The sequence below is a fragment of the Bombus affinis genome, chromosome 3 (genome assembly GCF_024516045.1).
Source record: "Bombus affinis isolate iyBomAffi1 chromosome 3, iyBomAffi1.2, whole genome shotgun sequence".
Taxonomy (NCBI): domain Eukaryota; kingdom Metazoa; phylum Arthropoda; class Insecta; order Hymenoptera; family Apidae; genus Bombus; species Bombus affinis.
The window spans coordinates 7,803-495,389 of record NC_066346.1 but is presented as its reverse complement, the minus strand read 5'-3'; the positions used below and the strand labels follow the sequence as shown (position 1 = coordinate 495,389).

Genomic DNA, 487,587 nt, shown 5'->3' with positions numbered 1-487,587 from the left:
AGAAATTTTAACAAATCGATCGTGTATTTATTACGTAGGTATATTCGTAAATTTTTAGCATTTCAATTTTTAATTTCTATTTTAGAGTTCCAATTTTTACAGCAATTAAATTTTATTAGAAAGTTTGAATTCTTTCGATCACTATAATTTCAAGTTTGAATAGAATCTCATATTTCGTTAACTGAAACTTTTTGAGCGATTATCACTGTGTTTTTCAAAACAAATTACAATAATTTATGTTTTTATTAAAGGTTTTTCACCTTCCCTCCCTTCCTATTGCCTGGAGAAGAACTGCAAAGGCCAATAATGTAAGTAAATATGTACATGATTTGTATTTTCTACTTGATTTAATTTTATTACTTGTATTTTACAATAATCATCGTTAATTAAAAAGTAGAATCTGATTAAAAATTTCACAAGTTTGAACTTTTCATTTTAAATCGAAAATTGGATAAAAATTTTCTGTTTAATGGATATAACCTTTAATCTTTCGTTATTTAAACTTTTCACATAAATAACACTGTTTTTATTAAAACATACGAAGTTATTAGAGTCGGACTTTGTTCGTCCGAGAATGTATCAAATTTCATGTGTAAGTAAATAATACGCGATAGGCAGATTTCAGAACCAAAACAATTCTTGAGCGATCCTTTGTACTTTCAAAGACGTGCTTCGACGAAAGGATGGCTCGAGTACTAATGTTTCTACTAATATTTCATTTAGTTGATCGATATAAATGCATTCGCTACTAATTTCTTTCGTTAAAGTATAATAACATAATAAGTCATAAAATTAGTAAAGCAAAGTAAAGTATAAGGATTATTGAAATTTGAATAAATAAATTCCACTCTACGTTCCTAGATTTACTCTACGTTTCGTAGAAAAGCAGTCGACATAATGATCATAGTTCGGAAGCTTAATAATTTCACAGCAACCGAAGTTGCATTGGTAGTGTTTCGTGCACAACGTATTTTCCACAACGTGTAAAGTTGCATCGTTTTTGCCATTCATCGTGATTTCGAAATACCTACTTATATATGTCACAAGTATGGATCTAATTAGAATTTCCAATAACAATGCTATTAGATTACGACGATAGCATCTATTCTAATAATATTATTTCTTATAATATTAACTTGCCTGTTACGAACGTAATGGTATTACGTATAGTTGGAGAATTTATCAAATTGTTTCATTGATTTTCGTATAAGCATGGATTTGTATGAAAAATTTAAAAAAATTGTCATTATATTTCTCGAAGTTTAGTCTACAATTATATTAAATTATAGGTTTAATTTTGCGTTGGAACGTAGAAATTGGTATTGCAATTATATGACACGATAATAAAATTTATCTTTAATTCCAACCGTAAGTAACGTTGTAATTTTCTTCTACGAATCGCTAAAAAATTGATTGGCTACTTCCGTTGCGTTTATACGTTTAACAAATGATCTTTTTATAGCTATTGGTTTTATCGCTTTTATTCTTTACTCTTTACTATTTAGTCTTTATTCTTTATTCTTTATTGAACTGCGAGTGTTCCAGACGTATCTCGTTTCATTCGATCAGTAGACTACTAACCATTCAGCTGAGTCGCGACTGTGTTCCCAGTATCGCTAAAATAAAGGATGTTTGGAATAGAAGGCGCATCTGTTTTCTAAGTGCTCTTGAAGGAATTTCAAGAGTGCGGTGGAAAAAGATATTCTCCATCGATAACATTAAAAAGAGTCCTGAATGCGAACAATCCATCGTACATTTTTATCGTAGAATTTATCGCAGATTTATTTTTCCATACAGATTGCGTCGTCTGTTCTTCTTTTCTCTTTCCGAGGGTATCTTACTTTTTGACCTCGCCATCAATAACGAACAATCTTGTGTATCTATAACCACGTTTATTATGAGCTTCGATTAATTATTCTAGTGAAATTGGAGCGACACGAATTGCTATCACACTTCGTTATTCGTTTCTTTTTTCATTGAGCCATATGTTTCCGCCGTTTAATCTTTTACAGAGGGATAGCAGTGTCACGTAAATCAGCCAGAGTCCTCTTATCCTAGCTTGACGTGTGAGAACCAACGCAACGTGAGGCTGAGGGTTATCGGATCAGTATCTATAGCACTCACAGAGAGTACAGCTAAATGTTAGAAAAAGGAAACTAGATGCTATCACGCTTACAATTAGTAAATTTCCTATTTTATACATACACATGCATAGATTTCCGTGGTAAGCATCTATTCAAATATCCACTGTATATTCCGATCGTGTAAATCTATGTTCGTGATCCACGATACATTTTATTTTACGTATTTGAAAGGGAATAACTATTTCTAAATACGTATGTATTGTATTAGGTCATCCCATAAGTTCGTTCCGTTTTTCGAGCGGTTACATATGTTAAGATTGTTTACATACCTTTCAGTTTCATGAAAAAATGCAATACCCCTCTCGTTGTACAACTTCTTCCCATTTTTCAAGCGCACATTGGTCCCTTATCGCCGTATGTTTACAAATCGACGCATGAAATGTATACACAAAAGTCGGCACGAACTTATGGGACGACCTGATATTAAGATCTCCTTTACGAGAAATTGAAATTACTGTCTTTAACGCATATTTCAGCGAAGCATGAATTTTGTATTTCGTGCTTAGTGAAAAGATACCAAGCAAAGAACGACATTTTCGGTATAGGATGATCTGACAAGCGTGCTGGGTAAGTTCATTGATATACTTCAGGAACAGCCAATGTTGCCTTAAAATAGTTTATTGATTATAAGTATCAAACAACCTTTTCTGAATGTATAAGAATCCTTATCGAAACTTTAAAGCCATTTTGCTTTCGAAACTACAGTTTTTAAGTTTGTGGAAACGATATTCTAGAAACTGATACGGCCTTTGCCTTTAAGTTTTAAGAGTTTATAAAAACGCGAGTTTATTCGCTGCTTCACCTAAGATTACATAGTATATACGTACAATAGTACGTACAATAACGTTTAGTCGTATCGATATAAACGAGCGATAATTTTCCTCGCTTTAATCCGATTTAAGTTTAAAATCATATCGCTTTATTAATTTCTCGTTCAGTAGGTTTACTTTCTTTTAATTAGATACTTTATTTTAATTAGATACTTTTATTACCATTTTATTCCGGAGATGCTGCTTGCAGGTAATTTAATTATTGATATCAATGTGTGGCTAGGGAAGAGATTTCTTTAACTTGTTGAATAATTTCTTTAAATATATCAAAAATTATTAATTTGCTATACTTATTTTGAAATGTCGTAGAGCGTAAAACAATTCGTTAAATGGTGTTTCTCTTCCATTTTACAATGTGCTTGTTCGTTATGTGCTGAGAAAGTAAGGTTTTCCTCGTATCAGCAAACCAATACATATTATCATAGCCAACATTAGCAAAAATTATTATCATCGTTTCCAGAATATAAATCTATTAAAAGATCTATTTAGCCGAAGCACTGCTGCTCACTATCTTTTAATAACTTTTGCATGCTATGACTATTACGCTATGACCACTGTATTGCACTGTACGATGTACATATAATAGCATTTAATATGTAGGATACGTAGATAGATAGATGTGATACGTAAAGATGAAATATGCGTATGAACTAAATCCTTCCAACTCTCAACATATTTACTTTCAAGGTTTAATACCTTTCCACTAAAAGCATTTCCTAGATCCCTTGTAATCCTGCTTCTTGGAAACCGGAATGAGAGCGGACATGAAATGTTATTACGAACAACGTGCAACGTGCTTGATAGAAAATTAATGATCAAACTAAATTAAGGCAAGAAAACACCTAAACACTGATCGACGCGCATAAGTCAAAGTATTACGTTACGTTTAACGAATACTTTGATCGATAATTGAAAATATGTCGATGAAAAGGATATAATACATGTGGGACTCTCGTCGCACGATTCACTTTTACACAGTATCATCTTTGCACGGTTTTTTTTAGCACGATTTATTTACTTTTGTCACTGTTTGATCGCTGTTACGCGATTCTCGACCAATCGAAAATCGTCACAACGACTTGAATATTCGAGCCAAATAAATATCCCTGGGGAAAAGATAGCATTTCAGTTTCACTTAAAATACAGAAGCTTGCGACAGAGATTCAGGATTATAACGATAGGTTACAGAAGGACGTAAGATATTTTTGACTGCCAATTAACCAACTGTGATGTGGGATTTCCGCAACCACAGCCAATTAGGTCAATGAGGGGAATCAAAGGAAAATGCCCTAACCGATGATAGATACTGGCATTACGTGCGGCCATACTGTGACGCAACGGTGGTGACCGGAGTATCCATTTTTTCTTTTATCCGTTTCGACGCATAATCAGAAATTTTATACACGTTGCATAGAATCGTGCGTACATAAGTAATCAGTACATAAGTAAAGTATTCAAATAAGAAATTATCTTCGTACTTTATTATAATTATAGTACAATATAAAAACATAATATACCAAAATAGAATACAGTTCGTACAGAATTATCATGCAACGTACGTTCGGTAGCGATTAGTCATATTCGCCAGCATTTCTTCGTCGTATTTACAACGTAATCGTATATACGTAGTCTTACATTGAAACTTCTCCTGCAAAGTTTAGTTATTAGAAGCTGTAGGTGCCTAAGTGGGATGAAACAGGGTTAAAAGCAACAAGCTAAATATTCCAAAATGCATTATAGCAGCTGATGCAAACTTACGCGTATAACGAATAATTACAATCGAACAATTACACATTCGTATTTTAATGACCTAAATACGCGATAAACGTGTAACGAACTAATTGACCGAAAGGCGTAACTTTAACAAAATTTGACGACGTTTTATTTTATTAATTCTATTTGAAAGTCGATTTTTCAGAGAACCAAACCCGAACAATTAACCTTGGATGAGAAACCTTGTTCTACGCTTTTGTTTCATTCTTGCAAAAGAAATCGTCTCTTGCCTATTCGCGTTGTATAATATTTGCGGTCATACTCTATATAAATAGAGCTCCGTCAAATCGAAATGTCAACTTCGTTCCGGCCGATGGAGTAGTCAAGTTGCCTGACACGAGTGCAAGCAATTTAAATCGGAGTAACTTGAAATCTCTTTACCAACGTGAAATTGTTATTTATTTGAAATATCCTCTCGTGTCTCGATACTTATCCGTAATAGTCAAGACGTTTGATTCCGAATATATAATTCGAAACGTTTTACTGCTATGGGTCTGTTATTTTACTTGACTGGAAATATGTTCTCAACTTACAAACGAAGTTGAGATTTGTTAGGTTTTTATACGAGCAACGCGGCAGAATGTGAGTTCGATTTACAGAAAAACGAATAAGGTGCGATTAATTCTGGTTATTCTAAGATATTCTCCCTTCTACGCTTGCCTCGATCGCACTCCATAAACCATAAACCATAAACCATAAACCATAAATCATAAATCATAAACTATAAACCATAAACCACCATAGCGAGAACTTTGGTCGAAGCGAGAGACTCTCGTTCGTACATACCTACGTACGCGTGTATGTACACACGTACGATACATATGTACACGTTGTCTATTTTCCAAAACCACGATTCAACCAGGTTCCTTCGGCTATTCCTTAACTCGAAGGGAATACGTAGCTTCTGAGTAATATAACGTTATTTCCAGTTCCGCACTTACCGATACCGATGCCCTAAACTAACACGACGTTTTCCAACTTTATATTCGATCAAATTCCTTATATTTCATGTTTCCATTATATTCGTAATTATAATTACAATTTTACATACAAACGTAGCTATTTTTCTGTTATTCTCCGTTGGATATGTTGTTGAAACGAGGCTACGCAAATTCAAACAACTCGAATTAATCTGGTTTCTCTCAAGAGCGAAATCCTATACGCAAAATCCTTATCCTGTGCTTTTATTCTAACAGAAGCAACGTTAAACTTGGCCGTAAGTTCGCCGTAACTCTATTTGACGTTGTTAGTGAATCTTAGTAACAGACGATATGGAAACTTAGAGGGAAATATGTGCGAATGAGCGTAAAAAAGAAAGTTAAAATAAATCGCGAAGATGAACATTTTCTTTGGCACGTTGAAACAAGATTTACATACGTATCATTTAGTTATAACACGATACAGGATTGTTATTTAATATAAATAAAAGTAAGATTCTAAAACTTTAGCACGTAGTTTTATGGGCATCGTCGAAGATTAGCGTACTCGTACTTTCACGTATAGGGTTAGGCAATAAGGGGATTTAAAAACGTATGTGACCCGTATAATAGAATTATACGAGACGTTTATATATCAAAGATACGATTTTACATACGCGACAAACGTAGACTAAGAGCAAAGTTTTACTACGCTGTGTCGTTCTTAGGAACACAAGTATGATACAAAGATCGATAATGTCGAATGAAACGTTGTTAATATAACATTACTTTGTATTGAGAAAAAATCAAAGTATTCCATTTGGACGCGACAAAATCCAATCTATCTGTATAAATGTCTGGATAAACTATAAGTTTATTGCGATATGGACGTCGTGAAAAATAACCTTTACGAAGAATTGCTATACATGTGAGAAAAAACTGAGGGATACGGTGGCAGGATGGGTAAGAGAAAAACAAAGGGATAAAGAGGTCATATGCTCTGTGAGGTGTAGTTGGAAAGGCGACCAGCCGTGCAGATTGAGCCACAGGATGTGAAGCCCATCAGAGTTTATTGAGTGTAAAGAGTAGAGAGACAAAACAAAGAGGAAAAAGGGCACTGTGCGTTTCTAGGAAAAATGAAATTTTATCAAAAAGCAACTTTAAATATAGAATATTGGAATTGCGTTTAGTTATTGGGTATAACGAATAAGGCGTATACGTGTGCGTTGGTCGTCGTATCGCGTATCCATTTGAGAGCAACTTGGAGAATTTTTATTCTCGGATAGGCGATAGAAGGCTTACCAAGCGCGTACTATCCGATCAGGGCTCTCAAAACCACGTAAGGTCGGCATTCGTATAAATTTAATGGATCCTATCGAGATTTCCATTGCGGAAGCAGAAGGGTTTCCGTTTTAGACAGACCGAATAAACGGGAAAAATCAAAGTAACATATACGCGTATCCGTTAGCAATGAAATTTTATTCTCAAGAAAACCTTTCTTTACAGTTGATGTCCGCTCGGCAAAGAATAGATACGTACGACGAGAAAGGTTCGATAATCTTTCGTACAATCGTATAATCGAAACGTATCTTTATCCTTTCTTCTTTCCAAGAATAAATACGAAATATACGCGTTGAAAATATATACGAAGCGTCGTATTATCGGGAAACAAGAAGCGAGCTTATATCGCGACACAAAGGGACTACACAAGTAACGGCAAATACGATCAAACACATTGCACGCGTGCTAATTTGAAACGAAATACGTATTCATCGAGGTAGACATTTAATAAGATTTGTAAAACAGGCTATGACCTAATGTTTGTTCGAACGGAAATTGTTAACAGATGCGCATGCGATTTCCGCAGGTACATGTATATCACATTAATTTGCTACATTTCAAATTTATCGAGCGTCTAGAGAATCGTCGAATTTGAAAAAATGTAGGTACAACGATACGATATCGAATCGAAATACGACTAACGATTATAAAACCGGCAATGATCCGTCGTTGTCATAGAAATTTATCAATGGGTAAGGAAAGAAGAATATTTCAAAAGTAAGAATAGCGTTCACTTTTATTCCCACAATCAGGAACGTATAAAATACAAATATAAATACGCAATACATACTTGGCAATTGTATCGAACAAAGAAACCTATGACGATATCAAATCAAGAGAACTGTCGAAAGCGTGCGGATCCGATATTTTTAACAGGAAAATTTTTAGAAACAACAGAATATTACGAACGTGATGCCACATCCAATTATATTTTCCAGTTTTACATCGATAATAGTCGAAGAAATATCGAAATAAACGTTTACTTGGAAAATAATCATAAGGGAAAATTAACGATTAAATGCAACGATTAACCTGTCTAACCCTGGCGATTATAATCGTGTAGTACGTTAGTCGTGGTACCCTAAGTCTTCGTTTCCGATAGGGCAAAATGAGAGTACGTTTTTCATATACGTAGTACTGTTTGCAATTTCCTAGAAATTTCAAATACCGATATTACATTAAACGTCGTTACGATGTACCGTTAAATTTCTTTACACGTAGCATTTTATTATAATCGTACAAGTTACTATTTACAAATTACGACGCTATCTAGTCTCACAATGTGCGATCACTTTGACAATTATCTTCTATAAATAGCGAATTGTAACATTATCGTCGCAAAATGAAGATATTTACATAGCAATGCGTGAAAATAATAGTCGATAAAATACGTCGAAATTATACACTCTATCGTGTCGTATAGCGCGAACATAGACCACTAAGTTAAGAATAGTACGATCGTCGATTTACAGCGGTGCTGTCCACGGTGTTCTTCTTCGCTATGCTAACCTCGTAATATTTTTCTCTTCCACGTATACGAAGACTACAGGTGAAAATACGATAAGTCGGATTTCCCGTTTTAAAATTCCAATACGTTGTCGATCAATTCCATGACAAAATTATGTTTGCGTTTGATTTTGGTAATACGTATTTACACGTATGTTTTCTCACCGTCTCGACGTGTCAGAGATATCGATGAACGTTGGTTACGCATACTAGTATTAATTAAGTTAAAGTAACGCAACGACTAAACTAATATCGATCGTTTCTTACCAAACATCCTGGATATCTTCGATACCCATTTTCGATAGGGTTATATTTCCGAATCGATCAGGTTATTCCCTTTTTCGACTGTTTCGTATCAAGACGCTTCTTAATCGTAAAGCCGCGTAAAAGTGTTTTTCAATTATAATCAAACGTGATCCAGCCCTTTTGGAGGTTCTGCAAACAACCGATTATTCGAGATAAAAATTTCACGCGATAAAAACGGTACGTGTTATTCTGCGCCGCATAATTCGATAAATAAGTCAAAATATCGGTATTACTCGTAGAACTCGGGGATAGCACTGATTTATAACATAATACCTATGTATATAATATTAATATAAGTACGTATTTCAAATATAACGAAACACCAATTCACACACGTACTTGCTTTGCGAAAAACGAAAAGGTGCACCTGATTCTCTTATAATTTTTCTCTTCAATCTCCTAGCGCTTTGGTACGCTACGATACGTTATTCTAATTTTGTACGTCAACAAATGGAAGAAAGATTCGCTCGAAAGCAAAAGAAGAAAATTTTACCTATTCTATCGCGTTTTATGTATTATTTTCGGCCGCTAATTCTTACACGCTAAATCTCTATAATCAAAAAATATCTGGTCTAAATATGGCGTACACCAGCACCGAATATTACAAACAGCACCAATAATCAATAAGTAGTAAACAATCGATAAAGCACATATCACGATTTTCAAATTTCTACATTTCCCCATACTTATATGCTGTCAGCTTTCTACCTGTAACGTCAATTTTTATCAAGAAATTTCTACGATTCTATGGATATTGATTATTTCGCGAAATTTTCACGCGTGCCGCGCTAACAAATATCAAAGCTTGATAATTTTATCTAAACGGTCGCGTATAACCAACCTAGCTGTTAAACTAACTGTTAAATCAGTATATTATATGTGGTTGAATAAAGTGCGTTAAATAAAGTTAAAATATCGAACATACGTGTAACATGGTATATTTAAATAATTGGCAAACAAACAACGATAACCAACGTAAACGTGGACGAAGGAATAAATAACTTAATTGGTTCTTGATTCGACATCGATATCTTTCAAATCTGAATTTTTCACCGCAGATACTTGTAAAATATACGTACATATATAGGTACTTATATAGAAAATATCGTCAACGTCGAAGCGAAATAAACGTCGGTACTTCGTTACGCATAATAGAATCAAAGCCTTTTAGAAAATAATTGGCGCCGTGTTTCTAAATAATACTAATAGTCGAACAATGGTACTACTCGCTTTCGTTCGAGTTCGTAACGTAAATTTTAATTCCATATAATTTCCAAATGAATTTGCTAATTGCTTGAAAAAAGAAAGTGAAAGTTTGAATAATAAGATATCTCTAACTCGCGTTCGCGCGCGGACACGTATTCTCGAAACGATCGGTCGCTTAATCGGAGCCATTCGTTTGATTCTGCAGCCGATCGTTCGATCTTTGTCGGGTTCGATCGATAAGTTGTTACTTAATTATACGATTATCTAGCTTGGTTGTGCGCACTCTGAAAGATCGACATTACGTAGGAACCGATTAGAAGCTGTGGCAAAATCCACCATGATGAAGTGCATTCCATATCGTATTTGCGTTCGTGCAACGTTTCTACACTACAGAAACAACATTTCCACGTATCGATTTTCTTTCGAGCCAACAAGAACACTTTGAACTAAAACAACCGAACGTTTTCCATTTTTGAGCTATAGGTTTTGAGCTGTGTTAATCTTACGAGTAAGTTCTGTATATCCTCGCTAATTCGTCCGCATTTTGAACTTACATTTACCCTTACTTTACAGTAGATATTTGGCATTAGCGTCTACCATTACGATCGAAACAAGTAATAAACAGGTAAAAGTTAATAAACGGATCTCGGCAATGAAACGTCTTACAATTAGTCGCGACAGACTTTATCTTTTCACTGTACTTTAACCGTAACTTTCTTCGCAATCATGCGTTCGATGTACACGAATACTTTTACAGTTTCAACAATATTTTATCGCATTTTTTGTTATCAACGTGCTACTCTCGACCAACTTGTCAACTTTTCTTTTACCGAACATCGAGGACTACGTACACCCGAAAGTTAACTATCGTTGATAGAAAGCACACGATTCGTGGAACATAGAACTCTGCAACGTGCATAAAAATAGAAATAATTTATCTAGGATCATTTGGTTTACAATCCGATGCTACCGATACAAGTTTTAACGACAACGAGTGGGAAATTAATTATTCGATCGAAATATCGCGATCTCGACTCCGAACGAACGGTTAGATAACGAACAAAAAGGATAAACTGAACAACGTGACAATTTGTGTTACTACCGTATGCGAATATATACCGGTGTAAGATGGAAATCCTTAGCTGATACACCATCGTCTCGATATCCGTGCAACTGTGTTTTGTACAAGAATGGAAGCGAAAAGTGACTTCCTCGCGCAATATGCGTAGCTCTTCGTGCTCGTGCAACAACGAGATTCGTTTCAATAATCGTACTTGTCGTTCGCGAAACCTCGCATCACGTAACAGCCGTTTATAATCTGTTTTCAACCGATAGTTAACGTTTAATTATTATTTATTGATCGATCGATATGTGCTTGATAGGAAATTAATCGTATTTAAAGTCAAATCGAAATTGCAAGCGATCGAGTCGATTCGAATGCGATTCTTCTTCCGTTCGAATAAAATTTGTAGAAACGTATCAAGAAACGTATAATATCTTTTCCAATTTTCCTCTATCTTTCTACCTTGATCTCTGAAACGATATCGCATTTTACAAATTATCGTAGTTTACGAAAATATTCGAACGATACTACGAACAGTAGAATTTGAAAAAAGTTGCTCGATGTAAGCGATAAAACATAAAATAGCGCATCGGTAAACAACGAAACGGTTAAAACTTCTTCGCGAATAATCGCGTTATCAAAATAGTCTTTCGCGAATTAACAAATCTTGCAGATCGTGATCGTAATACGCAGAACACGATACATTCGATATTCGAAATTGTTATTCAGCACCGATAATAATTATATCGATAGCAAATTTTATTCGTCGCGATAGTAATTACTATCGAAAGAAACGTATTCGAAACGTACACGTTCGAACGAAATACAATGTAAAAGAATAGAACAAACTGATACGTTATTTACAGAAAGTTGAGCGTGTTTAAAGAAACACGTACAAGTTGGAAGAAAAATCGATATAAATATTCGTGCCTTTAATTGTAATCATTATCGTGCGACGAATAAAGTTTGCTCGTGAAATAGTCGTAATCGTTGGAAAATTACCATGTACCTATAATTAATGGATAGAGCACGCAACGATTCGTTCGACGAACAACTATTTAAACAGCTCTATAAATTAACTTAATATTACATTAATTAAATTCAAAGTAAGTTATACTAGGACTCGTTTGAACAGGTACACGTTGCGTACGTAGCGACGAGAATGACTCGAAAAAGTTTCTCGATAAGGGTTAGGTTGACTAGATCTTGCGAAAGTCTTGCATACTTGATGGCATATTTTACAAATAACGACTGTACACGTATAACGTATCGAGTACGCATCGACGTTGAACGTGAATCGAAAATGATCGTTACCTACGACAGTAACGTTGGTAACGTTGAACAACGAACGTTATTACGAGTAAGAATCGCGTACAGAACCTGATTAACAGCGTACCTATGTTACAGTATACGAATGTTGACGAAACGACCTTCTCAACGGCTATTTCTTTTCCCTACGCGACTCGCGCAATGAAACGCTCGATGAACGAGAGGTGGAAATCTTTAGAAAATACGACACAGGTGTAACGCGTTGAACGATCGATCACGGTAGATCGCAGTCGTCAAACATCGATTTGCCTAACACGATACTTATCCGTGTAGGTTCGAATCTAATAAATTCCATACTGCAAACTAATGTAAATAGCTGTATACGTATGATACAAAGGGTAAACAATGTTCAGCTATGTGCAAACATTTTCTTACATTTACTACGCGTATATCAATTCCGTTCGTAAACTTCGATAATCTCAAAATTTGCGAAACTATCTTTTCATACGATTATGTCGTATAATCGCGGTCGCGCTTTAAAGTTTGAGAATATTCCAACAAATTATTATCCTGGTCGTAGCACATTGACTTTGATATTTATCCGAACTACTTTTATCTATTAACAAGTACGATCGTAAACATCACACCTTGAAAGACTTAATCTAGAGTTAATTTACAGATAATTCGTTCCACGCTATCTTTGTACGCGCTATCTGGATCATAGAAATGTACATAGACAAGATACTACAGAGAATGCGGCAATGAAACTATCCATTAAACGTACTTCGAACGACGCGATGATTCATCTTTGTCGCCATTCATACGATTTTACGTTACACTCGTTTGTATTTGTACGACTTTCGGTTATACAATTGTAAATCCTCATATTCAACTGTATAGTTAAATTTTCATACAGAGACGATCGTTTTTCGTACATACGCGATAAGTTGATAAACTAATAAAGCAAATTTCCTAAAACAAAGAGTCCTTAGGTTCGACAGATTTATGCGTATACCTATGACAGATACGCAACAACATGTATTTATAAAAGGCACCCGTAGGTATCCATTAGCGAGAAAATGCGTGCAACGAAAAGATTTTAAAGCGACAGATTTTCGTAGCTACCTTGTGGCGTATATAACGAACGTACAATCCGCATTCGAACCCACATGAATATTTATCCGAATACCGGGATAAAGATAAAATTGATATTGTGTCGTTACGAGGAACATTTAAAACTATATTAACCTGCGCGTCACCGTCGAGTTTTGTATCGTCGTACAGATTTCGAATTTTCCATGTGTTAAGCGTAATGATAATCCAACATGTCCGTTGAGCGTGAGCTGCGAAAAAGTATTGCTCTCTTTCATTTTCAGAAGAATAATTACCATCTTGTTATATTTTATTTACACATACACACACACACACACACACACACACTCACACACACACATATATATATATAAATATATATATATATGTATATGTATATTTAGAAGAAATGAATTTCAAAAGCAACTTGGCGCAGTCATTATACGTATATTTCGTAACTGCTTTGCTACGAAAATTAAATGAATTTCAAAACCTACAGTTCTCCTCTTATTTCGATTCTTGCAAACAATTGTAATTTACTTTCCGATTTTTTCATCGTTATATCGTTGAAATTTCAAAGATCAAGAATACAAACAAAGTAAAGTTACTTTTTGCGTTTTAACGAAATACGCCTTCGTGCTATTAAAAGCGCGTTTAGACACGGATTCAATGAGACGTATAGTCGACAACTATACAATTTGCATGTATATAATTTACATATGCTTTGCGAATCGACAAACGCGTATATTTCTTGAAATTTGAATCAAGAACGCGTAGCGTACAGTCGGCATTTCTTCAAATGCATTATTAATTTTCCACTAACTACGTCGATATTCGTAATTTATTAATAATCGTATAAAACATTGTCTCGTCAAATTACCACGATCGTGGTAATACGCTTTACGAAAATAACGTTTTACAAACGTCTAATTTGAATATGAAATTTTCAAAACAACACACAAAAGACTAGAACGAGAGTCTTACGTGTACCTATACGAATTTCGAAGGAACGTTCGAAAAATTGTCATTGTCGGTAAGCGATATGCCGAAGCAATTTACTCTGTGCGTAACTAATTTGATAATCGATATGGTCAAAGAAGTTCCAATATCGATGGTGATAAATTTTGAAAGAAGAGATTTTTTCTAATAGAAATTGCGATAAATATTCGAGAAAAAGAGTTGTTTTCTGGCTCATCTCGTGAAACGAATTAACCGCCCCCAACGAAGTAATCGACCAGAGTCGAGACTCGGATCGTTACTGTCGCTAAAAAAGAAAGAACACCAGCGTGTTATAGTCACCGTAAAAACACGAGTAACCGTACCTCTAAAGTGGGGAATCGGTTGTCGATCGTTGCACGTAAAAGTCCGTGTTGCTCGTCGAAAAATACAAATTCGGTCTTTGTGTTTCATCAAATTCGTAGTCGGCAGTCTTTTTATCGATTAACGGACTAACCAGACGTCGGGTCGCGCCCGCGTCTTTTGACTTTTTTTTTTTTTTTGAGCATCGCAACCGCAACCGCAACCGCATCCGCAACAAATTCGTTACACGATCAAGGATAAGTGACAGAACGAATAGTTCTCGAACAAACTGCTTCTTAGCGATAAAACTTTCCACGTGGCCTTTGTAAGTCCAGTCGATTCTCGCATATAGACATTGAGACGCACCGCGTCCTTTCACGTAAATTAACGGAACTTTGCGAAGAACGTTTCAAGTGTTTTTCAAGTTTCCTGCACGAACCGAATCGTGTTCGCGCCACGAAGTCGTCGTGCATATTCCATCGCCTCTCCACCATTCGTTCACGTCCTTGTAAAATTTTGGCGGCCGGTCGTCGTGCAACATGGCGCAAACGCGGCACCAAAAGTACGTGTTGATAAACTCGCCGGTACCTTTCCAGCGAAAGTACGAATTGTACAATTCGTCGTCTCGGTCCAAACGATGAAGATACTCGGCAAGCTCTTTCGGTGACTCAAACTCATCCACGTGAATGTACGAGCGGTAAGGAGCGCTCCGAGCGTAGTCCGTTGGATGCGCGCCCATTACAATCGGCAGAACGTTGTGTCTGAATGAAAAACAGAAATTTATTTCAATAACGTGACAAAATTGGACGAAATTTTACAGACATTCGTGCACGGCGTTCGGCGAAAACGGTAGGTTCTTTAACGCAAATAGACCAAAAGCGTTTTCCATTTGATTAAATGTTTTATACCGATTATTCCAGAAAGTAGAGTGTATCGCGATAAATCACCAACGTCGAATCATCTACGACACGATAACGCGAACAATGTATTAACGATGCAAAGCTAATCGATAATAACATCGTAACCTATCGTATACGTATGTATGTACTTTGTATAAAACATTGCAAGAAAGCATTAGGTTCTGGCAAGAGTAACTTGTTATTCTCGGTTTTGTTCCAAAATCTCGGTGAAGATAACGCTTGAACATAGTAGGGCAGGAGGGAATCTTGAGGACCTCTACATACATCAAAGTGCACTAAATAAGGGTGGGTAAGTAAGGTAACAACCGAGCGTGAAGCACACTTTAGCAATTATGGCAACAACCCAACGAAATTTTTTAAGTGGCACTCTAAACCTCGCGTATACCTTCGCGTACGTATGTATTTCATAAAAGATGGCGCGTTATGTTAAAATTCATGAAATCGATAGATCAAACGGTATTTGTAACTTTGATAGCGAGTACAAGCGTAAATTAAAGTGTATCATACCCGAGACCATTGACGAAGAACTTTTCCGTGATATAATCCTTGCAGTTGGAATTCTCGAAAGCTAGATAAAATTTGTAGTCTTCGTCGAGCATATCGAAGCACGCTTGAGATTGCGAGCGTGGGCATCGCAACGAGCCACAAGTCCCGTAGATGTCCACTTGGATGTATTTCGATAGCTCTTTCGCGTAATGCATACGTTGATTTCGTGGATGACAATTAGAAACGAACCACGCTACCTGAAGCAACATTATCGATATCGTATGTATTTATCGTTCTATCGAAATTCGTGGGATATTCAAAAGGACGAAAACGATGGTTACAGCGATAACCGATGGGCACGGTGGATTTTAACGTAAAATACTATTGTACGAGTAACGTTTTACGTCGTATATTTCGAATAACATCAAAAAGATATACGATTTAATCAAAAGTTTGATCGTTTTTCATGATCTTTTGAGAAACTGTTTCAAGCATCTAGTAAATATAATTAACGAACGACCGTGAAATAAATAAGATAGGGACGTTGTTACCTTTTTAGTCTTGTTGGCTGCGTAATTAAAAGTCTGCGGTATTTGCGTGACACTAGAGTCGTAATATTGCCATCTTTCGTAGGGCGCGACTATGTCGCTGTCACGACGATAAGTTGCCGTCCAATTGATGACAGCGTTCTTCACGCTCTGCGTGTGATAAGGGCACTCTAAAAAATACAGCATCCACACCTGCTGAAAATCGTATTAATCTCATTCGACGTGTATAATTAAATTCTGTGTGACATGGTGTGACAGCGCAAACGCTAAAAATTTTTTCGCGATTCGCGCAAAACGCATTACCAAATTTAAACAGTTCACGATCGCGAGCAATAGCGTTTACTCGATTAAAAACCACCGAATACGCGTGTAAGTAAACCTACGAACCAAAGCGTTTTGATTTCCCTTAAAAACCCGAAGAATTTCTCAAAATAAGAAACACCACGATACGAACGATAATACGATATGTAACAAAAGAACGCGACAGCTTAGATGGAAAGAAGCTTTTTTTCTTTTTAAGTCGTACCTTTTTAAACATAAGTAAAGAAAGAGAATTTGAATAGAAACTTATTTTACTCGTTACGCGTATATCGTAACCAACGCTCTACCTTGGAATCTAAATGCTCTATGCTATATGTATGTACATATGTACGTAATATACATACATTTACATATTCTACGCATTCTGTCAACTTTTTTGTACCTTTAAATCTCGCGTAAACGCATACGAACCTACGATCTAGCTATTACACGATGTAAACGTTGATTACGTTAAATTATAGAAACGACGATCTTTCCGTACGTTACTTTACATATCGCTTTTAGCAAAGATAGGAGAAAATTTGAATTTCGTACTTGACTCGCAAATCTTCTTCCCACGTGCGTTATGTAGTCTTTAAATAGGATTAAATCAGCATCTTCGGCGTTATCCCTGACGATGGTACAAGTATTTACTGGACATCGATGCTGAAGAAATATGTCAGGACCGACTTTTGCCTCGGGCATACCATGTGGAATCATTATCTTTTTCAATGGACGATCGACACCAGTTTTATTATAATCAGTCGGTACATACATCAACTGCAAATAATTCATTTCGAAAATAGTTAATTCCACTACACATGACAGAATACAGCAAGTATTTTAAATATAGCTACGTGTACTCTTCGTAAAAGAAAACAGCTAATTAAAGAACAAAATACGTATATACTAGTTTGTACGTGGAATGAAACGGTACGAATAGTTTAGATAAACTATAATAAACGAAAAAGTTATCTCGCAAAGGTAATACGTACGCTTCTTCGGACGAGATACGTTAAAAAGGCACATGGACAGCAGCGCGATAGAGATATATTAATAAAAATAATAGTAAGAGAGAAAAAGAATTATAATCGTGTAAAATTCATAATCGTGTACAATGCCTTTTTTAGAACGCTGCCCTATATACTCGTATAATAGACTGCACTGTGCCGCAGGCGTAGAAGAAAGGGTGAAAGACAAAGTATGTACCGCTGCTACATGGCTATGCGCAATTTGAAAGAGAAGGTGGAACACAATGTTCCTATTTTCGTTTAGTAAGGTACGCTATAGACTGCTATACGACTTTGTCGTAAATAGGCAATTCGTTCCAAACTGCAAATTACAGTGCAGCTCCTTGTTCCAAGGAAAAAGACGACGCGCTACGATAAATTATCGTTTCGAGTAGCAAATATTTAACATCGAATCCGATTACTCGATTACTTTTATCACCGTTCGAATAATATCGATTAGGAAACTTTCCATTGACAATTTCGCTCGCGAGAATATCAAATTTGAGAAATTATCGTAAACTTATATTTATAACGACTATTATCAATCCCGTTATTAACCGGGAAAGGAGTAGCGGTGCAACAAAAACTAAGTTCAAGGTAGAATAAAACGTTTCTGTTCGATCCAAAATTTGTAACGCGTTTAGGCTACTCTTGATACGTAAACGTGCATCTTTCGTGTCTTACGCGCCTTTCGATTGGTAACGCTCTTTCGAGAAATCTGCGAAAGGTCACGTAGCCTCCTCGAACGTGCTAAATCAAGATGATTATACAATTTTCGACAAATAAGCGTAAAACGTATAAAATACCTATGGTATCGTGCTACGAAAGATTCACGTCTACAGGGTAAAAGTTAAATTTATATCGCGCCGATTCTACAAAAGTGAATCACGACGACCGCTGTTTCCAAGTTACAAATTCTGACTATTAAATTGTCGTTAATGCGGTTGCTGCAAACTGATCGAAGCGTAGGTGTGCAAATATTTGAAAGCTTACTTGATTGGTAACGCGATCGTCGTAAGCGTCTTCGTCGGGCCACAAACGCGCCAATCTGCGGCCGGTACGATGGGATTTTATGGCAGGATAAGGCCTCCTGGTCCCTCCTTTCATATACCAAGGTCTTTTCGATGGATCCATCAATTCTAGACTGTTGCGTGTTAAAATCGTCGTGCCGGTTAGGTTGGATACCTTTTTAACAGAAGAACCACGCAGTTGCACATCTTCCATTACAATTACGCGCTACGATTTCGTCGTTCGCACGATCCATTTATAATTCCTAAACACGGCTACTGTTCGTTAAGCACAGGCATAATAGCATCTAATCTCTCTGCGCTATAAGGTTAGTTTGTAAGATGCTGTTAAATTTGTTATCGCAACGGCAATTGAAATTGTACCTTATACGTAAACAAAATGTTTAATTTTTAAACGATTTCTTCATTTTCCACTCTCACTACATAAAACTATTTCGTTCGAAACATTTGAACATTCGCGTTCCAAAATTATAACGTTATTTCTGCATAAATGATCGTCGTTTTAAATACATTCTATCGCGTAAGACTATTCTCTCGCTATCTCTATCGATGAAAAAAGTATAATACGATTAAAAAGATTTATCGCTGGATCATGTAAATCGATGTGATATTCGCGATAATATCGAAGATCGATGTTTTCTCAACATTCTTAAAAAGCGGCCAAATATTTTGGAGAAACTCGTTACTCTGTCGCTTCGTACATATGATTTATAAGGGAATTTTGGTGACAAAAAGAGGTGATAGAACATTAGTTTGATTTAACGAAATTTGTTATATTCCGTGGCACAATTGTTTTTGCAAGTGTATGCGAAATAAATCTTTGCTCTTATTTGATTAAATCGGAAAATCGAAGATGCCTAATTTCCTGAGGTAAACCGATTCTTAGCGTTATCAAAAAAGATAAGATATAGAATGCAAAAATTGAAAATGTGTAGTACGTACTGAAAAATTTCATCATCTGCTGGACTTTTCTTCAAGAACTACGAGTATTTGTTACGATAGTAGGATAGACGCGATAATTCTCAAGACTCTGCTATAGATATATAAATTGAACATCGCTTAAGAAAATCCATCGCTCTTTAAGAAAATAAATAAATATTTAACGTAATATATATATATATACATGTACGTTTTAGCAAAATTTTCATTTTTATTTGCACTTGATACGGTCGCTATGAACTTTTTATATCATACTGGTCAAATCGATCCTTTTCGATCTCCAAACTATACGCAGAATTACGGCAAGCAATATTATCGTACTAGTACTCGCATTAAAGGATCGATCTTTGGCACGAACGAATAAAGGTAAATTAAAAACTTACGATTTATTTATATACTTACGAAATCATTGAAATTGTAGAAATTTACATGGTTTGCGTCTCACTGATCTACGTTAAAACAAGCCACCGACGACATAAAAATGTTATTTATTCGATGGATAAATTGGATAAAACTTCATGTGAAATATCAAAATATTAAATCCCATTAAAAGATCGTATTTATCAGTTATTTTCGGTATATTGCTACCTAAGTATTTTACATAATATTACTATTTATAAATAACGCTTGATACATTTATGAATACGTAAATTACTCGTGTTAACGAATATTTGTCATACTTTTACACTAACGATAAGCGTAAAAGCAACTTTCCGTGTAATCACGCGTATTGTATTATTTGTAACGATTATGAAATACAACGGTTGTAGCTGTACCTACTCCTAAGTGTTAGCGATTGTGCGTTTTACATAGCTCTGAAAGTTGCACCTGCATGCTAATTCTATCGGATCACACTTTAATCGTCAATAGTAAAAACTAATCTAATTGCTCATATGCGGTATTATGCTATATATGTGTATGTATGTATGTATGTATGTATGTATGTATGTATGTACATTTGTACGTACGTACGTGTGTCGCAAGTCATACGGAAGGAAGCAGTCTACATGAAGCTAACGTAACTAGTTGGTTATTAGCTGCAAGTATTTTAGAAACCACAGAGACAACCATAATAGATCATTTAAATCTTTATCTTGGTAACGTTCGAAATATATTTATTAAATTGAGAAATACAATGATACAATCGGAACAATTAAGCTCATCTATGAAAGCAATAAAGAGCGAGATAATACGCACCTCCGATTTTATAACTTGGAATAAGAAATAAAAATAACAAAATTTCAAATTTATTCCGATTTTGCTATCTTTATTTTTTTGCTTCGCAAGACGGCCGATTAATTTTCAAGACGGTCTTTTCATTTTGGGAAACATGGAAATCGTACGTGGCTTGATCTCTTATACATAGATTAGACACGACTTGTCGTATTGCTTTATCAAAACTAACAAATAGCGTTCGGTATTTAATACTTTTCAAGCATTACTTTCGAAAACTCTAGTACATGGAATTTAACTACGATTACCTATACGATAATAATAATAGGAATATCTATGTAATCATTTACCTTAAAACGTCTTTGGTTGATTAACGTTAGTTAATACCTCAAAATTATGTTTACTTAATTACCGTATAAAAAGTTGTTCGATTATTTTATGACGATGTTCAATTAGTACGTTTCGGCACACATCGATAGGAAGGTTGTCTCGGTTATGTTTCACGCATATACCGTGTTACAGTCATCTATCGACAATGCAATTTAATAACTATACCTCGGATAGAAGCTTTTTCTCCATTTTTTCTCGAGTCTGCGAAACATGCATTGTCGGTTTCTTCAATTTTGCAGGCCAATTTTGCTTGATCTGCGATCGAAATCCGATATTTAAAAATTTTTAACGTTTTCAACATTTTAACGTGTAATCATTTTTCCTCCTCTATTCGTTAATACTATCGTCTTTAACAACTGCCATGTGTCTACAGCAACAAAATATTTATTTAACTACTATACTTATATGTATATATATATTTAACAGACTGAAACTCCTAGAGTTTGTATTTTCTGTAAAAATTCATGTGAAACGTGTATATGCATTACTCGTTAATCGATACAGATACGCAAAATAATTTAAATCCAATAAATTATAAAATAGCTGGTTTTTTGATTTACCGCTAGTTTGAACTTTTACATACGCGGTATGTATTACCGATAAAACCAATCTAACAAGCGATATCCCATCGTTATTAATTTTCAATTTCATGCGAACTTGTAATTAAAGTAAAATATAAGTCAAAAACTGCAACACACGTGATACTCGAACCGTTTTATTCAAAATATCTGCGGTGCTGTTGTTTGTATAAAAAAGAATCGTCGATAATTAAATCGTGCCTTTGACAAAATGTACCTCGGGGAACATAAAACTGAAATATCTGTCGCCCCTTTTGGATAGTTGGCACGGTTCGATTTAAAGGAAATATTGAAAATCGATATTTCATATGTACATACAGGTAGCGAAAAATTTTATCTCTATTTAATTAATAAAATTCTAGCGACTTTTCGTAAATCTAATAGCATAATATAGTATTATACGTGTAAGTAGATGTTGGTCACAGCGTATACCAACACCCCTGTCGAACAAAAATTTGCCTATAGCGTAAAGTAGAGATTATGGATACGCGAACGAATATTTTTCCAAATTAAATCTTAAACGTTAAGACGTATGATATTTAGGAAGCTTAATTTATTACCTTGGTATCGGAAACTCGAACCGGTTGAGATTGTCCAGGATGAGGTCGCATACGATGCCATATTTCGTCCTGTAGTAGATTCAGGATAACTAGCAGCAAACCGGAGAAGAATAGCACGTAGAAAAAGTATCCCTTCAGGGAAGGACGCGGCAGACTCATGCCGCACGTTTCCTTTTTGTCAAAAATTATCTATCCATACGCTGTGTCTTGCCCGAACGGTGTCCATTCAGCTACTGAAAAGGAAAATGAAAAATGTAGAATTCTGACGAAATGGCGATGCGTCCAATACGTTCGTACGTATTAATAACATCCATGAATCGTAATGCAGGACTATATTATTCAAAATATAACGTTTCCACACCTTAAAAGAGCTGTTACACATGTACATTACCACTGAAAAGTATTTACCTATTTACTGTTTCGCATTATATACATATTTTTATTACAAAGATTATGGATAATAATATTTCTAGATTGAATTTAAAATTGTCATTTTTGTATAGATTATACGGTTCTTTACAAACTCAATTGTGGAATTTAACTCGTTTCTGTGAAAATATGACATTGGCTCTTCTTACACCGAATCACAGGTTTATATCGACCTTATTAAAGATGAGTTTACAATTTTCAAAGATTTTATCGCGGAAAACGGTTTGTAACTTTGGTGTTGCAACGTGGTAGAAATGAAATTAATATATATATATATATTTTTCATTTTTTGACCATAAGTTAGTTAAGGTGGCTCTTCTAAACTGACGGAAAAAATACCGATATTGATGCAACCAATGATGCTTAAAGTAGTAAATATTTGCACATAGATACGTTCGTATAGATACAGATTTTAAATACACACACGACATACTTCGACATTTTCATTACGCCTATATAAAAATATTTAATCGCAAGAATATACGTCGTTTCTCTTTTCTCTTCTCCTTTATACTTGCATATTTAGTATACGCATTTAGCATTGCCTGATCGTTATATTTGTGTACTAAACGTGGATTACTCGGATAGAAAAGCTGTAATTTTATTCAGGGCACTGGGTGAGTACAAAGATCAACGCGGATTAACTTTCGGTAATAGTAGCCTATTGGCGGGTAAAATGTCAAGCGTTTTAAGGATTTGGAAAGGTTAGGAAGAGAATGATGGTAGATAAGTGAAGATAGACCATTGTTAGGTATTGTTGGAAGACACGTAAATCAGAATAACGGAGAGTTTACGGGTCATGGATGAAACGAGTTACTACAAGATGAGATAGAGACGAATTCAATGTTTGAGAAAACTATATTACATTCGTGATTTCGTTTCTCTTTCTTACGATCTTTCCGATAAACATGGAACAACGTTCGAGAAGAAGTAAAATATACCGAATACAAACGGAACGATTAGTTTGAATTTCGATAGGGCCTCTCGAAGACTTTGATGTAATCGATAACGACGATAAGATTACGATTATATCGATCTATAATTTGCAGTTTTGTATAACTTACGTATAAATTTTTGAAATCGTCTCACATCGTACCCTGTAATTCATACGTATGCAGAGACAGTGAAACATTATTTTTCCAGTTAAACAGAATTTAATTTTACTCTAGAAATACATTGTTGGCTGAATAGATCGAAAAAAGACGTAGCCGATAAGTTTTTCTTTCTCTATTTCGCTCGCGCTTCTTGCTCAGACTGGTGTGGGACAAACGACGGAAATTAAATATGTATAGCAGTCGAAATTCTATCGAAAAACATGAAACGTGAATGATCTTCGTCCGATCTACGACAGCTGCTAGTGTGACTATAGCGTAGTTGTAAAAGTAAATAGATCACAACTCGAAAGATAAATATCAAACGATACTTCCGTAGGTACGTATATATATACGAATTTTCTTCGTTCTCTCGATGGCTAAGATCACAGCTCACAAACACCGCCTCTTCTTCTTTAGCACTCCGTATATAGATATCAAGAATTTTATGTATAACGGCGAAACACGCGTTACACGTAAAGCGTTCGATCGCGACTATTGCCATTGTTAGCGTGTTAATTTAATTGGACAAAACACTCTCGTTAAAAAGCCGCGAGATCGCGAAACAGTAACGAGAAAATACGATGCAAAGATCGCGAATCACTGGGAACAAGTCCGACGCGATCGCTGCATTTTTTCTTACCAATATCATCCACCGAACTATAAAAGAGTATTAGATATACAGAATTATAGATGAGATGGATAGTAATGTAAAATATTTTCACGATAACCAAGTATGCGTTAACTACTGCCGAATACGATTATCACTGAATACGGCTACTACGTACCACGTACATGTGCGTATTTACCTTGTCGTTCGAAAAATATCGCCTAAAAGAGAACGTAAAAGAATATAAACAGAACTTTTCGGATTATTTCTTATCTGATCTACGGTTGATCACATACATGTAAGATGGTGTATCCGATATTATCATTTAGATTTACATCGATAATGTTATCTCTAACGGAGAATGTTGGGCGGTTCCAAAAGTATTTTTGCCGTTATTCGTTATTTTATGCAGATGATCGAATTTGCTTTTTCAATGGAATAGTATATTTTTAATAGGTTACTCGATTCAGTTCGTTGTTTCTTAAAGGAAAAAAAAAAGAAAGTATTAATCCTTTCAGGCAAGGTCATTTATATTTTATATATTTCAATATATTTGTTCGTTTTAACCGGAGAAGAAATTTAAAGATCGATCGACTCGACAGATAGGAGCTATTCGCAATAAAATTCCGCGACATACGGATAATTATGTTCACAAAATTAACACGAAGCAAAAGACAATACAATAAGAAATAAGGGACACGCAACTACACTCGAGCGTAACGCGAAACGCATATGTATATTCGTTGTGAAAGCAATCGATAAATTTGACTCGTTAATACAATGTGCATAACAACTTTGCGACAACATCAAGCACCGTTCGAAGTAACGTGATTTTCATTTCACACGTTGCTTCGTAATTAACTTAGAACCTCTAGTACAAACAATTTCATGTAAATCTCCGACTCAAACGAAAGTTCAGTGACATCGAAAGACACGCGGTACATGTATATCTTACAAAATTATCTACTTATCTGTACGGCTTAAAATCTTAAAATCAATGTTTTACAGTTATCACTATAAACGCTATAAACGCTATAAACTATAAAATATTCATCTGCGTTAAAGAGTGTATTCTTTCTTCTTAAGGTAATTAAACGATTTCGATCCACGTGCCGATAACAGAACTGAATCGATTCGTTAATTATACAAACACTTTTTACCAAGAATGGCCTGTTAAATACGCTTAATGGTTAAATAACCGTCAAGTTAAATTATTTATCGATCAAATAAGTCGTCGAGTAACGATACACATTCAGTTTGGAAGGTCTCGTCTCGTGACTGTCAAAACACAGCTACGATACACAGCTTACAATTAGGATAACTCGATGCTACGGAAAGACGAAAGCCGATCGAGAGATGGATAAAAGAAGGATCCTTGTACCGAAAAATCATGTTGTTCCTTTGCAACAAAATCAAATAGTCAAGAAACAATTAGCACTCGACACTGACACGAGACGTGTCGTTATGTATATTTATATTATGATTGCTCCTCGATTAAAATAGATGCTTAATAAGCTAATTGCTTAGCTTATAAATTATTAACGAGCTTAATAAATAATTTACTATGAAAGCGAATCAGTTTTACCATAAACGTGTAATTTATTTTTCAGTAGTATCATTTTTTAAAACCGAAGAAATTCGATAATATAGAATTAAATTTATACGACAGGTGCTAAAAGTTCTATATGTAATTAAATGGGCTCAAAGGAATGACCCAAATGATGCAAAAAGCGGAGTAGACAACCTTTGGATTGTACGGTAAGTCTTGCGATTACACTCTTCCGCTTAATTTACAGCCTTAGAGAGCAAATAGAGTGGAAGAAGGTAATAACGAAAGAAGAACGAAAATTCGATTTTATTCAAACAGTGGAGAGCATCGAGACCAACCATCTCATAACTCTTTTAACGTTTCAACATTATACAGTACAGAAATTTATTACGATCTTTTAATTTTTTCTTGATATAACGCGAATAGTAAATTTAAAGAATTATATTCACTTAAATCTATTATCTTCAATTCAATACCGGATAAAGTACTAAAGTTATTTAAAGCAAATTCATCGTAGAAAATCATTTTCAATTTGCGTAGAGCAAAGGCATATTTACATATACCTTTATATATATATGTAATTTTCTATTTATATGATATATATATACCTTTGCTTGGCAATCGACAAGAATCAATGGAAGATCGCAACGTCGAGGAGAAGTTGCAGATCGTTGTGATTTCCAAAGAGTTCAACGATTCACGATCGTTACACCAGTTCCTCGCTCGACTATCCTCGTGTCCATTAGCGTAAGGAAGAGCAACGTTATCCTTTGTACATAAACGTATCGATTCCTGTGTTTGCAAATAATAGCTCGTCGAGTAAGGATTTCGCACGAACCAGTGAGAAGAATAATACGCGAACAGGGTGTACACCCTCGCGAGCTTCGCCGTACGAAAGGATGAATTATGTCGCGTACGTGTTTAAATTTTAGACGATATAATAAAAATAGAGATTCGATACATAAGCGGTATAACGATATAAGCGTGAAATAATTTCTTTCGACATTTCTATAGATCGAGATCAATGCGTAGAAATATTATTATAATTTATAACTTATATCTATTATTTTACATCGTTTACTTCGAAAACGTTATGCATAATATAATCATCTTACTGGCGCATTTCCACTTTCTTCGCTCTTGCTCTTAGTTGCCGTTTCACAGCGTTTTCCTTCGTTTCGAGTTCTTCGTAGCAATCTCGGAGTAAAGGATCGCAGAAGTGGTCGCAACGTGAAAGAAAACTGTCTGCAACTTACGTATGTCAACTTTCTGAAAAACATACTTGGGTAGCATGCTATGTACATTTCAAGAATTATCTCAGTACGTTAATACGGCACGTTTTATGGCACATTCCTATATGCAATTCCAGTCGAACGATCACGCGCAATCCGTATGTGCGTATTTATTTATAGAATTTTGTACGCATCGAAATGCATAAAATAACGCGATACTGCGTTTAAGTATTAAACAACAAATCACGAAATTAACTTAATAGCGAAATAGTTGCAATTGTTATTTACGTATATATGCATTGCTATGTATATATAGCTGGAAATATTTACCTTCGTGATAATCGTCTACATCAAGTATGTTATTAAGAAAGTGAACCGGTTTCAGAAGAGACTAGCTCAACATTTAGGACATAGCAAACGTCCGAGCTTAAACACTAAGCACACAGTCGGTTCTAGCACGTACCGAATAATCCCCAAGTAAACGATGCGACATTTGTAGGCTACATAATAAAAAATGCATACACCAGGTGTTTCATATTAATCGCCAGCTTAAATAATCGACAACTCACCAGGTTAACCAAATTTGCATGAATTACAAAAGAAATTTAGACGAACCGATTAATTAAGAAAATAAGATAAGATCAAGGAATATAATTATTTGAAATGTTTGATATTTGCTGGTTTTTACATATGTATTTACCTTCTTTACGACATTGAAATTATATTATACAATTGGCAAATATGTAAATCATATGCAATTAGGAACATATACCGTATCAATTTACATATAAATATCCAAAATTTGCTTACACAGTCGTGTAGCCATTTGCATTTCACTTTCTAAGATTTATTAGCGCTGTCTGAAATTGAAAATTAAATACAAAACGTATTATAGTAATACAATACATACTTGCCCTGAATAGTTCGAAAATTCAACTTCAAATTCTAAGATTCTAAAATTGTATTTTTCGATCGCTTTGTCACAGGGGTGTAACCGTTGATTCTTCTATTTTCGGCTGACAGTCCAGCGTTCCTCCAAAATTAACAGAAATAAACAGAGTTACAATTTCATTGTATCAGGTCTAAAGGTATACTGGAACACGCGCCATCATTCCGTCACGGATTGTATGCGGCGAATGCGATCGATACGTCAAGTACCTGTCAATGTCACGTTTAATTTGTATCTATCTCTACAAATTTGAGATACAACTATCGATTTTTTCATCCCTTTATCTGCAGCTTATCTGTTATTAATCTCCTTTTCATCGAATCTGCAATCGAGAAAACGTACAATCTAGCTCCAACTTGAGTGAAAAATGCCCAACTGCCTGAGACATTTTCTATTAATTGAACATGTATATATATGTGTGTGTATATATATAATATTCTTAAATGAATCGAATATATAGCTTTTTTATAAATTTAAAAACGAGTCAACTCTAGAAACTTTAATTTCATACAATATGGATACGGTTGAGAACATGGTTACCCGAGTTACACTATATAATTTTAAATCGCCAGAACATTTATGACTGAATACTATTCGACGAGAATGACATCGAAAACACACGTTCAACCACAGGCCACTTGTATATCATTGATGGCCATTAGTAACACGCCACGATTATCAGTATGTTATCGCTAGTAATTGCAAGACTAACAAAACGAACCTAAAGGAAATGTGTAATATTTACTTACGGTTCTTTTCTTTTACGTACACATGTAGAACGCATTCAAATATTCATTTAAATATTTCTGTTGAAGGGAACAGAAATTTACCTTTTTCTGAATTACTTTGATATTTTTCCTTAAATCATCGCATAATTTATAAGCTTCGCAGAACGTTAAACGTAAATTGGCAACATTTCCAACAACTCGGTTCCTTGCCATCGCTTGAAACGATTTTCAACGTGTGCATATACATACATATGTATATGTATATGTATAAAATTTTAATATAAATAAATATAATGCATTAGTACGCCTAATAAATTAGGTTACGTAAAAATAGCACGCAAAATTTAATATCGCAGAATACTATGAATTTATACATATTCCTTTAGCTAGTTGGCTAATTTCCGCTTAACGGGTATATTACAAACATAAAAATGGTTACAAATGGTTTCTTTTCGATATAAAAGATCAAAAATTTGATATTATCTGTCACCGATATGTGCTGTACTTTTGATTTTAGATGATATTCAAACAATTTTATTTCAACGAAGTATGAATATGCATGTAATTGACTTCAAAGTGATCAAATATGTACGGTTTTTGTTTTGAATGTCTACGGAATTTCGAATATTCTTTAAAAAATGACACGTTACTACGAAGGTTAAAGAAAATCATCTTCTTCGAATAAATTGATCATTATTGAAAGTAATATCAAATTGCTTACAGTAATCGCAAGATGAATCTCTTTTGCTCTATTAGGATCCTTTGTGCCTGAAATTTCACTTTTACGCTTGATTCTATTTACAAGATCGTATATTTACTTCCTTTTATGGAAACGCGAAACGAACAATTCACGTTCGCTAATGAACTATAGAGAAGTTGTCGAAAGATAGGCAGACCGTTTTAGTAAATTCGTACGATGCAACTGAATTATTTCCGTGATTTAAGATAACGAGATAAAGATTTAAGATAACGATATTAAAATATGGCGTGTTAAACAGCATTTATTGAATTATACATTTATCAAATACATGAAATTAATGTCATGCCCATAAAGTATTCTCCAGTTCTATGATTTCATTGTGTTTAGTCATTTTAGTAGTGCTTATTGAACAAAATCGCTCTAAATGTTTAATAATAAATCAGTCAAATCATATATATATATATATATGTATTGCTATTGATGTACGTGTAAGTACACGACTATGCAACCAATATTCGGTAATTCATCGAAGCTGTTAGAATATACCTGTATGATATACCTGTATGATATATCTATACCATGTAACATGTATAGGTGTATATACTTGCACGTCTCTGGGTAAATTTTCGTACCGCTATTGCGTAAAAATTTGTTTCCAAGAAACAATACGTTTGACATAAAAACGAAGAAACACGATCAAGTTTCACTGATACTAGTAAGAATCGACCGCAAGAACCGGACTGGACACGCTACTATCTTATCATCGAAGCTTCCAATCATATTCTAATCAGCTGTCCTAACAATAAATACGGTATAAAAAGATTATAACGTGACTTATCCGCTATAAAAAAGCTACAAAAAGAAGAACCTTACGAAAAAAAGGTTAACTCTTCCGAAAGATATCGATTTTACTACCTATTGTATCGCGGACACGTGTTTATTCCGCTGACTATTCTCACTGTGGCTACTAATAACCTTGAAAGTTGCGTATCACCTTAAACTCGTAATTTAAGCGTTATTTGCAAGTACTCTTTCGTTCTTTACGCTCCTTTTACAACGAGCAATTACGTGTTTGTATAGTTTTACTTAACTCGTTATTATTTTGACATCGAAAGCTTTGCCTCTAACGACATAGCCCAGTTATCACGAAAAATATCGATTGTATTCTTAACGACCCTTTCGCAATTGGAGCAGGCGTCCAATTACGTACCACATCCAATGACTCGACATCATGGGCCTCGCATGCATATTATCATACAAGTTTCATGATAAATTAGCGCGATAAATATACGGAAATGTATTCGTATTGTGCTCTACGATCTCATTCGCAATTTAGCTAACGGTATTGACAGATAGACTTCTCGATAAACAAATGTTTTATCGAATACACAATTTTTATTATTTTAAAAGTTATTGTTCGATCATTTATTGCGATAAGAGCCTCCTAACGAATGCGTACGTTTCATAAAATATAGAGAGGTATAAATCGCATAATGTAAGCGCGCGGAAAACAAATGTTTACCTTACAAACCGTAGACGTATGTTCATACTTCGATTATCCGAAGTGTGAATAAAGAATAGACCAAATGTGTAGGTACTATGTGAATTTTATAAACGTTCAGATAACCTAAATAACGCGTCGCTTGAATATTTTCCAACTACCGCGTTCCCGGATGTAGGAACAAAGAGTTTTAACAGCGATACGTGTAACAGGAAACTAATAGATTTCACCTGTTTTGCATCGCTACGCGTCTGCGTTTCTGCGAGTTTTATTTTAACGTAGGCCCGCATATTTAATCTTGACTGTCAGTTCGCCAAAAGTATCAACATACGAGTATGTGTACTTGTTTAACTTATTGTTACATAACCATGTTAGATATCAATATGTATACAGGGTGGGATAGATAAAACGTTGCCAACTGTTCTCTCCGAAGCCATTGCAGATATCAACGTGAAATTTTCGGATTAACGCTTTAGGCTGTAAAGTTTCTTAAGCGTATGTGTACCGTATACGGTATACTTTCCGAGTTTGAAGATATCCATTTGAAATGACAATCATTTCTACCGATCCTTTTGAAGGTAATAATATCTTTGTTAACGTAAACACAAAATTTAATCCTTATCGGATATGTCTATATGGATAGAAAACTCCATTGAAAAATTCATTGAAAAGAAAGCAAACGCGACAACTCACCAAAGACTGGATATTACAGAGTCAAATACTGAACGCAATAATAAAGACAAAGGATATTTTCACATATTTTCAAACTTCATTTGCTTCTAATATTAATTAAATCTTTGTAATATATGCCTATATACGTATGCCGTATCCGAAAAACGATGAATTATGCCATTAGATACAAACGAACACCTTCGACGGAACAGCGAAACACGCTTAATTTGCAAAGTAAAAGTACATAGTGAAAATGCAAAGTATAATCGCGTCATTTTATGAAAACTGCAATTTATAAACCGCATTTTTTAGCAAAAATCACAATTTAAATACTATTCGCGACTCTATAAAAAATATGTTCAAACTTATATATATATATATATTGTTAATCGTGAGAACACGTGCGGTCGACTGTAACTCCTAATGTTCGAATCGCTTCGCGCAGAATGTGTCGACATAGTACATAAATACATATACGTATGTGACCCCTCCAAAACCATTCACTCTTTATCCGAACTATTCTTCTTAACAACGCATAGTAATCTACGTTTATAGATTAAAGTTGGTCACCTTGTATACGTAATATCTACCGTACGACAGTAAACGATCAGTAAGAAAACTCGAGCACTTTGCTAGAACCCGTTCGACCGATATATAATATGTGCATATGTTAAAGGACAAGAGGCACAAAACAGATAAAACTTTTTACTTACGCTTGTCGATCCATTGATACATTTGACATAATTTTCACACAAACCAGCGTATTTTGAGTGCAGCTGCTTATTTCTAGTATACAATTGACGTTCTAGAAACCAGAATCTATTCCGAGTCTACCCTACAACGGGAGAGTGAAACCGCCATGCCAAATTACATAGTGAAAATAGATTACTATTGAAATATTCGGTTGTAATGCTCGATTCCGACGAATTTCATTAATCTCCCTAGTAACGAGTTACGTGCACGCGTATTATCATTGGCTTGTCAATTGCTTGTTATAGAGGTCCGTACTGTTTCTAAACTTTATTTGCTTTCACTGTATAATAATCGAAACAATCGCACGTTAGAAACCGGAACTCTGGTTTCTGATTTTTCGTGATTCGTTATTCTCTCAATATTGTTACAACTAGTAACCGGCGATTTCCATAAGATTTAATACCAGAGGTTAAAATTAGATTTTTGAAAGATACTTTTAGTCTCTAGTAAGTTTCTGTTAAGTCTGTAGTTTATTGCAAGTTATCTAACTCGTGATCTGTAACAGTTGCTATTTACGTATTGCATTAAATACACTCCGTGACAAAACTGTAAGACGTTTAAGATTTTGACGGATATTATTACATAAATAATAGTAGGATCGCTAGGATAGGATCGAACTACTTTGGTACGTTATATTTCAATCCAAATAGGGACTATTTACAATTGAAAATTTTTCAATGAAAATCAATAGGGCGATGCTATGTACAGGATGCGATAAAAAGTAAGCGTAAGAATTATTAAAACTTTAACATTTCTTTCCTCCCTAAACGGTCATTTGCGATCCATGGTTCCTTTGAAACCTTTGTTCCTCGCGACGAGTACTATACGATACGATAAAAAAGAAACTTGATCTTGAATTTCAAAATGAAGGTTATATTTACACAAACTTTTCTTTACGAATCTTTATCGATTCGAAGGTGTAGGATCGCTCTTAACACTTACCTTTTTTACACTCTGTACATATAAGACAGGGAATATGATAAATGTTGACTTTAAGGGTGGCAGATCTTCGCCTTGGCGCATGTTGTCAAGGACACTCTCTTGAGCAACCCCGAGAAGGTTTTAACCGTTGCTGGTTATTCCTTATAAAGTTAATAAGAGAAAATTGCTGTCACCGTTACAGCGAACGAACTCTGCCTGCAACCGTGCGTTCGTGGCGTACGCGTGTAGTACCGGTTGCCGATCGGCCGGCGCTGCGCGTAGAATCTTAGTCGCGAAGCTCCGGCATAATGGTAACGATAGCTTTTTGCCGTTTGCGAATATCTCGACAACTAAGGCAGTCCGCTGTGCGTAGCTATAGGAAAAGCTTATTGAGAACGTCGACTTCCACGACATATTTAAAGATCATGGAAATCGGTAATGCTATCCGCTTTCTAAATATCTAATTACCTTTGTTCTTATCAACGATATGATTTTTTTTCAATCCGTATCGATCCCCCTTACTTCCACTGCTATAGATCCACCATCGTACATATACGTATATATCTGTTACTAGACGTTCTAACATAGCGGCTAGGATGACGTTACGAATCGTCGATGAACAATACCCGCGATCCACGCAACATACATGCTTAAGTACTTGTATTTAGGTAAGTACGTTACAAAAAGATAGAATTTCGTGAGACCAACTTTGTAATTGACAAAGTGTTGCCACGATTTGTATGGCATAAGTTTATTTCTCTGATATATTCGGGTTAAAGTCAATACGCGTCTGCTAAATTATATGATATTATATAATACAATACATATATGTATGTATTTACTTCGCAAACATTTTTCTTGTTTCATTACACCAGGCTGAACTAAGGGAACCTTCAACATATATCGTCAATATTTAAAGTTCTCGACTAAAAAGATCAATATATACGTACATTGTCAATACGATATTGTCAATATTTATCGGCAAGCCATATTTTTATCGGCAACTTTAAGGTATTGGCAATATTATGGATCGTCCGGGGACTCTCTAATACGTTGAATTACTTACAAATTTAAAATACTATCGGGATTCTAATTAAAAATACATACGAAGCGAAACAATATCAGAGACATTACATCCTTCTTTCGGTTTATTTTACTCGGTACTTTTATACACGGTGAGAAAACATATTTTTCTATAATCTTCGTCGCATTTACCGTGTTATCAACAACGATGAGATTTCACTAAGAAAGGAGAGGTTATGAAAATCTACTACAAACATTAATCACTTTTGAACTGAAATTTACTTTGTGATTCATTTTGTGATTTTGAAAAAAAAGAAAGAAACAAAAAAGCTATGTTATATCGTGACAATCATAGTTTTCGTACATCGAAGAATATTTGAAATGTTTGTATTTCGATTGTGATACATAATGAGAGAAAGTGAAATGGCAAATTCATAGAAATATGAGATACCTGATTGGTAGCAATATGAGACAATCTCGCGTTACTACCACATTTAAAAATTGATTACTAAATAATAAAATGAAGTTCGATCGTTCCTTCGGATGTTACGAACAAAACTGAATAAAGAAAACAAAGGTTTAAAATTATTCCGAGCAAAAAAAAGGCCACGAGCTATTAAAGCTGTGAAATTAAAAAAATTGATGTTGCTGCTTTAAAGCAGCAAAAGTACTTAACGTGCCTTGCTTCTGAGGATGTAGCTTGCACAAAATTAGTGTAAAAAACAATTTTAGAAAATTACTTAAATGACTATCTTAAAGATGAAGTCAAAATTCTTTGGAACGTCCACTAAACATATCCAACTAACCATCTATCAACTAGCGAACGTTAGAAATAGTATCGAGCATCCTTTTCGGAATAGCATGGCTATAGGAAGAGGCTGGATAGACCGTTTTTTAACCCGTTATCGAGACAAGATGGTTTCACTGACACCAACGGACACTTCAGCTGCCAGAACACTCGGCTTCTACAGAGAAAATGTAAATGCTTTCTTTTTTATATTCTTGATCAAGAATGTGACAAATATCGCTATACTCCCGATCGAATTCAGAATACAGGCGAGATGGGGCTTACCGCTGTACAGACAAAAGTATCAAAAGTTGTCGATCTTGAGGGGGAAAAAAGCAAATGGCCAACTCAATGGCAGCAGAACGTGGTGCATCGATAACGATTACGCGTGCTGTATGAAAGCAGCAGAAAACTTTGCGCCACTTATGATCATTTTTCCGAGGAAAAATGAGAATAAATTACTTACGAAGGTGGCACTGTTTGAATCGTTCGGTGCGTATCGTCCATCTGGCTGGATTCGAACGCCACTTTTTTTTAGAGAAATCCATACTTCTCGGTGATATTACTTTTATTAAGATAAGGAGTATAATAGCCTCCCGTCGAGCGCGCGATTCGAAAGGCCGCTTACAATTAGAAATCACAGATGCGACAAGAACGTCTGACGATTACACTGTGTACGCTAATCTAGACAAGATATTGCACCGACGACATTTTGAATGAAAATAAAAAATGCATTTAATAAAAGATTTTATATTTCGAAGTCGTGTTTATTTGGAACTACATATTTTTTACACATATTACGTATATCGATATATTTTATGCGACATGAATGAATTACGTGAATTTATATGTATTTTACAAATATGAAAATTATAATTCTAGAACCATCCGTTGTTGTATAAGTATATTGTATCCGCGTGTCATGACCCTTTATTTCGTATGCAATTACCTATATATCTGACGTTAAACTACGAGCATAAAATAATTTTCTAATTTTAATCGATCCCTTCAAATTTTGTCAAGTACTTGACTTCATCTTCATATAACGATTATCTATTTGTTTAACGTTCGGCTTCTAGTACGTAAAAACAATTTCAATAATTCGTAATCAATCGTATATTGGTGGAGTGTAAAAGTATTAAAAACTTTGTATACCTCTTAAGCTTTCTTTAGCATTCTTAAATCGATTAGTCGTTAGACCGATTAAAAATAAATTAACAAGCAACAATATATTCTAGTATAACGTAATATTTCTCATTATTTCTATATAACGCTATAACTAACATAATATACGATTTTAAACATTTACTTTCGATCGAAATGCACCAGCGCTTCAAAGTACATCGCTACTTCAAATAATGTTCTTTGTCGCTGTTTAATATCACGTTTAATCGTTAATTCGTGATTATTAGTTATAAATGAATAATTCGTTGTTCACGTTTAATAACCGTAATCGTATGTTGGATTAATTAGATTAAAATAGAGAGGCAACGATATACGTACATACATAGGTAGATACTGAAGTTCAAAAATCTGTATATCAAAGTTAAAGCTCTATCAAATTTGTGTTAGCAAAGAACTAAAAATCTTCTACTGACGCTAAACGCAAAATGAGATTATTGTCTTTCTCTTTTTTCTGCTCGTTTTTCTAGTGTACATAGATAGCCTATCGATGTAATCGATTACATTCTTTCGTTATTGACAGAACTACAAATAGCTACAAATAGCTGTGTATAGCTACTCGTATAAATATCATTCGTAAATATTTAAGGATATACTTTTTTTCACGAGAGAGATACGGTAAGGTTTAAGTAAAATAATATAAATTATAAATAAATGTATATACACATACGTATATGTACTCTATAATGCTAAAAATAGAATTTTTACATAAGAATATGCTTAATGGAAGGAAACAATTGACCTTGGTGGAATCGAGCTTTCTTTACGAATATGATACTAAATCCGGCTGTAATGCGGTACTGATGCTATCGGTTCTTATTATCGAAATATAGCTAAAGAGGTAGTATAGAACACCGTACCAGCATGAATCAACCTTCACGCCCACTTCCCAATTCACCCCTCTCATATGTATGTACATACGTATAACGCTTGCCATGGTAACCTCAACATTTCGTACTGAAATCATCCGACGAGTAAAAGCACAGATATAAAACTGGTATTTTACATATCGTACATATCGTACATATCGTACAATCGTTCAAATTTGAACATTCGGAAATTACGATAATTTTTGTCGAAGAAAATAGGAAAACTTTATAACATCGTGTACGTAACTCCTTTTACGTATCATAAGCGAATATAATCTTTACCTCTTTGCTGTAATTCCTACTATAATTTTCAACAGTATCTATTTTTTTCAAAATCACGAATTCGGAAAACATTAGACTTGTTTACATATCTGTACATGTACGTACTTATGTATGTATTAAGCTTTTCCCGCGTACTACTATATAATATTTCAATGAGTGTAAAATATTCACTAAAAAATTGCTACTTCCATCATAGTCGTTACAACTATACCCGTTATAACTTTGTGTAACAGTTAATCACCTAAGCTTGTGTTTCGATATTTAAAATTTCCTTGTCTTAAACAACTTCCCTTAAATTGTTAAAATCTTGCACTCAAAATCTTCGATCATGAACAATTTAAGAGTGTATCGTAAACTAACTTACGTCTATCGCGACTATACGCTGTTTGTATTTAATAAATATAAATATACATATAATTTATATATTATTGTATTTTCTTGGAATTTTCTTGAAACTTTCTCCATGTAAATTTAAATTTTTAATTAACGATTCGATTCGTTATTTTTATAGTAATAGACTTTTCAACGATCGTAGCATGTTGTTACAAATTAGAAAAACCGATACGTTTGTAAAGCGCAAATACAAAACAAAAGTTTAAACGATCGAATACTTGACACGATGTTTGAATGTATACGTATACTTGACATTAAATACAGTAGCAACGCTAATTATAAAGCATCAGGTACATCGCATTATTTTGTTAAAATGTATCGTATTAAAATTAATATAAAAGCAATCCGGTACGGTAGTTGTCTACTTCGAAATCCATACCAATGTTATCGTTATATAAAAATTGAATTATTTGCAATTAAGCGACAGGTACAGATAGATATCGGATAGTAGCTTTTAATCTCAAAGTTTACACGCGAAAGATAACGATAACGTTAATTGCAATATTTCGAGGAAAGCATCCTGTTGTACATAAATATATTTATTACTAAACGATCTTTGTATAACTGAGGAACCAATTAAAAAAGTTCATTTAGAAAAACGGCGGAAACGGGTAAGTGTAAGAGGAACCGCACCCGAAAATCCGACATCGATAGGAATTTTACAACGAATCGTAAAAATGCTTGATAGTTAGTTTAGAAGTTGGCAGTATATAAGATGTTCATAGAGAAAACAGATTTTGACAGATAGATACTGTTGCAAGTTATTTTCAAAAATGAACAGCTGGTAACTCGCGCTTACGGAAAAAGCGATTATTATAGCGGTCAGAACGTATAGCGATAAAATGTATGAACCGATTGCTAAATATCATGCGAACGTTAACAGTTTCGCCGTTTCATGGCACCATGCGATACCGAGAGTATAACGAATAGACAGGGAACGAACGTAAGGAAAAAAGACTTACCGTTCAAAAGATGCATCGGAGGACAGGACCACGTGTTTAACCGTGAAATACGAGTAGCAGTGCACCACGAAGATGCACCTCGATGATGCACTCACCCTTAGTCACATGTCCAAATGCTTCGCGTCGGGCACCACCTATGCGCGAGATTATTCATTCCCGATCGGACAATTCACGGTGTAGACGGTTGGCCTAGCCCGTCGCTTCTGTCCTCTTGCTGTATCCTCCTCCTACCTACTCCTACTCCTACTCCTACTCTACCTCTTTTTCCTGCTCTTTCTCCTCCTCGTCCTCCTATTCCACCACCTCTGGGTGTGCGCAGTTCCTTTTCGCTTCCGTAGACGTTGCGCGTTCAACACGCGCCATCCCCTTTACTCCATCCTCGCAACCCCCGAGCTTTGTGTCGGTATTACACGTACCAAGTTATGTAGCAAGGGGAAAATCTATAAGAGCCGCGACTGCGCCCTCGCTATGCTGCTCCACGCAATTTCCCCGCTTAAGCCTCCTTCAGCATCGCGAACTTAATCACACAGCTACTAGCATCCTGCTGTTCGAAATGATCGAAATGATCGAAATCAATCCACGATACTAACCAAACATTCGACTAATATTTGGAAAACGGATAAACCAGATATATGTACTTACATCCTAAGTACTCTGACCGAATGATCCTTTATGCGTTGCCTCTGTTAAAAACTAAAAGATTTTCAGAATAATCATACAATAATGAAGAAAAAATGAAATGACGCGATGAAAGGAAATCGTCGACTGTAAAGAGCACGCGAAAGTTTACACGTCGTAGACCACGAAAAAATACCGCGACAATCTACTGTTAAGGAGTTTTCCGCACATTGTCGATTATCATTTACAAGATAGTTACATATGCATTTATGTATCTCGTACGTATGTATCTCAATATTTATTTTTAAGCACTGCACAATTACAATGCAAACGAAATTGAAGATTTAATAGTTGTTTCCCACAAGTTTCCAGTCCAATTTAGAGCAGAAAAATTCGAATTTAAAGCGAAACCGCGATTTTCTGTTTTAGATTATATGTCAAATTACTATGTCATATTACTATTAAAATTACTATAAAAAACTTCGAAATTAAAATAAAATTTGGTCCACTTAATGCGTAGAAGATAAGATATTTTATATTCCGCATTCTTTTTTATATTCATCCACGATCTTTTTCAAATTGGAATTAGTAGTAAAGTATTAAAAAGTATAAAACAAGTATGTAGAGAAATATTATTGCTCATTCTGCTTTTCTAATAACATAATTTATGTACATATTACGAATTTAGAAATAAAATTCATTTCATTTATAAAGATCTATTTACATCGATATCTATGCTTTTATATATGTACATATATTTCGATATTAAATATCTTCCTTCGCGTATGCTTTCACGCGATGTGTAGGAACCACGATCGTATAAACAGATGATACAGTGTACGATCGTAGAAACGCTGCAGAAAACCGTTCGAAAATTGAATCCTGTCTAGTCAAAGATCAACATAGAAGGTCAACAAAATCCACGTTCTTACGACTCAGACAGGGATGAGTCGAATATCCCTATCTCTATCTGAGACATTCATAGCGTGTCACTTGTGCGCAAAACGGGAGTTTTCTTGTCTTCCGTGTTGTTTCTTCTCGACTCGATCTTAGCTTTCTCTAGGCTTTGTTATATGAGCGTGGAAATCTGTTTGTAGGACCGTGATCTTGACTCTAAACTCTGGATACTCCTATACCGAAAGTATTAACGGAACCGTCCGTTTTTCGAGTCGAGAAAAATCAAGATGGAGAACAAGGAAAGGTCTCGTTCTACGCATGCGTGACACCTATATACATATTCATTATACATAGATACTATTAGAGGAAATGAGAGTGCTCGCGCTTATGAACCTAGTTGTTTCTGGAATAGTGCTGCACCATACGACCAAGTGCTGAGTTTAATTGACATTAGCATATACCAAGAACCCATAAAATTAGGGATTTACCTTGTTTGGTTACATACTACCATGGACAAGAATCTATTGAGTTCCACGTCACAAAAAAACCTATTTAATTGTACGATTCTACGTAAAAGTTCATATCTACTGTTCTATCCGAGATATACAAGTATAAGAATAACAAAATCGCGCAATGATCAAACTAATTGTAACTTGCCTAAGAAAAAGAAATTAATTGTTAACTATATTTTTGAACGATGACACGTACATATCAGTATGAAGCAAATTACTATAGAAGAGGGCATCTAATGGTTTTTCATCTTCTGAATTATCCAGAGAATGGAAAGTCATTTACGTTACCACTTTGTCACTGTTCTCGACTTCTGTATCTATAGCAGTAATATCTATAGCATTAGTTGTGATTTGTTTGTAGCCGATATGCCCATCGTAACATGCCGCCCCATCGTCATATCGGGCTAATCGCGGTCTTTGCAATTAGCGTTGAGAGTTATTAATTACAGTTTGAACCAGAATTGCGAGTCTAAATTTCACGTTATCAATTAGAATTGCGAAAAAGTACCGACTTCAGTTTGCTTTAGCGTTACGCTGAAAAGACGATCGCGTTTGTTATATGATTGTGAATTATAAGATGTGATTTTTCTTAGTATTTTCTATCGTGAATAATTATTAGAATTCGTCGAAGAGTAGAGTTTGAATTTGTCGCGTCTGATTTTATTCAAAGGTAAATTAAAATGACGTTAATTTTGAATTAATTTCGTAGCGTTGCGATTCGTGACTGTCGTGCATAATTAAAATAGTTTTTATTTTTCATCTATAGATAGTAACTTTAAATTAAATTCGAACTTAAATACCATAGGTTCTTGTATATATTAAATTCCAACCGAATAGGGTAGATCCCTAATTTTATAGGTTCTTGTACGTGCCAATGCCAATTAAACTCACCACTTGACCGCATGGTGCAGCACCTGTACTGTGAAACAACTAAAACTACGCGCATGAGCACTCTCATTTCTTATTTGATGCTATCTGTTATCACGAATGACTCAGACAGAGACAGAGACGCTTTACTCGTCTCTGTCTGTCTCGCTGAAACGCGAACTTTATTGTCTTTCATGTTGATTCTCATGACTAATCACGACTCAATTATGGGACGACTTTCCCTAGCGAGTGTCGAGATTTGTTTATGTGATCGTAGTAGGAATCACTAACTTTAACAATTTTAGAATTTTTTAAGATTTCATATAGTGAAATTTTCTTAGGTAACATTTCTATACGCATATATTTTTTGCTAATTTACTAATATCACCTAATATCGTGTGTACAATAATACAAGAAGCTATATATATTCACAAAAATGTCACGATACAATGAATATAAAAATAGTCATTGGTAACTATTTGTGATCGCGACAATTTGGAAGGGACTAGAATTTTAAACTCTACACTCTACAATAGTCGATTGTTTTCAGAACGCCATATTCGCCATTGCCCGTCGCGCGATTAAATTTTACTTGGCATTGGGTAGTACGATGAAATAAAGAAGGGATTATGTAAAACTTTTGCAACTAACGGAATATAATATAATAAGAATATTTGAAGAAATAATATTACATTACAGTGGTATACACATACACATGTATATCTTTGTACATGGTAAGAAATTTATCTTTGTGAAATTATAGTGTATGTAAAATGTTCATGATATATCGTAAAGATGCAATAACATTACAGTATTTGATAAAAGATTGATATAATTCCATTTGTGCATTGATTTTATATATGCATTTGTTGAATCATAAAATCAGTTATCAATATCAAATACAACGTTCGTAACATTTTAGTCCAAGTGTCATTTGTCTTACGGATCCTGAAACTAAATATTCACATTTAAATATTGATAGCAGAATGGGTAAGTTGTTTTCTCTTATACCACTATATTTTACTATTATATGTTTTCATATTTTATCGTAGATGTTTCCAAAATCAATTTTATTGAAAATTCAAAATTTATATATAAAAGATTAGGGTTATAAAAATGATAACCATAATAATTATGTATATATACATAATATATGTATATATATTTTTTATATATCTTTATATTTATATTTATTCCTCTAAGTAAATCAAAATAAATGCCTAAATTTAAAAATGAATATGTTATAGAAAGTTCAGGAGCAGTTACAATTGAAGGAGAAAACTATCAAGTAGTAGATGAATGTATTGAAGAAGAAGATACATCTAACAGTGTGCAACATAAATATGTCAAAAATATAGACACAGAAAAAGAATCTAATACGTCAGATAAGAATATACAGCAGAATGATGATACAAATGAGAGGAAAGAAAATATAAATATAGAAAATAAAGTAAATGTAGTAGATGTAGGGAAAAATGAAAATACAATTGTGGAGGAAAAAAGCGATTCATATATGGAAAAAAATGAAAATACAATTGTGGAAGAGAAAAGTGATTCATATATAGAGAAAAATGAAAATACAATTGTGGAAGAGAAAAGTGATTCATATATGGAAAAAAATGAAAATACAATTGTGGAAGAGAAAGGCGATTCATATATGGAGAAAAATGAAAATACAATTGTGGAAGAGAAAGGCGATTCATATGTGGAGAAAAATGAAAATACAACTATGGAAAAGGAAGAATGTACAATGATGAAGGAAAATGAAAATATAACTATAGAGAAGGAGGAAGATACAAACATAGACACGAATGAAGATATAAATATGGAGAAAGATGAGAAAGTTCCAATTGTCGATTCAACTAATAGTGCATTATCAGATAATTTAAATCCTAATGATAATGATGGAAACAATAAATCAAATACGGAAAATAAATGTTCACAACAATCAACTGTAGAGTCAATCGATTTTACTGCTGATATTACTTTAGATCAGTTGGATCAACAAAGAAGTATGACAGATGAAGACATTTTACATCATTTGGATGAAATTGAAAATATAGATTTAGATCCTAAAGATTTCCAAATACAGGAGGAAAATGAGTCAATGGAAAAAGACACAAAAGACCATTCTTCTCATACAGAAAGTAAATTTATTAAAGAAAGTGAAGAAGATGAAAGTATTAATGTAGATAAAACAACATCAAATACTATAAACAAAGAAATAAAACAAAAACTAAAAGTAGAGAAATCTGAAAAGGATGATTGGTATGAGAAAAAGGTAATGTATGAAATATAATACAGAAAAAATGAATGAGTAACACATGCAATTCTTTGCAGCTTATTGAGAAGGAAACAATTATAAAAGAACGACTTTCAAAAGTGGCCAGAGTTTTAGGAATTTCTTATCCATTTTATGAAAAATGGTTAGAACACGAAGAAAAAATAAATGGATCTCCTCTCTGTAAACTAAAACCATCTCGACGATGTTGCTTGGATAAACCATATACTAATCGTTGGAAATTCATTTGTAAGTATCTCTGCTATTATTTCTCCTGAAAATACTAGATTCATTTTCTTCGCTTATTAAGCAAAACTTTGCATGTACAGATGTAATTGATAAAAACATAATATGTAAGAATTTGTTATATTATTTAAACTTTATATCACTATTAATACTTAGAAGCACTAATATAGACAAAAATGATTAATAGTTGCATGGTGCAATTGTTAAATTACAGTCAGAGAGAAAGTGAGAAAGAGTTGATTACATATCTTACAAATTTTCAAAATTGATTTTCCTAAAGACAAACTAAATGTATGTCCAAAAATGTTTGTTTGTACAATTTTCTTAATTTAAGGAAAATAACATATTTATCATTGTTTTATTTTCTTATATACACACTGTCAAATCCAACTACTTTTTTCTGAGATAATATAACTTTTCGTATTTCGTTTCTATTTGTAAGGAAACTTATATTTTTTTCATATGAATCTAATCTATTGATACGAAATTCAAAGGAGACTTGGAGTCCATTCAAATTTCATAATAAACTTTTGACATATTTTCAATATAATTTTCATTTCACTTCTTTTCCAATATCTCTAACTGTTTTCACTCTAACTGTTGACTATGTATTAAATATATGTATTTTAAGCCTTTTAAGTTTTATGATGCATAGGTGTACATATAATAATTACAAATATAATTTGTCTAGAGTAGTTAACAATAACATGACATATATCATATATACATTAAGATAAAATTTTAAATATAAAATTCTCTTCTAGTTATAATTGTAAATCTTTGTTTAATAGTGTGTAATTATATATTGTGTTTATTTATTTGCTCTTAATTATAATAAAACAGACATATGTATATAATAATTTTAATTTCAAAATAATACAATTAAATTTACATATTTTTAGGCAATAAAAAAGATATACACGAGTCCATAACAGAAGTGGACAATCCTGACATTTCTTTTAGTAAAGATAGAAAAGTGGTCTGGAAATTAGAACCCAGTGGGGCATGGGGTGTAAATATAAATAACGAATCTCAATTTCCATCTTTTGTATTACGTGCTGTAAAGGTATGTTTCTTACTATTCTATAAATTTTGATAATTATGATTTTTAAAAAGAGGACCTGTCTAAATATCTCAAAAGTTTGCAATTTCGGTGAAATACAAAGAATGAAATAATTGCCTTGGTCATGTATATTTACAAAATAATAACAGATTTATGTACATTTATAATAACTACATATAGTCTCATGGAACAAATAAAATATGCATATAAATATAATGTGAAATATAGAATAAATCAATAATTAGAATTGATTATAATTTTTAATAATAAATAAATAAACAATAAAGTTTATTGCTTGCAATGAAAAATTCCACCTTTTCATTCATAATTTCAGTAATGGGCATAATTATTTTCTAGTAAAGATTTGCATGTAACATCTTTGTATTTTTCAGATAAATATAACAACAATTCACAGTTATTTAAAAAATATTATAGAAAATGTGATTATGTTGTATATAATAACTTCTACATTATACTTTTTTTACACAGATATTTGAAGATTTTCTCCAAACAACAGAACAATCATTAATCTCACATAATTCTACAGATGTAAACTTTTCTGACGATGTATCTATAGATATAGTATCAAAAAAGGACACAAATAATGAAGAAAGACAGGATTGGTTATGGTTAGTAGTGCGTTGCAACAGTATGGATGAACTTATGCTATTTGCAACTGGACAAAATATCAGTCGCTCTACAATGGATAGGTTGAAACAGGTTTATGAATCTGGACCTGGGAAAGACTGTAATGTTAAATCCTTATATTGCAAATCAACAAATAAGTAAGAATATATTTTGCAAAATTAATAGTATATAAATTGCATAATTTTATATAAATGGCTAGTCTACATAACTTTTATTGAGAACTAAATAACGTACCATTTTTTAATATCAGGTATGACGATACTGCTGTCACGGATACAACATTTTTAGTTGGTTCAGAAGCTTTAGATGAAATTGTTGGGGGCCTAAAAGTACAACTTGCGCCTAAAACAAATTTTTGGTCAAATACTGCAGGAGCAGAGAATGTTGCAACTGCAGTAATAGATTTACTTGCACCTACTCCAAAAACAACAGTACTTGAAATAGGATGTGGTATTGGTCTCATTGGATTGATGATGGCTTCTGTAAATAAAAAATATTTGTTTTTACTGTTTCTCACTATACTTTGTTCATTTATAGTTTTGTAATTCAATTTCAGAAATGTCAACAAGTCATAGGAGTTGATTCTCCATCAGAAGTAGAAGAAGCTGAGATGACATGTGAATTAAATAATATAAAGAATGCTTCATTTATAATGGGATCTCCTATTGAAGTAACAACTAAAATCATTGCAGCAGTAAAAAATCGTAAAACGTGTGCAATAATCAATGCAAATACTAATGTTGGTCGAGGTATGTAAAAAATATTACATTATAAACAGATGTTTGTGAAATGTTTGAAAATTATGAAAAATATTTTAAGTAATTTTATGACATCTCTTTTGGTTTTTAAAATAATTTTGCGATTAATTTTAACTTATTTTATTAATATCATTTCATTATTAGCTATAAGGATATAAGTAAATTCCTTTTAATTTAATAAGATTCTAAATTAAATAGAGCTTTACAACACAAAACAATACATTTAAGAATAAATCGAAAAATGTTTTAATACGTCATTGAAAATATTTTTTATTAATAGTTTTCTAAGAAATCATTCTTTATTGATAACTACTCTGATATAATTTTCTGATAATCTGATATATCTTCCAAATATTAATAAAAATTATTTATATTCTGTATTTGTTTCTATTTTACAGCAATTGAGGTTATGACAGCTCTCAGAAAAATACCATCCCTTAAACGAATAGTAATGATAACAACATTAACCAAGCAATCAGTGCGTGCTATATTAGAATTAGCTCGTCCCGGAGATCATAGTCATGGTTCACCATTTATTCCTATTGTGGCATGTGTTGTTGACACTTTACCTAATGGTCCTCATTTTGAAGCGGTTATTTTGATGCAACGACGAATGATAAACAAGTTTAATCAAATATGGTCACAAAAAGCTGCAGGGGAAGATATAAAAAGTTCAGAAATCAAAATTTTTCACGAAAAAATGAATCAACAAAACACTAATCAAATAGGTAAAAAGATCTCAAGCAAACCAACTGAACTACAAACTAAAATGAACTTTAATAAATTCTTGGTCAAAAATCACGCAAAAAAGTCAAAAATATCGATAAAGAAAGCGTTTTACATGCAACATGCTGAAAATTCATCTATAAAAAATAAATTCAAAAGGAAACGTTCCCATTCGCCAGATAAAGGAGAAACACCAAAAAAACTAATAAAGAAATTTAGTAAATCATGTGTTATAGCATGGCATCCTGGTAAGTTCATATTCAAATTATGTAAGAAATTAACAACTTGAGCAGAAGTGTAAAGATATTTTTTTTATCGGTAATATGTAATTTTTAGTATAATTGAAAATGTAACAAAATAAGTAAATAACATAGTATAATATCTTTTGGTTAAAAGCTTCATTTATGGAAAAATCAATTTAAGAAATTTTGTTACTATTACTTTTATTAAAATTTGCATTTTTGCATAACACTGGTAAGATTTAAACAATGTAAGCTGCAGCATATTAGTTGTCCTGTAAATTGAAAACTTTTTCATGTCAGTTTGTTATATACATGTGTATATATGGAGTGTGCCGAAAATCTAGTAAGTAAAAGAGTTTAGTAGTCATGCACTTGAAATGTAGCAAGAATCAAGCAAGGTTTTTCTCGGAACTTGTTTTTCTCGGAAACGAAGCTTTGTATCGACAATTGTCATTCTACTGTCATTCGACTTACTTCGCACAGGGAATTAACCCCTTTCGGTTTATACCACCGTACAAGGTACCTAAGTGCAAAGAAACCCGTTTAACCTCGTTACCACTCACTTTGCCAAGTGCACGCGTACTAGACCGAACTTCATCGTCGATCTTCTCGAAAACGAAGCCGTGTTTCAAAAATTGTCGCTCTATATTTCCAATTTACTTTTACATGGGAAATCCCCCTCTTTGAACTTGTACCTCGATTTTCAATGCACTCTGTATAAATATCATATACAGGATGACTCAGATTTCAACAACGAAACTTTATCAGTATACTCCATAGGTCTAAATAAGAAAAAAATGTTTTATAAAATTATAACAAGAAAACTAAATATGAAGGGAACAGTAAAGAACTTGCGATTACTGTAGGAACAATACAATGTAGGAATAAATCAGCAATATTTCCTTTTGTTCTGTTCATCTGTAATTACTATTGATAAATCTCTCGACTTAGTATCAAAATTCCACGATTATTATAACGGTATGCAGATATACTAAAGGTAAATGTTACCGATCTGCTTCTACATTGTATAGCTGCAATTTCAAGTTCTTTACTGTTCTCTTCCTGTTCCGTCTTTCTTGCCATAATTCCTTTACAAAGTCTTAAACGACCTATGCTTATATAACATTTTTTTTTTTTTTTTTTCTTTGTTTTTAATATTAGATCAAGCATCAAAGAAGAAAAAAGAATGGGACACGGGAAATTCACAATTATGTACGAATCTATTTTATGAAAAAAAGATGCAAGAGCGTCCTAAAGAACAAACTGATTTAAGAGAGAGATTATCTCATAATCGATTGGACACTGATATTGCTCAAACATTAAAGGAACATCAAGCACTTTTAGAAATAGCAAAGGAAAAGTTAAGCGGGCCAGCACCGACTGTTGATATGAATACTGCGAAACAATTACAAAATATGTTAAATATCGTTTTAGAACAAACAAATAAACTTCAAAGTCAACTTCCACGTTCTGTTTGGGACCGTATTGCTTCGCCAGGAAATATAAATTCCGGTCAAAGGGAAAATAAACAAGATGATCCTCTTTTGAAAGGTCGTTATGTTCAAGAGATGGGTTCCCAGGATATTCTAATCACAATGCCAAATAAGAGATTCTTAGATAATGACGAGCCTGAACCAAAACCAATGTACAAAAAATATAACAATTTATCACCTTTAGAGCCAAATACAATTATGCCAGTAGCATATGCAATTAACTCTAGAGAAGAAAAATCTTTCCGTATAACACCAGAAAGATTTGCCAGATCGTTCAGAGTCGAGGTAAGCCAGAATCGGGATCCAAGAATTCGTAGGAATGAAATGGAAAACATGAAAAAACCAATTTCACCTGTGAGAAGACAAACTTCATCACCGAAACATCGTGTAACTCCTCCAAAAAGACTTTCTCCTAAACGTCCATTGCTATCACCTCCAAGACGTCCATGTTCTCCTCCGAGAAGACATTTTTCTCCTCTTCGACGTCCCACGTCACCTATGTATCGACAACGTTCTCCCATAAGACGTCAAATATCTCCGTTACGACGACCGATGTCACCGAGACGAATGTCACCCTTAAGACAACCTTCATCACCGAGACGTCCATCGCCGCCACGACGAGGAGAAATGTCTATGAATCGTCCAATGTCACCATTGAGACATCAAGTATCACCACGACAAATGTCTCCCATAAGATCCACTATATCTCCTAGAAGACAATCATCGTCGATGAAGCGACCGATATCTCCACTAAGAAGACAAATTCCGTCTCCTAATCGAATGATACTTCCTAATAGGCAGGAAATGTTACTTTCTAGGAGACAGGCAATGCCACAAGAAAGGCAGCAGACATCGACAATGAGACGAATGGAGTCACATAAATTAATATTTGAACGTCCTACATTATCACGACAACAATCTCCTCAAAAACGACAAATGTCACCATCAAGATTTACCGATGATTGGGATATACCCAATAGAAGAGCAATTGAACAAAATATTTGGGTTCGACCTGTTGAGCAAATACCTCCTGAACAAAATATCTGGCGAAGTGAACAAACTCCGGCATCTAGTAATAATTGGGAACAAATTGCGTGTAACGATAGACGTCGTAAGAGTTTTAATCAAGAGAAGTGGGAAACTGCTAAAGATCCTATGCGCAATGATAGTTGGAATAATGGTGGAAATACTTGGAATTCCAAACAGATGTATACAAAGTCTATGATAAAAGAAACATGGTCATCAAATTCTGATAATAAATGGTCACCAACATCTATGCCCAGTAGTAGTAATGATAACTGGAATATTCGTGGAAAAGATAGCTTGTCTGCTTGCACAGAATCTTGGATGGACAATAAAAACCAAGGTAGATGGGAATCGTTAAATGTTAAAGATTCTTGGAAATGCGACAAGGAAGATTTGAATGACTTACCAGAAGATGCAAAAGATCCTTGGGGTGATGATGGTATTTCAGATTTAAAAGAAAGATGGCATAAATTTGAAAGTACTGGTACATCAAATGCATGGGTAAGAGAAAACGAACAACAACGAGGAGATCCATGGAGCTCAAAATATAATAAAGATAATTGGCAAAATAAAGGATTATCTTTTGTTACAAAATCTCAGTGGCAAAATAATGACAGTAAAAATATTGGAGAATCGCGTTGGCTTGCCCAGAGTGATGACAAGAAACCTACATGTAGTGGTTGGCAAAATGGGAATAGTACAGGATCGTGGCAATTTCAAAATCCAAATTTTCAATCACAACGTTCTTTTCCTTCAACTCAGTTCAAAAGTTCATATTAAAATTTGTGATCTTGATAATAATGTTGATTATCAGGAATTAAATTTATTAGGTCATTCTTACCGTATTGTAATTTTGTTAGATTATAAACGCGGAGTTCACACTTTTTTTCGTAAAGCAAATATTTAAAAGGTCATAAAATAAACAATTGTATATGCAATTGAAACTGAAAGAGTGTTTAAGTTTATATTATAAGACTATTATTCATTTCATCTTTTATTATTTTAGTTTCTCTACTTTGTCATTTCCAAATTAACAATATTAATGAAATAATGTAAGTATTAAACATATGATGTAATGATTTTTAAATAAACATAAAACTTGTTTAATGTGCTATCATAAAATTTAGACAATGGTGTTTTATGCATATCTCTTTTAAGACAATCTAAAAGGTAAATTTATATTATACTTTTCAAATAAAACTGCATTTACATAAAAAATCAATTCACTTAATTATGTTTGATACATACATAAAATAAATATGCGCGGGTGTGTGTGTGTGTGTGTGTGTGTGTGTGTGTGTGTGTGTGTGTGTGTGTGTGTGTGTATATATAATATATATATATATAACATGTATATATGATATATATCATATATATCAACAATATCCTATACTTATATAGTTTATTGAAAAGTAAAAATATGTATCCTATAATTTTATAAAATAATGTAATTAGGCATTATATGTTTGATTTCATTATTGAGACATTTAAAAAATACTGAACTGCAAGTTCGCGATTAACTAAATATCTGCTATTTTTCAGAAGTTGAATATTTTAACTAAGCGTGTTAAACAAATATAAAGCTTGAGTAAACAAGTTTTTAAACTTTGACGTTTTCTGTTTAATAGGAATTGACATGTCTCGGAAAAGATTTTTTCGTAACTTAATCAGTTCCTTTAAAACATAAGAAGTTCTTTAAAATGTAGTTTCTCTAAAATTCTATGGAATTTGTAACATCGAACTGCAAATCAAACATATGTTTAAAAATCATCGTCAGTTTATTATTTTATAACTGTACAACAGAATCATTAGCAGTTCGACATACTGTATTATTTTCACAATGCTAATTGATTAGCATTTTGAAGTAAATACAATATTATGTAAAAATACCTTATAAAATTAAGCATTTATTTCAATTTAGAAGTAAACGATTTCGAATAAAGGATAGGTGCGCATATACGTCCATAAAGTCTAATACGAGTATACGAAATTCATTCAAAAGCCGTACTCTACATACATATGTATGTATATGCATATGATATGTACATCTGTGTTGATAGTTTACTAACGCACGTGTAATTTGCTATGTATTTATGATGTATTTACATCAAAGAAAAGACATCTACTTTCATATTTAAATTTAATTAAATTTGAAACGATAATATTTCAATTAATTTGTTTCATATTTACATAAACAAAAGTAACAAATGTTTCGTTCAAAGGTATAACGTTTAAAAACACTTAGTTAAATATATGCTAAGGGTATTTAGGTTAGAGATAACCTCTAATATCTTTCAGGTATTTTCTGTTTTACGAAGTATAAACAGAAATTCTTATGATATTGGACATACAAAATTATTACGAAACACATTATTTTCAACTAATGTTTTGCATGGAAATTCAAGTGATACATCAAATGTAATTTTAAATAAAAACTTAGCTAACACGTCACAGCAAGCTCAAACCTTGGATGAAACAATACAGGAATCTAAAACTTCAACTGGGAATGCAGAGGTTTCTATAGAAGCTTCGGTTGGATCAAATACTTCATCCTTTTCCACAGAGGTATGTAATAATATATTGATAATATATTTTATATTAATATATTTTAAATTAATATGAATATGTAACGAATGGAATTATTGCATTATAAGTAATTACGAATGTATTCTGTATAATTATGTTTTAATACGCTAAGTATGATTTTCTTTAAAAGCAAGAATATACCAGTATATTATTATTCAGAATAATAGATTATTCTATCATCAGAATAAAAGAATATTGAATTTAGAAAATTGATACCTATTCTACGTATACATTGTTTATTGTTTTAAAACAAGTTATAGTAATTATATTATGAATTAAAATATTTTTTTATAGCAATAGAGCCTATAAATTTTAATTTTATAAACTTATTGTGATTGTTTATAACACGTATTTTGTTACTATTATAAAATACATGTATTTTGATTAGGAGATTATTAAATGGACTTGTTAATAAATTTTCAAGTATAAATTATATAATTCATTAAATAATACTAACAATTCATACTGTTACCTATACATAATGTTATTAATGTATTACTTAATAATAAAGAAACTTATATTCCTATACCTAATATTGCAAGAAAATTAATAAAAAATCTAAAAATAAACAAAAATCAATTAGAAATCTATCCTGAACAATTGCTAAATAATAAATGTATCATACTTTTAGAAATTATGTATTGATTTTCATACATTTGTTTGTATTTTTTGATACTTTTCAATACATAACATAATATCATTAATACATTCTACAGCCTGAGCTTGATAAACTATATAAAAAACTAGAAATTGAAGTCAGAGGAAATGATCCCGCTGTTCTTAGAAGTTACGGAGAATTTGCTGTTATGGTAGCAGGTCATTTAGACATAACTGTAGGCAGACAGTAAGTTAATGCAGTGAAAATATTTTTAAATATTTATAAAAATATATAGAAGAAAATATAAATACATAATACTAAAATTGACAGTGTCGCAATACGAAAACCCATATTTGAAAGATTAACGCTACTTAAGTCTATTCACGTTCATAAGAAACATAGAGTTCAATACGAAACAAGAACATATTATAGATATGTTGATCTCTTTAATTTAACTGGCTCAACTGCAGATACATATTTAGAATATATAGAAAGAAATCTCCCAGAAGGAGTGGCAATGAAAATTACAAAGGTATGATTTAAATTCTTTATTTTTAACTACCCATGAAAGATACAGGTAACCAATTTTACTTTTTGCAGGTGGAATTACAAACCTTACCCAAAACAGTTGAACAAGCAAAGTCTTTGCAACAATAAATGAAGCAATTATGACGTTATCATTATTTTAGTAAATAAACAAATAAATTATATATGCATAATAACGTTGTTTGTCTTTCAATAATAATATTAACAATAGGCATGGTAGTCATAAAATCGATTTTGCTGTTTCATCTTTAACTGTACGTTTATTATTTTACATCGTATCATTGCCATAATCGCGACATTATCATCTTTATGTTGCCGATTTAATAAGTATAATACTGTGTGATGAATTTGTAGTCTTGTTAGTGACTTTTTCCAATTCTGGTAGTAAATCTTTTTTTGTAAATATAGGTAACAAACTTTGCATAGTTTTAATATTTAAAGTCCTTAAAGGTGTATTTTCCGTGCGTTTTATAAAATAATGTTCCATATCCACATTATTATAGGTTGTTTTGGAATTATTAAATGGATGACTTTTATTCAATTTCAAATTTAGAGAAACAGTTGGAGATTGCACCTGACGTGCAGTCGAATTTTTCTCTTGCATTGCAACTGAAACATATGCTTTATGTAATAAATCTTAAGTAAGTTTATTCGCAGTAGTATTTGATATGTCTTTACTTTGATGTTTTCTATTTAATTGAGCACTGGCTATACATTTATGTAAAATGAATTCATATCCTGGAAATATAGAAAATATACATAAATAAAATGTAGAAATATTTTATAAATAATATATGTGAAATATACGTGATTTTTAAACAATAACATTTGCTTTATACGCATATTAATCCTCGTGCAAGTGTTAATAGAATGTAGAAAACAATTTTTGTATATTTCAGTATTATATTTGTCGTTATATCTGACATTTTAAAAAGATGTTTCATATATAGTTAATATAGAATAGTGGATCACGTTCTTAAATTATTATACTTACTAGAATATTTTGATTGAAAATGTAAGTCACTGTCCAATCCACAAATTAAATGAATTATAATTATGGTGAGAAAAATAATTAATCTTTTCATTTGAGATATATTAATAAATTGGAATACAGTCTAATATAGAGATACCGTATTTGTCACGTTTAATATAGTATTTACAAATGTTCTAGAAAATTTAAAAATGAAGTACACAAAGTTTATCATAAAAGAAACTAATTATGTGTAAGGATATAAGAGAAAAATGAAAATATTTTCACCTTTGTTAAATTTTTAGTAAGATAAAAAATATGAAAATCAATCCACCGTCGATTAACAAACTCTCTGTTACTACTACTATACAGCGAGTGGAAGTTGCTATGTCTTCATTTAATCTTTTTACAATGTTATTCAAGAAAAACCGGTTTGAAGGAAGAGAGTCGAGTTTGAAATTCTTCTACCGCTTGAAACAATTTTAGTATCTTTCTACGCGCGATTAATAAAATAAAACAGTTAACGAGATACATTTGTTTGTAAACTTGAATTACGCGCATTTTATATTATAAAATTTATTTTATTCATTGGAAAGTGAAACCAAAACATTAAGAACATTCTATCGAAGCAAACAGGAAATGGCGAAATAAAACGAAACATATATGTTTAAAATATGATACGTATTCGTCACAGGAAAATAATACATTCAGTAGTAAAAATAAAGTTTACGCATTTAATTATTTAGTACGTGTTTATGATTACGAGTACAGACGACTGTAAATAAGAAAAAGTAAAATAACGAATGTCGTGTTATTACTAATGGCATTAATATCTAAAACATATTTGACCTATTATGCTATAAAGAATTATTTTATATTTAAATTTCAAAAATTGCAACTTGTTTACAAATGAATTTTTTTAGTACCCTTTTATGTAAATTTTATTAATAACATAATCTTCTTTACAATGACCATACTCGAATATAATCGATTTCGAAAGCAGTTTCTTCACTCCAACTTGGTAACCATTTATCTTTTGCGTGCCAAAAGTTCAACATTGCCTAGAATATATCAATCGTCGTTAATTAATCGTGCTTAATCAACGCCACAACAATAAAATAATATTTTGTTATCGATCATTATAGATCGTGATCTCAAACGTATGTACGTAGAATAATTCGTTCCGAAGATAGTCTCACTAAGGCCATGATTATACAGAGAACTGTGAGCGGCGAGACAAGTGACGACGAAATGGCCGAAAATAAATCAAAGAGTCGAATAAACCGTACCGCTGTATGAGAGGCAACGCGATGACCATTATTATATTTGCTATTTTAATAGGTATCCAAATACCTATAGGCAGATAGATAGTAACGGTGAATACCAAGGATTATTTTGATATCGATTCCTTAATAATCGTGGTGTGCAGTATGGGTCGATTTTATGGTAACATAATTATAAAGATTATAGAAATATGTCTATGGCAGAAGAAACACGGGAAGGTGCGACATGATCTTGTCGCTCGTTTGTATGTGCTACTTATAAATATGCTATATGCCACGTATAAATATATTCGTAGAATATTTACCTTCGCTTCGATATTTTTCCACGGTTTTGCGTGTCCCCAGCCAGTTGTTTTATCAGGAAATACGCGAATACCACCAACTCCCACGCCAATTACGATATAAAACTATCAGAGTACAATGAAAATTGTCAAAGTTAAATGTCTGATCGATCTATACATTTAATATGTAATTACATTTTTAGTAATCATAATGATAATAATATTTGTTGATAATAACGATTGTGCGTAATTTTATGGAAAAAGACCAATTGCTAAAAAATATATGTAATACCGAAGAAATAAGCAAGCTATCGATTACATATCGAGTACATATGTATTTGTAGCGGCGATCATATAAACAGATCTGAACTCTGGACTCTTCTCTACCGAAAGCATTTACGAAATCTTTCGTCTTTTGAATCGATAAATATCAAGATACATATATATATATATATTATGAGGGAGAGAGAGAGAGAGAGTGTTATCTCGCCTCGTTGGTCAAACAGTACGTACATATAGTAGACATATTTGTCTTAATAATAAGTCGTTACAAATTTCATTTCTTGCTCATACGTATATTAGTACGAGTTATATATTATGCAACTTCATTGTACGGAAATACATATAAATTTCAAGCAAAAGTTGTTAAACTCTCAGGAAATTAGTTTAATAATAATATATTACTTAAAAAAATATATCGAAGGTACATTACGAAATACTTAAAAATAGATTAGGTAGTTTTGTAAATGCATACCTCTTGATCAAAAGGAGCCATTTTGGTAAAATTATTCCCATACATCCAACCATTTGTCGGAGGTTTTAATTTACCAACTTCTTCACCGTCTACAAGGAATTGAAATCCTTTGGAATTCCAAATTGTTGTGTAAACATGAAAATCTTGCGTCCATCTTGGGCCATTCTTTCCAGTCCGGGAAACCATGTAGTTTATAACATTTACATCTGTACCTATACGGACTCCAAAATCTAATCTTCTTGAATCGTAGATGCTTCCATCGAAAGCGTTCACTAAATCATCGTTTCCACGAGCAAGGCCGAGGACGATACGTCCACTGGAATAATCGGGACCGTAATAATCGTACTTTGGTTTAAGCCACATTTCTGTCGTAAATAAATACGATATTTAACTACTGTGTTTATTAATCAAACTCGAATCGAGCGAATTTAACGAAATTATTAATCAAAGTTGAATCAATCGAATTAAAATGTTATGTAAATAATTGAATTAAATTTGTTCGTTTACTTCAACGTGTTTTACTTAAAAAGAGTAAATAACACAAAACATGTATCTATGTACAGGGAGTTCCATTGTATGTGGGAAGATCAACGATCAGCTGTGAATCGAGCGCATTAAAGTAAGAAAAAACGTTCATATAAATATATACTAGATGTAATCTTGTTTTTAAGTTACAGCTTGTTTTGTATTGTAATAACTATTCAATGAAATTGCTCGAGGCGTCTACCCCTAACTCCAACACAAACATGATTACGCTTAGACGCAATTATTATACATTTATTCACTGATGCGTAAAATGGTGGATATCTCATGCCTTATATAAACAGATATGCTATGTAATCGAATTAATATTCACCTGGATATAACCAATCACCTTTGGGAAATTTTGCTCTTATTTCGATTTTTCCGTATCGGAAATTGAAACTGTTTTTCGTACTTAATCTGGCGGATATAACAGGCGGTAAAATACTGAACGATGTAGCTTTACGTTGGCATTCGGCTCGAATCGCACTAATACACCTATAATAAATATAACAAATAACAAATGTAATAGAAATAAATCGAAGTAACGTATGAAACAATTGGCGAGATATAGATAAAACGCACGAATATCATGTAAATATAGAATCTATAAAAGTTAGGTAATTAGTTAGGTAATAGAATTGCGTGAAAACCCTGTATTTAAAAAAGTCATACTACACTCACTCGCTAAGTATCAACGTTCCATATATAGTGGCATTTACGCCATAGTGGTTTTCTAAAATCGCTGGTTTGATTCTAAGCATTCCGTTTTTAACGGATGCTACGAATGTATGTTGTCTATTGTGATAAACACAAAACTCATAATCCTATAATAGGAGAACCATATAAGAAATCTTACTATCGATCAGATAGGCTTAAGTACGTATTTATACTTACAGGATTTAGCGGTATTTTGACTTCGTGTCTCCAAAGGGAGTTATCAAAGATGTCGAATGTTTCATTCAACACTAACTCGTTAGTAACTGTAACTAAAAAATACATACTTTTTCATATTCTACTTGTATCATTTTCTATTCTTTATATTCATAGACTTCTTTGTCGTTTACATTTTATTTTTTAATTATTACAAATTTATTTTAAATTTCAATTCTCCCAATTTATACTATAGCTTTTCTATCATCGTACCGACTACAGTTTAAAATTACGAAGAATAAAATGATGAATTTTTTCTCCTTTTTTTTATTCGTTAATTCATCAATGAATTTGCGAAGCGACGTTTCTTTAATAATAATATTCCGATTAATCGTAATAATTCGTAATATTCAACTGGTTAACAGTTATTTTTAGCAATAATATTTAACTTTGAAGAGTCGTGCATTTCATTTTAATATACCTACTATTATTAAAACATCGAATAAACAAAATTTATATTCTATGCGATATACATGTATATTTTGATTCTGTAAGAAGATGATTCGACCATTTGTCATTAATTCGTATATTTTAGTAGCATTCGTGTATTATTTATACAAATTGATCAAAATGTCCACATTATAAACAGCAATGTGGGTACAATATACGCGTATACGTACATAGATACATACCTGCTGTATACCTACGTATACCTATAAATCTATAATATAAGCTAAATATTCGTACTTGTCCAGGTTTGTTCTCCTTTGTTATACATTATCCCATTAACTTGTACATAAGTCCAATAATGTATAACATCTCCGTTCGTTAAGTCCGTATTTCGATCTTGAATGATCCATCTTCCATTATTCTTCATATACACTTCGCCCGATATTCGTCCTACTTCGTTCAACTTAATAGCCCTATTTATGTTTCCTTGAAACGCAAAAAATTGTAAGCCGGGCTCGTCTGTTATAAAATAAAAAACATACATATATTATATTCATTACACGAACCGTAGCGTTGAAGTAAAAGCAAATTTTGGAAATATCAAGTTGGTATGTAGGTAATAAAATCATCTTCCTTTCTATTTGATGAGAATGTTATAATTATTATAAGGCAGATATAGTATGTAAACGGAAACGAGAAATATAACACCTTTGTACATTAAAATTTTCAAAAGAGATGCTCTTCGATACAGCATATCCGCGAAATATCCACAAAAATAAGAATATAAATATAAAGGTATATATATATAGAAATAGAAACTCGAATATTATTTAACATTGATCAGTATCATGTACTATCAATGGAAACTTTCTTTTTTTATTTTATAGAAAGATTGTGTACGACAAGTAAACGTTTCATATTTGTTAAATAGATACATCTATTATACATATATCTCGATCTACTTATGCATTTGCGTATATAAACGAGTTTCTAAAAAATACAATTTCTCAGAACTATGCATATCACATAAGCTTAATATAAAAAAAGAACATGTGTATTTGAATTAAGGAAACAGTTTGATAACATAATATCGATAACAAAGTTATAGCCGGTATTATTCTACTTTATAGATTTTTAAGTATAAATTTGATTCATCCCATTCTCATTGCCTTAAACGTCTTTACACGTTTATTTTTCTGTAATAATCTAACCTTACAAAGGATAGTTAATTGTTACTTGTTAGTTTTAATTAAATTAACAATCTCAGTTATTTGTAATTAATCGGTAGTTAAAAATCGCGTATAAAATTAGAAATTAGATAGAAATTTTTAAGATAAATGTTTACGATGGAATTGTGGAATTTTGCGAAATACTATTCCGTAAAGTCAACGTCAAGCGATCCTGGAATTAAAAAAATATCACGAACTTGTGCATATAAATCTATAGCCGAGTATAAATATCACATAAACTTTATTTATAAATATTTCAGTTGCCAGAATAATTATGATAGACCATTGTTTTTGAAGATGTTTTATTGCACATTACGATTTCATAGTTCTCCGATGTTTCGGAATTAATCCGATGTATTACTTTCTCGAATCGTCCACGTTTATATTACTTGGTCATCGTTCCATTCACGAGGAAAACGTTAACGTTAAATCCGGTTATTCCCGAGGAATCCCAAATGACTAATACGAAGTAAATGACCACTGGCGATATGATATATCATATGTATGATGAGCTTAAAGACATCAATCATACACATATGTACATTCATACACATATGTCATTCTCCATTAATAAGACGATTACGACAAGATGTTCCTTACTATTCTTAACTATCCTTATATTTATTAAAATTAAATATTTTCTATACTTTTGTGTATGAATATTTATTCGTTCGTTTATACATTTGTCTATAAATATAACAAATTGCGTGTGGATTTGAGTCTGTATAATGTGTGGTAAATAATTAAGAACAGTAAAATGAGTAAAAAAAATTAATAAGTAAATTTCTTTTACAACCAGTATTAAACCATTATTTCTTTGTAATTTAATATTAATTACCACTTGTAGCTTCAAAAATTATCTATAGAATAACTGGTTAATTTTTATGATCGTATCGAATATAAAATTGATTGCGAAACTACTAAAAATAATCGGTAATCTCGAACATAACTTAATAAGATGATATTTAACAGCAATATCGAAATAACCACTAACAGAGATGCAGTGTCGAATAAAATATTTGCATCGATTATATGTCTATATAGTCACTTACCCGATATCGATATAAGAATTCCTTTTGGATTTAACGCTTCAAACGTTGGCGTGGGCACAACATAAGAATTCACTAATGTAAGATAACTTGTCAAGTTCGATGATAATAATATGAAAATTGAGATGGAACAAATATCGTAATGAAACATGTTTCTTAAGAATGACAGTTTAGTTGATGTAACAGAAATTATCTACATCGATGAAGTTGCGTGGAATGCTGCCGATGATACACTGATCTTGGTAGTGACGATAAATATTTCCTTATACACATGGTTCCGATTTACAATTGCTTCTGCAGTTTTTCAAGTCACTACTAGTCGGATAATTAGGCATCGGATAAAATTTCGCTGAAATAGAGTTCTACCGCACGTATCGACGCTACAATGAAAAATCGTATCTAAATCTACATCTATTGTATTTTCGGCTATCGCAGTACGTGCGTGTCCTTATACGCAACCTATATAACGTAAAGTGTCATCCATTTAAAAAAAAAATTATTGACCTCTAAAAGTTGAATTTGTCTTTTCTTGAACCTCTACAATTTGAAAAATATTTCATCTCGTATAAAATTTCTTTAAGACGTTTTCGTTTATCGAGTTCTCTTAATCAAAAAATTCGATAAGAAAAAACCTTCACAACTCAAAGATTTCAGTCTTCTCCTTCGGATGCGAGATATCGACTTCATATTTTTGTTCAACATGACAAGTAATTATTATAATAAAAGCCATAAAAAATCATCGCTGTTATGAAACTATTTTTATTCTTTATTTCATGTTAATAAAGATCTGTTGCTTATTTTTGCATCAACCAATTTCGATTAAATATTCGGCATGTGTATGTCCAACGTAACTCTTCAGCGAAAATTCATCTGGCTAATTCGATTGAATACCTTAGAAGCAGAACGTTTGTGCATATAATCTTAGGTTGGAAACGAACATCCAATTTGAGAGAGCATACGCGACTTTAATCGAAGCTGTCGATTGGCTACGATCCTAGATGTAGCATTTCTGTTCCCGAATTCTAACTTTTCTATTGCCGTACTACGTATTGAATCCTAAGATAGTTTTCAGATATATTCCGTTTTCTAGACATACGCGGTTGACAATTCAAATCACGCTCCGACTCTTTTTTGACTAAGCCATACTAAAACTATATTAAATTCGTTACAAATAGGCTTATATCAGAGAGGAAACGAGTGTGTTCACGCTCGAGTCCCAATTGTTTCACAATACAGGTGCTACTCCATGCGGTCAAGAACTGAAGTCAAGTAAAGTTAGCATATACAGGAACCTATAAAATTAGGGACTTACCCTGTTTGGTTGCAATTTAACATAGGCAAGAACCTATTGAGTTCTATGTTACGGGAACATATTTAATTGTACGATTCTACGAAAAAGTTCGTATTTACTTTTCTATCCGAGCTTTTTCGAGTACTCTTTGTACAATCATCAACGTGGACGAACGTCGAAGTAAAACTACGCGAGTTCGACATTCCCGAATCTACAGAACGTGGTGTAAATGGGGCTACCTTGAATTCGCTTTTAGTATTTTCATACACAGTGCAATAATAATTCCATTTTTCTTAATGTTCGTTATAGAAACATGTAGAGGCAATGATAATGATTATTATATATATTGTCGCTATGTCTATTTGTTTATACTTAATTTTTTATTTTCGTCGTTTATTTATCGTTAGGCATAAGCAATTCGCATTGCCTCTACGTGTTCTGTGCAACCAAACAGGGCAGATCCCTAATTTTATAGGTTCTTGTATATGCTACCTTTAGTTGACCTCGGCACTTTGCCGCATGACGTCGCGCTAGTCCGGGAATGATCAGGTCTATAAGCATGAGGACTCTCATGAAGTTATATTCACGCTATGACGTAACAGTATATATACTAATATGTATGATTATACAGTCCACAACAAAACCAACCATGTTTTGCGCATAGAGTATGCTGGCAATGTTCCTTTGGTATCTTGTTTGATCAATATACAATATAGAAAAAATTTATATCATGTTACTAACTAGAAGCATAACAAGAAGTAGCATTTTTAGAATTCTATCGCATGATTGGGTATCAAAAGTTACAAATACTTGTTTAATACAAGAGATCGACATAAAATATCCAAAGAATATAGGTTATCTTGTATTGCATTCTAAAAAGTATTCAAATAAAAGTAATAATGTAAAGACATTCAATTATAGATTAATAGCTTATCTCAGCTCAAATAGTAGTGTTGTATTTCCAATTACACAGTGAGTACATATTATGATAATAACGATGACAACTTATTCTCTGTACATATTCTAAGCTTAAAGTAGTTGTGCCTTCTTTAGATCTTTAGAATAATGTTTTGAATTGGGAAATCTAAATATTACATGCAAATATTAAATACATAAAATGTATAAATATGTATATATATAAAATAAACATAAGTATATGTATAAATATTATATATTACGCTTAGTACGATCTATCGTGTATTTGACTCATAGATACATACACACACACGCGCGTAGAAATAACACATGCAGCATACGATTATTTGTTTATAATTTAACTCGGTTCTAATCCTTTTTGAGCCTTTTAACAAGAATATACTAGCAAACGACAGTAAATTATGAATAACACAAAAGAAACCTTTTCTTTTACATAGAGAATTGACGCCTGTAGAATTTGAGAAAATTTCTGACGAAACGCTTGATTCTTTAACTGAATATTTTGATGAATTAATAGAACAAACAGCACATTTATCGGATGCAGATGTGTCATACGGGGTATGTTGTATCAGCATATATATGGTATTTTTATGACTATGTTACAATTATGAAGATATTACGTAATTGTGATTTTTAGATAATAATATTGTACTGAATGTTGTAGGATGGAGTATTAACTGTCAAGTTTGGTACTTCTCATGGCACTTATGTCATAAATCGTCAGACTCCGAATAAACAAATTTGGCTATCTTCTCCTAAGTCTGGTCCAAAGCGATACGATTTTATAAATGGTAGATGGATTTATAAACATGACGGAAAAACATTACACGAACTACTTAACAGTGAAATAGCAGCAATCATAAAGGATCAAACAAACTTCGATAAATGTTCCTTTAGTGGAAAAGAAAGAGAAGCGACAATGACAGATCGTTAATTCAATTTATCGATGTTCAAAGTTGTAATATCGATTGAAATGACTGAATATCTTAAGTTGGAAATGTACAATTTTACAATCTATGTATATAAATAATAATATAGAATAGATATGACATTGTAATATATTTATGTGAGTATCTTTGTAAAATATTGACACAAATATTTGCATGATAGAATGGCACATTTATAAGTTTGGTATTTATATGCATATTTATGTGCAAAAGAAGAAATATAATGAAGAATAGTTTATTTTAAAATTTAATATAACAATATATACACGATCGCTATACGTTTTTCTGTATAAATTATTTATCGAGTATGCTTTATGTAAATAAGTAATATTCAAGTTAAGTATTGATGAATATTATTATCTAAAATTTGTCGTTAATAAATATTTTTATATATTTATATATTTCTAAGAACGTTATTCTACCAAATTATCTACCAAAGAATCGACGAAAATGGAGATTATGGAAGATGGCAATTTAGTAGACCGCGTTAGAATCTTATTGCAACGGGACATGCAATATTATCAGGTATTATTATTTTTAAATAATAGTTCCGAATTTCTCGAATAATTTTCCACCAAGTTAAAGAACTTGTTTTGAATACTTAATAAGAATACTTAATAATATACTTTTTTTTTTTACTACAAAATAATAAATATATAGCGAATAATAAGTAAATTTGTATAATGGTTATACGGATTATTATTAAAATATATTAATATTCGGTATTGGTATTTGATATTTGGAATTTTTCTAAGTATGGAAAAAGATAAGATTGCTATACATATACATGTGTATTAGCTTGGAAACCATCTTACAATTAAAATCGTACGACATGTGTATGATATATGTATGTATTTCCCCCAAGGGGAATTTTATCTATATTGTTAGTAACATTTACAATATATACATGTATGTATATTAGTCTTAAGCTTTTTTTCCGTCACTCTTGAAGTTTTTTTTTTAGTAGATGAAATGTACTTTTATATGTACAAGTACATGTTGCGTACGATTTCGGCTGTGACTCATGTAAGTTTATTTAATATGACAATTTTCTATAAGGTACTAAGTTGTTTCTTTAATTTACAAACGATAAAAAATTTCTATTATTGTAAATAAAGTTTTGCATATGAAATCAGAAATTTAGAAATCGATGCTAATATCTTCTCTATTCTGATAATATTAATTTTAATGTTGTTTTTAAAATAAAAAAGAAATACACGATTAAAAATTAATTGGTTCGGTGCGATCAAGCTGTTGTCACTTGGTTCATATTCCTCATTAATCATATGCATATATTAGTTAAGGTGTACTGTATAATATATCTATGATAGATCTTTTGAGATAGAAAAATTTTCTCCTATACCATCGAGTTATTTATCCAAAATTTTTATAATTGTTGTATGCACGTACGTAACATCGAACTGTAGATTTTAAACGCAAATACGATTTCTTTCTACAATTTGGTTGATAAAGCGTTAAACGACGACTATATAAAAATATGCACGTAAATATAAATTATCTCAATTTTATTTTCTTACAAACTAATAACACCGTAGGTTTGTTATGGTATAATGACGTATAATATATCATAATGATACAGGAAATGCAAACTGTACTAAAGGAGCCTCTTTGCTTACGTATTAGCGGTGGAAAACTTGATTTTCCGAGACACGCGTCATTCGTCGCAGTTAAAATTGTTACATGGTGGGAAGCAGATTTTCAAGCTGCTTTTAAACGTCATTCTGGTCTAACGAGTTTAATGGGGAAGAAATCTTCCACAATCGTAGAAAACGAAGAGAGAGTTATCAAAAAGATCTCACCGTCCGAATTTGTGTTGCTTGTTGTCGATACCGCCGATAAATTATTAGGTAAAAAAAATAACTTTGTTGGAAAAAGATGCAAGCTTAAGTCATCGTACATAATCGTACTTAAATAGATATCTGCTGTTGCTTTACTAAAATAAAACGAGCAATTAAACTTATCGCAAAATATATAATATTTTAATACACATTTTGTAACGATAACGCTATTTCAGAACATTTACATCTCCTTATTCAAGAATCGTTAGATCATGCAGATTTAACGGTATTAACAGCTACTTTAGGAGCAGCTGCATTAATACGAAATTGTCTGTGGTGCTATAATCGACAAGCTAAGAATTTAATTTCCCCACAATCAAGGTAATTGATATTTGTTGTGCACGTATGAATGCGTGTGTTTTTTATATGATTGCACGAATAAGCTATAATGCAATGTTAAATTTATTATATAATTAAAATTAAGAGATACATGGAGAATTAGACAAATTAATTATGTAGACGATTTGAAAAATTTAAAATTTGTAAAGCGAAGGAATTCTATCTACTGAAAGACCTAATTGTGAATAACTTATTTTTTCTAACTTATACGAATCAACGGTTGTTGCTTATTCCTCTTTTTTTATCGTTTTATATTTCATTTCATTTAGATCTTAGACGATCTTGATAGACACGTCTAATGATAAGAAAATGACAAAACCCAAATTCTATACAAGAATTGTACATGTAAGTTTGAATGGTTCTGAATCATTTATTCTGAAAATTTTCGCACGAAGCATTATTTTTAGGAACCTTTTTCCATATGCAATTGCAAATATCTGCGAAGTTTGTGATTTCACGATATAATATCGAACACTCGGAATATTCGGATAAAAGAAAAATCTTATTTCGATAATAATAATATGGTGCTAGTGTTCGCAGTTTCCAATTAATAGCTTAATTTCCAAATAATTTCCATAATTTTTCTTTGGGATAGCGAGAAATTAAACACATCGTATAAATGCTATCATGAAATGGCTGAAGCTGTAGCAGAGCGATTATTGGATTTACATTGCCGCTTAATTTCGTTATATATACTTAACGAAGCGGATTCCCTCAGTTGGCACGATACTACGTCATTTTTTGAACGAGAACGATGCTCTTTCGTAATACAAATGTGGTGGCTATATATGCAAGGTAATTATAACAAAGTTAGAAAGTAATATATCATCTATCAATCTAAATGTCGAAAAAACGAATTCGGTATTCGATATCAAAGTATTAATAGTTTGTAAAAGCTGTAGTTGTGATTTATACCTTTTACCTGATATCTCTTGATATCTGTCACGATAAGACGTAGTTTACAGACATTCTTTTATACAGCAATAAGTAATTTCATTTTGTTAAAGAGATTTTTAATATGTAGCCTCTGTTACGAGACATTATCTCGATAATAAATATTACGGTAACGTGAATAGATGGTAGTTTCTTACAGCAACGATTGGGAAATATGATATGACAAATGGTATAAAATTTCTCAGCAGAAGGTGTGTAACGTGCTTTTAACATTCCTTCTGCAAGTTGCAACCATTCACGCAACATAGCGTTTGACAATTTTCCTTCAAAAAGATCTCGAGGATCCATATTTGTCTCATCCAAAGGCTGCGTTTGAAATTATGTTATTTAAACACCTACGGATCGATACTGTTGTATTTTCCTCTTAATTATAACTATATTTTTCATATTTTTTATTTCATATTTTTAGGAACAAAGAGAGATCTATGGAGTACCGTATCTCCAAAAATGGCACAACGTATTTTTTCTGGAATGTTGAACGAATCTTTGTCCATTATCGTTACAAGATTTATTTACGTAAGAATATCTTCGATCGTATATCGCTTTCAGTTACTATGCGTATAGGTAATATCGATACAAAAACATACGAATTAAAAATAGGGTCGACCGAGTTTGGCACGATCCGAACAATTCTGGACGGATGCCTTTAACGTTCTGTGTTGTACCGGATATCTTGCCTTGGGCGCCTGTGCAAGTGCCAACGAAATGATTGGGATGAAATTAAATAGATTACCAACTGCCATTAGGGACATACACGCGAAATGCAATGAATTGTTGATTTGCTTGTTATTAAGGGGAACTCCTCTTCGAGAATTATATCAGGTAAAATATTAATAGCTTCGAATAACTGAAATATGATTAAACATATGTACAGGGTGATTCTTTTTTTTTTTTTTTTTTTGGAAATTTCAAGGTCATCTCGCACGATCTTTTAACGTCTTCACATAGTGGTAGTACGTAAATACGTAGGTATAGCTCATACAGTTTTGTTCTAGATTCGTTGAATTTTTATTATAGGTATTCCGTTTTGGATTTGAAAATTTAACAATTTTGCAACCACGTCGCGAACCTGCTGCCTGGTTATTAGTATGCGCACCGAATTTATTAGGCTCCGCCGATTCTGACATTTACATTTCAAGTTTGCCTAAAAACCGAGTTGCGATTTTAGAATTAAACGTCCTTAGACATCAACCCCAACCAAATTGGCCTCAGTTAATGAAGGTAATTGTAACGCTATCTATAGCATAAGAATGAAATAATCTCTAATTAGAGATATAAGCTATAAATATGAAACCAGTTTCTTTTCGATAATTTTCTTCTACCGTTGATGTTTGTCATATGGTAAAACGATGCAATCCACTTCCGCTATATGTCCGCTTATTTTTGTCCTCGACGAATGCGTACATTTGCACGATTAAAAAAGGATGCTAATTTCAAATTTTCATAGGTACTCTTTATGAATGACTATGCGGTGGCTAAAATATTATTAAACACCTTAATCTACAAATGTGGTAATTTTACGTGTAAAAATGATTTTGATGTTTTCGAAGAATTACATTCCAATGGAATGAGTTGCGGTGGTTTTTTATGCAGTGGTATAATGTGCAATGCATCGATGAAAGTAACGTCGGCGTTAGGCCTTTATAGTTTAACGTATATTTTAACGTACATAGCGCAAGACCCTGGCTGTGTTATCGTGACAGCTTTAGAGCAGATCCCTGATTGGTCGAGTTATCTGGACCGCCAACAGGTATTCGTTAAAATATCGAGAATAAAAATAAAATATGTAAGAATAAAAAATAATATATATAAAAGCAACATAAACATATTTATTTAGGTGTGGAATCAATCAAGACCGCCCTGGCTGAATGCGATTTTAAGTCCTTTAAACAATATGATGCATCCAATTATCGAAATTCTTTTGGAAGCTGTAAAAGTAAGTTGCTGATTATAAACGTGCATTTAGTTTCATTTTAATAGTAACTAAACTGCATCTCTACATACACGTAGAGCGAGCTGTATCTTAATATTATCGCTAGTCTTCGATATGATATTTATATAAATGTATTACCTTCGAATGCAAACGTAACAAGCAAATATTTGACGTGAATTTGTCCTGCAATTATTGCTGGGAAATGTGAAGAAGATATTACAAACGAAAGCGATACAAAAATTGCTCGTAATCCTTGAATCCGATACGTGGTTTTTGAAAGATGTCCTAATAATTTGCAGACAGGCGCTTCTATGTATCAGGCAATGTCGTTGGTAATTGGTTGTTTCGCTGAATTGTATGTAACGTTACCACCTGCAATTTTAAAAACTGTACTTGCATTACAAGATAATATTCCTGCCCATTGTCATCCAATTGGTGGGAACGTCCTTCTCCACGTTCTCTGTGCATCCCTCTATACCGCTCTTATCGAGTTTTCGAAGACGTGCGAAACAAAAATACAAGGCGATTCAACCTCCGAAGGAATAGATTGCTTGGAATTAAATTTTTTCGACCCCAACGATGTATCAGCAACGGTAACCACCTTGGCCGAAGCTATTTGTAGTATCGACGAAGACGATAAGCATACTTCCCAAATCGATGATTTCTTCCAGCTCGTAAAAAAGAAGTAAGACTATTTTATAATCCTAAAAAAATATTTCTATGAAATTTTTATTATTTTATTATTTTTATTTTATTTTATTTTATTTTATTATTTTTATTATTTTTATTATTTTTATTATTTTAAAATTAGCAATCACAACGCACTATTCAAAATAATTAGAGGTACGCTTTTCGCGTGAAAGATAACTCGATCTTTATATCGGTGAAAAATGAGGTAAGAAAGCTGCTACGAAATTCGTCTTTATCTTGGATTTCAAGGTCAACAATTTTTCCAATTAAACAATCTTGTTTAAATGTTTAAACACAATGAAATTAATCTTTCAGTGTACAAACATCAAATAGAGATTCGTACATTAATGAAACGTACAACTTGTTTTCCGTTATCGAGGTACATACCGACGAGCTGTTGTTCACTAGTTCTGGACGACAGGCTTTAAAAGTACGTAATAAAACATATTGTGATCTAAATTATCGCATGCAAAGTTTAATTTCGTGCGAAATGTTTTGCGTTACAGGTAACGCACGAAATTCTAATTCGCGCGTCTGATTTAATATTAAATAAATTACGACAAAATGATATTACGAAACTTGTGGACGATATACCGGATATGTCACCTCTTTTTAAACCACTAACGCATATAATGTTCCATATTGAAGACACAGCGTTTGATCAGGTCAGTATATAATTGGAATAATCGTGATAGGATAAATAAATAGAAAAATCGAGGGAGCGTATAGATCTTTATTAAAATAGTTACGTTACAAAGTTCGAATAAAATAAGGTTAAAAATTTAACCAAGTAATGCAAACGTACATAAAGTAGATAGAGTGATTAATGTAAAATATACAATGGTATGTACATATATATTCTTTATCCATTGATCGAATTGTCTTATAATTAGAAACTTTATTCACGAAACAATTTTAGTAAGGACGTTTTCGGTTTTCGTAAATAAAAACGTGATATAGTTCGCATTTAATAGAAATAAAGCAGTACGGCAAACAGGATAACAGTAAGCAAATTTATTTGACATTTCTAAGGAAACAAATTAGTAGATATGTCGAAATCATGCATATATTGGCTAGTATAGTCTGAACGATCTGAACTACATAATACATTTTTCCCGATAAAAGTATTCAAACTCCGTTGATATCGATATTTATGTAAAGTAAAATACGTATTATCATATTTACGAAGAATAACAAAATCATCCTCTTACAGTTTCTTATCCAATATGAGAAAACGAATTGGAGAAAAATGTTAAGAATGCCACTTTCTATTACCGTTGACCACGCACGAAGCCAACTTTTATCACGACCAGAATTTAAAAATGTCGGCGAATTGATTCACGAAGATAAAGAAGCCGCGTGTTCGCTTAAGAAGCTTTGTTCTTCCATAAAAACGGCACACTTTAAGTAACGATTAAGTATCATGAAATCGTATTAAACGTTCAAATTATAGCTTAAGATAAGCTAAACCTTTTTAACTAATTCTAAGACTCAAATTTCGTTCTCTATAAAATTTTCTTCGTCGCAAACTTAGGGCATGAGCCAGAAATGTTGAGAAATTATACGTATTAAACGTAATGCTTGAAATCTCTATGTGAGTGAAATAACGTAAAAGTGCAATGAACGTACTTAAAATTTGCGAAAGAAAAAACACATATAGGACGATAGAATCGTTTAATTATAACGTTTCGGAAACAATTTATACCTTGCAATTAATTTTAAGTGTCAAGTAATTATACGTAGTTAATAAATTTTCACTCCAAAGTTTACAAAAAACCCAAACTCACATTTCTTCGTTTCGATCTGTTGAAATTCTCGATATTATCATATTATGCCTTGTCATTAAATATACTTGCATCTCGAGTAAGCCTTGTTATTATTTCCACATTCAGTACGCTTTATTATTAAATAGGTATACTTCCTAGTCCGAATCGGCAGATCGACACCAACAAACATTGGAAATCGAGTCAAATAAATAATTCAATCTCCGACATTTTGATCTTTTCGTTTCAACGACTCGTGCTCAGAGAAACGAAATTAACGATAATAAAAAGTTGAAAATAAATCAAGTATTAATTTTCCGTTGTGATGGTTGTTTTCCATTCTTGTCATTAATTTTTGGCTTCAGCAAAACGTTGAAAAAAAATTGTTCTCTTCCAAGGGACGAACGTGTTGTTCCGATAAGCAACATCTTTTTTTCAATTCTAAGTTTACTAACCTTTGTCAGATAAATTCATATATATATAAATATATGTATAGCGTATACGTATAACGTAAATAATGTTGAGACATATACTTAACAAATGGTGTCACTGGATATATGTACGTAAAATAAATTAAAATTGCTAACTTAATAAACAAGGAGATACAAATTAATCGCGTAATGTAAAAGATGTAGTAAATTTCTCTTGTGTCCATTTTATTAGTAATTTCGAATGTCGATTTTCTTTTCAAACACTACACCGTCTATTATATTTTTATACCGTTTACTGTCAAAGCAAAAATTAACTTTATATAACGAACCATCAAAAATATAATATTTAGTATGGAAAATATTTTAATTACGGATAATGTTTTTAATTCTCATCGTGTTTAAAAGGAATAAAAGAAGAAGAATAAAAATAATTTCTATTTTCTAGCAGATCGCGTAATGTTACGATATAATTAGATGTAGGTTGTACATTCTGTACGATTTTTATATATATGGTAAGAGAAACGGAAGAATGTTATTCATATCCGTGTTCGCTCGTTGTCGAATCTCGATGAAATAACGCTTATAGGTTTTGGTAGAATTGCGACCTGAAAAATACAATTTTCAAATGTTATTTATACAAATTCTATTAGTATTTGCTCCAAAGTGTATCGCACAATTATCGACTTCTACATTTTTACGATTACATCGATACGGATAAATATACAAATATCTTATAAGATAATTAGATGTTATAGTTTCTCTATTTTTCTATATCAAGTACGAATCATTCCTCGAATAAAATTCCACGACTCGAGTGAAATTGAATAAAATTTAGCCTATTCAACTTGTGACACATACATGCATATCTATGTATATTTTAGTGGATTGTATTTTGCTCTCGTCGTGGTTAAAAAGCGAAGAGAACTTATAGGTAGGTACGTAAATTAGATAAGAAAAATGGGTAAGTCTTGCTGTTGCACGAATGAAAAAAAAGTGAGCGTATTGTCCAAAGAAAGGACGAAAATATAGTTATTATTCTTATTACGTCGGTATTTCTAAATTTTCTATTCTATGCGAGTGTTTATCCGAGAATGTTCGTTATCTAAAGATAAAAACGTTAAAAACTCATATACTTACAGACGAGGATCCGAACGTCCAAAACGTAAACGTAACGAAGGCGATCGTTGAGATTTACGGATCATCAAATGTTCTAGCGGAGTCTCGCCGAGTCTGGTATTCTCCAAAGCGCTACGTTGCATCAGAATTTTGTAAATCTCGCGAATATTTTCAATTGGTGTTTTTTCTGTCACTTCATCTGTAAATACGATGTGCAGATGAAAGTGATCGAGCGATGGTACGTTGTTGGCTATTAAGAATCATTATCAGTGAAATTAGACAGTTCGACCAAATGTCAGTTGGTCATTGTCAGTCAAATGATAGTTACTTACATTTCGATTTATTAAATTTTCATTTAACGTTTACATTAAGCGATTTGTATGTATAATAAAATGCAAAATGAAAATTGCAAAGTTACGAAGAAGTTATCATATCGAGAGCGATTATTTAAAAGCTTGTTACAGGTAAATCTGACATCAAACGTCTGTAATTTTCCACTTTCAACGTTCATACATATATGAGCTTTAAAAGATTCGTCGTGTTTATAGGAACGATATAGAAATCGTTTCATCGAAATAAAACTTTGACCTTTGAAAGGCTTATTCGTTTATCGTTTGAAGTACGCTACTGCTGTATTACATAGCGATAGCAAAAGCAATGCTTTCCTCGATGTAGTAATGTGGTCGTTTCAACTTATAGACTGCAAAATCTCTGTAACAGCTTGTAACGATCTACGTATACAGTTTTACAGATTCAAAATTAAAATAAGTACCTGAATACCATACAAATAATACTAACAAATAATACTAGTAAATAAATATAAAAAAAATATAATATAAAAGGATGATATTATTTATATTCGAACGTGCATCGAACGAATATTCTCAACTTTTTTTCACCTACCTCCGTAATCTATGTAATTTTCAGCAGCGACAACAAGGCCAACAATAATAAATAGCAAGAGTGATTTTGCGTAGAATTTGATCGACATCTTATCAAATTTCCTGAAAGTAAAATAATATTAAACCTTTAATTGATTTTCATCGAAATGTTATATTAGTTAATCTTGAATAGGTTTATGAATTAAACTCAGTAAGAAGATTTCGTTAAATACATATAAGTAGATAATGAAATATTTTTCTCATTTTTTTATTACATCGTACTATTTCTTATTCGCCGTTGTTTTCATTCGTCAGTCGATAAATTTTGTTTCCTTTCTTTATTTTTACTCTACTTCTATTTGAAGAAAAATGTAGGTGATCTTGGTGGACATCCACGCTAACCGGTTAAATTTTACCATTATACCGCTTAACTTTGATTAATCAATATGTTACGATCGTTCTTATTATAAAAAAGTAGTTTCTTCGTTGAATCTCTATCGTATCGTAACGATGTTGCAACGCATTATATTAGCACCGTTTGTCGCACATACTTTACGCGCTATCTTATATTCCAATCTTATCCGAATTTGTCTCTGAATAGATACTTACGTATCTGCATCTAAACACCATCCTATAACTTTTCCCTATCTCCCTTTACTAAACTTATTGTTAGTTCCTTGATAGTCTTGGATTTTCTTAAAACCGTCCGAAGAAAGCACGCTCACGTAAGAGCGAAACAGTCAGAGTAAATAAGAATTTTTTCTGGATCGTTTAAAGAACCTTTCTTGGACTTTTTATAAGACTCCCTCTTGGACTGTTGGAAAAACTTTTATCGAGTTTTAAGAAGTTTTACTACGTTCTTTGGAGAAAATATGTACGCAAGATGGACATACCGGTATCTTTAATATACGAGTATCTTATTTAATCATAACGATTCCGAGTTATAATATTATTACAAATGATGAATTTTCTATATTTATTTTTCATTAAAAAACTACAACTTTACTCTTATATATAACTACACTTTTACTCTTTCTTATATACAGCGACTAATCTTTCTAATATACAGCATAGATACATACATCGACAAAGATAATCATAGTATGTACAGTGAAAAATTTGACCAAACACCAAGTACAACTATAACCGCTAATAATACGTGTCGTGGATCACAATCATAGAATTCATATACATCGATAGACAAGACGTTGGGTTGCTCGAGCACAGGGAGGACATACGAGTAGCTTACCTAAAATTTCGTAAATGTTTCGTCAATGAATTATTTGTAAGGGCAGACGTGTACTTGGGTTATCGATCAACTAGTAATATTTTTAGACGGGTAATATGACGTAGTTTTAAAGAAATTTGATAAACTTAGAAGCAGTAGCAAACATTTAGGGCGTGATTTATGGGCGTGAAATCGAATCGAACTCGTAAACAACAACATCTCCTTAATAATATTACTCCATTTTCTTATCCTTGATTATGATTATCAACGAAGCTTTTCGACGAAGATCTTGGATTTTGGATAATACGGTAGATGACGATAGAAAATTCAAACACATTATCGTACAAGTACACTGCGAATAGTACACCGTGGTACAAAAGACTATCCCGGTTTTCATTTTCATAAAGAGAAATCAGAAAGTTTGCGGCCCAACGAGGCAGCGTTACGTCATTTCCGTATAAATACGTATCAGATTAAACGAAATTGTGATAAAACTTGTATAATAATTTTGGTAAAGACGTAATCTTCTACTATTGTCGACCGTTGGATGTGTCATCGTCCAGGACGACTTCCTTGCTATCGAGCATGTGCCTATGACGTATCGGTCCTTGGTACACGTGCCAAGTATTCAGATTCCCGTATTCGAAACGTTCTTACGCGTTCATCAAAGTAGCTTTAGTATTTTACGCATCTACCACGTTATGGCAGCTGGCGGTAAGAGAGGTAACGACGACCATTCTCGTAGTACGAGTCAAGATATACAATCAGGAAATTTTAAGTAATATAATATCGTACGAGATAAAATACGTACACCATACGGACCACAATTACGAGAGCTAATTACGAGAGATCTAAGAAAGTCTATAATGCGACTGATTTGAGTCGTCGGTATTGCTATAAGTGTGTCCTACTGTATTACACGCTTCATCGAAGAATACATTTTATGAAAAAAAAAAGGCAGTAAGTGGTTAGACAGTAGATGTTATGTCGCTATTCCAGTACAATTTTGTACTTTTATTATTATTATTATCACTGTCATAAAAACCGTTGATTCACTGAAAATTTATTTAAATACGTTTATATATTTTTTAAATTTCCATTCCTATAAAATGATCTTAAACCCGTTATGTACGAGTACATGTTATACATGTATATATGTACATAATGCGTAGAAGATAAGCAAATGTGAACAACTTTTTCAGACATTCTTTCGAGTCACAAGTTAAAAAATGAGAAACCACTTAATGATGTTTCGTTCTTGCAAAATAATCTGTTATTTCGTTCAAACTAATTGTACCGTAACAATGATCTATTAACGTGTAATTACCACTTAATGAACGAATTGTGGAAATTTAATAAATATGAAGATAGACGAGGTAGACACGTTAACTCACCAAGTAAAATAGGGGTGAAAGAATAAGCGAGGTATCGTTGCGAGTCCGTTTGTCGAAGCAGATACGATCTTGGAAATGTAGAGAGTCCGACGCGGTGGTAACGTTGAGAAGTGAAATGGTATCGAGAATGTCTTCGTATATATAGTATAGGGCAGGGCTTGGGATGGTTGAATGGGGTAGGAGAGTGTGAGCGCAAGCACAGGTGGCCGCTCGAAATGAAAGTACGCGGTCTCCCTTAGCGCAAGCGTCCCTCCTTCGCGCTTTTCCATCCTCCGATGCGAATCACTTGCAATTCCTTCGCCGACGATTTCGTGCACTTTTCGACTACTTTCTACGATCGATTCGCAGTCACTGCTTAGTTGCTTTATATCAAGGACGACGAAAAATCTTTAGTCGATCCGAGCGTTAATTTCAAAGCTTCGGTCAACAGGTTTACTTGGAAACGACCTGCCGGTGATTTACATTTAGCTTATCGATCAGTTTTCCGTATCGCGGACAATTTTACATTCGACTAATACGACGTTAAAGATAATACCGTACCGATCAAATTATTATAATTGTTAAGCGAGTATGGTTTAGCATAAAATCATTACGCGTATAAAATTATTCGCAAATATCGTCGTGCGACAAAATATAAAATTCCGATGTATCGAAAAGGAATAAAATTATAATAATTATTTGGAATCTCAAATTTTACGTAATTTACGTAATTGAAATTATTGTCCAAACTTCGTTATCGTGTTTGATCCTTTTTAAAAATAAAAAAGTCGTCCAGAGTCCAGAAACTCAACTCGTCTTTTACTTTATTCGCATATACCTACACGAAGCTCGAGTTTATCAAGATTTGATGAATAAGGAATAAATCTTCGATCCTATTCGCGGTAGGGGTTCAATTACGTTTCAATCGCAAGCAATGAACGATGTTAGAAAAGACTACTTGATTAGCCATGATTAGAGCAGAAATATACGCCGCGCTATACAGTAGAATATTTTCTTTTCCTCTTGTTAGCTTCTTGCTCCAATTGACTTGATTCGATTTGTATTTTATAAAAAGAGGATAATAAATAGATATATAGCGAGATAATAAAATTGATCTTTTAAAATTTTTTCAGAACCATATTCCAACCACTTTCCTTTCTAATAAGCGATGCTTTCGTCGACTATATATATTTTCCTAAAAATGCCTAGTAATAACTAATTGCGCATTCTATTCCTTAATTTATCAACTTACAATTAGTTTCCCGGCAATGGTAGAAAAATTCATTCGTTCTATCATACGCGAGCTTTGAGGTAGACAATTTCCGCATATAAATAATTTCAATACACATCTACGTACGTACTTGCGAATAATCGTTATGCATTATAAACTACGAAATTTACTCCGTACTTTGCAAAGTGCTACACAAAAATGTATTTATCAGTCGACCGCTCATCGTGTCGAAATTATCCAAAAAAAATTCCTACACGCGCGATTAACTCGAACATATTTATGTAAAATTACAGCTTAACGATACAGGTACGTACAATGGTAGATATAAATACTCAAACATAACATATATGTTATTCGTCGATAGAAAAAGATAAATGACTGAAAAAAGATAATCGATAATTGAGCGAACGAAAGAGGGCGAACACAAGAGCGTATAAAATTACATGCTGACATTAATGTTAATGTCCACTTGAACATGTTGGGCGTTAATGTCTGAATAAACATATTTAGCCAGAGTAATAGCTAACTTAATTGAACGTATATAATTGACCGTAACAATAGACCACGATGACGATAAAAAATAAATATAATTTTCAATATGTACGTGATCACTGCGTAGTGTAAATTACTGCTTTATTCTTACAAAGCAGCTCTCGATAGATACGCGAAAAGTTTTTGCGCATCGACTTTTAATGCAATACCATATATATATATATATATATATAAGTTTAACGCTATATCGTGTTAGTCATCTATAATGTGAACGATAAAGGGAAAAGGCGGACGCTCCGAGCGTGTAATTAATGAATAATTTTTCGAATATTTTATTTACATAGAAACTAAGTCTAAGTCTGGTGATATGGCTTCGCACGAAAATCACTTTGAAAACGATTGAAAACGATTCGTTTCTCAACGATGTAACAAAGTAAAGCTTCTATACATGATAAATAATATAAAAGTGTCTGCTGAGCGGTAAGTTTAGCACAATTTTGTGTACCTATAGAGTAAAACTAAAAACGAAATATGTAGCGTTAGAAAAAAGACTGAATTAGGAATAGATTAAATCTAGAAATGGTGGTAGCCGACTGAAAACTGACTAATTTTCATTCAAAACACAAGATTTGACCAAATCAAGCGGGTGGTAGGTGATTTTTTTTTTTTTTTTTTTTTTTGAGAAATTCAAGTCTGAAAATTTGTAAAGTATACTTCAACTTGACTGATTATAAAAGAAGTAAAATATGTGGAATAACATTTTTCTGTTTAAGTTCTCTTCTTGCTTCATTCTCAAAAGGACAGAGTTCGAATAAATTTCCAAAATTATTTTTCTCGGAAACAAAGCCTCTTGAGAAATAATTTTATTGTACATTTTCGACTTATTTTCACACGTAGAATCACCTTGTATCGATTATTTAGCCCTATTCTTGATCTTGATAAACTTGATAAACTTGATAAACTTGGTAAACTTGATCTTTTGTCGAAAACTAAGCCTCGGACGAAAAAATATTATTCTACATTTCTTTCTTATTCCTTCACAAGGAATCACCTCCCACCCGCTTGACATATTATTTGGTCGCAGCCCGTATTTCTTTACAAGATTGTCGCAAGTGCCTGAAAAATAGTGATTGATCTTATTCTAATAGCGATGATTATCTTATTAGAGGATACAGCCTTACTTGGCCATCTTGTACGTGTGTATGTATGTAAGCGTATTGTAGACTGTACATTATACATGCAATGTGTGCAAGATCTATTTAACTGATAAAAACGTTAACTGATAAAAAACTCGAGGGGATGTAACTATCACGACAAATTGGATATGAAAAACGTATGATTGTGTTTGTACAAAAATTTCAATAGGTACTTGTACTCTTATCTCATTACATTTGAAAGTCTCGATGTAATATGTATAATATCTAGTAATAAGTAAAGAATTTATGTATGGATTTCTAAGAAACGAAATATCTGCTTGACTTTATAAAAGTTGTTTTGATATTTTGATCGATAAATTTAAAAGAAAAAAAATTAAATTTTAATCTCTGAAGATAATGACGTCAATTAGAAGTAATTTAGTAAACAATTAATAACATGAAATTCAATGTTATACGATATTTCATAATCATGGTACAATTGGAAAGATGGTAATTTTATATGGAAAACCTTTCGTATCTTCACTATATGAAAATATCTTTTGTTCATATCACTATCATGAATTAGTTATCGTGACCTGATCGTATTTTCAGTATAGGTACACGTAACTATTGTAATTAGTTATATTTGCATTATATAGATACTTTATGCAAATATTGCACAGTATGTCATCTCTTGATATGATTTCTATTAGTTCACGGCAATATTTGATTTAGATATGTCACATATGTTTCATGTCTATAAATTATTACAGCTTATCAATGCAACAGTTTTTTGGAAAAGTAACGAGTAATTATCAACGGTTAATTTGCATTTATTTTTTGTACATATACATACATATAATATGTGCGTCAAGCAAACGCGTATGTTATATATAAGTAAATTTGATTTTACAAAATTTGATAAAAATTGGATTTTTGTAAAAAGAATAGTTTACGAAGACCAGAGAAATAGATTACGAGTACCAAATCGAAAAACATTTTTTAACAGGGTCAATCGGAGAACGTGCCACTACAAGATGCAAAAAAAGATCATCCCGATTCGTTGAGCCGTTTCGAAAGAATCGGCGAACGAAAAAGAAATGAAAAAGAAATTAATATACATACCAAATTGAGATACCGTCCTACTTTTCTCAAATCGATATAAAAATATATATTGATATATTAACAAAGTCTTTAGCATTCAAAATTTTTCTATTTTTTCTAATTTGTCTATTTTGTCATGTACCTATCTAACTTTTTCCGATTTTGGTACATGTTTAATTTTCGGTATATTTAAATATTTCTGCAAATAAAACAGAATGTTGTCCCGAGCTTTCTTTAAGAAGCTCTTTTCTTAACACGACTCGAATAAATTTAAGTTTAGCTGCTCTATAATATACGAATAATAGTTTTAAAAAAAGCTCATCAAAGTGACGAGCCGCAACTTTTCCCAAACGACTAAATGCATATCGTTTCATTTGAAAATATTTCCGATTATTGTCATTGTCGTTACTTGTTTTTAAGACAATATTTCTCAGAATCTCCGTAACAGTGTGGGTAAGATCTCAGAAATTGATAACATTTTTGTTATACTGTATTAAAAAATATAAGTTAGCAAATACATTTTTAATCGATGTATGATTGCAATTATCTCAGGTGAATTTAATGTTAATGTTGTGAATTTAATGTTGTCGTTAAATTGTTAAATATTTTAAAACGCATTGTATTATATGTATACATGTGTACATACATATGTACATATCGTTTCTAGCGTAACAAGTAACCAAAGGGATATTTTTACTATAAATTTTTACTTTTTTTCAGTTTACCACACTCGTCCGTTACTTTACCAACTTTACTAGTTGCATTGAATATAATTCCTACACTCGCTACTGTAAATCGCAGAGGGCGTAAGAAACTGGGAATACTCCAATTTTTTACACGATCGGTATTTTAGAATATGGGACACGATGTCCCATAAGATGAAAGGTCTATGCTGTATATTTGTCTGTGATTTCAAGTGCTGTATGAAAAATAGTATTCAATTTGCACAATAAATCGAATCATTTTCAGTTTATGTCACATTTTAATTAAGCGTTTCAATCAGAAATTTTATTGTTACGAAATACGATATTACAATCAAATATTCATCGCATACTTGTGTATGCGTGTGTGTATATATATACATAACATTTGTTTACATCATTGTTATTCATAATCTTTGTTATGTGTAATTAATAATTGAATACCATTATAAAGTACAATATGGGATGAAGTACATGTAAACAATTCAAATATAATCAGTTAAAAATTTATTAATATTACATAATACTATTATTAAAGATAATGGAAATAATAAACGCATTTATATTTACATCTACATTTATGTTTACTCATTTGCTTTAGATTAAAATTATATGTGTACGTTAAATTTGATCGACGTAGTCTAGTCTTTATATTGGGCTTCTATTTCTATGATACGTTTCAACTGTCGTTTCTTATTACATTCCTCGATAAAATTCATTAAATCAGCATGTTGTTCTTTACTCATAGGCTCAAACTTTTTCTTCTCATTCTGTACCCATTCTTCGATACTTTCTCCTTGATTCAAATAATAATAAATACCAATGGGAAATAATATGTATGACATCATTCTCCCAACCTCCATTTGCCAATTACCCATTTGTTAAAAATCTAAAAAAATTAAATTTAAATGAAACACATTATATATAGTAATCACTTATAACAATCACGACTGTGTTTATAGCTTGCAATATTTCAAAGTACATACAGGTTCTTACTAAATAATGCAGAATGATTACTCTTGTCTTAAATAATAAGGAGTGATCCTGTTGAACCTTGAGAAACAATATATAATATCAGATAATATTAAACGCTGTATAATGCTATATCATATACTGTATTACTAGAAGAGATGTTTTCGTATTTCCGTCTAAACAACTAACAACGTATAATAACATCTAGGACGTACTTACTTACGAAATGATTAAATTTATAAAAAGTTCCTTCCACTTTCACTGATATGGAGGAAAATATAAATAGTTTCAATGGTGGTAACATTGCTTCGCGTAAAAGATACTCCATTCAACATCCTTCAAGATTTGTATTATAATATTGTTTCAAAGTGTCTGTATACTATGCTGTGATACGTTTTGTTTGAACATTTCTAAAAATGATTATAACTTTTCAATGATAATTGCAGACTTCAAATGACGATAAGCATTATGGAAACATTATTACCTTCGGAAATAGCTAGATTAGTTTTTGGTAAGGGTAATATGACATGTACTTATCTTACGCGTCCTATCATGATAACCTATTATTTGGCGGGAATGTAGATAGTAATAAAACATAGAGATTCAATGATATCATCTTTGACAAGATGTTAGAATTTTATAATAATAATATTGCTTTAATTATATACACTAAAATATCGTAAAAAAAGTAACGAGTTTTACACAAATGAATGAATCAATGTTGCACCAAATACACAAAGATATTAAATATAATAAATATAACATTATTATAACAAGTGATATTTTATTTTTAAACATATACATATATATATATATATATATATATGCATATAGGATGTATAATTTACACAACATAATATATATATATATATTTTTCAAAAGTTTCATTGGATTTTCCTACATATGATTTGTGATAGTTTTTAAATAATCAATTTTAGGGTACCTTGAAAGTCAAACTTGTATGGAAGCTGCTAAAGTATTTTTAGAGACCTCTCCGCATTTACAAGAGTGCCGTACTGTAATTTCAAATGGAAAACGATTCAGTGCTAAAGTTAATGGAATGACCTTAGTAGATGTCATTGAAAAATTTTTTGCTATTAATTCAACTGGTAAGATTTCAATACAAATATAAAATTCACGAACAAAAGTATTGCTTGTTTTATTCCACTAGCATTTATTTTATAGTTCATGAATACCTTAGCAATATAGCTAATCACGAGCAGTCAAAGCATTGTGAAGACTTACTCCAACAGTTGAAATTTCTTATTGAAGAATCTTGGAGACAAGATTTTAGTGTTAACAAAGTTAATGTTCTTTCACAGGTATATACAAATTATAAAAATTTATTAATTACGATTAAATGTTATGTTGTTCGTATTTCTATAATACCATATTAATAATAGTAATGTGTTCTACTACTTTTGTACCACTTATTTACATATTTGCAGACTAATTCTCAAATATGCAATGGCTCTCCTATAATATCTAGTAGTAGTACACGTAAAAGACGTTATAGTTATAACGAACGCGAGAGATGTAAACGTACAAAAGTAACATTAAACGCATCACAACAACCTGATTCACCCTCTGCTCAAGGTACATCAAAAGGTACAAGGTCAAGGACATACATACGATATTAGGAGATTCTCTAATAATTTTCTAACATTTTTTTGCTGCTACAGCACATAATTTCGATAATATAGAAGCAACTCCATTGGAAAGTTTACCAGGTCATATGGATATATTAGAATTACCAAAATCTATCACTAATATCAAAGAGAAGAAATATAATAACTCTATGCAACAACATGAAGGTTTGTTCAATTTGAAGATAACAATAATCAGGAAAAAAATAATAGTAACAATAATACAATAAGTATAATAATTTTTCGACATATATGTATATTCCATAGTTAAATAGTAAGGGTAAAGGAATGTGGAAATTGTCATTTAACTCTTTATACTTGAATTAGGCGGCGATATAAACATTCAGAACATACAAGATATTGTCACAAGTAATGCACGTACAGAAAACGATATGAAAGATTTGCACATGCTTGATAAGTGTACCACGGCGACAAGTACGGAAGAATTATTGAGCTACTCGTGCGCAGAAGTTCAAACTGTCCCATACGATATATTGGAATCTGAATCAGAAAGTAATGATGAACCAATAGAAAATCTTAGTGTAAGTAATACCGACGATATATCTAATACTATTAACCATTACTAATTATTAATATAATACTACTAACGATTTCTATAACAATAACTTTTCAATTGATTTTTAACTTTTTGTAATCTGTATTATAGTTATTAACGAAAGAGCTGTTAAACCGTATCGAGTTACAAGAGCGAATTGCTGAGAATATAAATAAAGCAATACTTCCAACAGATGTGTCATTGAAAGATGAAAATTTAAATGATCCTCTAAATGGTGAAGCAAATACTTCTATTATGGCAGAACTAAATAACACGATTAAATCAATAGTAGAAGCAACAGAGACTGATCCTGTGTTTGAAAAGTTTCTTGAAGAAATCATCGGACCACACACAGAAACTGATGCAAGTCACGATGAAGATACAGAAGCTAAACAAAAAGCAAAGTTTCTTGATGGCTTACAAGATAAACAAGATGAAGTGATTTTAAACAACAATAATCCATTAGAATCTATAATATTAGATGTTAAATCGTCCACAGAATTAGATGGAACAATAAATGCAGATATTCCATTAAAGCACAGACTTCGTAGTTCTTCTAGACAACAAAATATTCGTAATGAGGACGAACAACGTGACCAAGAGAAAGAATATAATATGTTGGAAGATCAAAACGCCGCTGCAGTATTAAGTATAATAAACGCAAATATCGTTAACGACAAATCGGCAAACGATAAAAGAACGAAAGAAATTGTATGTGCGTTAGACAATAATAGCGAAAAAGAATTACCAACATTTCAAATTCAACTTGATAAAGATACCGAGCAAATTGGAAAATTAACAACTGATGCTATTCAAAAAGACGGCAGTAACGTTGTTACAACGATTCAAGGTAATAATATAGAATCAAAGATTAAAAGATCGTCGGTAAAACGGTTACGACTTACGAAGGTTAAAGGACAGAAACCAAAAGGTAGCATAAACAATTATACATCTGAACAAAACGTAATAACAATGCCAACATTAGTAATATGTTCGAAAGAAGAAATAAATAATATATTATCGGCAAATTCTTACCCGCTGACTCGTCCGATAACATCTACTACAAATTCGAGGTTCATTCCTATTGTTCCCAAAGGACCGATAATCAATAAAACGAATAAAGATTTCGTGGAAACATTATATCTAACAACCGTAAATGTCGCTCAAAAAGTAACGTCACCACTCTGTGGTACGCCAAACGATTTAAAAAACTTTATTTCTCGTGCAATAACAATGACAGCTATAACAACTACGACGACAATAACAACAACGGCGAAGACGACGATGACGACAACGGCAACGACAACGACAACGACCACGACCACGACCACGAAAGTACACACATCTCAGAAAGAAGATAATAACAAAATAGACAATAATAAAGAGAAAAACAGAACCATACATAATATTAATAATTTTATTGGCAATTCAATTACAAATCCCATAGTGTCCGATACCGTCAAGTCAGTTGCTGGAGAATCAATAACCCTGTATAGCAATGAAACTAGCACCAAAACATTACTAGATAGTTCAAGCATGCCTATGATAAATATAGAAGATAACATTAGCTTATCCACTTCTGGATTATCTCCATACATAAAATTCAATTGGAATAAGAGCAATCAAAACTTATCAGATATTGACTTGACATCTGTCATTCAGGACGCAAAAGTTGTTGCTCCGTTAAAAGCGAGCAATATCATTAATGATCACCATCTTCCAGCTTCAAAAAATACCGATTGTGATATCATTAATAAACGTACTCCGAGATCGTTGCTGAGGAGTAGATCGAAAAATTATAGATTAAGTTTATCAACACCAAGAAGAAGGAACAGTCATATAAGAGCTCTTGATTTTAACACGCCGATGAAGACAACTGTATCCGATAAAATGGTCAATGAAAACAAAGGAGTGCGCTTTTCTTCGGAATCCGCAAAACTCGTTACATCTGTATGTAGAACTTCTCTTTACAAATCGCCACCGCTTTCTAATACTACCACATCTACTCATAAAACTAAGACTCCATTAAAACATTGCCAACTTCCGATAGCGACGAGAAGTCCAGTACCAAAGCTTATGGGCGAATGGGAGAAATATAACGGACTTGGGATAATTATAGGCGATGTCTCTCCATGTTCAAATATCAACGTTTCTTCGGAAAACAAACTTGTCAAGATCCAATCCAAGTCGCTGGAACTTACGAAAGGCACATGGGATGCAGATTTACGGAAAGCTCTACATATTGGTATAGACGAGGATCACCAAGGAACGGAGATATCCACAAGTAACAAGAGAACGAATTCTACAAAGATTGCTAAATCAAATATTGTTCTCCCATCGACAAAGAAAGGCAAGCGCAATTTACGCACATCGAAAGGAAAAAGAAAAAATATTTTGCCAAAGGAAGATAAGATTGTGCAAGATGTAAAAAATGAATGTACCGTGGGAAAATGGAATGTAATGGAATCATCGATCATAGAAAGCATAGATCGTAACGAATCCGAAGCAAAGAAAGACTTTCTAGACGCTGGGATTAACAATACTCTGGAAGCAAATTTTTCTAACGTGAAACCAACAGTAAATAAAAGTAAGCTTGTTGTTGAACAGAAGAATGCTCAGTGTCAATTATTAGCGAAGAATAATCATTTACATGAAAATGCAACGATAACAACAACAACAACAACAACAACCAATAACTTATCATTCGAAAGGAAAAATATGAAAAAGTATGCTCAATTGAAAACGTTGAGGACCAATTTAAATAAATACGATCGAATTGAGAAAAAACCATATTTAGAGAACGACATCACTTCCATAGACGCCATACAGCATTCAGAACTTACGACAGCTTCTGTCGATATTACACAGCAATTAGTACAAATACCTAATATGATCGATCACGAAACACCGAAAAAATTTGAAAATTCTTCTGGTGTTCCACCAACACCAAGATTGCTCAGTCCAAGCAGCAATATAACACCGTTTGTTAAATTTAGCGAAGATTCTAGTAAAATACGTTCTTTCATAAATACACCAGAATTTCCAAAAACGCCTTGCATTGCATTGACTCCAAAAATCTCGGAAGAAACTACCACAGACAATATAAAAAAAGAAACATTTGATATTTGTTCTCCGTATTATAAACCAACTTCTGAGCAAAATCAACATGAAAAACAGACGAAACCGGGTAATAATATCGAAAAATCATCCACAGTACCATTACAATGTACAAACCAATCCATACCGAAAAACATTATCAATTCTACGAACACGTATCAAGCTTGTGTATCTACGAAATTAGAAATAACACAGTTCGAAGTAATCAAAGAGAATTTGCCGAAAGAAGAAGCAATAAAAGAACTTAAAATATCAGCTAATTCACGGGATTCGACTTATTATACGAAAACTGATTGTATCGAGAATGATGTTACTCAACATAACGTGAATAAAGATATGTATGAAAAAATGAATGTCGATAATGAAAAATATTTGCCGAATAGCGAAGAATCGAATGATAGCGATGCATCGATATCATCTTCCTCTTCATCCCCATCCTCGTCAACTTCGTCGTCGTCTTCGTCGTCGTCGTCGTCGTCGTCGTCTTCGTCGTCGTCGTCATCATCGTCGTCGTCGTCACCATCAACAACTATTTTATCTAATTTAAAAACATTTAATAAAAAAAGCAAAAATATTACAAATCAAGTCTGTATCAATACAAACAGCGATTCGACACGCAAAATTAAAAATGTTATAGAAACAGTAAACGAAGAAAGAACTGAATGTTCAACAATTTCGGAAAATAATACTCTAGGATTAAAAATTAAACCAACCAATGCAGAAGAGGCAATTATTACTTTAAGAAAATGTGAATCCTCACCCTCAAAAGTGTTTTCAATATCAAAGAATGAAGAGGATTGTAAAACTAATATGAAAGAAACACCTGCCAAAGATGAAACTTTGAATGAAGTAGATATTTCTGAGACTCCCAATAGTTCAAAGGTCGGTATAGAGAATTTAACTAATCTATCTTCGAAAATTTCCGCATTAATAACTTCGGGAGATCGAAAGTTGTCAAAATCGAATCAACATTTAATTATGGAAAATTCTACAAATAAAAGATTTAAACAGAAACCCAAAGTGATCAATATACAACATTTAAGATCGAATTCTTTGATTACTTTTAAACCAACTAAATCCATAAAACATTCTTCCATGGAAAAAAGGCAAAGATCTCTAACTATAGATAAAAAGTTAGTTGTCCAATTGGAGGCAAAAAGACAACGTATGATAGCAAAATTTCGTGAAATACCTAAAACTAATCTTACCCGAGATAAAAGCCAGCAAGGTCGAATCACTTTTAGGGATAAGAATAATATTAGTTTAAAGAAAAAAAGAAACAATCAGTACAAATATAGACAGAAGAGTGAGAATAAATTCAGTGAGATGAAAAGAAAAAAGAAAAGAAAAAGGTGGATGGAAGAATCAAATCATCCTAATAATAACCTAAATAATAAAATTAATAATACTAATAATAGCAACAACAAATATAGTGATGGTAGTGACAATAATTGTGACAACACTGATAATAATAATATCAATAACTACAATGCTAGTAATGCTAGCATTAATAGCAGCAATAATAAACATAATAATAATAATAGTAATAGTAATAATAATAACGATGACAAATGCACAAAGCATTTATCCATTGATGGTGCATCAGAAAGTAAACTATATAACTTGGAAGATTCAGAAGAAAAAGATAATAACAATAAGCATGTACAAAATAATGATTTAGCACCCGAAAATGACACAAAAAAAATCATCGAAATAGCGGCTGATAACATTATGAGTGACGTTGAAGTTAATGTATATCAACAAGCAAATGCGCTTAAAATGGAAAATCAAACTTATAAATCGAAAATTACGGAAAACAGAGGAATAGTAAAATTAGATGTGACAGGGAATCCAGAAATGCAAAACGAGATTGACACGGAAATTGAAAAAGGCGACAGTAATACCATTAATAAAGTTATTTTACGCGGGAATGAATACAATGGTACAAAAAACGACTGCAATTATAATGGAGAAAATACATGTAAGTTAAGGGAATGCCCGAATTATAATAGTGGTAAAAAAACAAGTACTTTATTAAAATCAAAAGTTGATCAAGTAAAGCGAGATCTGTTTAGTGACGAGGAACAAGTATTTAAGAGGGAAGAGATATCAAATGCTATCGAATATTCGATTAATCAAAAAAATAATAATGCTCCTCCTATTGAAATACACGATACTGTTAGAAGTACAACCACAGAAAATACCAACTCGGAAAATCCAAAGAGTTTATCGCGCGTTCTTCAGTGCTTGCAGCTCGTTCCCACGTATAAGCACGAGTATATGGTCGAATCTCAATGTATGAAATATAATCGTAAAATGGATCTTAACGTAACTATTCCTAACTCGGTAGAATATCATTTCCTATATGACGATAATGCATCTTCCAAAAAAAGGAGGCGTAGGTATAGCAATCATGAATTAGAATTCCAAATTAATATTGTCTTGAACGATAAAAATTGCGATGAAACAATTAAAGTAATGACTGCCACTGACTATGAAGAGATATTTAATTTGCCACCAAAGACTAGAAAAAGACTAGGAAGCAGGAAATCACCAATTAAGCATGAAAATAATTGCGAAACACTAAACAACACGTTTATCGATACTTCAACCGAAAAAGGAATGCACGTGAAACCTTTAGCAACTTCGTCTCCTTTGGACGAATCATTTGTGTGCACAAAAAATTGTGTGAAAAGAGTCGCTATTAAAACTGCTACTGTCATGAATGAAAGAAATAACAAGATACTGCACAATAGTAAAAAACGGTTGAACGTAAACGGAATTCGAGGAGTTAATAAAGGTAATTTTAGTTTAAGTAGTAGTATTTGTTTATTAATAGCATAGATTTAATAAATTACTAATTTCAGCCAACACTGCTGCAAAGATTTCAAAAAGAAAAGTTTCAGATTTGAAAGAAAGCAAACAGGTTTGTGATCAATTTAAGATCCTTTGTTCGTTCATAAAACTTCATGAAAAGTTATTCTTTGTCTATTTTCCTTTTCTTTTTATTCGTAGACTGAGAAACAGCAATGCACAACAGATCCACAAACATTATTAAATAATTTAGATCTGGATAAGTTTTTAACTTCAGTCCATGGGCCAGCGTGAACAATGATTAATGATTAAGTATTTTAACTTTTTAAAGTTGTACAGAAACATAAAACATCATACATGATGTGTGTATATGTGTGTGTGCGAGCACGCGCACGCGCGTGTGTGTATGCTATATAACATAAATATTCGGTATGTTTTTATTATTATTTAATTTCCTGAGAAACTATAATAATCTTATAGTTGTTGTATTATATAACAGTTAATCTTGCGAATAGAAGATAAAAGTAGCGATAAGTTTTTAAATTGTTTTGACATATGCATAAGATGAAAAACATGTTTTATTGAAAATATTATTTCATGGATATAACGTAAACTGATACATGACTGTGACTAAAGATTATATATAAAATGTAATGTAGTTTATCTATAAATAATAATAGAGACGTGTATTTAATATTCAATAATCCCAAACCATTGAAAGATTTACTAGATACAGAAGAAAATAAATATTCAGGATTTAGACTTTACTGCTTTGTCGACATCATCCACAACAGATAGTAATTTTTGCCATTGAGATATGCTTAAGCAAATACCTACATAAAGAATAAAATATTTTTCAATCATTGTTATTTACGATATATAAACGTATACAAAAAATGTATTAGTACCTTTCTTCCCAGGCTTTAAATTTGCTTCTTTATCGTAATACATTTCTCTGATGTCAACATATAATTTTCCTTTAAAGTCTCTTATACTAATTTGGCGATTATTTCCCAAATCCCATACAGTATCTTCATCTTTATTAGATTCTCTCTCTGGGATCTTTTTTGATACTTTTCCTTTTTTGTCCTCAATTTCTTTCTTTTGCCTCTTTGGTTTTATTTCCTTATATAATAAAGAACAAGAAGAAAAAATATATAATGTATGTGTTCTGTATTTATATGTATTTTATACTCAAAGGAGTACTATACCAATCTTATTTGATGTTATCTAACATACGCATGTTCATTATTTACATAATTTAATATAATATAATGTTTAATATAAATATACTATAAGTTTGATAACAATACCTCATCAGAACTGTCATCCGTGTATACAAACTCTTTTGACTTCGGCATTTTCTATAAACGTGTTTATCTAAAATAATTTTATATACATTACTTTCAATCGAATTTTAAACGATACTAATCAGTATTTGTACTTAAAAATAATCATTTTAGGTCCAAAAGTGTAAGCTAATAGTAATTTCTAGAGACTTAACAGTTTTGTTTGTTATAACCTTTCACAAGTCAACGCATTTACTTACGTATATACATCTTATTTATGTGATTCAATGTACTTTGATTGAAACATTATAAGTAAATTTAGCAGGAACATTATTGTATTAAACTTACCAAGAAAATGTAAAATGAGATACGGGTTGTTTATTTTAATAATAATTCAAACAATCAGAAATGAACGTTACACGTTACACTTTGTATGATTATGTGGCTTACACATGCATATCCATCTCGCGCGTGCCCCTACGTAGTAAATACATACGTATGTATAATACTTCCGTGTAACACATTGATTTCCGTTTTTCCCCGACTTTCAAATTTTGAATCGGTTGATATTAATACGTGTCTTGCTATATTTTGTTGTTTTTGCAATGAATTGTTATGTAAAAGAGAGTATTCTTAAATAGCTTTTGCAAAAAAGCTAAAAGTTGTGACAATTAAATACGCTAAACTTTTATGTATTTTATATCAATCGGAGAACATATTTATACAGATAATTTTGATACTTGACAAAAATATAACAAAATAATAAAACAGTTATTTTCTTTTCGACTTATAGTTTAGAATTATAATTGTTAATACACAAAATGTTCTTAATTTATGTTATTCAAGAGTAATTACATACATTATACATTAGTATTAGCGAACAATAGTGAATACAATAAACCCTTTGTTCTCGCATACGACCAACATTACGGAAACGAAATATACTTGATCGTTTTTTCACGCTTGTTTTCACATGTCACTCGATGCACTTACATCTCTATTATATTTATCATCAGACATTCTAACACAATACAATAAGTTAGGATATCTTATTGATATATTAGTCGATCAAAAATAAGAAAAACATACATAATATCACACGTCAAGTAACAAGTAACTTGTAACTAAAATTTTATGCGTTGAGTGAAAGTATAATACATCTTGTATGTACACAAATACGTGCAAATAACGAATTACATGTTATTAAGTTTCGCTTAGGATAAATTATTCGTTTCCATGTATTTTATTTTACAACATATTTACGATTGCTATTTTTGACATTATGTCGTTACCGCATCCTTTGCATTAAAAATGCTTCTTCCTCGTTCACAGTAATAAATTCAATTCGATTAATTATTATTATTCACAATTCGTGACGTTCGCGTTAAAGGTCGTCGACTTTCTTCATCTGATCCATATATGACTTCTTCGTCGGAATCGTTGATCATAGAAAACGTGGGGTTGTCCTTAGTTATAGAAGAATCTAATGTCGATTGAATTAATAATACAATGATCTGCTGAAGGAATATTTTATTCTTTTAAAGATACTCACGTTGACCATATACTTGTTGATACGCCGGTGCATATACATAAGCCATCGTATATAGATAAAAATTTAGAAGACCATATAAAGCCATAAATTGCGCGGATGAACGATAATAGGTGGTGAGACGAGAGGCAAAGCTGTCTTCGAAAATACCAGCTCCAAATTGTCGTGCTGTCACACAACCGCAAACCAACGAAACCACAGCGGCAAGCAGTGTTAAGAAACGTAAACGAAGATCTGAGAAACAACATAGAAATGAAGAAAAACCGAAACAGAATAGAAAAAAGAGAAACAAAGGAGAAAGATAATATATCATTTGAAATTATACCAAAATACGGCATGGATCTCAATTCGCTGTACGCTCTCAATATTAAAAGAAGAAGATATGCTATGTAAAATCCTCCTACTGTGAAGAAGAACACCTTGAAACCCTATAATCATATAGATCCTTAAGTATCAACTAAAAATGTTGCATGCCAAAGATTTAACTATCAATTATCTTGATAACTTACAAAATAATTTGATGTATCTAGAACATAATTATAAGTGGGATCTTCTAATTCTGTACAGCGCAACCATGTTGCTAAAATAAACGCGGAACACCATAGTAAACCCACTACCAAAACTTTTGGTAAATAAAATGTAATAAGACGCCTTTCGTTCTATCAAAATGTAAGATTCATAAGTACAAACAATACCATGATTTAAATTCTGCTAGGTCATATCAATTAAAGAAATGTCATACTTGTCTTAAACCATGGTAAACACATAACCAAAACATGAGGACTGCACAAAGGAACGTCGTCTGTAAAATTGCATCTATCATACCAGGTACCCAAGAGTTTACTAAAAACGTCATTGGAAATAATGGATCTATAAAAAAAAATGAAATAAATTAGTTTCTTGAAAATATGTAAAAACATAAGTTAATTTTTAACATCTTACTATTATACAAAATTAACAAAGGAAGGAGTATAGAAATCCATTTCTGTTCTATTGACCAATCGTGTAATTGGTACTTTCGTAGAGAATGTCCAAACCAGCACTAAAAATTGATAACATACATATATGGCATAATGTTTCCTTTCAAGTAATATAAGAATATATATTACACAAAGTTGTCCTTTACCATAACTCCAAATGCAATTAACAAAAAGATAAATCGAAACCAAATCTCGAACTCCGTAAACGCTGGATTGTAATTCTTGAACTATGAACAGGTAAGAACATTATCGAATGCGATTATTTCGATTCTGAAAAATCTTATAATACAGTCATTTTATTTCATATAGTGCTTACTGACGTAGAATGTGAGATCGCGTATGTTATAACGTTGGTGGAAGCTCTCGAGTCCATGAAAGTGAACAGTAATAATGTAATAACTGTAATCGAGAAATCCTAGATGAGCAACTACAAGTTCTTCGCACGTTTGTCTTTCACATTTTAAGTGTCTGGTTCTATAAAGAGAAAACACGCAATAGTAAATATTTAACATCGTATAATCATGTCAAACAGTGAACTGTGCTATACAGGTTCTAGACATACCTATTATGACCAGCTTCCGTGGACAAAACAGGTATGAGTTTATGATCAATGGTGATACCATCTATGGAGATGCTTATTTGAAAGCTTTTGTCATATCTTTCATCTGTAAAATTCAAAACATATAATCTCAATTTTATTATTTCTTAAAAATCTTTTCATTTGATAGTTGTATTACCATCATTATTAGATGTTAATAACTTTGCGATAACCCATAGCTGTTGACTGTACGTAGATAATAGTGGAGTCTTCATCATGAAAGGACCAGTAGCAACTTCACTGCCATTTACATGAGCTCTTTGTTCGCTCGTGGAGGTGATAGGAGGGCCTATATTAATAACAAATCATCATCATAAAAGGAATAACAATGACAAAAGAAAACATATTTTTATAAATTATACCTTCTACTTCTTACTTACCTGCAAGTCCAATAAATACAGCCAATCCAAAACATGCAAAAAAAGCAGCAAATACCATAACAAATTCTCTCTTATGCATAGAATATAGTCGCATTTGAACTGATCTAGAAAATAAAACATTATTATTATTAGCATTATTAGTAAACAATATGTGCGTACATAATAATTGATAGAAACAGAGACAAGTACCTTTCACATCGATCATGATGATAGGCAGGTGCAATGTATTTATTAAATTCACTAAAGAGATCACTGAACTGTGAAAGTACATTTCTAACTCGAAAATTCCATCCTGCAGAAGGGAGATGATACGAGTATCCTAAGCCAGGACCGTCCATTTCTATATTAAACCTATCATGTTACGTATATTTTTAAAGACACATTGTCACCTTCCTTAATGATATTTATGCGATTATATATAGAAGGGCACAATGTAATACTCGTTGTAATGTAATGTAATTTCGCTTTGTTTAATGGTACTCTTAGAGAGGCGAATAAATAGATTTCCTTGGATCGATTCGATTATTCCAATTTTTATATCTTTTTTAATAAAACGGAGAAAACAATCTCGCATCTCATATGACATAGACACAGACACGAAAGCCACGTGTTCAACGAAGATGTTGAAAACATATACATATGTACAACATACTTGAACAATTTAATAAATTTATTCGTATAACTAGAGCTCGTATTGGAAAAAGATATACCTAAATACTTTTATATGTAAGTAAAAAGTTACTGTTACCTTCCTATTTAGCAAAGACTCTTGATAGATATTTATATAGTTTCAAGATATTTGCATGAATCGGTTTATCATGTTAGATTCCAATAATTTTGAAGAGAGCATATATGTATGTATGTATAGTGTTAAGCGTTCGTAAATCTAACAATTAGATTCAAAGGATTTAATTTGATGAAGATAGTAAACAAATTCGTAACGACGTATGAAACAAAAACGGCGGACATCATGATGCGTATTATTGATTTTTACGACCGCCATGGAATAATAGAATTAGTAATTTATTATTTAAAAAGTATTTAAAAAATAATTTTGACATAGCTTATTTAAGATCTAGCGTTTACTTTAAACGGGATTGTAATATTTTCATTTCAACTACTTGTAAAAAAATTAAATAATCGTCAATGAAGTGTATTATCCTTATGTGTACACTTACATGTATCACTTGCGTCTAGTCAGAAACATAATCAAAAATTTAACATGAAAAAAAAATGTAATAAAAATTGTTAACTAACTAGCACAGTAACATCTTTTTCTTAAGTATTTAATACGGGTTTTAAAAAGCAATATATTTACGTACATTTCGTATCGTATCAACGAGTCGTCGCTCAAAAATTGAAAATTTCTACGTTTTTATGATTGTGTATTTTTATTAATGGTGCGCAATTGAAAATATATGTACAGAGTAAATCTATTTATACATGTTATATAAAATACAAATACAAGAATAAACAGAAAGCACAATAAATTTTGTAAAAACACGATCTACAATTCTTTTAATCCCAATATTTTATTTTTGCATCCCAACCAGCTGTGGCTAATCTCGAAGGTTCATGAGGATGCCATAATACGTCGATACAAACACCATCATGTGCTTTCCATTTTTTATACAATTTTGTCGTTTTCCAATCCCAAATATAACATTTTCCATCCGCATCTCCCGATACAAGGTAACTTAAAATTAGAATAAAGGGATTAAATTGTGCCATGCCAAAAGAATTTTACAGGAATTAATAACAATTTTATTACCTCATGTCAGGAGAAAAATCCAAACCGCACGCATAGCCAGCGACCATGTGACCCGTAAATGTTTTCTTACGATTCATTTTAAATCTGTTTAATGCAGAAAATATAACAATTTTATTATCCATGCTCTGACACGCCAGCCACTTTTGATTAGGAGAGGGTGTAACTGCTGGCATAGAATGCATCGAAGGATCAGCTATGTATTTCATATCGACCGGTATATCCCATTCCCATACTCTCAGACTTTTATCGTCCGAAGTCGTTACAAATCTTCGATTTTCATCTACGAATGTTATCGTGTTTACAGCTCCCAAATGTCTGTCATATTCTTGTGTTATCTCACCGGAACGTATATCCCACTGTAAAAGGCACACATAATTTATTATCTGTGAAACTGACATTTATAAAATCCCTCAAACATCAGAATATAATGTTTATAACTTACACAGATAATCTTTTTGTCACTGGTCCCTGCTACGAACAAATGTTGCTTATCTGGATCAGGATTAAATTTCACACAGTATGGAATTTTTCTGCTCGTAAATCGACTTACGCAAGCACCAGTTTCTGTATCCCACAATTTTACATAACGGTCATATCCAGCAGACAAAAATCTTTTCCCATCATTATCAAAGCTTATGTCTCTTACAGCTTGACGATGTCCATAATAAGTTCGGATACATCTTCTGTCTTTATAAACTTCCCATAACTATAATTAATACCATATAAACAACATTACAACTTGACATTTGTTTTTCATATCACTTTTCACAGAAAGTTCGAATACATACCTTCACCCTGCAATCCATACTACTAGAAAGTAACAAATGCGCAGTATGTGGGAACCATCTGATCTGTGAAATACCTTTGGTATGTCCCTCCCAAGTATGAATTTGTGCTTTTGGTAAGAAACATCTGTCAGGTGGTGACTCTGACCTCAAATTTACCCCAACATCCTGTGGCGCGTGTAAAAATGATCTGCCCTGATAATCCACACTATCTTTAACTAAAAAGAGTTTAATCATAATTATAAAATTTCTCTCGTTATTCAAATAATCTATATATTTAAAAGTTATCACGATAGTACTATGTAATACTGTTTTTTCTTCAAGTGGTTTTTCCTCTGTTGGTTTTCCCCTTCTGTTTCTTTTCGCTAATATTTCTTCTAATTCTGCAGCTTCTTCCTCAGTTGGTTTGATAATTCGTTTTTCATCCACATATCCACCCCATGGACCCAAGAATCCTTCAATATCCGCAGGATCATCATTTCTGTGACGTTTTCTTTTGTCAGAAGCCCTTAATGCTGTACTTTCAAATACAGTTTTACCACCAGATTCTTCAGCTGCATCTTTTGCGCCAATAATTGTTTTACCCTCGTCTGCACTACCATCTACAGTCGGATCTAGTGCATATCCTATAAAATACATTTGCAAAAACCTATAATCGTATTGCAATGCATGGTTCCTTTTAAGATTTCTATCATTACGCTATTATTATTATAATACATACCGTAACTGGCAAATGTTCTTCTTTGATTTTCAAACTGAAACTCACTTATATGAGCTTTCTCTACATATCCAGAAAGCATATTTTTTACAGCACGTTGCTGTTGCGTTTTAAATGGATTTTCTGGACCAACATCCGGTGCAAAGAGTTCTTCATATTTAGGGTTGTGCATTATTTCTTTCACAGTTGAATCTACATGATTCATACACAACTCAGTTCCCTGTAGTATAACGATTATAACAAGTATTAATTATTGTACTATTTAGGAGAATAATTTCAAAATTGTTTGTAATCTTAAATAATCCTGGTTGAATCAATGCAACATAAAACTAATTTTTAACCTATGCGAATTAATGAAAAAAATTTATCAACGAATATTCACCGTTGGTATCACTTCTGGTGCAGAACAAATTTGCATATTTATAGATGCAGTCAAATTTCCTGCAGAAATAGAATTAACGGCAGAAACGTTGGTAGAATCAACAGTACAGTTAACCTCCCTCTTTTTAATTTCACTCTCATTTTCAGGTTCACTGTTATCATCACTACTACCATAATCTTTCAAAGCAAGCATATTGTATCGAGAAACTTTCGTGTTGTGCTATATGCTTAAAATCAATCAGAAGCACTGTGAAACAAAACAATTGTTTACGAGGAAAAGACCAATTGTATTTTATTCGCTTTCATATTCTTGTTTGCATGCAGTAATGTCAGACATGTGTAAGTTAACTGGCCGATGAGATTTATGTATCACACGGAAACGTTATAAACAGGAAACACATACATACAAATACATATACACATATTATATTAATAATTTATACGAATTACTGTTGTAATAGGTAAACAAAGCATAGAAAACGACCTACGAATGATATTAACTTGTTAACGAAATTCTCGGAGATGCTAACCTACATTCAGTAGAAAATGAGTAACACTGGTAGCGCTTCGTGTTTTATTCCGGATCTCAAATCATCATACCCCGATGAAGATAACACGTTGGTGCGAAATTTGTCAGGAATGAATTTACCGGAGAAAATTTTATTCGTAATCGATACGACAAGGGAGAGGAATTGTACTCCTTTTAAACTTTCTACAGGAGCTAGCTATATGCCTCTGTTTATGATAAAACGAACTATTGAAAATTTTATTTACATTAAATCTATCATTCAACATAGTCATGAATATGCATTAATGATTTTGAATTCTCACAGCTCTCAATGGATATGCGATTTTACCAATAACACTAACAGCATTGTTAATCACTTGAATCTTATTAATGATGATCTTCTAGAAGAAGATAAAAAATCATACGATTTTGGACAAATGTTTGATGAAATACAACGAAACTTACCTCTACCAACAAAAGAACACGACACAGCTGTTCCAACATTTGTTGTCAGAGTAATTTTAGTGTATTCACGCTCCAACAGTGTACCAAAATTTCATATCGATAAAAGACCTTTAGATACTCTTACAAGAAATCCATATTTTTTTATAGATGTATTGTATGTACATGAACCACCTTGCTCAGAAAATTTATGCGAAGAAGTTTATTCTGAAATAGCAAAATTGGATACAACAAATTTTTCATACATATTAGAAGTAGGAAGGAACGCAGCAAAATTGCATGACAGTATGGCTAAATTACTGGCACATCCCCTACAAAGGCCACCTCAAAAAGATGTATGTTATGCAATTTGTCCATCTCCTGGTTCTCAAGAAACATGTAATAATATTTAACTGTATAACTTCTGTCTTCTGAAAATTGTTAAAAGGAACATTAATGTAAGTTTAAAAAATATAATCATTGATAATACATGCAATAAATAAAGCTTTGAAGCTTAAGAAACCTCTCGTACTCCTGATATTGTTGCATGCTATATATAGGCGATCAATATAAGCTTTTTGTTCATCGTTTTTTTGTTGATCACGTCATAAATTCTTTTTCCTTACAGTGATAAAATTGAAAAATGATGTCAAAATAGCTTACATGTGAATTTACACACATACATTTGTAATACGTCGACTATGTTTAGACATAAAAAATTTTCAACAGATTGTCACGCACGAAATATTACGACAAGGGATGGATAAAATAACAGTTTTTGATTTATCATAAATTTTATATCAAACTTTATAATCATTTACAAAACAATGTAACATAACATGAGAATATTCATCAACCATTCGCTCGCACGTATTATTAAATGTAAAAACAAGAAGTAAGTTGGCTACATACTTACTACAAATAATGTTTCTCTGCAATTAACAGTATTTAATCTTTAATAGATATGCTTATAATATTTATATCACAGCGTAGAAATACTCAATAGATAAAACTACTTACAATTGAAAGTAGATTAGAACACAAATGGACGTTTCTCCTGCTTAACATTTTCTTTTTGTTACAGTACTAAGTAATAAAATACGTATAACGTATTCAACTTCATTTAGTATCGCAGTTTGCATTTAATAATACAGGTTGTCCTTTTTAACTGGAACCAGTGTGATATCATATAAAGAACTGAAGATATATATATGAATGTTGTTACAAATCTTTGGTTTGATTTGAAAGAGGATTGATTATGTGTCATACAAATAAATAGCTTTTCTGTAAGCGATGTAATTCTTTTAAATGTAACGCTATATTTATGTATGTGACAATATTTACTGAAACGAATGAAACGATATGCAATTATCGACAATGAATGTGAAATATCTTTAACAAGAGATACATACGATTCATGGGGAATAGTTATCTATATCGGATAATGCATTTTAATGTATGTACTTTGTAATATGTTATCTCGATATCAGATTATTCTTGTAAGGGCAGTTCTTTAATGTCTTCAGCTTGTTATACGATATTCTACCGTTTTCTGTTAAAATATATACCCTGCATATCAAATATTACTTGGTAACACGATTGTTTGGTGATTTCAAATAACCAAGTGAAGTTAACGTCTCACACGAGAGAATGTTACATATCACTTGTGTATCACTTATTTAACTGTAATGGGAAGATTAATACAGTACATATATTTATATACAAACGACCTCCGTTTTTACACAATCTTATAGACTATAGCGATAAAAGAAGAACAAGAAATCAAAAAATACGGAATAACTGAGATGCTGGCCGAAGATGAGATATGTAACGTTTTTAAAATTTGTGGTAACACCTTTATGTATCGCTGTATACCGTTTTCAATCATTTTATCCAGTGTCGTGTTTGAATTTTCTATTACGGAATTTTCCGCAGTGTTTAATAAAACGTTGGCGGCATTTGATTTAAATCGTATATCTTCAGGTTGCCAATTACCGCACAAAGGAAAATTATTTGGTACTGGCAACATATCTTTGTGTTCACCAACTTTAAAAATCAAGGACATTCCGACTTCCGCGTGAAACTCAATGTGACAGTGAAACAACCAATAGCCTAAAATTGATAAAAATGACCATAATATAAAATTTGTAAAGATATCGAACGAACGTATAGTATACTGTGCTCTGATTATCTGTCAGAAATACCTGGGTTGTCCGCATGAAATCGTACAATGGTATAACCACCATCCGGCACCGTTACAGTGTCTTTTAACGGAGCACGATCAAGATTTCGTTGTATCGCTCCCTTTTTATCCAATGCTTTTATTTGGTCAACGGTGACGTTTTTGCCGACTCTCTGCATTGCGATCACACGAAATTGATAGCCATGAAGGTGGAATGGATGATTCGCGTCATAAGCAAAACCTAAAAAATAAATAATGAAAAAACAAGCAGTTTCAATCGTGCGATTTTTATGGATAGATAATATAAAATAATTTCCAAACCTTCATCCACTAAAACTACTTCCACCACACTACCAAGATCTACTTGGAGCACGTGAGTGCAAGCACAATAATCTTGCACACAATGTTTAACAGTACTCGCATTACAAAATTGATCTGAATCAATGAAATCTCTTTGAGATAACAAAGGCATGGATGGTAATTTCATTGAGATATGGTTTAATTGAGGAGTGAGCACTCGCTTTGTATCCTTTACTAGAAATAGCATCAAGCAGGCAAGAAATTTATCAAATGTTACTTACATATATGTCTTATATGTTATACATATACATATATTGTATATCTATTACATCTTTGGTCAATATGGGCGGTATTACCTTGATTAAATCCATAAAGGTTGCTCCTATGAAAATGAGGATTATCTTTCTTGTAAAAGTCATAAGACACATAAAATTGATAATCAGGAGGTGCGGTATTAGATTTGTCATTTTTGTCCATAGCTTTTAACAGTGGTATACTGATACTTTTATCAGTTTCTGTACCCTCGTTTAAAGCATTTATTCGCTAAAAGAAAAAGACATTTGTTATATGCACGTATTATTGCATTTCGCATGTCTACATTCGTATAAATGTAGGTATATGATAAATTGAAAAATTCGAACAGGTTGCACATAAACACACCTGACCCATAGAATCGTTGGATTCGCGTTCGTACGCAACCACACCCTTTGGATCTTTCTTGGCCGCACCTTCGTATCGTAATATAGCAACCTGATGGGCTTTGGTAAATCTTTCGTCACAATCCATTAATCCGCGAAGTCGTATCCAATAGTTGTCCACGTTTTGATGAGTTTCAATGACAAAGTCGAATCTTTCGCCGGCGTAGCTTATCAAAGATCCCGCTAGAATTATAAATTCCGCGTTAAGAAATCCCTTTCCTTATCATTTTCTTCCTCCCTCTTTTCGCTTTCCGTTATACTTGTACGTACCTTCGACGGGTTCGATATCACGTCCATCTGAACTAATTACACGTATAGTATGATTGTCGATTGACAATTCGATCGGGCAATTAAGAAATTCGGCGTTGATAAGCCTAAATCTGTATCTAGCATTCTGTAAATGTAAATGTAATATTAAAAGAGACGCGATAATTGTAAATCCTCAGCAGAAATTATTTGTTTATCTGCCTGTTTAAGATTACCTGTTTAACGGTAAATGTTGCAATTGGCATTATGGCAGATATATTCTTTTCGCGTCGATTAACTACGAAACGACCCAAACCATTAACCAATATATTAGGTGGTTTATTATCTCCTCCTGCATGATGATGACTTAAAAATTTATCAATTCCTAATTCGTGAGTCCAATCTGAGATCAGGATAGTATGTTCATCGATATCGTACAAGATTTTATGCCAATTCACCTTCGGTGGTGTACGTACGATTAATGCACCGTATACTCCGTCGCCTCGTTGAAAGCCTAAAAATTCGGATTTTCATTAAAAACGGTTGACCGATTTGACAAACAAACGAGAAATCAAACGTTTAATCGATAATGCCCTCGCACCTAAATGAGAATGCCAAAAATGCGTGCCTGCCTCTGTGGCAATGTAATCATAACGAAATGTCGAACCTGGCAAAATCGGACATTGAGATACGTAGGGTACACCATCCATGTACGGCGTTTTAACATGATGTTGACCATGCCAATGCATTGTCGTACTCTCGGAATGCAATAAATTTATTACATCGACTATTATCCTGTCACCTTGGCACACCTACGACCGAGTAGATAATTTACTCATTAATAACTAAATAGATTCTAATTTAGCTATGTCTACTACGTATTTAACTATGTATATGGATATCAGTTACAGTTAGGGTATTACGGGAGTATGAATTTTGTTCGAATATGCCAATATCCGTAATCAAATACGAGTTTAAATCATTTCTATCAGGGAATGGTTACAAGACCGTATCGTCATATGTTATATATGTATATTATATACCATGTCGTTGAACATTGTAAGGACTATAGATAATATATAGACCAATGCATGTACTTTTGTGATAATAAATAACAATAAATAACAAACTAAGCCAGTTATTAGAACACGTATACAGGGTTGTCATCGGGAGAGAAAAGGAAAAGGAAGACCAAAGTCATTAAAAAATCAATTTTGATTTTTAGTTTTTTACACGTTCCAGTATCAGTTCCGATCGACAGATTTATAACACGCGTTATTCGGTTGTATATCGTATATACATACCTCGATAGGCGGCCCAGGCATTTGTCGGTTTATTACTAAAATTGATCTTTGAATACCGTCTGCCGGAATACAATGTTCACGAAAGCAATCCGTGACATTGAATGGGCAATCGTAGCACGCTTTGCTCATTGTATAATAAGCTTCCAATCTAAAGACGTAACGACATTCCATCGGTGGAGCATCGTCTTTGCAATTTCGCCGACAAGGATGTTTCGTCCAGTCTAATTCATCCGCTATCTCCGGGTCAATGTCTCCGAATTCAAAATCATTACGCAACGTTACAATAGTTTCTAAAGAGATAAAGGATTATCCAATAATGGAAATTCTACTAGTATTTTCAAGTAGAAAGTAGTAGTTTCATGGTTCGTTAATCGATAGACGTATAAAAAAATGTTTTTAAAAATTGAAAAAAGAAATTAATAATTTATCAAAAAAAGAAAAAACTACAGAAAAAGCTCATTTTTTTTAATAACCTTCCTTTCTAGACCAGTAATAAAAATTTAAACAGCACGTTTTGAAGATTTATGGCAGTTATATACGTGGCGTTAGGAGGTACAAACAGTAAAAAATGGTGAAAATAGTGGTTTTTTCATGACTTCCGGCATAAAATCGAAAGATTCTTACATCTTTCGATGCCTATCGCTTATTTCCGTATCGATTGATTTCGATAAAATTTTCAACATGTATATGTATAACGGGCATAAATCTTCAAACCGTGTTGTTTAAGTTTTTATTATAGGGCCAGATAAAAAAGTTATAAAAAATAAACTTTGCTTTTCTCCTCGTGATTCCAAGTAACTGCAATTTTTTCAAAATCTTTTCTATACATCATCTAGTAAAGTAATCCGTCTAACCTCTCGAAAAAAGGAAAAAACCAAATAGTTTGATTCGATTTTGAAAAAGTTGTACCATTTTAAAGTATATACTGTATGCGCTGTAGAAAATTAGAGCTCTTCCGTCTTTGTGTGGAAATCGACGGGAATAACTAATGTCAACTAATTGACTTCTTTTACGATGTATGTATTCACGTTTTCACTTACCCGAAAGAAAGCAGCGAAGCAATAAAAATAGCTCTATCAAAAATAATGTCACTTTCCGATTCGTCATCTTCGGCACGATCTGCAAATTTACACAGTTGCTCGATATTACGGGCATACGAAACGAATATTCGCACGATTTACAGTTGTCCGATAATGTTGTACTTTATTGGCAAAAGAAATTGTACAAACGTCATGAACAGACAGTACATTCAATATTGGGAATGACACTGAGCAAATACAAGGTACAATTGTGATACATTTCACTTTATCTAATCTAAGCATCATAAAAAGCTGATGCATCGTAAATGAGTTTTAAATTTCGGCAAACCAGATAATTAACAAGCAATGATTTCGTATCACGTACGTGAGTTTTAGATGTTTAATAGCAGAGTAACGACAATTTTATCGGACAAATGACAATTTATATCGTTAATTGTTAATGTCTTGTTAATTTTTGATAATCCGTATAATAAATCATATACTTTAAAATCTCAAAATCAATACATGTATGTGAAATGTAAACACACACATATATCGCATTATATAAGGTTGTTGTCGATACTTTCCGATCGTTTTTTATACATTTCGATATACATATGTACTTCTTACATGAAAAGGCATAAACTTACGTCAAACAGTATTCCCTTCGAGCTGCTGATCAAATGTGATTATCCGACAATTCGTCTTTACGATTGTCCGAGAATAGCCGTCAACGAATCTTTTCCTTTTAATGTTTCGTTGCAACAATATGCGGACATAATATTATGCGTCGTTTATCGCATAGAAAAAGGGAGAGAGAAAGAGAAATAGAAAGAAAAAGAAAGCAAAGCATAAGTTTAATGATCTAACAGATCTAATAGTTTTACGATAACGTCGGTCTCCTATTCGCGTCTGCTCGTCTCAATACGTACGCGGCTGTGTAAAATCAACGGTGTTTTAAGAAAGACTGGATGAATGCAGCGATGCTCGTTTCTCTATACAAGGATTTCCTGGAGGTCACGCGTACCCCACGATTTACCAACGGTCCTCTTACTTTACCCGATTAACGTGTGTCTACAGCACGATGTAGACAACGTCAACGGTTTCGTGTTATTTCCTCGTGTAATTGTCCTTCCCCTGTGAGGAAACATCGCGGGAATTTCCATCGATATTCTTGAATGAAATATTCTGGCGTATCGATGATACATTATCGAGTAAACTTCCCTTTTTGATGTACCTACAGTGCTATACAATGCTGTTGTAAATCAAGTTTAAATACGAATGGATGAACAGAATATTCATGAAACGGATAATTCTTAATGATATTTGCCGTGAAATTACAATTAGATTACGTAACCGTATTGTTTTATCTTATTAAAATGATAACGAAGCCCATTTATCTGACACTCCAAAAATGATCTCGTTCGTCGGATGAAATAAAGTCAGATTGCCCCGGAAAGAACTATATACGCGCTAAACTGCATTTTTCTATGTATGTAAATAAAGTGGAGAATAAACGCTTTGAACAATTCGCTTACTTGTTTGTTACTTACGAAAAATCGAATACAACTAGTAATATATATACGTGTAATTAGTAACGGAATTATTATTTGAATTTTTATGAGAGAACTAAACGACAAAGATTCTCTGTGAAGCGAATGCGTTTCAAAGTGAATTTTTTTTTTTAAATCTGCCAGTTTCTAAATAAATACGAATGAAGAGAAAAGAACAAAATTTAAAAATTTGGCAAATTTTTAGATAGAAAATGATTCGCGCTTATCATAAAATCGCCCTTGATACATAAGACAACACGATAAAAGATTTCATTTTACAGTCAGAATAAGTATCACTTTTCTGTACCTATGCATACATAATTGCTCATATCACACTGCTTCGCACAACGATTTAAGATAACGAGTGACATTTTACTTGAAAGACTGCAACGTATAACCTGAAGTATCAATCGTTGAACGATTTAATCATCGTTCGTTTTTAACACACCTACATAACGAAACTTTACAGTCGAGTATGAATTTTTTCGAAGAATCCGGCGATCGAACGCGGACATGCGTCACGGTTTTCCCATCAAAATTACACGTGACATACATATACATATGCATAAATGTATAAAATCGTTTATCCCTTCTCAACCTTTATCGCATATAAATAGAAATAGCAATGATTTAGTAAATCATGTGACGATGACAATCGACTTGAATGACAATGATAGTTATAATTTTTATGAAAAATTTCTCACGTAATGTCCAATTCCAAGTATGGATACATATAAATAGATGTATAATACAACTAAAGATACAATCGATATGCTTATGGAACGGCAACATTAATAATCGTATAAAGGAAATATTAATGAATAATTCTATGATTGGATCGACGCAAGATGATTTTTTCTACGAACGTTTAAACGTTTTCGTTTGGACAAAAGCAGCAATTGAAATATCAAGTACTCATAATCAAAATGTAAAACATTCGAGCATTTTATTTATTGACGCAATTATTATATTTCTCGAAAAATGAGCTCGAAAGAAGGTCGAACATTACAAACATGTAATGAATAAAGTATATACATATGTATATAATGATTTCGTTGGAAGCATCGTAAAGGCTCTCGAAAGGAATTTGTTGCCTCGATCACGAAATGAGACCAAGTGACTACAAAATTATGTTGAAGATCAAACGTGATTTTGACGTGGTCGTTTTCTCTTATCGTCCCACGCGGAAATTTCAAGAAAATTCGACGATATCGAATACATGCATTTACCGCGTAATGTCGTCGTTGATTATCACCGGCATAGATCAGTTTAGTCGATCTATACCGTAGATCCTGGATTAATTATATCCCGGAGTATATTTAATTTTGTTTTAGTTTTATTAATATTTACAATGAAGACAAAGAAGAAGAAGAAAGAGAAGAGAAAGTTTACGCAAGAACGTTAACCTTCGTGTAATAACGGTGATGTCGATAAAGTGACTACGCAATAGCAGGTGTATCGTGCGTAATCCACAAGGACGTTTTCCTCGATCATTCTTAATACGTTCTCATTTTAGATTCCATCATTTAAGATGCGCATATGTATACGAGACTTTCTTATTTCAGAATAAGGAAATAAATCTATAAAAGAACAACTATCATGCGATTATTTCAATTCTACTTTTAATTTGTACTATAAGAAAAATTGTATTACATATATAACTGTTTGATAACCGATGTATACATAAATATATGTGTATACCATGTAGGATATTATTTTTAAAGTACGTTAATCAACGTCTACGATAACGCAACTCGTTTTTACGAATTTTACGCTACAAGCGTATTAATCGCGTTGTTGTGCCGCTCGTCAAAAAACATAGTAAATGTTTTAGCGGAATTGATCAAGGGATAACTGACATAACCTTTTTACGTACATGCATACATATGCGAAACGCGATAGTCACGATAAGCATTCATTTCTAAGGGATTTTCTTTAAAATGACCGAATTTATACAAGGAACGTGTTTGTTAATGTGTCCAGACAAAGAACGTTGGATGTAAGTTATACTTGCGCCAATTATATTCGATCATGTATTCGATCATACACGATTGCGAAATTAAAACAAATCTTGACGAAAATTTTCTTGTAAATTGTTGTTTATAATTTATACGTCAATATCATTTTGTGGTAGTTTAACAATGACTTGATCTCTCTTGCATTCGTTTATTTTTCTATTGTTGATAAAAATTTTTGCATTAAATAGATGTAAATTATATTTGATTGAACAATTTTTGATACTACATAATTTTTCATTCTATCACAAATAAAGGTTATCATTTCATTTCATTTCATTTCATTTCATTTCATTTCATTTCATTTCATTTCATTTCATTTTATTTTGAATGCTTGAAAGAAAAGACTTAATTAATTATAAAGAATTGTACATAATTATTTTATTTTCATCGTATACAAATGTGAATACAAATTTAAATTATGCTAAGAATGAGTCTTTAATAATTTGTAATACAACATACTCACATACTTACATACAACATACTTATAGCAGGGAAAAGGAGGGTTTACTACACAAGTTTGAGATCAATGAAACTACAAAGGGAGCAAGATTGCCGAAGGCAGATCCAACAAAAACGATAAAATGCTTTAGCCGTCCAGCAGCAGGATTAGACATGACAGATATGAAACAATTACGTCCAGCACCAGTCTTATTATCAACGATTCGATATTTATTTACCAAGTACTTACTCATACGATTGAAATCAAGATAAATAAATTTATGGACATCAATGTATATATACATACGTATGTAAATTTATTTCAGGATAGCTACGCGAAACGATGTTGATTGGATAGTAGTATATGATTTTATCTTTGATCGTATCAGATCCGTCAGGCAAGACGCTGCAATTCAAAGAATAGATGTCCCAACGAACATTCGGTTGTTGGAATCCATAGTTCGATTTTTGGTTTATTCTGAGCAGAGGTACGATATATCGTATTTTTCAATGTAGATTTGGAGATTGTACAGTGTTAACAGTAGTAGAATGGATGCGGAGGAACAATTGCAGATTATGCGAGCGAAGTATCTCCGAATTTAATGCAAAAATCAATGAGCAACACCTCGCCGAATGTATAATGCGTTTGTTAAACTTATACGACGAGTTTGAAGATAAAAAAAATTCTCTGGAACTTGATAGCGATATGAAAAAATTAATGTTAAACGATGATCGTCCACAAATGGAAGCATTATACATTCTTTTACACATGGGTAACACGGAAGCTTTGATGAGAGGATTACAACTTCCACCCGATTTACGGTACGAACAAAACAGAATATAAGATATATGCTCATAATTCATATGTTCGAATACAAATACATATTTCATGACTGAATAATGATTATTTATCATTTTCCGTAGAAAATCTCCAAATGTACAATTATCCATAAAAATATCATTTGCTTGGTATTTAAAAAATTATGTGCGCGTCTGCTCTTTAATTCCACAACTTCCTCCGTTACTTATTTGCGCAGCCATGACGGGCATACAAAAATTAAGAAGGTACGCATATACGTCCAAATTTCGACATGCAAAATTTCCATTAACGTGCGATTGTAAAATGTTACAGGATGGCATTGAAAATCATGAGTTCAGGATACAACAATAAAGTTTTCACGTTTCCAGGACTTAAATTGCAACAACTTTTACTATATAAAGATATAGATAAAATTCGAGCAGATTGTGAGCTGTTGGGTCTTGTATTCGTCAATCAAAATATTTTATTTCAAAAAGCGAATTTCAAAGATGAAGTCCAACTGGTAAGCAGAAGAAATTGATGAGGTATCTCTAGTAAGAATGGAAAAAGTCATCGTCATTTGTTATTTCAGACACATCCAGAGATGTATTACACAGATCAATCCTTACACAGTGTTTTACCAGGTGTTTTACTTGAATCTATGTAATGCATGTATAAAAGGTATAATGGTAATTTATATTGTCATATCCTCATTGCTACATTTTATCAGGGATTAATAAATGTATCAAATTAATAATGAAGAATCTCTATTAATCCCTAATAAATCTAGTATCTCGTTGTAAAATACTTATTTGAACGTTCATAAGCATACAATTTGCTTAAAATCATACTGAATCCGCAAAACAGTTAAGCGAAATTTACTCAAACTCTACAAAAAATCAATATTCACTGAGAATCACTAGATGAGCTACTCGAAGAGTCTGTGGACATAACTTCAACATCTTCTGTTTCCTGCTTATGTGTATTCATGGCAACGCTTCCTTGCCCACTCACAGACATGTGAATTTCACCCGACGAATGCCATGCAAATTGATTAGCTTGTGACATGGGTGGTTCTGAAATAATCATTATTCCATTCGGAATGAAATAAGTTTAAGTGTACCAGTATACATATATATATGCAAATATATACACAAAATAAATTCCTACAAACGTACCACCTACTGGATGTCCAGGTCTATGCAGATCTGATGATATTCCAGGATGAGTACCTGGCATCTGTCCATTTAAAGGAAGATCACTTAACCTTCCAAGATATCCTAATCTCATTTCAATATCTGTAACAATACATATAATTTTCATGACTTACAAAGAAATGATAGGAATGCAACAAATAAATAACATACCAGTAGGATAAGGTCTTCTAGGGTCCCCTTGTTGCCAGGTAAGTGGAGCACATATAGCATTTGATGCACTTATTCTATGTGCGTATTTAATTAATTCTTCAGATGGTACAGGTCTCTTATTAGCGCGGGCAATGGATTGTAATTTTTGTTTAGCTTGATAAATTGCAGTGGCTAAAATTTGTTCTGCCTCTTTCAATTGTCGCTGCAATTGTTGAATATCTTGATCTTGTCTCTCAACTTCAGCTTTTAAAGCTTCCATTTTCAGGTTAATTTTTGCTTGCTCTGCCGCTCGTTTTAGAATTGCTTTCAATTCGTTGTCCTTAGCGATTAGCAATTCTGTTAGTTGAGAGTGTTCTTCGTTAGACAGTTTCAATGGTTTTTGAACTATCGTATTTTCTATCATTTCTCTAGGATAATAAAAACGACAATAAAAGAACAAAATTAAACACAATTTATCGAAACATGTTTATTTTAAATATTTGTAGCAAATTTAAATCTTACTTCGCTATCAACTCGATGTCATCGACGATAGACAATAAAACCTCTTTTGTACTTTTACTGGTCGATGTCATGACGTCCTACGCTGTTAATGATCGAAATCATTCAATTCAAAAGATGCCTACAAAATTGTCTAATCAAAAAGTGATTATTATACCATAAACTTTACATTTTTCTTTCCTTTTTCTGTTAAACACAAATCAAAATACTTAGTAGGAGCGACGCTACGATCGCCTAATCACAGCTCCAGGGATGGGGTATAATATTTAAGGCGTTTCGATGCTCTGGTGATTAGTGATTATTTCCTGTTAGATCTCTGGTATCCATTAGATTGCATCAAATTAGAAAAGATATGGAGGTATGATAAAATAATAAATAGCAAAATATGAATATATGATGAAATATGAATATGAATATATGAATATATGATTGATAAAATAAGCAGCTTTCTTAACTTAAAGTTGGTGCGGTGTGCTTCTTTGGCTTGAAGTTGGTATAGAGTAGCTCTGAAGTCCACTACAAATGCAACCACTTTGAGATTCTGTTCATTATGCACACACATCATTAATGCACACACGTACATGCCTGTCTAACAATGATGTCTCTAGCGACAATCGGAGGAACTACCAACTAACAATAATTTAAATAGTAGATCTACTCATGATCCTAATCTAAACAAGTGTGTCATTTTTAATTCATATTCTTTTGTCAAAATTACAAAATTACAAAATACAATTAGAAATTGACAATAAATTAGCAGCATTGTCTACGTCAATATGCTCTTTAGAGACGTGCGCCATTGAATATCTCGCCGAGAGCATTGTCAAAAAAAGAAAAGAAAAAAAGACAGAAAAATCTAAATGTGATAGATTTTTTAATTATCTTGTTGATAAAAGTAGGAAATTTTTGCATGACGAACAAAGACCTTTCGCGTCTTCTCTCTCAATTGTCGCAATTTCTACTTCATTATTCTTTATTCGTTGTCCTTTGTTTTACGAACTGCAAAGGTAAAATGCGGGATTGTACTCCGTACTTGTAGAAAGTACTAATAAAGGCATAAGCAAACACAATATGTATACAACATTCAAAGAATATTGTAAGAATAGTGCAATAAAATATCAATAGAAGATGCTAAAAAACTAATAAATTCTATGGGTAACCGTTTGCCGGATGTTGAGAAGACAGAGGTTATTCAATAAAGCATTAATAATTTAATCGTTGTTAGTGCGTTAAGCATATATTATCATGTAAGGGAACCTTCGTGCACAGATTTATTTGATACGAATTTCTGTCATATCATATTAAATTGCAACTTTCTGTATAATAATTTACGTGTTGTAATCTAAGATAGGCATAGGATTAATTATGTAATCTATATTTCTTCATAAGTACAACGCCATTTTTTTACTTTTTAAACATTTTTCGCATCCGTCTTAGAGTTGTTGTACAGAGAGTTGTACGCAGACTTTTTTTAACTACTGTGTCTACATATACACATACATTTCTCGAAGAAATTATCTGAGATATGTATGCATGAAAGTAGAAATTTTAAAAGGACATATTGAAATAAATTAAAAATATAAAATGAAATTATTCGAATCTTCTGTTTTCAAAATGCACATTCAAATTATGGAGCTTAAGTCTTTGTATTATTTTTTATGTCTATCTTTTCTTGATTCTGCAATTTTAAGAGATTATATAGATTAGGTACTCTGAATTCAAGTTAACCAACGTACTATCAATACTACTGCCGTGATACCAACACCACAACAAAAGCTAGTTACAATAAAAGTAATTATACGGCAACTTCATCTACAACTTACCATACTGTCAACGAAACGTCGAAAATGTGGGAAAAGTGTATGAATAGATATCACAGTTTACGGTGTATATTATAATGATTGAATCATGCAATCATGTGGCCGATGAGACACGAAACCATGACCCGCGATGAATGCAGAAAATGTTTACGATGTTTGGGTAAGGTTATGTTTCGTATAATTTTCTTGCCTCGGTAATATTTAGCTTTTTACAGTAACATTATCATTGTATGCGTTGAACACATATTTTAATTTTAAAATAAGCATTGAGTATCATAACACCCGTAACTTGTATGTTTGAAACGTATTAAATAGAAATCCAATGAACTATATACGATTATCATTATTATTTATGAATGTATTCAAATTTATTACTACTGTCCGAAAATGTATTTACATTTTATTAAATATAACTCTATTTCCATAAATTGTTTTCTTATTTTTAGTAGTATGTTTGTAGTTTTTTTTGTATATATTGTATGTACAAGATAATTTGTTTTCTAAAACCAATAACGTATTGCAATGTATTATATTTATACTTATTGTATTCTGTTATGTCAGAGAAAGAAATCTTTATGTATATTTAAGCGTATGTAACTTGTAAACTAAAAAAAATCAATAATTAAGTAAATCTTCCCAGATAAGGTTGTGTGATAATTATCAGTAACATAAATATTGATCTCTAATGTAATGTAAATTTGTACAAATTTTTATTACATTGATTACTAAATATTATGGGTAAAACAATTCAGATACTGTTAAATATATATTTCTTGTATTTTAAATGATTACTTAATAATTAGAATAAAAAAATTATCAAAAAATTATTTAAAATTATATTATTAGAAAATGTAATTGTATAAGTGTATATATATTTATACTATTATTTGATCAAGTATATATAATTATTTTAAGCTTCATATATTATGTTTATACATTGAAGTTGATTTCTTTGTAATGTAGAGTTAGAAGCTTATGGAAATATGGTGTCTGTCTTACGTGCTCAAGGTCCTTTCACTAGTGAAAAACAGAAATTGCTACAAGAACTTGCTAAAGTTTTACATATTTCTAATGAACGACATCGTGCTGAAGTACGAAGAGCTGTTAATGATGAAAAATTAGCAACAATAGCTGAGCAGTAAGTATTTATTAAAAAAAGATACATTATATGATTTTCCTCTCTAAATAACATTTCATTATAATATATTATTCTAAAAAATTTTGTTCTAGAATGCTATTAATGACCTAAAATAGATTTTACTTTGCAATTTCATATTAATTCTCTTAATGTATGTTTCCTTATCAATTTTTGTTTTAAAGATTGTTATTCAAATTTAACTTATTTTGTTGAGAATATGCTCAGTTTGGACATTTTGCAATTGAATCTTCATAAGATGTCATTATATAGGTTAAGTGGTCCAAATACTGGTACTGATTGGACTATTGAAGGCCGACGTGCTATTCCACTTTTACCAAGATTAAAGGCTCGATCTGCATTTACAACTTTAGCAAATAGCTTGTCCCTTGCAACAGTAGCAGCAAACAAAAGGAATCTTCATGTTCATGAGATAGCAGAGGATGCAAAAGGTTTTAAGGAAAAATATTATCTATTTTGGTAAATGTGTGGTTTTAGTCTATGTAAAATAATGTATGGCTATAGAACTGTAAGTTAAGCAGATTTAATCAATAGTATTTTTGAACATTTCAAAATGTAAAGAAACTTCATTTCTTGTTTTTTGTTTGTTTCCATAGATATTACAAATGAATCTCCTGTGAAGGTAAAAGTACAAGAAAACTCGTTTAGCAATCATGAGTTTGCATCTAGTGAAGATAAATTAAGCGATGAAAATGTTCTAACTGAGGTAATTTAAATTATATGATTATCTATATCGTGAAAATATTCAAATTCTGTTTTAATTATTACACATAATATATTACAGGTCACTGAATCAGATAGGAATAAAGAAGTTAATAATCACAGCAATACCTCTGATAGCAGTGAAAAATATATTATACCTGAGAAACGTAAACCCTCTTCTCCTCTCTCACCAGCACCTCCAAACAAGGTAATCAAAAAAAGAAAAAAGAAAAAAACAGAGAGAAAATAAAATAATACAATTGAAAATAACTTTCTTAAGCTATTTAATAATTGTATATACAATGCAGGTTCTGGTAGTATCTTCAAGTTCAATAGGAACTTTTAATCATGGTACTGCTGATAAAGGATCGCTAGAAAATACTATTCATTTGTCACGAATATCTACAAATTCGTTACAGCATCAAAATGTCACTATAATACCATTAAATATTAATTGTGGAGAAAATATTACAGGTGATTGTTCTTAATTATAGTGTATTGATGGTATGGTTAAGTGATATACAATTTTTTTTTTAATTCATTATGTCAAATTCAGAATCTAAGGAATCAGTAGTACAAGAAAGTGCCAGTAACCATTCAGTAATTCCACCTGGTAATTTTGTGAATACAGTAATCCCAGTAGGTACAAATATTACAAAAACTAAAGGAAGAGTAATTACAACGCAAAATAAGCTTAATACAAAAATCGGATCTGCAATTTTGGTGTCCGGTAATGTGTCATGTACAACAGGAAATAAATTTCAGCCTGATGTTCAAGATATATCTACACAAGATAGTTTAAGTATGGATACATTTATCTGAGAATACACAATACATTGTTTAATTGAGCCTAATTGGATTAATTTTTGATACTACTTCAGGTCCAAAAGTATCCGTATCTCATACTTTACAAAAACCATCAAGTTCAGAAAATTCGAATTCAGTTACAAGCAGCACAAAGTGCATTGTGCCAGTAATACATTCTAACATAAAACCTCCAATACCTAAAACTATTACCTCCAGCAAGTATTATCAAAATTAATCATGGTAGAATTCAGGAATTACAATAATTTAATTCATTTTTTCACGATCATCATTAGGTAATTCACATCGACTGATGGCTGTTTGTCCTGTTACAACAGTATCTAATGGACCAGGGCCACCTCAGGCTAAGCAAATAACAACATTAACTTGTAAAAAATTATCTTCAACGCTCAACAATCAAACCACTGCCAAGGTGGTATGATTTTAAAGATAAATGTTACAGGGTGTTCGAAAATGATTTTTCGCGATCACCACAGCGTTGTACTACTTCTCTGTACTTACACCTCTGGATCGATGGAGATCTATACAGAAAAATTGCCACAAAATTGACGTTTACCGAGAAATTCAAGGCTAATTCTACTCATTGTAATGATAGAAAGTCCCAAAGGAACAAATTGGAAATACTGAAGTTTCGTTAGTTTTCGAACTCACTTTATTTATAATCTTCCTATATATTATTTTATATAACAACTATTATTGCATGTAGCCCAGTAAATATTCCGGATACACTATTATTTATCTCATACCTTTCTTTCTTTTTTTCTTTCTTTCTTTATATTTGGAGGATACACGGCATAAATAGCTAGTCGTTATCTTTAACAGATTGCTTTCACACATAGATACCCCTGTAGCAACGAGTTTGCGTCTTCTTTCTTTCTTTCTCTTCTCTTCCCAATATTTGTACGAAATACGAGTCCACGCTCTGCGATTTCAAAATCAGTGAGGCGTCAGTCTGTTTTTATTACCTAAGAGTGAAGAGGAAAAAGTGGCGCATTATAAGAGAAACATTTACGAAATATAGCGTAATTCAGTGAAAAATAATGAAAGATCACTACGTGCACGAGAGATTCCAGATCGATGCGATTTCGTATGATTAGATCATCAAAAAATAGCATTACGTCATACTACTGAATATCGGAAAGCAGTTCACTCAACCTCGCGTTCATTGGCGAAAAGAGCAAAAAAGAAAAAGAAAAATGATTACACTCGTTTGAAAATTTGACTTTAAATTTTCTGATCAAAGTCAATTTTGAGGCAATTCTTTTATACAGATCTTCGCCGATTCATAAGTATAGAATATCACTGTTGTGATGACACATATGACAAGTCCTTCTCAAACACCCTATACAATGAAATGGATTATAAAGATATTAAAATTAAATACAAAGATATAATGTAAATTAGACTTAAAAATTGAATAAAAAAATATATAACATTGTAATGTTCTAGGGTGTTACACTAAATTCTAATAAAACTGTAAATATATCTCACCACCCTGATACAAAATTAGGATCTAAAACAAACGTGATTGTTATACAAAAGGGTCAAACCAAAGGTGTTACTCTCTCTCAAGCAGGCAAGGTATAGTAATATTTTATCTGTAGAGTAATAACTATCATACATTTCATTCTAAATGTAAAGACAATATAATCTTATATATTATAGGAAGTATTAGGGAAAGTAATAATGGGTGGAAAAAGTTTGTGTGTTGCGAGTCAACACAATGCTCCTATTAATATGGTTCAGCGCCATGTTACATTGAATAATGGAGATCAAGGTCTAACTATGCTATCCACAACAAACTCATCTCATACAGAATCTATAACACCTAATGTAAAGGTAATAATTACATATTTTTATTATTTACAAATCTATAAGTATAATATGTACACTAGAACTCCGTTTACATGAATTTGTCCAAGGGCAAAACATTATCTATTGTTGTTTTTCGTTTAATTAATAAGAATTCAAAATAATTGCTCTTAAATATATAATAATGTTGCAAATTTGTATCGATTGCGAAGAATGAGAGTGTGTCACATAACGCGCGCCCCTTCTGTTTATGTACATCTTATTGTTAGACAATCATACAAATGTATTGACGCTCGGTGGTACTTCAGACAATAGGAACTCAGCTAAAGTTCAGATAACCAAGCACTATTAAAATTTCGTTCATATAAACGAAGTTCCACTGTATATTTACTTACTTTCATTAATGTTTACACATTTTCTGGAACAAATGACAATTTATTAATTATACATCTATCCTATGATTGATGCATAAAATGTTACCATAAAGACGACACGAACAAATATGGAATGATTTTCTATAAAAAAAAAAAAAAAATAAATTGAAAATATAATGTATAGTATAGTTCTCGTTTTAGTAAATGTTTAAAAATATCGATTTTTGAGCAATAATCAAGTTTATATATACTTGACGAAACATTTTCCTTGGATCTTACATATTATAATTAAAATTATAATGCATAATTATAATTATGACATTAAAAATCGTACTCACAAGTGACATTAAAAAATTATTTAACATTTTCAAATATTAAAGACAAAAAAGTCGTTGACCAGAGTTCATAGATTTATTATTTAGTATTTACAAATTGCATCTGGTAATAAACCATTTATAATAATTTTTTTCTTGAAGAATTTAATAAATCATTAATGTAGTTAGAAATCGATCTCTCATGTAATATTTAATAATTTTTCGAAAATAAAATCTAAAATAAAAGGTTTTATTTTATACTTGCACAGAATGCATAACCAATTGTATCATCAACATGTCTATACTTTCTATAAGTAGTATGATACTTTTGCAAAATGATAAAAGTATAAATTAAAAAAAATTTTTTTCAGTCTGGTAATACTATTATGTTCAATCTTCGGCAGGATGTTTTGGAAAAAAATAAAGCACTCTCTCATCTTCTTGAATCATCTCATGTTCTTACCTCTGAATCTAAGACTGTGATACAAAATACTAATGCTCTTCTTTCAAAGGAACCAAGTAACAGTGATTTACATGTACAGGATAAAGAGCTAGTTGTAAAAACCGATGGTGTAATTACTACTGTTAAAGATGAGAAACACAGGTCAGTTTGAAACTATCGAAATGTACTACGAAATTGTTGTGTTAAAAAGCGCATGTAATACCGACAACTAACTTTATAATTACTTTAAAAATTTTTGTAAATTGTTCATTGTAAATTAATAATATGTTTTATGTGCAAAATATTTTGCAGATTGAAATATACCCAAAAATATACGCTTCTTGAGTCGAATTAAACACTATTTACAAACTTTTCATGACATAAATGAATAAAATTAAGCGCATGCATAACAAATTAAAATATTTTGCTATTGGTGACTTAAAAATGAAAAGAAGAAGATTATTTTATTTTGTACTATAAAACTTTTAATTTTTTAAACTTATTTTATGAAGCGTATTTCATATTTTTTATCGTTTCTGCTACGATTAATTCATATTTTTCTATTTAAGGAAAGTAAAAATATATATGCAAATGCAAATTTTTATTTAACGAATTATATATGGATCCTCTGAAACATTCAAAAAGTAAACAAATATTTTCAAATTCAAACTACAATATAAATACATAAGGTAAATTGATGAAATCCTATTTGATGGCTTTCATGTTTTAGTATTAATTTTACTTTTGTACAACATTACGAAGTGTCGTTTATATATTTTTTTTTATGATTTAAATGATTTATTACATTGCTTAAATCATTTTCTAAAACCCAAGTTTTTGTATCTGATCTCATGAATAGTATTTCATAATTTTCCATACTTATTTAATGCACATTGTCTTTAAATAAACACGATGATAAAACATATAAGTAGAATTGTAACTATTTTAAAAATATTTAATACTTGATATAAAATTACATTAAAATTTAGGATTATGTAATTTACAAAAAAATGTTTCTAATGTGCATTATTAAAGTAAAAAGATTTTAACAAGAAAGAGTACTAAATAAATATGAAAAATAGGAATATATATATATATATATATATGTGTGTGTGTGTGTGTGTGTGTATATATATTCCTGTGCATTTAATATTTAACGAAATTTTAATCTTTTTAAAGAAATAAGCCTTTTGTCGGAGAGTTAATTTATACAATTAATGTTTGTATGACACATGAAGAACAGTACAATTCTTCAGATACCTATAATACAATATAATTAATTTACATTTGGTATGTGCCAAATTTGTAAGTCACTGGCAATTAAACATTTAATAGGAAAGAAACCTACTAATGATAATCGTACTTTATTGGATCTAAAAATAATACTTTTTGTGTCATAACAAATTTTGTACACAAAATAACAGATTATATTAAATATATCAAACAATGCAACTTTTCATATCCGTACTGTTAAATTTAAGTTCTGTATAAATAAAAAATACATTCATTAGATCATGTTATGCCATTCCATATTAAAAATTACGAAAATGAAAAACGATATGATTTCAGAAACAAGTCTTTTAACATCATTTAACATAACATAAATTGTATATTTTGAAAGAGAAAAATCTATCTATAGAAAATTTCATTCATACTTAGTATTGCACCTGTCTCGCATTTTAAGGTACTATTTACGTAAAGCCTAATTTTACAATTATTAATGTAATTATTAATTAATTTCTTACCGAAGCTGCCCAAGGTATTCGGATTCTTAGAAGATGTTAGTAGTATCTTATTTAACGTAAAATCTTCTGTGTGACCATGGAAACTGATATTGCATATTTTTTATTGTTGCAGCCAAATCGAATACGCATCGCAATTATATATATATATGTTAAATAGAGAAATTTATAATTCTGACACTTGCTCACGCTTTGTATCATTAAAATAATGTATACGTAAGATATAAACAGAATCTTTCAAGAGCCAAGTACATAGAATGATAATCAAACTTTATATACATATATATACATATAAATCATAGTTGTTTCTTATGAACTCCAAAACGGTTCTATTGATTCTGATTTTAGGACTTTAAGTTAATCTAATACATAGAAATAGAAATTTAAAATATTGATAAACATGTATATAGACTTTGTTAAAAATAAGAAAAGCTTTCATTTCATTCAAAAAAGGAAATATGATGATACAGTTCTAAATGATGAACAATTTATATACATATAAGTACAGACAAGGCACAGAACTGTATCTTGTCTTTCAAAAAATAAAAATATTCATTTAATGTTGTTGTAGATATACATATATGTAACTTTAGAACTCGGCTATTCCAAGACTAATATTGGTATTGAAAGTATTAAATCTGTGCAAAAAAATAAAGAATTTTTATAAGTTTTAATTCAGTTAATAATCTGTTTTTAATTGGGAAATTTTAATATTTAGATAGTATTTCTAATTTATTATTAACTGGCTCTTTGATGGAATGGTTGAAGTGTGTAATAAAAATTTATATAGAGAATTAACTTTTCATGCCTTTATTATCCGTGATTTGTTATTTCGTAAAAATTAAACTATTAATTAAAAAACCATACAATATTCGTCTCTCATTTTATTGTCTGTTACATGTATGTTTGTATCACTATTTTAATATTTCTTATACAATTTTTTCTTTTTTTTTTCCAATTGATTTTTGAGTACATATACTTTAATTTTACAATTACGCATTTTTTACTAAACGTCGTTCTTTTTTTCTATTAAAATATCTGAGAAGTATGTATTCAGATTTATATAAAATACTTATCTTTATCTTACATAAGTTCTTTATAACTGGTAATCAAAGTTACATGAATGGAAAAGATATTAACATTATAAAAGAGACCTTTATTATCACCAGTTACAATATTGTATTATGTTAAAAAGTACTAATATGGACGAGGGGGTGGTCCACCACGCATCATACCTGGAGGTGGACCTCTCATTCCAGGTGGTCCCATTGGTGGACCTCCACGTCCCATGGGTGGCATTCCTGGTGGCATCCCTATAACCAAGCAACCAAATTTCAAACTTTAACACTAATAATTTAAAATCAAATCAATTCCTAGATTTCATGAAGTTGTTGTGAATCTCTACTGACAGTTTAAAAGAAAACAACTAAAATCTGTAAAATATTACCCACCCATCATGCCTGGTGGTGGACCCATCATTCCAGGTGGAGGACCTCCAACTGGCATACGTGGAGGACCACCTGGATGCATCTGCGGTGGAGCAGAAACTTGACCTCTACCTCCTGGTGTCATTATTTGTTGCGAAGGACCTCCGACACCTCTAACAGGACCTTGTAAACCAGCAGGTACTCCAGCAACATTAGCAGGCATGCCACGTCCCGCAGCACGACCCATTCCAGGTCCAGGTGCTGCCCCAGGAATTGGTACTCTGGGTAGTCCTTCTTCTGGGGGTGGAGGACCTTCTACAGTCAGAGAAACAATGTTTTCTCCTCTTAAGAGTACAAAGCCCAATACTCGTTTATCTTCTCTCTCAGGTTGCTTTGTATTTTTTGGTTTAATCTTACGAAACTCTTCACAATCACCAAGTATAAGGTTCATATGTTTATCAAAGGCTTTAAATGTGCCTATGAATGTCCTTGAGTCTTGCAAAATAATTCTGACTCTGTAATTGATATGCTGCAGCATCTTATTATTTTTACCAATCGTCTGAAAAAAATTGTTTTAATTTTTACAATTAAATATGTACAAGGCGAATACTCAGTTTTAACGAAAATATCCGACTTAAAAAAATATACAACTTTAAAAAATCATATTTTCCTATAAATATATACGATTTCTTTTTGTTTAATATTTACCATAATGTGATAAGGTTATGCTACCACTATTTTCAAACACTTAAAAGATATATATATTTATTATTTTTCACTGGGTATCCAATTTTTTTGGTCGAGCCCTATATTTACTGAAAGTACTTATCGAATAGAGTTTAATGATGCCAGTTTTAACTTTAGGAATCTTGAATATTGAATCGTGAATATTGGGTTAAGTTAGGGATCACTTTGAAATATCCTTTACTCTCCGGCCACCGTAAGGCGGCCGGTTATGCTAGTATACAAACTTTTCGGCGAAGTTCAGTTCATCTGTGGGGACCAATCAGATGATGGATAAAAGCAATATGGTATTAATGTAATGTGTAAAATATTTAAAAACTACTCAGTTTTACATTGTCATAACTTTTGAACCGGTAGACTCTTCGCCATAAAACTTGTATCTTCGAATTCTACACGTCGGAAAATATATAATTGCAAAGAAGTCAATAATATTTGGTCCCCTTCAGGGACCAATTTTTGAAAAAATTGGGTACCCGGAGGAAAAGTTTATCTTTTTTTCACTTACCATTTTGTCTACCTTTATCAACACCAAACAAAATTAGGAACGAGTTATTGTCTTTTAGCTATTTTATATCTATGTATCTATGTTAGCCGGCTACAATCCGGTTACATCAGGTGAAGTTGTTTATTCTAACAACATAACCTTTTTATATAAGCAGATGATGCTATCGTAGAGTTTAATGCGTTTAATGCATGATCATACAAGTAGGTCTCTACGCTCATAAATCGAAGCAAGAAAACTATCCGAAAATTGAGTCCTGATTAGTTGCGAAAAATCAACATGGAAGATTCTCGTTCTGCTCATGCGTGACATGCTATGAATGTCTCAGACAGAGACAGACAGTCACGATTCAATTTTCGAACGGATTTCCCTAGGGAGTACCGTGATCTGTTTATATGATCGTGAACGAGGTAGAGATAATATCAGAGAGGAAATTTCTTCTTTGATAACACATATATTTAAAATCACTTTGGTAAATAAGTATAACATATAATCAGATACAATTCACAAGAACTGTACAAAGATAAGAAGCATTTGGTTAAGTTTTATTTATATTTTTACAAATTAGAAAAATGATTTATTTTAATGGAGTTGAAAATATATTTATTGTTTTTTTATTATCTATGTATAATTATGTTCTATTTTGAAAAAACATATTTTATATAATTGCAATTTCAATTATTAACTGAATCTCTACAAAGTATTGCTATTATTAAACAAAATATTAAAATTAAAATATTAAAAAGTATGAAAAATATTTATATTTACCAATAAAGCTATGATGTTACAATAAATAATGTATACATAATAAATATTAATATTACAATAAACAATTATGAACTTTCATATTTATCTTATTTTACTTTCCAAATCTTTAATTATTCTATAAATTTATTTATTTATGAAGTTTGTATCAATTTATAAATTTAAAAATTTGGATTAAATATCCTACTATTTTGAAAAATTAAGCATATTTGGAGTAACTATTTATGTCTCTTTTATACACACACGCACACGCGCGCGCATGCACATGCACTGCATATTGATTAATACATACTTTATGGCAGCATTGAAAATTGCTTTAAACTTACAAATATGATAATTAATAACATAGTTTTGTAATTGTAGCAATGTAATTTAAAATGAATCATGCAACTTAAATATGAAAGTTATTAAAACTAAAAAGAAAGCATTAAATTCATATAAAATTTAAAAACAATGTGTAGTTTTTAAAGATATTTATTAGAAAATATTTATTTTATCAGATTTTAATTTATTATATTTTTGATATTGTTTTAAAGAAAACATTAATTTTCATTATGTAATATAAATAAAAAGTTAAAAATTTTGCTGAATTTATTGTTTGATCATATCAAAAAATTAATTTTGATTTTATTATATACATATTTGAATCTGCTAGCTTATATTGAAATATTTACTCATTTTTTTGGAAGAATATGTTTTTGACCTACAATGCTTTATAATGATATTCCACCTTAATACTGTACTTGAAGGACCAGTGTTTACAATGTTCTCAGATAATGTTTTGGATTGATTTATCGGAGATTGGTGATTATGTTGCAATCGTCTATTATTTGATTTGTTTTCTATATTCATCTGATTCATATCAATAATTGGTTGCACAAAATTTGCTGAGTTACAAGAAACTTTATGAACAGATTGAATACTAGACCTTTTAATTTTAGAAGAATTAGCTTGAAGATTATCCAAATTCATATATTTCATTTGATTCAAACTATAAATTTTTTGATCATTTTTTGATTTAATTTCTTCTACATTCCTAAACTCTGAAAGAATACAAAATTTAAATAAAATAAATAAATTTATTAAGTTTTTCAAAGTTATTAAAAGAAACTACAAACCTTTTTTCTTTAGAAATGCTTCTTGAACAAAAGATTGTGATTTAAATATCTCTTGCTCCTGAGGTATGTTATTTCTTAATCCTTTAAGAGACATTTTTGCAGATATAACGTTTTTGTTTTTTGGCATATTTAAAGGACAACAATCTTTTGGTGGTCTTTCATGTTCTTTCAAATCTGGATGTAAACTATTCATAGTATTCATAAATTCAGTTATTCTAGTATGGTAATCATTGGATAATGTGTGTTTTTTATTTCTTTCATTCAACGTAAATGTATTTTTATCAAAGTATAAACATTTATTAGAAGTTTGTAAGGATATCATATTTGGATCAAATCTATTAGAATAATATAATAACGATTGGGTTTCTGACACAGCTGAATGTGTACTATTTGATCTTGTTTGCAATTGCAGGACATCTTTAATAGAATTACTTTTACTCTCAGGATTAATTTTGTTCTTTAAAGAGTTCTCTGACAAAGAAAAGAAAATGAAAGGTACGCGTTTTACTATAAGTTTCTCAACAATATAATCATATTCTTTGGCATTACTATTTACAATGTCTTCCAAGGACTCCTTTTTGGAATTAATTCTAAAGCAACTTAAGAATAATTCAAAGCATTTATTGTTAACTTTAGGATTAGAAATAGCACTGGTCTTTGATGAACTAGAAACTGCAATTTCATGTGAACTAGCAGAAGCTTGTAATTTACCACTCATTTCAAAATCGTGCAAATATTTTCCAAAAGATTCAAATATTTAAAAAAATATATTTATCGTTATTTAATATATTTTAATTTTCGTAATTCAATTGAGTTTATTCAGGAAAATTTGTAATTCATAATTCTTCGTGTGTGTTTTCGCGATATGTGAAAGCCATAATCGTGGTATTTATGTCACAAATATTTGACTTAACAAAGCGTTAGCACCATATTATGGTTTATCAAAAAATATTATTTAGTAGAATTAGTAAATTGGTATGCATATTTTATATTTACATGGTCATAAATTTGTAATCAAAATTTAATGATACCAAACTTAATTTTAAATTGTATCTCTTTTACTAAATACATTTACTTTCTTAAAACATATATAAATGCGCTTATAAGTTTAGTTTTTGATTATGAAATTGCTATGATTTGCTTTCTATGTAAAGATACTATGAATTATATTGAAAACATTAATGTTAAATTTTAATTAGACAATTTAAAATATCAAATAATTTTCGATATATTGAATTATTTACATGGGGATAGATGGCGACAGTTTTGTTGCTTCGAGACTGTTTAATGATGTCTTGTATGGTTAAATAAAATTGAATGTCGAGAGATTAGGTGCCTTCACATTTCTAAGTGTGATAAGATTACTAAGGAAAATAGTTTCATAACAATTTAAAATGGCTACAATAAAATTAAATCCGTCAACTTCGCCTTCCGTTGAATTAAGTTCATATCGCGATCAACATTTTAAGGTTAGTTTTATAACATATTCTTCAAATATTTTAATTTTAATATTTCATAAAGAGAAAATTTTAATACCATAAGATATAAACTACATGAGATTTAAATCCGTTTATTCTTTAATTATTCACTATAATATTTGTATTTCTTGTCATTGATTAATATAGTATCTTATATTTTATAATATTATTTATTTCAAATTGTAATGCTTTACATCTATTTTGCCATACAGGGTGTCCCAAGAGGAAATGGAATAACTTCATCAGTATGTTTGGAAATCAAAAAGGTCATATACACTATGGATCCTGCTCTACTGGATTTTGATTTATTTGAAAAAATAGACTCCACATATATGTAATTGGAATAGAGCAATAGTTTTTTATTTTTTACGTATTTCTTACTGTTTCTTTCTTTTTTACCTTGTATATGTTGAAGAAGGAGTTCAAAGTGAACAAAATCTAGATATCTGCATAGTTTACATACATTTAAAAATATAAGAGGCATTGTAAATAGAAATTAAATCACCGAATTGAAATTAACAATTTGAAATATGTAATTACATCGAGTATCAAGGAGAAGGAAACACTTCTATAATGATATCAGTATATGTGTCAACGTTATATTTCTTTCGATATTTTTCGAATCAAAGTGATAAAATTGTTTCCAATTTTTTTCGATATGGAATGTAGGAATCATAGAAATCCTCCTACATAGAATGTGTTAAACAGTCTGTTATTTACTTTCAACTCCCATTTTGTGTGCTACTCGAGTAAAGTAAGCAATGATTATTTTAAAAACATATGAATCAAGACCCATAGTATGTATGACCCTTTTGATTTAAATTAAATTACTCAACATAATGGTAAAGTTATTTGATTTTCTCCTAGAACATTTATATAATAATAGTAATATTAGACACAAAGATTACATAAAGTAATAGCAAAAATGCTAATTGTGATCACAATAATAATCAATAATAAACGGTTTATTGTTACTATTATTATTATTGTGATTAAGTATTAATTTCTCTTTAATAATAATAATTTATATTTACAGGGTTCAAGAGCTGAGCAGGATAGACTCTTAAGAATTTCTACAACTTTATATGTTGGAAATTTATCGTTTTATACTACAGAGGAACAAATATATGAACTATTTTCAAAATGTGGCGATATTAGAAGAATTATCATGGGATTGGATAAATATAAAAAGACACCTTGTGGTTTTTGTTTCGTCGAGTATTATCAAAGGGCTGATGCTGAAAATTGTATGCGATATATTAATGGTACTCGTTTAGATGATAGAATTATTAGAACAGATTGGGATGCTGGTTTTATCGAAGGCAGGCAATATGGAAGAGGCAAAACTGGAGGACAAGTGTGTACCTTTATTTTCTGTAATAATATAATTATAGAATCATAGCGCATTAAAATTTAATATAATAAATTATATTATTATAGGTAAGAGATGAATACAGATCAGACTTTGATAGTGGAAGAGGAGGCTATGGTAAAATAATACAACAAAAAGTAACTCCACTTTCTGATGGAGCTTTTGGACGTTAAAATTGTATGAATATGACTGCTTCTTAATTTTAAATTTTGTATGTATAAGAAAATTATTAGTATTTAATCGCATTTAAGGATAGATAACATGATATTTAAAATAGTAACTATAACAACTGTACATATATAGTAAATAAGGACAACTATGAAACATAAGTAAAAATTATTTTTTAAAAATTATACGTAATATAGCGGAATTTTATTTCTATTCCAATTTGTTACCGTTAGTTGATAAAGAAAAAAGAATGTTTCAACAAGAAATATTTAAAAAAAAAAAAAAAAGAAAAAAAAAAAACATTTTCATTTCATTCAAAGGACTGTTTAATAATATCGATGAAATAAATTCCTTTTTATTAATGGTATTCTATGATACAGATGTACAATGAAGTCTACTTAATTCTGTAATCAGCATTAATATATTTACAAAATATGAATTATTTGTTGTTTGGTATTATTTATAATCGTTTTATTAAATTTTGAATATTAAGGAAATGTAGGAAAACTGTAGAGTCCACAGATCTTACAGTTAATATTTTTATCCATTAATATTACTATAAATCAATATTTCCTATTAATTAATTATAAATATTATTTTATAACTTAAGCTTCAAAACGAACAACAAAGTTTGCTCGATGGTTTTTTCAATACTGCTCGAATCGCTTCAGTGAATACTTCTTCTAAGTTCTCACATTTCAAAGCAGAACATTCGACATATTTATAAGCTTTTACTTTCTTTTTCATTTTTTTACATTCTTTGAAAGTAATTGTATCCACGTTTTCTTGATTTCTAAGATCCCCTTTTGTACCTATTAGTAAAATAAAAAAATGAGTTTAGGAGATTTTCGCCTTTCATGGCACGGATCCTGGTGCTTAACACTATTGTGAATAACACCGTTCGAGACTTTCATGTAAAGGCCATGTCTAAATGGAGTTTCTTTCCAACGTTTCGGCAGCATTGCAGCTAGCTTATACAGGAAATATAACGATGCTGAAACTGTTTCGGTGTGTCATTAAGACCTCGCGAAGAAGTTTGCTGTAATAGAAATGAAATTGAACATGTCTTTTACTCGAAAGCCTCGAACAGTGCTGTTCACAGTACTATTAAGTATAAAATATTTAATTAAAAAATTTAATTTAGCCTTAATTCTAGTACATATATTAGTTTGTGAATTATCTAATCTTGCAACATATTTTTTATGAAAAAGAGTTTTAAGCAGTTCTAAAGGAAAGGACATTCACGCTAAATGATCGATACGTTGATCTCAAAAATATATTTGTCTGCATAATGGAAAATTTATCCTTCTAATTATCAAAAGCCTTATATGGTATGAAACCTATCAAGAAATATAAAATATAAATATAATATATGATATAAAACAAGATAAGACCTTTTTCAAATAAATTAGTAATGATTAAGATACTTACCAACAAGCACTATAGGTGTATTTGGACAGTGATGTTTAATTTCCGGATGCCATTTGATTGCAACATTTTCATAAGAAGTGCGAGAATTTACTGAAAAGCAGATCAAGAAGCAATCAGTCTGAAAATGAAATGAAATAGTAAATTGTTATAACACAAATGTTCAGTAATAATAATTAGTATGTAGAGAATATTGACAAAATAAATAATTAGTTGAAAGATTCGCTCACATTTGGGTAAGATAAAGGTCTGATTCGTTCATAATCTTCCTGACCAGCAGTATCCCATAAAGTCATATCAAATTCTTGTCCATCTACGCATATCGTGCCTGCATAGTTATCGAAGCTAAAACCATTATAAACATCATCTTCTATCTTAAAATAAATATGGGATCCATTTTTCTTTTTGTTATTAAATTTTTTAATATAAAGATATACTTATTTAGAAACCCAGTGTTTAAGTTAAGTAAGTATTAAAAACTTAATACTTACACAGTAGGCACATATTCCGAAGGGAATTCATTTGTCGTATATGTAATAAGCATACATGTTTTGCCTACAGTACCATCTCCAATTGTCGTGACTTTGATTGGCCTATGTCTGGAGACTGTATTTTTATTTTCTGAAAAATAAAAAGACAATTTTATCTATATTATATAGAATATAGTTATATCGAATTTTTTAAAAATTAATAGTTCTTTTTCCACTTTTCATTTTGTTTTGTTCAATTTTCAATCATTTTTATCACATTAAACGTAAAAAATATGCAGTTGATCAAATTAAATATAAAGAAAATAAAATTTTTACTCTGATAGAAATATTAGAAAACAGAATTAAAAAGTTAGTTTGTAATTTTGATGCCGTTTTTGTTGGAAAGGTAACCAACACATCCGGCGACCGGTATACCAAGGCTATCCTTGTCGTTGCTTGCTGTATCGCATATTAATTGGAACCGAAAGGTAGTACACTTTTATCATTTTGCTATAATAATGAAATAATTGAACAAATATGACATGTATCGTTAATGTATAATACCCAAAATTGATGACATTCAAAATATAATCTCATCTTGAATAGAAAATATATTTTTTTCTATTTCTATTCAAATTTCTATTTATTATAAATACGGATTACATTGCAAAATTTATTAATTTGCATTATTCCGTAAATAAATAACTGTACGGTATATGATAAAATATGTACACATATTTACTAATTTACTTTTACATAGTATATTTTTTGTGCTAGAATTTAATTTTTTATGTGGATAGTAGATAAGTTAAAGTCTCGTGAAATATAAGTAAAGAAATATATCGTTATTGAAAATCGAAAGTAATATTTTTCTTTTCAAAGCTGTTGAAATTTATTATCGTCTGTATATTATATGAGTTAAGTATTTATATCCGCGGTTCGTCCTTTATAAGTCATCGTCTGAATCAGATATGCTGTGTTCGTGCGTTTTCGAAGTGCATGCCTTTGCTACTGTATATCTTGAATCATCAATGTCATTCCTTTTCTTTCCGTTCTATATGTCCCCATCTTAATTCTTTTTGTTCTAACAAACCATTTAGTTACATATTTTTCCTCGATAAAGTAGTTTCGTTTAAATCAATCCTTTAATTCGTCTAATTCAAAATTTTAAGAGATCATTTATTTCGAATAATAATTTTTAAACAAATGTTTCAAATATTTAATAATATAACGTTATTATATAGTAAATAATGCATTTCAATCGATGTTTTGTCCCTTCTTTGGTCAATCAAATAAATCAAATAAAATTAGGCTATGTAATAATAGATTAAAAACGTTTAAATTCTAAAAAGATTTTATTCTACATTTTTTACTTCTAACTTATAATAAAAAAAATGCATTAAAATACGGTTTATCTTTTTACTAAAAAAGAATTAGGAACGAGCATTTTTTTCATCGTTGTAATTTTTTCTTACCACCTGTTGATAGTTACATTAATATGTACATACGTATTTTCAATCTTCGCTCGCACAATATTTGAAAATATTCGAATTCCCCGTAAGTTTTTAGTTTTCTTAAATCGAATTAAATTAAATGTCTGCAATATAAAAAATCGTTTTATAGATTTAAATAGCATGTTCTGTTTGTTAGTTACCCTTATTGTTATTGCACATCGCGTACAGAAATAAATTCAATCCCTGTGAGTCTACTACTTGATTTCGTTGTCAACTTGCCGCTTAATTTGGTGGCGTTTTTATCAGTAGTCAACGTTGTAAGTTATCTTTTGTCATCCGGCCAATTCCATTATCCGCCACATTATTCAGCTGTAGAAAAATGAAAGAAATTGATAATTCATATCAATAAAGCTTAATGATATGCGTACATTGATCTGAGATGCATAATTAAGTAAAAGTACATATTTCCACTTAAACGTTACAAATGCGTTCTTTTAACGCGCTATACACTAACAAAATTAAGGATTCTTTACATTAATTTACATTAATTTCGAAAAATCAATGAAATCTATCCTCTCTTTCTCTTCTTTTTTATTCATAGTTTTTTTCCATTAATAATTTCAATCAAATATTATATTTGATGAAATATAAAAAATAACAGGTAGATATATTTATATACGTAGATGTTCCGAACTTTTAATTAATTTTAAATCTATTTTGATTTTTTGCGAACTATTATTTAGTTGAAATATTATTATTATTTATCGATACCTCCATTTGCCCTTCGAGTCTTGAGTGGTTTTGGTTTCTATATCTTTTATAAAGTTAACATACAAGCTTGTCAAATAAAAGGAAGACTTTCTCTAAGGTCATAGTACCTACATCGGATGATATAATGACATTTCAAAGTAATTTTAATCAGCGTTGATATCAATGCGGTTGAAATGGTAACCACAGAATACTTTCCGTCTGATTCATTGTAACACGACGATGAATAATTGTTTAAATTGAAACGGTGGAATTATGTTTCCTAATTTGTGAAACCATTCGACCCTATGAAACTGAGAACATCACGTCACACTTTCCTCTTAGTTACATCGGTACTTTACGTCTTTCACAGAGAAAGTGGGAAACTGTCACCAAGTTCTATCGTGCGCCTTGTAACGATCTATCAAGGTACAATGTTACGTTACGTAAAATTAAAGTTAAAAAATATCGAAAAGGTTAAAAATGTAAAATTATCGAATCTTTCGTAAGTTCTTAGAAAATATAAGGAAATACAAAATTGTTAAGAACTTACTTTACAAGAATAAAAAAAGAAAATGAAGATAAATGTATCAACTCCGACAGTTTGAGAATTTTTCTCCTCGATATTCGTGAATTATAAGTTACTTTCGTCGATTTACAAGATTTAAGAAATTTATTCGTTGATTCATACGTAAGTTTCTCCTCTTTCCGTAGGCTTTATCTTAATTATAATTATTCAAACATGGCATATTTAAGTAAATTATAGTATATTTAAACACATACTAGAAATTGATCGTTCTAATGATAAATTGTTATGCGCTTTAAATGGTAAAAACAATAAAATCTGTACGGTGGTTATCTTTATACGACGTAAGAGAAGAACAGGTCGATAATATGCGAAATATGAGAAAATTACAGTGAGACAAAAAGGTGGGTAGTACGCGTAGGTAGATCGAGGGTGTGCCTCCAACGTACGACGCATGAAATAATTCCACATAACCACGCCCTTCCTTCCGCATTCGAACTTGTCATTAATTTTGGAAATCCTGTGGTACAATGTTTAACAGAATTGGGCAAAATTTCGTTTGAGTAATATTTATTCGGATAATGGGTAAAAATAAAGAATAAGGCTATATTCGTCGTTAACGTATAGATTGTCCCATTGAATAAGAAATTATTTATATAGAAATGTATATATCTGAATTTCTATCACAAATGAATCAAGTAAAAATATACGAACTATAACGAACTGTGTAAAATATGTTTTCACGTTTTATCGTCCAATTGTTATTATATTGTATTTAACGATTATCTCTCTTCAAAACCGAGGTTATAAAGTATACCGCTCATTGATAAATTAATCGTAAAAAATCGTATAAGGATACTCTTACAAAATTAAGAAACGGTAACAACTAATTATTATTCGATCGATATTATTTTGCAATCATTATTCAAATAAATAATAACGAATTATTCGAATAAATAGGAGGGAGGGGGGGGGGACAATTTGTTATGAGTATATAAATAAAATATAATTTATATAAAATTTTTCTCTAAAATTTCTCTGAATTTATCCTGATTATTGTTTTAAAGTAATATTTATTCGAAACAACTCGAGTAAATGTCCAATTCTGATCTTTAACGAGCACCTTAAAAGTGTGTAGTAGAACAAATTCTTTCATTCGAGGCTTTGTTTTCGAGAAAATCGAAAAATATAGCACAGCAGGAGGTTATACCACGCACGGAAATAAGTGAAAAAAATATGATTTGAACGTTAAGCTAAGAACAAGCCTACTTAACAACAAGCGTACTTGATCAATTTTCAAATTTCATTTTCTCAGAAACGAATTTTTCTCAGAAAGGAAAGAAAACGAGCACCCTATGAAACAATTTGGTTCTACATTTTCGACTTGTCTTCGTCAAGCTGATCTGTGGCAATACTTGTTTTCATCACTGTGTCTAGGTACCTATAATGCGGCAATGTATCCATAAAGAGCAACTCTATGTCGTAATCTATGAGCTATAAGCAAGGAAATTTACGTTATAATTCAATGTTTCATTTTAAACAGTAGATTATGTTTCACCGCATTTTAGAAAAACTCATAGATATTTTAATCTCGATTTATTCTGATATAATTTTTACTGACAAAGAGGAATGAAATAAGTTAAGACAATGTAACGTTAGAAGTATAAGTTTCTGGCAACTCTTTCTGTTTTCTTTCAAACTGGTAAAGTATGTATATTGAATACAGTTCAAAAAAGAAACAAAACACTATATATTTGAAAGTCGACAAAGTAACGAGATATTTCCCTATATACATGTAAACACACTTTTGATTTTCATATACAGTGGCTGGAAAAAGCATTTGTACATTGTTATATTTATTGTAGCATTTACCATATACTGATTAATCTAAATCTAAATATATTAAATTGCATATCATGTAGTGGTATGTATTTTCATATGACTTTGTGTGTGTGTTATTTGGTAGTGAAATGTTTCATTGAAAAATACATGCTTTTTATAGCCGTTCTACGCAAATACAATATGTAAATACACATATGTAATCATATAAAGATACTCGAATGCAGGATCGAGCAGTTTTTACTCGAAATGAACATAATGAACGAGAAAGTCAAATAATTACACCAAATAAAGTAACAAAGAAATAAAGTTATTTTCAAATTAATTCCAATTTCATTTCATTTGAGAAATAGATTAGTTTCGAATAATTTATTCGAGAAATATTAGATTATTTCAAATAACGATAGAAGATAGAAGATAACAAACAAATGTTTTTCGTGCATAAGAAATACATATTGAAATATGATACATAATAATTGAAATATTTGCCTTGGAAAGATTCGAATAACCGAAACATTTCATCGAATCGCATAATGCGGAAGTTAAGAAATACATTATTACTCAAATACTATCTTACTTAAGATAAAGCGAGATAAATCGAGATAAATTAACTAAGCAAATAACAAACGAGATCAAAATTTTATTTGAATAATTATTTAAACTTAAAAATTTATTTCTCTAATGCCCGATATATAGAATTAGAATTATGTAAAATGTTTCTTGTTCTTTTTGTATACATGTATATACGTGTATATATGTATAGATATATAACGATAAAATGTGTTTCAAAGATTCGCAATATTTACCTTTCTCTCGCACAATGAGGTAAGACTTTTTATATATGTAAATAGGTTGCAGACACGCGAATATGGTAGCGATGACATAATCTGATTGTTCATGAACCTGCGTGTTCGCGTTAGGCCTTCAAGAGCACATAATTAAAAACTACAAAACATCGTTTTTTACGTGACTTGGTCGACATTCTAATTATCACGTACATCGAGTAGTTATCTTTACAACCTCGTTCCAATTGAAGATAGACTTTTATCTAGAAAATATTTTCCATTATTTCACGTTTCTAAGCCAAAAATTTATAATTTTAATTTCATTATTACGTCGTTGATCGTTCAACGAGTTATCATAAAAACTGTAATGGTTTTTTCAAGAACTCGAAATTGTTGTTTTCCCTGTTGCGAGATGAAATAGTGTCATTTCCTGGTAGATTATCGTTTCTCATCCTGTTTCGTACCACGTATTCTCGTGAATATGTTTAGTTCGCATAATAAAGTAATCGCATGAAACCTGCCTTCCTACAAATTGCTCGCAATCAATGATGCGCTCAAGTTCGAACGGTTAAACATCGTCCAACGTAGATTCGAATCCTTTTTAATCTATTTGAAACGAAATTGAAATTTGAAACTAAACGTAACAGATTCGAATCTTTCGCGAATGCTTTGGTAAAGAAGAAGGACAATCTCAAGTAGAATCCTATCAGAAATTCTCTATTCCCTTAAAATCAGTTTTCTCGGCAACCGTTCTTAAATAGTTACGTACAAGTGCAGCGCCATTCTAGTAAAATTAATTTGTTAAGTTTGCTAAAAGAATCGAATGAAACGATAACGCCGATTGTTATCTGCAAGTGATTAATCAGATACGTTGAAACGTCGAAGTAGTTGCAAATAGATTTTCGAAACTTGCAAATACTTGATTCGCGGTTCGAATCCACCTTATGATGATCGACACCTGACAAATACAGTCATTAAACCATTATATCGGATCCTATGAAGCGAGCCCTGAGCATGGAATTTGTTTTAAATCTATAAATAGATAATGAACTTGTTCCCATGACCACTAAACAATCACTCGGTATAAGTTCGAAATTTTCAATGCACTATATGAAAGTGTGTTGTTTCTTTTATCGAAAAGACTATTTACAGACGCTATTTATACACAATTTTGTATTCAATATACGATATTGTCAGTTATATATTCAATATATTTAATTATTATACAATTATATACTTAGTACACGCATACAGAAGTAGTGGAGGTAGAAGTAGAAGGAGGACTCAATCTGTACATATATGTAGATAAATGTAAATAGTTAGACAATAATACCATAGGTGTAAGTTAGTTGTTAAGTTAATGTAAAAAAGATGATGTTTGATGTAGTGTGTGAGAAAAGATGACGCGAGCCTTGTAACCTCATCGGGGAAACAATAACTTAAATATATACATTTAATTATTATACAATTATACACATATTTAATATTTAATATTTCGCCAATATACGATAGAAACGAAAATAGTAAGTGTGTCGATTTCTCATGCTGATAAGGAGCGATAACATTATCAGTTACGCGATCAAATGTGATCCTACGCCACATTGCACATAGGAAATTCCAATTACGCGATTACATCAAATAAAAATCAAAGAAATTAATTAAATTCCCAAGAAATTACTTATTATCTTGTTTATGTATTATGTTACGATAAGTTAAATAAAAATTATAAAAAAACTAAAACAGAATAAATCCTATTTATTCTATTTTCTACTTGAACATATATGTGTGTATACGTATAATCGGTCTTCAAATATCCGAGTCTTTCTGTACAATAATGTACTAACTAATAATATTAGTGAATTGACAAATAATAGTTTGTAGTTTAATAGTAATACTTTAATAGTTTGTGGTTAATAGATAATATTAAAAATATTTGATGAATATGATTTATAACAGAATTCATTAAATATTAAGATAATCGATCGCTCTCTTCTTAATTAAATTAAATTTTATACAAAATATGACTATCGAATGATCGAATATTAATCGAAGTATGTAAAATTTTATTTGTTTTGTTATCAAATTTGGTCTGATCATCTACAAGTATCTATTGATATTCAAAAATTTTATACCGTACATATAAGAGGGCTCTGATAATGCACACAGTGAAAAACGATATTAATATTGTTATTGATAGGAAAGGGTTTACGATGTGGCTTTTTTCTTGCACCTGTTCCACTCTTCTACGCGATTGTCCAAAACTACCATCAAAATAAATTTTCTCTAACAAAACCAATATCAAACAATATTTATCAATTTCCTACTAAAAATTAATTAAAATTCCTTTCTTAAAACGAAGAATATGATCTTATTGATAACTTCGCAATTTCAACCTGTCTCTCATTGCTATTAAATCATCAGTGTTAAACATCGGTGTATAAAGTATTATCAATGACTCACCTCGAATTAGAAAGATTTTGATAAAAACTGCAATTGACCAACCTTGAGGTACATGTTTCTTTATGAGAATTCAATTGGACAAAGGATAATTTCTTTCTTGTTCTATGGTTTTTAACACTGAAACTAATTGAAGTTCTCCGAAATTACAAGGAGTATAAAGGAAAAGCTCGATGAACGCAGTTTGCGCGACGACGACTCGGCGACTACTTACCGACTACGAAACACCGCCAACACGTTTTACGAGTAAACGTTCACTGAGACGTCGTCAATTACACTACACGCAACGCTTAGGAAAATAGAAACATGCAGTACAAAACCCTCGAGCTTTCAATTCGACTTTTTAATCGCATCAGAGCCCTCTACCACTATTCCATTAATATTATTAGCGAAATGTTACTTCACAAGTTATTACCATTACTAATCAATTTTCTTTATTGTTATATTATCATAACTGAAGTACAGTTATCCTAGTTGACGTAGAGTTGTCAAAAGAAATCTATAACCTATAACTCGTAACTTGTCATTTCGCTAATATTATTAGTATTAATGAAACTTTATAAGTTTGTTCGATAATAAAATTAATGGAACGTTAAAAGTAAATTTTACAAATTACTAGTTATCCAGTTACGCTGTCTAAGATTGTAAGATTGTGAAAAAGAAATCTATAACGTACTACTTCTAACCAATCAATTTACTGATGTTGTAAATTGATAAATTATTATTGCGTAAGAAGATCCAAATCGAGTAAATTGAACAATATTGTTGTTTCTTTAATTATTGCATCTTATATTGGCTTAATTCTATATTTATAATTTTTTAAGGAAAAACCTATTTTTTAAGAAGAAATCTCTCTGAAAAAGCATATTATTGGAAAAATCTAACAATATTTTTAATTTGTCAATATAAATATTGTGAATATCTGCACAGCTGAAATAAACTTTACGTAAAATTTCAAGCGCCTTAAAAAGAAAAGAAAATCTTTTCATCAAAGATACGATGTTACAAGAATGATAATCATTGAAATTTATTTAACAGTATCAATTAGTAACTAATGAAAAAATATTTTTAATAAAAGATTTTTAAAAAAAGTTTTTTCAAACAAATATAAAGCTTTTCGTGTTATAGATATTTAATACGTAAATAATTAATTTCCAATTGCAGTTTTGTCTGATTAAAGAAATTTTAATCTTTTAATAACGACAAAATTATAATTAGAGGAAATGAAATGTTAATTAGTAATTAATAAAAAACTTTGATTTTCATTCGTGATTTCTATCGATTTAAAATTTTAGAAAATATGGAACCTTCCTTGTTATATTCAATAATTAGATTCGATGTCATCGGAGAAACTGGATTTTCGAGTCCCAATTGAAGAAATTATTATTCTTTTTTTTTTTCTCTAATAATAAAAAGATCTTCGGAGTTTTAGTGACTATAAAATCAATGTACTCTTTTGGCCATTATTCGTTATCGATTTTGCTATCATGTTTAGATAAATAAATATCGTTGTTGTTTATATCACTTTGTTAACATTCCTTTGTTATTTCTTATTATGAAATTAAATATAAATTAAAATATTATTAATAATAAAAAGCATTATTTTTAAACGATTGTAACGATTTGTAATTAGTGTGAGTTTAGTGCAATAGAATTACTTATAATAAATCGCTATTTATGTAACTACGTTATTCCTATTATTTTTGTTAAAATTTTCAGCATATAAAATTGTACGTTTTATTACTTACCATTTTATATTACTTAAATAGAAGAACACTTTTTCTAATTTTATAAATGAAATATAAACTGAAAAAAATGATTATTCTACTCGTATATCACTAAACCTTATCATGTAGGGATTAGAAAAATGCATACTTTAGATTTGATTTGATTTTCACGGGAAGAAGAATAGAATTTAGTCGAGAATCTTTCAAGTATTACATAGTATCGGCCGAAATGAAGTTAAAAATATCGTTGTGAAAATGATCGATCGTTTACGATTTATAATACGTACATAAATTAAAATTCTAAATTACACGTTCCCTATATTTGGAAAGATGCATAGATTCATATTCATAAATAGTATTCGTCTGATGACGCAGACGTTTTAATTACTAATCGCACAGCTGAACGTAATCCGATTGTTTGACAAGTTTGGTACAATGCCGTGATTTGCATCGTTTCAATAGTATTTGATGTCTTTTGAACATTAATAACAATCCGATTCGTATTAGTGGCTCTCTCTCTCTCTCTCTCTCTCTCTCTCTCTCTCTCTCTCTCTCTCTCTCTCTCTCTCTCTCTCTCTCTCTCTTTATATATATACATATATATATATATATTTTTTTTTTATTTATTTATTTATTTATTTATCTGTTTAATGATAAAAATTATATATCTATAATAAATAAATTATTTAAAATTAAAAATTATAAAAAAAATTTGGAAATCATAATTTGCATATCCCATATTTATGTATATAAGTATGATTATACCATGTCTTAAAAATATGTTTATGAACATTTAAAAACATTTTAAACCTAACATATGTGGTATCAAAGAGGAAACTTTCTTTCTGATATTATCACTACCTCGTTCACGATCATATAAACAGGTCTTGATACGCGCTAGGGAGAACCGTTCGAAAATTGAGTCAGGTCTAGTCATAAAAGATCACCATGGAAAGTCACTAAAGCCGTCGTTCTTGCGAAACAGACAAACATGAGTAGAATATATCCGTTTTCGTTTGAAATATTTATAACATATCACGCATGCGTAGAACGACGACTTCCTTGTCTTCCATGTTGATTTTTCGCAACTAGTCACGACTCAATTATCAGTCGGTTTTCCCTAGCGAATATCGAGATTTGTTTATATGATTTACATACATAATATTTACTATAATACATAATATACGATTACTTTCATACAAACATACATATAGATATGCACGTAATTTGATGTTTTCTCTATAGAGGTCTCGACAGACGTACTTTTTGTAGCTATAACATCTTTTCAACAGATAATCATAGATAAAAATTCAAAAAAGTTTAATGGATCATCTAGTAGATTGAAAAGCTTAAATTATATTAATAATATAACAAAATATGACTGAATCTTCGAAGAAAATGGAAGATATTTACGAAGAATTTAGTAACCAAGTAGATCGAATTAATTATCTAATTAAACAGGTAGTTGTTTTATTCATTCATTTTTACTTTTTGTAAGAAATAAAGTTGAGTTTATTAATAACTGACTATACATTTTATTCTTTCGTCGAAAGTTCACTGAGTTGGAAGAAACGAATGGCAAACAGAAAAAGGATCGATATTACTGGAACTCACATTTGTCTACTTTATCGATGAACATTTGGGCAGGTCAGGTGAAATATTTGGAACTACAAAAAAAAGAAGCTAGTCTTAAAAAAGCAATATCGAAGGCTACAAACGTGATTGATCTTAAACAACAAGAATTGAAAGATTTAATAACAAAAAGAACAACATATTTCACGAAACAATGGTTTGACTTTTTTTCTAAAGAAACTGTTTACTTTAATGAATAAAAAATCAATGGCAAAAGATAATAATTTTATGAGAAGTTTTCTTTATTTTCAGCGATAAATTTCGAATTAAAGGCATAAGGTATACAAACAATTTTCTGCATGCACAGACAGAATATGTACGTTCATTTATATATATTCTGCATCGTAAATATATTATATCTTATAATTGTGAATATACAATAAATAATTAGTATCCTTTTCATAGACAAATCAAAATTTACATGAACAAATTGAAGAATTTCAAAAGCAGTATCAACAAACGTATAACGAATTGCCAACGTTTACAGAAAAATTATCAAACCTAGAAAAAATATCAAACTCTGAAGAAACTGAAACAGCATTGAAAGTTAATTTCGTTTTGACGAATATAACGTAAGCGCAATTAATTTTTGCTATAATTATCAATTCAGGTATATTTTCAATAATTGTGTGCCTTTTAAATGCTATATATAGGACAATTAATACTTATAAATTATTACAAATTACATGTGCTCAAAATATGCTAAGAAAGCTGGAGAATGAAATTAAACAGAAGAGAATGATACTTAATAATGTTCAAAATAAGTGATTACTAATATAAGTTAATATATATTACTATTATACTGCAATATTAAAATACATTAATATAAAGATTAAAACTGTTTTATTTATACCACCATTTTACTATACTATTATACCCTATATTTTGAAATAGAATAATAATATAAAATAGGAATATAAATTAAATATTCGGCTTAAGTGTTAATTTTTCTATTAATTGTAAAATAAATTTAATATTTGTATTTATTATTTATTATTTATTTATTTATTTATTTATTTACTTATTTACTTATTTATTTATTTATTTATTTATTTATTTATTTATTTATTTATTTATTTATTTATTTATTTATTTATTTATTTATTTAGTTATTTAGTTATTTAGTTATTTAGTTATTTATTTATTTATTTATTTATTTATTTATTTTCACCATCCATACCTCCAGTTTTTGGTTAAAATTATTGCTTGTCATAAAACATGAAGCTTACGAATCTTAAATTTTTTATTTAAAACCTGGAACTTAAAGAGTTCATTCCTATTTTCTACTTTTTTAGATTAGATATAAAATGTCATTCTCAAAAAATACATAAATAAGTAACGTTGAATTACAATTATACGAAAATTATCATGCAATCTAAACTTTAATAATTAATCAAACCCAAAATTTATCGATTTTTCAACCTCGATAACTCTCATTTCTTACTAAAAAAAAAAAAAAAAAGGATTAATGTGAATTTTAATAAACCGTACATGATTTATTGCAATTGTCTTTTTTAATTTATCCTTTTCTTGCAGAGAAATTTTTTACTATCATAATCTACACAAATAAGATAAAATATATTATCCGGTTTGGTTTCAACAAAAACTTTTCCCGCGTAAACCATTGTAGAAAGCGCTAACGCCAACAGACAACGATCATTGGTTAGAAAATTGAATTTATCAAAAGCCGGTGTATTGCGTTGTTTCAAGATATTTTTCTGAAGATTTCATATTTTTTCGAATTGAGAGTATACAGAATTTTTACAACAAGCCATTATGGAACTCACCGATGACAACTTGCTTACACTCAGTGAATATTTAAAGCATACACTTAGTCCCGATGTAAATGTTAGACGGCCAGGTGAATATAACCTCTCTATTAACCAGAAGTTCTTCATTGAAAATATTTTGTATAATCCCAAACATGTGTACATTTTTATTTGTAAAAATAGTTTATATTTAAATTTTTTGTTTAATTACTTTGATCATCATTTGCAATTTGATTCGTCTGCTATTAGAGGAAATTTGGCATGTGGATATCAACAAGTACTTTACTCTATTTTTCCTTCAACTATTTAAAAAACAGAGATAACTTAATACTAATAAAATCGTTTTAAATATAGATATGTATCGATTGAATTTCCAGAAAGACATCGAAAGACGTCCTATACTTTCGATTTCCCATTTTTTATTAAATAACATAACTTGTGTTGATAAAATATTATGTTTTCACCTAATTAAGATCGATAAAATACGTAATTGTAATATTTAGTTTGTGATTTTGGTCTTTTGTTTTAATTTTTTATGAATCTTCTATAGAGAAATAACTTCTATATTTATATTTCTTACGTATAAATTAAAAAAAAAAAATATATATATATATATATACACATATTTTACTGAATTCATGAATTATTCGTTTTTTATGCTTTAGCTGAAAAATTTTTAGAATCAGTTGAAATAAATCAAAATTATCCGTTACTTCTTTTACATCTTGTGGATAAGTCTGAAATCAATATAACTATAAGAATCGCTGGAGCAGTTGCATTTAAAAATTATGTAAAACGTAATTGGAAAGTGGTAATTATTTACATTATTTATGTAACTTTTATTATAACATTCTTTCTAATAAATTAATCATTAATTATGACATAATTTATTTGTACCTAGGGAGAAGATTCTGTAGATCGTATACATGCACAAGATAGGGATGCTATAAAAAAATTAATTGTTAATCTAATGCTGCATTCTCCTGATTCTGTTCAAAAACAGTTATCTGATGCTGTTTCAATAGTTGGAAAGTATGATTTCCCAAATAAATGGCCAGAGCTTATCGATCAAATGGTTGACAAATTCAACACAGGCGATTTTCATGTTATCAATGGTGTCTTACATACAGCACATTCATTATTTAAAAGATATAGATATGAATTTAAAAGTCAGAGCCTATGGACTGAGATAAAATTTGTATTGGATAGATTTGCTAAGCCTTTGACAGATCTATTTGTTGTAAGAATTTTATTTTATAGTTTTTCCTCTAATTATTCTTTGTTAATTATTCCCTTGAATTTTATTTTAGGCCACAATGAATCTAATGCAAGTACATGCAAACAATATAGATGCATTGAAAGTTATATATAGCTCTTTGGTAATTTTATCCAAGGTGTTCTACTCTCTTAATTTCCAAGTGAGTAAAAGGCACAGACGATATAATCAATATAAAGTATTAAACTTCTTTACTAAAACTATATATCATTTATTTTTAGGATTTACCAGAATTTTTTGAAGACAATATGGCTGTGTGGATGAGGAATTTTCATATTTTGTTGAATACAAATGTTCCTTCTCTTCAATCTACTGTAGTGTTATATATAAATTTGTTATTATATTTTTAATTCTAGTAATATGTGTATGTTACAATGTTTGACCTATGCATAGGACGAAGAAGAACCAGGGGTAATTGAACAGTTAAAGTCGCAAGTTTGTGACAATATTGGCCTTTATGCTCAGAAATATGATGAAGAGTTTCAACCATACTTACCTGAATTTGTAACTGCTGTATGGAATTTACTAACATCGACTGGACAACAACCAAAATATGATACTGTAGGTAAATTTTATATATAGTATACATATTGAAATTGATCTAATTTTTTATATTCTTGCAGCTAGTTTCGAATGCCTTGCAATTTTTAGCAACAGTAGCTGACCGTGCTCAGTATAGAAACTTGTTCGAAGATCCAACCACTTTGAGCAATATTTGTGAAAAGGTTATAATACCCAATATGGAATTTAGAGGTAATTATTATTAATCTTATATTAAAAGTATATTCTTTATGTGCCTTTTACTTTAAATAAAAAGGAAATTTAATATATTTAATAGAGTCGGATAATGAATTGTTTGAGGATAATCCTGAGGAATATATCAGGCGAGATATCGAGGGTAGCGATGTCGATACACGAAGACGTGCTGCCTGTGATTTAGTTAAAGTACTTTCTAAATATTTTGAAGCGAAAATAATGGAAATTTTTGGTGCCTATATACAGGTAAGTAAACAAGAGCATGCAAACAAAATTGACTTATACATATCATTGCATTTTTTTTGGTAATTGTTAGGTAATGTTGCAAAATTATGCCGATAAACCGGTTGAAAATTGGCGCAGTAAGGATGCTGCAATTTATCTAGTCACCAGTAGTGCAAGCAAAGCTCAAACACAAAAACATGGTGTTACGCAGAGCAGCGAGCTTGTTTCATTACCTCAATTTGCAATGCAACATATTGAACCGGAGTTAGTCAAACCAAATGGTACACACGGTCATTGAACTTATTAAAATTAAATTTATTATTTATTTATTTATTCCATAAATCTCTTAAAGCATTAAAAAACTTGAATATTGCTTCCAGTGAATGAATTTTCTGTACTTAAAGCTGATGCAATTAAATTTATAATGACCTTCAGATCAATATTGCCAAGAGAAATGATAATTGGTAGTTTACCACAACTAATTAGGCATTTAAGTGCTTCAAATATCGTTGTTCATACATATGCTGCTTGCACGATTGAAAAAATACTCGCAATGAAAGGACCCGATAATACACCTTTGTAAGAAAATCGATGCTTTATTTACCAATAATGTTACATTAAATCATAAGTAATGTCGCTTTTGAATAAATTTTCAGAAATATTTTTCATAAAAAAAGCTATTAGTCTGTAAATTTTGAACTATCGAAATAAAATAAATCTATAAATGTTGGACTATAAATAACGAAATTTTAGAAGATCGAAAAAAACAGATATTCGACCTAATCATATACAACAAATAACGTTAGTGAATTAAAGTATTTTCTCGTCGACCTTGTGGTCTTCGTGTTATAATAAAAATGTATATGCAAGAATATATATCGACATTCGTCAAATGAAAACCTATTGACTTTTATAAATAAGGTTATTGAAAAAAATATACATGCAGACTGCCTTTCTTTCATGAAAAATAGCTCTAAATATATTACTTATGATTTATTTTAATATCATTATTTCGATGTGCATATTTTTTAAATTGCTAAATTTTATTTATAGAGTTAAAGCAAATGATTTATCACCATTGACGTCGGATTTATTAAAGGGTTTATTTGCATGTTTAAATACACCTGGCTCAGAAGAAAACGAATATGTAATGAAAGCTATCATGAGAAGCTTCGGTGTTCTACAAGAGGTGATTGTACCATTCTTAGCAGATCTTCTCCCAAAACTTACAGAAAAACTTTCTATTGTATCTAAGAATCCAAGTCGTCCCAATTTTAACCATTATCTCTTTGAAACATTTGCTTTATCAATTAAGTAAGTAATATAAATTATACAATAAGAATAAAATGGAATGCAAACGAGGGGACATCAGAAACAAAAAATTAAAATATATATATATGTAATATAATTTTAGAATCGTTTGTAAGACACACAAAGTTGCAGTATCGTCATTTGAAGAAGCACTGTTCCCAATTTTTCAAGAAATCTTACAACAAGATGTTTTAGGTAAAATATTTCATTTGACATAATTCTATTCCCAATCTTTTCTAATCAATGCTTTTCCATTCAGAATTTCTACCATACGTTTTTCAAATCCTTGCTTTACTTCTGGAACTACGAACGACACAGGATATGCCAGAAGCATATTTGGCTTTGTTCCCTTGTCTATTATCATCTGTTTTATTTGAACGCCAAGCTAATATTCACCCATTAAATCGATTATTAAGAGCTTTCATTAGCCATGGTGCACATCATATCGTAGCACAAGATAAGACAAATGGTTTATTAGGTGTATTCCAAAAATTAATTGCCTCAAAGGCTAATGATCACGAAGGTTTCCTATTATTACAAAGTATTATTGAATATTTTGCACCGTAAGTTTTCTCACTAGATTATTTTTATTATGTCACCTTATCATCTATATTAATAATAGCATAATATTTTTAGGAACGTATTAGAACCATATATGAAACAAATTTTTGTACTATTGTTCCAAAGACTTTCATCTTCGAAAACGACAAAATTTGTAAAGGGTCTAATCGTATTTTTTGCATACTATATCATTAGATATGGCTCAAATAATTTGGTTACAATTATAGATCAAATACAATCTCGGTAAGTTTCTTTTCCGTTAAAAATTTAAAAAATAAATATATGATTAAAGTTAATCAATATTCACGATACATAAATAATATATTTGCAGAATGTTTGGTATGGTTGTAGAACGCGTATTAATAGCAGATATGCAAAAAGTATCAGGTGATATCGAACGAAAAGTAACTGCTGTGGGAATGTCAAATTTACTAATTGATTGCCCAATGATACTAGAAAGGCCATACAATACATATTATCCCCGTTTATTAGCAACGTTAGTAGAATTTTTCGAATTACCACAGGATCAGACTACATTATCCGAAGATAATATATTCCCAGAAACTGAAGATACGCCTGGGTATCAAGTAGGATATAGTCAACTACTTTGTGGAAAAAATCCTCCAAAAGATCCTCTGGAAGGTATTAACACAAGAATACTTTTATCTTATTATATTAGCTTTAATAAAATACTTACATATTATTCGTTTAATATATTTTAATAAATAACTGTTAAAGATTTAATCAATTTAATAAATTTTATTTTTCTTTAATAAATAGCTATTGGCGACGTACGTTTACATTTAGCACAAGGATTAGCAAGATTGTCACCAAGACAATTACTTAGTATTCTTGACCAAATTCCAGAACCTAACGCAAACCACCTGAGAGGCTACCTTCAAACGGTTGGCATTACCGTTGCATAATACGAGCTAGACGTCCGAGATAGACTAAAAATTCATCTGATTGCTCGGAAAATAAACAACATTGAACTGAATAAATTATAACAAAAAAGTGAAAGAGGTTGTTTTCCGGCATTTATATCATGAACATTTGCGAGACTGAACATCGTATCGTTTATCTATCATGTAATTGAACATTTCAACAATTATTTATCATTTTCATGTGATATATTGTACGGAGTCTATGACACTAAAAATGATTAAAAAAAGGAAAATATGCTAAAACTTTAGCACAAAAACCATTAAAAATAATCAGCTGCTGCGTATTATTTGTATGTGGAAACATTCCTGAGGAATTACTTAAATCAGTTCACATTTTGTACAATAACAAAGACGACAAGCGCGTCTTTTTAAATTAACTGGTCTCTTGTTTAAAAAATACGTGAATGTCTAATTAAATGATACTGTATCGACTAATGGCCTGTGAGTAAATTAATTGTTGAATACTTTTTAACTTAGATGTACAATTTTTATGGTTATTATCTCTGTAAAGATTGTTGAACAAAAATTTTAATCGCATTTTGTATTTTAAACGAATTCGTTTCTATCTTCGTTCCCTATCATTAACAATCATAGTGTAAAACATCGACTTGTAAGTCTTCCATAAGTAATGTATGACATTGTAATATACTTATAGGAAATGTATAACTATAAAAGAATGAAATGAAATAACTTCACAGTGATGAAATTATCTTACGTTTTATCAAAAGATACTGCAAACATGTTATTTACTAACTTTTTCAATAAAATAAAATCCAAGTGTGGAATTTTTTATGTTGATAAAAGTAAATCTTTTTAGGCCATTTATGCAATAATAGCAACAATAAAGTAAGGCAATATCAAGGATTATACAGTGGAGAAATCGACAAAGGGACGACTCTGCATGAAAAATGAGCAGAAAATGTTGAATTTTCATTTACAAAAAGACAGTTCGAAAATTGATCACGTATATTTGAACTTAGTTAGTTCTGAACTAAACAGGAGTGAATAGACGGCAGGAAATTATTCTGCATGTAAAAACAAGCCCTAAATGTAAAATCAAATTTTGTCATAAGACGCTTCGTTTTTAAGAAAATTAAATTTGAAAATTTATCAAATACGTATGTATCAGGCCCATTCTTAAATAAAAATATTCAAACTCTATTTTTTTTTAATCAAGACCTTAAATGGCTTAAATAGACAAATTTTGTCACGCGTGAATTTTAATCTATACTCTTTACTTATTTTCGCATGTAGAATAACCTCCTACTGATTATCTACTCATCGGTAATTAGTCAAATTTATATATGCTAAATAATTTTTCAAATTCGATTTTATCAAAAAACAGCAAACATCGTATGAAAAGATTGTATTTTATAATTTCAATTAACTTTTTCATGTAGAATCGCTCCCTTACTCATTACTCATTATTCACCATGGTTATTGAAACATTGTATTTTTAAATCGCTAAAGCTTTATTTTTTCTTCAAAAAATGTTTTATATAATTATATATTATTTGAATGTATTAATTAATATAAAAGTAATTATACAATTTATAGACTTTTTCAATTTTAGTTATTTGGCTTCAGTCTTTTTCATAAACTTGTAAAGTATGGTATAATAAGAGGGTGATTCTATGTGAAAAATAAATTGACAATATGCAATAAAATGTTTTCATACTGTGCTTTTTTTTCTTTTTTTGAGAAAATCGAATTTAAAAATTTGTTTCTATACATATATGAACTTCGCTAATGACGACTAGGTGCAAGCTGAAATAAGTAAACAATTAACAAGAGATTCTTTTACATGTGAAAATAAATAAAAAATGTAGAATAACATTTTTTCGTTTAAGTCCTCATTTTGAAGAAAACAGTATTTGAACATGTTTAGATAAGAACTGTCTCAGTATACCTATATCTGATAACATTTTAAATTTAATTTTCTCAAAAACAATGAATTTTTTATGAAAAAATTTTGTTCTATATCTTCAATTAATTTTCCCTGTTTTCGTAATTATAAAAATATCCTGTCTATCATTCTCCTAATTTCTAGTTCTACTTCCAGTTATATAAACAAATTTTATTCGATATTCCCAATTTGTGTTTTTAAGTATAATTACTCCCTTGGTAATTGTACCATGACTATTGGGACAGCTTGTATAATAAATTCTCAATATCAGTAAGTTTAAAAACTCGAAAAATAAATTTTAATTGATATTTGTTTCTATGATTCGAAATCGGAGTTAGCAATTGGCATTTAGAAGTTCGATAGTATGAAAAGCGAGATTGCTACGCGTAGAGGTAACCAATCTGTCTACAATTCGTTATCAATGACAGTATCATGGTAGTGTAGGGTCCGATGTTTTTCACATAGCAATTGACATATACTTGCACTAGGCAAGTAGTTAGTAAGGACGAATAACAATACACAATGGCGAGAATAATTTTACTGTGGTTACTGTTCGTTGTATGTCTAATTCACCATTCATCGACTTTTTATTTACCGGGTCTAGCACCGGTGAATTATTGCAAGGTCGGAGAAACCTCTGAAACGTGTAAAGTGCGTATAAAGATTATTTTTGACTATTTTAAGAATTGGTTATGATCATGTGTATTTAGTTTATCATTTTTTTCCCCTTTTTCTCCAACATACATCCTTTATATTTGTCAATTATAATAATCATTACATTTTGATCGTACAGTCTAATGTAATTTTTATTTTTCGTATTATTTTAATTAAAAAGTAATTTTTAATTAATTGTAAATGTTTCGATGTGGCCTTTCGTGACATATGACTCATAACAGCGAAATTGAGGCACGAAAGGTTTTGAAAAAATATTTAATTGCTTGTACAATCTGATTGAAAAATTGCTTGTACAAATCGACCTTACACGAACATGTAGGTACTTTACATTTTGTACGATTTATAACGAAACGTCAGCTGTTCAAATATGTTGTGTTTGAAAGCATAATAATTATATATGTATCTTTTAAATTTAAGTATTTCTAATGTTTCAAATTTGTATTTATTGACTTCATTATAAAAGTCATAATCACAAAAAATTCATAAAAATTTAATCAAAAGCTCCCACATTTAAAAAATAATAAAAAGTAATAATTATAAATTATTTATAATTACAATGTAATAATAATTATATATCACGTAAGTGTAATAATTGATGTATTACCTAAATATAATGTATGTAATCTATAATTTATTGTGTTTTATTAGATAATGTTTATTTCTTTCAGTCCGAGATTAAACTATATGTAAATCGTCTAAACACTGAGAAATATGTAATACCATATGAATATCATCAGTAAGTTTTTATAAGAAACATATGTATAATTGATAACATCTTTTAATCTCGTAGAAGCCTCAATTGTTATACCAAGAATTCTTTTTTTAGCTTTGATTTTTGTCCTTCCGATGAAACTCAGAGTCCTGTTGAAAACTTGGGACAAGTTGTTTTTGGAGAACGTATAAGGCCTTCTCCTTACAAGGTATGATAAAAAAGAAACCTTCGAATCATTCGTTATATTCAGTTATATTTATTTTTGTATATTTTATGCATTTAACACATTCAATGTGAAAAATAAGTGCTGTGTCCGTATACGCGAATGTCAGTGGGATAGCAGGAAGTGAAATTCAAGAAACTGAGTTCGTCGGGATTTTGAGTAAGACTTACAAAATTTCTAAAATTGATTTTATAATTTTTGCTCTTAAGTACATATATCACCGCATTTTTATCACCTTGTCAAAATGAAGTTATCTTGTGTAATCGAACATTCGCGAAGTTTCGCACGGTTTACCGGGGTTCGATTTCAATACTCGAAATCGTTCTTATCTGTTTTAAATTTTGAAACTACTCGAACAATTAATTTTCATGGGTGTTTCAGATCATAATGTTCGTTGTATTTTAATTTATCTCTAAGGACACAACATGAGAATTCCTACCTGTTATACTGCTTATAATTAATATTTTCGGATTATGTTGATATGTGGATAACATCAACATTTAGCGAACACTGAATTGATTAATGTGGACCTATATTTTATATCATAAAATTTTCGTTCTATCATGCTTATGCTTGTACACATTATTTAAAATTTTTTTTAAATGTGTATATAGCTTATATGCACATCACTTGTCCACAAAATATTATGTCATGTTATAGGGAATTGTTGAATTCATCTTAACATCAGCTATGACATTGTAAAGTTAAAAATAGAGTGTCGTATTAAAAATTCAATACGACCTTGATTCTTTATTGTAGAAAGAACTTTTTGGAAATTTTTTAAACTACAATTTATAGAAAATTGAAAAGTAATTAACTCTCATCGGAAACATTTCTTTGTCAGACTATTGGAAGTCCCTGAAAAATTATAACAATGGTTATTTTCTATCTTCCATTTTTCTTTGGAACAATGAATTAATATATTGATGATTTACTAGAATAGTGACATAATTAAAAAATAACAACTTTAGAGAAAAACAAGTTTAAATTTTTCCTACATACAAAAACTGTTCTTTCTGCATCTATGAGTCAAATACAATTTGTATGTAGTAATATCAATGCAAATTAGCAACATAAAAATATTACAAAAATTTTATGATATAAAAAGGTTGGCTCCCTAACTTATGTATCATATACATATGTATAATAAAAGATATAAATTATGTAAATTTTCAGCTAGAGTTCATGAAAAATGTTAATTGTGACGTTGTGTGTAAAAGATCATATCAAGGTGGAAATAAAGAATCAGAAAAGAAATTGGAATTTTTGAGGAAAGGAATGGCATTTAAATATCAGCATCATTGGATAGTTGGTAATATCTTAGTGATAAAACAAGTTGAATCTGGAAAACCTTTATTATTGTTTATATCACCATGTTAATAAGTTCCTTTTCTTTTTTTTTTTTTTTTTTTTCTTACAGATAATATGCCTGTTACGTGGTGTTATCAGTTAGAGGATGAAAGACAATATTGTAGTACTGGATTTCCTATGGGATGCTTCTTGCGAGATTCAAGATCTCAACAGGACTGTACTGTTAATGTAAATTTAAAGTATTATTATTTCTGTAACAAGAACCGAAAGTTCATTAATAGTAGATTTTAAAAATTCCTTAAACTTACAGAAAATACGCGCTAAGTGAAATTAATCAATTTGTTCTTTATTAGGATGCATATAATAAAAGAGAAAACAGTTATTACCTATATAATCACGTAGACCTTACGATCACGTATCATAGCGGTGTTAAAGAAGAATGGGGATCTGCATTTAAGGAAAATGGAGGACGTATAATATGTAAGGACTGAAATTTCATTTGTATGCTGTTAAACTTGCAATGCTAATTTTTAATGAAATTTATGTTTATTTTCTTTAATAGCTGTTAAGGTGGTTCCTCGTAGTATTAAACATGGTACTGTTGTTAACTGTGACCACAAAGAAGCATTAGATATACCACACAGTCCACTTTCTATTGGGAAAATCTTTGATATTACTTACACATACTCTGTGACATATATTGTAAGCATTTACAATAACAAATTAGCACAATCTATACCTTGATAGTATAGTTTTTAAATAAATAATACGATTATATTTTTAATCTTAGGAAAACAGTACAATCAAATGGTCATCTAGATGGGATTATATCTTAGAATCTATGCCACATACAAATATCCAGTGGTTTAGTATTCTTAATTCATTAATAATTGTTTTGTTCCTTTCTGGAATGGTGGCCATGATATTGCTCCGAACATTGCACAAAGATATTGCGAGATACAATCAGGTACACTAATGAAATGCTATTTGTTAACTTTTGTTTCATTTTACTTGAATTAGAAAGTTTCATTCTGTTTTAATCGATAAATTTAATGTGTATTTCATTTTTATTCATTTACATATTATTCAAATCATCTCATTTTCTTTGAAATTACTAATATGACAGTATTATTTCATTAATTAACAAGAACATATGACACCATGTTTGGTTTTGTTTTATATCATAAAGCTGTGATGTTCCCTTGTCTGTGTTTCAATAACGCAGGCTTCCTTCCAGATAGAATCAGGAGAAGACGCACATGAAGAATTTGGCTGGAAATTAGTTCATGGTGATGTATTTCGACCTCCTCGCAAAGGAATGTTATTATCAGTTTTACTCGGGTCTGGTGTTCAAGTGTTTTATATGACACTTGTAACACTTGGTAAGTTTCTAAATCTACATGCATAAGTGTATTTACTTGATATATAAACAGTAAAAAATATAAAGTTTAATTTTGCATTCCACAGCATTTGCGTGTTTAGGATTTTTATCTCCAGCAAACAGAGGAGCTTTAATGACTTGTGCCATGGTTTTATATGTTTGCCTCGGAGCTACTGCTGGTTACGTATCTGCTAGAATATATAAAAGCTTCGGTGGTGAAAAATGGAAATCGAACGTTGTACTTACATCTATGTTGAGTCCTGGGTAATACGATTTATTTAATAAATATGTACATGTGTGTGATAAATACAATTAGTCTATAAAGCTATACAATCTGAAAATCAAAGTTAATAACAGTTCATCCTTTGGCTATGGTCCTTTTAATAATTTACGTAATTACATATTTACTTTATATGTAAAATATCGTGAGTATGAAGACGAATTTTATAAAAATGTATTTTTATTTACAGAATTGTATTCAGTTTATTCTTTATAATGAATTTAATTTTTTGGGCAAATGAAAGTTCAGCTGCAGTACCATTCAGCACCCTTATTGCTCTTCTAGCACTTTGGTTTGGAGTGTCTCTTCCATTAACATTTATTGGTGCTTATTTAGGATTCCGGAAAAGGGTAAAGACTTCTTTTATCAACAAAAATAGTGTAGAATGTTCTTTTATATATATAGAAGCAGTAGCGTTGTTCTATAGAAATTCTATTGACAAGAAATGAGATTTCAAAGAAGAAATTCATTAGTAACGAATTTTATTTTAGTCTTTGGAGCATCCTGTTAGAACCAATCAGATTCCTAGACAAATACCAGAACAAAGTTTTTATACTCAACCAATACCTGGTGTAATAATGGGTGGAGTTCTACCTTTCGGATGTATATTTATACAATTATTCTTTATACTTAATTCTTTATGGTAAATATCACATTTTAAAAACCTAGTAGCCTTAATAATATAGATAATATAAGTTATAAGTATTATTAATTCCACTGATCAGTTTTATTTATTCTAATTACTTCCACTTACTACTAATTCTAATATTGTATTTATAAATAGGAAAGTTTTTATTTTTTAATTTACAAGATATCTAAACTTTAATTAATCTGTTTCAGGTCAAGTCAGGTGTATTACATGTTTGGATTTCTCTTTTTGGTATTTGTTATACTCGTAATTACATGTTCAGAAACGACGATTTTACTTTGCTATTTCCATCTTTGTGCAGAGGTAAATGAATGGCCTTTTATTAATATAATAAATAAAACATTTCTCAAGATACATATATTCGAATTATCTTTTTTTGTTTTAGGATTATCATTGGTGGTGGCGTAGTTTCTTAACATCTGGATTTACCGCGTTCTATTTATTAATCTATTGCATACATTTTTTCATGACTAAGTTGGAAATAGAAGATGCTACATCTACGTTCCTTTACTTTGGTTATACTTGTATTATGGTTTACTTATTCTTCGTTTTAACAGGTAAAGTATTTATTTCTTCTACAATAATAAAATATTAATATTTTCAAATAAAAAATTACTGCATATTTTATGTATTAAATAGGATCAATTGGCTTCTTTGCCTGTTTCTGGTTCGTGCGAAAGATCTACAGTGTCGTAAAAGTCGACTAATGTATCAAATGATACCTATCGAAATAAACTGAATGTGGTATGAATAAAATAGTCATAGAAATGAGTGATAATTGATATCAGTTTCGAAAAAAATGGTGTTAACGTACAAGCATCAAGTCCTTTTTATGCGCAAATGTTAGCATCAAATCCTTTTTATGTGCAAGTGTTCTAGTTTCAATTTATTTATTATCTCAATTATAGGTAATTCACGCAATTAAATATTTCAGAAATATTACTTATTATTTATGTTATTAATAATAAATAAAGTATAATATTATAAACAATAATATTACAAATTAGTATAAAAATACTGTTTGATAATGATAATAGTCATAAGAAGCGTTTGTTTTATTTTGCAAGATTTCCAAAGAAGTATATTTGCCAAAATTGTTTTTATACATTTTCTTGCTTCTTGAAACATGCGCATAAAAAGGGTTACAAATCAGGTCATTAATTTGGCCTGCTAACTGAAAACCAGGAGACAAAAATGTTCAAAATTTATCAGCATAACATTGATGTGTTTATTGTTAACTGAAGTAAAGACTCTATAATTGTTTGTAAAGGATTGCACTTTAACTCTATGTTTTATTCAAGATTTAATTGCATTTAAGATACATATCTATTATATTCAATATCGCCTTCGTGAGACGATACCAAAGCATCGACGAATCTTATTTTAATTTCTATTTACTACTCGCTATCTCTGAATGAACCGTTATAGAGTCTTTAGCGTACTTGTCAGTATGCATTCTTTTGATAACGAGATAGGTGTATCAAAGCTATAAAGATACGTGTATACATTTTACAAATGAATTGTGCAATCCAGACGTAATGTATAATTATTAGATACATTTGTTTACAATAATAAGCTGATAAACTAAAGATATTAATCAACAATGTAAATAAGAGAAGACTTTTGTCTTGTAATCGTCAAGTAGTCTCTCAAATTCTCTGAACTATAAATTTGAATTGTAATGTGTACACACATTTTTTATCATGTTTGTAAGACCGAGTCCTTTGCAGTCTGTATTACACAGCTTAACTCTTTAAGTTGAATATATTATAAAATTTATAAATGGTTGCGTAAAAGTAATTTAATCTTTTTGCGATATAAGCAAAGAAAGAAATATGTATGTATGTCAAGTTAATTTACTTGTAATACATACACACGTATATATATGACCACAAAGTATGAATTTCGTTAAAATTATAAGTGTATTGTGAATTACGAAATTTTAGGCAAAATATTATTTATAGGCTCTAAAAAAGATATTCTTTTCAGGCGTTAGAAACTGTCATATAATCGATTCAGGTGCTTGAAATAATTTCAAATTTCAAAGAACAATTATAGAAAGCCAAATTTAGTGAAAATATCGAATCTAGCCAGATTCATATAACTATTCTATCAAACATTTTGGTTATAATTCTTTATTATAATTTTGCTCCGGTTTTAATAATTCAAATATTATATAAAAAAAGAAATATATATATATATATATATATATAAAAAGAAAGTTTCCTTCTTTTGGTTCTTGGAAAGCTGACTCAGAAGAGACATTTATGATAATAAATACTTTTAAAATTATAAATAACTACATATTAAATTACCATCCACAATTTTATAAAAAAATTTAGAAAGAGATCTAAAAATTAATTTCAAATCATAATCAAGACAAATATAATGTTAGTTTCTTATAATCGTTTCAATCTCTGATTTTTTTTCACATGATAATTTGAAAAGAACAAGAATATTTAAGAATATACATTATTGCATAACTACGTTCTTTTCCTTAAAATATGTAAAAAAATATTTTTGGACGCAACACGTCATTGAAATTAATTTAATTGGAGGAAAGATATACAGTGTATAAATTAGTAGTTAAGTTACACACCAATCTTGAAATTCCAGTTTTCTTTTATTCTTTCTAATCATAGTATTTGTGATTGTGAAATATTTTAATTAATAGCTGACATGCACATTCTGTAATTCACGATTTTTGTAAATTGAAGCAATTACAACGTTAGCGTTAACGATTTTAATATAAATAAAGATCGAATAAGTTTACGTAAACATTTGTTTTCCCTGTTGTAAACATTTTAAACATTTATCGCCATGTTCGAGTTTTTTTTTTTTTTTTTTTTTTTAATAATATTGTTTTTTCCTCGTTGGTTTCCTTTCCAATTACATTTTTGTTCGAATCAGACAAAAAATATATATTATAACGATGAAATAAATATAACAAACAATTCATTTTTCGTTCTAAAATGTATGTATTTTTTTTCTTTCGTTTCTTCTTCGTAAATCTTTCGATCTTATTTCAAGGGTGAATAACAAATCTTCTGAATATGGTATGACATTGTACAAAGTAAGCGGTAGATATACTTTTCGTATATAACCTACAATGTTTTACATTTATTCATAATTTTACATGTCATATCACGGTGTATTGAATTATGCTTTATATACAAACGTGTTTCTGGCTGTGCAAATTCATTGCGCGAAAACGAGAAACACCAAAACTTTACATTTTACTACCACTATTTATGTGGCAGTACATGTCAAAATTCAAGGAAGTGTCAGGCTATTCTACCGACAGAGACGAAAAGAGAGATAGATTCCGGGGAGAGAAAAACACTCCCATTGACGCTTTAGGACGACTTCATATTAATGAATCACAGTCTCTCAGCATCCTTATTTCAGGCTTTTTTGTTCGCTACTATTTTCAGCATATCGCCCCAGCATTAATATTTTTTTTTTGTTTCGTTTCATTTTTTATTTTCTCGTAAGAAAACAAATAGCGTTTTTTCAACGATCACGAATACTAAATTCGTTCCGAGCGTTTTTTCTCTATGTAGATAGTTTTTTCGTTTGATTATCCTTCGATTCCTCAGGGCACGTTTTGCGATATCGCACTACGACGTATCGTAGAACGTGATGTATCACTCCTAGACGATGCAAACACTACCGTTCGTTCTACAGTTACAGCGCTCTGTTGGATAGTTAATGTCGACCTGTAAGAAGTATGGTTTAATGCTGAAATTTCGGGGAGAATGGATCGGAGATCGAGACGTTTCTTGATCATGCAACAAATTTGTACAGTTTCTGACCAATGAATGAAAATTGGCGATTGAACAAATTGAAATCAAACAGAGAAATAAATACGCGAGATTGATATCAGAACAAGAAAAAAGGAATAATACAAATTACGTTCTCACGTGAAACAGAAGTTTTCTAAATTTAAAAAAAAAAAAGAAAAAAATGTGGAAGAACAAAAAACACAAACTTTAACATGATATTGTTAAATCGTTAATCATAAAAACGGGCTGCTAATTGTGGAACAATTGATAAAGGAAAATTTAAAAAGCATCTTCGGCAAGTCTCTCTCTAATGTAAAAAGGAAAAATTCGTTCGTCTTTTCGTGATCTATAACATCTTTCTTAAAAATATAACTGATCAAAATTGGAACTTTTGCATCAGAGAGGGAAAGGTACGTTTATAGAAAGTGGTCGATCAGAGAACTATTTTCTTGGGCTGCGACGGCGACGACCGTCCCTGTTGTTTCTTTCAGCGCGTCTCATCTCCTCTAATCTGCGTGCATGTTCTGCCATGTGTTGCCTTCTCATTTCTTCTTTTACGACTATCTGTAATTAAAACATATCTATGATTATCCCTATGAGTAGTAATAATTAGATCACACATGCAAATTCATGGTTTTATGAAGAAATGAGGCTAAATCGAGGTTAGATACTAGAATGAGAACTTCATTCCATATTTTTTAAATATTGTATTAAATTACTTTATATAAATGAATACAATTAAAAAAAAACTTAGATTGTACTTTATCTATAATGTACCTGTTCATTTGTGAGTGGTAACCAGTATATGCATGGCGTTGCTTTCGTTTTTCTAAAGAGATCATCTAAAAGCTTAGCCGGTGGTGGCTCATCCTCTTTCTTTTTAAATTTACGAGCTGGAGCTGGAAGGTGTGCTTCCACTGCTGGACTCCGACTCCTCTGTCGCCTTTTTTTATCATGTTCTTTCTTTTCACGTTCTTTTTCTTTTATATGCTGTTGTCCATCTTCTTTACCAAGATCCCATTCTCGAACTACCATCACCTATTGTTTACAAAACTCTTTTTTAGTTATTGCATAACTGCAATCTTTTATTTAATAATTCATAATCTATCCATTTGTATATTTAGCCCTTAAATGATATTCTGGTGTTTTGAACTATCTCAGATATTATAAACATTGTCATAATTCTGCTCTAAAATAATATATAATGCAAGATTTCACTAATCTTCAATTAGGTTAATAATTATAAGTTACAAGTTGAAATTTCAATTTTCATTCAAATACATCAGGATCCCATAAGAGAAATTAATATATGTATTTCTATTTCACCATAGCAATTGAGCAATCAAATATAATTCATTTTTAAATATATGTTAGAATATATTTAAAGAGATGGTATTTCCGAAAGTTAATAAAAAGAAACTTTCATAAATTCAGTGATCAATTCTTTGGATTCTTTGGATATTTACATTTCAATATAAAACTCAAGTAGACAATTATATTATCAAATTCAAAATATTTGTTTATACTTTTTACTTTTTAATCTAAATTTTATTTTATAGAAGAATATTTTTGATATTATAGAATATTAATATTATAGAATAATATTTTTGTGTACGAATTGTAAAATATGATAAAACTGATATACCTTTGTATTCGTTCTTTCTTCGCGATTCCAATCCTGCTGCCATGAATCAGACGGTACGAGAGGTTCAGTTTTTCTTGGGATGGATTGATCTTTTGATAATTCGCGTGCTAATTCCATGTCATCTTTGGTTGCATATTCAACATGAAGCCTCTTTGGGTTTGAAACTGGCCAGGATATACCATGTAACGCTTGCCTCGTCTCAAATGCCTGGTCTTCGTTAGCATACTAAAACAATTCAATTAATATATTATCATCTACACGACACAGTGTTTACAATAAATTCAAAAGTTATCAGTATTAAAATATAAAAAGAACAATGAAAAGAAAAGAGGAAAATAGAAAGAACATAAGAAGAAGATACCTTAATACAATGTAAATAATATAAATAAATAAATTTAATAATATTGCGATATGAAATCAAATCAATGCAATAAAATATATACAAAAGCTTTTATTAAAGACTATTGTCATTATAAACTCCGTATGTTTATATGACAACATTTTAATATTGATAAAAGAAAATGAAGTCTCCAAATATCAAATGATAGCAACGTTTTTATATTAATATATTAATAATTTTTCGTTTGTCTCTTTCTATTATATTCGTTACTTATATAAAAATATTTAAAAGATAACAGATATTACACAATATAAAAGACAATCTTTACATTACTAACCATTTTTAATTTAATATTATTTATTTTTTACTATCTTAGTATAATATGTACGATATATCTTCTAGTAATTCAAAATAATATTACAGTATTGCACCCGTCCCTCAATTTACGTAGAATATATATTCTTCTATAATCTTTATTAAATTTATTGCGTTGTCAACAAAGGAAAAGATTTACAGTGAGTGCTTATCTAGAGATTTTCGAAACTCGGTTGCCAAAGGATCGAAACATTGATAATGAAATTGAAGCAGAAAATAAATCAACTTCCTTTTCTCCATCTACGTGAAATAAATATTTTTATAACTTATATTGACTTTTCTCTATAGTATTCTTTTCATATTGGCAGCCTTCATTTACGCGATCTTTATGATTAAATTAATTACGCATGATTTACGTAAAAAAGACGTACACGAAACAAACACTTTGCATAAATCAGAGGACTGATACGTATCAAAATTAAATGAGAATTTTCAAAAATTATTTTGACATACCTCTACAAAACACTTGGATTTAATTCGATCCATCCAAAATCCATTTTCGACAATTGTGCCAGTACGCGATAGAAGTTCTTTAATTTGATTCAAAGTGAACGGACGAACCAAGTTTTTGATCAGAAGGATATTTGTGGGCTTCGTAGCAGGTGGACTTGGAGATTTCACATGTGGCACTTCTTTAACAATCGATATCTTACGCCTTGCTGCTATAAACCACAATTTAACTAATAAATACATAAAATATTTCATATTCGTTACATTCTACTTAAAAAAAAAAAAAAAAACATTAAGAAAGACAAAAAAGCTTGATCGTTTACAAATATATCCTTACATTATACCTCCAATTATAAATATAACTCTTAATTACAGACCTATTGCTTCTCAGAGAAGTAAACTTCTATTTCATTAGTACGACAAATTTTAAAATCTCTATCCAATTATCTTCAAACAAAAAAACCTTTTAACAAACAAATATATATATATATATATATATATATATATATTAGATTAATTTTTATAACAATGATAGTTAAGGGTCTAGAATACTTTTTAATATATTCCTTACCGCATTTAAATCAATATATTAAATATTTTTTTAAATAGTTATTTTAAATGTAATACATTTAAATGGTGTGGTTTTAGGAAATATTCATTTATTTTTTTTACTTTGATATAAATGAAACCATGTTTATAGAAATTAAAATAACTCACATAAGAAGATCCTCTGAAAGTGTTCACATACCTATATGATTATCTATCTTTGGGTCTCCTTTTTTTGTTGCACCATTCTTTTGCATGATGTTTTCGTCACCGGATTTATTGTCGTTTATTCCTTCATTAGAATTGTGCCACTTTTCGCTAACTCGATAACGATCCCTGTCTTCATCGTCATCTTTTGAAAGACGAACCTCATTTATCGACAATGGTCTTGCTCCTGGCACCAACGCCTATTACACAAATGCAAATATGTATGAGTACACAAATTTAGAAAATTTTATAAGTATAATGTATGATATTAATATTAATATTTATACTATAATATTAATATTAGATATACAAATATTTACATTTAATCGTATTCTTTTTATTTATTTTTAAGATCATGAAACATCATAGATATTTCTTTTTAAAATTTATAAAATGTTAAACGTTAAAAATAGAAATATTACTTTAAGTGAATCCGTAGAAATTGAAAACGAAGGTGCGGTGTCAGTAGATAATGCAGTACCCCATCGACGCTTTCTCGGAACACATTTGGCATCTGGTTCGGTGCTGTCGTGATTTTCCTGTAAAAACATAAAATTGTGATATTTAATGATCTTATATAATAACTATTATAATACCATAAATATTTGATATATACTGATTATGACTAAGCTACATTACAATTATTTGATAAATTAAATGATAATTAATTTATTTAGAAAGAAGGTATAAGAATGAACCTTATTTGGAGTACTCGCTTCATTATTTGCATTTGCATCAGTATCTTCTTTTTTAACATCATTCTTTTCTGTTAACATTCTCGAAGAACTGAAACAAAATTTATAAAATGATATAACAAGATATTAATGACAAGAATTTGGAAGACTCGCTAATTTATACTTACAATGATCTTTTTAAATTTACTTTCACGGGTTTGTAAGTCACCAACTGAGTTGTTGCTGATGCAGTATATTCTGATTTATCAACTAGATTGTCTAATTTTTGTTTATTTGCTTCACAATGTTCTATTTCCATTTCCATGTTATTTAATAAAAAATTATTCCTTGCTTTTGGTGACTCAGTATGATCTTTCTGTTCGTGGGAATCCTCTGTACTTATTTTCTCTTCTTGCATACATACATCAATTTCAAGATCTCTTTTAATAGAAGGTTCATCCTCAGAATCTGGTGTATCAGAATTAGATGAATCTCGATATTTAGTTCGATGTTTTCTGCGACTGGCACTTTGTATCCTGCCACCAGTTCTATTACTCTTAGTATGAATTTCATCATTTGATTCAGATGATGAATTTAGCTCACGAACTTTTTCCTTTTTATCTTCTTCCTCGTCACTGCTTGAATCTCTTTGAGTGTTTTCAACGCTAGTTTCTTTATTAAATGCTTCCACTGTCTTTTCACTAGTATCTTCCACAGATTTTTCTTCCTTGGGCATAATGTTTGTCTCCTCGGATGAATGATTACCATTTGAACTAGGAGCTGATATAGTTGTACTAGTCGACTTAATGGGTTTACTATCAGCGTTTTCGTTGGAGTAATTTGCCTCATTTGATTCACCTTGCTGATCTATGTTTGGTTTATCGTCAGACAAGTTGGCTGAAGTGGTTTCAGGCAGGATCTCCTTGCTATCACTTACCTCTTCGTTGGAGTCCTGACCTGGGTATGAAGAGGAGGGATCGTTCGGCTGTTCAGTGCTACTGGGTACTCTTGTAGAGGAAACCAGTTGCTTGTCTGCCGAGTCAACCTCCTCTGCAACTCCCTCACCACTTTCCTGCCACTTGTTCGATTTTTTCCTATTTAAAGAAGTATCAGATGACCCTTCTGTTGTGTTATGCTGTCTAGATAATTTTAATCTCTGTATCTCGCCAGGTGATGCATCGGATCTTGACACTTTCCAGATTGATCCAGAATTGTTGTCTTCTTCATCTTCTTGTGATTTGGTCTTAACATCTGTTTCAATAGACAAAACTTTTTCATTTTGTTCTTCTAATTGTTCCGCTTCCTTTTTCTGTATGTGTGCTGATTTCTTTTCCGTGATTTTATTGCTCAAACCTTTTGTTGTTTCCTCAACATTTTCTTGTTCTAAGGATGTTGAAGATGCTTGTTTTACACATTTTCGAGTTGATTTTCGTGTTACTCGTTCAACCTCTTTCTCTGGAGACCCTGCTTTTGCTTTGTTTCTTTCACTTTTGCGTCTCATATCTAAAATATTAAAAACGAAATTCTTAGAAACTAGTTTAGAATTGTATGTTACAGATGTGTATCTATAATTGACATATCAATACAGTAATGTTTAATGTTAAAATATATTTATTACAAATAAAATGTTATTTATGTCGAGAATGCTTATCTAGAATTTTAGAAACTACATAAAAATTTAATAGAACAATGATAAAATAGCATAACAATGATAAAACTTTTTACATACACAATATGAATTTCTATATTATTAATAAATAAATATTTCTAACTCATAAAAAATAAATTTTAAATTATTTTCTAAAACCTATTACGTATTCAGAATTTATTCATAATATATTTTTTTCATTTTTCAATATCAATATACTTTTCAATTTATAAACAATAATTAAATGTATTCTACATATTGTGTATAACATGTTTATGTTAATATTACATAGTTGTCTCTGAAAGTAATTCAATGGTCTTACAATTATGATTTTAGCAGCAGCATTAACTTACTTTCCAAGGTAACTATATAATCAAATGTAGTAAATTTACTATATCTATCCTATATTTTGAACATATAAAGACTTTTCAAAGTACTTTAATATATAAAAAATTTTGACATTGAAAATATACATTGGCATTCAATGAAAATGTTTGTTTCATACTAAGATCGCATCTGAATATTCTATTCGTGTAATAAAAGTAAATTAATTATATCTTTTAGTAATCGATGTTTGTTTCACCATTCAATAGTTCTTTCTTCGGATATATTTCTACTATCTAATAATTATATTTTTACTTCAATATTTACATACGTAATGTAAAAATATGAAATAAAAACAATATATATTAAAACACTAAAACTTCAAATAACAAAACAAATAAAACATAAAATAATAATCTACTTCCAGTAAGATTATATAAAATAAAAACTATAACATACAATAATATTTTTATTTCACAACTACTTGTTTTCTAACGTAACCAAATTTATTAATATTCACAGACAAGTAATTTTAAAGAGAAACATGCACAATATCTGAAATTAAGAAAACCAAAATGTTAAAACAAAGCATTAAATCATATAGTATATAACAACCTAATGATTAATCAAAGAATTTTATTAATGTTTGAATAAACTATTGGTACATAATGACAAATACTTAAAACCACGCAGTCAGAAGAAATTAATGTTCATAATAAATAACTACTAGCCCTATGTATTACGTAAAAAAAATGAATTAACTCAGATAATAGCTTTCGATAAATATTTATTCAAAACTATTGTAAGAGCATCAAAATCTAATTTGTGGTTACCCGAGAAACGCGCGGATGTTGCACAATCTGAAGATTCAAAGAAGTCACTTACTCTATAAATGTGTTTCGTTCGCTGGCTAGAAGTTTACCAAGTATGTATCGTTTTTTCAGAATTTTATTGACACATAAATACCGTACTACAATTAAAACGACGTTTCCAATGACGCCTCTAACAATCGGTCGTACCACCTTACGCCATTGAACACGAACGTTTCACATCCTATCAGATAGACCTGTGAAACCGGAACGCCGGCACATTCGGTATATTCGTTTAAAAACTTTATCGCCACGTAAGTTGACTAGGATATCGTTCGTAAATCCGTTTTCTCTAGTGCAGCGTTTACGTTATATGAAAATGGCATTTAAGCAAATTGCAGTGTGCAATAATTTACATTTAGTTCTAGTATCTAGTAATCTAGTAATTATTATAGTTACATCGTATCTAGTAATTATTATAGTTACGAATATATATAAAAAGAATGGCGAAAGTGAAAATTTTATAGGTATTCAGAGTATTTGATTTCTTGTTTATATCTTTCAAATAAGTTTTGTAAAGACTACAATAAATAATAATAAACATATACTATATTCGATTGAGACAGATAGAGGTAAATGCGAGTATTCTAGTTACGTTTCAAAATTTTTTATATATACATAAGTATGTACGAGCATTGACTAAATATAGATTAGGCCTTGCATCCAATGCAAGAAGCGTTCACAAGTCGAGGGTTAGGTAGACCTATTAATCGGCCTTGAAATAGGCTTGGCTACATTACTCCTCATCTCATTCATATCACATTTTTCCAACCTACGATCCGTTCTAGATTTTTTGGTTTGGTTATTCTTATTGCTAATTAATACTATTTTTATTGCTAACTCTTACTTCACTGTATTCAGGGATCGTTTCATTCCCTTTGGTTTTTGTCCTTGTTGTAGAGATTTTCCTATTGTATTATATTGCACTTTGTTACATTTCAACGTATAGTCCTTCCTGATTCGAGTTTTATTTATCTGTCATCTACTTGTTTTCTCAGTCTTTCTATTTCCCTTATTCACTATATTCCTTTAACATCTCCTGAGCTGTATGATATACTTCCTAATCTAATCTCTTTCCAAATTTCCCTATCGATTTCCCTACAGCTATATAATAAATGTTCCACACAGCGTTCTGCTCCTTCACATAACTTCCTATCTATATTTCTTTCTCATCTTCTTACGGCGAGACTTTATAGCAATGAATCTATGAGTAATACACAGATTAAAGAGCTATTTAGACTTCAGTGAAAAATTAGAAAGTGATAGAATACTTAGATAGAATTTTAGAATACCCTAGAATGTGGTACGTATGCGAATTGCAATTAATAAAAATTGTCGTTTGTATTGTATGTGCGAGCGATAGAATACTTTGGGATTCCGAAAACTATTATTTCTGAAAAGTTTAATCCAAGATCTGGGGATAGATCGCATCTACTGTAAAATTCATTATCGAGTGGAGATCGATCGAGACAACTTAGAATCGATCAGACTAGGTTGAACAAGGAGTATTACTTAGTAGTTAGTTTCTAAAGTAGTGCTCGAATATTCGAACTGCTTGAAAGTCAAACCAGGCCGAGACTAAATTGGTTACCAACCAGATTTGAATAGATACGTAAAAGAACCGAACAGCTCGAAAAAATCAAGTAGCATGAATCGTTTTCAGCAGCCTCGAACAATTGAGTAGTTTGTGGCTCGAAGGATCCAAGGAAATAGAGTTAAATTTAAACTATGTCAGTTTGAGGGATGAAAGCAGTGTTCACCGGTCGTATTCCTCCAAAGTGAAACAATATAAATTTTATATGTATTTTTATATGCAAGATATACTACTTCGTAATAATCTCTTAATGAATAAACCAAAAATAGTTTTGGAAATGTATTTGTATAATTCAATAACGAGAATATATAGATTAATTATATTACATTAAGAAGCTTGTAACACTTGGTGCCAACTAATTTACTAATTTAATATTTTTGTTGTTAATCGTATTAATTTAATTTAATTTAATTTAACATTAATAATGCCTGTTTAATTTAACGTTAAATAAATACACAAGGCTAAAAGTAGCTATATTTCCTGTCAAGAAATATTAGAAAAGGGCGAATATTTATAAAATTTGTTGTATGTATATATGTATATGTATGTATATGTATGTATAAAAGGTATAATAGAAAAATCATACAACTCGATATATCTAACGTATCAATATGTAATGCACACTTATTCAATAAATTTAATAAATCTGTACATATAATAAAATTTGTGGAACATCTCATATATAGGATGTCTCAATTTAATTTTTCAATTTTTTGTATTATTATTTATTATTGATATTTATAATATAATTAATTTCTTGGAAAATTCTTATGGTAATTCATATTATCGTAGATATAGTGATCTTTTTTTAAATAAATTTTATCTCTTACAAAATTTCATAAGATACCGTCAGATAATCATAAAAATCCATATATTCTGGATCAATGAATTCGCCTTAGAACATCTATTGAAACAAAATAAATCACGCCTGAAGCATAAAAATAGTTTGGAATAACAAACAGTATAAGAAATAATCACGACAAACGATTAAAATGAGACACCCAGTATTGCAATACTGCATTTACTACGGCAATTTGCATAATGCGAAAGACACTAGTTAGTAGTGTAGTGTCTCGTAAACATCTCAATGACAGCTACAAGAATATGTTATAAAAAAGTAGGTTCCTATTTAAAAATGTTATTACGATCTTCATAGGACGTTTCGATGTCATCGCAAGGTCAAATAGACAAAAGTATAGTATGTCTGGCCTCGATATCATATAATTTTTACCTGTAACATTTTTTCATATCATTCATATTTTTTGACATTCGAACGTTACGAGTTCAATAAACCAGACAAATTGTACATACGTATATATAATGCATATCTATATATTTTTGTATATACTAATTAATGGCAGGCAGTTGACGCTAAATTAGCGTTTATTCTGTAATTTAATGTTGCACAAAGAAAGTACGTACGTACGAATATATATAAGTGGAATTATCAAATATTAATCCATTCTTTTTTATTGGATCATTGAAAACAAGAATTTTAGAAATGCAACCAAGATCAATTACTTTAATTGATAATTATTAATTCATGATAATTATAAAAAAATTAGCAAAAGCATCACGTGTCTCATTAAAAACTGCATAATTCTAACTTTAATATAGTCATACTTTATTGTTTGCGAAATATAACGAGAAATATAAAACGTTACTTTCCAAATGCCTGGCGTGTCAAATTCAAATCGAAGTAAAGATATATGTACTGTGTTTGTAATAAAAGTAGCAAAACATTGGCGAATAGATTCATGAGGTGTACACATGATAAAACCATGTTTTGTGTAAGCTTATTATTTAAAATTAAACGTAAAATTCCAAAAACAACATTTACGATAGAATATATTTTAATGCAGTGAATACACGAAAGTTTGTTCCGACATACGGCAAAAAAAATACATATATAAATAATATATAGATATAGCTACATATATTAAATAAATAAATATATTTCCTGTCGAAAGATGACTATGAAATTATTCGTACGCACTTTGGCGGAGTAAAACAAGAAAATACAATTATTAGTGCCTATCAATTATCGGAAAATTTCTGACCTCTGGAAATTCTTGTCGATGCAAACGAAGGATGATGCCTCGACTTAAAATTAATTGCAATTAAAATTATTGCAGCGAGTAATTTTTGAAAGGATATTTATTTTTCAGTTTCACGCGCGCTGATCTCTCTCTCTCTCTCTCTCTCTCTCTCTCTCTCTCTCTCTCTCTGTCATTGTTTCTATCTTTAATAATTCGTAATGAACACTGATATTTTATTATTATACGTTTTCTACTTTATTGATCGATCATAAGGGCGCGAGAAACGAAAAAATACATTCATCCCTTTTAGACTCTTATACAAATGTACTCTTCTGTTCTTACTGAAAGTATCTTGTATAAATGAATTTCTACAAAACTCTTTTCTTTCATTTCCTTTATGTGTAATCAGTTCCACACGCTCGAGATAATGGGATAAAACACATCCCATTTGGCATGTATTTGTATATCTTAAAAATAATACGTAATAACAGATAATCATAATATTACACTAGAGTTGTCTCTGCACACTTCAATCTATTTCTTATCATTATCGTAATACTTAACAATTCGCATCCATTTTCTTTTCCTATATACTCTCACGTGGCCTATACTCGATGACTTAATGAAAAACGAATTTTTATAGTAAGCTAATTTCAAGCGCTTCGAAATCTACAATAATAACAATCATTAAAATTTGTAACAATACACTCGAGTATTTTCTTAGTTAAAAGTATCTTTACTGAGAGTTAATAAAACAACGAAGAAAGGGAAGCGCTAATCGAATCGCCCCAGAGAACTTAAATATACAATTGCACATCAAATTCATGTTATGCGTCATTTATATAATAAATGAGAATATAATTCGCACGCAACAACAAAAAGCTTCGACCTCTTAAAAAATAGAAATAGGCCACGTGTCGAATCATTCTTGTAAAAAAAAAAAAAAAAAAAAAAAAAAAGAAAAAAGAAAAAAAGAAAAGGAAAAGGTGTAATATACATGAGCTCCTATATAAATATTACATTACTTATTAATATAAACATGGCTCAGTGTATACTCAAGTTGTTTTATAAACCACAGATCAATAATTAGTGGTAGATTTGAACGCAAAGTACATTTAATTTTAATAATGATAAAACGCTTTTTAAAATAAGACCATAATAAAATTTTATGAACTATAATATTTTTGAAATGAACTTCAGTATGTTACAATAAAAATGATAATATCAAATTCGGCTATAAATACAGATTGTGTATTTATTTTTCTGTTAAATTTATTTAATATTATTAACATTATTACGCTGTCGCTTGTTTGATGCATTTCGCGAAATCTACCATTAAATTATTTCACAATTTATAAAACATTCTGTATGCCATACTGGAGCGATGTCAAATGTAAATACAGATGGCTTCAAATTGTAAATTGTGACGATACAATTTAATATTTAATATTAAACTCGTATGTGTTGTATACACAGACATACTTGTACTGGCAGTGAGCATAGCTCCTCTCGATACTCTGGCATTATGAAGTTTTTAATAATGAGTTTGGTACTTTCTTCCTTACCAGCCCCGCTCTCACAGTGAGAACTTTGACGAGTTATATTCCAGTAAGATCTGTTTCATTAAAACTAAGCCTCTTAAGGTAGCCAATACTACTCATTGGGAATTAAATATACATATATAATATTAATTCTTTTTTTTTCTTTCTTTCTTTCTTTTTTTTTTTTTTTTTTTTTTTTTATATATATATATAAGATTGTTGAATCTTGAATTTGACTCAATGCTTTTGTACTTGAAATTAGTGTGCTTCTACAATCATATTTGCGGATCCTGATGGTTTAACGAAACAGATAGTTGAACCTTTTGCTATGCTTCCTTCTATCATAATAGATATATAGAAACACAAGTAAAGTGTTTTTGTTCTAAATTGAATCTATTTTTTCACAGACAGCTGCTGTACAGAAACTACTGTATCGACAGAGGCCTTAATATGATCAATATTGAAGAATTAATACACCAAAGATACTGATAATATAAATACATTCAAATTTCAATAAATTTCTAAAACAGACCAGTAACTGCAAATGGATTATAAAGGTATTTAAAGCAATTCATAATTTGTATACATTTGTTAAAAAATAAAGAAAATAATAAACTGCAACATATTAATATACCAATTATTACAAGATTAAATATTGTTACCAATTTGTGACAGCAAACTAGCGCCATCTGGAAGCGCATTTTGAAATTAAAAGTAATCATTTATGAAAGTATGTAAATTGAATTTGTACAGTGCCTTCAATGTATTTTCTGTTCACTTTCAATGCAATGATAAATCATTAATAAGGATGATTTAAATAGTTTGTTTAAACAAACATTACGAGACTAATGATGACGAAATTGAGCAATAACATATTTTAATATCACTTTTATCGCATCGTATTAATACGTAATTGGAAATTTGTTTATGCAAAGAAAATTTTTCTTTAGACTGGTATCAGTCTTGTTAGTTTTGGCAAGAAATTTAAATCTTTGATCTTCGCGTAAACGTTGGATATAGGAAACCTTATAATATAGCAAACACGCATAACATTTTAATTTAACCTCCAGAAAAAAGGAAAAATTACTTGGAGGAAGAAAACGATTCATTTTTGGTAACAGTGGCGTAGGCTTCGGAAATAGTCGATACGTTCGATTGTTCATCTCAAACGTTTAAAATCTGGATAAAATTTTAAATTATAATTTATCAATATAAAAGATTAAATAATTTATTTGAATCCATTTGTTCAGAATTTGAATTGGTTGGCTTTTAGAAATATTATAATAAGTTAATCATATTATTTAGATTCTTTGTGTCAAATATTTTTGTACTCTTTTTTGAACAACAAAAGTTAAAATAAAATGTTAAAATTCCCCCGATTACGATCGTTCTAAGCCTTCTATAATGATGATGCTAGTTCTGCCATGGTGACTTGCACGATCTTCATTACTTTTACACTAATTCGTTACAATTCAATGATGTACATACATATATGCACACGCACACACACATATCTAAAGTATATATTATATAACGTGAAATACGAAAAATTACACTGAGCACGCCAGCTACACATATTATATTGAAGAAAGTAGAACGTACGATGTCAGTTTTTATAACGCAAAATTCGGCGTTTTTAAAAATAATATAAAATCATTTAACATTATAAGTTATACAATTTTTAGATTCATAATGTTCAATTAATGCAGTTCTGAGTGGGAATCCTTTTCTGATATTATTCTTGTCAAAAATGTTCCAAATAGCTTGCGATAGTACGAAATAAGCTAGCATTTCCTTTATATCCTTTGGCAGTTTACAAGTAATAGATGATCTGCTGGCGAGCTCTAAGTGTGTTACGATGTTTACCCTGAGGCACGTGTAAACAGTTCTCGGAACCAGTTGAATCTGCGAATGTAATGAGGCCACTGTATCATACTCTTATTAGACTGCAAAGTTTTCAGAATTACTTTTTCAAGTGGTAAAATTACTGGACGTTTTTCTATTGGTTCATTTAAGGCTTGTAAAGTATATTTTCCGACATAATCTTCGACTTTCTTCAAACTTTCACAGTTCAAAATGTAAGAAAAGTTATTGTCAGTTCGATTACTAATTAAATGTTTCTTGTCAGTCGCAAAAATTAAATACGACTCTATTAGAAAAATTATTTCCATCAATTTCTTATTCTTTGTACTTCGTTTTGAAAAAGTATTTGAATGTTTGAAGAAAACCCCAAAATATTCAGAAAATACTCGGTATAAAAACAATTAACTCAGATCGTATAATACCGCAGTGAAATTCCACTGCAAGATAACTCTATCATTCCCGCAGCACAAAGTTCTTTAATCAGTTAGCAATGGGCATTTTTTCATCTTTCTCTTAAATGTCTATCTTATTTGAATATAATGTAAGATTTAAAAGTCTTAAAATCTTTGAATTTGTTGTAACAGTATTGAAATATTTTATCATTGCATTAAAATTATTTCTATTAGTCATATTTTAATCGTTATACTCCAAAATTCAAAGTTTGTTAAGACAATTAAAAGCTCAACAAGTTCTTCAGTAATTTGTAACATTAGTTATCTGAATTTTTTCAGCCCATTACTACTCTGAATGTATATCTCGTAGAGATGTGCGGATCGTCTCGAACACGTTCCGAACTTTAGAACGGACCAACAAAAAAAAGAATTTCGAGCGGGACCCACTACAACCGTTTTGCTCGGGTTCTGAAATATTTCGGGATAAGCATGAACGGGCAGTATCGCTTTTGATTGGCTAGGCAAAAGTCGGACAGGATTGGTTTGTGAGCCCGATAAATTCAACTACGTATTAAAAGGAAATGGAAAGAAACGGTGATGTTAAATCTTAAATGAATAAATATTATATTTGGAAAATTTTGAAGAAAGATTCTTTTTACTTTAACAATGATTTTAAGTTAATTACAAAATATTTGAATGACTTTACATAAAAAATGAAGTATAAGGTTAAAATAAAACAAGTATAAACGACTAAAAGCACGCTGTGAATGAAGAAACCAAATGCTTTATAGCTTTAAATTAGCATACAAAAAACATGTTTATCAATCTCCTCTTAATACATAGCTGGATCTATCGGGCTTTTAAGCCGATCTTCTGTCGAACCGATCCGAAACAATACTGCCAGTTCATGCTTATCCCGAAACATTCCGGGAACTTGCGCAAAACGAGTGTATCAAGAAGCCGCCCGATTTCGTTTATCAAGAGGCTCGTCCCGTTCCTGAACATAGGCATAACCGCACACCTCTAGTATCTAGTGTTCGTTATACCTCCTCACGAAACTTAGATTATGTCTCACCGTCTATGAAATTATCACTGGTTCATCATCAATTTCTTCCATATCTTGCACTATGATGCTTTTGCAAATTGGATAACAGAGTTCTGTCTTTGAGAGGCGATGAGACCATTTCTCTCACTTTCCATCGACTCCAGGATCATTTTACACCGTTTTCTTGGAGGGAGAATTAACGTTTCTCGTACTGGAATTGCCAAATCGAGAGGATCCGGCGAAGGAACAGGACTTACGGGATTGCTGCTTGGAGGAGTTAAAATCGGTTCTCTTTCAATCCTGATGCCATACTCCCTCTGTCTTTCTTCTTCGACTGCTTCTAGTGCAGCCTCTACTCTTCTACGAGCGTCGTTCCCTGGTAAATTGAGAAGAGACGAGCAGTCACTGACAAATTCGTTGCTTTGAATTCCAAGACCAGTGTATGTTGGAGAAACCTCAGGATACAGAAACAAGTGAGATTGTTCAACAGGGACTACAGACGTCGTTTGAAAAGCTCTGTCTTCACTAGGCATCAGAAGCGGTTGTGAATACTGCTCTCTGGAATACATGTAATAAGGAAAATCTCGTGGAGTGTCGTCATAAGCAGCAGCATCATCAATTGGCTCTTCAGTCTTGCGGTTCTCCTTGTCACTAGCAGTGCCAACACTATTTGCTTGCGAGATCTCAATCTCTGGCTCAATTGGTGAGTCCCGAGGAGAACCAGTGACCGATGAGTCTGAATGAGTTTTAATGTGTAACTCCATGGTCTTCTTTGAACCAAACGTCTCATGACATAGTGTGCACTTATAAACTTTTTCACCATAGTGGGCAACCTAATACATTTATAATAGTTTATTATATGAGTTTAAGACTCTAATGGAACATTAAAATTACAAAACAATTATAAAAGCATTATAATTTACATTTTATAACGTAATATTGATTTGAATTAAAATTTGAAAGGCATTAATTAAATTTTAACCATTAAATTTTAAACATTATTATCAGGAATATGTAAAATTTGGAAGGCATTAATTAAATTTTACATATACCTGATAATAATGTTTAAGAAATTATGTATACGCCATTTATTAAGAAATTATTATTATGTATTATGTACTATGTATTAAGAAATATGATATGATATAAGAGATATATATTAAGAAATTATGTATATAGGTATATATAATTATACATATAATTATAATGCATTAAATATTGGACTTATCCTTATGAAATTGAGTTTACTTTATATTGATGTTATTATAAAATAATATAATATTATTATATAATCTTTGTTTAAAGCAACAAATGGTTAGAATTAATGGTTATATTAATTATAGCTAAATAGAAGTGTTAATATAAAGTAAGAACAGTGAATAAATTATGGAGATTTTATATATACATCTATGCATAGTATATTATCAGAAGTAAACAAACCTGATGCAATTTGAGGACATGGTTGTAACCGAAGGATTTACCACAGATGTCGCAAGTGTAAGGTTTCTCCCCGGTATGCGTGCGGGTATGTACCTTCAGTTGCTTAGAGCATGTAAATCCCTTGCCACAGGACTTGCAAACGTATGGTTTTTCCCCGGTATGCGTGCGCATGTGTATTACCAACTGTCCGCTTTGAATGAACGTTTTCGAGCAGACTGTACACTTGTGTGGCCGTTCTCCGGTGTGAATTCGCATATGTCGATGCAGCTTACCACTATGTTCAAATGCACGTTCGCACACATCACACTTATAAGGCCGTTCTTTCGTATGTATACGACGATGCACGCTTAAATTCTCTTTTACGGAAAACGATTTACTACAATATTCGCATTGGTACGGTTTTTCACCAGTGTGCGTACGATAATGTCTAGTCAATCGCGCAGGTACCGCAAAAGTTTTCCCGCAAATATTGCATCGGTAAGGATCTTCGCCTTCTTTACCGTGCGAACGGAGATGGCTCTGATACAAACTCTTCTGATCAAAAACCTTTTGACACAGTAAACACTGGTACGTCTTCTCCTCGACGTTTGCCGATAGAGTCTCGCCACTGCACGCTGGTGTGAACACGCTCAAATCCGGACTACATACGAGGCTTTTCACCGGATTTACTGGCTCCACTGTTGATATCTCGTTGTTGACCGACATAGTAGTCGAATTTGTCATCTGTTTCGCTTGATAGTAACTCACCATTCTTCGCTACGAACGTATTAATCTGAAAGTAATAGAAGAAAAGGATGGCTCATTTTTATAGAATAGGATTTTTTAAAGTTATTAAATTTACTATAGAATATGGAATCACTACAAATAGTTCGCAGTTGAAAAAAACTGCTTTTAAAATTCAGGTGAAAAATTTATTATTTGAAAGTGCTATTAATAAATAAATTAAAGGCATTTATTAAATAAATTAACATATTTGTAGCGAGTCTTCGTAAATATTTATTTCACTTTTCATATCTGGATAAATTGAATTAAAGTAATGAAATCGAAAAATGATATCATTTTAAAGACAAGTGTAAGTATTATATTTGGCTTTCAGTATTACAATGGAATTTATTTACGTGACTTTGACATGAAAACAAATGGCATGCTGCAACAATGTACATAACATTAAAAGCATTTCACAATGTTCAATAATTCAATTTTCTATAAAAAATATTTTAAAAAGCATCGCTCAAAGTTACAATTAATCAACACGATATATAACAGGTACGTTTTAAATATATCTGTCCAGAAAAATTTTATAATAGAAAAAAAGAATAAATCTAATAAAATTCATTTAAAAGGAAAAAAAAGAAAAAGAAAATGCGATATTTTTATAATACAGAAGTTATAACACAAAAATTTTAGTCAATTTAGGTCATCAAACTCTATTTAAAAAAATATAAATATAAATACAAAACGTCATCAAGTCGATTTACCTGTAGAATAATAACAATAACAATAAAGCATTTATTTGTACAGTGGAAGACTATTCTTGTGAGGTAGATCGACATGCAATAGATAAGAAGGAAACAGTAGGACGTTGCGTCGTCCTACGTGTGAACGCAACTGTGTCTAAACGCTTTGATTACGCGCTGCTTCGAAACACTAGGGTAATACGGCTCCATTCCCCACCATTTGACTCTTTTCAAATCCTAAAAAAAACGCCCACGAATCGTGCGACGCACCGCCCCGTGGGTACACGCACGCTCACGCATCACATACGCGCACGCATCCTGCAATTTTAGCCCGTCCCCGATTTTACCGGGCCTATGATGGACCCGAACGTATTATCGACGCACCGAACCTGTCACACTCACTACCTTTTCATTCCGTTTATTTAGAAAAAGACAATGATCATCTTAACCATTTACCAAAGATATTTTCCTACTAATTTATTTACTATATAATACACCATTACCGTTGACTTTATGTTTTACGAAGCTATATTTTTTGTTTCATTTTGCATTATTATATAAAAAGTAATTTGTAAGATTATTTTTATCTTTTTAGTAATAATTGTTAACAAATATGAAATTGAGAGTTTGCTAATTAGAATACAATCATATATCAATTTCGTTCTACAGAAATTTATATATATGAAAGTAAAGAAATTTCCATTACACAGTAGCCCGAAATAAAAATTATCATTTCAATCTGTTACGTACTATATCAATAAAATTAAAAATATTTAGATTGACATTTATTAATATTTTTGCAACCAAAGATTTATTTACCATTTATTAATTAAGTATTTCTCAATCAATTTCTTAAGACATAATAATAATAATCTTATCTCAAACAAATTTCGATAAATTTTTTATGAAATCGTGTAACAAGACCATTTCAAATTTTAATTAATGCCATCAGAGATACGTAGTAAAACAGCAGTAGCTCGACTGATCTTAATAAATATACATACATATTAATCTTTCGAGTAAAATTAATTTAGTATATTCCTTGATGGCTATTTAAGTAGCAAGACGTAATGGAAACGCTTGACATCTAAATTTCTAATTTAATAGGAAAGCTTATTGAAGAAACCCGACATTGTTCGCACATTCGTACGAGGTCGTCGGTTCAGAATAGGTTAAGGCTGGGTTAAACCTGCACGCGCGGCTCTCAGTGAGGCAGTCGTCGCGGTCGGCGGTGGTGCAATACCGTGCCGCGGTAGAAACCGCCTACCACTGCCTCCACGTGTATTCGCCGCATTTTTTTATAGCGATCACCGACCTCGTGCAACTCGCCGCGCAGTAAGGACGTTGAGTTACATCACGAACCACAGCTACATATCGCCTCTCCTAAGCGAATCTATCGCGATTTTTCTTTCTTTTTATCACAAAGATATCCCCTCCCCCCACCTCAGTCTCCTATCCTTTTTATCAATTTCGCAACACTTCCAGGATACGGAAAATGCGATTGATCACGAAAAATAACGCCACTAGCGCGACCGAAGTTCGCGGCCAAGGAGAAAACTATCGATTTCAGAGTCAGCAATTTCTCGCTCTTTCCTCCACTTTCTTAATAATAATGCTTTTAGAAAATTAAAAAAAAATATTTAATTTTGTATTACATCTTAACATTGGCTGTCCATAAAAAAAATCGATCAAAGATTCAAATTATCATTTTTTTTAAATTGTCATTGATTTTACAATTTTTTATATAACAAAATTCCATTACGTATGTTAATTTAGCAAATTGAAAAAAATGTAAGGAAACTACGTTTAACTATCGTTTTCAATAGTCTTTAAAAATCCACAGTATCAAAAGTCTCTATTATAAATTTATTGTTTCTCGTGGAATATATGACGCAGAAATGTCAAAATCTCCCACCTGTGAGGTTTTCGTTAAACCCTTCCACGGCCAAGAAATCCCACGTTCCAGCTCATCATCCTTTGGAGAACAACGAATAAACGAAATAACGCGAGAGATCAGAACAGAAACGAATTACGGATGTTCTCTTTAACGCATATCACGTTTGTTTGTCACTTCTCACCAACTGAATGCCGACGAAAAACTCAAACTCGAAAACGAAACCAAAGGACCCTCAGGACACGGCCAATCGTACTGTGTAATGTTTACCGCCTGGCCATACCGAACGGCGACGGAAATCATCGATCATGACCGAAGTGCCGTGCTCGACCCTGCCCCTCCACTCTGGTTGCCCCCACTACTGCAACAACGGCGGCGACCTACAATTTAGGGCGAGTAAGTGCTTTTCGCAGCACGTGGAGGCAGTAGTCGTGGTTTCGGCCGACCCCGCGATACAAGCGCGACAAAGACCGTCGACAGACGGAGACATAGATATCTTCAGTCTATAGAGACTGAGACGCGTATTCTACACACGCATATGTGACGCCACCGTACGTTATGATAACGTTGATTAATCACAGATTTGTTATCATCGCTGGAATAATCAAAATATGTATCGAGCTTGGGGTTTTTATTACTTACGTCAAATCTAAGTCTGTTCACTCGACTTTCGTGTTTGAAAATTATTTATATTGAGCATATAATGTATGTGCATGTAGTATTATATAGATAAACAGTTACTTCTATTTAGTAAATTTTTGAGTAAAAAATGCAAAACTTAGTAAATAAACAGTACTAAAATACAACATCGTTATATTTTCGTTTCATTTTAAAACTAACTTTTGTAAATACATGAATGAAATACTATATACATGTTATAATATATATATAATCATAAACATTAAATTGAAAGAAATAAGATCTTTAATTCGCAATGTTTACATGCATGTATTTTGAAAAATACAAAAAGTAAAATATTTTTATAAAAGTAAAAAACATTAGTTATCAGGTATTCATATACACCTGTAAATGCAAAAACATTAGCACATCGAAAAGGAGTGTTCATTAATGACGAGGAAAAGGCAATCTGCATGATATTTAACAGCCGGTACAGGAAGCTGCCAGAGGTTAAATCCGGTCGACGCAGATGTGTTGGTGAATTCATGATTGGCGCGTGTATTACTTTCTCTTTCTTTCTTTCAGTTTTCGTCACTAGTTGACTATCATTGCCTTATCCGTCATTATTGTTTCCTTGGTATGTATCATTAGTTCTCTTTTGGTCACTATACACAAAAATTTTATCTTTTATTTTATCACAATAAAATTTGACAAATATTTTATCTAAGATACTTACAAATTTGTACATATTAAAATTTGACATAATTACTAAACGAACCTATGGAATTGAAGAAATTGATTACGATAGGCAAGAAATTTTAAAAAAGTTGCAGAATTTAATGAGTTCATTATAAGTACATATTAGCACGTAATTAATTATAAATGAGCAAATTTGTTGGATTTCGTGGTGATCATGCCTGGGACAAGTGCCGTGCGCTGTAACGATATTACTTTCGAACACAGGAGAGCAATGACCCACTGCGCGCGGTGCACGTGTGCCGAGTGGAAACCACGGCTGCTACCTCCGGACGGGGCATTGGACGCCGCGTGCGGTGGCAAGAACGACGGGGCTACACTGGTACTCCTCGCTTTTTGTGTAGTGGTGCCCCTGAGAGACTGTGCTGGTGGTGGGTAGTGTGTAGACGATAGCAGTGACGCTAGCAACAACACCGTATCTAACAATATTAAAATTTCATTGAATGTTTTTGAATACTTTAATTTCTTTTTTCGTTATTTCTGTCAGTTCATAAATAACCTCAAAATGAAAATGAAGATCAAGAAAAACTTTTTTTAATTCTGTTTGAATCCAGTTTGGTTTCAAAGATATTTAAGTAATTTTACTGGTATAATTCAAAATAAAACATTATACATTTATTCATTTTTTAATACTACTTAATATTTTTAAAATATTTTTGTATCTTACAATATTTTTAATGGGTTTAATGTAGTTTCACATTTTTTAAATATCTCATTAGTGTATATGCTTATTGTTTTAGTACAATTCAAAGCAAAATATGTTTCTTAATATTCTTGATATTTTATATGTTATGTTATATTGAAGATGATATAACGATTCTAATACAATTTATTGATTTTTTAATATCTTTTTGCATTTCTTTCTATTGTAACATACATAATATTACAATATATAGCATTTTTTCAATATTGTTAATATTTTATTCATTTTACATGTAATATTTAATGTTATTAAAATAACTTATACATACATATATTGGATAAATTGAGACTTATAAATTATATTAAATTGTATATCGATTTTCAAAAGTATTTGCAACTAGAACATTATGATAGTGGTCCTTCATCGATACGTATTCGTTGATTCAGGTAACAAATCAGATAATAAATAAATAGGCTGACGTATATTTCTCCAAACCTGAATTTATCGCCGCCACATTATTATGCTTTCAAAATTGAACATTAAAATAGAAATATACATAAAATAAATATACTCAGGAGTCTACTACATTAGGAAAAAACTACATCAAGTTTTTATCGCAACTTTTTTAAAATTAATTTTATCGCGTGCTTTGATAATTTTTATTGTACTATAAGGAACACTTTCGAAACATGTTTCCGGGTTTGAATTACGTCAAACCACATTCGATTATTTTACATACATTCGGATTCGGAATCGTTATTGCGCATTCATATCTCTATTACAAAAAAAGATAACAATAGAATGCAAAGTACATATGTATTATATAATATATTAATTAATGATACTTTTAAAGCGTATTTAAAATGTGTCAACACTTTGTAACACGTGAATGTAGACAAAATTATCATTTCAAATCTTAATTGTCATTTGCAACTGCATTATATTTTGAACAATAATTTACTAATCGATGGTAATTTAATGATAATAATCTAGCGACCAATATGTAATTAAATTATAATTTGAGAGTTATAGGCTTCTCTTTTATAATTTTGCAATTTTGCTAAAAATAATTGTCAAATTATAAAATTTTTTTATCACCAAACTTACTGTCATAGAAGAAAATAGATTAGAATTAGCAATTCGTAATTTGCGTCTTGTAAAATTTTGAATAAAGAATATTTTTTAATAAAAAGTTTGTAGCGTGGCAAAAGATAAATAATATTAGTTCAATTATACAACTCGAGTTAAATAATCTCAATTGAGAAAAATCACTAAATTGCATAATTACCAATTAGATATTGTTATGAAACGTAAACCTGATAAACGATTGCATGGATCCTTTTACTGTTCTACCAGCTATAATAACTGACAATCTATTAGCTAATAATATTAGTAAATAGACAAGTTAATAGTTATAGATAATATATATATATATATATATATATATATATTTGTAACTCTGCAATTTTACGTCATATAGTATAATCAAATTACCAGTAATTCGAAAAATTTAATTGGAAATCTAACTTCTTTTACACCAGATTTATTGTTGTTATAAAAAAAATTTATTGGTACTGATAACTAGTAGCTTGGGATTTTGTAAAATTTCGATGATAATACCAGAAGTCCCTAATATGGAACTATTCAAAATTCATTCTACCCAAAGTGATTGATAAAACATAAAATTTATTTAGAATTTAGTTAATTTCTTTTATCGTCATATCTATTAATGCCGCAGAGGAGAATTAATTAAAATCGGCAGTTTATAACTTGTGACTAGAAAAGTTAAAAAACATGTATTTTTATTTCTCTTCATTCTTTAATAAAACGTTTTTTTGGTAAAAAAAAGTAAATAATTATTTTCACGATATGTACAACAATAACATATCAAATTAAGAGCATAAGGTGCCATTAGTGCAATGTACGATCCTGTGGAGGCACGTGGGTCAACACGACTTACGTGGCTTAAACACACGCAGTGTCGGGGTCGCGGCGAGATCGACAAGGATTCCAGTTCCGAGACGTCGCGTCGAAGGTACAAGAGGTCGGGCGATGGTTGGTGGGGCGATGGACCAAATAGAAATCTCGAGAGTAGGGAGGCAAGAGTAGTGGGGTTACGGTCGAGGTAGCAATCAACTCTAGAGCGATGTCGTACCTTGACCAATCTTAACGCGACTTGTTTTAAGCTATGCCAGCGGCGACCTTAGAAATGACTCGCGATCGTGCTGAAACCAAAATGGCAAAGGGAAGAGAAAACATAACCTGGTTCATTTGTTTTTTTATTGACCACCGCGTCTTCTCGGTCTTTCACCGTCCTGTAGATTGAAAAGTTGAAACGAAAGTTGACATATCAATCCATTGTATACAGACAAGATTAATAAAACATCTTAATTAAAGATAATAAGTCGCATATTTTGGGTTTTACAGGGGTACAATTTTAAAATTTTTAATTATGTTAAATATATATTAAAATATATATTATTAAAATCTTATGTTTCGTTAAAAACAGTCTATAGTGTATTTTTATTATTAATTTTCATTATACAAATACTTACCAATAACGAATTACAATATACTTGACATCTAGATTAGAATTATATTTTACAAGAAATTTTGGTAATGAATTTCATTAATTTTAGGAAAACCTAATCTATGCCAATACTTTTGTCGAATACTGTATGTTTATATATTTATGGAAATAAAGTAAAGCTTTAAAAAATGTACTAACTGTGTTTATTGACCAATGCTTAGTTTTAATTGATACGATAACTCAAAATAAGTGACACAAAATTATATATTCTAATCATATATTCTAAATCAATTTTATCAAGACATATTCTTATATTTATTTTGTATCAGTATAACGATGGAGCTTAATTTCGAAAACAATCGTAAAAGGAGTTAGACATTTCTTTTTGATCATTGTATTTAAATCAACCGATTAGAATAACCGGTTTGGTATTTTTCGTATTTCTTATTTCGAAATATTCTTATGAATATGGTTATATTTCGTATAAATATACACTAACAGTAAATATTTAAATAGAAATTTTTCATTCAAATATCTGCTATCAAAATTGCGCAATAATTTACAAACTAACGATATTAATGAATTGATAAATTGGGAATTTTAGATTATGGATTTCCTTTCACACAAACTTGTAAAATTTACTTATAAAATTTCACATGTTTGATTGTCAAAATTGTTTTATTTGTTTATTATTTCTTATTGTGTTATCCAAAAGAATTGCGTAAGCATTTTTTGATATTATCATAGATGATTAGTGATGATAATGCAGTATTAGTTATAATATTTAAAGAGTAAAACTCTAAGTTCTTTACTTGCATTTATAAAAACATGAATATGCATAACCATCCGTGGTCTATTTATTTATAAATAAGTGTTACGAAACATTTCTGTTATAAAACATTATTTGTTTATGTGTGTTATAAAACATTATTTTATTATACAATCTAAAATTGTTTATGAAAATTAATCTATGATTAATTAATTAATTTATATAACCCTATATGCTTGATATTTCGGGAAATTTAATTAATATGACGTTATTTTATGATGTACTTATAGTCAACATATAAGATGTAGGGAAAAGAAGGGATAAGAGATCAAAGGAGGTCAAATCAGCAAGGACATGTTAAGTAGAAAGTGGAAAGTATTTCTAAAGTCAATGACTCCACACCACGTGCAACAATGTATGCCACCAACTGCACTACGCACTATATTACATTTCAAGGTCGTATGGATACCAACATGACATTGTCTAGCTTTCTCTTCCGCCTTCATCTCTTTCTCACATTACATAATCTAAAAGTTACGTGCTATATCTAGGTGAAAATAGCCTGATACTATATACATTTTTTGTTTGCTTAGTATGCGATTAATAAAATATAATCGACAAAAAAAGTTATTCATCATTCCATTCTATGGAACATATTGAATTATACTATTTGTATCGGTTATATTGTCATTTATTCAAGAATTGAGATATCTTTGCTTGATTTTACGAATGTACCTATCAATTTAACTTGTATCTTACTTAATCATTAACATCATATGTTAGACGTTTTTTTAAAAAAAAAATGAAGAGATATGATTCGTTATACAAATAATTGATTATTAATTAATTAGAAAATATGTTTTGTAAGAAATATCATTTTTTATTACATATAAGTAATTATAATTGATTAGTGAGTTATTGTTTTTTACAATCAAAATGTTTCTTTTTCTTTTTACAAAAAAAAAAAAAAAAAAAAAAAAAAAAAAAAAAATGGGTTCTATTAAAAGAGAACCTACTAGCATACAGATCAAAGCAACAAAACAATGGTTAATATAGCGATTTTCTACTATGTATTTCGAAAAATGCTTGTTTTAGTAATTTATAATGTGATTTTGTATTCCGTATTTATAATGTATTCTGTATTACTGTAAAATTATATACGATATTCTTTATTATTTATTAAAATTATAAAAATTATTTACTCATATTGCAATTTTCCCTATAAGATTAAAATTGACTTTCAATCTATAGATATTCATTTTCCGTTTTATAAGCAGTAACCGATATTGAAACGTCTATTACTAATTTCAATTAATTAAATTTATGTTGTTAGTTTAAATTAAATTATGGAATTATTGATAACTATATACATGTATATATGTCATATACATAACATAGGCCTGAACACTCCTATACTAAACATAGAGGCGAGTGTCCGCCGAGTGATAACAAAACGATTAATATGGTGACAACATCGGACATCGTTCTGCGCAAACGCGAGAGGTTTCGGTTTCTTTGAAATAGAATTAACATTCTCTAGCTAGTTATTTTTCTATTACTAAAACAATTATGATAAATCCAGACAAAGCTATAAAACGAAATGTTATATATTTTTTAAATTAAGAAAGATAAAATATTATAAATTTAATGATGAATTTGAATGGAATAGAAATAAGAAAATATAACTAAAAAACTTAACGTTGCAAGAGATTATTACCACACACATAACAAAAATATTCTCTCAATAGTAAATATTTATTGAAAAGAATATACTTCTGAACGCAAAGGTGATATTTTTATATTACACTTGATTCGAGTGTTTCGCCTGTAAGGGATATGTAGACTTTCATTCGCAAAAATAAAGAATAAGAACAAATTTATAATAATGGAATAAAAATATGTTTATATAAAAACTAAAAATTTATAAATAAATAAGAACATAAATAGATATATAAATACATGAACAGATAAATAAATATTTATCGGTGATATACATACTGATTTGGCCTGAGCACAAAGTACAGAATAAACGTGACATATAGTGCTTTTTCGTGTCTCATGTTTTGAGGCTCATCTGACCCTTTTACCATTTTCGTGCCACATGCGGCGTTATCGATTCAGTACATAGTGTCGGTTCGAATTAAAACTAAATAAAGTATATATATATATATATATATATATGAAATCATAAATAAAATATAGAATAGGATATCCTATAATCGCAATGAAATATAGAATCTTATACCTCTATAATACTTTAGAAAGTATTGCACATTGTCAAAGTAATGAGTTACTTAAATGATTCGTTTAATTAGTTTCAAAACTTAGAGTTGTAATTTCACGTATCTAACACATAAAAATGTGAATTTTTTAATCTTTTCTATTTTCATCTTTCTATTCTCATATCAATTATTAATTATATATTACCAAACATAGGTAGTCCGACTTACAAACTCACAAAAAACCAATGAAAAAAGCAAAAACGTCGCCAAAATCTTGCTTCTGTAGAAAAATACCAATCAAATACATCGATCTTCACAAATATCCTAAAACTAAATAAACGATGTGATTTCAAACTAAAACTTGACAATAACGCTTAAAATTAACGACGAAACTTAAAGCTAAGACTTAAAAGTAGAGCTTAAAACTAAGGCTTAAAGCTAGGACTTAAAACCACCTGTTTCAAATCAGACAATGCATCTTTGTATAAAAAGTACACACTATGGACTAATCCTAGATATATTTATCTTAAAATTAATTAAAACCAATCCACACACACATCCCATGATGTCCCTGCGATTTTTCACGACGGATGCGGATTTTTCATGGCAGATGTTACCAATTTAATAAGATATTTAAAGTAGCTAATCATACAAAGGATGCATAGATTTACCGACGTAATACAATAGCATTGTTGATTACAGAAACAAGATCGCACTGCGCAACGTCCGTTTAACATTTTTCTGACTTTTTTCTTTAGCATCCTTTGGTTTATATTTAAGATTTCAGGGTGGCAATCTTGTTGGCGAATAGTGCAATCGGTGGCCACGAGAGTGTCTTATCCCTACGATAGTGTACGTGGATTTACAATAATACAAGTATTGATGTAAAAATGTATTAAGTTTAAAAATGGTTGATAACAGCTCACCTCTAACTAATCTTTGGGATACACTATCCAGTGCAACTACATTTGACAGAGGTAAATAATATAACCTTAAACTCCCGCGCGTTTTTAAAATGTATTCGTAGTAACAGTTCTAATAACTATAATTTTAGTCTTTTTATATTGTCATCTGCATTTATTTAATCGGTAATTTACTAATTTTCGTAAAAAATGTATTGTTTCAATTAAAAACGATAATAATACAAAAATTAATTTTTAGGTAGTAAATCGGTCATTATCTGGAATAATAATTACAAAATTTCAATTACTTTAAGTAGCCTCTGACTGATATTTTGTTATATCGTTTTTACTTTTTAGGTAACAATGCAAATCCAACACTATGTTTGGACAATGAAAGTAATCTGAACAATAGGCAAATTGTGAGCATAGTTAGAACTTCTACTAGTCTTTTAATTGAATCACTTGTACAGCAATTGTGTATACTATTTGAAGATGATTCAGTACGCAGAAATAAATTGTATTTTGGTAATATATTTATATTCTTTATAACAACTAATTTTTATATCTTTTTGTTAGTATGAAAAATTTTTGTATTTGTACAATTTAAAAATTAAATATAACAATTTTAAAGCTTCTTGTCAATAATTTAGTTACTTAACCATGCAGTATATTAAAATTTTTGTTTTTTATCAAAAGTAATTATCAAATAGTATTTAAAAAAGTAATTTCCATCGTTTAAAACATTTCAATTAAGGAATTATGTTCCCTATCACATTTCTATTTCAAATTTCACCAATTTTTAAATTCTTTAGTGTCTTAATAAATTTTTAGATAGTTTGTGAAATAATTTCTATGGTTGTTTTTAGCTATTTGTGATAGACTTCATAAATTGAAACTAATTGATGATTCCTACAATATGATAGAATTCGAACCATTAAGAAATCAATATCAACAAGCACTATATCGCTTGTTTACAGTTACACGTGCAGCAGCCGGTTGTGAAAATTCACTTCAGATTTCAAGGTAAAATTTAATACTGCGTTTTCCAAAGTACAATTACAAGGAAGCTTTATTATATTTAATTTATACAAATTTAGTTTATGTAGACCATCAATGATAGAATGGTCCCGGTATCATAGAGAGTTTCAAGAAATAAGTTTTATTGCTGCTGGAGGATTTGGTTATGTTTTTAAAGCTTTACATCGTCTTGATGGTATTGAATATGCCATTAAGAAGATAACAGTTCGTTCTGATCGAGTTAAAAATATAATGCAGCATCTTGAAGAAGTGAAAACTCTTGCCAAATTAAATCATACCAATATAGTTTCATATAAAGGTGCATGGATTGAACCAATGTTGCCTTCAAGGCAGCATTTAGTATCCCTAAGTTATTTGCAAAGCAGATTAGGTTCTATTGAATATGACAAAACAAATGAATATAGATCGTTGATAAATCAGACTTCCAGTTCACAAAGTCAACAAAGTTTGGATACTGGGAGTAGTGAAAGTCCAAAAGAAAATGACAAACAGAACATGTTGTCACAACATAGTAAATGGACAAATTATAAGTCTGGTACATATAATTATATCAAATAATTTGCGATTAATCATGATATTATTAAGATTTTATAAATTGAATCCATCTCTTGTTATAGAAGAAAATGTTAAGAAGGATGAGGAGAGAACTAATTCAAACAGTATATCTTTTAGAAACGATAGCGAACATCAAAATAATAAAATAGAAAATAATACAAATTATACTGATGGCAGTAATTCATATGAAGAATCCAGTAAAAATAAGATGCTTTTACCATATATACCTCAAACAGTATGTATATATGTATTACTGTATATATATATATATATATATATATATATATATATCTAATTTATATATGATGTTAAAGAATAAATATACAACATTGTATATTCAAATGGCTCTTTGTGAAAAAACACTTCAACAGTGGCTTGACGAAAGGATAGAAGTAACGCCACAAGAAATGCTCGTTGCAATATTAACACAAACTCTTCATGGTTTAGACTACATACATTCTCGTGGAATTGTGCATCATGACATAAAGGTAAAGCAAGAAAATGAAAAGATTATGATTCAAATAAAATACCTAAAGAGCTTTTACTTTATTGCTTAAAAATATATAAAATTTTTTACACAACTTCAGCCAAGCAATATATTTATTTCAACATCAGGACAGCTACAAATACAGTTAGGAGATTTTGGATTAGCTTGTCCATTACGAAGTGAAAATCACCATTCCATAATAGGAACACAAATGTATGCAGCGCCAGAGCAACTACAAGGAAAATGTGATCCTAAAGTATTGTTTTTTTCCTTTTAATAAATAATAATTTTTAAAAATATTATAAAACAACATTTATTCTTCCAGAGTGACATATATAGTTTAGGAATAGTCCTTTTGGAGTTGATAGTGCATACAAGAACTCAGATGGAAAGAATTGAAATAATTAATAGTTTGAAAATGGGACATATACCAACAACACTAGCTGCTACTCATCTTAAGTGGGTACGTCTATTTAAAACACGATGATATTTTAATAAAATACTATTTGAAGGTAAACGTAATAAAGGTAATCAATGTTTGTTAGGCGCATATAGTAAGTCAATTAGTTCAAGAAGAGCCCGAAAATCGGCCATCAACGAATCAATTGTTACAAAACTTAAACGAAGATAAAGATATGATGATAGCGCGTTTAAAGATTGACATTGCTAAAAAAGACGATGTAATACAAAAATTACAGGAAAGGATATTAATATTAGAAGAACAAATGGTTAAACATAGTATATCGTTACAAGATATATAAACCTTTGTATTATTAGACTGAAAAAAATAGCGAGTTTTTTTTTTTAGAAAAGAAGCATATAGCATTACTTTTTAAAACTCCGTGATAAAATAATAAAGAGAGTACTCTTGTACGAATATAACTGTGCATTTTTTAGATATGTAGCACATAAAAATATCGTTTGATAAGAAAATAACAAAAGCGTTTATTTATGTTTCATTTTATACACATCGAAATAAAATATTTATAAATATTTTGAATATTATCATAATTTGATTTTTATAAAGAGAGCATAAAAATGTAAATCATATTATAGCTTATTTATTGTATTTTGTGTTTTATTTTTTAAAATAAAGATATTTTTGCAAATAATAACATGTTCTGAAAATTAATAGGATGACACTGATTTATCTCAGTTAATTGTGATATTAATTGTTACATAATAATTTATTTTAACAATTGATTACAATTAATTGCATAATTTTATTTAATTCTTATATTTGGTTTTGTATTATAAAATCTAACAGTTTTTTAAGTTGCATTCCAGCATCTATTCTACTGAGTAGTGTTTGGGGATGCACACATTGTTGTATTAAATGTTGTACATCTGGGTAATTTTTTGATATATCTGCAGGTATATCGTGTAGTAGACCACCAGGTAGTATACTGTTATTTATATTTATTGCTAATAATATCTATAAATGTAAAATATTGTATGTAAATAATCTTTCTATCGAAAATGATGTTGAGTTAAATTTAAATGAATTTACTTAGTTCATTTTCATTTTGTTATAATATATTTATACAAATAATAAGTTAGTATACATATTATGTTCTCAAATAATAAGAACCAACCTTGCATATTGCATAGTAATTGTGATCACTAACTTTATGACTACATACATCAATACCAGAAAATGCCAGACATTCTGAGCAGCTAAAATTCTCAGTATTTACTTGTAATTGACTCCATGTAGTTGGTCTCTCTAAGAAGTATATAAAATTCTTAAATAATTAACTGGGATATGAGTGTTACTCTGTGCTTTATTCTTTTTCTAATAAATGCTAAGATTTTTTCAATTATTTTTAGATTACCTATAGGAGCAATGTTTCTGTCAACAATAATGACATCTTCTAGATCTACAAATTTTACATTATCAATTGAATCAACTGCTATATTATCAGCAGATATATCGGTTAAATAGAAGCCAAAATTATCATCTTTGTAAGTAAATTTGTAAGCAGCATCTAGAAGACTCGAAGCTAATTTAGCCCTACGTAACCATGGTTCATTATAATAAGCAGTTAACGGCATCCCAACATATTCCTCAATTAAAATGCGACCACAGGTACCAAAATATCTTGGTACTGGCCAATCCTTATTTGTAGATAATATCTATAAACAAAGATATCTTAGTTCATTTTATCAAAGCATTTTATAAGCATATAAAGCTGTATGTTTCAATTGTTTTTGCTGATAAAAGCTTATGTAGAAATCCCTATATATGAAAAATAATATAATATAAAAATAATACATTTTCAGGTTAGTTTAGTTAATGTAAGTAAATTTGGTGAATTTATATTTAAATAATTTGACATAAACAAGTATATATGTACCTGAAGAAGGAGAGGCTCAGGATTAAGAACTGTCAATACCCAAATATTAATATGAAGTATATTTCTATCGATATTTTTCTCATTACGATATACATTACTTAAGAGATCATTTAAATGTTGAACAGTAGGACAAAGTTTTAAATGATTGAAGTTACTTTTCGTAGAATTCACATGAACTTCTTTTTTGATAAGTTCATGGAAATCGACTTCAACTTTATTATCTATTTCTTTTGCATTTTTTATACAAATATGAGAAATTCTTTTGTTTTTGCAAAGCATTCGATCAAATTCATCTAATTCCGAATTTTGTGCTAACTTCTTCAGAACAACTCTGCTATTATTAAAGGATCCAAAAAATACATTTTTTACTCCAAAAAAATATGCAAACACAGAATAAAAATCATGAAATGCGATATCTATTTCATGAATATAATTGCATGCAGAAATACCAAAACATGCTGGACATTTATGTAATTCTGTTAAACGATCTATGTCCGGTCGAAATGTAATAATTGTGGACCACTTTAATGCTATTAAAATTGTTAGAAGGGATAACAGCTCCCACTTTTTAAATTTTAATATATTATATATATATGGTAAAATCATGTTACGCTGTCACCAGAACTTGTTTTTAATATGATTGCGTGAAGTTGGCTTCAATTATTATATTCAGAAACCAGAGAGGCTATAGGGATATATCTCTATGTTCAATATAGCAAAATCCTTTTTCTTGCAAGATAGATAAAGATGAATAGAATGTCTCTATGTCCGTCTGAGACATTGTCACGTATGCGCAGAACGAGAACATCTTCCATGTTGATTCTTCGCAATTCAATTTTCGAACGGTTTCTTCTGTACTTTCGATATATGTGTGTCGAGACCAGTTTATCTGACCGTGATTGCAATTCCTACTCTTTGATATGTACCTATTATATTTATATTTTGAGGTAATAGTTTAGTTTTTTGATTAAATAAACAAAAACATGGATTATCATGAAATACTGCTTCATTTAACAACATTTAATAAAACTGAAAGTGGTATGATGACATTTTTTATATATTAAAACGAGTAAATTTTATAATCATTAAAAATTGTTAATGGGAGTTTTATAATTTTATAAGTTTTAGGAAAGGCTGACTTTGATGAAAGATTACAGAAGGCTTTGGAAAAAGTACAACTGGTTTTAGTGAAAAATGATGAAAACCTTGTAATTAACAGTATTGAAGATGAAAATGGACCTGACGATATTAGGTAATGTCAGCATTTTTTATAACTCTTAAATATAATATGTTGGCAGCTACATCTGAATTTCAACTTTTCGATTGCACATGCCATGATATAAATTGACAGTATAAAAGACAATTTTGTTATTCTTTTCTTCAATCGAATAAAAAAACAATGCTCAAAATCATTTTACATTAATGATAAACAAGTATCTCTGGCATCTCAAACATTTAAAAATATTTTGTCGATTAATAAAGTGCAATGCATGACAAAATGGCACGTGACATGTGATGGCTAATCTAATCTAACACCTTAAGATTATATAAAGTTATATAAAATTATTTAATATTAAAGATGTCTCAAAATTTCACAATAATGTATTTTTAGGTATCGGTACATATATGTCATGATATATGTCTTAAAAAATATAAAGATGAATAATTCCACAAACGATGGATCTTTACTTAGCGTTATGCAATTTCGTACTATAAAAATTTGTATAGAAATGATAACTGCTATAGGAATTATATCTTGTCTTTTACCCGGTGTCGGAGTTGACTTGGCTAAATTATGTCCCAGAGTTTTGATGGTCTGGAAGGAAGATATATCAGATTTCCAAGTATGAATTATAGTTATTGCATTAAAAAACACTAATTGGGAAAATTAAAAATATTTCCTTTATTTCAGAAATATAAGAGATTAAAATTTACAGTTAATTCTGTCATAGAATTATACGATGACATTATGTTTCGTCCTCCAATACTTGCTCAAATGGGATCCTTATTCGCTGCACTTTTACAATTATCCTATGCTCCATTGATAAAACCACTTGAAAACACTATACCGACTCAAGAAGAAAATGAAAGCAAGGTTAAATTTATAATGACTAAAGATATACATGATAAATTAAAACAAGATCAAGAACACTTTATATGTTTGTTTCATAAGTTATTAAATAACTGTCCCTTACCTATATGCATGAAAGAATTGATGGTAATTCTTGGCATTAAAGGAGTACCAAGATGGCTCCAACGTGAAACCCGTAAATATTTAGTACAACAACTAATGCAACCTAATGGAATTATTTCAATTGTAACTATTGTTTGTGAAAACCCATTGGATTATGGACAACATTGGAATAAATTGGATACTATTTCCCGATTAATAGCTACATCACATGGAATTAATCCTGATGAATATTATAAATCCATATGTTCACAAGTACATTTTACAAATTATTTTTGTATTAGCGATTCATATTTATTTCCTTGAATACTTGATAATTTTAGGATAAACTATATTTGTTTCAGTTACTGAATCTTTTAAGTTCAACCAAGATTATGCATTCGGCAACAATAGCAAGCTACTGCATTACTATATTTTATGAATACAATCCGATGGTTTGCTTTAAAAATATTGTAAAAGTAATATGTGAGCCATTACTAATAAATTCAGAAAATGAAGAGGAGGTGAAAAGCGAGGAAGAGGTGGAAAAATGTATTGAAAATTTAACAAGATGCTTTGTCGCCATGGAAAGTAAATTTAAAAAATTGCCTTCTGAACTTTTAATGGATGTAGCTGTTCCTTTATTTTCATTATATAACACTGTTAGACAAAGTGCTTACGTACTAAAAGCTAAACTAAAACAACTTGTACTATTGCTTTTATACGAACAACCATTAAATACTAATCTTTTTGCCGTATTTCTTGGACACTATGTAACTAATAATTACGGGAAACATTTGAAATCAAAGTTTGGACCAGCAGGTGGAATTGAAATTCTTGGATTAGATAGGACTTGCAAATATGAAGAATTTGCAGATACTTTATTTGATTTGACGTTTACTACAAGAAATTTATCAACTAAACTGTTTACCTATTTATTAAAATTTCTATCAAATTCCATAAAAGTAGATCAAATGGAAGATCAAAATATGTTAGAAACTCAGGAAGATACAATGGAAAAGATGGAAGAAAAATTAGCAGCTGTGAAACTTCTATCAAGTTTAGCTAATATATCTGTTGTGCAAGAATCACAAGTTGAAGATCCAAAACTAATGTTCTATTTTATAAAATTATTATTTAATCAGCATATAAAAAGAACACAGGATTTGACAGCAGACGAAGACTATGAAATGTTATATGTAGGCTTAATGTTAGTGAAAATGATTGTAAACGAAAGAAAGAAATCTTTAGATTGGACAGTATTCAATGATTTTGTAAGATTCTTGAAAGAATGTAGTGCTTTTTCAAATATTCCATCTCAATTGTTAATGTTAATGCAAGAACTGATAGAACTAGTTGAAACTAAAGGTAAACCAGGAAAAAAACATTATCAGGACGTGTCAGCCGGTTGTAAAGTATCAAACAGATTCGATAGCGTAATTCAAGATCTTGCGGATCCGTTACTACCTGTACGTGCTCATGCACTTGTAGTTCTTACTAAACTAATTGAAAATATGGATCCATATACTATTTCTAAAAAGCCAGTTCTTCTACAATTGTTTATGGTTGGTAAAAAGAATCTTTTTCTAATTTCACTCCCTTCTAATGTATTTTGTGTATTGTATATCTTTTTTTAATAGGAAAATGTGAAACACGAAGATTCGTTTATATATTTGGCAGCAATTAACGGATTATGTGCTTTAGCCACTTCATATCCAGAAGTAGTTGTTAAAACATTAATACAGGAATATATTGATATACCACAGCGTATTTCTGGTGGAGACATAAATGTAGAAACTAGAGTTAAATTAGGAGAAATACTTGTAAAAATGACCAGAAATTTAGGTATGTCTTGTACAGATTCCTTTCTCCTCGTATATAAAATTTTTCAGTATTGTATATTTTTATAGGTGAAATGGTATCGTATTATAAGAGTATTTTAATAAACGGATTCTTATGTGCTATACGAGATGCAGATTCTTTAATGCGAGCATCTAGTCTTTCTTGCTTAGCTGAACTCTGTAAAGTACTAGGTTTTCGTTTGGGGAATGACGTTATTGAGGTATGTTCAATTAATTTACATAAATATGAATATTATATAAAGCCATAAAACGTAGTTCTAGCAAGTGGAGAGCGATTTTTCATGAAATTGACAATTATGTATTTATATAAGATTCCGTTTTTTTCGTTTTAAAAACTTACTATACATATACTCTTAAATTGTAGATATCGACTTCATGGAACTTGGTATATTCTTGTCTTTCTGTCATATTTGCTATTTTATTAATGTAGCTCAAAAAGAGTAGTCAAAATGTTGACTTTCTAAAACAACTTTTATCTTATAAATTACTAGAAATATTTTCTTTAAACGAAAATTTTATTAAAAGATTTTTAGTTTTTATTTCAGATTTATTTTTTCACAAAAAATTACCGTTTGATATTATTATATTTTATATCATAATGAATTTTTACTAATAGTATATATAATTATATACAATTGAATTTAATATATATTTAAGTACATTATGCTTTGAATGTATATATAAGCTCGATTATAAATGAGTTTTAATATAAATCTTCAGGTGATCTATTGCATTACCAGTATTGTAAAAACAGACAAAGTCCCTGAATGTCGACGAGCTGCAGTTATGGTTAGCACTTTATTATTCCGTGGTCTTGGAAGGGATACATTAACAAGCCTGGGTAAAGATTTGGTTGATTTATATCGTGGCCTTAAACACTTACGAGACAACGATGAGGATCTAATACTACGATTACATGCTCAACTAGCGCTGGAAGAATTAGATTTAATTGTGCAAGACTTCATCCTTGCTCCTCCAAAACTTGAAAAGAAAATTATTCTTTAGGTTTGTAATAATGAGTACCATTATGAAAAAATATAGTTTAAGAATATTTACTATTTGGTTATTACGAAGAATATTTATATTCATTATTTCTTTTTTAATGTATAAGTTTGAGTTATTTGTTATAGTTCTAAATAAAAGCAAATATAATTGATTTCGTTTACCATAAGTCTCTGACCAAAGTATTCAAATTTTACATATTTTTATACATGTTTGGAAAGTTTGTCAACGTTATTAATTTATTCATTGACCATTGTCTCCTTTTTTTTCCTCTACAGAAACAAGCATGTTTAAGGCTGTTGCTTTGAACACAACATTCAGTTCTCTTCGCATTAATACATTTTGTCAATACTTAATGTGCTGATAACAAATATTATTATTAATATATATGATATATATATATATATATATATATATATATGTATGTATATATATATAATACTATTAATACAATACCATTACTATATCAACAACATATCTTGGTACATATATTATGTAAATTAGAATTTCGTATCGAAAAAAATAGTTTTGTGAAAAAATGAGTTTATAAAGACTTCACTTAATGAGCATAAGAGTAATAGAAGAAGGAGAAATTAGATACACGAATGAACAATTACGGAATATACAATTAAGAAAAAGTACGAGTGAATTTCACTTATATAGATAATTATTTTAAGCTGGTTAAAAATGAATGAAAACAGTACAATTTGTTACCAATGAGTATTTTGTACGAACAATAAACAATAGATCTAATTATCACTTGATATAACTAGACTGCGAATGTTTATGGAAATTCATATTTCTGTAAATGTAATTAAAAAAAATAGAACCTAAACAGAAATTTGTTTCATCTACTAAATGTTTTGTTAATATTTTGTATATTTTTGTATATTATATGTATTTTGTGCATTTTTGAAGTTTTAAATTTCGCATAAATGTTCAAACATCCACAGTCTAGATATGACAAAATATTCGTGTTAAGAATCTCACAGTTGTCAAGATGATATGAAGAAATGTTGATGATGTGTTGTTATATATGTATATGTCTGAGTTTGATAAAAATATGCTTCATTGGAAAATAAGGGTATATATGCAAATACATACTTTTTGTAACCATTATATATATAAAGTGAATACACTGATGCTGTTTTGATGCTGTTTCACATGTACTACACTATTAAGAGAATACACCACCCTATACTTATAAAATATATACTTTTATTTTCCTTAAAGTTTTAGAATAGAATATTGTATCAAAGGAATTTATCAAAATTCAAATTTCTGATAAAATTAGGAATGTGAAGGAATATTTTGCATAATTTATTTATTTTTCAATGTAATATTTTTATGATACTTCAATTACTGACTTTTTAAGTGTTTACAGTTGATTTTTTTGATAAAAGGTTTCTTTTTTCTCAAACTACTGCCATTTCTACGAGCACTACAACTTTCAAAAAGTCCTCTGCCACATTTCAGATAATAGATTCTGGTTTATAAATGAGGAAGAATTTTTTATCTTAAATGTTTCAGTACTCTGCAGAAATGGCAGCCAGTTATCTATGTTTTAGCAGAAAAGGTTTCGAATCTAATGAATAATTTTGCCATTTTGTAATATTTTTTCCTTTAAAAAAAATTGTGAAGTAAAGTTAAAGTCACATTAATATCATTTGAAAAAGATCTAAATTTTTCATCTTGTAATAACTTATCAAAAAAATTCTCCATTTCTTTTTTATGGCAGTTTTTATATACAAATTTGTCGATAGAGAAATCGGAATAATAGTGAACTAATGGATAGAAAATTTATTCTAACAACTTATTTCACACAACTGGAAAAGATGGAAAGACAGAAACGACTGAAATTCTAAAGTATTCGTTAATCAATACATTCTTAATTGGACAGGTCTTAGAATGTGGACTATAAAAATATCGTATCTTTCGAGAAGAATCCAGCTAAACGAATATCATCTCGTTTAAGACATACATACAGCCTTTGTGGTTGTGGAGTTGAGGTTGGCGAGGGCCTTGGTGTTACAATTCGTAAAATAAACTCTTTACAGCAAGGTTCTGGGAATGTTTTAAACTTATCTCCAGCAACATCTACGTCTGGATTACTATTGAGGGAGGTCATTATAAGAGCAGCCTAGAACATACAAAGTTATTAATAGCATATTACTTTTGTTAAATAAATATTTGTATTAAAGAGTATTAGAATCTAGATGATTAAAAAATTCGTCTCTTGGATATTTACATTCTCTTCGTACTTAGCTTTTGTCATGCGAAAATGTATTCTTAAAGTATTAATACAAAATTCGTAAAATTGTAGAATCACGTTATAATTAAAAGAAGAAATTCAAACACGTTACATTAGAATGAAATTTTCCAAATTGGTAAAAGTTTTCTTGGAAATGATCGAATAAATTGATTTGCACTTTTGATTATATATAAAATATAGTCGTTTGGCTAGTGAATGAATTAGAAGTTGATATATGCAATATGTTTTCAATTTATGATTAATGATTAATTTATGAATTTTCTCTTTTAAGATCAATTTTTTTGAAAAATCGAAGTTTTCCATATTATTGACATTTTCTAAAAGAAAAAATATTGAGATGATTGTTTGTAAAACTTATTTTATGGAATATATGGGAAACATAAACACAAGAACACTATTTTGCATCTTTCTTTGTTTACATATGATAAATGTTAAAATTAAAGTTACCATATCTCTCAAAGCAAAATAGTAGTAGAAGTGTCTTAATACCTTTTATAGAGAATGACAAGAACATCGATTAGAGGAAATGTAGTTTCATTTAAAACGATATCTTTTTTCTTGAAAACTCTGAGATCTTAATGGTAAACATCGTGTATCAGAATGTCGTTCATTTTGAATAAACGAACTTCATGTTGACATAATTTTTTGTATCGGTAAAAGCAACTAAAGTATTAAAAAATTCAATGTAAACAAAACATCTTGTATAGTTAAAATGTGAAAAATAAAAATTAAGTTCTTTATTTATTTAGTAATATCTTCAGATGTTAGAAGGTGTTGATTCAAAAAGTGTTGTCTAGATTAGAATACCCTCTGAAATCAAGTATTAATTAGTACCTTTTGAGCATCTCTAAACATTGTTGTTATTCGAGAACCGATATTTCCATTGGATCCACCTGGCACATCCACTTCCTTTCCTCGCATTAACTGGATGAGAAACGACGTAAATTCTTTAGAATCATTGTTTCCACCTAGTTTATGTTGTAAAGAATTTACTTGTGCAACAAGAGCTTCCACACCTTCTACGTCCCGAATAATTTCCTGAAATGAATTTACTTAATTTCTGATTTTCCTTTGCTTATTTATACAGAGTAAGATACCTGATATTATCTTGAAATACCTTAATATAATTACGTTTAATGAACATTAAATGATTTCAAAGAGTCACATTTTAGTATTATTAATTTTTCAATAGAATTCTATATTTTTTACTATTATTCATATATTTTATATTATTAATATATATTATAATACAATAACATTACATAATATTATAATATTATTCAATTTAATTTGCCATTCTTTACTATAAAACCATATATTATATGAAAAAATATGTTTCTTTTATATGAAAAAATTATTAATTTGGGAGATATTTTAATTTCAATATTATATGTTAATCATATGCGTAAATGGTAACTTTCAAAAGTTTTGTCGAGCGTCTCAGCTCATGATGATAAAAAAGCTAACACCATAATGTCTCCTTTGAAACCATCGAACCTTGTTCTACAACATTTTTCATCGGAGATAATAATATAAGATGTATCATACTGCATAATGTAAAATGTAAAATGTAAATCGATAACTATATAGCTTAAAGATACCTCGTATACATGTAATTTTTGATGAATAGGTTTCGTAGCATATTGTAACTTATTAAGTATACTGATTGTAACATCAGGTAGATTTGGCAAAGCATCTTGCTTTTGTTCGCTCAAAGTGTAAAGCGCTGCATGAGTTAATGCGGGTAAGAGAAGTTGAGCAATTTGGCCTATGCGCTTTGTACTTAGGAAATGCAGAGCTTTTTCAGCTTCCCTCGTGTCATCAAATAGACGTTTTTGTCTATGTGCAGGTACAGGCAGGGCTGAACTCCAAGTCGTAGACCATGGATTATTGGGAATCAGCATTCTTGCCGATAAGTGACCTATATTAGATAATAGATTATATAATTATAGGTTTTTCTTTGAAGTTTCTTCATTTTATAATTTTAATTTAAATAGTATAAGGAAATTCATAACAAACCTTTAGGTTGACCCCATTCATCCGTTACATCCTCCTCAATCCAATCTCTTGGGGAATACCAACGAATGAAGTCTTCCAAAACTGCTCCAGGATTCGCTGCCTATGTTTAACAAGTTCTTTGATTAATATTTTATATAAGAAATTTTTTCCAAAAAAAAAAAAAAAAAAAAAAAATATTACCAACTTCGAAAGTCATTAAAACGTATGAAATAATTTCAATTTTATTTTCATTTTATTTACACATGTACATATGCAACAACAGATAAAATTACTCATTTACTTGTTAAACAGCATATTAAATATCGTAACCTTTTTGAAGACAGGTAGTGTGTCGCATACCAGATCGCAATGAAAGTAGACTTATGTCCGAAGACGAAACCGCAGAACAATGTTTCCTGTGATTAAAATACGAGTTGCAGCTTTTATCGAGAAACGTAACCGTCGGACAATTTGTTCACGCGGAACGAATTATTATAAGCAGCGCTCGCTCAGGCTGCTGCTTCGAATGCAGTACACGTAGAAGGAATTAACAGTGAATGTTCAAAAGACTCAGTCATGATAATACGAAGACGCGTTGCCGCCCATCGAACATTCGGGAAAACCTTGCATTCCGTTTTCTCATTGCCCATCGAGAAAGGCACTGCTATAATGTATCAGCGAATGACAGGACAAAGACTCGAAGAAGAGAGCCGAAAGCGGTGCCATGGTTGATCATTGATGAAATATCAACGATCTTTTACGATAATTAGCGAACAACTCATTTAAGACTGCAAAAATTCAAGACCAATAAAAGACTATTTGGTGGCATAAATGTATTTCTCTTTAATGACATCACGCAACAACTACCACCAGTGAAATGATATCGATGTTTTGTACAGCCACAGTGATGTGCCGTAGAGATTAATTTATGGCGTTAATTTTCTTTCTACAAATTCATCGTTAATGTGGGGCAAATGGACGATACAGAGTTTATCGATCTATTAAATAATTTACGGTTTGACGAAGAAATAACTTCAAGTCAACACAGGTCAAGTCAGCTTTGAGCGACGAGCTTATTACGTACAGAAACGATGTACGCTTCCAGAGGCAACTTTGTAAAGAAACTATTCAATTTCATCACGAAATTTGCGAAATGTACAAACGTAAAACTGCACAGAATGCATGTAATATAAAAAATATATAAAATACGCAAAGTAGAATATTTATTATATTTTTAAATAGATAAAACGAATTTCTGTTAGATTTCTATTTCTTTAATTAAATCATCCAATTAAACGTAACGATTTAATTAGATTATAGAAATATAAAATTACAGAAATATCCGCAGTTTAATTATTGTAAATTAAACTTTTCAGATATCTAAACAGGTAAAAAGTGTCGGTAGTGCTGGCGTTTTAATGCTAGCTATTAATAAGCATAAATCTTCGAAGTAAATAAAAAGTACCTATATATATATGATCCTCTTTCATTGCTAGGGTGAGTGAAATATGTTGGCAAAGTTTGGTCATCTATTTGCGAAACACCCTGCATAATTTATTTTTGTATTTTCACCTTGAAAGACTCCATATCGGACAATAACGAGGCACTCATTAATCTGGCCCGCATTTCCGAAGCATGTTTGCTAGTTCCAAGCTGCATCATCACTTGGGCATCTTCCTCAAGTTGATCTTCTGTTTTTGGTACAGGATCCTGCGTTATCGGCAGATAAAGAGGATCTCCAGTTTGGATTAATCTGAATAAAATGATTATCTGATTAAGTATTTTTATTTCTCAACCTCGTATCGTTTGCGACTATAACGATTAAAAATGAAACGACTTTAGCTTTGAAATTTCTAATTTAATTAAATTTTACTATTAATTCGTATCATCGAAGAACGTAAAAGTGAAAAAAATAGAAGTAAATATCGTAAAGTGTGGTCCAACATAACTTACCACGGTAAACTATAACGATACTGTTCGAGAGTCGATCTACTATATCTATTATTTCAAATAATGGTGTATCTATCCCTAAGAAAGCCACGTTTCACGAAACATAACACGCGCGCATAACGTAAATTACTCCTGGAAAATTATTCCACAGTAATTATTATTATTACCGAGGCATTTCATCGTAAGGGATGTTTTCATTATAAACGATTTTTCAACGATGTCAGCCATATTGATTTAAATATTAATTAAAATATTAATTAAAATGGATCGTTTGATATATTAATCGACCGGAATCATTATTATCCAGGAACACGTCATTACATAGGAAAGGAAAATAGAGCGGTGTAAGTAAGTTAGCAAAACCTGCGTCGGCACAAAATAACTTTGAATGAATCGATCCTTTCTAGAATTTTTAATACTTCAAACAAGTGAAAATAAATTATTAACTTGTGTATCTTCTCCGACGATTATATGCCAATTTTCTGAAAATGAATCGTTATTCGTAATTAAATACGAATATAATAAGAAAATTATGCGAGTAAATAAATTAAATAAAATTTAATTTCTTTTCATTGTTTATGTTAAAATGAAAATAGGTATTTAATTTATTTCGCGCTCTAAGCATCAAAATTAATCGGTCGACGTATACACAATAGGTAATATTTCAGGAAACGTGGCTTTGCTAGAAACGTGTTTAAATCGAAAAACCGTTAAACGTATAAAATTAAAAAAGCAACAACTAAGTTTTATACTTGAGCGAAGGATGTTTGGCTAATCGTCCTGCTGGTTTGTTCCATAGCAGATGCGTCGCTTTCTGCTGCGTTCTTGATGACGAATCGTCCTCGTTCGCTGGTTGCTCAGAGGTGCATTCGAAAAATTCCTCTTCTTCCGATTCTGCTACAATCGGAAGGAAAACATCGTTTAAATTATACGGTCTTATCGTAAAATAGATTTAAGAAACGTTTCTTTTTTCGTTTCGTTTAAAAAGTAAATAATCAATTTCTCTTATCGTATCGTTTTTCCCTTTATTATCTAATTTATTATTTTAATAATATCATTCTAATAATTTACGTCCAAAATACGAAATATCTTTCGATAGATAAGTTTATAATCGTATTACATTATCAATTTTCACGGCTTGAAAAAGCCGTGTCTAATCTACGTATACGTTGCTGTAAAATTCATTATACATGTATAGATAAAAATACGAAAGAAATTTTAATATAGTACAATTTTATCTTATTTTATTATCTTTTACCAAGCATAAATTCTACAAATTTGCGCGTATTATAAATTATAAATTACCTGTAATATATAAATTACCTGTTTCAAACTCGTCAGTATCTGCACTTTGAGATTTATGCGCCATCTCTTCCCTTGCTTTCTTTTTTTCGATACAACAATTCATCATCTAAAGGAATAACGTTCATCGGTAATTCGAATACTTTATTTCATAAATTTAATACAATATCCTTTCGTTGCATACTTTTCTTAAATCGATATTACAATAAAATAAATAATAAATTAGTTTTAAACTATCAAGTTTAGGAAAAAAGAATTAACGAAGGACGATGCAAGAATATTACCTGAAGCTTTTGATGCAATATACACGTTCTTACGGAATCCGGGAATCCTGGGCTCACTCTGAAATAAAACAGGTTTATTTATGCAGTTTTTAGCATAATTTGCAGAATAATAGCGATGCACGTTTTGATACAAGATATCGACACTTTGTAATTACATCGATTAACCGCAATTAACTGCGATCAAGTGCAAATCATTTTTATTATATAATTGTTATGTTCAGTCGCTATAACGTACAACGATAATTCCATTTTGAGAATATTACTTTTCTACTTTTATATCAAAAGTCTAAGTTCATATCGCGTATTTATTTCTTAATACAATCTGAATTTTGTTTATTTCTACATCGAGTTATCGGAAAACTTTATGATTATAGAACGAATAATAATTGGAAAGATATAAAATATTATATAAAAAATGATGACAAAGTGAGAGATCGCGATAATAAGAATAAATTTTTACGATTAAAACGCATCAAGGAACGATTATGCATTATGTATATTTGTTTACTGATACCTCCTCAGTTGCCCTTTCGTATCTCGAGGGGCTTGTTCGTATAAATCAATGGTTTCGTGTCAAATTGTAGACAGACAGACAGACAGACAGAGAGAACGCAAATCGCCCATGAAAGCGTTCGATGGAAATCAGAAATTTTTCAAAACGTTCATATTTTGTTTCCGCAAAGACTTTTCGAAGCGGCGAATAAAGTTCATTTGAAAGCATGCCATCGTAGCACTCTTACGAGACGATCGACACGGTTATATTGGTCAAATTTGAAATCAATCCGGATACGTATAGAGAGGCTACAAAATATTTACTACAAGCATATGTTTAATAAAAAAATTAGCATACGGCATAAACAAGCCTGTAACGAAACCGAGTATCGAATAATCGACTACTCAAATACTTTTATGATCTCTATGAAATACATACGTATTGTCCTTGTAGCCGAATATCTTGTAATTTCTATATATAATTTCCGATTCGTTTCAAAGTTTCGCAGCATAGCCAGAACGCTACTGGAATTTCAAAATGTTTCGTACAACGCGTATAGCGTATCCGGAGAAGGTTTTCGTCATTTTATTTTAGTTTTCGATATTTAATTTCGAATACCTTCGATATTTTGGACCAAGTACTATAATCGATACTGGTTATACGTTAGCAGGCATTCGTTAAGCCGCTCCGAAACGGCTAAGAAACGTCGAATAGCGCTTTACCGAACATACGGTAATGCCTAGTGCCCGCGAAATATTTTAGGTTGGCCATACCGAGCGTCGGTGATACCGTGTATCACTCTGAAAGCGCGCCTACGACCAATCGAATGATCGCGCGAAAAATCAGGACAGTGTTTCGGTAGTCGACGGTCGAAGGATCGATCGAAAATTCGTTTTTCCAAGACCCGTGCACTCTATCCTGCCCTACCTCGACCTGCACCGCTACGGGAGAGAGACGAGCTTCTAGAGGGGGTCGAAGAGCGGCAAATTCTTGCAGTCTAGTCGAAGACCGTGATGCCGATGCTACCGAGCCGAACTTAACGGTTCCCCAGTATCGAACGCGTCGTTGTTCGCGAGTTACGCGCGTTCCTATCGATCTATACGCTCGAACAAGAATTATTCGATTAGCAGGTGATTTACGTCGCGAACTATACACGCATAACACAGGCGCGCCAGTAGAGGTAACTGGAAGTACATCGCTAGGAATTTTAAAGGTTCGTTTATCTCGTTTCGAGAACGAGGAACAACAGGTGCTGTCGAGCAAGCTCTTCGATGGCTTCTATCTTGTAACACGTACAAAACGTGATTTTCGTTTCTACGTGTTGCGCGACCCTTTACGTGATTTCTTTGACAACTGGCTACGAATTTCGGCTTCGCCGGAACACGTCATGGGCCAAAACTGGCTATAAACCAATGCTGACAAATATGAGTAAGTAAATCCCGTCTGGATTCTTCATTTTTTTTTTTTTTTTTTCTTTTTGTATTGGTTTCTTTTTCTTCGAATTATCGGTACCGCGTGTAAATATGTACATATATCGGATAATTATAAAATAGCGGTATCGTTTTCTTAGATATATACATATATAAAACACGTACGTAACAAACATGCGCATATCGCTGTATAAAAGAACGTTCTTGTTTATTTTTCGTTAGTTTTCCTTTCGATTTATCGTTTCCATTTCTCGAATTTTTCGTAATCGTTACGATCGTTTACTCTTTAACTTTTGGTAATAATACGAGTATCTCTAACGCGGAAGAAATTTTAATCGATCCGGTGTTGTCTCTTTCGCCGTTTCTCTTCATAGAAACTTTGTTAGGAGCGTTTTGGATATTTATAAATTGTTCCCTAGTTTCGGTTATGTTTGGTTTTTAAGTTCGCGTACTTGGCATGTTGCTAAATCTTTAACTAATTTTAAGCTCTTTGTCACGGTGTACGAAGAAACCTACACGGTCATCGACATATTATTATCTATTTTCGAGCGTCGACTGTTATAGAAAAGCGAATTGAACGTGGTATTTTGCCCTTGAAACGTAAAATTTTGATCCGGTTTCCGTTTTGAGGGATTCCGCGGATAACGTATACTTTTGTATTTCTATTTGAAAGTAGTTTTTACAATCGTTAATAAATCTCTAGCGATATCGACATTGCAACGACTTTTTCCACAGAATTTAATTCTTGCGCTCAATTATGATCGTATACGGTATAGAGGTATGTCGGTTCCGATGATTTCAAAATACTTAACGGTACATACCATCTTCGTCCAAAATCGTTTTCTCGTCCTTTTTACCAACAGCTTACAGCCGAATTAATACGTTTCATTAAATTTTTTACTATTACGATAACTATAATAACTATTATCCGATCCTTCGAATCTATCGTATAAATTAAAAAGAAAGATAGAAGCAAAGAAATAAATAGGATAAATATCAATTAAATTCATGGCTCGTCAAGCTCGTTCAAATTCTATTTTATACGGCAGAAACAATCGATTATTTTAAATTGTCGCTGATTATCGTAGAAATTGAAAAAGGAAATTTAATACGAGTTTGAGGAGATATTCGTAAGCGTCGTTTAAATTTTATATCGCGCGATAACAACAATTCAAAATATTGTAAATTATTTATAACTGTTATATAAAAAAGAAATTGAAGTTGAATTTAAATCTCGCTCGAATATATCTTATTCTTTATATTTATTTGTTATATTCTTTATTTGTTTATTCTTTATCTGTTATAAAAACGAGATAAAAAAAGGAATAAAAAATGGAGCGGAAGAAGTTTTAAACGTTGAATTAAAGAACAAACGGAAAAATCGCGCACAATCGAATTAAAGTCCGTTTTCTATAAACGCGGGTATACCGTTTCTCCCGCTATGAGCGAGCGATGATCATCATCGTCGTCGTCGTCGTCGTCGTCGTCATTCCCATTGTGTTCGTTATTTAGATATAAGAAAAGATAAGATGAAAATTGGCCGGGCACGCGTCTATCCAACAAAAGTTTCATTCGTGAGATTTCACGATGCCGTTGCATAGACGGCTCTTTGCTAGTTGGTCCCTACAGCTTGAACGAGTATAGTTATAGCAACAAGTTTCAAAGGGTGAATGCACCTACGCACACACCTCGTGGGTATCGTCTTCGGCGTGTACTGGCCGACCTTGAACCATGTACTACACGAGGCCAATATATACAGTGTGTTTCTCGCGTGTTACACCAACCGCGTACACCTTCATCTGTACGAAATTTCCAATCGACGCGATAATTTTCAAACGTTCGAAAAAATATTTCTCAATTAGATAGAACAGGCTGGATCGTCTTACGTTCTCGCGTTTTCACCTTCTCGCGTCGGTTTTCGTGATTTTGAAACATGTCGTCAAGGTTTACGTTCTAATCCTTTCTTACGTCGTATACGCGTAGCCGCGGCTCGGCCTTACGTTTCAACTTCGCTATATACGTCGTTTAACGATTCGCTTGGCAAATTTTTGTTTCATCATAAAGAAAGAATTTTTCGGTAGCAGCCGAAAACGTACTCGTTACATTTTTACTAACTACGGACGAGAGAAAGACGCGACCTTCTACGCGTCTAATCTAATAATTGGCCAATTATATTCTCGTCGTCTCGCCTCGTCTCTTACGACTTTTAGATTGCTCCTTGAAAGATGTTTTATCGACTTTCCAATCGGTGATATATCGCTAAACAAATCCGTCCGTAAATGAATGGAACGCGTACTGTTTCGATTTTCATTTTCATTTTCATTTTCATATCGATTTTGATTTTGATCGAAATCGAACGTACGAATCTCATCGATTCAGCAAGGTGTGAAATTTGATTCGATAGACATAAAGCGATAATTCGCGGTACTTGTTTCGCGCGTTACAAAGCGTTATTGGCCGCGTAACGGCACACCGTGCCGTCCGGCTAATAAGAATCTCGTTATATATCGATGAATTAGGTTTAATACGAATTAAGGCCAGCAATCGTTCGTTTACAGCAGAATCCAACGCAATCCCGCGGTCTTTTCGAGGATACAGTTTTCCCGCGAATAGACATCTTACAAATACGCGTATTTGCCAAATATCTCGAATAACGCTCGTACGTCAATGAAATATTTATTCTTTGAAATAACGTTCAAACAAGATCGGAAACGCGGTAACAGTATCGCTGCGAGTATATAATGCGATAGCGTCGGTAAGAAACGTTTCACGGTGCACGTTGGTAAATCCGAACAACCCGATACCTATATAGCTACATTGTACTGTTTTCCAATTCTTCGAACCCGATATCTCACGCCGGTAGACCAAAATTGTCTTCGTTACGGTATCGGCTTTAAAAATATGTTTCGCCGTGTAACATTAGCGTACGATGGCTATGACGCAAAGAGTTCATCGAGTAACGTTTAGGTACGTTGTACGAAAAATAAGCGACTGTCCATGTACTTTTCAGCTGAGACGTACTTGGCGTACGTAACGACGTAGCCAGGATGGACTCGAAAGATAGACATCTTGGATCTCATCGATTTCGGAACAGCTGCTTCGCCTGTGAAAAACTTTGTTACCGAGCTCTTTATAACAGAGCCGCCTTCCACGATTCAAACGGTGTCGTTAAATCTTTCCATTTTTTAAATGGAATTAATTTTTGTTTAGCAGAATTATTAATTACTTTGGATGTTGTGTAAAAACGGAGCTCTCTAGAGCTGTGGAGATTCGAATCGATGCTAAAATTGCATTATATCATTTATATATATCGATCGATCGCGTTGATAGGCGATAATAATTAAAGGAGCGTATTAAATTAAATTAAATGAGATTAAATCAAATTAAAGGAAGCAATAGTAAAAGAGGGAATAGAAGAGGTTACTGCCTCGATCTGTGAACGATTGTCTTAGAAAAGAAGAAACCTTGAAAAATGTTACGTCCTGTTCCACATAGTTTTACGTTAAAAATGATTATGGAGACTATGATAATTCCGTCCTATCTGGCAACTATTACGAAGAAATTTCTACGATTTCCTCGTGCAAAGTCCAACGAGCGTGGCGGTACTGGCTTGCTTGCCCAGTTGCTTGCTCGCCATGACCATCCAACCGTATTGTTCTCTCGCTTCGATTCTTCTATTTCGTTACTTGCACTTCCTACGTACGTCTCCTTATACACCGATAATCGTGTATAATCCTTATACGCGAATAAAAAGCGTTCGATACTCGAACCTCGAACGGGATTCATCTCGCGATACTTTGGATTTCGAGACGGAAAGTAGAATAGCTTTTAGAACGGTCGTACGCGAAAAAAGTGAGAAAAAAAGAAAAAAAAAAAGCGCTATTGGCGTTTTCGAAACTAATGAAATCGTTATTAGTAATTTTATTACCATCGATGGTAACGACAAATTATCGACGCGACTATCCGGCTTAGATCGTGAAAAAGAGCGTCTTTTAAATACGACGTAAATGCTTCGTTCGCGTTCTAGCCGGTCTAGCCAGAATAAAAGTAACGTTACGTTATTTAATTTAAGCTTAACGTCGTTTCAAACGCACTGTGTCGGTCGTCGAGACTTCTTCCACCTCGATAGCTTTAACGCGGGAAAAGAAGCTTCATCGTTGCGCGGTAATACGTAATTATCTGTAAAAATCTATCGCGAAAATGGACGACGTCGACGTTTTCTTAATAAGATAAGGTTAGTAAGATAAATTTTAATCGCGACTACTATTTACTTTCGTCATCCATCCTCCGGTCGTCCCAAAATTACTCAAAAGTAACGCTTTCGAGTCAATATCCGTAATTGTTCGCATATTTTCAGATTGCGTCCAATTTTTGCCGATACGATCGCGACGATCGTGCCAACGAAATTTGCAAACTTCGGCCCCTCTACGTTTTGTCCGACTGGTCGGAAATGCTTCGCGAGGAGATACGTAATCGACGAGCATAGCGCACGCGGCGATTCTATACGTATATCGGATACACTCGGTCGAAAGCAATTCCATCCGCGGTTACTCGCAACTGCATCGCGTTGCGTTCGGAGAAAGGCCGCCGGTCTCTACACTCTACTCCGCACGATCGTTCCGTGGTCGAGTTTTTCGCATACTTGGGAAAATCAACCGCAGAAGCGAATGTTAATAAACGAGGGATTTCTCTTTTACGCCGTGAAACCCTGAAACGGGCGAATAAACTAGAATAGCCGACCGTTTCGCGGCTATCGATCGCGATTCATCGACATGGTTTTTCAGTTCTCGCGTCTTACGACCAGACATCCTCGAGTCAATGCGACGATACGCGTTACAAAATTTCTCGTCGACTCTTTTCTCGCTCTAACGGAGAGATTGCGTTGCGATTGTATTCGCAAAAAGGCAATTCTTCGATACGGAAATACGCGATAATGATCGTTGGAAGAAGGAGCGTCTTTAAAAATTGGGAAAACAAAAACGAGATCAAAGTATTCGCCCCCGAAGCTCCTTCGATGTTACGAACAAACTTCGAAAAAGTTAAACGAAAAGTACAAATGGATTAGGAACGATCGAAAGGAGGACGGATAAAATTGTCGACGAATCGTCGGACTAAAAGTTGGTACGCGTTAACCCACATCCCAGGAAGGTCGAGGGAAACTGAGTTTGGCGCGAACGTCGCGGCTCTCATTTCCGCGACCGCTTCTTAACTTCCGTCGTCGGACTGCTGGCGTAATTGCGAATGGATTTCGTGCCCATCGATTATCGACGACCGTCGGGTCGATAAAAATTCGCCATTCTTTAACGCGTCGCTATTTCGTTACGCGGATTATACGAGAAAATACGCGTTTCTTCGACATCGGTCGATGGTCAAATCGGAAAGGAAAATAATTTAGCGTGCTTTCGGATCTTAATCGTTTTTAATACGTTTCCACGCTTATATCGGGTTAATCGATCGATACGAAGTATAATAAACTTTGATTCGTTCCGGTCTAGTAAGTACCTGCTGGATTTAAACATTTAACGGTTTTAAAATACTTTAACTTTTCCAGTCTTTGGGTTTGTACGTCTCTTCTTAACGCGATCGCCTCTTGGCAGCGTCTCTCTTCGAAGCAAGACCCGGTAAGCGTTAGAATTTCCACGAAAGATCGCTGGAATACTCTGTTCGTCGTTACAGTCGCGGTTACCGTCCTCTTCGAACACGTACGATACGCTGCGATACATCGCGATTGATATTAACGTGACGTCAAGTAACTCTCTTGAGCGAAATTATCGTTTTTCAAACCAAGATTTAAGAAATCATCGTTTAAAAAGAAAAAACAAAAAATAAAACGTATTTATCGCTACAGTCGATACCTTTTCTTTTCTTTTTTTCTTTTTTTTTTTTTTTTTAGGCATTGCGCTTCTCTCTCATCTTTTCCTTTACTTTTTCCAAATATTTCGTTTAAATGTAACTAGGCGTTCTTAAAACTTTGCTAATAAAAAAGCTAATAAAAAAGGATAGCGCGTAATTAAATATCAACGATCCATGATAATTATCGATGATAAGCATCGTTCGATTTCCCGTTCGAAGGAAGAAAGTACGAGGAAAGGTGAAAGTGCTATTGTAGTTTTGCCAGAATTAAATACATTAATTGATACTTTCGCGTAATATTAATTACGGTTTTACGATTCCACTGAAATTCTCAAGTTTCACGAGCTACGGCACCTTCGATTCTTTTTACACGACGGACGATTCTTTTCCAAGATGCTCGCCAACACCGTCTTTCCTCGCAATTACGTTCTCCTTTTATCGTTACGAAAATTACGTTTCTCCGATTCTACAAATTTCTCATATTCGAAGAAGATGAAACCCGATTCCATAAAAAAAAAAAAGAAAAAGAGAAGCGGTTCTTTTCGGAGCTATCGCGCCTACGTTGGGAACACGCGTCGTACGAACGTACGACGAAGACGACGAACGTGTCGCGTTCGTCCGCTTTCTTACCGCGATATCTCGTATTTGGGGGCTGTAGGTGGACTTTTACGATACGTAATGCCTTTAATCGTACGATACTCGGTGGCGGAGAAACGCGGCAACGGAGACGCGATAGCGGGTGAACGACTCGGGAGAAAGATTCACAGTTACAAAAGCGATTGCTCTACTGGCTGCGACGGTTTTTTGAATCCGGTAATTAGCGCGACCACGATCCTACGTTTCCTAGTTATTGTGCCTCCGTTTTTTTCCCTTTGCGCGTTTCACGTTCGGTCGTCCATTGTATATCGTATTCTCACGCCGCGCAACGAAACGAACCGACATTGCGTTCCTCCAACGTAACTCGCGACAGATTCCTCCTTCTTTTCCGAGGCATACGACGTTTTGTAATTTATCTCTGACCCGATCTTCGACGTCTCTCTTAGGTTTAGGTCGATGATCGAATTTTACCAAACCAACTTTTTAACGAATTATCGATGGTAATTTTATCGGTACGATTGTTTGGCGATTAATCTGCCGGTAGGTCGATAAACGATTACGAAAGTAATTTTACCGTCGTTCGAACAGATTGGTAATTGCCGAATCACCGATGTTCGAGTAAATGCATATTCGGACAGAGCGAGAAACGAAGAGGAAGAGAAACGAAAGGTAAACGGATATTTATATCGGATCGTCTTTTATCTCGTATTTTCGAGTAACGCGCGCGTCTTTCGCATATTTATTAATCGCTTTGGTTCATCGTGGATCGCGTCGTTATTTGCAACGCGAATGGTATTCAGCGTTTCCAAGTCGAGTAAACCTAATTTCGCGAGATTCTGTCATCCACCATGTTCTTGGTTCGACGAAACTTTTATCCCAACGTACCTAATTTATTTTATCGCGTATACGTACTACGATGACAAAGTTGTTGTTATTATTATTATTACGAATATATATATATATATATATTATTATAAAGGTAGGATAATACGATAGCAGCATCGAAGGGTTAACGTCGTCACGTTACGCCGTGACAGCGTAACCAATGTCATCGTCGCGTCGCACGGTAACACCGAGTTAACCGCTTTCGATTCCACTACGATTATATCATATCGCGACATTTGCACACGTTGAGAAACTCGACGCGCGTCTCGCGTTCGATTTCTCGAACGAACGACGATGCTCGGTCGGAGACGAGCGGAACCGATGAAACGCCGATCGCTGGAACAGCGCGTCGCGTTACCGGTGATATCCTGTCCGGTTCGTACGCGGACGAACCTCGTATCCGCTTCGCCCGCTTTTAGGCTCGCACCTACGTTACGTTTTGGAATCTTATTAAAATACGTTTTTCGACCCATCCGTACAAGACGCGATTATTATTATTATTATTATTTGCTTTCGCCCTCGTTGAGAAAGATACGAAAATTGGGTGTTGGAAAAATAAATACGTTCTCCGAGATCAAATACTCCGATTCTCTTAATTTCTTCCGCAAATGATTCGAGATAGCATCGGGGATCGAGCTGGCATCGATACCGAACAATACCGAGGTCTCTGTCACACCCAAGGAAACTCTCTTTCTTCGCCGTAACGCGTTTGCTCGCGAGATGGAGCGGCTAACAGTACTTGCATGGTTTGTTTCGCATACTGTTCCAACTGGTAGCGCGAACCGTTACAACAATATGGAAAGTCCGGCGATTCGCCAAGAAAAGTACTTGGTACGCACGGTTCGTCGTATAAAATCCGACAATATCCTCCTCTCGGTTCCTCTTCTCGATTACGTTCGTACGCATTTTCTTTGCGCTCTCGAGGGAAATTTCGTTGGATTAAGATTTCATTCGCGGTATTTATATCCGCTACTTTTGCGGATCGTAAAATTTAATTACGCTAATCGCATCGGTATCGTTAAATTTAGCATCGACGTTGGTTAGTCGTCGACTAACTTATCTCGATATTTCGTTTCGTACGGATTTCACCGTATTTGAAACAACTTAAAAACTATCGACGTAACGGAAGTTACAACGGAAGTGCGATGAAATCGCAAAAACGTCGATCGATCTGGCTATTCTAAGATGGCTCCGCTCTATATTAAAGCGAAATATCAAACGTAACTCGTACAACTCGTACAACTCGTACAACGGTATATGTTAAAATATACTTTGGCGTTTGATCATAGTTCGTATCCAGCTTCCGCTTCGTATCGCAACTATCTAAGGGAAACTAATCAAGCAGCGTAAAACACGTTTTTCCCGAGAAAAATCTGGTAAAAGTCGTGGTTTTCGTATATCGAGCGTAAATCGAGCTTTACAACTTGGAAAGTAAAGAGGAGCGATTCGAACGCGTCTATCTCGGTCTTTGAAAAAACGTAAAACGATACCGTGAGAAAAGGCTACTTAGAAAAGGCGTGATAAACGTCGACACTGGGTCAACCTGCGGTTAATAGCAACGTCCTATCGACGTTCCAAAGCACGCTCTATCTCGCGCAAATCTTCGTTGATAACGCGATGGCGGATATTTCGCTACGTCGTAGGAGCAAAACGGAACACCGAAAGAGAACGAAAGTGAAAGGCGCGAATTCCGTAGGCAACTACATAACCGCGTGTCTCCTATATCTCTCCGTATATTAGCGGATGAATGAAACAACGAGGCATTTTGCATGCAGCGTAAACGCGTAACCGTAAATCGCGCGCAACTTCTCGAAAAACCTGAAACTCCATGGTTCTCCGATCTCGTCGAGGGTTGGAAAATGTACCTAGACAGCTGGAAGAATTCGGTACTGCACCTTTCGCGCGTTCCAGCTAAAAATTCCACAAATCCCATACCGTTATCGCCTGCCGACTAGCAACTAGTTGTTATACTAGTTCGCTACTTGTTCGCAACGAGATACAAAAATTATTATTCCTTCCGTGTACTTGGAAACGGTCGAGATAAGCGTCGAAGTTGGATATTATTTGGGAATTTATTCGTCAAATTTCGGAAAATTGTCGTCGTTTCGGACCGAGCCATCGACAAGGATATCAAAAACGCGACGATAATTTCTTCGTTGTTCGATCGTTCGAGACGAAAGGTCAGCCGGTCAAGTACGTCGATGGAATGCCAGCGCTCGTCCTACCGAACGATCTCGGACGTACGTATTCGCAAACAGCGCGCGACAAAGGAAAACTTTCACCCGATCGCTGCTTTCGATGTTTGGAAAGAACAAAATCGCCCGACTGCCCGAATTTGCCCGACGTTTCTCTATATCCCGTTGCGACATCGAACAGATATCGACGATTTTTCGCTTTTGCGGCTACCGACGTTTTAATTCCCCTGCTTCGACGCCATATATACCTTTTTTTCTTAGAAACTACCATCCACCGATACCCTTCTTCTTCGTTTATTATTAAAAAACTATCGTCATCGATCGATTCTGCCGATACTTTATACGGCCGAGCGACGATCGTACGTATAGAAAAAAGCTGTTCGGAACGTTGACCTTGATAACATATTTCAAGGCGTATCCTATCGTATACCGGCCATCTACCTCGCGGTAACGAGCAAATCGAATCGAATTTAACAAGTATACGCGTACGCAAATGTACCTGCAAATTCTAAATGGCTCGTGGTATTGGAAAACGTCGGTGTTTCTCTGAAAAACAGAAATTCTATCGCACGATAAATAGCAGCAAGGTTTCTGTCGAGGCAGCGACTATAGTAATAACTATTCCCAGTTAGGTTCTGTCACAGTCTGATAACTAGACGTATTACGGGCGTCGGACAACGCGATATTAATATCGAAATATTATGCTTTACCGGTAAAATTGTATACCTCGTCGAATGGATCTTCAAACGATGGAAAGTCTGAATTCTCAAATTACGTCGGTTGTATACGATTTGCACGCTCCTAAGAATCGAGCAACCGGTCGAATCCGCGGCAACGTTTCTTTCGCTCCACCCTTGATCGTATCTTGGACTTTTAAGTCTCGACTCGGTATCGTTGGGTCGTTGCTGTCGACGCCTTGTTGTAACAGTTTTCGCAAGTATTTACGAGCGATCGGTAGTAGTCGGCTAATAGCGAATTTCTTTAAATCACGCAACCTAATCCAAATCTAATTCCACCTGTCGCGATTCCATTTACGCTCCAAACACACCGTCGCAGTTAGGCAGGCTTGGCCATATTTTGTTCGAAAGACGGTAACGTTCTTATTTCGGAAATAACACGGAAAATGTATTTCGCGCGATCTTATCAAAAACGAGTTACGCCGTTCGAACGCGGTAACGAACGATCCGACGTAAGAGGTTACTTTACGCTCGACCATCGATAAACCCAGATTCGACGAATCTTTCGTAACGTAACCGCGCTTGCTCTCGAAATTGCAAATCGAATCTGTAACCAAAGAAAACGAGCCTCGTGGTTAAGACTCGACACGCCTATCAAAGAAATTCCACGCGTTTATCGAGAACAATTCCATCGACGGATGTGCGCTCGAGTGCAATTACCGCCGCAACACCGCGACGTACACGGATCATCTCGACGAATCGTTCGTGACAACGGCTGTTATTAATTACCAAGGGAAATTGGCCGAGCGATAGACGATCGCGATAATGGTATAATATGGTATAGCGAGTGGTACGCGCTCCTGTGCTCCCATTAACAAGTATTCCGAGATGCAACGGCGTGACGAGTACGTTAATTAATTAGGTATTCCGATCTGTTCTTATTCCGTTTCCCTGAACCCGTAACAAGACTCGAACCGTTGACTCCGCTCTAGAAATTCGACCATCTTGCCTACCGAACAACTTCCGGCATCTTTTAACTCTGTATCACGCCGCTTATTAGTCTTATTAAACTCTATGCCACCTACTGGACTATGCGAGTTTTCAGGTTGACGACTCTTACCGCGCTTCCAACGTCCGCGAGATTTACCTCGCATATCTTTCAAGCAAAATTTTACCCAACGCGCGACTAGATATTTCCATAAATGCTTACGTACCTACGTGTACCGCTGTTAAAAAAATATAACGGCAACGGTAGCGGCGAACGATCGAAATCGAACAAAGAAATAAAATCCTCGTTTCCCGAGGATTTTACCACCATTTTTCGGCTCCTATTCGAACAAAACTCGTCCGATCAAAGATTTTACGCGGAAAGAAAGATTCCTACGTACGTGCTATCGAACTTGATCGATCGGTCGTCCGGGTAACTTAAATTTACGGTGTTTTCATCGAGAAATCAATTATCCGGGCTTCGCTAAACCAAAACGCATAAATTAAACGGAAGAAAGTATAAGTAAAATTTAGTTCTCAGCGGCAGATACGGAATTACCGAGGCGTAGAAAAATGTGACAACCCAGTTGAGCAGGTGATTACCATTCTCTTTTTACCGCGCAATCAACGTCCATCCTATTATTTTAATTCAGAAACGATTCGGATTCGTCTTACGATTTACACAATTCCGATTAATTTCCATTTCTAAATTATAGAAAATTAAATTTCCATAAAGAAATCGACTCTCTCGGATCGAACTATCTACCTTCGTTGTATCAACCTCGATGTTTCATTTATATCTTTTTGACGCAATTTCGACGCCAATCTAATATCCTCGAGCACGAAGCGAACGGTATAAACGGTATAAACGGTATAAACGGTATAAACGGTATAAACGAAGCAAATGGAGGAAAATTTGAAAAAATTCGAAAAGATTGGCTAAAGAAGAAAATTAATTACGCCATCTCGCTAGAGTTTGTAACGATACAACGATATATCGTGATAGAATTCTTTCGTCGACCGGCTCGCTGACGATTCGTCGTTACGATTTTTCGAAAGTAGTTCGTATCGTTGCCGTTAGTTCCGTTCGACGAACGACTTACTCGTCGATTTTATCGGATCGCAGACCGAAGGAAATAAAGTTCAGGTTTAAACCAAAGGTTTCGTCGTGCAACGATTCCCTTTCTACCAGCCACTCTGCACTTTCCAACATCTCCGGAAGGAATGTCCGAATAATTCTGCTAATCGCAACCTTGATCTTACAGAACGTTCTAAGCAGCTATGGCTATCTCCTTGCCGTTACAGATATACGTACTGTTGTCGAGTTTTCTCGTAACTTTTGTCCGCGTTTATGGAAAAGTTGGAATCGGTTGGAAGCGAAACGCTCGAAAGTTTGGCTACGATATTAACGCGACGAACTTAAGCGGCTTAAGCGACGATAAGTACGTCGAGCGACGAACGCGATCCCTCCGAATGCAAACACTTTCGCGAACCGTGCTAAACGTTTGCCAACTTTTATATTCCGCGTTTGCGGAATCGTTAAAGATATCGTCAACGTTCCCGCGAGGATACTCGTGCGCGAAAATTCGAATAGAAAGAGCGACAGGCCGAGGATCTCGGTAGGAATTCGTACACCGTTGGTCGACTGCCATCGATAGAACCCATATCGGCGCGAGGACGTACGTTTACTCCGGCCATTGACTCGTAACGGGTTCGGTCTATGGACCCTGGTTTGTCGCGGTTCGTTTAGGCCTGCTCGTACATTATGCTTCTCGATAACCGTTGTATCCCAGTCCTACATACGACGCATATATCGGCCGTTCCTCGTTTCCGCGTCTACAGACCCATATTCGGTCGAGCGAGAACGTACGATCGATATTCGACGAAAAATCGAACGAAACCACGACGTTTTACCGACTCTGTATACCGGACGTCTCGGCGATTCCGCGCGACGGCATAACCGAATGATTTCTTAGCGCGCCTCCTTCTCCATGGAATCGGATACGAATCTCGCCAGCCAACTATCCTACACGCGAAAATACGTGGAAAACGTGGAACCAGAACGTTTTACTTTTACCACGCTGATAAATATTCGATAAAGTTTATTTCGCGATTGGATCGGTATTTTTCAACGTATCTTCGCACGCCGAATAACAACCCCTCGTCGATTATTCGCCGCTGCTCGATCCCGAATCAGGCCGGTTCTACTTTTAAGCTCGCGAGTATACATAAACTTTGTTCCACTTTTCTCGCGTTGTTCCTTTGGCTGTATTTCGAGCAGCAGCAACGAACCGTTCCAAAGTTGGCGAGCTCGCGCACTGCCACACGCACTCCGCGGGAATACGAGGAATCGCGCGGCGCGAGTTTCGAAATTACGCACGCACCTTGCTCGCTGGTAGCCACGGGATCGTGTATTTGGTTCACCGTGTATCCGTAAATCCGACTATCCAGCGATAAAATTTCGAATAATTTCGTCTTCGCAACTTGTCGTAAATTCCATTTCTCCTTCGTATCGCTTAGTCGCGTTGTTATCGTAAACGTAGCCGAGCCTATCGCTACGCGTACGACTTTCTCGCGCGAGAGGATTTACCCCCTCGAAAGGAAAAACGAGTAATCGTTTTAGGCAACCGTTGGAAATTGCGATATACGCAAGACACGCGAATATATTCGACCGACCGCCGCCGGTAGCTACCGTCGAACTAGTTGCGTCAGATTCGGCGAATTCTAGTTCAACCTTATAGAATTTGCAGATGGAAAATTGCGATAGAGAGCAGCGATAAAATCAAGCGCGATTACATTAAGGATCGCGCGTATTCCGCTAAAAAAAGTTCAAATTTGTTCCTTGTTTGTCGTCGATATATCTCCGGGAATAAAGTTGGTATATCGGCGAGAGAAAAAGGAAGATAATTTCCATGGAAAAATCGAGTCTGACGAGAACGGCGATATTTTCAGATATACGTCGAACGGTGTTGCTGCTACTCGCAAACATAATCGCAATCGTGGCAGCAACCTCCAGCTGTCCATGGGCGCAACACGTAGTCGATCTCGAGAGTTCCTGCATCTGCGACTACAACCTGGCCAGAGAACTTTCGGTACAATGTGACATCGTCGATTACGAGCAACTGTTATCCGCTATGCGGCGCCACGTTTCGAAAACCACCATAGACCTGTTCTACGTCAACAACAGCACCATAGGAATCTTGAGGAACGATTCGTTCTCATCCGTGAAAATCAACAATATGCAATTGTCTGGCTGTCGAATCAAAAGTATCGAGGCGCAGGCGTTTAGGGGCCAGGAAAGCTCTTTGAAGAGCGTAAATCTAAAGGACAACGAATTGACGGAGATTCCCAGTGAGACGCTGAAAACTCTAAAGAATCTCACGGTACTGGATCTTTCGATGAATAAAATTACGAGGGTGAACGACGATACCTTTGCGGGATTAAAGTTAGTTACGTTGAAACTTTCCGACAACGAAGTTACTTTGGCGCCTGGATCGTTTCGAGGATTGGACAGGTCGTTGAAAAATTTGAATTTGAAGGGAACCAGACAGAAGAAGGTTCCCGAAGCGCTTAGAGGTTTAAGGACGCTGGCGTTTCTCGATTTGTCGCAGAATAGCATCAGAGAGTTGCCTGGCTCCGCTGGTACCAAAGCTTTCGAGGGATTGGATTCGTTGACCGGTCTGAATCTCGAGAGAAACTTGATACAAAATATCGGATCCGATACGTTTCACGGTATCAAGAATACTTTGAGCTCGTTGAGCTTGTTGAACAATCTTATTCCCGACTTTCCTACGGCTGCCATCAACAGCGTTCAAGACCTAAGGGTGAGTTTCGACGACGTTCTCGGGCCTGTCCGTACAGTGGTACCGACAATGGTAGACGCGGACAGTACCGACGACGCTCGAATTTGCCAAATTTCAATTCGCCGATAGTTTCCAGTTTTTATAACGTTAACGCGTCGATGTTACGCGGACGGCAACCACTCGTTTAACTCGATCGTTTGCGATTCAAACGTAACGAAGAACGAAATAAGAAAGCGTAAAACGAAACTCGAACGTTTACGGTTTACCGTTCGTAATAATCTCGATAGAATAAATCAATTTTTCTACAGTTTTCAAGTTCGCAAACTACAAACTCCCTCTTCTCGCTTTATTCCTCGTAAATGTAAAACGTATAAAAGAGTCTACTTAGGAGCATAACGTCGATAATGAGTCAGCGTCAGTGACAAATAATAACGTAAAGTGTTCCGATCTCTGTCCCGATCCAGGTGCTGGATATAGGATTCAATCTAATAACGGAGTTGCCGATAAACGCGTTTCAAAAGAATCCGTCGATAACTTTGCTAGCGATCGATGGAAATCCTTTGTCGACCGTTCCAGAGGAAGCTCTAGCTCGTTTAAACGGAACGCTTCGAGGTCTGAGTTTGGGAGGCCGATTTCTCGTCTGTGATTGCAGATTACGGTGGATCGTCGACTGGATAAAAACCAGAGACTTGCAAGTCACTAGTCGGGAACGCAAGCCGCAATTCTGCGGAAGTCCGCAAAACTTGCAAGATAAAAGTTTTTACAACATCGACACAGCAGGTGATATACGTTTAATCAACGGTTAACGATCGTTAGCGGTAGAACGGTAGCGGTAGCAGATAAAAGTTTAAAGCGTGTTTTAACTTTTACGCGGTCCTTTCTGTGTTGTGTCGTGTAATACCGTAAAATACCGTAAAATACCGTAAAATACCGTAAAATGCCGTATATCCGCCGTTAACCCTTTGCACTGTGAATTTTATTTCAACTTCGTTACCAACAGCACCCGCTTTCAACGCTTTCGACGCTTTCGACGCTTTCAAGCGTATTTGAAATTTACCTCAACTAATGTAAATAAATAAAGAAAGAACTCGCGCTATTGTCGTATTTTGTCATTTTCAAGCGTATGATATATCTTGAAAGAATTTCCAGTTTCACAAAAAAAGTGCAAGTGCAAAGGGTTAAAGGAACTGATACCGTAATTCGAAATAAAGATATCTTGGAAATAAAGTTTCCAACGTAACGACTTTATCTTTATGGATGGAACGCGCGATGCCAGGTGATTCTACACCCTCGGATCGGTGCGCGTCCACGTGCAACGACAGATGCTATTTTCCCTGCGTCTGAATCCGATATATAATACACGTACCGCGTATAAGCGCTAATGGGACTTTAACGATCTTTCCCGAGAGAATGATCGATTCGCGATTTCGCACTCTTCTTCCTTCCGATCGGCACTGTACGATGAAACAGAAAAAAAAGAAAATCTTTTTTCGCCTTGAAAATCATTCTCCAGGTGGATTTTGTGGTTCGCCTTTTTAACGGATCTCCACCGATCCGAACGCGTAGAATCACCTTCCAAAGCCATGACGAATAACGTGAAAATCGAGACATAGAGAATCGTGCAATTTGTATAAAAAAAAATATGCTAACCATAACGGTATTCCGATTATAAGAAATGTTTGTATCTTTATCTTATTTTTGTTATTATTTTACCTACCGATATATTACGATATATCGTTATATCGTATATACGCTTCTAACGTAAAAAGATATCTAGATGATCGGTTTTAGTTTTAGCCGATCGTATACTCCGTATACTCTGTCCGATAATTATCGTTATTTCTCATAGAAATGACCTGCGAAAGAACTCCGGAGATAATCGGAATCGGAACGGTAGAAAGCGTGGACACGAGAGAACCTACAGGATCCGCTGTAGCAGCCAACGGCTACGATCCAACCACTCGACCATCGATCAACCTACCTACTACTACCGCGACAACTACAACCGTATCGACAACGGCGCTTGTATCTTCCACGACGGAATTCCAAAAGATCGAGACACCATTTTCCACTACACCGAGAACCATCACCAACAGGCCAACGGTTGCACGAACAGGAAACGTGGTGATAATGAGGACCACACCATCCCCGCCGAAACAAATTCAGGATCAATCGCAGCAACATCAACCAAGACCACCGTTGGTACTCGGTTCGCCGCTTTACAAATCAAAATTCACCGACAAAGATATCATCGTCAAGGACGTACTCAGACAAGATAACGCAGTGATTATATACTGGGACACGGAAGCGACGAATATTTTAGGTTTCAAAGTAATTTATAGATTGTTCGGCGACAGTAGTTTCAAGCAGGCACCGCCTTTGGAGGCCAGTGAACGAGAATTCAAAATCAAGAACGTTCCTTCACAGGTAAAATTGTTTTCACTAGCTTCTACGTTTATTCCTGCAATTTAAAGAGCTTGCCGCAAACGTTGCTTCCGCTTTTCAATAATTTCGATAAATCGATGAAACTAAATACTTCTCCGAAAGTGTTACGAACGCACAGTCGACCAAACCTCCTGTCCTACCTGTACGTATCAACTACGATTCATATACATGTACGTACAAGAGTGCGAAAGTTAATAAACTAGGAATGTTAATCGACGTTAACTCGTCAAGGAGAAAACGTTGAAACGTTGAACGTTTGCAAGCTGCGCAATTATTGAAAAATCATAAATAAACATTTGAACATCGCAATTCTTAGAGTTATCTATGTACGTTTTATTTCGCAGGAATGTATCGTGGTGTGCGTAGTATCGTTGGAAGAAACGAACATCACCCCTGCGAACGTGCCCTACAATCAATGCAAGGAGGTAAGAACGGAAAACTCGCCTACGTCCAACATGGATAAAATTACTATCGCTGCGAGTGCAGCTATATGCGCCACTATAGTGGTGGCAGTAATAATATTTATCGTTGCGAATCGGCGAAGGGCCAGAAAACTTCATACTCTTCACAGTATCGATCAGACAAAAATGGGAGGACCCATTACTGGTTTACCTGTGAATTGTTGTTCCAACGTTGGTCCGACACCCAGCCCTGGTGGGCCGTTGTCATCAATGGCGACACTCAGTGCTTATAACGCTCAAAAAGAATGGGATCAAGTGTCTGCATACAGTAACAGAAGCATACCAAGGCCAAGGATATTCCCCGTTGATCGACAAGGTATAAGAAAACAGGAAAAGAGAGAAAAAAAAGTTGGAATACTAGAACGTATAGAACATAGAATACTATAGTAGAAGAAAGTAATTCAATTTCTTATAAAAATTTATACGCGTATTTTAGAATAGTCTGTTTCTAGGTTCGATAACCAGAGCTTCTTGCATCGACGATGTCAGATCACAGACAGGACATTACAGCGGAAAAGTATCGACTCGTTCTGTAGTCGACGGACAATCTCAGCACAGCTTCTCTAACACATCGACGAGATACTTTGGAAACAACACTTTGACTTCCAATCTCGCTAACACAAGATCAGGTTAGATTTTCCTCGCCAACTTATCCCATACGGCAAAACGAATAGACGCATCTGCCGCATTCTTAATGTAATATTTCATTTTGTCCAGAGTTGAGACAATCTCGACAATCTTTGACCGCAGCTTCTGACAGAATATCGCGAACGAATTTTTCACCCAGTCACGTGCCACCGCATTCTTCATCTAGAAGGCAAAGGCCAAGATCGTGTAATCGAACATTGGAGCAAAACCCACCAAGACCAGGTAGCAGATACAGCATAGCCGATTCGACGCACACCCTTAACAATTACGAAGAGAACAATTGGACCGATCATGATATGGACATATACATGGCACGTAATCCAACTACGAGGACTGGTCTTATGCCTCTCTGATTCCACGCATTCTATGTGCGCGGTTTTGCTCAAACGTGTTCAGTGACATTTTTTTCTTCAGACCGCTCGAACTGCTCTCGCTCACGTACTTGTAATATATAACGTGACGTTTCAAAAGGTTCAGAGATTTATAGGTAGCATAGCGTTGACATAGTATCAATGTTAAGATAAAGACCTGAGATCTATGTTATTACAAAAATTACTGTGTAATAGACGTATTAACATAGTAACACGGAGGATACGTTACAAACGTGTAGCTTTAAGAAAGTTGATATTAAGAAATTGCTTGAAGGTGCACAGTTAAAAATATATATATATATATATATATATACGTGCTATGTGTGCTCGAGCAAAACGTTCAATTTCAAACGATTTTAGCGCACGATCTCTCAACAAAAAAAAAAAAAAAAAAAAAAAAAAATAGAAAAAAAAAAGAACATAGCACTAAGTGATGAATAAGTCAAGTTTATCGCGTACGTGGTGGATGTGTTTTTATCCAAAGACTGTATTATAAATCTGTCAAATTCTGTATTATGTTTAATGTCTTGTGCTTGTTGACGCATGTTTATAAGAAATGTACTGATATTAAAGTATTTCTTAACATATGATATGTTCTGGTAATGAGAGATTTCGCTACTGAGCTAAATATAGAGCAATTTTGTATATTTCTACGTACCGATAATTTTATATTTCAGTATTAGAATAAAATCGAAACTGAATACACATACGATACAATTATGTGTATTGCTCTGATATATTTTGTAAAATTAACGCGTACTAATAAATTCTAAATATTAATTGATCAACGGAAACGGCGATACAATTTCTCATTTCTCGACTTTATCACATCGCATAAAACTGCCCCGGTTCGCAATTTCCTTTTACGAAGGAAGGATCCACGCGTTTTATTTTCTTACGGTGCAACTTTGATCGATAAAACGTGCAGTACTTACCCAGATATAAGAATGCTCCTCTCCCATCGAAATCTGATTTCTTGCACAAACTCGTACCATAATTGTGCCAAGGCTGTCGCCCCACCGAGATAATGCGTACAATGTGCTGCAACAATTGCCAGACGCCACACTAAGCTGTCCATTGCACATGTTTTTACACCTTTCCACTGATCTTCATCTATGTTACATGTGGTTAAGTCGCTGTACGGAGTTTTCTATAATATTAATTCATTCTATTGAATTCATTCGATTTCGTGAAACGAAGCAAACGATTATATTACATTAATATCGGTATTATATGGCACATTAAGAGTAAATGAGATAAAGAAAGGCTGAAAGATAACTTAACAGATTGTAATCAAACGTAACAATTTTTCAAACAAATCGATCTTTTCTAAGGATTTGATTGTAAATATTTGATTGTAAATAGCCAATTTAAAAGATGCTTTAGCATCAAAAAAATCTGATCGGTTATCTTAAGAAAATTAAAGTATTAAAAGAAATATTACTTACGCTGTTTTCTTCCGCGTCGGGGAAAAGAAAATAGAGTATCGACAATAATATTTCTTCCGGTATTGGTCCTTCCACGTTTTTATTCTTCTTCGTGGTTGCTTTACTAACAACTGTTGAAATTGTTGGTATCTTAGATTCCGTTAATATGTTAAAAACTGAACTCAATGCTTGATCTTCTTGCTGAGAATAAGTTACAGCATCTCCCAGCAACTCCACCATAGTTTTTTGATTATTGCATTGATATAAAAAATCAGTTAGGTATTCTCCGAGTAAACAGGCTGGTGAAGAATCCATCTTCACTTGCACGGACCATTCAGGGGCAGTCTGTGGTTCTAAATCTGTAAAACCTTCGCTATCAACTACCACGTTCTCCGACATTTCAGGCCACGTAGCGTACAAATGAAGTTCTCTGTACAACAATTCCACCAAACAAATTCTTCATCTCGTAAGGTTAATTATCTTAATTACTTTTCTGTATATAACATAAAAATCTTACGCGATTGGATCATACGTTGCTCCAAATGGAAGTTTCCCGAGTTCAGCTACACCCAATGTTTCACCTTGCATGAAATCAAAATCCGGTGGTTCTTGAGTCCACGTACTATTGGTCCAGTCTTTCAATAAATACGAAAACCTTACAGATATCATCACTGGGTCAAGCCTTGTTCCGCAACCTTCTCCAACTTTCTGTTTAAATAACGCAAGTAGGCCTGAAAATAACATGTACAAAAGAACTATTACCCATAGGTATACTAAAAATAAATGTAGTTTCAATCGCGCAACTGCATAACTGATACGATTACTTTTATACTTTTCTTTTAAGAACTGTATTCATACCAGTTAGGTATTTGCAGTGCGAAGGAACTTTTTTCAAGTGCACCATATCAAAGTGAGTGCAAATTCCTTTCCCGATGCTAGTTCCAAGATACATTTTCTGCCATGGTTCCTGGACTTGTACTAACGTAGGTATATCGCTAAAAAATAAGTATATCGTTAAACTTACAAACATTTTATCCAAATAGAGACGCATAAGCAGAATCGGGGAAGAAGAGATCAAAGTTACTCTTTGTAATTTGAAATGTACAGAACGAATGAAAAGTGGATGTTGCGATCATGATAAATGGATTCGAAGTGACATTGAAGACAATATGATTTGATATTATTAGTTCTCTACAGGTGGCCAATGTATTATAAAGATTAACCGTATTTTTATAAAAAAAAAAAAAAGTCATATGTTTCACAATGGATCGGTTGATGCAACTTATCATTCCATGCGAAAAGCCATTTGTAACAAAAAATCATTAATTCAAGAAATATTTCGATAATTTCTATTTCATCTATTGAATGACATTGGGCGCGTTTCTTTTTATAGAATGACAGAGAATTTGAAATGGATTTGACCATACCGTTTTACTGGAAAAATTTCTAGATTGAAAAATAGGATAATGAAAATAATGAACATCCCCTAAACTAATAGTTTCCTGGCATAAATAACTTTATACTTCTTTTTGTGTAGAATAACAAAATGTATCAACTGATCCATTAACAAATATATGATTACATTTATGGAAATGTAGTTGACCTCTGTACGTCATCATCCATCTGCTAAGAAAATTAACAACATCAAACCGTGTTTCCTTCGACGACATCCAATTTTTGCCCACTTACTTTCGTCTGATTACATTCGTTACGATATTTAGAAGATGCGATAAATACCTATCTAGGTCCAACCTCCATCCTTGTATTCATCGAAATACGAATTTATATAAAAATCCACAGACAAGTTATAACAGATAACTTTTGGTCTCTGTACACAACGACCAATCTATGTACAACGGCAATTCTTGTTTCTCATTATAATGTGTTAATATATCGCAAATATGTACAGATATCCCTGGCATAGCACGATAATCTTACAACACGGTTTCGGTCTAACATGGTTCGAAAAGTAAATTAACTACCATGTTAAACAGAGTATACCTGTATTACAAAAGTGACACGACTCGAATAAGTTTTTCAAGAAAAACGAGAAACTATTTGGAAGCGTATAAAGCAGTTATCGATTAAACATATAACGCTGGCAAACAGAACAGATCCCAAGGAACAATGACGTCACGTTATTTCAGTAATTCTCTATTTTTAGCTTTTGTAAGATCCTGCTTTGATCATTTTGACTTTGTGACGCAGAATTGAATTATTTTGAATTATGTCACTCTTGAAATACACGTGTCGCATAATCCCAAGAAAACAGCTTTGATAATTACCAATTAGCATTGGTCGCTGCAATAGCTAGAGAACTAAGTAAAATCCTAATCTTGGTCTCATCCATCACAGAATCTCTTTTAGTGGACTGTAAAACAAGAAATTCTCTAATACCATAATAGCAAGCTATTTCTAAGTGATTCCCATCGATTCTAGCAAAATCATTCGATGCATTTAACGCATCCTTGTGACATTGTACTTTTTCTTCTTCGCTTTCCTCCAAAAGATTATCTGTATTTTCATCGTCTAATTTTAATTTGTAATGCTTCAATGTAAATTCTGCATCTGTAATAACATAAAAACATCTGGTTGCATCGGTTAAACAAAAAGAAGGCATACGTACATTGAATATTACTTATTTTAATTTTGATAAAGTAATTTTATATATGAACAAACCAGCAAAATGAAGCTTTTCGAAATTTTCTTCCCATGCACAGTTGACAAAGTTTCCAGATTTTAAACAAGGACCAATTTTTGTATTTGGTAATTTCCATTCGTGCATAATTTCTTCCAATCTCGCGATAAACACTTCCCATTCAGAAGCTGTCGTAAAATCATGATGATAAAAGTCTTCGATTTCAATGTTGTTCATTTTTTAAAGTACTACCGTAGATTAAAAAACGTTATTTATTAACGAACCGCTGCGTCCGTTTTAGGTTAAATGTTTGACGTTTGTTCGTTATCAATCGAGCTGCACACTGTTATAAAATTAAGTATAGGGCGCGCAACGATGCTTTTCCAAATACCAACAGAGTCAAGTGCACTCCAATTGCTTCGAAAACATATACATACATATACGTACGAATAAGCAAAATTATAAAAACGACAGTACATTATTATTAATATACGCACACGCTGCTGTTAAATTAAACTTTAATGTTGTGTAATGCACATGGAAATTGTTTATTATATTTCTGTAAATTTAATCAGAATTGATGAAAATAGACGAATAAAATAGACATCGTTAAAAATCAATGATCTAACACAATGTAATTGTGTACAATTTGTCAAAATAAATTATACAATTTTTAAAATGCTCTATACTTTACCGTATTCCATATTTTCATTTTATGTTGTATACACATATTTCACGTCATATCGAAAATAAATTCGTACAAGTTTTGGATGTACGCAAATTAATAATATCATTTTCAATGAATTTACTTGACTTATTTACAATTTATTTAAATGTAACAATGTATACATACATTGGTAATATCAATTTGTTTTTCATCCTGGATATTCAAATAATTAGTACATCAGTCGATAACGTGATATTAATATTTCGCTAAAAACTTTGGGTAAATATTCAGAAAAAGAGAGAGAGAGAGAGAGAGAGAGAGAGAGAGAGAGAGAGAGGCATCTCCGATTTCGATAATTTCTTAATATGTTGTCAAGATTATCGTTCCGAATGGCAGTATCGTGAAAGTTTTAGCTAGGGGTCGCCGTTTCAAAAGTAATCAGAAACTTGTTATCAAGAAAAGTTTGTAGCGAAATCATTTTGATAAAACGGTATGAATCCCTCCCCTGTACATTCACCCAGAAAAAACTCTAACCTGACCTAATGCAAATCGAATTTCTAAGTTAATCAGAAATGAAGTATCCTGTCAAGATGAGCATTCTGAAAAGCTTATTAATGTACATGTTACCGGCGTTCGGCTTTAACATCCGAGATATTTGCAAAAAAACTTTTGTTAAACGTACCTTGTGAATATTAAATAATTGTGGAGTAAATTCTGCCATAGGCGGTCCCCTAGCGGCGATCACATTCCTATGATATAGCTTAACCTACGCGATAAAAGAGAAATATTGGGTTATAAATCGTGCAAAATTTATATTCGTCTGCCAAGGGACGTCCGTCAACGCCAGCGTAGAAATGCATACCATACCGAAAGCACTATATTATGAATAGCATATAATACATCTAAAACTTTTATATATCAATTTATAATATAATATTAATTACAAAATTTATGCGATTATCGAATTATGATAATATGTTACGATATTATCAAATTCAAACTGCCGATATAATTTTAGTTTGCTGCTCTGGTTGTATATCATACTATGTTTTGCCGTTTGTAATTTAATTCAGTTGATATACACGCTACTAGCATTGACACAAGAGATAACGTCTCTCAATACGCAGTGGTAATTCGAGCTAGTATTATCATTATCTGCATGTCTACATGCATATATTATATGTTCATATTTCTAAACTCTCTGCCTTATATTTCCTTTACAAAATAAAATATATACAATATATCCCTATAGAAGAATGTATTAAATTCCACGAATATTCGTATGCATTACATTAACAGTATATATATATATATATAGACAAGCATCTTTTTATATCTTTTGTGACTTATGTATTTTAACGTTTTTAGTATAACTGGATAAAGATATACGTATTTTCAATTTCGAATATCTAATATCTTTCACATACATATTTTGTTGTTATAGACGTCGACGATAGATCGATAGTATATTCTCAAAGTAATTAATCGTAAAGGAAGGATCGCAAGTATCGCGTACAATATCACAACATCCTAAAGTAATATTTATAATATGACGAGGTATTTCAAAATCTATCTTGAAATTATACAAGTATCTAAAATACCACGATATAATACAAGCTTAACTTTAAGATAAATAAAGATTGCCAGTTTTAATATTCCTGAACTCTTAATTTCCAATTTATCTTACAATTTGTACTCTTGTAATAAAATATGTCGATTAAGAGATTCACGTAAATTTTCATAAACCAAGGATAACGTTTCAACATTTTAAATTAAGAATCAAGTTTCTGGAAAAAATTGACCGTCTAATTCCGGAGTAAAAGCAAAGAATAACGATTCGAAATATGAATTTCATATTTCGTTAATGCAGAGAAAAATGAGAGGAAGTACACAGTACCGCCGCGTCGCAACGGACGTGGACACTGGTGTAGCCTGCAAAATTTGTTCCTAATAAAATGTACCATTGCAAACATCAGACAAACCGAATTAATCATTCGATCTCAAATTCTAATAAAATCGATCCGATCTAAATAAGATATTTATAACCTGTAAAAAAGAAATCAGGCTACATACGATATATTTAAAAAAGTATGCGTGTGTTCGTGCGTGTGTGAGTGCGTGTGTATGTGTACATAAATCATCGTAAATTTCCACGATGTTACCAATATGAATTATGTATCCAACTTCTGTTTTCTCTGATAACGATATCTGGGAATAATTATTATTTACGTCATTTATATTCGCCCGAAGGTTTATTTACATTGAAATAACGTGTATTTGTATATTTACAGCTAACTTTCGACGTAGAGCCGACGCTAATGCAATGTCTCGTCCGAGGGTTTCGACGCGATATCTACATTAGCATACAGTATGGGTGGCATTAACGCACCGTGCGGTTGTGTCAAATGAAATTCATGTGCTTTGTCGCGGTTTCAAATGTGGCCAAAACGAAGTGCCAACTTTTTGGAAACATCGGTCGATAAAATGCGATATATAAGTGTGACATATAATGATAATATGTGAATGTAATAGTGATATTTTTACGTGTTAGTACTGGTTGCGTACTTGATAGATCGGATACAATTGGATCAGATGCGATTGGATTTGAATGCACGTAATATGCAGAAATGTATAAAATATCCAAAGTACTGTACCCTTTATGATATTTAACAGATAAAACAACTTTTTAAGCAAGTTTCAATTTCATAGTTATATTTTCCGCAGCTTATTTATAACGCTAATCAATTCTCAATTTCCAAATTATTTTCTATTGCATAAACTAAACCAATTTAATGATAATGCCTGCGAAAAGTCTACTATAAATTACGGCAAAATTATAACGCAAATAGAGTAATATATCTACAAATAGTAACATTTATAATATTAATAATAATACAGCTAAAAATTATAATACCAGTAGTAAAATCTATAGATAGCAATATTTATATTATCCAACTATTCAACTTTATCACTCCAATAGTAATAGCTAAAAATTATAACAAGATTATAGAGCAGATTTCCAAAATAAAAGATTGGAATATCGCTATTCACGTATAACAAGTGTGGTTAAAAGAGAGACAAAGAGAGGGGGGGGGAGAACGCTGCATACATGTACACATACATATCTATGTATATATACATATATATGTATGTTGAGCGAACGCTCCCGCGCTTCTGTAAAATAAACGTCAGCTGATCGTGATTTTGATCAAAAAGGACGGTATGTGAAAATAAAACTTACGAATAACGTTGGGACTGATACCTCATCGATATTTATCATATTCAAATTTTACACGACTATTCTAGTTACATGCATATTCTTCTGGACATTTTTACACTTTAAAATCTCTTATAAATGCATAGATATATGCAATCTATTTATCGCTGGGTACCATTTTACAAGTTTCGATCTTGTATCGAATTGTATCAAAGACGCAGCTATCAAGAAGAATCGATACGTCTTCGATACTTATACGAAAATATCAATATCGATTTAATTAATCCATTAAGGACCAAAGTCGCGATAACGCCGTACATATTTTATTTGTAATTTCTTCTTAATCAATTTACATTATTGGATTCTATTCAATTTACACTATTGAATTTTAATTGTAAAAAAAGAAACTTTAAAAGTTATTCAATATCTTATCTTATCTTTTGTTCCATTTAGGCCCTGCAATTTTATGAAATTTAAAGAAACTGAAATGCTCTACAACGCTATAATGAACTATCTTTCTAATATTACCAAATTCTTTTTGTAACTTCCATTTGCGTAATGACTTTTGGCAATGTATTCATTATCCTAATAAAATCTTTGTTACTTGGCAAAACGATAATTTACTTTATTTATGCTTTTCTAAATAGCCGCACTGTAAGCCATGCTAAGTGCTGAGCACGATCGCAACGTGAATATTTCATCATGAAAACTGCGGAATTTTTGGACAAAAGAGCTTAACTTTTTAGCTTCTCGGCTTTTTTGACTTTCTTGGCCGTAAGCAAAAGATTACGTTCATACATCTTAGGGTACAATCATACCGGGTAAAATCGACATATAGAAGATTACGAACAACCAATTATCCGCGACACTGACATTTTCTGGTTACTAGTAACCATCATCGATGACTCTCAAACATTTTCTTTCGACCCTTCAATTTCTAATAGCTTGAAAAGTTTACACCGTTTCTTTTCTCTTTTAGTTGTAGAGTACGATAACCAATTAAATGGTAATTCGATAGTAAAAAATTAATTTTATTCTGTACGTAACCAGTAAACTATTCCGTCGTCGGTAATGATTGTAGGTAACTGAAAAGGAACACGTATCCGTAATGGATAATGGTCGAATGGTTACCATTGGTAACCAAACAGATCGTAATGATTTATAACGTTTATTCACGATGAAAATCATTCGAACCAACATATCGATTCTTATACTACAAGTTTCTTAGCTTGAATCATAGGTGTTACGATAAGGTGTCGTCTGCGACTTTGTATGAATTTTCCATACACTTGTTCGAATCGAATCGTTAGAATATGAGAAATGTGTATTGCATCTTGTTTGCATCGGTCCCATCGTTACTCGCGTTACTCGCGTTACTCGCGTATTAATCGTGGAAATGACGATCGCCGGCAGGCGGCGACAGCGTTGCTACCGTAGAAAGGACTGCAGTCGCGCACGTGTGTCCGTTGAGTGAACGACGCCACGCGGCGATAGAGAGCCGGTGTCTTTGTCTCTGTGCACGTATATTTCTTCCCTCTTCTTTGTCGTTTTCACACGTGCATCAGGCGTGTGCCGTCTCTCGGTATGCTCGTACCGTTCAGTAATTTTTCGGCTATCGACGAACAAGTACCTCGCGAACAGTAATTTTGAAAGCGGTGCACACGATGCCGGACAAAATCGCGCCAATGGAGAAGCAAGTTTTGGCGATCACGAAAGTCAACAACCATGAAAACGATGCGGTGAAATTGAAAAAAGAACTCGGTTTGCTGGACGGTGTGGCGATTATCGTCGGCATTATCGTTGGCGCCGGAATCTTCGTATCGCCGAAGGGTGTGCTGGAAAATAGCGGCAGCGTTGGACAGGCTTTGATAGTTTGGATCTTTTCCGGTGTTTTGTCTCTGATCGGTGCATTATGTTACGCGGAACTCGGTGAGTACTAAATATGTATCAGTCCAGATGTTACCGACGCGAAATATTTGCTACGTTTAATTTAAAATTCCGATGTGATCGTCCGCGTTGCGTCTGTGTGATCTATGTAGGGCTATTCACAAATCACGGCTTATCAACGGTGACATGGTGAAAAAAGATACACGTATGGTTAGTTTTCTTTTCTTATCTTTTTTTTTTTTAACGCAATTTAAAATATTAAAATAGACCACGTATATATCCTGGCAATATAGTATTATTAGTATTTTATACATTATATATATATGTATATATATCAGCGTAACATAGAATATGACATAAATATTAAATGTAAAATGCATTGTATTCATATGCAATTTGACGGAAAAATGACATATAATAGAGATGTAGCTATTATTTCAGAAAGTATGCTTTTTGTTAATTACTACACGTTTTGATTTTATTATTCGCGACAGTATACGTCTGTGGACAGACCTTTCGACTCTTGCATCACCTTTTGCCCCAGTCAATTGGCTTAGAAAGTAACAGTTGCTCTAAGACACTTGCGGTCTATTTTTAAGATTTTAAATCGATTTAAAAATTTAAGCACAAAGCGATTAAATTATTTCCGTTCTTACGTTATATTTATTTTACGAGCCAATCGATTTGAAAAGGGGACTTGATTGGCTCAATTTACAGCAAATAGAACTCTAAATTATTTTTGTTATTGGCCATAATTCGATTGCTACGATTTTAAATATGTTTGTTTGTATTTTGCTGTATAAATTGAACAAGAAACGAGCCAATAATAGATTAATAAAGTCGAAGTATGCCGGCGAGCCTAGTGGCCCGAGCGCGGTTGGGGCGCGCTGTCTCGACCGGAGAGTAGCGTCAGTTACTGCACAAAGAATTGATCCTGCGCATACAAACTGACCGTTATCTCAGCAACTAATGGTCGAGATATGAGATGAGACCCTTTTTGCTTATCAATTTGTTCTTAATAGCACTTTATAAGCATAATTTAAAAATAAATCGATTTAAGGATCGAAATTTTTATTTGTTCGCAATAAATTTTTTACTTTCGTCGTTAATTTATTGTTAATCATAATCATTACCATTGGGACTAATTACACCTAATAGGCTAGATATAATATAGTTAATAGAAAAAATTCATTTACTTACGTGAGAAAGAAAATATCAGCCGTAGAAATTTGTCGTTCGTTTATTCGGATAAAAGAGCTTGTATCTGGAAGAAAGGAGCCAGGAACTTTGATCGGTACTGCACGGCTCTCCCCTGATTATCACACGTATATACTCGAATTATACAGGCAGTACATTTGCGGAATAGTTGCATGACGACATCGTAACACAAGTTGGCAAAGACCGCATTATTCGCATAGTTTCAGTTTCTTTTTCTTTTTTTTTTTTCTTTTTCTTTTTCTTTTCATCGTTTATTTATAAAGGTATCAGATGCAATCGTCTACGTGTAAGTGGCATAATAATTGTGATCATTTTGAAAGTTTAGGATTCGATGTAACGGTGATAAGAAACATCAAAGTTGGAACCTTTTAAAGTAATTGTTTTCGGTATCACATGGGAAAAGCGAAGTAGAAAAATAATCTGTTTTATTTTTACGCGTTTTCTTCGCACGTTTCGTTTTCGGTATGAAATTCTGGAAGTCGTATGAAGGTACGTAGGGGAAGGTGGGATAAGACGGTATAGCTAAGAAGAAACGTAAAGAAAATCGGATATGTTTTTCATGTAACGCTTCATCTTTCGAATTCATCTTTAAACGTAAAGTATTAGAGAAGATGAAAAACTTAAATAATCATTTTATTTTCTAAATCAATTGTATTTTTATTTTACGGAAGAAGATGCGAATGTTGTTGCGTTGCTCGAATAAACGCATGGTAACGTAAAACAAAAAGAACAATACTTTTATAACGAATATGCGTTAGATCGATATTTCGTACATAATTTTTGTTTATTCCAGGTAAGATTGTGGTAGCTGTTTTTCTTTCTAATTACAGCTAACCCAACTTTATCCTGCTGTTATTACCTTCGTCTCTGCGCCTACCTCTCTTTCCTCCTCGTCCCTCGAAATTCTTTTCATTTCCTCTAGGCCCGTACCTGCGTCGTTCAGAAAGACCTCCATGCTCATCCTCGCACTCCCGCGTCTGCAGCCCTCAGCCAGGTGTTCCATCGCCTTCTACATCCTCATTCTCCTCAAATCTTCCGCGAATCCTTCTCTCTCTAGTCCTATTCGGTGTGGCCTTCGTTGTAAATTTGTCGATAGATTCGATAATTCGAGCATCCGATCGTTCTAAAGCTGTTTTACGGCCTGAAAATTGAAATTGACGTTTCCTTCGAATCGGAACGACTGTGTGATCAGCTCGTTGCAACTCGTCCATCTTCGTGCCATTCTATCGAAAAAAGTCTTTCAAGGATTTGCGATGTTTCGTAAATGTTAACAGACAGATGCGAGTAAGCGAAAAGGTTCCGTTTGAAAAAATTCGTTTCAAAGAAACTCACTTTTTGTCGGTCTTGTACACGCTGAACGATATGGACAAACGCAATTAGAAAAGCTATTTTTGTACAAGCGTAGACCACGAGTTAAGCTTCGATCACTTTCACCGTATCGGTGTTTTCCTTTTGCGATATCATTGAAAGTAAACCGATTCTCCGCGGTGTACAATGCACGTAGTCGGGCGACAAAAGTCGGTAAACGTCGATAAAGCACTCGCGTGCTAAGAACGTGATAGGGACGACGAGGAGAGGTGTGCAGCTATCGAGCATAGAAACACGAAGACAGAGCGCGCGAGCGAGTTGAGAAAGCGATATCGGGATAGAAAGCGAGCGCCGCGTAGAGACCTCTTTGGTCCTTGTCTAACAACGCGTGTACGATCCTACGATAAATACACGAGTGTAACACCGATCTATACGCCTGATTAGACAAGGATAGAAGCAGAAGACGCCTGCATGCAACGTTTTCTTTTTATTTCCACGGCGCGTCTGCTTACACGGTAACGTACGACTATGCTCTTTGTACGTATCTCTGTGCTATCGGACGACCGTCAACCGTCGAAGTAAATTTCAACGTAAACGTTCCAATTTACGAAGTTGGTCGATATGACTTTTCAACAACTCGTATACGGCAATATCTGAAGTATAGTAATTTTAAAATAGCAAAATACGTGTTTCTCTCGCGTGTTTTATTTAGCAAGTAATTTAAATTTACGATTTACCAGTCCCGTGATAACGTAGCGAGTCCTACTTTCCTCTCTTTTCCGTTTTCTTAATTTAGAAATAGACATTTCTATTTATCTAATACACCGTGCGTTAAGACGCTTCAGAGTGCAGACTCTAGAACGACGAACTAAAAGCATAATTAGAACGACCGCAATTGATAGAACGCTTGGAAACTGGTAACGACGCTCAACTATACGTGTTCCACGATGGTCGGAAAACAATGCTCTCAACGCCTCGCTAGCAAAAGTTGACAGATCGCAGTTGTACGGATTATTTTTTCTAAATCTAGACGAATTCCTAAGAAGATCCAATAGAGATTTGTCGATAAATATTTTACGATAGGCGCAGAACAATCGAATATATTTAACAATGAATATTTATCAACATATATTCTATGTTGTGTATGTACACTTATGCGTAGAACAAGCGATTACTATTATCGGTTCGCGGTAACAAGTTCGAACTCGAATCGGTTGTTACTACCAACCAGCAACGATCAATTCGGACAGGCGTCTAACCATTGACTTTCCGTCACGATGATGCTGCTTAGGAAAACTATGATTGGGTACGTCTAAGGATTCGTCGAGGAAAGCGTCGGTTCGGAAAATGAGGAAACTGGACGTCGCTGTTAATTGGCTAAATTTCGAGTTGGTGGTTGGAAAAGGACGCTGACCACCCTCGTTGAGAGAAAGTTGCCAGCGGGAAACGTCGTACGCGAGGAAAGCAGATTTTCAGCATCTTCCCGTAGCGGGTGGTACGTATAGGGACTGTCAAGACAAAGACTATTTGTCCCTTTGGAGGACCTTGGCTGAATAAATCCTAAGATCTATAGCGAGTCCTTAGGCTAGCTGAAAATATTCCGTAAGAATGTATCGACATCCGGCAATTATCTTATCCGAAGGATAGGGTCTTTGCGTGGCGAGCCACGGGACAGAAACCGTTGGATAGTTTACCGTCGAGTACCGTTACACATTTTACTTTTTAATTTTTCGTCGATGCTTGCAGCTTTAACGTGTAACTAAGAATGACGTCTTTTTACAAAGTAAATAAGACGAAAGGAATTTTGAAATGACGATATTTCGGTATTGCTAAAACGGAGGATTTATCGTATTTAAATGGTAAAAGATGTCAAAAGTCATGTGGTTAAAGCGATGAAAATTCTTGGACGACGATATTTCTATGTTATTCGAACGATACAAAATGTCACGGAAATTAACTGTACTGCCACTAACTGTACATATATATAAATACATACGGGTATACGAATCAAAGGGGAAGCAACGATCAAAAGTAACGTTTACGATACTTACGAAAAGTAACTTTATCGATGAAAGATTAAAATTCGAACGGCCCTCTCGGTAAATTTGTAACAAGCTCCTCCGTTTAACGAGTAGTGTTCGAACTCTACGAGACGATCCTTGGAGTTTGATTCGGATTTACCAGTACATATCGAATTTGGTCTTATCGCTAGCTATAATTTCGTCTTGCCGAGTCGGGAAGATGATTCGTCGTTTGCCTTCGTTCAGAGTCCCTGTGCCTTGCCGTAAGTCGGGCCATTCCGTTCACAGCCCACAAGACGCGTACGAACGTTCGCAAAACGAATATTCGGTATAGCAGAATACGTAGAAAAATACGTATATAACCGAAACGAATACAGCGAAAGATTTATCTGAAAATAATCTGGCACGGTGGTCACGTTACGTTCGTAGATACTGTAAAAACGCTTCGATATTGTCACGATCTCGCGTCGAAAATGTACGACGTTTCCTTGGCAACGAACGGTTCTGGTAATACGTTAACATTCGATCGGACGAAGGTCGAATATCGTCGAGCGATAAAGGATCAACGTTTCAACGTTTTATTTATCTGTGCGTAGATACGACTGCATCTATAGAAAGCGTTACACCTAAAATTATCCAAAAATACGCCTGATTTTTCTATCGATTATCGTTCACGTTTCCGTTATGGTATCGCATCTAATATATCAATGCAACGACACGTTTTTTATCGCAAGATCAAACGAAAAGATAGACGTACGATGGATGTAAAATCCGACAACATACCGAATTGTAAAATCCATCTTTTAAATAAATTTAAAGATAAAATTCCACGGAATGGATACGGTGTGTAAAGATATATATGGTAGAAGTAAATACGAGAGAGGGGGAGAGTTTTCTTCGCGTCGGAGAACGCGTGATTCGTTTCTTGTACTTGAACGATGTAATTAAAATGTGTCGTGGCACGCGACCAGCGTGACCCGATCCGTGACTCCGAGAAAAAGGTCAATGATACTCGATCGAATTACCGATGCGAGCGATTCGGCTGATTTCATCGAGTCTCTTTGAAGCTCTTTCTCCTATCGTAGATACAACGTGTTATCGCGTCGTTGCAGACGAAATGGCCGAATTTTTAATCAAATTTTCAACGTTTATAGCTTTCTTCAAAAACGATTTCTCCTTGATCCACCTGTGATCGATCGGATTCGATACGTTCGGTCGATCGTTGTCGGTAATCTTTTTGCCTCGATGGTCCATACTTTTTGCAAGACGAAAATCAAGGATGCCAAAATCAAAAGAAATTCCGTATGCCACGGGCAAACGTTTGCATATTTTCAAACACCTTTTTCCTACCTATATCGATTAAAACAACGGAAATTTTACTTGAACGATTATTCGAACGGAGATTTATTTCGATAACGTTGGATATTCGTCGAAAGCGCTTAGAACGTTTAAACAAAATCGGCATCGATAAAAAATTCGATCGATCTAGCCGTGCAAAGAGAAAGATTCGGTTTTACATCGTTGCAAGTGACAGGTATTAATAGGATAGTTAAACCGGTATTAATAGGACGTAGTTTCAAAGTTTCGCATCCAAACGTTTCACCGACCTTCTCTATCGCGTTTAAATCTTGGAACGTAAGCAGCCAATTCGTAGGACGATAGGTACTCGCGACTTGTTCGCGATCGCCCACGAGTTTCAACGCGATTATCCACTATCGAACGCTTACGATCTCGCCAACTGATCTCGACCGCTCTTTGTCATCGCTCGAATGCCATGCCCTGATTACGGTCTTAATTATGGTACTCGATCGAACTCCATGGTACTCGAACCTCGCGAGTAAACACCGAAATCTTTCGTTGCACCGAACGTTTCGTTGTTAAGAGGCATTTAGATATATATCGCGTAACAGCGAAAACGACTTGGCTTACGACGACGAAGCTTATATCCAAGGTCATAATGTCGAGGTCAATGTCATTTACCAAAATTACCATTCTATTCGAAGTATTTGATATATCGTATTTTTACGCGTTACACGTATTCCGGTTGCTTGCCAGCTGTCACTGTGTACGCGCGTTATCAAAGTTATCAAAGTTTTGCGGCTATATCGCGTCACAGCGTGCATAGATAAATACAATACGATATAAGCGCGCGAGATTTCTCTGGCTTGCAACCGGTGTTTGGAAAGATTTTCGAGATATCGAGCGTACAGATTTTTGGGAAGAGAGTCGGTTGGACCAGGAGGAGGGTAGGAACGGCGATGTTGCGCGTTAAGGTAAGGCGCGGGGCTGGCAAACGACGCTAGCGCGAAATTCGCCGTAGCGATGTGGAAAACGCGACTGTTTTACGAATATCTCGGCGAACAATCGCCTCCTTTCTTACCAGTCTCGTATCAGCAACGTGTTGCTCGGTCGAAATAAAAATACTTGAATTTTTTTGAATGCAGGTACCATGATCCCAAAATCCGGAGGCGACTACGCTTACATCAACGACGCTTTTGGACCCCTACCGGCGTTCCTCTACCTGTACGTGGCATTGTTCGTGCTGGTCCCAACTGGAAACGCGATCACAGCCCTAACGTTCGCACAATACATCTTGCAACCAGTTTGGCACGGTTGCGTTCCTCCGTACGCAGCGGTGCGACTACTCGCTGCCGTTATCACGTGTAAGAACACCTTTGAAATTACAAGGTCCGTCTCTTCGGATCGAAAATTCGCTAAACTCTCGAACGTTATCGATTCCAAATAAATAATTTCGGTCTTAATATTGGCAAAAAATTGCCGGTACTGGTACATCGATTGCCGCCCATACGTACGCGTCTGTGTGACAAAAGCGCAGCCACGCGTTCGTTGCTCGGCGACCTGTTTTCTCGCCCGTCAACCCCGATCGATCTCTTTATCTTTGCATCGTATTACACGGACGCGAATAAACAGCTTCTACGATGATCTCGTTCGCAACTACGTACGTTCGTCGTTCGACAATTTGCGGTTATTTTAGGCAACCGTTGCCCGTCACCTCGCGACGACCAAATCGAAGAAACTAGGCTAATAACAGATTCTCGGGTCTCTTAGAGCGTCGCGTATACAGGTGCGTGCACGGGGCTCTATCGTCCGAACGGGCTCTATCGACTACCACGTAACGCCGACGCGTACACTTGGGTCAAGTTGCCACCGTTGAACGAATTTGACAACGAATTTTTACAAAAACCAAACGGCGTTCGTTTGTCCATCTTTCGAGAAAAAGCTCGTTATCGTTCCTCTTTATCGTATAGAGAACAGCGATCTGCTTATTGTGACGTCGGATTTAAAGTTCCGCGGCGACGAACAAATCGCTCCGTGTTCTCGCCTATCTATCTCGCCTATAATTATACTCGTTCCAACGGCAGCTCGAAGATGATGCGCGATATACGATCGCGATAGTAAATGTACGCGTTACTGTATCCTGTGCATACGGTATATCGTAATCCAACGACGTTTCTCGCTCTTCGAGATCGTAACATAGACGCAACATAGCGCGAAAAGAAACGGTCGAATCGTAGATGAAACTAACGGTCGACGACCACGACGTTCTCTAGTTTTTAGGCATGTCGCGAGTAACAACGTTACTTATAATCGCAAATATCACGCGTCGAGAACATTTTAGAAGCTACCAGAACATCGATATAACGTTCTTTGTAACGTTTAACGTTCATAAGGTAAACGATTTCCAGCGTCAACTTGCTTTTCGCGGTGTTTTCGCTTTGACACGATGCGATCGACGATGCACGTTTAACGTAAATAGAGGCAAAAGATCAAGTAGCGAAATAATAGCTTGGGAAAAGGCAGCAACGCTTTCTTCGAGTTCGTCCGCCCGTCCACTTACGACAAACGAATATTTATGCACATAAAATCTGTAAAATATCTGTATGTTTGATATCGGTTTACGATACGTACGAAATATCGTCGACGATAGAATTATTTGGTGTTGCGCGATATACGATATTGTAAATACGCAATTCGATGTTATTAGCGTTTTAAACGATTAGGATAAATATGCGACACGATATATTAGCGTAAGCGATACGCAATACGTTTTTGCACATGTTCTTAAACATAGATATGCGACACAGGCGCATTATGCGAAATCTGCAAAATAAAAAACGCATTTTCGTAATCTCTCTCTCTGATCGCTCGATGAATCTAATCTATGCGAGTTTCGTTCGTCCGTTCGCGGTCTAACGATGTAAATCAATCTTTTATCCGACGGGAATATCTTTTCCATCGTTTGCGAGTAAATTTTCTTTTCTCGTTCTTGTTCGCTGTTCGTTAGCCGAATAAAATTTTGCCGGCGCTAATTCGTATACAAATGATTATTACAAGGACGATAAAAAATTTTATCTCGAAGCAGAAGCCTACAATAAGATAATTCGAAATATTTGCGCACTTTCGAGTAGCAGTTCTAACGCGCTTCGTACAAACGTTCGCCTGCGTGTATGTAATTTCATTTCCACGGATATCAATGTTACAGGCATTAATTACTTATACATACTCGTCGGCGACCTTTATTCGCTAACGCGTACGCCGCGAGATGTACCGCGTGTCGACAAAAATTCTTAATACCTAGTTTTCGACGAATGTTGGACTTTTGTTTCGTTTCGAGTACGTATAATAAATTTTCTAGAAATCGCTAGGAGAAGGTAATCTTGTTTGTCGATTTAACGAAAAGTTGGCCAACGGGTTTTTAGAACGATCGTAACGTTCAGAAACGTGGACGAACGATTTCTAACGGGCAATTTGCAACGTACATCGTGTATACTTCGAACGATAAACGTTCCGTAATGTGGCAAATATAAAAGCGTCGTACGTTTAAAAGAATCGAGAATTCTTTTATTACGGTGTTAGGTGTTTAAGAAATATATATATATATATATGTGTGTGTGTTATTATATTAGAAAGCCGACGGTAGCTTAGATTTCGAGCAACTTTTACTTTTGCGCGTTACCACAGCTCGGCCTTAGTCGCTGAGAACTAGAAGAATTCGCGAGTAACTACCGGTACCGCTACAGAAAATTCCGCGCGCATCCGTAGCACCACGTGCGTCGGTATCGTTCGTTGAATTTATAAAGCCAACTCGACCCAACTCTTATCTTCTGTTTATACATATGTAATACGTTAACGAAGGCTGATCCTTCGAATTGCAGCCTCGCGCACAGCTGCACAGCTGCACAGCTGCATTAAAAATGATTAGCATTTACGATATGGACTAGTTTCGAATTAGCCTTTCAAATCCCCACGGGTTTGCGTAATAAATAACAACGTAATTACGCTTTGCATCGAGCTTTATATTTTATCGCTGTTATCCGAAACTAGATGCATCGCCTCGTCCATCATATCGGCAACGATCGTTGCTGCAGCCTCGCGTACATACTTGTGAATTTATATCGTAGTAGAAAAATAATTGTATTTTCCATTTTAATCGCGAGTAAATAATATTATCCGATCGACGTGGTTGCAGGCTTGTTAACAGCCATTAACTGTTACAACGTGAAATGGGCGACCAGAGTGCAGGATATCTTCACCGGAACGAAGATCTTCGCCCTGGTGATCATCATGGTTGCTGGATTTTGGTGGCTCTGCATGGGTCACACGGAAAATTTTCGCCATCCCATGCATGGAACCAATACCCAGCCTGGCTACGTTGCTCTAGCCGTTTATTCAGGCCTGTTCTCTTATTCCGGATGGAATTATCTGAATTACGTAACCGAGGAGCTAAAGGATCCTTACAGGTAACGTATCGTTATTTCTATCGGAACGTTGACGCGCGTTAATTAATCGACGCTCGTTCGCGAGCCTTGCTCCATTCTTTTGCCATCGAACTCCGTACATCGAAAAGTAGAACGAATATTTTCTAATATTTACGTGAAAATTTACGATTACTATTTACAATTATCTCGATATAATTTATACGTGGGGTACACGAAACACGGAATTGTACGTTATAAGACGAGAAGACCAACAGCTTTTACGTAGAAAAAGATAAAATCGATCGGTTTGGTTTCTGAAATGTTCGATCATCGATGTTTTATCTTTGGGGATGTCGCGCGACACGATAGAATTTTTCAAAATTCTTGCCCGAACAACCGTTCTTCGGTTTCCCATAAAGACGAAGGAAAAGCTAATTTACTTAAAATAATAATCGAGCGATCGAACGAACCGACTCGTACGAGCCACGTTCGTAGTTATACGAAGAGCGTGGATCACAAGCGTGGTACGTTCTTTTTTTTTTTTTCTCTCCGTCGCGAGTCGCAATGTTTCACGGTTGATAAACAAAAAAGGAAACAAGATTCGTTCCCTTCCGTTTCGCGGGTATTTTGCTCGCGAGTAAGCTTCCACTTCGTAACTTCGAAACGAAGCATCGCTTAAAGATAAGTTGGTTCGATCGTGCGATCTATCGTGCTTTATTCGGCTCGTCCTCGAGATTACGAGTACGAACGTTTCAAGAAGTAGCAATTTCAACTATTAGAATCTTTATTTTTATCGTGCAAACGAAACGATTTATTTACGACGCGACTTAACAATTTACCATCGATTAAAAGAAATGATCGTTAAAAGATATTACCGGGTTGATAAAATTTATCGTAAAAATACTCGCGCGAGTGGCTGTTTTCGACCGATGCAGGTAAAGTAGCCAGGCGTCTCGTAGAACGAGCCGTGAAAAGTATACGTAGAAAACCGGCTTTACCGGAAACTGATTTAGTCCACCTACTCGCTGTGCCGACCGACCAATCATCTCCCATCTTATACACGAGTACAAGCGAAATTATAGGTCGAAAAGCATACTCGAGGTTGAACTATATTTACTTAAGGTCCTAGGAGGCGAATAGAAATCAACGTTAGATTCGTTGGAAAGATAGCTTGGAAAGAACCGGGGCTAGTCCTACCGCTTCGATAAAAACATTCTTCCTCGTAAACGCCGTCCCCGATACTCTGCTCGTCAACGTGTACAAGCGGCTCAACTTTCGATCGTTACGTAGCAACGATAACGAATTATCGTTCGGATGAGAAACGATAGACTAAATAGGCTGAATCGAGAGTAAAGGGTAGCAAGATCGAGCTCTCGAATCAGGGACGATCGAAGTAATCTTTAAGATCGAACGACGGAAAGCGATAAAATCCGGCCCCATGCCCCAACCAGCCGCGCGATCGAGGCACGCCACCGCCGTTGAAGCGACGCGTCGCGTTCGGAATACGGCCGATCTACGATATTCGTGGTAACTTTGCAGAGTTTTCTCTCCGAGCTCGGTCCGTAAACGATCTATCGGTTGCCGCGAAGCATTCTCTAAGCCTTTTCGCAAACTCTCCGTACGTATCCAATCGCTCTCCTTCTCCTTTATCCGTATCACCTGTCTCTAAGAAATATATTTAACCGAATCTTATCACTGAAAAACACGTCTCACCTCTAGCGCACAACGAAAGAATATACGAAGTTGAAGCTGCGCGCGGCACATGGAGAGAGGACAGCTCTTGTCTTTTTAACCGACTTCGAAAACGAGGAGGTTATCGATTCGACGAGTATGTATCTTTTATGTATGTCCAGCGATTATTCCGCAACGGACGATCATTCCTATCGGGATGAAAACTTTTGCATTTTATAGAGGATGTTCCCCTGGTGGTCTCGCTTGCAGAAATTTGCCGATTCGTTGGTCGCGAGTCGGACGATTCCCGCGAACAAGCCAAATTTCCGAAACTCTGCCGAGCTCCGTTCACTCGTCGGACAATAACGATCCGTTGTACGAGCGAGATCCGCACCGTGGTACACGAGGATCGTTCGCGATGCCGGATGATACCTGTTACGCTCGATATTTAGACCCTGATAGATCGACACTCGAAGAACTTGTCGGCAAAAGTACATAGTATCCCCCAAAAGCGATCCTCTTTACGCGAAATCGACTTTTACTATCTAGAATAGTATACGCGTTAAAGCGATAAACGAACATCGTTCGATATCGAAGGCTCCGTGTCTCGTCGCGTTCGCGTCTTGGAAGCGATCTCGCGGATTTCAACCACCTCGAGACGTATCGTCGAAGCGGACGTTTTGCGCAATTTTTTCCTATAACCGCCTATAAGCCGCGTAAAGTACTGCAGGGGAACATCCTGCGTACATAATATATCCACGTTGCGCGCAAAGTTCCCATCGCTATCATCTATATATATATATATATATATGTATATATGATTATCAGCGTTAGACGCGCGTTTATCGGCTTAAAAGACTCTTCTCGATCTAACCTATAGCTGTACGATTAAAAATTCCAAGACGAAGAAACATCTTTCGAGAATGGATTTGGTCGAGTCGCGGTAAATCGGCTATACAACTGGAACGATTATATCGAAGGGAACAAAAGCATCGTTATTCGATTTATTTGCAATTTAACGATACGTTAAACGTTCCTGTCGAACAGCGTTCAATTTTTCGCGCGGTGTGTTTCTTCGATCCGAGCGGTTAACAACGAGTACGTAAGTGGAACGAACTTTTCGATAACATCGCGAACAAAGATATTCGTAGAGTTACCGAGTAAAAGCGACGCATCGTGCGTGCGAGCGATATTTACGTAGTTTATATTTAAAACATGAATGGGATTTTCGCGTTTCTAAATCTAGTTTGGCGATTCGTGTTTTGCGCTCTTTGTTCGTCGATATTTATACGAGTCTTTGTTGTCATGTTTATTATCGATAGAAGCGGCAGTCTAAACGGAGGAAAAATTAGAAGAAAATGCACGCCTGTTTTCGTTAATAACGTTAATAACGAAAAGCAGAAAGCGAATATCGAAATCTAAATAAATATTCAAATATCGTTAAAAATGACATTTAAACTAATAACCGTATCGACGATTGTATTTTTAACGACAAGAACGTAATTCTTTCTACAAAATTAATAGCAGCAATTGATTTTTTAGATAGAAAAATCTTTTACGACGATAACAAAAGTTATTTGCCGAAATGTCAATTTCATAGAAAATTTACCAACGGTTTCTCGACGTAAATCTTCAAATACATAATTTTCCTAGTACGAAACGAATACGTAATAAAAGTGGAGGGAACGTTGATACGCGAATCGAGAAAATTATCTCGATAACGTAATGTGAAAAGACATGTATATATCTATATATACTTATATTTATATATATATATATATATAATTATCATTTTTGCAGAAATCTTCCAAGAGCGATTTGCATATCATTGCCGTTGGTGACTGTGATTTATGTCCTGGCGAACATTGCTTATTTCGTGGTGTTAACGCAAGATGAAATTCTGGCATCGAACGCTGTCGCTGTCGTAAGTTTATCTTTATTTTGAATTCGTTTATTTTGTTTTTTCGGAACCGAACGTTTCTTGGACATTGAGAAAATTTTCTTCCTATCGATTATCGACGGTAAAAACACACCTATTCTGCTATCTTTGTAAAGCAGATGTAGTTCGAATTACAGACAGTCTTACAACAACAACAACAACAAATATATATATATATATTGTGATGGAAAGGAGAAAGATCCGCTTATCTTACTAATACCGATTAAATATTTTGTTCTCGAAACATTGCTACGTTACGCGCCAAGTTCTATCGCGCTTGACGCAATTCTTTCCTACGACTTTGGTTCGACGCGGTTTAAGAAAAAAAACCTGCAACTCTCTTTTTGGTAACTACGTGGAATAGCGCGTAGCTCTCTGCTTTTCCATCCGCCGCCGCCGCCACCTCCGTTTCTACGTCCTCTTCTCTCGCACCGCCGTTTATGCTCGCTTCTACGCCGAGTATATCCGGAAATTCTCCGCTTACAAATTCCGTGCCACTGTCGCCTTTTTAACTCTGCCTTATTCTTATTCCCAATAAATTTGCCCGTTACTTTCCAGAAAATAGATGCGCGTGCAACGGTTAAAATCATCGTCTATCGATACAAACGCGTATCTAATTTTGCCGCGTCGTATCCGATCCGATTTTTCGCCGATATTCTCACGCCATAGCCGTTACACAGCCTTCTTGTTACTTCGCGAACAATTATTCGTCTGCCGATATTAATACGCGCTATGAATTATCAAACTACACCAAGGATACGCGAGTGTATACTTTTCTATTCTTCGATCTTTCATCGTATTTCTCGGTAATTTGAATTTCTTTGGGAACCGCGTCTTCAGCCACGAGCGATCGTATCAGAGAAGAGAGATACATCGAAAGCGAAAAAAAAAAAAAATTTCCAACAGAGTATGTTAAAACTCGTATACCGACCGTCACGAATAATCGGAATATTCTTTTTTGTACGTGCTTAAACTCGAAAGCAAGCCGCAAAAGTAGCTGGAAATATAAAACGTAACGTTGGAAAACGTCGCGTGACTCGTTGACTCGTGATATTTTCTGGTGGTAATTTTTCGTTAGGGAAAAACAAGAATTTTCGAAAAATTGAAATAAGCGTGATTCTTTACTTCGTAATTGTTTTTACGTGTCGCGAAAGCTACCAGTCAACCACTATTACGACGCAAACATTCCATTCTACGATTGTTTCTACGATCCTTTTTCTGCGAAGAGAAGCTATGGACCTAAAAGCGGTAAAAGATATCGTATAAAACGCGCGCTTCGAAACATTCTATTCCATGTACGATACGTGTAGCGGTAAATTTCAAAGGTGCAAAAGCATTTTGTTATAAAGTATTATCTATCCATCCATCTATCTATATCTATCTATATATCTATATATAGATAGACAGATGGATACACGGTAAAGAAAGAAGAACGGTATTTACGATCGTTTCGCTGCGTTTTCCTCCTACGCTTCGTCGCGGACGCGACATCTCGTTTTTTATACTCCTTTTCAATATCCAACGAACGAAACGATTTCCTATATCCTCGGCTACGCTCTTTCGATCGTACGAGGATGAAGAAAGGAAAAGAAAAAGAAAGAAAAATTCGCGTAAACGTACGCGGTAAGTAGAAACAACTTGTTGTAATTTATAAATTTGTCGTTCTGCGCAGACTTTCAGCGACAAACTGTTGGGCGTGATGTCTTGGATAATGCCGTTGTTCGTAGCTTGCTCGACGTTCGGGGCGTTGAACGGAGCAATTTTCGCATCGTCGCGATTATTTTTCGTAGGAGCTCGCAACGGACATCTGCCTGCCGCCATTGCTCTCATCAATGTGCGAAACTTAACGCCGATGCCGTCGCTCATTTTTCTCGTAAGTACCTGTTGTACTTTTGTTCGGCGCTTAAGCTACTCGAGGCGAAAACTACGAAACGACGATTCCAGCGAAAGATAAATTTTTCTCCCATTCGACGACACTCTCACCGTCGACTAAAAACCTGCCGAGATGGAAAACTCGATCGTTTTTGATACGCGTACGCCGTTCCGGTCGATAGACCGGTTGACGGATAATACGTTTATCTCGACCGATATTTGTATCTGTATAACACGTATAAGCAGACGAACATGAAAATAACGTTAACCGTATATCGTCGATCTGATTTTTCCTATCTATCGCTCGAAATGGTGCAATTCCAGATATTCTATAGAATAATTTTATCCAAAGTCAAACTATACGTATCGAAATAGTCGCAAACGTAAAACATACTATCGAACGTTTGTTACTTTTAACATCGTTTGCTACGCTACTTTCGGTATTTCGAATTTATATCGCTTTCCCTATTTTCCACGCGATTCTCCTAATTATAATTAGGAAATAATAAAATACGAAAGATTAATTTTTTCTCGCCGTTGTACTCGGATTGGCTCGAGCGTTAAACTATAATTTCCGTTTCTAGTGCATTATCACCCTGGCACTTTTGATCATAGAGGATGTCTATGTGCTGATCTATTATGTTAGCTTCGTTGAAGCACTATTCACTACGCTCTCGGTGTCTGGCCTCCTCTGGCTTCGTTACAAAAGTCCCGATCGCCAACGACCAATAAAGGTATGCGAAGAATTTAAAGATCGCACATTTTTCCTCCTCCGTATTTTATCTATAATTATTACAGCGCGGTATTCTATTCGTTTATAGAAAATTCGAAGATGCAAAATTCCACGAAATTAATGCATAACAACGAAAATAAAGCATAAATATACCTATTGTGTTTCTTTAACGTTATACTCTCAAACGTACGAATTGCCATAAAAACATCGCAATATGTACAGCGATATGTTATATATCAGAATTATTCGATTGCCTAAATTAGAATCGTAATAAATTTCTAATAAATCGGAGATCGGTTCAAACTAAAATCAGATCCAGCTATAAAACGTCCGAGACGTAATAAACGAGATCAATAGGATTCTCATAGGACAAAATATCTAATTCTCATTTACGACCGAATCGTGCGATCATCCGTCTATCGGGCATTCGAAAAACACGTTGTATACTTTCGTCGAAGTAAGGAAAATCAAAATCGAACAACCGTTTATTCGTCGTTCGAGCAAAACAATCGGAGAAGTCGTAATCGACATAGCGTTTCTAAGGAAGAAAAGAAATATAATTCTTTGATTTTCCATTACTTCCATGATTATTCGATTGCTAATGATAACGAATAAAGACGAGATAAATAAATAAATAAATAAATAACGTTGATCATTGTAATCGAATTAATCGTCGATTATTAATTTTAATAATAACGTTGTTTCTTTCCCTTCGTTAGGTGTCTATCGTATTACCAATTATATTTTTCATAATATGCGCTTTCCTGGTCACATTCCCCTGCTACGTGTCTCCATGGGAAGTGGGAGTAGGAGTGATAATCATCTTATCTGGCATTCCTATGTATTGCATCTTCATTTATTGGGAAAAGAAACCTAAATGGATCGTCAGATCGTCTCGTAAGTGTTCCCTACCGATTCTTTTCTTAACAGAGTATTTTCAAAATCTAACGATACTCGGACTTGCCTATACTTTTCATTTATCACGCTCGATAGAGTAACGAATATTCAAATAATTGATTTTATTGTTCGAATAACGTTATTTAAGATAAGCAAAGCGAATAACGAACGAATGTTTTTTGTATCTACGATACACGATGTTGCTCTACTTTTGATATTTTTTTATATTTTTGCATTCGATCTACAACGTAAACGAGTAAATGCCCGCAGTCTAGAAAGTAATTAAAAGAAAATAGAAAATAGATTTCATTTTAGCATAGAGCATACGTTATTTATATAATCAAAAGTTCTTCACTTTTTGCAGACAATTTCAACATGATCTGCGCTAAATTATTCATGTGCGTGCAGGAGGAGAAAAGCGATTGATCACCGTTCACAAGCGCCGTTCTACTATAATTAACATTTACGATTATCTTATAATCAATTTGGTATAGAAACTTATATAGTGCGAATGCGCGCTACATCCTATCGATTTCTCCATTTATAAATACCAACGACAACTATGATTATTTTATTACGAGTTAAACAGATCCGAACGTGCCCAACATTCCAACGAAATCTACAAACGTACGTTGTTTCTCGTAGAATTTATAAACGAACGAATCGATCGCGCTTGATTCGTATTTTTATATACCTATTACGAACGATATGTCCACGATTTTCATTGCCTGTCAATATGTCAATCGAGCGGTTCATCGATCATATGCGATAACATTTTCTAATAATTCATATTCGCAACAATCGCATAGCGTAGATTTGCTGGATATTAAGATATCAAGAATCGCTAGATATTAGTTGCGTTTAACCAGAAGAGAATCGTCTGCTCTTTCGCTTTCGATTTCATTTACTAAATTTCTCGTTTATTCGAACTGCTTCGCTTCGAAGCTATAACGAGCTATAATATAAAGTATAACGAGATAAATAGATGCACTGAAAAGTATACAGCTAATGAGAATCTTAGAAAGTCAATCGCTCATTTATTATAGAATTTGTAAATACATATTAAGTAGAATTATGCCGGACGAATGAGACAAAGTAGAAAAGGGAAAAGCAGAAAAGTAAAGGAACACGCGAACTTCTCTTTTCGCGTAATTTCCCTTTGCACGTAATTCCTTAATTTCATTTTCTTAATTGCCTCGATAACAAATTTTAACGACTTCTTATCGTCTCTGGAGAGACGATTTTCGTCTCGTTGTGTGATCTCTTTGCCTAGATGAAATCTATCTTACGACAGAATCGTTTGGCACCGTTAAACGTTTCTTCGCACTTTGTCTTCCTTAAACGATCGATTTTAAATCGACGAATAGAAAAAGCTTTAAGAAAAAGCAGGAAAAAAGGTACATACATACGGAACAAAGCCTTACAAAGATCGTAATTTACATGGTAATCGATACTCTTACTCGCTTAAAAAACTCAAATACTCTTTACTTTTCATTTTCCCCCCGTAATCTTCTTTGTTCTTAGGCGAATCAACGATTATTAACCACTTTGTATGTGTTAGCTATAACGTTGTTTACCGTGTTCCGTAGATAATACGTGTGTATAAAATCACATAAGACTGCAACAAGTATTTGTCTCGCGATAATACACGTGCTCCGTATCGTGCATTGGCCAAAATTAATCGACGATACATAAAATATTCGCTATCGCGGAAAAATCGCTATTTGATCGATTCATGGTCGTGCATCGTTTTAGGCATCCTTTAAACGCATTTCACCTCGTAAGAAAATGTGAATTTTTCATTTGTTTGTAATTATTAAAATAATACGTATCGGGTATTATTTTATTAATAGACGCATAATAACTGTAAATTCAGGTAGTAGAATCGCGTGTTGTATTTAAACTATTTAATTGTACATACACAAAACGAAGCGTTATAAATTATTTATCGCAATTCGATCAACTACGCTCGCCTCGTTCGATAACGCGAACGCCATACACCAGCGTTGGTCCGTAAACCAATGATAGTAAGTAATTTCGTCTATCGCACCATAATCCTATTTAGTTACGTTAAATTATTCGTAGAACGTTGAAAAGAGAAACGATTATTATTCTATAATTAACGCGCTGAAAGCTATACTTTGATTGTAATTCACGATTGTATTCCCGGCTACTAACGTATGACACGTCTGGTCAAGTAATGCATTTAAAAGGTAGAAAAATCGACCGGTATCTCGCACACTCGCTATATCAAACAATACCGGTTATTTTATATAACATAACAAAGATACTTTACAACGAGATAATATTTTATACCGCTTATTAGTTGATCGGCTATTCGTATCGTTGTAATAACGCCTTCTTAGCTTTTTTTCTAGCGACTTTCCCGATTTTAACTACGATGCATAAATTTAATTTAGAATTTAGATAATACGTATTTTTTAAGAAACAGAAAGCTAATATGTAAAACACTAGGCCTTTTGAAACACGTCATAAGCAATTAATTATCATACGGTGATAGTAAATGTGTTCAAAAGGATAGCGATCGACAATGTGCCTTATGCGTGTAGCGCGTGTAACAAGAATTTTGCAATTAAAATTTTTCGATACGACTACGATTGTACGCAAAACCTGTTGTTATATACTTTTATATATATTTAATTACGTTCGTTGCTGTTAAATTGGTCGTTATTCGTTCAATTAGTGGTAGTAGTAGTAACGTTCCGAATATGTTAACCGATCCGGAATCGTTTGAAAGATAACGAAAAGCGTTCTCGTTATCTTTTAAAATGATCGGCGATCGGAACTAGAAATATTTTCACTGTAATCGCGCTTCCGAAGAAATCGAAATTAAAACGTACCGAATGAAAGTGCGAAAGAATGAGAAAAGCGTAAGCAACAAATATCACGATAGGTGTAATAAACGATGTATCGATGTAACAAATCTTTTTATTTAATCATTTTCTAGCCGCAATGCTAGATAAACAATGCTAATCGTTACCGATGTTTTCGATCGAATAACAAACTGGATATAATCTTTTAACCGAATATCTTTCGCTCATTTTCATTTCACGATCGATCATAGAGACAACAGTATCGAGTAAATACAATAGGACGATGTATGTATATATTTGAGTCGATTTACAATTAGTACAGAATGTTTCGCGCATTCATATGCATATATAGAATAATGTTGTCAATTTCAGAATACTGAAAACTATATTATACAGTGCTATGAAATATGTTTGGAAATTGGCTAGCATGATAAAAGCTAAACTTAACGCTACGCTTTTTTTTTCTTTTTTTTTTTACAAATGTTAATCGGCGCGATATAAAAATGTATGCACGTGTTTGTAGCATCGTATGTCCAAGGCAATAAGATAAGAGTTGAAACAAAGAAATACAGAATCGAGAGACTACTCGATCGTTGTAACGAACGTCGCGTTCCTTCTATACCACGAAATTCTTATTCTTTTAATGCGTTTTAATGCGTTTTAATGCGTTTTAATGCGTTTTAATGGAACGAAACTAATTCGCTGGATGAAAGACATTTTTTGGTAACAAGTTAACAAAAATATTTGTAAATATATTTAGATACCCACGTAAAAGTTATAAAATATTTATCACTAGGTTGTGTTTATTACTCGTAGTAGGATCGCGATAGTTTTACCGATAATCCATTCAACATGGAATTGGTAAAATAACGTTTTCGTAACTAAATCTCGAGCTTTATCATAACCGTTTCGACCGAATTAACAAATTCTTGATTTCCACCTTCCTTTTTCAACTACGTGTTACGTTACCTGTCATTTATAAAAGCAACATTTAATGCGATTATAACGCGGTTACATCGTTTCCGGGAAAAGGAAGTACAGAAAGCATTCGATAAGCGTACAGAATGACGCACGGTCCTCGTCCCCACTCGCTACTAATTCTATACCAATTTTAAGTCGAAACTTTATCGTTTTTCGCCATTTCTTAATAAAAGTTTTACCAACGTATTTGATGGATGTTTCTGATTAAAACGAGCGCGACGAACTCGTAGAACCGATCCGTCCTCTCCGTATATATAACCGTTTTTAGGTGTCGCTTTATTTCCGAGATATCGTAAGGTATCGCTGCAATGTATTTCTGTTTGTAATTATACGTCCGTGGCAGCGTACACGAATCGGTATTGGATGCCGGCCGATTATTCTTTCGTTTGCAAAAAAAAAAAAAAAAAGAAAAAGGGGGGGCGGCATATGCGAGGCTGCAGGAATGCAAGAAACGCCCGTTATAATTCGTAACTCGATTAAAAGCGATGTATTTATCGTCGATGTATCGGGTTTGGCTCGGTACTTTCGATCGAGCCAGACGACCGACGTTCGATAGCGATGTATACGCTGACACGGAACGACACGATCGTAAGCAGAAACAGAGTGTGTAATATCTCGGACGAGATATTACAAGCGAGATGGACGGTTATATGCGTGGGGAAAAAGAAAAGATGAAAAAATGTCGCGCTTTACAAGGTATTAAAAAGATGATGGAACTCGAAGAGAACGGAACGATTGTACGAATTCACCATGAGCCAATCACGCGATGTAATTCGAATTACATTTGCTACTTGATATGTGTTTAATTATCGTTCACTAAGTAAACAAATATGCTCGAAATAACATGGTATTCGGTGTCGTTCTAATCGGAAAAATGTGACAAAGCTGTTGGTAAAAACAGGTTTCATCGATCACGAGTGAAAAATTTGGCACGTCTAAAATCTCAGTTTTCCAATTTTCTCCGATCTAGGAAGAGGATCGTTTTTACGTGCGCGCAATTGACAAAACTGGAGGCCGGATCTTTGCGCGATTATCGAATATTTCCCGTAATGATACAAACCGAAGTCACATCCGAAACCTGTTGATCGCGAGCATGAATTCTTAAATAACGACAAAGTCTTGCGTTCCTTCGGAAGGAACTCTGCAGAGTTATCCTTCTGTGAGCGGCGGCGTAACCCAACCATACTTCTCGTGCGTTTTTACTAGACTTCTGAAGGATTCTTCGGCGGAACGTCTGTTAAATTCTTTGCTGGTCTTTGGTTTTCTCGCTACGCGGCCCTGAAAAATAGTTTGGTGCGTGTAATTGTTTTTTCTGATAAATTTTTCTATACATATACAAGGAAGATTATTCTTACGTAATTAACGGCTATAACGTTTAACCGAGATATATATTACATTAGATTATCCGGAAAGTATCTTTCCTTTACAGACGCGTGTTTTACAACGATGCGTCTTTATAGAAACACGAAACCTAATCTATCAAACGTTGTGATCTTTGTCTCGATAGAACGAATTATAGTCCTTATAAAACGAAAGAAACTTTTCGCACCACCCGATATACGCATATTTAACCGATAACGATTAGCCGACTTGGCGAACAAGCAGTTGGTCAAACTTTTCAAAACGTTAAAACGACTTTTCGAGTTTCTTGAAAAGCTAAAACGATTTTATGAAAATTCAAGCGATCCTGATATCATACGCGCAGATTTATATACGCGTTGAAATGCTGCGAAAGCAGGGCAATCGGTGTACCGTATGCGGGGAATAACCGGTTCAGGATCGCCGGATCGTCGTAGTTCTGGATCTTTCCGTCGATCTGTCGAGGATCGGCCGTCCGAGCAACGATGACTCTATTGGTCGGATATTAGACTCAACGCTGTAAGCGATCCGGCCCTATTTCCAACAAATGTTCCACTCGTTTATCGTACGTACGGTGCTATCACTTCTCGGTTACCGAATGGCTGCCGCCAACCATCTTACCGTCGTTGTTTCTTTCCTCTTTTTATTTAACCACTTGTTATCCATAAGCTACGACGCATGACAAAGTACTTGCTTTACTTTCTTGCAACGCTCGGTTTCGATAGCACTAGCCTTAAAACGATATTCGCTCAAGGCGTATAATCCGCTCTTATTTCCGTATAACGTATAACGTATAACGTATAACGATGACGATAACGTTAACGTTAAATGATCGCAAAAACGATCAATCGGCCTCGAAACTGTTATAAATGTAATCCAGTTAGAGGATCCTATGGATGGTAAACGGGGTTCGCCACTTTGATTTTACAATCTTTTCCATCGCGAAACATCGTACGGAGACTTGCACTTTGGGTTTTCTATCGAATAGAAATGTCGAATCTAGCTAGAAAATATATATCCTTAATCTCAGATTCGGGATACTCGCTCTGGCTTTGTAACTTTCTTTTCCCAATAGTCGCTTCGAGATTATTCCCAGCATCCTGGGACACGGTCTCCTTTCTCTTGGCAATGTCTATCGCGTTGTTGCAAGCAAGTCGTCGTACTCGCGCCTTAGCTACGACACCTTATTCTCTAACTATTCGTTCTATCGCCATCGACCATATCGCCAAGTCGACGCTTCGGCCTACGAAAAGTCAGATTCCGCGTCGAGAACGAGCTAAAGACGTGGAACAACGTTTTTCCGTTTATCGGCGAACCTTCGAAGAAATAGAATAGGAGTAAAAACGGTTGCTCGAGCTGACGGAAAATATTGGTTCGTCGACTTGGCTCGGGACACGCTTTCGCCTATACTTTCGATATACGGTGTGTAGGAATAGCCAGGCCTGTTACGGCCCTTTTGTAATAAAAACATCGTCGAGGATCGTGGAGAATCTTTTCGAAACTTTCGAACGAGCGAAAGATCGCGAAGAAGGTTGAAAAGGATATTTTACCTGGCCTTTAACGATGCTGGCCGCGAATTGCGTGATAACAGCTTCGATCGTGTACGCACTGGCCCATCCTCTGGGCGTGAGAAGCTCCATACAGATCGCACCGCCTTCCATAACGAAGCCTTTCTCGATTCTTGGCGAAATAACGCGCATAAAAGGTGGAGCGAACGGGAAATTCTCAGGAAACACCACGTGCAAAAGTATGTAAGGTATATCGAGCTCCCTCATGTCCGCGGCCAGTTCACTTTCCGGATCGATCTTGTGCAGTCTCACGTGCCACTCGAACAAATTGTCGTTCACCAACTCCGCGGTGAACGTTGACTCGAGTCGATTCTGCGTCCTCTGAATTTCGCTCAGTTCCTTCATCAAGCGACGTAAACGAACTCTCTTATCCGGCATCGCAACCGTTCCCTGAAATAACGTTAAAATTACGAAACCAACGATAAAGTTTCGTTATTTCACGTTCGTAACAAGCCTTTATTTTAACCTCGTTAACCACGTTTCGATAACCACAGCTCGTCGAGAAGAAACTCTTTGATCTCTACCAACTAACGATTTTCCCGAGAACGACGCACCATGTGAAGATATCTCTATTAACGACGCTACTAACGCGAAGTACCGAAACGTTGAAATTAACGGGGGAAACTAACGATCCGAAACGATGTTTACTATCTTGTTCGTCATCTGCTACCAACGATCGTCCGGTTACCCGTCGTACCTAACGTAAATTGTTTATTCGCGGCTTTACGAACGACGATATCCCCGTCTTATCGGATGCAATACGAAATTAGCGAATCTTCCATATTGAATTTGATCCGCGTTCGCAAATACACGTTCAACTTGGTCGAACGTTAGCCTTCGCTAACGATCGCGCCATAACGAACACGGTCTATATCGAAATAATATCAAAATATCAAGAACACATCTGTAAATACATGAGTACGGTGTATTGGTAACAAATAGACGTAGTAAGAAAAATACCTGCGTGGAATTAGCGGTAGATTTTTTTGACTTGAAGAAACAAGTCGCGTGATTAGAATTGCTAGCGCCGGGATTGTCGGACAATGTGGCATCGGTAGGAGTGACCGCATCCGGGCGATGATGTCGGCTCAGAAGCCTCCTGGACGGAGAACTCGTCGAACTGCTTGCTCCGTCTTGCTCCGAGATCTTCTCCGAGGGTCGAAAGAATTTTCGAAAAGCAGCCACCACTTTCTCCTTCGATCTCGTAGACATGCTTCTGCCAGCTTTACGATACGCTATTTATTTATAATCGTAATTTTCTGTTTGTCCAATTTCTACCATCTGAAACGAATCGATACGATTAAAAATATATCGTTTAATTTATCGTTTATCGTTCAAAGATGGGCGACGAGGCTCGTCAAGAAGGTACGATCGAACATTGAAATTTCGATTTCCGTTATAACGCTTTAAAATTCGTACAAACTCGAGTTTCAACCGTTCCGTTTCATACTTATCCCTCGATAAGGGCATCGACTTTTTATGAAACTTTATGTCGTTGTAAACAACGCTTATTTCGACCTAATTTCCACCTAACGATAAACACAACCTTCGTCTCATTCGCTAAATGTTTACCACGAAAGCGCTACTTTGAATATTTTCTATGTCTTTTCCGTATTACCGTGTATTCATTCTGCGCGTTTCTACGCTTAATATCTTACATTTTCCCATAATTTTCACACACATACACGCTTCGATACACGAGTCGTTCGATTTTTACTAATTTTTAACAACGTACTAGATCTACTCGAAGCTTTTGGAAAACTTCAAACTGCAAAGTAGAACCATATAAGATACAATCTTCACGATACCTATGAAAAAGTAAACTGACATACTCGTGTGTTATCGTTACGTTATCAAAACAACTGTAATTAGTAGATTTACGCGAAGAATGTGAAATCTCTCGATTCTCTGACGTCTCCCTGAAAAAGATTTTTTTATAATAACGTGGACAGATACATTTAATATAAATACATTTGATATCATTCGCGATCATATAAATAAACGAATTGTTGTTGTTGTTATTATTATTATTATTATTATTATTATTATTATTATTATTATTATTATTATTATTATTGTTAGTCAAACTAACTGGAACGGCATAAAAGGATTTTCTTGCAACACGAATTAACGATACACGCGATAACGCGCCTTCTACGACACACACACACACACGCGCGCGCGCGCGCGCGCGCACGAATCTCTGTTCTCGGTCTATGGTGGTAAAACGGTAGAACCACAAACTCCACATCCAGCAACGTGTAAACCATGTATACCATGTATACGATGTATACGATTCGTTTCATAACGTCACGCTACTCGTTAATCTTTGATTAATGGAGAAACAGGTTTCCTATATTGCCAAAGAGCGAGTATCTTTTTAGCGGAATAATTAGACGTAAGAAGAGAAAGACAAAGGAAAGTAGCGTATGAAAAAGTGATCGGTGCGAGGCGAGGTTCGGTGAATATCGCGCCAGCATCCGCAGCAGTCTGTATTTAACACGAGTCGTTTGCAACGCTGCACCACTCACCCTTTTCTCCCTTTACGATCAGCGGTTATTCCGTTTGGACGACCGTTTCCGAGTCATCGTTAAACATCGGCCATCAACGCGTCCGTCGTATATAAATAACGGAGAGAAGAGGCGCGATGCGTTCGTCTCGAGAGCACGCACGGACGTAATAGGTAGACGACAACGAAACACGGCGCAGTCTCCACCCTCGTTGAAACTGGCCGGGCGCGTAGTTCGGAAGGGTTGCTAGCAACCATGCCCAGGGCCGTTCCTTAACCTCATCCAGACCAACACCTTATTACCGACTTTCGAATTTTCAAATGTTACGTTAACAGTTAAACTTATCTTAAAATTTACGAGATAAATCGCGAGAAAAGCAACTCTGTCAACTATATATATATATATATCGTTAGTTCCGATCGTCGAGTCTGTTTTAATTACGATTTTACAACATTTTCCAGCCTATCCGAACATTTTACTGTCCTGTCTTTTACACATTTTATTTTATTATTATCGCTTTTAATCTTTCTTATCGCCTATACTTTCCATAGAGATTTCGAATCGTCTAATCTGAATTTACCGAGAGATTTATTGTTTCCATCGGGTCCAGTCGTCCTCGATGACAAGCAGGTCATTTCGCGATAAATAGCGAAATTAGAAGCGCGTTTCAGCCCATTTTATTCCAAGCAAAATCCCGATTTATACGATCTTTTAAAAACCTAATGTTTTACACCTATGTCGGCTAATTATCATCCTATGATAATTCATGATCCTTTAATCACGGACCATTATCCGACATTTTTCATTTCACTGCTACGCCACTACCGCCCACTAGTATATAGCGGTATGGCAGTTGTAAAAGTTTTCGCCATTTCCAGTAATTCTGTTACGCGATAACTCAGTTACGCGGTAATTCATATACGCTGTATATGGTTTTATAAGAAGCGCCGCATTATACGAAACGTTACGGACGAGCATCGATACGTCGAAAAATTTCAAACGAGTACGAACCATTATCTTTTCAAAAATAACTCTTTTTATCATTTTTATTAATTTATTAATCGCGAACAATTTCTCTGTACAAATAGTTTGTCTGTAAAAAATTTCGCTACATCGTCCACAAGTTTATGTACAACGAATACCTCCAATTATTATATCGTTATTTCGCGATAAATAAATAAAAGCCTATTTCCAAAAATATAATAAATTCCTTCTGAATAGCAATATTGAGCAGTAACATATTAGAACGATTTCTTTATAACATATAAGAGATATCGTACAACAACCTAAATGTCACTTTAATCAAATAATGCCCGTCTATTTTATCGTACCAATCGTTCAATTATTTTTTACCGTAATTATTCGTAGTATCATGCGCGATACGAGACCAAGTATTAACTATTATAGCGCACCTCTATGCGTGCGTGCGTGCGTGCGTGCGTGAATGAAATTATTATGTAATAAATTACATCGAATTAAGAGACATGGTTAGCTAGATAAGTTTCTAATTGATTACAAATTTTAAAATACATTTGTTATTGTTTTGCACGCGTTTAAAATACATCGCATGATCGATAAATATTTATTTATGCGGAACCGCGTTATAAACCGTAAGTATAGTGCTTTACTTAGCCGCATAGCGATACTTTAAGCTATCATAAGCTATATAGCTATAGAAAAGAAACGAGTATCCAAGAAGGAAATATATTCGATCCGAGAAAATCGATCGCAACGAAAGATAATGATCTACGATATTAGATAATAAAAGTGCATAAAAAATTAAACGATAAAATAAACTCAACAAAATTTCTGATCCTTTGCACGACACGATAAAATGGTACACGGCATTCCGAATTTTTCCTTTAAAACAAATTTCATTGTATAATACAGCTATCATATTATAACCAAGTTGTACAGTATAAAATTGAGAATCCATCACGCGTCATTCGATTTATATAATATTATAATTTATTCGCTATATTACCCTTACGAATCTATACAATCTGCGGCCCTGTTTAATCTAAATAAATTTAATAACTTAATATCGATCCAATTTACGCGTATCGTATTGGCAAATATTAGATTATATAGGGGCAGATTGTAACTGGTCAACCTTTTAGTACAACATGAAAATGGTACGTAAATTAAAAATCTTATCTAGACTCTAGATACGTAGTAGATAATTTAACGTGTAGCGATAATTTACCAATAAAATTAATTATCATCTCCTGATATTTTAAAGAACTTTTAAACGCTATAAAATACACTCGTATAAAAAGACACAATATAGACACTAATGCGTTGTAAATTTCACTATTCTTAACACTCACTCGCTTAACGATTAAATTCAATTCAATTATACTTCTATTCATTCTTACAGATACTATTTATTCTTCCACGGTTTTATAATATAACAATTTAAATATCGATTTGAAAATAAGAAAACCAACACATGCTTAGTTACGTAAGCAAATACCAGAAAGCATGACAAATATTGAACCCATATCCATTTCAATTCTTCCCAAATACTAGGTTGATAATGAATTAAATAATCCCTATAAACTAGTTCTCCTTGGATAATTACTACGTTTTCATTCGAATAACCCGATTGTTCCATTACATATTTATCGCTTATTTTAGCTGCAACTGAAAGAAATTTTTATTACCGTAACTTCTTTGTAGTAAGGGATAACATTGAAAAGCACCACTCACATTTCCTCTTAAAATTCTCCATAAGTAATTCATCTATGGAATAGTCGGCAATTTCTATACTGTGATTATAAGTTTCATATAAACCTTCGCTAGTGATCACGCTCTTTTGTTGCAATATCAAATCACCGTAGAAACATACTTTCTGCGCCTCTTCGTTTAACGTATGAGCAAAATATGCAATGGATTCTACCGTCGTCTCCACCAACTGCTATAACAAAATTAATATCGACGCTTACAAATAACAAAGTGAGAATAATATAGTAGTGATAAAAAGATACGATTAAAATAACAAACATACGGTTTTACCTTTAGTTGGAAATTGAAGAAAAGTAAAAGTTTAAGAGATCTTATAGGTTCGTCGGTATAAAAGCGTGCTTCAAACTTTAAAATGTCCTTTCTACCATCCATATTTGTATCTATTTCTCGAACCTAAAATCTTTAAATTCTTATTAATTCTTACGCATACATACATACATATACGATAACAACAGTTTACAAATATCAATGTAATAATTCATATCTTTTGCATTATAATAATATAAAGATAAAACCTTTATCAATATACAGTCATCCTTGATTTCGTTATCCTTGTATGTTTTAAAAGTTGAACAAATTATAGGATTAACACTGTAATCTCTGTTTGCTAACAAAATATATTTATAGTTAAACGATACATCAGGCTTCTCCATTAGTACACGATTTTTCAATGAGTAACCTGAAAATTGTATTAACCAACTATGTAATACAGAATATAAAAATATAAATTACGCTGCCATAAAGTAGAATACCATAGTTATGAATGTTACTAATTATGCAGAATTAAAATATATTGACATAACTAAAAAATAAAAATGTAAAAATAAAATGTTAAAATATATATACCTCCTGTGTTCGAAATAATAAAAAAGGGGCTAATCAATGATAAAACTATAAGAAATAGTACGACGAGAGAGCTCAAAGAACATATTTTACTCTTGTATTTATAATCGATAGGACTTGAAAATATTTCGAGAGTAGCCATTTTGGCGCGTTGCTTGAAAAAGGCATATATATATATACACGTAGGTATATATAAAGATAGTTTGGTTATATGTCACAGTGTAACTGGACGCGATGTGGTAAAAGAAAGAGAACGCTGCACAGAGGCGCCTTCTGTCCTTCTGTCTAATTAGACATGCACACCAACGCCGCTTCTTGATTTATTGGAAACTTTTTATTTCCAATAAAAATGTATAAACTTATCTCAGTTTCTTCTCTCAACTTCCCGAAACACCTATATATTGATATTCGGATGAAAAAAAGATCTTTTTACTCAAACATTTTTGGCCAGCAAAGGGAACGAAAGCGCTCACGCTTACGGGGACCCGGTTGTTTCCGATCTAGTAGTGCTGCACCATGCGGCCAAGCGCCGAAATCAACTAAAGTTATCATATACAAGAACCTATAAAGTCAGAGGCCTGCCCTCTTTGATTGCACACTAGCATAGACAACATAGGACCAATCGTCAAACATTAATTTACTATGTAAGAAAATACTAAAAACGAATTCAAGATAGTCACGTTTACAGCATGTTCTGTAGTTCGACTGAAATGTCTAATCCTACGTTCGTCCATGTTGACGGTTGTACGAAGAATACTCGAAAAAAAAACTCTATGTCTATGTTAAATTGCAGGCAAACGCAGGGGCAGATCCCTAATTTTACGAGTTCTTGTATATGCTAACTTTGGTTGACCTCAGCGCTTGGCCGCATGGTGCAGCACCTGTACTGTAAAACGACGGTTTGGTTGAAATATAGCGATAATCATTTTTACTTAATTGCAAGATGCAACATTATTGCCTTTTCTTATTGCTATTTAGTAGGTTTCTCCTTCCTAAAGTTAAGAGTTGCATCTTCGAATTCTACGCATCGAAAGCTACCAAATAGCAATAAAATCAGAAATACCAATAATGCCATTTCTATTAACACAAAGTTCAGCCGTATTTTTACTTACCTTCGTCATAATATTATTAGTAGATCGCATTAATTCGTACCGCTGCGGACAGATGACTCTGGAACGGATGTTGCTTTGGTTCATGCCGTAGCCGACAGGTTTTACAGGTTGAACATTTTGTTGTTTGCACAGTCAACAGGTGTCGCTCATTCGCATAGAAAAAAGCTGATAAAAATCGAGGCGATTATCCAATACGCAATAAAGTATTTTTCCGAAATTGTTTCATCATTTAATATGCAAAAAAACTGCAGCTCAATTCAATATCAATTGATTCTGGGCATTTATATCGAAGCCGCTCTTTCGAAAAGAACGTGTAGGAAATGGATGCAACGTTTCAAACAAGATGATATTGAAACTCAAGACAAGAATCTGACGATGAGGAACTGTAGGAGTTATTGGATGGAAATCCGGGACAAACGCTTAAAAAATTGTCAGCAGCCGTCGAAGTCGGCATATCGATCGTGTCGAGACGGTTACATGACCCAGGGAAAATCTACAAGGAAGGAAAATGGGATGCCTTGTTGATTGTCAAAAAGCTGAAAGTTGAATGAACGAATCATTTGCATTTCCTTGCTTCCTAAGCAGCAGGGGGAAGAGCTTTTTTTGTAGCGTATCGTAACCGAGGACGAAAACTTGATCTACTACGGAAACCCGAAACAGAGGAAATCGTGGATGAATCCCGAACAATTTCCAACATCGACATCAAAACGGAATATCCACGGAAAAAAGATAATGCTATGCATTTGGCGAGATATGGAAGGCGTGGTGTATCATGAATTTCTAAATCCCAGTGAAACGGTTAATGCTACAATTTGTCAACGCCAACTGAAGCGATTGAAGGACGAATTAATGCAAAAAAAAAATGCCCATCGATGGCCAGTAGAAAGCGCGAAGAATACGGTTAGACAAACACTGATGAACTTGGAATGGGAAATTTTCCCGCGCCCATCATACATCCCCGACATTGCTCCTTTCGGTTTTCACTCTTGTTCCGTTCCATGTAACACTCCTTGGTAGACACGCATTTTACCAATCTCTCGAGCAACTTCGAAAATGGATCGATGATTGGATCACCTCAAAAGAGAAGCCCTTCTATCGACGAGTGATCCTTGGCTTTTACCAAAAAGATGGCAAAATATGGCCGAAATTGCAATCGCAATTACTTTGATCGATATCCGATTGTAACATAATATGAAAATAATAAGTGTCCCAAGTAAAAAAGGCGGCATAAATTAACGCAACCCCTTCGTAATTACTCGAAAAAAGAAAAAAGAAAAGAGAGAAAAAGAAAAGAAAAAAAAAATGATCATATGTGCGAAAGTTCTCTGATAGCATGTATTAATAATTAAGTTTTATGATAATATTAACTAGTATGTCAAGTTTCATGTATACGGACATAACTGCAATGTACTTGTATTTTCGATCAATCGATCCCATCGGAAATCAATAGCTATTCCAAACTGTTCGTCACTGGTCCGAGAACAACCAGAACACTGAGAACATGATCTGAATAATAAACCAGAATAATGAGCGTGAACACTGAACACTCTTGCTTCCTCTCTGATATAAGCCACGAGCTCTATGACTCGTGACAATATACAGTGTTTGTTTAGAATTTTAAACGGATAGAATGAATTTTTCATTATCAATAGCATTATATTCTTTACCTTAAATACTACTTATAGGGATAACCATTGTTTGATACAAAAATAGGTTAGGAACATACTGAAAGGAAATATTTTAAGTTGTCATGATATTTAGGTTATGATGTACGACAATATCGTTAAAAATACCGGTAATGATTTAGTTAAAAAGTGAGCTTTTATACACGATTGAGCATTTAAAAATGTTTATTTCCTTTTGTTACAAATAATTTGTTGTTGTACAATATATATATATATAAAAAAAAAAAAAAAAAAAAAAAAAATGACAGATAAAGAAAGGGATACCTTTTTAAAGTTTTTACGAGATTTGAAAGGTACGTAACTAAAGATACAATAAGCATTCAAAGGTATTCAAACAGTAGTAGTATGATTTACGTTTCAATAAATAAAAGCATAGTGGCGCTAGTACTTACAGTTATAGTATATTTGGAACTAATCATTAGGATGTGTCCATGTTTTCTAAGAATTTAAAGACAACAAATAACAGCTATAGAACCTTTATTATGATAATGTATTCACGCCAAGGAAAAAAGTATTTGAATATGTAATTTGTCATTTCCTTTGCTCTAAGAAAACTAAACATAAATAAATGAATTTCGGTATGTTTTAAATGATTTTGAAAGGAAATGAAAATGAAAATTTAATATCTGTCCATTACTGAGAAACTTAAGAAAAAAGGAAATTATACAAAGAGAAAATATAGATCATTTAATAAAAAGTAAATCGACAAATCGGCTCATAATTAAAGAGTTCAATAATAATGAGAATATTGCGATTAAACCGCCATCCTGGCATCAGAAGAAATTAACGCCAAGAGAAGGGAAATCAGTTCTTTGCGACATAGAAAAAATTATTTTTTACCTGCATCCAGTTTGGTATTAATCATTACTACAAAATTGTAGAAAAAAGCATATGTATAATTATGTTAGCAAACTTTATGGAAAAACAATACTATGCAATGACGATATTGCAATGCAATATTGTATTGTAATTTTTAAATGATGAATTGCTTTCCTATCATCTTGTTTGAATACCTTTATTATTGACTGTATATAGAGTACATTTTTTTCTATTCTTTCTTTTGTAGTAAAGAAGAAAGATTATTCTACATTTGAAGAATCACTCGGTATATTACAAAATTATGCTGCGACTAAAGGGTTGATAGATGAAGATATCGATTTGTTAGCAGATATTATTATAAATACAGAATTAGGTGAGTATGCAAACGTTATAAGAAACAAACAGTTACATTCTATTGAGAACATAATGGAAAAGATATGTGTTTGATAGGTGCCACTAAATTAGTATCCTTGGCAAAGTGTTTAGTTCCAAGACACGAGATACCTGAACGCACGGTTAAGTCCCTTATTTCTTGGTGCCTAGCATCTATAAATGAACTGCCCATTACTGTATCCACTATTATTATACAATGGACAGTTGGTAATATTTCTTTTTTTTTTTTTTTTCTTTTTAAATCATATGATAACATGACGGAACAAAATATATATAAGACAAAAAATTAAATTGTACGTGTGTTTGCGTGCTTTCAGGCATATTGGACTATCAACTAATAGATAAAAAAGTTATAAATATATATTATAGCGTCTTCTTTTATATGATGTTGAAAAAGGAAAGACTGGTAAGTGTGTATGCATTCTGTTTACCAATACTGCATATGTAAATTTATAAGAGAACTTGTAATTACAATAAAAAATTTTAATAACGATCATAATATTAGTCGTACTGTATAGTTACATTGTTTAAATATTTTCCTACTGTTAACATTATAGGAAAGACATATAGCGCGTATCATTTATGTATTAACAAAACCAGAAGATGTAACTCGCAGAGATGTATCTAGATTACTGAATCTTCATCAGAAATATTCGAAACCTCGTAAACATATTATTGTCTTATTGTCGTAAGTAATTGCGGTTTGAGTTGCTTCATTTAACGAATGTAATATTAATTTGCGTAAGATTTATTTTAGATTATTCAAATCTTACAAACCAGAATTAGTACCTGAAAAAATTCAATCTATAAATACAGAAAGTGTATGGAAACCAATACCTGAAATTTTGCGATTAATGCTTCAAGATGCGAAAAGTCGTTTAGAGATTCAACAAACACAGGACTTACATTCAGAGTGTTTTAACTGGAATGTATTTGAGGTAAGTATTTGATAATTATAAAATTCATATAAATGATATGAAATGTTCATATATCTTTTTAACTTTAATAGTTTATGAAAACAAAGAAGACTGTAGCACCTCTGTTACCACCTGTAGGATATTTTCAAATTGGCTCTAATATTTTCAAAGAGAAGGATACAAAATCTATCTTTGAGATTTCTAGGTAAATAAATAATATTATTGCTTTGTTACGTTTATTGATTGATATTCGTTACATAGTAAGCTATTACAGTACAGAAGAATTGGGAAAATTGCACTTAAGCGTAGAATTACCGTGTAATGCCATATCACTTTTGTCTAATATTGCTGGTTACCATCTTCTTACATTTGCTGATTTCCACTATCAGAGTAGATTCTCTTATAATCTCTACAATACTTTAATAAGAGGTACATCTATAATATAATCTGTAATATAGTAAATGTTTCTAGAAATATAAATTTAATGTTTCTTTCGTTTCAGCATTTATCTTGGAAAATGAAAAATTTTCTACAGAAGAAATTAACAAATTACTTGATATAACTATAGAATTTTCACAATATATGCAACAAGATATACTTGTCGTTAATCGTTTCCTTGATGAATATCTGTATTTTAATACGGGAGAATATCAATCAAAGTTACTAGTTTTATTGCAATGGATGACGTCGGTGTCTATTAGCGGTATACTTTCATTCATATTTATTAAGGGACTGTATACAAGAAGTTAATTCTCTATAAATATTTTTACTCAAACGATCTTCGTAGAATATTTCTTCGTATTGATAGACTTTGATTGATTGATTGATCGATCGATCGATATCATATTGGCTTGAAAAGATATGAATAAGCAGAGTTTCTACGGTCAATTTTTATAAAGATTTAGTTATCTATCCTAAAAACCAATTGCTCTTTGTTTCTGTCAAGCGATGTACTATTATATTGATTATACATGATTATCTCTTACTATTGAAGATTATTTACATGGATATTTTCAGATAGATGGATACATAGATGAATTTTTGAACGAAACTTGCGAAATTGGTAGATGTAAAGATATTCTTCTAATAGTTAAAAATTTTAGTTCAGAATTTCGTTTACTTAGTACTGTATTATATATTTCTGTGCTTAGTGTAATTATTTTATAAAAGTAAAATATATTCAGATTTACAGGAAAAGATATTAGTTCATGTACAAAATATGTTTTACGAATCAACCTTAAGTATGAAGTGTGAGATTATCAGAACATTGAAAATGTTGATCACAAATTTGGTATGTTAAACATATTATTTTACTACCTTATTTAACTTACAGTTGGCTTTCTTATTGCATAAATTACTTTTGTTGAAATTGTTTAAATATCAAAAATGACATAAAAATTAAGAGTAACATAATTATTAATAAAGCAATAGTAGCCAACTGACAATTTTACAATGCCATTTTTTTGTAGTTTGTTAGTCAAGCATTTGAAGAATGCAGTCATAAAACACCTGCACCATTTCTAGGACAAGGTGCAGTGGATAATTTAGAAGAGGCTATTCCTATTCTCACAAAAACCTCAAAAACCCTTATCGTGTCTGGTTTAAACATACATTCGTACGATATTTTATTATTATCGGAGGCATTATCATTTTATGAGGAGGTAATTGATGAAGATAAATAATAATAATATCTTCGTATAATTAACATAAACAGTAATGAAATATTAATGATTCAGTGCCGTACTTTTACTGAAAATGTTTAGATTTGTATATTGGAAAATCGAAGTACCGTAATGTCGTTTACATTAGCACCCCCTGCAGTAATTTATGGAGGTTTTATTACGAAGCATTGTGCGATTTTGTCAAAAATATGCAAATTGCTATTGAGGTATGCATCCTATAAACTTTGTTTACGTTTATAAATTAGCCTTTCAATTTCAATATCTGCTCACAGGTATCGTAATAGAAGTTTACAATTAAAAAATCGTAAGGTACAAAAGTTATATAAGAAAAAGTTTAATATTATATCTATCTATGCTCAAGACATTGTTGAAGCATTATGGTATGACGAGGTATGTAAATATGACACTAAAATCAGTTAATGTAATTGATAATCTAATCATCAAATGTTAATTCTCTGTAATGAATTTCTACATTGAATTTCTGTGCTGTTAGGCTCGACTAATTTGAAAACATTGTATTCTATATTATATCGCCGTTATGAATCGAAATTAAAAATTCGGATAAAATATTACTAAAATCCCATCGGGATGGAATTAAATTAGAAGGTTGTCAATTAATTAATTGTAATTGATCGTATAAGAGTATTATGTTTAAAATATCTTTCCTGTATTACATTTTCACCATCGAAAAATAATTCCCCTTCCTTTTTTTCCTAATTTTGGCATTTAAGAATTATATTTTTTTGCTAAACTTATATTTTTCAGCCATTTAAAAAACGCAGTAATATGTACTTTTTAAGAAATGTTCCAACGAGGGTGATGGAAGATTTAAAACATTGCAATCTAAATTGCCTTTTAAATATTGGTAACCATTACGCCATCTTACCTTACAAATGTATATTGAACAAAACAGGACTGAGTATTAACACAAGAGAGGTAAGAAATGACGCACAGTTATTTTTAATATTTTTGTCTATTAGTTTTTTTAAATAATATTAACGTAACTATATAATAGCTTCTAAATGATAAGAAAGTTATTTCAACGATGATAAAATTTTTACAGGCTGCTATGAGCGTAGCATTGTATTATTATCCAACCGTAAGTGAATTTCTTGATATATTTCAAAATTAACTGTAATAATAAATTTAGATATTAAAAGGTATGTACATTATTTCCGAAAAAATTTAAGATACTCTTGAGATGTAATAAATGTTTTTAGCTGTACGTTTTATACATTAAAACAGTAATTTATAAAGTTTGTAATAATAAGTACGTGTGAAATAAGTTGATTTAAATTAATCATTGCCTTTTATTTCTTTGATTTTTACATAAAAATTTTCATGTACAGTTCATTCAACAGTCTTTAATACATATCTACCTAATGAAAAGTTACATATAAATCATCATGGATGTCTTGGGCTTCATACTTTAGAAACTATATCATTCTTTTTTTTACATATTTTTTAATTTATCCTACTTATTTTATGCATTAATATTTAGTGTACACATTGCGGTAGATTGAAAATTACTAATGTTTACATGAAAATAGTAGCTTGACAATGCATTATGCACGAAAATCTCTTTGAAAGTGAGTGTGAACATCTCTTAAATTTAAAATCTATATAATGCTCTATCAAAAGTATTCTAAATACATATTCTAGAAGAGGCCATGCTATCGATGCAACATTATTCTACATACTAAATATACTTTATAACTACCATACTTTTAAAACAATACATGTATGTATTACTAATACTATTGATAGTGCGTTAAAGAATCGATAGGGTACCCATTTTGATACGTGTTATTCGTCAATATTTCGAGTAAGTTTCAATAATAGAAAAGAGAAGTTTATAAAAGGAAAAGAAGAAAAGAAAAAAAAAAAAAAAGAAAAAAGAAAGAAAGAAAGAAAAACTCGTTATAACTGAACTATGTATGTATGTATATATTTCTTTACTGCGGATTGATTTTCACAAAATCACATTCATTATTGCTTTAGAATTCAATCGTACCGTGCAAAGGAATGAATGAAGAATGTAAATGTATAATACTAGTAACTATGTTGAATTCAAAGAAAGATTTACTATAAATATCAGTATATACGATGTATTACTATTATTTAATTGATACAATATATACGATATTAGCATATTATTTTCTACGTTTTCGTTTTCTTCGCTATAAACTGATACAGCTACATGATAGTACGATCATCATGTCAATAATAACGATTTAAGACAATGACAACATCAAGAACTTAGTGCTTCTATAACGATTATAATATGTTATAAAATTATCCTCAGTTTTAATGAATCAATCAAAACTTTGCTTAATGTCATAACATTTGTACCATCTAAACATGTCTCATGTTAAGCTGCAAATGAAGTATTTTCAAAGATCGATATAACAACCAGATACATATTCATACATCTAGTTATTTATACCTATAAAAATAATGATTATATATGGTGATGCATTACGCTAGAAAATTATATTTTGCTATGGACACATTCAGAGATGTTATAACTACGAGTACATATAAGAATTAACAGAGAATGTTCACCTCTACCAAAATTTTTAATAAATTCTTTCTTTTTCATGATAACATACAATTTGATTTGCAAATATCTTGAAAAGATATTACATGCTTTCATTAATAACTGTACAAGCACTTTACTAAGAATAGCATAGTTAAATTTCATCAATCTTGAGCAATGTATTCATGTTACCTATAGTATTTTAAACTGTAACATGTTTTTATGGACTGTCTTTGGTGTAAATATATTCTCAGACTAGAAAATAATAGTATCATGAGGCCTGGAATGTGAAAACAGTAATGTACATTAAATTTAGCAAATTTGGTAAAAGTGCACATCATTTTTCATGATATTAGCGATCAGAAACTTTGCGTTTATATGTAGCAATTATAGTATGTCAATTATAATTAATTTGTTCAAATCAGATAGTATGAGCAGCATAAAATAATGTTTGATATTAAAAGTGTCAGTAGAAATAGAAATATTTATAACAGTGTTTAATACTTATGCTGCTTAAACTACTTTGGATGTAAAGCCTGATATATTCTTATAAAGATAGAGAATAAATTAAAATTATTATTTTAAAAAATGTATCGCAAACATATGATGTTATACTAGTAAACAATAACAATTAATATTTTATTGTCATGAATTTGAAGAAATCATTAAAACAGTTGCGTTTGTTCGGATGAGAGTACTGAAATACCATTTAGTTATAGTCTGTGATTGGCAGTCACTCGGTTGTAATAAAGAATGATTCATTTTAGAAACTAACATTTAAATTACATGTAATACTAATAATATCACTGCAGTTCCATGTTGACATTAAGTTGAATTTGAATATAACTTCATCGACAAACACTTTCTAAATATGCTTTAGGAAATATTAGCTAAATATACAACGAAGTACATAAGAATGTAAAACATAATAATGGCAATAATTATGATACAACAATTTTCTTTATGACATTAATAATCTTATTCAGAAAAGAATAAAGTACCAGCAGATATAATTGAGAAAATAAGTATAAAGAATGATTTTATTTATTTTAAGTATTCTAAATAAGATAGCTTGCTACTCGAAAATTATATGATTCCTATATAAATTCCTTCAATGTATATACTTCTGTACACTATGCATACAATAATACATCAGAGATATTTTGGACAATAATTTACTGCATTGAATATTATTACTATATTTAGATCTCATGCTGCAGTGTATATAGGATAAGATCATATCGTTCCAGAAATAGAGATACGTAGAATAAGATATATCGTTCCAGAAATTCGCTATACAAGTTTGTGTGCAATGATTGTATAGCTATTAAATTCCACTAAACTTTTTTTTTTTTTTTTTTTTTTTTTTTTTATAACAAATACTGCTTTAGAAAAAGCATTGTCATTAGATTTCCTTAAACAATTTCTCTAGGTTCCAATATAAAATTTATGGAACAATGCCAGAAACCTTTGCATTTATATTGTTAAACTATTAGTAGAAACTATTACTAAATTAAGAAACAAATATTTTACGTATCAAGTAATCTTTCTAAAAAGTTTTGTATCCATAAATCGTATTTTTATAGTTTTACAACAAACGAGAAATTGTGTTTTACTTAACATAAATTAAATATATTGCCATTTCTCATATTACTGTTATTATTACATCTTTTCAAGACAAAGAAAGTTTTACCGTCTTATTTTTATTCTAGCATTAATTGTAACTTTAAAATGCATTTTTTTAATTATTATTGCTTATAACCATAAAATATCAAGATTTTCTAATTGATGTTAGTTAAAGGGCATAACATGGAGGACTTCAAATAAAAACTAAAGAATGATATTATTTTATAATAAAAAAGTATTGTATTTATAAATGCTAAATGAAAGTTTTTGAAAATTTTGTTCAAATAACATTCCTATAAAACGCTTGAAATTCATAATACTTCGTATTAAATTTTAACGCACATCTAAAATAATTACAAAAGTATATAATGTTTCTACATATTGTATATTTTTTAACTATGAAAGAAAGAAAGACATGAAAAGTATATATGTATTGACTTCAACAAAGTTATAAATTACACAGCGGTTCTGACATTATTGCCATTCTTAAAATAAAAATTCTTCATTCGTATGATAATATTTAATACACTTGGTAATCAATGTAAAATTAAGGTGCTTCAGTAAGTGCCTAATGTCATATATATATATATATATATATATATATATATATATATATATATATATATTTTTTTTTTTTTTTTTTAATTAAATTCGAGCTCTTAATTTTTGTATTTTGGATATACTACGGGCAGTGACTATAGCATCTTTGTAAAAGAACTTGTTTCGCATATAGTTAATATTAAATCATTGGAGATTATGAGAATTCAATTAAGCTTAGTGTACAAATAGCATTATGTATGGCACAAGGTACAGATCAATATTCATTATAGTATTGAAAGGTATTGCCAATGGTTTTCTTCGTTCACACGTACCTACGATATGAAAAAAAGGATCATTAAGAATGCATATAATTAGTAACAGGTGTAAGGTGTATGCATGTTGTTTTATAATATTCAGAAAGTATACAACTAATTTGCATATTAGTATATCTGGATAACTTGATTTATTTACACTATGTTTTATTTAAAGTCCATGCGTCTACTTTTGAATGATAGTAATGTTGCCAGAGAATGTTTTTGTTTCCGTTAAAGTACACCATACAATTATAACAAATTTTACATGTCATCTATTCCCAGCTTTTATTACCAAACAGAATTTAAAAATAGCCTTATGTCAGTTAAGCTTCTCGTATTTAAGATGTATTAGACACGAATTGTTGAATATTTTGTAAAACATAACATTTGTCGTTCCTCAAACTATGATATATGACAATAACTAATTAAAATTAAATGATAACGACATAATTCAAATACGCTTATCGTCACGAGGATACTGCAAGTGATAAATAAATAAATGAACAAGATCTTACATGTTGGTAATAGATATTAGAAATGATAAGTAATATGTTATCGTAATCTATTCTATTCTTTAAATTTTTATTGCGATTCTCAAAAGGTAAAATGAGACACTTCACTGATGTTATGATTTTTTGTTTCACTTTTCAAGTACGTTCCATAACGACCAAAATGCGGGGATTGACAAGTTATTTTAAACTAATATTCAAGCTTGGGACTAATCTCTATATTGATGCAAGCATAAATAATGAAGCCCAATCTTAAAACACTGCAATCAGGCCTGTGTAATTTTTATACAATTAATAGAAGATGATAATCATTTTACGTAGCACTTTTTTCTTTGTTGCATCTGTTAAATGGTGTAATAACAGCCCATAGCCATTTAGAGAAAGAACGTTTAACCATACAGACACTTAAACCAAATTTTTCCCGTACTGCAGCTTTTTCGACATATTTAACAGAAAACCAAATAAGTGTCCATTAAAAGGGTTTTAAAATCAAATTAAATTAGATCAACTCTCTGTTATTTACTAACGAAAATGTCATTTGTATAGAAATACCTTCAAATGTAGTATAATATGTCATTGTATTAGAAAAGTAAATTGTGATACTAAACAAAATTTTTAGCTTCTTAGATGTCCTTTGATCACTTTATCTCAAATTTTAGACATCCATCTTTGGCACAATATATTAATTAAGCAGAAATAGATTATACATATAAGTAGAAAAAAGAGTAATAAAACATCAAAAATGTATACACTTTCCATCGCTACAAAAATTCAGTATATAATCTGTCATTATATAACGAAAAACTAAATAAACATGAATCGATTCATTATTTAAATTACAGAGGAGCATGGTTACAAACAAGTTCTTTTTAGAATTACTCCTAATTAATTAAATGTAGTAAGTTCTATCAGAAGAACAAAAATGAAAGGAAAAGATGGAAAACAGAAAAGATTGAACAAATGTTGAGATATTGTTTGCTAAACACAATGAGTATGCATACATTGTTTTTATGTCTAACATTTATATATATGTATATATATACATATATATATATATATATGTGTATATATATATATGTATATATAGATATATATATATAGATATATATATATATATATAGATATATATATATCTATATATATATATATATATATATCTATGTATGTATATGTACCATTAATGAAAGTAAATTATGATGATATTGTTACGTTGATGAAATTCAGTTCAGTTGATTCAATATTAGTGTAATCATAATTAAAGCACTTGCACGTGCATATTTGTCTCTAGCACTCACACATTGTCTTTTCACTAAGGGAAATAGAATACTTCACTTCACTCTTTAGATAACACTTTTGTACACAAAGCAGTATGTATCTATTTTTTTTTTTCTTTTCCTTGTAAAACAAGATGTAAGAAGTATAACAGTTTCACAATTAACAGAGGAGCAGCAAAATAAACAGCTCAGTCCCAACTGGCGTCACTCTCACCCTCTTCTTCTTCCTCCTCCTCGTCAGAGAACATGGTATCATATAAATAATCTGGATCATGTAGGAACTCGTCACGACTTCTTTTTCTTAGCCCCATTCTACGTTTCTTCGTTGTTAGGGCAAGTTCGTCTTCTGTCGTTCTCTCCTTACGAAATTCGTAGACTAGTGGATAAATATATTCAATCGCAGCTTGGACAGCAGCAACATTGGGAGCTACAATGTACATTTAAGTTTACTCGATAAACATAATAATTAAGATCGTATACGAAAACAATATATCTCCTTATAGATTTTCACTTCAGTCTTCATAGATAAAATATCTATGAATGTCATTTATGCCAAGCTACGGATATATTTGCCAGCTGTTCTTCAATGTTTATAATTGAATGTCGTTCGTCCGTTTGTTACAAATTGATTGTTCATTTCAAATTTCTGAATGAGACATTTTCTATTCTAAAACACGCCTGCGATCTTTCATCCTTAGCATTGGATAAATAACATTGCGTCAACGAGATATTTCATTCGCGATTGCAAAAGAATTAGTAATTCATTTAACGCAAACATTAATCCAATAGTAAAACAAACCTGTTACAGTGACACTTCCAGTAGAAAATATTTTCAATGTGGCTTTTGGTTCTTTTAGTTTGTATGTGACACCAGGATGTAATTCCGGCTCATAACTAAATAAAACAAATACATAAATATTTCTGACTATAATACATTATCGGTATAATAGATTATATATAAAAGGGTATATATCAAAATCATTCTTAGTCAATCAGTTCAATCATTCCTGTAAACCATATAGCTTTATTTAAACATACATAAGTATACTTACTCTGCATTTTCTTTATGACATGATGAAAATGATGTTATCTTGATTGCAAATGGCATACAGCATGTACCTAGTACATTAACCACTCTATAATTGTTAAATCGTACTTTAAATCCAAGTTTCTGAAGTGAACGAGCAAAGCGGCGAGCTGCTATCTTTGCTTGAACTTCACTAGTTGCGCCGGTACATGTTACTTTGCCAGAAGACCATATAGAAGCAGTAGTATATGGTCTCCTTAGTTTCATAGTAATCATCTACAACATGCATGCATATACTAAGAACATTGCCTATAAATGTTATTCAATATTTCAAATTATTTAAAATCTAATGTCTACTTAAAAAAGCCTAAAGATCAGCTTGTTCAGCTAGAAAGTTTCATGTAGTCTCAAAATGTATGTATATGTCACTTGAAATTGAACTATGACTTTAACAATCTTGAAATGAAATTTACTATAGATCCAACATATTCTGATATTTTTAATTTAATATATATTAAAGAATAGTTATATCCTCAAGTAGAAATTAATATTATATTAAAATTATACTAAGATCATTTTCATTATCATACAGATAATGTATCTTATATAATCTAAGAATGGGATAAAATCAAGGAGAGTACCGTTTTATTAAACAATTAATCATAATCTTTTACTGTTAATTACAAAAGGCTAAAAGCCAAACGTAAAATATTCATGATTAATTTGTAACAAATAACTTTATATCTTTTTCACATCTTATTAACGGCGATACTTTCTCCTGTTACTTTAATTTTTAACATATTTTAATAAATTTTTATCCACTGCTTAAAAAAACATTGTAAATTTTATTAAAGTATGTGAATCGTTGTATATAATTAAGAAAAATCAAGTACGTAAGCGTTCTAGTAATGTAATTTAAATTTTCTGCATAGAAACATTAAACAGAAATTAAAGATATAAAAATTAAGCTTACATCACAATCAAATATATTAAATATAATTAATCTGCTACAGATGTAAAAAAAAAAGACAAGACTGCTTCAAAACATACCCCATTCTCTCTTCTATATTCCACATTAGATCCATTTAGTGCAATTTCTCTTAAATTTAAATGACATCTAACACTGAAGCTGCAAACTACATTATTGATAACGATATCCAATTCACGAGGTTCTTGTTCATGAGGCTCCATGTAAGGTTGGATCTGTCCATCAAATATCCTCTCATCTTTTTCTTCTTTACATATGTTGGTATTGTCTAAATTCTTTACATCCTCTACGTGATTTATTGATGTATTTGTTAAAGGTTTCATGCCATTCTTTTGAATAGCAGTTGCCATAATATATCCCTACGGAAAAACAAATAAAAAGGGAAAAAAAGAAAAAGGAATTGAAACTACCGTTATCCTTTGTATATAATCTAACATAGAAACATTAATTAGTAGCGTTACATCACTTATTACTTTATACAACATAGCATTTCGTTTTATGATTTATAAAGTAATTCTCAAACGATAAAGTCCTGGCTTCTTCTTCTTTTTTTTTTTTTTTTTTTTTTTTTTTTTTTTTTTTTTTTTTTTTTTTTTTTTTTTTTTTTTAATAAAAGCCAATCTTGTTTGATTCAAGTACCGGGGAATAATATATCTATTTGTTATATCATTAAATTTAAAAAATTATTGATTGACTAAGGTAACATCGCCGTTTATTATGCCATTTATGCAATTATCAGAAATATTAATATATATTGTGTCATTTAAATTATTTGTAATTCCATCAACTATTATGTAAATCAATATATACTTTAATCTCAAATTTAATGTTAGGGGTCCGCAGTTCCTAATTTAAAAAATTTTAAGCTTATATTCCTCAATTTTCAATAACTTTTCATTCATATTGAATACCCAAAACATAAGAAGGTCAAAAAATCATACAAAAACAATAATTGAAAAATAAGTAACTTCTAAAAAAAAATGATTTTATATAGTAAAATAAAGCTTTAAGTTTCTTTCTATAAAAATTTAAACAACTAATAATGGCATTTTATGTAAAACAACATGATGTAAAGTCGTTATTACTGATGTTACCTCACTGGAATGATATATGATAAGTATGCAGATACGTCCTATAAAAAATATATCAATTTTAATTCAGAAAGATAATGAATTTCCGGAGGAAGTTAAATTGAAATTCTATGAAATTGTTTTAAAATTACTACAAGTGAAACATAACGGAAATGCGCAAACATTTAAAAGACACGATGTTTATAGTAGCAGGCGAACGTTTAATGAAAATTTTCGTGAGATGTATTTCAAAAATACTGAGAAATGTTCGAAAGGTTTTCTCGGATGTTAGATGAGGTGACAGTAAGAAAAGATGAAAAGCACAATTGCTATTCCTTATAGCGTTAAATGACTATAGTACTAAATTAGAAGATTAAAATCTCGATCAACAGCGGCGAACAAAATAGAAATCGCACTCACTTGTGCCTATGTTATATGCTTTTTTTTATTAAAAATAACTTCTTTGTTGACAAGTGCCAGGAGAACGCAAAGTTAGCTCAACAATCACTGCCATTGTTTTCGGCCATCTTCACTAGACTAGCTACTGATCAAAGTCACGGACGCGGCAATGATACATAAAAGAGAATACTCATTGACAAAGTATAGTCGTGTAATTTTCCTGGTATATATTTAAATTTTTCCACTAGCTGTTAAATTCTATATAAATTTATATATGTTACATCTTCATCAGTAAACTGTATCATTATTTAAATAAATATTATATTTTCTATCTTATTGTATGTTAAGTATCGAAATGAAAATATCACCAACAAATTTAAATATTGCTACTTGGAACTTCCCTAGATTTTTTCTAGAACTTAGATGCTGATGTTTCATAAGATCTTCACTTTATTTTAATTAATTAATTAAAAGACCAATACATAAAAATGATTAATAACGAAGAAAATATTTTTACATAACCTATTATATTTTTTAATACTACAATTTGATTGTAACAAATCAATTATATGTACATATACGGATTAATGCATTCTAAGCAGTTGTAAATCGATATCGTGAAATCTATACTTAATAGCAGTTTTCGTTAATATCAGACTATTATTCATGCAGTTAATATCAAAAACTATTTTCAAAAAAGAAAATGGCCAGGTGCAAGAAATATAAAGAAATATTTTATTAATCAATATGTTTATTTAATAAAATTACGAGTATAATAATAGTAGTAGTAATAAATAATAATAATAATAATAATAATAATAATAATAATAACAATAATAATAACAATAATAATAGTAATAATAATAATAATAAGCTTTAGAACAGTTTTATTAAAATTACTAATCATTGCAAAACGTGTAAGAACTAAGAACAAGCCGTGGGAAACTTTCACAATATATACGATGTAATTGTCATTTGCGTGATGTAAGTTCGCAACCACATTTGTGTGATAGTGTAAAACCATGGACATTGTAGAACCTACCGCAGTGTAAAGTTTATACAATCTCAAATAATTCCAACAAATACTACAACAGTTCGATTTGCATTTAATGCTGGATCTTTATGAATCAGTATAATCAATTATAATCTTTTTTTTACTCAATTTTAAACTAAATCTACCAATTAAATCGAAGAAATTGTCATTATATCTCGCAGTAATGGCAAATAATGGTACAGTAATTGTTTATTGCAACGTAATCGTCAATAAAAACATCACGGATCATGGTTGCTTATAGAAATATAATCGTGTTTTAGAGGATAATAAAAGCGAAGGTTCGGCTGAAATCGAGGGTGAGAATGAGAATGATGAAAATGAAGAAGCGGAAAAGATTCTTATCATAGATCCTGATAGCGATGTTCGTTTTTATTATTCCTTTACTACTAATTTCATCAATAACAACTTGAAATTTTATGATGACATAATTCTTATATATATATAATTATTTCATTAATGTTCTAGGAATTAGATTTCAATCATTCGAGACTAACAAAATTAGAAAATTTGGAACCATTGAGGAAGATACATAGATTGTGTTTTACGTGGAATCTGATAAAGAAAATTGAGAACCTTGATACACTTACAACTTTGGTCGAGTTAGAATTAAGAGATAATCAGATTGTTGTTATAGAAAACTTAGATGCTCTTGTAAATTTGAAGTATGTTACTACATTCCGTATAAGTAAAATAAAAGATACATTTTCTTTTAGTAAATATAATAAATAGTAAATTTATCAAAATAATATCCTAAATTTCTTGGGCATAAGCAAATATTATATTTTCAGACTTTTAGATTTATCTTTTAATCGTATTAAAAAGATAGAAGGATTGGACAACCTATTGAATTTACAAAAGTTATACTTGTCGTCAAATAAGATTCAGTGCATTGAGAATCTGTCACATCTAAAGAACCTTACAATCCTCGAGTTAGGTGATAACAAAATAAGAGAGATAATTAATCTTGAAGCGCTTGAAAATTTAACAAGTTTGTTCCTTGGTAAAAATAAAATAGCAAAGATAGAAAATTTGGGCTGTTTACAAAATCTTCAGTTATTAAGTCTTCAAAGCAATCGCATTATAGAAATAGAAAATTTAGATGAATTAAAGGATCTTGATCAGTTGTATTTATCTGAAAATGGAATAACATGCATCCGAGGATTATCAAATTGTACAAAAGTAACAACTTTTGATCTAGCAAATAATAAAATAAAAAAGATTGAAAACATTGAACATCTTGAAGATTTAGAAGAGTTCTGGGTAAGAATATGATTAATAGCCGTATATGCATATTTAATTACTATTCGATACTTAATATATTTTCCAGATAAACAACAATGAAATTGAGGATTGGACAACTGTAGAAAATTTAGCAGTTAATAAGAAACTACAAACAGTGTATTTAGAGCATAATCCTATTGCCAAAGATCCAAATTACAGAAGAAAAATTAAACTGTTGCTGCCATGGCTTGTCCAATTAGATGCAACACTTTGCAGATAAGACAATATTGTTCTGCAAAGTAGACCTCTTTGATAATTCTTTGAAACTGTACCTATTGATACTGTTGCCTATCTCCTTCTAGTATTACTTTAAAAAATTATGTATGTACAATTCTATCAATGAGAAGTATGAAATAATTATGTCTTTTTCAACTAGAAATGCATTCCTTTTTTTTACATTTTATTAGCAATTTTGTTGATATCACATTGTTAAACGACTGAAATTTGTCATTGCTTTCAACAAGAAAATAATATAAATGCTCAAGGATAATTGTTTTCATAATTTGTACAAAAGCTTACGAAGTAAAAATTTGGGAATAGCGTCTTCTTTATACCTTCATACGATTATACAGTATAAATATTTTTCTTATCTTACTTAAACTATGGGTACATTGACCTGCGTTCTATAACATCCAATATTTTGAGGAACTTCTCTATGTTGTTCTCTTATTATTCAGAAAACCTTATATATCTTGATACAATAATTTTTAACAATTGTATGGAACTTTAATTGAAAGATGTTCAATATATTTATACGAGAATAGTAGCATAAGCAATAGAAGGAATTATTGAACAGTAATTGTGTGAATACATTGTTGAAACTAAATTGTTTTGAAAAAACCACATACTTCAATTTCTACTTGTAATATATTCGTAACAGAATAGCCAATGCATTTATTTCGTATTTCAGTGTATTGTAAAGTACATGACTACTGCAGAATCTTTACTACATTAGAAAACCAATTACTTTTTCATTTGATTAACTTTTTGCGCGACATACATTACAGGACAAAAATAAGTGGATAAGGTAAGGAAAATAGGTATCAATAATGTTTCATTTCATACGTTGTATGTTTGCACAGAAATATAAACGTTAATTTCAATTATTTACCAAATAATGTAGTTCGATTAATTCTAATCGATAGTTCTATCATCCGTCTATGTATTTTTGTCCCCAGCTGTATACCATTTCATTAAATAACATAACATCGTGTACTGTAATTTTATGCTTATTGATATATACATGTGAAATATATTGAGATTATGTAAATATGTATTTATTACGTGACTTACATTCATAAACATTATTATTATTTTCATCAAAAGCCTTGATTGTCGTGCAATTTTTACTTGAATAACTATAGAACAAATCGTTGCAACATTTATTGAACATTATTTCACTGAATTTATGGATGGGACATTTCCACGAACTCTTGCAACAATTTAAATGATTTTACGTTTAAGAAATTTGTACGATCATGTACAAGTACATAGAATAAATTAAATATGTAAAGAACAGAAAGTTTTGCTAATTGTTATGAATCGTTATTCACTGATATATGCATAAATATGATACACTGATGGTTCCATTAAAATCTAAGTATGTACAAAATTAGGATATTGTTATTTAATTATTGTATTCAAATTTTCATTGTACGCTCGTACATTCACTATACATATAATTTGAAATATATATATTCGAATGATAATTACAAATAATAATAATTATGTAACAAAATAATTTTGGATGTCTACGAATCTCAGTATAGTTATTAATATTTAAGATATAATATATGCAAAAGAAATGTGATATATTAATTTTGATTACATCGTGTCTCTTGCCCATATTATTACATTTGTTCCGTTCTAGGCTTAAGAATTGTTAGATTTACTTGTACTTTAATTGTTACTTTACTTGTAATTTAATTGTTAGATTTACAAGACTTGTAGAATTTAATTAGTACAACTGTTCTTAAAATTATTATTTTTAATGTAAATATATAAAATGAACTCGAAACTTTATTGCAGGTCCAAGTTAAAATTGTGAATTGAATTTTTGTCCTTAAAAAAAAAAAAAAAAAAAAAAAGAAAGCATTGAATTTTGTTTCAGGACACAACTTTTATTTATAGTTTTTATTTATGTTATGTGATAATTTTCGACCGGTGAATTTAAAAATTACCCCCAAATTTCTAGATCCAACATTGATCATTATTTATCTCATATCATCCTTCCTATGTACGTACGTACTATGCAGTGTTAACGACACAACGGGCCACAGAAGCAAGGAAGTTACTGCTCTCTATCGTTATGCGTTACTGCGTATTGTATTATTTGTATATATGGCACTTTCGGCCAATACGCGTACTCATTTCTATGACTATGTTGAAAATATCAGAAATAGCCAGACCCCTATTCCTTTATCAATGAATCTGTCGATGTATGACGCCCTCGTGGATTTTGACGAAACCTTCTTAATTACCTTGTTATGATGTAAATGTAATATATAACGAGAAAAATGATGAAAACGAGCAGTCGGGCCTCAATGACCTTGAAAAAACATAAAATATCGTCCAAGGTTGAACCTCGCTACGGGATACCACTTCTTTTACAAGTTTTTTCGTATTTTCTGACAGTACCCGACAAATAGAGACGAAATACAATGATTTTCAGTCCAGGCATAAATGTTTAAGACTTATTTAAAATTTGATACTCTAAGTCTACTGTATGGATTACTCTGTTTTACGCATCAGATAGATTTTTATACTTTAAATCGTTACTAACGAAGGAGATAGGTGTTCTGGGAATTCCCGCGGTGAGATAATTCCTTTTAGCGACGCGGTGCGTTTTCCCAATTCCCAGTATCGGCGCTCCGATCGAGTTGTAAATACTCGTCAGCTGTGGTACACTATTTTTCAAATTTCAGTTTCCATCGTGCAGCGCGATCTCATGTTTTCAATTGAACTCTACTCTATTATGTAAATTTACATTTATATGACTAACATTTTTTTGCATGACACGAAATACTATATACTTACGACATACGATTGAATTGAAAGTTTAACATGAAAGAAAACGATATTTCCGTTTTTGCAAGACAGGCAGACGGATAGAGATGTCGCTGTTTCTGTGTGAGACATTCACAGCATATCACGCATGCGCAAAACATGAACCTTTTTTCCTTTAATATTGATTTTTCACGATTTAGTTTTGGAATGATTAACCAATTCTAGTATTAACCGTGTTGAATAACATAGCAATACTACATCGGAAGCCATATTTTGTATTAGAGGAGACAGAGCCGATTCTAGAGTCGATTGTTGTTATATATATGAATGCCGGATTTCCGCATTGTTGCCATTCTTATATTCAGCAGGCTTGTACTATAATCGGCCGTGCTTTCAATATACGAGAATTCAGGCCTGTTTATATGACGATCGTCAGAGCTGTGTTAATGTACGACCGTGGTTCAATTACAGGACGATAACCGGACGATTTGTTAACAATATCAGGGAGTTCCCTCAGTTTCATAAGAAAAACTGTTCCTCGACTTTTCATGAACTAAAAGTCGCAAAAGAGGAATATATTACCTATCAACTTTGAAATTGTTATTATTTTTGGTAAGTTGTACTCATTCTAAACGTACGATTATAATTTTTAAGTATTTTGAATTTCTCTATAAATATATTATTTTTTAAGACCTTTTTTTATCATCTAAGTTATGGAGACAGATATAAGGGAATTTATACCAAGACCTTATCAGATTGATCTATTTGAAATAGCATGTAAAGAAAATGTGATTATTTATTTACCAACGGGAGCCGGAAAAACATTTATTGCTGTTATGCTTATTAAAGAATTAAGTGCGGATATACGACGGTATGAATCATAAATTACACATTTTTTTCAGTTATTGTCATTATTTTCAGTTATTGTTACACATTTATTTCAGTTATCAATATTTAAACATTTTGCTATGAATTTTATATTTAGGCCTTATGCTGAAGGTGGTAAACATACCATATTTATAGTGAATACAGTACCCTTGGTCATCCAACAAAGTGATTATATTAAAAGATTAACTGGTCTGTCTTGCGGGACGCTCAGCAGCGAGGAGGGAGTTGATTTTTGGCACGATGAAGAATGGAATGAACATCTAAACAACCATGAGGTAATGAAAGTTAATTATAACTTAGAAATATTGTTGCAAATATTGTTTTTATAACATTATACGAACATATGAATTATAATATGAATTACATATTTAGTAAAATCTTAAAGAACGCTATATTATAGGTTTTAGTAATGACATCACAAATCTTAGTAAATGCGCTTTGTCATGGATATATGTTTTTGAATAGAATAAATCTGATTATTTTCGATGAATGTCACAGAGCAGTAAATGATCATCCTATGCGACAAATTATGCAACTCTTTGAAAATTGTCCTAAAGAGGAACAACCAAGAGTATTAGGACTTTCAGCATCATTATTAAATGCTAATGTCAGGCTGGAAAAAGTACAATCAGTTATGCAGGTAAATTTCATATAATCACATTAAAGAAAAATTTTATTTTAATTAATATAATATCTAAATTTTACTATAGTCTTTGGAAGTTACGTTTAACGCAAGAATAGCTACTGCCACTGTAGCTGATAAAAGTTATTATGCATCGCCAATTGAAGAAATTATTCAATTTGACCAACATGTTATAGACAATGTCGGGGAGTGTATAAATAATATTATCAAAGAAGTAGAATCAATCCTAAATTGTGCAGTGTTAAAAGATAATCTGAAGTATAATGAATCAAGTGCAGAATTTAGACCAAAAACTATTAGTAAAAAGCTGAGTTGCATATTAAGAAACATTCAGTACCACTTTCTACGTACAGGTATTGTATATATAGCGCTAGGATATATGGTACACTCAAGAGCAAGAGATTATTCTATATGCAAAACTAAGTCGAGGAGAAAATAAAGATTTTTGCCTTTTTTGTTTTTTGGTCTTGTTTTCAGGATAATTGAATTTTTATTTCATTAAGTGTATTTACATTTGGCTAATGTATGAATTTTGAAACTTAATTTTCTCAAAGACAGGATCTCAAACAAAAAAGATATTTTTGTCAACCTTGTATTAGAGTAGTCTCCTGTCCACCTTAGGATATGCTGTATGCATAAAAAATAGGATGCAGGATAATTTACAAAATTAATTATAAATAAATTTATATGTATTCTTCACTAGTTTAGCAAATTTTATTTTGATATAGGAATCTATGGCGCGAGCAAATGTGTTCTACTTCACTTGATTCAATTAGAATATTTAAAAAAAAGTATAGATGATGTGGTATGTAAATATTAAACATAAAGATATATTGAATTTTGTTCGTTTATATTTTGTAATGTAATATGTAATATTTAGGAAACACTATACATTTTGGAATATCTTATAACAAAAGTAATTAACTGTAGAAAATTATTAGAAGATAAAATGAAAGGGAGCACAGAGAGAGAGAGAATTTACAAGTGAGTTACTTCTATTTATGTTTATTGTATAATTCGTTAATATTATTTTGAAACAATATTATGGAATTTCAGTTATTCATCTGATCAAATTCAAAAACTTTTCAAAGTATTAAAGGACTTTTATAATAACAAGCATAGTGATCAGGTATTTTGCTGTATTATTTTCGTACAACGTCGATTCACTGCAAAAATATTATATCAGATATTAAAGGTAAAAAGTAATTTTTATGTTTATAATTTATATAAATTTATCTTCTTCTCATTATTATCTTGTAATTTGTGTTATTTTAGAGTGTATCTATATATGACGAGGAATGTAAATTCTTGCATCCAGAGTTTGTGATAGGTGTGTCCAGTAATCCTTTTAGAAATTCCAAAGAACTGCTATGTGTATCAGAACGGAATAAGGAGGTTTTGCTCAGGTACGATATTTTATAATAATACAATCTACTATATACAAGCTTATTTATTCAATTTTAATATAAAAGCCAGCGGATACATTAATACTATTACTATTCAAGGAATACACAGTTCTCTATACTTTTCCTGTTTCCTTTCTTTTTTTCTTTTCCTTCTTTTTTTTTTTTTTTTTTTTTTTTTTTTAGATTTAGGAATGGTTCGTTAAATTGCATTGTTGCAACAGATGTTATAGACGAAGGTATAGATGTGCCGAAATGTTCATTAATCATACGGTACGATTTGCCAATGGATGTAAGAACATATATTCAAAGCAAAGGGAGAGCACGGCATGCATATAGTCGATATGTAGTGTTGCTACAAAGCGATGACTCACAGTATCTACGACGACATAATGAATATAAAAAGATAGAGCAACACTTGAAACAGGTACCTTTTTTACGTTGTCAATGAATACTAAATATCAGTGATGTTAATAGTAATGTCAATGATAGTCGAATGTATAAGCGGAAAAACTTTTTGCCGCCGACACCGATTAGCGATATTTAAAAGAAAATAAATAAAAAAACACCTTTTTGCTGTTGATAATGATTATAGGTAAACAAAATAAAATCCTGGTCATGGATAATGGTTAATAGCTTGTTATACGAGGCATAACTGTATATACATATACATGTATACATATTTATAAATTTACTCACTTTTTATCTTCTAACTAGCTTCTAGTAGATAAAACTGATGAACGTAATTTACCAACTGAAAATGAAATACAAAGTGAATTATATCAACATGACATAGAACCATATCAGGTAATTAGTGATGATGGACAAATATGTTGTATAACAGAACAGATGTCAATTAGTATAATAAATCAATACTGTACATCTTTATTGAAATCAAAATTTGCGTGTTTATCACCTATTTGGACTTTACGTAAAATTTCAGAAAATCATGTGCCAATGTATCAGGTATTAGAGGTTGAAATATTTTAAATCTTTTTCTCTCTTGTGCAATGATTGTAATTTCCTTAAATAACGTTTTAGGTTTCTCTTACATTACCATCTATATCTCCATTCAGAAATACCATTCTTGGTGATCCTATGGTTTCTATCAGTAGTGCAAAGAGATCTGTTGCTATGAATATGTGTATGGAATTACATAAAATTGGGGAATTATCTGATAATTTAAAGCCAGCTACAATAGAAATACTTCAAAAGGACCTAAGTTATTTATTTCCAAATTGGGTTAATGAAGCTGAATCGGAAAAAAGTTCAGTAGGAACATACAAGAAAAAGCGACATCATCAGTTACAGGTAAAATAAAACAAAAATTTATTATTTAATTGATCAAAATGTAGTAAATGTTGTTACTAAAAACCACCATTTATATGGTATAGTTCCCATCAGCTCTCTATGGTGCATTTCCTCTTCCACGAAAGATAACGTATCTTCACATACTTCATGCTACACCTAAGTATCCTGTACCACATCATGATAATCGCTATTTGACATTCTACAATTTGTTACATAATAGTGCAGGTTTTGGTATACTTTCTACAAAACAAATGCCACAGGTATAAATTTCGATTTGTTTTGTAATCTTCATGACAAACATTTTATACACTTGTACATTTACTTATACATTTTATAATCTTATTGTAGATACCTTCTTTTCCAATTTTTATGCGTGTTGGTGAATTAAATATTGATGTGAAAGTAAATCACGCAAAAATGATCTTAACTGAAGAAGAAGTTATATATTTAAAAAGGTTTCATACTTTAATATTTAGTGATATCGTATCAGTTATAAAAACCTTTATGGTATTCGATAATTGTAATCGTGATAATTGCTTTTTAATTGTGCCAGGTAAATGTAATTTATGATTAAACGGGGACAGATTGGAAACCTTCGATTTCCGGAATTGCCGCTAGGTGTTCCTTTATTTATTATTATCATTGCCATTCCGAAAGCTTTTCAATCTGCGCTATGCACTAAAATAATAATTCTATATAGATAATAAAGATATATTTATGAATTCTCTTTCTTACTATATAAGATATCATTAATATTAGGCCCCTTTTTAATATCTTCTATTTTAGTGCTATTTTAAAGTATAATTTTTTAGTTAACGAAGACTGGGACATAAATTGGGAAGTTACAAAGAAGTATAATTCTATCGAATATATATCACCATCAGTTCCATTCTGTTTTAAGAGTTCTGATTACGAACTAGCGCTGGTTAAACCTAACTATAGAGCTGCAGACACATATATTGTTACCCAAGTATGTGATGATATCACGCCCAGCTCATGTTTTCCAACTGATCACTTTTCGACATATATCCATTATTACAAAGAAAAACACAGATTGGTAATAAACAATTTAGAACAGCCAATGTTAGAAGTAAAATCAATATCAAGGGCAATAGATTATATAATGCCTAGGTAATACATAAATCTTTATATACATATTTTAAATAAAGCCAAATCCATAATTAAATTGTATTTCTTTATACAGAGATAAGAGTACTGAATCAAAGAAAGAGCATTTAGTTCCAGAATTATGCATCAGAATTAATTTTCCAGCCTTATATTGGCTCAAAGCAACAACTTTACCATCTATATTGCACAGAGTCTCACAGCTATTAATTGCAGAAGATCTAAGATACGTTATTGCCAAAGAAAGCGATTTAGGAACGTTATCAAATAATATGAAATGGCCTTCATTAGTAATAACTAACGAAGAAAGAGAAGACTCATTTGAGCCTTTAATAGAAATTTCTACTACAGAAAATATTGATAATTCACATCTAGAACCAACTTCAAATGGATCAGAAGCAGATGGTTTGTATACATATCTATACATATACATGTATTCGTATATGTTCGCGCGCGCGCGCGCGCGCGTGTGTGTGTGTGTGTGTGTATTTATTTATTTATTTACCTATTTATCTATCGGTAATCCTAATATAGTTTTTAGATACAATCATTGCTCGTCATAATACATTAAGCTTACAAATTTCTTTAAACCTAGACCTAGAGTCTATATCCTTAAAACGTAGCTACCTAATTTATGGTAACAACATTCCTTTGCTTTTAGATTGCTATTCAGTTTCCCTACTAGTTGCTCGAAACTCTACTATACACACATCTCCCTCACTGATCTACATCCTAGTAAATTTTCCATCTTTTCTCTAATTCTCCATCTCTTCTCCTGTTCTTTCATAAATTCCCTCACAGAGCATAAAATGCAACAAGGATCCTCTTCATCTAGATTATACATTCAACACCTTTGGTTCTCTTCCTCTTTATGTTGTATTGCACTAACATTCCCATAAGAAAATCTTGCCCATTGTTCTTCCCCTCTTGAACCCCTTTTGTGCCCTTCTTCCTCTCTTGAACAACATCACTTTCGTCTTCTTTGCGTTCACTTCGAGATAGCTTTTTATTACGTATCTTCCCAGCGATCTGAGCAACTGACTGAGATTGTGACTCCCTTGTTTGTGACTCCCCTCACCGCTACCACATTCGCAAACCTCAACGCAATCATCTTCTACCTTACAAAATACCGCCCCTCCCTCGGCGCTATTCCTCGACCAACAGACTAATCTACTTGCAAATCTTCTACGAACAACGAAGATAATAGAGGGCGAATGGAGCATTCCTGCCTGATTTCTATGCATGACTCAAAACCATCTGTTAGGCCCGCAACTGACAATCCTCTGTTTGTCGTTTTCCTGTATATCTCCTTGATCATAAAGAATTCTCCATTTAGAATTACATTTCTCCATTTATACCCCTATTCTCATCAGCTTATGCAGCAAAAGGTGTTTATCTACCGAATGCCGCTTTAAATTCGTTGAATACCGCATAGCCTTTCCTTTGTCTTTTATATGCAGGATGTTCCATCAAACTGTACCACCTTTAATTATTCTCTCATTTATCTATCTCGATACAGGATAGTATTTCGAGAGAAAATTATCGTATGTCAAGGGGGAAATTTGGTCTGAAAATTTTTTTCGTATCGTGACCAATATGAGTAAAAGAGAGTAATTCAGGGTTATAGAGCTAAGTGAGATAACCTGTGTATACATATTGTTAATTTATTTTTACTTTAAAAATAGCTCGTCTACGTAGACTATATATTTTTATACACTAATAAAATGTTATTATCTATTTTCATGTAATATGAAATACAGAATTATATCACTATCCATGGTCAAAACATCAAGAACAACCAGATTTGGACAAGAATATCGAAGAAATTCAGCTAATTGAAATAGAACACTATTGTCAATTTATGAACGAAACACAGGATCAAAATAATAGTTCAATTGTAATATTCTATATCTTTTATATACATACCATACATAAGCTTCACTTTATATTTCTAAAAATTTGAGCAACATTTTTCTATGTATAATATTGTTATCTAACATTTATTTATAATATTCATAAAATTTATTATTTCACAGAGAAGTGACAAAATTAATTTTCTGAATAAACCATCAGTACCAGTACCGGTTTTGCATATCTTGTCATTAAAATGTTCGTATGGCCCCGACCCTGGCCAGATCGTGTATGTAAGTATATTCTTAATTCTTTTTATTTTAATTGTAATCAGTTAATCTAATCTGTTTATGAAAACATATTTTTATAGGCATTAACTAAAACAGGACACGATGCGTTCAATTTAGAACGATTAGAAACTTTAGGAGATTCATATTTGAAATTTATTACATCATTATTTTTATACAATGAGTTTCCGAAGCATAGTGAAGGTTATTTAACCGCACTGAAAGGAAAAATTATTGGCAATCGTAATCTTTATTATTGTGGAGTCAAGAAAAACATTCCGGGATGTATGAAAGTTGACAGTTTTATACCTTTGAGTAATTTTATTGCTCCAGCTTATACAGTATATAGGCAAGTTCAAGATGTGTTATTGTATGCGAAGGTTTGTATTATTTGAATATTCCAAAACTAAATCATACACATACGCAAATTATACAATAATATAGATGATGTAAAGTAATAAGTTGTAAAATTTAACGAAGTAAATTGATTAAGTTTATTGAGAAAAAAAAAAAAAAAAAAAAAAAAAAAAAAAAAAAAAAAAAAAACAAATTCTGTGTAAGGTGTCACCAAATGTTTTATATGAAATTGAAATACCTCGAGATGAGCAATTATGTGGAAATATAAGTGAAGCCACGAAAAATGCAATACAAACAAAAATATTAGACTGGGAGGCAGCAGAAGCACAAACTGGTATGGAACATTATCTTGGAATACAAACAGTTTCTGATAAAACAGTAGCAGATTGCGTAGAAGCATTGATTGGCGTATACCTTAGAGTAAGTACAAAACAAAGTTTTATAATATTGTAATAATTTTTTTTTAACTTATGAATATTTTCATTTTTGTAGAGTATGGGTATTAAAGATACTTTAATATTATTACAATGGTTTCAAATTTTACCACATAAAATTGATGCTAATGAATTATTGTTTGGTACCCCTCAGAATCCAATAATTTCTGAAGGGAACGTAAATCATTTAATGCCTTGGGCTTCCAATATAGAAACAAAGCTTGGATACCAATTTAATAATAGAGGGTATTTATTGCAGGTAATTAACATTTTACAACAGCTGAGTGCTTTATTTTTGATGGATTGTTATATCGAGTTCTTTAATACTAAGATCTAGTTTGGCAACTTAGTTTAACTAAAAAACATAACTTTCAAGTAAAACGGTTAAATGTTTTAGGCCTTTACACACCCTTCGTATACACCGAATAATATGACTGAATGTTATCAAAGATTGGAATTTCTTGGTGATGCAATACTTGGTAACAGAATGTTTATGATTTTAAACCTTATTTTGAATGTTTATTGATCAATAAAATATTAAATGAATATGCTTGACTTAACGTATAATTTCAGATTTTCTGATTACAAACTATATCTATGAAAGTTGTGGGAATTTAAACCCCGGTGCATTAACAGATCTAAGATCCGCTCTTGTTAATAATATTACTTTTGCATGCTTGACTGTAAGACATGGTTTACATATTGCTTTACTATCTTATGCTCCAAAATTAAATAATGTTATTGAACGATTTGTGAAATTTCAAGAAGAAAGAAATTATGCTGTGAATGACGAGGTATTCTACATTAATAGAGGAAACGTTAAATACATTTTGAATTATTTAAAAATATATATGTAGATATATTTTTATATAATATATTCTATATTTACAGCTTCTATGGATTTTATTAGAAGAAGACGAATGTAATATGGCCGAACATGTAGACGTTCCTAAAGTTCTAGGAGATATATTTGAATCTGTAATAGGTGCAATATATTTGGATAGTAATAAAAATCTTTCAGTAGTATGGAATATCGTATATTCCATTATGCATAAAGAGATCGGTGCGTATTTATGAAAATAACATAACAATTTTATAATAATATTAAAGTTTTTAGTAAACATTATTAGTTGTGGTAACGTGTAACTTTTATTTAGACGAATTCAGCAAAAATATTCCAAAACAACCAATTCGTGTTTTATATGAAACTCACGGCGCACGCCCACAATTCCTGTGAGTATTATTAATAACAATTAACATTTCATCTTTGTTAAAATTACTTAACAATTATATATTTTCCCCAGGAAAGCAAGTGTTATTGAGAATACGAATATTGTCATGGTTCCTCTAAAAGTAACTATTGCTGGAAAAGTAAGGCATTTTTATGGGTTCGGTGCTAATAAGAAACAAGCGAAGTGTGCTGCTGCAAAGCAAGCTTTAAAGAGCTTCTTGTGTAAGAAATAGATCAATATCATAAAACATTTTTTCATGTTCACTTTCCCTCTTCCATTTTCTTCTATCTGCTATAAATAATATAATAGTAATACAATAAATAGGATAATAAAAAAGATAATCAATATTGTTTATTTACTTATTACAGTCATATTCGATTTACGTGCAGTGTTTGTTGTTTTCGTTCTTCTGTTAAATTTAATATACGTAAATAATATCATATTCAAAATATCATTCATGATTGAAACACTTTAATGTTATTAAATCTTTTTACTAGAAAAGCAAAATTATAGTATAACTTTAGACTTTAGAAAGGTTTTTAATAATGAAGCAAATATTTATGTTACATAACATTTATTTGACATTAGTCAAATACAAAGTAATAGTAAGGTAATCATAATAATCGTATAAAAAAAAAGTTGATCTCTATAATCATTATCGTGATCTTGTTTCCTTCTTTCACCTCCCGTACTACTCGGTCCACCGTGAGTCGTGTCCACGGCCGCATTGGGAGGGGGGGGGGGGGGGGGGACAGACAGAGAGAGAGAGAGAGAAAGGGGCAGATACGATCGGGTCTGGGTTATTTTTCCACGATAGCGTTACACAAAAAATCCTAAGCAATCAATCAAAGCGCCTTACTGCGGTTAAATTGAACAATATTCATCGGTCGTTAAGAGCCTTACCCCTTTCATAAGAGTTCCCAGACCATGTGTGTACGATCGTGGTCCAATCGACGGTCTTATAAAGTCTCGATACCTGCTACGTAGAATCGTCCGAAAGTTGAGTCGTGAAAAATCAACATGTATGACATCAAAGTTCTTGTTCTTGCATGACAGACTGAGATGAGTAAAGTGTGTCAATCTCTGTCTGAGACATTTATAGCATGTCCAGTAAGAACAAGGATCTCGATGTCTTCCATGTTGACTTTTCGCGACTCAATTTTTGGAGGATATTTTCTATGCTTTCGTTATAATATATAACTATCGAGACATATTTATTGAGTTGGCAACTAAGCGATTACGGATTTTATCATTATCACCTAATGATGCCAACCCAATATATGACTGTAGATTGGACCACAGTCTTTACATCAGAACACATCCACATCGTCCGAAATTTTCGAAGCAACTCCTTGACCTCGAATATTTCATCGATATTGCCGGGGATCGACATTCTTCTTCTTATGCCGTCACATGCTTGCAACATATCGTGGCCCCACCGTTAATTGTTTAAATATTTGCAGTAAAGGAAACCATTGCTGTTAGAAAAAGCGTGTTTCATGCAAGTCGTTGTACACCTATCCAAAGAAATTGCATGTTTTGTAACCAACATTTGAACAAACGCTGACCGAAACAACAACACAATTCCAATACAGATGCTGCACCACGCGGTCATATATAAAAACCAATAAAGTTAGGGGGCTGCCCTGTTTAGTTCCACTGCAGATCAATAACATAACGATAACGACTTTGCCGACCGTTCTCTAATAACGTTGATCTCACGGTGTCACTAGTAGCGGCAATTTGAATACATTATACTTTTATACAACTAACAAGATTGCTTTTTCAAAAAATACTGTATAATTTTCTGAGCGAAGTAAATGTGAGTTACTTTCTTGATCTATTAAAGTAATCACCACGTGCATCTGTATACAACCATCGATTCAAATCATTCTTCAATTGTACATAATTAAACATACTTAAAATGGCGTCTAAGTAAATCGTACGCTGTGCACAAATTTTATACAAGCATAATTTTTAAAATAGATTTCTTCGCCTTAAAATTTGTATTTCTCAATTCTACTCGAAAACTACTTGAAAACTATCATACCATGTAAGAATCGGTTATAAATTCGGTGTGCTCAAAAAATCTCAAAAAGAATCATTTTACCGACAAAATCGAAATAAACATTCAAATATATGTAAAAGCTTGTACAACATACCAAAATACAAAATATTGTAAATTTAGACAATATTTATTGGTGGGATGCTATTAATTGTTACACCTTTAATTCAAATTAGTCATAACAATGTATAGGTACAATAAAATAAATTCAGTACAAGTGTACAAAGAGGCAGTTACGTGTATCAAAAAAGAGAAACATTGGTACAATCAAAATATCACATTAAATCAAATCAAATTTCTATAAACATTAAATAAATAGACTTTCACTCTAATCGCAAGTATATCCTATTAAACATAATCTTATAAATTATTTACTTCTTAATTGTTGCTGTATTTATTTTAATCAAATATTTACCTTACTCTGAATTTTGAAATCCTTTTGAATTCTTTGAAATTCTTCGAAATTCTTGAATTCTTTGAATTAGCTTAGCTGAAATATTCTCTCTCGAAGAAAATCGTTCAGACTTTATCGTGTGATAATCAAAATACAAAAATCAATGCAAAATTTATAAAATTAATTACAAATCAATCGCCATTATGGCTGATGCATACATACATACATACATACATACATACATACATATTTTGTCCTATTCAAAATGATACAATCTATGTATTTTAAGAACTATCATTTTGTATCTTGCATTTAAATAAATTTGACATTTTCGTAAATATCACGTTGATCGAATTTGGTGAGTTCTCATGTCTAGTACATGGTAACAAAACAAACGTAATATTTACAAAGTGATTGGATGTACGGTGTGAAATGAAATCCTCGGTCAAGCTCTGAAACCATCATATATCTTGTATTAAAATATTTCTTCATCTTCACCAAATTTTATCCCGCATTTCTACGTTACTGAAAAGCTCCGATATTTCCAATAGAAATGTAATCATAGTTGTTAAAACGATGCAGTCACAGTTGCACAGTGTACAATAACATATATGCGACAAAAGCAAACTCGACTTCTGATTGGTAAAAGCGGGTTAAATGCAGAACGCGATTGGCCGGCACGATAATCTAGGTTATAGCTAGTGAAGCACGCATGAATTTAATGTGACGTCACCGTCCGTACTCGCAATCGGCCATTTTGTGAGTGTGTGCTGGATCGGGATATTTGTGTTACGAAGCTTTTCCAGTAAAACCGAATGATTTAGTTTACGGGACGGACTCGCTTTACTTTTATTACATGTGCTAAGAGTGCGGGCTATCCGTAGACTTCATACGTAGATTTGTACGATGGAGGAAAAGGCGTCGTTGAAGGAACTCGATCAGTGGATAGAACAATTAAATAACTGCCAACAACTAACAGAAAGCCAAGTAAAATCTCTGTGCGAGAAGGTACACATACACTTTTCCCTCATCCATAAAAAATTATCACCACGTCGATTCTTTCAGCCCTTATTTATTGAGATATCTCTCGTTTGGCTTACAATTAATTTTGTTACGCTGTTTTACGCTCGTTTATTCGTATTCTACTGATCACCACCGAGAGCATAATTTGACGTGTCATTACAAATTTCATTGCAATACATTTGAATATGTTTTATATATAGAAATAATATTATCGATAATGTATTTCGCAACTTCGACAAATTCACTCTTGATAGATATTATTTAAAATTACGATCAGACGCTCCAAAAACCACCGTGTTCGTTGCTATTTGGATTTACACTGCAACTTGTTCAAACCAAGCAAGCTTGCCGAATCAGCCCACGATTCTATTTTTACTTCCCGAATGAGATCTCTTGCAGCATGTAAAGAGTATTTTAATTTTCATGCTTCAATGCTTGAAACACCTGTGATATGTCGAAATTATCTTATTTGATTGTATTCGTCTTCGAGATGTTTGTATATGTAATACTTGTTCATACATAATGCTTAAACGATGTTTAATCATTATGCTTGGAAATTTTTAATAATAACTATTTGAAATACAACAATACTTATTGTTATAGACAACAAAATGTCATATTTATCTGTGTATTTGCAAATTATAGAATATTTATAGATTGTAAATTTGCTTCATATATTATAATAAATAAGTAATTTGCTTTAAATGCTTTTCTATGCGGAAGAAAATAAAAAGTATAAGTTGTATATTTATACTGTCATTTCTTAATCAACTGTATTATCTAATCTATTATATTATCACTATTGTTCCTAAATATATTTTTACTATCTTTTATGTAAATTATATTAACATTATTACTAGACTGTGGAATTTTATGCATTTATGGGAAATCTTAAAATGCAACAGTATCAAGAATGCATGTAATATGTAAAAATATAAAATATATCTGAAGTAGTCAATAGTAAAGTATAATTAGTAGGAAAAATAAATCCCAATTTAGGTTTCACTTTGTTGACTATTAGCATTAAATATTTGTAGTTTATTAATTCATTGTATTACTATTCTTGTATTATTAATTTTGCTGTATAAGTTAATGGAATTTAACAGGAATGTAAAAAATTAATTTCTTACCGGAAATTTGCAATATTTTGAAAAATGTCTTTGTTTCATTTGTTATAAATAAACTCTTGTCTGTATGTCGATCCATCTGTCCGTCTGCCAGCCAGCCAGCCAGCCTGCCTGCCTGCCTGCCTGCCTGCTTGCCTGCCTGCCTGTCTGCCTCTCTGCCTGCCTGCCTGCCTGTCTGTCTGTCTGTCTGTCTGTCTGTCTCTCTGTCTCTCTGTCTCTCTGTCTCTCTCTCTCTCTCTCTCTCTCTCTCTCTCTCTCTCTCTGTGCGCGCGCGCGTACGTGTGTATAACTATATAAAAGTATTCAAAATAGAGAACTCGTATTTGAAATGTAAAACAGATTTTTATATTTTTGGATTCCATTTGTTTAATGCATTCGAAGCAAATGACTCACATGTGCATCATCTGAGTTCTACCAAAGGAACCCGAATGATACATCTATGACTTATTTTTAAGTGCCTTGGTGTCAATATGTCAATTACATTTATAAAATTATGAACTTGCATAAATATTTCCAGTCTAGTTATAAATTTGTTGTATTAACTCATTGAGAACAATGCAGTGAAATAATGTGTAAATGTTTTGTAAATGCAATATTATTACAAAACCCAAATTAAGTAAGTTATTGCTTATAAATTTAAAAAAAACCTATTGAAATAATAGATATATCACAGAATCCCATTGTATGAATTGGAAATACAAAAACAATAATTTTAATAAAATAATATATCATAAAATATTCCAACTTTTTTTAATTTCATAAAATTATAGGATCTATATGAAACAAGAAATAGTAATGAAACAGATATTGAGCAGATTCTTGAAGTTACTTTTCATAATTGCAACATGGATTCAATAAAATTTAGTAATGTAAATCAAAAAGAAAGGTTGAATGAAATGTTGCATTAACGCAACTTTGACCATTAATGAGTTAATATTATTGTTATTATATTGTAAATGTGTTTAGATAGATAATAATAAATCATTTCTTTTATTCTCTAAATTAACCAATTATGTATTTATTTATCTTTATATTGCTTTAACATTTTTAGATAATAATAAATAATATCAGGGAATTAATATATGTTTGTAGGCAAAAGAAATTTTAGCTAAAGAATCTAATGTACAAGAAGTAAAATGTCCTGTAACGGTATGTGGAGATGTACATGGACAATTCCATGATTTAATGGAATTGTTCAGAATAGGAGGCAAGTCACCAGATACAAATTACCTTTTTATGGGTGACTATGTAGACCGTGGTTATTATTCTGTTGAAACTGTTACCTTACTTGTTGCGCTCAAGGTAAAACTCTTTTAAACAGATATATATGTAAATTGAATATACAGATGTAGAACTGCCTGTTTTCCTTTATATACACTATTTTTCCTTTATAATATATATAAAATCTTGTTTTCATAGGTCAGATATAGAGAAAGAATAACTATTTTAAGAGGTAATCATGAATCAAGGCAAATCACACAGGTATATGGGTTTTATGACGAATGTTTACGTAAATATGGCAATGCTAATGTATGGAAGTTCTTCACGGATCTATTTGATTATTTACCATTAACTGCTCTGGTAGATGGTCAAATATTTTGTTTACATGGTGGTTTATCACCTTCGATCGATACTTTAGATCATATACGTGCTCTAGACCGTCTTCAAGAAGTACCACACGAAGTCAGTATTTATAGTTGACTTTCTAAATTTGTAAAGGAAGAATGGAAGATATGTAAAATATTATTCATATTACTTTAGGGACCCATGTGTGATCTTTTGTGGTCAGATCCAGATGACAGAGGAGGATGGGGTATTTCTCCTCGAGGAGCAGGGTATACTTTCGGACAAGATATTTCAGAAACTTTTAATCATTCTAATGGCCTGACATTAGTATCACGAGCACATCAATTAGTTATGGAGGGTTATAATTGGTATATTTATTGGAAATGTTTACTTATGATTTAATTTGTACTATATTTGTGTATTAATATTATGGTATTATTATCATAAAATTTTGTATCCCATACGTATATATATTTCTCATTACAGGTGTCATGATCGTAATGTTGTAACAATATTCTCAGCTCCCAATTACTGCTATCGTTGTGGAAATCAAGCTGCAATTATGGAATTAGATGATGCTTTAAAATATTCATTGTAAGTATAATGATTTTATGTTAAATGAAATAATTGATGAGCAAAAATGTTGATATGAATTATTTTTTATTCATTTTCGTACAATGTTTTGTATTTTATCTTTACAGCCTTCAATTTGATCCGGCTCCAAGGCGCGGTGAGCCGCATGTTACTAGGCGGACACCAGATTATTTCTTGTAAACAATCGAAACCCCTGAGTTATCTATTAAGGTAGGGGTACAGAAATGATTCAGGCTTCATAGCAATGCCACTGAACATAATTTATGATAAAACATCAATAAAGTGTGAGGCTACAGCTATCCTTACACATTACATTATAGTCTCAAGTATTATATCATGACTCTTTGTGGTGTCTTGTTGAGAGATGGCACACAACCGAGTATTTTGCGTGTGTCCCACACCATTCATGTAGACACAACATTAAATGTATACAAATAGAAAAAAAAACAACAAACAATAATGTACACACGTACCAATTAAAATTCACGTATCACATTGAGTTCTACAACTTTCATTATATTGCTTGTATTTTTATTATCAAGAAACAAAACAGAAGAAATGAACATAATAAGTAGTGCGAATAAAAAACTGTGCATGGTATTGTTTGAAACCTTGAAGAAATATTAATTTATTGAAAAACTGTTTATACGAGCAAAATTATTTGTTGCGTGTACTGAATAGAAATAATGTTGTTTAAGGTTTCAAAAAGTGTACCAAAATAATAATAGTCTATATTTAAGAGAGTGTCACATAATTGCTAGTGTGAATGGAGCATGAAATGTTCCACTTGAAGGAAATATACAAAGGGTTGATGCAACAGTAAATTTGGCATATACAAATCGTGCCATATAAACAATTAAATAAATTCTCTAGTGAATTTTGTTAATGATTGTAACATAGCATTATACGTATTAATTAATCACAATTGTCGCAGTCAATAATTTTGCTTATAGTATTGACATTGTTTTATTAAGTAAATCAAAATATAATTTGTACAAGTCTTATTTTTATAATTATCTTACAAAATAATTTAGTGCAAGTCCATCAGTCATGTTTATTCCATAGCATTTATTTTATTTTAGTTACGCTCATTGCTGTTTTTATTTTTCAAACCTGCTTGCCTAAATATAATTTTTAAATATTAATATTAAATACAAATATCGTCGGTTATCTCATGTTTTATAATTTAAGGATTAAAAAAACTTTTGCATCAATCCTGTCAAGACTTCCTAAGTGAAACACACACTTTATACTGAATGAATTCATGCATTCACAATCATTAAATTGAAAGTTAATTGCTTATGAACCTACCGACAACTTTTTTACTAATTAATAGATATAAAATAATGCTTCTGGTAAATAAACATGTGTAATGCAAGTTTAATGAATTTAATGTGTTGTCAAATCATTCATACTCGTCAATACACAAGCATTGTATACATGAGCATTGAATGTATTCACGGAATACATAATTCATAGAATTAAACATGTAATTTGAACATATGCATAATGAAACGATACAATAGTAACAATAAAGAGAAAAAAAAAAAAACGAAAAATGTATAGGTGCACACTATAGCAATTTACTAAGACTGTAAATGTAAAAGAAAATAGCACAGAAACCATAACATTGTGGATACAGTAACTTTTTCTGCATTGATGCAGGGCTAAGCATTTTTTCATTTTTGTTTTATATATTATATATTACACATATTTTCTGGGTTATAAAAGAAATAAAGGTAAAATTTCCTATATATAGAAAAAAAATTATGGTATTATATCAACAGATGAAGCAGATTGAGTTAATTAAAAGTATATCTTTTAGTAAAATCAGTAATAGATCTTAGAGCTTGTATAGTTAATTTTGTATTTGCTCTATTTATTTTCTTTTTAAAGTATTTCATATAAGACAAATTTCAATATCAAATAAACTCTTATATGTTATTAATTCTTAAAGATTCAATACTTTAAAACATTATTATTTCTTTATTTGTCAAATTTTACTTTAGATAATGTGATAAAAACACTTATTTTTAAGTGTAAAAGTCATAAATCCGGTTATTTCTGTTTCACCTTAATTTTGGTATTGAATGTCAATATTTTATGTACTTACATGCAGATTTTTACAAAGTGATCATAGATTAAACTAAGCTAAAAATGAGTATGCTTTTATCAAAAGCTGATTGATCACCGATGCACACGCAGAAATTCAAATTAAAACAAAACGCTTCAAACTTATCTGTTATGTATATAAATTCAGGGCAAAACAATCAGTTTATAGCTGTATATAATTATTATATATCACATACAGACTACATTGTATATATCAATTTGAAGTAATATCTTTTACAATATTTTTTGGAACATTTTATATCAATCATAAAAAATACTTCAAGCAATTGCAAGTTATGTGTGTGCACTTGGTTTTTATCTTTCAGCATGCGTCCCTGGTTTTAGATTTTGTGTATCTTGAACACATTAAGTTACAAATTTTAAACTGGCTTGCTGAAGCAAAGTAAACAGTATGCCTTGAACTGATATTATGTCGTCTCATTATAAACAGAAGCTAGATAAATAAAGAAATGTTATCATATTTAGAGAGTCTTATATCATTTTTACACATTGAACTACTGTAATGCAAGACATGATATGAGCAAAACTAATTACTGGTCATAAGAAGACTAATACATAAATAATTATTCGCATGTATTTTAACATATAACAACTTTAAAAGTAAATTTCTATAGAAATAGGTAAATTTTTATGATTAAAGTCATATTTATAAATTACATAATCCTAGTGATATTTTAAGTACATGTACAAAAAAACATTTATTACAAGACACTCAATTGAAAAATAAATATTTCAAGTTAAACCAGCAATAAGCAAAATTATTTATTAAAGTGCATAGTTTACTAACTAAAGATATTCAAATGTATTACTGATAATGTGACATTAAGTTTAAAGTACGACAAATTGCTATGCATATAAATTGTTCTGAAATTAATTAGCGTATAATTCATACAGTGTATTCAAGAAATTAAATAAATAAAAAGGATTCATACATAAATCTATATTCAAAATTGTTTTCTTAATACACCGCATGTCCTGTTTTGAAGAAAATTTTATCAAGATATTTAATCGAAGGGAAACAATATTTGTAGTGATTTCCAGATATTTTAATCACGCTTTATACATATCTACTTAATTTGAACAGTATGACAAAAAACATTTTTTCTTGTTTTAAGATAATTTTTGACGAAGCATGTTAAAAAGTTATGACATAAAAATTGATTGGATAAAATTGTATAATAACACATCACTGTAGAATTATTAATTGACAAATTAGTCAACAATGATAGTCATTGTTATCAGTTATTATTCATGTGTAATTAATTTAGCAAACAAAGAAATATTTAAAATTTTACACGAACTTTCTTATCTTCTTATAATTTCTTGAATCAAGCATCAAGATTTGGAAACATCTTATCCTTTCTTTGTACATCACTAATTAATTTAAATTACAATTCTTATAATTTTTAAAATAATTTATTTTGTCCTCGGTCATAATTAAGAAGGAATTAATTAAGGGGTGTAAATTGAAGGCTGTAGTTTCAAAAAAGATAATTTATTTATAAATTCTAAATTACAATTATCATTTTGTTCTTTAATTATCATTACATGTATCCTTTACGTTAATAACCATTTATTATGTACAGCGAGTTTATGGTAAATTCTAAATTGAATCCTAATTTACTATGATAATAAAAATATACTATTATATAACGATCTTTGGTCTACAATTTGTAAATATGGTAACATTGTACAAAAAGTGTTATTAAAATTTTTATTAACTTTGTATATATAAGATATTACTAATTATATGAAATGTAATGCAATCTTTTTTTCATATAATCAAAACAGTCATTTGCGAAACGAATATGAAAATAATAATTACATATAGATAAAAAAATAGTTTTTCACATATAATGTATCCTTATTATAACCAACTGCTCATCATCATAGTATCAGAAAACGGTGACACTTTGATATTATCACCACGGCATTAGGGAAATTAGTATCAGTTTTGTATCAGCAGTAGTTATCACTGTGATATCGAAGATTAATATCAATTGTACGTAATCAACCACTGCGTATATATATGCGTGTGCGTGTTTCTACAGGGTGAATCACCTGACGTGATCATCTGGAAATCGCCTGTTTTTGATAATGCTGACAGATGTTTCAAGTACAACTTGAATGGTTTCGAGAAGACATAATCTGACATTGGCTTTTCCGTAGGCGAACACAAGGAACATATGAAGGTCACTGATATTTTTTTAAATGGAATGATATATTTTTTATAGCATTAGCTGGTTCATATGGGCATTCTCTACAAAAAAGTATTAACCGATTTATGTGCACTGAAAAACCATTGGTTTAAGAAATATTATAACTTTAATTTGTCAAATTTAACGTACGAAAGATAAAGGCAACATAAGCTCAAGGATGTCGTGTTTTTCCTTAATCTCTATGTCTAAATTTGACAAAATTAAAGGACGATTCAGACTAGCGACCACGATACGGTCCAATCACGTCATATCAGGCACCTGTCAAAATTGCTAGCACGTAATCCAGTAGGAGCATTTGCAATAGACAGGCAGTTCAGTGAAATGAAATGAAAAGCTCTTGATTGGTGACCTGACCTGGCATGATCTGATCTCATTGCGATCGCTAATTTGAATCAAGCTTGAAGTTAGAATATCTGCTAAGCTAATATTTTTGTCGGTATAAATAGGTTAATACTTTATTAATACTTTATAGATTAATAATTTTTTGTATAAAATGTTTAGCTAAGTCGGCTAATATAATAGAAAAGTATATGATTTCGTTAGAAAAAGAAAGTGACCTTCGTATGTCTTCTACGCGGTCACTTACGAAAAGCTAATCATATCTAATTATGTCCCCTTCGAAACCATCTAACTTGTACCTGGAACATTTTTTATATCACTAAAAACAAGTGAAATATTTCAGGTGGTCACGTTAGTTGGTCCACCCTAAATATTTATTCTATGTATACTTCGCAAATATTTTCCATATATTTCACATATTCGTGGCATATCATACTTACATAAATTTATCGCATATAGATAATAAATTAGATTGAAAGAATCACCTCTATGTTGCAAAGTAAAAATCAAACAATATTTTTGTCCCAGTAATTGTAGAAAAATATTAATATCAATTGCGTTTTACCACTAATAGAAATATAAGAACTGAGACATTAACTCTCTGATTAAATAGAACTTCTGATTAAATAAATTAGAATTTTATTCCAGTGTCTAAATGTAATATTTGTTTCATGATCTCGTATGTTGTAAAACTAACTGATACCATAGGAATAGCTCGTAGATAATTAATACTCATTCCACGATACAGACCTTTTGCAATACCATTTTCTTCATATATCGTTTTTATAGTCTGTGACATGCTAGAACTAAAAGTGAATTATAATTAAATATTGTGTAATAAATCATTAAAGAATTAAATATCCTCTTTTATATTCACATTATAACGGTGATAGACTCTTACTTGCATTTGTGAGTATTATGATCCATCATACCTAGTTGCATCCGTCTTCTAGTAACATCTAATGGATAAGAAAAACTTTGAGCAACAGCACCGGCAATACCTCCACACAATAATCTTGCTGGTATCGTTAAAACTAAACCACCTATAGTTACATTAACATATAATTTTTACCAAGTATTAAAGACAATTACACAAGTTGGAATTATGCATTTTATAAAATTTAATTACGATTTTGTATGATAGATCTTATTTGTCGAAAAATGTATAAAGAATTCTTAACACTGGGGGACCGGAAACGCGAATTCGCGTCTTTCATACTTCATGCGGTATCCTATAAAAACTTTAACTGCTGTTAAATAAAAAAAGCAATGGATGCTATAAACGTGTTTAAATGAAAGTGTTTTTACATCACATGTTTGAATAATACGAAACCGTTATCAATATATCAGATATAATATTGGTCGCTTTGAATCTTTTTCAGTCGCTCCAATGACACCCGAGAATTCAGGCTATATGCTTGTCAGAGCGGCCGGTCCCCAGGGTATTAAGTATTTGTATACTTATATTAATTAAAATATTTTTCAAAAGTGTTATTAGAAAATTGTTAAATTTGACTAAAGACCAAATATCTCTTCTATTTTTATATAACTCTTACCGAAAAATATTAATTTATATATTATTATTGAAAGTAAAATTTCTATTTCAATAAATCGATACAAATTTTAAATTAGTCATACCAGTATTTCTGTCATATTTTTCACAAAAATAATTTGGTGCATGTTTCATGCATAAATATTTAAGTTTTTCAAATGAATAAAATGAAAATCCTGCATACGGAATCATGCCAATAATAGTTGGCCAAAACCCTCTGTACAATGCACGAATACCACCTTCCTGAAAGATTCAATGATATAATATTATTATTAATCAAAGTTCGATTATTAAAAAGATAGTATTTTATGTAAATTTACTTTCTTTTGTTTTTGGAGTTATTATTTAAAAAATTTTTTTTACAAATGAATATGTGGTAATAATATATGAACCAATTCACAATTCAAAAAGCTCTAAACTTTGCACTCTATGTTTTAATTGATATGTCAACTTTCTTGCTGTTACTACCTATTCATATAAATTACATATATATTTATAATGCAGCTGTTTCTTATATGTTTTTGTGCATTTCAACAAAAGCTTAATTACATGAGATCAGAATAAGTAATTTCAAATGTAGATTAGTCACATCTTTTTATGCAAATGTGTTAATATATATTATGACAGTAATATTATCTTTAAATCTCAAAACTTCAAGTCTTTTAATAACATTTAATGAAATATGAACTCACTTTTTTGAAAATTGTGATACCCGCATGTACAATCCCTACATAAATATGTTCTCCGGCAACTTGAAAAGCAAGTCTGGCTCTAATGACATCAAGTGGATATGTTAATGTAACTGCAGTAACACCAGCAGCAGATCCAGCCAGAAACTTATCTGTATGAGTATGCGTTCCAAAAAAGTCACCTAAATACTGGTAGAAATAAAAAACTAGCTTAATTTACTTATAATTTCAATTATATACATTTAATTTTTTCAACAAGAATGTTGTATTTATTTCCCTTCATTGAAGCTGTATGTATGTATCTTATATTTGTATAAATAAATTATTAAACATTTTTAGAAGATAGGTAAATTATTAAATATTTTACATATGTGTATTTATATGTGTATTTATGTGTGTATATATGCAATATATTCACTTGCATACATAAATCCAAAAATGAATCTAAATTGTAAAAGCTCACCTTTAAATTATGAGCATGTCTTTATATTAATAACGGTTACTTCGCTCTGTGGAACCACTTTACCCAGAAAAAATTGACATTATTTTTTTAATTGTTTCAATACAGAAGGTTGCATTTACTAATAATTACCTTTTTATATAATTCAAATGTAGTAAATTGTGTTGCTGCATATGGAAATATTCTAATCATTTGAGCACAATTTCCTTTGTAAAGAGCAATAAAACGTTCACGTTGAATTATTTCTTTCAATCCGGAAAGGACACCTATGTAGTAAAAGAAGTTAATGCTTCGATTGTATTGTTTTTATATATTTTTTCTTTACAAAGTTGCATTCTTTACCTAAATGTTTATAATGTTTATTATGTGCTTGCAATAATATTTTTATCCTATCTAGTGGAGCTACTGTTGTTTTTGAACACATTCCAGCTACCCCTGTGAAATGCTCATTACTAATAAAACAATCTTTATTTATTATCAAGCAATTTATGTAATAATATCGCAAATTCTTTGAAATTGATTACTACTTTTCCTTAATAATAATAACGGCACAAATGTTATCATAAATATGAAACTGTTCTACTATGGTTGATAATAAATAATTCACATAATATTTCGCTCTAAACGAATAATAATTAAATGAAAATGCGTTATTATTATTCAGTGACATTTTATTAGAAGAAATGTTTAACTCACCGCCGGCAATTAAACTTTTTAGTAAAAATCCATAATCTTTCTCGGACTCAACGCGGAATGCCATTTCTGAATCGTTAATGCAAGATGTACCTAAATATTATATTGGGAGAAGTGGATCGAAGCACAGCCATAGAAAGTTACTGATTCCATTCCACTTCACTGCACAGATAATACTCCATTGCTTGATAACGGGATCACTAGTTTTTACTTACTTTTTCTTATTCATATTAAAAGTGCTGTATATTTAGGTTATGTTTTCTAGTAATATTTATTATCTATAATTATGAAATATTATTAAAAAAATAAATTAAGAAAGCAAATTATGTATGAAAAATACAAAACAAAATCTATCAAAATAACTTTGTATTTGTTTTAATTAAAAAAAATCTTTTTATTTAAGATTATTTTAATTTATTATAATTTATTCAAGCCTGCTGAAAAGTGTGTATGTGTAATTAATTTATCTACCACGGTTTAAAATTTAATTCTTTTATTCTACAATAAAGGCATCAACCTGTTCAGTTTTGCACAGTTTCTTTTTTACATGTTATTTATTTATTTATTTATTTATTAAATATGTTCTAGAAAGAAATAATTCAACTTGAATAGAATTCCTTAAGATAATCGGCTTTAGGTTTCAGAATTGCTTTATCTTTAAGACTCACAACCCAACCAGGCTCAAGACCATAAAATAATTGTCTAGGATCTTTACGCTGCACAAGCATTTTGTAATTAGGATCATCTTCAATTTTTGGTAGCTCGTAACCATATTTCTGAGATAAAACCAAACGTTCACGAGAAATTTCCTCAGGATTTGCTAAATATCCTCTTGTTTCTGCGCTCATATAATATTCTAAACAATCTGTCGGAGGTAATAGCCTGCGTGGTATTGGTTCTCCTAAATATTAAGCATGTTTTAAATATAATATTATCAAGCTTTTAATTCTAATATGCTTTAAAAATTTACCAGTAGTAAAAAATCTATCAATATCCTTTATTGCATGTAAACAATGAGTATCGTAATATGCAGTAGTAATAGTACCACCATTTCTTTCAATTGCTGCAATTACTGGTTCACTGGCCCATTGGACTTCTATATTGACTTTTGCTTTGAAGTTATCGGCTCCCTAAGACATGATTTTAAGCAATTTCTGTCTTGGGAAAACATAATATTTAATGTTCCTATATAAAAATATTAATTTAAATACCTCATCTGTAAGATGAACACCTGCGTGTTTCCATTCTACTTTAAGATCATATAGTCCTGTGTTGATTATAGATACAAGATCAATAGGTTTAGATGAATCTACTCTGTTTGTATCAATATATAGTTGCAATTGTTGCAGAGATAAAGGAGGATATTCTCTTCTTAAACTATAAATATATACAAAGCAAAATGATATTATATGATACACAATACTTGATACACAATACCAATTTTCAACTTATTTTTAAACTAATATAAAAGTTTCAAAATTTTAAATAAAAAATTCAAGTATATGTCATAGTTAAAATATAGTTTTCTAATATATACATCAATATTATTACATTTTATATATAATTTTATATATAAAATTTATATAGAAATTAAACAACTCACTGGTGCCCTTTATAATATGGTTCACGACTAAATCTAAGATAAAATGGGTTATTTCCAGTTTCATATCCAATTCGCAAAAAATTCTGTCTTTGACCTGATCCCTTATTACCTGCTCCGTGCTTATTTCCACCATGTTGACCTCGACCACGTTTTGACTGTTAGAAATACACATTTTTTAAAAATAATTCTCAAATTAAATTTTTATATATTTATAAAAAATTATCATGTTACATATACATATACTGATCCAAACAATATTATTTAAACTAAAATATAAGACATAAAAATGAAAGCTAAAAATTTGAAAATATTGATAAAAATAATATAATTTTTATTCAAATATTCATATGAAGCTTAATTTCAAGCATATTAAAATATAAACACACAATATAGTTTTAGAATAATACTAACAGGTTTATTTGCACCAGGATTATTTCGAATGTTATTTAAAGCTAGTCTAGGTAATGTTCGCAACATCGACAGTGCTAAATCTCTTCCTTGTTTACTGGCCATTATTTCGGAAAGTTTCATTACGTTGTTTCTACTTTCATATATCTTTATACAACAATAATATTTATTAAATGTATGATCATTTCTTTATTCCTAATTTTCTCGCACATCAAAGAACATAACCTCAATATAAAAATCAATACATATCGTGGTCGTACGATCATATAAACGTTCATAGTCTGCTTAACAAGACGAGGCAGTAAAACATTAACAAAATTTGATTACTGCAGCTGCATCTATTGGTTGAGCAAGAAACTCGAGCGAATGTCAGCATCGTATTTTTGAATAGACCAATAAAGGAGCATTCAGACGATCAATATATATTTTCAATACAATATTGAAAACCTTAAATATTGACAATAACGTTAATCGTCTAAAGAATCTCTTACGTATGATAGTGTTGAAAACCTTAAAATTGACAATAATATTTATCGTCTAAACGCTCCTTTAGACCTTAAGTGGCATACCTAGAATATAGCTTTAGGTTTACATTTTAAGCACATGAGTTGCATATCTACAAAATATATAAATTGTGACAGTATACACATTCGAAAAGAGGAGGGTTGTCGTTCTTTTCGTTCGACGCTTTGTTGAATGTGGGTCGTGGATCGGAATCTATTTCAATCCATAACGTAAAATATCTTAAAATAATCAAAAAATGACTGAAACTCTTCAATTAAGAGGGACACTTCGGGGACACAATGGATGGGTCACCCAAATCGCGACAAATCCAAAATATCCGGATATGATACTGTCTTCTTCACGTGGTAAGTAGCCACGTAGCGGTTTACACGTTGTCTAGCATTATTACTACTATTTATTTGCATATCTATTATATATATGTGTGTGTTTATTTACATTCGTATAGCTTTTCAAAGTATTTTATCCATTTATATTTTGTTAATTTCAAGGGAGATGGTAATTTAACATACGCAAAATATATGTAAAAATTTGTACATTTTGTTTGTAGATAAAACTTTAATCGTATGGAAGCTAACACGTGACGAAGCCAATTATGGTATTCCTCAGAAGCGTTTGTATGGTCACTCTCACTTTATTAGTGATGTAGTGCTATCGTCCGATGGTAATTATGCTCTATCTGGTTCATGGGACAAAACTCTTCGACTTTGGGACTTGGCCGCAGGTCGTACGACACGACGATTCGAAGACCATACCAAGGTGTGAAATTTTCCTTCTGATCTATGGTCGTCGCTCTTCACGAGATACATGGAAGCTTTTTTTTTTCAATTTTTTTTTTTTATTGAATGCCATTGGCAGAAGATGTAACTACGTGAGTCTCTGGGAAATATACTGAAGCTTTTTTTTATATATTTTTTTATATTTAATAAATAGAAGAGGTGGGCAATTAAGTATATAGTATTGTAAGTACTGACCACATTTGATACACAAATTTATGTTGCTTGCAAATGATCAATTGCATAAATTAAATAATTGTGTTAACAGGATGTTTTAAGCGTCGCCTTCTCCGTGGACAATCGTCAAATTGTTTCTGGTTCCCGAGACAAGACAATTAAACTGTGGAATACTTTGGCTGAGTGCAAGTATACTATTCAAGATGATGGACATACAGACTGGGTTAGCTGTGTACGTTTCTCTCCGAATCATTCGAATCCCATCATTGTTTCTGCAGGCTGGGACAAATTGGTCAAGGTACGTTAAAGCTATATAAAATACTAATATTTATTTTAATCATAATAACATGATGTATATATTTTTATTGAACATGATATTTGTGAATGTATGCGGATATGGGACTGATTTTCGAAGTTGTAAACTATTTAATAAAGTGTTAATTATTTTTATTTTTCACTAGTTGTATAATAATTCGCAGGTATGGAACTTAACAAATTGTAGACTAAAGATCAATCACAGTGGACACACTGGATATCTTAATACGGTTACTGTCTCCCCTGATGGATCGCTTTGTGCTTCAGGCGGCAAGGTATATATTAGAAAAATATAAATAATGTCATCATCGATATAGCTCTTTTATTTAATTACTCAGCAAATTCTATATGAATCACTTCATTTTTGTTCTTTCCGTGAAATTACAGAATTATTTGAAAATTGCACTATTTAAACCTCTTATATCTATAGTATGATCGATATTATTGCAAAATGTTTAAACTTCTAGTTATATAAGAATCTATAGATATCAATTAAAAATTGCTCTTTTATTTGCAGGACTGTAAGGCCATGTTATGGGATCTGAATGACGGAAAGCATCTCCACACTTTAGATCATAACGACATTATCACAGCTTTGTGCTTCAGCCCTAATCGTTACTGGCTATGTGCTGCATTTGGACCTTGGATCAAGATATGGGATCTTGAAACCAAAGAAATGGTTGAAGAATTAAAACCAGAGGTAGTGTCTGCAACGAGTAAAGCAGAGCCACCTCATTGTCTGTCTTTAGCGTGGTCTACTGATGGACAAACCCTCTTTGCCGGCTACTCAGACAATACTATCCGTGTTTGGCAAGTTTCTGTATCTAGCCGTTAAAGACTTTAGACTGGAATAAAATAAAAGCAGAAAAAAAAGGAACAAGTGTTTAATTTATTCCTACATATACTATGCTCTTACAAAACAATGATTAAAAGTCTACTTTTCACTAGGTTTAGAGTTTTTAATCTTTTCTTCAAACTTTTCAAACTCCTTTTTTGCGATTTGATCAGTTTCATCCTCCACTTGCACTACTCCAAGCACTTCTGGAATATAAAATTGCATCATATTTTGAACTCCATTTTTTAAAGTGATCACAGAACTTGGACAGCTTGTGCAGGAACCTTGCATTTTCAATTTCACTATGCCTTCTTCGAAGCCCTATAATCAGATATAATACTAGAGATATTGCCAGTTTCACAATTCATAATTTCTTTATTCCCTATAATTAAAAGCTGCTTAAAAATGAGTGAACTAAAGTTACTATTGCAGATTTATATCATATTATATTTATATTATAGATATAAAAATTTGTTCTAAAATACAACTTATTGTTATTTTATACTTTCAAATTACTTTATAAAATGACGTAATTTTACGTTCATGAACATCAGTTACTTATGTAGTTTTATGCCAGGACAGCTAACTTCAACTTATGAAAAGATATAATTTTAACAGTAGCTATATATAAATGTGTCATATCTTTTAATTTAGAAATGAAATTGAACCTCTTTTTAATTTATAAAGCTCATTTCATATGGATTGTGAAGTATTTTATAGTTAAAATGTACAAAAAAGTTAAAAGTTGTTAAAAATTAATTTTATATTTATATCAGATACCATAACTATTGTAAGACAAATTTTAACAGCTATGATATAACAGTTGATACTCTTAACTAAAAATTTTTAATTACCGGTAATCATTATCGATGACGGAAATTTTATTTTAGTTATAAATAATCATTATCAATGATGGACATTTAATTTTGGTTACAAGTAACCAATATAAATGGCCGGAATCTTTTTTGGTTACCGATAGCCATTATCGCTGGCAAAACCTTTTTCTGTTTACATTCGGCTATTGTTAATTATTATTAATATGACTGATAACTCGAACATATTCATTGATAATGTAAAAATAATTGATTATGGAATTTATATATTTTATTAAGCAAAAGGAAAGGTATGAAAATATATGGAACAAAGAAGAAAATTAAAAAGTGTTGTAACACAATATTAATACAAGCGTTAGTAAAAACATTGTACTATAATATTGTATTACAATAGTTTTTATTCTATTCTTTGTTTCATTTATTTTCATACTGTATTTTGTTTGCCTAGTAAAATATATAAATCTTATAATTAAGTTCTTTTATGTTGTCAATGAATACTAATTATCAACAGTTGTAATAACAATTGACAATAGTCGAATGTAACTGGAAAATATTTTTGTCATCGATATTGGTTAGCAGTAAATAAAAAGATTTTTCGTCGCGATTAATGATTATCGATAAACAAAATAAAATTTCGGTAATCGATGATTATTGATAATCAAAAAATTTCCAGTCATATGTATTGGTTACTGACAAACAAAGTTAAATTTCCTTCACCGATAATGGATACTGATAATTAAAATAAATTTTAATCATTTAATTTTTCAAGAAATTACTTTGAGATTTATCGATAACTGGCCTCAATTTAAATAAATATTAATTTCTATGACTTTTTTCCAAGAAATGTTTAAAGTAATTATTATTTTCGCCTCCTGATTTATATTTATCGTTTTTCATATATTAAATATTCAACAAAATAGGAATAAATTATTACACACCATAAATACAATATCACCTCCATCTTCCTGTACTGTCGGTCGTATTCGAGTATCCAATAATTCTTTTATCATTTGTACTATTTCACTATCATCCTCACTAATCTCTATAATAAATAAAGTATTATTAATCATATAGAAATATTTTTGTTTTTCAATATACAATATGTCTGTCTTAAATATCTACGCGTGATTAGTTTTGTAAATATCAGGAAGGAGAAAAAATGTTTCAAAATAAAAGTTGTTTGACTTCATGACAGAAACTGTGAGATATTTCAGGCAAATTTATAATCCATCTATTCCAAAACAAATGATAACTCTTGTAAGAAACAGATTATTTGTAAACATTTAAAAACTAAGGTTGAAAATATTAAACATATTTTGCAAGAAAAATTAATAAAGAGAGAGAGATCTACCCTTGTTTGTTTCAATTAAATTTTTTTCTTTTATAACTATGTATTATCTTCAGGTCACTTGAAGATAATATTTTGAGTTTGTCTGTATATACATTACATTTATGTATCAATTATTTAAAAGATGTTTCAAATGAAAGTTATTAATTAACACTCTGTATACATACCACTAAATTGAGAAATATACAAAATATCTATTAAATTATAAATATATAAATTATTTAGTCACACTATATAAACAATTTTGTATGAAAATTGACAAATAAAGAGGAATCTTACGAGTATCTGTTGCAGGCTGTTCATCGGTTAATATAGGTAAGCCAGTTGCAAAAAAATCCATTATGACAGCAAATATTTCTGGTTTTAATAATTTCCACTCAACATCTTCATCAGCTTTTGATATTGTAATAAAATCAGGACCAAAAAATACAGACTTTACACCATCAATACGGAATAACATTTTTGCAAGTGGTGAACAATATGCATCTGTAGCATTAGGAAAATCCTTAGTTTGACCTGTTTCTAACACTTTAACTCCAGGTATAAATTTTAAACTATTTGGATTTGGTGTGTCTTGAGTTTGTATAAACATTGTACGATTTTGTATAATATTAAACGTTTTTTTAACAGGAAGTAGATTTGATCTTAATATAACATTATTGTACTCTGTATACATACATGCAACACAATCTTTAAAAATTCTGCAACATTAATAATAAATAATTTAATATGTAATAATATATCACATAAATAATTTTATATTATAAATAGTAAAACAAATTAATAAATAATGTAATATTACGAATCATTAAAGTTTTTATATTTATATCCATTTATTTGTTCGTTTATATTTAAAATTTTTCACAAATTAAGAATAAAGTTTGATGGCTTACTTCGAATATTGATACGTTATTGAGGACGTACGTAATAATTGTCGACTAATAGGTAATGTGTTTCTTAAAATTTTATCCATTATTGTTTCGTTAATTACTTTTCATTATAGAGATTTGCGGTTAGTTTCTATCACTATTTCTCGTTTTCGTGTTTGCTTTCGCTTATTAATGTATGGATTATTTTTGTTGTTTGCGCAATTTCATGTTATTATTGTACATATTAACAGATGTGGTGCCAACGATCGACAGTATTTTATTAATGTTTATATACAATTTTTAAGTGACAACTAGGTCTTCTAATGCTTTAAGGTTATGTAAATCTAATAACAAATACAGTACAAATCATTGTATACAATACAAGGCTGGCCACGATCATATAAACAAGTCTTGACATTCGCTAAGGAGAATCGTCCGAAAATTGAGTCGTGTCTAATCGTGAAAAGTCAATATGGAAGGTCAACAAAGTTCGAGTTTCTGTCAGATAGATAGAGATGAATAGAATATTTTTGTCTTTGTCTGAGACATTTATAACATGTCACGCATGCGCAGAACTATAACCTTCTTATCTTCCATGTTGATTTTTCACAACTAGATACGACTCAATTTTCGAACGATTTTTCCTAAGCTTCAATATGTGAATGTCGAGACTTGTTTATAGGTATGATTATTGAGCTGGCAACTCGTCCAATTATTTGCTAGTGGACGATGTATTCTTCCCCCATTTCCATTTTGAGTCTTGCGTTCGTGCCGGTTAATAATGTTCTAGTCTAATAATATCCCTAATTTAATAATGCCCTTTGGATGGCACGAGCTGTCCCAGTTTAGAAAGGAAAGTTCGCGGAAAAAGACAAACGCCTTAAAACACTAAAGTATTAAACTCCGGAGTGCGCGGGATAAGGCGAGGACTTTTATCGAAGATAAGTAAAAATTGAAATCATCGCTATCGAGAAGGATCCTTTTTTCTTCGCAGTTCTCGCTTAAGAGGACTATAAAGTTTATACAAGTTTATATAGGTATAAAGTGTATATCAATGTTTTTATGGGTGTCTTTATTATTATTAAGTCAAAAGCTAAAAGCTGTTAAATGTGATTCAAATATTTAAGTTTTTGTCGAACTGACAGAAAGATAGACGGCCCGCTCGCTCGTGCTGATACATAAATCATAAGTCTGTAGCTGATCGAATCGAGTTTCGGTATTCCGAAACTTCGAAACTTTCCGAAATCCGAGCAATACGGGTGTATCGAAATCCCGCGCGAACCCGTTCTCTAGCGACACACAGCTAGATTTGTCTGGAATTCCTCTGAACTTCTATAAATGGTTAACAGATTAGTGTTTTTATTATTAGAAACTGGTCTCTTTTTCTTTTTTTTTTTTACACGTAGTTGGTACCCGTCTTTGTTGTTTGCGCGAACTAATTTCTCTTTGCTTTCCTTCAACCGCGCGAGAAGTTTCATGACTCAATAATTTCTCGTTGTAAAACTTGTATTTTCTAAAACTACAGGATTGCAAAAAAAGTTAATAATTTTTGAACCCCTAAAGCAAGGTAGTATTATATTAAATTATATAATTATTTAAAATATAATTTTCTTCAGTTTATTAAAATAATTACATTATTATAAGTAGATGAATACATAGGAATTTGTATTATTGCTTTTAGTTAGGGGTTTAATTGCAAATAAATAAAAAGATATTAATGTGCTATCAATAACAATAAGGTATATTTAATCTAATATAAAAAATATTAGAATACAACAAAAATGTGTGAACAATTGATTGAATAAAGTGCAATATTTTAAATTGTGTTTAGTATATTATTTAAAATAAAATTATATATATAATAAGTTCTTATAAGTTATATATATAAGAAGTGAACATTAATTTTAAGCGATTCAAGATTACGTTACTTAAGATTTAAATAATAATCATTTAAATAGATTACAATATTTCAATATTAAAAGAGCTTGGTTCTTCTATATAATGTAAGTACTTTGGTTGTAAATTATTATTTATACAAAACTTCCTCATTGTATTTCATAAAAAAGTTATGTAAAATTTTGTTAAGAAGCTATAGAGTTACAAATATCCAAAGCATGTAATGTAAAATAAAGTAACAAGCAAGTGGAGATATGTACAAGTTGATAAATGTGAAGCAGCAGATTGCGGAGAATCCTTTTGTTTACCAGGTTGCAATACACATAAATCTTCACAATCTTCATCCTCGCATATATCACAAAGTGTAGCTTTACGTGGCTCATAAAATACTCTTGCTCTTCTTGCTAATCATAGAAAATTATTAATAGATTAAGATTCATAAATTATATCATAAATTAATAAAATTAGTGAATTGAAATTAAAAAGAATATATTAACTTATTTATGACATGAAATAATATCACTTAATAAATTGACTGCCATGAGGATCACTAGAGTTCAGAAATGATGGAATTGGTTAAAGTATTTAAATTAAAGAAGCAGTCATATATTCTTAAGATTTGTATTATTTTAATAATGCAAGAAGTGTGAACTTGTCGATGTATTACGGCCTCGTGAATTTTTAAGAAATCTTTTTTAATTACCTTATTGTGACGTGCATGTAACAAGGAAAATAATAAGAACGAACAATCGGACTCCAATGATCTTGAAAAAAATTAAATACCAATTTGATATTACTCGATAAATAGAGTTGAAATATAACAGTTTTGAATGTAAGAATAAATTGGTTCGAAAGTCATGCATATTTAAAATTTTACTATTTTACTATTTTACTCTTAACCTATTGTATGATTTACTTGAATTTAGAATTTATTGTTTACTCTTGGGATATTTTTAAGTACAAAAATATGAGGTACAAAATATTGTATAGTTCACTCTGTCTTATGCATTAAAGATAAATTTTAAAAATTTTAATCTTTGTTGACACTATAGGTGTTCTTGCTGTAATATCGATTGGGCTAACTAATCCAAAATGATATTTTTTAAATCGATTCATAAATCAAAGACAACTTTTGTTGAACCAATTGACTCCTAAACTCAAAACCGTTATATTTTATCTCCGTTCATCGTTGTACTATCAGAAGATATAAAATATGTTTAGAAAAATGGTGCAATGAAATGAAGTTTAACTATGGAGACGTTAGTATCCGATCATAGGTTTTTATTACCTTACTCGTTATATGCATGCAACAATAAAGTAATCAAAAAAAAATTTCGTCAAAATTCATAATCGCGTTATAAATCGACAAATTGATCATATAAAGTACTAATAGAGCTATAAAATGTTTTAATTAATGTTATTAGGTTCTTCCAAAAGTTTCTTTCGTTTTATAAGGAAATAATAGATGCACAACATTTTTTGTTTTATGAAATTTTTTTCTATTGGAACAAAATGGATCATACATAATTCAATAAAATAATATGAAACAAAAAATATTCTGGATCTATTATATCTTTATAAAACGAAAGAAACTTTTGGGTCAACCTAGTATATAGTATATTATAGAATGTAGAAGAATATAGAAGAATGTATTGTGCTGAAATAAGTAACATTAGTACTTTGTTCTTTGAGCAATCAACATATTAATAATGAATTATAAAATAATATTTTATTATTGCATATTATTATTATTAACTTACATGAATCGTAATAATCATATATAGTAACTGGTACTGGTTTCTGTTTTGCCACTTTATGTGTCCTGAATGCGGACACTGTAGGGCAGTATTCTTGCCTGCTCATCTGTAAGATATTATTTGGTTTAAAACTAATTTCAGATTACTTAAAAATATAAATATATATTTTGTTCTATACCTCATCAAAGTATAATATTACGACCGTATCTCCGTTCTTAGTTTCTACTCGTTTTACATTTTGTGACACTTCAAGACTAGGTAATGATTCCTTATCCACTGTAAAACCAGAAGGTAAACTGACTTCCATCACAACCATATTACTTTCGTTCGCTTCCTTAGTCGGAACGAATCTAATAATAAATATGTTGCATTAAATATATAATAATAATATTAAGTAATATTTATAGAATATCAGAGAGATAAATATACCCAGAACAAATTGAAAGTTGCAAATGATTAGCATTGGAATTTTTATCTACTTGAGGATCCAAAGTAAACAGTGGCCATGCCCCAGTTACATTTAGATTATATTTGTATGTAATTTGAATTAAAGCAAATCCATTTCCAGTGGCTGTTATACCAATCAGTCGAGTTTTCTTTGGAAGCTTAGGAAATAATAAATATTAGAATCGTTTACTACTTACATGTAGAGTACATTTCACAATTTTAACATTATGCTTATAAGATTCTTTTCTTTTTGTTTTATCATTAATTTGTTTTATCAATTATTTTTCTTAAGGTGATTAGTTATTACACTATATTAAATGCAGTTTGAATTTACCATTTGTTTTTGAAGTATCATGGAATTGTTAGGATTTATATTCATTTGGCTTTTTCCACCTTCTTCGTATAAGAATATGATAGAAATGGCATTAGCTTTTGTTACTAATTTTTCACCTAATTTCGCCAAGGCTTGTATTCCAATTACGGTATCCTAAGAGTTGTTAATAGTATGTACATTTCCTACACTCTTCTAATTTATACTTTAATATTTACCTGTGTGGATGCAAAACCACCTTCAGCATTTCTTTGTTTTACAAGCCACTTCATTATGGGTATAGAATCAACGACTAAATTACGCCTTATATAAGTTAACAAAGTATAGGACGTCATTTCAACGTCGACAGATCGTGGTAGAGAATGGTACCACGGATTTTTATCGTTTGCTGGTATAGGTTTGCTCCACCATTTAATATCTTCTTTTGTCATGGCTTTAGATTCTAGCAAATTAAATGCTGCAGTCTCATATGGATGTTTTGCTAAGTTTAAAGCATATGTACATATACTCAAAGCATAAGTATCATTTAGATCATTCATATTACGAACAATGTAATCAATTCCTTTATTTATAGTGTTTCTATATTTTCCGTTAGAGTCCTATAATACAGAATATTATAAAGATGGAAAATATATGTATACTTTATACAATGTTATAATAAGATTAGTATTGTATGTATTCGACTATTGTATTTTCAAAAATTATTGTACTTACTGAATTTTCAAGAAAAGTAATAAGAGTAAATGCTGTTAATGCAAGACCTTTTGCAGCTCCACCTTGCATGTCTCGATGACTAATTCTTCCTACTTCAGGAAAACTTCCGTTAGGAGCTTGATTATTTGATAACCATTGTAAAGCTTCATCTATTATTCTGTCTTCAATTGGGATGTATGCAGCAGCTTGTTTAAAAGCTTTTGCCACAAAGGCAGTAAGCCTAGCAGATAAAATGTAAGAATAATACAAAATGTTGCAATATTAGTGAATGTAACATAACAATTAAATATTTGTATACCATGTACTTCCATTACTATCTGACATGCCAAATGCGCTGAATGATCCATCATTATGTCTGTAAGTTAATTCTCTTTGATAGCCTATTTCCATATATTGAAGAGCTTTGCTTTCTACCGCATGTGTTAATTGATTTGTATTCTATAAGGAAATTTTAATACAAATATATTTGCGATTAGATTATTTCTCTAATGATATATTATTACGTATATATTATACATCTACTTACTTTGAGATAATTTAATATCATTATATTTGGAACAAAATTTAACATATTCTGTTCTCCACAACCAGATGGCAATTTAATTAAATTTGCCAAATTCATAATACTTGGACCCAAAATATCGCCTGATAAAAAGATATATAATTTAATATCAAATTATACATGCACTTATACATAGAGTGACCCATTTGCAGTGATACACGCAATTATCTTTCGAATTATTCGTTATACTAGAAAATGTTTCAAATAAAATTTACTTTATTTCGATGGAGACATCTTGTGATGGTCACAAATCTTATCTAGGTGGACATGCCTTCCAGATTTTAAGATTATTCTTTGCTTTTTTTAATGGAACTATATATATTATTCGGATCAGCGTATTGCTCATTTTATGACAAAATCACCGTTCTATGTGTTGTTGTTCTAAGGTCATTCAAGCTCATTTTTTGCCGTTCGAAACTTACCTTTGTTAAACATTCTCAAGATTTTATTTACTGGAATTTATGTTACAATTACTTCGAAGGAATCGGTACTATTGTTATTATCAGTATGCGTTCTTCGTTTCGATGCAGGATGCCCTTTCCACCAACGTCCCCGGATTTGATAGCTATAATCTTTTTTATTGCGATGTTTCATAAAAGATCAATCATCATCAATCATCAGATCAAGATAATAATAGAACCCATTACCCCTGATAATATGAAAAATCATATAAAGAATAACTGCCAACCAATTTTTTCTAAAACATTAGAGAGGGTGCAACTATCTTTTAAGAATAGAATAAACCAATGCATTTAAGTTCCTGGTCATCATTTCGAATACAGATGATAATGGACAATTTCCAAATGTTAAATGAAGGTAAGTTTTGAAAGGCTATAAATGACCTTGAATGATTTTGGTCCACCAACACATTATAGGTCAATGAATTAGTCACGGAACAGGCTACACGCTTACCTGAACAAAAATATACATATCCATTTAAAATAATAAAGATCACTTTGAAATCTAGAAGGCATGTCCATCTAGATACGATTTGATAGAAAAGATCATAAGATGTCCCCCACAAAATAAAGTAAGTTTAATTAGAAATATTTTTTTGCATAACGAACAGTTTGGGAAATAATTGCGTGTCTCACCTCAAATGGTACAATTAGATACAGGGTGATTCTACGTGAAAAAATAAATTGAAAATAAGAAATAAAATTTTTTTTATATAACACTTCGTTTCTGAGAAAATCAAGTTTGAAAATTTATCAAGTACACTTGAACATGGCTAATTTCGAACTGACAGGTGTAAATAATCAATAGGTTATTCCATGTGTGAAAATAAGACAAAAATGTACAATAAAATTTTTTCATAAGACGCTTTGTTTCCGAGACAAATAAATTAAGAATTTTATCATAGGCGTGTATTAGGACAATTCTTAACTAAGAATTTTTAACATGTTCATATCCTATTTTTTTTTTAAATGAAGTCTTAAACAAAAAATCTTGTTTTTTTTTCATTTATTTTCGCATTTAGAATAACCTCCTAACTTGTTTACTCATACCTTGTCGATGATTAATTAAGTTTAAGCATACTTGACAAATTTTCAAACTCAATTATCTCGGAAACAAAGCCTCGTATGAAAAAACTGTATTCCATATTTTCGATTTATTTCTGCATGTAGAATCGTATTTGACTAAACTTGAAATTTTACTAAACCCTTCACATCTTCATGAGTATCGAAAGTACTAATCAAAATTTCGATAATTGTGGATCATTACCTACTGCAGATATTTCAATATATTCTGAACCTGGTACAGCATTTTTAGGTATATCAATTGTAATATTCATCGATGTATTTGTTGTACTTCTAAGATCTATGAAAGTAGCCCTGTTTACATATTGAGTTTCTCCTTCAGCCTGTGCATAAATTAGTAGAAAAGTTTAAATTCACTTTCAATTAGCGAAAGATAAAAAATAATTTTATAAAGAAACACTTTACTTTAACAAGTAATTTACGCTCAACACTATCTCCAGCTAATATACTATTTGCAGTTGCCTTAATCGTAATGTATCCCAAGTCTCGAGGAACAATCATAAAAGATACACTGCTTCCGGAATTAGCTTTCACTTCTACCTTTTTCTTACGATACAATTCTAATTCTAGAAAATTTTTCATAAGTTACGTTTATGTTATATACTATAGTTTGTACAAAATGTTTCGAAATAATAGAATTTTAATCTCACTTGGTACATCCTGAACTTCGTTGGACATTTCTGCGAAATCAAACTGACCCTCATTTGTTAACAGAACCTCAGCTACAACATTTTTGTTCATATAATTGAACACCACAATTTGGATTGCAACAATTTCTCCTCGAATCACAGAGTAAGGAAATTCCATAGAGATGAAAAATGGTCTAAAAACTTTCAACTGTAAAAATGTAAATCCTTCTTTTTATATTTATATTACGGAAACTTTGCAATTATTTATATAGTCATTTTATATTACCTTTCGTGGCTCTTCTATAAGACCTAATCCATGAACATCATTTACAGAAAATGCAGTGAGCACCCATGATGTAATTGAATCTGGTACATTTCTTTTCAGCTCATTTTTTCCTTCATATCTATTTTCAATTTATAGTTAATTTGCATTTTAATTTTATTTTGAAATACTATATCAATATACTTCAATTATACGCATAAATAATAATTTACAAATTTATTTAAAAAGAAAATGAATCTGTATATAATATTAAATTTAATGTTTTTAGCAAAATTAATAAAAGAAATTCTTCCTAATATGACTTATTTCTTCAAATAAATACGTTTTGTCTATAGAATATTCAGTACTAGATGTATTTTATAAAAATTCGTTAAATATGATAGAATAAACAATTGAAGAATGATACAATCTAAAGCAATTTAAAGTATACAGATATGAATGATATTTATTGGCTATTACTGATTATGTATGCCAATTATACAGAGTTAACAGAGTAAGTCACCTAATTCTGTCATCTCAAATTACTTGGAATCTGTATGTTGTATTAAAACTCTTTCAAATAAACATCATATAGTATCAAAGTGGTATAAAATATAATAATAAATTTTTTGTTATCTTATCTTTTTCTGAGATATAAAGGTCACTTTGATTCAAATATAAATGTGTAACATTTGAACCAGTAATTTGAAAGAGTATTTTAAGAAACTATTAAAGTAAGTACATTAATGAAATATTCCCTAAATAACCTTTAATATAAAAAATGCTCAAAATTTTATCCATTACAATTTAATATATGTTCATAGTCAATAAATGTGTGCAAATGACACAGAATTTTACTCACATGTAAAATACAAATTGCAGAATCAAATGTTACACATTATATATAGAAATTTAAAATAATCTTCATATCTTGATAAGAAAGCAAAATAGCAAAGAAACTAATTATTATATTGTACGTCCTCATACAGCTTTTCTCATAACAAGCAGTTTATAAATAATTCAAGGTAACAAAGTTAGATGATTCACCATAAGAATACCCAAAATATTCCAGCTTTGATTTATATAAAAGTAACTTGTACAAAATAAAGCATGACCCATGAATGTCATTTATAAAATAATGTATACAAAGCGTGTACGTAAAGCTTCATAAACTGAAAGTATATGAGATAAATACCCTGCAGAAAAGTTTGTAAAAAGCCAGGTGTTTAAGATGTCATGCATTAGGAATACACGGGGCTTATTCCAAACAGGAGGTGGGATGCGAGAGAAGGCATAAGGACCTGCCAGTGGTGGTCTTGTTGCTAGTTTGTGCGTAACAGGTGGACCAAGGTCTGGTCGAAGTGTGGATGCCCCATGAGGTGAGCCTGTTATTCTACCCTCCAGTATTCCCGATTGTTCTGTAATCCAATTCTATATATTGTATTATATCAGCACAACCAAGGGAATAAAAAAAAAAAAATAATATAAAGGTATTGTAGAAATTAATCTAATTTCTTATTATATTTCATTTAAAGTACCTTAATTTTTTATATTTTAAGTTATATAATAATCCTCTGATTTATGTTTTTAGATATGAATAGATGATTACATTGCAGAGAATGAAATATGAATTGTAATAAGTCCATCACCATAGCACTAAATAACATAAAGCCATTATTGAACGAATATTAGTAAATTAATTTAAAAGATGATATTATATATTAAGTATTTTTAGATAGTTAGCACATAGAAACATTTATATTTACTTAATGAGTTATATCAATGTTGTTTTAATGATAAAAAAAAGTTCTCAGCAGATAAAAATTTTCAATGGCATTACCCAGCATCAAGCGTTTGCCAAAGCCAAGTTTCAGGGAAATTCTTGCGTACTTTCGTCTTCTCTGATGGCAATGCAATTGAACTGAAACTTCCAGCAGCTGTTGGAAAGGCGAACTCTACACCAGATCTGTAGTATACTATACAGACATAAGCCTTGTTAAGTAATAAGTACGTGATCTGATTAACTAAAGACTTGATAGTAAGTATTACATGAAAAATTAGATTTAAGAACATCCTTCTCATTCTACATTGCAAATGAATAAAATGTTGTTGACTAAATATGTTATGGTATTAGAAAATATTTAGTATCACGTGTAAGAGATAAGAAAATGATATTAGTAATAAACTTAAGCCATATAGAAAGCACTTTACTTACGAATTTGAAAATTTTCATGGACATAGGCATTTGTTATAATGATAGCACCGCTTTCCTATCAAACAATATATATTTATATTAATATTGATAAAAAAATATCAAAAATCCATCCAAATAAAATTATTTATCTATTTACTCTGAAAACATCTTTTGCTGTAGCTGAACCAGGATTCCATAAATATCGATCAAAAACCGAGTTTGCATAAGGTGATTCATGATTATTATCATATGATTTCAACTCTTTATAAACTTGTTCCTGCGAATAATTAAGATACGTAATAAAGTATTATTTATAATTATAACAAAACTTAAATTAATGAGAATTATTTATAATACTACGTACATATGAAATATCGTTCCCAGACTTTAAAAGAATAGATCTTTGATCTACACCTAATAATCCAACATATGAATTTGGTTTTGAAGTAATAACTAAATTGATATTATCTCCTGGTGCAACTTCTTCAGATGCCATTTTAATATCAACCTTTAATAGAAATTAAAACATCAGATTCAGGTTTATCAATTCTAATTTTTATTACAATTAATTCGTCAAATTAACTTACAAAATTTTGAAGTAGTCCTTCTAGTTCAACATCTAAGGCATCTGCAATGATTTCTCCATCATTTCCTATATAATATATAATTACATGTGCAGTAGGAGCCATGACATATGTTGCTAAGAACCTAAAATATATTTCGCGCTTTGTAAATAAATAATAAACGAAATAGATTACATCGTAATTAGATATTAAAAAATATTTACTTAAAACTTGTTGTATGTTTATTTTGTACATATATAGAACCTGCATCCAATATATCGCCACGTCCAAATATCTCGTAATTAATATATTTCAATGGAGCTGTAGAATTTACTTCAATTTCTACATCTCGATTAACCTTATACAAAAATATCATATTCTTTTAATGATGATTTTCATACATTTAAAATAATTTAAATAACATAAAGATGATCATACCATAGGTTTTTCAGTTTTCAAAATAGCTTGTATATATTCATTATTCTGAGACATAGCTTGGTTTGTTGATGGGAACCATTCATGAAGGTTTAAATATTGAGCCTATTTATAATCATTGTTTTGGTGGTTATTGTTAAATCATTATTTCTATTATTAATTTCAGAGCTTATGTATCTACTATAATATTTTACCTCTATGTTTAAAGGATATGACATATTATCATTAGTTTTTGGCGGATAAAAATCCAACTTTACCATTCCATTTTCATCCAACATACCAGTAATATTCGTGTATGTGGACTGATTATCAGTAATGTAAGTATATCCATATTTTACCATAACAAAATTTTTGTTATCTCTCACTGGTGTTCCATCATGATATGTTAATTTTATCTATAAGAATTTTTCTCATACTATATCTATAATATTTAAAAGAGAATTTAAATTTATAATATTACGGATAATTTTGACTACATACAAATGCTGTATACTTTAATCCTGGTTTATAGTATTCTGATGTTTTTATCAAATCCATTGTGTATTTATGTTTATGTAAGGTTATATGCGCAGAAGTATTCTGTCTTCTACCAGTTAAAGATTCTTCTACTGTAACATCAAGCATAACTGGTCTTTCATATTCATCAGTAAGCCTATTAAAATTGAAATTAAATTATATCTTTTCCCAAAAAATATTTAATAACGTTTTTTAAGATGTATATATATACACATACCTCAATTCATCATGAATGTCAAAATCAACAACTATTTTCCCATTTATTGGAATTACTTTTCGTATAGGCTGTTGGTATATTGGTTGGATAACATCAGAAAATATATCAGGATATGCTGTAACAGTTGCTTCTCCTTTCACTGGCTTACCATAAGTATACCTAAATGATTTGCACTTTGAAATAAATAATTTTTGTCAAATCTTTTAGGAGAATACTAAGACATCATTAAATAATATCAATGACGCTGTTACAATTGTGGAACAGGAATCAATATAAAAAAATTTGTAATGTGCCTTTAGGAACTTACAAAAAGTTTACTTAACTATTAGAATTCACTTACTTGGCATAGACTGTTGCAGTGATTTTTGATTCTTTAAATGTAAAATGTTTAGGAGCATCAATTATCACTTCAAAATTAGGTAATACATATTCAGCAACTTCAAAATCTTTTTCAAATGTTTGATCACCAATATTTGCTGTAATTTTCCAGGTACCTAAAACTGGGTACTCAGACAATTCGATTTCCGCATTAAAAATTCCATGGGTTATAGGTGGATGATTCCATTGTTTAATTCTATTTCCTTTACCATCCTATAAAAATGTAATGTAAATTCAAAAATTTGTCTTATTTGTTACATACACTGTATTTATTTAAAAATACTTACTACAATATAGATGTTTACTAATCTTTCAAGTGTTGGCCTAAGTCTGGAGTCCAATAAAATACATCGAAACATAACTTTATTTCCCGGTTTATAAATTGCTCGATCAGTTTGAATAAAGACTGAATAACTTTTAGGAATAAATTCTATTGACTTTGACTGTGAAAATTCTATTCCTGATAAACCACGTGCAATTAATTCATATTTACCAGGAATAATATCATCAATCTAAAATTTAAAAAGAAATTAAAAAATGTATTATTATACTTTATATGCAGAGAAGTTAACAAACTTGAATTCATTTACTTCAAATCGTAAAATTCTTGTACTGTATGGTTGTACATGTGTAACTTGAGATATATTGAATACTTCTCCTATTCTTGAATTATTGTCGAATGACCCAGACAGTTCAATGTATATTGCTGATGATGTTGATACACCAGTAATACTTACAGCTACATGATATTCTGAATCAGGTCGTATTACCTTTGGAGCTATTATGCTATAGTATCTTTAAAAACATATTACAAAATTTGATTATTAAGCTATGTTAGATAATTAATTATATAAAATATTTGATAATACAATGTTTAATATATGTTTATCATATTTATTATTTTAATTAGATATCTAATAAGGTATAATTAAAATATATATATACATACTGTTCTGCAGTAACATTTAGTATTATACAGAATAAAAAAACAATATTGAACCACTGCCAATCCATTTTTATAATAGTCACTGTAAAATGAAAAGAAATCTAGGTTAGAGTACAAAATGACAAACAACGTTGACAAATTAATAAAATTACTAATAAGTAAATTTTGAATAGCACACTGTGCATAAATTATAAATACATAAAGTACCTACATATGTACAATGACAGAGATAAAAGTTATTTTCACTATGAGAAAAAATCTTATATCTTGTATCTTAAATCGTATATCTTGATTGTAAATATAAAAGATAGTCGTTCTATTATATAATTTTGTAATTATCGAAACTTCAAAGCGTCAAACTGGTTTTTCCATTGGCAATTATGTATTTTTTAATGATAGCACAATGATTTGTGAGCACGAACATGTGACTAAAGCAATGGGAAAACCCAAGAGCTAAGAGTTTCATTTTGTCAATATTAAAATGTATTCTTCAATCTTTTATCATTGAAATATTAAAAAAAAAATGGTTTTGTTTTACTTAATATAGAATGATTAACGCAAATAAATTTTGGAAATTTATGCATTTAAAATTTTTATAAACATATTGCTCAACCATTTATTTTAATAAAAGCTACTTATATAAAATATATTGAATAGATTCTTATTTTATAAAATTACATTATAATAATTCTAATATATGTACACAAATCGATGTAATACTTATAGTATTTATACAATATTTTACATATTACTCTGTATATCAAACAATTTGTCTTTCTAATCTTCTACTCTAATCTATACTTGTTAATAATATTATGTTCATACATATTTAAACATACAATTTATGATATATAATTATATTATTGGTATATAATTTTGTACAATTTCGTATACTCATTCGTAATAGTTATTAATAGCGATGAATATATCATATATTACTATTATAAACATTCTTAAATCGGTATCTTGGGTTTAATATATCATTTTCTGATTACAGAATTCATTTCTTTTCCTCATCTAACAAAATTAGTAAAATTATTTTAAAAAATTAATTTTTTAACATTTAAAACAAAAATCTCGGAATTGAATTGTGTCTCGAAGATATTATTCAATTTTTATTAAAAACGTTTGAAAACACGAATAGTTATGTTATTTTAAATATATATTTTGAAATTTATAGTTATATCATTTTCTTCCAATTATCTTTTCAGTTTTGTGTTACATTATTTTATGATATATTAGTTACGTTCTAAATAAAATACATCTGTCAAACATTACTTATTTTTCTAAATGGACCAACGGAATCTATGTACATAGTTATTGATTAGAAAGTAGTACGACAGAAGTTTACATTTTATATGTTCTCCAAACTCTATTACTTGATAAATTCATACGGATTTTATAATTCGATCGCAAATTCGGAAAATAAATGTCACTATCAACTAAACAAATTAGAATTGTTTTTAATAATTTATTTATTTAAGAAGAAAATACATATGTCGTAATTTTTGCCAATAATATATAAATGAAAGGATAATTTATGCTAGGATCGCGTCATCTTACAAAACAATTCTGAACAGTGACTCACCTCGCCGAAGGATTTGTTTTACTTGTATTTTCAAGGATATTATTCTAGTTATGATGTGATCGCACGGTCCTTTTGAAAAATGAAACTATCGAAGAAAACAAAGTTGCAAAGCTTCCAATGCAACAGTTAGACAAATACTAACAAGCATTACCAATCATGGCTCGAAGAAAGCAAGCGAGCAAGTGCAGGTTTCCCTTCCTTCTGGCTACTTCACTTCTCCTGTATATATCTGTCACGTTTTTACCGTTATGGGAGTAACAAGCCAGCCACCGAAGTACCACTGTTGTAAAATCTGACTCTGATTATCCGTTTGCAAACTTCAATATCTCATCGCGAACTATATTTTTCAATACACCACAAGCAACTAAAAATGTATCCTACGCCACGTATTGACGATGTTACGATCTTTTATTCGAAATTTATCATTGTACGTGCTATTCTTCCTGAATTAAGCCGTTCAGAAGTTACATTGATCAACTCCATAAATCGAAAAATAGACCAAAGTGATGACATTGAAAACATTATTTTCTAAAAATTATTTTAGTATTTATTATTATATATGCCAACTCCTTCCAATAAATAAGTTTATGTAAATGAATCGTTTGTTTTTTAGGGCCCACAGAAGTAATAAAATCTAAAAAATAAACATATGTATAAAAAGTACAATTGATCAATTTGTTTTTTGAGAAGATCAGTTAATAACAAATCAAAAATTGTATAAGATGACATTAATATATCAATATATTCTTTCCTCGATTAAGTAGGAAAATAAGATAATTTTAATATTTTCATAAACTTATTAGAATTATTTATATGAATTTTTTGTAGCTTTTAATTTCATGGAAATCTTAAAATTACTTGAGAACATAATATATGGTAATATCGATATCTTTTTTATTTATTTGTGGAAAATTAGTTTGCTATTAATTATTTATGGATTTTTATACAATATTGCTCTACTTTTACTAGACTTCATTTATTGACCTTGACATGAATTTGTGACATAGTTTAATGTGTGTCATGTTTAATATGAACGAAATTATACAATTCATATTTTCTAAACAGACAAATTTTATTCACAAATAAAGAAAGTTAATTTTTAAGAAAAAAAATGATGCTCTTCTTCATGGTGTTTGATATCAGATACAAAAAATATAAGAAATGTATTAGCCATTAAGGATACTTTTCCAATTTTCTAGAATTATGGACCTGACATATGCATACATACCTGTTACTATTTATATATGTAGTATACACAGCAATAACAGAGAAAAAATGTAACAAGTATTTATATGAGTATGTTTGTTAAATCAAGCAATAGATAGGGGGCAGTTCAACCTTCGCGTGCATTTGTCATATATTAAAGTGATCATTATCTTCTTCTCTGCAACTTCCTCTCTTTAACAATATATATATATATATATATATATATATATATATATATATGATTGTATTTAGCAGTAATATATGTATGTACATACTACGAATTCATGACTTCTGTATTTATCATTAAATAAAATAGTTATTGATTAATAAATAAATTGGTTAAACTTTATTTTAAGAGACCAAAAATTATTAATTTTTTGATTGAAAATACAAATCCTAAATCAAGAAATCCAGTGATTCGAAAGTTATGGCTATGTAGAATTGAGAAATTGTAAGATATCTTAGATGTTACTTTGATATTATATTTTTTTTCCTGTCATCTGATTAGTCTGCATAGATGAGCATTGAACTGAACTTCACCGAAAATTAGTTTGTACTAGCAACGTACTAGTGGCCGTCGCAAAATGGCCGCAAACTACGTGGATTTATTTACAGCCAGTAACTCACTAATTTTAACGAATCATAGATAGAAGCCAATATGGCGTCAAAGTAATTGGTAAAATACCCTAAAAATTTAAGTCAATTTTACATAATCATAATCTTTAAATCAGTGAGTTTCTCACCTTAAAACTTGTATTCTCGAATTTTACACGTCATAAACTACAAGATTGCAAAAACGGTCAGTAGTTGTTGATCCCTTGAAGTAAAGTTTATCCAATAAGTTATTTCGTTTCTAGAGTAAAAAATTTAAAAATCACATGTTTTAATACCATCATTCATATATAACGTATCATATTTCATTGTATCATTACGTGTGTATATATATATATCATCACAGAAGAAATGAGAGATGCTTACGCTCGTACTTCTAGTTGTTTCATAGTACAGGTGCTGCACCATGCAGCCAAGTGTTGAGTTTAATTGACATTAGCATGTACAAGAACCTGTGTATTTAAACTTAAAGTTAGAGATCTGCCCTGTTTAATTGCATACTAGCATAGACAAGAACTTATTTAATTGTACGGTTCTACGGAAACGTTTATATCTACTTTTCTATTCGATTTTTTTTTTTTTTTTATATTCTTTGTACAATCGTCAACATGGACAAACGTCGAAGTAAAACTACGCGAGTTTGGCATTTCCGAATCCTCAAAACGTGCTGAATTGAATTCGTTTTTAGCATTTTCTTCCACAATAAAGTAATTGACGATTGGTTCTTGTCTATGCTAGGGTGTAATCAAACAGGGTAGATCCCCAATGTTATAGGTTCTTATATATGCTAACGTCGATCAAACTCAGCACTTGCCCGTATGGTGCAGCACTAGTCCGGAAACAAATAGGTCCATAGGCATGAGCACTCTAATTTCTTCTTTGGTATGATAAATATGTATACATAGGTACAGTTATTAGTGATTCCAATGCTTGCATACGAACGATTTGATATATCTTATTGGGAATGATAATAAATAAAAAAATTTATTGGCAGATTTTTATTTCAATTATTTACTTCCATTTCAATTTGCATTAGTTTCTATAAATTCTATTATCGTTTATTAAAAACTAATACACAAGTTATATAAATTTTAGATAATAAGATTTATATTATATACTTCACAATTACATATTTTTAGCATATCATTAGAAACATTTTATTGAAATCTATTTGGCAGTGTATTTAATATAACCTAATTTGTCAAAATCTTTCTAATGATACATTATAATATTTATAATATTTATTGTATGGCTATATTTATAATAGTAGTAAATTACAGTGAATCATTTAATTCCTTTTTAAGCGCATCATCAAAGCAAGATTTCTTTGTCACAGTTTTCAATTGTTTATATATTTTTCTTAATGTATCTGGATCGATTAGAAATCGTTGCCAAAGAATAGCTTTTTCTCGTTCCAAGTTTGTATCTGCCTTCTGCAACGAAAGATTTCAAATATTATAGAAATAAGATAATATATATACAAAACAAATATATATGTACATATATATTATTTATCAATTTACCAATCGTTCTTTCATTTGATTTCTGATCTTTGTCAAATCGTTCTGTATCTTTTGTATATTATTGAGTGCTTCACTGTGATTTATTTCAATATCATAAGAAATTGGTTTATATGTATGTGTAGGACCTTTCTCAACTTCGTTTGAATATTGCAAATTTATTTCATTTTCCCTAAATTATAACAATTTAACAATTATTGTACCCATTATAATGGTAAATATTGGTAAAAAATTAATACTTACAATATTTCTAATTTGTCAACTTTTGAATTTAAATAAGTTTTCAATAGGTTCTTTTTTTTAATTTTGTTTTCATCTATGAGATCATTATACTTTTGCAATGCACAATTTAATTGATGTGTACTATTGTCACTACATACCATTGAAAGGAAAAATTTGTGAAATGAATTATGTATTTTTGGTGAAGATACAATGGCAGAATACTTGTTTTGCAGTTTCTGCATACTTTCCTACATATAAATGAAATTTCATTACAAACTGAAAATGCATTTGTTTTGTTTTGATAAATGACTTACACATCTTGTGGATGATAGTGAATATTCTGTTGTAAAATAGTGGTAAGCATCAGCTACAAATTCAGAAACATTTTTAAGACACTGAAATTGCACTTCCATCAGCATTCGTAATAAATCAGTGTGGACATGACCATGTTCTCGTGCAAGAAACCGTAAGTTTCTAAGTTTCTCTAAATGATTTTTTGTTCGTATAAGTCTCGTATGAGCATCCTGTTTTAAGATCTTAGTTATTTGCAATTCTGAGAATTGTTGCACTACTTCTGTTAACTGACGTTCTTGTAACAAAGTGATATTTTCTTCTAAAAAATCTCTTTTCCTAGTTACCTTTAAAATTTCTGTTCTAATTTTGATTCATAAATGTAATATTCATTAGAAAATAGATAATGTGCTTAGTAAAATAGTTATACTTAAAGAGCTTTCAAGTACCTTAATTCAGAATGTTTGGGTACTTTCATATCTCCTAAATTATATATATCTTCTATATAATTCAACATTGCAATGTATGATTCCTCTTGTACTTTTGCTAGAATTTCTTCTATTTTTGCATTAGTTAAGCTATAAAATAAGTATCTCTTTCAATCAATAAATACAAAGGATATTTGATTTATTAATAGTTACCAATATTAATTACTTTGTTTTACATAATGTCAGTTCCAGTAACTTTTCCTCGTTATCCATAGTTTTTTCTTTATTACTGTTAATTAAGGAAACATAATTAGAATCTGTCTTTTGCTCTTCCTCAGATGTATTTCCAAACTGACGTTTTATATGAACATCTAAGTAATGATTATATAATTCTATAGTTTTGGTAAAAAGTTTTAGTGGCATTTGAGTCCATAATAATGGTCTTCCTTTCTATAAACACAATATTATTATTATTAGTACATATATTACTAACATATATCAGAATGCGTCTGAAAGTTATGTACAAACAGACATGAGCTGATTCCTCATAAAGAGATAAGGGAAAAGTATTGAATAAAATTTTAGTTGTTTGAGGGTTACAATTAGTTTTCGAGAAAATCGAATTTGCAATTTCGTTCTGTTCCGTTATGAATTATTCGAAGTTGAGTAGTACAAGGAACATTATGTAATAATGTGGATAAAAGATGTAAATTCTCATATGAAAAATATAAATAGCATTTCCTAATTAAGATATTCTGTTTTTTTCTTATCTTTCATTTACCGAGAATCACCTCGTATCCGTTTATACAGAGTGTAACTAAATTATTTGTCATGGTTTTGGTAAGTGATTTTACACCTTTGAATCGGTGGAGATCTCTTAAAAAAATGGGCCACATAATTGTCCTTGAGCATAATTTTCAAAATTAAATTTGATAAATTACTTTGTTCATACAAACTATACTATACATAACTTGTTACTATACATAACTTTCAGATGCATCCTGTATATATATTATCATAATATAAATTATGAAGATATCTTACAAATTACTCACATTTTCAGCTGCGTCTGCATAAACGTTCACAAGGAACTCAACTTCTTCAAAAAATTGATGATTCTGAGTATCGAACTTTTTCATAATTAGAGAACATTCTTCATATGCTCTATTAGCTTTAATATTTTCTCTACCCAAAGATTCTTCTTCCTTTTCTATAGTCTCGTCTAATTCAATTTCTAATTTTCTGCAACAATGTATTACTTCATACAATAATATTAATCTTACATATATGCAGAGCTAAAAGTCATATTGACCTAAATCAATATGTTGCTATTTTTTATAAAATAGTTTCCTGTGTTTAATGTTGTAAAAAGCTAATTACGCTTTTTCAAGTTATGAAAATATATTACAATAGAAAATGAAATTATAACTTAAGTAATTATAAAATTAAAGCGATTATATTGTTAAGAATTTAAATATGTAATTAAATCTACATTTAATCTAAGGTAATATATGTACATAAATAGAAACACATAATGATCATATTACTTTAAATTTTTAATCCCATTTTGCAATGTATAAATATAATCTTTGTCTTCTTTATATGAATTCTTCACTATTTCATATTCTGCAAACAAATCGTTAATATTTGTGTCATCGAAAAAAATGATTTTCAATAAATCAGGATAATCTTTAGTATTTTCCTCTAATGCATGATCTAATTCTGAACCTTCTACCCATTCATTCATTTCTTGGAGTTTATTTTTTCTGAAACACAAATTATTGAAATTTACTTTTAATTCAACTTAACAAGGAAGTTTTTAATAATAGTGAATAATTTGGTCAGTATTTCCAATTTTTGTCACACTATAATGTGTTGAAAGGGGTTATTTAGAAAGCCAAACTATAATTTAAAAAATGTTGTAAACAATTATAAGTACTTTTAATTTTAGATTAAAACTAAACTTAATCCTATCTATATAAACGCAAATTAAGTGAAAGGAAGGTAAACAGTAAACACTTAAAAAAAGAAGCTCAATATTTATTTAAAAAATAGTCAAATAATAAAAAAGTAACAAATGAAAAGATGAAACTTCGTAGTCGCCTGCATTGTTGTCGGTGTCTAGCTTACTTGTACTCCTTGGGTTAGAGTTAGGTTTAGATTTACTGAACGAATCGCGAAATACAAATGACAAGATTCAATATTCAGTTTGGGTTAGATTTAAGTTAGGTTTAGTTTTAGTTTAAAATTAAAAGTATTTATAATTGTTTGCAGCAGTTTTTTAAATGATATTTTCCCTTTTTAAACAGCATCTTTCAACACATTATAACAGCATGGAAAAAATTAAAGATACCGATCAAGTCGCGCACTATTATGAAACTTTATGTTATTGTAATATAAATAAAATTTCAATATTTATTATATCATAAATGAATAAAGAAAATCTTCTAAATCAAGGTTTGAGAAAAATATATTTATCATAAAGAATGTAAACTATTCATTATATATTTAAAATATTTTATTTTCAAAGCACAAAAATATAGTATATATTATATTATTTTATTTTGTTTCTAAAACCTAAATTCATAATTTTAGCTTTCATTCACATACATATACGAATGAAATTAGTATATTTTAAATGAATTAAAAGGCTTAAAATTATTCGAAGTAACTTACATTTGAACATCTTCGTTTGAAAGAACGTTGACATTATTTACATTTTCGCAGAACCATTTTAAAAATGGTTGTAACGAAGGTTTGTCGCAAATTTTATCTAATATTTCTGGTGTAACAACGTTCGAAAGTTCCGAACGTAAATTTCGAACTTTATCATAGAGAACTTTACCAGATACGTCCATGATCACGACCAGGAACACGGTTATATGTATGTACAACAAGTCTGGACAGTCGTATACATACACTGTACATATGGTCTTGATACTTGTATACCGATGGTATAGAAGAAATCATCCGAAAATTCAGTCGTGAAAAATTTACATTGAAGAAAAGATGGTGCTCGTTCTGTGTCGTGTAGCATGCTGAATATCTTAAACAGAGACACAGACACTCTACTCATCTTTGTTTGCCTCGCAAGAAAACGGACTTTGTTGATCTCCCATGTTGATTTTTCATTACTAGACACGACTTAATTTTCGGATAGTTTTCCCTAGCGAGTATATGATCGTGGTCTAGACACTCCTATATTTCTACGATACCGTTTTGTGGTCTCTATATTCCTATGTCCATGGAAAAAATAAATTTGCAACTTGAGAATGATCTGAGGATGAAGTGAAGTGGACGAAAATATCTTTGATCGACGAAGCGGAATTTAACTTATAATTAAACCATGAAGATCTTTTAGAAGAAATTAAAATTTAGGAAGAAAGGAATTTTTCGAACTACTGTTTTTCTGTATGTCGAAGAATTAGGTTGATTGGTGTGAAGTAAAGTCTCTGTAATAAAGTTTGTCTCTATATTCCAATCGTTGTCTTGAACTCTATGCGTATTTTGTCTAGTAGAGTTCCATAAATAGCAAGACAACAATTCATGTAAAATAAAATCTTAAATAACCGCTAAATCCATAACAATATCATTGTAGATTTTGTGTTATGTATGTAAGTTGGTAGCACTGCAACATACACGTGGGTGGAAGTCTTGTGTATGTAACCAGATTTACGTAGTGTATATTTATTTTATTTTATTTTAAACATTTTGTTATAATTTGGAAAAGTATAGAAATGTTGATTGAACCGAAATTGACAAATACGTCAACAAATTTCGGCAAACCTCCAGAAAAGCAGAATCCTGTAAATATCTATTTTTCTTTTACGATTACTATAACCATAAATATAATTTAAAAATATTAAGTTTAATTAAATTTCTTTGTATATTTCAGTTGTTGCAGAGCTTAGGTGCTCCGCACATAGATTCTTTTAATTATATGCTAGAAGATGGCCTGTCTGAGGCAGTTAGAGACAATCCATTTGTTTATATTTATCTGCCAAATGAAGACAAAATTGCATTATGGATCGACGATGTATCTATTCATCAACCAAATATTCCATCTGGTGCAATTGGGGTGAAGAATCATAAAATCTATCCTACAGAATGTAGACAACGAGGATGTACCTATAAAGGAAAGATAACAGTCAAATTAGGATGGTCTATCAATAATAATGTGCAAGAGACGCTCGAAAGGGATTTAGGAGAAATTCCAATTATGATTAAAGTATGTAATATAGTTATAATAAATAAATTGCTCAATTATATTTTATTTGCATTTAATGTTACAGTCTAATAGATGTCATTTAAATAAGATGAGTCCTAAAGATTTAGTTGCTCATGGAGAACATGAACAAGAATGGGGTGGATATTTCATTATTAAAGGCCTTGAGAGAATTATAAGAATGTTATTATTGACAAGGAGGAATTATCCTATTGCTATTAGAAGATCAAGTTGGAAAGCTCGTGGCATACAATTTAGCGACCTTGGGTTGCTATTAAGAAGTGTACGAGATGATAATACTACAGCTGTATGTGTTCCAAATCCAGTTAAATTTTTTATAAATTAAAACTATGTTACTACATCATTATATGCTTTACAGAATAATACTTTGCATTATGTAACTGATGGTTCAGCAAAATTAATGTTTTCATATAGGAAAGTTTTATACTATGTTCCATTGATCTTGATGTTAAAATGTTTGGTTGATGTTTCGGACATTTTTATTTATAATGCATTAACAGCTGGATGTGAAGATGATTTATATTACAAAGGTTGTATTTTAAATATGCTAAGAGCTGTACATGAACAAGGTTTAAATAGTCATGAAGAATGCAAAGCTTATATAGGGAGAATGTTTAGAATAAAACTTTTTGAATTACCTCATGATGCTACTGATATAGATGTTTGTGACTTCATAATTAAGTAAGTTTAATTAATGTACTGAGAAATATAAATTAATTTATGTTATTAACATATATCATTTTTAGACATTGTATAGCAATTCATCTCCATGATCCACTGGATAAATTTTATTTACTCGTATTTATGACAAAAAAGCTATTTGCTCTTGCAAATAATAAATGTGCCGTAGAAGGTGCTGATGCTGTGATGATGCAAGAATGTTTACTGGGTGGCCATTTATATTTGCAAGTATTGAAAGAAAAATTATATAGTTGGTTGACTGGCCTTAAAATGGGTATTTTGAAACGTGCAAGGAGTGCTGGCAATAGATACACCTTAAATGTGCGTAAGTATTCAAAAATTAATTTAAAGATTATAAATCTATATTACAATTATAATTGTTTTGCATATGTACATAGAGGAAATGCTAAATGTAATGAAACATGGAAGTTCGCTGGAATCACAAATGGAAAATTTTTTATCTACTGGAAATTTAAGATCACCAACAGGTTTAGGATTGATGCAAAGTACAGGTCTCACAATTGTCGCTGAAAATATTAATAGAATGCGATACATGAGCCATTTTCGTGCCATACACAGAGGTTCCTTTTTCCAAGAAATGAGGACCACAGAAGCTAGGCAATTATTGCCAGATGCGTGGGGTAATACTTTAGTATATTAGGTTGTTTCAAAAATTTCTTTTGTTTTATAAGGAAATAATAAATGCACAACATTTTGTTTTATATTACTTTATTGAATTATGTACGATCCAGTTTGTTCTATTACTAGAGTAATATTTGTTTATTAACTTGTAATATTTAAACAAATTTTGCTTTATTGATATAGAAATAATAATAATAATTTGTTGTAATATTATAGGTTTCATTTGTCCTGTACATACACCTGATGGCGCACCTTGTGGTCTTCTTAATCATTTAACAATGAATTGCATCATTACGAAACATACTAATCCGAAATTGAAAGCTAATGTTCCCATCATACTAATGGATCTCGGAATGATTCCACTGTCAATTGCTGATAATTGGAAAAAATCTTACATTGTAATATTGGATGGAAAATTAATAGGATTAATAGATGATAACATAATTTCAAGAGTAACAGACAAGCTACGATTGCTTAAAATAAAAGGCCAAGAGGTAACTTCGTAATTTCCTAATTCAGTACAACAAACTTTTTTCTTTTATTATTTATATTCAGGTTCCGTGTACGATGGAGATAGCACTGGTGCCAAAAAAAAATGTACCAGCACAATATCCAGGACTATATTTATTTACAAATCCAGCTCGTATGATGAGACCAGTAATGAATTTAGCTGCCAAAAAGGTGGAATATATAGGAACATTTGAACAAATTTATTTAAATATCTGTGTTACACCTGAAGAAGCCTATGAAGGAGTAATATATTATTTTTCTCATTTTTTTTAAATAATTCTTTTTGCTTTGCTATTCATTTATTTATAAAAATGTTATTTACTATTGCAGTTGACATCACATCAAGAATTATCAAAAACGGCTTTCTTAAGTAATTTAGCAAGTCTTATTCCAATGCCAGATTGTAATCAAAGTCCACGAAATATGTATCAATGTCAGGTAAAATTATGCTGAAAGTTCGCAATTGTTTATGACCTATATTATGACAAACTTTTATAAAGAATATTTTTTTAATGTTTTCATTAAACAAATGTTAACAAAGAATGACATGTTGGTTAGCATTTGTTACTAATTTATGAATAGCACCATTTTCTAAGATGATAGTTCTTTATTTCCACAGAAATAAAGTTTGAGATATCAAAGCATTCATAAAGTTTAGTAAAATGAGCATTTATGTTTATCACATAATTATTAACCACTATTTATATTATTAATTACTGAAGGGGTTTGCAAATATGTATTTGTAGTACGTTCGATGTATATACAGGTTAAGATTTTTTACAAATCTTTTTTGCTTGAAAGTAATAAATTTGCAAACTTTCAAATAATAAATTCCGCTGTTTTTAAGATGGGTAAACAAACAATGGGCACTCCATGCCATACATGGCAATTACAATCTGAAACTAAATTATATAGGTTGCAAACACCTGCAACACCACTCTTTCGGCCAGTGCATTATGACGAAATTGATCTTGATGATTTTGCTATGGGTACTAATGCAATCGTTGCCGTTATTTCTTACACAGTAAGTACAACCGAATATATATGTTAATTTCTAGTTTGGTATGTATGAAACGTATATATATATTCTAAATATTAGAATTGTATATTATATTTTAACATATACAGGATGTCTTGTTTAATTAGAAATGGTGAAATATCTTTCGAGGGATTAATGTTATAAAAAAAAACTGTTTTTACGAAAATTATTTAGCATATAGGGGGACATTAGCTAATATAAATAATGTTTTAGAAGTGTAATAGTGGGGAAGCTATTAAAGTAGAGCTAGGTTTTTTAAACAAAACCCTGTACTTTTTTATTCATAGTATGATGGCGCTCTAAGGATCTAATTTATGACATTCTACTACGTGGATTGATATCTTGTGATGATATAAATAGAAAAATACAGGTTTCCATTTAAAAAAATAAACTTGACTATAATACCTCCTCCACTAATACACTTACAAAAAAATTATCTACACCACTTAATGTCCTCTTATATACCAAACAACTTTTGTAAGAATAATATTTTGGTAATTTCAATTCCTCAAGAGATATTCCACATTTCCCAGTTAAACGAAGCACCCTTTACATATATATAGAATTTTATTTTTCCAATGAGATTAAATTTGGGAAAGGTGGTGTCAATGTTGGTGAAAAGCAATAACATAACTCTCAATTGCTTCTTTTTGTTTTTTATTAATTAATTGAAAATATATCAGTATAGAAACACCTTTACTTATTTTGTTAGGGGTATGATATGGAAGACGCGATGATTATAAACAAAGCAGCGCACGATAGGGGTTTTGCACATGGAATGATTTATAAATCTGAATTCGTAGATTTGAAAGATCAGAAAAGTTATTTTGCAAGGAATCCTGATAAATCTGATCTCGCAGAAAAATTAGACGTCGATGGCCTTCCAATTTTAGGTACAATGATTTCAGAAGGTGATGTCTATTATTGGTAAGTTTTATTCATGGAATTATTAACATTTTCAATAATCTTTTATTTTATTTGATACGAAATACATCTTTTTTAATAGCTATTATGATGCAGATCAATCAACATATGTTACTGGCAAATATCATGGAAAAGAGGATGCTTATGTTGATACCGTAAAACTTTGTGGAACATTACATAATCATATTCCACGTAGAGCTTGTATCACTTTTCGTATTCCAGTAAGTAAAATATCAATTTATATCTCTTGAATTGATGATCTTTGAAAATTGGATGTCAATGTCAGGGATTTTTTCCAAATGATGTATGTTAACAGTACACATGTAATTAGGAAAAGTTTGTTATTATTTTGTTGGTTTTATATTTATCTTTCTTACTACCTTGCATTCTCATTTAATTATCTACACATATCCATCCATCCATCCATCCACACACACATACACATACATACACACACAAATATTATTTTATCCTTACTTTACTATTATGTATCTACTATCTATCATCTATTTAACTATTATATATGTTATCAATTGCGTAAATCTTTACGTAATTGTATAATTTACTTTTTTTTTACTCTTTCCTCTTTCTTTTTTTCTAATTTCCTCAGTATACACCCTATCTTTTCCTTCTTCGTTGAATATCTCTCCTATACCAATCTCCCTTTCTAATTCTCTACATTTTCTTGTCATGTGTTTTAAATCTTCGCGTTTATCCCCATTCTTTTCTTTTACTCCCCTCCTAATATCTGCTCCACCTTCCTATCAATCTGCATCTCACTTGTGTCACTAACTGCTCTTTTTCCTGACAATTGCACTGTCCTTACATATTTATATTTATATTATATCTATATCTTTGGCTGTACAAACTTTGATTTTGCAATCTTGTTATATTTGCACTTCCTTGTCTCTTACTCTCAACTTGAGATGTCATACCCTCTTTCCCTTCTTTCCTGTGCTACCATTATACTAAACCCATTCTTTTTCACATATTCTTCTCTTTCCTTAGCACTTCCTTTCTTGCTGTACACCCCACAGCTCCACACTATATATGACTACCCCATCACCAACAAATTAAATAGGAACATTCTTAATCTGAAATTATCTCTAAAATTTCTTTCCCTGATTTTCCATATTTGGCTAAGTGTATGACATTCGCACTTTTTATACTTTCTTTTATTAGTACACCTAAATATGTGAACTCCTTAACATTTTCTGTTCTTGCCCCTTTACTCTGTCTTCCTGTGCCCTGAGGAGAGACTGTATTTAAGTATGAATTTTTATTTTAAAAATTATTTGTCAGATCGAATTCAGATCGAATTTCCAATTTATTTTTTTACATAAGAATGATTGTACTAGTTGCTTGTACCACTTAATGTGTGATAGTCCTGTATAGTAATTTCCGTAAAGTATAAGAATTTAAGGATTCCAAATAAGAATTTCGAATTTTTTAGCGTAATGCAAATGTTGGAGATAAATTTGCTTCGAGGGCAGGTCAAAAGGGTATCTGTTCACAAAAATGGCCATCAGAGGATCTACCATTTACAGAAACAGGTTTAATTCCAGATATTGTTTTTAATCCTCATGGTTTTCCAAGCCGTATGACAATAGGTAAAATTAATTCTTTTTAAACAGATCTTAATATTTGAAATATTTGCTCCTGTATTTATTGTAACTATTTAAATTGCATATTTAATAGCTATGATGATCGAAGTGATGGCTGGAAAATCGGCAGCCATACATGGATTGGTGCATGATGCAACCTCGTTTAGATTTAACGAGGATGAGACAGCTGTTGAATATTTTGGGAAATTATTGGAACGCGGTGGTTATAATTATTATGGAACAGAAAGAATGTATTCAGGAATAGACGGAAGAGAAATGACTGCTGATATATTTTTTGGAATAGTACATTATCAACGATTACGTCACATGGTTTCAGATAAGTGGCAGGTTGGTAGAGAGAATTAAATTCTTTATAATAAGTTAAAATATGTCTTTTTATCTATTGTTTTACCATGTTTACAGGTGAGAAGTACTGGGCCAATTGATGTTTTAACAAGACAGCCTATAAAGGGTAGAAGGAGGGGTGGTGGTGTTCGCTTTGGAGAAATGGAACGAGATTCATTACTATCTCATGGTTGTTCGTTCTTACTTCAGGATCGCCTTTTCCATTGCTCAGACAAAACTACCGTAAGTTAATTTAAATAATAGAACATGTAATTGAGACATTAAGAGAAAATGAACTAATCCACATCTTCTTTTTCTTAATGTTAGTTTATAGTATCAATTTATTGCAATAAGCTACATTAGTCATACAAAAGCAGAGAAATTCATTATTTCTCAAATTAAGCCCAGATAGTATAATGAAATCAATTGTTACATTTAATATTTTATACTAAAAACACTGAGTGAATTACTCAATTTACTGAATACTGGCAATAGTTCACTTTTGATGCTATTCCATGCAAAATTGGTCATTTTTGTTTAATTTTTATTCAAATTGAAATATATTGTAATTTATATCAAAATGGGAAGGGTTTAAGTTATCATTTTGCTAGTATCGAAATTGTTTAAAAAATACGACTTTTCAAAATTGTCATTGTTTGCTAACTTTTATAAAACTATCTCCACAAAAGAATATCTATTTGCGCAACTATTAATCATACGAATTTCAATTTTTTTAGTCTTATAAATTACCCATTTCATTTTATATTTATATAATATTATTCGCAAAAGAAAATAAATTCGTAATCAAAATTAAAAATATCTTTATATTGATTATTTTGAACAAAAATTTATTTTTGTGATAAAATTTGATTAATTACACATAACATATCTGAAAAAGATACAATTATTTTATATAAAGAAAAGGGAATCATTATAATATTATTTTTATCATTATACTAAATATAATAAAAATATAAGACACATAACTAAGAAATATAAAAATAATTACATACTCTGGTACATATAACAATAAGTCTAATTTTAAATTATTTAAATGTCTAAGCATAAAAATATTTTCAGTTCCATTTCTTTCCCAAATTCTCTGATTTATTTTGCATTAGTTAATACTTGTAAGAGATGTAGATAAAATTCATGTAAAGAGAACATCTCGCAATAATTATAGCCTTTACATTGCCATCAATAAGTCTATTATGAGCACATATTTCTTTCTCTTTTTATTATATAAGTATACATTTAATTAGTAATAACGTTGTTGTTTCAGACTCTAGTTTGTAAAAAATGTGGAACGTTATTGGGTCCGGTAATGGAAATGAGTCTAAGTGCATCAGGATTAAATGACAAGACAAAATGTCGTCTTTGTGGTAATGATGAATCTGTGAGAGAAGTTGACATACCATACATTTTCCGATATCTCGTAACGCAATTAACATCTTGCAATATTAATGTAAAATTGTCATTTGCGGAGAAATGAAAATAAATGAAAATATAATACATATACTTTTCTATTTCCTTTTAGTGATAATAGTTTATTTTTCTTAACATTTCATAAACATTTTACTTACAAATTCCATAAATATTATTCTAGAAATATCTTTATCCCGTTATTCAATATTTTATAACAGTTATGTACATTTCTTGATTTATTGGATTTTACAACATGACGAATCATATGTTTATTGGAATATATATTGTTCTCTTGCTATCTACAGATAACTACATTAGAATGCAAAGTAATTTTTATAATATGATTCCAATACTAAGAATGTTTTTCTCATATCGATTTTTATACGCAGTGTACAAGCAGTTGGACAAGCAAGTATTTAAGTAAATAATATGAAAGCAAAGGCAAAGTATACAGATTTGAATCGAAACTTACACAGCTTATATACTTGTTTATGCTTTCGTTGGGATTTGTGCTCCAGGTTTTGCTCCTGGTGCATTTGATCCAGTTTGTTCTTTCTCCAGTTGCTTTCCTAAATATTCCCTATAAATAAAATACCAAATCATTTATATTATCAAATGTTACAACTTTTGACAATAATTTAGTACAAATTTTGTCTTGTATATAGATGTTTCAATTACACACCAATTGTGTACCATGAGTTTCTGGACTGCAAGAAGAGCTTCATATCTTACATTAGGATCTTCATGTCCTAAAAGTTGCATTACTCGCTGTTTACCTCCAAGTTGCTCTATTATACTGGAATAATTTCAAAAATGATTTCAGTAAATCGTTTTTTAATGTGTAAGTAAAAAAGTTTCATTGAACGTACTGTTTACCACGTGGATAATGTCTTACGTATTCTCCTACATCGAAGCTAGCTACGCTGAGAACTAAGGGATCTTTACTAGTTTCTAACAGATGTACCAGAATACGCAGTAACTCGTAATTCTTTTCATTTAGTCGATTAGCATTTTCTCGCCAGAATTTGCCAGATTTGTGAACGGGAGACCATTCAAGACGTCCTGATTTCACTTCGGTCGAATATTCGTCAAACGAACTTAGGTCTTGAACAGATGCTTGTAATTTATCGTTCAAGAATTCAATATCATCGGTGATATCTTCGTCGTCAAATTTACGTTGTCCAAGGATCGAAAGTTGTTTCAGTACCTTGCACTGTACCATCGCGATGCAATGTTCTTTAGCAACTTGTCCATCCTCTACTTTCTCAATGAGGTTCTATGGAATATTAAAAAGGAATAAAATAATAAAAATAGAATATTTATTAAAAAAAAAGTATAGAAAATTTTAGAACTGTGGATTGATTAATTAATTACTGTATCTTTTTATAATGAATCTCCAAGAATGTAAATTTTAAGTATCTGTTAATCAGAAAATCAGTCATACATAGATTGTTTTAATAAAGATTTAATTAATAAATTATATACTGCTGAATATGAAAGCTATGAAACCTCACCCTTGTATTTAGATTTTAACAGGAATCAATATCATGTCATTAAAATGTTAGTTCATTAAAATAGTGAGATGTAATTTTCTGCTACATTTATGAGAATATTGGAGTTCAAAAATAAATTAGAATTTGAAAATGAAACATCATAGCCTCTGTACCAAACAATATATGTACACAGTCCAAAACCAAATAATGATATACTTAATATTTCTATCTTTTTCTTTTTCAAAGAACATTTTATAGAAACGATTGGTGTACAATAGATTCCTTACTGACAGACATTCGAATCTGAATTTTTGAAATATTATATATAAAAAATTATATAGCTATAAACTATAAACTATATACTATAAAGTAAACTAAGCATATATAAAAATGTTTGTATCATCTATCTTATTGTAACTGTAATTTTGTAACATTTAGCATATTAACGCTTGTAAACGCGGACACTTGTAAAATTGAAATTGCACATAGAATCATACATATATCCCACAAAACTAGACAGGATTTCGAAACTTGTTGGTATTTTTTCATATCAATTAGTATCCGTATATGTTGTTGTTAATAAAAACAATATTAGACGGCTACAGCCATCTCGTTCGTGGAAAGATTAAGTAACTTACCCTAAATACTGCTAAAATAATGCGAGTTACTTTCTCCTTAACAGAATCACTTAAAATGTCCGCCAATATAGGAATGACACTAAACCTAAAATAAAAATTTTATGTTATATTTTTATCAATTGTTTAAAATGCAATTACACATACGCAATATACATATATGCAATACGTACTTATTCATTTTCTCTGCAAGCAAAGGATTAAAAGTGAGTACCCATATACAGAATATCAGTTGATATTGTACTTGGAAATTTACTCTGCCTGTCAGAACACTCAGTAAAGTAGAAATTCCATCAACTGACACGAATGCGAAACGATACTCATCTATGCGAAGCATCATTTGTAAACAACGTGCCACGGACTGAATGTATTCATTATTCTGAATAAACACGATGGTATATATAATAAGAATATAATTGAACAACAAAATTGAAATTTAAATTATGTGTGTGCACCAAAAAAGTAAAATAAAAAGAAATCATTATGCAAACCAAATGCGAATGCGCTCTTACATGTATAAAACAAAAAGAATTTATATTAACGATAAAATCTTATTAGAGATGCACAGGCATCCAGCATTAGTAATTTCTATTTTAAATAAAAATAATTTCGTATAAAGAATATTACATATGGTTATCATAATGTTTATTTATTTTTATATTCAATTGTATTCTGTTTGCAATTATAACTCTTTGTACCTTGCGCTATCTTATGTTTAAAAATTGATAGGAAAGTTTAACTGTTGACCTTTTTGTGTTAATACATACTTAATTATTATGAGACTAACCAGACTTTGTAGTTCATGTAGCTCATTTGCTTCTTTGTCTATAGTGTTGCCTTGTTCTACTCTTGTATGTAAATCTGTATCCTGAGGAACCTCAAGCTAAAACCCCATATATTTAAATAATTGCAATCACTTTCTATCGCTTTACTGTGTAAGCTACAGTATGCCTATATTTTTAATGTACAGTTAGTAGCATTTGATCTAAGGCGATTTATTGGCACTTGTATTTATATACTTTAGCAGACTTTTATAAATTCACCTATGTGAAAGTTATATATATAAAATTTGTATAAAATATATAAATTGTTGCAAATTTCACTTATTGTATAATTAACAAGAAATAATATATAAAAATATAAAAATGAACAAAGGAGGATAGTTTTGAGACTAATTAATGAATTATATTATACAATATTTGAGTTATAATTTACACGAAGCAGGCAATTGAAATTACTTCATAATTACATATTCTGCAACACATAGGAGCCATATTCTCCTTGAAAGCATTCAACTTATCAACAATATAAAAATATTTTACGGAATGATAGAAGTAGTTCCAATTATGTTTTACATCCTATATGGTATAATGAAAACCAACACCATCGTGTACACACACATAATTATATTACATAAAAAAGAAAAGCTAAGCTAGTGCTAATAAATTAGAAGCATGTATAATACTGTGTTAATATTATGACGAAGAATACATTTATGATGGTACACAAATATATTTTATTTTTAAAGTATGTTTATAATTCTTAAATCGTGTAATTAAACGATTATATATCTGTTAACTTACACTGAGTTTTAATTGATCCTTTAACCATGTCAAGTAGAATTGAAGATCTGTCTTTTCCATTAGATCGTGACTCCAGCAAGCAAGTTTGGCAATAATTCGAGAGGTCATATTCATTATAAATCCATCTTGTCTATTTAATAAGTTCAAGAAAGGGCCCCATACTGATTCACGTTTGCGACTTGAATGTTCTCTGAAGATTTCTACACGACTTCGATCTTCCTAAAATATATTTGGAAACATTTTAATAAAAATAAATCACATATTAAAAGAAAACTCAATTTATGTGAATTCCATTTATTTGAATGAAATGAGTATTTATTATTTTAACTATTGTCGCGTATAATTTCAGTTATATAAACTCTTAGCTTGAATATAAATAATTTTATAGTATTAGAAAGAAAGAAGGTAAATATATGATTTGATTTAGTTATAAATGTGAATTTCTGTTATTTGAATAAAAAATTTTAGATAATAAAAAGAATTAGTACACTTTTATCTTACAAATGATTCAGTTATCTCAACCGTTTTGCCTTCTGACGAATTTGGATAAAGGGTATTTTACTATGTTTTAATTTATGTGATTTGACGTACCTGAAGCATATCATCAATCATTGTAAGGATGTATTGTATAGTTTGGTCTTTTGAAATATGACCAAGTAAGTTGAGAAAAGTTTTAGCAGCTTGATGTGGATTTTCTTTAAGTTTTGCATCCCGAACACTAGCATCATTTGTATCAAAAGCCACTATAAAATCATAATCTTCTTTTGATATCATATGAGACCTATAAAACATAGAATATCAAGTGTTATTTAATACATCTAATTTACATTTAATTTATATATAATTATTATTTACATATATGTTATTTAATATATATATGTATATGTATATGTATATCTATATGTATATGTGTATGTATATCTATATGTATATGTGTATGTATATGATGTATTTTCAGGAAAATTTGAGGAAAAAATATTTTAGAAAAAGCCAGTGAGCTTTTAATCAGTCACAAATTTTAATATTAAAAATTTCCATAAAATTTTTTCTTCAATAAAAAATTAAGTTTGTTTGGCTCTTTTAAATGGCATCATGCATTTTTGATTTCATAATGTAGTAGCTGATATCAAGAACAATTTAGCGATCAGAGTAATATAAAAAAGTACACATGTAAACTCAAACATAATACTTAAACAAGCAATATTCTCAATAATGAGCAGATCGAGATGAACAAATTCGTTTACTTTTGGGTTCATCAGATATTATGCTATTGCAGTATTTCTTATAATTGATTTAAGAGAAAAAATTAATGCACTGGATTTGTAACGTATTCACTAAAAGTAAAGGAAATCAGCAAGAAATTCTCAATGTAATGAATTCAGTTTTTACATATTACCACTGAACTAGAATTAATATAAATATCTGTTCCTTTATCAAACAAAAAAACTACTCTGCTATTTTGTATCTCTGTTATAACATGTTAAAAAAGAATTTACCAGCCTATGTTTATATGACAGTTCCTTTTGTTATTTTTACTTATAGAATATATAGTAATGCTTTATAGAAGCAAAGTAGACCGCACACTGTACGTATAATATGCGAATAAAGAAGAGATACACATAATATATATAGATTATATAGATTTTATAGATTATTCAAAATAAAATTTTATGAAATATTTACATACATATATATATATATATATATATATATATATATATATATATATATTAATAGTAATATTTTGATATTAATATTTAAAACAATGGCGTTCTTACTGTTGATACGATTGCCACTTGATTTGTTGATTCCTAATATCAGCAGCTTGTTGTTGAAGAATGCTCGTAGCTGCTAGCATATCTAAAAAGTTTTAAATGTTATTGTTATCTATCGTTAATGAACAACATGTAATCATGCCAATAACAGAATAAAACAATAATGCAAACTTGTGCAGATGCTTATAGTCCTATAATGATAACAAGTATAGGATAAAGATTAGGATAACAAGTGTACATAAAAATATGACACAAATATAATATATGATTAAGAAAAATATATTACTTAAATAACAATAAATATCGTTAGCTTATAAAAAAATGTGTCTTAGAAAGCTTTTTCAAATTATTGCAAAAAGAACGAATGTCTTTATCATGACATAAGAAACAAACTTCTGTGAAATGACATATAGAGTAAAAAATTGAATATAGTTCCGTACATATTAGCAATCTATCATCCTTTTTGAGAAATGAATAAAATTAAGACGCAAATAAAAGCAATATAATCCTTGTAAATCATATAAACACAGCACATTATTGGGAGGGGCAATGTCAAATTAAGAAATAAATATGTATGTTTAGGTCAATTACCAATTTTTTCATCCGGTAAAGCCGGTATCATTTCTTTAATGTTCACACGATCAACCATTTTTGTTGTTGTTCCTTAAATCCTGTATAATTTATTTAATACTCGAGTCGCAGAGAATCAAGGTCCTGCTGTCGTAAATTTGCACCTCCCTCAACACTTGGATCACAAGACTGATATATTACCAACTCGTTAGAGCTAGATACAAAATTTCCCTAACAGCTAGTAAAAAAGGATCATGTAAACAGATTTCGACCATAGAGATAGGGATAAAAAGATGCGAGAGTGTGTGAACAAATTGAAAAAGCAATATAGAAATAGGAAGAGAACGTTGTATAAAGGGCCCTTGTGTTCTTATCTTATAACGCATGCACGTTCTTCGAGTAAATATGTAGTGTAATAATTATCAACGAGTAGCGTCAGTGTGTATGCCGGATTAGACAAGAACAGAAAGGGCCTCTACACAGCGTTATCTTTCTATTTCCATGTCGCATCCGCTTATACGGTAATATATGACCGTGTACTTAATCTTTATGTCTCTATGCGTATGTACGATCGTGCTCTAGGTTAACGAGTAGAGTCGCTGGTTCTACCAGTTATCACTCATTACTTTATATACCTTGAATTGTAATTGAAATATACGAATTATAATTTGCATTACAAGTATTACTTTCAATAACCTTATGCTCATATAACTGACGTGTTTATGGAATTATACTCTTTTCTTATCAATTATTATCTTCCACCCTTGGCTTTACCATTCATATTTTGTTATAATGCTTTATCCTTATCCTTATTTATTACATATACTTGCATATATTTTTTATAAAGATTATATTATATACCATATCTATATACCATACTAAAAACATATAATTTAGAGTAGAAAGTTTCTTAGACTTCAAATACATAACTATGTGTATGTATTATTGTTTAAAATATTTTTATTACTTTCTTATTCCTATGAGGATAGTTATTACATAGTAGAGATGTTAATATGAACATTTGAGAAGAGAAACTTTTTACATATTTACGGCTCTAATTTTTTTACTTCAAATTTAATGAAAATGTCATTAATATTTATATGCAATGTAAAATTGATATACGAATCTGATTTTTCTCAGGATTCCAGATATTTTTCGCATATATTTAATATTTACTGTTATTTATTATCCAATAAATTTATTATCCATCTTTCATATTTGTTCAATTTATACAATGCAAAGTATAAAGATATATTGTTGGAGCGTTAGCGGTCGCGATAGATCGCGTCAACGAGAGTCGTAAATTCCCGTTACGATTAGATAATCATTAGACGCCACGAAACGATCGATCCCCTACTTCGTTTAGGATGATAGAGGTGGTTGAACTGATTATAACACTGAAGTAACAGGTTACTTCATATACACTTTATTCCGACAACTTTGTAGACATAGACGGTTACGCTCGGTACGTATAGATATAAGTTAAACAGATGACTGATAAACCAGTCAAGACATTGACTGGTCAACGCACGAAAAAAGTTCTCATTTGCGATGACGTGGCAGAGGCCCGCCACCGGTCGCTTGCCGGTGAAAATGACCGTTGATCATAAGAAAAAACCCGACTTTCCCAGTTTTTTACCTGATGTAACGATAACCATAAGGAACGTCTCGACTTGAATATATTTTATAAGAATGAAGATTATCGCGGTCCGACTAAAATTATATTTGCACAGCTAGTGGTCGCCTCTACCGACCGATGGATTCTGATTTACAAGTCAAGAGTCAATATATATATATATATATATATATGTCAATATATATGTATATATTATATAATATATATAATAAATCGTAAATATAAATCGTAAATATAAATAGGTATGAAGAATTTTGAGGAAAATTATTTGAAAGAATAACATATATAAGAAACAATTTCCGGGGCATTAAAATTGATTTTCTTTAATGTTAATTTTAAATAAGAATCGAATTACACCTTTGAATTGGAAAATATCGGAAATTAATTCAACAGTAAGAACAGAATACGATACTTTATAAAAATTTATTTATTTCGTATTGAACATGTTGTATGTATAAAATTATCCTCTAATTGCGTTTAAATAGCCATCTTTCTATATTGGGAATACGAAGTATTTTCGTGATTATAATAGTTTCGCAATCTGGTTTCGCAATCTCCGATTAACTGACTTGACAAGCAAATAGTTTTGTCGATAATCAAAGTCGTTTACAGCCTGTGTTAGAGAAACGATGACGTGTTCTTATGAAAACTTATGAAAAGAAAAAGGATTATTAGAAACAAAACACTAGGGAAATACTATAGTATAGGAAGAAAAATAAATGCAAGTCAGTTGATCGTGCATGATATAAAGTTCATTAATATGTTTGCGTCTGATATAAAAATTTTCACCGCTGCGTTTGACAATCCTATTAAAGATTACATATTAAACTATGCGCGAATAATATTTGTTATTTCTAGCATACGATTTCTTTAGTTTCAACACGCACATGTACATATATGTGTATTAATCGTTACAATGTACTGTATTTAAGCTCTTTGATCGATGTATATCAATGAATTCGACTATTTCCAGTGTATATGTATATCGTCACGATTGGGGAAGAAATTTTGACCAATTTTGTTATCATTGTTGTTATATAATTAATACTATAATATATGTTTGCAAACGGAAGACGATTATTAATATTATTGTTATTATTGAAGTTTTAATCGAGGATCAATTAAATAAAACTGTGCTTAAACTAAAGTTTTCGTCATAGTTGAGTGGACATGAAACAAAGTTGATCAAGCTATAAACGTCTGCACATATTCCTTTGTTTTTTTCTTCTTTTTCTTTTTTTTTCTTTCTTATCAAATTTAGATCACAATCGATTATCTTTTTAACGAGTTAAATATAAATCTAACGTCATTATAATTTTATTCCGTGCACTTTCGCTTAAATTAAATTAATGTTACGCATTCACAGATATTTTCTTTCTCGTGCACGTACTTTTCTTTGTTTTCCCTTTTTCCTACGTTTAAATTTATTCGTTTATCAGACTCATCAATCTCTTTGTCCCTCTCTATCTTTTATACATACGTTACAGAAAACTAATATTCTGTACTTTTATATTTACAGCAGCGTCATATAATTTATATTTCCTTGTAATTGGTAGAAAACTTCCGATCTAAAATAAATTTCAATTCTTTCATATAAATAGTTGATTAAAATTTAGCACTACCATATACAGAATAATCGACATAAACTAATTTAGAGTGAAACACTTTATCGGTTAAATTTTATCATTATAATTGTTTTAGCTACCAATCGATTTTCTCTTTATTCAATGTATGATTAAAAGATAGTTTAATTATATGGTAGATGTAAAATGTAATGTACGCCAAGATACACGATATAGTTATATTTTTTCGATTTCGCTCGGTATCGATCGATAAAACGAAATAGAGGAAATTTTCAATATCGAATCAAAGACGGATGTTAGAGAAGCATTTGAATGGTTTACAGTTTCTTTGAAACAGAGAAATAAGCTTATCGAAAGTTCGATAATCATTAAAGATAATCGTTAAAGAATGCTTCATTGACTAATAATTTTAATCAGACTGTCGGTCGTTGGTTTTATATAATTATATTATCTCTACGCGATGTTCTTAATATAATTCTTCTCGTGTCTACCTCGCAGTAATTACGAAACGATTAAAATACTAAATTTTATCGAAGGCACAAATATTTCAGTAATCTTTTTCATAGTATTTCACTAACTAATGTACTAATAATACTTTTTTTTTAACGGGCGAATTTCTATTTATACACATAGTTGGTTATTAAAAATTGTAACCCGAATGCCGTACACATTCTTTACTGCGTAATTTAAAAAATACTCTGTATTTTTCGCCGCAATATAGCTTTTCCTTTCTTTCGAATAATTACAATGGCAATAAATAATTATAGCAAAACAATGTTTGCAGGAATTATTTTCTCACTAGGTTACTACTAGATTCAGATAAGTTGTATCGTCATTGATATATTTATGGCTAAAAGCTTTTTCTTTAATCTTCTTCGTTATTCAAATACTAAGTGAGAACTATTTAAAAAGATTCCTTGGAAATAGAGAAGTTGGCCTCTACAGGGAAGAAAATCTTATTGCGAAAAATTATACGGTATTGGAACCTGAAGAGGACGTAACGCGTTAGATGACTAACAAGCGAATATTTTTTCAACGAGAAGCACAATAAGAATTTGATATTCGACGAGGAAACTAAACTTTTTTTACTAACAAAATGTTTCACGATGCGCGCAATATGTATGTTTACACAGAGTGTTTCATTAAAATTGATAAATACGAGGTTTATTTCATTAAATATCTGAATATTATATTAAAAGCAAACTTGTATCAGCTGTATCGTGATAGTACGATTGAAATCAAAATGATCGAAAATGTCTTTATCGTGTCTTTTATCATATTTATTGAACACTCTGTATATAGAACAGGTCAACCTACACTCTCTGCACAAGGAAATCTGTTATAAAGATGGGAAGACGATTCTTACAAGTTACATTACAGATTAAATATTGCATGTTGTAATATTCTTATCGATGAATCATAAAGAAAAGAAACATAATTGTTGTGTTAATAAAATAATGCGTTGATGATATGACAGTCTCGTTATAGTACCAACGATAGACATGAGTATTCTTCGTTTTAAATAGGAAGCTCCAGCTCGTCCATTTTACGACTAATTTTTTATAAAAAAATTTCTACATTTACTCAAAATAAGAAATTGCACCAGTTTACAACAGAATTTGCGCAATTTTTCATTATACTTTTATAACTTCTATAATAATTTAATAATTTTCATTTCATATTTTTTCTTCAACAATGATATTAAACGAATAACAAATTAACTTTTCCTAATTAACATTCGATAATGTAACTTTCGACGAATATAATTGAACTTTCCAAATATCGCGAATATAATTTTCATAATATTCACTTTTTATAAAAATCCTTAATCACTGGTACTAACATTCTAGTTTCATTACGACAAAGGATATATATTTTTTACATAAACATAATAAACCAAACGTAAACTGTCTTAGTTTATAAACAATAAAATAATCGTAAAATTTTAATAACAAACAAACGTCATTTTTATAAAAATCCGACAAAAATTTCACTGAATGTAACATAGAATTTGGAAACGCGTGCGTCTCAAAATAAAATTCATTTACAAGAAAAAGAATATCAGAAATCGTTTCGCGCGGTTTAAAAAGATATGTACGTATCGAGCTATCGTACGAAATCGTACGTACGTCTTTCATCCGGTGTGTTATTAAAACGTACAGAGAATAAAAAAAAAAATGTATTTGTGTAATAGATAAAAATTATAATGTTCTGTTGATAAGCTAAATGTTATTACCTATTAATTATTACACGATTAACTGCTCTATAAGTAAACAATTGGTCGACTCATGTTTTAAGTACACTTCCATTACCGGGACATAAGACATCATTCTATGTCTTATTTTTAAGTAAGCGCAGAACAATACAAAATACTGGTTGTCTTACTATAATAATAATAGTAATAATAATTATCAAGGTTAAAACTCTGTATTCGTCGTTTACTTGAACCTACCTAATAAAATTTAGCATTTTTATGCTATTTGATACCAACTCTCACTCTCACTCTCACTCTCACTCTCACTCTCTCTCTCTCTCTCTCTCTCTCTCTCTCTCTCTCTCTCTCTCTCTCTCTCTCTCTCTCTCGTGCTCTCTTTCACTCTTCCTTTCCCTCTCTCTCTCTCTCTCTCTCTCTCTCTCTCTCTCTCTCTCTCTATCTCTCTATCTCTCTATCTCTCTATCTCTATCTTTCTATCTCTGTACATCGATATTATTGTAAAAGTAAATGCTCTGCATCTCTGCTTCAATTATACTTTCAGTCTCTTTTGCATAGAAATATGCATGCTGAATATTTCGAGCATACCATAGGCCGCTTCGAAATTCGTTATGTTTCAAGGTGGAGTTGTATTATGCAACATCCCCGTGAAAGTAATTTCAATTTAAAAAAAAAAAAAGAACAAAAACAAAAAAATATAGAGAAACGAAACATCATTTCTCATTCGCTTTATGCATTAAACGGTGAACCTCTAATTAGTCTTACAAGAATGTAGTCCCTTCACCCAGAACTAATGTATCGTGGACTGCGATGCTTATGGTTTTGTTTACATCTCCGCTACTCCTTCATTATTTAATACATCCGATTCCCTGAACTTATGGACCTCATAAGCGTGGAATCTGAAAAAATCATTCGAGCTATATAATATATAGTAAAAGATCTATTTTCCTAAATAGGTTTGTATTTGCTATTACTTTAACCCTTTGCACTCCTATGTCGAGTGTGACACGACATCAGTTTTGTATCTGACAAACACCTTTGTCGAGTCTCACTCGATATTCTTTCAGTCCCATACTTTTTTCGTGAAACGTGCGAAAGAAAACCAGGTTTGCATCCTGGAAATTGTTTCGAGATATATCAAATTTTGTAAATATTACAAAATACAACAATAGTGGGAATAAAACTGGTATTTAAGTGAATTTGTTTCTTCCTTTATTTATTTCAATTGTCTTATTTCTTATATATCTTAGTTAAAGTAAATTTCAAATAAAACAATTAAAAACGTTGGGAGCTGCTGGTAACGAAATTGAAATAAAATTCGCGGTGCAAAGGATTAATAGTTTATACAATTTCTTAGCTATTTGTGATAGTATAATGTAACAAGAAAAAAAGAAAGGAAAAAAAAAAAAAAGAAAAGAAAAGTTAATCAGATAATAATCAGCAGTTTTGCACGATCGCGCAATGTATGATCATGTGTATGAACACAGAAACGTGGTAACGTGGACAAATAGCCTAAGAAATATCGGGTGAACCATAAACGATATTACGAGAAAGCCCAAGTGCCGTTAGGCCAAAAGGGCCGGGGAATTGTTACCGGGGCGGAGGGCGGGGGGCGGGGGGCGGGTGGTCGTTACCTGGAGAGTCGAGTGGTGAAGAGTCGAGTTGGAGAGTCGTGAGTCGAGAGTCGAGTTGTGAAGAGTCGAGGAGTTGCCGAGTTGTTACGAGTTGTAAGCTATTAATTGTGAGTTGTGAATTACCCATTTAATCGTCTTAGTTATAGCATATTAGTGTATTTAGTTCAAGTTAAATAACCATCGTTTTCTGTTTAATCCATTGTAAATAGATCTATATATCGATAAACTTATCATATAGGATAGAAATCCTAATAACGAAATCCTAATAATTTCTAATATTTTTGAAAAAAAAAAAAAAAAAAAAAAAAAAAAGAAAAATAGAAATAATGTTACTGGTACAAGTAATAAAATGGTTCGTAGGTGTGGAACAATGTGGCAATAAATATCAAATTTAACATTATAATGAAATAATATTCAAATAGGCAGAAAATAACGGAACTTTATCTAGAGGTTGATAACAATTGAATCGAAACATCAAAGTTTATAAGAGTTAAAAAAGTGCTAAAAAAGTGTTACACTTTGGTAAATATTTATTTGTATTAAAAACTAATTCAGGTGCACGATCAAAATTGATCGGATAGAGTGGACGACGGTATTACTACCACTATTATAAATTTTCCACTACGATAGGTGAGTTAAAGCTTGGCCATATCCGTACTAGAGTGAAAATTCTGTATATTAATTAAAGGATATACCATTTATACCATATATTATATATCGGTTTTATAAATTTAATAATTAACTTACGGCATTGTTCAATGTGGTAATAATAATTCAGTGATCTCCTCTCAACAATTCCATCAACAGATTAAACGAGCTGCCTTCTCCTTCAGCACGTTTAGCGCTTAATAATTCCTTTCCTGCCTGGCATGTTCTTTGTAAATCTGGAATTCTCAATAATAATTCGCCAAACTTAGCAGGCATTTCTGGGTACCTTGCGATAGTATATTGTTGCAACGCTTGTAAAGCCTTTTCCTGAGATGCTCTAACTTTTTCAGGTTCTTTCAGTTCGCTCGTATCAGAGGTCAACAGTACTATTACCTATAAATGATAAAAATGAAACGTGTTAGTTTTATAATCAGTGTGTATTAGTTATTCGGTTATAGCATAACTTTCAATTAACACTCCGAGGGCGGGCGGCCAAGGGGCTCGCGTGGGTCATTGCCTCTGTCTCTCCGGATCCCAATGTACGCTCGTATGAGAATTTAGCTTTTCATCATAGAATGGTTATTTTCTTACGTCTACAAGTCACGATACGAGTGACAATAATCAATGATGGAATAAAAAAGAAGGCTACCGCAGGCAAATAAGGTTTATTACGATGCTGCACGATGCATACAAAACGTTTTAATTTTTGTGTGTACGCTAGATATATATTACATTTATTACAGTTATTACATTTTACTCTAGAGTTATTGTTATTTTCGAAACAGGTGTAACATCTTTTTCCTTTTCGAGTCGTTTGTTTACCTTTGCTGAATTGTGTAGAATGACGAGCCGAATGGATCCAGACATCGCGTCGCCATCGGAGTGTTAAATTTGTTTGAATGAGAAATTAAAAGTTGTAAAAATGATGTTACAATGCCTAAAATAGAATGTTAGTTGTTTTCTTTTTTCTTTCTTTTCTTTTTGACACGATAAAATGAAAAATATGAAATAAATTAGTTTTTATCTTCTAAAATAACAGTGATTCAAGTTGACGAGCCCAACTATAGAAACATAGCAGTATCTGTCAAAAGAATCAATCCACATAGCATATCGATATACACTTTTCACAGCTAACTAAACAGCTTGAAGAAAGCTTTCAAGCGTTTAAAGAATAATATCGTATAATACAGTTACTCCCTTTTTCTTTTTGTTTCGCACGTTTTCTGTAAAAGCAGTAAAATTGACTTTCGAGCAGAATATCGCGTTTTACTGTAATTTTTCAGTAAATCGTTTGAAATATCAGGTAAAATATTCAAAACCATTCGAAGGTCGGAGAAACTCGTCGGAGAAAACGTATAACGTTTTCTTCATATTGTGGCTTCATATAGCTGTTTACATGGTTATATTTCTTCGTAGTTGGGCAATATACCTATCGTTACGTCAAGTACAAGAATATATTTTTCCTTAATATAATACTGATTTATTCAGTCAGACTATTATAAAATCTATTTATTACCAGGTTTCTATGCGAATGATAAGGTATTTAGATGAAAATGATTAAAAGAAAAGAGCGAAAGAAAAATAGGAACAATTTTATTAACAATTTTCAAATTTAATTGCTAATTTTTATCGTTTATTGGTAAATTTTCAGAAAGAAAGCCTGATTCAAAAGATTCTTATTGCTACTACTTTGAATTTACTTTTTCATAACTAATCATGCTCTCTGCCTATTACTGTCACTGTTAAAACATTTGTTAATAAAAAGCTCAGAGAATAAGTAAACGAAGGAAAAGTAATTACCTTCATCGCCACGTATTCGTACTGATCTACTCGGAGCCTTCTCAAATTGTTAGTAAATGCAAGCATCCTCTCGATGCAGGTCGCTAAGCCAAGCTGCCTAGCTTGTTCCAGTGTAATCGACTTACCGAGAGACACTCTAATTTCACCGGGAGTGCTCATACTGCGAAAGCAGCATGAGAAAAGCAGTAGCTCGCACCAAGAATTAATCAACAGACAGATCTGATCATCGATCGAAATGTTTTTAAATAACGGCAAACTCTTGCACCACTTCACTATTTTGTAGAGTCGATGATCAGCGATATTGCAGAGGTTCGACAAAAAATCAGGATGTTGAGTCGGATTACAATTCGTATTGTTGATTTGAGAACTGCTACCAACGGATGCAGCGTGTTGTTCGTTAACAACGTTAGAAACATTGGAGCATGATCTGTTATCTCTTCTATTACTAGGATTGCCATTTCCTGTAGTTCTATTGGAGGAACACTCAATACCTGAACCTGTGTCGTTCTCTATTCCAGATCCTCCGTTGCTTCTAACACTCAATAACATTGAATCGTTGTTTCTAGTAAGATTCGTTCCTGCGTTTTGAATCCCGGTCATACGATCGTTATCATTGTAATGCCACAAGTGCTCTACGTCCATGATATCCTGTAAAAGTTGCGGTACCACTTGCATCTTATGGGAGTGATTCGAATGGTGCCTTGCCGGATAGTGATGTTCGTTACCAGCTGGAGCTGGACTACAATTTCCTCCGGTAGCTAATTTGTCGCTGGACATGTTACTTGCAGGACTACCGACAAAATTTGGCGGAAAAGTATATGTACACTGATAGGTACTTCTGCCACCCCTGGTGCGATCCTCTCTAATCGCCTCGAGCTTCATACCTATCAATAATCAGAATTACACAATTCTCACAATTTTGTAAAATAACTAGTACCAATTTGTATGTTTGATAATTTACGTTTCTTCAAAAGTCTAGTTCTAATATTAATAATTCTTATATGTTGTTTAAGACGTTGAAATTTATAAATTATAAAAGCGTATAAGTATAAGCAAACTGCCAAATACAGAAGTATCTCGTCTCTCGACACCGCAATAGGTGATCCAATTCGTAAGCGCTATGAAGCGCGAATCTTTGTTTACCAAGGACCGCAGGCTATAATATCACTGTACAAGTAATACGACCCAAAGCAATAAGATTTATATTAAGGATTTCAAATGGTAAAATTTGCATATACACTTGGACGAAAGAGAGAGAGAGAGAGAGAGAGAGAGAGAGAGAGAGGTCGCAAGCGCATTTTCAGAGAAATTCTAGCAATAGTAACTATTATCCATCCTTCTTTTCGATTAAAACATACTATGAAAACGTTTTACGAAACGACTTGCGTTATTCAGATAAAAACAAATGATGGCGGTTCCATGCGAAGCTCGTCGATATCCGTTTCTTTGTGAATTTCAAAATGGAAAATATCTCGGAATAACTAAAGATTCCATCTCAGGCCCTGAGAACACACCCATCTGAAACGAATCGTCTCTTCAAGACTTTCAATTATATGGATCCACAGAATCTTGCCCAACGACCGGAGGAAGGCAATTGTTGTAGCGATTTTTAAACCAAATATAAACAATAAGCATTAACCAGAAAGCGACAGCGCTGACCAACACTATGTGCGAGCTTTTAGATTATCATTGAGGGAAGCGCGCGTGACGCATAGGCATTGAAAGAGCGCACGATACGATATGGAAGTCGACCTGCAGGTGTCGTAAATACTCTTGTCGATCGAAAAATCAATGAACACAGCCTTTATAACAAATTTCCTGACAAATCGATCTATCCAAGTCGCAGCTAAAGGAATACTTTTAGTCATCGCGCTGTTCCTGATTGCTATCAACGACAACATCTCTTACCAACGTTCTGACACTCACTTGCGATAGAATAGAATTGGTCGAAGAAAGAATCAGATCTGAAATTCTGTATCGAATAATATCCTATAATAATTTATCCTATTCGCTTGGAAACGCCTCCAAGGCTACACCTAAGAAGCACAGAGGTAAATTATATAAATAACATAAAACTATGGATATATATGTCGGAGATGAAGGAACACCGAAACCTTCCCTTTGGCATTTTAGGAAAATCCCGTAACATTGTAATCTAGATTCTACCATAGTTGTAATTAAACAATTGTAGTCATCCAGTCCGGTTGTAATTGTTCGAAACTTGTGATAGCGAGCTTGGGCTCGAGGCGATAACCAGTCGCCGAACGTAGCCGCGGTCAAGGGATGAACGATTTGTCTAACAAAGGCACAGAGTAATTCTATAGCTCTCCTTAAAAGAAATAGTCGTAGCGGCACGCGACAGTAAACATTCCAACGGTTTCTGTCCCGTGGCTCGCCACACGCAGACTCTATCCTTCGGATAAGATGATTGCCAGATGTCAACGCATCTCCACGGTATATGTTTAGCTGGCCGGAGGACCCGTTATAAATCTTAAGTTTCAGTTATCTAAAGTCCTTCGAACAGATAAATAGTCTTTGTCCCAACTACGGGAAGATAGGAGAAATCTATTTTTTCCACGAACGACGCTTCCCGCTAGCAACTTTCCCTCAAGGGCTGCTAGCATCTTTTTCTAACCACCGATACGGAGATTGACCAATTAGCAGCAACGCCAATTTCCCTCACCTTCCGAACGAAGGCTTTTCTCGACGAATCCGAGGATCTCGTGTCCTTAGATACACCCCATATAGTTTTTCCTCGGTGGCATCATCATGGGGACGGAGAGTCATTCTCTCGTGTTATCTCATCGACGAAAAGAGTAACGTCTTTACGATCAGTGAATATTTCACGTTTTGTTAACAAAGAGTCAGACCCGAACTTTGTGAGAACGTACGTCTATCATCCCGTTGATCGCGGATTCGTTATCGAACCTAGGATCATTGTCATTAGCTCCTCGAGTATCTAATTATCGCGATTACTTGTCAAATTCTGTCATAATCATATTTGCACTAGTAAATATCTACTCTATTGCATAACGATAACGTCTAATCCAAATGGGGATTCGTTTCACGCCCCTAACCCTAACTCTAATCTTAACGCCAACCCGACATATATACATATATATATATATATATATATATGGATAAAATTATGGATTGCCTGTACGAAACGCCTAAAATAATAATCTCGCGTGAAAAGACTAAACGTCATCAAATTACCATTACTATATAACAAAACCAGAGACAGCTATGATCCATTACAGGATTATACAAGGAACGTGATAAATTATCTTAAAGATGATCGCCAACGATGTTGCAAACGATGCGACGTAAAACGTAGAAGAAAAAGAATATGCCTATTTAAAATGCCTGGAAATCTCGGATTGCACTTTTCCAACTAATGTTGCAAGATCTTTGTTTCAAATAATCCTATTGATCCTAAGCTTGATCCGAAACCAACGCTGATCCGAATCGGTTGTTGCTTTATTGGAATGATTCTACGAATAAAAGATGCGTGACTCGATTATCTTAAATAATCTGAAATCTATATCGGTTATCCAGCTAAAACCAGTCCACGAATAAACATGACAACAACTTTCACTCGTCTTACCCGTACTGAGGCACTTGTCGAATCTGCAGGCGGGGCATTTTTTCCTGGTAACAACGGTGACTGGACAGCCCGCGCCTCTAAGGCACACATAATTCTTTCGATTCTGGACGGTGCGTTTGAAAAATCCCTTGCACGACTCGCACGAGAATATTCCATAATGAAAACCACTGATCTTGTCGCCGCAAATTGGACACGGGGTATTTATTAGTTGCTGCCTCGTGGATATACCAGACGGTGCCGAGGGTATTCTACAGTCCTCCTGATCGTCTGTAGCAGCGTGTCCTTCTGGAGATAGCTCAGAACCCGGTGCAGAGGAAGTATAGTGATGAGTAATGGCGGGAGAAGCGGTTGCTGGCAGATGAAGCGGGCTTCCTTGAGCAACTTGATGCTGATGATGCTGCGGATGTCTCGGTTGCTGGACGGGTGAGTGTGTGGGTGGGCTGAGAGAGCCGTAGCTGTAGCAGCTGCTCGAGGCGTCCGAATTGTTTCTCGAGAGGGAGTGTGACAACGAGAGCGACAACGAGGAAGTGGAATTGTTGAAACTGTGTCGCGACAAGGATAGCGACGAAGATGGAACTGGACTTGCCGCGCCCAGGGGAGAGTGGCGAGTTGCGTGAGGACTTTGCGTCGGGGAGCTGAATACGCTGTATGCGGAATGAATGGCCGAGTCCGGTGACGGCACCTGAAAAGTTTTCAAGGTGTCAGGAGGCGTGGTAATGGTATTTTTATCGTTTGTATTTAATCCCGTGTATAGGATATTGGTTGCTTAACGCGTATTAACGGTATTATAATATTATTTTCTAATACGAGTAAGTACAGCTTGTGCTACGCTTTATAATCTACATTATTACATACTATTTTATAATTTATAAGTTTTTCCTAAAATATAGTTTCAATATGAACAGTTTTTGCAGAAGACAGCAGTATCCTTTATAAATTTATCAATTTCAAATACCTACGTTTAAATATTAATTAGGAAATAACGGGTTGACTTTCCGTTTGAATATAACGGCAACGTAAATATCAATTTAAAGAAGAAACAGATTGAACAGCTTTTCCTTTTGCACAATAATTGACCAACTAACGATGCAAGTGAATCGGCAAGTTACGCGTTGCGTGTTGCATAAATTTGCATTTTCCTAATTAATCGCTGTTTCACTATTTTACGAGAAATAGGACAGTAGAAAGTAGAATAGCTGACTATGTCCGTTCTATTATCAATTATTATTATTATCTTATACGTTTCGACGAACGTAATTTACACGCTCATACTGGACGTGTAATAGGATAAAATTAAAGAAACACGCTGGTTTGTATTACCTGCGATCTCGTGTGGCTATGCTTTGTTAAATGGTGTCTAGGATTCAACACCGGACTGTGATTCGGAGTCGAACTATTGTAACCACCAAGTAATTTTCCTACGAGAAGAGGCAAATCGTTTTGTTGTGTCTGTTCAAGATTCTCAATGTTGCGCTGTTGTTGCTGTTGTTGTATTTGCTGGCCGTGATTCAGAGGTAATCCGGTGTCGTGAAAAGAGCCAAATGTGAAACCTGGGTTGGACTGAAAATCTGGCTCTGGTTTTATGGGAAATTTTTGTTCCATTGGCCCGGGACTCGCGCCACATACTTGAACACCCTCCATTGACGTGTCCTCGTGTGTATCCTGTGATGAAATAAATAGTTTCGTTTATAAAAATGCGCATACCAAAGACGCGTTTCATTTAGGAAAATGACGAAAAACTCGGTTAGCTCGAAGCCTAGTACTTTTTCGCTTCTCAAAGTACTCTATCCTTAGATATATCCTTAAATATATAATAAATAAATACGAATCTGTCCGAAAGTATCGCTGATATTTTTTTCGAAACGGATGCTCTTAGAGAGTTGAAATTTAGCTGGAACCTGCCATGTTGGAACCTGCTTGGCACGTACTCGGGCCTATCATTGGCCTATCGTTAACCTACGTATTTAACTGGATTTCATCGTTAATTGTCCTTATTATCATTCCGAACTAAATATTATAACGAGTAGTACCATACTTGTTGTTGTTGTTGTTGTTGTTGTTGATAATTTCAAGTATCCTAAGAAACGCTTAAAAAAAGAGCTGCAGTCTACCGATTATTACGCTGTTCTTATACGCTGGTTTTCAAGTGGTTTAGCTCCACCGAGTGATTAGAAAATAATAGCAAGTTACTTAGGGCACGTACTTGATTTGTAATCGTATTGGAAGACATTTCTTGATCGGATAGCTCTCCCTCCCATGACATGGGCCTCTCCGGTTGTTGCTGAGACGCGTCGCTTCCATCGTAACAACCGTTTCCATCCTCGACCTCTCCATCGCCGATTTTCTCCCCGCTTTGACTCTGACTACCAGACACGTCTCGCTTCTTCTTCGTACGCAAATTCACCCCTCGGAAGTCGATTTTGCTTATCTCAACGTCGCTATCCTCCGCGTCATCATCCGCCGTGCTCTGGTCAAGGATGTTCACTCCGATGCCAATACTCTGTGTGCCGGTGCTACTGCCTATCCCCGTGGTAGACACAACATTCGCGCTTCCACATCCCAATATCGAGCCACAGCTTGACACTACCGATACTGTCACGCCATTCTGGCCGCCAAGATACTTGCATATACCCTTGCCTGAAAATCCCATCAGACAGTTTCGTCAGATTTAACAGTTTCATCGCGGCTAATAAACGACGAAGCGAACATTTCCTGCTAAAAATACCGCAATCATTGGCTGTAGCGTAAGCTATAAGATAGAAAAGAATTTCATTAGGCAAAATTATACCATTTCCGATCCAGTGTACGATCCTCGGCCAAACATCGGCCAAACTCTGTATCCTCAATTCAAGAACCGAGAGACCAAAAATTATTTCTCTCTTATACACCGATCGATGGATCTTTCTATAAAACCGTTCTCTATAAAACAGGTCACCGAAGCTACTGCGAAATATTTTTTCGATGAAATTAAGATCGAAATATCCGGTTATACCTAATATCTAACTATACCAACAAACAGCCTATCGCAAGATTCTTGTTTTACCAAGCATTTTCTGCTACAGCAGATACTATATATACAGTAGATATTCCAATAAATGTAGAAATTTTATATTTTTTCTTTCGATGATTCGTTCATACCCATCTTAGATAATATACGAACGTACGACTTGGATCAGTTATCTCAGCAAGTAGTAGAGATAACTCTGTGACAATTTCGTACTCGTTATATATATATATTGTCCGTGGCGATATTCTGCCAGCCTCGTACAGTCTCTACTTCACTAATTTGCCATTAGTTTTTATTCAATAATTTGTTAATAATAAGTTTAATAATTTGAAATACTTTTCAAGACATTTGACGATCAAGCTCGATCGAAATTCAAGCTCGAACGATCAGACGCGAATATAGATCCTATTATTATTCCGATTAAAATGGATTAATTTTCTTCACAAATTAGAAGGATTAGTTTAGCAGATGACGTGTAAGAAAACTTGTTATTCTTAATTAATTATTCGTAACAGGAAATTGAAATAATTAAACGTACTACGTAGTGGTAGACATTCTGTTGGGTTAAACACCGATATTCTTAATATCTTTAGATACATACACGTACGATGTTTTCTATATTTGCTTCTACGGACTTTGCAAAATACGCTGATAATAAACGAATAAAAGAAATTTCGAAATGCACGTAGATACGTAGATTGGCTCACGAAAGTATTCCACGACTTCTATACACCTATTACGAACATATCGACCGTATTATACGAAATATTTGGAAATTTCCTATTTATAATATTTGTAGCTATTAATTCGTAACGAGATTCCATTATCACGATTATATCGGTCAAGTTTCGAAGAAATTTGAAAACGTAGTGTATACACGAGTTGTAACATATTTACTATATACGCATATGGTATACAGTATACAGTATACAGTATACAGTATACAGTATACAGTATACAGTATATAGTATACAATATACAGTATATAGTATATAGGAAAACAGATATTTAGTAAAAGTAACATATTTAACGGCAATTATATAACGACAAGTGCCGCTATGTGCTTACTACAAGTATCGATATTACGGCTATCGATATATAATAGTAGAGTAATACTATGATAATCTTTAGCTAAATGTATGTTTGCAGTAAATATGTAACGTACCTTTTTTATACACTGGCAGATAGGAAATATTTCTATGATAAAACTGTTCAAACATAATACTATCACGAGCTACTGCATATACAGTGTTTTCAAGCTGTTTTGCAATCTCGTTACGCGATAGCACGTTATACCGTGTGATCCGTTCTACCGTACTCTCTTTGATCGCACAACAAGCGTGACAATTCAAGTATCGATATAAAACTATATTCTGTAATAAAGGATTACCATCGTGCATGTCCTGATTAGGGGGTACATTGATCGTCGTGACAGAAACGTTCTTTCCCGTTTCGGAAGAGCGGGCCGCGGTGATCGTGCAGGACGGTCCACCGCCAGGGGTGGAGGAACAGCAGCTGGTCGATGAGGTGGCCGATGTGGTGGTCGCCAAGGAGGACGTAGAGGTGGTGCAAGAGGCAGAGACGGAGGCGGAGTTGTCTGGAACGGTTGAACAAGTGGACGAGGAGGCAGCGGTGCAGGAGTTCGTCTTCCAGGTCTGTGAGGTTGGCCACCAACCAGGACCCGGCCCTGGGCCCGGTCCATGGCCCTCGCTGGGCCCGTTTTGCTCCGACATCCTCAGCTAGTTAATTCGTCACACGCTCGTGACGTGACTCGCAGTCTTCGGACAGTCGTGAAATCCTGCGGCATTTTGGGAACAACTTTTCTGCCTTCTCCAGCAACCAGCCTCTGCTGCTACTTCCAGATAATTTCTATTTTCTCTCACTCGGCGTCTATTAATCACGTTAGCGTGCGTTCGCACATCGAAGAACGACCGGTGGTGCCTGCGTGCCTGCGTGACTGCGTGCCTGCGTGCCTGCGTGCCTGCCAACAGAAAACTTCAACGATTATCAAATTACGATATATAAAGTGAGAATATCGATTGTGCAGTACCTGTGTGTCTTTCTGTTCCTGTGTATACAAGGCATAACAGGCGCGCGTAAATACCCTATTATCGACTACCAGCTGATTCCCATAGAAACAAATTTTCTTCATTCCGTTAACATCCCGTTACTTGAGAAAATCGAGAATATTTGAGAAAATATTAAAAATTCGACAAACGTACAACTCGAAATTAATTGGTTAATTTCGGGAGGAGAAACAGCGAATAATCAGAAGCTTGCCGTTTTGCAATTGAAAATTCCAACGTTCACGGAAGAAAGTCTCCTTAAAGGAGTTGCTGATTTAGCAACAGGATATCATTTTCGAGAAACTATGCGGTTATTGATATCAAAAATATCGTAAACAATAAGATTTTTGAACTTTGATCGAAATTGATATCGATTTGAACGTTGGTCGGCGAAAGTAAGTAAGAAAAGCAGCAAAACATATTTATATCATGAAAAAATGAGTTATTCCTCCATATAGTACATTTAATAAAACTAATGCAAGATATACTATTATTTATATTATATTTATTTATAATATTAGATTTATAACGTAGACAAGTAAAATGTCGTGTACGCGCGAGTGCAAACATTCTGGAAATTCAACAAGAATTAAAAATAAATAGTCAGTAAGAGAATATCTCTGATATCGTATACGTTAAAGTAAAAGTAAAGTGGTAAAGTAAAGAGTAAATAGAGTAGGCATTTAAAAAGGCGCGATAGAAACATTAGATTTAACTTAACAGGAATTAAAAGTATAAAATTATTACGGCAATGTACAATATTGGAAGCAAGAGTCAAATTCTATTTAGAAAAGATACGAAGAAACAGATTATTACGTTATTACGAATGAGAATTAAAATCTAGAACGAGCATAAAGCTTTTTTAAGTGCGAAGAAAGAGAAACGAAAAAAGAGTAATTCTTATCAAGATGATATCAAGTTTCATAGCGAGACGTCGCGTCGTAAGAAAGTGCATTCGAGTGTACGAAGAACGTTTACAGAGCGCGTCTGAGAAGCGATCGCACACATCCAAGTTCCGCTAGTGTGCACCGTGCACCGACGGCCGTCCCGCAAGGCCGGTCCACTTCCGGTCCCGCAGAACCGCCGATCGACCTTCGCGCGGAAACATAAACGCGCTTCGTACTCGTATCTTTTGTTTGTAACTCGGCGATCATGCAACACGATATAATGCACCGAGCAAGGGAAAACAAAAATTATTATACGAAATTCCGTTCTTTGTCCGTTACAGAACTTGGATACCAATACCGTTAATTATGTATGCCCAGGCAACACGTTGCTATGTCTTTTAACAGACGCAAATTTATAACGCGCCGATTTCTCGTAAAAAAGTATCGCTTAAACGTTGCTTCCAATTATCGATTCGTCGTTAATTCGTTCCAAACCGCTACTAAACCAACTAAAAACTACTACGGTTATTTTGTAAATCGAGTATTGTAAATCACAGCGACCAAATATTTATCTAAGATGCGAAGAAATTTTCAATATCGTTCAAACACACACACACACACACGCACGCACGCACGCAAAACGTATAATATATCTTTATACGATTAAGATTATTTATTAATCAGATATGAAAGGAGAAAAAATGTTGTTTCGGTTTTGTCATTTTCTACAGAAAGTATTATCTTTAAATACAGTTTCAGAAAATATAGTTTTCAGACGAAGCGGATAAGACGATAGGACCGAATCGCACGATAAAAAGAAAATAATTTTCCTAACTACGCGTATATGATAAATCTCATATTACTGATAAATTTCGTATTACTTTATTTCTTTTGCAATTACCGTTCAGTCCTTGAACATATTCCAGAAATACTCATGATACAAGTCTTTTCTTTCCTTCGTAACGTATATATCATATACCGTAAGAACTATTCGCTAAATGAAGCGGGCAAGCGACAAGAAACATTGTAAAACATACTACGACCAACTATTTTTCTATTTAATTTTCTTTTTAGCTTTTTATTAATTTTATTAATTTTCTTGTTAATTAATTTTCGCTCACGCGTTAAATTTCGCATAAAGCTATGCGACTCGGGCGAATACATTTCTATCGTATATTTTATCCTATAAAAATTTCATTTTATTCGTATAAAATTTATTTCTATTTTCGTTACGTTACGTTACGTTCGTTAGAAAGTTATTTAAATAAATACAATTTTCGCCCAAAGTTAGATTATACGCTTCAAATCTCGAGTATACGGTCCTGTATATATATATGTTTTTCATACTACTAACTTGTCACTTGTAAAGTTTTTAAAAACATCTGTTCGACGGACGGACGACATTGCTTCGTATAGCGGTAACTATCAGTCGGTAGGATATCATGGAAGAGTGGAAATTTTGGTGTAACCGACCAGCGGGAAAACGGGAAGAATTAAACGGGAAGAAGTAGGAAAATGAAGCGTCACGCGGCTATATCGGCCTCTTCTCGGATGTTCGCAAAGGCCACGACGATGGTAGTTACAACTATGGCTGCGACGCCGACGGTAAGGTCAAGGCCCTCTGCAACCGCCCTACCCAACTCCCATGCAGCTTCGTGGTCACGTGACGCGACTCAAGGTCTTTTCTCCCTACTTTAACCGCGCTATCCACCACGATGCACCAGGATTGCACTTTTTTTTGTATATTCGGACGAACGCAGTCTCATAACGTTTTACCTTTATCGAGAACTTGAGGAGAAAACGTTCTCGTTTCTGTCATTTTCTCTATTTTCTATTTTCCAAGTTCTCTATTTCGCTTCTATCTGCAGTCTTCAAAATTTCTCCTTCGTCCCAACACTCTACATACGATGTTTATATACTATTTCTTTTCTTTTCTTCTCTTTTCTTTTATTAGCGAAGTGAATATAGCGATATAGAAGAATATAGCGAGGAGTTTGTATAATAAAACGCAACAAACTAACGAGATCGGGTATATATTTTATCAGATATATCATACATATTACGTATATTATCGGTATGGTATCAGGCATCGTATAGTTTCGATTCGTAAAGATCAATGGTCGATATAAGAATGCCAGTTGACTAATTTAGTCGAATGGTTGAAACACGTCGTTGTTGTAGACAAAGTCGATTCTATCGAAATCATTGAAACGCTCTTTTTTCTTTCTTACCTTAATCCGATTATCTGCGTACATGTTTTAATTTGGCGACGAACAATTACTATTCTCTGCGGAATGGACAATTTTTCATTCGGATGTGTCTTTTCGGGGGTATTTTGGGTGGCTAAAACCGTAAACGGGGATCGTTGTTCACGGAAGCGGACGGTTATGAAAATTCCGCCTTACGAACGTTTGGCCGACAAAGATGCCAACTGCAGAACCACGAACACCGTGATCATTACCTCGCGAGAGGTAAGCGGTAAGCAGCAGAACGAGCGACGATACAGTCAACGCCACCGTTTCGCATGCCAATTTTGCCGCTTAGCGTTCGCCGCTCAGAGAGCGGCATGATCGCGTCCTTAGCCAACCGCCTCGTTCCAATCGAATATTTTATACGGTAAAATCGGTATATCATTATTAACAGTACTACTATTTAATTTGCAGATTGATTCTCCGTATGCAATTATTCATAAATCCTTGATACAAGTTATCGTTATATTGGACAGAATCGCGTAATTTACCATTCTACTGGAAAAATTATCCTTGAAAAATGTTTCGTATAGTTACGCATTCCTAAAATATCATCCATATATGTATCATATGTGTACAGTGTACAGTGTACAGTGTACAGTGTACAGTGTACAGTGTACAGTGTACAGTGTATAGACACACAAACGATGCTAATTTTGCTATATGATAATTTATAAAAGGAAATAAAATTATTTTTATATATTTATTATTATTATTTCTATATATAACTATATACTTCGATATAGTATAGAATCCTTGAATTTCGAATTTAACGTTATTTATAATTGAACGATAGTAAGTAAACGATAGTAAAAGTATGTAGTTTTAAATCGACTTCTTTACGAACGAACTTTAATACGTTCAAGTGGAAGGAATAACGTTGCCGAATCGTGCTATAGCGTAATTACGACGTTGATATTTCATTTACAGTTGTAAATATATAAAGATTCGTTATCGATCGAAGAAATAGTTGACTTTTTTTTAAATAAAAAATTAAATTACTACTAGTCGATACTTACCGTGGCAAGTGTATCAATTATCAGTACTCCGTTCTCTTTATGCGAATTATAAACGTGTATTAAAAAGTACGTTAGTTTCTCGAACTCTGCCGATTCACTCGTCCATCTTATAAAGCTAATTTGAAAAATTCATTAATTGTACGTATATCCGAGAATCGATTTTCGATTACTAAGAAAAGGAAAATTTTGCCCCTTGATCGGAGAGTAATATGGTGGCACGATTGACAAGGGTCTGTGTGATTCGTGAAACCAATAGAAACGATAATAAAAAGGAATAAATCGACGATACAAAAGAGAATTTTTTTCATACAACGCTTCGTTCGTCATTAAATCGAATTTGAAACTATTATATTATATAATATAGAAAGTGGAAATTGGGAAAAGTTAGGAAATCGCGTAATTACAGTATTTTCGATTTGCTTATCGATCGATGTTAGCTTCATGCCTAGATAAAAGATACGAGGATGGCAGGTGACGCGGAAGAGGGATCGATGACCTTAAGAGTACACGACGCCGCCTCTATTTCGAGCGGGTCGTACATATGTATATACCGTAGGCCCCGATTAAGATTCGGAATGACCATGAAAGAAGCAAGTACGACCAGCCACGTTTGTTTTCCTATTACGTTAGTCTTGTCAATGCGGATAATACGCGGGCCAAGTAAGACGTTATCGTTGACCACATCCATCGTTCGTTTCACGTCCACACTTTTCGTTAGAGATTATCGTTAACGTTTCGCGTCGTTTTAACGTTACGCCCGAGAATGATTTTCATAACTCGCAGAATGACACAAAGACAGCTTCTCCTTCGTAGAAACACGAGGCAGGCGATTAAAATGTCGCAAATTTGCATAAATACGAAATAAAATTTTCTCGATAATAAGTTGCGTTTAAACATTCTTTAAATCGTCTACAAAATATAAACAAAAATTTTTATTTTATTTTTCCTTCAAATTTATCTTTTTAAAGGGTAAATTGAAGAAAAGAAGGTAAACGAGAAAGGGGTACCACTTCTCTTAATCGACGCTGGCACGAAGAAAAGTTAATTTACGTTCGAGCGACTGAAACGCGTCTTCTCTCGTAAATGCCTACGTTACGACGAGTGTCATCCGTGAGCGATATTGGCAATTATCGCGTAATGAAACATCGATTCTCTTATAATCGTTAAAAACTATCGGATTAACGATTAATCGTTCTAGCTCTCGCAATCTCACACCGGTTGGCTCCAAGAGACAAATTTTAATTACCAAATAAACGCTATGTTTCGCGGAAATGCGTATCGGCGACGTAATCTCTCTCTCTCTCTCTCTCCCTCCCTCCCTTTCTAAGCAGACATCAACGAAGGATAAACGTGCGCAACGAGTTATGAACGAGCATAAATCAAACGAACTGTCAAACTAAAATTTATATCGTCCTGTGAACAAAAATGAATACAGAAATGAATAAAAATATTAATACAAGAATTAAAGTAAGTAGTCATGTTAAAGTAAAAAGAATTAACGTATTTGAAACGTACGCTTCTTTAAGCAAATGTCGGTACAAACGGTATTGATACAATACACCTAATCCTTTTTCTAATTCTTTTCCACCCATCCTTTTTCTAATTCACGCACGTATTTTTCTATTACGTCAAAATAAAAAAATATCGGCGTATCCGAATTAAAGTTACTTTAATTAATTTAGTTACTTTATTACATTGTATCATAAAGTTACCGAGAGACTTACTACGAGAGAATTGCTAGACTCGGTTGCTAGGAAACCATTCGGCATTTTATAAATTTATAGCGTAGTCGATGTTTGAGTTTAGCTTCGAGAAAATGATAAAAAATTATAGCAGACATTTTAACAATCGAACTATTTATTTAATAATTAATTATTAAATAACGATAGAAGAAACATTTTTCTCAACTTAGAAGGTAGACGGTAAAGCTGCGAGCAATGAGAAACGCGAGTCGAAAAATTTCATACGATGAATTGTCTTGCTACTTCTACCGAACGATAACGCGCGATAATTGTACGTTTACAAAGACTGTACGTTACACAATGAGCATACTAAGGTATTTCATAGAAGCTTTCCTTGCAATCGCGTTCCACGTAAGTACAAAAAGTACTGGATTCGACGTGGAATCTCTCTGCCCCCTCTCTGTGTTTCACTTGCAAGGTAGGCGCGGGTTTTCCTTTCACCCGGGCCAGTCGGCTCGAGTAGGCCCAACTGCATATACATATTGTACACGCTTAATATCTCGTTGAACGCGCATACGTTCCTACGTAACAACTTCACACGAATATTCTCCATAGCTGCGCGCTTATGAACGCACCTTCTAACCTTAATCACATATACCTTTTTCTCGTTTTCTCGTTTTCTCGTTTCTTATTTTTCGTTTTTTCTCTTATTTTACCCATTCTCAGCATTCTCTGATTTCTCCTTTTACTTACTCGACGGTTAATCGAAATCGAAATACGAAACAAATTTCAAAATACTCGTTACAATCAAGATTTTTATAATTAATATATTATCGGTGTTGTACAGCGGTAAAGATAAAACTGTTATCCTTGATCGAGCCTAAATGTAACCAACGTATTCGATAGGATTTATCTTTCACAGCTAAAGATGATTCTAAGAAAAATTATAATCAACGCGAATTTAAAATACGTTGCTTTCGCGATCAATCTTGTATTACGATATATTCTGCGATAGTTGATCGGCGAGCGATCGAAAGCGGTAGAAAAAAATAAAAACGTTCTAGATAAGAGACGACCAAGGTTACATAAAAATACGAACAATGCCCATTTTTCATTTGCTGGATACGACACTTTATACGAGGTTATATGTACATACATGCCGATCGAGGATACTCAGCGGTCTGGTCTGAGTGTCAATTAAAATTATTATAGCCGGTCGAGAAGCATTTTTCAGCAGCATCGGGAAACCGGTTCGGTTTGGCATCGGCTGCAATAGCCAGCTACCGTCGTCTCGTGTAAGTACAGTACCGCATTTTGTTTTCGCCTGGCTCAACGAGATCGCGTCCAATTGGTTTCGCGCTTGAGAAAAATTCACACCGCCCCGATGCCGATAGAAAACGATCGGTAGCGGCGCCTAATAGCTTAGTTAGACCTAATAGGTTAGTTAAATTTTCAAGAAAATTTGAAAAATCACATCGAGGACCTGTACATCGAACCATAAGAGGGTGCAAACGATACCATATCTTATACGAATTTTAACCGATATTGCAAATAAAATACAATTCTAGATAAAACAAAGTTTATACAATTCCGTTAGATATCGCTTTTGGAACATAAAGATTCGAAAGTTTCGTTTGCCCGGAAACTCGTGCACGCTTGAAATTTGATTTTCTTAAAGACCGGCTTATATTACGGGTCAAATTCTGTTAAATCCTGTCAACCTAACCCCAAAGTAAATAAAATCTAATTATATCTTACATTTCTACTAGAACGTAAAGGAATGTTGCGTTTCTACGTTACTTTCCCCTCGACTTGTTGACATCACCGCCTAATTGCATTTACAGTCGCGTGTCTGCTGAATCAAAAATACACATTTATTATCGTATTTCACCTGCATATTTCCAAACGCATCATCCATCACCATATAGAAGAGATCGAAGAAGAACATTGTGTTCGCAGATTCGCTACGATTCTCTATCAAAACTTTCGATTAAACCGTTTTCCAACGTTGCGTGTGCAATTTTTCTTTTAATCTTATTATCTTTTGACCTTATTAATCGAAGGGTTAAAAAGTGATTCTGCTTAATTTATTTTTATTAAAAATATTTAAATGCTAATAGCAAATTGGCAATTGGAAACGAACAGATATAAAAGAGATTCGTATTCTCTGTTGGCAATATTTATAATACACGGCGGTACATTTACGATCGTCGTAAGTCGATTGGATAAGAAAGTAGATGAGCGGAGGAAAAAGCGTGGCTAGCAATAAGTATGCGGCATGCTCGAAAAACTTACTTTGTGAAAACAAATAGGAGGAAGAAAAGAGGGAGATTGCCGTCGAGTAGCAACAAATGATCGAGGTGCGGTCGAGCTAGTAAGTACGTCGGGAAAGGTTCATCAATATTCATAAGTCTCACTAGGCCTATCCGCGTCTCAAGGATCCAGGGAGTTTCCAGTACACGCTCCTTCTCCCTATCTCTATTTTTCTCTTTATCTCATTTTCTCTTTTTCTCTTTTCATGTACGTGGTGTGGGACTACGTATACCCGACGAAAGCCATTCGCGCGACACGGATTTGTCTTCGTAATCTGCACATTGCACGTATGCGCGCATACCTATTCCCACTGCATAAACTGCATTCTATATCGACATTGTCATATCGCGTTACCGTTTTCATATCCCTGTGTGCGTCGCGGCAAACATATATTCGGATGTCTCCTTCTACGTCAACTCTGATAAAATCACAAAATAAACAAAGACAAATACTCTGAAATATCAGCTGTGCTATATATTTGAATCTAAATTATTTCACGCTTTCTCATCGTTCAAGTTAGCTGTATCTGGAATTACGTCGTTTTCACAAAAAATCCAATACCGTTTAAACACAGAGGGCCAAGATTAATTAAGAAATATTCGTTTCCATATTAAATAATACGTATATATTTTATATGTAAATAATATTCTGTTTTAATGAAAAATTTTTGCAAAACAACTCGTAGATTTCAATATTATAACAACGAATTTTAATCATTTTTATTACGTTTTGTCACGTTGATCAAACAGTAACAGCATTTTTCTTCCAAATTATTTCCAACTACAAGGAAATTATTAAAATAACTAACTTTAAAACGTACATGCATACGCAGATACTAGATAATATATAATATCAGTATTGTCAACAACTATTTTTCAACCAAACAAGAGATATCAACTTTTCCATAATAATTTCCATATATTCGTTCTTTAGATTTCTATAATACGAATATAGATGTCTTTGTATTCCTATTGCTTTTTAAAACCAAATAACTTATATCAGAAATCATTATTTACGAATTAGTTGTATTTAAATGTGCATCGATCGAGGTGCGGTTTAGAATGTATAATAGATAAGCTGTGTATCGAAATAACAGTTGAGTTGTTTTAAAAGTTTAAGATATTCTTAGTAACCTTAATTGTATAAGATGGCTTATAAACATTGACTCGATCGAAAATAAATATTTGACAATTTAATTTTTCTTCGAAATTCCATTCATTTACCATTTAATAATAATTTTGACGACAATTTAATTTTTATTTCCTAACATTTCTCTTTATAACAAAATGTTTGCCGACTCCTTTTTAATACTTACCGAAAATACCTACCAAGTTTTATCCAATCCTACATTACGTTATAATTTTAAAAACATTTTCTGTTAGTGCCAATTTCTCTTTAACACAGTCTTTATACCATTTACTTAGCTCGTTCGTTTACTTGTACGTGCATACATACGCACATACGTATGTAGATCATACGTATTTGTACAGTCCGTGTATGCGTATGACACGTATTGCACGTGTAATGTATACACGCGTATAGTATATACTTTGCGGTCGTGATAAGATCGAGAAGGAACTTGCGCAATCTCGAGTTGCGATTACCACTGTCGTGGACAGACCCGTCGCCGCCACTGTCGATAGATTTTACCTGTATCTTGCATTTTCTATTCTATTAACGGACCAACTACTCGTTACCTTAAAACTTTAAGATATTGAGGTAGATACAAGAATCGTATGGAACTTCTTAATGAAAATGACTTTCGTAATGTTTCCAACGGTAACTCTACTTTTATCTTGCATTGCCATATTCCCAAGTCGGTGCTTAAAGGTTACGTTAACACGAGATACGTATATCGAGGCTATCTTTACCGCGTGTATCGCGTAATAGTCGCCGTTACATTTTTATTTTTCTTTCATCTAGTATCCAGAATTTGCAGTTCTGAAGGAAGAAATTTGAATCGACCGAGTGTTTACAGAATATTTTTCTAGGTTAGGAAATACGTACCGTTCGTTCATTGCAAATCCGCGAGATGACCTCGAAAGTGATTTGCAGGCTTTGGAAGAGGCGATTGCAAAATCGGAATGTCTGATAGTAATACAGGTTTCCATGAAATTTGATATACGCAACGCAAGACATCGTGGATGAGCAACATTTGACAGCTTATAGACTTTATTATTGGATTTCCTATAAAATTTTACGTTCAATCTCAACGATTGAAAATGCAAACAATTTAATACGATTCCTTTCAATATATTAATTCATTTCGATAGACTTTTATTCATAAAAAAAAAAAAAAAAAAAACGCAAACATTTTCCCTCGTTTCTGTTACAAATTCCATGGCTAATTTATTTTTCTTATTTTAAATTTTTTACATCTTTCTTATTTTCACATATTACATGTAACACATATTACATATATGTATATACGATAGAGGATTCGGCCGAATAACACGTGTAAGTGGCCATGAGGTGATTCTTTATGCAGAAATAACAAGGAAATATAGAATACAAGTTTTCTTATGTGACGCTTCGTTCTCGAGAAAACCGGCTTTGAAAATTTGTCAATGATTCTTGCTGTTCTAGAGTACTTTGCAAAATTCTTCCTGTCTTCGGTAATCTTAGTAAAGCAATTATCTACCGCGGGTAGATATAAATATTAAATACCTTTGAAACGGCAATACTCTTGAAAATAGATTATATCGAACAAATTTCAACGATATTAATCACGGAGCGAATTTTTATCATTATTATTGGTAAATGTTCACGAAACCACCTCTGCCACCTCTGATGTCGATGATTCTTTAACATGTTGTCAAGGTCATCACCCCGAGTAGTGTTACGAAGGTTTTGCTTGATTGTCGCCGTTCATTAAAAAGTTATTATTAAAAAAATGTTTAAACGAAAGTATATCATTTTCCGCACATTATTTATTGCATCACTGTTATCATATATGATAAAGTATAGTATTATTATATTCAATTATAATAAATAATGTATAATATATGTATATCGATCCTACTGTATCGAAATATCAAATAATTGTAGTATAAACTTTTCAATACGATAATGATTCTTTAACAAACGGCGACACCTAATTGAAATCTTCGCAACGCTTTACTCAGGTTTAATGACCTTGATAGCATATTAGAAAATTATTGAAACGAGAGATGTATTATTTTAAAAAAATGATAAGCGGCCTGACAGATATAGAAGAAAGTATGTCGGTGCTAAAATTTGTATCAATAACGTCATTACTGATTGTGTTCGCTATTCTCACGTATACCGCTATAGGCTAACGCCCCATTCATTTGATCCCGTTTCCTTTTTTCTGTAACAGCCAGCCTCGAGTCAGTGATTTTCTTGTGTTCCTCTACTTCCCCCTATTCTCTCAACCGTTTTCGTTTGTCTTTCTCAATTTAGTTCATTATTTCAATAAAGAATATAAGAAGAATTAATTTACTCAATGAATTCTTTTTAATTTACCATATGAAGATTTAGCTTCAAGGAATAAATTAAAGCAGAAACAAAATACATCAAGAGTGTTCGTGTACATACTAAAAAATGATTGATTGTAATAGGCGCAAGCCTCGATGTAATAAGGAAATACGATACAATACGATACGATACGATACGATACGATACGATACGATACGATACCATACCATACCATACCATACGATACAATACACTTTCAGTAAAGAATTATTAGCAACATACATCTTGTAGAACAGAAAGCATTATTAAATTGTTTGAGAAAGTTGTATTACTTTAATTGTATACCATATGTCGTAAGATGAACTCGTTTTGTAATTATTTTCCTTACTGCTTATCTAAATGAACAACTTTATTTTATCCTTATCTTGCTATTACATTTATTTTGCTATTTTGCTATTGTCTATTCAATCTAACGTATTCGAACATTATTCAACTACTAACCATAACCATTATATGTATACGTCTATCTATTATTTATTGCACAAATCTTTACCTTTTCATCTAATTTACCTAGTTAATTAGCTATGCACTTTATCTTCGCATTGTTCTCTTTCTTCTTTTACAATTTCTTCAACAGTCCACGGCCCTATTTTTACTCCTTCATTCTCTATCTCTCCTATACTAAATATCTATATATACTATTACTGATCCCTCCAATTGCCTATACTCTCTTATCACGAGCTCTAATAAATAAATAAATAAATAAATATATATATATATATATTATTTATGTATGAATTAACAAGAAACTATAAACTCTAACATAAAAAGATTATTGTACGCTATACATTATATATTAAATCGATTCAACTCAACGATAGTTTACATTTTCGAAATAATTCTTGTAAATGAAGTGTTTTATTAATTCGAGCAACTTCCCATTATAAAAACTTCATCGTGAAAGGGGATTGAGAAGTACTATAGTTTAGGTTAGAGGAAAATAAAAAAAATCGATATCGAGATGAAAGAATCGTATAACCTAAAAAGGACAACTAATTACATAACAGTGTAATTCTTGCATCGTTCGATATAGTTTTCATAATTCTGGTATATCAAAATACGATTTGGTAATAAATACAGAAATTCCATTAGCGAATTTTAATTAAAATCCAATACGATGATAGAATGTCAGACTTTCGTTCCAAGTTCCTTGATCGAAGATAACTTGACTACGCGCTACATTTCGCGTTCGACCTTCGATTTGATAACGTTAGGATAACATTTCGATGAGAATGCATTTATCACCTCACACGGAGCGATTAAACCGACTCACATAAGATTTCATACATGTGAAAAGTGATATCCTTATTAAGAAAAAAACGAAACACGACATACCAGTTCTAATAAAAGCGTTCTACAAATAGATAAAACTAAAACTACTAAAAATATTGCTAGCACTCTACAAATAATTTCCTTCTATATTAAAAGAACTTTTTTTTTTTTTACTTTTCTTCTCTGCATTACTACAACCAAAAATTTAAATGAAAATAAATTATCTCTGCACATTTTCATTCGTTACTTATTCCACAACAATCTCTCTCTTTCCACATACAACAATCTCCAATGTTCATATGACGTTAAATTCGAATTTTTCTGTAGTTGTTTAAACGTATAAAGACGTTAAACATGGATAACGACACAATAACAAAGTGGATGTGTAGACAAGCACGAGCTCAAATTCGATAGCTCCGTTTCACATACAGAAATCACCAAAATGCATCATGATGGTGAATTCAAATTTCCATATCGATCTTTAAACACATAAAGGAGTCGAGCGTCGACGAGTCAACATAGCAGTTTCGTAGACGAGTTAGAGGTCGAACTGGGGCTCGATAACTCGTCTTCTTGGCTTAACGGATTCACTTAGAACACGAAACGTCCATATACAGCGCGTTACGAGAGAAAGAAGTCAACGCGCGCGCGCGCGCGCGCGCGATCGAAGAAACCTTCAGCCACAAGAATCTCGCGTTAAGGAGCACTGATCCGCACTGTGCATCGTGTATTACCTCGGGGAGGTGGGGATAGAGGTGCAGAGTGCAAGAGGGGAGCGCGGAGGGGCTCAAGGCCGGTCACGCCGTCATGCCAGAAAGCCTGCGCGCCGAAATATCATGACTGTTCAACTCGGTTAGCCTCTCTTGCTGCTCCGATTACTTCGCCCCGTTCGTAGACACGCGGCTATATCACGTTCTCGTTCTTCTGTCGTGGACGAAAGTCGCGGAATCATGAAAATTTTGTGTCAACAATTCCATCCCATGGATTAATTATACAGAGCAGGGTAAAAAGGGATAAAATAAAGGGATTGTGATGTATAAAGTATAAAAGGGAAGGAGAGGCGGAGAATCGACTCTAGGACAGGTGGTACAAGCACGGAGGCTGACAGCTGATAGTTCGTGACTTTTGTATCGAGGGAAGTTACGAAACTCGTTACCACGAGAAAGGCTACGACACAGTCTCGCAGAAAAGAAACGGAACACGTCGGTGTGTGAGAGCGTGCGTGTCGAGTGCATTCGCGAGTGCATTCGCGGTCGAGAAAGAGAAAGAGGAAAAGGACGTGAAGAGACAAAAGGGAGAGACGGAGAGAGATAGATAGTTAGAGATAGGCAGACAGATAGATAGGTAGGTAGATACATAGATAGATAGATAGATAGATAGATAGATAGATGGATGGATAGCTAGATGGATAGATGGATAGATGGATAGATAGATAGATAGATAAATAGATAGATAGATAGATAGATAGATAGATAGATAGATAGATAGATAGATAGATAGATAGATAGATAGATAGATAGATAGATAGATAGATAGATGGATGGATAGAGAGAGAGAGAAAGAGAGAGAATGCGCGAAATCTGCAATCGATCGATCTGCGATCGAAATTTACTGCGTCGATAGGATATCGTCCTACCAAAATTGCGGTGATGCCCTTAAAGCGATTTTAAATCGGCGAAAGAACACGTTTGTCAGGGAAAAAATAAGGCGAAATAAAATAAGGCGAGATGAAGGGCGAGACGTGGAAGAAGGGTAGAGTAAAAGAGGAGAGAAGAAGAGACCGATGAAAGGAAAGGGGATAACGAGGAGAAGGAGGCGGGAGTCGAGGGGTCATCGGGAAACATAACCTCTGTACGCGCAACGTTCGAGTAACTGACCAAAGTAATTTTCGATTTTACCTTCACTTCCGATACACTTCCGCGTATCTGGCTTCCTTACCTTATGTTTCGTGCAACTCCACGATCGCGATGAAGATTACCCGTAAGCGTTCGCGTTTGAAGCCAGCGTCTGAGATCACACGACACTCTTGACAGTTTTCCGCGATGATGTACGGCTCGGCTGGTATAGTTTTTTCGGCTAGCACACAAGGACAGACAGGCCAATAGATCACAACACTACTACCGACACTTTCGATACGCGACACTATGGTAGACGTACGATCGGGCGTCTTCGGACGAAGTAACAGGCAAGCGAAAGAGCTTGGCACACCTTCGCGTCACGTTACAACGAGCCACGGGCAGCTACAGGCACGGGCTACCTCGGACTCTCCGTCTCCGTCTCCGCTGTTGACTGGTGGCTACCTCACACCACAAGCTCGTCTCGTACCTGTGTCTCTCTTTCTCTCTTTTTCTCTTTCTATGCTCCGCTCCGAGCCAGCAGCCGGTAGTACAGTGCATTGCCACCAGATGGACGTGTGCATCAATGTACATAATGCATATAACGAGCGATTCTACACGAAATTGATTTGAAACGATACTCGAGAAATGGACAGCAAAGAAAAGAAATTTCAGAAATTGTTCCATTCGGCGTTTCATCGAGTGTGTATCTACAGGTATGTTCGTTAAAGTGGTCTGACAAGGTATAAGATAAAATGTAACAGCTCGTAATACAGCTCGTTGAGCATAAATACGTTTAAATGTAATTTTTTTATTATAATCATTGGTACAATCATAAAGACTAGTTGGAGAAACATGTTAAACGTTTGAACTTCACTTCTATTGCTACAATAGAATTTAATTGTCAAGTAACGAAGGAGAACTTACAGATTAATCGTATAAATGTTAAGAAAAGATTATCTTATTTAGGATATTCTTTTTTTAGAATACTTTGATCCATCTATAATCGAAGCAACTTAAAGAATGATCGTAAAACGTTTTAGATTATCAATGTTAGTAGAGATTTATACGACAAATAACCTATTTAATTATAACTGGTGAATCGATACCTTCTATTTTACCTCTCCGAATATGTTACTAAATAGTCGTACTATTTGTTAGATAGGTTACAGTGAAATAATCTTTAGAGTCGATTTTTGGGATAATTTTAATCGAGGAACGTGCAAAACAACCGATACGTTACACGGAAGCAGGATTTCAATATGGCGGACGCGCAACTTGATCTAACCGAAATCTCGCTAGTAGATGGAACACATGGTTCGTCATAATGCATCGTTTATTTTCTAATAGAGTACTCGGTGTGTTACTCGGTTTGTTATCGTTTATCCTGTGATTTTAGTGGAATAGAACAAGTTGGAGAAACACAAGTCGAGTCTATCTATGTAAGAATATGGCAGGTATAAGTGTAGATTTTTAATCAACCAAGTATGCAGTCTATCAATGTAGATTGCAGATTTCTATGCAGATATGTTATATTTTTGAGAATATAATTAAAAAAGGTAGAACCTCGGTAGAAAATTGTTCTTCGCTCATTGTTATTTGGTATAGAGATATAAAAAATAATTAGAAAACACTAAATAATAATTATTAAACGGTTGAAAAGAAATGTTCTACGTTTCAAAGTATTAATTAGATTGCATTTCAGCGGAATATTAAATAAATTGTAAAGAAACGATCGTATGGGATTTTGTAAAGAAACAAGGCGTTTTGATTAGAGAAAATGGTTGTTTTGCTACTGGCGCAAATAAATCATTAGCTGGATGGATATTTGTTTATTAGCGTTATTAATTACCGTTCGACTTGAACGATTAAATCGAATGTAACGTTTGACATGGAAGTTGTTTAAATTAAAATATATCGATAGATCAGTAGGGAAACTAGTATTTCTTCTGTCAAATTGTGCAATCGCTATTACAATTGAAGGTTTTTCTTAAAATTCTTTTCAAAAGGTTAAACTAGATTTAAAGATTGCTTTCAATCGGTCCACGTTCAATTTATCTATTGTCTGTTTTCTGAAAAATTCCGAAAAATTCTGAAAAATTCCGAAAAATTCCGAAAAATTCCGAAAAATTCCGAAAAATTCCGAAAAATTCCGAAAAATTCCGTTAAATGTCGTCACGAATTTGAAAAATAAGACGGGATTTTAGCGTTTGTACGTTAATGTCAGAGAAATTAGAGGAAAGAACGCGGACAATGATTATTATAAGACTCGGCTGATAGTGGCATATAAGTCAGGTAAACGTAAATGATCATAGTTCAACGCTCGAGACTGACCGGGGTCGCCAAAGCATTTTCCTTTAGCTCCGCTTGACAGCGATTGGCATCTATAATTCTCGACGGTGCGGTGTGGCAAAAAAGTCGCGGAATGCGTTTGATTTGAACCCGTTTAAACGCGTTTCAGGAAACGTGAGCCAGCCCTTTCCACTCGTCACGATCGTATCGAACCGATCGTTTTCCTTTAAGCGATCAGAAGCGAAGCACGAAAGCTGTATAAATATTAGGAAAGCAATAAAAGAAACAAATTAATCTAGGCTGGGTTGCGAAAGTATTTGAAGAGTATTTGAAATTTCATAGATTTACAAGAGCGGGTTTTCGAGACTTTCAGGAATTCTTTATAAAATATGTATAGATCAAAGTTGAACATTTACCTCGAACATTTACGCGTCTTTTCGTATATGTACAATTTTGTTGGTTTTGTTTATATAAACAATCGCTGTGCAATTGGTGAAATTGAAGATTAGAAATCATTTTATAAATATACGAGAATCGAGAAGAAACTGGTTCTAAATCGTTTTCTTACATGTGAATATTCAACTGATCGTAATAGATACAAGATTGTAATAGATAGAAATTATAACTTATTATATATATTAGAATTATTATAAAATCATTTAACGGACCCGACCCGAATCTACACTTTTTTTGCGAATATCTCGGGGACTAAGATAGACCGACGGTTATATTATACATATAGGATAAATGTCGAGTTTTACAGCATGTGAAACAAAATACATTGAAATCGGAGAGAACGGAAAGATTCGACAAATTCATTTACGAATTTACGAATATGGAAAAAAAGTAATGGAAAAAAAGTAACGATACAGAATACAATGTAATAAAATAGTTTTTTCAAGGAGTTAACCCTCCTGGGTTAAGGAGCAAATGTAAAAAAATTCACCTGTACATTTTTTAAACGGAGATGGACGATTAAATACGCGAGTGCGTGGATTCGAATAAATGTTCAATATGCGTTGCGATGTATCGGCGTCAGCTGGTCGGTGGTCGATGGTCGATACGAGACAGATTGGAGCAAAAGGAGGTTTTCCGTTGCGACAAGATTCCGCGCACACTGTCGGAAACAGGCGTCTAGTTGGCAAGTTTGGAAACGCTGTAGACGAAAGGTAGAAAATAGGCGTATACAGACAGTTCTCCGTGACTAGAACGCGTGTTTGATACCGACGATCGACCGCTTCCGAGCGGTGATCGTCCGTTAGCGAGGGTAGACGAAGACTGTCCTCGCCGTCGAAGAAACTCCCTCCGCTGAAGTACGGTGCGAGAAAGATTCCTCGAGGCCTGTAGCAGTTTTACGATGCGCCCGGCATCGCAGTCAGCAGTACGAGTACCACTTGTAACGCGGCAATAATAATAAAACGAGGTCCTTCGAGGTCCTTAATGATAAAACGATCGATCAAATTTCTCTCGCAGTTGCAATTCCTATATACGTGTATACGCGCATACCGCGATGCGTAACCAAAGACCAAATATTATATATTGGAATATTACGTTTGAAAACCAAAAAATTCCAAACATTAAAACAAACCTTTTGAAAAAAGGAAACTCGATATACGCGATATCTGATTTTATTATTTTAATTTGAAAAATTTCTTTTCGCTAATTATTTAAAAGTTCGGAATCACCGTTTATATTATGTTTCAAATTTATGTATATTTCAAATAGTTTATGACTCTGCCGACACTTTTTTCCCGAATATGTATCTCGAAAATTAAGAGTCGTTTCCAACATGTTCGAAAATGATGAAAATCGGTGTTTTAGATTTATCGCTCTATAATCGAACGATCAAATCAAATTACGTCGCGAGGATAGAAAAGAATCGTGTCGTAAAAAGAAAAGAGAACGTGCATTTGGCCTTTGTCTCCGACAAAGAGAGGATGTTGAGATACGCCTCCGAGGAAATGAGTTTCTTTCGAATTTTAACTACGTTTCCCTCCTCTAACGTATCACGTTAGCGACAGAGAAATATCAGTAAATCAGTAAAAAGGTCGGATTAAATTCATCGAATACATTTTTATATTACGAAAGATTATGTACATTTGACGCACATAGGCCAACCTAGCTTAATCTTAACTTATCAACGCGACAATCATTTTTAATATCGTGTAAACAAATAAACATAGCGTAGGCTGAACTAGGTAAAAATGCAGTTTGCAATAAGGTTGGACGAGTCGATGGGTGTTGGTTGCACTTTCGCGCTTTGTTTCGATCTTCTATTCGACAGTCGGTTGACTGTACGACAAATATACATATATCGTCCGAATGAAAAACTACTTACAGAAGAAAAGTTATTCGATCAGATCGCATAATTACCAAATTCCTGTTTAAATACGAACGTTTAATAGGTTATCTTTCTTTTATTTGCGGTAAATACATACATATAGAAATCGCTAGGCGATTTAACGGCGCGAGAGCACGTTCGCAGCGAGATATCTTACCAACGACAGCGAACAGTTTTCCTTAATTATCCTTTTACGTATTTCATTATATCATTTTGATTTTTCCACTTCTCTGTAAAGAGTTTAGCTTTTACATAACTCTTAATCGAAATTTAAAGTCGAGTAAACGCGAATAAGACGAGAAAAGAATAAAAGTAACCAGGTGGACTGCGGATATTTATGCAGATTCGAGGTTCTTTGCGAATACGACTAAAGAAAGTTTCCAAAGTTTCGACAATTTTTAACTCTTCAACTTTGTCGTTAAGATAATACTTTAACGTTCTAACATTAATCAAACTTGTTGTATGTTACGAGAATGCCATCAAAATACACTGTACGTACTACTTATCATATAAATATCAAATCATACGGATTTACACGAGTACCGACCGATCAGATCCAACTATACGTAAAATTTCGTATCATTCTCTTTTTACTTTCTACTTTAGTATTTATTATTTATTATTTACTATTTACTATTTATTATTTATTATTTATTACCATCGTGCTAGTACTATCGGGACATCTTGTTATCCGGTGCCTTGTCTCGTACTAAACATTCTTCTACGTATTATTATCATTGTTGTTGTTGTTGTTATCATCATCATATACGTATAGAGCGATTTTTCGTATTTGCAACAAAAACTTATCAAGATCAACGTTTCGTTCACGAGCAGCGAACGAAATCGTAGGTAATTTCGTAGAAACTGAAACAGCCGATAAGCTTTATGCTTCTATAGTCTGACAAACGATGACAAATGTAGCAATAGTCTGGGAAACTTGGAACGGGATACTCTGTGTAATTATTTCCTCCGATACTACGTCGTTAAAATAAATACGTTCGTCGTACGTTAAATGCGCACCGATGGGTTTATTTAAAAAACTTATTTTTTCGTTGTTTACGTTTATGATATAGAAACCAGTTTGTAAATTCCTACACTTACATACTTTCGTTCTCCGTACGTTAAATCGAATCGATGGACGCGTGTGCCTGTACATATCTCGCGAAGCATGGATTTTGTAGGAACGTGGATAAATTTCTTCGTTTCTCAACGTACGTCACGATCATATCGTATAGACTGTTTGGAAATTATATTATATATACGACTAGATATTTTTTAGGCGAAACGAGGAAAAACAAAGATGGCACGTTCTAACTTGCATTTGCTTTGGGCATTTATAATATTTCTGGCTTTTCGCGCATTCCTACCCATGCTGCGTATTATAAATCTCCGCCATTCTCTAAATCTCTCACAAATGCATAAATATCCGCCGTCTGATACTTTTCCAACTCTTTTTCTAATATTTTCCCAACGCGATAGAAACATAAATTCGATCAACGTTCGAATAAGAAGAGAAAGAAACGTCGTCTATTTTATCTCGATTGCTCTTTGCAACGGCAGTAAATTCTAGCTACAGATGAAACGCACCGATTCGTGCACGATCCGTCGTCGATTTTACAGTTGGATCGAGGCACGAGCTTCGGGTACGGTTGCGATCTGTCAGAAGGAAGGTCGTTTATATAATACGTGGAGCGCGGAGCTCGAATCGCGTGGCCGTTTACCGCCAGTTTAACGGAAATTTTGTTTCACACGTCGGCGCTCACGCAACCAACGACGATTATTACCAACAATGTTATTAATATATAACAGGCACGCTCGATCAACCATGCAACTTTTTGTACTAATAGAAATCACATTTTCGTATTTACGAAGACACGTGCTTTTCCTATCTTGCGTTTTACACGCTTTATCGTATTAAACGTAAGTTACTAAACGTAGTAAGAACGTAAGACGTAGCGTATTGGAAAAACATCTATCGTTATACAGCTAAGAAACAGTCGCGTTAAAAAGAAAATTGCGCATTTTTCATCGGCTAGATGGAAAAGAATTGCACGTTAAGGGATGAACAACTTAAATAAGGACGCCACGCCAACTCGACGCTGAACGTGGTGAAAGCAAGTCCGCGAGGATCGCTAGCGATCCAGCCTATTTTCTGAGTCGAGGCGGAAGCACGTTGGTCGGCGATGGCGTTGGACTGCTGCTACACGACCTACTCAACGCTCTGTGAGGCTCAACGCTGAGGAAACTCTTGTCGCCGGTCGGCGGCGCGGAGATGATTTCTGGCTCGGCAGGGCTGGCACAGCGTCGTTGCGAGCACGTTGACAAGCTACTCCTCGATAACGTTTGCAACGGTATTTGGTAGATTCTTATCGGCTTCCAGTCGCCCTGGCTGTCTATAGAAAGCAAAAGACAATTATTCTCCGTTATATCGATTTCCTGCTCGTATCAAACTACTATAACGCAGATATAGCCAGTAGCAAACTTGGAATTTGGGTTTTCTAGACTTTTCGATTTAGCGAATCGTTCGCACAGTGTCAAGCGTATTTTTCCTAAAACATATGTGGTATAAATAAATAAATAAACAAGTAAATAGATAAATAGACAAATAAATAGATAGATAAACATTTATGCTATTAGGATCGGGCGAATAAGTAGAAAATGACGATCGGTTCGAAGAAGACGGCACGTACTTTGCTGATTGGATCGAGACGTAGAAGATTGGGGGAAAGGAGGCGGACTGGAAACCGGTTCTTCCTTGTCCGTGGGTTTCGAGTCCAGGCGAATTCTTTCGCATTTTCCAGGCAGAAATTCTGGAGCCGTTGTAGCGAAGAAGATGTCTTGCTTCGAAGTGATTAGATTCAAGTTTGGCATGGCGATCGTGTGCACCAAATTTCCATTGATTATCAATCGTATCTCCATGGTGTCGTTGGTAAAGGCGATCACGTAGGGGAAGGCACAGGCTGAAAGTTTGTATCGGGGCATGAAGGATCATTGAAAAGTAAAGAACGATAAAACGTAAAGACGAAATATAAAGATATAAAGGTATAAAGATACGTTACCTATTGCCGCAGGAACGGAATTCCAGTTGAAATCGAATTCCGTTGCTACGGTATTCTCTTCTAAGAGTTTTTGAAAGTGACACGTATCTGCGGTAAGAAAGGCAGGTAAGCGAGTATCGATCGACCACCTTGTCGCATCGTTGCCACGAATTCTTCGTCCATTTAACCATAATTCTATTCTATCGTTTATTATATTTATTAAATTCTTCGGTTTTCCATTTCGCTTCTCATTCAACTTTTAGCTAGATCGATATACGTATAAGGGTACGTTGAAATCGAACGACAACCTTCTATCTTTAAATTTTGTCTACCTTTAAATTTTGATTTTCCACCATTATTCAGCTGTTTGATTTTCAAGCGTACTTTTACGACGCTCTTACAACTTTACTTTACTTTACCACTTTAATACGTTTGATCGGTTTAGCGTATAGCGGTGCGTTTGCTTCACCTAGTGCGTCTATTTAAGGCTATTCAACTATTATTTGTACCACCAGATATACCATATGTATATAAAAATACGTACTGTTGTAGCAGAGTAACAATTCCGGTTCTTCGTCTTCGCAGAGGTCCAAAGCAGCCACCACGTGTGGTTTCGGCGTTCCCTCGATGTGAAGAATTCTCGTGCTTCCGGAAGCTGAGATCAATTCAAAATGATGTCGGACACCGCAGCAAAGCGTCCATTCATTGTTCGAATCTGTATTTTCTACTATCGTTACTAACGTCGGAGATTCGCTGGCATTCAACTCCTTCAAATGCAAAAATCCTTCCACGGTATCTGTATCCGTAGCGGAACACCATGCGGTCCACGCGGCGCTATGTTTCCATTGGAAAACTATCAAACGTCGGCCGACCGCTACGCACTAAATAAAATCAAAAACGATATCCGAATTACGAAGGTAATCTAAATTTCTCTATCATTTATAATTTACTTGAAATACTAACGACAAAAATATATACGACTATCGTACGATTTCAAATAATTATTAGATATTGCTTTTTACTTGGTCCGGTGGATTGGCGAAAACCGGTAAGATCGGCAACAACAGGATGCTTTCTTGGTGTCGATGCCATCGCCATTGATACATCCTACACGCACCAATACTATACTATACTATGTTTAGCGACGCGATCTGACAAACTTGCAATCCCGATACGATATATTTCGGATAAATTCGACGATTCGATTTTTTTGATCGGAGATCAACTTTCGTTGATAGTTTAGGTCGCAACGTTCGTCGATACGTCGTTCGTTTACGTGGATGATACGCTGTTTCGACAAAATCAACGGAAAACACTCACCTACCAAAAACACGTGTAAACTTACTGGCAATACGATCCACATATTTTCAGCTTCGAATCGTGTTTCAAGCGATTCGAACGTTTCCCTGTACACGGATATATTATATTACGCGGACGGATTTCGCGCCATTTTCAACCGTTTCCGATCCCAATACGCGTATTACGTTAAAAAACAAACGAACGAAAACTCATGTTTGTACCAACAGCCAAAGCTTTAACAAAGATCGTAAATTATCGAGCTTTTATTCAACGATTCGGATATATAATAAATATACACAACCGTGTAGCAGATGTAGCTTCCATGTCCAAGCAACTCTTATTAAATAAGCAAAATTACATAAGAAGAATCGATTCGAAAATAATTTCTTTAAATATTTAAGCAACGCAAAGCCAAGTTACAAACACGATTGGTTTATGTCAGCCGATTTACGTAAATTGTTGCCAACTCGAAAAATAAGCCGCCATCGACCTTCTCGTACAGCAACTTTTTTTCCTTGGCTCGAATCGATTGTCCAAACACCGTCTAGGTATACAACGTATAGTCTATTTTATAAACATATACGTGCTACCTATTGCGTCACGTTCTGTTAAAATTATAAATTGAAATAAGACGAAAAAAAAAAAAATATATATATATATATAAAAGTATATAAAAGTACGAAAGAATCCAACTTTCCACTCGATAATTTCAATACTTTGGAAAATTTGAAATTTTTCTTTTCTTTTTCTTCGGTACATACCATGCGCAAATGAGAACCACCAGGCATAGTAACGGTGTATAAATGGCAGCCACGAGTTCTAGCTAGTCTTCTTTCCTTTATATGCGCTCGTCCTCTGACAGCCAAGGGACGAACACGAACACGAGTACGACGAATCAAGGGCTTGAATTTTGTAGTGGCTCGCGTGAAATTGTCACAATCGTTTTCTTCGCTTTCGTCGGCGTCGTCGTCCACATCGTCCTCGTCGTCATTGTCTTCGCACTCTTGATCGTCTTCGCGATCGTTTGGAATTTCCGCAGACCTACTGGTCGTGCTATTCTCGAATTCTCTCAGACGAAAAACGTAGACGTTGCTATCTTTGCCTTTGTCACCGGTTCGAAATAACAATATTCCGTGTTGCTCGACCACGTCTAGCTGTTTAATTTGCACGGACTCGTCGAAGATCAGTCTGTGCGATAAACTGTCTGAAACAGAAAATGCATTGCAAGTTTCTTGCGTTTTGCAATTTCGTAGTTGCCAACGCAGAGACGGAGACGATGATTCGTCTTTCGTGCACACCCATCCGATGTTAGCTTCTCGAGAGGCAGTCGACCCACTCTCTCCTTTTATATATTTTATTATTTCATATATATCAAGGCTTGATTCACCTTCGATCAGAAAAGTTCCATTCTCGGTAGCCAAGATCAGCTTGTTATCCAGCCAAACGTCCCCGCATACGACTTCGTGCGGGAAATCCGGATAGATACACCTCGGCTCCCACGGTCTGGGCTTCAAAGGACCAGCAGTGGCCAAGGAAGTTGGCGCCAAACCTCTGACGATCGCTTCGAGTTTCAGGGCCTGTCCGACGCGCACCATCTCCACAGCACGGGTCTCCTCGCGACGCCGACCTGGAGCCTCCACGACATCCGACAATGCTCGTCGGTTTAACATACTCTGCGAAAATTTCATCGATTTTCCTTTCTACGGGGAGGGTGTGCCAACACAGCCGATACATACCGTACAGTTCTCGTTGATCGCTAATTTGGTTCGGCAGGCGGTTCGGAAATTCGTGCAAAAGCGGAGAAAAGTGGGAATTTACCGTTTTCACGATCATTTTATCGATTGTCCGAGCTCCGATCGCGTTCTCCGATAGCGCGTTGTTCGAGACGTTGTCGACGAAATGTCGCGACACGAAAAAACGGCAACGCGCTATTAAAAGAGACGCTCGAAGCCAGAACGCGTGTTCCATCATCTTTTACGTACTTGTTATCGTGCGATAGCTTTGGTCGAATAACGCCTACGTACGAGAAAACGTGTCGAAGCTTGCGTAAATATTGGATCTCGAGTAGTTTTATCCGTGTAATTATCCGTGTCCGGATTCGTAATAAATACTCGTGATAAATAGCCGTGATTGCAATTGAAAGCAGCTCGACCGAATTTTCCAGCATTTTATCGAAAGTGTTCTAGTATTTCTTACGTGCCTTCTAATAGGCATTGTCAACTGGTTTCTAGTTACAAGTCGTCTGACAAGAGACGAAAAGATCGTAGATGCTGACGAACGAATCAAAAGGATATGATCTTCAACGTATTACTCGAAGAAATAGGCTTTACAAATACTCGTACATCTTCGATATAACGGCAAAACCGTATTTTATCGATAATAACGAATAACGCAGACACGTTCGATACTCGATAACAATGAACAGACAGACACGTGCTGATAATACTATCGCGAGTAAGTTTTTCAAAGACTTACGTTGCTCTTGCTCTCCTGCGAGTGTTCTTGATACATATCCCGGAGAAGAGCGTCCAGAGTCCTTTCCCTTTTTCGAGCGAACGTTGGCGTGTTGAACGTAGCTTTCTCGCCGTTTATCAACTTGACGAGAAGAAATTCTCGCAGGGTGTACGGGTCCTCGAACACGGGTGGGCATGGAAGGCTCGGACCAAACAGAGGAACATTTTCGTCGCAGTAAATGGCCACGCGCCATCCTTTACCGTTTTCTTCGGCCGATACCACGGCAAATACGTCTGTATTTGTAAATGTATCGCGTGAACATCGAATCAACGATCTTATCCTTATCCTTATCCTTATCCTTATCCTTATCCTTATCCTTTGGAAAATATATACGAAGATGGTGAAAGACGCGTTAGAAGAAAGAATTTTCTCCGCAAAAGTGGTGTATTTGCGAGAACGGGCCGACACATTGTTCGACCAACTAACTGGTCAACCACCAGCTGCAAATTCGTGCCGCGCATCACCCGTTCTAGCAGAACCGACAAACAGGTCTGCAGCTTTGCAGCCGGTCGGTAGGTCGGGTTATTTACGGTGAAAATGCTATCGTCTATGGTATATCGTTATGCAACAACGCGTATACCTATTCTTACTACGATACGCGTATTCTTAGGAGCTGCGACCAGGCACGCTACTTTTTACACGGAAACGAATGTCGTCGAGATGACAATTACGTCGATTAACGTCATCACCACTCTCGTTCGAAATATTTTTCCGCGCGATTCGCTTATATCGCAGCTTCCGAAAAGATCGCAGCTCTTGGCTACAGAGATACAGATATTTATCTTACTTTGTTCTTTGCTCTTTATCTTACCGATCGATCAAAAATGACGTTTGAAACGCAGCCTAGATCGAACAAATATAGATAAATAGCGTATCGACTTACGGGTAAATTGACTTTTGATGCAGTTTGGGTTGAAAGTGTCTATGGCGTTCGAGTCGTCCGTGTAAACGATGTTAACGATATCGTTACCGATGTGTCGCTTTCTCTCCAATTGTTGCGGGTTGTCCTTCGAATAGGGAAGCATCGTACTCACGTGGTACATGACTTCGTGTCCCGCGTACACCGTGTAATAACTTTCGTTGCCAGTCATGTCGCCTGCAAACGTTCAGACAGAAACACATACATACGACGAAGAACGAGTCCTCCGCGAGACGTTTCCACTTTGAGGAGGAAACTCTACTCTAAGAAATAACGACGATAATCCTTTCTTCGACGATAATACGAACACGAGAAAGTTTACCTTACCGTCGACCATATTTTCAAACGATACCTATAGTAGGTAGCTACCTAATAGTAGGTAACCTAATCATAGAAACAAAAGTAAGAATTAGTACCTTTTACGTCTAAGCCACCTCGATACTTGTCCCAATTCTTCAGTTCTATCCTCTCGCCCACAATCTCCAGGAACTTGTCAAAATCTGGGCTACCCTTCTCTGTAAAGCGAGCGAGCAGATCGCGTATCCAGACGTATTACGAATCAACGTGGAATCGTATTTTTCTTGAAACTCGCCATGAAACGGACACAAGGCGGTGAAAAGTAGCTACTTTTTCGTACGACTTTTTAAAACGAACGGTTGAAACGGTTAAAACGGTTAAAACGTGTTTGATTTTTAAGCGAAAGCGACCGCCGTTCTTCCGCATCCGTCGTCCAAGTTTCAAGGGGGTTGCTCGAATTCGTCTTGGTTAAATTTTAATCGAAACTTACCGTTCGACAGCATTTCGTCGTCGGTTGTTTGCCCTTTCTTCGCGTATATCACGCCGAACTTGAAGTTGACGGAACCTTCTTGCTCTTCCAGCAATAGCAGATCCTGCGATGCAAAAATTTGCAAAACTTCAACTCCACCGTGTTCTTCTTACGCGTTTCTCGCAATTTCATACAGTTTCTGCCGTTTTTTCGACGCACTTGTACAAATAAAGATAGAAAAGCTGTTTCTTATCGAGTTAATCGCCAAATTGGCCGCTTACCTTTTGAATTTCGGGGGAAAAGACCTCGCGCGGAGCCTTATCGAGTTTCTCAAGACCAAAGAAATTGCTGAAATTTAACCAATTGGCTGTTTCGATTAATTCGAAAATCACCAATTAATAACTAGTAAACAAGTACGTACCTCAAGATCTGCCTGATCGTCATCGTTTTGTTCGCAGAATATGGCAGCGATATCTTCTGTGCGCCCTAAATTTGTTACTCTTTCATTCATCGATCGCTGTAAACTTTTTTTTTTTTTTTTGCCTCGCCTTTCTCTTACATAGTCTTTTAATACGCGATAACATCCGAAGAAAAAGTGGCTATAAAAAGTCACAGTATCGACACGGTTTAGTAATAAGACGGTTTAATCGTTTATTAATTAATCGGCAAACCTAATTGCAAGAATATTCGATTGTCTACCATTTAGCGGTAGACTTTCGCGCGTTTCGTTCTATGAAAACGAAAGGCAGAGAACGCGATAAGTAGATAACGGTATCCTTCGGTATCCTGCGAGATAAGGCTATGCGCCGGTACTTTGTCTCTATATATAACTATACGTGCGTATAACGTGCAATTGCGTTGGCATTTTTCACGTAGAAATCTGCTTTTACAAAATTCATCGATAGCAAGCGTACCGACGCCAAACTTTTTCTTACTTTCGATTCTTCTGTCCGAGATATCGCAACAGCATCATCGATTTAGTCGTCTACCGAATAATCTTTGAAACGACGAAACGCGGTACACGAAAAACATATCATCGTTCGTTAAAGCGCGATAATATGTTTAAACGGTCGCCCGTCAGCTCCTGCGGTAAATTTCTTATTTTCTACAATTTACTTCCATCGTCTTATCACCGATATCTACGTTTACGTTTTATCTTTTCATTAATTTTAATTAATGAAATCATCGTCTATTTCGAATAGAACAATCTGACAAGTTGCAGTAGTTGCGTTATAGAGGTACAGGCGAATACTCACAGTTTTTCTCCACAAAATAACTCTGTAATGTGGCACGCTTTGATCGCTGACTTCGCTCGTCACGACCGATAGAAACAAGGGATTTCTTTCTTGGTCCGCAGCAACGTAATTTTGATGCACTGTAATTTTTCATCGAATGACAAACATTTTCGATATACGTGTAAGTAAGTAAGTAAGTAAGTAAGTAAGTAAGTAAGTAGGAAATTATACGGATAACGAATTTTTTACGATAATAAACGTAAAAGACTGTCGGACGAGAACGGATGTTCTTTACTCACGTTTTCCGAGAAAGTATTTGAAGTACCAGCGCGTTTGGTACTCGGGATTTTCCAGTATCGGCGTACTCGGTGATCCGAACATCTGCACACGTGCAAAATCAGTTTCGCCACGAACGTAATCAAATTTTCTGTTAAACGAGGGGAAAGAAGCGGCGCGAGTGGAAAGCGGAAACGAGGAATATCGCGTATCTCATGCCTAATTTCCACGTTACTAATTAATTATCTAACTAAACTAACGAAATACCGCCTCGCTCTATAAAACGATATTTCGGTAACTGCCTTTTAGAAACCATAGAGATTGCGGTAGAACGGAATATATATATATATATATATATATATATATATACACACGCGTTACGACAACATACCAGTTAGCTGGTACTGTGTAATAACCGAGCCCTTTATTTTATAGCGGTATTTCAGCTATCAAAGTGTAAATTTCATCGTTTAACTTTACACTTTTGTACGTTTACAAAAACTATCATCGATTCTCTAGTCGTAGTTCTCGAGCTAATTTGCTAATTTTCTGTCATTTGCAACACTCATCTTTCGAGTCGACAACATCTACTCGAAATATTTCTTTCGTCCTTTTACATAGTCAGTTACAGCGACGAATACCTTTGCCGGGCATCGTCGACAAATAACCAAAGTAAACGCATTCCAGCATCGTTTTATCGAATTATCTGCGAAACTGGTACCGCCACCGATCTTATCTCAATTTATTAACGATAACTTATATATGGCTCGTTGAAAAGCACAGCGCCGACGATCAGTCGTCCGTGGTACGTAGGTGGATGGGTACTCGTTTTTCGATAAAAAGTGAAAATTAAACAAGCCTGGCCATATCTGGTTTACGGATATGGTTTACGACTTTGCTCGTTCTTCCGAATATTTCCGGCGTGTTGACAAATATTTTGTACGTCGTTAAAACTAATATACCGCCGTAACAAAGAAGAAGGAATTTTATCAAGTCGAGAGAACGAGTTAAAAGCAAACAGCAGATTCGTATAATTACTGGTTTCTTACTTCTTCTTTCTCGCCCGGGGAATCACCGTTCTCCACTCGAAATCTTCTTCCATTGTCGGACCCGTCTTGCTCCATTTGTGGCAGCTGAAACGCACCATATCGAGAGACTAACGTTAGCGACCGTGCGAATCTCCTCCGACGACGCACAGAAAAAGGAAAACAAGACGAGAAACAGATAGACCGTCCCCTTTTCCCAGCGTTATCGTCGCCGGCGCCTTTCTTCCTTTCGGAACGCGTGCACGGAAAACTAAATATTTTAAAAACGCACCACGTCTTGCGTACTATACGTTATATACGTAACGAGACGTTATCGGCACGATCGTTTTGGCAAAATTTCCCAAAGCCAAATATCCATAGACGTAGCCGATACGATTATCAGATTATGGATTATGGATTTATGGATTTTTATGGATTTTAGATTAGACGATTGTTATTTCTCTCTACGGTCTTTCTTTCTCTCGGCGCGCACATCTATATTCAATCAATTTTCATACAAACAAACCACCACGCTGCTTTCCAAACTCACCATTTCCACGCTGCCGTAATATCGCCTGGAGAGAACACCCCGCCTCGAAATGGCATCCGTGCTGCATCTGAAAATATCATACACGTTTAAAGTTCTACGCGGCTACGACGAAACGAAGAAACGGTTGCGGTCTCTTTTTATTTGTCGAGCTTCCTGCCCATGTTTATTGCATCTTTCCCAGCGAAAAATCTGGGTTAACGAGGCCCCTAAGAAACGAACACGTTTCCCGATGAAATTCTTTCTTTACAGCAGACACTCGATTATTCGTCGCAATTATTTTTCACCCGAGTTGTCCAAATAATTCTGCTATACTCTGCTATACCGATTTGCCGGTGCTCGTTAAAACTTTCCACGATATCCGAACCATCGAATAATAGTTTCTCGTTTCTCTCGTTTTTAGTCGAATTGAAAGTGGCGAGTGAATTTCCATAACAATGTTCATCGATTACCAAACCGTGTAACGTGGTTTGGCGGTCGTTGAACCACTAGCAAACTACAGCCAATCCCTAAACACTGCTCTATCGAATACATCCGTCGAATTTTGCGTGTCCGACTTTCGATACGATACGCGTCGTTGACGTATTTCTAAAAAAAAAAAAAAAAAAAAAAAAAAAAAAACAAACGATTAAAAATATGGAAACACCTAACTCGGAGAAATCCTGTTTTCTCAACGCCAAGCAGCTAGCAGCTTTGCGTACACGCGTAAAGCAAGGTTCGTGAAAAATTCAAAGGATAAACCATAGTATCCGGAATATTTTAGGTGTTTTAGGTTATAGCGTACGATAAGGTATATATATATAGCTAAATTCTAGCAATGGCCTTCGATACAGCGCGAATTACGTTTATACTCGTATAGCGATACGAGCGAGTGAACGGCGCGATCCACGCGTCGCCGTCTCATTCGATGCAAGCGACGATAAACGGTTAACAGAGCGAGCTCAGAGAATTTATCCGCATTGAGCGTACGACCGATGTGCGTTCTTCCAGCACAGATTCCACAATTTTCGGTACGTGTTTTCATCGAACCGGTTACTTGGCAACGCTTCGTAGCGGCAAACCCAATATATCGAATATATAAAATAGCGCGCGTTACTAGCGTTACTATGTCGTATCGCAAAGTTACATATCGCTCAGCCGTTTTCCGATACGCAACGATGATAGACTACTATGTTTAAAGAAACGTACGCATGATGGCTGGATCGTCGGTGAAGATGCGCGCAACGAGCAGCAGACGACAAGGCAGGCACGCAAACCGATCTCGACCTGTTCCTCTGTATCGTCCGAGAAGCAGGCAACAACGTCTCTTCGTCGCTGTCGCTTTCCGTCACCGAATTCCCATTTCCAGCGCAACTCTCCCTTCCCCCTTTGTTTCGTTTGCTTGAAAAATTCTTCTTCTCTATGTCGACGGTCGTCGATGAGGTCGAGCTCACCGACAACGAGACTGCCGACACGTTCGTCGACGAGCCACTCGTCAACGAGACTCCTCGCAAACGAGACACCAGCTTTATGTCCAAGCACAACATCTTTCCACTCTCTTTTCTTTCCTCTTTAATTTCCCTCTTTAAATAATTTTCCCGCCATCTTTACCGATGCACAGCTTCCGCTTCGGATCAATATCGTTTCGACAATCTCGTGATTGCTCGAAACAGCCGAAACAGCCACTACGATGGAAAAATGATTCGACTTTCTTTCTTTCTTTCTTTTACTCGAAATTTTCACGTTTAATCCGATCCGGTAAAAAATTTCAGTCTTATTATACGAGAGATGTTAACGTGTACAGCGTCGTCTTCCTATCAAAGCCATAGCAACGACAGAAAATCGTAGAGAGCACGTGGTAGAGTGGTAAAGCACGACGAGCAAAAAGTATCGTTCGGTCGACGAAAACTTTGCACACTGCAACCTTCCGATAATACGTCGATACCGTAGCTTCCTCGCTCTATTACGTTCTTTGCCTGTTTCAAATCGACCGCTGTGTTAGATACGCTATAAACGATTACTACGTTCAACCATCAACAATACCGCCTTTTCCTCTTACAGTCACGCGCCAACTTGACGGCCGAACCACTTACGCAAACAAGATCCTAGATTTTCCATTTGCAAAGGACAAAGAACATTTCCAACAGTTTGTTAATTTCGCCTCTAACTTGTCCCAGAGTGGAATTTTAGTTTGTTCTTTGCTTCGTCTCATTTACTATAATCATTCCGCGCAGAATCAACCGCTCTTCCCAACTTTTATACCGAAAATAAAGCGTTCAAAGTTTGCTCGTTAAAATTTTCCAGGCATAAGTAGCTTCAAATAAGAAACCGTTCGAAAAATGCACGCGACCAGCGAGTCAAGATATTATCTTCGTATCCGATGTCGTAGAACGTTGAAACTCTGTCAACATCTTACCACGGCTAATATTCCGTTCGCATAATTATAACAATTTCTCGGTTCATCCTTAATTAATTAATTAATTAATTAAAAGCTACAACGAATTTCAATACTTGGCCAGCGTAACTGTAGCCATCAACTGTTGCAGCGGCTACGAAAAGTATCTCTACGTCCTTCTATCTATTCAAGCATTTACTATTATTACTATTTAATTATTTAATTACGCTCGAATATATAAAGTTTCCTATCTTTACTCGTTTAGTCCTATGTATTTTCATACGACAGCGAGAAATTTATTTTCCAAAAACGAAGCGTAGGTATATGCATGGAATTCGAACGCTACAAAGTGAACATCGCGTTTTACATTCCGATTTATACGTAGATGCTGAATTTTGTATACGCGTAGCTCGAAAATCATTCGAGGGTGAAAGATGCGACAATTCCAAAGAAAAGTAGCTTAAAGAGAGATCTCTAAGTATATAACGAACTTGATACCATCGCTAGTTATCCGTTGAAAGCTTCGGGGTTGATAGCATTGGTGCCAAGTTGCTTCATTTATTACCATCGATAAACCACCTTTTTTAAAAATGCCGGCTGTCGGACGCGCGCGGACATCGATATCATTGACCGAGTTTCCCTGTTCCGCGGGTCTCTAACCCTTTCGAAGATCCTGGCCACGATATTCTGATAATGGAAAACAGAATAACCGACGACACTGACCGAGTCCCTTTGCCTTTGCTTTCCTCTCTCTTTTTGCTTGACCAGATCTTTGACGTTGAACGAAGCGGCAGTTGATAATCGTTCGTTTTAATAACCAGATTTCACTTCCTCTCACACAGCTTTGGCACGTTGAAGCTCCGTTATCGCGCCTGGATTATAAGCGATATAAGAAAGTAAGAGAGATAGAAAAAAATGTACTTCTATTATCGATAATTGACAAGAAAGATCTTTTCCTCGCAGTCTAAAAGATATTTGATGCCGAATCGGTTAATATAATTTCTGCTAGAAATATTATTACACTGTTATAGGCGTTTATGCAATCTCCTTAGTCCTTCGATTTCTCTCGACACAGGATCGAGCGTTCGCTTGACTGTAAAAAATTTCATTTTTTATTCAATTAATTTTATTTATCGATCGTTATCGACGATAGAGACGTATACTTGTACAGGATATCGAGCGTGAAACGGTGCAACATGGAATAATTTTCACTTTTCGTTATTAATTTCCCAACTATTTCAAATGACACCGTATAATTCGTAAAAATATCGATCGTCTTACAACGACAAATCCTATTTAAAGCGTCGATCCCTCCGTTTTTTTCTCTCCTTTCTCGTAAAGAAAACTTCAAAGTATCAAACGGGCATATAATGGCATCGTTGGTTAAATACACAAAAATTGAAATCTTTCATTTACGAAATTCCTAACGTTCCACGTAGTTTCGTTCACAGTCCGAAAAGTGCCAAGATCTTGGGCCAATCGTTTTCATTATCTATTTTACGATGCCCATTACGACCACCGTCACCATTATTTGATCGTCGAACGACTCTAAAACGAATCGATCTCAGATTAGATCTCAGATCTTCCAATAGAAAAGCGAGACGCGTGCCTACCGATTCTCATAACCGTTGCCCTTTCTTACAGCCTCGTACCCGTCACATAGCCACCAAACAGTTTCGTTATCGATGATTCTCACAGACGATCAACGATTCGTTCGAGCGTAATAGCTGCACATAGCCACTGTCGTCGAGTTCGTGTCCGGACGACCTGGATCTCGCACGCCGTCGATTCAGCCTACGTATCGTATCGATGGGAAAAAGAAAAACGAAAAGACGTGATAGAAAACGCGAGTGAAACGATAACACACGGTAGCAGTGAGGTTACAAGGTCGGTAAGCACGATATCGATAAATTGCGACGAATCGATCGGGTATCGGATGGATGAAAAATTGAAGAATTTGCCACGGGTCTCCAACCCCTACTGACAGAGGCAGGACACGACCCTTTCCGAACGAGGACGCAGCGAGTCACGATCAGAGAGCAAGTACTCTTACTAACACGGCGACTCGACGACTGGCGCCGCGTCGTCGAGCTCATTGGCTCTCTTTTGCGACCCTCCTCTGACGCCCTCCGTCCCTCTCTACCGAGATCTATCTCGTACGCTTTCTGTCTTACCGCGGTGGCTTCGTTCCTTTCCTGTTCGCGACCTGTATGTGCGTGCTCTCTCAATGCATACGCCTGTCTCTTTTCACCTTACCAACCGACCTACGTGACGGCGCGGCGACGCGGCGACGCCGCACCGCAACGCGCTCTCTCCCTCGCGCTTTATATCGGCCAAACTTTTTATCCTCCTCGAATTCTGCGCTTTGGCCATTTTTCCAGCGTTACGCGTAGATTGGATAAAAAAAGTTGCGTAAAAATTATACCGCTACTACTTTACTATACTATACTGCAAGTATACTATAGGTATTATACGACAAGTATATTCCGTATATCGTACTATGTGCTGTAAAATTGTATTATATAGTTATATTGTATTTTTCCGAGCAGAATACCTTGCGATTAGCCGATGCCTTATGTTATCTAAAAATATGCAGAAATACCGCGGTACGTTCTTTACGGATTTTCCATTTTAAAGATTTCGATCGTGCAAGCGTCGAATTGTGTTCGAATTGGGTCCGTTATAGAATCCAGTACGATACAGTTACGGAAAAGTCATTTTAAACGTGAAATCTGTTGTTTCGTATGTTTAGTTGGAGAAAGAATTTCTGCCAAATCACTGAAATACATACATTAATGAATCGCCAATCGCGATTACCGTGGAAACAACATTTTTAAAAACATCTATTTACTTTGCCAATTACATGGTAGAATTATATCTGAATTATAGAATTATATCTGAAGGTATTTTAGATTCGCGAGATTCTTCTGTATTTACGACAGATTTAAAAGTGAAGCGATACATAGAACGTATATAATATGCAAAAATATCGAAATTATTAGATGAAATAATTTTCTATCTAGATTCCATCATTTTAATTATATTCGGCAAAATATACAATGTAAATATTCGACATCGCTTATTTTATTATTGTAGTATCGCGAGGAACAAACCTGGTTAGAAACAAACCAAAACAATGTCTGTCGTCTGTCCTTCGGCTGTTATTTTACATAAGAGAAAAACCTATTGACTAAAGTCACCTAGTCCTTGCGGCACGAAAACCGGAGGAGGACCGGATTAGGAAAAGGACAACATAACGTTGATCGAGAAGCGAGAGTGAGTCGAGAGGTCAGAGTTAGTCGAGAAGCCGAAGAGTAGAGTTGAGAGTTGAGAGAGTCAGCGGAGTTGCCCGAGTTGCTAGCGTTGTTGAGAGATCGAGTTGTTAGAGTTATAGAGTTGCGAGAGTGATTTGAGTAGAATAAGATTTTTGCGTTTAGTTCAAGTTGAACATTTATCGTTCTCTGTCCAATTAATATCTGTTATTTTTATTTATCTTAAATAAATAGTATTAGGAGAATTTTACAAATCTAAATTATCCTAATCCTATCCTTTCCGATACTACATTATTAATAAGCCCAATAAGCCGAACGAGCTTAAAACCAACATTTTAACTGTTTTATTATGTTTATTTTAAAAATAACATAGAAACAAACCAACTTTAAGTTATAAGATCAAATAAATTATTTTCGAACAATTTTCCACTTTAGTCGTCTGCTTCAAACGAATTATAACAACGAATAATACGGATTTTAATATTAATTTGAATTTCAAATATCTTACGTACCTTTTAGTTTTGAAACGATATACAGCTGAATCGTTTTTATTAAGAATATATCGCAGTTTATATTTCCTTCTGGCTATTTTTTCTTTTTTTTCTTTTTTTTCATTTTTTTCCTTACTCTAGTTAATTGGTACTGTAGCAGGTATTGTGGTGTCGTTTTTTCGAACATAGTTCTATGTATTAATTAACCAATTACTATCGGAGAATAGTTGGAGATGAGATCGAAACAAGATTGCGCTTCACGGTATAATTTGTTTAATCTGGAATACAAAGGTATTAGATATACGTATTTACATATTTGATTTGCAAGTTGCTATCTTGTTAAACATTTTCGTTACCAATAACAATACGTATATATTACTAATCAGATACTATGTATATTATTATCACCTGCTACTTTAGATAAATGATGAAAAAGTACCAAAAAAAATTATTAACAATAGTTTAGTTTATTCATTGAGTAAGCTCGGTGGTTTAGTTCATATTCTTTACCTTCGGCGTACACAGTTATTGTTTGCACCGAAGGGTGGCGTTAAATACTCCGTCCTAATCGATCGATCCAAGCGTTCAATGACGGCCATTTGGTAAAACAATTGCCGCGATAGAGGTACGTACAACTCTTAACATTCACTCTTAACATTCATCGAAAATCATTTATTTCTCCTAATTAATTCCTTACCTACGCTTAAACTAATAATTTATAATAATTACTATATTCGTTTATAACAATTTATTCATGGAATGTATTCATGGAATCAAGGGAGCAAGTGCAATTTAGATCAAAGACATGCGTGCTACGATTGGTAAGTCGCGTGGTTTCGTTTCTACGATGATTAGTTCGATGTTCATGTATAATTATGTGAAACCACATACTGTACCTATTCTAATTGATAAATTTCAATACATACACCGTGGGACGCCGTAGAATGCGTGCGCTTTAGCCTTAATTATTCGTAAGATAGATACCTATGTTATGTGCATTGTGAGCCCATTCTGTACAATGATACTTGTCCATCTTGCAAGGAAAATTAAAATTCTATTCTCTTTTTCTGCCGAAACCATTGATCGCATGGGTCCATTGATTCTTTCGAAAGATCGCGAACTCGTTCGTTCGTTCGTTCGTACCGTTATTTTTACTTGATTTTCCGATTGATTGCAGTTTCTCTTTGGCTTGTCCCTACTTTTAGGGAGAAATTTAGTGCAGCCATCTCGGATTTTATAATTTTTCGTTATTTTCAAAAGTTTAGCGTGGCGAAAATAGAATGTTAAGAATAATTTAATACAACGACTCGTACGTTCGTTACCGCAACACACGAAATACAGTGTCGGTAGCTTCATTTTCTTTCTCTCGTTCCAAGTTAGACAAATGTGTCTTTGATGCCGAATGCAAACCAGTGGGGCTACGAATTATCGTACGATGTTTATAAAGATCGATGTAATCGTTGCGTAAGATATAGATATTGCGCGATGTATCCTTTGTTTGAAATTTGGAAAGATTCGTGTAAGACGAAGATGCGCGGAAGCGTGGACGATGAACGTTTATAAATGTAAGATGTATACGTCCTTTTCTTCTTTTGCGTAGATCGTTTGACTTTCCGTATCTGCCTGTATCACGGTCGCCCCTCCCCCCACCACGCCCCACTTTGGAAGCTGCTCAGCGAAACTAAGGTGCGAGCAGTCCATTTAGTCGTCTTGTTTTCTATCGATACTATGGATCACGTTGCGTCAGGTTTGTAACCTATTCTAACCTATTAGTGGCATCACTTCTTCGTTACTGTCGTTACTATATTTTTTACTATCATTTATATCTCGTTATTAATATCGTTTAATTAATCCACATTTATTTAACGATTTATCGAACATTAAAATAATGAAATTGCGTGGTTTTCTGAAATTTTTTGTTCGAATCTCTCTTTAATCGTCTATTTACAAAATGATACTGTTACCGGTAGCTTCTATCGTAAACTTTCGTAATAAAATTTGAGTTTGATCGTGTCTTCGTGTAATTATTTTATACATTTCTAGTTAGTTTTCGTGCAAGTTATTGATCGATGCCAGAGATAATATAAAAGTAACGGGAATATTAATATATGGACGCAACGACGATCAACGATCAGTCTGATGAATGTTCATGGAAATCTGATAACGTTTAATTTATTTTAACTAAGACAGCTGTGTATGAACACGAGCATGGGTAACGTTTGATATACGATTTATGTTTACTTTAAAATATACTTGACACATATTTCTATATAATAGATCACTTTGTAATTATTTGGGATGCTAGGATGAAAGTAAATACGATTAAACAAATCACTTCTTTTCATTCAAATATATGAAATCATTCTCTTATTTCAAGCAAACTTGTAACAAATTATTTTTTTTATTTCAATGCAATTCATAATGTAGAATTATTGATAATTTCGCGTAGACAGTTTAAAACATAGAAATCCTAAGAATAATAGCTTTAACTATTTCGATAGGTATTGTAAAATACTAGGTATTGGTATATCGAATTCAAATTATTTTTCTATATTACGTGAATTCATAGAGGTGGCGCGCAAATAGACTCAAATACTTCAAAGCAAGGCATCGCGCGCGTTTTTCTAGCATTCTTTAAGCATTCCTTTAGCGTTCTTTTAATTGTGAATTTTTGAATTCTTGCAAATATTTTCGAATATTTATAACACACGACTGTTGTGTGTTAATGGAGTGTATGTTTCGTGTTCTAATAACGAACATTCATGGTATGATTCTTGCAAATGATTGCATTGCATTCACCGTATTCGTAAGCATTTGTTTGATATCGAGAAATTTCCTATAATTTTTTAAATGTGAAAAGAATAGCAGTATCTTCTAAATAAACGTTCGATAGGGGAGAAAAGGAAATTATCGAAACGATATTTCGCTACTTTTCTAACCTCTCCCCGTCCTTAAACAGTTTTATAAATATAATGCGGTTTGTAAAGTAAGCGTTTGCTACAGTATTTTACAATATTTTCAAATCACGATACTTTTCATTAAATTCGATCGAATAATCACAAGCGAAGGTAATAAAATTTTATCAAACAAATTTGTACGCGATATTAGAGTTCTTGTTCGTCGATTATAATTTAAGCGACCTGGTCTTAACCTAGTCTTTTATTTTTCTTTTTATACACACACACACACACACACACACACTTTTTTTTTTGAACATTCGTTTTCAGTATTAGAGTCAGTGCATCTCTCAAGAGGATAAAGCCTCTGTAGGAGCTGAAGAATGTAAGTAGTTTAAATACATCGTATTTCAATTTGTTCACCTTTTTGTATTTTGTTGGAATTATTGTTAGTTACGAAATAAAAATGATGGATAATTTGAAAAGTTATATATACATTTTTTTTAAAATTGAAATTAAGCGTTAAGGTTTTAACATTCAATTACAATAAAACTGTCTGATAGGCATGAAAAATCACTGAATTCTCAATTTTTTGATTTCAAACTTTTATATTAGAGTTTCGGTTTACACTACTTATCAGAGTTTATTAGAACTTCAGTCTATATTATTGCTAAAGTTCAAAGTTTGTTATTGTGTGTTTCGATCACTCGCGGAGAGACGCGATCGCGAGGAAACGAGAGTCAACGGGAGTCGTAAATTCCCGTTACGATTAGACAATCGACGCCACGAAATGATCGATCTCCTATTTCGGTTAGGATAATAGATGTGATTAAATAAAGTATTACAGCGAGATAACGGTTTACAATTCGCACTTTATTCCAACAACTTTGTAGAGAAGATAGTTAGGCCGATGCGTATAAACGAGTTAAGTAGGCGACACTGATCTAAGGGTGGAAACCCGGTCAAGAGATGTTGAAATCAGTGAAAATCAGTGAAGTTCGGTGACGATGCTATGGCCGAGGAAAGCTAGCGATGGGTGTGTCTAACGTACGGGACCATCGGATTTGTTGGTGACAGTTTTGACTAGGAAAGCGAGGGCAATAGTCATTGCTTCTGATTGGATGAGAAAAAAGTTCGTGGGCAAGGAAATGTTCTAACCGCCCCCGAGAAAAAGTTGCTAGCGGGAGACACCGAACGCGAGAAAAACCAGTATCTAATTCCCGTATCTTTTCGTAGTAGACAATAAATTTAAGGAACGCTTGAAATAAAAGAACTATGAAAATGCCAAGATTCATGGTGGGTCCTGAAGACTATCGAGGGTACGCAGTAAGGATCTGCCATCTTGCCAGCGGATTGCGGCCTGGTTTGTGTACAGAGTCACCGGACGTAACATTATGTATCAACGATATTAACGATATCTTATGTTTTGTTGTAGGCACATCGCAGCTTCAACTTCTCCGTCTTCTTTGGGAATGTTCTAACAGTGGTTCAGAAGCCAAGAACGTAAGTATCTTTACATATCGTACTTCGATTATATCTATTCTGTATATTTTGTATATTTTGCTTTGAACACTATTAATTACGGAATACAATTTGATTAAAAATTTGAAAGTTTGAGATCTTCTCAGGTTGTTCTTCTATTAAAATAAAAAGAGTGTTAGTTAAAGTTTTAATATCGAATTGTAAAACAAATAACTAACATACTTCAGAAATTATCAGATTCTTCATTTCTAGATTTTAAACTATCATATCAGAATTTCAGTTTCTGTTCTTATCAAAGTTTATTAGGATTTCAATCTTTATTATTACCAAAATTACAAATTTAATAAACTTGCATTTTTCATTATCTCCAGCTTTCCAAATAATCAGCAATCATTCATCGTGTTTTATTCTGTAACAGATTCTTTACAACCTCTATTTCCACCATTGGATTTTCACCATTTCAGTTCCTGTCTGATGTTAGTCTTCCCGATAACATTGGCTGGGATAGCGCGGCGATTCGATGGCGTAACGCTTCTGTTCCTCTGCTTCTAACGGTGAGTCGCATGCATTTCTGTTCCTCCGGTCAACCGAATCGTGTCGTAGGATGAAAAGATGCGAATCGGCATGGGTGACTGGTTGTATTACGTAGAATTTTTTGCGAGCATAGTGACCGCGGAGTAGTAACCGTGAGTAGTAACACTCCTTTTTTCAAATTTATTAGTTTAAGATAGGTCTTTTTGCACATCGCGATTATAATAATTAGTTTTTTAATAGTTAGTTGAAACACGTATCTTTAAGAATATACTCGTGGTACTTATAAATATGTATATTAATATTCGGTATAAATAGGCAAATATCCACACGAATATACCTGTGTCACATAAATATATTTGATGTCGAGCAACGAATTTCGGTATAAATGAGAGATATCGTAGAGCGATTTCGTTTGAGCATCTTGTAGAGGAGAAATCGGATACCCTCCGATTTCGTTGTTTCGAAAGATGCAATTGTAGCTGAATGATGTTGACGATACAGTTTAATTTTCTCTTTTCGTGACAATATCAAGTTACGTTCGTTTATTTGATTTCAGATAGAGTTCAAAATATGAATTAAAATTCATTTTTTTTCGTACAAGAATGTGTGAAGTTTTACGTGCAAGAAAAAACTTTTTAATCTTTTCTTAAATCTTCTTAAACTTTTAATCAAAGCGACCATTTTGAACGTTGCTGCTTTGACGAAGAGATCGCCTGAGATTATTTCTATCTTGGTAATACGTTTAGAGTCGACTATTCCGTTTCATCGAGTCTTAGTCTTTTTTCAATTAATGCTACGTCTTTTGCAATGTTAAAATTTTGTTGCGATTTATGCAATTAATAAAGTAAAGTTATTACAATATGAAACGAAGTAATAAAACAAAGAAATCAAAGAAAGTCAGTCCGTTGAGTAAAAATTGGACAAACTAATCATGTTTTTAGATCAGGATTTTCAGGTTTAACCCTTTCCGTGTCCATTGTCAGGGCCTCGTTTACGTGTTCAGGTGCTACTTGAACCGGAGAAAGACAAATGTAATGCTTACTTGAAGGTGAATAAATTTTAGATTTTTTGCGTGAAAGTAGGGTGGACAATCAGTATTATTTGATATATAATTACTAATTGTATCGCTATACAACAAAGCAACGAACTGTATAATTGGTATAATTATTAATTATATGGCAAGTAATATGAGGTAATTGGCTGCGACTCTGACTATGTTAGGCAACTGAATAGGTTCCGATCGATGCATCTATGATATATTACGTTAATAGTTACGTCAATGATTCAGCCATAATTTAAAAGTGTAACTAATAACAAGTAATTTTGGTACTTGGTAGTATATATATCTATCCATATCAGTCACGCGTACACAGTATAGGGTATAGTATAGAAACTAATAGAAGTAGAAAAGTTAGTTAAAAGAAGAACTTGCTTTTCGAGGTCCTACTGTAATTTACTGTAATTTACTGTAATTTTTTAGGTGTTGCAAACACCAAATAAATATTTAAATTTCCAAATTCAAAGTTAATATAGAACGGTGCTGTAATTTTCTCGTGATAAGCTTCGTTTCTTTTCAACGTGGATGTACGTATCTTTGAGCTTGGGCTTTTCTCGATACACACACAGGTATCTATCAATGCGCATTGTCGTTCTCTTCTTGTCTCCCTGTCTCTTTTAACAACCGCTTTAACAACTTTAATATCCCCCTTCTTCTTTCTCACCCTCGTCAGCCCCCCCTCTCTCTCTCTCTCTCTCTCTCTCTCTCTCTCTCTCTTTCTCTCCATCTCTCCCTGCCTCGCTCTCGCGCGCGGTCGATGCGGTCGACTTCCACTTGGTCGAGCGTGATCGAAATTGATCTACGCGGTATAAAAGAGTAGCGCCGTGCCGGTCGGGACACCTCGGTCGGCCCGATAGCAAAAGAGTTAATTATAAAGAGGCGAGCGACAAAATCCGATACGTCGTCATCGCGGTGGCTAACGGCGACGACCAACGAAGCCTTATTGTTAGTGCACGCTCGTTCGATCGCAAACTGAACGACACCCGGTTTATCGGACCACTAACAGATCGATATACATATAGACGGTAGATAGGTCAGCAGAAACACTCGATTTCATGTTGAAATAAAAAAGAATAAAGCTGGCTTTTATTTGGGATTGGCGGATTTAGGATTCGATTCAACCCTAGTCGATATCGTGTACGCGGTAACGGCGAGAGCATGTTTTTATCGTGATCGAGGGGACGTTGTATCGATGGAGGATTGCGATGACGTTACTCTGTTTTGCTGCACACAGAGACACGTATGTCAACGGTTGAAGAATGTGGTAATATCGTGCTGCGAAATATCGTCCACTTGATAGGACACGCGATACGAATAAGAAGAGTAGATTTTTTTGTTTCAAAGTTGATTCGAAAGGGCCGAGTGAGCGTAAGAGGGACGACGAGGAGGGAAAAGGTTGGCTGGAAAGTGCAAAGGAGATGCCAGGGGAAGGAGGAAGTGTATTTTCGAGCTATCGCGGGGAGACGCGGTCGTTAGAATACGCGTCAACGGGAGTCGTAAATTCCCGTTACGATTATAATAATCGACGCCACGAATAGTTCGATCCCCTTATTTCGGTTAGGATAATAGGGGTAGTTGTTGTGGTATAACACTGGGAGTCACAGAGTTATAAAAAGATATATTTCCAACACTTTATACAATCACACAAAGTAGTAACGCCGTTGCTTAAGATACAGATAACGAAGAGAAGGATTATTCTTAGATGAGAGAGTGAAAGCTATAGGAGCTTTAGGCCCGTGAGAGCTGTAGGAGCTGTCGGACTTCTGGATACTGTGAGAGCCATAGGAGGACTCTAGGTCTTGTAGGCACCTTGAGAGTTGTAGGAAAACTCTGAGAGATATAGGAGCGGTGAAAGCTATAGGGACTGTAGGAACTCTAGTCACCGTGAGAGACGTAGGAATTCTAAAGTTTATTCTAACGTGAGTACGGAGGAAAGCTCGGTATGGGTGTGCCCTTTGAACGAAGAACGCGGATTCGTTGCTTACATTTTTAGTTAGGAAAGAGAGGGCAATGATCCGCGATGCCGATTGGTTATGACCAATGTTAGGAGGGAAGAGAGGAGGAAGAAGCCTCCTACCAACTTGGGTCCTAGGCGACATTGTTTATGGGGAAACTTGGATTTTCCGTTAGGTAGATCTCCGCTTTTTTCGTTAGGCCACTACCCGCTTTCTCCGTAATTCTTAAGAGCGCGTAATAAACCCAAGGACCCTTCTAAAAAACCAGCTGAATACACTTCTAGAATTAGAAAGTCTTTTCTGACAAACAGATTGATTCAAACCATATGTGCGAATAATGCAGTTAGGATTTCGACTTTATGGTGGGTCCTTGGGCCTATGGAAGGTTCGAAGGACGGCACGTAGACCGTTGGCTGTCAAGCCGCGCGGGATTGAGTGCAAATGTGTTGCGCGGCGGAACAGGAAGGTTACGGAGAAAGTGGATCGACTCGAAGACGCGGATTAGACGTTAAGAGGGAATTCTTCGAAATAAAATTCCTATTTTACAATGCGATACAAGCTTGTCTGTGAAACGGTCGAACTATAGACAAATTGTAACAGACGAATCTATAAGCTAGGATTTGATAATATCGTTAAATTCTTGCCCAAGAGGGTTTCACTTAACTGGCGTCGACTTAAACGAACAAACAAACAAAAAATACAACATTTCCACTCACCGTGCAGTCCACGGTAAAACCTTGGTGCCCTCCAAACTGATGCTCCTCAATTCGTATTTGGATCTGTGTCGAAGCGGTGAACCAGGCGCGGCGGTGGTCGCGTGGAGAACGTTTCTCATACTCTTGGAGCTACCTCCGGTGAGCGCGTGTCTTCTGCCTGTTGCAACCTCCCTCGTCGATTGGTTTGTCGATCTCTTTAAAGAACTCATCACTAATACCAAAATTTCCTTCTTGACCAGCAACTCTCTCGCATTCTTTCGAGTATTCAATCTCTCGGCGACTTTTTCGTAAAAAGCATCGATCAAAGAAATTTCGATGTTCGTCTCTATCTAACAACGTACATATGTACACAGATGTATCGGCTGAATATTATTTATCCGGCGATTATCAACGATTTCAATTCCTTCAGAGATAATTCCTCGGAGAGAAGTTTTTTTTATTATCGTTTGTTTCAAAAAAATAACATGGACAACGTAATTGTTTTATATCGTTCCAGCATCATCGCTCTTGCGCTTGGAATTTTATATAATTTTCACACACGTCTCGATCGTCGGCCCGGCTTTTCTCAAAGTAAAGTAACCAACTAATGTTTTTTCGTCCACTTAAAAATTGTTTCACCGATCGATACGATACGATACGATAAGAAATCTTATAGAAATGTCCGTTTCTTTAAATTACACGTTCAACCGATTTATTCCAGAAAACAGATAGACATTTTTAAAACCGTTTCACCAATTGTTCATCCATGTACTTTGATTTTCGAATAAACGGTTTTGAAGACGGGTTTACAGTGAATTTTAAATAATACGATTAATGGGGAACTCGAAAAGCAGCTGAGCTGTGTCTCCCGACACAGGGAGAAGTAGCTTCAAAGGTATTTCTGGAAATTCTTTAACGGCCCATTCGCAAAGTATCGGCAAAAGAAGCTTCCATCGCTGGTTAACTGTCGAATTCCTCTTGAAATTTTACGTTCAATCGCCTGCCATTCAAAGACGATCTTTTAACGTGTCTTCCTACTTTCCAAAGATTCGTTTCCATCGGTCTTTTACTTGAACATACAACTTGCTTCGAGTACAGTTCCTTGCACTGCAATTTATAGACGATGATCATCAAAGAACTATTCTCATGATTATTCTTACGGTGAAACCAAGTGTTGTTCGTGTTTCGCGTATTCAGAGCATCTTGTAGATTTTTTTCTCATTTATATAGTACCATTAAGGTACTATTAAGGTACGTATCAATAAGAAACCAACGTTTCTTCTATATCGTTAATTTACTTTCCCTCGAAATTTTACATCGAAATCGTTCTGCGTTCTCAAACTCATCAAACGTTTCTTCTTTCTTGAATTTTTTACAAAATAGACCTACTTGCTGATCACTATCGCGTCTCCAGTGATTCATCGATCGTTCGTATTCGATTCACTTATTCCAGTGTAAATAAACATATACACTCTTCTGCCTCTTGAGGTTTGTTATTTCAAACGATCAATTATCAATTTGTAAAAACGAATCTATGACCACGGAATATCTTTATCCTTCGTAGAAACATCATCGAATCTCGGGTAATTTCATCTTCGATTTGGTACATTCGTACTTCCGAAGCGATTTTTCACGAACCAATGTTAGTAATAATAATAATGTAATATCTTTGCGTATATTTTCTCTTTGCAGAAGTGAGAGTCGATCTTGATTATAAGATAACTTTGCGATCTGTAATTCAATACTCAACTTTGATAAATATTATTTAATATCTTGGTTTCTCCAATCTTCTTTGCTCAAGAACTTTCTAGAAATATCTTTAACAACTTTGCGGCAGCACCAAGTCTCCGGTGATTTGTCAAAATCCTCGATTCAGTATCGAATTTCGTAAAATTTGTATTTTACGATTTACGATTTATTTCCGCTTTCAAGTCCAATATCTTGGAATAAATCCTCTCTTCTTGGAATATCTTTCTCGAAGAACAATCCTTCCCTTCATTGCAAAAGCGAATCCTCGATCTTGCGAAATCTTGGATTCGATATCGAATTTTCTTTTCCTCTTTATAAAATCGAACGTCGTCTACCAAACATTTTCCTGCTCGAGTTTCTTTACTTTTCAAAATCGTTTGTAGAACAACTATCGGATCAACTATCGATCCTGCAACGATTAATCGCTGCTCCCCGAACGAAGAATTTCACGAACGTTCTCGGTCCATCTCGCGATGCACAGCCTGACCAATGTAGAATCAAAGCCGACAGCAGCTCATCGTACGTTCGGTTCGCCCGAGGTTTCTGTCGTTGTTGGTCGGACGAGCAACTGATCCGTCGCGTCGGATGAACCGGCCATCATAAATGACTGCGCCACCTTTCAACCCCACTCTATGCAGCGTGGTTCGCCGCTATAACACAGCCCCACTCTCTCGTCTTGCTTCTCTTGTACGATCATCCGATCATCCGATCATCGGACGTTTTCCCCCGGCCGATACCCTCTTTTCAACTACTTACGCGCTTCACTGATTCGGGATCGATCCACCATCCGATCTCAACGCTTCCATGCTACGCTGTATTCCCGATAAACAGCCGTGTATCCATAGAAAATATCACAGAGTATTTCGTGTTGCGTATCCTTGTTTCGCACGATTAAACGCACTAGCCTGCATTCTTGCGTTGCTCAAATCCAAAAACTTGGAGAGGACTTGTTGCTACATCGACGGAGGAGGACACACGCGTGTATGGTAGTATATCGAGCAATGCATATGACTATGGCCATGGCTATGGCTATGGATATGGGGGATGGGGGATGGGGGATGGGGGATGGAGAAGATCGGATCTCAAGCGTGTACAAGTACAATTAGGTTTGCTTTGGTGGACGTTGGATGATGTGATATTTTTGTCACGTAAAAATGACAGGAAAATAATAATAAAAAAATGTTGGGTTCGAGATACCTTTATTCTATAATGATAAGATTACAAGTGTGCGATTAGACCGTTACCGAAAGACCGAAGCCTCGATCAAGACCCAGCCCTTCTAGATGTTCGTTTATCTTATGCCTACGTGCCGAATTCATATTCCTTTGTTTTGGGAGTTGGTGTCGTGTGCAAGGCGGTTCGGGTTTCCTGAGTCGGTTGGGGATATTTGTTGACGTTACATTTTCTTCGTATGTATATCGTCGTATGCAGCGTCGGATAGCTGCTGCTTTTCTTTTCCATATATCACGTTTCATTTAACCTAACATCTATATCGGGCAATATGTTCTGCAGTATCGTTTGTATCTTCTTTGATTTTTCACAATTCTTAAATTCTTCTTCGCTGATTTTAATCTAATATCGGTTTAAATCTATATTTCCGTTGGTTCATTTCTTTAGAATAACATTTTACCTTACTCTTCATAGTATGCAAATTCATTAGCCGTATAATAAGCCGGCCAATATATTATATCGTTGTTTGTGACATTCTTAACATTTTTCTTCGTCGTCTTCTTTTTTTTTTTTTTCTCTCTATTATGTACGACCTTCTCGCGATTGTAGGACAAAAGTATAATTTCTTGATACTCGATAAGCGTTACTCGATAATTTGCATAAAAGATTCTGTTGCTTTTACCGGCTTCCAAACATAGGACATTGGTCAAAAAATTAATTAATTAGAAATACACGTATACACAGACTCTTGCAATTGTCTGATAATTTCGCGACGCACAATTTCCCGGCCATTTGCAGCCTAAGATACACAAGATAGCGATCTTTATATATCGTTCGCGATGATGCAATTTGAAAGAAGCAATTAATTAACAAAAAGGACATTGAAAAAGAATCGATCTTTGTGTAACCGTTTTGCTGCCAATGTTGCATCGTTGCATTCGGCCAACGTATATCTTTAGCACGCATCGAGCTCCGTGCCTGATTTTTTCGATTTTCCATGATTATTTCAATGATCAAACAATTTTTGCCGGGCTTTTTTTTCCCTTTAATATGCTTGTAAAAACGGTATATAAAGTATAAAGTTTCTAGTAAACTGTAAAAACTATACTTACCTTTTACAGTGTATATGTTGTACACTTGGTTTTTTCTCTTCTCTTGGTTTTGGAAAGACCGAGACTTTCCGTTAGCTTCTAGTCGGGTTTCGAATCTATCTGCAACGTGTTTGATCATCGTTCTATCTCTATAAAGAAATTTCCGACTAAACAACGACCGTTATTAATACGTGCGATATCTTATTTCAATTTTATGCTGAAAATTGCCTTAAAACGTTAATGGCCCGTGGTTAAAGCAAATATAGTAAAACATTATATCGTAACAAGAGAAGATATTATCGAAGAGTAGTTGAATTACGTTAAAAGAGCAGATGTTTGGATATCGGAAGTTGTATCGTATTCCTCTACCTTTGTCGCACGTCGCAATGTTTTACAAATCTTCTTCGCGAAAATAACAAATATATACGTTTCGCTTATCAGCGATTCATCGTGCCAAACTATCGTTAAGTAGGCGAGCCTATTCTTCGGTTAAATATCAACCATTTAGGATATAATCGCGCCCGTTTGTCATAGAAAATGGGCCCTCTCTTAATCTTACAATACGACCAAACACTTTCTACTCAATCTCGAAAGAAATTTCACCGCATAAACATTGTGTCGTACATCGTAAAACAAAGGTTTTCCTCGACCCAGTTGCTTTTTACGAAGACAGGAAACGTCTTTTGACGGTTACTTTAGTGGCATGCACGTATTACGCGTGATTAGAATGTTCTAACAAATTGTTACAACTAATCGTAAACTTAACTTACTAATCGTGATCAAAATGAGAGTAATTTTTATCACAGCGTAATATTTTTATGCTTGAAAACTTGTATACCTGACAATGTAAAGGGTGCAAAATATGGCTAAAACGATAAGAGACCGGCGTAAAAACAATAAAAATGAGAAACTTTTTTTTTTTATACGTTGGGAAATCCTCATGGACGCCCCCTCCCCACTCTCACTCTTGAGAACGGCGGGGTAATGTCGGACTATACCGACTAAAAGCCCACGGTGGACCGCCTGTCGCTCAGCTGGGATGTCCCGGCACCTTTTTCGAATTACTGCCGTAACACTCCTGCGTCTTCTCCTATCCGAGGGAGTCGTTCCTTGGTTAGTTCGGACTTTGGGAGGGACCACCCCTCTCAACGACATCCCCTGGGCCGTCGTGCAAGTCTGAGAAGGTTCAGATCCTCCTCGGCGTGTCGGCCTCTATGACCAGCTGGGACGGCGTAGGGCCGTCCTTCGGCACGGAACCCTGCAAGGGCGGGATGTACTCACCCTCTCCCGCTCTGTCCGTTCCTTTACGAGCATCGGAAGATCTATAATACTACAGTTTCTTTATAGTATTGTAAATGAGTGTAATACGATAGCTCCGTTAATCTAATTTTATAATTACAAAGAGAAACGTAAGGAGAAAAGGTATTTTTTGATAATTGTATTGTTGCTGTACGGACGGACGGTCCTTGATTTAAACGGAATTAATAATATCCGATAGTTTTCCATATGAAAAGATAGTTTTCGTAACAAAAAATGAAGAAAGAGAATATGTCGTAAAAACGAAAGTTTTTATTACTCTTTAATAAAGATGAAAGAAGAAACGTGGAGAAAGAAATATCCTATGACTTTGATATAGGTAGAAGGTAAAAAAGGGTAAAGCTTAGGTTTTACATAAAATTGATGAATTTATAAGTTAATTTTATTCGTATCGAATATCCGATATTCTGTAAGCTCGATATATTTTTTATTATTCGCAAAATAATCTTTTCCAGGAATAGAAAGTAGTTTACAATATATTACTGGAGAAGTTTCTTGAAAATTTGCCAATTTTCAATATAATTCGATTATTTTACATAGATGCGTAGCAAAAGTGTTAAATATCGTTAATACGGTGATGGTGGTTTTCAATGGTTATAAAGGTTCTCGAAATGCCCCACCGATCGTTAAGAAAGCGAATTTGTTGCGTGGTTAGTCGTAGATTCGTTTCTTCTACTCGTTTCGGGTTAATTCGTACGTCATGATTGAATTCGTTTCGCCAAATTCTACAGTCTCACTCGTCCAATAATCTCACACATTCTTACCCTGTTCGACGTTCCTCGTTTTTTCCATTTACAGAATTCGAGTGACAAGTGGAGAGAATGGCTAACTGTTGTTCCTTCAATGTATCGACTGTTCGTTATCAAGATTAACGTTTCTTAACGCCTGACAAAAAATAAATAATTAACTATTAATATTAAACACATGCTTCCAATCTTTTACATTCTTTCAACATATATTCCATACACGGTTCAATTTTAAATGGAAATAAAATGACCAAGAGAAATTTAATTTCGACAAATAATTTCAAAACAGGAATAATAATTTTCTTTCATAGTCGATTTATTATAATCTCTTCCGGTGTCTCGAATTAATTAAAAAGCTCAGCTGTTCATGCTTCGATGATCCAACAGTCAACGCATTGAGTCGCAAACACGCGAATGCTCGTTCGAAAATCTTTCGATATTCGTAATCGTAGAGAATTCGTAGAGAATAACTCGTAAAGAAGGCGGCAAAATTGCGTCTTCGATCTACCAAATGCGAGAAGGCAGTGAAAAGTTTGATCATCCTGGACAATATGAAATTAAGAACAGATATTTGAAACGGTACAATCAATAGAAAGATACAAAAATTTGAGAATAATGCGACATTCGTCGAAAATGAAAATGTCAATTTGAAGAAATCTGGATATTATAACAGAGGTTATATAGTTTGTAAGCCGTAGATATTGAAGGGGGACATTTTCAATGTCCGCTGCTGTTATCTTCACTGTGATCGAAAAAACCGCCTTTTTAAATCGTCTATTACATATTCCTAAAGAGAAGGGGGGAACGCACAATGTACCCGTACAGTGGGATCGCTTTGGTCTTTGTATCGGTGAGACGACATTAACGAGGCACTAACTTGCAACGGCGAAACTCTTTCAAATTTTTTACATTTTTATAGTATCGTGTTCTTAATGAAACTTTCGTTAACAGGAAATTTAAAATAAGTCGTGAAGGAAACGACCGTGTGCTGTGTCTCAGAACCGATGCATCGTTGCGATACCACAGCCCCGTGTTATAGCGGTGAGATCGCTTCTGACGTAGACGCGTGAGTCGGACACGCACATAGGAAATTCCACTTATAAATGTGTTAACGTAATATTTCTAAAATGTACGCTATCTTCCATAAGTATTTGGTCACGTTTACACTATCGCAAAAGTATAACATGTGCACACGTATGTAGACGTTTGAGATCAACGGGTGAAAAGGATTTTTAGAACGATTAAAATTACCAGTTTATACAGGATATCGTAAAGTATCAATGATTCGTCAGAAACAAACAGGAAGGAACAACGAGCATGCCAGGCGTATTGTCTTTCTTTTAATTTCAATTTGATAAAGATGTAAAGAATTCATTCAGCGTAGAGAGACGTTCTTTCGTTACGATATTGAAAACTTTTAAGAGAAACGTAAATCGTTCGATGAGATTGCACCAGGCATCCAAATACTTATACGCAATAGCGTATCTCCCTTCTATTTCCTTCTCTATCCTCTCATAATATTATACTATACTTGATCGAACTTGCTTGATCTTTCCTCGATAACCTTGATCCGCATAATACTCATAACCTCTGCCATAATGATCATGTTTAATTTCTTATAATAACTCGATTTTATAAAAACTCGAAGAAAGACGTTGGAGAGAACGGAACACTTAGGCGGCTTCTCTTAAACATCTTCATATCTGCATCTCTGGCTCAGAATCATCGTGGAACCAGTTGGAACTCCTCTGACTCTCGGTCACGTGCACGCTGTTCACTTCCCTCTCCATGTACCGACTCGATCTAGCGGTGGATGATCCCTGCCTATGATCGTCGAACGACGCCAACACCTCCAGATGATCGTTTCTTCTCACCGCTCTTGGCGTCGTCTCCACAGAACTAGTTCCCTCCTCCTCCTCTTCCTCCTCCTCCGCTGTCCAAGGCGGGAGATCCAGCATGCCCGAGGGAATTCCCCAGTGTTCGGTAAATTCTGAACCGCTTCTGGCCAAACTTGGCTGACTCAAGGATCTCACCAGCGAATCTGCTCCCTCGAACGAACTCAAACTCGTCAAGTCGTCTCTGTCCACTCTGGCAAAGTCTCTCACCGTCATCTCCGACATTGACCTAACGTCCGCCTCACTAACGCCGCCTGTGCCTCTGTTACTCGATGCCAGTCGACGTAGACGATTCGACTGGCTCATCGCCGCTGTAGACTGTGATACCTGCAGTCTGTGGCTCTGAGTATGAGCAGAACTACCTCCATCGCTCTCATACTCGTACAAAGTAGGCAAGGACGATCTTCTCGATCTGGTATCCCATTCAGAGGACTTGGACCTCTTATATCGCTGCCCGTGATTCTTTCCATGGATAGAGCACGAAGCGGAACCTGGTTGTGTTGAGGGGGGCCCCAAGATTCGGATGATCACGTCCCACTTTGCCGGAGAGAATAGATGGGCATATCTGGCATCTTTTCGTATCAATTCGTAGTCCTCTTTAACCACGGCTTCTGTTAACAGGGTCCGTAATGTACTATCCGTGGTAATTATCTCGCGCCATTTTGCTCGTTCTCCGTCAGTCAATTCGGAGGCGTAACGGGGGTCCAAGACACGAGATAGCCTAGAGAACCAATCAGCGTCTGTTTCATCGATGGAACGACGATGGGTGACTGGAGGTGGTCTGCAAGGAATCTCGGCTCTAGCGGTATACGTAGGCTCTATATTGATGTCCAGTTCCTCGTCAGCTGGCCCGTCGATCTGACTGCCCGTTGGCTCATTGGTAATCGTCAGATTCGAATTGGAACTAACATCAGAGAAGTTTTCCCATTCCGGAGGAGGCGGTGGGAGATTCTCTTTAGGATAATTCCTGATAGTAACGTCCCACTTAGGATCCGGAGGTGGTGGTTTAGTTCTATACTCGGTCACCTGACGACGGTGACGTTCCACATCCTCGATAGTCTTCTTCTCCGTCACTGTCTTTAAAAACACATCGTCCACTTCGTGCGTGGTTATCTCTGGACGCCTAGGAGCGACAACCTGGGGCTCCACCAAAGGCTCTGTCACCTCCTCGCGGAAGAGGCGATGTTCACGATGCTGAACAGCTGTGTGGGTAGTAGTGACTGTTGGAACGATTGGAGGAGGTGGCGGCGGAGTCGGAGCTAGGATACTAGCCACTCTGTACTTGGCGTGTGTATGATCAGTTACTTCGGTCAGAGAACGTGTCTCGGTTAGCTCGGTGTTCAAGGAAGTCAAGGATCTCGGTCTACGAATTTCATGGTGTTGCAAAGGAGGCTGTTCTATGGGAGAAGGCGAGGGAATTCGTTCCTGAACGATGCTAGTGCTGGTCGTGGTGTCCCTCTCGGCCTGCTTCCTCAAGATTCTCGAGTAGACTGGAGGTGTTTGCTGTCTGGAGATGCTGGACGTTGGTGGAGTCCCTCCTGGAGGTCCATGAAGCTCCGGAACGTAAGAGAATGTAGTCATCCTGGCTGGGGGACTGTCAAGACTGCGTGTAAGGCTAGATTCTTCCTTTTCGAGAATCGTGGTGAGATTTCTTTCTAAAGCGACGCTTGCTATGTCGGATTCCGAGGGTAGAGGACTCGGCGGAGGAGGTGGCGCTCGCTTCACTCGCATTTGAACGTCGAACTTGGGTTCGATCGGCATGGCTACCATGTGGCGAGGAACCGCGGTGCGTGAAGCGTTTGCCGCTGTCATGGAAGACGTTTCCACTTCTGCGGCAACTGTCTCGGAGTAAAGGGAACTGGTGGTACGAATTTCTTGGCGTTGATGAGTCTCGTGGTGAACAAAGGCTTTGTTGTCGTAAGAGCCGGCGGATGAAACTGGCAGAGAAGGTTCTTCATCCACCTGTAAACAAATACGTACCATTTCCATTAATTCTCAGGTGACATTTCAAATGAAAAGTTGTTGAGATATTTTAGTAATTAGACTGATTAACATAAAATAATCATATCTGTAACTTTATTTATACGTATATATTATACCAGTGCTATATATAATACAGTATACGTATAGTATAATATTTGCATACATGCATAGAATATCTTCCATACGAAACAACTTACCTCGGAGCTCTCGCTCGGATAATCGCTGGGTAATGAGTGGTCGATCATCAGGTTGGCATCGCTACCGGTGGTGGACGGAGGTGCGTGTAGAAGGGCATGAGCCCTAGGTATCTTCAAGCCCTCGAACATGGTGATGTTGCTTAGGGAAGAGGTGGAGAGTTTTGTTATTTCCGAGCCCGAGCCACTTCCGAACGGATGTCGGTGGATCACGCGAACGTTTCTTCGTTTCAAGCACATGTACGAGCAACCGAGGCCAAGTAACAGCAACGAAAGGAACAGGATCGCGCAGATAATGAGCAGAATCTGAAATCCTTTCAACGGTGGTTCGGACGGCGGTACTGGCGCCGGGGTAGCCAAGCTATGGACAAAGATATTTTTCTTTTTATCAGATATTTTTCAATTACGCCGGCATTCGCAACTTTTAAAATGTCAGAATGGACTGTATGATCGATAAAAGGTGATTGGAGTTGGCTAGTTACCTACACACCCATATACCTATATTCTGTTTATCCGTAGCCTGCCATGGTTTAACGAATTCCGCGAAAATTAATCGATTCTTCTCATAATTGTTATTTCAAAAAGAAGAGAACTTTGATTCGCCCAGTTTCTCCAACCAGTTTCCGCGCGAATTCCAATTACACGCACGAAATAACGTATCTAAACGCACGACGAATAAATCGTGGAAAACTGAGTTTTTGTATTTCGATTTCGGACTCGGATCGGGTTCTTCCAAGTTTGCCGGTTTATCAACTTAAAACCTTGAAACATACTTTTGGTCAAACCGGCGTTAAAAGAGAGAAAGATGATAATCGAGAACGGTGAGGGAGTAAACTCACATGCTGGCCGGAGGAGCCGGCGGTGCAGGTGCCACAGGCGGAGGATACCTACAAACTATCGTAATAACTTCGTCGCCGTCCATTTCGAGGCCAGGATGGAAGCGAACTACAACGTTGTTTGTGAACACGCGTTGAGGATCCTGCCTCGTGCCGCATCCTGCAACATCAACGACCATCGAGACTGTTAGATCGACCGTTAGAAGCATTGTAACGATCGAAACATTTTCTAAACACAACCTGCGGTTCGATCATACGACGGCGCGCAACTCGCCTGCGCCTCCTCTGTAGCCTGGCGCGACCACAAAAACCGACCGTAGCAGGTAAACGAGCGGAAACTGAGCGCTAATTGGTTCGAAGCTGGTCTCCAAAAGGTCTATGAAACCCGGTGATTGTATGCAAATACGCGTTCTTGTTACAAACCTTGTTACAAGCCCTGTTACAGCTTATCGACTTTTCATCCTCCTTGACGAGTAAAAGATACGACGCGATACAAAAATTTCACCTTGAGTTTCAAAACGAAGGTGAATTTTGCACATCTGCAATGGTATGCGCTCACCTGCCAAAGCCACGACAATTAATTTTGTTACCCCCTATACGCGTTACATCGCGTTATGCGCTATACGCAGACACTTTATTCTAGTTAATTATCATTATACGACGACGCATCTACCAAACGAAGAGTACGTATTCCAGAAGCGAAGAACCCAAAGAAAATGTTACTTACGCCATGATTCGACTCGTCTTCGTTCCCGACCATAGACAGAGATACCGAGAAATAGATTTCTTGTCTATTGGCTTGCATTTGCGTGGCTCGCGAGATACGACCACTATTTTTCTATCATCCTCGAATCGCCTATCATGCGTCGAGTGATTCGGGTAATTTCGATGCGCTCGCGAGGCGGTGTTCCGCTTACCTCGACCACGTTCGACGGCCCGAGCGTACATTTAACTGGCGTAAGTTGAACGGCGGGCGGCATGTATTTTTCGCCGATGATCGCACGATCGCCGTTGGACTCGACGATCCGTCGCGGCTCGTCGAAAATCAAACTGTCGCGGATTTCAAAATTCGAACACCGTCTCGTCACCGAGACGAAGCTTCTGCGTTTGGCTCGCGCGCATGTAGCGAGAAAATTCGGAGAACCGTTGCGCCACCTCACTATCGACATGCTCGAGGTTTTCGACACACTCGAAAACTTTGGCTCTGTACTTACTCGTACGCGTTTTTCGCTGCCGCGCTCGGCAAAATTCACGCCAACGTCGTTCTTTCGTTACTCTAATAATCTTTACTGAAGTACGTGTGTCGTAACAACAAATTAAAGCGCCTTTGCTGTATCTCATCTCGTCGTTCGTCGCTCGTCCTCGTCCACTTCGTATCGTTCTCATTTCCCTGCTAGTAAACATTTTCTCGTCTATCATTCTTGGATTACCAATGATACGTTCGAATCGAAGAGGGTTAAACGCGGTTATATTCGACGGGATTATTATTATTATTAATACTATTCCTTCGTTATTCTTTTTCATTATTTTTGACAATACGGAAGGTAACGAGATTTGGTACGATCGAAGCGAACACGCTGGTTTGGTAGATTTCTGGACGAGAACAATCTCTGTGCATTTCCAAATTAGCGGCTGGTAGCCAATCGTCGAAACAGAGTCAAAGGGTAATAAATCCGAGTCAAAGAGTCTATCGTAGTAAACCTGATCGTTTTCGATGCCCGAGTGATAGGTTTCTTAGTATTTTTGCTTGGTGTGCTGTCGTTGGTACGATATTTGGTTTGGATCGCTTTGGAAATTTCTTCTACATACTATCGTTTCTGCTTGTTCTCCGGATTCTGTAGTCCATCCAGTATCGGTCCTCTTCATAGGGGTATTAACTTAATGGTTCGTTCGATCGTTTTCCACAAGGAATATGCGGAATATGCTCGTAGCTGGTGCATCGTTTAGATTCGCTACGAACGTTTAAAATTTTTGCCTCTATCGTCCCAGTCGAAGTAGGTTTATCAGTTTTGTGAGTTTGTCAACGATTCTTTTATACTCGATAACGCGGAGAAATCGCTTAGAGGCAAACAGAGGCGTTCTTTTTATATTACATCTGCCTGTCAAATTACACAACTACCGTCTTTCAGCTTAACTTAACCTAACCCCAACTTGGGTTAAGGTTGTATTATCGACTGTTGCAGACCACTTAGCAGTTATAGTTAAAAACGAAGATCATCGACATCTTGGATTCGAATCAGTTCCTTTAATTCGGCCGAGGCGAGCTAACTCGCGTGAAATTCTTTTATAATCAAGTAGTATTAACCAAGTAATATTAATTATTCATTGGCCTTTATGACCAAGTATCGAAGAGACTAGCCCAAACCCGGATACGTCGATGACAGTCCCTTTCCTTCGACGTCCTTTGCCTCGTACTTGAGCACGTCATTGCCAGAGTCTACGAAGATGCGAAAATAAAAGAGATAGAACGACGTACCTTTCAGAGGTAATTCCAACTTGGCGCTGGTCGATCCGCGACCTTTGAATATGCAGGCACTGTTTCGGTCGAAATCAGCGTACGCGACCCCGTAAAACGGTTCCTCGAACTTCAGTTCCACCTGCATACTCCCTTGACTGCAATTCAGGTAGGCCTTTGTGCGATTCAGAAATATCATCGACGAGATGTCGTCCAATTTTGTTACTTTTCCATTTAACACTGTGCTGGGCGGCAAACCAGGCTGATACTCGATACTGTTTCCCTGTGACGCGTAATTACTCTGAGACAGCGCTAGAGGAAATGCCATCCAGAATACGACCAGCAACCTCGACAGCATCTGAAAAACGATCAAAAGAATCCTTTATGTACCAATGATAGAATATACGAATAAACTTTGCTCGATAAATTGCCGACAACGGCCTTATCTCTTAGCCAAATTTCTCACATTACGGACCACGTAAACCTCATTTACGTAGAATAGGATTTCGTACAAGGATACGTAAATTGGCAATTCCTACGATATGATTTTGGTTTTGGATGCTTGTAACGGCAATATCTGTTGCTTACCACAGACATCACTGTTGCAGTCTCGATTGTGAGACGATATTTACGTAGACAGAAATATTCAGATGTTTCCACGAGTGCGCTACTCGTATTCGGTACATTGATCGACAGTAAATAACAATTTTTACCATAACATAGGTCCCACCTGATTAGTTACAAAGTATAGCCAGATCCTAATGGACTCGGACGAGTCTACTACTTCTCGCTATAAAATATTCTACAAGTTATTTATTTATTTATTTATTTATTTATTTATTTATTTAAATTATAACTTGTAATAATAACGCACCCACTTGTCAATAGACCGCTACTACCGCGTTATGTATTCCTTTAAATCCCACAGCTTTTATTCGAAACATATTGTTTGAAATAACAAAGACACTTCAGGTGGACAAAGTTGGTGGCACACTCTGTATACATATACATAAAGTTTCGTGAGTCACGGTGTACTTAAATAATCGCTGGGACGATCGTTCGAACGAAAAGTGCTGACTGATCGTAAGTGCGCGCAAGTGGATAGAACGAAATCATCTTGCTGATCACGTTCCAAGTGAATGAATCGGACGGAGCCGTCGTGCCTGTATTATTTATAATATACGTACATACATGCAGTTTTCGTGTAGAAGACGCGTACGTGTTCGTAATCAGTGATTCCAACGAGGAATGTCGCGACACACCTATTCTACGATTCTCTCTTCTCAGCGGTATGTAACGCGAGCTCGATACATATCGTCCACTCCTCGATATCGATTCCGTTGTAACTCTTTCTCAGCTTTTATTTAGATACACAGCGGAGAACGTCTGGATAATGAATTGTTCTAATATCGCATACCAATATCGAGATATAATATTGGAACGTTTCGCCAATAACGTTGCCTCTCATCGGGCACCATGAATTTATAAGATTTATAATTAACGATTCGAAACGGTAATACCGACGATATTACGACGATATTACGAAAAGCGTTTAGATGCTTTATTATTCGAAAAATTATCCCAACAGCTTGTACCATGATTATACGTAATCCTAATAATCGAGGTTCAATCGTATTATTTCAGAAAAATTTGCAAATCGAATTGAATATCTTTTTTTGCCTTCTCTTACGTCTTTCATTCTTACGCTCGAACGTTCTTTTCTAGAACGAGGCTTCTCTATTAGGCTATGTTAAACTGTGTTTACAATACGAATACAGTAGGAAGATGACGCGAGTTGTACGATGATACGCAAAGACGGAGGAAACAGACTGCAAGAAACTGTCGATGCGAAGGGGAAAAACAAAAGCAGGCGTGCAACGAGAGCAATGTCGTTAACAGCTGGGACGGTTGAAAGTCTAGGAGACAGACAGGCATCGAGCCTTTAAAGTCGAACCAGTATCCGAAGGAGAGACAACGTCGCCTTGTTGCGCAAACACTCTACTTTCACTAGCCACGCACAAGCGAAACTCTGGCTCGTGTATGCGCCCGTGCCCTTGCACGATCCACGCTGCGAATCGATCGAAATGTGCCACGAAAGGATTTATATAACTTGTTAAGGATAGTCCTTTCAACGGTGTAGAGAAAGAGGCTCTGTAAGAGGCTCGGAAATTTAATTATTTTCACCAGTCTTAGCAGGTGGCAGGTAGGAAAATAAATGAAACGTAACGTACAACGTAGATAAATCAGATATAACGATTAAAAGACACGATATAGAACAAATAAAGCGTAAAAAATATGTCAGCAATCTAATTGTAACGATGAAAATACGTACATCACCGTTAGTGATATTTTTATAAAGCACAGCATGTCCTTAAAAAAATCAGTCACTTGTGAATTTTTCGTTCTGAAGTCTTATTTTGTAAAAAGAAAAAAAAACATTCTGATCATACATATAACGGTAGAACGGAGTGATGCTCGTTTTAAGAAAGACGAATGTGTCAATTCGGTGCAATTTATCGCAATTTCTGCAACTGATCCGGTTCTTGCCTCGGAAGGGAATTAAAGTCAACTCGTTTTCGTAAAAGTTGTCCATGTAATATATCTATTTATAGGATTATTACGTCGAAATTGGATCTGTAATAATTAGAGATGGCGTAGGCACTTGTATATTTCCATGTTAGCGTTGTCAGTCACCTCTTGGCGGCCGAATATAACTATAGGACAATCTATAACTCATTAATTTGCTGAAAAATGACTTTTATTATTTAACAACCAGCTATCGATTTCGCATACGTTCCAAATTTCAACTGTTGTATCTTCAATCTCAATGCAGATACGACTTTCTTATTTAATATACATTTAGATAAACTATCTTTGTACCATCTAGCAGGAATGACTTGATTCGAGCGAAAGTTGCGGATATGCCCTTTCGACTTAAAACGGTACCGGTAATTACTACACGATTTAGATCCTAAGAACATCGTTGAAGATCACTGTCACAGTACGAACGTGAAACAACTTGTCGTGTAGTATACAGCTAGAAATGTTTGCAAATTTCAAAAAATCTATCTACCTACTATGTCTAAACAAGTAGCAAAGACGATGACATCAGGCAAATTATTCATTAAGTTTTGCACGATAGTATATAATGGGTATATAAAATCTAATTAAATCTGTTTATGTGGAAACACGTCACATAAATATAGCGATATGTTTTTCTTATAAGCAAAATTAAAAATATAAATTTCAAAGTATAAATTGTCACGCACGTTGTAATTTTAAATGAAAATAAATATTTTTGTTATCGTTATAGATATACAGTCTTGTATCGAGGCCTAGGCGGAAGCGGGCCGAAAAATTGAATCGTCGTCGCTAATTGTGAAAAATCAACACGTAGAACAAGAACGCGTTCTACGCATCTTTGTCTCTGTCTCTGAAGAACGCCAACTTCGTTCGTCTTTCATGATTTTTGATTGTTGATTTTTCACGTTTGTTGATTAGACACGACTCAATTTTTCCACTCTCAATTTTTAGTTGTCTCTAGCAAGTGTCGAGAACTGTTTGTATAATCGTGATATTGCGCAGGAAGCATCTAGAAAGGTTCGAAGAACTGCGAAGAGAACACGTGCTGACACGTAAGTAAATGGCAGTAATAGTCTCTTAAAGGTGAAAATCTTGTAAAAACTAAAGTGTGCGATCTCATGTTGGAAGCTGCAGGAAGCACAGAATTAACTCGTTTCTGTTTATTATTTGCTTTTTACTTCGCGCGCGCGCGCGCACACACACAAAATAAAGTGCAAACGTATAAAGTGCAAAATGCGTTTTAGCCTGTAGATTACTATCAGAATAAACTAAGCACTTAAAATGTTAATTATGTAAATAATTTAATGAAACGTTCGTTAGCTTTCATTGTTGAGAGTAATCGGAACAGACATCGAGATGAATAAAACAAGAACGTTTTCTACGAATAATATACGAGTACATACCTACAGATATTCCTTGAAAACGGAACTCGTCATTTCGTATCTGACGTAAGACCAGAAATATGGCAAAACCTAGCCTAAATTATATCTATTTGCAGTGAAATCCGCACACAAAGACAAATACTAAAACATTCAATACCTCTCAAACGTAACACTCTATAAACCGTGCATGAATCTTTCTTAACTATATTTTCCACATTATCACGTCAAAGATTGGTAAAAATAGCTTGATATGATAATTTTAGTAATAATTTTGTTCCTTATAATTTTAATAATTCAATACTAGAATTTATTAGAAAAGAAAAATTTATCGCGAGATATTTTACTTAACTCTGTCGCTTTGTTTGAATCATTTTCGATCGACTTTTATTTTTCTATTATCGAAAACGTTGCTAGAAACGTTGCTAATGTAAAAGAATCGTTATCGATACGCGAGATTTTTTCGTTACAATTTTCTATTAAGACGGATCTTTCTTCAAGCTGCGTGACAAAAATTTGTCACGTTTGTACAAAGAAGAGCAAAATTGAGACATGAAAATTGTAAGTAAAAGTAAAAGATCGTTATAATCGTTTATGGCCAATTTATATCTAATCTAAATCAATGTATAATATCTGGCGGAACACTTAAATTAACGTTTAATTTTCCTTTCCCCTTTCAACTATCGGATAATCTTCCAAAAATACGACGAATTATTAATACTATACTGAGAGAAACGGTAAAGAAGGAATTCTTGCTATGTGATATAGACTGAAATTGCAGAAAATGCACAACCGTAAGATCTTGTGCAATAAACCATTGTTCGATCGTTATTCGGTATTGTACACGATCACGATTACCATCTGCATAGTACTCCAACGCGTAGAAACAAACAATAATTAATCATCAGCGGGTTGTTAATTGAAGTTTCAATTACTAATAAATTTTCGATAACATTTTACAAATCGGTTGCAAACATTACAATTTAATACATTACACATGCGAAAACAGAATCATATATTAAATTTTATCTTTTAGATCGCGAAAAACTTTTCAAACTAGCCAACTTTCCATACAATTAAACATTTCCGATCTAATGTATATATATGCTATGGTATATGCTGCGATATACAATATATGCTATCAAGGATATTTTTAGCCAGAAAATTCCAGAAAACTCATAATTTATGGTGATAATAGTTTTCCAATTCGCTCTAAAAATTTTACTTGAATCGAAAATATTCAATTAGTATTCTAATAAGGCTATTTTTTTTAGCAAAAATTTCGGCAGATTCTGCAAAAGTAAGATCGCAAATTTTATGTGCACGTATTTTCTCCGTTATCCGCGTTCCTTCCAAATTAGATTTTCGTACAGAGGAAATTTATTTTACATATTAAACGTGAAAGCGCATCAAGTTTTACAAATATCAAGGGTTACAAATATTCAAAATATATACATATATTTATACGTTTGTACATATAAATGGCGAAAATACATATACCATTCGATCCAACTAATAAAACTTTCTTTGGCGTTTTATAAACAGTTTTGTAAAACAATGGAAATTATTTCCATTTTCATTTGAGAGTATCGACAGTAAACCGTGAAATTTGCTGCTATTAGTTTTCCTTTGTTTCTTTCTTGTTTCCTTTTTCTAGATTTCGGTATAGGACATGGAAAATCGGTAACCGAGGACGAAATATTACAAACAATTCTAACATCGAAGCAAGGAAGGTAGACGGCGTTAAAAATTTCATATAGGTATTTTACACCAGAGTCGAAAAATTTATTGGGATTTATTACACAACTCGGAAAAATGTAGTAAACAGGAGGATAAATTCTTATCACGAACGTGTGACTTTAAGAAAAGCGTAAAATTCATTTTCGGCAGTATGACATACCGTTCCGCATATATATATATATAACGTAACGAACAATGTGTTACATAATAATGTCCGCATTTAAAGCAGAAGAAGTGGAAATGAAAACCACCTTTTACCACGGAACACACGAAAAACGAAAAACGAAAAACGTTTATACTTTGCACTAGAGGACATTACTCGATGGAAAATGACGTAGACCTTTTTTGCTTTTTTTATGAAAATGATTCCTCTTTTTTTTTTTTTGGATGATCCAGATTGTTCTTGGTATTGCACATTTTCACGACAAAAGGAAAGGAAGAGTAAGCATTAAATCGCCAATTTAGGCCGAAATTAGATACTGCAGAGCAATTAAAATGAAACGTATAAACAGACGATTAAATAGTCGGAAATACATTGACTTAATAGATGAACGAACAAGTGAAAATGTAATATTCCAACGGGGCTACGTAGGTGGATAACAAAACGTATAAGAGACTACTTTGAGAAAAAGGAATATTTTAGTACATTATTTTGGTACAGCCAACGGGATTACTTGATCTTATTATAATGAAAAATTGTTAGGTAGAATTAATAAGAGACGGTTATAGGAGTATGCAAGGCAATTCGAAAGTGCTACAGTCTTGAAAAGAGTGTATCGATGGCAATCGTACGGTGCAAAGAAGTGAGGGCAATGGTATGAAAATTATTTTTTATGCATATTTATACAAATTTTTCGACCGATTTTCAGTTACTTTGGTATATAAAATACTTAAATAACGTGACTCTTTCGTTCAGTTTTCTATAGTAAAGTTAAACTATGTAACATAACTACATAATAAACGATCATTGAGCATTAAAATCGAACGGCTTTATCACGTAGAAATTGCAGAAACGTTAAATTTACATAGACAGAGTATGCTATGCTTTTGTTGCGGAGTGTATTGACTAGAGTTAACTTTGACTCGTACGAGTGCTTTTGTCTCTGACTGTAAATCCTCCTCGGCAATAAAACTGCGAAAGATGAATAAAATCGAAAGGCGAAATATCAAGGCCCGTTCAACGAAGCGTCACTATTGGCCGCGGCCTCTGTTTCCATCTCTAGCTGGAGCTAGAATTGAGCAAGCGGCCGTGCCTTGTACCAATGACGTCATCCCCGGCCGATCCAAGATGGCGACCGCATGTGTTCGTCAGGCAAAATCGGCTAGCGGCCACAAGCAGGACCGGTTTTCGACGGAGGGGGGGGCGGAACTCAGACTCGGTCGGCTCGTTTATCCGCGCGGTTTCGTCGTTTTGCGGCCGAAATGTAGAAGCTGCGAAACCTCTGCTGGCGGACCTCTTCGCATATAATATCCGAGGACACGCACACATATTATTTCTCGGCTCGGTTACAAGTACGAGCCAGTGTCGGAGCAACCGGATCGTTTTTCCACGTTGCACGACCTCTCCGTAAACGATCGAGTCGACAGTGAAAGTAATTAATCGCTACGCGCGAATAACTTTGCCCGTACTTAATCCTTCTTTAAATATTCCGCTTACAGTTTACATTTCCTTCTATATTTTCATATCGACGATATTACGAATCGACGAATAGATTGGGTTATCGACGGTAGATACTCGCACAGTCGAAGCAAATTTCGCCTGTTTCACGCAAATACTAAATTATGCGAAGGAAGGTTAGCTTTTTTAAGAAAGTGAAAACCAAAAATGCCAGCTTCGTGGAAGGTATGGGATTGTCGCTAGTGGAAAATTACAGAGGAAGAGAAAGAGAAAGAGAAAGAGAAAGAGAAGGAGGTGAATGATCGTGCGGAGGCGTGTTGAGTGTCATTTGGAATTCACGAAACTTTCGACCAGCAGTATGCGTAGGGTTTTCGATCGTACGTGGGTGTCGCTGATGCTGTCATCCGCAAGGACGAGCCTGCCGTTTTCCACAGCGACAAATCGAATCGGCGTGTGCAAGCAGCCGTGTCGAGGTCGAGTATGCCAATTATACGGATTTCTGCTTATACTTTGCCGTTCTTCTAGCCTCTACGTCTATAACTATATAAAAGTCTATCGATTCGTCGTATAGATCCATCACCATGGTGTATCACGTCGTACAAGGTCGAACAAAATCGAACAAAATCGAACAAAATGGAACAAATGGGCAAAGAAACTACGGAGAAACCACTAATGGCGTTACCACAGTTGAAAATGGAAAACGTGTAACGAATCACGAAACTGTTGCGTGTATATAGGAAGCGTAACAGGTAGTTACTCGTACCTTGTCTAGCTGGTCGTTGGCAGCGTGCAAGGATGCGGTTGTGTAGCACTCGCGAGGCTCCCGGAGCGAACGGTACGCTCCTGAATTCGAGAGTTTGCACGCGCAGGTAAATATCGTGCAACACGATCGCGCGGACACGACTGAACTCACTTTCCAGAGGTAGCGTTTTACCTGCGACAGGAGAGACCTCTTAACACAGCCAGTTCCACAGAGAGGTTACCCTCACTCTTTCTTACTCTTAGCCTTTGCGTGTACATACACATGTAGAAACGTGTGGATGCGATAGCTACGAGCGAGAGTGTGTTGGTCGCCTTCTTACGGCTATCCTTCTTACGGCTATCCTCCTTACCTACCCAACCACCCACCTATTTACGCCTGCGAGTGCGTGGCCTTATGTCGCGCTGTAAAACCTCGCACAAGCTACGTACTTTTGCTCTTACTTCTCGGCACTTGCTCTTTCAGGCTCTGATGCCGAGATGGTACCGAGCTTTGCGTTCGATACACTATATATCGATCATACGGAACATACTTTTTCACGTAAATTACTTCGACCAGGAATTATCTTGCTTTCGAATCCTTGTCATTTTTTATTAACATTGACGATTGAAATTTTGTCAGTTTCGTCCTTTATGCTATGATCAAGCATAAAAGGCAACGGTTACTTTTAATATTTTAAAGTTATCTTTTCGTCTGAATGGAAGCGATCGCCTAATCTTAGAGAAATTTAACGAAGAATTAAACGATTGAAAAATATTAATCTTTAAATACCCAAAATATACATTTTTAAATAACCATTATAAACGACGACAATTTTTTGCTTACCGAATTCGATGACCATTATCAACAACGGTATTTCTTCCTTTTCTTTCTTTCTTTCTTTCTTTCTTTCTATTTTTTTCTCTTTTTTCTTTTTTTCTCTATTATTTTCAATTGTTAGATATCATCCAAAGAGTATGTATTCGGCTTGTGACAAAATAATAAATGTAGGCGTAAACACCGTGATCGAGACCACGAACAAGATGTTTCACCAGTTTGTTCAGTATTTACAATCATATTCTGGTTGCCATTCTGGCTCCATCGTTTATCGAGCCGCCAGTATCAGCAAGTTAACAGTATCAGCGTTGATTGGAATAAAGTATCTCATGTTGTGCGCAACGTGTTTTCTAATTATACAGTGCGTAAAACGAAGTTGTATGAATTTCACAGTGCTGTTAAAAATCGCAAAAGCAGCATTGTATTCAAATACAAGAAAATGCAAAGATGAGCGTATAGAAAAATTCTTGGTTTGAACGATCACGCCTTTCCATTCGAAACGTTTGTCGCGTTATTGGATACCACCTGCTGCTCGGACCGTGACAAGTTCTTTTATTGTAGAAAATGAATCGAATGTATCGTGAGAAGTCGTTGCGTCAACTTTACCGAGAGTTATTTGTTTTGTGGATGGAGCAAAGTCCAGCTCAAATCGGGGGAACAAGGCAATAGTTGGAATGGACGAAGAAAACATGAGTATAATAATAAAGAACGTCTTCTTGCCGGACAAAACGTTTATTCATCCAGGTAATCGTGGACAGCTCGTCTGAAACATTACTCCGTGTGATTAACAAATGGATTAAATCGGGTTTCATAAATATATCAAATCAGTGGAAATGATATAATCGTCTGTTATAAACGTCTAACCGTGAATCAGAAAACAAATTACATCGATCCAGATAGTAGGGCACATAGCCAACGTACCGAAAATTGTTGGCACGAAACTAAAGCTAATATTTCAGGATATGGAACCCGAAACGGACATTGTACGCATCGGTTACGCGGCTGAACTGTTGTTTCGACGACAACACGGCTTCAACGTGTACAAGAATAGTTGCATTTTTTGACACAATGACTGAAATTTTTCCAATTTTTATCAATAGCAATTGAGAATAACGTTTAAGCTTATCTCATATATTTTCTACCGCTTTGCCGTCACTTGTTTCGCAGCTGTTGCCGCTCACCGCTCGCCGCTCTCTGTATAATCACGGCCTTACGCACGAATAACAAGTGCACAGAGTTCGATGACTTCGACATGAAGATTCAAACGTATCCTTCGAACGTTTGCGGATACACTCAAACATATCCCAGTTCTTTCAGTTTTTTCTTCGCATTTTAGATCAGTCTCGTAACTCTCTGTATCCGGTTTTGCCATACATCCGTAAATGGTAAGCCCAAGACCATCTTCGACACCCACACCCAAACTTTTCTCTCTCTCTTTTCTTTTTCTCTTTTTTTTTTCATCCAGAGGGGAAGAAAGAAGAGATCGAACATTTTCGTTAATAAACGATCGTTATTATTTAACGCGTATACAAAGGCTGACGAAACAGGTTGTTCGAACATTTACCATTAGCGAGTAACATCTCAAATGTAAATTGAGAAACGTATGTAGAAAACATTGACGATATTACAAACATATACTTGTCAAAACGAAATAGTTTGCACGTTGAAGGAAAACAATTACGATTTACGAAAGACTTTTAACCTTACGATGGCTTTTTATTATCTAAAAAGGGAGATGAAACAGTTTATGCGAATCGTCATATTCTTCTAGTCGTATATCGCGCAAATAAATAGTATAATTTTATCGTACGATTATGACGATTAGTTTTATAGTGAATTTTTGTAAATATCAAAATTGATGATTCTTTAGACGTGGCCCTTTTGTACTAATACAATTTGAAAATGTTTTATATAACACATAAGAACATGAACAGCGTCTGTAAATGTTGAAACATCTTCGTAACCACTGTATATTCGAACGTATTCGAGATATACCAAGGTATTAAAGTATCGATATCTATGAATAAATCTATCCTATGCGCACAAACAAATTATATTTTTGCTTTATAATCTTCGTATGTTATATTCATGGTTTTCACGGTTTTCTCATAGGCATCGTTACCTTCTTTTCTACATTTGCTTTTAGCACCGTTGCATAGTGAACGCAACGTGCGATAAGATAAGTAGTTTATTGTATGTTACATGAAATTTTCCATCTCAATAATTCAAAAGTGTATAAAGAATCGATTGTTTCGAAAATCCTACGTTATAATTCACGTTTAAAAACTTGTTGCCGCTTCGTCGTATTATTCGTTGGAGAGAATAGCTCACGATTAAACAGTTTATCCAACACTTTCGGTTTGTCGTCTTGCCCGGTTCCTACCACTTTTACATCGCTCTTTGAAAAACTCCCTATTAGTCTTGATATAGCTTTCGTACGAACCATCCGCTCCAGCTACCTTACAGATAGCTCGTTTCAAACGCGTAATCTATGCGCGCTCGATCCGTTCACTTTCGACGTTAAGTCCGTCGACGATAAGAACTTGAAACGTAACGAGTCACTCGAAGCATTCTATTGTACACACGCGGCGTTCGTCGCTAAGCCCGGAGAGAAAGCCCGAGAGCAAGGAAAAGGAGGAAAGATAAGAAGAGAAAGATGGAACGGCAGCGATTACCATAGCAGCATTGCATAGGGGAAAATGACAGCAGAATGAAATTGGCAGGAAGGACCACCGGAACATGCAGCGTGAACAGTGAATATGCGTGGGCAAGCGATGTAAAGGATCCTTTAAATGCCAATGCTCTCGATCAGATTACGTAGAAGAAACGCGAGTTTACCTCTACCTCCTTCTTCACAGCCGCCATGTTTCGCGGCTGTTGCACGCGACTGATGGACCGGTTGCTTGAGTCCTCCTGCTCGCACTCCTCGATATGGCCAGCTATGTATAGCAGGTCATTCTGATCTTTTCTTCGATCTGCCGTCTGTACAGGGTGCGTCAAAATTGTACGCCTTGGTGTGCTGCAGATCGATGTAAAGAGTTGCCGCGAAATTGACCCCGACCTTGAAACTCCGGATCGAAAAGTCAAATTTCTTCTGATTCTATCGTGTTCTACTGGCCTTTGTAAACGTAATTCCGATCGATGCGGTAACTTTGTAATGGAACTTTACTAAACATCGTTTTCTTTTTTTTTTTCTTCTTTTTCTTTTTGCAACAGAAGGATCGAGCTCTGATTCACGATTCCCTTTGAATGCACGCTCCTTGCGATCGATAGAACACGACGCGAGTAAACAAACTTGGCCTTCTGGCCTTGAATTTCAAGGTCAAGTCAATCGCGCTATAATCTTTCCAGGTCGATCTTTGTCAAACCGAACGCGTAGAATCACGCCGTAGCGTGACATCCTGACACTTTCTTTCTCAACGCTCTCTACACGTATATCGCATGTATGTACGTACACTTTTAAAGTTTTAGTTCAAATCGTTGGAATTTCAAATTATTTAAACGCGCGTGTATTTCAGATATTTTCTAAACTTTGTTTCACATTGATTACGGTGTTCTTATTTTATTCCCTTCATTTGTTTTCTTTATTGTAATTTCGAAATTTCGAATATCTGCGAGTTTATGATTTATAGAAAATTTCAACGAACGCAGTATTTAGTTTCGTTGCTTTTTGCTTTTTGCTTTTTGGTAGACTTGGCCTAATTATAAGAGGAAATGGAAACGTCTATTTCTTGACACAACAAAGATGCAGAAAATTTAACGGGTCTTGGTTAAATATTATTTCCTCCCTCTTGGCATGATAAACTATAATATATTTATTAAATTACTTTCTAAAGGAAAATACATTTGCTTCGAGAGTTGCCGTTAAAAGTTATTCTCGCGGATTCGCTTTACATTAACACAGTCTTTGTGAAAGAAAAGTATGATTGGTTAGCGTGTTTCAGTGATTCTCCTTGTTGATCCTGGTATCCCTACTGACGTATTAGATCGTTGCATATAAAATGGCCCATTTAAAATATATCGTTAAATAGCAATAAACATTTAACGCATTATCGAATAGTAGAAAATAAGACTTTTTATTACGCGTGAAAATTTAAGATTTAAAACCAACCAAATACAAGATCGACGCTTTAATTCTCTCTTCGATGCTTTTACATTATTTCGTCACAAAATGAACAATTATGAGACAGGCATGAAAGAAATTCATGGATTAAAATCATTTGAGCAATACTTTAATACGAACTTGCAGGTCGCATCGCTATAGAAGCTATTCATATACATCATGTACATCATATACATCATAAAGTTAGCATCGCGAACGTAATCTCTGATAATTTGAGAAATATATGTTGGAAAATATGAATAGCAAAGATAAATCACCCGACCGATTAAAAGAAGATTATCGACAACAAAAAAAAAAGAAAAATAGAAAAAAGGAAAGAAAGAAAGAAGAAAAAAAAACAAAACATAAAAGAAAGAAACAACAAACGAAAAAACGCCGAGGAATGCGTCCTGTTACACCGCGAGCTGTATATTTGCCAAGTATGCAGTAACATCTGCAGAAAGATTTCGAAGATTTGAGGCACAAAAAAATAATCTGCAGAGTTATTTACATCGACAAATTTGCATGATTAAGCAGCCCAAAAAGATGGGTTCCTTATTGAAACAAAGTAACAATTTCCTCGATCTCTATTGAAGGAAATTTCGATAGGGATTTAATATCAAGAAAATGATCGTTTCATTATTTGATACGCGGTTACCTATTTCAATATTTCAACAGACGAAAGATACCAGATCCTTAAAAATTCGATTAAACCGGCAATCTCTACTTCGATAAATGAAATCGAACCTTTCTCGTTGTTCTATTAATTCGGATATACGAGGTTCCGCTGTACTTTCTACAAGACATTTATGACCGGAAGAAGAAGTAATACATAGATGGAAAAAGATAGGAAAAGATTAGAACTAGAAAAATATCGTTACGAAGGTCCAGTACGTTAGGATATCAATTAACTACATTATATCTTCCGTTACATTGCCGAACCAAACCACTAAATCATTAAGATAAATAAAAAATAAAGAAACGAAGGAACTATTATAGGTATGCATCAAAGGAGAACTAAATTTAGTAAATAACGTAATAGCAGATTAAACGGACAGAATATTGTCGCGCGTGTACTTAGCCCTGAAAAGGTCGCGATCCTTTTCTTAGATAGAAAAATTCTATCCTAGATAGTGGCGTACGTGAAAAACACAGTGATTCCGATTCGTGCTACACGTGTACAGTGCTAATTTTCACATAGAAACTATACGAATTTACGAAAACTGTTAATATTATCAAAATAAGCGAAACACACGATATGATTATTCGGCAAAAGGAAAGATAAATATATTCAAAAAAAAAAAAAAAAAAAAAAAGATTCAACGAAAAAAGTTTATAATAAAATTATTTCGATAATGACTTTTTAATAAACGCTAAAATCTGATTTAAAGTTAATCAGAAACAAGTTTAGGGGGTCAAAAAGGAAAGAAAAAAGAAAGAAAGTTCTTGGTTATTCACACTCTGTCAAATGTAAAAATTGCGTACTTTTGTCGAAACATCGTTAAATACAATAACAACTTCCTAATAGCAAACTTTTCGCAATATTACTCGACTTGATAATCTCGATAATATATTCAAAAGTCATCGCAACTAAATCCTTTTCTGCGAATACGTATCGAAAAATTGATTATGGCAGGAATGTAAAAAGTTTGTAATTCGATAAGATAACGAAGCATTTTATAAAATAATAAAATAAGCGGAATATAAATAGGTGTAAATCCTTCTGGCAATTTAATTTTAATTAAACCCTTTAATTATATATATTATATACATATATTAATTATATATATATATGTATATATTTTTTTTTTATACATTTCAAATATATTTTCGCGTAAGATGGCATACATTCTTTCAGTAGCCATTACAACATTTCTGCGAATATTTCGTTCCATAGCGTAATAATATTAATTTCGTAACGAATACTACAACATAAGATACACAGATGTATAGTCTTTTACGTCTGATTTCGCGTGATTAATGTATAGAAATTGAATGTATCATATCAAATGGCTATTCTTTGCGAGTAAACTCGTTCTAAAATTTACCTTACTTTAATGTCTAGAATAAATAAATCAAGTCAAACGGTTAAATATATATTGATCTTGCGAACGTCGCGATTGATTCGTCAGATACATATTCTATAACGATTCCTTATCTGCTTACTTCCGTTAGGAATATTTTTGAACGTTGCAAGTTCAATTATTTGCAAGTGTAATAAATAATTTTCTGATAAAGCGTTTTCAGTCTCTTCGATGTCGATGTATGTAGGCTTTCGCGTGACCGATTGTGTATATATCGATAAAGATGATTATATATGAATATAGAAATACGAGTGGCAAAACGAATCGAACGTGCAAATATATTTGCAAATATAGTTTCAAAAGTAACAGTTGTATTGTACATATCGACGGACGAAGGAAAATCATTTGAATCGCGACTTTGATTCTACCCAGAAAGGTAAAACCCAGAAATATAACATTAGAACGTAAGCAAAACATATTTGACATGCGAATTTTAAGAATTTTAAAAAATCTTTTTGCTGTAACGGGACGAATTGCGAACGTTAAGAGGTTAAAAAAGGGAAAAGGTTTTATATATTTCTATACTTTTAGCAAACGACAAAAGATTTAATATTGTAATAGTTTACTTCAAGTATATGTAAATATAAATAGATTAATCTTTGTGTTATACAGGGACTGCCGATATCGTCCCATTATGTCGTAACGACATACTTGAATCTTGATCTTGTCCCGCAATAGTGAAAACGTATCGAGTTCAAACATTTCGTTCAATAAATATTGCTTTCAATAAAATTCTAAACATTTTGGCCATTTCATCTGCAAGAGCCTAATAACGCATATTTTACGAAAAAATGGCAGAGTTACAGCCTTTCAATGCGACTGTACGAGGTAGAACACTTTAGGCGACGGAAATAAATACATACCTGTATTTTCATTTTCATTTTAATAATACTTTGAATTTCACTAACAGAAGAACCATTTTCGTTTTTCTCTCACGCTCTTATCCTTTTAGAAGAGATTAATCCATCAGTTTTCATTAATTCGCCAATTAGAAAATGGTCCACCTTCGATTTGTAATTGTTGACAATCTATCCGTCAAATCCATATATATATATTTTTTTATTTTGTCGAATCTTTATATACGTATATTTGTTAGACGATTTTCTTCCATCGTGCTTTCACTTTTTAAATTAATCAAATTCGAACGACGTGTAGTGAAAATGCTTTGAAAATCGATGGAAAGTCGTCGTAAGGCACGTTGTTGGCAATTTGTCTTTTACGCGAGCACGATCGATTGAGAGATTGCTCTCGTTGGAACAACGTTCATAAAAATAATTCGCCAACGATCCTCGAACCGGTGCTAAGGTACAAGGAAGGAAAAACATACGATTCGAATAACGAATATAAAGCGATCCGTTTGATTCGATCGTTCGTCCGTGGATCTCTGGAAAACAGAAGTAGGTGGCACCTTTCCGGTGAAAAGTAGTTTCTCGTTGCCTTGAGAATCGCGCTGGTTTCCGTGGCTCTCCGAGGCAACCTGCAAGAACGATACAACCGTAGAATATACATAAAAGGATAATAATAAAAAAAATGCGGGATGACTCTAGTAAGTAGTAGTGGGACAGACTAAAACCGCGAACTGCATCGCCGAACGAACGAATATGGCCTATCTATCTGCTATCACTACGGCTCCCGATCAAACTAACGAAACGGAGTCATCTACCAAGTCATCGGATTGACCACCTGTGTACTCTTTAAAAAGCCTGCCGCCAGATCCATTTACATTCTGAAATTGTTGTCGGCATCCGACCGGCGCAACGTTATGTATCTATTCTTTGTCGATTCTTCACGCGTATCCTATGTCATAGGTTCTCGGTTAGTTTTCGAAAATAGCCTATCGATAGATGGATTCGAGAGCAGGAAAAACAGCTTGTGTGTGCGCGCGTCTGAGAAATCTTTCATACAAAAGTCAGGATAAGTTTTGAACGGCAGTATATAACGTCTATACTATGTACACGCAAAGCAAGAAGGCTGCAATATCGATTGGCCTGCTGCGTCGATGGACAAATATACCATCTGTATTCTTTCCTTTTACACTTGATGTTTCACACGCGTTGCTTTCAAGATGATGCTGTTATTTCGAACTAAAACTCAACAGAACGCAGCCCTCTCGCGTGCGTGGCTGTTAAACGGCCGAAAATAGGAGGACGTGTGTTAATGTCTAAAGCTTGTTGCCGACAAATTTATGCCCTCTGGTCCCTAATTTATGCCAGCAGATTCGTATTGACAGTATCAGCTACAAGTGGCCGTATGACGTCACATATTCAAAGGCTTTATGTAAAACCATCGAGCAACTAGGACAGAATTTATATATGGCGACTTAATAGCATTTATCGCTATACCGCGGATGTTTACGAGTTTATGGAAAGTTTAATCTATCGAAGATCGATATCCCGTTAACGCACTATTGTATTATTCACAAGTTTTTTCCATCAATCTATATCATCGAATTCATTCAAGCGTTTTGTTCGAAACGTCTTGTTCGATGCGTTTTGTTCGAAGCGCGAAACGCAACGTGAAAAGATGTAATAATCAGTGGAAATAAAAGGAAATAAAGGTAAATGTCACGTTATCGCTTTCTTTTCGTCAAACGTTAGCATTAACCACGATACATCTATCTCCTAGGGCAAGAAATCTATCGCTATGCCTGATAGCTCAAGACGAGGTTACTACGAGTTTGTCACGTAAACTTCAGAGAAAAGCTCAAGTCTCGGCTTATATGCGTTTTGGTTTGGGGATGTTGAGGGGATCGGTGTAGTTTATGACGTGTAAAAGAGTCCGAAGCTCGGGGGTCGATATCTTATCTCTGGTGTAGATCGAGATGTGGTTGATGTCACGCGTTACTATTTGTCCGTCTTTCGATACAACTATATTATTTATACAACCTTATATTATTTCTATTAATGCCTTAAGGTTGTAATAAGGTAATACTATATTACCGATCCGCTTGTACACGGCCGTGACTGAATACGTAGTTTCGGGATCCTGATATGTATACTTGGATGGTACATATCATAGGCAAATATGTGTACGCCGATACTCTATACTTGAATACTCGAAGCACGGCAATCCCCTGATTTCGGGTACCCGCACATCCCTCTACACGATTCAAGTTTGCAAGAAGAGCGCTTCGTGCGATTTCTATGAACGTTCGCGTGTGTACGCCAAGGATACGCGTTTCCACTTTCGATATTTCCTTTATTTCGATTATTTACAAGTTTCCCATCGTCATCGCGACGTTGACACGATTCTGAACAACTTTCTCTCACGTACGTAACCACCGCTCGGACCTAGTTCCGAGATATTCGTGAAAAACCGAAGAAAACTGAAAAAGCTGTCGTTACTGAACATCGAATCCTGCCTATACGCGTGAATCTGGAACACGGTCGCAAGCAGCGGTGAATTTAACCCTATTATCTAATTCAAGCTGATAATCATTTATCGGCTGCCGAACTAAACCAAATTTTAACGAGTTTCTGCCTGGCTAAATCGATGTTTGTTAAACCAACAGGAAATTAATATTTACAGTTCATAGATCCTTTCGTGTCTAAACATGTCAGAATTCTGAAACGGTGAATATCAACTTTGCGAGTAATAATCGAAACAGGCGCGATGCGATGGCAAATCGAAAACTGCCTTCGAAACTGTCCCATGGTAAACGAGTCTCGTTGGAGGATTCGATGTTTTTCGCGGTGTTCTAAAAAACGACTATACACGCGTTGAGTCAACAAGCAAGCATGGTTTTAGCGAAACTAAAATTTTGATGCCAGTCTTTGCACGCTAACAAACGTATCGTATGTAATTCTGATAATCGCTTAGTTTTCATATATCTTTTTCTTAGCGTCAAGATGCAGTGAGCGCACCCGTTGTCGATGCGCTGCAACGATATTGCGAGCTAAGTGTGGAAGGTTTCAACAAACGGGACGATCCTAGGAGTCAGTTTAGGAATAACGAGGTTGATCAACTTGCGATTAACTTGTCGATAGGGTGGTGAGCCTCCTGTTACGAGCTGCGCACGTTTCGAACAAGTCTCAAGCCTATACGGAACATGCAAGTACAATAAGAAGACAATAGCCCGGAATCTGTGGCATAAGCGTACAACTTGGTTCAGTGGCTATACACCTCGAGCAAAGCGTAAGTGATTTTGAGTTAATCTAGTTTCTTAGTAAGCCGAAACGTTAGTAACCTAAATAAATTCCTTTCACAAACGCTACGTGATAACGATCGTGTCGTAAATATCATTCGTTTTACATAACGGCCATTTTGACTATTTATTTCTATTTATCCTGCTTATTACTTTCCCGTACTTGCTATTACGCTATAATCAACCTTAAGAATAGGTTTTCACGTCGAACGACTGACGCATTCTTCACATTCTTTCCCGAGTATCGCGATGCAAAATTTCGTAGTTGTTGTAAAATATAACGAAATATAATATAATAATACACAAATAAAATAATATTTCGTTGAGATAAATTCTATTCGCGTGTAATTATTTCAAGTGAAAACGGCGTCGAAATGACTCGACACGAAATAAAACTATTTCTTCCGCGTTATTTCTAAAACGTAATCGAGTATTTCTAATAAGTTTCAATGAAATATCTATTATCATAATATAATATATATTATTTCAAACAATTATTTTCCGTTGTTCGTTGTTGCTATTTTATTTCGAATAGAATTTGCCGAAACCGTCCGAGACGTAACTAGCATTTACGAACGTAAACCTTTCGTTTTCAGATACAATAAAAGGACAACGTATTATCCTGGGATAATATAAACGGAAAATTTAAAAATTTAAGGAAACGATTTTAACGGCACGACAAAAGATACTATTGTATAAACTCACTTGGATCAGGCCTCCTGTAGTTCCCCTTTGATCCCGGGCACACTGTGATGATGTCTCGAGGCGAGTTTATTCGCCAGCTCGTGCATCACATCCCGGTATATCACCGTGTCCAAATTCTCGCCGAGCATATAGAGAAGAAACCAATCACCGACTTTGCTCCGCCGAACTATCGTTTCCACGGCTTCTCTCCTGACCAAACGAAACCGTAGTCGTAGAAGGTATACTCTCGTTCTTGGCGAAAATATAATTACGATCTAAAACAGGTACGAGAAGAAGTTGAGAATGTCGAAGGTTAACTGTCGCGAGTTATGCGCGGATATTCTTTGTCAAGATAACGTAACCAGCCACTCGAAGTGTAATAGAGAGCTTCTCAAGCAGCAACGTAGAAATGCTGCGAAATATAATTATCGTAGTATACGATAGTGGTAGCAAAAACTAGAGAAACAAAAGTTTGAAAAAATGCCGAACAAATGTAAACTTTGAATAAAGATAATATTGAAGGATCGTTGCTATATAAATTTTATGCAGTAAGATATTGATATATCGAGTATGTGTAATCAAGTAACGTAGCTTGAAAACCTGATAGAGTTCATATCTAATACAGTGTGATACTAATGTAAAAATAAATTGTAAAATGAAGAAAATAATAGCCGAGCGTGTTACAAACGCGTTTGTTTTTGAAATTTTACTACCAATTTAACAAATCGGGGGTCACCCGCAGGAATTTCCACCACCATTATCTAATGGTTGGGCCAGGTATCGTTCATCCGTTTCCCACCGAGATCGACCCGGCCCGCTCGCAATTCGCACGCACACGGTACCGTGTGAGCGCGTGAGCGACGTCTACGAGCATGCCGATGGGGGCAGGGGGAGCCTTCGTTGCGCTCGATGACCCTATCGGCTATGCCTATCGGCTATGCCCATCGGCATGCATATTCCACAACTATAGCCGAACTCTCGATCGCGTCCCGTCTTCGGAACGAGGCATCTCTCTCATCGTCTCGCAAACTATTTAGAATCGTATGGAGAAGGTGGAATTGGTTTGGAGAATCGTTGAAACCACGAGTTTTTCGTGGTACATTCTGTATGTTTTTCTCGCGGACGGATCATCGTCTCGGGACTAGTCCACTTTTCGAATCGATCAGCCGGTATTCCTTTGACTGGATATTTATTCAGTCGGAGAATCTGTCGAACGTTTAGACGATATTGATCGATAATACATGGAATGTTGCAAGTTTCGTTACAATTTTTCCCACCGATAAATAAATTATCGTCTTTTTCACTAAATTTAACGTACACATAATCCGAACAATCTGTTATCCGAATACAATATCTGCTATCGTTATACGTACGTTAGAGCGTAAACAGAAAATGAAAATGTACGTTTCTCGTTTCTCGCGTCGAAAATTTGTGCAGTTGATTGAAACAAACTAACAATTTCTTTGATCTCCGTTCGAACGAATGAAATTTAATACGAGGAAGATGATTATTTGGTTATCCAACTATTTTTGCCTTCCTATTACTCTCGATATAGGAGCCTGTACCGTACATGAAACGAAAAAGAGTCGCTTACCCTGTATAAAATCGTGACGAAGCTCAGCATGCCGAGAAAGAGGAACCAGAACCAGAGAAACACGTAGATCTTCTCGTTGACGACGTTCAACGGCAGTATGCAAACGGCGTCGTGCCTCTCCACCTCTCCGCTTACGCCGTATTTGTAGAAGGTGCACTTGGTCATTCTAGGGAATACGTAAATCATCGGATCGATCCGGTCCTCCTGATCCGACTCGAGGAACCTGAGCACGTCGATACCGAACGTCAGGAACGCACCATCGAAGAACCGGTTCATCAGGAACATCTGACCTGCTCAAATTCAAACGCTTCGTATAATTTCTATCGCCATGGATTCGCTCTAAATATCGAGTAGGCATTACGCTGGCTAGAAAAAGTATTGCCACACCAGCGTATTTATCGTAGCGTTTACGCTACTAATAGCGATTAATTACACCCAAATACAATAAATTTCGTACGACTCGGAAAACTTTGTACTACGAGAATAAGATGTAGCGCGCATGATAAGAAAACGATTTATTAGAAGATAAACGGGTGTGTACCAGTACCGTCGTATGTGCCGTATGTGCCGTATGTGACGTATGTGACGTATGATATTCAATAGTGGCGAGTAACAGCCGCACGCGTTTAGCGGTTCCGTTACGTCGAGCGGCAGCAGCCGAGGTAACCGTCGATATCGAATCGCCATCGTCGCGTGTTTTACCAAACTGTTTCGCTTTTTCTGCTAGAAACGAAACTACTTTATCGCGTGTCACAGCAATCTTAGACTTTCTCCTAGGCGTCTGGCTCCTTAAATATATTGAAAAACGTAAGGAAAATATTTTTCCGCGTTTTGGCTGGCCTTCTCGCTTTCATCGTTACTCGAACATATTTCAATGTTTCTAATATAACAAGAATCGGTATCGTTTTATTGAAAAGCGTCGACGGAATCTTTTCGTGTCAACGGTAGCAACCGATTATGACGATCGCGACGATCGCAAGTGGCATGTAGAGGCATAAAATTTGCGATTCTTTTAAAAATCCGTTTTTTTTTTTTTTCTATATCTGTGGCTTATCAGCTCAGGCCTATCAGGCCTTGGTCAGTCTATCGACTGTTGCAAAATTAGACACCCGACCAATAGCATTGTCCGTCAAAGTTTTCCACGATAAACGTGTAAATATTTTTCTCAGTCACCGTATTCATACGTATTCATACTCTCAGTACCGTATATCTAGTTAATAAAAGTTACAGTCGATTACACGCGGAATAGAATAGCTCTTCGGTGATTTTCTTCGTCAAATTTCCAAAAAATGAAACAACCACCTCCTCCTACTTTGGAATACCGCAATCGTAACCTGAATTCAATCGAAGAATTTTACGAATATCTTGAAATGTAAGACCGGGCGGCGATTATATCTATGTAATTATACCTATGCAATTGCCAATTCGTATTACCAGTATCCCGATTGTTAGAGAACGTCGACAGCAGTCTGCCAGGAACAAAGTGGTCGTTGAAGAAAAGCGACAGACAATTACACGCGTATATCGGTCGTTTAAGTGTGGCATACGTGGTCCGTTGTATCGTTGCCAAATTTCATCGTGAATCGTTCGTTCATTCACCGGTTCTTCTTTACGCCGCTAGGACGACATCTCGCGAACAAGCGCAAACGAACAAGACAGTACGCAGGGAAACACAAACGAACGCAGATGAACTTAAACGAAGACGAATAAGCACGAACGAACTCATAGTTGCGCGCAAGATCCGACTTCTCCAATGTCTGTTGCCACCGACCTGGGGGTCTGTCCGACCCAAAGTCCAGGTTCCACTGTACTATCGTCCGTATTGCGCGGTCATGAACGAACATATTTCATTATTATTAACTACTATTATCAACGAATATATTGTCGATGATTGTTTGTTTGTTTGTCGACTTTGCATACAGAAAGAAAAACTGGCTACCTTCCTCCGGCATTATTTATATACCGTGATAATTTTGTTTCCATGCGAACGAAAAACGAACAAAACATTCCGCTTATTTATCGCATCTTTCGTACATACCAATCTATAATTAAAAGAACACGCCTGTAGCACGATAACCATATATTTTCATAATTCTATAATTATCTATAAAATATTTTCGATAATTTCAGTAAATTTTTGTATAATTCATTCGATCCGAACCGACAAAAGATGAAGCTGAGATAACAATCGGAACAACATGGAACGCTACCGCTGCATAGATCCGTATCGTCGGGCACGCTTCTGAAAGAAGGTAAGGATGACAGCATCAATGTCGTCACACGCTTTATTATACGATTAATAATACAACTAACAACTACTAACACGACTGTAGCATATTGTAAATATCGTAAATAGTCAATAGTCAATCTGTATTATTTAGTACGCAATAATGCTTTACGTCTCTCCTTTTTCTACAATAGTTGCGCATTCCTCATCTTATATTTTTCCCTTTTGTATCGTTTCTTTATATTTTTCCCTTTTTCAGGGTCCATAACCGTTACAAGCAAAATGTCATGAAAAAGGTCACAGAATAGCAATTATCTTTCCGATTAAAATGTTTTTTGTAACAAATAATAATTATATCTGGACGAAAAATCTTTTTCATTGCCGATAATCGTTATCGATGTAGGAAATTTCGCTAGTCGATAAGCAGTATCGATGAGAGAAATCGTATTTCGCGCATAGTAGCTATCTATGTTTGGATTAGGTGTTTGGCTTTCAAGTTTATGTCTTATCGCTACGAAACCAAACTTTTCCTTCAAATTACCAACCACTAACGTCAAACTCGAACAAAAATTATTCGGTACGTCGATGACAAGTGGCAACAGTGCGAATTTTCAAAATATTTGTCCTTCGATAGAAAATTATATTTGTTGATTTTTCTGTTAAATAATTCCAGTTAGAAATCAAGTATCAATTTAACAAACATACGTTTCTTCGAGTTTTATACAGATCGCCTTTCTCTTTACGTATCTTGGATGATCGAATGGCAAACGATAGTTTACACCATTATCAGCAACCAAAACACAATTTCTCTCGATAATCGTCGTACGATAACCGTTATACGTGTTGGATCGTTTTATAAAGAGCTTTTATACTCTTTCTTTGCTCTTTCGAGGTTCTGGGGTAAGCGCCGCGTACGCTGGGCCGCTTACCGTTAGATACCGAAACACGTCGATGCCTTGTTGTCCGGTTCGTAGCCAGATCTCCTTCGGACAATGCCCGATTCTTCAATTCTTTGGCAATGAAACGTCTCGTCGGATCGCTTGCCATAGGTGAGCTATCTCACGAATCTTTCAATTCAAGTATTCTGCCGGGGTGCTTATCGAGTCCATGGCTCACTCATAAATCACGCTAACGCTAAATACCTATTTAGCTAATGCTATCTGCCATAATCTCCTTGAGATGATGTTTTGTCGCTAACATACGTATATAATGGAAATAGAATTCATCTGATCGGCAGCGAAACATATTTTCCATCGCTTATATGAATATATAATTATTTCTAAACAGAACGTTTAACGATCGAAATCCTTCAATTATGTGGTTTTTTCTTCTTTCAAGAACTACGATTCCCTTTTAAATTATCCGTTTAATGTCCTCAACTTTTCCATCCGTGATCGTTTTGTTTCTTTTCTTCGTTTCCTTTTTCTTTCTCTTTCTCTTTTCTCTTTATCAAACGCATCTCGTGTTCTGCCGTTGCGAGTACGTTGAAAATTATCGACACTTAACTTTCGCTGTTCCGCTTCTATCAATTTGATTATTACTTATTACGTTTGATAAAACTGTTGATTCAGAGTTACCGAAAATTTATCTACATTTCTGCTCGTTGACCGTTTACGACCGTTTTCATTGCAAGTGTTAATAGACACATAAAAAAAGATTTTTACATATGGAAAAATTGCATTCTATATTCGATATTTTTCCTTTATACTCGTGTATATTTAACTTTCGCAACTTCCAAAAGAGTTAACAAAAAAGCTGCCCCTCGAAATTGGAAATTCAAATTGTCTAATTAGCTACAAAAGGACGACTCTCTAGTGAAATTCTTACTTTCTCCGCACTATTTACGGACGAAGCAGATGTTAAACGATTTGCCAACTTAAAAATAACTAAAGAAGGCGAAGACTAAAGTTTATTCGTTCGTCAAAGAGACGCATGGTACGTTGAAGATGAAACGGTGCTTTGGGCACATATTCTTGGAAAACTTTCACGTGTCGAAAAGAAACGAATTTACCGATTCGGTATATTTAATAAATATACCGTACTCGAAATACTAGTACTAGGAAACAGCGTGGAGTTTGAAGATATTGCATGTATATGCATGCATACACATATGCATACGTGTGTATATGGATAAGGAAAGACAGCGGTAGTGACAAAGATTGTTAGAATCATCTTCTGACGCTACTATTCATCTTTATCGCCGATACCGAGCTAACTTTTCCATAAACGGTGCACAATATCTCCTCCGCCGTTAGGTTTAACGTCGTAATAGGATATTTTTTTACTTGCAGATTGATATTCTTTCCAACTGTGACATAAAATATATATGATTTTGTTTAAAGAAAACAAAGTTGACGTTGAAAGTTTTGAAATCTCTCTATACGAGATGTATAGAAGAAATGCCGTTACATCGCCTTTTGCCCTTTCTAAAACCACGCACCTATTTGTACGTAACAATTTTTCATCGAACGCATAATTTAAAAGTTATTTGAGGTGATTAAATTGCATGAATTACCCTTGCGTAATCGATATGTAAGTGTTATAACGAATACAATGGTGTGTAAATACTTTTTGTAGCCAGTCTCTGTACACATTATAGATTAAAGCGATTAATTTCCTACATATATACCTATTATATTATATATAAATTTTGATTTAGTCGTACCATTACTAAAGTTTCTTAGCACGAAAATTCTTAATCGTTTCAGCCATTTAAGCAGATGATCTAAATAGTCTGCGATAGCTGGCAAGGAAAAAGGTTGACGAAGAAAGAGGAACGCTACGGTATGTATCCTCCAATTGTACGAGTACTCGTGTTAATTTTTCTTTCTTCTTGTTTCTTTGCATCGAGTTTTACTTCATTTGCGAAATTGGTAAAATTAACGATCTCGTTGCCCGCATTACGCTTATATTCAATTACTCAAACTATTGCCTATATCGTTAAGCGTACTGCTCTTAAACATCACTCGATCTTTTATTAATTTCACTATATTTTATTTTCACTATTAAATTATCGTATTCTCAGTTAGTTAGACCTTTAATACGTTATATCTCTGACGACGGAAAGCGCACGGGCGCAGAAACGTCGATGAGCTTTCTTTCATATTTAATATTATAAATAGCCAAATCTCATCTCATCGATTATTACACCTTATTTATTTGTATCCTCCTTTAAAAGCTCTTTGAAAAGATCGAACGGTTCATTAAACTACGTGACATTTAAATACGGGAAACATTCGATAATTACACAAGAATCGGCAATTTTTCCGATTAAAATGTTTGTATCGTGTTCGTTTTCACCAGAAAGATACGTTGGTAAACGTTTGACTTGGAAAAAAAGGTTAAAAATAAAAAAGTTTTGCTTTTGAATTTGTATCTAGATACATTGTCTCAACGATATGCCACATTCTTGGATCGTGTTACATTGCTAGATCGCAACGGGTCGTCGTGCTTTCCGGTGCGTCAGGGGAATCTCCTTCTCCTTCCTGCCCCACCCCCACCCCACCCCCCATCGCTTACGCCTTGTGGGGATGAGGACTGTACAGTTCTTTATCATCTTCTTACATTCATTCTTTATTATCGAATGTTTCCTGTACGTATTCATGCTATCCCATTAATCAAGTATTAAAACTAGTTAAAAAACAAACAATACATGTCCGAACAGGATTGATTTTCTTTTATAATTCTGTTCATTGTTTCGAGAAATCTCTATGTAAAGAATTGCGCATTGTTTAGACTTTAGATTATGTTTTTCAGAATACTGCAGAATGTTTGTAGAATATATGTAATTACGTAACCAAGGGAGTGCAATAGAATAGAGTGGAAAAGATATTGTACTATTGGTAGATATGTAAGAAAAGAATTAGACATAAGTGATGTAAAACCGAAGGTTCGTCCAAAGCCGAAAGGCACGGACTAAGAAATAATAAATAAAAATAAATATGTAATTACGTGATATTTAATTCTATACCGCACATTACCCAGATATTACTGTTTTCCCATCTTTTCTAGTTTTTTTTTATTACTTGCCTTGCGCGTGCGTCAATCGATTCATCGAAAATTATTTCGCACTAATGCTGATTGTATTAATTTCTAATATGTGTACATGTATGTATATAGCCCCCCGCCCCATTCATTTCACAAGCGTGCACAGCCGCGCATACTCACTCATCGTATACACGTCAATAAGCTAAGTTTAGTTTGAGCTATGTAAAAAAGCCGGTTACTGCACAATGCGTAGAAAGAAAATTGAGATCGGTAGGGATCAAGTCCCCTATTGCGCATAACGACCAATATAATTTATCACGTATCGAAACGACGAAGAAGAAGAACTAACGTGCAACTCACCGACCACATTCAGCAGGGCAAGAAGTTCGCAGAGGTAGTACCTGTATGCCCACCAATTGTGAAATCGAAGATTCTCCCACAGATAGTCGAGCAACATTTTCTTCTTCTGCTTCTTTTCGACCTCGGAACAAAGACCGATATCAAGATCCATCATTAAAGCATGAATCTTGCCACCCTCCCATCCTTTCCATAGCCATCGAGGCGTGTAGAACAGGATCGCCTGAAAAAAAGAATCGTCCAATATTTTAACGCTATTACCACGTTCAATGGGTGTATTGCACATTACACGTGACACATTACAGGGTTGATTAAAATAAACGTACGCTATTTTTGTAAGATGGACAAACTGCGGACTAAGCGTACTTGCTACACCGAACAAGTTAATAAAGAATAAATAATTTGAGTAAAATATACATACACACGATGCTGTTTGTGATATTTAAAAGTTGTAAGATCGCTTTCAAACATGAGAATTCGGGACAAAATGATGATACGCTATTTTCAAACCACAGCAAACTCCCTAGTCAAATATGTGGAGTTGCCTTTATATTTGAACAAGGACAGAATTAAAAGAGTACAGCGATATTTATAGTAGTCGTTGTAGTAATATTTTCGTAATAACGTGTTGATGTGTTTTAGCCACGTGTCGAGACATTATTATATCATAGATAATCATATCTTATATTATTAGGGATAATAGAAAATATTCATATTACAAGTACTTTTATGATTAAAAGTACAATATATATTTTGTAATAATGTATTATAAATAGCGTGTGCGCGCGCGCATGTGTACATGGGTGTTAAAAACTTTACTTTTATGAGGTGAAATAGTACAATAATAAATTTCTTCGCCACTTTTACGTCTAATAAGGAATTATGGAGAATGATATATCCAAGTCAGTTTAGAGTAACTAGTTTATTTTATCGTCCGATATCGTTCGGATAATCAAACGTTTGGAAAAGTGGAAATTCTACGGAATTATCGTGCCAATCGCTATTATCGCTATTAATATCATCTACCACAGCGATAGAATGACGTTTTCATACTTGCAACAATAGAAAGAAGATGACCCATTGATAATACTTGTGCTGTTTGACCAAGGGATGCGACGCGTGTCCGTGCATTCCATCTCCTTTGCTATTCGAAACACCAGGATAAGGTACTGCCTGTCCCAAACTCTTATTAAACGCGTGCACCATACTATACGTGGTATGTAGCCAGCAAAATGTTTCCAAAACAATTTTATCCACGGAACCTGAGGCCTCACAGTGGATTGGCGAACCGGAAATACTTTTGCACGCCAGCGTTACACACCCACCAAGCAAAAGCGCCACCGTTGCGCGATAATGCAGTCGAAATATCATAGTGTCCTCGGAGATCCGTTGAACTTTAAACAGAGACCTCAAGGAGCCGAATACATCCACCATCTTCATCATCAGAGGCATTTTTCTACGTCTCGAACGACGAATCAATTTCGAGACTACAGAATCCTCCTCTTCGAGAAGATGATCGTTCTCTTCCCCGTTTTGCAGATCCGTCTTTGTAATTCGAGCTTTCGGTCGTTTCGAAGATACTTATCAGAGGTGAAGATCGGTTTTTCTTTTATTTCGAATAATCTTTTTAATCGGTGGTCTTCTTATTTGCAATTGCAGGATTTTTCTTGCTGAATCGAATCGCGATGGGAGATAATTATCATTTGGAAAATTCGTGAACTCGAAAGCCAAATAATTATGAGCTTGCAAGTCTTTCAACTTGAAATTCAAGCAGTTATCGGTCGATAAATTTTTGATATTGCAAATCCAATAATTATCGGTCAAGCAATTCTTCTTCAAGTCAAATAACTATTGGTAGGGAAATTTTGGGGAGAAATTAAAAATCGTACGATTATCGGTTGGCGAATTCTTCAAATTCGAAATCCGATAATTATTAAACGAGGAATTATCGAAATGAAATATTGTCGAGGTAGTGATCGATTGTTTATAGATTATCGAAGTTAACATAGTTATAGACGTTGAAACTTTTAGTCGAAGGTTATAACTTGGAGGCGATTAAACTCGATTCTTACTCGTTAATGCAAAACTGCTGAAATTGAAATTAACTGCAAGCATATTAGACTTGTAATTAGCAGTTGAATTATTGTAGACGAAGTTGACGCTTACGTGTACGTCAAGCTTTCACCGATGATTAAAATCTAAGAATAGAAGCTAACGGTTCGAGAATTCATAAAATTCAAATTGAAAGATGCATTTTCCGGATGGAGAACGTTAAATAAAAACGATAACACGCGTTATTGTAAGAAATTTTCGTTGAAATATCATTCTGCCGATTTAATATCGATAAATGTCCGAAAGAAAAGATGAATATTTCTAAATGATGTACAATTTCCGATCCCGACTATTCAGTTTGTTTTTTTATCTAACGCGGAGAAATATTCGAGACAGTTTTCTCAAAAACGTTCCAAATTTCTATCAATTTTATCTAAATATTCACAGAATGTGTACGATTTTTACTGCAGGTTGCGCGTATCATTACGTAATCCTTCAAATATTTCACAGGAAACAGCAAACGCGTAGAGAAATAATGTTCGTCACTGTCGGCCCGTATCGGTTTCATCATCGTGATTAACCACAGAAAACTCTGACCAACTCAATTTTTCACTCGATGCTTCACAATATACGTATTTCGTCGAGTTTCTACCTTTCTACCTTTCAAGCTGCCATCCTTTCAATTTTCCTCATTTCATTCATCTTCCTTTCTGAAAAGTATTTCATTTCCCACTTTCTGTTATCATTCTTTCGTACAGTTGCAATACTTTCCGCAAACTTCTTTGAGATCACTGCTAGAAGGACTTGCCAAGTCGACAATTTCTTCGAATATTTTCATTTTTTCTTCAATTTACAGATCTTCTCCACGTTCTGTCATGTTTGACGCGCGTTTCTATAACGAGCTACTAAGCACGTTCTTCCACAGTTAATTCCAACTTGTTTGGCACGCGTGACCTGGTAAATGGGTGCTGATTTTCTTTTTTCTCCTAAACAACTGTATATTTCTAGGATAAATGAGTGGATAAAAATGGATAAAAATGGAAAAACCAGAGCAACGAGAGGACGGAACGAGTATTCGGACACGGTGACAGACACACGTGGTGCGCGGAAGCAAGCCGTTAGAAGACTGGCCGAACTTGAGAGGCATCCCTTGGCCTCGATACTAAACACATAACTTGTATGATCCTCTAAGTATCTTCCTCTTGTCTTGTCAATGAAGTTGCACATACCGTTGTTCTTTACAATGTTTCAATCGTCGTCGTTCCCTTTGTCATTTGCCTTCAGAATTCCAACTTCTTATATGATTTCGTTATCGAGAAAAATGAACAAAAATTGGAAAATTTATCAACCGAATATCAAAGGATTATCCTTCATGTTTTTTCAATTAATGTATCATGTATGATAATGTATCAGGCAAACTCTTAATATCAAACATGTTGAAACATTATTCTCCTGAAAGATTGACACTATACGTGTATCTTCTTCTTCTCTTTTCACAAGAAATCACCTAATCCCCCGCTTGTAAGTATTTACATGTCGTTCGCTCGAAATTCGCTGTACATAATAATTTTTCCTTTTTATCATTCTTCCGGTCCTAGTTATTTCCTTTAACGATACAATTTTTGCAAGATTTCACCTGCCTACTTGACTTAGCTACGATTTAATTATATTACTTTGGATTTCGTCAAGTGCTGTCTCCTTGGTTTATCAATGAAATTATAATAATGCATTCCGCTTTCTTCCTTACAACAGTTTAATCCTTTTCACGAAATACACGTTCTAATATAAAATATCGAGTGAAATAAACAAATAAATCGAACGATTTATTTGTTGAAGCAATTTATCGACGTATAGTTACGTCGCAATAACATCTAGTCAAACGAGATCGAATTGATATGGCAAACTCTGTCGCGTGTGTAATTTCGTTAACTCTCGACGAACAAAGACGGCGCCTAATCGGATCCGTCGACGTATAATTACTTTCCTGCTTCGACTACGCAGCGATAATACGACAACGATGTCTGCAGAAACACGAGATACAGAAGCGTTCACTTTAGCCATCACCGCCAATCTTTGAAAACAAAGTCTCCACGCGAGCTTCGAGCCAACCGTATTAAGTTACATTGTCTTAGCGCAGTCCGCGTCGTCCCGTACCGAGTATCGGTATCTCATTCACGTTCGTTCTTTTCCATTTCCTTGTTCGAATTCTCCAAATTTTGCCGATCCAGGCATTTAGACTGAACCACTGAAGCGGACGCTTCTGTAGAACTAGCAACTCCTTCGTACGGTTCCGACAGATCTAGACATATAAGCACCGAACTCGCTTAGTTTCCGAAATATTCGCGAAAAACTGCCGTTACCGCTACAATCAATTCTGCGTTTGTGGTAGTCTATGCGTCGGTATTGGTTACCTTATTTTCTTGGTATTGCTTATCTTCTTTTTTTTAAACGAAAGTCGACGAGTTTAAACCCGGGTTTAAACGCACAACGCAAGTACGCATTTCACGTTACGAGAAATGACTATCATGATTGAAAGTTATTTCAATATGAATATCATCGATGTGTCGGATTTGGATGAGTCTAAAGTATCTTTAATTCAGCCGTCTCGCTAAATTTGCTTGCTGCTAATGCTCGCACTAAATTATAACAATTATTCTATTTCGAAAAATAATATCAATTATTTATCCGTTCGTTATTCGTACAATTAATTCGTTGTTATTGGACGCAAACCGTCGTTGCTTCGTGGCGGCCGGATGTAAAATCTAACCGAAACCTAAACCCAACACATCGATAATATTCGCTTTTAGTCGTTCAGTTTAACATTCAGAAATCATACGTTCTTATCAATGCGTTTCTTACATTTGTCCGATTAAAATAACACCAAACACGATATAATTTGCTAGCATATTTAATTAATTAATTAAAATTATTTATTAATGGTAATTAACATTTATAGTTTGTATTGTACTATTAACATTTATAATTAAATACATATCGATTTGTAAATACGATTCGAATTATAGCGTGTTTGCTGTCGTTTTCGAAATCGAAAGATCTCACAAATACGTTGGTAAAAGTTTAATTTAAAAAAAGAGAAAAAAAAAAAAAGAAAAAGGAAACGTCAAAAGTAAAAAAAGTTTGATCGTTGAATCAGTACGTAAGAGCATACATTGTCTTTATTTGCGATACCTGACATTAGATCGTGTTGTTACGCTGGTCGACCGCGGCGGATCGTCCAGCTTCCTCATGTATCGAGAGTATCATGTATCGAGAGTTTTTTTAATTATCGTACGTTCCTGTACACGTATAAAGAAATTAGATACGAAGCCCGGACAATCAACAATCAACGGTTATCTTGGTTATGTGATGGAAAATTTGCGAAACGCGTGATTCTAGAAGGAAATTCAGCAATGTTTTAATCAAAGTGTACAGTGCCGCGTAAATAGAATGAAGATCTTTTCGTATCCTCTGTGGTTATGATTTGGGTCTTGGGCAATTATTTCAGAAGATATCGCACTTTAAAACATTAGAAAATGTAATTATACACGATAATGTGTGTGTATATATATATATATATATGATAGAAATTAACATTTTTTAATTACAGCAAACGCAAATAAAGTAATCGTAAATTTGTTGTCATATTACCGTTTGAATATTTTTCATAGGTTCGTATTAGCGATTTTCCGTATAAACTCGCCTCGCAACAATTTACTAAATGTTTCGCGTAGGATAACATCTGGAAAACAGATTAGTAAAGCCATAGCTTTAATCGAATTCATTTTAAAACACACGACGTCTGCCTAAAACAATCTTTCGTACAACAAACAATTCGCGAACTTAAAGCAAACTGTTAGGACAGGGTCTACGATGCGTATGTTATGTCGCTATTTTTAGGTTACAAATCACAGTGACGTATGGGTTATATTTTTTCGGCCAATGTGTAGCAAGGAGACTTCCAATGTTCCGGCAGGGGATCCCCTGTGTTCTCAGTAGCGGTGAACGTATCGTAAGCTCACGTGCGCCCCAGACCTTAGCACCTTACGAGCCCTGGCACATCGTCCGCACGGAGGCCATTACCAGGATTGTGGAAACCACCCCACACCTCTTATTGGTTCGCCGGCGTCTACCCTTTTGTGCCATGACTCCTGGGCAACGTGGGCGAGAGTCTGCCGAGACTCCACCAGAGCACTTTACCGGGCCAAATAAGAAAGAAAGCTCGAGTCAGAGAAACGAAACGTTATAATAGTAAAACTACGAATTTACGGGTTCTCTTCTACCTTAAGAAGAACGGTGCTTCGTAAAAAAGGGAAAAGAGAATGAGTACGCAAACTGTTGACCTGCTGCGTGCATGTTCCACGAATTTTCAAAATTATTTTTACAAAAAAATAAGCAGTAACCGTAAACGTAAGGAAATGCTATTGTTCGCAATAGAAATTTCGACAAAATTGTGTCACGAATTAAGACCTAACCAGTATAATCATGTTTCTGTCTGAACGAAAAGAAACTCGTTCTCTCTGTTTGCATATCTTTAGCAATTAAAAGAATAAAAATCTAGGAACACTGACATTGCAAAGTTTCGAGATTACATATGTACGTATCCTTCTTTGACAGAAATGTGATAGAAAAAGTACCGTTTTTTGTAGTTAAAGATTTCTGAAAGACGGTAAAACCGTAGAAAAGCTGAATATCCGTCAATTTCCATGATTTTTGTACATGTTGGAGAAATCGATATTTCGAATAATTTATATATGTAAATGGTGGATTCGCTTAGTTTCCAGGATATTTGCGAAAAACTTGCGGTACCGGCAAACTGAATTCCGCGTACGGTTGTGCGTCTGTGATAGCGTATGCGTCAGTGTTGGTTACCGACAGCCGCTTATCTTCTGTTTACAAACGAGGGTCGGCAGAACTGAAAGGCCTCGTGCACAACGTACGTATGCGAGGCTGCAAAAGTCTGCAAAAGTTGTAGCTTTTATTAACTCGATTAAAATTAAAAGCGAATATCATTAATGTATCGGGTTTAGGTTTCGATTAGATTTCCCAATCCGGCCGCTAACGCCTGCGTGAGATGGCAACGGATCAATTATAAAAATAATAAGCGCTGTCGCGAGACGGATTAAAAACATTCCACAAATCCGGCCTAAACTCAACGCATTCATGATATTCGCTTTTAATTGATTTATAACAGACATTTCTTACTTTGTCTCGTATAGGCACGTTGTGCGCAGAACCTTTCAGCTCGGCCGACTCTCGTTTGTATGTAAGCAGAAGATAAGCGGCGGCAGGCAACCAACGCTAACGCATACGCTCTACCACAGATGTACACAGCCGTACGCGGAATTCAGTTTGCCGGTACCGCAAGTTTTTCGCGAATATTTCGAAAACTAAGCGAGTCCACCACGTAACATGTACAGAAAAAGACATGTTGAAAACGTCGAGTTTTGCAACATATCCAAAAATGATTGAAATCGAGAGGGTCGTTGGCTTTTCTACAGCTTCTACACCTTGAAAGATCGATATTCACATTTTCGTCTTGTTAAATAATTTGATCAATCGTTTAATCTCCTTCTTACATGCATATAAATTTCATTCAGTCAGAAAATTAACTTCATGTTCGACAGTTTCGAACAATTTATTGTAATTTGTTGTAACATAAGTTCGATTCCTACTATCGATTAAACAGCGATAATCTTCCTGATCTCTGATGTTTGAAAAAAATATACAATTGTATAATAAATCTTGAAAACACGTTTCATGGGTAATAAGTCTACGTGTTCTTACTTCGTTTAGCTGCGATAACATATGAGATAAATAAATTTTTGTACAGATAAATTTTTACACGAACATCATTAATTTTATATTTATTATAGCAGATTCGACAACTGTAGTAGCATTAGGAATCATTCATGGAGGAAATCGACGCGTGGCTGGTCAGCCGTTCTACCGATCGATACCGAATCAACGGAGAGAGAATTTAATTCCGTCGAAGAACATGTTCTAGTTGAAGACATCGGCTGATCGTTTAAGGTGAGGGTGGAGGAGCGTCTTTGACCGAGCGCCAAGGCGACTCACGCGACAGCGACGACCCTCGGTGACGAAGCAACGGTTACGGGTTTAACGAGTTAATATGCTTAGGGTTTCTTTCTTGGCAATGAACTAAATATAAGCTTCTGTAAGTAGCGGGTAAATTCCACGACCGTAGCCGCAACCAGTTCGCTCGTTATCCGGCTTTTCTCATTGTCGAATCTTCGTGAATACGATTCCTGTCTTTTACGTCTCAAACGAATTAATTCCGAACTAGTTTCCAAAATATCTTGCGGATGTTTTCAATTTCACGTTCAAGAACTACCTTACTATCTTTACTTGCCATTTTAATCAAATTATTTCAATTATTGCCATTATAAATTATTCAATTCGTTTTTATCGAAATTGAATAAAACTTTTCGAACAAATGATAAATAAAAAAATATATTATTCGCCAATTACGCAGGAATATCCAATCGATTAAGGATTTATCTGGATAAACGTTCAGGATAAGTTATGCATGAAAGAATTTACTTGTACAGAAATTTAATCGAATAACTTACTCGGATAAAAATTTGTCTCATGTTATAGTATTATCAATAATATTTATATCGCGTGTGAACTGTACCGCCCGTGAAATCTACTTTTAACATTTATCGTATAATCGTGTGTTTTTTCAAACATTGTATCAAGAAGACTATTGCTGTTTGGTAAATTAATAGCACCAATCGGACCGACCATGACTGGCTGTATCCGTACAAACTTTACGCTCGCACTTACAATTAGACCGGGTATTTGCCTGAGTACAATTTTTAATCTAAACAGGCAGGAAATAATTATTCTGCCAAATAAAGAGGGAGTAATTCGTTAAGAATCATTATACGGAGAAGATAATTGACTAAAATGAAGTTATTTGAAAAATTATCGTAGATAAATATTTGTTCGTTCGAAACAATTCCGGTAATGTCCAAGTTTGATTGTTGCATAGTAGCCGACCGAGGAGATTATTCTTATGAAAGAATAAGAAGGAAACGTAGAATGAAATGTTTTTAATACGTTTTAGTACGCTTTTAGTACGTTTGAACTTGACTAATTATCGACTGGGTACGAGCAAGCATCTAGTAGAACGTTATTCCACGTGGCAGAATGGTTAGAGCTAGATATAACGTAGGAATATAGAGATAGGTACAGGACTGGTAATATTATCGTCGAAGAGCGTCGAAGAACGAAACTGGACGCTTCTCCGTTGCATACATTTTCGGTCAGTAGCTCTTCTACGTTATTATCGAAAAGAAAGTGAAAGCGAAAGCGAAAGCGAAAACGAAAGCGAAAGCGAAAGCGAAAGCGAAAGCGAAAACGAAAGACATTAATGGCAAAAAGATATAAGACAGGAGAGAATAGATAGAAAATGAAAACAAGATTGTCTACGATTCTAGGGAGCAGGAAGAAGATTGAGGAGAAAAGAAATTGTGATCGATTACCTGCAGAAACAGCATGAAGCAGACCCACTGATAGTACCTGTACTCCTTCCTTTCCGTCTCCGGATGCGACTTTGAGTTATCTACGCCAGGAAACGGTACTTCGAAACCCTCTCGTTTCCTATAAGCCGCAGTAATCGTATACGTACTATGAATCCAACAATACGTATTCAACACGTCTTCCGGTAGATCCTTACTATGAATACAATCGATCGGATTACCAACGTATTGTCTCGTGGTCACGATCAACGAAAACGAAATCAGCAGGATCACGGTTAAACTATAATGCAATCGGAACACAGCTGTGTCAATATGTACGTGAGAGATCTTAATAAGGCTCTTCAGACCTCGAAATATGTCCAGCATTTTGAATGACCGAAGAAACGCGAAAGCTTCCTCTCTTTTTCTTTCGTTTTCGTCAGACGGCGGTCATTAGATCGCTAACGTCGTCCCTCGCCATTCATCCTTCAATCGCTTTGCCCTGTCTTCCACCTTTCTTAACCGGTGGAAGGGAAAATGCAACTTTGCCAGTCTATTTGAAGTTAGGTCTCCCTTCAGGACGCAAAGACGCACAGAGCTGCAAGTTTAAAGATCTTTCGGAGATTCGTTCCTTTCGGAGCTTCGTTTAGCTCGTGGAATCGTTTCAAGTCGATTTAATCCCAGCAGATTTAGGTATTTCTCTAGCCTTGGGCAAAAAATGAGAATTCACTCGCGCTCCCTTCGAAAGAAATCGCCGCGCGGCGTAGGATCCTTCGAGCAAATCGGACCCTTTGCCGTCCTCCGTCGCCAGTTTTCTTTTCTCCACTCTTCTTATGCTCATAGCATTTAGCAAAGTTTCCTATTCCTTCATTTATAAGCATTATTCCTTCGATTAAACGCTTGACAAGTTAGACATCTACGCGAATATTCTATTATATTCTATTATATATGTATATATTTAATATGTTTGTGTTCTTAACAATGTATTTGAAACAACTATTGTTCCCAAGTTGTTCCTTTTGAAAATAAGCATACCTTTTTAAGAAGGGAGGAAAAATTCGTTCGCGCAACTGACGTAACGTGTTCCTGTATCTGACTTATTCGAGACAACTCTTGTTGGTGAAAGGTTTTCAAAGTTGATTTTTATCCTTCAATGTCCTCTTTTTCCGAACGAAGGATTTAAAATCGAACAGGCAGTTGCTTTCTGATTCAAAAAGAAATTTATGTCTTCGTTATATCGTAGTTTTCGTTGATCGTTCAAGTCGTGTATAGAAAAATAGTTGTCACGTGCATTAAGCCATGATGCACAAAAATATCCATTTTTTAAGGGCAATTGGCATCGCGTATTTTACACCATAACGTTTGATTATCACTATGAAAGCACATTCGTTGTACACCATCAAAGTTTCTTTAACAAGTCATGTCCACGTAGAAATAAAGAAACTTCACTGGATTTGGGATTTAGAATCTGATTGTTATTCGACGGTCATTTTAGAAATTTGTTTAAGCGCTGATCACTGCGAAGTAAGTTAATTCGCCTTAGTCGATACTGGTAATTTACGACGATTCAATTAAAAAGATACTTTTGCGATTTACAATCTACTGGATTCACCATTCTATTGGAAAAAATACAAATTTTATATCACGATGTAGTTTTATGTTTCGATGCTTTGGTATTTAATTGTTCTTGCAAGTACGAATAAATATGTGCTTTGTAGAAAAAGGATATTTTTTCCAAGTAACATCTCATTTTCTGTTACAACTGAAAATAATTAGGAGCTCAAAACCATTCGATTCGATTCAATAACAGCTTCAGTTTCTGAATTTCTTCTTCTTCGAATAGAACGGTAATAAAGCTATTTGTTAAATGTGAAAAATTTACTTTCATACAACTTGCGTTATTTAAACCGACAGCGATGAAAATGGTGGTAAATAACTTATACATATAATACAATACAAGCTTATGTTTGTATCATTTCTTCCGAATCGTTAAATACTTATTAATTTTGATATAAACAAGCGTGGATGCAACAAGTTCTTTTGGACGCGCATCAAACGAATAATAAATAAATTGCAAGTGATAAAACATCTATGCGATGGTGTGAAACTGTATTGCAGGACCCCAAAAGTAAAAATATCGAAGATAATTCCTACACTTTGAATATTATTTAACATTCTTAAGTAAATAATTCAATAAACAATAATCACATATATATAACATGTACTTTACGTGCAATATAAGATATAAGCAAATGTTTATTCAGCAAACTCACATTTATTCCATCGAATATTTTTTCGTCAATTGCGAATTAAATTTTATACCTTATTTTTATACGTCATAAAAATCATGTTATATGTCTTGAATAAAATTTTCCCCGATATTGATGTCAAGTGTTAATAAACAATGAGAAGAATAGGCAAGAAGAACACGTAGCGTGTACATAATAAGGAGAACGTAGTACCGTAGTATCTTTAATATGACTTCAATTCTATTTTGGCATTTACGCGTATACCGTCGCTCGCAAGTATCGAAACACTTGCGAGAAGTGAAACAAACTTAAGAGATAATTAGGAGACTATCGAAACCTTTGATACTTATTATGTGGATCCTCTTTTATTACCGACCTAATATCGCTAGTGAAATTTTCTGAGACAAAAGTTACAAATAATTAGCAGCATTAACGAGTACCGGAGTCTGTGAACGGATCTGCGAACAGTAACGCAGAGCTAGAAATCGTCTGTTCCTATACCTGTGTACCTGTGTACCTTTTCTCCAAGAATTCGCGGACCGTTCGGTAATTAGTTTGTATAGTTAATATTTGTTCGCTCTCATGCCTGGTTATCAATCCCACAATGCCCCGTCATAAATCGATCAGAGAACACTCGGAGAATAAGCAGAATAAGAAAAATATAATTATTTCGTATCGTTTGATATATCATTATGAAACAGCCGTAGTTGGATTATCGAGATCAGTACGACGAAAATGATACCAAACATGACTATGCTCGTCGACGCATCTTCACGACGACACCCATGATGACAGATAGCCTACCGTTATTTATACTTACGACAAATTTACAAAATCAAGCCGAGGGTTCGGTAAGAATATTGGCAAGATGCCCGAACGAATGTTTGAAAAGTCGACGATAGCCGGCAATTCGAAATTATCGAACTAGAAAGTATCAATTGGTTCGATTGTTTCTCGAGGATACCTGAGACAGTTTACTAAGGGCGAACGATTCGATGCTGCATTGCGAAAGAATAGAAGCTTTATCTAACGGAGGATGTGGCGACAGAGTACGGAGAGTAAGCGGATTTTATTTCATTTTATTTTATTTTATTTTGTTTTATTTTATTTTACTCTGTCTATTCTGTCTCACACGCGCCTACTTCTACTTCTCGCCTACTTCCCATCCCTGGTGCACGCACGGCGCTCGGATCAATCTCAATGAAGTAAGAGTATCTTTGCTCGAAAGAATTTCTTTTGTTATTTAAGATTACGCAAAAATTGCTGCGAATCCTGTTCTTTTATAAGCACAATTATGCCTTGCGTATACGTATTACGCTCCTATAAAGGTATTCCAGAGTATTTCCTCCTTTCGCAATGTACCAATACAGAAAGGATTTTCTCTTTGAGGTGTTCCCTATTTGCGCCCTCCTTCCCGTGTTTCACACGAGACTTGACGTGACTCCATAAATAAGAATCCATCAGTGATATGTTTAGAAATGGTAGCTAAGCTATTTTATCGTAACGACCGATCTAGCAGAGAAGATCTTGCAAGCGTGTATAAATATGAGTGCAATGAAAACTAATTTACAGTATGAAATGTTTGCAAATAAAGTTAAATATACAGCAGAGAAAGTATTACTTTACATTTTGTAGCGAATTCATAGGACAAGTAATAATACATTGTAACAAGTGTTATCCAACTTTTCATACGAATTCATCTACCACGATTGTATCCATCGGTTTGTATCACCAAATCGAAAATACTCTGTATTTTAGGGCTTGGGACCTTTCCATGGCAAAAAAAAAAAAAAAAAAAAAAAAAAAAAGGAAATGTTCAGAAAACACATAATCAGCGATTATTCTTAAAAATAGGAATAGCACTAAAGCTGGATATGCATTGCCCTGTCGCAATATCTCAGGGCTAAATAGTATAACATCGTAATACAAACTCCATTACAATTAATCTGTAAACAAACAACTTACTAAAGATTCGATAAGAAATCTTTAACTTTTTAAAAATTTCATTAATAATTAAAAGACCACTGTAATAATTGAACTATTATAGGCGTTATAATTAATCTAGCTATTTATTTTTCCAGAAAACCAATACAACGATACGTATTAGCGAAAAGCAAAAATTGGAAACTTAAAAGACTTATCTAACAATGTATATGTATATGTATGTACAGAAGTAACAGGATATCTTTGCACATATCACACATCATTAAACATACAGTTCGTAACAAATTATTATACAGTATTGGTAGTAGTTTCAAACATATAATTCATATAGTTCAATGAACATTGAAAGTTATTGATATAACGGATTATCGACTGCTTGGATATTTTTGTATTTTCCGTCAAATGTACGTTTGCGAGAAGTATGTTCTTGCCTTTATGTACATTACCGGTTTTCGTTCAAACCTTACCAACTTGATACTAACGTGTCAGCGTGACACGTTTCGCTATAACGTTAACGATATTTCAAAATGTTTTCAAATGTTACAGAGTAAATAAGTAAGTAAGGGTTGACATTTTTGTGAAACAATATGTAGAAAGTCTTTCTAAAAAGAAGCGATAATGTTAAAACATTCAATATCCCCTTTAAAGGGAATCTCTAAACAATCGAATATTTTTCAAAAAAATCAAAATAAGAACAAAGAACAGACTCGCCGGAGCTCGCTCTATTAATATAAATGAAAAAGCTATTTTAAATGCATCGTTAGAAATAATAATAGGGTCAATTCTTGATAATTAATTACGTCATTTACGAATATCAACCGATAAGTCAAATACTGTTGGTTTCGGAAAAATTCATTAAAAATTGAAACGTAAGAAGAATACGAGAATGCATCGAGCGTTCTTTCATTAAGAAAACTGAAAGAGCTATTCTGAGAGCCATTTGAGCGGACCGAAACTACTTCTGATAAATATTTTGCTACAAATTTAGAATACAAATAATCGAACAGTTAAAAATTAACGTAGCAGCATTCTAATATAACAGATTCGCCGCAAAATAGCCACAAACGTTATTAAACCAGATGTACCGAAATTTATAGGAATAAAGTATCTTTGTCTTTCCATAAAATTCTGCGAATTTCTATTATCGTGGCAAGTTCGGAGAAAAAACATTTCTCAGATGTACAGTAACTATCATAAGAATCCGAATAGTTACGTTTATTTATAGCAGCAATATGCGAATATTTACCAAAGTATCCAAATTAATGGAAGATTGCATTAGGGAAATAGAAAATAAGAAGCGATACTTACTTTTTACCAATGCAGCACACTATTTACTTCAAATTAGAGAAAATCTGTATCCAGAACTAATTCCAAACAATCGACGGCCATTTGGCAATTAATTTACACTTATTCTCAAGCGAAATTTACAATTTGTCCAGTCAATCGGCAAGTTTCTTGCGTTTTCAACCATCTTATCATATTCGATGATTCTCGAATGTATATTATAGCGTTTTGGTAAAAATGTTTTGGTAAAAATGTTTTGGTAAGCGGGCACATCGAACTATCAAAAGTATTTCTTAATGAAGCGTCTTTCCCTCAAATTTGACATTTCACTGTCATACAGTATCATATTCTTTTAGCCATATTAAATCACTCGACGATATAGGAAATTTTCTCGGTCCTGATAACCGTCAACAAAATTAGAACGGCTTAGGTTGAAACAGTCTAGAGGATCAGCCATCCAAATGTTTCTCGTATCGTTCAACGAACCCATTTTGCGGTGCTCGTTAATAAATTTAAATCGTTGGCGCGCGTGGAAACTTGGCTACAATGTGTGGCAAATTATTTCCAAGTTTAACGTTGAGAGAAACTCTGCTGCCATTACGATATAAACTTTTTCTAAACAAGAAGAATATAGCTTAGAAACTTGTATATTGTATATTTCGCGTTGTTTAACTAAAAATTTGCTTAATTATCGAACGATATAATAATATAAACGTAAAGAAATATAAACGTAACATAAAAATTTCTGCAATACCGAACATATAGAAAAATTAATCTCACCGATCTAATGATACCGTTCGAAAGGCGTAATTTTCGAACAATATAAAATTTCGATTAATATTAAAAATCTTATCCGAAGAATTTCAATTTTGTAAATTCGATTTTTAATAGTATAAAAATTCTTTCACTATCGAATATTTAGAGAAATCACATTATTTACCTTTAATTTTGTTTTCGTAATATGAAATGTTTTCGTAGTAGACAATAAAACTTAGCCGATCGTAACTTTACAGTTAGTTTTGTCTTCAGATTTTCTTAAAACATAAATATAACAAGGAATTCGTATCACCAGGAAGTCTTTCAAATTTCTTGGAAAGTCTGAAACTAATTGAGACCAGCCGGCGATGACTTAAAAATCGATTTGATCGTTACATAATGTCAATTGTATATAATCGATAACGATCCAATCAAAGTGTAAAACGTATATTTTTGTTTTTAAAATTACTCGCTTCAATTAATTTGTCAATTAAAAATATGTGTGTATGCATGTACATACGTGCATGTACATTACATGCAATATAAAACAAGATTAATTAAATATCGCTAACGAAAAGATGAATAGCGATATCAATTGGTTCGCTTAAGGATAATTCATTTGTATCATATATTTGTGCAAACGATATACTTATTATATCGTGTACTTATCGTATTATATATATTTACAATTGATGTACATGCAGTACTTGTTATTACAAGTAAGATAAATACGCATATATATGTGTATGCATATTAGTTATTAATTTTGCAAAGTGTAAATGCTATTAATTTCTAATTGAGAAGTAAATAAAATGGGATCGAACGTCCATCAAAATTAAAACATATTCCCATACTCATTATAGAAATTAGTTTAAAGGAAATCTTGACTATTATTATATCTCTATTTGCTCGTGAAATTTCGAAAGATCGTGCCGAAATCGAACCGATCGAACGAAAAATTTCGTTCCTAATCATTATTCGCGTATTAAATATCGCGTATTAAAGAAATATTAAAGGTAAATTCTTCATTCTACGTTCAACCTCTTCTAATCTCGTTCTTAAATACATTCCCGCCTTTTCTATCGTATTATTTCTGTCGTATTATTACCAAATAGAAGCCACTGCTTCTTTTTTATTTACCTGTACTTATTTTCAAAGTTCGTTGACTGTTCTTTAAAATGACCATTACGGTATATCATTACAGATATACATATTATACCAAAAAAAAAAAAAAAAAAAAAAAAAAAAAAGGTTCAACCATAAACTTCCATTTTCATAATTTCTCATCCTATACGTTCGACATTTTCATTTTTCTTTTTACATGACCACAAAATAATTTTCCTAAGAAATCTACTTTTCTACATTCAGATATTTCCTTTTCTTTGACAGAGGAGGAAAAAATATAAAATTTTAAATAATGTCATAGGAAATCATGATAAAGGTGCTGTCAGAACGTTAAACCAAAACCTTCGCTTTACGTTTAGGTCTATGAAATTTTCACCTGAAAGAAAAATTATTCTAAAACTATTTCAATTTCTTCTTTCGACATGGAAAGGGGAACTTTTACACTATACTTAATTTGACACGGAAAAGGGAATCTCGCGAATTTCATCGAAAATCATTACATAATGAGGAAAGAATATCAAATCTAATAACCTTTACCTATAGCTTAATAAAGCTTCATTTTTAATTATTTCCCTATCTTTCCCTATTCCCTACTTTTTTCATTTATCCATATCTTTCATATGCCATCGTATACCTAAATGGGAGACCTACAAGAACATTTCATTATTTTAATTCTTTTGCCAGTATTCCTTTATTCCTTCCTACCTCCCATCCTCCCTCCCACCCTCCCTTCTTTCCTTCCTTCCTTCCTTTTTTCCTTCCTTCCTTCCTTTTTTCCTTCCTTCCTTCCTTCCTTCCTTCCTTCCTTTCTTCCTTCCTTCCTTCCTTTCTTCCTTCCTTCCTTTCTTCCACCCTTCCTCCCTTCCACCCTTCCTCCCTTTCACCCTTCCTCCCTTCCGCCCTTCCATACTTCCTTCCTTCCTTCTTTACAGAGGAAGATCAAACTCACAAACGTCTCCGTCAGAGATCACGAACCCGGTTATTCCTCCGCGCTGCGACGGGGGAATGCGCGTACACCATCCGTAGTTCCGAATCACACCACCATGCCGTCCCATATAGCGGAACAAAGCCGTCGCTTTCGATAAACGAACGTCAAAGCCAATCTGTTCACGCGCATGGTGTCGCGACGCTAATAAATATATCGTACTGAGCTCAAGCCCGAAAATAGTCGGGGTAATGAAAAATTTTCACCGACGCATCACAAATCGACCAAGACAATCTGCTTCCTTTCTCGACTCTTTCTCTTCAAGGCAAAAGCAACTTTTGCAACTCGTTCACATTAAAAGAACATACAACGTACAATTTCTTAAAAAGAAAGCCAGATTCTTCGGAAGATTGTCACGAACTGAGACACGCACCAATAATATATGTATATTCAACTTGATAATTCTCTGTGTTTTAAAGAGAGAAACTAAAGAAAGAACGTAGACAATTCAATTTGACGAGTAAGATCGAGAGTTTCTTGTTGTAAGAAATGAACGAGCGTTTTTGATTTAAGATTAGTTAGCACGCGCGCACGGCTTCCACATGCCACGTAAAAACACGTTAGATCCGACACGACTCCGGTCGACTGCTCGTGTTTGCCAGCCAGGGCATAGCACCTCCCGTAGGAGCCGAGCGAGGAGTCAACCCGCTCCAGGAATAGAAACACCGAACCCGAAATGTTCGAGCGTTGGAGGCCCGACGTCAAAACGCACCGCGACGCAACAGAGAAAGATGTTCGATATTGGACAAAACCGCGAAAACTTAAGCGGATACCTTTTCGCTTTCATGCCGTGCTCAATGTAACTTATACGATGTAACGTTTATCCAAATGATAATAATCGGTTTGAATAAATGTGCGAATACGTTTCAACGGACAAATTGATAGATGCAATACAATATGGTGAATATCAAGTATAGGAAAAAAATTCAATGCTTCCGATCTCATAGTTTGCTAACTTATCACCTATATTGTAATTACTTCTAATCGTCTATATTATAATTACTCATGTAGCTATTGTATATGCACGCACGCGCGCGCGCGCGCACACACACACAAACACACTTATATCCATATATGTTTATCATATATATATGTATATGGTTATCATATGCTTATTGGGTAGCGTGGTAATTATTACATATAGGAAAGAATTTTATATTTTTAGTTTCATAACCCAGAATTTATATGGGTGGTAATATAGTGGCAATATTCATGCATTATATATGTCATATTATAGATATCATATAGTATATCGAATATACCAAACGGTCAATCAGACGACGAAACCTGAGAACCGTTAGCTATAGGAAAAATTTCTGCGCTCTTCGATTTATAGCAAAATATTTATATTCCATAATATAACTAACGGTATACATGTACAATATAATTTATTGTATTACATAATTAGAGCGATGTCCATGTAGATGGAGAAAAATCATAATAAAATTACGTATCGAACAACTACGTATTTTAATAATCTTTAGTAATACAAAAATGCATTAAGATATCAAACACACAAACACAGGATTAACAATATTATTAAGAGAAGTCAAACAATATACAATCTTAATTACCGATGAAAATGATACTAGTTCGTTGGACACATAGCATACTACAGGCAATCGACAAGCATATGTAATTCCGTAGACCTGATTTTGTAATCCATAATACAATTATCTAAACATAAACATAGTGCCTGTAACATATTAGAGGATACGGTGCTGACCATATTTATAATGCTTGAAAATATATGAAATCTATCTTTTTAAGTCCTATAACGTTACGGAAGAAACATAAAAGTGAAACGTTTCACGATGCAATTAGTTGAATTTACAAGTAATTATTTATACACCCATTAATGTACATCAGATAGTTATTTATAATTGTAAACAGAGAGATAGCTGACGTGTTATCCATTACAGTAGAGTAAGGCAACGATCACTTTTCCATTTTCCCATTTTTCCATTTTTCCATTATTCAATTTCATTTATTCTAAGAAACGCTAAGATAATTGTCGGATTGGCGAATCAAGATCGAACACGGAAAAGTCCGCGACCGATTATGCACCGATTGAAATTAAAAAGACCCATGGCCGGCAAGTGGTCACCCAATATGCAGGTTTGCTTGACATTGATAAAATGTGGATGGCTGTGTGCGTGTCGTCGCACGAAAGCGTTTGTTTTTCGTTAACTGCGGCAAACGGGCGGCGAACTGGCGGCAAACGGGCGGCAAAAGGGCGGCAAACGGATGACAAACGAACGGCAAACGAGCGACAAAAGGAAGAGAGAGAGAGAGAGAGAGAGAGAGAGAGAGAGAGAGAGAGAGAGAGAGAGAGAGAGAGAGAGAGAGAGAGAGAGAGAGAGAGAGAGAGAGAGAGAGAGAGAGAGAGAGAGAGAGTTCAGTTCTTTGTTACATCTTGAGAAAGGCGGATGCGGACGGGGCGCATCCGTTTCTGTTTTAACGAACAATCAGTTTATTAAAGTAACGATTTCCATTTAAACGACTATTTCTTTATTCTGTGTCGTAGTATAATTATTTTAGATTCATAGAATTATTGTTATAAGTGACAAATATCGACATAATTATTGCAAACCAATGACTACATAGTCTTTCTAGTCTGTATGAGCTCGCGAGCGTGATAGAAAACTTGAAAGAACGACTAACGAAACTTGGAGAGAAATTAACAACGAGACAAAATAAAGAGCCGAAGCGAATTATTTAACGACAGGAAAACGCGGGGAAAGGAACAATTTGTTCTTACAAGACAAGATAACTCGATCTCTTTGTCCGGCGTTACGAGCGATTTTTAATGCACTGAATTCGCAAGGATCATCTCCGCTTTCGTTTTATCAGCTACCTTGTTCTTCGGGCAAGGGTGGGGGAACGTTCACTTCGACAACGCTCTCGCCCCTCAGTCGCGATCGCGTTGGCCACGTAAATTCCTTGTACATATTTTGTTTGACTCCGCTGGCTGAAAATAACGTAGTCGCTAACACGTGCGGATTGGGTGCTCCTTATCTAGGTACGGTTTTTCTATGATTCGGGTATCGATGGAGGAGGCGGCGGCTTATTTACGAACGATAGCAACTATTCAATAAGTAAATGTAATTTAAAATATATGGTCGTATTTGGTCTTATTTTAATCGGTACAGTTTCACAAATACATTAGCGAAAGTTTAATTTTAAAAGAGTAAAGTATAAACAAATTTCACTATTACATTGGTATTGCTTCATTATCTCATCGATATTCGAATCTGGATCAGATCATATTATTCGGCCATCCAGTTTCAGCATGCGTCAAAGGGAAACTGTACTACATCACTGCTGATCTCAAATGATTTTCAAGCGACGCAAACTATGCCAGTGACCGCATTTTTCTAGCTTTCTGAAATAAATACATACCTTAATTACTTATTATGATGTAATAACTTATAATAATAATAATTACCTGTTAACCGAATAACACATCACATCCAGGAAATCTGCAACAATTGCAAATATTTTATAATGCGGTGATCCAAGCTCTGCAATTGGAGAGTAGCATAGAGGTAGAAACGATTCAGTGCACAGAGGCACTGAACATTGACGATGGGACGGTAGATACGGCGAGCGTAAGAAAGGACGACACGAAAGATGAAGAAAATGAAAGAGGAAGAGAGACTGAGAGTCGAAGCGTATCGCAACGTATAAAATATAAAATATAAAGGACCGTGACTAGCCGTGACTCATTTTTAACTGAGTAATTAAACTCCTTCATTTTTTATTTGCGATGAATGGAGCTTTTACCGACATGTTTCTGATTGAAATGATACCAAGCGCGATATACTTTGCGGGCGTATTTGCTTACTTCATAAATGATAATCAGATACATATCGATAAGTAAGTGAAATTCGAATTATACCGTGTTTGGTCTCATTTTAATCAGGGAAATGCCACAAATATGTAGTCAGTAACAGTTTGATTTGAAGAAAAGTGAAGCATAAAAAGGTTTCACTTTTAAATTGGTACCTGTATACATTGTCTCAGCGTTATCTGACACTGGATCATGTTACATGCTGCTCAATCGTCGAGCTTATCGGTGCATCAAGGGAAAGGGCCTTCCCCCTGTGATGGGGATGACGACCACGCGATTCCCTGTATTCACTATCATTCTTGTTCATGCACGAGCGAATAGAATAAAATAAGTTTCGATTAGTTTTACTTTCTTCTTGTTGTAGTTTCTTTTACTCGTTATCCGTTTTATTCGCTATTTTATTATTTCAACTACCATATTTATTTCAGCGACTTTCTATTCCGACATACGTTCTGACAAGGTATATATAGTATCTCGTTACTTGATTGTAATTTAAAAAATTTTTAAAAATTTAAATTTAAAGAAGCAAATGTCATGGTCGCTATTCAAAAACGATAAAAATTATAATCTGCGATTCGTTGTAATATTTAACTTTTACCGTGCAATTTCAGTCATGTATTAAATAGTACTTGTCAATAAGCACAATAAAAAAAGCTTAAAATCTAACTTTGTCGAACATATTATTCTTTTCCCATCTTTTCGCTTTAGTTAGTTGGTTAGTTAGATAGTTACTTAGTTAGTTTGTTTGTTTGTTAGTTGCTTATTTCTCTTTTGGAATTTTTTCTTTTCGCTTTTTGTTGATATTATATACATATAATATGTCACTGATACTTTGATCGTGAGACGTGCACGAACTTGAATGAAAGTGAATACCGGAAAGGAAACCTTCGATAACAATTGCAGGAAAAGAATCTACCCTCGGTAATGAAATGGACGTTATCCCCACCATATGGAGGTAATCAATGGGTGGCAATCATGTGGAATTTACACGACGCGTCGGTAAGTTTCAGGGCCAAGTTTCAGATATCGCTTAAACGATGTACGTCTGTCAGTACAAATCGAACGCTTTTTTGTCTTTGACATTTTTTTTTAAATTAAATTTTGCTAGCGCATTTACAAGATCTTTCTTGATTAAGCGGCCAAACACTATTCTATTTACTTATCGATTTGTATTTTAATTCACATCCATGAAGCACGTAAATTATATCGTGCTCCGTGTCATTTGAACCAGAAACATGTAACAAACATGTTGGTAAAGGTTCTATTCGTTACAAATGAAAAATAAAAAGGTTTCATACTTCAGTTAAAAAAGATATCAACTTGTGGCGTGCCTTCCTTCTATTTCATATGTCGACATATAATGTATGGTATGTAGGAACAATGTATATGTATAATATACTAAAACTATATGGTAGACAGAGAAGTAAGACGATGACGATGTGACAGCGTAAGAAGGGCAACAAGTTGATTGAGTATTTGATACGAGATAAATTTATTCCAAGGTACTAGAACAGTTTATTGGACGGAGTGGTCGATCTGAACGCTACGTAGTTCATGACCGACATCTTGTTCGCGGTCACTTTGCCATCTGGCGAGCGCATGATCCACGGTTGCTGCGCGAGTTTTACGTGATCGGAACT

At 33.2% G+C, this 487,587-nt stretch overlaps 52 protein-coding genes and 12 long non-coding RNA genes across 156 annotated transcripts; 30 read left to right on the top strand and 34 right to left on the bottom strand.

Annotated features, from left to right (window-relative positions):
- Positions 1–258: 258 nt before the first annotated feature.
- On the top strand, positions 259–51,810 carry LOC126914504 (uncharacterized). Of its 3 annotated transcripts, none has more exons than XM_050718541.1 (10): positions 42,414–42,939; positions 43,128–43,195; positions 43,453–44,486; positions 44,546–44,735; positions 45,635–45,798; positions 46,285–46,580; positions 46,694–46,925; positions 47,000–47,192; positions 47,600–48,175; positions 49,331–51,810. In XM_050718541.1, exons 2-10 carry the CDS (start codon positions 43,192–43,194, stop codon positions 51,466–51,468), a joined length of 4,827 nt encoding a protein of 1,608 aa, XP_050574498.1. In that variant the 5' UTR covers positions 42,414–42,939; positions 43,128–43,191; the 3' UTR covers positions 51,469–51,810. The 3 variants fall into 3 exon arrangements, with proteins under 3 accessions (XP_050574499.1, XP_050574498.1, XP_050574497.1); XM_050718540.1 differs by having other exon boundaries at positions 43,018–43,195; XM_050718542.1 differs by lacking the exons at positions 42,414–42,939; positions 43,128–43,195 and adding an exon at positions 259–308.
- Positions 14,961–39,718, bottom strand: LOC126914519 (glycoprotein 3-alpha-L-fucosyltransferase A). Of its 8 annotated transcripts, XM_050718574.1 has the most exons (9): positions 24,987–25,047; positions 24,842–24,858; positions 22,679–22,911; positions 21,706–21,795; positions 19,004–19,195; positions 17,556–17,780; positions 16,704–16,895; positions 16,174–16,409; positions 14,961–15,507 (listed from the first exon to the last, which is right to left on the bottom strand). In XM_050718574.1, the coding sequence occupies exons 3-9, from the start codon at positions 22,835–22,837 to the stop codon at positions 15,156–15,158; spliced, it is 1,446 nt and encodes a 481-aa protein (XP_050574531.1). In that variant the 5' UTR covers positions 22,838–22,911; positions 24,842–24,858; positions 24,987–25,047; the 3' UTR covers positions 14,961–15,155. The 8 variants fall into 8 exon arrangements, with proteins under 8 accessions (XP_050574531.1, XP_050574530.1, XP_050574534.1 ...); XM_050718573.1 differs by lacking the exons at positions 24,842–24,858; positions 24,987–25,047 and adding an exon at positions 39,312–39,718 and having other exon boundaries at positions 22,679–22,908; XM_050718577.1 differs by lacking the exons at positions 24,842–24,858; positions 24,987–25,047 and adding an exon at positions 39,407–39,718.
- A 790-nt stretch (positions 51,811–52,600) lies between the features above and the next one.
- On the top strand, positions 52,601–54,594 carry LOC126914532 (28S ribosomal protein S10, mitochondrial). The gene is made up of 5 exons (XM_050718605.1): positions 52,601–52,910; positions 52,987–53,253; positions 53,991–54,118; positions 54,203–54,404; positions 54,473–54,594. The coding sequence occupies exons 1-5, from the start codon at positions 52,896–52,898 to the stop codon at positions 54,527–54,529; spliced, it is 669 nt and encodes a 222-aa protein (XP_050574562.1). The 5' UTR covers positions 52,601–52,895; the 3' UTR covers positions 54,530–54,594.
- Positions 54,406–55,976, bottom strand: LOC126914537 (uncharacterized). The gene is made up of 4 exons (XM_050718613.1): positions 55,677–55,976; positions 55,413–55,585; positions 55,097–55,156; positions 54,406–55,027 (listed from the first exon to the last, which is right to left on the bottom strand). The coding sequence occupies exons 2-4, from the start codon at positions 55,501–55,503 to the stop codon at positions 54,726–54,728; spliced, it is 453 nt and encodes a 150-aa protein (XP_050574570.1). The 5' UTR covers positions 55,504–55,585; positions 55,677–55,976; the 3' UTR covers positions 54,406–54,725.
- A 74-nt stretch (positions 55,977–56,050) lies between these two features.
- Positions 56,051–62,457, bottom strand: LOC126914525 (beta-1,3-glucan-binding protein-like). Its single transcript, XM_050718594.1, has 8 exons — positions 61,833–62,457; positions 59,849–60,070; positions 59,126–59,217; positions 58,913–59,055; positions 58,563–58,726; positions 57,707–58,071; positions 56,977–57,078; positions 56,051–56,449 (listed from the first exon to the last, which is right to left on the bottom strand). Exons 1-8 carry the CDS (start codon positions 61,978–61,980, stop codon positions 56,351–56,353), a joined length of 1,335 nt encoding a protein of 444 aa, XP_050574551.1. The 5' UTR covers positions 61,981–62,457; the 3' UTR covers positions 56,051–56,350.
- A 1,290-nt stretch (positions 62,458–63,747) lies between these two features.
- LOC126914533 (frataxin, mitochondrial) lies at positions 63,748–65,117 on the top strand. The gene is made up of 3 exons (XM_050718606.1): positions 63,748–64,092; positions 64,494–64,614; positions 64,721–65,117. Exons 1-3 carry the CDS (start codon positions 63,851–63,853, stop codon positions 64,988–64,990), a joined length of 633 nt encoding a protein of 210 aa, XP_050574563.1. The 5' UTR covers positions 63,748–63,850; the 3' UTR covers positions 64,991–65,117.
- Positions 64,977–72,403, top strand: LOC126914506 (uncharacterized). Of its 2 annotated transcripts, XM_050718548.1 has the most exons (14): positions 64,988–65,122; positions 65,413–65,528; positions 66,604–66,871; positions 67,039–67,183; positions 67,797–67,996; positions 68,565–68,671; positions 68,756–68,977; positions 69,173–69,376; positions 69,603–69,905; positions 69,993–70,091; positions 70,388–70,773; positions 71,094–71,208; positions 71,285–71,443; positions 71,992–72,403. In XM_050718548.1, the coding sequence occupies exons 2-14, from the start codon at positions 65,454–65,456 to the stop codon at positions 72,187–72,189; spliced, it is 2,481 nt and encodes an 826-aa protein (XP_050574505.1). In that variant the 5' UTR covers positions 64,988–65,122; positions 65,413–65,453; the 3' UTR covers positions 72,190–72,403. The 2 variants fall into 2 exon arrangements, with proteins under 2 accessions (XP_050574506.1, XP_050574505.1); XM_050718549.1 differs by lacking the exon at positions 65,413–65,528 and having other exon boundaries at positions 64,977–65,122.
- A 773-nt stretch (positions 72,404–73,176) lies between these two features.
- LOC126914535 (uncharacterized) lies at positions 73,177–77,875 on the bottom strand. The gene is made up of 4 exons (XM_050718608.1): positions 77,592–77,875; positions 74,992–75,092; positions 74,110–74,287; positions 73,177–73,577 (listed from the first exon to the last, which is right to left on the bottom strand). The coding sequence occupies exons 1-4, from the start codon at positions 77,858–77,860 to the stop codon at positions 73,553–73,555; spliced, it is 573 nt and encodes a 190-aa protein (XP_050574565.1). The 5' UTR covers positions 77,861–77,875; the 3' UTR covers positions 73,177–73,552.
- A 5,345-nt stretch (positions 77,876–83,220) lies between these two features.
- LOC126914571 (uncharacterized) lies at positions 83,221–84,258 on the bottom strand. Of its 3 annotated transcripts, XR_007709684.1 has the most exons (4): positions 84,150–84,166; positions 83,691–83,766; positions 83,426–83,616; positions 83,221–83,287 (listed from the first exon to the last, which is right to left on the bottom strand). It is a non-coding gene; the product is annotated as an uncharacterized LOC126914571 (long non-coding RNA). The 3 variants fall into 3 exon arrangements; XR_007709685.1 differs by lacking the exon at positions 83,691–83,766 and having other exon boundaries at positions 84,150–84,258; XR_007709683.1 differs by having other exon boundaries at positions 83,426–83,766; positions 84,150–84,164.
- LOC126914547 (uncharacterized protein PF3D7_1120600-like) lies at positions 83,477–92,028 on the top strand. Of its 4 annotated transcripts, none has more exons than XM_050718619.1 (9): positions 83,477–83,576; positions 83,653–83,717; positions 84,145–84,315; positions 84,392–84,528; positions 84,655–84,814; positions 84,889–85,020; positions 85,180–85,394; positions 85,520–91,325; positions 91,393–92,028. In XM_050718619.1, exons 2-9 carry the CDS (start codon positions 83,660–83,662, stop codon positions 91,581–91,583), a joined length of 6,870 nt encoding a protein of 2,289 aa, XP_050574576.1. In that variant the 5' UTR covers positions 83,477–83,576; positions 83,653–83,659; the 3' UTR covers positions 91,584–92,028. The 4 variants fall into 4 exon arrangements, with proteins under 4 accessions (XP_050574576.1, XP_050574579.1, XP_050574577.1 ...); XM_050718622.1 differs by having other exon boundaries at positions 83,571–83,717; positions 91,393–91,451; positions 91,541–92,028; XM_050718620.1 differs by having other exon boundaries at positions 83,571–83,717; positions 84,655–84,802.
- LOC126914570 (activated RNA polymerase II transcriptional coactivator p15) lies at positions 91,900–93,137 on the bottom strand. Its single transcript, XM_050718681.1, has 4 exons — positions 92,977–93,137; positions 92,653–92,719; positions 92,248–92,464; positions 91,900–92,172 (listed from the first exon to the last, which is right to left on the bottom strand). The coding sequence occupies exons 2-4, from the start codon at positions 92,698–92,700 to the stop codon at positions 92,090–92,092; spliced, it is 348 nt and encodes a 115-aa protein (XP_050574638.1). The 5' UTR covers positions 92,701–92,719; positions 92,977–93,137; the 3' UTR covers positions 91,900–92,089.
- A 313-nt stretch (positions 93,138–93,450) lies between these two features.
- On the bottom strand, positions 93,451–97,474 carry LOC126914559 (transmembrane protein 181). Of its 5 annotated transcripts, none has more exons than XM_050718650.1 (13): positions 97,458–97,474; positions 96,325–96,486; positions 96,136–96,239; positions 95,895–96,044; positions 95,720–95,822; positions 95,478–95,631; positions 95,304–95,384; positions 95,120–95,219; positions 94,920–95,047; positions 94,687–94,836; positions 94,503–94,605; positions 94,181–94,411; positions 93,451–94,111 (listed from the first exon to the last, which is right to left on the bottom strand). In XM_050718650.1, coding segments are annotated over exons 1-13 (1,602 nt in total). In that variant the 5' UTR covers positions 97,460–97,474; the 3' UTR covers positions 93,451–93,977. The 5 variants fall into 5 exon arrangements, with proteins under 5 accessions (XP_050574607.1, XP_050574609.1, XP_050574611.1 ...); XM_050718652.1 differs by lacking the exon at positions 97,458–97,474 and adding an exon at positions 96,884–97,445; XM_050718654.1 differs by lacking the exon at positions 97,458–97,474 and adding an exon at positions 96,884–97,445 and having other exon boundaries at positions 96,325–96,454.
- On the top strand, positions 95,254–95,858 carry LOC126914573 (uncharacterized). The gene is made up of 2 exons (XR_007709687.1): positions 95,254–95,394; positions 95,467–95,858. It is a non-coding gene; the product is annotated as an uncharacterized LOC126914573 (long non-coding RNA).
- Positions 97,475–97,507: 33 nt separating the features above from the next.
- On the bottom strand, positions 97,508–99,983 carry LOC126914557 (pre-mRNA-processing factor 17). The gene is made up of 7 exons (XM_050718645.1): positions 99,792–99,983; positions 99,413–99,629; positions 98,991–99,317; positions 98,695–98,909; positions 98,349–98,612; positions 97,907–98,262; positions 97,508–97,831 (listed from the first exon to the last, which is right to left on the bottom strand). Exons 1-7 carry the CDS (start codon positions 99,981–99,983, stop codon positions 97,654–97,656), a joined length of 1,749 nt encoding a protein of 582 aa, XP_050574602.1. The 3' UTR covers positions 97,508–97,653.
- A 353-nt stretch (positions 99,984–100,336) lies between these two features.
- Positions 100,337–102,468, top strand: LOC126914564 (BRISC and BRCA1-A complex member 1-like). Of its 2 annotated transcripts, XR_007709682.1 has the most exons (3): positions 100,337–101,197; positions 101,368–101,634; positions 101,824–102,468. XR_007709682.1 is itself a non-coding variant. In XM_050718663.1 (2 exons), the coding sequence occupies exon 1, from the start codon at positions 100,337–100,339 to the stop codon at positions 101,150–101,152; it is 816 nt and encodes a 271-aa protein (XP_050574620.1). In that variant the 3' UTR covers positions 101,153–101,197; positions 101,368–102,468. The 2 variants fall into 2 exon arrangements, 1 of the variants encoding a protein (XP_050574620.1); XM_050718663.1 differs by having other exon boundaries at positions 101,368–102,468.
- LOC126914554 (uncharacterized) lies at positions 101,515–108,057 on the bottom strand. Of its 2 annotated transcripts, XR_007709677.1 has the most exons (12): positions 107,139–108,057; positions 106,510–106,588; positions 105,470–105,759; positions 104,767–104,977; positions 104,402–104,679; positions 104,190–104,313; positions 103,882–104,102; positions 103,578–103,764; positions 103,243–103,455; positions 102,944–103,162; positions 101,760–102,851; positions 101,515–101,671 (listed from the first exon to the last, which is right to left on the bottom strand). XR_007709677.1 is itself a non-coding variant. In XM_050718633.1 (11 exons), exons 2-11 carry the CDS (start codon positions 106,574–106,576, stop codon positions 102,478–102,480), a joined length of 2,184 nt encoding a protein of 727 aa, XP_050574590.1. In that variant the 5' UTR covers positions 106,577–106,588; positions 107,139–108,057; the 3' UTR covers positions 101,515–102,477. The 2 variants fall into 2 exon arrangements, 1 of the variants encoding a protein (XP_050574590.1); XM_050718633.1 differs by having other exon boundaries at positions 101,515–102,851.
- Positions 108,058–109,531: 1,474 nt separating this feature from the next.
- Positions 109,532–112,103, top strand: LOC126914563 (SAC3 domain-containing protein 1). 2 transcript variants are annotated; one of them, XM_050718662.1, is made up of 7 exons: positions 109,532–110,040; positions 110,551–110,739; positions 110,824–110,985; positions 111,071–111,319; positions 111,422–111,562; positions 111,630–111,819; positions 111,889–112,103. In XM_050718662.1, the coding sequence occupies exons 1-7, from the start codon at positions 109,982–109,984 to the stop codon at positions 111,961–111,963; spliced, it is 1,065 nt and encodes a 354-aa protein (XP_050574619.1). In that variant the 5' UTR covers positions 109,532–109,981; the 3' UTR covers positions 111,964–112,103. The 2 variants fall into 2 exon arrangements, with proteins under 2 accessions (XP_050574619.1, XP_050574618.1); XM_050718661.1 differs by having other exon boundaries at positions 109,534–110,040; positions 110,548–110,739.
- Positions 110,409–113,955, bottom strand: LOC126914565 (mediator of RNA polymerase II transcription subunit 4). Its single transcript, XM_050718665.1, has 5 exons — positions 113,371–113,955; positions 113,165–113,282; positions 112,664–113,070; positions 112,475–112,594; positions 110,409–112,372 (listed from the first exon to the last, which is right to left on the bottom strand). Exons 2-5 carry the CDS (start codon positions 113,233–113,235, stop codon positions 112,203–112,205), a joined length of 768 nt encoding a protein of 255 aa, XP_050574622.1. The 5' UTR covers positions 113,236–113,282; positions 113,371–113,955; the 3' UTR covers positions 110,409–112,202.
- A 931-nt stretch (positions 113,956–114,886) lies between these two features.
- On the top strand, positions 114,887–123,146 carry LOC126914556 (BRCA2-interacting transcriptional repressor EMSY). Of its 10 annotated transcripts, none has more exons than XR_007709680.1 (15): positions 114,889–115,141; positions 115,945–116,119; positions 116,390–116,568; positions 116,734–116,843; positions 116,922–117,047; positions 117,148–117,313; positions 117,396–117,641; positions 117,721–117,861; positions 117,940–118,076; positions 119,114–119,245; positions 119,330–119,503; positions 120,677–120,768; positions 121,176–121,295; positions 122,357–122,386; positions 122,464–123,146. XR_007709680.1 is itself a non-coding variant. In XM_050718641.1 (13 exons), exons 1-13 carry the CDS (start codon positions 115,078–115,080, stop codon positions 122,555–122,557), a joined length of 1,836 nt encoding a protein of 611 aa, XP_050574598.1. In that variant the 5' UTR covers positions 114,887–115,077; the 3' UTR covers positions 122,558–123,146. The 10 variants fall into 10 exon arrangements, 7 of the variants coding, with proteins under 7 accessions (XP_050574598.1, XP_050574595.1, XP_050574597.1 ...); XR_007709678.1 differs by having other exon boundaries at positions 114,893–115,141; positions 120,536–120,768; XR_007709679.1 differs by lacking the exon at positions 122,357–122,386 and having other exon boundaries at positions 114,893–115,141; positions 120,536–120,768; positions 122,464–122,526.
- A 71-nt stretch (positions 123,147–123,217) lies between these two features.
- LOC126914567 (small nuclear ribonucleoprotein-associated protein B) lies at positions 123,218–125,354 on the bottom strand. Of its 2 annotated transcripts, none has more exons than XM_050718667.1 (3): positions 125,025–125,354; positions 123,800–124,334; positions 123,218–123,661 (listed from the first exon to the last, which is right to left on the bottom strand). In XM_050718667.1, exons 1-3 carry the CDS (start codon positions 125,025–125,027, stop codon positions 123,546–123,548), a joined length of 654 nt encoding a protein of 217 aa, XP_050574624.1. In that variant the 5' UTR covers positions 125,028–125,354; the 3' UTR covers positions 123,218–123,545. The 2 variants fall into 2 exon arrangements, with proteins under 2 accessions (XP_050574624.1, XP_050574625.1); XM_050718668.1 differs by lacking the exon at positions 125,025–125,354 and adding an exon at positions 124,484–124,912.
- An 890-nt stretch (positions 125,355–126,244) lies between these two features.
- On the bottom strand, positions 126,245–127,931 carry LOC126914562 (uncharacterized). Its single transcript, XM_050718659.1, has 2 exons — positions 126,905–127,931; positions 126,245–126,829 (listed from the first exon to the last, which is right to left on the bottom strand). Exons 1-2 carry the CDS (start codon positions 127,620–127,622, stop codon positions 126,438–126,440), a joined length of 1,110 nt encoding a protein of 369 aa, XP_050574616.1. The 5' UTR covers positions 127,623–127,931; the 3' UTR covers positions 126,245–126,437.
- A 232-nt stretch (positions 127,932–128,163) lies between these two features.
- Positions 128,164–130,107, top strand: LOC126914569 (nuclear cap-binding protein subunit 2). 4 transcript variants are annotated; one of them, XM_050718677.1, is made up of 4 exons: positions 128,164–128,373; positions 128,595–128,627; positions 129,419–129,739; positions 129,823–130,107. In XM_050718677.1, the coding sequence occupies exons 1-4, from the start codon at positions 128,299–128,301 to the stop codon at positions 129,925–129,927; spliced, it is 534 nt and encodes a 177-aa protein (XP_050574634.1). In that variant the 5' UTR covers positions 128,164–128,298; the 3' UTR covers positions 129,928–130,107. The 4 variants fall into 4 exon arrangements, with proteins under 4 accessions (XP_050574634.1, XP_050574633.1, XP_050574635.1 ...); XM_050718676.1 differs by having other exon boundaries at positions 128,595–128,648; XM_050718680.1 differs by having other exon boundaries at positions 128,179–128,373; positions 128,595–129,224.
- Positions 130,108–130,255: 148 nt separating this feature from the next.
- On the bottom strand, positions 130,256–139,911 carry LOC126914568 (ras-like GTP-binding protein RhoL). Of its 6 annotated transcripts, none has more exons than XM_050718671.1 (7): positions 139,843–139,904; positions 139,632–139,754; positions 133,475–133,643; positions 131,842–131,971; positions 131,581–131,695; positions 131,354–131,471; positions 130,256–130,734 (listed from the first exon to the last, which is right to left on the bottom strand). In XM_050718671.1, exons 3-7 carry the CDS (start codon positions 133,491–133,493, stop codon positions 130,535–130,537), a joined length of 582 nt encoding a protein of 193 aa, XP_050574628.1. In that variant the 5' UTR covers positions 133,494–133,643; positions 139,632–139,754; positions 139,843–139,904; the 3' UTR covers positions 130,256–130,534. The 6 variants fall into 6 exon arrangements, with proteins under 6 accessions (XP_050574628.1, XP_050574631.1, XP_050574629.1 ...); XM_050718674.1 differs by having other exon boundaries at positions 139,674–139,754; positions 139,843–139,881; XM_050718672.1 differs by lacking the exon at positions 139,632–139,754 and having other exon boundaries at positions 139,843–139,911.
- A 2,183-nt stretch (positions 139,912–142,094) lies between these two features.
- Positions 142,095–143,824, top strand: LOC126914566 (uncharacterized). The gene is made up of 5 exons (XM_050718666.1): positions 142,095–142,816; positions 142,909–143,144; positions 143,240–143,303; positions 143,393–143,559; positions 143,641–143,824. The coding sequence occupies exons 1-5, from the start codon at positions 142,733–142,735 to the stop codon at positions 143,753–143,755; spliced, it is 666 nt and encodes a 221-aa protein (XP_050574623.1). The 5' UTR covers positions 142,095–142,732; the 3' UTR covers positions 143,756–143,824.
- An 800-nt stretch (positions 143,825–144,624) lies between these two features.
- LOC126914548 (exportin-2) lies at positions 144,625–151,156 on the top strand. Of its 2 annotated transcripts, XR_007709676.1 has the most exons (17): positions 144,625–144,848; positions 145,422–145,567; positions 145,658–145,996; positions 146,067–146,174; positions 146,254–146,346; positions 146,426–146,593; positions 146,656–146,785; positions 146,871–147,034; positions 147,105–147,294; positions 147,394–147,592; positions 148,067–148,327; positions 148,428–148,519; positions 148,584–148,887; positions 148,961–149,128; positions 149,217–149,527; positions 149,666–150,270; positions 150,647–150,696. XR_007709676.1 is itself a non-coding variant. In XM_050718623.1 (16 exons), the coding sequence occupies exons 1-16, from the start codon at positions 144,764–144,766 to the stop codon at positions 149,809–149,811; spliced, it is 2,904 nt and encodes a 967-aa protein (XP_050574580.1). In that variant the 5' UTR covers positions 144,625–144,763; the 3' UTR covers positions 149,812–151,156. The 2 variants fall into 2 exon arrangements, 1 of the variants encoding a protein (XP_050574580.1); XM_050718623.1 differs by having other exon boundaries at positions 149,666–151,156.
- A 1,002-nt stretch (positions 151,157–152,158) lies between these two features.
- On the top strand, positions 152,159–159,744 carry LOC126914555 (transmembrane 9 superfamily member 2). Of its 2 annotated transcripts, none has more exons than XM_050718635.1 (15): positions 152,159–152,386; positions 153,079–153,146; positions 153,237–153,330; positions 154,522–154,657; positions 154,766–154,884; positions 155,010–155,136; positions 155,219–155,358; positions 155,447–155,623; positions 155,882–156,038; positions 156,124–156,301; positions 156,508–156,667; positions 156,809–156,960; positions 157,158–157,269; positions 157,352–157,523; positions 157,606–159,744. In XM_050718635.1, exons 1-15 carry the CDS (start codon positions 152,258–152,260, stop codon positions 157,671–157,673), a joined length of 1,989 nt encoding a protein of 662 aa, XP_050574592.1. In that variant the 5' UTR covers positions 152,159–152,257; the 3' UTR covers positions 157,674–159,744. The 2 variants fall into 2 exon arrangements, with proteins under 2 accessions (XP_050574592.1, XP_050574593.1); XM_050718636.1 differs by having other exon boundaries at positions 152,160–152,386; positions 155,894–156,038.
- A 51-nt stretch (positions 159,745–159,795) lies between these two features.
- LOC126914552 (apoptotic chromatin condensation inducer in the nucleus-like) lies at positions 159,796–168,055 on the bottom strand. 4 transcript variants are annotated; one of them, XM_050718630.1, is made up of 10 exons: positions 167,846–168,055; positions 165,177–166,491; positions 165,013–165,100; positions 164,737–164,853; positions 164,310–164,514; positions 163,565–163,791; positions 162,397–162,621; positions 161,529–161,789; positions 161,166–161,315; positions 159,796–160,685 (listed from the first exon to the last, which is right to left on the bottom strand). In XM_050718630.1, exons 2-9 carry the CDS (start codon positions 166,487–166,489, stop codon positions 161,193–161,195), a joined length of 2,559 nt encoding a protein of 852 aa, XP_050574587.1. In that variant the 5' UTR covers positions 166,490–166,491; positions 167,846–168,055; the 3' UTR covers positions 159,796–160,685; positions 161,166–161,192. The 4 variants fall into 4 exon arrangements, with proteins under 4 accessions (XP_050574587.1, XP_050574586.1, XP_050574588.1 ...); XM_050718629.1 differs by having other exon boundaries at positions 159,796–161,315; XM_050718631.1 differs by having other exon boundaries at positions 159,796–161,315; positions 163,565–163,773; positions 167,846–168,054.
- Positions 168,056–168,580: 525 nt separating this feature from the next.
- On the top strand, positions 168,581–173,640 carry LOC126914574 (uncharacterized). Its single transcript, XR_007709688.1, has 2 exons — positions 168,581–169,132; positions 173,411–173,640. It is a non-coding gene; the product is annotated as an uncharacterized LOC126914574 (long non-coding RNA).
- Positions 173,213–181,352, bottom strand: LOC126914560 (zinc finger protein 180-like). Of its 3 annotated transcripts, XR_007709681.1 has the most exons (4): positions 181,116–181,352; positions 177,744–178,515; positions 176,334–177,136; positions 173,213–174,908 (listed from the first exon to the last, which is right to left on the bottom strand). XR_007709681.1 is itself a non-coding variant. In XM_050718656.1 (3 exons), exons 2-3 carry the CDS (start codon positions 178,491–178,493, stop codon positions 176,384–176,386), a joined length of 1,503 nt encoding a protein of 500 aa, XP_050574613.1. In that variant the 5' UTR covers positions 178,494–178,515; positions 181,116–181,352; the 3' UTR covers positions 173,213–176,383. The 3 variants fall into 3 exon arrangements, 2 of the variants coding, with proteins under 2 accessions (XP_050574613.1, XP_050574614.1); XM_050718656.1 differs by having other exon boundaries at positions 173,213–177,136; XM_050718657.1 differs by lacking the exon at positions 181,116–181,352 and adding an exon at positions 179,222–179,677 and having other exon boundaries at positions 173,213–177,136.
- A 675-nt stretch (positions 181,353–182,027) lies between these two features.
- LOC126914572 (uncharacterized) lies at positions 182,028–185,178 on the bottom strand. The gene is made up of 3 exons (XR_007709686.1): positions 185,072–185,178; positions 182,449–182,887; positions 182,028–182,377 (listed from the first exon to the last, which is right to left on the bottom strand). It is a non-coding gene; the product is annotated as an uncharacterized LOC126914572 (long non-coding RNA).
- Positions 185,179–189,213: 4,035 nt separating this feature from the next.
- Positions 189,214–192,418, top strand: LOC126914558 (eukaryotic translation initiation factor 2-alpha kinase 1-like). 4 transcript variants are annotated; one of them, XM_050718647.1, is made up of 9 exons: positions 189,214–189,609; positions 189,892–190,059; positions 190,401–190,557; positions 190,632–191,107; positions 191,193–191,362; positions 191,442–191,615; positions 191,715–191,870; positions 191,940–192,077; positions 192,160–192,418. In XM_050718647.1, the coding sequence occupies exons 1-9, from the start codon at positions 189,540–189,542 to the stop codon at positions 192,373–192,375; spliced, it is 1,725 nt and encodes a 574-aa protein (XP_050574604.1). In that variant the 5' UTR covers positions 189,214–189,539; the 3' UTR covers positions 192,376–192,418. The 4 variants fall into 4 exon arrangements, with proteins under 4 accessions (XP_050574604.1, XP_050574605.1, XP_050574606.1 ...); XM_050718648.1 differs by having other exon boundaries at positions 191,190–191,362; positions 191,499–191,615; XM_050718649.1 differs by having other exon boundaries at positions 189,215–189,609; positions 190,512–190,557; positions 191,190–191,362.
- Positions 192,419–192,774: 356 nt separating this feature from the next.
- Positions 192,775–194,642, bottom strand: LOC126914561 (divergent protein kinase domain 2A). The gene is made up of 4 exons (XM_050718658.1): positions 193,972–194,642; positions 193,450–193,750; positions 193,210–193,340; positions 192,775–193,049 (listed from the first exon to the last, which is right to left on the bottom strand). Exons 1-4 carry the CDS (start codon positions 194,575–194,577, stop codon positions 192,849–192,851), a joined length of 1,239 nt encoding a protein of 412 aa, XP_050574615.1. The 5' UTR covers positions 194,578–194,642; the 3' UTR covers positions 192,775–192,848.
- Positions 194,643–194,763: 121 nt separating this feature from the next.
- Positions 194,764–199,159, top strand: LOC126914549 (transport and Golgi organization protein 6 homolog). 2 transcript variants are annotated; one of them, XM_050718625.1, is made up of 8 exons: positions 194,764–195,009; positions 195,100–195,223; positions 195,584–195,815; positions 195,884–196,417; positions 196,507–197,706; positions 197,782–197,986; positions 198,052–198,203; positions 198,724–199,159. In XM_050718625.1, exons 1-8 carry the CDS (start codon positions 194,955–194,957, stop codon positions 199,006–199,008), a joined length of 2,787 nt encoding a protein of 928 aa, XP_050574582.1. In that variant the 5' UTR covers positions 194,764–194,954; the 3' UTR covers positions 199,009–199,159. The 2 variants fall into 2 exon arrangements, with proteins under 2 accessions (XP_050574582.1, XP_050574581.1); XM_050718624.1 differs by having other exon boundaries at positions 195,094–195,223.
- A 1,631-nt stretch (positions 199,160–200,790) lies between these two features.
- Positions 200,791–232,069, bottom strand: LOC126914550 (rab3 GTPase-activating protein catalytic subunit). Of its 2 annotated transcripts, none has more exons than XM_050718626.1 (14): positions 231,763–232,069; positions 231,369–231,651; positions 229,942–230,078; positions 229,601–229,814; positions 229,105–229,513; positions 228,592–228,806; positions 206,812–206,869; positions 206,549–206,636; positions 205,978–206,122; positions 204,848–205,028; positions 203,297–203,396; positions 202,879–203,198; positions 202,112–202,315; positions 200,791–201,145 (listed from the first exon to the last, which is right to left on the bottom strand). In XM_050718626.1, the coding sequence occupies exons 1-14, from the start codon at positions 231,956–231,958 to the stop codon at positions 200,921–200,923; spliced, it is 2,775 nt and encodes a 924-aa protein (XP_050574583.1). In that variant the 5' UTR covers positions 231,959–232,069; the 3' UTR covers positions 200,791–200,920. The 2 variants fall into 2 exon arrangements, with proteins under 2 accessions (XP_050574583.1, XP_050574584.1); XM_050718627.1 differs by having other exon boundaries at positions 205,978–206,119.
- LOC126914551 (vasorin) lies at positions 208,150–228,075 on the top strand. Its single transcript, XM_050718628.1, has 7 exons — positions 208,150–208,732; positions 222,881–223,752; positions 224,196–224,511; positions 225,581–226,158; positions 226,521–226,953; positions 227,090–227,266; positions 227,355–228,075. Exons 1-7 carry the CDS (start codon positions 208,717–208,719, stop codon positions 227,636–227,638), a joined length of 2,676 nt encoding a protein of 891 aa, XP_050574585.1. The 5' UTR covers positions 208,150–208,716; the 3' UTR covers positions 227,639–228,075.
- A 2,647-nt stretch (positions 232,070–234,716) lies between the features above and the next one.
- LOC126914950 (large neutral amino acids transporter small subunit 2) lies at positions 234,717–259,099 on the top strand. Of its 2 annotated transcripts, XM_050719253.1 has the most exons (9): positions 234,717–235,033; positions 237,019–237,534; positions 244,484–244,702; positions 247,531–247,801; positions 251,231–251,354; positions 253,042–253,242; positions 253,826–253,975; positions 254,694–254,871; positions 255,236–259,099. In XM_050719253.1, the coding sequence occupies exons 2-9, from the start codon at positions 237,270–237,272 to the stop codon at positions 255,295–255,297; spliced, it is 1,470 nt and encodes a 489-aa protein (XP_050575210.1). In that variant the 5' UTR covers positions 234,717–235,033; positions 237,019–237,269; the 3' UTR covers positions 255,298–259,099. The 2 variants fall into 2 exon arrangements, with proteins under 2 accessions (XP_050575210.1, XP_050575211.1); XM_050719254.1 differs by lacking the exons at positions 234,717–235,033; positions 237,019–237,534 and adding an exon at positions 241,202–241,513.
- Positions 239,342–240,662, bottom strand: LOC126914955 (uncharacterized). 3 transcript variants are annotated; one of them, XR_007709973.1, is made up of 2 exons: positions 240,043–240,662; positions 239,342–239,947 (listed from the first exon to the last, which is right to left on the bottom strand). It is a non-coding gene; the product is annotated as an uncharacterized LOC126914955 (long non-coding RNA). The 3 variants fall into 3 exon arrangements; XR_007709971.1 differs by having other exon boundaries at positions 239,342–239,933; XR_007709972.1 differs by having other exon boundaries at positions 239,342–239,851.
- LOC126914954 (ubiquitin-conjugating enzyme E2Q-like protein CG4502) lies at positions 257,803–264,300 on the bottom strand. 4 transcript variants are annotated; one of them, XM_050719263.1, is made up of 6 exons: positions 264,145–264,289; positions 263,476–263,532; positions 263,349–263,388; positions 262,574–262,894; positions 261,596–262,003; positions 257,803–259,964 (listed from the first exon to the last, which is right to left on the bottom strand). In XM_050719263.1, the coding sequence occupies exons 4-6, from the start codon at positions 262,823–262,825 to the stop codon at positions 259,836–259,838; spliced, it is 789 nt and encodes a 262-aa protein (XP_050575220.1). In that variant the 5' UTR covers positions 262,826–262,894; positions 263,349–263,388; positions 263,476–263,532; positions 264,145–264,289; the 3' UTR covers positions 257,803–259,835. The 4 variants fall into 4 exon arrangements, with proteins under 4 accessions (XP_050575220.1, XP_050575221.1, XP_050575219.1 ...); XM_050719264.1 differs by lacking the exon at positions 264,145–264,289 and adding an exon at positions 263,585–263,682; XM_050719262.1 differs by lacking the exons at positions 263,349–263,388; positions 263,476–263,532 and having other exon boundaries at positions 264,145–264,300.
- Positions 264,301–264,696: 396 nt separating this feature from the next.
- On the top strand, positions 264,697–268,076 carry LOC126914956 (uncharacterized). Its single transcript, XR_007709974.1, has 2 exons — positions 264,697–265,733; positions 267,935–268,076. It is a non-coding gene; the product is annotated as an uncharacterized LOC126914956 (long non-coding RNA).
- LOC126914952 (transmembrane protein 231-like) lies at positions 266,486–267,886 on the bottom strand. Of its 2 annotated transcripts, none has more exons than XM_050719258.1 (5): positions 267,718–267,886; positions 267,387–267,550; positions 267,142–267,264; positions 266,836–267,043; positions 266,486–266,769 (listed from the first exon to the last, which is right to left on the bottom strand). In XM_050719258.1, exons 1-5 carry the CDS (start codon positions 267,854–267,856, stop codon positions 266,507–266,509), a joined length of 897 nt encoding a protein of 298 aa, XP_050575215.1. In that variant the 5' UTR covers positions 267,857–267,886; the 3' UTR covers positions 266,486–266,506. The 2 variants fall into 2 exon arrangements, with proteins under 2 accessions (XP_050575215.1, XP_050575216.1); XM_050719259.1 differs by having other exon boundaries at positions 266,836–267,040; positions 267,718–267,885.
- Positions 268,077–268,932: 856 nt separating the features above from the next.
- LOC126914948 (centromere protein I-like) lies at positions 268,933–275,607 on the top strand. Of its 4 annotated transcripts, none has more exons than XR_007709970.1 (15): positions 268,933–270,804; positions 271,578–271,703; positions 271,781–271,930; positions 272,041–272,129; positions 272,281–272,411; positions 272,481–272,661; positions 272,733–272,845; positions 272,915–273,069; positions 273,143–273,343; positions 273,825–273,931; positions 274,110–274,301; positions 274,404–274,528; positions 274,595–274,712; positions 275,123–275,258; positions 275,386–275,607. XR_007709970.1 is itself a non-coding variant. In XM_050719250.1 (15 exons), the coding sequence occupies exons 1-15, from the start codon at positions 270,753–270,755 to the stop codon at positions 275,452–275,454; spliced, it is 1,980 nt and encodes a 659-aa protein (XP_050575207.1). In that variant the 5' UTR covers positions 268,940–270,752; the 3' UTR covers positions 275,455–275,607. The 4 variants fall into 4 exon arrangements, 3 of the variants coding, with proteins under 3 accessions (XP_050575208.1, XP_050575207.1, XP_050575209.1); XM_050719250.1 differs by having other exon boundaries at positions 268,940–270,804; positions 275,088–275,258; XM_050719251.1 differs by lacking the exon at positions 271,781–271,930 and having other exon boundaries at positions 268,935–270,804; positions 275,088–275,258.
- LOC126914953 (TATA box-binding protein-like 1) lies at positions 275,605–284,787 on the bottom strand. Of its 2 annotated transcripts, none has more exons than XM_050719260.1 (6): positions 284,630–284,787; positions 283,202–283,498; positions 282,177–282,427; positions 281,924–282,018; positions 281,026–281,551; positions 275,605–279,359 (listed from the first exon to the last, which is right to left on the bottom strand). In XM_050719260.1, exons 2-5 carry the CDS (start codon positions 283,487–283,489, stop codon positions 281,313–281,315), a joined length of 873 nt encoding a protein of 290 aa, XP_050575217.1. In that variant the 5' UTR covers positions 283,490–283,498; positions 284,630–284,787; the 3' UTR covers positions 275,605–279,359; positions 281,026–281,312. The 2 variants fall into 2 exon arrangements, with proteins under 2 accessions (XP_050575217.1, XP_050575218.1); XM_050719261.1 differs by having other exon boundaries at positions 284,636–284,780.
- A 365-nt stretch (positions 284,788–285,152) lies between these two features.
- On the top strand, positions 285,153–288,213 carry LOC126914951 (protein phosphatase 1 regulatory subunit 7). 2 transcript variants are annotated; one of them, XM_050719256.1, is made up of 5 exons: positions 285,159–285,838; positions 285,923–286,023; positions 286,128–286,324; positions 286,451–286,922; positions 286,990–288,213. In XM_050719256.1, exons 1-5 carry the CDS (start codon positions 285,826–285,828, stop codon positions 287,161–287,163), a joined length of 957 nt encoding a protein of 318 aa, XP_050575213.1. In that variant the 5' UTR covers positions 285,159–285,825; the 3' UTR covers positions 287,164–288,213. The 2 variants fall into 2 exon arrangements, with proteins under 2 accessions (XP_050575214.1, XP_050575213.1); XM_050719257.1 differs by lacking the exon at positions 285,923–286,023 and having other exon boundaries at positions 285,153–285,838.
- A 793-nt stretch (positions 288,214–289,006) lies between these two features.
- On the bottom strand, positions 289,007–290,348 carry LOC126914978 (uncharacterized). Its single transcript, XR_007709979.1, has 2 exons — positions 289,980–290,348; positions 289,007–289,912 (listed from the first exon to the last, which is right to left on the bottom strand). It is a non-coding gene; the product is annotated as an uncharacterized LOC126914978 (long non-coding RNA).
- A 30-nt stretch (positions 290,349–290,378) lies between these two features.
- On the top strand, positions 290,379–299,821 carry LOC126914976 (endoribonuclease Dicer). 2 transcript variants are annotated; one of them, XM_050719305.1, is made up of 26 exons: positions 290,379–290,561; positions 290,641–290,820; positions 290,935–291,112; positions 291,238–291,477; positions 291,548–291,833; positions 292,209–292,285; positions 292,361–292,464; positions 292,537–292,675; positions 292,756–292,886; positions 293,070–293,310; positions 293,601–293,849; positions 293,925–294,194; positions 294,278–294,454; positions 294,543–294,747; positions 295,007–295,325; positions 295,399–295,724; positions 297,080–297,216; positions 297,356–297,463; positions 297,541–297,837; positions 298,019–298,234; positions 298,307–298,507; positions 298,646–298,727; positions 298,822–299,042; positions 299,140–299,311; positions 299,406–299,481; positions 299,553–299,821. In XM_050719305.1, exons 2-26 carry the CDS (start codon positions 290,663–290,665, stop codon positions 299,710–299,712), a joined length of 4,770 nt encoding a protein of 1,589 aa, XP_050575262.1. In that variant the 5' UTR covers positions 290,379–290,561; positions 290,641–290,662; the 3' UTR covers positions 299,713–299,821. The 2 variants fall into 2 exon arrangements, with proteins under 2 accessions (XP_050575262.1, XP_050575263.1); XM_050719306.1 differs by lacking the exon at positions 290,379–290,561 and having other exon boundaries at positions 290,673–290,820; positions 290,973–291,112.
- A 216-nt stretch (positions 299,822–300,037) lies between these two features.
- LOC126914979 (uncharacterized) lies at positions 300,038–302,533 on the bottom strand. Its single transcript, XR_007709980.1, has 2 exons — positions 300,384–302,533; positions 300,038–300,313 (listed from the first exon to the last, which is right to left on the bottom strand). It is a non-coding gene; the product is annotated as an uncharacterized LOC126914979 (long non-coding RNA).
- Positions 302,534–302,692: 159 nt separating this feature from the next.
- LOC126914977 (serine/threonine-protein phosphatase 2A catalytic subunit alpha isoform) lies at positions 302,693–308,846 on the top strand. Its single transcript, XM_050719307.1, has 6 exons — positions 302,693–302,947; positions 305,182–305,391; positions 305,509–305,772; positions 305,851–306,023; positions 306,142–306,249; positions 306,357–308,846. The coding sequence occupies exons 1-6, from the start codon at positions 302,846–302,848 to the stop codon at positions 306,427–306,429; spliced, it is 930 nt and encodes a 309-aa protein (XP_050575264.1). The 5' UTR covers positions 302,693–302,845; the 3' UTR covers positions 306,430–308,846.
- Positions 308,847–310,969: 2,123 nt separating this feature from the next.
- On the bottom strand, positions 310,970–314,693 carry LOC126914636 (solute carrier family 25 member 16-like). The gene is made up of 7 exons (XM_050718804.1): positions 314,338–314,693; positions 313,984–314,076; positions 313,774–313,907; positions 313,185–313,370; positions 312,579–312,735; positions 311,842–311,983; positions 310,970–311,746 (listed from the first exon to the last, which is right to left on the bottom strand). The coding sequence occupies exons 1-7, from the start codon at positions 314,399–314,401 to the stop codon at positions 311,572–311,574; spliced, it is 951 nt and encodes a 316-aa protein (XP_050574761.1). The 5' UTR covers positions 314,402–314,693; the 3' UTR covers positions 310,970–311,571.
- Positions 314,694–314,810: 117 nt separating this feature from the next.
- Positions 314,811–316,634, bottom strand: LOC126914637 (39S ribosomal protein L15, mitochondrial). The gene is made up of 5 exons (XM_050718805.1): positions 316,349–316,634; positions 315,938–316,092; positions 315,546–315,711; positions 315,305–315,464; positions 314,811–315,235 (listed from the first exon to the last, which is right to left on the bottom strand). The coding sequence occupies exons 1-5, from the start codon at positions 316,466–316,468 to the stop codon at positions 314,934–314,936; spliced, it is 903 nt and encodes a 300-aa protein (XP_050574762.1). The 5' UTR covers positions 316,469–316,634; the 3' UTR covers positions 314,811–314,933.
- A 363-nt stretch (positions 316,635–316,997) lies between these two features.
- LOC126914635 (guanine nucleotide-binding protein subunit beta-like protein) lies at positions 316,998–319,015 on the top strand. Its single transcript, XM_050718803.1, has 5 exons — positions 316,998–317,214; positions 317,418–317,626; positions 317,912–318,118; positions 318,300–318,410; positions 318,653–319,015. Exons 1-5 carry the CDS (start codon positions 317,106–317,108, stop codon positions 318,968–318,970), a joined length of 954 nt encoding a protein of 317 aa, XP_050574760.1. The 5' UTR covers positions 316,998–317,105; the 3' UTR covers positions 318,971–319,015.
- On the bottom strand, positions 319,005–322,561 carry LOC126914638 (NFU1 iron-sulfur cluster scaffold homolog, mitochondrial-like). The gene is made up of 4 exons (XM_050718806.1): positions 322,045–322,561; positions 321,431–321,852; positions 320,742–320,845; positions 319,005–319,291 (listed from the first exon to the last, which is right to left on the bottom strand). The coding sequence occupies exons 1-4, from the start codon at positions 322,122–322,124 to the stop codon at positions 319,070–319,072; spliced, it is 828 nt and encodes a 275-aa protein (XP_050574763.1). The 5' UTR covers positions 322,125–322,561; the 3' UTR covers positions 319,005–319,069.
- A 1,179-nt stretch (positions 322,562–323,740) lies between these two features.
- On the bottom strand, positions 323,741–335,549 carry LOC126914626 (CD109 antigen-like). Of its 2 annotated transcripts, none has more exons than XM_050718780.1 (27): positions 335,412–335,549; positions 335,053–335,257; positions 334,750–334,974; positions 334,425–334,675; positions 334,085–334,243; positions 333,832–334,003; positions 333,546–333,746; positions 333,355–333,456; positions 333,141–333,274; positions 332,941–333,061; positions 332,718–332,861; positions 332,511–332,630; positions 332,375–332,429; positions 332,000–332,135; positions 330,184–330,301; positions 329,919–330,105; positions 329,674–329,834; positions 329,453–329,591; positions 327,692–327,810; positions 327,464–327,603; positions 327,166–327,385; positions 326,670–327,050; positions 326,455–326,607; positions 326,103–326,278; positions 325,852–326,023; positions 325,677–325,779; positions 323,741–324,320 (listed from the first exon to the last, which is right to left on the bottom strand). In XM_050718780.1, the coding sequence occupies exons 1-27, from the start codon at positions 335,474–335,476 to the stop codon at positions 324,118–324,120; spliced, it is 4,362 nt and encodes a 1,453-aa protein (XP_050574737.1). In that variant the 5' UTR covers positions 335,477–335,549; the 3' UTR covers positions 323,741–324,117. The 2 variants fall into 2 exon arrangements, with proteins under 2 accessions (XP_050574737.1, XP_050574736.1); XM_050718779.1 differs by lacking the exon at positions 332,000–332,135 and adding an exon at positions 331,355–331,577.
- Positions 327,806–330,087, top strand: LOC126914641 (uncharacterized). Its single transcript, XR_007709761.1, has 2 exons — positions 327,806–328,543; positions 328,603–330,087. It is a non-coding gene; the product is annotated as an uncharacterized LOC126914641 (long non-coding RNA).
- On the top strand, positions 331,553–334,640 carry LOC126914640 (uncharacterized). The gene is made up of 4 exons (XR_007709760.1): positions 331,553–331,649; positions 331,751–333,668; positions 334,292–334,503; positions 334,575–334,640. It is a non-coding gene; the product is annotated as an uncharacterized LOC126914640 (long non-coding RNA).
- A 1,360-nt stretch (positions 335,550–336,909) lies between the features above and the next one.
- Positions 336,910–337,590, top strand: LOC126914643 (uncharacterized). Its single transcript, XR_007709763.1, has 2 exons — positions 336,910–337,368; positions 337,458–337,590. It is a non-coding gene; the product is annotated as an uncharacterized LOC126914643 (long non-coding RNA).
- Positions 337,591–339,797: 2,207 nt separating this feature from the next.
- On the bottom strand, positions 339,798–344,405 carry LOC126914632 (HAUS augmin-like complex subunit 3). 3 transcript variants are annotated; one of them, XM_050718796.1, is made up of 10 exons: positions 343,952–344,405; positions 342,823–343,041; positions 342,331–342,517; positions 341,502–341,725; positions 341,297–341,425; positions 341,195–341,210; positions 340,871–341,080; positions 340,578–340,804; positions 340,338–340,506; positions 339,798–340,247 (listed from the first exon to the last, which is right to left on the bottom strand). In XM_050718796.1, the coding sequence occupies exons 1-10, from the start codon at positions 344,131–344,133 to the stop codon at positions 340,089–340,091; spliced, it is 1,722 nt and encodes a 573-aa protein (XP_050574753.1). In that variant the 5' UTR covers positions 344,134–344,405; the 3' UTR covers positions 339,798–340,088. The 3 variants fall into 3 exon arrangements, with proteins under 3 accessions (XP_050574753.1, XP_050574752.1, XP_050574754.1); XM_050718795.1 differs by having other exon boundaries at positions 340,871–341,210; positions 343,952–344,404; XM_050718797.1 differs by lacking the exon at positions 343,952–344,405 and adding an exon at positions 343,379–343,601 and having other exon boundaries at positions 340,871–341,210.
- A 507-nt stretch (positions 344,406–344,912) lies between these two features.
- Positions 344,913–352,780, top strand: LOC126914627 (DNA-directed RNA polymerase I subunit RPA2). Its single transcript, XM_050718782.1, has 16 exons — positions 344,913–345,081; positions 345,171–345,503; positions 345,568–345,807; positions 345,880–346,202; positions 346,268–346,527; positions 346,601–346,843; positions 347,061–347,338; positions 347,400–347,597; positions 347,685–347,792; positions 348,202–348,378; positions 349,106–349,320; positions 349,400–349,538; positions 350,771–350,927; positions 351,016–351,269; positions 351,345–351,509; positions 352,549–352,780. The coding sequence occupies exons 1-16, from the start codon at positions 345,013–345,015 to the stop codon at positions 352,756–352,758; spliced, it is 3,369 nt and encodes a 1,122-aa protein (XP_050574739.1). The 5' UTR covers positions 344,913–345,012; the 3' UTR covers positions 352,759–352,780.
- Positions 352,781–352,782: 2 nt separating this feature from the next.
- On the bottom strand, positions 352,783–358,948 carry LOC126914633 (V-type proton ATPase subunit H). 2 transcript variants are annotated; one of them, XM_050718798.1, is made up of 10 exons: positions 358,769–358,948; positions 358,181–358,262; positions 356,994–357,183; positions 356,403–356,621; positions 355,607–355,702; positions 354,993–355,198; positions 354,823–354,907; positions 353,561–353,967; positions 353,374–353,487; positions 352,783–353,271 (listed from the first exon to the last, which is right to left on the bottom strand). In XM_050718798.1, the coding sequence occupies exons 1-10, from the start codon at positions 358,824–358,826 to the stop codon at positions 353,181–353,183; spliced, it is 1,548 nt and encodes a 515-aa protein (XP_050574755.1). In that variant the 5' UTR covers positions 358,827–358,948; the 3' UTR covers positions 352,783–353,180. The 2 variants fall into 2 exon arrangements, with proteins under 2 accessions (XP_050574755.1, XP_050574756.1); XM_050718799.1 differs by lacking the exon at positions 355,607–355,702 and having other exon boundaries at positions 358,769–358,947.
- A 1,844-nt stretch (positions 358,949–360,792) lies between these two features.
- LOC126914631 (nuclear hormone receptor FTZ-F1 beta) lies at positions 360,793–392,899 on the bottom strand. Of its 6 annotated transcripts, XR_007709750.1 has the most exons (10): positions 391,799–392,899; positions 376,265–376,855; positions 374,071–374,504; positions 373,188–373,529; positions 371,868–372,549; positions 368,261–369,144; positions 366,560–366,853; positions 365,813–365,910; positions 365,153–365,293; positions 360,793–365,077 (listed from the first exon to the last, which is right to left on the bottom strand). XR_007709750.1 is itself a non-coding variant. In XM_050718793.1 (8 exons), the coding sequence occupies exons 2-7, from the start codon at positions 376,605–376,607 to the stop codon at positions 366,587–366,589; spliced, it is 2,952 nt and encodes a 983-aa protein (XP_050574750.1). In that variant the 5' UTR covers positions 376,608–376,855; positions 391,799–392,899; the 3' UTR covers positions 360,793–365,077; positions 366,560–366,586. The 6 variants fall into 6 exon arrangements, 1 of the variants encoding a protein (XP_050574750.1); XR_007709751.1 differs by lacking the exon at positions 365,153–365,293 and having other exon boundaries at positions 376,265–376,869; XR_007709749.1 differs by lacking the exon at positions 365,153–365,293.
- On the top strand, positions 391,078–456,718 carry LOC126914639 (uncharacterized). 10 transcript variants are annotated; one of them, XM_050718811.1, is made up of 8 exons: positions 413,590–415,831; positions 417,312–417,370; positions 417,964–418,113; positions 418,221–418,344; positions 418,417–418,484; positions 418,928–419,017; positions 455,209–455,356; positions 455,963–456,718. In XM_050718811.1, exons 4-8 carry the CDS (start codon positions 418,257–418,259, stop codon positions 455,995–455,997), a joined length of 429 nt encoding a protein of 142 aa, XP_050574768.1. In that variant the 5' UTR covers positions 413,590–415,831; positions 417,312–417,370; positions 417,964–418,113; positions 418,221–418,256; the 3' UTR covers positions 455,998–456,718. The 10 variants fall into 10 exon arrangements, 4 of the variants coding, with proteins under 4 accessions (XP_050574768.1, XP_050574765.1, XP_050574766.1 ...); XR_007709755.1 differs by having other exon boundaries at positions 417,964–418,344; positions 455,064–455,356; XR_007709754.1 differs by having other exon boundaries at positions 417,964–418,344; positions 418,882–419,017; positions 455,064–455,356.
- Positions 396,916–425,050, bottom strand: LOC126914628 (GTPase-activating Rap/Ran-GAP domain-like protein 3). Of its 8 annotated transcripts, none has more exons than XM_050718784.1 (18): positions 411,935–412,381; positions 409,136–409,611; positions 407,951–408,017; positions 407,425–407,508; positions 406,399–406,480; positions 406,121–406,239; positions 405,286–405,350; positions 405,146–405,212; positions 404,886–404,988; positions 404,515–404,613; positions 404,063–404,275; positions 403,141–403,412; positions 402,053–402,338; positions 401,427–401,869; positions 399,911–400,247; positions 399,388–399,474; positions 399,019–399,288; positions 396,916–398,721 (listed from the first exon to the last, which is right to left on the bottom strand). In XM_050718784.1, the coding sequence occupies exons 2-18, from the start codon at positions 409,471–409,473 to the stop codon at positions 398,474–398,476; spliced, it is 3,180 nt and encodes a 1,059-aa protein (XP_050574741.1). In that variant the 5' UTR covers positions 409,474–409,611; positions 411,935–412,381; the 3' UTR covers positions 396,916–398,473. The 8 variants fall into 8 exon arrangements, with proteins under 8 accessions (XP_050574741.1, XP_050574740.1, XP_050574744.1 ...); XM_050718783.1 differs by lacking the exon at positions 411,935–412,381 and adding an exon at positions 410,820–411,394; XM_050718787.1 differs by lacking the exons at positions 409,136–409,611; positions 411,935–412,381 and adding an exon at positions 422,726–425,050.
- On the bottom strand, positions 428,392–444,394 carry LOC126914629 (uncharacterized). 2 transcript variants are annotated; one of them, XM_050718792.1, is made up of 5 exons: positions 444,224–444,394; positions 436,162–436,498; positions 433,689–433,845; positions 432,853–433,210; positions 428,392–432,634 (listed from the first exon to the last, which is right to left on the bottom strand). In XM_050718792.1, the coding sequence occupies exons 2-5, from the start codon at positions 436,496–436,498 to the stop codon at positions 430,475–430,477; spliced, it is 3,012 nt and encodes a 1,003-aa protein (XP_050574749.1). In that variant the 5' UTR covers positions 444,224–444,394; the 3' UTR covers positions 428,392–430,474. The 2 variants fall into 2 exon arrangements, with proteins under 2 accessions (XP_050574749.1, XP_050574748.1); XM_050718791.1 differs by lacking the exon at positions 444,224–444,394 and adding an exon at positions 436,729–436,752.
- Positions 451,768–475,514, bottom strand: LOC126914634 (innexin shaking-B). Of its 2 annotated transcripts, none has more exons than XM_050718801.1 (5): positions 473,776–475,514; positions 464,219–464,438; positions 457,645–457,934; positions 456,072–456,325; positions 451,768–452,699 (listed from the first exon to the last, which is right to left on the bottom strand). In XM_050718801.1, the coding sequence occupies exons 1-4, from the start codon at positions 474,136–474,138 to the stop codon at positions 456,077–456,079; spliced, it is 1,122 nt and encodes a 373-aa protein (XP_050574758.1). In that variant the 5' UTR covers positions 474,139–475,514; the 3' UTR covers positions 451,768–452,699; positions 456,072–456,076. The 2 variants fall into 2 exon arrangements, with proteins under 2 accessions (XP_050574758.1, XP_050574757.1); XM_050718800.1 differs by lacking the exon at positions 473,776–475,514 and adding an exon at positions 465,269–465,792.
- LOC126914642 (uncharacterized) lies at positions 458,419–462,663 on the top strand. Its single transcript, XR_007709762.1, has 3 exons — positions 458,419–458,796; positions 459,775–459,896; positions 462,580–462,663. It is a non-coding gene; the product is annotated as an uncharacterized LOC126914642 (long non-coding RNA).
- Positions 475,515–487,587: the final 12,073 nt, after the last annotated feature.

Bases quoted from the DNA above. Each gene is read 5' to 3' on its own strand.
- LOC126914519 (XM_050718573.1), bottom strand. From the start codon at position 22,837: ATGAGTCTGCCGCGTCCTTCCCTGAAGGGATACTTTTTCTACGTGCTA. The intron at 21,796-22,678 runs GTAATAAATTAA...TTTCGATCGCAG, and splicing joins TTCGAGTTTCCGATACCAAG to ATCAAGCAAAATTGGCCTGC. The intron at 19,196-21,705 runs GTATAGTTATTA...TCTGTTAAAAAG, and splicing joins AGAAAAAGCTTCTATCCGAG to GTATCCAACCTAACCGGCAC.
- LOC126914504 (XM_050718541.1), top strand. The intron at 44,487-44,545 runs GTAATGTATGAA...AATTCTTTGCAG, and splicing joins ATGATTGGTATGAGAAAAAG to CTTATTGAGAAGGAAACAAT. The intron at 47,193-47,599 runs GTATGTAAAAAA...TCTATTTTACAG, and splicing joins AAATACTAATGTTGGTCGAG to CAATTGAGGTTATGACAGCT.
- LOC126914532 (XM_050718605.1), top strand. The intron at 54,119-54,202 runs GTAAGTTAATGC...TAAAATTGACAG, and splicing joins GACATAACTGTAGGCAGACA to TGTCGCAATACGAAAACCCA. The intron at 54,405-54,472 runs GTATGATTTAAA...TACTTTTTGCAG, and splicing joins TGGCAATGAAAATTACAAAG to GTGGAATTACAAACCTTACC.
- LOC126914537 (XM_050718613.1), bottom strand. From the start codon at position 55,503: ATGAAAAGATTAATTATTTTTCTCACCATAATTATAATTCATTTAATT. The intron at 55,157-55,412 runs GTAAGTATAATA...CTATATTTCCAG, and splicing joins TTTTCAATCAAAATATTCTA to GATATGAATTCATTTTACAT. The intron at 55,028-55,096 runs GTAAAGACATAT...CATATGTTTCAG, and splicing joins ATTAAATAGAAAACATCAAA to TTGCAATGCAAGAGAAAAAT.
- LOC126914525 (XM_050718594.1), bottom strand. From the start codon at position 61,980: ATGTTTCATTACGATATTTGTTCCATCTCAATTTTCATATTATTATCA. The intron at 59,218-59,848 runs GTACGAATATTT...TGTATTTTTTAG, and splicing joins AGGAGAACAAACCTGGACAA to TTACAGTTACTAACGAGTTA. The intron at 57,079-57,706 runs GTATGCATTTAC...GTACTCTGATAG, and splicing joins TGGCTCCTTTTGATCAAGAG to TTTTATATCGTAATTGGCGT.
- LOC126914533 (XM_050718606.1), top strand. From the start codon at position 63,851: ATGTTACTAACTAGAAGCATAACAAGAAGTAGCATTTTTAGAATTCTA. The intron at 64,093-64,493 runs GTGAGTACATAT...TCTTTTACATAG, and splicing joins GTTGTATTTCCAATTACACA to AGAATTGACGCCTGTAGAAT. The intron at 64,615-64,720 runs GTATGTTGTATC...TGAATGTTGTAG, and splicing joins ATGCAGATGTGTCATACGGG to GATGGAGTATTAACTGTCAA.
- LOC126914506 (XM_050718548.1), top strand. From the start codon at position 65,454: ATGGAGATTATGGAAGATGGCAATTTAGTAGACCGCGTTAGAATCTTA. The intron at 67,997-68,564 runs GTAATTATAACA...TCATATTTTTAG, and splicing joins GTGGTGGCTATATATGCAAG to GAACAAAGAGAGATCTATGG. The intron at 68,672-68,755 runs GTAAGAATATCT...AATTAAAAATAG, and splicing joins TCGTTACAAGATTTATTTAC to GGTCGACCGAGTTTGGCACG.
- LOC126914535 (XM_050718608.1), bottom strand. From the start codon at position 77,860: ATGGAAAAGCGCGAAGGAGGGACGCTTGCGCTAAGGGAGACCGCGTAC. The intron at 74,288-74,991 runs GTAGGTGAAAAA...TCGTATTTACAG, and splicing joins AAATTACATAGATTACGGAG to ATGAAGTGACAGAAAAAACA. The intron at 73,578-74,109 runs GTAAGTATATGA...TGTATTTTTCAG, and splicing joins GGACGTTCGGATCCTCGTCT to GTCGCAATTCTACCAAAACC.
- LOC126914547 (XM_050718619.1), top strand. From the start codon at position 83,660: ATGACGATAAGCATTATGGAAACATTATTACCTTCGGAAATAGCTAGA. The intron at 84,815-84,888 runs GTACAAGGTCAA...TTGCTGCTACAG, and splicing joins TGCTCAAGGTACATCAAAAG to CACATAATTTCGATAATATA. The intron at 91,326-91,392 runs GTAATTTTAGTT...TACTAATTTCAG, and splicing joins AATTCGAGGAGTTAATAAAG to CCAACACTGCTGCAAAGATT.
- LOC126914570 (XM_050718681.1), bottom strand. From the start codon at position 92,700: ATGCCGAAGTCAAAAGAGTTTGTATACACGGATGACAGTTCTGATGAG. The intron at 92,465-92,652 runs GTATTGTTATCA...TTATTATATAAG, and splicing joins CGGATGACAGTTCTGATGAG to GAAATAAAACCAAAGAGGCA. The intron at 92,173-92,247 runs GTACTAATACAT...TTCTTTATGTAG, and splicing joins TTTAAAGCCTGGGAAGAAAG to GTATTTGCTTAAGCATATCT.
- LOC126914559 (XM_050718650.1), bottom strand. The intron at 95,220-95,303 runs GTAAAGGACAAC...ATCAATTTTTAG, and splicing joins TAATTGCATTTGGAGTTATG to TGCTGGTTTGGACATTCTCT. The intron at 94,606-94,686 runs GTAAGTTATCAA...ATATGATTATAG, and splicing joins TAGATACATCAAATTATTTT to GGTTTCAAGGTGTTCTTCTT.
- LOC126914557 (XM_050718645.1), bottom strand. From the start codon at position 99,983: ATGCTTGCTTTGAAAGATTATGGTAGTAGTGATGATAACAGTGAACCT. The intron at 99,318-99,412 runs GTATGTATTATA...TGTATTTTATAG, and splicing joins AAGAACATTTGCCAGTTACG to GATATGCACTAGATCCGACT. The intron at 97,832-97,906 runs GTAATAAAATTG...TCTAATTTTAAG, and splicing joins GATTTTTCTCCTGACATGAG to TTACCTTGTATCGGGAGATG.
- LOC126914564 (XM_050718663.1), top strand. From the start codon at position 100,337: ATGAGTAACACTGGTAGCGCTTCGTGTTTTATTCCGGATCTCAAATCA.
- LOC126914554 (XM_050718633.1), bottom strand. From the start codon at position 106,576: ATGACGAATCGGAAAGTGACATTATTTTTGATAGAGCTATTTTTATTG. The intron at 104,314-104,401 runs GTAATCTTAAAC...TTACATTTACAG, and splicing joins CAACATTTACCGTTAAACAG to AATGCTAGATACAGATTTAG. The intron at 103,765-103,881 runs GTGTGTTTATGT...TTTTTCTTTTAG, and splicing joins CCAACGATTCTATGGGTCAG to CGAATAAATGCTTTAAACGA.
- LOC126914563 (XM_050718661.1), top strand. From the start codon at position 109,982: ATGACCGAATTTATACAAGGAACGTGTTTGTTAATGTGTCCAGACAAA. The intron at 110,041-110,547 runs GTAAGTTATACT...ACATACTTATAG, and splicing joins CCAGACAAAGAACGTTGGAT to CAGGGAAAAGGAGGGTTTAC. The intron at 111,820-111,888 runs GTAAGCAGAAGA...TTGTTATTTCAG, and splicing joins TCAAAGATGAAGTCCAACTG to ACACATCCAGAGATGTATTA.
- LOC126914565 (XM_050718665.1), bottom strand. From the start codon at position 113,235: ATGACATCGACCAGTAAAAGTACAAAAGAGGTTTTATTGTCTATCGTC. The intron at 113,071-113,164 runs GTAAGATTTAAA...TTATTATCCTAG, and splicing joins GACATCGAGTTGATAGCGAA to AGAAATGATAGAAAATACGA. The intron at 112,373-112,474 runs GTACGTTTGTAG...TGATTATTTCAG, and splicing joins ACCTGGACATCCAGTAGGTG to AACCACCCATGTCACAAGCT.
- LOC126914556 (XM_050718637.1), top strand. From the start codon at position 115,078: ATGTGGCCGATGAGACACGAAACCATGACCCGCGATGAATGCAGAAAA. The intron at 115,142-115,944 runs GTAAGGTTATGT...TTTGTAATGTAG, and splicing joins AAAATGTTTACGATGTTTGG to AGTTAGAAGCTTATGGAAAT. The intron at 120,769-122,463 runs GTCAGTTTGAAA...TTATTGTTGCAG, and splicing joins GTTAAAGATGAGAAACACAG to CCAAATCGAATACGCATCGC.
- LOC126914567 (XM_050718667.1), bottom strand. The intron at 123,662-123,799 runs GTGGGTAATATT...GCTTGGTTATAG, and splicing joins TCCACCACCAGGCATGATGG to GGATGCCACCAGGAATGCCA.
- LOC126914562 (XM_050718659.1), bottom strand. From the start codon at position 127,622: ATGAGTGGTAAATTACAAGCTTCTGCTAGTTCACATGAAATTGCAGTT. The intron at 126,830-126,904 runs GTTTGTAGTTTC...GTATTCTTTCAG, and splicing joins AGCATTTCTAAAGAAAAAAG to AGTTTAGGAATGTAGAAGAA.
- LOC126914569 (XM_050718676.1), top strand. From the start codon at position 128,299: ATGGCTACAATAAAATTAAATCCGTCAACTTCGCCTTCCGTTGAATTA. The intron at 128,374-128,594 runs GTTAGTTTTATA...TTTGCCATACAG, and splicing joins ATCGCGATCAACATTTTAAG to GGTGTCCCAAGAGGAAATGG. The intron at 129,740-129,822 runs GTGTGTACCTTT...ATATTATTATAG, and splicing joins GAGGCAAAACTGGAGGACAA to GTAAGAGATGAATACAGATC.
- LOC126914568 (XM_050718672.1), bottom strand. The intron at 131,696-131,841 runs GTAAGTATTAAG...TAATGGTTTTAG, and splicing joins TCGGAATATGTGCCTACTGT to CTTCGATAACTATGCAGGCA. The intron at 130,735-131,353 runs GTAAGTATCTTA...TTTTACTAATAG, and splicing joins TACACCTATAGTGCTTGTTG to GTACAAAAGGGGATCTTAGA.
- LOC126914566 (XM_050718666.1), top strand. From the start codon at position 142,733: ATGACTGAATCTTCGAAGAAAATGGAAGATATTTACGAAGAATTTAGT. The intron at 143,145-143,239 runs GTTTGACTTTTT...CTTTATTTTCAG, and splicing joins ACATATTTCACGAAACAATG to CGATAAATTTCGAATTAAAG. The intron at 143,560-143,640 runs GTAAGCGCAATT...TGCTATATATAG, and splicing joins TTCGTTTTGACGAATATAAC to GACAATTAATACTTATAAAT.
- LOC126914548 (XM_050718623.1), top strand. From the start codon at position 144,764: ATGGAACTCACCGATGACAACTTGCTTACACTCAGTGAATATTTAAAG. The intron at 146,786-146,870 runs GTAATTATTATT...TATATTTAATAG, and splicing joins ACCCAATATGGAATTTAGAG to AGTCGGATAATGAATTGTTT. The intron at 148,328-148,427 runs GTAAGTAATATA...ATATAATTTTAG, and splicing joins ACATTTGCTTTATCAATTAA to AATCGTTTGTAAGACACACA.
- LOC126914555 (XM_050718635.1), top strand. From the start codon at position 152,258: ATGGCGAGAATAATTTTACTGTGGTTACTGTTCGTTGTATGTCTAATT. The intron at 153,147-153,236 runs GTAAGTTTTTAT...TTCTTTTTTTAG, and splicing joins ATACCATATGAATATCATCA to CTTTGATTTTTGTCCTTCCG. The intron at 154,885-155,009 runs GTAAATTTAAAG...GTTCTTTATTAG, and splicing joins AACAGGACTGTACTGTTAAT to GATGCATATAATAAAAGAGA.
- LOC126914552 (XM_050718629.1), bottom strand. From the start codon at position 166,489: ATGAGACGCAAAAGTGAAAGAAACAAAGCAAAAGCAGGGTCTCCAGAG. The intron at 164,515-164,736 runs GTAATATTTCTA...TTTGTGTAATAG, and splicing joins TTTCTACGGATTCACTTAAA to GCGTTGGTGCCAGGAGCAAG. The intron at 163,792-164,309 runs GTATGTGAACAC...TGTATTTATTAG, and splicing joins AAAGATAGATAATCATATAG to TTAAATTGTGGTTTATAGCA.
- LOC126914560 (XM_050718656.1), bottom strand. From the start codon at position 178,493: ATGGTGAGTTACTATCAAGCGAAACAGATGACAAATTCGACTACTATG. The intron at 177,137-177,743 runs GTTTGTTTACTT...TAAATGTATTAG, and splicing joins ATGTCCTCAAATTGCATCAG to GTTGCCCACTATGGTGAAAA.
- LOC126914558 (XM_050718646.1), top strand. From the start codon at position 189,540: ATGGTTGATAACAGCTCACCTCTAACTAATCTTTGGGATACACTATCC. The intron at 191,108-191,189 runs GTACATATAATT...CTCTTGTTATAG, and splicing joins ATGGACAAATTATAAGTCTG to AAGAAAATGTTAAGAAGGAT. The intron at 191,616-191,714 runs GTAAAGCAAGAA...ACACAACTTCAG, and splicing joins TTGTGCATCATGACATAAAG to CCAAGCAATATATTTATTTC.
- LOC126914561 (XM_050718658.1), bottom strand. From the start codon at position 194,577: ATGATTTTACCATATATATATAATATATTAAAATTTAAAAAGTGGGAG. The intron at 193,341-193,449 runs GTAATCTAAAAA...TATACTTCTTAG, and splicing joins CAGAAACATTGCTCCTATAG to AGAGACCAACTACATGGAGT. The intron at 193,050-193,209 runs GTTGGTTCTTAT...TTACATTTATAG, and splicing joins ATTACTATGCAATATGCAAG to ATATTATTAGCAATAAATAT.
- LOC126914549 (XM_050718624.1), top strand. From the start codon at position 194,955: ATGGATTATCATGAAATACTGCTTCATTTAACAACATTTAATAAAACT. The intron at 195,224-195,583 runs GTAATGTCAGCA...ATGTATTTTTAG, and splicing joins AATGGACCTGACGATATTAG to GTATCGGTACATATATGTCA. The intron at 195,816-195,883 runs GTATGAATTATA...CCTTTATTTCAG, and splicing joins AAGATATATCAGATTTCCAA to AAATATAAGAGATTAAAATT.
- LOC126914551 (XM_050718628.1), top strand. The intron at 224,512-225,580 runs GTGATATACGTT...TATTTCTCATAG, and splicing joins TTACAACATCGACACAGCAG to AAATGACCTGCGAAAGAACT. The intron at 226,159-226,520 runs GTAAAATTGTTT...TTTATTTCGCAG, and splicing joins TCAAGAACGTTCCTTCACAG to GAATGTATCGTGGTGTGCGT.
- LOC126914550 (XM_050718626.1), bottom strand. From the start codon at position 231,958: ATGAACAACATTGAAATCGAAGACTTTTATCATCATGATTTTACGACA. The intron at 231,652-231,762 runs GTTTGTTCATAT...ATGTTATTACAG, and splicing joins CGAAAAGCTTCATTTTGCTG to ATGCAGAATTTACATTGAAG. The intron at 229,514-229,600 runs GTAAGATTTTTA...ATTGTTGTACAG, and splicing joins GCAACGTATGATCCAATCGC to AGAACTTCATTTGTACGCTA.
- LOC126914950 (XM_050719253.1), top strand. From the start codon at position 237,270: ATGCCGGACAAAATCGCGCCAATGGAGAAGCAAGTTTTGGCGATCACG. The intron at 244,703-247,530 runs GTAAGAACACCT...ACGTGGTTGCAG, and splicing joins ACTCGCTGCCGTTATCACGT to GCTTGTTAACAGCCATTAAC. The intron at 247,802-251,230 runs GTAACGTATCGT...TCATTTTTGCAG, and splicing joins GAGCTAAAGGATCCTTACAG to AAATCTTCCAAGAGCGATTT.
- LOC126914954 (XM_050719262.1), bottom strand. From the start codon at position 262,825: ATGTCTACGAGATCGAAGGAGAAAGTGGTGGCTGCTTTTCGAAAATTC. The intron at 262,004-262,573 runs GTATTTTTCTTA...ACGTTATTTCAG, and splicing joins CTACCGCTAATTCCACGCAG to GGAACGGTTGCGATGCCGGA. The intron at 259,965-261,595 runs GTAAAATATCCT...ACTATTTTTCAG, and splicing joins CCAGCATCGTTAAAGGCCAG to GGCCGCGTAGCGAGAAAACC.
- LOC126914952 (XM_050719258.1), bottom strand. From the start codon at position 267,856: ATGGCTACTCTCGAAATATTTTCAAGTCCTATCGATTATAAATACAAG. The intron at 267,265-267,386 runs GTTTTATCTTTA...TAAAGATTTTAG, and splicing joins ATGACTGTATATTGATAAAG to GTTCGAGAAATAGATACAAA. The intron at 267,044-267,141 runs GTAAAACCGTAT...ATTTTGTTATAG, and splicing joins TCTTCAATTTCCAACTAAAG to CAGTTGGTGGAGACGACGGT.
- LOC126914948 (XM_050719250.1), top strand. From the start codon at position 270,753: ATGACAGATAAAGAAAGGGATACCTTTTTAAAGTTTTTACGAGATTTG. The intron at 270,805-271,577 runs GTACGTAACTAA...TTTCTTTTGTAG, and splicing joins GTTTTTACGAGATTTGAAAG to TAAAGAAGAAAGATTATTCT. The intron at 272,662-272,732 runs GTAAGTATTTGA...TAACTTTAATAG, and splicing joins TTAACTGGAATGTATTTGAG to TTTATGAAAACAAAGAAGAC.
- LOC126914953 (XM_050719260.1), bottom strand. From the start codon at position 283,489: ATGGCAACTGCTATTCAAAAGAATGGCATGAAACCTTTAACAAATACA. The intron at 282,428-283,201 runs GTATGTTTTGAA...TGCATGTTGTAG, and splicing joins AATATAGAAGAGAGAATGGG to ATGATTACTATGAAACTAAG. The intron at 281,552-281,923 runs GTTTGTTTTACT...TGTACATTGTAG, and splicing joins TGGAAGTGTCACTGTAACAG to CTCCCAATGTTGCTGCTGTC.
- LOC126914951 (XM_050719256.1), top strand. The intron at 286,024-286,127 runs GTTCGTTTTTAT...TTAATGTTCTAG, and splicing joins TCATAGATCCTGATAGCGAT to GAATTAGATTTCAATCATTC. The intron at 286,325-286,450 runs GTATGTTACTAC...TTATATTTTCAG, and splicing joins GATGCTCTTGTAAATTTGAA to ACTTTTAGATTTATCTTTTA.
- LOC126914976 (XM_050719305.1), top strand. From the start codon at position 290,663: ATGGAGACAGATATAAGGGAATTTATACCAAGACCTTATCAGATTGAT. The intron at 294,195-294,277 runs GTAAAATAAAAC...TATATGGTATAG, and splicing joins AGCGACATCATCAGTTACAG to TTCCCATCAGCTCTCTATGG. The intron at 299,043-299,139 runs GTATTCTACATT...CTATATTTACAG, and splicing joins ATTATGCTGTGAATGACGAG to CTTCTATGGATTTTATTAGA.
- LOC126914977 (XM_050719307.1), top strand. From the start codon at position 302,846: ATGGAGGAAAAGGCGTCGTTGAAGGAACTCGATCAGTGGATAGAACAA. The intron at 305,392-305,508 runs GTAAAACTCTTT...TTGTTTTCATAG, and splicing joins CCTTACTTGTTGCGCTCAAG to GTCAGATATAGAGAAAGAAT. The intron at 305,773-305,850 runs GTCAGTATTTAT...ATATTACTTTAG, and splicing joins TTCAAGAAGTACCACACGAA to GGACCCATGTGTGATCTTTT.
- LOC126914636 (XM_050718804.1), bottom strand. From the start codon at position 314,401: ATGGCATTCCGCGTTGAGTCCGAGAAAGATTATGGATTTTTACTAAAA. The intron at 314,077-314,337 runs GTGAGTTAAACA...AGCATTTCACAG, and splicing joins AAAAAGTTTAATTGCCGGCG to GGGTAGCTGGAATGTGTTCA. The intron at 313,371-313,773 runs GTAATTATTAGT...TATTTCTACCAG, and splicing joins CATTTGAATTATATAAAAAG to TATTTAGGTGACTTTTTTGG.
- LOC126914637 (XM_050718805.1), bottom strand. From the start codon at position 316,468: ATGAAACTTTCCGAAATAATGGCCAGTAAACAAGGAAGAGATTTAGCA. The intron at 315,712-315,937 runs GTGAGTTGTTTA...ATATATTTATAG, and splicing joins CCATATTATAAAGGGCACCA to TTTAAGAAGAGAATATCCTC. The intron at 315,465-315,545 runs GTATTTAAATTA...ATCATGTCTTAG, and splicing joins GTGTTCATCTTACAGATGAG to GGAGCCGATAACTTCAAAGC.
- LOC126914635 (XM_050718803.1), top strand. From the start codon at position 317,106: ATGACTGAAACTCTTCAATTAAGAGGGACACTTCGGGGACACAATGGA. The intron at 317,627-317,911 runs GTGTGAAATTTT...TTGTGTTAACAG, and splicing joins GATTCGAAGACCATACCAAG to GATGTTTTAAGCGTCGCCTT. The intron at 318,119-318,299 runs GTACGTTAAAGC...AATAATTCGCAG, and splicing joins GCTGGGACAAATTGGTCAAG to GTATGGAACTTAACAAATTG.
- LOC126914638 (XM_050718806.1), bottom strand. From the start codon at position 322,124: ATGGATAAAATTTTAAGAAACACATTACCTATTAGTCGACAATTATTA. The intron at 320,846-321,430 runs GTAAGATTCCTC...TATTTATTATAG, and splicing joins ACAGCCTGCAACAGATACTC to AGATTAGTGAGGATGATAGT. The intron at 319,292-320,741 runs GTGTGTAATAAT...ATCTGATTATAG, and splicing joins GAGGTGATATTGTATTTATG to GGCTTCGAAGAAGGCATAGT.
- LOC126914626 (XM_050718779.1), bottom strand. From the start codon at position 335,476: ATGGATTGGCAGTGGTTCAATATTGTTTTTTTATTCTGTATAATACTA. The intron at 332,430-332,510 runs GTAAATAGATAA...ATTGTTTGATAG, and splicing joins CAGCAAAAGATGTTTTCAGA to GAAAGCGGTGCTATCATTAT. The intron at 325,780-325,851 runs GTATAGAACAAA...AATATCTTACAG, and splicing joins TAATATTATACTTTGATGAG to ATGAGCAGGCAAGAATACTG.
- LOC126914632 (XM_050718795.1), bottom strand. From the start codon at position 344,133: ATGGACGTATCTGGTAAAGTTCTCTATGATAAAGTTCGAAATTTACGT. The intron at 343,042-343,951 runs GTAAGTTACTTC...TTTGTGTTTCAG, and splicing joins TCAAACGAAGATGTTCAAAT to AAAAAATAAACTCCAAGAAA. The intron at 340,805-340,870 runs GTAAGTCATTTA...ATTTATATGTAG, and splicing joins CACTATCATCCACAAGATGT to GAAAGTATGCAGAAACTGCA.
- LOC126914627 (XM_050718782.1), top strand. From the start codon at position 345,013: ATGTTGATTGAACCGAAATTGACAAATACGTCAACAAATTTCGGCAAA. The intron at 347,598-347,684 runs GTAATATATTAT...TTACTATTGCAG, and splicing joins CTGAAGAAGCCTATGAAGGA to TTGACATCACATCAAGAATT. The intron at 351,270-351,344 runs GTTGGTAGAGAG...CCATGTTTACAG, and splicing joins TGGTTTCAGATAAGTGGCAG to GTGAGAAGTACTGGGCCAAT.
- LOC126914633 (XM_050718798.1), bottom strand. From the start codon at position 358,826: ATGGTTGATCGTGTGAACATTAAAGAAATGATACCGGCTTTACCGGAT. The intron at 356,622-356,993 runs GTACGTCAAATC...AATATATTTTAG, and splicing joins TGATTGATGATATGCTTCAG to GAAGATCGAAGTCGTGTAGA. The intron at 353,272-353,373 runs GTGTGTAATTGA...TTTTATTTATAG, and splicing joins AAACTCATGGTACACAATTG to GGAATATTTAGGAAAGCAAC.
- LOC126914631 (XM_050718793.1), bottom strand. From the start codon at position 376,607: ATGTCGGAGCAAAACGGGCCCAGCGAGGGCCATGGACCGGGCCCAGGG. The intron at 374,505-376,264 runs GTAATCCTTTAT...TGGGATTTTCAG, and splicing joins TAATCAGGACATGCACGATG to GCAAGGGTATATGCAAGTAT. The intron at 372,550-373,187 runs GTAATACAAACC...AAAACTTTTCAG, and splicing joins ATAGCCACACGAGATCGCAG to GTGCCGTCACCGGACTCGGC.
- LOC126914628 (XM_050718784.1), bottom strand. From the start codon at position 409,473: ATGTTGTGCTTGGACATAAAGCTGGTGTCTCGTTTGCGAGGAGTCTCG. The intron at 405,213-405,285 runs GTACGTACTTGT...GTTAAATTTCAG, and splicing joins ACGATCAGGCAGATCTTGAG to CAATTTCTTTGGTCTTGAGA. The intron at 399,475-399,910 runs GTACGTATTTTT...TTCTTACCGCAG, and splicing joins ATTGTTACTCTGCTACAACA to ATACGTGTCACTTTCAAAAA.
- LOC126914639 (XM_050718811.1), top strand. From the start codon at position 418,257: ATGAAAATGCCAAGATTCATGGTGGGTCCTGAAGACTATCGAGGGTAC. The intron at 419,018-455,208 runs GTGAGTCGCATG...ACTTGTCGATAG, and splicing joins CTGTTCCTCTGCTTCTAACG to GGTGGTGAGCCTCCTGTTAC. The intron at 455,357-455,962 runs GTAAGTGATTTT...TTTCGTTTTCAG, and splicing joins CTATACACCTCGAGCAAAGC to ATACAATAAAAGGACAACGT.
- LOC126914629 (XM_050718791.1), bottom strand. The intron at 433,846-436,161 runs GTACGTCGTTCT...TTGATGTTGCAG, and splicing joins GTTGGAATTACCTCTGAAAG to GATGCGGCACGAGGCAGGAT. The intron at 432,635-432,852 runs GTAAGTTGTTTC...ATTTGTTTACAG, and splicing joins ATCCGAGCGAGAGCTCCGAG to GTGGATGAAGAACCTTCTCT.
- LOC126914634 (XM_050718800.1), bottom strand. From the start codon at position 465,667: ATGCCTCTGATGATGAAGATGGTGGATGTATTCGGCTCCTTGAGGTCT. The intron at 464,439-465,268 runs GTATGAAAACGT...TCTTTTTTTCAG, and splicing joins TCTTCTTTCTATTGTTGCAA to GCGATCCTGTTCTACACGCC. The intron at 457,935-464,218 runs GTGAGTTGCACG...GAATTTGAGCAG, and splicing joins TGCCCTGCTGAATGTGGTCG to GTCAGATGTTCCTGATGAAC.